The 555,704-nt window shown below is 40.5% G+C and overlaps 6 protein-coding genes, 2 non-coding genes and 1 pseudogene across 16 annotated transcripts; 5 read left to right on the forward strand and 4 right to left on the reverse strand.

Moving 5' to 3' along the window:
- Positions 1–18,289: 18,289 nt before the first annotated feature.
- ZCCHC7 (zinc finger CCHC-type containing 7) lies at positions 18,290–285,201 on the forward strand. 2 transcript variants are annotated; one of them, XM_006063495.4, is made up of 9 exons: positions 18,290–18,447; positions 24,212–24,843; positions 223,046–223,089; positions 224,298–224,423; positions 225,353–225,523; positions 251,028–251,063; positions 274,496–274,591; positions 281,646–281,763; positions 283,889–285,201. In XM_006063495.4, exons 2-9 carry the CDS (start codon positions 24,234–24,236, stop codon positions 284,326–284,328), a joined length of 1,641 nt encoding a protein of 546 aa, XP_006063557.4. In that variant the 5' UTR covers positions 18,290–18,447; positions 24,212–24,233; the 3' UTR covers positions 284,329–285,201. The 2 variants fall into 2 exon arrangements, with proteins under 2 accessions (XP_006063557.4, XP_006063558.4); XM_006063496.4 differs by having other exon boundaries at positions 18,294–18,451.
- LOC112584030 lies at positions 184,537–184,643 on the reverse strand. Its single transcript, XR_003108389.1, has one exon. It is a non-coding gene; the product is annotated as a U6 spliceosomal RNA (small nuclear RNA).
- A 39,457-nt stretch (positions 285,202–324,658) lies between the features above and the next one.
- Positions 324,659–343,230, forward strand: LOC102392229 (annotated as a pseudogene).
- An 11,340-nt stretch (positions 343,231–354,570) lies between these two features.
- Positions 354,571–363,633, forward strand: GRHPR (glyoxylate and hydroxypyruvate reductase). Of its 2 annotated transcripts, XM_006063494.4 has the most exons (9): positions 354,571–354,728; positions 356,608–356,738; positions 357,103–357,175; positions 357,731–357,847; positions 358,948–359,036; positions 360,076–360,180; positions 360,975–361,110; positions 361,639–361,769; positions 363,296–363,633. In XM_006063494.4, the coding sequence occupies exons 1-9, from the start codon at positions 354,646–354,648 to the stop codon at positions 363,415–363,417; spliced, it is 987 nt and encodes a 328-aa protein (XP_006063556.2). In that variant the 5' UTR covers positions 354,571–354,645; the 3' UTR covers positions 363,418–363,633. The 2 variants fall into 2 exon arrangements, with proteins under 2 accessions (XP_006063556.2, XP_025137526.1); XM_025281741.3 differs by lacking the exon at positions 354,571–354,728 and having other exon boundaries at positions 357,631–357,847.
- A 1,465-nt stretch (positions 363,634–365,098) lies between these two features.
- Positions 365,099–394,002, reverse strand: ZBTB5 (zinc finger and BTB domain containing 5). Of its 5 annotated transcripts, none has more exons than XM_044940046.2 (2): positions 393,875–394,002; positions 365,099–369,492 (listed from the first exon to the last, which is right to left on the reverse strand). In XM_044940046.2, exons 1-2 carry the CDS (start codon positions 393,886–393,888, stop codon positions 367,458–367,460), a joined length of 2,049 nt encoding a protein of 682 aa, XP_044795981.1. In that variant the 5' UTR covers positions 393,889–394,002; the 3' UTR covers positions 365,099–367,457. The 5 variants fall into 5 exon arrangements, with proteins under 5 accessions (XP_044795981.1, XP_006063553.1, XP_006063555.1 ...); XM_006063491.4 differs by lacking the exon at positions 393,875–394,002 and adding an exon at positions 393,640–393,839; XM_006063493.4 differs by lacking the exon at positions 393,875–394,002 and adding an exon at positions 393,258–393,543.
- Positions 381,118–381,224, forward strand: LOC112584046. The gene has a single exon (XR_003108405.2). It is a non-coding gene; the product is annotated as a U6 spliceosomal RNA (small nuclear RNA).
- Positions 394,003–409,976: 15,974 nt separating the features above from the next.
- POLR1E (RNA polymerase I subunit E) lies at positions 409,977–425,897 on the forward strand. The gene is made up of 12 exons (XM_025281743.2): positions 409,977–410,165; positions 410,777–410,880; positions 412,279–412,355; positions 413,643–413,728; positions 416,171–416,229; positions 417,336–417,480; positions 418,598–418,705; positions 419,296–419,392; positions 421,358–421,491; positions 423,454–423,535; positions 424,284–424,415; positions 425,559–425,897. Exons 1-12 carry the CDS (start codon positions 410,090–410,092, stop codon positions 425,716–425,718), a joined length of 1,260 nt encoding a protein of 419 aa, XP_025137528.1. The 5' UTR covers positions 409,977–410,089; the 3' UTR covers positions 425,719–425,897.
- Positions 425,898–434,317: 8,420 nt separating this feature from the next.
- FBXO10 (F-box protein 10) lies at positions 434,318–476,900 on the reverse strand. The gene is made up of 12 exons (XM_006063485.3): positions 476,855–476,900; positions 473,817–473,908; positions 456,510–457,100; positions 452,795–453,616; positions 450,886–451,035; positions 449,523–449,659; positions 444,339–444,409; positions 442,423–442,575; positions 441,143–441,412; positions 438,922–439,232; positions 437,677–437,855; positions 434,318–436,287 (listed from the first exon to the last, which is right to left on the reverse strand). Exons 3-12 carry the CDS (start codon positions 457,092–457,094, stop codon positions 436,113–436,115), a joined length of 2,853 nt encoding a protein of 950 aa, XP_006063547.3. The 5' UTR covers positions 457,095–457,100; positions 473,817–473,908; positions 476,855–476,900; the 3' UTR covers positions 434,318–436,112.
- Positions 453,492–494,912, reverse strand: TOMM5 (translocase of outer mitochondrial membrane 5). 3 transcript variants are annotated; one of them, XR_006549994.1, is made up of 5 exons: positions 494,698–494,912; positions 491,850–491,931; positions 476,855–477,213; positions 473,817–473,908; positions 453,492–453,616 (listed from the first exon to the last, which is right to left on the reverse strand). XR_006549994.1 is itself a non-coding variant. In XM_006063484.3 (3 exons), exons 1-2 carry the CDS (start codon positions 494,816–494,818, stop codon positions 491,897–491,899), a joined length of 156 nt encoding a protein of 51 aa, XP_006063546.1. In that variant the 5' UTR covers positions 494,819–494,912; the 3' UTR covers positions 486,515–487,012; positions 491,850–491,896. The 3 variants fall into 3 exon arrangements, 2 of the variants coding, with proteins under 2 accessions (XP_006063546.1, XP_044795982.1); XM_006063484.3 differs by lacking the exons at positions 453,492–453,616; positions 473,817–473,908; positions 476,855–477,213 and adding an exon at positions 486,515–487,012; XM_044940047.1 differs by lacking the exons at positions 453,492–453,616; positions 473,817–473,908; positions 476,855–477,213 and having other exon boundaries at positions 491,557–491,931; positions 494,698–494,911.
- Positions 494,913–555,704: the final 60,792 nt, after the last annotated feature.

Below are 555,704 nucleotides of genomic sequence, written 5' to 3' on the forward strand. Positions count from 1 at the left end.
TCCTTAGTATTGTGTATTTAGGAAGACTCAAATTTTCACTATCACAGATAATCCCAAAGTGCATGTCTTCATACCTCTTTCTCTTTTTTTTTTTTTTTCAATCTCCTAAAGTCCCTAGATCTAGATTTGCTAGGTCAGAGGGCCTTTGCATGGTTCTTGATACCTATGGGAAAATCACTTTGCAAAAGGCTTTTATAAATTTATTTTGCCTCCAATAATGGATGAGTGCTATAATTTCATACCATTCCCTTGCCTCAACTAAAGGAAATCTACTAACAAATGAAAGATGATGTGATAAGGAGCAATTTTACCCCTTAAATAAACGGTTTGACAAACCTGTCATCAGTTCTCTACTCTCTTATCTGTGTTGTTGTCATAAATTTAATGTCTTTACCAAGAATGTGAGGAAAGCAGCAGAACAATTTCTATACCCACTTTATAGCTGAGGAAACTGAGTCTCAATTCCTGGTTTTGCCCACGGATGCCCAATGAGCCCCAGAAAATAAAGGATGCTCTTTATTTTCTTGGGCTCCAAAATCACTGCAGATGGTAACTGCAGCCATGAAATTAAAAGATGCTTGCTCCTTGGAAGAAAAGCTATGACCAACCTAGACAGCATATTAAAAAGCAGAGACATTACTTCACTGACAAAGGTCCATCTAGTCAAAGCTATGGTTTTTCCAGTATGCATGTATGGATGTGAGAGTTGGACTATAAAGAAAGCTGAGCTCTGAAGAATTGATGCTTTTGAACTGTGGTGTTGGAGAAGATTCTTGAGAGTGTCTTGGACTGCAAGGAGATCTAACCAGTCCATCCTAAAGGAAATCAGTCCTGAATATTCATTGGAAGGACTGATACTAAAGCTGAAGCTCCAATACTTTGGCCACTTGATGTGAAGAACTGACTCATTGGAAAAGACCCTGATGCTGAGAAAGATTGAAGGCAGGAGGAGAAGGGGTGACAAAGGATAAGATGGTTGGATGGCATCACCAACTCAGTGGACATGAGTTTGAGCAAGCTCCAGGAGTTGGTGATGGACAGGGAAGCCTGGCGTGCTGCTGTCCATGGAGTCAAAAAGAGTTGGACACAACTGAAAGACTAAACTGAACTGCCCAGTGAGTTAGTGGAGGTGCTGAGATTTTTGTGATATCATTATTTGTAGTGAATCAAAGTTTTGTGATTGGTTTCTTATAACTGCATGGCATATCCTGGGGTGTTTATTACTCCCTTGGGTTTTTGGAGAAGCTGGGAAAATATATCCACATCAAGTAAATTTGCAACTTTTTTTTCTCCTTTGGCTGTTTTGCGTGGCTTTCAGGAATCTTGGTAGCAGGAATCTCAGTTTCTGGACCAGACTGAGTCTTAACCATTGCACTTCCAGGGAAATCCCATATTTGTAATTTCTTTTTAAGCAAGCATCATAGACCTTCTTGCTTCCAACTGCTACTCAAAGCATGGGCTCACTTTGGGGGAGATCTTTGGTATATTCTTGCCAGAGAAACTCTGAACTTCAGAGCTTGAAGGAACATCAGAGATAATCTCATCCATTTGTCTTATTTTAGAGATGACAAAGCTGAGACCCTGAGAGGAGAAAGGACTTGCTCAGGTTTATTCAGAGTTGGCAGCAGAGTCAGTATCCACCTCATTTTCTACCTTCTGGTTTAAAATGTTGCCTCAGCACATTAGTGGGTCCATTGTGTTTTCTGAGCTAGTAATACTGTGACTATTTCAGAGTCAAAACTATTTGGGAAACACTGGATACCTTATGTTTCTTTTGAAGCTCCATGGTGAAATAAGTCTGGTAATATTGAGTTAAAAAACAAGTTTATTAATTAAAAGTCTTTAGTACTCTAAATGACATTTGCTTTTATTTATTTATTTTGGTGGGATTTTTTAGGTGGTTTTTGAGCAAATTTTTTTTTACTAGATTTTATGTATAAATTTAATATTTGTTATGTATTTTTCGACTCAGTAGTACATACACATGGCTCAAATTTCAAAGGCACAAAAGGAATCTGAGGAAGAGCCTCTTCTTATCTGTTCCCTCAACCACTCAGGTCCCATCCCAATCTGGCAATCAGTGTTCCCAGAATACGTCCAGAGGTAGTTCATCAGTGTACACTTAACAATATAGCTTGGTGTCACATGCTGGTACATAAAGAACTTTCTCATTGTTTGTTTCTGTAGCATGGTGTTCTGATCAATATTTGAATCTCCGACTGGAATATAGTCTCCACCCTCAAGGGCACATGGATTCCTGGAAAAAATGAGGTATCTTCATTATGATCCCTAAAAGAGGTAGGAATTGCTCACGAGAAACATACAAAGTGTGGTGGGCATGTGGAAGAAAGAAAAGATCCCTCTCAGGTAGGTGTGGTTTGGGGTAGGAGCTGTAACCTGGGAAGGTAACTGAGGCAGGAGAGTCTCAGCTGAGGGATAGCACCAAGCTGTTACTCATCACACTGACCTTTGTTTTAAAGCAAAGAAGCCCTGGATATCTGTATCTGGCCAATATCAACATTTAGATGCTAGGCACAAAAGCTTCATTTTTATTAGCTATATTGGTTGCCCATATATCAGAACCAGTCTTAAAATGGAATCAGACATGTATATCAGATATCATTTGGAGTAATGAGTGTATTTTCCTAATCTTTCCAACACCAACCTTACAACTCATCTCCAATAGCATGCATACTAATTAATTTGTTTTCCATATAGTAATAAGATTAACAACCTCGCATTTACACGGGGTACTGAGTCATGTTCAAATAAAACAAGTTCTAATGAGAAAAATTGGATGCGGCAGCAAATCATGTCCCACTTGGCATCCAGGTTTATGTGTGTTTGTCTGTCTTTGTTACACGTATTTGTGTCAGGATCTCACTGTAAACAAGATGATTTCTTTCATGTTGGGTTAGTCTGGGTAAATTTGTTTAATGAACAACAAAGTCATTGTAAACACTGCACAAATCTGAGTGCCTTGCAGCTTGGCTAGGAATCTTTTAAGCTGCTACAAAAAATAAAAGGTGTCAACCAGGAAAACAATAGTGGAGGGGAAATGCTATTAATATATACGCTCTTATGCAGCCTGGACCAGCTATCTCCGGATAGTTGAAGAGTTCTTGGTGAAATGGGATGTGACCTTGGACAGTCACTCTGCCTCCCCTAATCTGAGCCTCAGTTTCTCCCTCTGTCAATTGGACAGAGTTTTCTAGGCATGTGAATGTCCCATCAGAATCAGCTGGGGGGGGGGGGGTCTTTAAAAGAACACAGGTGGCCAAGCTGTTTCACTAAATCCCAGTCCTTTAAAACTCCAGTTTCTAAGGGTCACTGTCCCAGGGTCTGTATTTTAAAAAATAAGTTCCTCAGGGACTTCCCTGGTGGTCCAGTGGTTAAGACTTTGCTTTTCAGTGCAGGTGACACAGGTTCTATTCCTGGTCAGGGAGCTAAGATTCCTGCATACTTTACGGTTAAAAAAACTAAAACATTAAACGGAAGCAATATTGTAACAAATTTAATAAAGACTTAAAAAAATAAGTTCCTCAGGTGATTTGATGACTAGTCTGGTTTGATCCTCACTGGACTAGACAGAGTACCAAGATCTTTTCCAGGTCTTAGGTTGTTTCTTCCTGATTTCATGGCCATAAAACCCCATGATTCCAAAAACCCATCTTGGAAAATACTGCTGCTTTCATCTGAGCCAAGAAAAAGAACCATTTATGGTGCCAGGAACCTGGATTCTAGTTCTTTGACAGATGAAGGACCAAATGTCACTACACTCTGAATCTGTCTCTTCACTCACAAAACAAGGTTTCTGAACCAGGCAATGTCAGAAGGTCCTTCCTCTCTGACGTTCCAGAGCCCGATTTCTGACCCCATTGGGAATCTCCATCTGCATATAAACTGCCATCTAGTTCACTTTCAAAAACAGAGATTGGCATGAAGGCTGGTTGCGGTCATCTGCAGTAACCTACTCATTCTTTCTGAGGCCAAGAGTACCTCTTCTGGCCCCTCCCTCATGGTAGGTTCTGCTCTATCTGGCACTTTCCTGAATAAGAGCCAAGAGGGTGTGCCCTGGCTGACAGCCTGGCATTTCCAAGTCCCTCATTGTTTTCCCCCCATTTGAAACCCAATTCATTTCAGCTTTTCTTTCTCCTTCGTGGAAGGATCTGTATCTCCAGGCAGCAACCCACTCTAGTACTCTTGCCTGGAAACTCCCACAGACGGAGGAGCCTGGTAGGCTGCAGTCCATGGGGTCGCAAAGAGTCAGACACGACTGAGCGACTTCACTTTCACTTTTCACTTTCATGCATTGGAGAAGGAAATGGCAACCCACTCCAGTGTTCTTGCCTGGAGAATCCCAAGGACGGAGGAGCCTGGTGGGCTGCCGTCTACGGGGTCGCACAGAGTTGGACATGACTGAAGCGACTTAGCAGCAGCAGCAGCATACTCTCCGCCATTCCCGGCCCAGATGCCCCTGTGTATTGATAGTGAGACCCACAAAGCATCTGAGGAACAAATGAACAGGTGAGTGAGTGAAAGTCACCTGAGGCACTGAATGTTAGGCTCCAGCCCTAACATTCAGTGCCTCTTGGTCCTCAGTGGGGTCCGTGCTCAGTGAGGTGGAGGGAGAAGGCTTGTCAGATCTACAGACTGCATAGGAGTGAGCTAACAGCTTGGTCCCTTTGCCCAAACAGAGCTCTTTGTCAGTTTTCTATCTTCATATGAATGGGATCATATTGGGTGTATACTCTGTGTGTTTCCTCTTTTACCCAATGTCATACTTTATTTCCTGACTAGAGTAGGGGTTACCAGCATTTGCTTCATTCATTAAACTATGCACATGTTCTTTATGTATTTTTCAGTGGGTTAGTCGGTCAGTCATGTCAACTCTGTGACCCCATGGACTGTAGCCCACCGGGCTCCTCTGTCCATGGAACTCTCTAGGCAAGAATACTGGAGTGGGTTGCCATTCCCTTCTCCAGGAGATCTTCCCAACCCAGGGATTGGACCTGGTCTCCCATATTGTGGGTAGATTCTTTACCATCTGAGCCACCAGGGAAGCACATTTTTCAGTATCTGTCACAATTAAAGAAGGAAAACTGAGGGAGTCCAACACAGTTACTGTTCAATTTTGTCCTCAAGAGACAATCTAGAATGTCTTAGAAAAAGACTCTGCTGGGGCTTCCCTGCTGGTCCAGTGGTTAAGAATTCACCTTCCAATGCAGGGGTTTGGGTTCCATCCCTGGTTAAAGAGCTAAGATCCCATATGCCTTGTGGCCGAAAAACCAAAACATAAAACATAAGCAATATTGTAATAAATTCAGTAAAGATTTTTCTCAAAAAAGAAAAAGACTCTATTCGTCTTAGGGAAAAGTGACTTGGGAATCTTGTACAAAGTATAAAGATCCTTGGGGAAGTTTTTCCACTTGGGGACATAACCTCAGAGCTTCCCAATTACCTTCCTTTTTTTTTTTTTTTTTTTCACTACTTAGTGAGCATTCACTCTGCAAACAGCAGCACTGCCCTCCCTTCCTACCTCAGACATCAGCCCTTGTGCCTTCACCAGCAAGTCCCATAGCTTGTCTGAGCTCTGGTTTCTTCACATGAAAAATGATGGCGTTGCCTGCAGCTGGTGGCGGCAGGGTGAGGTGGGCACACACAAATGTGGTTTCAAGACCCATCTGCCATACCTATGATCAGGTCTGAATCCACACATGTGGCAAAGCAACAGTGTGGAAAATGGGGGCTACAGGCTTTGTGTTGATAAACCTGAGAAAGAGTAGGGAAATCACTTTCCATTAAGAGCCCCAGTTCAGTAACACTTCAGTGTTACCTGCCTGAGCTGCCTTGTGCATTGCTCTGTGGGGAGGCCGGGTTTAATGAAGTAGGATAAACCACACAGGCACATTAGTTAGCCTCAGCACAGGCAGGATTAACTTTACACTCCATTTGCAAGAGCAAATCTCCTCTCCTAGAGTTTGTTATAAAGGGATTTAGAATCACAGAATGATGGAGCTGGAAGAGAGCTCCTAAGACATCATCATAATCCTCCCCCGTCATTTTACAGAGGGTCAAAAACTGAAGTCCAGAGAGCGGAAGGGACGTGCCCAAGGTCACCTACTGAATTAGCGGCGGAGCTCAGGTTGGAACCTGGGTCTCCTGATCCCCAGGCCTGTGTCCTCAACATTTTCCCATGAATTACTACCTGGTTGTCTTGAAACAAGAGTGGGTAATGCAGTTTTCTTGATGGCTTTACTCCATAGTACTTCACGGGTATGTGAACAAGCCAGGTGATGCTGAGGAGGCAGAATCTGTTGCACGGGTTGCATTAGGAACACTCTGAGATCTTGGGTTATTCTAGGAACTGTACCCTAGGCACTAAATGCAGGTAGCCCTCATAATGTCAGCAGCAGCAGTGGCAGCTAACACTTAATATTTAACACTCACCCATGTATTGCTAGGCTCTGTTCTATATTCTATATAGTGTTAGTTGCTCTGTCGTGTCCAACTCTTTGAGACCCCATGGAGTATAGCCCGCCAGCCTCTTCTGTCCATGGAATTCTCCAGGCAAGATTACTGGAGTGGGTTGCTATTCCCTTCTGGATCTTTCTGACCTAGGGTTTGAACCTGCATCTTCTGTGTCTCCTGCATTGCAGGCAGATTCTTTACTGCTGAGCTACCAGGGAAGCTCATATTCTATATAAGTGCTTCCTATATTTTCATTCATTCAGTCTTCACAACAGTCTTGCAAGGCATTTATTATCATGTACATACTAGCATCATCCTCATTTTACAAAGGAGGAAACTGAAGCAGAGAGGCTAAGTAACATGCTCAGGGTCACAGATTGCAAATTGCTGAGCTGGGATTTGAAGCAAGGAATCCAGCTCCAGAGTCTGGGCTCTTGTAGTCTAGCCCCATCTACCTTTGTGCTTATCCCACCTTTCTTCTGGATGCCACCCTCCAGTAAACATATACTTCTCTCTCTTGTGTATTGTCCTCCTCTCCGGCCATGCTATACTGAGAGCTTCTGGTTCCTGAACTTCTGCTTCCTTTTCCTGGAGGATCCTTTTCTTACCTGCACCTGTCAAAGATCTTCAAGGCCCAGTTCAAATGCTCTAGACAGAATTTCATATCTAGAATCTCTCTCTTTTCTATATTTGTGATTCTTACCCTTTTTCAGAGGGTGCTTCATGTTTTCAAGAGAGATGGATGTTCTTCCAGACCCACTCTCTAACCTCGCCTCTGCTGGGTGCCCTTACAGGCCAACCTCTGTAGATGCCATCAACCAGACCTTCTTGTCCTTGTATTTTTTTTTTTTTTTTTTGGTTCAGCCAATGAGAGGCATCAGATAGAAAGCAGAGGACAGGAGAAGACAGAAGTGAGAATGTTTATTCCTCTGATGCTCTGAAAAGGACATAGCTGGGGATGTGGGCTTACAATGAAGAAAAGTAAGATGCTGTTTAAGACTTTTCTATGCTTCTCTGGTTCATCAGAGTAATCCTTAGCATGACATTCAAGGCCGTGTGTGGCCTGGTCCCTGCTCAGCTGGCAGTTTCATCTCTCCCCAGGGACCTCTCTGTGACATATCATAACGGAGGGGTCTGAGGTCCTGCGAGGAGGAAGGTGAGGGAAACAAAAAGGCTGCCTTTAGAGTCATCAAATGCCCCTTTGACAGGGAGGGTCAGGAGACCTTCTGACCAGTTCCTGGAGTCAGAATCTTCTGCCAACTGCACATCTCAGAGAAGAGCAGCAAGGATGAGTCAGCAGCAGGTCTGAAGAGTGACTGTGAGAAGCAGCAGGAACCAGGAGAGACATCAGATACTGGGAAGGAAGAGGGATCTGGGGTGAGGGAAAATGGGGTGGCCTGGATCCATGCTGGAGGTCAGAAGAGCTGCATAGATGGGAAGGAGCCAAGAATATTGGACTCCCCAGAACTGAGAATCAGGCTGATGATGGGGGAGGCTATGGAGAAGTAGATTTGAGCTTCCTCAAATATTTTTTCTACCAACTAAGTAGAATATTCCTCAAATATTTTTCTACCAACTAAGTCTGTCACTGTTAGGTTTACTTGGGGGTTGTGAGCCCCAAATCAAGGAAAATAAGACACAGAAGCCCAAATCAAGGAAACCTAAGGGAAAAAAGAGACTATTTGAGTTCATGTAAATGCGTAGTTCAGGGTAGAGTTTGAGGGTTTGTTGGATGTCTCGCCACTCCTTGCTGGTTCTGGCTTTGTACTTGCTTAGTTCTCTCACTGTGCAGCTGGGCATTGCAGACATAGCTTCAATTCCTACTCTACCCAATCTCAGTGAACCTCATTGAAAAGCATATATACAGCTTCAGAGAAGGACTTTGATAGGTCCATGCCCAGAACCAAGCCAACCACTTGGCTGGAAATAGGAGCTGATTGTCAGGCCTGGTCACATGTAAACCATATCAGATAGTATCCAACTAGGAAACAGAAAGTATTCTGAATAGAGGGAATTTATTGATTATACACAATGCATGGAAAGGCTTCAGGAGCCTTCATGAGAATAGTGAAGCAACCCAGATATTAGCAGGCTATTGCTAATCCTAAATTGAAGGGATAAGAGAGGTGATGGTGCTGGAGGGGTCACCCAGTGGACCACGGTGGGTCTGTGCAGTGGGAGTTGGATCTAAGCCATGGAAGAAATGCAGCTACAGTACAGGACTCTGAATCCATCTCTCCCTATATAGAGGGGGACACAAATACCTTGGCTTCTCCCTTTCTTCCCCCTCCAATCTCCTGCCAATGCCTCCCATTGATCAGACCCACCAAAACCCAGCTGACATGGGAGTCTGGGACTTCTGAGGTTAGTCCTCTCCTCTCTGCCATACAAAGAAGGGCAGAGGAAAGGCCAGGAGGGATGTGAGGGCAAACAGACCAGGGAGCAGCATACCACCCATGTCCTGTTAGAACCACTTGGCATAAAGAAGTAGCTGTTCCCCCAAGCAACTTGGTGCTGTTATCAGAAGGGGAAAAGAATGCTAGACAGCATTTACCAGCTGTCCAAGTATGCAGCAGGTTGCTTTGTGAGGTAGTGAGATGTCCATCACTGAAGGTGTTAACAGACACTGGATGCCTGTAGTCAGGGATCTGAAGGGGCATTACTGAGTATAATGGAAGATGATCAGGACTGTCCCTAAATCCCTTCCATTCTTACCTTGTATATTTCCTGTTTTTAGACATGTTATTTTTTCCATAAGCCTAGGTCATTCATTTCTGTGATTAAAAGAGTAACAAACTTGTAAACTGCAAGCAGATTCGATTTGTAACACAATGAGGAACCAAGTGGGCCACTGATTGGAAATATATCCTGCTTGCATCTGGTCTTTCTTGCTACATCTTTGCTAGCGTGTCAGCAGTATTATTGCCAAAAATGAGACCCAAAAGTTTACTTTTACCTTTTTGGCAGAATCAATAAGCTGGATTATTAAAGTTTTGTCTTCCCTCTTTGAAACTCCCAGAAGAAAAGAAATCACAAGAACAGATCTTGGCATAGAAAGAAAATGAGACAAAGAATGTAATCATAATACTAGTGAATGGTTTTCAGACTGACATCTGTACATTAAGAATATGTAAAAATACCAATTTCATGCTCTGACAACTTATTCTGCATCAGGGGTGGGGTAATGCCTTGGGAATGCCACATGTCAAAGTATTACATAATGTCAGCTATTCATGTGCTCCTTTGATGAGATATCACTGGGAATGGGAATTCCTTAAGGGAGAGATGTCTTAAGAAGAGGGAGGGAGAGGGGAAGCAAAAGGAAAGGAACGAAAAGGAAGGAAAGAAGAGACAAAGGAAGAAAGCTTTCAAGTCAGAATAAAAGAATGACTGTACAAAGAAAAGTCAATATATACATATATATTTAAACATATATACAAACCCAATCAAAACAACAGTGGGAGGAGTTACTCATCTATTTTTATTTTCTACAGTTAGAATATCCACGTTGGATTTCTTTCATATGTAAAAGTTATTTTTCACCCGAATTTTTATAACATCAACAAATACCTTGCCCAAATGCATAATTTCATACAGTGGCTATCATATAAGTAAAAATTCACATTTTCTGTTTTTTATCATAACAATTTCCCCATATTATCATATAGGCTTCACAAAGACCAATTAAATTACTTAAGTATATTCCAAAGTATACTTGTGCTAAAATTTACTTGTCTATTCTTGTGTCATTGGACTTTTAGGGTTCCTCTTCATTTTTACGTAATTACAGATAATGGCAGATGCACATCTTCATACATTCAATGCTTTCAACAAACTTTTCTATGACAGGTACTGTGTTAGGCAATAGGGATTATCTGGAAGGATTCCACTTCTGGGTCAGGAGGGAAATACAAATGAACGTGCAATTACAATTCAGAACTCTAACCGTCTGCTACCTGATGTGTGGTTCACAGACCAGCAGCATCAGCTTCACCGGGGATCTTGTTAGAAATGGAAAATCTTCTGCCCCACCCCAGACCTACTGAATCAGAATCTGAATTTTAACAAGATCCCCAAGTGATTTGTGTGCACATTACAAGTTTGAGAAACTGTCAATCCCAATCCTCTCCTGTCTGCCTTGGCAGGTCACCGGATTGATCATTTTCAAGTCTTCCCTGCCTTTCTAGTTTCTTTTCTATTTTTCCACAGCTACAAACATGCTCAGGTCTCTCTTAAAAATACACTAAAACCCCTCAAACCTTAATGTTACTTTCGTTCTTCTAAGACCCTCAAAAGACTCACCATGTATATTCTTCATAACAGAACTTCTCTCACCAGGGATTGAACTCATGCCCCCTGCAGTAGGGGCTCAGAGTCTTAACCACTGGACCACCAGGGAAGTCTCTAAGCTCATATTATTGATGACATGCTTTGAGATTTCTTTTATGGAATCTGATGATTCTTAAATAGATTAGGATCTCAAAAGTCTTGCTAGTCAATGTTCATTATACAGTCACTTAGATATAAGCCTTGAGGCACAAATCCAACTAGGAATAATAATGAATGAGAGTAGATCCTTGAAATACTAGCTCCCTATCCCTAGGATATTAACATAGTGAGACTATTATTACTTATATAGTTTGATTTATGGTATATATTTTTAAAATTTCATGATTTCATAAGGAAAAGCAGTCTCCAGGAAAAATTAAAAGCCATTGACATGAATGTCTAAATTTTCAGGAATGATTTCATAGCCTGGATGAAAATTGTGTGCTCTCTCGGTCACCTTGCAATTTGAAGAACTGAAAAATCATGAATAATAAAAAAGGATGTTAAACTTTTCAACAAATCCAGATGGGTACCAATGTCATTGAGAATTCCTGAGAATCACCTTGATTGCTGCTTCAGACTAGGAGCCTGAATTAATATCACTTCCCATTTGGGCTTTAAGTTACACAGTTTCTATAATTACATTTTAAAACTGTACTGACGTTGTCTATTATTTTTGGCAAATGAAAAACATCCCAACTTTAAAGGGTAACATTCAGTCATTTCACTTACCAGTCTCTATTTCTGCTTTAACCTTTCAGAATTGGGTGCAGCTGAAAGAATGACAGACTATGAACTGGAAGCCAGCGCTAACATTTTCACTGGGTACTTGCAAACTCTGTCTTCATTTTGGGTCCTAGATTTCCCTTCTGTAAAATGATGGAGCTGTTCTCCTAGATGTCCCTTTGAGCCACTGTTCTAGAGTTTCTTATTCTACAGTCACTGGATGAAGAGAAATTGTCAATGAAATGACAGGGTAGCCAAAAGAATTCAAGTTTCTTTTTTGAGGGCTTGAATAAGGCTTTTTTTTTTAAGTACTTTTTTTTTTAATGTGGACCATTTTTAAAGTCTTTGTATAATTTGTTACAATATTGCTTCTGTTTCATGTTTTGGTTTTTCGGCTGAGAGGCATGCAGGATCTTAGCTCCTTGACCAGGGATCAAACCTGCATCCCCTGCATTGGAAGTCTTAACCACTGGACCACCAGGGAAGCCCCCCATAAAGAAGGCTTAATCTTCTTTTCTAATCTTAGGGAGCAGGGAACTGGGTCCATTTGGGGATCATGTTGCTCATCATTCCTACCCTCCCTCATCTCCCAATCTCCCCATGTCATGCCACGTTCTGGACAGTGGGAGTCACTGATTGTTTCTCAGTGTGAGAGTCACACTTACCAGTTTTCTTTGCTTATCTTATTCCTTTGCCAGAAGATCCTCCTGCCTTCTCTATCTAGTAAACTCTTTTTCTTTTCAGTTTTACTTTTACTTTTATATTTTGACATAATTTTAGACTTAAATTTAAATTGCAAAACGAGTACAAAGAATTCTCAAATACCTTTTACCCAGAATCCCGAAATGTTAACTTTTTTATCACATTCTCCCTTCTCTCTTCCTTTCCTTTGCCTCCAACACAATTTTTTTCTGAATCACTTGAGAATCAGTTTCAGACATGATGTCCTTTTACTGCAAGTACTTGAGATTATACAGTCTAAAAAGACAAGGACATTCTCTTATGGAGGGATTGTCAGATGGCTCACTGGTAAAGAAGCTGCCTACCAATGCAGGAAACAAGAGATGAGCGTTTCATCTCTGTGTCAGGAAGATCTCCCAGAGGAGGAAATGGCAACCCACACCAGGATTCTTGCCAGGATAATCCCACAGACAGAGGAGCCTGGTGGGCTATTGTCCATGTGGTCACAACGAATCAGATGTGACTGAGCACACACATTCTCTTACATAACTATAATACAAATATAAACGACTGTGGGGCATGGGGCCCAAATCCAGAAAAAAAAAAGATCAGAAGAAACAGCTACACAGCACTGTCATCAAATCTAGCTTTATTTGGATTTTGCCAATTGTCCCAATAATATCCTTTATGGCAAAAGAAAGTCCCAGATCACACATTGAATTTATTATGTATCATGTCTCTTTTATTCTCCTTTAGTGCAGGACAGTTCTCTGTCATTGTTTTTATGACACTGACATTTATGAAATGTTTGAAGGGTCAAGTATTTTGTAGAATGTCTCTCCATTTGTTTTTGTCTCACAGTTTCTCATGATTATATTCAGCTTATGGGCTTTGGTAGGAGTACCACAGAAGTGATGTGTTCTTCCCAGTGAATTACATCTCTCTCTCTCTTTAAGTGAAAAACCCTCTTTCTTCCCTTCCACTCCCACTCCCTTCTTCAGAAGTCAGTAATCACTGTTATAGATTGGCATCCATCTAGTATTTTCTCTAGGCATTTATATAAAGACATATCTATATATAGCCACACAGAATCTTTATAAACTATAACAAAAATGAGTTCATGATATACCTGCTGCTGCTGCTGCTAAGTCACTTCAGTTGTGTCCGACTCTGTGTGACCCCATAGACAGCAGCCCACCAGGCTCCCGTCCCTGGGATTCTCCAGGCAAGAATACTGGAGTGGGTTGCCATTTCCTTCTTCAGTGCATGAAAGTGAAAAGTGAAAGTGAAGTCGCTCAGTTGTGTCCGACTCTTTGCGACACCATGGACTGTAACCTACCAGGCTCCTCTGTCCATGGAATTTCCCAGGCAAGAGTACTGGAGTGGGTTGCCATTGCCTTCTCCTCATGATATACCTACTGCTCTGCAATTTGTCTATTTCACTTAACTGTATGTTTTGGAGATTTTTCTACGTAAGTATATTCAGATTTATCACATTCTTTTAAAAGCAGCATAATATAAAAAAAAATAGTATAGCTATATCCTTGTTTATTTCATGCCCTAGGGCTCAGTTGGTAAAGAGTCTGCCTGCAATGCAAGAGACCCAGGTTCAATCCCTGGGTTGGGAAGGTCCCCTGGAGAAGGAAATGACAAATCACTCCAGTATTCTTGCCTTGGAGAATCCCACGCACAGTGGAGCCTGTAGACCATGGGGTCACAAGAGTTGGACACGACCGAACAACTAAACCTATTGATGAATATTTATGTTGTTTTCCTTTCTTTCTATCACAATCTTTCTACATATATTTAAGAACATAGTTCACAATTTTGATGGATCCTATCAACTAGCTCCCTTAAAAGGCTTTTCCAATTGGTATTTCTATCCACAGTGTATGAGGTCATTTGCATTTTTCTGATTATTAGTGATGCTGAATACCTCTGATTATAGTTCACAGCCTTTTGGATTTCTTCTGTGAATGGCCTGTTGGTGTTCTTTGTAGTTAGGATGTTGGACTGTTGTTGTTTTACTAACCACTTACTTGGCCCCCTCCTCTGCAGAAGGAGGCTTCTTTACTTACCCTAGGCAGTCAGCTGCTCTCTCCTTTGCTGTTTCATAACACTGTTCAAACTGCACCCAGGTCTTCATTTGGCAAACATTCCACACTGAATCCACTCATTCCACAAGGGATCTCTGGGAACTTGCTATCTCTGGGTACTCTGCCTTGGGTTAAGTGCTGGGAAGACAGGAGCAATTCATCATAATCTTCACCCTTGAGGAGTTTAGTTTTGAATGGCAGCTTTGGGTATAGAAAAGAGCATAGTTTTGGATTGACACAAGACTTGAGTTTGAATCCTAGCTGTGCAATTTAGAGGAAGTCACATGACCTCATCAACTCACAATTTCCACACTAATGAAATGGGCTAACACTCCCTTACAATATATCTGAGAAACAATACACCTAAGCAGCTCACAAGGGCCTGTTACATGGTAGACTTTCCATGACAGGATAGTAATGGAAAGGCAACTGGTAAAAGGTCAAAATGATTAGTGAGTTTTCAGAGGTTCTAGGTACTAGAAGAAAATAAAGGAGGTAGTGCCTCTGTCTGCAATGGAAGGGTAAGGACAAGTCACTTACCCAGATCCTGCTCCCCTATATCCCCGACCTTGCCTGCCCTCTGCAGCAGCTTTCTGCCATGTCCTGGTCCCTCACCCATTTCCCCCTATATCCCCCACCTTACCTGCCCTCTGCAGCAGCTTTCTGCCATGTCCTGGTTCCTCACCCATTTCCCCCTACATCCCCCCACCTTGCCTGCCCTTTGCAGCAGCTTTCTGCCATGTCCTGGTCCCTCACCCATTTCCCCCTATATCCCCCCACCTTGCCTGCCCTTTGCAGCAGCTTTCTGCCATGTCCTGGTGCCTCACCCATTTCCCCCTATATCCCCCCACCTTGTCTGCCCTTTGCAGCAGCTTTCTGCCATGTCCTGGTCCCTCACCCATTTCCCCCTATATCCCCCCACCTTGCCTGCCCTTTGCAGCAGCTTTCTGCCATGTCCTGGTCCCTCACCCATTTCCCCCTATATCCCCCCACCTTGCCTGCCCTTTGCAGCAGCTTTCTGCCATGTCCTGGTCCCTCACCCATTTCCCCCTATATCCCCCCACCTTGTCTGCTCTTTGCAGCAGCTTTCTGCCATGTCCTGGTTACCCCAGTTTAGCTGCTTACTGTTGATGGAGTACTGCCATTGCCCTGGGGAAAGCAGGTGCTTCCTTTCTCAAATAAATGGATTCTTTAGAACATTCTCTGTAAGAGAGGCTCCAGGATATTCATGCATGCTGCCACCTGTGATCTCAAGAGGTGTGGACCAGAGACAGTGTGAGGTGGAAAGAGAAATACTATGTGTGGGGAGAGCCTCAGAGACCTGGATGACACATACAGCTCTGCCTCTGCCAGGTGACTCTCAGCAGATCTCTTCCCTTGTTGGTTTCAGTTTCCCCATCACAATAGGAGACTAATTCTCATGATTTCTAAGAGCCATCTAAATGAGATCTCACCATGTAAAGGCAGGCTGTGTGTATATATACACTACTCTCCTTGGTTAGAAATCTCCACATCCCTGGGCTCCCTGTAGCTCTTTATATCATCTTAGTATCATGGAGCACTACACTGCATTCCAGTTATTTGGAGTCATGACAAGGTTTCCCACTGAACCGACAGCTGGATCCATATCCATATTCCTTTAACACCATTACTGAGTGTTTTCTGTCAAGCACTATGTTAGCTGGTGAAGATACAAAGACAAAACATCTATTTCTGTTTTCTGGGAGTCCATCCTCCAGTTAGGAGACAATTTTAAGAGAAACACAACTGCCTTGATGGAGGTTTCTCCAAAGTGTAGGGAAGCCCAGGGAAGGCATGTTTGTTCTCTCTGTCTGAGTTGGAAGGTTTCCCTGAAGACCCAGTGTTCAGCAGAGTAGGGTGGACTTTATAGGCTGTAGGGGTGCTCTCTGTAAAGGCAAAGGTAGGATAGAACATAGTGTTGTTGCAGCAACTGCCCAGTCTTCAGCTTGGCAGTGAAGAAGTAGGCACATGTCAGCTCATGAAGTGTTCTTCATGCTATCCAAAGAACTCTAGGTTTCATGACATAACCTGCCAGGAGTAATTGAAGCATTTTTAAGCGTATGAACATACCAAATCTTTGTTGAGTGCAGGAGTAATAGTGGGAGAACTGGGCACAGTAAATAGGAACATTTCTTAACTTTGTGGCCTTGGGCAAGTTACTTAGCCTCTGAATCTGTTTCCTTTTTTAAAACTCTCAACCTCAAATAGTTGTTAAAATTTCAAAGTTTATATGTAGTAAATTTATAGACATAAGACTAACATTTGATAAAAGCTCAGTATATTGTTTTTTAAAAGAGAACATTTTTTTTCCCCACACAAACACACATTACCTAACAATCTAGTAATTTCTGTGGCCCATTTCTTGGCCTGTTTCCTCCTCTGCAAAATCTGTGTGTGTGTGTGTGTGTGTGTGTATGCACGTGTGCTCGGGCAAGTCCAGCCAGGTCACTCTGTCCATGGAATTTTCCAGGCAAGAATACTAGAGTAGGATGCCATTTCCTTTTCCAGGGGATTTTCCCCACCCAGGATTGAACCCCTGTCTCCTGCATCTCCTGCACTGGCAGGTGGATTCTTTACCACTGCACTACCTGGGCTTCCTGCAAAATGGGTGGGTCCTCCAATTTTATCTTTTCACTGTATCCTGTCTTCCTTCCTAGCACTTACCATAATGTTAACTAACATTTCTAATTATTTTCCAGATCAAACTCTGACTATAATTAACTATTTGTATTCTGCTTCTTTGGTAGACTCTAGCTCTACGAGACCAGAGATTTTTAAAAAATTTTACTATTATATCTGCAATTGCTAACACTGTCTGGCTCTTAACATATGTTCAACATCATATGGGATGATAAGAGTCGGACACGACTCTTTGCAACCCCATGGACTGCAGCACACCAGGCTTCCCTGTCCATCACCAACTCCCGAAGCTTACTCAAACTCATGTCCATTGAGTTGGTGATACCATCCAACCATCTCATCCTCTGTCGTCCCCTTCTCCTCCCGCCTTCAATCTTTCCCAGCATCAGGGTCTTTTCAAATGAGTCAGTTCTTTGCATCAGGTGGCCAAAGTATTGGAGTTTCATCAGCTTCAGCATCAGTCCTTCCAATGAATATTCAGGACTGATTTCCTTTAGGATTGATTCCTTTATATGTTCAAATAAATGTTGGCAAAACTAATCAATGTTAAAGATTATCTTTCAAGCCTGTTGTCAAGGGCCAACGAATTGATAAAGATGGACAGTGAGTTTATAATGAAAATAATTTGCGAGAAGAGGAACCTGAAGTTAGGGACTCCCAACACAATCTGTAGCTGCCTGAGGCTTCCAAAGGACCAGTACTGACTTCAATCTTTAGCAAGCATGCAGTTCTTAAAGGTTCACAAAGAATTAAATGTTGTCTTCTATTATAGTATAAAAAAGAGCCGAAAGTGCCCCAGTGTAAACTAAGTTCAACTTCAACTTAGACATGGAAGGGGCTTGCCTAAGATCACCTAGCTCAAGAGAGAAGGATCTAGAAGCCAGGCGTTCTCAAAGAGGCTTTTCCCTCTCTGAGGTTCCCCTGATCCGTCAGCCAAGCCTCCTGCTGTACCTCGCTCATCCAGCACCTGGCTCTCGGTCCGCTCCCGCGCCACGCGGCACAAGGAGGGTGTCCCCCGAGATCTGGGAGAAGGCGGAGCCTGGTCTAAACCTCGCCCTGGAGCATCATGGGAGATGTAGTGTTTATCTCCAGCACGGAAAGTGCTAACTCGCCCCGATTTGGCTCGGTAAGTAGCATATCACCTGTGCAGGTCATTCAAACATGCTATTCCCTAACACAGATTCAGCCTAGATACTTGTGAAAGAAGCCGTTTCTTTCACGTGCTCAGGCAAGTCCTGAGCAAACAAATAAAAGACTATATGCGGGGAAGGCAAAGGGTTAATAGTTGTTACGCACGTCTACTGGAGGCGAGGAGTGGGCGGGGACAGAAGACGACTTCCAGGAGCTCTGTTTTCACCGGAAGTGCCTTCCCTCCTCGTGGGTCCGTGCGGACGCCGTTTCCTTACCTCATTTGTCTTCGCCCCTCCCCGTCCCTCTACGCGCTTTGGTTCCTGGTTGGTGCTTCCTGGTCGCAGCCGCGGCAGTGAGTATGTGTGACGGACCCCAAGGTGTCCATGGCCGGGGTGCCCCCTGCCCGCCCTCCGCCTCCCCGCTAGGCTGTGGAACTAGTGCGTGTCTCTTCGCCGGCCTCCGTGTCCCCGTTCTTCCCTCACTCGTGGCGGGGCTCGTCTCGTGGCCTCTCAGTCGATCTCTGCCCCACGCGACTCCGCGGACCCGCTGTGGTGTCCGCTTCTCTCTGCCGCTCCGAGGCCTGAGGCTGTGGTTCAGAAATGGCTGAGCGCCCGTGGCCTTGGTGGGGAGTGGCGTTTCTGCCTCCTTTACCTCCACAACCCCCAGAGATTCCTGTTTTAGGAAAGCGGGTCTGTCAGTTAAACGTGAAGAGAGGTCGGCGTTTGAGAACCGAACAGTCCTGGACCAAGTCCAACCTCAGCTGTCAGAAGCAACAGCTGCAGCTGTTGGGACAGAAAAATTTCGAGGATTGGGCCCCTTCCCGCATGTGAAACAAGGAGACCTGCGCTGTGCTCGCTGATGCCTTCCTTTTATTCTTCACATCTTGGGAGCCGGCAGTTAACTTAAACTTTAGGAGCTGCAGGTGTTGTGGGAAAACTGGCTGAGTGAGAGGCAGTAGGCCTGAGTTCCGGGGGCGGCTCCACCACCAACTCAGCGCTGGCGACTCGAAAATTCTTAGAAATCTTTTTAGCGTGTATTTACCTTAATTTCAGATTACAGGATTGAATTAGGAGATCTTTTAGGCTCAATGAATAAATAAGCTTCTCAGAGCCTGTTTCTCTATGTATAAAATGAGAGCGTTCAATTTAATGACTTTCAGGTCTCTTCCAAAACTCTTTGGGTTTTAAATGTTTAGGCTGTGTGTATTTCAGACAGTATTGTGCTTTGAGGACAGTTCACTATGGCTGCTTTCAAGAGAATCTGAGAGTGGGGAATTAACCAAGGAAGACATGAAAGTGAGGCTTGTAAAATAGCTTCAAAGATTAATATACTGTGTAGCAAAAGGAAAAAGGCTGAGGGTGAAGGAAGTGTTGTGATAAAATTAGTTATCCTGTAAAGACTTTTATCTCAGGAACAGCTGGACTTGTCTAAATAAATTAAGCATTATTTTCTCCTACCAACATCTTGTATTCTGACTTTTTTTGTGACCATTGTTTCCCACATTTGGATTCTCTATCTCAGTTTGATTTACTTGCTAGTGAAAATCTTATTTGAAGAGTGGACAGAAAATATAACACTAGAGTCAGTAGTGTTTCAAATCTGTCACTGTCAGGATAGCTCACTAAGAGTAAGTCAGAAATTTTAAATTAAAATTAAACTATTAATCATGTTCTAATGAAAGCTAGGCTTAAAATCAAGATGTGAATTTCATTTAAATTTCCTTGAGATGGATAACTGTCTCATCAGAAAGAAACATAGGCTAAAAGTTCTTTGAAAAGAAATAACAAGACTGAAGTGACCAGTTCAGTTCAGTCCCTCAGTCATGTCGGACTCTTTGAGACCCCATGAATCCCACACGCCAGGCCTCCCTGTCCATCACCAACTCCCGGAGTTCACTCAGACTCACGTCCATCGAGTCAGTGATGCCATCCCGCCATCTCATCCTCTGTCGTCCCCTTCTCCTCCTGCCCCCAATCCCTCCCAGCATCAGAGTCTTTTCCAATGAGTCAACTCTTCGCATGAGGTGGCCAAAGTACTGGAGTTTCAGCTTTAGCATCATTCCTTCCAAAGAAGTGACCAGTTAGTAGACTGTAAGAGTAGAAATGTTGGTTTCAAAGATTGCATAGTAAAATCTGAAAGCTTAAATAAGCTTTAAGTTGTCTAGTTTAAAAAATTTCAGTGAATGAATACTGCTCCTACTTTTGAAAGGCGAGAGGCTTTGCAGTTTCTCTCTTATGTAAGAGCCATCTTTTTGGTTGTGGCATTGCTATTTATTGTCTGAATACAAACTTGGGATGTCCTTGGATAGTAAACTGACAATGTATGCTTTTCTTTCCAGTTAAAATGCCTCTTTCATAGTTTTTAAACTCTACTGGGAAATAAAAGTGAATATTTGTGAGATAAATTTAGGTGTTAAAACCAATGCATATATAGCTTTGAAGGAATTTTTTTTTTAATCTTTATTTGAAGTTGTTAATTTTTTAATGTTAGTGAACATTTGGTTGAGAATCAGGGAAATGTGTTTCTTAATCTGGTAAATAACTTTGGATAGGCCTCTTTATTTCTTTGGACCTAAGTTTCCTTATACATAAATTGAGAAGATTGTATGAGATACTCTGAAAAGTCTCTTCCAGATTTAAAATTTTGTGACTCTCATAGGGACTTTGTTATCTAGTTAAATATGCTTGAGAATTGTGTACAATAATCAAAAAGCTGAGAAGTCCTTCTAAATTAAAAGTTAGAGACATGTATATTTTTTCATATTTGTCCTCTGAGTATACATAAAAAAAGAAAATTAATGCATTTGAGTGTAATTAAGGTAGTAACATAAACCAACACAGCCTCAGGCAAACCTTTACTCTGGCAAATATAAGCTACATAAATAGAAGAGCAGGTTATGCTGAGCACAGTTTTCAGTACAGAAGGTACAAAATCCTCTTAAAGGCCATAGGGGCTAAATTGTTAAATTCATTTTCTACATTTCAGGGAAAGAGATAAACCCTTAGACCCAAGGAAGTCTGTTTTTATTTTATTTTTGTAGTTTATTTTTGGCATACATTCACAGGTGTGCCTATGGCTCTATTTATTCTTAATCCCTTTCCTTTGGGATGACTCCAGAGTAGTACAAATTTGTAACTCTGTAATTTAGCTCTTTAATTTTTTCTGTGCTGCACTGGAATTATGTTTTATCTTAAGTCCACACTGGATCCTCAGGATGGATCCAGTGAGGATTTTGAAGGAAGCATAATTCCTTTGACTTCTTTTAGAATTAATTTACCTATTAAATAAAAAGGAAAGGATTCATCTTTTATTTGAATTCCTCTGAGGCTAACATTTCAATATAAACTGATAAATGCTATGAGCATTATCATTCAGACAGCCACATTCAACTTGTATGACAACAACAGCATAGCAACCTGAAGGACAGTGCAGGAAGGGAACCGATACGTTGTACCTTTTAGAAGGGAAAAAAAAAGGCATAGAGAGATGGGTACCCCCAACTTTACTGAGATAAATTGACAAATAACATTGTGTATGTTTAAAGTGTACAACACAGTGATTTGATGTATGTATATATTGTGAAATGATTACTGCATTAAGGTTAATTAACAAACACATCCATCACCTCACATATTTGCCTTTTTTGTGTGTGATTAGAATGTGTAAGATTTACACTCTGATTAGCCTTCAAATATGCCAATACTATAGTATTGTTGACTCAGAACTTTTGATCATCCTCCCCCCACCCCAGCTTTATTGAGATATAATTGGCACACAACATTGTAAAGGTTTAAAGTGTATAGCAAAAGTTTGTTTCTGTAAAACAAGAAACTCCAGCATGGGTGTAGTACATTTTTGCCTCTTGTTCATTTGATTCTTGGAATCAGCAGGTTGTATCACCAGAAGTACCCTGACATTTTGGGCAGAGAGCTAAGAAAACAACTAGTCTTTATAAATACTTTGTAGCTAAAAGCAGAGTAGAAAGGATAAATTATCATTGTTAATTGTTCTCTAGACTGTCCATGATTTTTTAACAAAAAGGGTTTTTTTTTTCAGCACTTTCATTTTGATCAGTGTTCCATTAGTACCTAATCAAAACATCTGTGTAGGTTTTTGGTTGATAATATGAGAATCTTTGGAATAGTTGGAGACAACTACAAAATTCATCTCATCATAATGTTCATATTTTAGACACATATTAAGGGCTTCCCAGGTGGCTCAGTGGCAAACAATCTGCCTTTCAGTGCAGCAGACACAGGTTTGATCCCTGGGTTGGGAAGATCCCCTGCAGGAGGGCATGGCAATCCACTCCAATACACTTGCCTGGAAAATCCTGTAGACAGAGGAACCTGGCAGGCTGCAGTCCATGGGGCTGCAAAGAGGCAGACATGACTGATCGACTGAGCACTAGCACAAGGCACATATTAGATTTAATAGAGCTTTTAAACAAATTCCTGATATTATTCATATATTCATTCATTAGTCAACAGCCATTGATAGAAACCTTGATAAATGCCAGTTACTCTGTGTGGCTTTGGGGATCCGTTGTTTAATAAAGAGCATATAGTGGAGAAGGCAATGGCACCCCACTCCAGTACTCTTGCCTGGAAAATCCCATGGACGGAGGAGCCTGGTAGGCTGCAGTCCATGGGGTCGCTAAGAGTCGGACACGACTGAGCGACTTCACTTTCACTTTTCACTTTCATGTATTGGAGAAGGAAATGGCGGCCCACTCCAGTGTTCTTGCCTGGAGAATCCCAGGGACCGGGGAGCCGTGGGCTGCCGTTTATGGGGTCGCACAGAGTCGGACACGACTGAAGCGACTTAGCAATATAGTTCCTGCCCTCCTGGGGTGTGTGCTCTGTGCTTATGGGAAATTTACATTGTATTAGTAATTAGAAATGTGAATGTTTTGAAATGATGTGGAAACCTTTAAAGGTGAGACAATTTAGGCTGGTGGGTCAAGGAAAGCTTCTATAAAGAAGTATTAATAATATTTAAACTGAATTGAGAGATGAGCAGGATTTAACATACTTACAGTAAGAAAGTAAAGTGAAAGTGAAGTCGCTCAGTTGTGTCCGACTCTTTGCAACCCCATGGACTGTAGCCTACCAGGCTCCTCCGTCCATGGGATTTTCCAGGCAAGACTACTGGAGTGGGTTGCTATTTCCTTCTCCAGGGGGTCTTCCTGACCCAGGGATTGAACCCAGGTCTCCCTCATTGTAGGCAGATGCTTTACCATCTGAGCCACCAGGGAAGTCTACCATCTGAGCCACAGTAGGAAAGTAAAGTGCTCCTAAAGCTGAGTTTTACCTCAATTTTAGGTCTTTGATTAGTTTGTATTTCATACATATCTTTATAGGTAGCACAGAAACAAACTAAAGTTTATCATATTTTAAAAATTTTTAGTTGCACCGTGTGGCTTGTGGGGTCTTAGTTCCCCTACCAGGGATTGAACCTGAGCCTACAGTAGTGAAAGAGCTAAATCCTAACCACTGGATTGCCAGGGAACTCCCTATTAGATATTTTTATGTATTCTTTTGGTCAAAGATCAGGAAGCCATAGGATTAATTTTTTAATTGAGAATAAAAATATATACCAAGGCAGTAAATAAGATAATTATGTCTTTTGTAGATTTCAGTTATAATTGAAGTAATATTTCTGTGAGAATGTATACCTGAAAAGATGGATACAGAACCAGGGAAAAGATGATGAATGGATGGAATAGTAGTGAGAATGACCTAAAATATTTTTGTGATTTTTAGCATTTTGGAAAAAAAAAAAGATGGATGCCTGAAACAGTGGATCTCAGCCTGTTTTTTCTTTCTAACATACTTGTGAAATATGACATTTCCATTAATATTATATAATTGTAACTCTGTTGTTAGTAGTAATTTTCATTTGGGAGGGATGGGCATCATTAGAGTGGGTCATAACAGAATTTAGAAAGCTTTGAAAAATGGTACTACCCTAAGAGAAGAATCTTTTTTAATATGTCATTGAGAAAACTGATGACCTTCACAAAAGTTAGATCTAAGAGGTGGTATCGTTATGGACTAAACAGGCATGATCCAAGCTGTTAAAATATATTCTTTGTGTGACTTTCTTTTTTACAGCATCAAGGTTTACTGACTTTCCATGATGTTTGGTGGTTATGAGACCATAGAAGCATATGAAGATGAGCTTTATCGTGAAGAGTCATCTAGTGAACTGAGTGTTGATAGTGAGGTGGAATTTCAGCTCTACAGCCAAGTTCATTATGCCCAAGATCTTGATAATGTCATCAGGGAGGAAGAACATGAAGACAGGAACTCTGGGAATTCCGAATCATTCAGTAGTAAACCAAATCAAAAGAATTTAATTGTCCTTTCAGATAGTGAGGTCATCCAACTGTCAGATGGGTCAGAGGTCATCACACTCTCTGATGAAGATAGTATTTATAGATGTGAAAGAAAGAATTTTAGAGTCCATGCAAAAGAAAAGACCCAAGGTTCTCCTGCTTCTCTTCATTCTAATGATTTAGCAGATAAGAAGTACAAGAGGGATATTGAGAAATCTAAACCTGGAGAGAGATCGGGTACAATCCAGGAGGTCATGATTATAGAAGTCAGTTCAAGTGAAGAGGAAGAGAGCACCATTTCAGAAAGTGATAATGTGGAAAGCTGGATGCTGCTGGGATGTGAAGTTGATGATAAAGATGACGATATCCTTCTCAATCTTGTGGGATGTGAAAAGTCTGTTAATGAAGGTTAGTATCATATTGGCCATTTGAAAAGTAGTATCATCTTTAATGAGGAAGACTGCTTTTCCTAGACAAAAGACCATTAGGGTCTGTTCCATTTAATTCCTCACCTTTTTGTCTTGTTTTTGGCTTGTTTCTCATGAGACTTTCTTACCAATCTACTTTAATGGTGGTCTGTCTGAACATCAGAAAGAGTATGTCAGGATATCAAAGACACTCTGCTTCTGCTGTAAGCAAATTCATAACTGTTTCTTCCTGTTTGGCTAGAGCCAGTTCTGGACGTGCAATCTTAGTTCCCCTCTCTCTGTGCTTGGTACCACAGGTGAGTACTCCATCCACCTTTGACATTGACTCTATGCTCTCATTGGCCAACTCTGTTGGTTCTGCCTTTTGCTAAATGATTTGCTTTCTCAGGAGATAGACATATAGCAAGCATGTGGAATGCCTGGTACATAGAAGATACGGAATTAGTATTAAGATTTTTAGGAACTCTACAATCAGTAATGTAGGAACTATGAAGAGCTGTAAGTCTACAGTAGACTGTAGAAGAAAATGTAGATTCTGAGAGCCACATCATGGAGAAATGAAATTTTGGTGTTAGTTTTGTTTCCTCTGTCACATGTAGTAAGCTAATATTGATGCTTATCCTGTTAAAAAGTCCCTTTCATTTTTCTCCCTTTATGTGTAATGCGTAGTCTCTTGCAATATTTTCTTAAATGATCTTTTACATCCTCCCTGTGCACTGTTAAATCAGTAGTCTTCAAATGCCCTTTGCTCAGTATTAAAGTCTTAAGTGTATTGCTGCTCCAAAACTTTTAATGGCACCCACTTGTTCTCAGAGGAAAATGATGATATTGAATATAAATGATGCCTTGAAGCCCCAGAGATTAACAGACTTTTTTTTTTTTTAAAGGAGCCAGATGGGAAATATTTTAGGTTTCTAATCCATAGGAAACCTACTTCCTAACTACTTAATTTTGTCCTGTTTGAGAGAGCAGCCATGATACCTGAAGAAATGAGATGGCTATTTCAACAGAATCTTAAAAAACAGGTGTCTAGCTCAGGCTTTAGGAGGCCAGCTCTGAGAATTTGATAGCAAAAGGAAGAAGAGATAGACTAGTAGGTAGAACATAGAGCAGAATCAGGTAAAGTTTTATCAGAAAAAGAGAGGTTTGATAATGGTTTTTAGGTAGAAGGGGAAATTTCTTGAAGAAGGAGAGATTAAACCTATTTGGTGGATAGGAATTGGTGGATAGGAATTTGGTGGATATTTGGAATAGGGAAGGTAAGTCAGAGAAGGGATCAGATATGTATGTCTGAATTAGTCTTAGAAAGATATTTAATTGCTAAATTATCAAATATTCATAGAAATGGAGAAGAAAGAATAAATTCAGAAGGATTGAGATAAATGAGGGAATATATGAAGATGTATTTGATTTTCTTGGGAAAATGAAAGTGGAAGTGGGTCAGGGTACTTGGAGGCTTAGAGTGTGGGAAGGATGTTTAGGTGCTATGGGGAGTACTATCAGGCAGTGGACCCCAATATTTTGAAGATGACAACTTCTTTAAACTTCAGAACAAATTTGTGGACCCCTTCCCCCACACATGACTATAGTTATATTTTTAATACTTGTTAATTGAGAAAATGCTTATTAGCAAAAAGCTATTCAGCACACTCATACATGACTTTGTATTTTATTAACCACAACATTGTCTACACATTTGAAAAATAGTATGTAAGGCCCGTTTCCCACATACGTGGCCTTTTATAATGCATACTTCTGCTACCTGTTGAGATAACTAATTCTACAGCTCCTCAGGAGCCTAAAGCCCATAGATTGGAAATCACTGCACTAACAATTCAACAGTAAGAGAATAAAAGTATTGCTTAGAAGTAGTGTTCAATCAAAATTAAAACAATATGAGCTTGTAATTAACTCATTTTGAAGGATTTCATAACTTTTCCCAGTAATATCTAGGGAATGATCCAGGGTTAGGCAACACTTGGCAGAACATCAGAACAAGCATTTAGCCTATCCTTTCTCTAAATTGCTTTCCCCTAAGGTGACACCTAGTTTCATCAAATACTAATGTGTTGATGATGATCTGCCATTTTTCTTGAATTCAAGTTCTCTGTGTCCACCATGCTGAATATTTCCATTTGGGTATCTTATTTCACATTTACATACTGAAAAGCTTGATAAATTGAAAAGAAAGTTGATCTTTCCACAGAAAGAGGAGCAGGTTAACTGGGTGGTGGTTCATACTGGGACTAGAGTTTCTCAAGGCAAAATGACAGGGATTGATATGGGTGGTGAGGATGGGGTTAGGAGTAGCTGAACCATAGGGAGATGAGGATTCTAGAGGAAAGGGAATGATGGATTTGTCAGGTTTGGCTTTTAGAAAAGAAGTTGGTAATTAGGTATGTAGAGACATCTCTGGAAAACAATTTTAGTATTTTATGTTATAAGTAGACAATAAGAAGCATGTATGTCTTTAACTGTATTTTGGAGAGGGACTATTTGTATTGCATTTGTTTATTTTTATTGAGGTGAAATTAACATAAAATTAACCATTTTAAAGGTTCAATTTGGAGGCATTTAGCACATTCACAGTGTTGTAGAACCATTACCTGTATCTAGTTCCAAAACATTTTCATCACATCCAAGGGAAACCCCCAAATATTGTCACCATATCCAAAGGAAACCCTGCACCCATTGAACAGTCACACATTATAGCCTCCTGCCTCAGACCCTGACAAGCACAAATCTGCTTTCTCTCTATGGATTTACCTGTTCTGGGTATTTCATGTAAATAGAATCATCCAGTATGTGACCTTTTGTGTCTGGCATCTTTCACTTAGCATAATGTTTTGGAGGCTTATGCATATTGTAGTATGTATCAATACTTCATTCCTCTTTTAAAGCCAAATAATATTCCATTGTATGTATATACCTACATTTTGTTTATCCATTTATCTGTTGATGGACATTTGTGTTTCTACCTGTTGGCTGTTGTGGATAGTGCCACTGTGAACATTCATGTACAAGTATTTATTTGAATACTTGTTTTGGGTATTCTTTTGGGTATAAACTAGGAATAGGATTACTGATGTTTCTATGTTTCAGATTTTGAGGAACTGCCAGACTTTAACACAGTGGCTACACCATTGTGTGTCCTCGCCAGTAATATATGAGGGTTCCAATTAACTGCAGTGGTTTTTACCATGACTTGTCATGTTGCACATTTCTGTTTGATTTACTGGCAAACTCTTTGTTATTTCTTAGCTTTTATCTCCTAGTCTTTGTTTTTTATAGTTATTACTTACATTGGTTTATGTTTTTTTAGAATGTTTTTTTTCAAATAAGATTTTCCTTATGTTTTCATCCATTTACAGTTTTTAAAGAAATTGATTCATCTTAGAGGTGTCCATTCTTTTAAAGTTTAATGTATGTGTAGTATATAAATTTATGTCACTTTTTTCTGCAACTTTGGTAAAAATATTTGATTCAAGACCTAAGTAATTTCAAGTAATTCCAGACATTCAGTCTATGTTCCTACCTTCCATATTGAAATAATTTACCCCTACTCTTTGTTCCTGGGATTTGTTTTTTTTTGTTCTAATCAAATGGAAACAAATTTTGCAAGTCTGTAAATTAATTTGTTTCACTCTTATAGATTCTTAAAAAAAATTTATATATCCCCTATTTTATTTCCTTGATCTACAAATGCTATAATCCAGTTTTTCCAGTTAATAGGCAATATATTCAGTACTGATGCCTTTTTGAGTGTGCTTTCCTTTCTGATCATTATTATCCCATTCAAAAATAGAGAAAATATTTTTTTATTTCGTTGAAAGTTTTTGGCAATTCTTGCGTGCTTTTGAAATGATGATGATTGTTAAACAACAACAATAATGTTGTGTACTATTCCCCCTCTTCCCCAAACTCCCCAAACTGGCATATTTGAAATATCAATATGATAGAAGAGATTAACGGCTCCTTGAGGATAAGTCTTTGCCTCAGAAGCCTTCTTGTAATATTTAGAATAATTTTTTGCCATATATATTACTTTGTTTTCCATTAATTGCTCAAATATTGATGGAGTGATATTGGTGTTTCAATGAAGAGACAAAATATAATAAGCTTAAGTTATTCACAGAAGTCTCTTAAGCATGGGAGTTAAGTCTTTCCAAATCCTGGGGATAGATGTGGTTGAGAACTTGAACAACTTTCTAAAAAGTAAGATTGGTGAATTTGAGGTAGTACATGAAGGTCTGATGATCCATATTTTTCATTAACTATTGCTAAATTTATAGTAACCAGTGTAGCACTGCTCTTGTTCTGTGGAAACTTGATGCTCTTTCCCATTACTTCAGTTTCAGTGAGGTGTGTAAATGTTTGTTTTGCTTTAATACGCAATTAGAATAGATAATAAGGCAAGTAATATACAACCAGGAGACATTTTCTTCCCTTTTCATTCTTCCTCTAAATGTTTAATACTTTTCTGATTTGAAGTTGTTGATTAGCTTCCTTGGGTTCCAGGAGACCTTGAGGATGTAGCACTTAGGTAGTGTGCTCAGGCTAGCCTTCCTCTGTATATGCAGCTTTATGATGAAGGTCTCTGCTTATAATAAATCCATGCCAAAACATAGGCCTTCAGTACGTGTTACATATGGCTGTCAGCTGTTTCTACTGAGGGATATAGGAGTTTATTTCTAAGGTCTAGAAGTAAACTTCATTTCCTTTACTTTTTAAACTCTTGCCTAAGTTTTCTTTATGTAACCGATACCTGCTCTGTCATTTGTCTTCCTTTTAAAATTCTCACCCTTTACTTTCATTTATTATTCCCAATAGGAGTAGCCTGTGATTTACACATTTACTAGAAAGACAGGTTTCTTGGTTTAAGAAAAGATGCACCAAAGGAAATAAGCATGTTTTTTAATTTGTGAGGGGAATCTGTCTTTAGGGAAGGATTATTGTATAAGACAGCTGAATGATGGTAAGTGCTATAGGAGTTATACATGAATAATCACCAACTTATTTTCCTTCATAGGAAAGGGACTTTACTAGCTCTGGGAGTGGTTGTTAAATTATTGTTTGTTTGTTTGTTTGTTTGTTTTACTATAGAAATTTTAAGGTATACAGAAATAGAATGGTGTAATAGCTTCAGTGTTCCGTAAACCAGCTTCAACAATTACCAACTTATGACCAATTTTTTCTCATATATAATTCCATGCCCCTGTGTTACTTTGAAGCACATCACAGTCATTATATCATATCATTCATTTATGTACGTATCCATCCATACATACATTTTAATTTGTATTTCTGAAAGAAAATTATTCTTTTTAAGAAACAGTCATTATCACATATAAACAAATTACCAATAATTCTTTTATCATTAAATAACCATTCAGCCTTCAAATTTCCCTGATGGACTCTTAATTTTTTTCCCTATAGTTTATTTGAATCAGATCTGTTTATTATAATTGGGTGATAACTTGTGTCCTTTAATCTATAGGTTCATCCTTTGTCTCTTTCTTCTATGTGTTTTTTTTCCTTCTTTATAATTTAGTTGTTGTACTGACCTGGTTGTTTATCTTCTAGAATTTCCTGAGTCTGAATTTTGTGGTAGTGTTTAACATGCTCCACTGTCCCCTGTATTTCCTGTGAATTAGTAGTTATCTAGAAGTTTAAATTCAGGTGTCTCCCTGTGATTGTGCTGTCAGCTAGATATATAGATAGGTTTGTTTGTTTCACTTTGCTTTTCATATGTTATTTTTCAGTATTACCTTTAAATAATTCAATTTGTTGCATAATTATGTAAAATAATTATAAGGTTCTAAATTGAAATCAACAAGACTAGGTAAAAAATATTCAGAGAAGTCTGCTTTCTGTCCATTCTTCATCCTGTTCCCACTCTTCCTCTTAGGGGTAACTGTTAAGAGGAAATTGATGATTTGTCCTTACATTAAAAAAAAAAAGCAAATATTTAAATATCTTCATATCCTCCTTCCCCCTTATATAAATAAATGGTAGCATATGATCTACACTTTGAGCTACCTTGCTTTTATTCTCTTAACAGTATATCCTGGCGATCAGTCCGTAATAGTATCTAAAGATATTTTTAATTTCTAGGCTAGGACTGTGGACTATTTTTATATCTTCTACACTGATCTGAGCTGGACACATTAGGCATATAATGAATACTTTTTGAAAGTGAATGAGTAGTAACTTGAAATAATTGATGAATAATTTACTTGTTACAGTTTTTAAATGTATTTTAAATGTATAATAGTCTAAGTCCACTTTCAGAAGCATGCTTTACATTTTTACTGTTTCTTTCTCTTTTAATAATTTTGAAAAATTTAGATTTAGTGAAAATTTTAAATAGGTTCGGATTTTAAAAAGAAAATATCTTTTAAAGAATGAAGAGTATAGTGTTTTTAAAAGTTGAATAAACCTATTTAGTTCCTAGTGTATGTTATTGTTATGGTATAGAATTTTACATTAATGTAGAACTCCTTCAGTATTTACAATTTGGCACGTCACTCTTTTAGTTCATCAGCATATGGCGCATAGTGTGTACCTAGCAAATCATGGGTGAATTCAGTTGTATAGAGTAATGTATACATAGTGTTCTTTATATAGTACTCTGTGAGGTTGAAGTGAAATTACGGCTTTAGTAAAAGTCATGACTTTTGAAATTGAAGTAAAATTATGGCTTTTAATGACTTAGTGCAGCAAGTCTTTTAACTTTTTGTGTTAAGTTCCTTTTACCCTTAAAAAATACACACATAAAAGTTGTGGATATAATTTCAGAAGTTGAAGAACTTACCTAGAGGCAATTGCTGAATTCCTGGCATTTATTAGGCACTCAACTAAGACTTGATAGTATTTAAAATATGAGTCTAGGGGTTTACCTACTTGAATTTCAGTTTTTCAAATATGTCACATTTTATTTGATCTGGGTCTTTATATATGCCTGGATCAGTTTCTACCTTGCCTGGCTGATACCTACTCATCCCTCAAATCTTAGTTTAAGGTTTACTTCTGAAATGAGGTAATGGACGTAGGCTCTCAGTTGCTGGAGGTTACTAGGTCTCTTACCACTCCACAGTTGACTAACTGTGACTTTGGGTAATGGAATTCCTTTATTGGTAAAATAATAAATTTTATTTCATTAAGGTTGTAAGCTAAAATGCAACAATGGATAGACTAACTTAATGTAGTAGGAAAATATTTTGACAAAACTCATGTAACAACAAGATAAGTTCACTATTACCATAGCAAGCATGGGCATTTAGCTTCCACTTGGTTTTTTTAAATTAAAAGTTCTCAGATTTTTTTGTGAACCCAAATTGCTTTTGAACAACATGTCTCTCTAGTATGGCACTTTATTTTAATAAATTTTTTTGATTTGGTGACATTTTATTATCTATTAGTTAAAACCTAAATCTGAAGTCTTAAAATTAATCCAGTTATTACTTACTGAATGTTTACAGTGTACAGGCACTATACTGTTAAGTTGTTGGGATTCAAGAATTGTGTAGTCCCTGCCTTTAGAAACCTTAAACTGCATGACAATATGGGAAGTTCACTGTATTTCCAAAGTTAAATACATTTCTACAATACAAGAGATGCCCCAATACATAACCATTTCCAGATGAACATTTGAGACTTTTTAAAAAAGATAGGCTAAGTACAAGACTGAATTGAAAAGTAACCCTTTGAATTCAGTCTTGAAGAATGGATAGGATTTAATGTTCAGGTTAAATGCAACAAGGAAGAACAAAGCTGAGAACCCCAAAACTGTATTTGACACCATTCATATTTAATTAATGGTTTAATATGTGGCAGATATGATTAAATATTTTAATAACATGGCCTTTTAGAGGCTACCTCTATTCTGCGTATGCTGTTGGAAGATTTCTTGGTTGTTATTTTGTTCCGGTATTTTTTTTGTTCCTTGCTTGTGTGTCTCCTTTTTCTTTTCCTTTTAAAAATTGGGTATTTTATGCAATTTAATGGCAGATAGAAAAATTTTCTCAGATGGACCAGATGCTATAGGTTAGTTGAAGGACATGACCAGCTGCTTAAAATGTGTGTTTTGTGCAGGGCTGTTCAAAGTAGAGCACGTATTGAAATATAACTTCGGCTTCTCATAGCTTGTGTTCTTTTTTACCATCTTTTAATGTGTAAAAGGAACACATTCTGTTAGTTTGGAAATGAAAATAAACTTCCTTTCAGTACTCCTCAGTTCTTTAAGGTGGTATTTCCCCCATTTCTGCGTTCATCAGCTAACCAGTCAGTCATAGTTTCTAGAGAGATCTTATGGTTTAATAGTTCATAAGAGTGGGTTGCTATTTGACATACTTCTTACTGATGTGTAGTTTAATTTCTGCCTTATAATTGAAAAATGGCCACATGTTAGAGTTCTGGTGACTGAGAGCGCCAGAGAACTCCCTCCCTGGTTTTTTCAGCTTGTGAGCCTGCACTGCGCAGTCCCTAATGCTGCTGTGGGACTGCGTTTCTAGTTGTAGCATGTCACCTTACACTTCACTTTTGTGAGGGCATCTTTTTATTTAATTTCCAGTTAGCATAATGACTTGAACTGTGTTATTCACTGTTCCATGGTGAAGTTGTCCTAAGGAGAGAAGAAATAAAAATGTTCAGTTTCAACTTTACTTGTGAATGGAGTGAAGTTTGAAAGCCTTTTATGGCCATTGTTCAGCAGACTGAAAATCTCATTTGAAATCCCAGAAATGTTAAGGCAGCTTAACATTAGGTTGGATTTTAGTAACATTTTGGAATGTATGTCGCTAATTTCTGTGATTTCATTGTTGATCAGCAACTTAGGTATGCATTTTTCCAAAGTCAACCTATGACTTGTAGTCTAAATTCACTTGCAGTAGCTTTTCAACAGTGATAAGTACCTAGGGAGATAATGAAATTTTACTTTTTTTTTTTTTTGACATTTATAATAGAAACTGATTTGATTTTCATGTAAGACATACTGAATTTGTTGAGAACTACTTAAAAAAATAACATGTTTACTTGCCATAAAATATTAATCATTTACAGGTCTGTGTTTTTTTGTTGTTTGTTTTGGAATGCAGAAGCATAAAATTAGATGGCAAGATTTTCATTCTTAACTAATTGTCATATAAAGTTGAATCCTGATGTCTGGGTAAAGAGTGCTTAAGTATAAAATTCTTATAGCTGTTTGGTCTAAAAATAATCTATTGCTTATAGAGATCACTTATCTAAGAAGATTAGTTTATAGATAGTATGGTATGAAGGTAAAATTTGATATGAACCACATATGAGTACTGTCAAACATTTTTCAAAAGAAGTATAGAAATGGAGAATGTTTACTTTTTTCCCCCCTCGTAAGAGTGAAGGCTACTCAGATAATTTATATCTCTTAAGTAGATCTTGTTTATAAGACTTTACTAAATTTGTGTTTAATTTCAGGTTAATTTACTCATCTCTTGTTAACTTCCTTTTGGTTGTTAACACTTAATAAAGTGAAAATGTTGACTTATTGGAAGCTTTTTAACCAAAAGTTTTTAAATCTCTTAGTCATTGTTTGTTATAAATTAAAGGTATTTTCATGGTTAAGTTTTTAGCATTTTGAGTTGCTTGCCAGATTGTTGTTGATTCTGCTGATAAAAAGGAATATTTTAATTGAGCATCAAGCATGTGCAAGGTCACTTTTTCTTTTTAAATTATATAGATGTACTTGACATATACAAGAATAGATTTGATTTGTTTTTTAGTTTTTCAATCTTGATCTGATATCATTAGCTCTGGATAGAGATATAAAATCTGGGGATAAAATTATTTTTGTGATAAATGTTTGGATTCAAATATAAGGGCAGTCTAATAATGGATTATTTAAAATTGGATCTTGTCCGGTAAATGTGTGTACCTTTTATTTCCATGACAGTTTTACCTTAGAATTTCAACTTTTGTTGTACTTTCGAAAATTAGTGCACGGTGGACTTGAGATCATCTACTCTTATCCCCATCTCTTGCAAATATATTTTAAGTGAAGACAGCATAACTCTATAATGAGAAAATAATTTGTGCTCTTTCCTTCTGCCTAAATATATTGTCAATTTATAATTATCTCAAGATCAAAGAATAGCTGTTTAGAGCTGCTGATTGAGAGCAAATGTTTCATTGGCAGTACCTTGAAGTGCGTAGGTCACTTTTGATTTTGCTTTGTAACTAGCACCTGAATTACCTACTGTAGGGAAAGAAAGTCCTAATTTCTAGAAAGCTTTTCAATACTCTTTCTGTATAAAGTCTAAAGATGTAGGAAACAGGCTGGTTATGATTGATCCATAAGTTTATAAAGTAATTAAAAAAATTAAGCTTTGAAAAAAGTCAGGTGAGAGGAATTCAGGACATAAATTCACAAATTTAACTGAAGAAAGGTTTTATATAAAGAAAAGGTGTGCAACCAATGTTAATCTTGAAACTCCTTATATTGTACTAACCATTTTTTATTGTTAGTCTGATTTTTTTTAAAAATGAACTTTATCTATGGCTTTATTTAGAAATAGCATTACTTTCTACTTTTAAGCAGGATTTTAATCTTCAATAAAATTTCACTTTTGAAAAATCACCTCACTCCCATGTTATTAGTATTTTGGTCTACACTCAGTACCCTGTATCTACTCTACCTTTTGGTTGACTTTAAAAATTATATAAATTTGTGGGAGAATAAATATAACTTAAGTATTTCTATAAATGTATTCTTATTTGAATCTAGTGTGACTGGTTTTTATGTGTAGGAAATACTTCCCCTAAAACATTCATAATGTTGAACCTAAATGTTCTAGATTGGTGAGTTACTGGTTAAAAAAAAAAAAATCCATCAATTCTTAAGTTGTGGGATATTTGTATTGGTTCTTAATACCGTGACTGCTTTGGTTGTTGTATAAGTCCCTTTATTCTTCTGTTTGAAATGCTCTAGTTTGGGAAATTTCCTTTATTATCTGATTTAGCAGATGAAATGTAATGGATGTACCACAGATCATCTTAATTTTCAAGTTTTTGTTAAACTATCTTTGGTGTATAATTCTTTATGGGTAGTCCAAGAGGAGTTGTGTTCAGCTATGATTGTGCCACCACTTAACATCAGCGGCTAAGGGTCTCCTCTCTGACTTTTTCTTCCTTTCATTAGATTTTTAAACTGATTCAACATTATTTAAGTATAGAAGGAGATAGAGTTGTAAAACAAATTTCTGATTTGATGATTCTCAGTATTAAGCAGTGGGGATCCTTTTTCTTCCTTTAGCTATATCCCATACATATGTATATTTTGATTTAGAGGGAAAAACTTTTATTTTCTTTATGTATAATGTGGATATGGTTATTTATAATTTTTTTAAATTAATATAACTAATAAAGTTTGTTTGGAAACCTCAAAAGCTGTTTAGTAGTATACCTGCAACCTTAGCAGTCCCTTTTTATCTATACAGATTTCCCTGCCTATTGTGACTGTTTGCCCTAATTTAAATTTCCCATGGCTTTGGGTTGCAGACTTGGTTTTCTGCAAGAGTGCCCATGCTTACATGGTCATATATTCTCGGTGACTTTTCCACTTTTTCTTTTTTGTTGTTTTGTTGATTGCTAAAGGGAAAGAGGATTTTTTTTTTTAACTTGTTTCTTCGTTTTGATCTTTCTTCCTTAGCCCATCTATTTGTGCGTTGTTTTGTTTTGTTTTGCAGATTGGGAAGAATTATTGTGTGGACTTAGATCCATGGGGACTAGAAGTGAAAAACTAATTTTGTTCTTGGTTTTGTTTTCTTAATGGCAGTAGCAATTTAATTTTTGCTCAAAAAAATTGAGAAGCTCAAAAGATATGTTAGCTCTGTGCATGAAATTGATAGAAAATTATTAATCCCGAAATTTTCTTTTCATAGTTGCTCTACTGTTGAAATAAAAATGTTATGTTATAGTTGAACTAAGTAAATCCTAGAAATACTAATTAGCAGTGTACAGTATTGTTATACATTTTTAATTTAAATATTATTGTATATTCAGAAGTTATTCACAGGGAATCAGTTGTAATTTGATATTCAATTTTTGTTTTTTTAGCATTTGTTGTCCATGGTGTGTATATATTCAGATAGACATATGAATATACATTTGACTAGGGACATACATTTTTAACTTGACCACATTTAACCAGATTTAAAAGTTTGCTTATTCCTGCAAAACATGCTTATTTTTCAAATATGAAGAATTTTGTTTTATGAAACAACTTTATGCTGCTGAATGTTAAATCCTTGGAGAAGTGCTGTGGCAATTTAAATATTGGATAGTTCATTACTATTGTAAGGGAAAAGTAGAGCCCGCTAGCCCTAACATCTCCCCCAAATACTTTTTCATTAATATCTGAAGACTTTAAAATATCAAATTAATGTGATCAAAGCTACTTCTATTTTACATTTGTTTCATGAGGTGCCATCACACAGCATTATTTAACTGGATTTTGTATTTATTATGTTAATATACAATAATAAAAAGATCCTTTTTAGCATTTAAAATTGTAATAATTTCCTAACATGCCATAAAATGATATTATGATGTACAATTAACTAATTGGCTAAGAAAACTTTCTAATGTTGATAAAAAGGATTAATTTTGATATGCATAATTTTAGGTGTGTTTGTTTAATTGATTATATACCATGACAGTGAAGTATCTGAAATTCTCTTTCTTGCTGTCTGTTAAGTACTTTGGGAATTGGGGTAAGGGCAGGGTTTCTTTGTGTCTGATAATTGTAGTTTTTTGTGAATTTTAGAGCTCCTAGAGTATGAAACTGATTTACGAAATTTACTATTACCAGGAAAAAAAGAGCATTATTAAAATTTTATTTTATTATTTTATAGTTACTGTATCTTGCATTTTGATTTCTACCAAATGATTCCTCAAGAAGCAATTTCTTTTAAAGAACAATGAGTTTCAAACTAAGAAGAAAATGTATACTGATAGTCTAATTAGTCTTTACTTAATGTACATGTATAACTACTGAGAAACACAAATCACCTCTAAAATGTATTTGTTTCTAGTATTTCCATCAAATCAGGGTATAATCTGTGAGATGAAAAGTGATCCAGTTGTGAAAGTATGCAGTTTTTAAAATAACACAGAATTCTTCTGTTAGCACACTTTACTAGCAAATGTTTATTAGTTCTTAAAGCTCATGCATAGATTTATTGTGTGTGGCTTTCATAGGAGAGCACTATAAAGCCGAACTTGAAATTTATTAAGGAAAGAACAAACTGGTGAAGTGCTTTCATGCTATTAAAAAACTTCACAGACAATCGTCAGATGACTTTTTTTTTTTTTTTTTTAAAGGTCATGATTGCCTGGTGCCTTTTCCAGTCTTTATTTGAAACTCTCATTTTGTAGGATTTCTTTTTTGTTCTCCCTCTTTCTTTTTTCTTTTGGCAGTGGGTGGAAGATTCTTTTAAAACTGAATGGCTGAACATGTATAGTAACTACTAAAGTATAATGGAAATACTTTTATTCTTGATATTTTTTTAAGGCCAGAAAATGCTGAGAAGGTAAGCCTGTGAGGGTAAAATTACATTGTGCAGTGTGGAAACTGTTCAGTTTTTTGTTTAGGAAAGTGGATTCTGACTTAGGGCTTTAAATAAAGGTGGTCTGTGAAATATTTTGCAGCTCTGTTATAGCTTGGTGAGTTTGAGGTTTTAATGTTTTAGTGTTCTAGCTGATTGTTGGTGTTTTCGGAAAAAATAATATTCTATATATGGGAGAAGATAGGGAGTGAGACCAGAACAAGAACTGGGGCGGGGGGGAAGAAAACCTCCTTCCCAAAATATTGCCTCCTGACAGGTTGAGATTTATATGCCATTATAGATTTTCAAAACAGTGCTTAAACTCTCTTTTTCTAATAGTTCACTTAAACTTTGACATATTTCACAAAATTTGATTGTGATAAGTATTACAGTTTTAACTCTGGTCTTTATCCTAAATTGATTTAAGGCTTACTGAATTAATAAAAAATGCCTTAATGTTCAGTTAAATTATTGTGTTCAATTAAGTAACAGTTCTTTGACTATAGTATTTTATTTTATTAATGTGATAAGTTAAGATTATAAAAGGTTTTTAATAAAAGTCCAGAAGCTGAATTAATGAAATTAACCTTTATATTTTGCCATAGAGACAAAATACGTCTTGGTGTGTAATAATTTTTTTCTTAGTATTATATGGACATCTATTGGCTTTCAGCAAATAGAAACCCGTATAATACTAAGAAAAAAATTATTACACACCAAGACATATTTTGTTTTAATTTTAAATATTGACAGGTTCATACTTTTTTTAAATTGCAAAAACTTATGGCAAATGTGTAAAATATGCTAGTGGTTGGTTTATTTAGATATTAAGTGATTAGACATTGTGAAATAGGAATAAAGCCTTGGATCTTATTTAAGAAAATTAATTTAAAAGTATTAATATTAGCACTAGATAAATCTTTTGAAATATAGTAAATCCATATACATAGTTATTTTTAATCAGTAATTAGAGATGCTAATATCTGTTTTGGAAGTCATAAACTATTTTGAAAAGTATGAAAGGAGAAAAGTAAACTTCTTTCAGACAGATTTGTATCATTTTGACACTGGATGTTATTTGTGAATTCATGTCACAAAAATGTATGTAACAGGTATCTTTTAATTCAGTAGGCTGCTGAAAACTGTTGTGATAAAGTTAGAAAATTTATAAATTTTTTTTTCTTTTTTAAAATTTAGTGGTTCATCTTGGTACTTTGTCTCAATTTCAGTCTGCTTAATTTAGACATATTATGATTGTTTAAAAAATTTATTTCAAGTTAAATGTTATTGCTTGGATGCATTTCACTGTTTCTATTATATTTTATCCATCTATGACACTATCAGCCAATTATTACTATTTCATTGTTCTTTTTGTGGTGGTGTTGTAAGGTACAGACTTCAGATCTGAGTAAGAGCTAGTGTATATTACAGTATATATGACCATTTCTAATTTGACCTGTTACTGTAAAGAAGGCTAACAAGTGTGTATGACTGGCCCACCCCTTTTGGAGCAGTTGAAAACAGGCCTCAGAAGACTCAAAGGAATTCTTTTAACTCCTAGCAGGGCCACGGGGTCAATGTCAGATTTAGTCATGCTGTTATTTTAGCCCAGTGGTCCAGAGAGATGACTGAAAAGTGAGTCTTTTATTTCTTTTTTTGTGTGGTTATTAACAGGATTAAATGTAAGCCATTGTGTACTTAGTACCAATTAGTTTCTCATCTGAGAGGTTCATTATGATTTTTTGTCAGCCTTCGTCTTGTAATATTTGTTTCATTGTTTGACTAGTTAAGGGGCTGAATGGACTAAAGAAAAGTTTTATAGCAGTGCTTTTAAATTCATTGAGAATTTTAATAGGTAGTCAACTTTTCAGATATGTAGACCTTGATTAAAAAATGGACCACTTTGAAAATTGACATGGAAGATGGTGAAGTTAAATAACTTGTTAAAAATTTTTATTTTCCTGTTGTATTTTTCTTTAGTGTTAAAATTAGGCTCTCTTTATTATATCAAATAATACTTCTTTATTTTTACAAATTTGCTTTGGTTCTTACACATATGTCTAAAAATATGTTCAATTTGTTGTGAATATGTAATTATTGTTTGGGAGGCGCACACACCAAAAAAAAAAAAGAAAAACATACCTTCAAAATTAAAAAACCCTAAAATTTATAAATGGGGAACATAAACTGACCTATTAAAAACAGAACATAAGAATTCTGAACATAATAAAGATAACTGTCAGATGTAAACAAGCCTTGATTTAAAAGGAGGCAGCCTTTATGCTATTATAAATAAGTAAAAATGCAAAGTTATATGAGTTCAGAAAAGAGGAGCATACTTAACTTTTTAAATTGCTTATCAATTGGTGGTTTTTAAAAAATCCTTGACTTTAAAAATTCTGTTAAGTTTTTCACTGAATAACATCCCTCATTTAAAATCTATTTCAGTAAAATTTTGGACAAAAATTGTTCTTATAAGTTGGATTGGAGATGCAGATTTCATTTAGAAGCAAGGAATATAACCCAGAATTAAAATAGAAGCATTGTTTTGTTAGTAGGTAATTACCTGGTACAGTAGGTTTTGTACCCCATTGTTTAAGTGTGTAACACACTTTTTCACATGAATTCACCTTTGAATGGAAATGCTTGGAGTCTGGTTCAGGTTTGACATTGAGTTCGTTTTTCACACATTAAAAATGATCAATATTTAAATAAGAGCAATTGCTATTTTAACTTACTCTTTAGATGAGTTGATTGATTTTTCTCACGTTATTAGATATACTGTATTTAGATATTATCCCCTTGTACTGACTTCTTTGCTTATTGCCAAAGTTTTTTGGTACCTAAATTACTTTATTATGATTTTGATTATTTAAGATTTGATGATCCAGATAATTATGAAGTATATACATCCTGACATTCAGGGGTTTTTCCTCAAAATGATTTTAGGCATAGTGAATTTACAGCCCTTGCTTTTTAGTATTTGTGTATCCAGTTTTCTTAGATACAAGCACATTTCTATTAAGTCTATATATGGATGTTATTTTTCTTTTCTCTTTAGTTGTAATTTGGGAAGGATTTAGATTCTCCCAATGAAAAACCTTACTTCTGACCATATGACTATATGCCTCTATTACCAAATTACACCTGTTTTATCATTGTGTAGTAGTCTCTCTTTATTCTCCCTACCCCATTTTTAACACTAAAAATGTGTGGTAACTGTATTAAGTTGCCAGAAGATTTTTAATTAACAGGAAGTAAATCAGTAGTAACTTCCTCTGGTGATTTGTTGTTCATTATATAGGAAAGTAGTTTCTTTGAAGAGGAAAACGCGATTTGAGAGGCAAAACAAATGCAAAAAAAAAAAAAATACGCATTTTTGCTATTCAACATTCCCACAAGATATTTGGAAAATAAGAGAGAAATCTTTAGTTTAATGGGCTTGTAATATGAAAAGGGCAGATTTTAGAATAAAAGTTAATTTCTTCTTTTTATTACTTTGTATTTGACTTCAGAGGAGGCTATTAAGTTGAAAAATCTGACTCAATAGCAAGTGCTCTAAGAGTCATAAAATTTAGATAATTTTAAATTAGTGAAAATCTTTCTGATTGACCTAATATTTGAAAAACATAGCTAATAACATCAACTAACTTAACAACTCTCTTAAAGTTGAACTAACCTTAGGTATATGATAGAGTAGGTCGGGAAATTAGCATTCAGATAACTGTAGACAATACAAGGTAGACTGTCTTAAAGATGATTTGTTAGGACTTCTGTTTCTTTTAGCATCTTTAGTAAAGCCACTACAGAATATTATTTTGTTATAAAAAATGTTTTAGAGATAATGGACTTTGTAATTGAAAAATGTTGTGTCCCATGAAAACTACATTTAATCATACTTTGTATTTCTCTCTACTAGAGGAAGCCTAGCAAATATAGAAAACAAAACGAAAAACTTTTTTGACAGTCTAATGTTGCGTAATGTAGAGATATAGTTGTGTGATCTTATTTATTCCATGAAATTAAAATGCAAAGTTAGAAAGAATAAAAATACAACCTTCCAAGTGTCTAAATCCCAAGATCATAAATGGAAGTTGAGTAAATAGTGAAGACAATAGAGATCTAATTTTTAAGTCACCTAGCTAAATTTTATATACAAAGCATTAATCTTTCAGGCTGTTACATTTTCTACAATGCAAATGACCTTTTTTTTTTTTTTTCTGTAAAAGGCATGACAATCATGATAGAATTAAAAGTAATAGCTTATGCAATGCTTTTCATTAGCAACCAAGGAACCATCCATATTTGACTATTTTGTAACTTAGAATTACTTTTCAATGGATTTTTAATGTAAAACAAACTTTTGTGGTTTTGAAAGAAAAGAGGCATTATTTTGTTTTAACTTATTGTATCTGATGAGTTTTATTTCATTTTGCACAAAGGGTATTATAGATCCTTATCCACAAAAGTAGTCATGTATATACTGTTATATTATTGGTTCAGACAGGCTCATTGACCACTTAAAAACATTTAGGTTTTAAAGTTGCTACTATCTGTCAGCTAATTTTTGACACATTTTAGCATATGAGAGTTTGATTATAAAGGGATTTCATAAAGGTGCTCTGTGAGAACATTGATGGTAATGATGTTTGTATCTGTATCTTTTACTGACTTTTACCTGGTATGGTAAACTATCAGGAATTGTTTCTTCATATGGGCTTACCTGGCTCAGACAATAAAAAATCTGCCTGCAATGCAGGAGGCCTGGGTTCAATCCCTGGGTTAGGAAAATCCCCTGGAGAAGGGAATGGCTGCCCACTCCAATATTCTTGCCTGGAGAATCCCATGAACAGAGGCGTCTGGAGGGCTACAATCCATGGAGTTGCAAAGAGTCAGACACGACTGAGAGACTAACACTTGATGACTTGATTGAGGAAATAAGGCTGCACTTGCATCTGTTGTGACTTGTTTTTTTAATCTTACGAGCATGTTGTAGGAGTTGAAAGTCTGTAAACTTTTGGTTATCTCTGATACTTATTGGTAATAAAGATGTAAGTAATCTGAGATAGCAAATAATAGCCAAAGAAATAGATTTCATATCCGTTCATTCAGCCAACAAATAGTCAGGGCGTTTGTGAATGACTGTGTAAGGTGTGCTGATCCATACAGAGATAAATCAGGCACAGACCCTGACCTCAAAGATCCTACAGTTTAAGAGAAGAAACTAAGAGATGAGTTGTTTAAGAGAGCGTTTGGGTTGTAGAAGACTAAAGGTATTGTTTTGGTGAGGGTGGAGGTATGTGGGGGGAGACAGAATATGTCATGATTAGGTGGGCAGCAGATTCTTACTTCTGTTTTGAGTAGGGCACTGTTTCTCTGAATGGGTTCCTTATACTCCTAGAGTTCATTTTGAGGGAATGGACTTTGATCTCTTTAAGAATTGTTGAGATTTGTATTTATATTTTGATGCTTAAGAAAGGAATTATACAAGTCATAAAGATAACCCTTTTTACTGATAATTCACAATTAAAAGGCGTTTTTTATAGAATCAGACTTTAGTCTCTTGAATGAGTGTTTCTCAATTTGGAATTTGTGGGCCAATTTGATGTTCAAGAGAACCTTTCTTTTTTAAAGGAGTTCATATTTCTTAAGTTTGAGAAACAAAGGCTTAGGCTATTTATTTTGTACTCCTTGGACCCCATTCAAATTGATAGTAGGAAATGACTGGCTTAATGTGAGTAGCCAGGGGAGCCATTTTTTTTTTTTTTCCTGGAGACAAGGCAATTCAGAAAGGTAGCTGAGAGTTCACTCTAAGTCCCCAAATTCTCTTGAGTTTTTCTGAGTCACCATCATTTAGGATTTGAATCACAGCTTGTGTGATTTCAAACAATAATGAACTGTAAGTTTATTAAACAGGCTAAAATATTCTGAATATGAACTAGTCCTGTTAAAATAGTGTCTCTTGTAAGGATTTTACTCTAATTCTAAATAGCATCCTATACAGTAGTTAAAGTTTTTGTGTAATTGATTACATTTGGAGTCAGATTTTACTTTCTGCTTATAATTTTATAATAAATTAGCAGTTTAATTTCATTAAAGTGAATTAAACCTAGATTATTTGGTAGAGTATGGTATATGATTTTGTTTCATAAATTGGGGTGAGCTCATAAGAAATAAACAAGTAGTATATAATTTGTTGCCACTAGATATATTTGGGTTTCAAATTGGGCAAATAGAACATAATAAGTTTAAGAGCATCTGTACCAGATATTTCTAACATTGTAGAATTTGGGAGGAAAACACTGAAGAAATTCTTAACTATTTTTCTCCTTCTTCCCCTCTTAAATATTTTAGGGGTTAAAAACTACTTCCCCTCCCCACAACAAATAAGCAGAACTGATCAGAGCAAGAATTTTAGATGATAGCTTTCATTCCCTACTTTTTTCTGAAATCAGTCTAGGCTTTTATAATAGGATAGGGAATTTCGTAGGAACTACTGTTTTTACCTGGGAAAAAGACTTATTTTAATAAGAGAGAGGAAGCTAGGGTGACATTTGTTCACATTATTCATAGAATAATTTTGGTTCATCTGTAGCTTCTTATTTTCCTATAGTGTTTTGCATGTAATATATGCTACTTTGAGGATATTTTATTACTGTTGGAGGTTCTTAATAGTTCATGTGTCAGCTTGCCTTTGTGTGAAAGTATATTTAAATTGCTTTGACAGATACTTTAAATAGCAAATGGGAAACATATAAATTCACCTCTTTTGTTTTGCCATTCTTTTTTTTTTTTTTTAAATCCCCAAGCATTTGTAAGCATTTCTCATAATTTCCTGTGCATAGAAATTCTCTGAAACATTAAGAAGCTGCTAAAAGACTCAAGCTCTAAAAGAAATCCCAAAGATACATCACTTCTTGACTGCAAACATTTTTAAGAAGTCACTGATTATAATGAACACAGCCTTTAATGGCAGTTTTTCCTCTCCTTTTCATGAGAATGTGACAGAGTGTCATTAAGGTTTTAGAAATGAATGCTCCTGAGGAAAGGAGGATCACTAGGACTACAATGATGCCCAGTAGGTGGCCGTGGGATTCTCAGTTGGGCTCTTTTTAGGTTTTTAATCAGGTTGGAGAAGGGGGATGGAGAGGAAGAGAATGGGAATAGACAGGAGCTTGGGGACACCTGTACACCAGAGCCTTTTACTTTCTCATTGATCCCTTTAAATGTTGACTTTGTAGAGTCTAATGTGGAAAGGTAAGCCAAATTCTCAATGTTTTGACGGCCAATAAACAAAATCAGCCCTGTTACAGTTTGAAGCAGATAATTCTTTTTTTTGCATGTAAGTTAAACTCTTTGGATATATTAAATCTGAAATTTCATTTAAATTGTAATTCCACTTCTGCTCTGAGGATATTGTTTTAACCCATTGTTCTCTTGTATGGTGACAGTAATTGCCCTGGATGTATTCTGCAGGGCAATCAGATTGTATCATGGAAGACGGCAAATAATAAATGTGTGCATGGAACAGCTATGTCTCAGGACTGAAGTCAAAAAGCATATTTTTACATCAGACATTGGCATGACATCCAGAAGGCATCACGTCATATATATGTACAGAGCTTTTAGTGGAGTTTAGGGTGGAAAGAGAAGTTATTTTTAACTATACAATCATAATTTCACCCTTTGCATTTCTTAACACTTAAAAACTTATATTTAATGCATCCTAACATTTAACATCTGTGAGTTTGTGTAGTGGTTCTTTAACATTACAGTGTGTGTCCTGGGCTTGAGAAGTTATTTTTCTGTTCAGTAAGTCTTAACATAGTGTTTCAAACAGCTTTTTTTCCTTTCTTGTGAATCAGTGTAGCGTTGGAATTTATAAAGACCTGATTATTTATCTATTTCTTTTCAGCTGGAATCAGAAAGAAATTTCTAGAATACCGCAAGTCTATTTCTCAGTGAGAATAAGCCTTTTTTTTTTTTTTTTTTTTTTAGCTAAAATGATCCTTCTGTACTTCATTTTAGTTGGAATTTTTTTGGACATGAAAGCTGACATTGGGAAGGTAGCTTTCATTTTACTTTTTGACATAGGTACTTAGGTTTTATGAAAAATTATAAAATGACCTTCATATGTTAAAACGTTAAAAAAAATTCCTTTTCCTTTGACTGTAGGGTAATGTTGGGACTTTTTTGAGCTCTGAATATAAACTTAGCTACTGTGGGTTGTTTCTTGATAGGTTTTCTGGTAGCTCGTTGCTACATGAGCAATTCTTTATTTTGGCAGTGTATAGCCCGAAATAAAATACAAACCCTCATGAACTCCCTCATCCCCTTTTTTAAGTGAAGAATAGAGACCAGCAGTTCTAATCTCTCCTTGGAAACCTAGATTTAAATTAGAGTAAATGAACGGTGATGGTAGCATACTCTGGGAAAGGTTTGAAGATTTCCTTCCCTTGAGTTTTAAAGATTTCCAGTTATCTACAGAAGGTTTAATAACCTTCATTATTGAATTATGTAGAAAATACATAGGAAAAGAGAGAGACCTGAACTTCCCCTTTTCTCTCTTTTTGTCCTGTTTGCCTTTACTTAAAAAAAATAAACTTGATTTTAGAATGGTTTTAGGTTTATGGAAAAATTGCAAGGATAGTGCAGAAACTTCTCATGTGTTCTACACTCAGTCTCTTCTATCAGTAACTCCTTACACAAGTGTGATACATTTGTCAAAATTAATGAACAAATATTGGTACCTTGTTATTAACAAAAGTCTATACTTAATTCATATTTCTTTAATTTTTGCCTAATTTTTTGTTGTTGTTGTTGTTGTTGTTCTGTGATTCTATTTAGAATACCACGTTACATTTAGTTATCACGTCTCCTTGGCTCCTCATTCCTGTGACAGTTTCTCAAATTTATGTTTGATGACTTTGTCAACTTTGAGAAATACTTGTTGGGTATTTTGTAGAATGTCCCCAAATGGGGATTTGTCTGATATTTTTCTTTCAGTTAGTCTAGGTTTATGGGTTTTTTTTGGAGAAAGATCACAAAGGTGAAGCACTGTTCTCATCACTTCAAGTGTAAATGCTGTCCACATGACTTATGATGATGTTAGCCTTGTTTACCTGGCTGAGGGTAGTGTTTATCTCATTTCTCCACTGTAAAGTTACTCTTCCTCCCTTTTTTTCATGCTTCATTTTTTGGGAGGGAGTCACTATGCACGGCTCATACTTAAGGAGTAGTGAGTTAATGCTCTACCTCCTTGAGGGTGGAGTACATACATAAACTTTTGGAAATTTTTCTCTGTGGGAGAGTTGTCTGTTCTTCCTTATTCATTCATTCATTCATTCATGCATATCAGTATGGACTCATAGATATTTATTTTGTACTTTGATCCAATATTGTTTTGTTGTTTAAATTATTCCAGCTTTGGCCTCTGGGAGCTCTTTCAGTTGGCTCCTGTGTCTCTTTGACATCATCTTATCATCATTATTAGTATTTGTTAAGTGCTTTCTTATTTTCTGGCACTATAAGATGCTACAGGCTCATCTTACATATTTCTTTCCCTAGACCTAGAATCAGCTATTTCTCAAAGAAGTGCTTGTTCCTTTTATTAGAGAATGTATTAGGAATCAGGATTTGCGTACTCAAGTGTTTGTCTTTACATTTAATGTAGTTTTAACATAATGGATTGACTGAAATCAGACATATTTGAATATCTGATCCTTGATAATATTACATAAATTCAGTAACTGATTCAGACTGTAGCCATATCCCCAGTGGTTCATAAGAAAGACTGGGTTTACTTACAGGTTGATCTAGATATTTGTATTGCCCATTTAAGACTCAATGTAAGACTGTTTATTTTGTTGTCTTGTCTTGGTTCTTAAAAGTCTTTCAAACTTTTTACATTTGCTTCTAAGGAAACATATTGTCCAAGTTTATTAAGCCTTTTATATCTTCATAAAACTCATACTAATGTTTGACCATAAGTCCTTTTTAAATTTATCACTTCTCAGAACTTGAGATGTATGTTTTTCCCCCTTTGAGAATGTTTGGACTCAGGGTGGTTTTTAAATTGGGCAAGTTACCCAAACCTTTGGTAAATTCCTCCCTTGAGTATGGCAAGGTGTTTAAGCAGTCGTAGTTTAGGCTATATGCATTCCGTGCTAAGATTATGTGCAACATATTAACGGATTTTATTTAAGTTAGCTTTTTAGAGAAACTCCATAAAAAGGAAAGTTACTAGTTAAGCCCTTTTAGGGTATGGTGATAATTTGTCATAAGAGTCTTTGGAGATCTTGATTATTCTTGAGAGTGGTAGGAGCAGAATTGGGAGCAACCTTCTTTCCTTTAATACTAGTCTCTTTCATTTTTTCCCTTTCCTCTCAGGACTTTTTTCGTATTTTGTGATTAAATAGAATTTCTCTTTCTCTTTCCTTCCCCAGCCAATCACAATGGCAGAGCAGTTTGGTAGGCAGTGAATGGGTAGGTGATTAAGAGCATAAGCTTTGAAATTGAGACCTAGGTTTGGTTTTTGCCGCTTATTACTATCTATCTCATTTTGAGCAAATTCCTTAAATTTTCAAGTCTCCTTTTTCCTCATCTGTAGTGAAGATAATGGTGTCTACCTTTGGGGTTTGTTGTGAAGATTAAATGCAATAATGCATGTGGAACACTTACCACAGTCCTTGGAACATTGTAAGAGCTAAATAATCTTAATAACTATAGTGACTAGCTCTAATCCACTTTTAGAAATGAACTGTTTGAAATGTTGGGGTGTTACATAGGCAAGAATATAGTATAAATAAAAGATTGTTTAGAATTGTATATCTTTAATTGCATGGTATGTAACAGCTAACGAGATTATTAATCTTAGTTGGATGTTTTTAAAATGGATGATTATAGCATTTTGTATAATAATCTTAGTAAGTTTTGCATTTTATTTAACTTATTCAGATTTATTAAAGTATAGATAATTTATAATCTAAAAGTTAGTATAGTATATTATTTGACTTTTGGGAAAAAATGAAATTTAATTTTAAGATGTAATCAGAGGGTATTTAATAGTCTATGGATGCACATTTGTGAGTGTTCTAACTACACTGAGTATTGGAAGATTATAAAAGATGGCTGTTAAGGTGACAGTTATATAGTTCACTTAGCAGTAACTAAGTCAACCATATTAATTTTATTAGTATGTAATAGCAATGCTTTTATAGTTTTATTGGCTTTTGTAGTCATGATTTATTATTAAATGTATTCTAGTAAATTCTTCCTTTAAAATATTTTTTGTGTGAATACTATTATAAACTAAGTTCAGTGATTGAATATCTCATGCTTTCAGTTAAGAGCATTCAGTTCTTTGAATGCTCTTTAGTATACTAAGAAGTTGGATATTAAAGAGTGCCTTAATTTTTTAAAGTCCTCATTCTCAGAGAGCAGCTCAATAAATTTAACCAGATTTCAGATTCTTATCTGTTGATATTTATCTACTTAAAATATACTGTCCTTGTTCTCTTAAGTTCTTCCAAATAGCTTATCAGCTGGTAATTGTTAAGGATGTGAGGACAAAGAAAATTTCATTTTGGGACTGCCTATCATGCAATGTAGATACCCCATCAGTTCACAGATAGTTATTAATTGCTTTCTTTGTTAAACACTAGAGGTACCTATAAGGTTGAGTAAGACTAGAGTTCTTGATCTGTCAAAAATATCACCATTTGGTCTAGCATCCATCCAGAGTGACCCCAACTTTGCTATAAAGACTATTGGCAGTTTGAACATGTTAGTTCATGGTATTAGCTATTATTTTGTTTTTGTTTTTTTTTTGATGGGAGATATGTTAAAATTCTTATGTAGCTAAACATTGGAATCAGGTAGGCTTCATCCTCATGTCTCCTGATGGATTTCTTTGCTTTAAGCTATGATTTGCTTTTCTTGTTTCTTTTCCAATTCCATTCTTCCCTCCTTAGTAAAGCTGTTTTTTTCTGAATATTTACTTGAATTAAATTTTCTTTTGATTTAAGCCATTTTTCATGAATTTCCTCCAGATACATTAATATTAGATATCTAATTTCTTTTTTTAATGGTCATTGTGGTTCAGTATATTTTGGCTATAAAAAGGCAATTTTAGTTTTTCTTGAACTTCTCTCCTGACCTATGTGTTGGTTCCAAAGGGAGAGATCACATTTTATCCCTTCCTACATACCCTAAAGCATACAACAGAGTACCTTGTATTTGGCAGATCTTTAGTAAATGTTTGTTGAATAGATTCTCTGAATGGAGTAAAATTTTTTTGAAGTTCTTTTATTATGGAATAAACAATCCAAATGACCATAAACAGGTTAAAAATACCTTGCATAAATATTTTTTACTTTTGCTTAAGCTATTAAATTCCTTATAAAGTGGGTGGGTCATTGTTAAAAAGATGGCCATAGTTAGGCTATAAGCTGAGTTCTGTTACTCTGGTAACTGAAAGTTTATGAGCTTTTTATAGTAAATGGATTTCCTGGCCTAAGGAGTTTTAATGGGAATGTTTAAATAACTATGATTTCATTGACCTTTTTTTTCCCTTTGCATTTGTTAAAATGGTGATACTGTCACTTTGTTCAGCCTCCAAATAAGCTGGTATTTATTTACCTATGTTACCAATGTTCTTTCATTAATACATTTACTCCTCTCCCTCCCTCCCCTCCTCTTTCCCTCCTATTCTTTCCCCTCTTTCCTCCTTCCTTACACATCAACAGCCTTGTTGTGACAAAGGCATTGTGAAAGTTAATGAATTTCCTGGTCCAGGGAGTTTGTAACCTAGCACAGTGTTTCTCAAAATGTGGACTGTTGGACCCTTGTGGTTCTTGCAAGATTAAAACTATTATTTCTGTCATAATAAGATACTGTTTCCTTTTTCATTGTGTTGATGACTTGCTCTGATAGTACAGAAGCGACAGTGGGTAGGCCTGCTGCTGCCTCAGTGCGAATCAGAGCTATGGCACCAAACTATCCAATAATTATATTCTTCATCACCACAAACTCAGTTAAAAAAAAACAACAAAACAGGTTTTGCTGAATGTCCTTGATGAAGCACAAAAAATTGTTTTCCTACATTTCTACCCTTATTGCTTTCCTCCATTATTCTGTGTTATTAAATGAGTACTATAAAGCCACTTGTGTTGTATCCTGAAATGTGATTGTTGACTGAAGGAGGAGCACTTGTTCAGTTTTGCATGAAACATTTTTACTTCAAGAACAATTGACAAGCTGCCATTATACAGAATTGGGTATTTTATAGACATTTTCGAAACAAGTAAGCCTGCCACATCAAGGAAAGTAAATGGCAACATTTGTTGCCAATTATAAAAATTTGAGCATTCAAGCAAAAATTAGGATTTTGGAAGACATATCTAGCACTCTGAGTTGGACAAAACTTTCCTGTTTTTAAAACTTTTCTGATGAGATCAGTTGTGATGTTAACAAATGTGATTTTTGTGTGTGTGTGTGTAATGAAATGTGTCAACATTTGGGAAATCGTCATAACTTAATGAAGCAATATTTTCCACATGACCCATAGATGATATTACAAAATTGTTTGTGTGTTAAAAGATCCTTTCAAGGTACAAGATAGACTAAAACATTTTAATGTTAACAGAGTACATAAAAGTTCATTGATACAGTTTTATCTTCTACTGCAACTAAGTTTTGTTAGTGTGTCAAAGAAGGATGGTCACAGTTATTTGAATAGGCTGTCCTTTTTTCAACTACATCTATCAAACTTGCTTCTCTTTGTAATATTTCAGCCAGAGTAACAAACCACAACAGAATGAAGGCAGAGGCAACTATGAGAATCCAGCTGCATTTTATTAGGCCAGTCATTAAAGAATTTTTTAAAACACAGCCACTGTTCCTACCAAACTATTTTTTGAAAATGAAGTTTTTTTTTTACAAGAATGTTATGTATATTAACATGATGAATTTATTATTATTATTTTTTTGAATTTATTATGTTAAATGAATTAATGCTTGTTTTCAAAGTTGCTCAGCTTTAGTTTCTAACATGGTAAATATTGATAAATGACCCATATTTAAAAAAGGCTTTTGGAGTGCTTAGTAATTTTTAAGAGTATGAAAAACTCTTGAGACCAAAAAGTTTGAAATCCAGTCATCTAGTATAAACATATAGGACAAATACTTGAAGGGTGTTTGAATATAATGATAATTTGAATATGATAACTGAGAATGATATAAAATTCTCTGTGTTCAGGGAAGAGAGGGAATTTATCTCTTTCTGACAGGACACCAAGAACACTTCATGAAGGAGGTAAGTATTAAACTATGTCTTGAAAGAGCATGTGTAGTTTTTCTGCAGATAGAGGAAGATGTAAAATGTAGGGAGAATCAAATGAATCCTGTTCTTTAAAAAAAATTTTTTTTAATGTATTTATATAGATGACAGATACAGTATTACTTCTTCCTCATCCAGAATTGGTGAATTGATTTGTAGAGATTGACTGACCATTTTTAGAGAGTCAGCTTCTTTGTAATTATTTCCTCTTCATTGCCTGTCATTTCTCCATGCAAATCAGGCTTGGTAAACCTTTGGCTAAATGCAGAGTTAGTGTTTCTGTTACATCTGTAATTGCAAATATATAATGTGAACAATTGTGTTTATTGGCTCTATCCTAAACAGAATCTCACAATGGAGTTTTATTTTACGAAAATGCCTGTATGTCTGTCTACTGTGTACATTTATGTTCTTCTGTCTCCTTCCCCGCCACCCCCTGCACCCTTCTTTTTCATTCTGGTTATATATTTCTTTCTAGTTTGCTTTTGACCTGGCTGACTTGTGCCTATAGTTGATTCTCTAATTCCCCCCACTTTTTCTCATTTTTCTTGTTTTCTGTTCTTTCATTATTGAACTAGAATAGATCAGTATACTTACTCTTTATATAGTAAATGGGTTTTCTTTTGCTTTTTCTTGACATAAAAATCAGAGTAGTAATGTATTTTACATTTATATTCCCAGAAAAAAAAATATTCTCATCAACTGCAGACCTTGAAATGTATATGTGTGTGTGTATACATGCACACTTTTTTCTTTAGAACTAGAAGCTTGAGATTTTTCTCATAACCTACAGTGCTTTTTGAGGGAGTCCATTCAGGTTCTTTAATATTTTCTATATTAAGATCTCTTTTGAGGATTTAGGTACTGAAAATTAAATGTCATACTTGTGTTCACTAACAAAATATGTATACTTCTTTGTTGATTATAGAGTAGAAAGCTCTTTTTGTCTAGTAGTATCAGAATCTGTAGTCATTTACCTGATGAAAATGAAGAATCATGAAAAATGATACATATGAACCTTATACATACTATTTAAACTTAAAACATGTTTTAAGTTAATGAACACTCATTTACCAGTCTTTTGGTAGGTCAGAACCTTTCTTCCTGAGTATCACTGTCATTCTGCTAATTAAAGTTTTCCTCTTATTTCTTTCATAAACCAATGTTTTGGAACAGCATACATGCCCAATCCACCCCCTACCCTGTATTAGTCTTTTTTTGTTGGCTTGCCTGCTCCTAAGTTGACAGTAACTTTGAACAACTCATTTAAACCACAACCTTTTCTTTTTAATCATTTCATTTGATTTACATAGCACTTAACTACATTATATATCACAGTGAGAAGTGCAACTGGCAAAATTAGCTTTGGAATAAATAGAGAATATACTTCAACTGGTTAAAGCAGAAGTGAGGAGGTGAAATTAAGTGAACTACTTATTCATGAGCTAGTATTCTGTAGCATCATTATATTTTACAAAATAAATTGAGAGTGTTTTATTGGGTTAAGTAAAGGTTTGTTGAGAGCATTTATTGTAACATTTTGAATCTAAGCATGTTCCTGGACAGAAACTAAATTAAAATGCTCCAAGGAGTAAAAGAAAAAAATCTGTATTCTATTTCTCCCTTTCTATTTCCCAGATGTTTAGTTGTGCTAGATTCCCAAAGAAGTTGTTTGGTTTTAAGCACTTAGGCTCACATCAAACAAGAACTTGTAAGCAGGACAAATTTGATGAGTGATGCAAAAGGGAAGAAACAAATACCAAAAAAATTTTGATGAGTGGTGGTGGTCAAGGAGAAGAGGATGTATAAATGTGAGTGTCTAGTGGGAATATAGAACAGAGTAAGTTTGTCGAACAGGTTTGAGAGTTATTTATATGACATTTTCCCCTTGAGACTTGGACATTTTATCATGAATTTTATAGTAATGGACATAATAAATGTATGTATTTTTAGCTAATATGGAAACAAATGTTTCTCTGGAGTGACTTGACTAATGTGCTGTTAATTACAAAGATAGTTAAATTATGAAATTACTCTGGTAGCTTTCTGTCCTTAGGTTCTATCATTTGAAGAATGATTTTGTACAGAATGTGTGAAAGATCAAGTAATATGGGGCAGCTTATAGTTTTTTATAACTTGGTTTGCAAGTGGCAACAAAATATATTAGTTTGCTGAATAAAATTAAGCTTATTTTTCTTTCTGCACCGTATTAATTGTATTATAGTATGCCACAGCCACTTTGAATGCAATCCTCCTAGTCTTGGAACAGCAGCCAATTCCAGGAATTAAGAGAATTAGGTTACTTTGCCTAGTGGCACAAAACATACCCAAGGTATTAAATCATTGGCTTGTCTGGGGCACAAACAGAAATAAAGTTTAGAGATAAAAGTTGATTTGCATGCTGTTCGCATTTATACAGCTTTAACAGGTATATTTTTCTGTTTCTGTATGATCATATAATCCTTTTTGAAACAGATTTTCAGTTGTAGTTATGTCTAGAGGTGTAGAACTTTAATAAAATTTTAGGATAAATACTAAATTTAGAATTCATCTACAATAACTTGATGCTGTTGTTGACTATGAAAATAGTTTAGTCTACCTTTAGAATATTTAAAATATTAAAATATGTGGTTACCTAACACGACTGAAGTGACTTAGCAGCAGCAGCAGCAGCAACATGGCTGTTATTTAAAATTTTTGAATCACCTATTAACCTGTTATAGCACTTAATATAAGAAACCAGTTTGGTAAAAGGAGAAATGATAGCTTCATTTGAACTTCAGTATTTCCAAAAAATGATGTTATTTTTGTACTTGAAGCAGTTAGAATCGGGGATGAGGTGATAATTTGAGAACCTTTTGATTTTGTTAATTTTGTTAGGGTAAAATTTAGCCAACTTTTATAACTGGTATTGTATCTCTATATTTTTTATAAGATTTGAGGGAAATTGTTTTTAACTTTTCACTCTTCAACTCTGAAGATCTTACAGAAATCTTTGCCTTTCTCTACCTGTAACTGTTGCTATTCCATCTTGAAGCTACAAGCATGTAGGACAATGTCTTTTTGGGTCTCTGAATCAAATTTCTGATCTCCACTCTGCTCTAAAATACCTTGAGAATAAGAAAGAATTGCTTTGGAATAACTAATCAGTCCTTAGGGGTCTTTGGCAAGTCTGCAAAGGAGTAAAGATAAAGAATGCAGTGATTAATTAGAAATAGCATATTTATAATGTGGATTAGGCTTGACACAAATCCTCAAAAAATTTAAACATATTTCTTGCAAATCAGAATTTCAGGGAGTTCCCTTAAACATTAAACATGAAGGCCTTCTGTATTCTGAGTGCCACTGTTACACTTTGCTTTGACCCTTAATGGCTACCAGACCTCCACTCTTATTGCAATGTTTGAAATTACTGCTTAAAGAATGTTGCAGCTGGAAGGACCTAAAAGGTAAGAATTTCCCAAATCCTGTTTTACGCCAGAATTTAAGAATATGTCCCCAGGTTCTACCCCATACCTATTGAATTAGAAGCTATGTGGGTGAGACCCATGATTCTGTATTTTAACAAGTCCCCCAGTGTTGGGCTGGCACAGATTGATTGGTAAACACTGCTTCAAGGCCAGTGCTCTCATTTTCTAGATGAAAAATCTCAGGCTCAGAGGAGATAAGTGACATGTCAATCTATATTCAGTTTGGTCCTCTTCTCTGCATTGCAGCCATAAAATACACAGTCATTTGAGGTCAAATCATAATAGCTACAGAAATCCTTTAGTTGGTAAACCATACTCAAATGCCTCTTAAGAGCTTCTTCATGTGAAGCTTCAAGATCCTGTCATGGCAGACAACATTTCTTTTGCTATGGAAAGTGGACGTCAAATCTTTGGCAGGAGAATGATCCAAGGATCTCGTCCTTCATATTAGTATACTAGAATGAGCACAGTTAGATACTTCGGAAAGTTGTGGAGATGTTTCAAGAAAAAAATATCTCTTAATAAAAACCCACGAATGAAGTGTCCTTAAGATGACTTAGGAAAGTGATACTTTTGTTTAGAAAAAAAACAAAATTTTGTTAGGGTATAATTGACATACTTCAAACACTTAAAATACACAATTTAATACATTTTGTTACATGTGTACGCACAAGAAGCTGACATCATTCAATATAGCAAACATATCCAAAACCTTCAGAAGTTTCCTCATGTTCCTTTGTAATTCCTTGTCTCTTGCCTCTCTATGCCTTTTTTCACCCCCAAGGAACTACTGGTTTCTGTAATGGTAGATTAGTTTTGTATTTTCTAAAATTTTATGTGTGTGGAATTACAGAGTAGGAACTCATTTTTTTGGAGTGGAAGGGTTGGCTTGTTTTGATCAGTATAATTATTTCGATATTCATCCATAATGTTGCAGGTCTCGATACTTATTTGTTATTGCTTTGTGTCTATTGTATGGATATACCATAGTTTATCCATTCCTCTGTTGATGGACATTTGAGTTGCTTCTGGTTTTGCTTATTACCAAAAAAAAAAGCCTGCTAAGAACATTTGTGTGAAAAGCTTTATATAGACATATACTGTTATCTTGAGTAAATACCTAGGAGTGGAATGGCTGAATCATGTGGGTAGGTATATTGATCTTGACTCATAACTTTACTAAAAACTACTTAATAGTTTGAGAAGTTTGGGGCTATTTTCTGTTTGATTTTCTATGTTGTTGAATATGTCATTTGTGAATACAGTTAGACTTTTGTTTCCAGTTTGGATGACTTTTATTTTTCTTGCCTTATTGCCCTGAATTAGGATGTCCAGTACAATGCTGAGTGGAAGTGAGTCAGAATGAACATCATTGTCTTGTTCCTGATTTTGAGGAGAAGGTGTAGTCTTTAACCACTATAATGTTAATTGTAGGTTTTTTTGTAGATACCTTTTTTTGATTTGAGGAAGCTTCCTTCTATAGTTTACAGAGCATTTATATAAGGGATGGATATTGAATTTTATGAAATGCTTTTTATATGTTTTATTGAGATCATATAATTTTTGTTAATATGAATTACATTAATTGATTTTTTTTGAGTACTAAAGCAGCCTGTATTCCTGGATTAAGCCATACTTAGTCCTGATATATTAAATCAATCTGCTAATGTTTAGAATTTTTGTATATATAATTAATGAGGGATATTTGTAGTTTTCTTTGGTTTTGGTATGAGAAATACTGACCTCATAGAACGAGCTAGGAAATATTGTTTTCTGAAAGAGTATGTGTAGGATTTGTATAATTTCTTTCTTAAATATTTGGTAGAATTAACTAGTGAAACCATCTGGGTCTTGAGTTTTCTCTTTGGGAAGTTTTTTAAACTACAAATTCTTTAGGAGACCTAGAGCTACTTGTGCTTAGTCACTCAGTTGTGTCTGTAGCCCACAAGGCTCCTCTGTCCATGGGGATTCTCCAGGCAAGAATACTGGAGTGGGTTGTCATGTCCTCCTCCAGGGGGTCTTCCCAACCCAGGGATCAAACCCAGCTCTCCTGCATTGCAGGCAGATTCTTTACTGTCTGAACCACCAGGGAAGAGCTACTTACTTAGGTTATTTCTTCAGTAAGTTTTAGTGGTTCATGTTTTTCAAGGATTTAAAAAATTTCATCTGAGTTGTTGAATTTATTTGCCTTGTGTTGATCATAGTATTTCCTGATTATAATATGTTTAGAAGAATGATGCACTCTAGTGATATCTATCAACTTTCTCTTTTTTTTTTTCCCCTTGATTTGTCTAGATTGTGATGAGTCAATTTTGTTGATTTTCTCAAAGAAGTTACTTTTGATTTCTAGTTTTTTGTTTTTAGCTTTGATCTTTTTTCTCTTTGGATGTTACTTGCTCTTATTTTTGTAGTTTCTTAAGGTGAACACTAAGGTTATTGACGTGAGACCATTTCTTTCGTGCTGTGCATTTCCTCCTAAATACTATTTTAGTACCCTTCTACAAATTTTGATATGTTGTGTCTTCATTTTCCCTCTGTTCAAAATATGTTCTGATATCTTTTGTGATTTCTTCTTTGATCCATGGGTTATTCTGAAGTCTGTTATTTAGTTTCCTTATATATTTTTGGATTCTTCAGAGAGCTGGTATTAATTTTTTATTTAGCTTGTATACTAAATAACAATATACATACTTTGTACGACTTGAATCCTTTTAAGTTTATAAAACTTATATTACAGTCTGGAATATGATCTCTTTTGGTAAATGATCTAAAAAAGAATGCCATTTAGGTCAAAATTGGGAAGATTTCAGCAATTAATCAGGGTTTTTTTCCCTGTCTCCCCACTTTGGGTATTTCAGTTATAAGTGTGTTAGCTTACTTGAAATTATCTCATAGCTCACTGCTGCTACTTTCATTATTTTTAAATCTTATTAATATTTTTTTCTCTATGTGTTTTATTTTAGATAGTTCTTACTGCTATGTCTTAAGGTTCACTAATTTTTTTCTTCTGCAGTGTCTAATCTGCCAGTAAATCCACCCAATCTAGTATTTTTAATCTGAGACACTATAGCTTTCATCTGTAGAAGTCTGATTTGTATCCTTTTAAAATACCATCCATGTCTATACTTAATTTTTGTACATGAGGAATGCAGTTATTACAGGTGTTTTAGTGTTTTGTCTCCTAATTTTAACATCTGGATTAAACCTAGGTTGGTACATTGATTTTTCTCTTCACTATGAATCATATTTTCCTGCTTTTTTTGCATGCCTTCCAATCTTTGATTAGATGCCAGACACTATTTGATGCTGATTACTTTTATATTTCTATAAATATTCTTGATCTTTCTTCTGAGATGCAATTAAATTACTTTGTAATTATTTGATCCTTTTAGGTCTTGCTTTTAAGACTGTTAGGTGGGAACAGGACAGTATTTAGTCTAGGGCTAATTATGCCCCACTACTGGGGCAAGACCCTTTTGGGTGCTCTGTAGAGCATCCAATGAATTATGAGATTTTGCAGCCTCACTGGTGAAAACAGGTACTATTCTCATCCCCCTGTGGGTGCATGGTACTAATCTGTCTGATCTTTTTATATGATTCTTTCCCTAGACTCAGAATAGACACATGCTGAATACTCAATACTTAGTGGGGGTCCTGTGGATATCTGTGTGATTGTTTCTCTCCCCTTTATTACTATATCTTTTGAACCTAACCTGCCTTGGTCTTCTAGGTTCTTGGCTTTTCTCTTAAACTCTTAGTATTTGTCAGGGTTTTCCTGGGTTCCCACTCCCTGTCCTGTGGCTTGGAAAGTCTCTCAAGGCAATAAGCTACAGTAATGGTAGGGTTTACCTACCTGTCTCTCAGTGATTTTATTGTCCTTTATTGCTTGATATCCAGTGTCTCATTAAACACATTGTTTCATATGTTTTGTCTGCTTTTAAAATTTGTTTTGGTGGCTTCAGGTGGGCTGGCAAATCAGATCCTTACTACTTTGTCTTAGTTGGAGGCAAAGGTTTGGTACTTACTCTTGATTTGTATATGATTTCTTGATGTTTGACTTTGTGCTATAGAGCACAATAGAGCATTTCATCTGTTTCCCTAATGGTTTATATATTTGGATGCCAGAAAGCTTAGTTCTAAATCTGCTTATTGGGAGAATGGCAGTTCACTTTATGTTTGCTATCTCCTTGTATTTTTGGCATATTCTAGCATATTCATTATTCCTAATGCCTGGTAATATGAATTACATAAAGTACTGAATATGGATTTATGGACTTAATTAACTTTTAAAAGACCAGGACCCTTCCTGTATTCTGAGACATCATTCTAATTCTATGTAGTTTATGTAGCAGTTCTTTGAACTGTTGAAAGATTTTCTAACAAGTTCCTGTTATTGTTGCTGTGTTAAGCAATAATTTTGGTCTTGATGGTCAATGAACTGGAAAGCCTAACTGTAAGTTCCGCTCTTTATCAGGAAACAAAATACAAAGGTTATATAGTCAGGACCCTGCCTATAGTAGACTTTAAAATATCTTGTTCTACTAGTATTATATCATCTTGCTTATCTTTTTCCTTTTTTTTTTTTGAGATTTGATATCAGCTCAGGGGAGCCATTCCATTGATGTCAGGAATGCAGTTATTTGTTGACTAAAATTCTGTTACTCTGGAATAAGTTCTTTCTGAAATGACAAAAATATTTTGTTATGAGAATGGAGCCTATTATTTCACTAGAGACCTACCTGCTAGGCATGAGTTGTCATCCTGAGAAATGCTTGGAAGACTTAAGAGACTCTTACCTGTTTTGCAAGCCAGATGTCTGCCAGTTCCTCTGACCCTAGATTGAGTTCCAGTGGGAATTTCACTTATGGTTGCTTGATCTTGACTCTTAATTCCCCTGGTAATCCAGCATTGTTGGTTTTGTAATTAAAAGTCTTCAGAAAGTCTTTAAGATATATTTGCTTTCTTAAAATCATTGCGTAATGGTTTCTGTAATGGGGTTATTGTTTCCAAAGAATATGTTTTTTATTGTATATATGTACTACCATTCCTGTAGAAACAAGGTAGACTATAAAGAAAATTTCTAAATTCTGGATCTCATTTCTCATTAAATTATTGCTATATTCTTTTTGAAAAAATTTTGAGGCAGTGGAGTATGGAGCAAAAGTCACTGGGGCCCTGATCCCGTCAGTTGGTCTTATTCTGCCTTCTTGGTGCCCTGTTACTTTACCTTTCTTGCCAACCTTAGTGAATTTATTAGTGGTAGCAGTTTCTCCTTTGGTGTTCCTGTGTCAGCCTAGTATGTAAATTTGTAACATTGAGCAATTGGTAAATTAAGAAATTTAATGTATCTACTAACCATATGAAAAAGGCCACAAATGAAAAACTCTAGTTCAAATTACATTAAATGTGCCAGTGTCTTTGCCAGTTCTGTTCGGTTAGGATTTCTTTTTGCCCAAACTGAGAAGTTTAATCTGGCCAATCACTTTTGCAAAGAGCCAGGTATGTGTTTCCCACCAGTTGTCTTATAAACGTGTCTTTGATAGAGGTCTTGTTGCTAAGCCTTTAAAAAAAAAATTAATGCTGAGGTACCTACCACATTTTTTTCTCAGGCAAAAATAAAAATATATTTGAGAGGAAGAAGGGATACTTAATTCTAAAATTTAGGAATGTAAGTGTTATCCAGTGTGTCTTACAAGTTTGATTTTTTTTTATGGAGATGTTTATTAAAAATGAATTTTTGAAATTGCAGTATCTCAAGGATGAAAAAAATTTAGAAATTATCTAATGCTACTTAATGACATTAAAAGTAGATTTGATAATACTGCTATGGTTATTTAGGAAACAGTCCTTATTTTTAATGCACTTTTTTGATGGCTCAGCATTAAAGAATCTTCCTACAATGTAGAGACACAGGAGACATGGGTTTGATCCCTGGGCTGGGAAGATCCCCTGGAGGAGGCAAATGGCGACCCACTCCAATATTCTTGCCTGAAAAATCCCATGGACAGAAGAGCCTAGCAGGCTACAGTCTGTGGGGTCACAAAAAAGATACAACTGAGCAGCTAAGCACATGTATGCTAAAATAGTTTGAAATGGAGTGGAGGTACATTTTTGGTACTGGTGAGAATTAGGTGGTAGGATGCCAACTCAGACATTTTTATTGCTGCTGAACTGTTAGCATATTTGTAAATAGTGCATTTAAGTGTTGTGAATTTCTATAATAGACAAAATTAGTACAGGTTAATTAAAGTCTTTATTTGGCATCTTGAGAGACCTCTTCTTTGGGGACTCTCTTTTCCTGCTGATGTTGCCTCAACCAGAGGATCTTATGTTCTATTGACTAGTCACTAATAAGTCCTAAATGTATTAACTTATAATGGTTTAAGAGGTTACCTTTTTCAATGTAATTTTATTTGATTCACAGCAATGAGTTTTTCAGGTGGAAAAAATTATTTTTGGGTAGATATATTACTAGTATCTTTTAGATGATACTGATAAATTATCATTTACTCTGTGGATGATGCTGACCTGGTCAATTACCAACTTCATTAAATAAAAGATACTTGTATATTCAGTTGTTTAATGATATATGATAGCTGTGTTTTATAAGCCTCATGCCTTTCAAAGTTAAAAATGCCTTTCTATATCTATCAGATTATCAGTTTAAGAACAAAATGAAGATTAGAGGCAATGTATGGGCTTCCCTGGTGGCTCAGTTGGTAAAGAGTCTGCCTGCAATGTGGGAGACCCAGTTTCAATCCATGGGCCAGGAAAGATCCCCTGGAGAAGGGAATGGCAACCCACTTCAATATTCTTGCCTGGAGAATTCCATAGACAGGAGGAGCCTGGTGGGCTACAGTCCATGGGGTTGCAAAGACTCAGACCTGACTGAGCGACTAACACCTTCCCTTTCACTTCATATAGTAGACGAGATTGTGTATTTGTTACTTTTACTCATTTGTTTTTTCCTTCTTTTAAAAAAAATTTTTAACTGAAGGATAATTGCTTTACAGAATTGTTTTTTTCCTTCTTATCCCCACTCGTTTAAGTATCATCTGCCAATGACTCCAAAGTCTGAGTTACAGTCGTACCCTCCAATCATTCCTTTACGATTTCCCCATTTGAGTGTCTTAGAGTCATCACAAACTCAGCTCAACTCATCTCTGTTTTTAAACTGGGCTTATAGTGTCTTAAATGTGTCAGTGGTATCATCATTCCTTAGTCACCCAGGAAAACCATTAACTGTTGTAATACATATTCATGACAATGTTTTAATAGTATTTCTTTACATTTATTCAGTAAACATTTATTAAACTCCCACTTGGAAAATAGATGGGGAAACAGTGGAAACAGTGTCAGACTTTATTTTTTTGGGCTCCAAAATCACTGCAGATGGTGACTGCAGCCATGAAATTAAAAGACGCTTACTCCTTGGAAGAAAAGTTACGACCAACCTAGATAGCATATTCAAAAGCAGAGACATTACTTTGCCAACAAAGGTCCGTCTAGTCAAGGCTATCGTTTTTCCAGTGGTCATGTATGGATGTGAGAGTTGGACTGTGAAGAAGGCTGAGCGCCAAAGAATTGATGCTTTTGAACTGTGGTGTTGGAGAAGACTCTTGAGAGTCCCTTGGACTGCAAGGAGATGCAACCAGTCCATTCTAAAGGAGATCAGCCCTGGGTGTTCTTGGAAGGACTGATGCTAAAGCTGAAACTCCAGTACTTTGGCCACCTCATGCGAAGAGTTGACTCATTGGAAAAGACTCTGCTGCTGGGAGGGATTGGGGTCAGGAGGAGAAGGGGACGACAGAGGATGAGATGGCTGGATGGCATCACCGACTTGATGAACGTGAGTGTGAGTGAACCTCCGGGACTTGGTGATGGACAGGGAGGCCTGGCGTGCTGCGATTCATGGTGTCGCAAAGAGTCGGACACGACTGAGTGACTGAACTAAACTGAAACTCCCACTTATATGCAAGGAACTGGAGCTACACAGATAAAGATTTCATCTGTTCTCTCTAGGAATTTGTAGTCACATTGGGTAGAGCAAGTGAAAAATTGTACAGGAGATTACTAAGCACTCTGGTTAAGCACAGCATGCATAGGATGCTGTGGGGACAAAGAGGGGGGCACCTTCCTAAGGATGCAGCTCAGGGAGGAAAAGAGGGGAGGTTTAGTGACATTTTGGAAGCCCACATAACAATAAAACAATACATTGGAGAGAAATGTTGAAAGGCATGACTTTTTAGGAAATAATTGGGCATTATCTGAGGCTTTAAAGAGTGATTGATTCTTTTGATGCATCATCCTAAGGAAATTATCTGAAATAGAGAAAAATTCTTTATATAGAAATGATTTGTTTTTATAAATATATTTATTTATAAATAATCAATGGGCAGGTAACCATTGTTTTGTAATCACTGTGAATGGAGCATGACTCTTGAAAGTTGTGAATTGGTGTGTTGTACCACCTGTAACTTATATGGTATACATCAGCTATACTTCAGTTAAAAATAAAGAACACCTGATTCTGTGATTTACTGGATCTAGTTAGGATACCTTATCCAGTCTGTTTTTCTTGTCATCTCACCATGAGAATATATGTTTCCTTATTTAAAGTTCTTTTCTTTTCTCCTTAAGTATATATGTGTAAACCTTGTGTAAACCTTATCTGACTTGCAACTGCATCTCTGAACTAAGGACTCTTGTTCATTTTTCTGTTCTACAGCTTTGGCTTTCATTTTATGTGATTCCAAACTACACCTCTGTCTCTGCTAGTTTGATCTCACTCCTAAGAGTTCATCTCTCCATTTTATAGCCTGTGTCCCCATCTCCCAGAAAACTGTTTTGTTCCTTTCATTATGAATAAGCAGAATTGTCTGTCTTACAGACCATGCGACCTGGCCATCCTTTTCGCCAAGTGTTAATATTTAATATTAAATTAAGAAGTAATTTCTTAGTTGTGTTGTAATCACTGTTTACAGTTGTTTACAATTACTACTGTTGTAATCACTGTTTTTCAGTCTTTTATTGAAAATGTAAAGTATTACGTTGAATTATGTGAAATTGATATAATGGCTGAATGTGGCAGTTTCACATTCTTCGGATGAACATTTTTTTAGCCTTAAGGGTTAAATACACTTTTATTAAGTTAGCCTGAGAACTCTGTCACCCCATACATTGTTGCTTCAGTGCAAAAAGGAGCATCAAGTTTTAAATAATAGTCTATCACTGTGTTTTGGGAAACACAGAAGGTTTTTATGCTGGTGGCTTAGTATATCCATCCGTTTGTAGTCTTCACCTTGAAATATGCATCTTTTTCATCAACAGTGCTTCTAAAGTCAGTCACTGCTTTCTGCCTCTGACTGTTTAATCTGTCGCTGTTTAAACATTACAATGTTCCTGATTTATAGAGGTCTTTTAAAGCCAAAGCTATTTACAGGAAGAACTGAAAAGACATAAGAAATGTAAACCTCAAACAGCGGTAGCGTAACTGTGAATGCTATACCTGGGAAGACACATCAGTTTGGGCTGCCACAGTTTATGCAGAGCTGAGGCCTTGGACCAGTGGTTCTCCACCCTATTAGGATAATCTGAAGAGTTTAAGAAAAAAACCTGCTGTTGCCCAGGAATTCTGATTAACTAGGACCTGGACAGCAGCACAGAAGAAGCTCTGAATGTTTGAGTCTAATGGTTAGTTCAAATTGAGAACCTCTGTTTTTGCCCAACTTTAAAATCACAGTCAAGTAAGAAATATGTACAGACTTGAAAAAATCACTATAATGATTCACAGGCTAATCTTTGTGCAGTATGAGAAACACTAAGTCTTAGTTGAGACACACAAATCTTCCATCTTTTGTTGTGGCATGACAGGGTATGGACGTGTCAGTCCAAATCCATTACTCCTAATGGAAAGATAAAACTAAAAGAAGGAAAGAGAGAAAAAAAAATAGAAAAGGAAGAAAGGAAAGTGAATGATGGTGGCATGTGAGCCTCTATACAGTCAGCTGTCCGATCCACTGTTGGTTGGATATGTGGAAGCTGAATGCATGGATACAGAGGGCTGACTGTACTATGTTATTTTATATAAGGAACTTGAGTATCCATGGATTTTGATATCCTTCAAGGATCCTGGAACCAAACTTATGTGGATAGGAGGGCCAACTGTATTTCAAAGGTTATGAGGATGAAACTAAATTATAAGTAAGATGTAACTTGGTATGTGATATTGGAATAATTCACAGTAAATGTTATAAGTTCAGCTGTTGTAGCAACAGTATTTGAATTTACAAATATAAGCTTAGAAGTAAATTTTAGGTTTCAGTGGATAGAAACAACTGAGATAGACATTAGATTTTTTTTTTGGGTGTTAGCATTTCAGTTGTATAGGCAACTACAACTGCCTAAACTGGACTGGAGGTGGATGAAACTGGAGCCTATTATACAGAGTGAAGTAAACCAGAAAGAAAACACCAATACAGTATACTAACGCATATATATGGAATTTCGAAAGATGTAACAATAACCCTATATGCGAGACAGCAAAAGAGACACAGATGTTTAGAAGTCTTTTGGACTCTGTGGGAGAGGGTGAGGGTGGGATGATTTGGGAGAATGGCATTGAAACATGCGTATTATCATATGTGAAACGAATCGCCAGTCCAGGTTCGATGCATGAGACAGGGTGTTCGGGGCTGGTGCACTGGGATGACCCAGAGGGATGGTATGGGGAGGGAGGGGGGAGAGGGGTTCAGGATGGGGAACACATGTACACCCGTGGTGGATTCATGTCAATGTATGGCAAAACCACTACAATATTGTAAAGTAATTAGCCTCCAATTAAAATAAATAAATTTATATTAAAAAAACTGGACTGGGCTTAAGTAGGGTGAATTGACAGTATTTTAAAATGTAGTGTTTTTGTTGTATATAAATTTAATGATCTTTACTAAGTGATGTCATAGTCATTTTACAAAGCAATGTAGTATTGCTTGTTTTATATACTTCTTGATAAAGTGTTTTATTTCCCCTTCTTGTGTTTGACCACATAATATCACGGGTATGCCTGTTGTTGATTTTTGCCTTTTACTGTAATGTAATGTTTGATTTTTTCCCTTAGCCTGGGATGTATCTTGATTTTCAAAATAACCAGCCATGGCTATTTACATGAAACATATGCATACCCATGTAAATCTTCATTGATTCCCTGAGAGGAGCTGTGCTTTTTCCTTTTTCTTTTTAAAAACATTTATTTATTTATTTATTTTGTTGACAGCCTTAATAATGTTTTCATAAAATTTGATGGATTTATAAGTCTGTTTAACATGCCTTTCCCTTTTTGTCTTAGCGCTTTGCTTCTAAGTTGCAGATGCAGTGGCTGAACAATACGCTGTGTGGTGTGACAGGTAAATTTCCCAATTTACCTGCCGTAATAGTGTGCTGTGTAATGCCATTCAATCATCTCTGAATTTTACTTGCCTGATTAGTTGAGTGAAGCAGATTTTCAATTTAAATGTAACTTCATCTGCTTGATTAAAAATGTAACAGAACATTATCTGCTGCAAATAAATTTCAGTGGAAGAGATGATTTTCCCTGTTTAAAAATAACATCTGTTTATATTGGCTGGAAGCAGACGATTAATACTTCTCTAATTTCGAGGTTTACCAGTCCAGCTCACCTGTCTCTTTGCATGGATAGTTGAAATTGATGGCTGTCGAGTATAAACATTTACCTGTTGATGTTTAGTTGATGGATTTCTTTTTTAAGGATAATACAGAATCCCATCATTGGGCATTCATTTATTTGCTGCTCATCAAGATGATTGACAGCTTTGCCAACAACATGGAAAAAGGATCTTCCTTCATGATGCATACGAGAAAAATTTTACCCCTCAGTGATGAGTGCCCTACAGAAAAACAGATTCTTGTGAATTCTTCTTCATAGTTAGTATTTATTTGAATTCTGAGTTTAGAGTCCCTGAGTATAATTTAAGTCAAGTGTGTAGTAAATGAGGGTGGGTAGTACTCTCCTGCTGGCATCTTTCATCAAGTGATTATATGTGTAGGCCAAACAGACAAGGAGGGAGAAAGATAGGAAAAACCAGAATGGTTATTTTTTCTCAGTGCTTAGCATAATGTTCGACATGTAAGTAGACCACTCAGTAAATATTTATTGGCTTTGAATTAAGTATTAGGCCCATGGTATATTTGATATTCTACACATGAAACAAACTGGATTTAATTGGTTTAAATATGTAGTTAAAAGTTAAAGCAAAAAGAAATTGTAGAATGCTAGTTTTTTTCTCGCTCATTTTTTAAATGAAACTTCCCTATGGGCGCTTATTAGAAGTAGATTTTCAAATGCACACTTCTATAAATATACTCTAAAATTTTACTAAGTAAAATTCATTAAAAAAATTTTATTTGGCTCTGTTGGGTCTTAATTTGGTCATATGGGGTCTTAGTTCCTGGACCAGGGATCAAACTGACATCCTCTGCATTGAAAGATGAACTCCTAACCACTGGACTACCAGAGAAGTCCCAAGTAAAATTCATTTAAAAAAATAGATATATAAAAAAATTCTAACACCTAGTAAAACAGCAGTACAATTCAATGCTTTTTAGTATATTTAGCATAGAGTAAAAACAGTATTTTTAAGAAACTGATATAGTTCCATAATCTCAAAAAAGATTTTTTTTTTAATGCTTTGAATTTATTTTGATAGAGTATTCTGAACCTGGCATTTACTTGTAGAGAAATAATTTTGTGTTGTTTTGAAACCATTTTTGTTGTCTCTTGTCATAAAGCAAATAAAAATAGTATTGGCATAAGAGTTACTGAATTGATACATTGGAAACTGGTTTCAGTTGTAATATTAGGGGTTTCTTGGCCACATTATATATAATTTAAATAAACATTCTATAATATATACTTTCAAGTAGATATTTGAGATTTATATCAAAATATTTTAAATCAGATAATCAAGATAGTTACTCAGTCTTTGCTTCCAAACAAATGCGATAAATTTTAACCTTCAGTCAGCTTTTCGACATCTTAGATGATTTGGTTGTTTTATTTGCAAAAAGTAAATATTTGGAGGTTGAATCTTTTTAAATTCGTCAGAATAATTCTAGATATTAGTAGAAGTTTTTGCCATAGTACTTTAGGAAAAAAATACTTTACGCTCAAAGCGTAAAAATGTAGATAGTTAAGAAGCATATATATTTGGTATATTCTTAAATTTGTAATTTTATCTTTGTAACAAATTACTTTAATCTTACTTAAATACTTAAGTGAAATGTGAGACATGTAGGTTTCTTTAAAAAATAGCTAAAGTCAACATGAGAAACTTAGAACATTTTATGCTGTAGCTTTCTTTGTATTTCCGATCTATTTGCAAAAGGTAGATGAGGTTTTCTGTATTTCACTTGATTGGATGATATTTAATGAAAAAGAATAAACTCAGAAGAGCAGAATCTATCTAAAGTAGAATATACTGTTTCTTGAAATTGTATCAAGGTCTTTAGAGTCTTCAAAGACTTGTGCTAGTACCTCTGTGATTTGTTTTAAACTTTAAAACTTTGTCATGCAGCTGTATCTTAAAATGGGGTGAAATGACAGCGTTTATAGCAGCTTTTTTTCATAATAACCAAAACATGGAAATAATGCAAATGTCCATCAGTTGATGAATGGATAAATTGCAGTGTATTCTTAGACTGGAATGTTATTCAGCCATAAAAAGGCATGAAGTACTGAGGAATACTACAGCATGCATAAACCTCTAAAACATGCTGAGTACAAGAAGCTAGACATAGAAGGCTATCTATGATTTTGTTTATGAAATGTCCAAAATAGGCAAATTAATAGAGAAAGAAATCAGGTTAATAGTTGTCAGGGATTGGGAGGAGATGGGGGCGGTGAGTGACTTTAATGGATATCGTATTTATGGAAGATGTTCTGGAATTAAGTGAAGGTTGAACACCTTTGTGATTATATTAAAACAAAATTTTATACTCTGAAAGGGTGATTTTTGCAGTGTGTGACTTATATCTCAGTTTTTAAAAAGGTGTATGGAAATATATAAATTTCTGATGTATAGAGAAATTATTACCAGCAGAGCTTTGTCGTTATTCATTTTTCTTTCATAGTTAAGTTTTTAATATGATGCTGAGAAGAATGAGAAGTAGAAGTTTGAGGCTGGCCTTTTTTTGAGATTTAAAAAAATATTGTAATTATCAATCTTTTATAAAACCTTAAGCATAATTTTAATTTTTATTAATCATGGAAGTATACTTTAACTATAAGCTGTACTTTATATTAGTATTATTTTTACCTATATGCTTTTATATATCATTTAAAGATCCATAGTTAACGTTATACAAATTTAAAAGATGAACATAAGACAGGCATGTGGAAAACTAGCTCTCTTGAAATACTGCTATCATTTTTTGAAGTTTTAGTGTACTTGTTTCAATTTGAGAGATTGACAGCCTTTAAGGTATATTGTAGACAGTATGTTAAATTGTAGAAACATCCTGTTGGAAATATTTAGGAAAATAAGAGCAACTTTATATTCAGATTACTGTAGATATTTGTTAAATACAAATATATTTTCATAATACGTTAGGTTGATTTAAAATGTTTCTTAGCAATTTTTGCATTAAGAATCTTATAAACCAGCATTAGCTTGGTAAAATGTTCATGTTGCCAAAATTAGGGATTTTAAAAATTTATTAAATAATAGTACCATGTGTACCTTTGAAATTGTGAGAACATTCCTTTTGTGACTCAGAGGAGAGAGACTAGATGCTTGAATATAAAATATTAGTTCAGTTTTTGAAATCAATCCACTGTAAAATATAGGTTGCCTTAGAGGTCAGTCATACTAAATTGTCTCCTTTATTATTTGAAACATGGTTTGTTTTCAACATGCTGCAGAAGTCCTTTACCTTCAGTTGTATTTTAGAGCTGCTAAGTACATTGCTGGGTTGACTCTAGCTGTTTAGCCCTTGGGTCCCATTGGCATTTTTTTTTTTTTTTTAATTGAAGTATAGTTGATTTATGATGATGTGCCAGTCTCTGCTGTACAGCAGACTGACTCAGTTATATACATATATACATTCCTTCTTTAAAATATTCTTTTCCATTATGGTTTATCCCAGGTATAGTTCCCCTGTACTTTACAGTAGGGCCTTGTTGTTTATCTATTCTAAATATAATAGCTTGCATCTACCAATCCCAAATTCCCAGTCTATCCCTCTTCCTACCCCTGTCCCCTTGGTAACCACCAGTCTGATCTCTGTGCCTGTGAATCTGTTTCTGTTTTGTTCACTGGCATTCTTAGCTACTTAATTTAGTAGCTCGCTCTTTTATATTCAGTTGAATCATTAAAAAATGGTATACATTCAAAGTGTTTTGATCTACAAAAGTAGCTTTATATGGTTCAACTCAACATCCATTTTTGCTTTAGGTTACTAGGCAAGTATGAGTACAAGCTTTGTTCGTAGCTTTGTTCATAATGATGCTTCCTAAGGCCCACTTGACTTCACATTCCAGGATGTCTGGCTCTAGGTGAGTGATCACACCATCGTGATTATCTTGGTCGTGAAGATCTTTTTTGTACAGTTCTTCTGTGTATTCTTGCCATCTCTTCTTAATATCTTCTGCTTCTGTTAGGTCCATACCATTTCTGTCCTTTATCGAGCTCATCTTTGCATGAAATGTTCCTTTGGTATCTCTGATTTTCTTGAAGAGATCCCTAGTCTTTCCCATTCTGTTGTTTTCCTCTTTTTCTTTGCACTGATCGCTGAAGAAGGCTTTCTTATCTCTCCTTGCTATTCTTTGGAACTCTGCATTCAGATGCTTATATCTTTCCTTTTCTCCTTTGCTTTTCGCTTCTCTTCTTTTCACAGCTATTTGTAAGGCCTCCCCAGAAAGCCATTTTGCTTTTTTGCATTTCTTTTCTATGGGAATGGTCTTGATCCCTGTCTCCTGTACCATGTCACGAACCTCATTCCGTAGTTCATCAGGCATTCTTTATCTATCAGATCTAGGCCCTTAAATCTATTTCTCACTTCCACTGTATAATCATTAGGGATTTGATTTAGGTCATACCTGAATGGTCTAGTGGTTTTCCCTACTTTCTTCAATTTAAGTCTGAATTTGGCAATAAGGAGTTCATGATCTGAGCCACAGTCAGCTCCCGGTCTTGATTTTGCTGACTGTATAGAGCTTCTCCATCTTTGGCTGCAAAGAATATAATGAATCTGATTTTGGTGTTGACCATCTGGTGATGTCCATGTGTAGAGTCTACTCTTGTGTTGTTGAAAGAAGGTGTTTTCTATGACCAGTCCGTTGTCTTGGCAGAACTCTATTCGCCTTTGCCCTGCTTCATTCCATATTCCAAGGCCAAATTTGCCTGTTACCCCAGGTGTTCCTTGACTTCCTACTTTTGCATTCCAGTCCCCTATAATGAAAAGGACATCTTTTTTGGGTGTTAGTTTTCATTTGGCCTTGGAATACAGAATGAAGCAGGGCAAAGGCTAATAGATTATCAGTAGTTACTAATATCCATTACAGTAGTAGTGGATAGGAAGGGGAGTTCTCATGCTAATTTTGGTGTTCTAGAACTTAAGGAAGCAGCCATCTTATATTTAAGTTATTGCTGATTTTACTATTGCTTGCTGTTGCTGTGCATGTGTGCTAAGTCACCTCAGTCGTGTCCAACTCTTTGCGACCGCATGGAGCCTGCAGCTCCTCTGTCCATTGGATGTTAAATAAGTTAATCTTTGACTTAAAAATTGAAGCAATGATTAATTATGCATAAATTTATCTAGGTGAAAATTTCCATCATGAGGGACTTAAGTAATAGAAGGGCATAAACTTGTTGAAAATTGAGATAAATCTATACATTGGATGTCTTTTTTTTTTTTTTTAATTTTATTTTATTTTTAAACTTTACATAATTGTATTAGTTTTGCCAAATATCAAAATGAATCTGCCACAGGTATACATGTGTTCCCCATCCTGAACCCTCCTCCCTCCTCCCTCCCCATTCCATCCCTCTGGGTCGTCCCAGTGCACCAGCCCCAAGCATCCAGTATCGTGCATCGAACCTGGACTGGCAACTCGTTTCATACATGATATTTTACATGTTTCAATGCCATTCTCCCAAATCTTCCCACCCTCTCCCTCTCCCACAGAGTCCATAAGACTGTTCTATACATCAGTGTCTCTTTTGCTATCTCGTACACAGGGTTATTGTTACCATCTTTCTAAATTCCATATATATGTGTTAGTATACTGTATTGGTGTTTTTCGTTCTGGCTTACTTCACTCTGTATAATAGGCTCCAGTTTCATCCACCTCATTAGAACTGATTCAAATGTATTCTTTTTAATGGCTGAGTAATACTCCATTGTGTATATGTACCATAGCTTTCTTATCCATTCGTCTGCTGATGGACATCTAGGTTGCTTCCATGTCCTGGCTATTATGAACAGTGCTGCGATGAACATTGGGGTACACGTGTCTCTTTCCCTTCTGGTTTCCTCAGTGTGTATGCCCAGCAGTGGGATTGCTGGATCATAAGGCAGTTCTATGGATGTCTTAAACTGGTTAAATTGGGTAAATTATTTAGGTTAGGCCTAGCAGCCCACTCCAGTACTCTTGCCTGTAATCCCATGGACAGTGGAACCTGGCGGAATACAGTCCATAGGGTCACACAGAGTCAGACACGACTGAAGCAACTTAGCACACACAAAGGCAATTTTTTATAAGTACTTTATAAAATTTAAAATAGTATAAAAGAGTATCAGTTTATGGTGGTGGTAATACTGTGTTCCCAGTAACTTCTACTTTGTCAGATCCTGTGGTCCATTTTCATTCCTGTTTTTGGATTAATCATCAGAGGTTGACATTTTTCCCTTGGCTTTAAGGTTACCTTCTGTCTTGGTCCCTCTACGTGCTCTGGCCAAACCAAGGATTCAATATTCGATTTATCCTTTCTGTAGGACATATAGTGTGGGTAATGCTTAAGAGTACTGTGCTGTGCTTAGTCTCTCAGTTGAGTTCATCTCTGCGACCGTATGGACTGCAGCCCACCAGGCTCCTCTGTCCTTGGGGAATCTCCAGGCAAGAATACTGGAGTGGGTTGCCGTGCCCTCCTCTAGGGGATCTTCCCAACCCAGGGATGGAACCCAGGTTTCCCATGTTGCAGGCAGATTCTTTACTGACTGAGCCACCAGGGAAGCCCAAGGCATAAGAGTAGGGGTGTAAAATTAATTTGTCTTTATAAATCTTGGTTCTGCTGATTATGTAGGCCTTAGGCAAATCACCCCCACCCCCCCCGATGTGCTTCAGTTTCCTGACTTATACAGTGGAGGCTTGTTGTGAGGATTAATTGACTTTATATATGTACCAAAGCTTTGAGAACAGTACTTGGTGTGTAGTGTCATGTGTTAGTTAGTGTTACATGTTTCTGATCTTTAAACTGTGTTGGCCAGAGGGCTTGGCCTTCAGGCTTCTTCTCTTCTGTAGTCATTTTCTGCAAGATTTCATTTAATTTCTTTGACTCTCTGGAGAACTTACACTATTTGCTCTGGCTTCCCCATGGCACCCCGTCTTTACTGAGATGTAATTGACAGTCTTCCATATTTAATAGACATCCTAAGAAATCAGATCTGAAGTCTGGATTTGGCTTCCCTAGTCTCTCCTCAGTCCCTGTACTTTTTCACCTCAGCAAATAGAAGCTCCATTTTTCCAGTTGCAAAAACCCACTAAAATAGTCTCTGTCTTCTTTCTCTCACACACAGTGCATCAGTAAAAACAGTTAGCTTTGAGGTATATCTAGAATCTGACCTCTCATCATTTCTGTAACTTGCATGTGATTTTTTGATGGATTATTGCATAGCCTTCCAACTGTTCTTTCCACTAATATTCTTGCCCTCTTACATTCTACTCTTCATGAAGCATATTTTCAACTAAGTTCTCATTCACAGGTACTCAGGTTGCTCAGTCGTGTCCGACTCTTTATGACCCATGGACTGCTGCACGCCAGGCCTGCCTGTCCATCACCAACTCCAGGAGTCTACTCAAACTCATGTCTTGAGTTGGTGATGCCATTCAGCCATCTCATCTTCTGTCGTCCCCTTCTCCTCCCACCTTCAATCTTTCCCAGCATCAAGGTCTTTTCCAGTGAGTCAGCTCTTCGCATCAGGTGGCCAAAGTATTGGAGCTTCAGCTTCAGCATCAGTCCTTCCAATGAATATTCAGGACTGATTTCCTTTAGGATTAACTGGTTTGATCTCCTTGCAGTCCAAGGGACTCTCAAGAGTCCTCTCCAACACCATAGTTCAAAGGCATCAATTCTTCAGCACTCAGCTTTCTTTATAGTCCAGCTCTCACATCCATACATGACTGCTGGAAAAACCATAGCTTTGACTAGACGGATCTTTGTTGGCAAAGAAATATCTCAGCTTTTAAATATGCTATCTAGGTTGGTCATAACTCTTCTTCCAAGGAGCAAGCATCTTTTAATTTCATGGCTGCAGTCACCATCCACAGTGATTTTGGAGCCCCCAAAAATAAAGTCTGTCACTCTTTCCACTGTTTCCCCGTCTATTTGCCATGAAGTGATGGGACCAGATGCCATGATTTTAGTTTTCTGAATGTTGAGTTTTAAGCCAACTTTTTTACTCTCCTCTTTCACTTTCATCAAGAGGCTCTTTAATTCTTCACTTTCTGCCATAAGTGTGGTGCCATCTGTATATCTGAGGATATTGATATTTCTCCTGGCAATCTTGATTCCAGCTTATGCTTCATCCAGCCCAGCATTTCTCATGATGTACTCTGCATATAAGTTAAATAAGCAGGGTGACAATATACAGCCTTGATGTACTCCTTTCCTGATTTGGAACCAGTCTGTTGTTTCATGTCCAGTGCTAACTGCTTCCTGACCTGCATACAAATTTCTCAGGAGGCAGGTCAGGTGGTCTGGTATTCCCATCGCTTGAAGAGTTTTCCACAGTTTGTGGTGATCCACACAGTCAAAGGCTTTGGCATAGTCAATAAAGCAGAAATAGATGTTTTTCTGGAACTCTCTTGCTTTTTTGATGATCCAGCGGATGTTGGCAATTTGATCTCTGGTTCCTGTGCCTTTTCTAAATCCAGCTTGAACATCTGGAAGTTCATGGTTCACGTACTGTTGAAGCCTGGCTTGGAGAATTTTGGACATGACTTTGCTAGTGTGTGAGATGAGTACAATTGTGTGGTGGTTAGAGCGTTCTTTGGCATTGCCTTTCTTTGGTATTGGAATGAAAACTTACCTTTTCCAGTCCCGTGGCCACTGCTGAGTCTTCCAATTTTGCTGGCATATTGAGTGCAACACTTTCATCGCATCATCTTTTAGGATTTGAAATAGCTCAACTGAAATTCCATCACCTCCTCTAGTTTGTTTGTAGTGATGCTTCCTAAGGCCCACTTGACTTTGCATTCCAGGATGTTGGGCTCTAGGTGAGTGATCACACCATCATGATTACCTGGGTCATGAAGATCTTTTTTGTATAGAGTGTATTCTGCTTCCCTAGTGGCTCAGAGGGTAAAGCGTCTGCCTGCAATGTGGGAGACCTGGGTTTGATCCCTGGGTTGGGAAGATCCTCTGGAGAAGGAAATGGCAACCCACTCCAGTACCCTTGCCCGGAACATCCCATGGACGGGGGAGCCTGGTAAGCTCCAGTCTGTGGGGTCGCAAAGAGTCGGACATGACTGAGCGACTTCACTTTCACTTTTCACTTTTGTGTGTATTCTTGCCACATCTTTTTAATATCTTCTGCTTCTGTTAAGTCCATGCCATTTCTGTCCTTTATTGAGCCCACCTTTCCATGAAACGTTCCTTGGTATCCCTAATTTTCTTGAAGAGATCTGTAGTCTTTCCCATTCTGTTGTTTTCCTCTTATTTCTTTGCACTGATTGCAGAGGAAGGCTTTCCTATCTCTCCTTGCTGTTCTCTGGGACTCTGCATTCAAATGGGTGTAGCTTTCCTTTTCTTTTTTGCCTTTAGCTTCTCTTCTTTCCACAGCTATTTGTAAGCCCTCCTCAGACAACCATTTTGCCTTTTCGCATTTCTTTTCTTTGGGGATGATCTTGATCCCTGCCTCCTGTACAATGTCACAAACCTCCATCCATAGTTCTTCAGGCAGTCTTGTCTATCAGATCTAATCCCTTGAATCTATCTGTCACTTCCACTGTATAATCATAAAGGATTTGATTTAGGTCTTTCCTGAATGGCCTAGTGTTTCTGTACTTTCTTCAATTTAAGTCTGAATTTGGCAATAAGGAGTTCATGATCTTAGCCACAGTCAGCTCCCTGTCTTGTTTTTGCTGACTGTATAGAGAGCTTCTCCATCTTCAGCTGCAAAGAATATAATAAATCTGATTTTCATATTGACCGTCTGGTGATGTCCATGTGTAGAGTCTTCTCTTGTGTTGTTGGAACAGGGTGTTTGCTATGACCAGTGCGTTCTCTTGGCTAAACTCTGTTAGACTTTGCCCTGCTTCGTTTTGTACTCCAGGGCCAAATTTGCCTGTTACTCCAGGTATCTTTGACTTCCTACTTTTGCATTCCAGTCCCCTATAATGAAAAGGACATCTTTTTTGGGTGTTAGTTCTAGAAAGTCTTGTAGGTCTACATAGAACCGTTCAACTTCAGCTTCTTCAGCATTATTGGTCGGGGTGTAGACTTGGATTACTGTGTATTGAATGGTTTGTCTTGGAAACAAAGATCATTCTGTCGTTTTTGAGATTGCATCCAAGTACTGCATTTCTCTCCACCATGACCCGCCCTTCTTGGGTGGCCCCACAGGGCATGGCTTAGTTTCATTGAGTTAGACAAGGCTGTGGTCCTAGTGTGATTAGATTGACTAGTTTTCTGTGATTATGGTTTCAGTGTGTCTGCCCTCTGATGTCCTCTTGCAACACCTACTGTCTTACTTGGGTTTCTCTTTCTGTGGACGTGGGGTATCTCTTCACAGCTGCTCCAGCAAAGCTCAGCTGCTGCTCCTTACCTTGGAAAGGGGTATCGCCTCACCACCGCCCCTCCTGACCTTGAACATGGAATAGCTCCTCTAGGCCCTCCTGTGCCGGTGCAGCCACCGCTCCTTGGACGTGGGGTTGCTCTTCCCGGCCGCTGCCCCTGACCTCGGACATGGGGTGGCTGCTCCTGCGCTGCCGCAGCCTGGCACTCTCGGCCTCCCCCCCGACCTCGGACGTGGGGCAGCTCCTCTTGGCCGCGCTTGTGTGCCGTCGCAGCCGCCCGCGCTTGTGGGCTGTTGTTCCTATTTGGAACAACAGACTGGTTCCAAATAGGAAAAGGAGTATGTCATGGCTGTATACTGTCACCCTGCTTATTTAACTTATATACAGAAACATCATGAGAAACACTGGGCTGGAAGAAGCACAAGCTGGAATCAAGATTTCCGGGAGAAATAGCAATAACCTCAGATATGCAGATGATACCACTCTTATGGCAGAAAGTGAAGAGGAACTAAAAAGTCTCTTGATAAAAGTGAAAGAGGAGAGTGAAAAAGTTGGCTTAAAGTTCAACATTCAAAAAAAAAATATAAAGTTCAACATTCAGAAAACGAAGATCATGGCATCTGGTCCCATCACTTCATGGGAAATAGATGGGGAAACAGTGGAAACAGTGTCAGACTTTATTTTTGGGGGCTCCAAAATCACTCCAGATGGTGATTGCAGCCATGAAATTAAAAGACGCTTACTCCTTGGAAGAAAGTTATGACCAACCTAGATAGCATATTCAAAAGCAGAGACATTACTTTGCCAACAAAGGTCCGTCTAGTCAAGGCTATGGTTTTTCCAGTGGTCATGTATGGATATGAGAGTTGGACTGTGAAGAAAGCTGAGCGCTGAAGAATTGATGCTGTTGCACTGTGGTGTTGGAGAAGACTCTTGAGAGTCCCTTGGACTGTAAGGAGATCCAACCAGTCCATTGTGAAGGAGATCAGCCCTGGGATTTCTTTGGAAGGAATGATGCTAAAGCTGAAACTCCAGTACTTTGGCCACCTCATGTGAAGAGTTGACTCATTGGAAAAGACTCTGATGCTGGGAGGGATTGGGGGCAGGAGGAGAAGGGGATGACAGAGGATGAGATGGCTGGATGGCATCACCGACTTGATGGACGTGGGTTTGAGTGAACTCCGGGAGTTGGTGATGGACAGGGAGGCCTGGCGTGCTGCGATTCATGGGGTCGCAAATAGTCAGACACAACTGAATGACTGAAGTGAACTGCATTTCTGACTCTCTTGTTGACTGTGATAGTCACTCCATTTTCTAAGGGATTCTTGCCCACAGTAGTAGATATAATGGTCATCTGAGTTAAATTCACCCATTCCAGTCCATTTTAGTCCCTGCTTCCTAAAATGTTGATGGTCACTCTTGCCATCTCCTGTTTGAGCACTTCCAATTTGCCTTGATTCATGGACCTAAAATTCCAGGTTCCTATGCAATATTGCTCTTTACAGCGTCGGACTTTACTTCCATCATCTGTCACAGGTACTGGGGGTTTACAATTTCGACATATCTTTTTTGAGAGGGACACTATTCAATGTACTTGAGATAATAGGAGTTTGTATTCCTTGTATTTAATTTTCAAAATTTCAATTTGCTTAACATCTTGTATTATGGGGTAAATCTGTTGCATGTTTATTTCTGACATTTGGGAGCTTGTATTATATCTTACCCTTGTTAGAAAAATGAGCTCTTGCCCTTTTGTTCAGTTCAGTTCAGTTCAGTTGCTCAGTCGTGTCCGACTCTTTGCGACCCCATGAATCGCAGCATGCCAGGCCTATCTGTCCATCACCAACTCCTGGAGTTCACTGAGACTCACGTCCATCGAGTCGGTGATGCCATCCAGCCATCTCATCCTCTGTTGTCCCCTTCTTCTGCCCCCAATCCCTCCCAGCATCAGAGTCTTTTCCAATGAGTCAACTCTTCACATGAGGTGGCCAAAGTATTGCAGTTTCAGCTTTAGCATCATTCCTTCCAATGAATGCCCTTTTCCGGTGGAGTTTTTGAGTGGGAAGGAATCTGTTTTGTTAACCTTTTACCTTTCATTTTTTTCACAGTATTAAAAATGTGTTCTAAACATACTGTCAAATACATGGTTAGTTTAATATTTTTTATTTTTAGGTATTCCTTAATTTTATCTTCCTTTCCCACCTCTTGTGGATAGCTCATAACTAAATCTTAAAATTATGGAGGGAGAATTGGGAGATGTTAATCCACTTCTAAGATTGACATCATTTTCAAAGTGATTCCAGAGATGAGAATATATTTTACTTAATAGCTATGAGAGATGGATTTTCATAAACTTTCATCCAAAAGAACTAGATTTGCACATTCAGTATGAAAGGGTGTCATGAAAATATAAAGTTCATTAGTATGCAGTATATTTTTATCCCTTTGAATGTAATTTAGAGATTATATGCTATAATAGGATTTATATATGATATTATACTGTTTAATCTTTAGGGTGTTACATCCAGGACAGTTAGCAGTAACTGAAGTTTGCCTGCATTTTAAGAATGTATTAGTATTATGGAATATCATGAATTTTACTTAAAAGTAAACAAAATTCATACTCTTAGAATATTAACAAAGTTACTTTTTTATGCAGGCCAAGAATAAAATCTTTAAGAACTAACAAGATGAATTAAAGATCAAATGATTTGTTTCTAAAATTAGGCTTTAATTAATTCATAGGGGATGATTTTGGCATTTCTTCAAAATATTTGTCTTTGTGTATCTGAAATTGCACCTCCTCAATAACCTAGCTGGAATTTATAAAATGGAATAGATAGTCTCTCTCCTCCAATTTGGAACTCAAAAGGAGGTCTGACTTCCAAAAGGTAAGCATATTTTTCTATCAGGAATAACTTGCCATTCTAAAATACGACAAAAATAATGGTCCAGGGAATCTTGTTCAGCTTTTTTATTTTTGTAACATAAATACCCTGTTATTTTACTGGCATAAAATGTGTATTTTATTTGACCTCATTATAAATAATTTGTTTTAATCTCATTATATATAATTTCTTTTATGTTAGGTTTGAATAGTTTGTCAGCTCCTAAATGGGCAAAGAAACTCTTTCAGCTTATGTTCTTGACAGTATAGGGCACAAATAGATACTTATAAGCTCTTTGATGTCATTGTTTCTACTTCAGGAGAGGAGATGATCAATGAAAATGAGGAAAATGTGGAAAATGTGCAGTTAAAGATCTATGGAAATCAGATGTTTTTTACACAGTTGCTCTTGTTAAAAGATGCAAGCAGCTATTTTGCAGTCTTTTTGCCCTGTTTTGAGTTGAGGTTGTTTGATATAGTTTTTGTGTATTGTATTAAATGTGAAAGTGAAGTCACTCTTTGTGACCCCGTGGACTGTAGCCCACCAGGCTCCTCCGTCCATGGGATTCTCCAGGCAAGAATACTGGAGTGGGTTGCCATTTCCTTCTCCAGGGGATCTTCCCAACCCAGGGATTGAACCCAGGTCTCCCGCATTGCGGGCAGATACTTTAACCTCTGAGCTACCAGGGAAGCCATATTAAATGTACAGGTGTTGAAAAACCCTTTAACGTTTTGCTTTCTGTTTTCTAAAATATTTTAAAGGTCTTGAGGAGAATGACTATTACCATTTCCATTGCTCATCTCATTCCTAATGTTCGAGTTTCATTCTGGTGTCATATTGTTTCTCTCTGAAGAATTTCCCTTAGCAGTTCTTTCAGAGCAGATCTGTTGGTAATGAATTCTTAGTTTTCCTTCACCAGAGAGTATCTTTTTTTCTCCTTCATTCCTGAAAGCATGTTTCCCCTGAATATAGAATTCAGGGTTTACAGTTTGTTTCTACCAGCACTTAAAAATGTCATTCCATTTCCTTCTGACCTCTGTGGTTTCTGATGAGAAATTCTCACAGTCATTCCAATTTTATTCTTCTATAAGTAACAGAAGTAAAGATGAAAATTTGAGTTTTCAGCCATTGTTGTTGTTGTTGTGTCCCTACGTTGTGTCCAACTCTTTTGTGACTCCATGGACTGAAGCCCGCCAGACTCCTGTGTCCGTGGGATTTCCCAGGCAAGAATACTGGAGTGGGTTGCCATTTCCTTCTCTAGGGATCTTCCCAACCCACGGGTGAACTCATTCCTCCCATATTGCAGCAGATTCTTTACCACTGAGCCACCTGGGAAGCCCTTCTCAGGCATTATTTCCTCAAAATTTTAATTTCTGAATATAGATCTCTAGTTAATGCCACATAATTCGCTGAAGTTTTTGGCCTTCTAAAATTTTGTCTCCCTGTTCAGAATGGATATTCTCTATACTTTGTCTTCAAGGTCACTAGCTATTTCCTCTATCATATTTATTCAGCTATTAAGCCTATCTGAAGGGATTTTCATATTTGTTACTGTATTTTTTTAGTTTTTAAGTTTTCCTTTTGTATGGTTATATCTTTTATTTCTTTGAAGAGATTTTCCATCTTCCCACTCATTTTAAGAGTGTTTATTTTTACTTGCATTTTGATAGCAACTTCTTTTTAAAGTTTTTATCAGATAAATTTATCATTTGTGTTATATGTTGACATCTGTTAATTATCTTTTTTCATAAAATGAGATATGTTTGTCTCTTCATGTGTCATGTTATTTTGGATCATATCCTTGACAATTTTAAGTATTACATTATGAGACTGTGGTACATTAAATGGGCAGATTTAGAAAAACATTTCAGACACTGGAATCCTTTGCAATTTTTGCTTTGCAGATAAGTATGATAACTAAATCTTTTCCTGTGTAAAATAATAACTTATTTTTATGTCTTTCTAATTTGTCATAAGAGCCCAGTTCAAACATCGTGACATATTTTCTACAAGCTTCTTTTTTGTTTGTTGTACTTATTAGAAGTGCATTAATATAGGTGTGCTTCTCTAAGAGTTTAAACTCTGGGAAAATACCTGTGCCCATGTCCCCCCACCCCCAATGCTGTCTGCCTCTGCTCTCTCCTTGGCTAATTAGAATTCCAGAGGGCATTAATAACCATTTAAATTAATCGGATTATACCTGCAGTTGCCAAAGGTGAGGTTCAGACTGTTTAACCCCCCGTTGATGAACCCTAACACCAATCAAAACTGGGTAGAAATTCAACATTTTATTTTCATTTCTGTCCTAAGGAAGAAAATCTGAAATCTCCATGGCATAAAGCTTATACAGACTGTTTAACCTATCCACTTGCAGCAGTCTAGGAACACAAGGAAGCCCTTCCATTAATTCAGCCTTCATTAGGAGACCAGAGCTAAATAGTTTGATCTTGTGAAAATACATTTGCATTGTTAGTGAAAGCCCTTTGGGGCAGAGCTGTGGAAAGCCACCTGATAGTAAATAATCCTTTAGTGTCATAAGAGCTAAAAATTATCTTAGCAACTGATGTTGCAGCAGTAATTTGACAACAGGAATCTCCCAAGAGACATTAAACAGGTGGAAAAGCAGCTATAATTTAACAGCTATAGATAAAAAGGAGTGGAAACTGAATGACGAGTCTTAAAAGTTAGAAGAGACTCTAACATAAGAGAAGAAACTATGGGTTATCTAGTCTAAACTCCCTCATATATTTGTTCTTTCTTCCTCCAGCATAGTGGACATGGCCACCTAGTCCCTGTGCAAACATCTCAGTAGCAACAAATAATAAAATGGCAGCCCAATCCATTATCAAATGATTTGTCATTGTCAGAATCCTGGTCTGAAATTAATACCTGTTAATTCATAGAGCATTATTCAAATACAGCTGCATGTTGGACTGTCTCCCCCACAGTCCATTCCCTGACCCCACCACTAGATCAGGTATATGTTTTTGATATTTAAAAATATATTGGAGAATAAAATGTTTAATAAGCATGACTGTAAGAGAGCACTCTTCATACATGGTTGAAGTTGAAAATTTTTAAACAAGAAAAGGAATCAGATGCGATGTGTATCTCTTTCCATGTAACAGACTGTTTTCAAAGAATTATTCTTTTTACTGCTAACGTGTATCAACAATGGAAAAGCCTTGATTCAGGAACTAAGTAAGAAAAATTAGTTGGTTTGAGAAAAAGACATCTACTGGAATCTGCACAACCCTACTTCAACAAAGATATCTGCTAGTCAATAGATGTCATCCCCTACACCTGTCTAAAATGACTCATTTCTTTTCCTGATTACCACTTATGGATTTTTCTCTTCTTAAAAAAACTTTACACAAAATGTAAACTTCATACATTGGGATTATTCTTTGGTCTGGATCTTTTCTTTGAATGAAATAAGCTTTGGGATGCTTATTTAGATGTTCAATGGAACAGTGTGGAGAACAGTAATTGTGTTTGGGCTAAAGAATTAATCCATTTAGTCATGGGAAGCATTAGCTTTTCCTTAGCTGAATTGTGGTGAAACTTCGGGGCTGTTTTAGGATTTTAGCCTCAAATAGAAACTTAGAAATGAAAGTTTATTTGTATAGATGAACATATGCTTTTGAATAATGAGCTATTGAATTGATTTCAATGAAAGTGAAATTGTTTTTCAATTCGCAGTTCTTATTTTATCTTTGACCATGAACTGAAAGCTACATCTTTGTATTGCCCAAATTAAAAAAAAATTTTTTTTAATTCAGAAAAATACATTCTAACAGAGAAAGTGGTTTGACAAGTAATAAGTCAGATGGCTTCAGAAAGCACTTGTAACTTCAAAAATTTCTGATGGTTACTATTACACTTTTGTACTGTGTTAATCACACATTGTAATAGAACCACTTTTATGAACTAATTAGTCTCTTAAAATAGAAAAGTTTTCTGCATTTTGATACCTCACAGGCCAAAAAAAAAAGGGGGGCGGGATATTGGGAAAGTCATATCTTCATCTCAGAAGGATAATTATCCCAGAGTGTTCAGATGCTCAGTTGTGTCTGACTCTTTGCAACCTCATAGACTGTAGCCAGCCAGGCTCCTCTGTCCATTGGATTCTCCCAGCAAGAATACTGGAGTGGGTTGCCATTTCCTCCTCCAGAGGATCTTCCACACTCAGGGATCGAACCTGAGTCTCTTCCATCTTCTGCATGTCAAGTGAATATAAAGGTAAATTCTTTACCACTAGTGTCACCTGGAAAGCCCAGTTATTCCATGTATTTGATGAAATATTTTTTTAATTGTAGTTTAAAGGATTCGGTGAGAGGGAACTTCCTGAATGATATAAGCTACCCGCATATAGACACCTCTGCTGTAGTCTGCTGAGACCTGTATATTGAGGTGTTTTTTTTTTTTTTTTAAACCTTTGTGCTTATTGCAGCCTCTCTATTCATGCTGTTGGATTTTCCCCTTGGTTTCATATAACATTTTATATGTACTACCAATTAACATATTTATGGAGCATTCACTATATGCTGTAATAGTACCGAGTTGAACTGTACTGAGATGGATGGATAAATACTAAAAAAAAGAAACAAGTTCTAGTTTCAGTCCAGATTTTCAGAGCAGTAAGTTAAAGCTGTTTAAGCTTACCTCCAAACCTCTTTATAAGCTTCCCTCAAAGAATTAGCCCTATGTGTGTATATATATATGTGTGGTGGGTAGTCTTGTACCTGTTTACTCTCTCAGTAGAGTTTTTTTAAATAACAGATTTACTGAGATGTAATTCATCCATTTAAAATGTACAATTCAGTGGTTTTTAGCCTATTCACAGAACTGTGCAACATTCACCATAATTACTAAATAACAACATAACATAACAACATAATAACTAAGCAGCAACAAGCCATCTTTGGGATTTCCATGGTGGCTCCAGTAAGGAATCCACCTGCCAAGCAGGAGATGTAGGTTCAGTCCCTGGATCAGGAAGATCTCCTGGAGAAGGAAATGGCAGCCCACTCCAGGACAGAGGAGCCTGGCAGGCTGCAGTCCATGGGCTCCATAAGGAGTCAGACATGACTTAGCGACTAAACACCAGCACCACACTGTAATTAATATGAAAATATTTTATCACTCCAAAAAGGAATCCCCACTGGCATCACTCCACCAGTATTCCCAAAACTCTCAGCTCAAGGCAACCACTAATGGACATTTCATACAGATTTATTTGATACGTGGTTCTTTGTGTCCGGCTTCTTTGACTTACCATGTTTTCAAGGTGCATCCATGTTGCAGTAGCATATTTCAGCACTTAATGCCTTTTTATGACTGAATAATATTTTATTGTATGGGTGTACCACATTTTGTTTAACCATTCATCAGTTGATGGATATTTGGGTTTTTACTTTTTGGCTACTAGGAATAATCCTGCTGGGAACATTTGTGTCAAGTTTTCCACCAACTTCTTAATTCTCTTGAGTATATACCTAGAAATGGAATTGGCTCCTACTGGCTCCTACTCATTTTTTCTTTTTTAGAAAGCAAAATTTACTGTAAGTTTAGTATCTTATTTCTTTCCTTCCGATCTCATTGTGTCTCTCCAAATAAGGCCCTGGTTAATTCTCTGACTCTCCCAGTCTCTGCCTGATAAAATTGTATTTATCTTTCAAGGCATGTCTCAAATGTGTCTCCTTTATGAGATCATTTCCAGTCGTACCCACCAAATAATTATTTATTATATTAATCTTTAGCACTTGATGAATATTGCTGTTGTATCAAAGTTTTATGATGGCTACATAATGTGGTTATATATATTAGTCTGACTAGACTTTGAATTCTTGAGTATAGTGATTGCCAGAAATCTTTGTTTCTTTGGTATATGTATAGCAGAATGCCTGGCACACAGCACTTAGTAAGGATTGTTGGCTTAAATTTTTAGTCTTCTGGTTCACTTTTTCCATGATATGAATCCATCTCACACAGTACTGATTTTCCTATTCCTTACCCTTGCATTCAAGACTTACTTTTCCACCTCATCAACCAAAGTACCCGTTTCCCCAGAATTTCTTGTTTTTCAGCTTCAGTGCTTCATCCTGCTTTTACCCCTGTGCAGAATTTTATTTTGTCTTCTGTCTCAACCTTTTAGTAGCTTTCTTACCTTTCAAGCCATTTGTCAGTTAGACATATTCCTAAATCACATTTAAGGATGTTCATCTGTATTCCTAGGATTAGCCTAAACTTTAGAATCTGTATTATGTGTTTATCTTGTTCTGTTAGGTATAGACCAGAGGAGAGAATGTATATTTAGTCAGTCTCTAGTTTTCAAAACCTGTTTTACAAATAACTGGTACCAATAAAAGACCACCAACATCTTCTAGCCACCCAAAATAATTTTTCCTCTCTTTCCTACTCCCCATTTCTGATTTTGTTTTTTACTCTTGTTGTTAAAGTACCCTTTTTTCCCTTGATAGGTATATTCTCAGTTTTTATGGTAAAGTAGAAGATGATTACTTCATTCTTTGCTGAGGATGGGCCCATGAATGAATGAGTTGTTTCATAAGAGGCACTCATCTGAGTAATTGTATGTTTGCCAGAGAGGTACCTAGGTAACTCAGTGCCTTAGGGTGCCACATGTTTCCTATGCATGTTGTATTGGATTTTTCTTTTTCTGGAGGATGTTTATTTGTTTATGACAATTTAAGGATACATTTTAAGGCTCACAGGTGGCTCAGTAGTAAAGAATCTGCCTGCCAGTACAGGAGATGCAGGTTCAATCTCAGGGTCAGGAAGATTCCCAGGAGAAGGAAATGGTAACCCACTCTAGTAATCTTGCCAGGATAATCCCATGGATAGAGAAGACCCTGGTGGGCTGTAACCTTTGGGGTTGCAGAGGGCTGGACACGACAGAGCAGCTGAGCACAAGAATACATTTTAGTTTGCATTGATAGAAGCAGTATTAGCTAGGTAGTCAGATCCAGTAAATGGGTGACAGTGTGATGATAAAGCCAATCAAGATCAAAGAGATACTGAAGAGTTGTCTTAAAAAAGACGTGTAGAAATATACTCTGGCAGAAAGACTGTAGTAAGTAGATAGACTGGATTCAGATAGATTAGAGGTGTTTCTTTGGTTTTGGACACTGTTAGCCTCAGTTTCTCTGCTATAAAAAGTGGAGATTATAGTACAAAGATTATTCATTAGGAGCAAATGAGAACCTGTGAAATGTACTTAGCACAGTACCTACACATGGATACTGCTGCTGCTGCTAAGTCGCTTCAGTTGTGTCTGACTCTGTGCGACCCCATAGATGGCAGCCCACCAGGCTCCCCCGACCCTGGGATTCTCCAGGCAAGAACACTGGAGTGGGTTGCCATTTCCTTCTCCAATGCATGAAAGTGAAAAGTGAAAGTGAAGTCGCTCAGTCGTGTCTGACTCTTAGCAACCCCATGGACTGCAGCCCACCAGACTCTGTCCATGGGATTTTCCAGGCAAGAGTACTGGAGTGGGGTGCCATCGCCTTCTCCAGGATACTGCTACATATAGATATTAATTCTTTCTTCCCCAGACAGTTTATTAATTCAGATTGTTTACATTGTTTTACTTTTCTCTCAGGAATTTCTCTAACCCCCTTCTTAGTCCAAATCTATCACCTTACCTGAAATCTCATATTCTCCATTGTAGCTATTCCTGTGTGACCTTTGTGACCTTATTTTCCTCATCTTCAAATTGAAAGATTGAACTGAAGGTTTAGCCCCTTTCTGCTTTTCATTATGATTCTCAGAATCATACTTAGGCATTGATACTACTCTTTGAACTCCTCTGGCACTTTACTTGCCTATACCACACAATTAAGCACTCTGATTGATCTTGTAGTTAGTGTTACATTTTCATATGAGTATGGATATATTGAGAACATGCTATAAAAATTGGACCAGTGCTCCTTTATTGGTATTAATCATTTGCACCATAGTGACATTTGAATATAGACGAGAATGCTGCTCTTGTTGGGTCATTATTTTTAATAGAAAATTGAACGATGGTTAAAACCCAGATTGAAATACTAGAATTTACCTTGATTTAGGAGACAGTACAGAGGTCGATGAGAGACTTTAAGAGTCTGCTTAGTAAGACAGTAAGGTAGAGTAGAGTTAAACAGAAAGAACCTTGTTAACTAAAGAAGCTTCAATCATACAGGTAGAGAAGCATGCAGGGTGAAAACTGGGGATTTGGTATAGAGAATTGAACTATTTGGAGTAATGGTATTCCAGAAGCACATCTGAAAAAGTAATAGTGTGTGGGGTTAGATTAATACAGATTCTAGAGGATGGAGAGGATTGGGGTGGAATTTGGGTTTGCACAGACATTATGCTTAAAGTTTAAATGATATATTTATTATCTTCATTTATTCTTTTCAAAGGGAAGATTTATTTTGGATGTTGTCCTGGTTAACTTCAGAAAGGCTTCTATGTGAAATTACGCTGGAATTGGTTTTAAGAATGTAAATCCCATAAATCCACAGCTTCAGTAAGGAATTGAATCTCTAAGAAATACAAAGAATTTAAGAGAAAAATCCCACTTAGAATACCTAATATTATATTACAAGCAGTTATATATATAGATTGTGTATCCAAAGGATATCTTCATATGTGATTGGATTTTTGCCCCTGCCTACTCTCACTTAGGTATTGCAGAACTAGATCTTGAATTTCTTGGGTTCTGATATCTTTAATAAAGGCAAAGCCCTCTTAAAGCACACTGCATTATGCACCTAAGTCTCTGCAAAGCTTTGTTAAAAATTCAGTGAACAAGTATCTGTTATTTTATAAGCCACTATAAGCATTGCAGAAGAACATACAATGTAGTTCTTTTGTTTAGTCTCTTCCCACCTTCAGTTCAGTTCAGTTGCTCAGTGATGTACTACTCTTTGCGACCCCATGAACTGCAGCATGCCAGGCCTCCCTGTCCATCACCAACTCCTGGAGTTTACCCAAACTTATGTCCGTTGCAGAGAAGGCATGGCACCCCACTCCAGTATTCTTGGCCTGGAAAATCCCATGGATGGAGGAGCCTGGTAGGCTGCAGTCCATGGGGTCGCTAAGAGTCGGACACGACTGAGCGACTTCACTTTCACTTTTCACTTTCATGCATTGGAGAAGGAAACGGCAACCCACTCCAGTGTTCCTGCCTGGAGAATCCCAGGGACAGGGGAGCCTGGTGGGCTGCTGTCTGTGGGGTCGCACAGAGTCGGACACGACTGAAGTGACTTAGCAGCAGTAGCATGTCCGTTGAGTCGGTGATGCCATCCAACCATCTCATCCTCTGTTGTCCCCTTCTCCTGCCCTCAATCTTTCCCATCATTAGGGTCTTCAAATGAGTTAGCTCTTCGCATCAGGTGGCCAAAGTATTGGAGTTTCAGCTTCAACATCAGTCCTTCAAACACCCAGGACTGATCTCCTTTAGGATGGACTGGTTGGATCTCCTTGCAGTCCAAGGGACTCTCAAGGGTCTTCTCCCAACACCACAGTTTAAAAGCATCAATTCTTTGGTGCTCAGCTTTCTTTATAGTCCAACTCTCACATCCATACATGACTACTGGAAAAACCATAGCCTTGACTAGACGGACCTTTGTTGACAAAGTAATATCTCTGCTTTTTAATATGCTGTCTAGGTTGGTCATAACTCCTTCCAAGGAGTAAGCGTCTTTTGATTTCATGGCTGCAATCACCATCTGCAGTGATTTTGGAGCCCCCCAAAATAAAGTCAGCCACTGTTTCCACTGTTTCCCCATCTATTTGCCATGAAGTACATGAAAAATACCACCAAGAATTAATATTTGTGATGTGATCTTGGAAACCAGTGTATTTTGTGCCTAATGTAATAGTTCGACAAGTGGGAAGATGACTTTGTTATGGGATAAATACAGAATTTGCATGGAGAAAGATACAGCTGAGTTGAATTCTGGAGAATCTGGTATAGAGCGACTTTGACTATGTGGAGGAAAAGGAAAGGCATTTTAAATAAGGACAAGTGGTGGTGATGTGTATGTGAATTAGATAGGAGAGATACTACCTGCAAAAACATTAGTTCAGTCCTAAATGTGAGGGGTAACTTATACTAGGTTGGCAAAGGCAGTACTGAAAATAAAAGATTGCCAAAATAATTTTGAAATAAGAGTCAACAGGGCTTGATGGCTTGACAAAAGGATTGATGCAGAGAGGACTAAAAGAATTTTGAGGTTGTAAGTCTAGGTGATTTTTTTAAGATGATTCTACCACCAATAGAAATAGAGAATTTGGGAGGAAGAGCCAGTTTAGACATAAGGTTGTGAGTTTAGTTTTAGATGTGTTGAATTTGAGTTACTGTTGATTTAAATGAAGAAATTATCAAGGTACTTCATGAAATAGGAGTAGAATGAGCCAGGCTTAGAGATGTAAGTATATGTAGATTTATGGAATATATCTCAGAAATCTTGTAATATACAATTTTATGATTTTGCCTCACTCAAACCTGCCTTTTGTATCCCTGGATCACGCTGTCTGCTATGAAATAGGTTTGTTGTGTATTTTGAATGAACAGTGAAAGAACAATTCTTTTTTACAAAGCTATTTATAAGAGTGGAGTTATATCTACAGATGCAGCCAGTTTGCCAGATCTTTGCTAGAACTAACAGTAATATTGTCTATCTAACTTGAGAAATCCTTTGCCAAAGAATAGTCAAATTAACAAATGTAACTTATGATTTTGTAGCAGATAAGAGTATTTGATTGAAAGGGGACCTGATTTTAAGAAACAGGTATATTTTTAGTAGTGCAATGATTTTGAGACTTATGAGAAGAGAACTCTTAGAAAATACGTTGTTTTACATTTCCTATTACATTTTTGTTTGATGTCTAGTTCTGTTTCATTAAAACCCATTTTAGCACTATAAAAGTTAAAATATATTATAAGTTTTAGTAGGTTACTATTTAAAACTGAGTGTTTAACTTTTTCCTCTAGTGTGTTCATTTATGAGCTCCCTATTTTATTAATATATAAATATTTGATTTATATGTATTTAGCTTCTGTGTAGTATATAGTATTATGATTATTTTAATGCCATTTAACCACATTAAAAATTGTCCCAAAATAATTCGGGATATTGTTAAATAGTTAAAATCTAAACTTTTTGTTTTAAGTAGAAATTTAAAAATTTGTAATATGCACTTTTTTTTTTTTTGAAGAATTAAGCTCTGGTTAATGCTGATAGGTAATTGTTGGGTAATTATTAAAATGATTGGATAATTATTAAAATTCATGTTGTTAAATAGTGTAACATGTTAAGAAAATTTAAGTGCATGATGTACTTGTCAGTTGAGTATTTAATACTGTTATAAATTGCCTGTATTTTGTTAAGAAGTCACTTGTTTTGTTTTATTCTTATAAGGGAGGAGAACAGCAATTCAGAACAAGGGTCAAAGCAAGGTAAAGCAAGTTGTTAAACACTTTAGAATTACATTTTTTTTTCTTTTTTTGGTCCCTTCTAGTGTGATACTCTGAAGGCAGCTGCTACAGATAAACTCTAGAGCCCCAGATGGTGGTTGCCTAATCCTCATGAGAATTCATGTCCTGGAAGCAGCTCTTATCGCTCCAGACCTGACATTGTCTGTGAGCTTTCGCTAAGGAGAGAATAATATAAACATACTATGCATGAGTTTCACTTCTTGAATATGTCAAAGACACAGGAAGTTATAGTAAAGTATAACAAGAACAGAGTTCACATTATTGAAAGTTATTTAAAGCACTTGATGCTAACTTGTGATGAGTGATGGAATATGGTTTGGGAAGAAAGATACAATGGACGTTTTCATGAAACAAAAACACTGCTCTTCCCAGTATCATGAATTCAGGTGTATAACTGTCATTAAGTGTGCAGTACCCAAAAGAATACAGTATTTTGTGACTTGCTGTAACAATTTAAAACAATTCTTTGCATAAATGAATGGCTCTATTTCCCACCCAGTAGTCTCCTCTGTTTGGAAAGTCAGAACAACAATTCCACTATTCTGAATTTGCTGTTTTGTTCAAAAGATTTCCAGGATCTGGATTCTTGACAAATGGAACTGTTTTTCTCTTTGCCATAGTAGTGAAATGTTTGAAAGTAGGGTTGTGTAGACTTCATCTGCTCTAGGCAGTGTCTCATTGAATATGTGAACAGAAATAATTGTTGAATCACCCACCACTGATTTTATGACTCTGTAGGCAATATGGGGGCTTTTTCTCCCTGAAAATTATAAAATGTGTAATCAAATAAGAAACTATAGTATCCCTCATAATATAACCTTAGCCTCTCTTTCAAGTCTTTATATCTCTTTTCTAATAATACTCTGTCCTCCAGCCACTCTGGACTTCTCATTAGTCCCAGAATCTGTTATGCCTTTTTATGTTACCATACTATGTCTCATTTAATTTCATCTTCCTGAAGAGCCTTTCCTTGAAAGAGACTCTACTCATCCTATGAGACCCAGCTCAAATGCCACTTATTCAGTGAATCTTCCACAGATTGAATCATTTCTTTTTCTTTTCTCCAGTGGTGTTAACAGCAAGACTGATCTTTCTAAGGGCTTCCCTGGTGGCTCAGTGGTAAAGATTCTGCCCGCAGTGCAGGAGACACAGGAGATGCAGGTTGGGAAGATCCTGGGTTGGGAAGATCGCCTGGAGGAGGGCACGACAACCCATTCCAGTATTCTTGCCTGGAAAATCCCATGGACAGAGGAGCCTGGCAGGCTGTAGTCCGTGGGGTCACAAAAGAGTTGGATATGACTGAAACAACTGAGCATGATCTCTCTAAGGGGCAAATTTGAATGTCTCAAAAAAGTTTTAACTGTTATTGTTCTTTATATCAAACCCAGTAGTATGTTAGCCTAGTGGTATTTGTCTTTGGTTTTCTGCTCCACACCTTAGCCAGTCTCATCTTCTTGGCTAGTGCCCTGTCACAGAATTAACTTGCTGTTACTTCTCCTAACCCTACTTTATGTTCCTTTTTTTTTTTTTTTAACAGTAGTGTGCCTCCATATCTGTCCATTTTAGTCTTTCTCATCTTTTAAGGTCTTGCCCAGTATTGTCTTCTCCATGAGGTCCCCACATTCCAAATTAGAAATCACAGCTTTATTGAACAGACATTATATATAAGACATTGTGCTAGATTTGGTTGAGTACAGAAACTAGTCAGAAAAGAGAAATTCTAACCTTAAAGAGTTTCTAGTTTAAAAGGGATAGCTATTGTACAAGTTAGAAAGTGACAGGAGCCATAAGAGAGACATCATTCAATTGCAGGAATAATTCCAGTCATCCTTTGGTATTGGCAGAGAATGGTTCCAGAACTCATCTTGAGCACCAAGATCTGTGGTTGCTCAAGTTTCATAGTTGGTCCTCCCTGTCTACAGATGCAGAACCCACAGATACAGAGGGCCAAGTGTACTTTCAATTGGGGTGCTCACAAGAGTCATATTTTAGTAATTCGTGTTTATCCAACTCCTCTGTTTAATTGGGAGCTCCTGATGGCAGATCCATCTCAAACTTGACTGTGTAATGTCTAACACAGTATCTCAGGGGGTAGGGAGAAAGAAAATAAATTTGAAAGATAAGATAGAATTGAGTAAAACCCAAACATGGGTTATTAGATAGGACCAGGTGATTGGGTGAAGCAAGAGGCATCAAAGACCCATGATCAATCTTTGTTTTTTACATTGAATTAATTAATAACTTCCCCTTGGTGGGTTTGTATATTTTCCTTGCTTTATGAAGTTCTTTTTTTTTTTTTTGCCTATCATGTGCTTAGTCTGAAACTTCCTGCTTACCACCTGTATCCTATAGCTATCTACCCACTGGGCTCATTTTCTATTGCTTCCTGTTGCTGTCACATTGGCTTCACTCCCCCCTCCCCACCCACATTCTTTTTTGGGGTTCTGTTTCCTGCAGTACATTAAGAGGCCAATGAAAACATGCCCCAGATGGTGCTGTTCTTTATCATGATCTCTCGCCACTTTGTGTTCCTATATAAAAGAACAAACAAAAAGCAAAACAAAAAGACACATGCTGCTGGTTTGTAACTCAGCTGGCTCTGCTTTCTCCTACTCTTGTTTTTGCTGTTCTCTCTCATTCTTGGTTTCTTCTCTTTTTCTTTTTCTTCCTTTACTGTGCTTCCATTTCTGCTCTCATGTTTGTATGCCACCATTGTAAAATCCTTTATATTCTCTCACTGACTGGATTGTATATTCTCTTATTCTTGCTTCCCTTTCTAAATTTTCTCCTTTTTTCTGTTCTGTTTTTTTTAAATTCAGTTTCTATCATCTTTTCTCTCTGTTTTCTTCTTCATTTTTGTTTCTGTCTTTATTATCCTCAACTCTTTTTCCATTCTTCATTGTATATCGTTTTAAACAAGGAAATCAAAAGAAACAACCCCCCCCCAAAAACAGATAACTTCTCAGCTGTATCAAGGCCTCATTTTCTACTTCATTTCCATGTTCCCTGTTGCTTTCATAAGAGCTAACACCTTGCTTCTCCCTTCAGTTATTGCTTTTCATTCTTTTCCCATATTCCTTCCCCATAATAAATCTTAAACAGTGATACTGGCTCTTCTCCATCATTTTAATTTACCATTCCATATGCTTCCTCTTTCTATTATTCTTCTGTCTGTGTGTGTGAAGGCCCTAAAATAAGGAAGGTTTAACTAATGTGCAGCTACAATGCTGAGTCCTGCAATACTGGCTATTTTACCTCTTAGATGATTTAGTGGTGAAGATAGAAGCAGAAACCAAATCAAATGGAAGAACATTAAAAGATTAAAAATTGGAGAGTGTTTATAGCTGTTTCTGTTAATTATGCTTTTTGGAAAATGGAAATGTAATTGAGGAACAACAGAGTAGCATAAGGAGACCAAAAGTGAACCATGGGGTCACTCTGTCCAAAGATACATATTGCCCCCTGCCTCCACCCTGAGTATACCATCCACTAGGTTCTGTTCATTAGAAATGCATGTGGTTTAACTGGTCTTTTAAAAAATGTAAGTGTCCTATAATACTAAGTCTCATTTAGACCTTGTGTGAGTTATTCTTAATCAGATTGTGAATAAGAATTTTAATTTTATTTGAATATGTAGGAAGGCTGGCGGAGGGAAGTCAAGCTCTAATGGGTATAAAAAGGAGCTGTGGAGAGCAAGAGTATCATTGCATTCTTCTGTAACTTTTGTTTTGAATTCATTGCATTTCTTTAACTAAAGGAAATATTAGTAATATTTTAACCTAATTTCTTTATTTCATAGGTAAAAATAAGAGAAGTTGACTTGTTTAGGTCTTTTAGCTTCTTAGTGATAGAAGAGGGACAATTCTACCCATTATCCTCTTTACATCATCATGTTATTTTTATACTACAGTGGATTCCTAACCATTCTCTGACTTAAGTGAGGGGAACAGGATCAAAAAGGGACAGAAGGTAATATGTGCATGTGCCTTACCACCTCCTTTTTCCTCCTTCCCCCCTTAATCATTAGCCTATTATAACATTCTGGATATGAATGACTGAGAATCTGTTGTGTTACCTATAGAAGAAAATAAAAATGTTAGACTTTTATTAAAGAGGAAAGCAATAGATATATTTAAAAGTCTTTATCTGTTCTTTTACTTATGTTCATCAAAAACACAACTTCTGAGATACAAGATTGCTTTTTGTCTAGAAATTCTGAATGAGTGGGAGGGAAGCCAAAACTGACTAGAGAATCAAGTGGTCCAGCATTACTTGAAGAGTTGAATGTGTTTAAATCAGCAGGTCCCAATGACATGCATCGTAGGACACTTAAAGATTTGGCAGATATCATTGCAGAGGCGCTAGCAAATTACCATGCACAGGATGTGAAAGGGGCAGAGTAATGGTAGTGCTTCTAAGTCACCACTTTTGTTAGTCTAGTGCTCTTCACCGCCTCCTCCCAAAGCTATAGAAACAAAGAAGCTATACAAAACTCACATTATTTGCATTGCACTGGCCCTTGAAAACACCATTTACTCATCCATACCCCATTTTCATTTGTCATTTTCCCAGCTTATGCATTCTAAATTATAAATCCAGTATGGATTTTAAGAACTTGTAATGTCTATTGAAAATAGAGGTTAAAAAGAGCACTTCAATTCATTAAGTGTTTGTAGAATTCCAGTTTGCAGAGTACTTTTAACAGACTGCTTCATTTTATCTGCCAACCAACTCAGAATGTTTTTGATAAAAATAAAAGATTTTTATTTTTGGATACTCATTGGATTCAATTTGTATTATTAATCCAAATCTCCTTTACTTGTTTATTTATATCTTCTGTCTGCTTCCACAAAAGGATTTGATATAGATTGAGATAGGATGCATCTACAATGGGACAGTTAAATATAAAGTCATAGAATAAAAGATTAGATAAATTTCTCACCTCTGAGAACCTGAGGTAAAGTTATTACGTAAGCTTTAACTTTAGCTCTCGCTTTGGGAGCCACAGAAAAGGGAAATATTATGAGGGGTGTGTGTGTGTGTGTGTGTTTAATTAAAGAAGAGCATATTAGTCTTTACCTTATTTCATGGTTATTTATACACAGTGTTTTATGTCTGTTAACTTCTTTAGAGTACCAGCCACAATGGATCAACATTTCTAGTCATGGCAGTATTTATCATGAGTGACCAAGTGGTTAAATATGCTTTCTTAAGAAACACTGAGTGATATAAGTTATAGACAACTATTTAAACCAAGGTTTTATAAAGGCTGTAAAATAGTTCTTTATATAACCTTTGCTTTTATTGACACCCCTCCCCCTGCCAAAACACAGAGTATAACTGGGAGGGGCAGGTGGTACTTTGAACAAATCATCAACTTCAGAGTCAGATGAACCCAGATCTAGTCCCAGATCTATTTATTATTTTGGACCCTTGGACAAGCTGTGTAACCTCACTGAGCTTTAGTTTCCTGATTTGTAAGATGGTGTTATTAATGATAATTTTCTCAGAGGAGTTTTGGGGCGTCTAAATGAAGTAATCCAAGCAGTTACTCCACAATTAGTTTCTTCTTAGGGAAAATAATAAATACCCTGTTCTGAGCATGGCTTTGTCAGCTGTATAGTTCTGTTTATTCCTTCCTTCTCCTTAGTCCCTTATGCTATAGTTGTCATATACAGTTCACGTGTGTTCACTAAAAACCCACAACAAAATGTTAGGATTTTTCTTTAACCATAGGTATTTTTTAAAACTTAGGAGAAGAAAATTACTTCACCTGTTTATTTGCGGTATCTAGTGTTCTTCATTGCTTCCTGAAAATCTGAAGTAATACCTACTTGGTATTATTTCCCTTTAGCCTAAAAAACTTCTTTTATCTTTCTTGAAGTGCAGATCTGCTGGTGATGAGTTCTCTTAGTTATCATTTATCTGAAAAGGTCTTTTTTGTTTGTTTTTAATTATTTTATTCATTTTAATTGGAGGATAATTACTTCACAGTATTGTGATAGTTTTTGCTGTACTGCGACATTGAAAAGGTCTTTATCCTGCCTTCTTTTTATTTTCCCCTTTGCGTGTGTTTGTTGAAGTGCAGTTTAAATACTGTGGAATTCACGTTTTGAGTAAACAGTTTGATGAGTTTTGACAAATGTATGTGGTTTTTATAGCCACCACTAGATTTAAGATGAAGAGAATTTAAAATATCCCAAAACTTGTCCTCATGCCCCTTATAGTCAGTCCCCTCCATACTCCTGTTTCCTGGCAGCTGCTGATCTGATTTCTGCCCTGATAGTTTTGCTTTTTGCAGAATCTCAGGTAGAGAACTAGACAGTTTGTAGCCTTTGGTCTGACTTGTTTCACTTAACATAGTGCTTTTGAGATTCAGCCATGTTTCTGGATATTACTGTTGAATATCCCATTGATGAGTTATACCATAGTTTATCTGTTTACCAGTTGATGGACATTTGAAGTTATTTACAATTCTTGGCTATTATGCATAAAGTTATTTTAAACATTTGTGTACAAGTCTTTAAGTGATACATGTTTTCATATCTCTTGGGTTAATACATAGGAGTGCTTTGCTTGCTCATACTTTAAGTATACATCTAACTATTGAAAATAGCAACGCTGTTTTCCAGCTGGTAAATAACTCTACCATTGTACATTTCCAGAGCAAGGTAATAAGGATTGCAGTTGCTTCACAGCCTTGTCTGTGCTTGGTATTATTATATTTTAAAATTTTAGCCATAGTAGTAGTTTGTAGTGCTATCTCATTGTGATTTCTGTTTGGATTTTGCCAGTGATTATTGATGTTGAACATTTTATTAATTTGCATATTTGACATGTGTGTATTTTTGGTGAATTGTCTGTTCAGATCTTTTATCCATTTTTAAATTGGGCTGTTTGTCATCTTATTGAATAGTAAATATCCTTTGCAGATCTGGATAAAACTGCTTTATCAGATTGTTTTGTAGTTATTTTCTCCCAGCCTATCAGATCAGATCAGATCAGTCACTCAGTCGTGTCCGACTCTTTGGGACCCCATGAATCACAGCATGCCAGGCTCCCTGCCCATCACCAACTCCCAGAGTTCACTGAGACTCACGTCCATCAAGTCAGCGATGCCATCCAGCCATCTCATCCTCTGTCGTCCCCTTCTCCTCCTGCCCCCAATCCCTCCCAGCATCAGAGTCTTTTCCAATGAGTCAACTCTTCACATGAGGTGGCCAAAGTACTGGAGTTTCAGCTTTAGCATCATTCCCTCCAAAGAAATCCCAGGGCTGATCTCCTTCAGAATGGACTGGTTGGATCTCCTTGCAGTCCAAGGGACTCTCAAGAGTCTTCTCCAACACCACAGTTCAAAAGCATCAATTCTTCGGCGCTCAGCCTTCTTCACAGTCCAACTCTCACATCCGTACATGACCACAGGAAAAACCATAGCCTTGACTAGACGGACCTTTGTTGGCAAAGTAATGTCTCTGCTTTTCAATATGCTATCTAGGTTGGTCATAACTTTCCTTCCAAGGAGTAAGCATCTTTTAATTTCATGGCTGCAGTCACCATCTGTAGTGATTTTGGAGCCCAGAAAAATAAAGTCTGACACTGTTTTCACTGTTTCCTCATCCATTTCCCATGAAGTGGTGGGACCGGATGCCATGATCTTCGTTTTCTGAATGTTGAGCTTTAAGCCAACTTTTTCACTCTCCACTTTCACTTTCATCAAGAGGCTTTTGAGTTCCTCTTCACTTTCTGCCATAAAGGTGGTGTCATCTGCATGTCTGAGGTTATTGATATTTCTCCTGGCAATCTTGATTCCAGTTTGTGTTTCTTCCAGTCCAGCGTTTCTCATGATGTACTCTGCATATACGTTAAATAAACAGGGTGACAATATACAGCCTTGACGAACTCCTTTTCCTATTTGGAACCAGTCTGTTGTTCCATGTCCAGTTCTAACTGTTGCTTCCTGACCTGCATACAAATTTCTCAAGAGGCAGATCAGGTGGTCTGGTATTCCCATCTCTTTCAGAATTTTCTACAGTTGATTGTGATCCGCACAGTCAAAGGCTTTGGCATAGTCAATAAATCAGAAGTAGATGTTTTTCTGGAACTCTCTTGCTTTTTCCATGATCCAGCGGATGTTGGCAATTTGATCTCTGGTTCCTCTGCCTTTTCTAAAACCAGCTTGAACATCAGGAAGTTCACGGTTCACATATTGCTGAAGCCTGGCTTGGAGAATTTTGAGCATTACTTTACTAGCGTGTGAGATGAGTGCAATTGTGCGGTAGTTTGAGCACTCTTTGGAATTGCCTTTCTTTGGGATTGGAATGAAAACTGACCTTTTCCAGTCCTGTGGCCACTGCTGAGTTTTCCAAATTTGCTGGCATATTGAGTGCGGCGCTTTCACAGCATCATCTTTCAGGATTTGGAATAGTTCAACTGGAATTCCATCACCTCCACTAGCTTTGTTTGTAGTGATGCTTTCTAAGGCCCACTTGACTTCACATTCCAGGATGTCTGGCTCTAGGTGAGTGATCACACCATCGTGATTATCTTGGTCGTGAAGATCTTTTTTGTACAGCTCTTCTGTGTATTCTTGCCATCTCTTCTTAATATCTTCTGCTTCTTTTAGGTCCATACCATTTCTGTCCTTTATCGAGCTCATCTTTGCATGAAATGTTCCTTTGGTATCTCTGATTTTCTTGAAGAGATCCCTAGTCTTTCCCATTCTGTTGTTTTCCTCTATTTCTTTGCACTGATCGCTAAAGAAGGCTTTCTTATCTCTCCTTGCTATTCTTTGGAACTCTGCATTCAGATGCTTATATCTTTCCTTTTCTCCTTTGCTTTTTTTGCTTCTCTTCTTTTCACAGCTATTTGTAAGGCCTCCCCAGAAAGCCATTTTGCTTTTTTGCATTTCTTTCTATGGGAATGGTCTTGATCCCTGTCTCCTGTACAGTGTCACGAACCTCATTCCGTAGTTCATCAGGCATTCTTTATCTATCAGATCTAGGCCCTTAAATCTATTTCTCACTTCCACTGTATAATCATTAGGGATTTGATTTAGGTCATACCTGAATGGTCTAGTGGTTTTCCCTACTTTCTTCAATTTAAGTCTGAATTTGGCAATAAGGAGTTCATGATCTGAGCCACAGTCAGCTCCTGGTCTTGTTTTTGTTTACTGTATAGAGCTTCTCCATCTTTGGCTGCAAAGAATATAATCAATCTGATTTCGGTGTTGACCATCTGCTCATGTCCATGTATGGAGTCTTCTCTTGTGTTGTTGGAAGAGAGTGTTTGTTATGACCAGTGCATTTTCTTGGCAAAATTCTATTAGTCTTTGCCCTGCTTCATTCCATATTCCAAGGCCAAATTTGCCTGTTACTCCAGGTGTTTCTTGATTTCCTACTTTTGCATTCCAGTCCCCTATAATGAAAAGGACATCTTTTTTGGGTGTTAGTTCTAAAAGGTCTTGTAGGTCTTCATAGAACCGTTCAGCTTCTTCAGCGTTACTGGTTGGGGCATAGACTTGGATAACTGTGATATTGAATGGTTTGCCTTGGAAACGAACAGAGATTATTCTGTTGTTTTTGAGATTGCATCCAAGTACTGCATTTCAGACTCTTTTGTTGACCATGATGGCCACTGGGACACAAAAAGGATATGTCATAAAGGGAAAAACTGAGTAGTTATCAAAATCTAAAACCTTTGTCTTGAGAAAGACACAATTAGGAGAATGAAAAGACAAGCTATAGGCTGGCTTCTCCTAATTGTGTCTTTCTCAAGACAAAGGTTTTAGATTTTGATAACTACTCAGTTTTTCCCTTTATGACATATCCTTTTTGTGTCCCATTTTAAAAAACAAAAAACCAAAAAACCTAAGATCATAAAGATTTCCTTTTAGAGGTTTTATAGCATTTGATTTTACATTTGGGTTTATAATTCATTTTGCATTAACTTTTGTATATACTGTAAAGAAAAAGAAGTTGATTTATTTGCATATTTTTCTATTTGTCCTAGGACCATTTTTTGAAAAGAGAATCCATCCTCCTTTGAATTACCTTGGCACCTTTGTCAAAATCTGTTGACAGTATAAATTGGGCTCTCTTTCTATATTTTTATTGTGTGAAATTGATCTGCATGTCTATGCATAACACAATTTCACATTGTCTTGATCATTATAACTAAGTACTGAGTCTTGCAATTGTGTAGAATAAATCTTCTAACTTTGTTCTTTTTATCCTGTTTTGTCTTTCCATTTCTATTTTCAAATAATCTAGTTAATTTTTAAAAACTGCTGGGATTTTAATTTTTTGTCATATATCTACATTTGGAGAAGAATTAATATCTTAATGATAATCTCCTGATTTGTGCACATGGTACAGCTCTCCATTTAGTTGGATTTTTACTTTCTTAAATCATATTTTTTGAAGCTTTCAGTCTATATTTCTTGAGCATTAAATGGTAAATTTATCTTTTAAGTATTTCTGTTTTGATTGTAAGTGGTACTTTTTAATCCAGTTTACAATTTTTAGGTGATAGTATATATGCAGATGACACCACCCTTATGGCTGAAAGTGAAGAGGAACTAAAAAGCCTCTTGATGAAACTGAAAGTGGAGAGTGAGAAAGTTGGCTTAAAGCTCAACATTCAGAAAATGAAGATCATGGCATCTGGTCCCATCACTTCATGGGAAATAGATGGGGAAACAGTGTCAGACTTTATTTTTTTGGGCTCCAAAATCACTGCAGATGGAGACTGGAGTCATGAAATTAAAAGACGCTTACTCCTTGGAAGAAAAGTTATGACCAACCTAGATAGCATATTGAAAAGCAGAGACATTACTTTGCCAACAAAGGTCCGTCTAGTCGAGGCTATGGTTTTTCCTGTGGTCATGTACGGATGTGAGTGTTGGACTGTGAAGAAGGCTGAGTGCCGAAGAATTGATGCTTTTGAACTGTGGTGTTGGAGAAGACTCTCGAGAGTCCCTTGGACTGCAAGGAGATCCAACCAGTCCATTCTGAAGGAGATCAGCCCTGGGATTTCTTTGGAAGGAATGATGCTAAAGCTGAAACTCCAGTACTTTGGCCACCTCCTGTGAAGAGTTGACTCATTGGAAAAGACTCTGCTGGTGGGAGGGATTGGGGGCAGGAGGAGAAGGGGACGACAGAGGATGAGATGGCTGGATGGCATCACTGACTTGATGGATGTGAGTCTGAGTGAACTCCGGGAGTTGGTGATGGACAGGGAGGCCTGGCGTGCTGCGATTCATGGGGTCGCAAAGAGTTGGACACGACTGAGCAACTGAACTGAACTGAACTGATAGGCTTAAAATGGAATTTTGTTTGTCTTTTATCCTGCAACTTTGCTGAACTCAGTTCAGTTGTTTGCAGTTTCTTTAAGATTTTCTACATAAACTATCATGTCTTATGTACATAAAGACAGTTTTACCTTTTTTTTTTTTTTTTTTTTTTTGCCTTATTGTACTGAATCAAGGCCTCCCAAAAATATTGAATAGAAGTAGGAGAGCATGTATTCTTGTTTTGTTCCTTGTCTTGGAGTGAGGAGATTCTCTTTTACCAATACTTGTGGGCTTAGCTGTAGAGTTTTTTTTAGATGCCCTTTATCAGGTTGAAGTGTAGTTCCTTTCTGTTCTTAGTTTGTTGAAGATTTTTATAGCAATGGCCATTGGGTTTTTTTACATTGTTTTTGTGTGAGTTTGTGTGTACAGTGAGATGATCACATAGTGTTCTTTTTAAAGATTTTTGTAAACATCATTTGATGGTGGTGTTTTAGTCACTAAGTCATGTCTGACTCTTGTGACTCTGTGGACTATAGCCTGCCAGGCTTCTCTGCGCATGGGATTCTCCAGCCAAGAATACTGGAGTGGGTTGCCATTTCCTTCTCCAGGGGATCTTACGGACCCAGGGATTGAACCTGGGTCTCCTGCATTGCAGGCAGATTCTTTACCAACTGAGCTATGAGGGAAGACATCATTTAGGTCATGGTTAAATGATGAAATACATTAATTAAACCACTTATGAATTTCTGTGAGCTAAAGTTTACTTGTTCATGATATACACTTTATATATTTCTGGAATCAATTAAATTTTAAAGAGTTTTTGCATTTGTGTTCATGAAGGATCTTGGCTGTAACATTCTTTTTATCTAACATGTTTGTCTGGTTTGCATTAGGATAGTGCTGACCTAATAAAATGAGTTGGGAATGTTCCCTTCTCTTCAGTTTCCAGAAGCGTTTTTGTAGAATTTTGTGTAATTCTTAAGTAATATGTGTAGAATTTTGTAGAATTCACAAGTGAGGTTATCTGAACCTGGAGTAGGCTTTGTAGGAAAGTTTTAAACCATGAATTCAATTTCTTTAATAGATGTAGGGACATCTACATCTGTTTTCTCTGTTCTTGATTAAATTTTGGTCGTTTGTCTTTCAACAAATTTGCCCATTTGGTTCTCAGGTTTTTTGGTCATAAATTTGTTTCTAGCATCCACTTAACATTAAAATAGCTTTTAATGTATGTAAGGTCTATAGTGATGTCTCCTCTTTCATCACTAACAGTGGTAATTTGCATCTCAGTCTTTTCCAGTTCTTTTTAGCTACTTCTCATTGTATTGAACTTTCTCAGAGAAGCAGCTTTTGATTTAATTTGTCCTTTTCCTAAGAAGAAAGTTCCTATCATGATTTGAGGCCTTTTTTTCCTTTCACTATTAATATTTAATGCTTTAAATTTCCCTCTAAGAACTGTTTTAACTTCATCCTCTTAGTTTTCATAGGTTACCTTTTCATTTTTATTCAATTCAAAATAAATATATTCTAATTTCTCTTGTACTTTTTGTTTCTCTAGATAATGAGTTGTGTGTGTATATATATATATTTAATTTTCAGATATTTGGGGATTTACTTTTACTATAGTAGAGACAACCTTTGTATGAGTTAAATTCTTTTCGAATGTATTGAGACTTGCTTTGGTCTAGAATAAAGGTCTATCTTGTGGGTTGTCATGTCCTCCAGGAGATGTTCCTGACCCAGGAATCAAACCCAAATCTCCTTGGTCTCCTGCATTGCAGGCAGATTGTTTACCCACTAAGCCATCTAGGAAGCCCTTGATGACCCTTGCACATTCAAGTCCTTACTAAAGGATTCTGCTTTTGGTGAGTCTTGAGAATCATACAAGTTAATACATCTAATTGCTTGATAGTGTTCAAGTCTTCTGAATCTTTACTGATTTTTTTAAGTTCACTTTTTTACTAGTTATTAAGAGAAGCATATTGAAATCTTGCTTTAACGGTTGTTGATTTATTGATTTTTCCCCCCTTTCAGTCTTCTTAGTTTTCAATTTATGTTTTTAATCCCTGTTCTTAGGATTATTATATTTTAATGAATTGACCCCTTTGTCATTATTAAAGGGAATCTGTCTGTTCCTGACAGTGTTCTTTGTTCTGCAGTCTACTTTTTCTGATATTAGTATAACCAGCTCCTCCAGCTTTCATTTGATTAATATTTAGATGCCATCTTTTTTACATACAGTCTTAATTTTTAGCCAGTATGTGTCTTATATTTAAAGTGTTTTTCTTGTGAATAGCACATAATTGGGTTTTTTGCCTGGCTTGGATAGTTTTCCCACATATAGTCAAATTAGTGTTTACCTAGAAACTTGATGAAACCATTCTGCAGAGATGAGGAACTCTCTTTGGGGGTAGCCCCTTCCTCTCTGGTATTTTATTCTGGTTATTCTAGCCAATTTGACTTGCTGAAACTCTGTGGTCTGTCTTTTCAACTCGGTGGTGCAGATAGGCTCTGGTTTAGCTGCTGCTAAGTCGCTTCAGTCGTGTCCGACTCTGTGCGACCCTATGGACGGCAGCCCACCAGGCTCCCCCATCCCTGGGATTCTCCAGGCAAGAACACTGGAGTGGGTTGCCATTTCCTTCTCCAGTGCACGAAAGTGAAAAGTGAAAGTGAAGTCGCTCAGTCGTGTCCGACACATAGCAACCCCATGGACTGCAGCCTACCAGGCTCCTCCATCCATGGGATTTTCCAGGCAAGAGTACTGGAGTGGATTGCCATTGCATTCTCCCTGGTTTAGCTACCCCTCCCTAAATTTTGACCTAGAAACTCCCAACATGATAAGCCTAGGCTACTTTTAAGATTTACCTGGTTTGTTTTCCCTCTCTAGGATCACTATTCTGCTCTTCCTGTTATTCTGTGTCTGAATGTGTTTCAAGTGTTGTGTGGGATGGTATATATACATAATCCCTATTACTCCATAATAGCTGGAAATACAAGATTGCTTTGATTCTTAAAAGATATATTTGGTGAGGGGAGCTTCCCTCGTGGCTCAGATGGTAAAAGCATCTGCTTGCAATGCAGGAGACCTGGGTTCGATCCCTGGGTGGGGAAGATCCTCTGGAGAAGGATGTGGCAACCCACTCCAGTAGTCTTGCCTGGAAAATTCCATGGATGGAGGAGCCTGGTAGGCTATAGTCCATGGGATTGCAAAGAGTCTGACCCGACTGAGTGACCTCACTTCCCAGAGGCCAGACATGGGAGCTTATGTCTATGTGTATATTTGGTGCATATAGTATTCTCATTTAACAGCTTTATTTCTTTTAGTGTTTTATTTATTTCTACTGTGTTTTGTTATTTTGATGGTAGGTCAATGGTCATTTATATTATTTTTTATATGTTGTGTTGTTTTCCTCTAGCTTCTTTCAAGATTTTGTCTTTATTTTTATTTTCTAGGAGTTTGACTCTGTGATGTGCCTAGTTATGGTTTTCTTTGTATTTATCCTGGTTAGAAGTCACTGAAATTTATTAAATTTTGAAAGTTTTACTCATTATTTATCTTTTTTTATGCTTCATTTTATGGTGTGTAGTTTCCAATTACACATATATTAGACCTCTTGGTATGTTCCACAGGTTATGTTGCTCTGTTATCTTAAAATCTTTTTCCTTTTTGTCAGGTTGAATAATTTCTGTTGATCTTTCTTCATGGCCACTAACTTTTTTTTCTTACTACCTCCAAATTGCTGTTAAGCCTTTTAGGTGATTTTGTTTAAAAAATCATGTATTGTGTCTTTCAGTTCTAAAATTCCTCTTTTTTCTTTCTGATTTTTATTTTTGTGCTGTGATTTCCTATTTAATTATTTCAAGTATTTAAAAAAGCAATAAGCTTTATTTTTTAAACAGCTTTAGGTTCACAATAAGATTGAGTAGGAAATACAGAGAGTTTATACTCCCCATTCCCTCCCACCCCCTCCACATATTCATACTCATGACCTCCCATACTTTCAACATCTGATACATTTATCTGGTGCATTTATTACCATCAGTGAACTTACACTGAAATATTGTTATCACCCACAGAAAACACCATAGTTTCCATTAGGGTTTACTCTTGTTACTGTTCATTCTGTGTACAAATGTCTAATGATGTACAGCCACTATTGTAGTGTCATACAGAATATATAGTTGCACTCCCTCCCAAAGTTGCTCTGCCATTTTGCATTCCCACCAACAGTGAAGGAGAGTTTCTGTTGCTCCACATTCTTGTCAGCATTTGATGCTACTAGTGTTCCGGAAATTGGCTATTTTAAGACATATGTAGTGATATCTTTTGTAATTTCAAATTTCCCAGTGGATGTATGATGTTGAACATCTTTTCATATGCTCATTTGCCACCTTTATATCTTCTTTGGTGGTATAGCTGTTAAGACCTTTTTCCCATTTTAAAATTGGATTATTTGTTTTCATATTGTTGAGTTTCAGGGGTTCTTTACATATTTTGGATAGTATCCTTTATCAGATGTGTCTTTTGTAAATTTTTTTTCTAATCTGTGACTTGTCTTTTCATTCTCTTGACTTTGTCTTTTATAGAGCAGAAATTTTTAATTTTAATAAAGTTCAGCTAATCCGTTGTTTCTTTCATGGATTTTGCCTTTAGTGTTGTATCTAAAATTTCATTGCTGTACCCAAGATCATCTAGGTTTTTTCCTATATTCTAGGAGTTTTATAGTTTTGCATTTTATATTTAGGTCTGTGATCCATTTTGAGTTCTTTATTTTTGTGAAGAGTGTAAAAAAAAAACCTCAGTGTAAGGTCTGTGTCTTGATTCAGTTTTAGCATGTAGATGTTCAGTATTTCTAGTCACCTTTTGTTGAAAAGACTATCTTTGCTCCATTGTATTAACTTTGCCCCTTTGTCCCAGCATGTGTATTTTATACCTTTTGTAGTTGTTCCACAGTTCTTGGATATTTTGTTCTGTTTGACTTTTTCCCCTTCATTTTTATTTCTCTTAGCTTTTCAGTTTTGCAGGTTTATACTGAGACCTCCTCAAGCTCAGAGGTTCTTTCCTTAGTGTGTCCAGTTTGTTAACAACTCCCAGCAAAGGCATTCTTCGTTTCTGTTACCATATTTTTTATTATTAGCATTTCTTGTAATTCTTTCTTAGCATTGTCATCTCTCAGCTTATATTATTAATCTGTTTCTTGCATGTTTTCTAATTTTTCCATTAACAACCCCTAACATATTCATCATAGTTTAAATTTTTTTCTAGTCTGATCTGATATTTCCAACATATCTGACTCTGTTTTTAATGCTTATTCAGCCTCTTCAAACTGTTTTGTTTTCTTTTAAAATGCATTGTTTTGAGGACTTTGTTGACAGTCCAGTGTTTCATACTTGACGTTTTACTGCCGGGCCTGGGTTTAATTCCTGGTCAGGGAATTAAGATCCCACAAGCTACATGATACAGTAAAAAAAAAAAAAATTTTTTAATAAAATAAAAATTTAAAAAGGTTCTCCCTCCACAGAAGTGATATACTGGATTAAAGGAACTGTGGTATATAGGCCTTTAGAAATATAATGATAAGGTGTTCTGGGTGGTGAAACATCCTGTAGGCCTCTGGTTAGATCTCAGTCTTTTGATGAGATTATCTCCCTGGATTGTGAACTTCACCAGTGCTTCTTTGGATTTTTTTAATCCTCTTAGGTGGAACAGGATGACTAGAGGGGCTTGGAATGGCTATTTTTCTTCCCCCATGTGAAAGACTAGAAGGAGCTGAAGTTGGTTATTTCCCTCCAGGTAAATTAGGCTAATAAAATTCCAGTAGGTTAGGCTCTGGTAAAATAGTTTCTCCTGGGGGCAGGTCTTATTAAGAAGAACAGAATGCTCTGGGATATTCCAAAATGGTTCTTTTTCCATTCCCCATGCCAGAAAGGTAAGGGAATTTTTCTTCAATTTTCACTGTGAGGACCTGGTTTTACCTCCTGGAGGTAAAACTCACAAAGGTGTGGGAATCTGCTTATGACTTGGTGCCCAAGTTTTTAATTCTCAAACTTGTTTAAACTGAGTCTCCATGAATTTGTCCATTACAATATAGGTTTTTTTGCACTGTTACTGGCTCTCTAATGGTTTCTGTACTGATTAAGTTTTGATGCTCTGTATCTGCCTAGCTCTCCAATTTCTGGGGCAGTGATTTGTTTTCTTTGATGGATCTAAGAAGAGTTGTTGATTTATTTAGCTTATTACTTGTTAGGATAGAGTGATGACTTAAGCTCCTTATATGCTCAACCAAAAACTGGAAGTCTGCAAGCATATTTTGGGCTACTTCAGTATAGTGATAACTACTTTAGGGTTAGGCTTGCTTTTTGGCGTATAGGTTACATTTTCTGTCTAGTAATTTGGGGCTGTTTTGTTAGACATTGTGAATGAAACATTGTAGAGACTTTGGATTCTGTTATATTTCTCTGAAGATGGTTGTTTTTGCTCTCTTTAAATTTCTCAGAACTCACCAGCTACTTTGACACTATTTAAACTTCACGCTTGTTTTTCTTACAGTTGACCACAGATGGTATCCTTATCATTTTACCTTATCTGCCTTAGCTGGGCTGCTTGGAGTGTGTTCTGTGTATGTGTAGTTCAGTAGTAAGTTATGTTTGGGCAGACTTTATTTATAGCATTTTGGGCTACCTCTCTCTGACTCTAGTGTCTAGATTTCCCTTCCCACTTTCTAATTACTGTAGCAGCCCCAGTCTCTGAGCTCTGATTCTTTAACCAGTTAGACTGCAGCTTTCTATTAAAACTTTAATTATTCTCTTCTCCCATTCCCACTACCAGAACTATTGATTGAGGATAGCTTCAGGTGAAGAGCTATAAAAACTGTAAACTAACCCAATGCCCTTCCTCTCTTTCAAGCATTAACTTAACTCCATTTTATGTATGTTTTTGATTGTTTTCTAGTGCCTTCATCTATAGTCAGTTCTTGTTATTCGTGATTTTGTATTTGGGACTTCACCTACTTGCTGCATTTTATTTATAACCCCTAAATCAATAGTCACTCCACTTTTGAGACTTGTGTGGGGCAGCAAAAAATTTACCTGATGCACATGCTCCCAGCTGAGGTCAAACGGACAATGGTCTGCTTTCTTGTTTCATCTTGTTTCATCTTTCATACGTGCTGAGTAGAGGATGGAGATCGTAGGGGCAGTGCAGTGTAGTGCAGGATACTTCAGCTCTTAACCACCTGTGAACCTTATTTTCTCTTTTGTAAAATAAAGAAGAAAGGATGAGTTGTTTTTAGGATATAAGATTATAATCTGTGAGGGGGGGTGTGTGTGTGTGTGTGTGTGTGTGTGTGTGTACACGGTTGACTCCTGAACAACACAGGTTTGAATTGCATGAGTCCACTTATGTGCAGATTTTTTTTTTCAATAGGAAATACTACAGTTCAACACAATCTGCAGTTGGTTGAATCCACTGATAGAGAGCTGTAGACGAGAGGAACAGCATATATGGAGAGCAGACTACACATTATATATGGATTTTCAACTGTGTGGTGTACGGTCAGCATCCCCACCCCCATGTTTAGAGTCAGTCGTGTATTTCCTCTAGGAGCAGCAGCTTGCTGCTGCTGCTGCTGCTAAGTCGCTCAGTTGTGTCCGACTCTGTGCGACCCCATAGACGGCAGCCCACTAGGCTCCTGTCCCTGGGATTCTCCAGGCAAGAATACTGGAGTGGGCTGCCATTTCCTTCTCCAATGCATGAGAGTGAAAAGTGAAAGTGAAGTTGCTCAGTCGTGCCCAACTCTTAGCGACCCCATGGACTGCAGCCTACCAGGCTCCTCTGTCCATGGGATTTTCCAGGCAAGAGTAAAATTGCTAATTCTGTGTTCATGACAACTTTATAGTACATAACATTTATGAATAATAACTCTCAAGTATAATTGTTTTTTGAATTGTGTACAGAATTTATAATTGTTTCTACAAGGTAAATGGTCTGATATGAGCTTACTCCGTCATTATCAAAAGCAGAACTCTACCTCTATTTCATTTTGTAATTGCAGAATGTTCTATAAATATTTTAAAAAGCACAGAAAGGAGAATATGTATCACTGTTGTTGCCACCACATGGAGATGACCACAGTTAACATTCTAGTGTCTGAAATTCTATTCTTTCATCTGTACAGCATGACTCATGTGTGTATATGCTTATTGTTAATTACCTGATTTTAAGTAAGTTGTATTTAACGTCTCAGTTTCTTGATCTGTAAAATAGGGATAGTAAAATTATATATCATAGGATTTGGGGGATTAAAGATTAGTATATGTGAGGCATTTAAGCTGCATGGAACTTATTAAATGCGATAGAATTATTAGCAATTAGATATTTTTATAATTGATGTTACACTGTAATTCTGCCATTTAAAATTGAGTATGCTGAGCATAATTGTATCTGTTATTGATAACTGAATGTCAGTATTATGAGTGAGACTCTCAGTTGTTACATTTGAGGTGCAGTTTTGAATTTTGAGATCTGTGTTTAGTGTTCCTCAAGGAGGAGCTTTTCGTGATTTTTTTTTTTTTTGCTTCTTCTGTTTGAAGTTTTTTGTGTTTCCCTTGATAACTAGTTTCCTTCTTTTTAAAAAAAATCTGTGTAATCTTCTTCTGTAGATTTATTTGGTTTCCTTTCTTATTTACAGCTTCTAATTTGCTGTCTACAGAGAAACTCCATAATTAAATTTGTTGAGGTAACATCTAAAATAAAAGTGTATTTTAAGTATGTGACTTTGTGAGCACCAGTATCTGCCTTTGTTTTTATTGCATTTTAGATGGATTTAGGAGCCAGAAATCTTAAAATTTATTTTTATCTTTTTATTTTTTTTGGCCACACTGGGCATCATTTGGGTTCCTAGTTCCCTGGCCAGGGATTGAACCCTGCAGTGGAAGCGTGCAGTTTTAACCACTGGACTACGAGGGATGTTCCTAGAATTCATGTTTTTTAAAACTTTATTTTATTAGAAAAATATAGTATGGTAGGTTCCCCCCTCCCCCCTCAAAGCTAAAGTAATTCATTGGAGTAGATTATGCCAGCAGAATGAAAAAAAATCTCTGTGTTAGAATTTTTACTGAGTTGGATAATTTTTTTCCCTTAAAAGATATAAAGCTTAATGTTACAAGGAATAGGTACAATTTGTTTCTAATAGAATATGAACAGCATGTCTTGAATATAATTTTATTTTTTAATCACATTTTCCTGTTTTTATTTGTCCATCTTTCTGTTTCTTTCTTTGGTTAAAACTTAATGAATAGTTTTAAATTTTTGTAATTAAGCTCTTAGGCATTGGTACTCCTGGCCTGCCTTACTGTGTCAGTGGTGTTCACATAATTTTTTTTCATGGATGATTTGGTGTTCCTGCTTTTTGTATTTTACATTCTTTTTCCACTTCTTAAGTACTTTCTTTTTAAGTTTCTTAAACATTGTTTATTAAATTCCTTCCCCAGCTCTTTCTGACCTCCAGCTTTAATAGGCATGTGTGCCCCTTGGGAGAGAAGAAGGGTAAAAGTAAGAATAGAAGTGGCAGTGTAGAATAAGACAGAATGAAAATAGAAATAGGAGAGGAGGAGTATATGAATGTGAAGTCAGTCATACTGATTGATAAGGAAGGGTTGGGAGTATCCTTCATCATCCTGAACTTCTCTTATATCCCATGTCTACATCATTAGCAAATATTGTCAGTTTCAGTCTGTGAAATATACTTAAGAGTCAGAATCTGATCGCTTCTTATCCATCCACATCATTGCCACTTACATTTAAATCACAGTTAAAACCTGGACTATTGTAGTAGTTTCAGAGGTGTTCTTTCTTCTCTGCCTTTTGCCACCCAGCAGTTAGTGTGGTCCTTTTAAACTTAAGTCAGATGATATCATTCCTTTTTACAAACTCTTTGTTTCACTTAAATTAATATCCAATGTCTAGTCCATGGTATGAAAGGCTGTATATGATCTTGTTTTTTTACTTCTCTGATCTTCTCTCTTGTCTCTGTCGCTTACTATTAAACTGCTTCAGCCCCACACTGACCACTGTATAGTACATTCCTGGCTTAGGGCTTTATGCTAAATATGCCCTCTCCTGGCTATGCCTTTTCCTCAGGAGTTGCTTGGCTGGCTCCCTCAACTTCTTTCAGATCTCTGCCCAAGTGTCGTCTTAATCTGAAGGATTTTCTCTAACAGTCTTATTATGTGAAATAGCATCTCCTTCTTAACACCATCCTTCTCAATTCCCTTTTCCGTGTTGTATTTTTGTTTTGATAGGTTGTATTGCCACTTTACATATTTTATAAGAATGTATTTATGAATGTATGTATTTATCTAATGGCTTTACCCTGCCTGCTAAAGTAGAAACCTTCTGGTTCATTGCAATATCCCCCAGGCTTGGAATACTACCTGGCTAGACTCTCAATAAATATTTCTTTGAATGCAGGATAGAATAAATAGGAAAATATAGGCAAGAAACAGTTGTGTTTCTAAGGGAAACCAGTGGCATTTTGAACTGACTCTGTAGAGATGGGGAAAGTGGTTAGCAAGGAATGTACTTAGTAGGTAAGGGATTGGAACAGATATATTATTGCTGAGGATTTTTTGGTGGGCTGATTAGTTGGACAGATAGTAATATGTGAAATCAGAAGGCTTTTCTAACAAGGACAAGTTTTTTTCGATTTGACCTCATACTGTTTGAGTAGCTCTTTTGTTTGTTGGTTGGTGTTGCCTTACAATATGAACAAGATTTCTTTCACCCTTTTTGGCTCTCTGGTTTCTTGTTGTGACCAGTTTCCAGTCCTTTCCTGCCAGCTTGATTGTCTTCTCTCTGGTGGCTGGCCCTCATCTCCCTGGCTTCTTTTTTGTCAGGGAGGGCGTTTTATATGTGCACTTTATCCCTGAATGCTGAGAGAATACTTGTCAAACTGACAGATGGGGTGACTACTGGTTGCCATTTGACATGGAGAACGACACCTAAAAGTCTGCCTTTGTAGCTGTGGGCCTTTGAGAGACTCAGTGTAAGACGGTGTGCTTTATCAAATAGAAATAACCATGTTGATGAACATTTAGTGTTCATGATGTTAAAATGTATCCTTTCTGTAAACTTATACTTCTCCCTCATACTGAACATGCTAGTCTTATATCTTAGTTTTTTCATAGAATAAATAAGGAAATACAGAAAACACCAAGATTTTAAAAGACTGTTGTTTAATAATGAACTAGGTGTATTATTTCATTCATTTGCTCTGTATACCACATCATTTATCTCCCTTCTCTGTTTTGACACCTGCAATGGCTCACTTATGTCCACTGAATATAACTCTTGAAGCCAGCATTTAAAATTATATTAAATTTGTAATATACTTCCCAGCCTACATTTTTATTTCTCAGCTCCCTCTCATATTCCCTATATTCTGGTCCACTAGCTTTCAGGGTTCTTCACAGCTTCTCAGGGATTCCTATGGAGAGATGGGATTCAGGTTGGTAGAATTCTGTTTCTGTTCTTAGGGTTTCATTTCTTAAGATTTCTTAGGAAACTCTTCCTTAGGGTTTCATTTCTTTTGTACATTTGACTTTCTTTAAAATAGGGTTCTGTAAGTAAAAGAATATTTGAAAGTGACTCCATTTGTTTGATCGTGTGATTGGTCTGTGTCTGATAGTCTCTCTTGTCTTTCACACACACACACTCCCCTCACACTTTCTTGTGACTTTTCTGTGGTTCCCTCTTCCTGGAATGTTAATGTCTCTAATTAATCATTTATATAGTGAGTTTTGTTGGTCACCTGTAACAGAATGATAGTTTTACACATTTTAGTTCTAAAGAACTTTAAGGAAACTGGAAATTAACTACTTACATGATCAGAATCCTTAAGGTTTAATGTATGTTTTGTTCACTTATGGCATTGTATGCATGCTGGACAAAGACAAACTCTTGAGTTTGGGCCACATATTTTTCCATGAATGTATGCTTCTAAAATATTGATGGAGAGTTCCCTGGTGGCTTAGTTAGGACTCTGTGCTTTCACTGCATGGCCAGGCTTCAGTCCCTGGTTGAGGAATTGAGGTCCACCAAGCTTCAAGGCTGCAAAGAATATAATCAGTCTCATTTCGGTGTTGACCATCTGGTGATGTCCGTGTGTAGAGTCTTCTCGTGTTGTTGGAAGAGGGTGTTTGCTATGACCAGTGCGTTCTCTTGACAAAACTCTATTAGCCTTTGCCCTGCTTCATTCCGTATTCTAAGGCCAAATTTGCCTGTTACTCCAGGTGTTTCTTGACTTCCTACTTTGGCATTCCAGTCCCCTATAATGAAAAGGACATCTTTTTTGGGTGTTAGTTCTAAAAGGTCTTGTAGGTATTCATAGAACTATTCAACTTCAGCTTCTTCAGCATTACTGGTCGGGGCATAGACTTGGATTATCGTGATATTGAATGGTTTGCCTTGGAAACGAACAGAGAACATTCTGTCATTTTTGAGATTGGATCCAAGTACTGCATTTCGGACTCTTGTTGACTATGATGGCTACTCCATTTCTTCTAAGGGATTCCTGTCCACAGTAGTAGACATAATGGTCTCTGAGTTAAATTCACCCATTTCAGTCCATCTTAGTTCGCCGTCTCCTAGAATGTCGATGTTCACTCTTGCCATCTCCTGTTTGACCACTTCCAATTTCCCTTGATTCGTGGACCTAACATTCCAGGTTCCTATGCAATATTGCTCTTTACAGCATCGAACCTTGCTTCTATCACCAGTCTCATCCACAACTGGGTGTTGTTTTTGCTTTGGCTTCATCACTTCATTCTTTCTGGAGCTATTTCTCCACTGATCTCCAGTAGCATATTGGGCACCTACTGACCTGGGAAGTTCATCTTTCAGTGTCCTATCTTTTTGCCTTTTCGTACTGTTCATGGGATTCTCAAGGCAAGCATACTGAAGTGGTTTGCCATTCCCTTCTCCAGTGGACCACATTCTGTCAGACCTCTCCACCATGACCCATCCATCTTGGGTGGCCCCACATGGCATGGCTTAGTTTCATGGAGTTAGACAAGGCTGTGGTCCGTGTGATTAGATTGACTAGTTTTCTGTGATTATGGTTTCAGTGTGTATGCCCTCTGATGCCCTCTCGCAACACCTACCGTCTTACTTGGGTTTCTCTTACCTTGGATGTGGGATACCTCTTCACGGCTGCTCCAGCAAAGTGCAGCTGCTTCCCCTTACCTTGGACGAGGGGTATCTCCTCATGGCCACCCCTCCTGACCTTGAACGTGGAGTAGCTCCTCTCAGGCCTCCTGCGAAAACAAGACCGGGAGCTGACTGTGGCACAGATCATGAACTCCTTATTGCCAAATTCAGACTTAAATTGAAGAAAGTAGGGAAAACCACTAGACCATTCAGGTATGACCTAAATCAAATCCCTTATGATTATACACTGGAAGTGAGAAATAGATTTAAGGGCCTAGATCTGATAGATAGAGTGCCTGATGAACTATGGACGGAGGTTTGTGACATTGTACAGGAGGCAGGGATCAAGACCATCCCCATGGAAAAGCAAAAAAGCAAAATGGCTGGCTGAGGAGGCCTTACAAATAGCTGTGAAAAGAAGAGAAGCAAAAAAAGCAAAGGAGAAAAGGAAAGATATAAGCATCTGAATGCAGAGTTCCAAAGAAGTAAGGAGAGATAAGAAAGCCTTCCTCAGCGATCAATGCAAGGAAATAGAGGAAAACAACAGAATGGGAAAGACCAGAGATCTCTTCAAGAAAATTAGAGATACCAAGGGAACATTTCATGCAAAGATGGGCTCGATAAAGGACAGAAATGGTATGGACGTAACAGAAGCAGAAGATATTAAGAAGAGATGGCAAGAATACAAAGAAAAACTGTACAAAAAAGATCTTCACGACCAAGATAATCACGATGGTGTGATCACTCACCTAGAGCCAGACATCCTGGAATGTGAAGTCAAGTGGGCCTTAGAAAACATCACTACAAACAAAGCTAGTGGAGGTGATGGAATTCCAGGTGAGCTATTTCAAATCCTGAAAGACGATGCTGTGAAAGTGCCGCACTCAATATGCCAGCAAATTTGGAAAACTCAGCAGTGGCCACAGGACTGGAAAAGGTCAGTTTTCATTCCAATCCCAAAGAAAGGCAATGCCAAAGAATGCTCAAACTACCGCACAATTGCACTCATCTCACACGCTAGTAAAGTAATGCTCAAAATTCTCCAAGCCAGGCTTCAGCAGTAAGTGAACCGTGAACTTCCTGATGTTCAAGCTGGTTTTAGAAAAGGCAGAGGAACCAGAGATCAAATTGCCAACATCCGCTGGATCATGGAAAAAGCAAGGGAGTTCCAGAAAAACATCTACTTCTGATTTATTGACTATGCCAAAGCCTTTGACTGTGTGGATCACAATAAACTGTGGAAGATTCTGAAAGAGATGGGAATACCAGACCCCCTGACCTGCCTCTTGAGAAACCTATATGCAGGTCAGGAAGCAACAGTTAGAGCTGGACATGGAACAACAGACTGGTTCCAAATAGGAAAAGGAGTACATCAAGCCTGTATATTGTCACCCTGTTTATTTAACTTATATGCAGAGTACATCATGAGAAACGCTGGGCAGGAAGAAGCACAAGCTGGAATCAAGATTGCTGGGAGAAATATCAATAACCTCAGATATGCCGATGACACCACCCTTATGGCAGAAAGTGAAGAGAAACTAAAAAGCCTCTTGATGCAAGTGAAAGAGAAGAGTGAAAAAGTTGGCTTAAAGCTCATCATTCAGAAGACTAAGATCATGGCATCTGGTCCTATGACTTCATGGGAAATAGTTGGGGAAATAGTAGAAACAGTGTTAGACTTTATTTTTTTGGGCTCCAGAATCACTGCAGATGGTGAATGCAGCCATGAAATTGAAAGACGCTTGCTCCTTGGAAGGAAGGTTATGACCAACGTAGATAGCATATTGAAAAGCAGAGACATTACTGTGCCAACAAAGGTCTGTCTAGTCAAGGCTATGGTTTTTCCAGTAGTCATGTATAGATGTGAGAGTTGGACTGTGAAGAAAGCTGAGTGCCGAAGAATTGATGCTTTTGAACTGTGGTGTTGGAGAAGACTCTTTAGAGTCCCTTGGACTAATCCAAAGGAGATCAGTCTAAAGGAGATCAGTCCTGGGTATTCTTTGGAAGGAATGATGCTAAAGCTGAAACTCCAGTACTTTGGCCACCTCATGCGAGGAGTTGACTCATTAGAAAAGACTCTGATGCTGGGAGGGATTGGAGGCAGGAGGAAAGGGGGATGACAGAGGATGAGATGGCTGGATGGCATCACTGACTCGATGGACTTGAGTTTGAGTGAACTCCGGGAGTTGGTGATGGACAGATAGGCCTGGCGTGCTGCGATTCATGGGGTCACAAAGAGTCAGACGTGACTGAGCGACTGAACTGAAGCCTCAAGGCATGGCCAAAAATTTGATTAAGTTTAGTAGGAGGGTGTGATTTTTGGCATATGTATTACGTGTAACATTTGTTGTCATTTTAATGATGTACCTTGTATATGAAGTCAAGACAAATTACATTCTGATTGACATTTTTTTTTTTCTGATTTTTTTATTCTAAATTTTACAGAATGAGGTTTGGGTTTTTTGTTCCCACACCCTCTCTTCAAATGCAATCCAAGTTTTTCCTCTTTAGCGCCTTGATGAAATGGCAAGTTAAACTTTTGTTTTCTTAACTATTACTGAAAACTTTTGTACAGTTTACTATGAAAACGTAGTACAGTTTTTTAAAGTATATAGTATTTTCCTTCCATCTGAGCCATAAAATACTGATTTCTCTGAAGCTGCTTGATTCACACTAGTGGTACTTATTTTTTGCATTTACCTAGCAGATAGGAAAAGGCAATGGCAACCCACTCCAGTACTCTTGCCTGGATAATCCCATGGATGGAGGAGCCTGGTAGGCTGCAGTCCATGGGGTCGCTAAGAGTTGGACACAACTGGGCGAATTCACTTTCACTTTTCACTTTCATGCATTGGAGGAGGAAATGGCAATCCACTCCAGTGTTCTTGCCTGGAGAATCCCAGGGACTGTGGGGCCTGGTGGGGTGCCGTCTATGGGGTCACACAGAGTCGGACACGACTGAAGCAACTAAGCAGCAGCAGCAGCAGCAGATAGGAAGTATCTTTCATAATAAAACTTCTTTCATTTCCACATACTTGTAGAGCTAGAGTTTTTATGTCTTGACATTAATGAGGGGATGTTGTTGTATATCTAACATCTTTTCACTATACATGTTAATATGTAATTGTTACCTATCAGACTGTAAAGGATAGTTGGTACTGGTGTAAAACATTAAAAATCATTTCTCTCAGAAAACCTATAGGTAAATCAGTGGTTCTCAACTTGGTGCTTTTGCCCCAAGGAGTATTATGGTGTTATCTGAAGACATTTTTGATTGTCCCAACTGAGCAGAGATACTGTTTAGCACCAGGCATGGTGCTGAACATTTCTACAGGACAACACCCAACAATGAAGAATTTTCTAACCCCAAATATCAGAAGTACTGAGACTGAAGAACCCTACTCTAAAAGATAATCTGAAAATGTCTATTTTACTTTTAAGAAAAATATTTTTATTTTTACCTTTCTGTACATGTGTTTAGATTTAGTCAGCTATTATCTTGATAATATCTTAAAAATGATTAGTACATCTTACTTTAGAAAAGTTCAGAACTTTAAAAAAATAATTGTTTTTTCCTAAAAGGTATAATTGTGAAATAGCTGATTTTTGTTTCTTGCTCCCCGCCCTCTTTTGAGTTGGATAATGGTTATCATTGAGATAAAATGAAAATTAGAGAATCTTGGTAAATATTTCTGCCAGCAGTAGAACTCTTAAGACCATTCTGTTAGTTTAAGGCAGCTCAGCTTTAGTTTAGGGTCCACATCTAAAAGAGTAGATCATTTCACCTTATTTGAAGAATTACTTTCCCCTGCAGATCAGTAAAGAAAATATTAGTAATTTCCTCTCTCTCCTCACCACCTTTCCCCTCAAACACACAGTGTTAGTAGTTTCTATACTTTTATGCTAACATGTTACCAGGTGTTAACACATACCTTTCTCCATGCTCATATAAACAAAATTTAAACATGTAGCAGTAAGGGTCATTGTTTTTACATAATTCTCTGAGACATACTTTTTTCCCTGCTTTTATTATGTAATATTCATTGGTAATTAATAGGAAACTGAACTTTTCTTCTTAATAGCCAGTTGATGGTGTATAGAACACATAGAATGAATATTTCATAGTTTGTCAAACCCTTGGATATTTAGTAGTCTTTAGGTTTTTGTTTTACCACTTTAAGCAATAACCCAGGTACATACATACCTTCATGCTGAAATTTTTTTTAATAAAAATCAAATTGGTGTAGTAATGCTTACTGCAGAGAAGAGATAATGAGGATAAATCACAGATTGTTTGACTTTGAACTTTTCTTTTTGAATTTGTATTTGACAGTATTTAGTTTCAGACTGTATGATGACTTTAATTAAACCACAAAAGATCCTCCCTCCACACCATTTTGAAGCTAAATGTCATTATAGCTCATCTTGGCCTGATCTATGCTTTGTCCTTGTGTAAGGGAGGTAAGCAACTCTTATTTTAAATAACAAAATACAACAGAAACCTGCAGGTCCAGGGGATATGGAAAGAAATGCTTAGAAGTTATCTGGGTAAATATATTATTTTTAGAAGAACTAGTTAAAATTTGAGAAGCAGATTGATTGTTTGAAGGCAGAGAAAAACTTCTTGATAATTGCTTTATTAATGAAAAGATCATAATGCTGTCTGGAAGCTTTTACAAGCTGTCACATTCAGAATGTGCTTTTTATTATTCAAAATATGTTTATTTGATGACGATACTTAACCTAGATACTGAATGAATATTTTAGATCATTGATCTGTCTGCAGAGTGGTATAAGAATAGGTTGGATGCATGGATTTTAGTCCCAGCTTTGCTGTTGTTGACCAGTTGTACAAATATGCCAAAGTTCCTTTTCTGGAAACTTAATTGTTTCGAAAGTTTTTCAGTCCTAGATGCCTGATTTATTATCTTGGATATTGTTTTAAAGAAATAAATGATCATCGGTTCAGTTCAGTTCAATTGCTCAGTCGTGTCCGACTCTTTGCTACCCCATGAACTGCAGCACTCCAGGCCTCTCTGTCCATCACCAACTCCCAGAGTCTACCCAAAACCATGTCCATTGAGTTGGTGATGTCATCCAACCATCTCATCCTCTGTCGTCCCCTTCTCTTCCTGCCCTCAGTCTTTCTCAGCATCAGGGTCTTTTCCAATGAGTCAGTTCTTCGCATCAGGTGGCCAGAGTATTAGAGTTTCAGCTTCAACATCAGTCCTTCCAATGAACACCCAGGACTAATCTCCTTTAGGATGATCTGGTTGGATCTCCTTGCAGTCCAAAGGACTCTCAAGAGTCTTCACCAACACCACAGTTCAAAAGCATCAATTCTTTTGCGCTCAGCTTTCTTTATAGTCCAACTGTCATATCCATACATGACCATGGGAAAAAACCATAGCCTTGACTATATGGACCTTTGTTGGCAAAGTAACGTCTCTGCTTTTGAATACGCTATCTAGGTTGGTCATAAGTTTCCTTCCAAGGAGTAAGCATCTTTTAATTTCATGGCTGCAATCACCATCTGCAGTGATGTTGGAGCCCAAAAAAATAAAGTCTAACACTGTTTCCACTGTTTCCCCATCTATTTGCCATGAAGGGATGGGACCAGATGCCATGATCTTCGTTTTCTGAACGTTGAGCTTTAAGCCAACTTTTTCACTCTCCTCTTTCACTTTCATCAAGAGGCTCTTTAGTTCTTCTTCACTTTCTGCCATAAGGGTGGTGTCATCTGCATATGTGAGGTTACTGATATTTCTCCGGCAGCCTTGATTCCAGCTTGTGCTTCTTCCAGCCCAGCATTTCTCATGATGTACTCTGCTGCTGCTGCTGCTGCTGCTGCTAAGTTGCTTCAGTCGTGTCTGACTCTCTGCGACCCCATAGACAGCAGCCCACCAGGCTCCCCCGTCCCTGGGATTCTCCAGGCAAGAACGCTGGAGTGGGTTGCCATTTCCTTCTCCAATGCATTAAAGTGAAAAGTGAAAGTGAAGCTGCTCAGTTGTGCCAACTCTTAGCAACCCCATGGACTGCAGCCTACCAGGCTCCTCCATCCATAGGATTTTCCAGGCAAGAGGAGTGGGGTGCCATTGCCTTCTCCTATGTACTCTGCATATAAGTTAAATAGGGTGACAATATACAGCCTTGATGTACTCCTTTCCTGATTTGGAACCAGTCTGTTGTTCCATGTCCAGTTCTAACTGTTTTTTCCTGACCTGCATACAGATGGCTCAAGAGGCAGGTCAAGTAGTCTGGTATTCCCATCTCTTTCAGAATTTTCCATGTTTTATTGTGATCCACACAGTCAAAGGCTTTGGCATAGTCCATAAACAGAAATAGGTGTTTTTCTGGAACTCTCTTGCTTTTTCTATGATCCAGCGGATGTTGGCAATTTGATCTCTGGTTCGTCTGCCTTTTCTAAATCCAGCTTGAACATCTGGAAGTTCACAGTTCACATATTGCTGAAGCCTGGCTTGGAGAATTTTAAGCATCACTTTACTAGTGTGTGAAATGAGTGCAATTGTGCGGTAGTTTGAGCATTCTTTGCATTGCCTTTCTTTCTTTGGGATTGGAATGAAAACTGACCTTTTCCAGTGTGGTCCGCTGGAGAAGGGAATGGCAAGCCACTTTAGTATTTTTGCCTTGAGAACCCCATGAACTGTATGAAAAGGCAAAAAGATAGGACACTGAAAGATGAACTCCCCAGGTCGGTAGGTGCCCAATATGCTACTGGAGATCAGTGGAGAAATAACTCCGGAATGAAGGAAGGGATGGAGCCAAAGCAAAAACAATACCCAGTTGTGGATGGGACTGGTGATAGAAGCGAGATTCGATACATGATCATACGTTTATTCAATAACATTCTGTTTTCAGGCCAACATTTCTCTGACTGTGCAGAGTAAATTAGCAGCATTGAAAAGACAGGTGGGAATTGGAAATGATATACAGTTTTACATGATGAAAATACTGCTGAAGTTTTTAGGTCCTTAACCAATATTTGCTATGAGATTTGTTCAGTAGTATTTATGTGTTAGAATTCGTCAACAAAGTAATTATATCATAGTTTGTAAAGAATCATTTTTGCCCCTCCAAAATACATTTGAAATATCTTTATTTGCATATCTAAGTGGCAAAGCGCTAAACTTAAATTATCCAGTGGTTTAACAAAGAATCATACTGAAACAGTCATTAGCACATTTGAGTATACTGAGTTCAGAAAATGAATTATCTGGTAGTGAGCAGTGCTGCATTATGGTAATCTTTATGTTGTTGGATTGTTCTTGTGTTAAGAACACATTTTCAAGCAAGATATTGTTTCTAGATATACAGAAAGGGAAATAGTGAATGGTTTATTACGTTGAATGAAGTGAGCATTTTCAAACTGCTATACACTTTTATGACCATGTAGCCTGATTTCATTATGCTGTATGTTTCCTAAGTGTATTCACAGTACTTTTAAGATCTTCACTAAGAGCATATAATTTTTCAGCTATATTTCTAAATCGTGTGCTATCTCCCTAATCATTACTATATGAATTAGTTATTCGGGTACAGAATGCCTCTGTGCCCCCTTACCACCCCAAGATTTTTATTCTATAACCTCTGGTGTTAGCTTATCAAGCCAACTTTTATTTTGATAATTATATCTGATAATTCTATATAATGATTGCTGGAGGGATGTAGTTAGTGAAAACAAATTTTAAGGTGGTGAAGATATTCTTCTCCAGCATTAGCAATAATGAAGTTGAATTTCATGTCATCCACTCTCTTTTACTTATTTAGAGGTTTGAATCATCAGTTTTTGTGGGGCTAATACTACAACCTAGGCAGTTGAAGAAGGTTTATTTCTGATGTAATTTCAGAAATTAGAGTTCAGGAAAATAAAAACTTTATTTTGTAGATTGACTCTCCCTATGTTATATTAAATTTTAATAACATTGATATTCTGCTTGTTTTATGAAACCTTTTATTACAAACAGTTATGAATATGAACATCTCATTTGACTACTGATGAACAGAGGGAAAAATCTAAATTAAAACTTTAAATACCACTATTTAATTACCCAAATGGCTTTGACTGTGTTAAAGAGTGCCTGGGATTATTCTGTTTTTCAATTTGTTTTAATGCTTCCTTGGTAAAAGCTGATGGATTCCCAGGCCCATTGCTGTCACTGATGAACTATATAAAGATAAATGACATTATGGTAAATTCCACTTAATGACACATTTTTAATTTTCAGAACACAGACATTTTCAGGCTAGTGAATGAAGGCTAATTACCTCAAGATCAGAACAAAATAACTCCTCATTTCGAAAGATAATAGAAAAGAAATGTTGCAGATTAATGATGCTATTTATCTTTAAAGGAAAAAAATTTTATCTTTATCCAGATAGCATAGTTCCCTGAGGAGCATGGTTATAAAATGAATCTGAAGTCGCAACTTAATAGGTTATTAAAATTGTTTGAGTGCAGGCTCTCCTGCTTTAGTCTTTCCATAAATTTAAATTGAAGGTCTGCTGTATTCAAAAAGGAGCAGCTTGTTTATGAGGCCAGAGGGAGCAACATACGTTACTAACAAAAGATGCACTTAACCTCATTCTAGTTTCTTACTTTTGTTATTTCTCTGAATGAAACGCAGCTATTTGAGAAAGTATTTTGAAATTTGCTACCATTCTTAATTGATCCTAAGTAGAAAGACCATACTTGGACTTGTTTAACTTAAGATTAAAATAAAAATGAAAGCTGTAAATGTCCAAAGCCTTTACTAAATATATAAAAATCAGTTCATAATCTGATTTAATTGCATGTGTGTGTGTTTATATATACACATATGTATATTTTAAAACAGTTTTGTTATCTAAGTGAGAGGAAAATATCTTAGCCTGTGAGGGTGTGATTTTGTGGTCACAATTGGAATTTATGTAGGAATTGTTCAATAAATCATTATTCACAGTTACAGGATTAGCATTAATCCTTTTGCTACACTCCCACACAGGTCACAAAATAGTGACTCAGAGAATATTACTTGATCATAAAGGCTTTAAACTCTTCCTGACATCATAAACTCTTTAACTCTAGGTACTATAATTTTTTTTTTAAACTAATTAGGGCGTATAGCATTTTCTGTGATTTTCATTCTCTTCTCTTCGGTAATCATGATTTGTCTATATATTGATCATGTTTCTGAGCCATAGAAAAATGTTTGTGCTATGAGAGGAAATAAAGTGTGTTTCTGACACCTCAGAGAAATTTCAGTGTATTATTGTGAGATATTATTTTACCTGTCTCCAATTTTATTTGCTCCAGTTAAAAGCCATGTTTTATCTCAGAAGTGCAACAGTGTACTGATTGCCCACAGCATCATTTTAACATGAAATTTTCTGTTAAGACATTTCTTAACAAAAGTTAAGATAGGAATTCTTTGTGATTAAAATTTCAGTAGACACTTGATTTTATGTTATTTGTTATGAAACTTTTTATTTTTAAACTGTTCTTATTTCTAACAAAATAAGTAATTTCTAACAAAATAAGTTAAAATTATTGAATGGGAAATCAATGAGTCATATTGACTAAAAACTGAGAGAAAGTGCTAAAATATACACTGAGTCAAGTCCTCTTTTTCACTCTCCCTAATATTAGTACTTTATTATTACTATTTACTTTAAATTACCAACCACAGTCTTACCAAGCTTTCTTTATTATTTATTCACTATAGGTATAGCCTTCATACATTGACTTAGGGAGAGAAACTGGTAAGACTGCTGAAAGTTATTTTTTATAGACAGATCCTCTGTGTAAACAAAAATAAATGATACTTTTCTTATTATCAAAATCATTTCCTTATATAATGATCTTAAGGAAGCAAGGATGTTTCTTGCATATGAAAGAAATTTTAGTTCATTTGTATTCTCCAAAACCATTATCAGTGTGCTAAGCAATGTGTGCAATAAGCCTATTCAGTCTTTAAGCATACAACTTACAGTTATGATGCATGTAACTGTACATCACAGTAATATAAAGATAGCAACTACAGTATTTTGGCAGTTTTATAATTTTTTTTTTTACAAAATTTATTTAAATGGAAGTTCTTAGAGTGCTTGTAGCGCATGTTCTGTATGTGGTTCTTACCCTTAAATTAAAACATGATCTTGTAATTATAGTCTTAATAATATTGAGTCCATGCTCTTATCTCATTTTCTCAATTATTGTAATTTTTAAAAAGTTTCCACCATTGTCTCCCACCTAACCTTCTTCAGTGAAGATGAATTCATTCTAAAGACATGGAACTTAGGCAAAGAAATGCAAGAAATTGTCAGGGTTATATTTTAGAGTCAGCAGTAATCCTACTATGGATATGAAAATGTCATTTTTCTTAACATGCAGATTTTCACTTCCAATAATGATCTTGAATGGATGTTTTGTTTGGAAAATCCCTGCTTATGGACTATCTGGTTATTTGTTTGGTGCATACTTTGAAAATTTTGTTTTGAGGCAAAAACATTGATCCTTCAGACCTCTTGAAAGTTTTTTCTAACAGATTATGATATTACAGTTTAGTAGTGGCCTGTAAAAATAATATGTAAAAGGGACAAATTTAGGGTCATTGAATTACTAATCATGGTTTTGTAGCAAGGTTTATAAGCTAGGTACTATCATACCACCTTCAAATTCTTTGAAAATTGTTTGAACTTTTGTGTGATAACTTCTTGACAGGTTGAAAAAGAAATCATGGTAGATTTTAACTTCAAATCCAATCAGAATAATAAGGCCCTATCAGATGTCCCAAAGCTTTGACTTTAAAGTACATTAACTTCCCATTTTATTTTTGATTCTCCAAGTGAACTATCGTGTTTTAAAGGTTAGGTCATACCATCAAGAGTTAAGATCTAGATTTTAATTTTAGCACTCAGTTCAGGTCAGTCGCTCAGTCATGTCCAACTGTTTGCAACCCCATGGGCTATAGCACGCCAGGCTTCCCTGTCCATCACCAACTCCTGGCACTTGTTCAAACTCATGTCCATCAAGTCGGTGATGCCATCCAACCATCTCATCTTCTGTCATCCCCTTCTCCTCCTGCCTTCAGTCTTTCCCAGCATCAGAGTCATTTCCAATGAGTCAATTCTTGGCGTCAGGTGGCCAAAATATTGGAATTTCAGCTTCAGCAGCATCAGTCCTTCCAGTGAATATTCAGAGTTTACTTAATTGATATCTGAATTTAGTTCTATCATGTGGGGCCCGCGTTGCAAGTTCCATCTGGGTCCATTACAACTCTAACCTAAAAGAAAGAAAAAGAAAGTTACAAGAGTTTATTTAATTGATATCTGCCAGTGAATTTTCAGGACTGGTTTCTTTTATGATTGACTGGTTTGACCTCACTCGCAGTCTTGTCTTCTCCAACACCACAGTCCAAAAGCATGGGTTCTTTGGCGCTCAGCTTTCTTCACAGTCCAACTCTCACATCCATACATGACTACTGGAAAAAACCATAGCTTTGACTAGATGGACCTTTGTTGGTAAAATAATATCTCTGCTTTTTAATATGCTGTCTAGGTTGATCATAACTTTTCTTCCAGGGAGCAAGCATCTTTTAATTTCATGACTGCAGTCACCATCTGCAGTGATTTTGGAGCCCAAGAAAATAAATTCTGTCACTGTTTCTTTCCATTGTTTCCCCATCTAGGGAAATTTTAGCACTAGCTCTGGTTTTTTGGTGATCATTCATGCATAAATTCTTTCCCCCTCTCTGAATCTGTATTCTTATAGGAGTATAAATGTATAAATGAGGGATTTAAACATAGTCAGATGATATTGTGCAGGCCTTTAGAGGAAGGAATGGTGAATGCTAGGAAAGGGAGCGTCTAGTGGGCAGCTCTGTATTCTGCATATCCCTTCCCCCACTTCTGCTTAACCAGATCAACTCTGTTTTTAGATTGAGGAGAAGTTACTTGTTAAAAAACAAACCAGAAAGAAAATTTTGAAACCAGTTCTAGCCTAGATCTAGAGTGGCTAACCATGGCCCATAGTTGAAATCTGGCTGAACACTTTTTGTGTGTGTGAAAAAACGTTTTATTGAAACAAAGTCACATTGTTTGTTTACGTATTGTCTATGGCTGCTTTTGTGGCATAGTTGAGCAGTTATAGACATTGTGATGTGTGGCATGCAAAGCTCAAAATGTCTAGCATTTTAGGAAAAAAGTTTGCTCACGTTTGGACTTAGGTATTCATCAATCTTATATCTGCGAATTAGTTCCTAGACATGGCTTAACTTCTGCTGTGCGCAGTTCTCCTTCCCAGACTGCACACTAATCCTTGGCCAATTCCTCTTGTTTTAAAGCATTGTTAAGGACCAATCTTTATGAAACTGTGTGTAACTATTTAACCTCTGTTCTTTGCATTCATCAGTTAGTTATTTTGTGCTTACTATTTGTCCTCAAAGATATAAAAGGAAATATTGTATGGGAAGATGCTTCATAGCCCCCCAGGTAATTGGGCAGATGATATTAATACATCTAAAATGATTATAAGACATTTGAGACTTAATTTGGTAAAATTTCAAATTATACAAATCTCATATTCGGTAGGAGTTTTGTAAAGGTCAACATGGCAAAAATAGTCTATTAAGATTTTTTATTTGTTTTGCTATATGTATATATAACAAAGAAGTATTAAGAAATATAACTTGAAGTGATCTCTGAAGGCTAGACAGGATTCAATTAGGTACTAGGGAAGTCAAGGACGTCCTTTGGGTGAGGAAGATATAAGGTAATGAACCTATGGGCAGTGAAAGTCATTTGGCTCATTAGAGCATTGGCAGTGAGGCTCTGTTAATAAGGAAGGAAAGGATAAATTACTGATTTACAAAGTTTGATGTGGTAGACACTTGTTATGGTCCTCGGTAAGTGAGGAAATCATGTTCAAGTAATCAGTGAGTAACCACTTAGGCAACTATTAATCAGTTATATGCTAAGTGCTTCAGAAGCTATGTAGAATTTACAATATGATCACATGTTTTCAAGGAGCTTATATCCTGGATAGATTGTTTAAAAAGATAATCATTAAATGGAAGGGTATCACATGGTACTGTCCAGTGTGAGTCACTGATCACCAAAATCAAATATGTGAATAAAGAATGGCTAAGGACAATCATTTTGGATGCTGTAAGAAGAGAAAATAGTAAAGAGTATATACACAAAGGCAAAGATAATATATAGAGACAAAGTGTGGATCATTTTAAGGCAAGGGTAGTCAATATTGGATACTATAGAGAACATGGAAACTAATTATGATGTAAGTCATTGGTTGGTAAGTGCACAATTCCTGAAAGTATGAAATGAGGTTTCTATAACTAGAGAACATGATATTGAATAATTAGATTCAGGTAAGTGATAGTTGAGGAAAGTAAACACAAGAAGTCAAAGAAAAAAATGATGGCATTTGATGGCATTTGTTGATTAATTGAATGTAGAGAATGAATGGGAGGAGAGTAAAACATGACTCCTAAAAAATGATCTTAGTGGGTTTTTTAAAAAATTTGGTTTATTAGGAACTAAAGGTTTAGAAGCTGAGATAATATGTAAGTATAAAGTCAATAGTAAGTCATTCATTTATTGATTAAATATTGATTTAATTTATAAATGTGATTTATTTATCAAATAAATATTGATTTATTGTGGTGAGTTTGCTCTGGGTAAGGTATTGTACAAAGTTTACTGAAGGATTCAAAAATGAATCGATTGTGAACATCTCCCTTAAAATGTTATCATCTTCAATAGCAAAGCAAATTAACAGAACCTCAGAATGAAGTTAACAGGAAACATATAGAGTCCATGAAGAATATTATAAAAATTAACTGAGTTAATTGTCATGCGCGCGTGCGCGCGTGTGTGTGTGTGTGTGTGTGTGTGTGTATGTCTGTTAATGCTAGTTTCTAGTGTTATTCAAGTCTTCTATAGCTTTGTTGATCTTGTGTCTAGTTATTCTGCCCATTATTAGAAGAATGTTGAAAAGTGTATCCATATTTAATTGGCATATAGTTAATTTACAATCTTGTGTTAGTTTCAGGTGTACAGCAAAGTGATCATTATATGTATGTCTATTCTTTTTCATATTATTTTCCCTATAGGTTATTATAAAATACTGAGTATAGGTCTCTGTGCTATACAGTAGGTTCTTGCTGCTTATCTATTTTATATATAGTAGTGTGTTTATGTTAATGCCAAACTCCTAATCTATCCTTACCAACCCCCCCTCCCCTTTCACCTTCGGTAACCATAAGTTTGTTTTCTATGTCTGTGGGTGTGTTTCTGTTATGTATATAATTTCTTGTATCAATTTTTTAATATTCCACATATAAGTGATATCATATGATATTTGGCTTACTTTATTTAGTATGATAATTTCTAGGTTCATCTATTTTGCTGCAAATGGCATTATTTCATTCTCTTTTATGACTGAGTAAAATTCTGCTGTATATGTATGCCACATCTTCTTTATCCATTCCTCTGTCAGTGGAAAATTGGGTTGTTTCCATGTCTTGGCTATTGTAAATAGTGTTATAATGATCACTGGTGTGCATGTATATTTGAATTACAGTTTTCTCTGGATATATGCCCCAGAGTAGGATTGTAGGATCAGTTATTATTACTAAGTAGTCTGGTTCTGCTTCTCTTAATTTCTTTATCCTGCATATAGATCATATGTTCTTATTTCTTTGTATGCCTCATAATTTTTTATTAAAAGCTGAACATTTTGGATATAATACTGTGGAAGTTCAAGAAATCTGATTCTTCCTCCTTTCCAGGGTTTATTGTTGCTGATTATTGTCATTATTGTTGCTTATTTGTTAAGTGACTTTTCTGAACGAATTTTTTGAAGTCTTTATTCATTGTCATTTGTGGCTGCTAAAGTTTCTGTTCTCTTAATTAACAGTTAGTGATTTGATAGCTATCTCCTTGAATGCCAGGAAACCTTCCCCTACCTCTGTTACCCCCAAAACCCTCACTTTTCCCAGTCTTGGAAGATGGTCTCTGTATGTGTGCCAGGCGTACCTTAATGTTGAACCAGGCAGTTTGTACCTCTACTTTAGCCTTTACTTCCTGCTTGTGTGGAACTTGAACTTCAGCCAGAGGTGAGAACATAGGGCCTTCTCATATCTTTTGGGGTATGTGCTTGGTACTGGGCATGTGTGTTGTGTTCTAAATTCCCTGGAGTATGCTGGAATTTTCAAAGCCCTTACTGCTCAAAACATCTTCTTCTCTACCCTTTCCTTACAGGCTTATTCGTTCCAACTATTAACTCTTGCCCAACATGGCAGCAGCTAATACATGTTCAGCAGATACTGCTACCACCACCCCCATCCCCACCCCTCTACACACACACAGCACCACTTCAGACATGAGAAAGTTCTTAGGTGATAGAAAAGTAAGCAACCAGACAAGTCAGCACAAAAACTGCAGTTCTTTGAGAAACAGTTTGTTGTTGCTGCCTCTGGTACTAGTAACCTTATTATATCAAGAATATACTGTCATCTTCCAGGGCTATCACTGATCTAGGGATTGGTATCTCTAAGTTAAAATGAAGCAAAGCTCTCTTACCAAAATTCAGCTGTTTTTTTTCTCATTAAGCATTCCCTTTGTCACTGTAAGCTTTTGATTTGATTCCATAATTTGAAATACTTGATTCTGACGGTTGCCTCAACGTCCTTGTTGCTCTTGTAAAGGGATGGTCTTCTGGAGTTTCTTCCTCCACCATTTGCTGACATCTTAGGAGGGAAATTTCTAACATTATTGTATACTAAGTTTAGAAAGAAAGATAACAAATCAGTGATCTAAGTGTCTACCTTAGAAAAGAGAACAAGAGAAAGAAAAATAAATTAAACCTTGAATAAATAACCTGAAAAAGGATATTTGCTATGACTAGTGTATTCTCTTGGCAGAATTCAGTTAACCTTTGCCCTGCTTCATTTTGTTCTCCAAGGCTAAAGTTGCCCATTACTCCAGGTATATTTTGACTTCCTACTTTTGCATTCCAGTCCCTGGTGATGAATAGAACACCTTTTTTAAGTTTTAGTGCTAGGAGGGCTTCTGGGTCTTCACAGAACTGATCAGCTTCTTCGGCTTTGGTGGCTGGGGCATAGACTTGGATTACTGTGATGTTGAATGGCTTGCCTTAGAAATGAACCAAGATCATTCTGTCATTTTTGAGGTTGCACCCAAGTGCTGTATTTCAGACTTTTGTTGATTGTGAGGGCTACTTCATATCTTCTATGAGATTTTTGCCCACAGTAGTAGATACAGTGGTCATCTGAATTAAGTTCACCCATTCCCGTCCATTTTAGTTAGTTGATTCCTGGGATGTTGATGTTTATTCTTAACATCTTCATCTTGACCACATCAATTTTCCTTGATTCATGGACCTAACATTCCAGGTTCCTATACAATACTGTTCTTTGCAGCATCAGTTTTACCTTCATTACCAGACATATCTACAACTGAGTGTTGTATCTGCTTTGGCCCAGCTGCTTCATTCATTCTGGGGCTGTTGGTAATTCTCTGCTCTTCCCCGGTAGCATATTGGACACCTTCAGACCTGGAGGACTCATCTTTTGGCATCATATCTCTGGCCTTTTATACAGTTCATGAGGTTCTCATGGAAAGCAAAGAGGAACTAAAGAGCTTCTTGATGAGGGTGAAGGAGGAAAGTGAAAGAGCTGGCTTAAGACTAAATATTAAAAAAACTAGATCATGGTATCTGCCCCCATTGCTGCTGCTGCTAAGTCGCTTCAGTCGTGTCTGACTCTGCAACCCCATAGACGGCAGCCCTCCAGGCTCCGCCATCCCTGGGATTCTCCAGGCAAGAACACTGGAGTGGGTTGCCATTTCCTTCTCCAATGCATGAAAGTGAAAAGTGAAAGTGAAGTCGCTCAGTCGTGTCCGACTCTTAGTGACCCCATGGACTGCAGCCCACCAGGCTCCTCCGTCCATGGGATTTTGCAGGCAAGAGTACTGGAGTGGGGTGTCATTGCCTTCTCTGCCGCCCCCATTACTGCATGGCAAATAGAAGGAGAAAAGGTGGAAGTAGTGACAGATTCCCTCTTCTTGGGCCTCAAAATTGCTGCGGACAGTGACTGCAGCCATGAAATCAGAAGATGATTGCTTCTTGGCAGGAAAGCAATGACAAACCTAGACAGTGTGTTGAAAAACAGAAACATTACTCTGCCAACAAAGGTTTACAGTCAAGACTGGTCTTTCCAGTGGTCACGTATGGTTGTGAGAGCTGGACCATAAAGAAGGCAGAACACCAAAGAATTGATACTTTCAAACTGTGGTGTTAGAGGAGACTATTGAAAGTCCCTTGGACAGCAAGGAGATCAAACCAGTCAATCTTAAGGGAGATCAACCCTGAATATTCACTGGAAGGACTGATGCTGAAGCTGAAGCTCCAATATTTTGGTCATCGTATGTGAACAGATGACTCATTGGAGAAGTCCCTGATGCTGGGAAAGATTGAGGGTAGAAGCAGAAGAGGGCTCAGAGGATGAGATGGCTGGGCAGCATCACCGATGCAATGAGCATGAACTTGGGCAAACTCTGGGAGATGGTGAAGGACAGGGAGGCCTGGCACGCTTCAGTCCATGGGGTCACAAAGAGTTGGACATGACTGGGTGACTGAACAACAACAAATAACCTCAAGGAAATAAGAAAGATCAAAAGTTAATAAAGTAGAAAACAGAAAAACCATAAAGGAAATTAGTGAAATAACTAATCCTTTGCAAAAATGTTAATAAAACAGAGTCTAGATAGACTTATCAGGAAAAAACAAGATAAGACAAAAATTACCATTATTAGCAAAGTAACGAGGGATATCACACAGATACTACAGATATTGTACATGCTGAGTCACTTTAGTCGTGTCTGACTCTTTGTGACCCTATGAACTGTAGCCCACTAGGCTCCTTTGCTCCATGAGATTCTCCACGTAAGAATATTAGAGTGGATTGCCACGCCCTCCTCTAAGGGATCTTCCCGACCGAGGAATCAAACCCATGTCTCTTATGACTCCTAAATTGGCAGGCGGGCTCTTTATCACTAACACCACCAGGGGATATAATATCCTGTAGATATTAAGGATAAGAGACGTTATGGAGAATCTTAAATCAATAAGTTTTAATCAATAAGTACAGTAAGTTCGATGAAAAAGACAAATTTCTTGAAAGACAAAATGTTTAGTTAAGAAGAAATAGACCACCTGGATAGCCCTGTTACAAAAGTTGAAATTTTAACTGTTAAAAAGCTTCCCAGAGAAACTTCCAGGTTCAGATGGCTGTCTGATGGTAGATTATACTGAAGTTTAAGGATGAGAAAATGTTAATTCTATACAAATTCCTTAAGAATATAGAAGATGAGGTAATGCTTTTCATAAGCCTTGCATTACCATGACACAGAAACCAGATAAGACAAATAAGTTCATCTTCATGAACATAGACACAAAATTTTTAACAGAAATATTAGGAAATGAATTCTGTAGAACATAAAGACCTTAATAAGTCATGACCAAATGACTTATTCCAGGAGCTAAGATTGGTTTAACATGTGAAAATTATTTAATGTTATTCAGTATATTAACAGACTAACAGAGAAAACCCATATGATCATTTCGGTAAACGCAGATAAAGCATTTTACAAAATTTAACACCCATTCATGACAGATTAGAAAACAAAACTTGGCAAACTAGAAATAAAGGGGAGCTTTCTCAGCCCCATAGAAGGCCTCTTTAAAAACCTACAACTAAAGACTGAAAACATTTATTCTACAATTGGGAGTAAAACAAGACAGGCCCTTCTCAGCAGTTCTCTCAACGTTATACTAGAAGGTGTGCTTTAAGGCAAGACAAAGGCATACCAGATTGTAAAGAAAGATAAAATTGTCTTTTATTGTAACTTATGTGAAAATTTCCTTGGAAAATTGTAAGAGATCTATAAAATAATTGCTGGAGCTAATAAGCGTAGCAAAGATGTAGAAAATAATTTTGTTTCTATATATTGCCAACAAACAAGTGGAACTTGAATATTGTAAAATTCCATTGGAATAGTATAAAAAAAAGTGAAATACATGGTGATAATTTTAACAGAATAAGACCTTTGCATTGAAAATTGTAAAGCAATGTAGAGAATAATAAAGATTCAGATAAATGGAGAACTATGCTGTGTTCATGGATCAGAACATTCAATTTTTTTGTGTGTCGGTTCTTCCCAGATTTATTTGTAGATTCAGTGCAAAATCAACCAGAATCTCAACAAGCTTTTTCTTTTAGGTGACAATTTCTAAATTGATTATAAAATGTATTTAGAAATTTAGAATCCAGTAATTAAAACACTGTGATATCTATCATTGTAAAGTAGACATAGATATATAGGACAAAGGAAAAGAGAGTCTAGAGATAAACCCATAACAATGACAAACATTTCACTAGGAGATGTGGATAGGCATTTTAAAACATTGATGTCAGACCAGTTGGATTGCCATATGCCAAAAATGAGGCATAATTCTTACATCACCTGACATATAACAGTTAACTTTCAAAATCAATAAACAAAGCTTTATTGAGACCAAAGCCTCATGGTAAATTTTTGTTCATGTGTCAAGAAGTAATTATTTAGAGACTTCTACTTCTTCATAGGTGTATTTTAAATCTTCTTTTCTAATGTAACTGAGTTTTCTAGCAAACAAAAGAACATAAACTTACAGATAAAGAGAAATAAAAATCTGTGGACTTAATCACCTCTTATTTAAGATCATTTCTTCCTTTTCCGTCTGTTCTTTTGATAAAAGTATAAATGCATTTTTTTTTTTTATTGCTTTAACTTTTAAGATTGGAGAGGTGAATTGCTTGGTCAGATTCACTAATCACTTGTTAATAGTGTGAGGTACTACTGGTATGTGCTTTGTGTTTTGTACTGACCAATGTTAATTCACATAAGACAATATTCAACTTGATGATGTTGATTTAGGGATTTAAAGTACATCTCTCTTCCTGTTCCATTTTCAGATTAAATTTACTATAGATAAACTGTAGATAAGTTCTCAAGAAAATACCTGTCTTCAAAGTAATGTCATCTCAGATAGTAGAGTACCTTTGTATGCAAACTATTTTAAAATTGAAGGGTGTTTTTGTATTTGTTATTTCATGAAACATTATTCATGGGAGAAGTGTTTGAGGGAGGAGCCTTATTCAAGGGAGAGGCCTTTTGTCTCCTGGCTTGCCCTCTAACTATTTAGTGAGTTAGGCAATGAAGTTCCCACTGTATACACAGGATTTCTCCAGACATAGTGCAAGATATAAAACCAGCCCACAAAGGCTTCCACTTTTTGAGAGCCTTATGGTTGGTTGGTTTATGATGCCATGTTGTCTATCCTGTAAGATTCTCTTGAGTGTATTTTATTTTGTTATTCTTGGTTATAAGATCTGGACAGACTTGGACTGACCAGGAAGTATATCTTGATTCAGCCCAAATATTCTTGAGAGATCACGTTGACTTCATGGTACTTGAGACGGAATTGATTTAGGTGTCTAGGCAACTACATTGTTCAAAGTTTTATAATATTTTGTAGAAGTGATAAAATTACAAGTATTCAACATTCTAAATAGACAGCATATTAAAAAGCAGAGACATTACTTTGGCAACAAAGGTCCATGTAGTCAAGGCTATGGTTTTTCCAGTAGTCATGTATGGGTGTGAGAGTTGGACTATAAAGAAAGCTGAGCACCAGAGAATTGATGCTTTTGAACTGTGGTGTTAGAGAAGACTCTTGAGAATCCCTTGGATTGCAAGGAGATCCAACCAGTCCATCCTAAAGGAGATCAGTCCTGGGTGTTCATTGGAAGGACTGGTGTTGAAGCTGAAACTCCAATACTTTGGCCACCTGATGTGAAGAACTGATTCATTGGAAAAGCCCCTGATGCTGGGAAAGATTGAGGGCAGGAGGAGAAGGGGATGACAGAGGATGAGATGGTTGGATGGCATCACCTACTCAATGGTCATGAGTTTGGGTAAACTCGAGGAGTTGGTGATGGACAGGGAGGCCTGGCGTGCTGCGATCCATGGAGTCGCAAAGAGTCGGACATGACTGAGCAACTGAACTGAACGGAATAGGGAGACAGAGACAAGAAAGTCAAGTGTTTTTTTTCATCAGTTAAATGAAATCTATCTTTTAAAAATATTTCTTTTATTATGTTGTAAAATATGTAAAGATACATCCTTTTGTCATTTGATCCTGATGTTTAGAATATGTATGTGTTTAGAACGTCTCTTTCAGAAATGAGTTTACATAACTTTTGAGTATGTTTAGACTATTATATATTTGTGGAAAATGCTTTTTACTCGGAAAAAATTTTTTGCAGTCCTTTTATATCATTTTGCTACCTTTGTCTTGTTCTGTTGTATAATACTAAGAACAAGCCACTTGAGAGTAATATGTTTACCCATTCAGGGTAAATATGTAGTTCTATGAAAGAATTCAGTCCAGGTAATTAAGTTTGATATTAGTTTGTATTCAAATTTATGTTGTAGAAAAACAGTAAGATTTTTAAAGTATATCAAATTGATATTTTTGTAACTTGAATTATAAGTTAGACTACTTATTTGATCAAGTTTATTCTTTTCTTTGACATATTTTATATATTTAATACATTCATATTTTTAGAAATAACATTTTAAAGTGAGTATTTACTAAAAATGCTAATATATTCCTATGTTGTCAACTAAATTGCAAAAGAGCATATAAAAAATTATATCTTTACTATCACAAATATTCTAAGCAGTACTTAGAAATGGCATTTTCTCACATTGGTAATTTTTTTGTGTTTAACCATTACTGAGTATATAGTATTAATGGCATACAATACATACTTCCTGTTTATCTGAAAGCATATCAAATGTTCAAGCCACCAGGTTTTTTTTGTTTTTTTGATGTTTTGTTTTAAAATATTTTAAACCTGTAGAAACTTATAGGAATAATACAGTGAACCCCATAATACCTTTCACTTAGATATTGAATGCCGTTAACATTTTTGCTATAATTGCTTTGTTACTTAGCCTTCCTTCCCCTCCTCCTCTACACACAGACACACATATTTTATTACTATTTTGGGGGGATTAATTAGTTGAGAATAACTTGCAGACATCAGGCTCTTTTACCCCTAAATATTTCAGAATATATATCTTTTAAGTATCCTACACTATCTTACATAGCTACAGTATAGTTAACAAATTCAAGAAACTTAACACAAAATTCTTTTATCTAATGTAGTTGTTATTGTTCAGTTGCTCAGTTGTGTCCGACCCCATGGACTGCAGCATGCCAAGCTTCTCTGTCCTTCACCATCTCCCGGAGCTTGCTCAAACTTGTCCATTGAGTCGGTGATGCCATCCAACTGTTTTGTCCTCTGTCGTCCCTTCTGCCTTTAGTCTTTCCCAGCATAGGGGTCTTTGCTAATGAGTCAGATCTTCACATCAGGTGGCCAGAGTATTGGAGTTTCAGCTTCAGCATCCGTCCTTCCAATAAACATTTAGGATTGATTTCCTTTAGGATGGACTGGTTTATCTCCTTGCAGTCCAAAGGACTCTCAAAAGTCTTCTCTAACAGCACAATTCAAAAGCATGAATTCTTCGGCATTCAGCCTTCTTTATGGTCCAACTCTCACATCCATACATGACTTCTGGAAAAACCATAGCTTTGACTAGATGGACCTCTATATTTATCTAATGTAGAGTCCAAATTAAAATTTTCCAGTCATGTTCCAGTCCTTATGATCTAATCCAGGATCAAGTATGACATTTAGTTGTCTTTTGAGTCTCCTCAGTCTTGAGCAGTGTTTCAGTTTTTCTTTGTTTTTCATGTTATTGATGTTATTGACATTTTAAAAGAGTATCAGAGAGTTTTGTAAAATGTCCTGTAATTTGGGCTTGGCATGATAAGATTCAGGTTATATATTTTTGGCAGAGGTACTATGTAAGTGATAATATGTTCAATTTTATTACATCAGGAGGTTCATATTTCAGTTTGTCACTTTATTGTTATTAACTTCTATCATTTGAATAGGATGGTTTCACCATATTTCTCTTTGTAAGAATTTTTCCCTTTGTAAGCAGTCTGTGGGGAGATACTTTGAAATGGTGTGATACCTAGTTTTCCAGCTAACTTTAACCCTGTGTTTTCAGTATCCATTGATGATTCTTAACCTGAATCAGTTAAGCTTGTTGTGGTTTAATTCACCAAATTTTGCATGCACAGTTCTTAAGAACTGCTATTAAAAAATACTGTATGCGTAAATGTAACATAATCAAATATTTTAAAAATTAGAATATCTATAACAGTTTTTGTACTTAGTTTGGTGGTAGCTACTCTAAAAAAATGTTCACAAACTTGGTTACTTAAAAAAACAGAAATTTATTCTGTTATATAAAGTTCTGGAGGCCAAAGTCCAAAATCAGTATCACTGGGCAAAAATCAAGGCTCCAGGAGGGCTCTACTCTTTCTGGAGACTCTAACTAAGGGAGCATCTGTTCCATGTGTCTTCCAGCTCTGTTGTCTGCCAGTGTTCCTTGACTTGGCTGTATCACTTCAGTCTTCAAAGGCAGCATTGTCAGATCTCTTTTTGTTCCTTCTTACTGCCTTCTCTTCACTGTCTCAGATCTCCTGCTTGAAAGGATATTTTTGATTGCACTTACTTGTGTTATTTATTCCAAGGGGGAATGCTGGTTTCCCCTAAATGCAATCCAAAAAGCTCTTTGTTTGTGTTTTTTGTTTAGATTGTGTCATTTTTCTGTAACCTCTATGGATAGAAATTAATAATTCTGAATGTTACCATTTTTCTCAGCAAATTTTAAGCAAATGGTCTGGGATGAGTACAGACTCTACCAGTACAGTTAGTCCTTTGTATCCACAGGTTCCTCATCCACTGATTCAGCCAATCACTGATTGAAAGTATTTATGGGGAAAAAGCTTCCTCAAGTTCCAAAAGGCAATATTTGAATTTGTTCATATGCAAGCAACTGTTTATATGGCATTTACATTGTGTTTACAGCTATTTACTTAGCATTTACATTTCATTAGATGACTTACCTGGTGGCTGAGATGGTAAAGCATCTGCCTACAGTGCGGGAGACCTGGGTTCAATCCCTGGGTCGGGAAGATTTCCTGGAGAAGGAAATGGCGACCCACTCCAGTATTCTTGCCTGGAAAATTCCATGGACGGAGGAGTCTGGTAGGCTACAGTCCATGGGGTCACAAAGAGTTGGAATAAGATACTATAAATAATCTACAGATGATTTAAAGTACAAAGGAGGATGTGCTTAGTTTATAGGCAAATACTGTGCCATTTGACATAAGGGACTTGAACATTGTAGGCTTTGGTATCTGCAGGGCTTCTGGGACCAATCCCATCAGGATATTGAGAGATGACTGTACTTTCTCTTTTTTAGCTTTTGGACTTCCTATTGAATTTAATGGTATAATATGCTTATAAAGATTGCTTTTTATTAATTATGATTGGACTTCTTACTGAGAGACTTTTTAAATGTTTTTCTTAATTGTAGACAAGTGTTAAGTGTGAAATAACAACTTTGAATTTTTAGAGATTATTGTTTCTTTAAGGACCGATTCTATAGTCTTTGTCCATAAATCCTGCAATACTTCCCTTGTTTAGTGGCTAGGTCAAGTAATAGTAAAGTAGACAGAAGCATCCCCAGCTAAGCATTCCATCCACCGTCTTTTACTGTTGAAGTGGAGGCAGGGAATTACTTGGAGGAGCAGAGTGACCCTGTATAAAGGAATGACAGGAAACTGACAGGATCAAGAGCGGATGGTCGAGGCTTTTAATAATCTGAGCTCTTAGTTGCAGTAACTAAAGTCCAACCCTAAGGAAACAGGGTGGGAGGGGAAGGATGGTGCATGGAAAGGAGGAAGAAAGGGAGCCAGGATAATAAACCTAGGTGTCTATCTGGCCTCAGCATAGTTCAGTCATTCTAGGTCTATTCTAGAGATTCAAGAATTAGCACTCTCTCCCCATTTCTCAATTCTACTTTCCTCAGTGCTGGCTTCATTCCTAGGCAGGCTATATAGTTGGATGAAAATGACCTTAGAGAACTTAAGATTTACATGTTTCTTAACTGAGACAGTGCCTCTTTTCTAATAGTTCTTTAAAAATTCAGCAGTGGGATCAGGTATTCACCCCTTATATGGGAGTGAGATGGAGAGGAGTGCTTGTCACTCATCACTATCCAGACCATATGCCTAGAATGATTTTCCAATAAGAAAGTAAAAGGAATGAAAGCTAAAGAGGTAAAATAGTTATCTACTATAGGCCAAAATCTAGCATCTGATTCAGGATCCCATGTGTATTGTACATGCAATAATTTTTAAAGTAAATATGCTTAATTAGTCTTCTTAAAAACTTCAGAGTGTCTTTCAGGGCTATTTGTCATTTGTCTCACAGTAACTAGATGGAAATGTTTCAGCCATTCTTTCAACAATTATTTATTGAATGTCTGTTACACTGTTTTACTGAACGTATCATTTAATCTTTCCAAAAGTTATATGTAATTTTAAGAATAACTTATGTATAGAACTAGATTTCAAGACAATTTTAAAGTGATTTTTCTTTCATATATTATCACAGTATGTCAACTAACCAGGCTAAAGGATTTATGTAAGCCAAGGAACACCAAGTTATATTTTAAAACATATTTTAACCAAGGCTTACAGGCTATCTCTTTACCTTTTATTTATCTAAAGTGCTATGGGATTTTTAATGCCTACGTGAAGCATACAGTAAGCCTCTTCTGGAGGACCCATGCATAAGCACAGTGCGGCTACTCAATTTATCTACCTTGGAAGGATGAAAGGCTAAGTTGAAAAATCATTTATCAGTTCCACTTCAGTTGTTACATTTTTGCTTCAGAAACATCCTTCATCTCCTGAGTCTCATAATCTCTTGCCTTTGAGGTTGTTTCATACACATGCTTTCACTCAAACGCTTTCAATTTGAACTTCTTCGAGAGGGTTGCCTATCTCCTAGAAGTTGCCTCCTGGGACTATTTTACTGCTGTTACTTCAGCTCCTCCCACCTAGCTTGTTGAAGAAAGTTCTCTCACCAAAGGCATTTCTAATCAGAAACCTATGCTAGTCCAGCGGTATAGCAGCTTTTTGGAAACTGAGCACCCAACCTGGAGTTCCTTAAAAAGAAGACATAACAAAACCTACTAAGAAGGCCCAAGATACCCTTTTGCCCTTCAGAATGAACTTAAGCTACCCTTGCTTTTATGCTTTCAGTGAATGTGTCCCACTGGAACATGATTATACTTTCGGCTTTAAATGATAATAATTCTCTGAGAAATGTATGATAAAGCCATATTTCTTTCAAATTCATAAGCCCTAATTGGAATTATTCCTTGTGCTGTTTTTCTAGCAAGACTTAAATTTTCATGAATAGGTAGTGATTCTATCCACATGTTCAGGGTTCTGTTTTCTGTCTTTATTCTTCCTTTCCTGAAACTGCCTTCCCTTTGACTATATCACTTAAAAAGCTGTTGTTTAAAATTATTGTTGTATTGCTTCTTATTTAGATGTTTAATCCTTAAACATCCTGTACATTTCTTAGAGTACTCACACACGAACTCGTGTGTGTGTCCTGTATTTGTTTTATATGTTCATACAGAGGTCAAGTTAATATTGTTTGGTAATATGGTACTTAGCAAAACAATCCATAATTTTTTAGTATCTAGGTATTCAATATGACAGACACAAAGATTTTAAATAAGACATTGTTCCTGCTTTCAAGGAAATTTTAACCTTATAGATGCCATAAGGTATACATACAGGTTTAATATAGTAAGATCATTAAGGAGTGAGCAATCAGTTTTTCCTTAGGAAATCAAGGGAGGCTTCGTGAAGGAGCTGTTATTTGAGTCAGCATTAGATTATTGGGATATTTTGGTTGAATCTTCAATTTCCTGAATTACAACATTATATAGATGAGACATTTAAAGGAAAACAGGACTGTCCCTCATGCATATAATTCTCGGTGGTTGTCAAAGCTTTTTCGTATTTATTTCTCATTTGTGCTTCCTAACCCTGTGAGTCTACAGAGATTATATTTTTTACTGATGTGTAAAAATCTTAACCTATTTGGCTTTCAGAGTTTACTTTGTTTTCTGATTGCCTTGATAATCAGAAAACAGAATTATTAATCTTGACTCTTTCTGCCATGGTCTTTTGTCCTTCAGATTAGGTAGGACTCTAGAAGAAAAAAGAGATTTCTTGTTCCTGGTTTCTTCCCGAAAGTCAATATTGATCCTATCCTGTTTGACCAGATTTGTCAGTGACCTCTTATAATCTAATACTATTCCAACATTACTTTTGGCTCAAAAATTTTAAAAAGGTGGCAGGGGATGAAGTAGGAACTTTTTTGCCAATGAATTTGAGGTATTCTTGAATTTTCTGTGTTCTCATATCTGTTTATATGTTTCTGTGAGGTGTTTCTGGATAATGTACCAGCTACAATAGTATAAAATGTTAAGGTTGTGCTATATCTTGCTACATAATTTTTGTAGCAGAACTGCACTTTTTCTTTGTGTTTAAATACTCTTTGAGGAGAAGAGAAAATGGAAGAAACCTTAGCTTAGTGTAGTAGTAAGTATTTTTGTGTGTTACTGGAAAACTGCTTAATAAAATTTTCCCTGTCTACTTGATATTCACCTTTTATAAAATGGCCTTTATTAAAGGAAAATTTGGTTTTAATTCTGCCAAAATAAAATTTCATTCCTTAAGCTATTATTCAGAAGCCTGTGTCTCACCTGATTGATCATTCCAACTATTTCTCTCTGTGCTTCAAATCATCAAAATCCCATTTGCCCCACTGCAGGGTTGGCATAAGAATGACTCTGATGGTAGCAATTAACATTATGATCGCAATGAAGACTTTAAAAGGAAATAGAAGCTTCATTAATATCTAGCAATTTTTTTTGCCCACAGCTATGTAATTAATAAGAAATGATAGTTGGGGAAACAAAAGCAGGGAAAGCTGCTTTTTTGTAAATAGTTTTGAAAATATTTTCATCCTTCCCTCATAGGATTGAAAAGCAAATTCTATCGTTATTTTCTATGTTGATCGTTTCTATTGTGTAGCTTATAGTTGTGGTTAATTTTGGTTTTAACCTTTAGAAACAACACATCAAATTGGAGAAGTCGGTGTTCTACATAGAGTAATAGAAGTTCATTGTTAATTTAAAAAGGCAAAGGACTTACAGCATACCCTCTCTCACACAAATATTTAGGCATAATGTTTCCTTAGTTAATACAACATTGTGTATTGCGTTCACTGCAGGACTTATTTCACTTGAATTTGCAAATAATTATTTAATGTCCTGGGTTGCAATTCTTACTTAAAAAGAACTTGTAAGTACTTATATAAAGCAAAGCAGCCATTCTTGGCAATCTCCAGTGTTTACTATTTTTCATAATTACGACTTTTATGTAGACTTTTCTTTTTGTTGTAATTAGATTCTAATTGTAATGCTTTTGCTCTTTGCCCTGCTTTGTTGGTTTGTTCATCTACCTTGTAGACCTTGATGACCTTCATGTCCTAGTCCTTTGGCTTTTTACTAGGCTGAACCAAAAGAAAGCACTTGGTTGCTAGCAAAAGAGCTGAACAAAGGCAGAAAGGGAGGGTTTTTAAGCATGGGATACTGCCATAGAAAAAAGCAAATATATTTCAGCTCGGTCTATAAGAACCACATTCTGTAAGTCTAGGTACTGCTGTCATTTCATTTTTATTATTGATCATCCCTTAGCCTGTGTACATTGTTAAAAAGTTGTGTTTTATCACAGCAAGATTTGACAAAATTGCCCAGTTTGAACCTTTTAAAGTTGAGGGGAGTTGGTTTTCTACATGATATAACTCTAATGGAGGGGGAGGGGTAGCCTGCCTGGTGCTTCATCTGTACATTTAGCTCAGGGTGAGATTTATTTATAAATCTTTTAAACAAATTCTTAGTTTTTACTGCCTTTTCTTTTAATATCAATATTGAAGGAAAATGTATGGGAACCATTAAGAGATAGTCAGTAGACATTAAAATAAAGAGGAAAATGTTTGACAGTTTCCTTGGGTATCACAGTAGAAAGAGGCATACATCATATTTAACTATGTTACCAGCACTACTGAATGACAGTAGTGAATTTTCCAGTTCTAAGATGGCAGGAGTAGCAGGTTTAAACTAACAACTGCTTAAAAATATAAGCTCTCCAGATACTGATGGAATGAAATGATCACATTACAAGGCAATTATTAGAATAATGGTCAACGTTAGCCCTTGGTTTTAATTTCCACATAATTTGAAGATAGCATTTTCTGGTGAGGTTTTGGGACCTAAAGATCATTAATGTCTCGTAGTGTATATGTGAATCTGTGAATGTTACTTGTATGTAAGTAACTCATGTGAGAAGAATATAGGAAAAAACTTTAAAAGCTCATCTTACCTGTCTTTTCTATGGTTGGGGTTTATTTTTTGAAGGCTAGTTTAGGTTCCATTTCCATAGTAATCAGTATATTCTTTGCTTTAGCATGTTACAAATTTAATTCAGTTTCTAAGAATATTAAATTTATATTTATCAAGGCCTATGTGTCAGTTGAGTATTGCTAGAGAATTTGTTTTATACATTTATACAGATTAAAGATAGGCAGATTACCCAGAATCTAACTTTGTCAACCTGATTTTTATGTTAGTTGTGTTAGAGAGCAAATAAAATTTTAATTATGGTTAAAGGCAAAATTCTTGTAAAGTATTATATAAAGGCCAGACAAATTGAAGTATTGATGTTTTAAAAGTTTATGAATAAGAAATCTTTTAAATTACTTTCATATCATTTAAAAATAAACCTAAGAATAATCTTTTTACATTCACCAAATAAATTCATTGAAAACAGTCCTCACATGGGGGGAAAAACACATTTCATACTTTGTAACTCCTAAAATAAAGGAAAATAAGCTGTAGGAATAACCAAAGTAAGGATTAAAATAGGCAGACAACATAATTTCTTTCAAAATAGATGGAATTGAACAAAATTTGTTCCTCTTGTTAAAAGGCCATCATTTTTTATTTATTATTTTTAAGAAGAAACAATTCAAGTAGGCTTAAATATATTTAATGTAAAATAAAATGTTGATGTAAAGAAAGTAGCCAAGAGATATGTATTTGTCAATAATTTATATATATTTTCAGATTTTAATATTAGTACAATAGAAATATTATAGAGTTATAAAGCATTGGATAAAGTTTACATTTTAAAAACCAGTTCATTTAACAAGATAATTTCCAAAATTTATCAGTGCTTCTTAACACACTTGGACTTCTCATTCATTTTCTTAAAGAATGCACACACTTAATAGTTGTATATACATGACAGTAAGGTATCTGGATTAAAAATGCTTTTCTTGCTTTTTATATAAGTCTTATGTATTTAGGAATTTTGCTTCTAATATGCCAAACCGTAGCTATTTAGATAGGTCCCGATGATAGCTGAAAGTTTTACTTTATAGATGGATGTTTGGCTTGGCTAATGAGTATGTAACAAAATGCTGTAAATGGAAAGCTATTTCTGACTTAAACTCTTGATTCTTGTACATTAATGCTAGTAAAATTGATGTATTCTTAGTTCCAAATAGTGGTATTTTATAATGTCATAGCAAAAGCATGGTTGGAAATGAGAAGTGCTGTCTCTTAGAAGTTCTCTCATATTTCAGCTAAAACATACTCAGCAAAAAAGATATGTAAATTAAAAGAAAATCTCCAATTTCCTATTCTGAGTAAAGCTTTGATTTTTGCTGATTCAGGAAGTAAGGTTGACATTGGAGCTTCTCATTTCATCTGGAATAATCACTTTTGGCTTTTGAAAAGTCTTTCATTTTAGCAGCAATATCTTCTAAAACAGTCCATTTTGCATGGATGAACCTGTTTTTCTCTAGATAACACAGAAAATACAACTATCAAAAACGGTAACCTGCTTTCTATAGTATTGCTTTCCTGAGTGCCCAGTGAGATACTAAAGTGCCAGGCTGTTCATTCTGGAGATTTCACTGATTTTCTTAGCTGCTTTCCTACCTCCACCCCCCAAGTAACAACCCCAAACAGAAGAATTTTATAACTTCCAAATTGACTACTGCAATAAAATGTTTAACACCAGGGTTAGATAACTGAGTTGCTGACTACCTAATGAAGGTGGTGAATATCAATAGAGCTTTCTCCTAAACCAGCTTAGAATCATTCAGAATATATAGTTCCAGTTCTTGAAACATAGAACTCCTTTTTTTTTCCCTCTGTTAGAATAGGTGTTGGATTGTTATCTTACTAATTCTGATATTTTCTCCAAGTTTTCCGTTGGTATTTTTTTCTTCCATATATCAAGATATACTTAGCGTCTGAATAAATCTTAGAGAACTTGCTTTTGTTATGGGGTCAGTACATAGGGTATCCAACTGAATTCCAAATATTTGCCTGTCAAAATAAGGAAAGCATAAACTACTTATTTGTTTAAATTATTATTAACAAAATGATTAGCATTTTTAATACATTTTCTGGTGTAATCTATATACAGTCCCTTAAAATTTCCAAACAGAGGTCAAAATTCTGTATTGGTTGGATTTCTGCCAAATGATATTAAAATCAAATTTTGAGTTTTTCTTTCGCCTGTGTGGTAAATGGAAATGTATATTCAATGTTTTCTTTGCCTAGAGATTTATAAATGGACCCATTGTGTTTCAGGTATATAATTTACTTGCTGTATGTATGGAGGTACTTCTTGCTTCCCACGGTACTTGACAGTGCTCTCAAAGGATAAAATGCGTGTGCATGCAGTCCTGGACACACTGCTATGTGGACTGTTAATGCTGTATGATAAACGTACTTAGATCAGGTTTTGTATTCTGTGTAGATAGTGCTTTTAAACTTCTTCCTGATAGCACATTCTGTTGTGTTAATGCAGTAAAGGCAAGATGACAGGATGGCACAGTGAAACTCTTATTAAAAACATGTTCTAATTGTTGCAGAGATATTAATGGAAATCTAGAGCTTGCTGCCTCGAGTTATTTTAAATTGTGTATTTTATATTTACAGTTTACATTTGCATATTAATTTTATCTATTAAGAATTGCTTTCAAATTAAAAGATTTACATATACTTAAACAAAAGCATGAAATTAGATTTTAACTCCAGAAACCAGTTCATTGTATCAGCACACTAAGTGGTTTTGCATTAAGGAAAGCCAGATTCAGTGACAAGTTTGACCCACACACTTGAAAATACCATGAAGGAAAAGCAATCATAGAAGTCATGTATATATATTTATTATGTAAAAGACATGTCTTTTATTTTAGATAATGAAAATTCTCAAATTATAATTAATGTTTAAGCTTAACCTTAGCCAAAACATAGGAAAGAATTATGGCAGGAAATTTAGAATTATTTCTGAGTGAAGTTTCTTACATAAAAATGATACAGCTTTTAAAGGAATTGAGTTGTCCAGTTGAAATCTGTATATGTTTGTTTTCATCTTGATGTCATAAGGTAGATATCTTTTAAAATTTAAGAATAGTATAAAAACAGATTTTAAGATTTTAATAAGACCTTCCTTGGAAAATTCTAAACCTATATGTAAAATTGGCAGATCATCTGACCATTCTCACCCTATTGGGATTATTTCAGCACTCTATATTGCTGGCTATAAAAGTACTTTGGAAACTCTTTAATCCAGCTGTTTTTCTTTGGCAAAATATTACTTGCTTTTTAAACCAGCTTATGTTGGCGGGGACATCAACATTGCTTCCTCCTTTATTCAGTCTTTATAACCATTTGGAGTTATAAAATCATTTTGGAGTTCATTAGTAAATTTTAAGTATTGCTGAAAGATTCATGTTCTGGGATTAAAACAATTTATATACACACATACTGCATACTTCTAAAGCCGTGGGACAGTTATTTAAACTGCACTGTGAACTATGCTAGATTAGCTTGCTTTGTTTGTAGACATGGTTGATTGGAAAACAACAACAACAGAAAAATTGTCTAGATTGGCTACTGAAATGCTTTTCAGTCTTTACTGTACAACTGTATCAGGAAAGCGTTGATCAAAGTTCAGATGAAAACATTAACTTAGTCTAGCTAGGCTTCCAGTGTTTTCATTAGTTAATGTTCACAAAGAGAATGGCACAATAGACTGGATTTTTGCATAGTATGAACAGTTTGCATAAAATTGTGTGATATAAGGACATGAGGATAGAGTTTGTCTTCAGTGTCTCCAAACTTACTATCTTGCACATCTTGATTCTCATTGTATTCATTTTTAGGATCCGTTAACCAATAAGGATTTACCTTAAAATCCAGCATTTTGGGGTGTGCTTATTGTGTCGCAGTTGTGCTTTGTAGTGCCATATGGTTGCTGCTCAGCTTGACTTACAATCTTAGTCCTTTTGCTTCTTATTCTCGCCATTTTGCAAAGATAGCCTGAGCTGCTTTGTGGTACAGGTCAAGTGCTTGTGAAGTGAACTCTAAGGAAGTGAACTTCCATTGTGCTAGAGAATCTTCGTAAAAAAATAAAGGCTACCCTAAACCATAGTTTTTCAATACATAAATTTCGTATTTAGAGCAACCTGGATTTTCTACAAAATATACCATGATGTAATAACAATTATGTTTTATTTTAGGCAGAGTCTTTAAAAAAAAAAAGCTCAATTTATAAATGAGTATTTATTTATGAAACGCTTACTTTTATTTATTTTTTTAAACTGGTTAAATCTTTTTTTATAATTGCAGTATAATTGCTTTACAATGTTGTATTAATTTCTGAAAAAGCTTACTTTTAAAATAGCTTATTCATTTAAGTTCTTTAGAAGACAATTCTTAATGTATTTAAACATGATTTCATTTATAATAACTTTTTGAAAAGTGAGGGAGAACTTTAATCTTCATGTTTTAAGGGGCAGTGAATGATAGTCAATTATTTTTGCCAAGATTGTTTTCCATCCTAAAACCTAACTAGTCTTATAATTTTCACTTTTCTTTTCTCTGATAAAAGGGATGGTGGCTGTTTTACTCTGCTTGTTAGCTGTGGTGACCGTGCCATGAGTGTTCTGCCATGATTGATCAGTGAGGACCACTATGTTTTTTTCATATACATTCACTGTGGAATAGAATCCAGTGTTAGATGTTTCTTTTTTTTCAGTGAGTAGTGAAGGAAGGGGATGGTGGTGGAGAGGGGAGCGGGGAGCATTGGTTCCATTGAATAATTTATAATAGCTAATTTCTCGGTAAGAATTCACCAAGACATGATAGATATATCTCAGTTAGGAAAAAAAGTCTTCTGTAAGATGAATCGAATCCCATTTGATATATCAAATAGGTATATACATTCTTGACATATTAAACCATTTTTTCTCATTTATTTTATAGTATAAAATTAGAGATGAGTTACTCTAAAAAACTAATGTTTTAGACCCCTCCAAAAAAATCAAATTTAAGATAACTTTTTAGAAAAATCACTTTCAGACACACAATACTGAGTCAGATTATGAGTGCCATGTAGAGAAGTTTGTTTTATATTTGGCATAGTGACTTAAATATAAATATAAGCAACACAATTAAATAAGCCAGTGGTTTTCAGATTTTCATCCTCTCCTTGAAATACTCTAATGGAATGCATAGCTCTTCTTCATTGTTCAGTATTCTGCCTTCTAGTATTCTGGAGAAGTAGCTATTTCAATCACCTTCACGCATCTCAGTATACATAAATTTTTGAGCAAACCAGTAACAATTGGGCTATATACCCTCTCTCCCCATTCCATGCTCACATCCATTCAGCTTGTTTTTTATTTATCCTTCAGGTCTTGCTTTAGTTTTCCTCCAAGAAGTCTTATTTCATCCCCCAAAACTGAGTTAGGAATAACTACTATGTGCCCCTGTGATGTCCTGTATTTACATCTATCCAGGCAGTTTTCTGTTTGTACTGTTAGTACCCATTTATGTGTTTCCCTCCCTGCCAGGCTCTGAAGTTAGCCACTTGAAGGCGATAAGCCACACTGATAGGTGCTCAATATTTGTTGAATTTTAGTTCACCATTAGATGTCTTCCAAGGAGTTATTTTCTTATTTAATTATGACTATATTTTAAATTACAGTTTCAACTGTTCAATGTCAAATCTTCTCTTTTTGTTTATTTCAACCTGCTAAGTGAAAGTGTATTTTGACATGTAACTTACTAAATAAGTAAATAATTCCTTGGAAGACATCTAACGGTGAACAAAAACGCAACAAATTATTATTGAGCACCTACCAGTGCAGCTTCAGAGCTTGGCAGGGAGTGAAACACATAAATGGGTACTCAAGATACAAAAAGAGAAGTGCCTGGATAGATGTAAACACGAGACGCCACAGGGGCACATAGCAGTAATTCCCACCTAACTCAGTTTTGGGAGATGAAATAAGACTTCTTGGAAGAAAACTAAAGCAAGACCTGAAGGATAAATAAAAATAAGCTGAATGGATGTGAACATGGAGTGGGGAGAGAAGGTTGCAGGTTCTGGGAACAGCAAGTATGTAACCTGATTGCTATTGGTTTGCTCAGAAATTTATGTATAACTAGATGTGACTGGAGCATACATAGTGAAGATGATTGAAAATAGTGAGAGATTAGTCTAGAGTGGTAAATTAGGACCAGATTATGAAGGGCCTTATATATGTGATCAGAAAATTTAAGGATTTCTAGAAGGGATTTTGCTTAAAATAGTGAGTGACATGATCATATTTGCAATTTAGGAAAGTCGGTCTGGCCAAAGACTGGAGAGTAACAGAGTTGGGCAGGCAAGAGTAACGTTAGGTACAAAGAGTACTGGCTGCTTTTTAAAACAGGTAAGGGGTAGTGATTCCATTCTTTCAGGTAATGAATGCTCGAGGAGGGTCAGGTTTGAGAAAGGAAAGAATAAAAGTGCTGTGGTAGAGATTGTGCTTTCATGTAGAATAGGGGGTGTTAAATGTTACCTTGGCTCTGTCACTGATGAGGCCCATGATAACCTTAAACAAATCATTTACTCCCCAATATCTTCATCTTTGGCATCAACATATAGTAATGCATTGATGTCCAGTTCTTGTGTTTCTGTGGCCATGCAGAAGACAGTTGTGAATACATTATGAAATGTTTAGTGTAAATTTAGTGTATGATAGCAAAATATAGGACATTATTTAGTGTAATGGAGAATATGTTTACTAAATACATTGCCATGGTACCATAAAGCTGGTGTAGTGAACTGTGGCCCAGGGCCCACCATCATTTGGGCAGGAAAATAATTTGTTATGGTGAACTTTTGGCTGTAATGGTTTTTTTTTTTTTTTTTAACTTAATTCCTTTGCTAGTGATTTAATAAGGAAGAAAGAGATCTACCTATTCTGTGCTAGGCACTGTATTTTACATATATTTTGTGTATTTTATAAGTACTTTGTGTATGATATGTTCTTTAGATCATTTAATCCTTCACACCTCACTTCACAACCTTATGAATGTAGGTAGATATTATTATTGCTGTCTTCCAATTAAGAAAACAAGTGATATCAAGTAAGTTTCCCAGAGTCTCATTGCTTACTAGGAATGTTAAATTACAGTGTTGAAAAGGGACCAGGGTAGATAGTGATGGGCAAAAAAATAGTTAAGTATGGGTGACATGTCTTCATTTAAGTATACTTAGGAATTAAAGATTTTTTTGTATTTATTCAGTTGATCAGAATTTTGAATGCCCGTTATGTGGCTGTCCCTGTTCTAGATGCAGTAATATCTGTATCATTGTGTTGTTTTGTTTCTGAAAATGGTTTCCAAGGTAGCAGTTAAGGACATTAAAACTTCAAAGCTGTTGGCCCAATACTAATGAAAAATAAATTTTGGAACAAAAGATACTTTATATTTTCTTCATCATTTTGCTTATTAATAAGTCATAAGCCTCTGAAATATTGCAGAAAACAAAAGCTTTTTTCTCAACTTTTATCTTGGTATGAATCTACTAAAAATTAGTTTTTAGTGTTATGTACATAGGCCAGTATAAAAATAGTAGGATATGTCTGTATAGTGCTTTAAGATTTAAGTGCTTTCACATATTTTCTTATAATTGTCATGGGTCTCAGAGGAGGTAGTAAACTCTTCCTGTTATACCATACTGCCTCTAGATGTGCGGTCTATTTACAAATTTAAATAATTTAAATTTTAAATAATGTCATTACAACTTTCTTTTTTTCCTACCCGGAGTGTCTCAGTAGAGATTCCTGTATTGTTTGGGAAGTTAAACCAAATGTTCTTTTGTAGTCTTTTGGATTTTACAACAGCAGTCAATCCATATTTTTTAATAGTGTTGAGAAGCCAGGGATCTTTGGTTCCTAGATCCCTTCTAAGTGCTTAGAAGCTGCTTGGAGAGAATACTCAGTGAAAGGAAGGAAACAGCCCTTTATTGAATACCTTTATTGGATAGCTAGATACTGACAGATACCTTTATCCGATTCCTCTAAGATAGTAATACCACAGTGGAATCAGCAAGCATATCATAATTCAAGTAAAAGCTTGCTGTTGTGAATGCTAGATTATAGCCACATACCAAATACTTTTCCAGTTTTACTGCTTTGGCTATTGTTCACAGTTCTCTACCTGGAATGCTTTGTCTCATCTTAGTCTGCCAGAATTCAATTCAACCAGTCTTCAAAACCAGCTCAGCTGATGCTTCCTTTGTAAAGCCTTCTCTACTTCAGCTAGTGATGATCCACATTTTTATAGCAGATGTCACGTGTAATTATTATTTTAGTCATTTGTGTGTATCTCTTACCTTTTTTGTTTTTTTTATTATAGAACATTGTCTATCCATATCCTTGAATATTATCCTTTCCTTTAGGTCTCTTGATCAATTCCTTCCACCAGAGTCCCTGCCCTCAATCTATTATGCATCTGCTTTTTCTCAGTGGGGGGCAAGTTGAGGGGGGGCGTGGCAGGGAGATTGTTATACCAACAAAATTTTTGTTTTTTTTAATAGTAGTTTTCCATGATACAACCTCTATTTTTTCTTTTTTTGTCCATCTTATTTTGGAATTATGGTAAGGCTCTTAATTTGAGTTTAAACAAACTATTTTCTGAACTTGGGGTCACCTAGCTAATAGTGGAGCCATTTTACCTTCATTGTTTACTTGGAGTAATTTTCTTTGTGGTGGTGATTTAGTTGCTAAGTTGTGTCTGACTCTTGCGACCCCATGAACTGTAGCCCTCCAGGTTCCTCTGTCCATGGGATTCTCCAGGCAGGAATACTGGAGTGGGTTGCCGTTTTCTTGTCCAGGGGATCTTCCCAACCCAGGAGTTGAACCGGGGTCTCCTGGATTGCAAGCAGATTCTTTACCTACTGAGCTACAAAAGTTGCCAATTTCATATGTGTTTAGGACAGAATATAATATCAGGTATTCAATAAGAAATTGATACTAAAGATTTTTGAGAAATAATTTTGTGAGAATATAGCCTGTTACCTATACTATGACTCTGTTTCTATATTTATGACAGCCAGGTTAATCTTTTAAAAGATTACCTGAATAGATTTCCTCTTCCTTTAAAAAACCTTCATGGTTAACAGTTGCCTAAGAAGTAAATCTTAGTTCTAGTTTGCTTAATCCCTCAGTACTTCCTTGTATTCTAGTTGGACTGCTCACTAGTTTGCTTTCCACCAATCTAGATTGTTCTCCATTGCTTCTGTGGTTACCTGAGTTCTGTTCTTTTCTCAAGTTCTGTTGGACCCCCCTCTCCCTCCCCGATTTTTTCCATTCATTAAGGCTTGTGTAACTTTTGATATATTATAGCATGTGCTTTTCTTTATTGTTTCTGATTTTTTAATGTTTCTGAAACCTACCATTCCCACTGTAGTATAAAGCTTCAAAGAGAGAACCATGGTTTACTCTGCCTTTCCATGGCCAATTACATGGCACATGGAAGGCATGTATTCATTAATAGCTAGTAGCAGTAATGAGAAAGAGAATTGTTGATTGCTTTCTTTTGCCTATCCAAACACTTGTAATTTGACCCAGATATTATCTGAGTAGATTGGGTCACTTTTACTTGTTACCAGAAGACTCCCCTAACACTTGATTGATAAGGTGGCCTCTTGGAGAGAAGAGTGAACCTATAGACCTTCAGCCAAGTTTAGACTAAAATCCCATTGATTGTAGTGACAGTGTGTTGAGTACCTTGGTAGTGGGAACTATTGGAGACATTCAAGAACCTTAGAAAGGGAAAATCATATGGTCCTTCCAGTTTTATATCTGAATCCTTCTTTGGAGCACATTTCTGAAAAATCTCTACCCCTGACCCTACCCTCTGTACCACATACACAGTTTACCTTGTTCTCTTAGAAATCAGTTCCAAGCCTCAGTAAATCAGAAAGTCTAGCAATAAGAAATTGTTCCCAGCAGAGTAGAAATGTTTGTCTACAGTTTTTCCGAAGTGTTCAGGTATCAGCACAAATGCCACAGTTTAATACATATGATTAATCAAACATTGCTTTGTTTTTCTGTAGCTCTCTTGGACTGCAGTACAGTCAGAGATGTGTAGAATTTGAGCCTCCTGAGTTTGACAAGTTCTGTGCTTTGTGGAGTAAAATGATAGCTGCATCCCCTCTCTCCCTTCTCCTTAACTCCTGGGGAGACAGTGTGGGGGAATTACGGCTTTGGAGACAAGCAGACAGATTCAGATTCCTATTCTTCTAACAATGTAGCCTTGTTGAGATTGTTATTGTTCATTCACTAAGTTGTGTCTGACTCTCTGAGACCCCATAAACTGCAGCACACCAGGCTTCCCTGACCCTCTATATCTCTCTGAGTTTGCTCAGACTCATGTCCATTGAGTCAGTGATGCCATCTGACCATCTTATCCTCTGTCACCCTCTTCTCCTCGTGCCCTCCATCTTGCTCAGCATTAGTTCCGTTCAGTCACTCAGTCATGTCTGACTCTTTGCGACCCCATGAACCGCAGCACACCAGGCCTCCTGTCCATCACCAACTCCTGAAGTTTACCCAAACTCCTGTCCATTGAGTTGGTGATGCCATCCAACCATCTTATCCTCTGTCGTCCCCTTCTCCTCCTGCCTTGAATCTTTCCCAGCATCAGGGTCTTTTCCAATGAGTCAGCTCTTCGCATCATGTGGCCAAGGTATTGGAGTTTCAGCTTCAGCATCAGGCCTTCCAGTGAATATTCAGAGTTGATTTCCTTTAAGATTGACTGGTTTGATCTCCTTGTAATCCAAGGGACTCGCAAAAGTCTTCTCTAGCACCACTAGTTTGAAAGCATCATTTCTTTGGTGCTCAGCCTTCTTTATGGTCCAACTCTCATGTCTGTACATGACTACTGGAAAAACCATAACTTTGACTATACAGACCTTTGTCAGCAAAATGATTAGTTATCCTCATAGTTAGCTACTTCTTCACTTAAATTCTTTCCTTACGGTTTTCTAATGACAGTTACGTTCTGCGGAAAGAATCGGGCACAGAGTTTATTACTGCATAACAGTTTCTCAGTATATGTGATGCCCTTCCCTAGGGTGACCTGGTTGTCCTGGCTTGTGCAAGACTCTCCCAGTTTGAGCTCTGGGTCCCACGAGTCCTGGGAACCTCTCCACCACTACTCCCTCCCTCCTTCTCTTTCTTTCTCCTGCACCATTTCACTTTTAAAGGTGTATTGTCCATTCTTTGAATAAGTGTGGTCAAGTTTTACTTTATAGGTTATACTTTTAGGTTGTATATGTGTATGTGCATGTGTGTGTGTTTCAAGGCATGTATTAGGTTGCATTATTCAGTTAGTTTGTTAAGTGTTTATTGGTTGGCCTGATTTGAAGTCAAGGTTTGTGAGTTACTTGGTAAAGCGGTGGTATAGTTAAAAGTGGTGACTTGGGTCTTTTACCCTATTGGTGGGTACGGACTTCCTTAAGGAACTGTAGATCATATGCACAAGCTTCTATGAGCCTAGAAAGTTCTTTGTCTTAAAGCATCTCATCCTGTTAAACAGTTCTTTTAAATTGAAGTTCTCTTGGTCTAGATACGTTAGGTTACAAAATGTTTATTTGTAGAGTGTTGGAATTTTCTGCCTTTATTTAAATATTTACTTAAATATTTGAATAACTAATGTGAATTCGATGCATTTAATGTTTTCTAATGAGACAGTAAATTGCAATTATGATTTTGCACTTTTTTTGCATTTTCTCTTTGTTTCTTATTTTGCTTTCGTCTTTTCTGTCTTCAACTCTAAGATTTCTTTTTTAATTAAAAAAAATCAAATAGAAAACAAATATCTGGTGTTTTTGTCAGTGTCATGGCCTTATGTCAAGATGGTGAAAGGTATCTCTCCAAATTATTGTTCTGCTATAGTTATTTCTTTCAAAGAAGGCCTCTTGTATAGCTATTTGTTGAATTGTGTACCTACTGAATTAGTCAAAGCTCTAGCTAAAACCATTTTTTTTCTTTACCTCTCCCCTCCCCCCAAACTTGCTTTTGTTATGTATTGGCTTGCTAATCCTTGTGTTGAGCAGTATCAGACATCACCTTTCTTGGGGGCAGTTAGTCCACTCTTCCGCTTTCTTTGTCAAAGGGCTCCCTTAATAGGAGAAGTCAACAGGGAGGACAAAAAGGATTGAAAGTTGTATTTAATCAGGGTCAGAGAGGTGGTGTTCAGAGTGACGGGCCCACAGGCAGGCTGGCCTTTTATGCTTGCCGACGCAGATGGTCCCAGAGCATTCAGCTAAGTGAAGAGAAAGCTGCCCAGTGAAAGCTATTGTAGGGTAGCATCGTTACAGTTGAGAAAGGTTGCCAGGGGTAACTAGAGAGTATCACCAGTATCGTGTGATCACTAGTCTGTGCCATTGAAAATGTTAGACTGAGGATTGTATTGGGTCCCTTGGCATCTTGATGTTCATATGTAAGCAGTATTAGCTTACATTAGTGTTTTTAATTTAATTTTTCTGTTTTCCTCCCTTTGTTCTTGACTTTTTTACTACATAAACCATAGATTTATTTATATTTGTAATTTTAAAAAATCTGCTTCTAAAAGCATGTAGTTTTTTGATAATTTGTCTATTATCGTTTAGTATAGACTATACCAAATAGTTTAAATTTTTGCAAATACATTGGATTTATGGAAATCTAATATTTCTCATTTGAAAAGCTTGTAGTTAATTTTCCATCCTCTGAAAGTACCCCAGTATATCCATCATGGATAGGTTTTTTTTCTCTTCATGATTTTAAGTAACTTATAAAAGAATTTGTTGAAATATTTATCTGAAAACAGTAAATATAACCTGGAGTGAAAAATTTTGATGACGAGCTTCCAAATGTGTATGAAATCTATCTTTAATTTTTTGCCAAAGGCAAAAATTAAAATATGCATCCCGAATGAGCCAGAGTCAAATAGCGTAACAATCATTGGTCTTAATTTAATATACTCTGAATATGATTTTAGTAGCCAATTTTGGATTTCTTTAATTTCAGCCTTTCTTGTCATCTGGATATTTTAAAAAATTGCTTATTGTCACATACAAAATGTAAACACAATAGTCTTCTGCACTCACTAGAGGAAAATGCATAGAGATTTCTATTTAGGGTAAATGTGAAATTTGAACTGTAAGTAAAATTCAGTGTGAAATAATAATAGCCTTGCAAATAAATTTTTAAAACTCAGATTACTAGTCAACCCAATTTAAGTTAGCTTTATGCTAGCTAGAGCTGATTTTGGCTTAATACCTTTTGCCCACCTGTTGATGTAAAATTGAGTGAAGACACATCTAAGACCATGCAGTAATACACACTGATGTTTGAAAGCTAATAATCACCAATAGAATTATTTTCTGTGAAAGGTAATTTTTTTTATTAGTCTGTTAGAAGTGGAGTCAGACTTTTTATCAGTCTTTTAGTACTCCTGTTTAAGAGATCATACTCTAATATCAGAATATTACAGAAAAATCTTAGATTTATAAATTTTATAACATCTCAAGTTTACACTTGTTTCCTTTTTCATGTTAAAGTATGTCTAGATCATTTTTGTTGTAGCCACCTATGTTCCCTTCCATAAGTAAAAGCATTTGTCACAAAAAACTGAGGGAATCTAGTGAAATTTAGAACAAGCATGCTGTCTTCCATAGTCATGAGACATAGGAGAACTCCAGAAGGTCTACAGATAAGGTAACAAAGCACTTCACTGTAAAATTCAACTTTTATGTCATTAAAAGTTAACAGAGAATGTGATTTCTCTTTATTTCCTAGAAAACAAAATGAAGAATAGTAACCAGATTGTGCTATCCTTTTAGTATCATAGTTCTTTTTTTTTTTTTAAAGAATCATAGTATGATTATTTATAAGTCTAGTGAAAAAATGTTAGTTTCTATTATTTATGGTGAAGTTTGGCTTTTAAGATTTATGAATAAAGATGGCAGTGTCCAAGCAAATTTTAATTACATGCTTCTTTAATGAACCTTGATGGGTCAAAGATGTTAATGTTACTGCAGTTTATAGCCCTTCATGGTTTTTATTCTAGTGATCCAGTTTTTCTTCATCTGTGTACATGATACAGGTTTGTCTGAACACATGGTAAATTGAAAGAACTTGAAGAATTTTTTTTAATGAATTTAAAATTTATACTCCATGTATTTTCATTTAAATTGACCATGTGATGTGAGCATCTGTATAGTGGGACCAGGAGAATTGACATCAATGATTTACATTAAACTCCAACAGGAATTTCTTATCACTTTGGGCTTTGAATCACTACAGGTGACGTGAATATGAAAGGAAATATGGCTAGCTATTGGTAATCATCTCAACAAAGATTAAAAACAAAATTTCTTTTAAGATTAATAGATACAGGTATACATATCTTCCTTGATACAGCTTAAAGTAGACTTTTAAAGGCAGACTGTGAAGTTAAACAGCTTGTCAGCATATATTTTTAAAAAGTAAAAATTGAGGTATTGAAAGTTCACTTACATTTTTAGACTGGAAATCAAGAGACAGAAAACTAATTTAGATTTTGCCCATTTTTAAAATTTTGCTTAAATGTTAATCACAGTCTCTCTTCTTTGATTCCTTTATTAGTAATAGTAATATGTGAGTATTATTGGAATGTTAATGTTTGGAACGTTTCAGTTCAGTTCAGTTCAGTTGCTCAGTTGTGTCCGACTCTTTGCAACCCCATGGACTGTGGCAAGACAGGCTTCCCTGTCCATCATCAACTCCCAGAACTTGCTCAAACTCACGTCCATTGAGTTGGTGATGGGCTCCAACCATCTTGTCCTCTGTCGTCCCTTTCTCCTCCCACCTTCAATCTTTCCCAGCATCAGGGTCTTTTCCAGTGAGTCAGTTCTTAGTATCAGGTGGCCAAAGTATTGGAGTTTCAGCTTCAGCATCAGTCCTTCCAATGAATATTCAGGACTGATTTCCTTTAGGATTGACTGATTCGATCTCCTTGCAGTCCAAGGGACTCTCAAAAGTCTTCTCCAACACCGTTGTTCAAAAGCATCAATTCTTCAGCGCTCAATTTCTTTATGGTCCAACTCGCACATCCATATATGACTACTAGAAAAACCATGGAGAAGGCGATGGCACCCCACTCCAGTACTCTTGCCTTGAAAATCCATGGATGGAGAAGCCTGGTGGGCTGCAGTCCACGCGGTCGCTAAAAGTCGGACTCGACTGAGCGACTTCACTTTCACTTTTCACTTTCACGCATTGGAGAAGGAAATGGCAGCCCACTCCAGTGTTCTTGCCTGGAGTATCCCAGGGACGGTAGAGCCTGGTGGGCTGCTGTCAATGGGATTGCACAGAATCGGACATGACTGAAGCGACTTAGCAGCAGCAGCAGCAGAAAAACCATAGCTTTGACTAGGTAGACCTTTGTTGACAAAGTAATGTCTCTGCTTTTTAATATGGTGTCTAGGTTGGTTGTAGCTTTTCTTTCAAGGAGCAAGTATCTTTTAATTTCATGGCTACAGTCACCATCTGCAGTGATTTTGGAGCCCAAGAAAATAAAATCTGTCACTGTTTCCACTGTTTTCCCAATCTATTTGCCAGGAAGTGATGGGACTAGATGCCATGATCTTTGTTTTTTGAATGTTGAGTTTTTTGGAATGTATAATAGAATTCATTAATAGTGGTGGGTCAGTAGAAGGTCTGTCTGTGTATTTTAGATATATGGGAGTTATGAAGTGAAGTAGAACCAGAAAAATTATGGCTAATTGCAGTGAATGCCATTGTATCAAAAATTGGCACATTTCTTCAGTTTGAAGAATATTCATACCAACTATATGTAGTATATACTCAAATCCTTGCTGAGTAAATACATTTAGTTTAAGACAGTAATTTTTAAAGTTGGCTTGACAGTTAAGTAAAAGGGTTGTCTTTAATGGGAAATTATTGCTTTTGTTGTTAAGTTGCAAAGAATTGTGAAATTTTAAAATGCTATTAACTTTTTGTCTTTCATTTTAATATTTTCTGGGAAGATTCAGAAGGTTCATTAAAATTTTGAGGATCCCAGGTTCATTATTTTGAATATCAATTTTTTTGTTTTTTTCTTTTTTCAAAAAAAGTGGTGAGGGAAAGGGGAACTGTCATGACCAGAGTTTCAAGTGATGGAGTCAAAGAAAGAGTCCTAAATGGAGTCAGAGGGTTAAGTCTACTAATATGTGAGTTTATCACTTATCCATAAAAAGCTGATAATAACCTCTACCTATTTCAGGAATTATTATATACTTGAAATTAGATAAAGAAGTTGCAAGTGCTTCTAAAACTGAAGAGTGGTATGCAAAGGAATGATGATTCTGAAAATCACCAGTACTACTCATTGCTTCTGCTGTCCTATAACTGATGTCAGACCAGCTTGCTGGTATGTTTATATTTTGATATTTGCCAACATTGGGCATTTGTATTCAGCTACTTCTGGAAAACAGCATTATAAATAATTGAATAGGTATTAATGGATGAGCAGCATGGCAGTACTCTATTCTCTGGAATCCATATTGGTTTACATATTATGCAGATTTATCTGTCTTCATTCATTTCATCAAAATAGAACTAGATGACTCATGGTAGGTTCTGTAATGGAACCTGAATAAAGGAAGCCTGAATGAGTATGCTTTTTTTGCCTAGCCAAATACTGTTGACAGTGATAAGGGAAAGATCTTGAGATCTTTGTAAAGTCTTAATAAATACCACTGTGACATATATTTTCTTATAAATGTTAATTCCTTATTTTCTTCCATGTAACACATAGTTCCTTCCAAAAAATAGTTTTCATTGACCTGTTCAGATAAACTGTAGCCAGGTAGCTTTTAAATACAGGCTGATTTTCACAAATAGAACCACGGTGAGATGCCAGTACTGACTGTGTTTGTGGAACACGCCACTGAGATCTGTGAGTCAGCAGAACTTCCACGTCATCATAGGTCATAGATCTCTGCGTTTCTTCCCAGAGTCCCAAAAGCACCACAGGCCTGTCAGCTTTATAGACTCTTTCTGCCCACAGCAGTGGTTCTCAAAGTGTGGTCTGTAGACCTCTGGGAGTCCCTGAGTGCTCTTCAGAGGCTCTTCAGGGTCAAATCTGTTTTCATAATAATACTAAGAAGTCATTTGCCTTTTTCACTGTGTTGACATTTGCACTGACGGTGCAAGAGCAGTGATGAGTAAAACCACTTGGCCCCTTTGCACAAAACAAGGCAGTTGCATCAAATCATAATGTTACTATATTCTTCACTTCAATACACTGGCAATTTAAAAAAAAAAAAAAAAGGTTAGTTTCACTTAAGAATTCTCTTGATGGATCAATAAAAAGAATTAATTTTATCAAATCTGAATGCATCAGTTCATGTCTTTAAATACCCTGTATAATGAAATGGGAAGTGCACTCAAAGTATAACTTAGTGAGCCAGTGTTTTCCACATGACTCATATCTGAAGTTACAAAATCAGCACAGATGAAAAAATTTTTCAAAGTGCAAACGAGACTGATTTTAGATTTTTATGTAGTAACTAACCTTTGAGAAACTACCTCTTGTCAACTTCGGTACAGTATTAAATAACAATATCCCCAGTTATCTTAAGAGACTGTTGAAATATAGTCTTTATTTCCTTTTTCTTTTTTTTTTTAATATTTCCTTTTTCAAACTGCATATCTGTATGATGCCAGATCATCTTAATTTACTTCAACCAAAACAACATATCACAACAGATTGGGTATTCAGCTAGATATGAGAAACCAGCTATTTTCTATTAAGCCAGGCATTTAAAAGCATTTCCAATACAAAACAATTCCACCCTTATTTCTGTTTTGAAAAATACAGTTGTTTTCATAAGAGTGTTATTTATATTAACATGTGATGGATTTACTTATTTTTAAATGAGCTGTGGACTATTTAAATTTTTTTTGGTTTTAGCATATAATATAGTAGATATTTATAGATATGACCCACATAAACAAAAGCTCTTTTGGGGTTCTTTGCAATTTTATGAGTTTGTAGGGGTCCTGACACTAAAAAATTTGAGAACTGTGAATGTTTAGTAATGTTGTTTAATCAACTATTCACAGCAGAATACAAATAAAAATTCTGAATACCTTTCTATTTCTTGCTAGTTAGCTAGAATCTGTAGTCAGTTCTTACTGTTTGCAAATTTTAATATAGAGATTTTGAGATCAATGAAAATTATTTTAATATTTCACAAATTGCATGAACTTTTTTTTTTAAAGAGAAACACAAAACTGAAATGACTGGAACATTGGCAGAGTGCAAGCAGCGGCAGGTGAAATGGTCTGGGCACAAACCTGTCAGCAGAGCTGATTATATAGACCAGTTCTGTAGTTGTAAGCAATTGAAAACAATTCTGGCTAATTTTAGCAGAAAGAGGTATTGGATCACTCATAGAATTTCTGATAGAGTTGGATAAACAAGCTTGAAGATTGTTTCTCCAGGAGTAATGCATACCGCCCTGTAGAGCTAGTCCAGGGCAGGCACTGCTGTGGCTTAGCCCATAGGGGTGACTTGCGCTGTTGACATGACCAACATCACTGAAGCTGGAGACCTGATGCTGCTGCTAGAACCTAAAAGTGGATGTAGCTGCTGGCCCCCACCACCGAAAGGGATTTCACATGGTCTGTGCTGTGTCTTCTTGCCAGATTACATTTCAAGAGTGTGGCTGCTATATCTTCATGGTGGAGGTGTGCAAGGGAAGAAGCAAATATCTGACTTTTTTACCTTCTCTAACAGGAAGCCAGCTATGCTTCATAAGATGAGGGCTTTCCCAAGCATAGAAAGGGGGTTGAATTTCTGGGCAGTTTAAACACAAACAAAAAGTTCCTCAAACTTACTTTTACTTATAAAGGAGATCCTATCTCTGTATTGTTGATTTAAGGAATATTTATTAAATAACAACTGTGTATAAATTGCCAAGATCTGTCAAAGGTGAATGAGACAGGGTAAATGTCCTTATAATTCATTCCTTAGCAGGAAAAATAATGATCTGTACATAGATGGTCAGAATACAAGGCAGACTGTAACAAGTACTACTGTAGATACACACATAAATTACTGTTACAGCACTTACCAATCTGGTTATAATGATCAGTTTATATGTGTGTCTCTCCCAGTAGAGTGTAAGCCCTATATAGCTTAATTTTTAAGTTTTTTATCGTTATATTGCACATAACTTTGAGAGACAGTAGTTTCCAGTTTTGAAATGAAAAACAGCATTCTGTCATTAGTCTCCACAACAACCACCACTGTTTCACCCTTCCTCAAAGTCAATATGATCAGTTATTTCAGCTGATTCTTTTAATGTTTAGCTCTGTTGCTCTTAGTTACATTCCTGCACTGTTACCTCTTGATTTTTCAGTTTTAGAATTTTCAGTACACGTCTCATCACAGAAGAAAAGATTTATCTTTCTCTACTTACCTCTGTTCTCAGTGCTCCACAGTAACTCTTACCATCTTCTGTGTATAATTATACTGTTGTTTTGGTTAGATCAAATGGTGTTTACACTATTATGATTATAAAAATGTTATTGAATAGCTAAATAATATAGATAAAGTCATGAATTTTTCTTTCCTCTACTGTTCCTACCTTCCCGCTACCCCACATTATTGTTTTAGGTTTTGTTGTTGTTGTTATTTACCTAGTTTTCCATGTTCGTTTCAGTTCAGTTGCTCAGTCGTGTCCGACTCTTTGTGACCCCATGAACTGCAGCACGCCAGGCCTCCCTGTCCATCACCAACTGTGGGAGTCCACCCAAACCCATGTCCATCGAGTCGATGATGCCATCCAGCCATCTCATCCTCTGTCGTCCCTTTCTCCTCCTGCCCTCAATCTTTCCCAGCATCACAGTCTTTTCAAATGAGTCAGCTGTTCACATCAGGTGGCCAAAGTATTGGAGTTTCAGCTTCAACATCAGTCCTTCCAATGAACACTCGGGACTGATCTCCTTTAGAGTGGACTGGTTGGATCTCCTTGCAGTCCAAGGGACTCTCATGAGTCTTCTCCAACACCACAGTTCAAAAGCATCAATTCTTCGGCGCTCAGCTTTCTTTATAGTCCAACTCTCACATCCATACATGACTACTGGAAAAACCGTATGCATATCACTAAATCAACTTAGAATTCTTTTTAAAATATCTAAATTTCCTCCCAGTGTGCTCACATACTTCAACATTTCCATTGGTTTTCATGTTTGGAGAAATTCTGAGTGCTTCATCCTGGTCTTGTTGCTCTGTTTACTAACTGTTTCACAGTATTGCTCTGGGATTTCCTTTCACTGTCATCCTAGGAGTTCCTTTTGCTTTTCTCCTGTGGTGGAGTTTCTGTTTTTTTACATCCCATTTCGTCATCTTCCTTGGTTTACTTACTCATTTTGAAGGAGTTCACCTCCAGTAATGTCCTGAGAGAGAATACAGAGGTAGAATTCTTTTAAGTTCAAAATGCTTTTCCTTGAGAATTTTGATGGTACTGCTTCATTGCGTGCTAATTTCCAGTATTTTTGTTGAGGTGTCTAAAGCTACTCTGTTTTCTGATCCTTTGAAGGGTCTTTCTTAATCTCTCGAAATATGTAAGATTTTATTTGTGCCTTGGCTTGAGATTTTTTTTCTTCTACTATATAATACTCAGTGAAAGTGAAAGTGAAGTTGCTCAGTCATGTCCGACTCTTTGCGACCCTGTGGACTATAGCCCACCAGGCTCCTCCGTCCATGGGATTCTCCCGGCAAGAATACTGGAGTGGGTGTGGACCCTCTCAATAAACAGTCTAAGAAATTCATGTCCTTCCTCTGTTAGAAATGGTAGTTAATTATTTCTTTGATGATTTCTTAACCTCGTTTTTCTAGAACACCTATTTTTCATATATTGGACCTTTGGAATTTGTGCTTTGATTTTCTTACCTTTTTTTTTGGGTAGGGCATCTTATCCATCTCCTCATGTTCTACTTCGTTGGAGATTTCCTCAACTTTATTTTCCTACACCTCAACTGAATTTCTTATTTTTTTCTATTAAAAAAAATTTTTTTTTCTAAGAATTAGTGGTTATGTCTGTCTCTCTTATCTGAATGCTCTTTAAAGTGTGTGTGTGTGGAAAGTTTAGATAATGGAAAAGATTTGGGTTTGATTTAGTGATAGGTATATAGGAAACTCAGAGAAGGCAATGGCAACCCACTCCAGTACTCTTGCCTGGAAAATCCCATGGACAGAGGAGCCTGGTAGGCTGCAGTCCATGGGGTCGTGAAGAGTCAGACATGACTGAGCGACTTGACTTTCACTTTTCACTTTCGTGCATTGGAGAAGGAAATGGCAACCCACTCCAGTGTTCTTGCCTGGAGAATCCCAGGGACGGTGGAGCCTGGTGGGCTGCCGTCTGTGGGGTCGCACAGAGTCGGACGTGACTGAAGCGACTTAGTAGTAGTAGTAGTATACAGGAAACTAAACCAAAAAAAACAAAAACCAGTTTGGGGGACTTGTACCTTATTGTGGATACAATATTTTATGTCTTGGAGAATATTCATGATAATTTTAATTTAATTTTTCTTATTTCTGAAAAGTGTGTTTCCTTCAAGGTGCCTTTTCTGGTTTTTCTTTCTTTTGGTCTCTAGCTTTCATTCTATGTATTCATCAGATACTTGATAATCCTTAGTTGTTTGGTCATGATAAAAAGTGTGATGTTTAACAACTGACTAGATACTGAGAGCTTGTCAGCATAACCATCTAGGGAAATTTAGCTGAGTTATTTTCCTGGGGATCTTTAGGACTTTCTTCTAGGCAGTTAGAGTTCTTGGATGAGAAAAAAAGAGTATTTGGATCATCTGTCTGGAGAGCAAAGGCCTGGTTGACAGTGTTCTGGGAGGCAAGTGGAAGAAGAGGGCTGGAGATCTCAGAATCCGTTATGTACATTTCTACTTAGTCTTTCAGTTTATACAGGTTCAGTTTATATCCTTGTCCCCATTTCAGAGAACTTCCTTTTTACTTACTCTCTACAAAAAATAAATTTCCCATCATTTGCTGAAGTAGAGAAAAGATAGTCACCCAGTTGTATGTTTTGCAAAGAGTAATTGGGAGACTTTTGACTCTTTAAACTCCTTTATTGTTATTTTCATAGAATATGAGAAAGGAGGGATGTATGCATATGTTAGTCCTACATCTTTATCTGAAGCACCTGGACTTTATATCTGTGCCTCCATAGCACTTAGTATTATACACATTCAGTTCAGTCACTCAGTTGTGTCTGACTCTTTGCAACCCCGTAGATTGCAGTATGCCAGCCTTCCCTGTCCATCACCAACTCCCAGAGCTTGCTCAAACTCATGTCCATCGAGTCAGTGATGCCATCGAACCATCTCATCCTCGGTCACCCTCTTCTCTTGCCTTGAATCTTGCCCAACATCAGGGTCTTTTCCAATGAGTCAGTTCTTCACATCAGGTGGCCAAAGTATTGGAGTTTCAGCATCAGTCCTTCCAGTGAATATTCAGGACTGATTTCCTTTAGGATTGAGTGATTTGATCTCCTTGTAGTCCAAGGGACTCTCAAGAGTCTTCTCCAACACCGTAGTTCAAAAGCATCAATTCTTCGGTGCTCAGCTTTCTTTATAGTCCAACTCTCACATCCATACATGACTACTGGAAAAACCATAGCTATAACTAGACAGAACTTTGTTGGCAAAGTAAAAACACATGGTAGATAGTAAATTGTTTGAATGAATGGGAAGATTGTGTCCTGAATGAGGACAGTGAGATATTGATTCCTTGCTGCTGCTGCTAAGTCACTTCAGTCGTGTCCAACTCTATGTGACCCCATAGACGGCAGCCCACCAGAATCCCCTGTCCCTGGGATTCTCCAGGCAAGAACACTGGAGTGGGTTGCCATTTCCTTCTCCAATGCATGAAAGTGAAAAGTGAAAGTGAAGTCGCTCAGTCGTATCCGACTCTTAGCGACCCCATGGACTGCAGCCGACCAGGCTCCTCCATCCATGGGATTTTCCAGGCAAGAGTACTGGAGTGGGGTGCCATTGCCTTCTCCTGATTCCTTGCTAAGTTATAGGAATTCCTTGCTGAGTTATGATGTTATAGGAAAGGGTCTTTTTGGAGCCTCCCTTGAAGATAAGGATATGGCATATGCTATGGGAACGTTCATATCAGTCTGTAGAAATTCAGAGGAATGAAGGTCTGTTCCTTGATGGGAAAAGTCAGGGAAGGGATCCTGAAGGAGGAGGTATTGTTTGAGCAGGTATCATTTGAGTTCTAGCAGTAGTTAGGTATATAAAAGGCCTTGGATGAGAAATTGATTTGACCAAAATTTTCTTGCAAATTGGAAGACTCAAGCCCATGATAACATGATGTAATGGAGGATTCTGATTAGACTCCCTCCATAGCTCTAAGCAGTTAGCTTTCATCATGACTTGGGATAGAATGCTTTACTTCTCTGTTGCTCAACTTCAGTTTTAAAATAGGATGATTTTTACATCAGAATGTGTTTACCTGTCTTGCAGGGGTTTTAGGAAGATTAGATGAGATGATGTTAAAGGTATGTGTAAATAAGATCTCTTCCCAGTAGAGGGTTATGAGGACTTTGTCTAGGATAATCAGAATGAGCATGAGGTTAAGTCACAGATTCGAGAGAGGAGATCCAGTGAGATTTAATCATTGGTTGAATTTAGGGAATAAAGTGAAATTAGTTCAAGATTATTATGAAGGTAACATATTGGAGAGTTTACGGGGAGGAAGTATCAAATGGGTGCTTAAAAATCTGGGCCTTTGAAATCAGGCTCAGGAATCATAGCACAGAAGTCAGAATAGAGAAAGGTGGCCAGAGATACGTGTAGTTAGGACAAAACAGAAAGGGAGAACAATGAATCAGTGTTTAAGGTTGGCCCTTGAGAAGCAGAGGAGTTTGCAAGACAACAACCAAGGCTAGAGAAGACCTGGTTTATTATTGGATTAGCCTTCCAGGATAATACATAATCTGTGGGATTTAGTACAAAATTAAAATGAGAGACCCTTGTTCAAAAAGCAGGAAAAAAGTACGGTTAAAGATATAAATATTTAACACTTTTTCCTTTAAACATATTAGAAGTAATAGCAATGCCTGAGTAACAATATAAAGTTACAAATTACAAAAAAAATTGGGGGCTTATGATTTTAATACTATAATAATACGTTATCATTGTGATATCTTAATCAATCATGTGATTTTTCTGCCTTGCTTTTTTGCAAATTCATTTTTCAGGTCATTAAAATTTATACTTTTAGCAACTTCATTTTTAATTGATATAATTGAAAGTAATGTCAGTCACTCAGTTACAAATAATTTTTGATAATTTTTAATTTTGAGGAGGATCTTTTTCTGATGTATTTGTTACTGGAGTTAGTAAGAGCATTTTATAGGTTTTGACATCATTGGCATACATTTCTGATAATTATTTCAAGATATACACTTTGAACATCTAGAGCCGATGATTTTTACAGAGCAGTTTTTCTAAAAACATCTAACTTTGTATAATCAACTTTTGTGAACTTAATTTTAAATGTAAATTTATATATTGGCATTTAAATATTTTCTCTATTTCCTTTTTTAACTTCTTATTTTATGTTGAAATATAGTTGATTAATAATGTTATAGTTTCAGGTATACAGCAAAATGGTTCAGTTATACATATACATGTATTCAACCTCTGCTGTTTCTTATGATCTGTGGAGGCTGTACAGGCAACCAAAAATGGTTTCATGAGTTGTATTGAATTTACCATGTCTGTTTATGTATTCTATCACTATATCTTCAATGATAAGGAAAAATTAATTTTTAAGTTGTCTTCTGTGTTAATAATTGGTTCATCCAGAGCGTCATATGGAAATAATATTCTTTTCCATCAAATGCAACAATCTTTAATTTCTCTTTTTAAGTCTGTGGATTGCAGTGTTGCAACGGTTTTCCAAAACTAAATTCTTTGAAGTCTAATAACTTCCAAACATGCGAATAACCATGTATTATGATTTTACTTTGCAGTAATTTACTGAAAAAAGTTTACTAATAAGCATTGGCACATCCTATCCTGGGCACTCACACTGAGAAGTTAATATTTGTGCATACAGCACTGGAACAGGTTTCAGTGACAGATGCGTAAGCAGGCTTTCTGCTGCATAGTCTCGTGAAGAGCCCCTTCTCTTTCCTGGGGCCACTGCCACTATTGTTACTGCCACTATGGGCTCTGTTCTGGCTGACCCAGAGTGCCATGTGGTACCCACGACTGCCTCAGGTATACACATTTGGGCTGGTAAGGCATGGCCAGTTGCTTGATGGATATGCTTACACTTGGCATATTTCCTCTTCTAGTGTTCCATTGTTCCATTGATCTTCAGTTATAAACCGTAAGTTCAAAGATAATATTATTAAGAATTTCAGGATGGCAACACAGAACATTCAGCCAAGCACAGGCCCCTTCTGAGAGCAGGCTCCTGTGCATCTGTGAAGTTGCACACCCAGTAAACTGTCCCTGTCCAGTTTTACTAAAGAGTTTCCTGCCAAACTGCCTTTAGACTGATTAGTCTATTTGACTTTAATAGAGCCTCTACCCTCATTAGGGGCAGAAACTGGGGTTGTTTTCATGTAGGTGTTGGCTGAGTTTCCTTTAAAAACTTGTGTCCTTAGTAAAGACTTACTGCTCCCCTGGGGGCCTTTGGAAGCTAAACTCTCTAGCAGCCAGAACTGTAACAATTTAATCATTTGGGGGTTCTCAGAGGCAGGTCTTTGCAGTGGAATTACTCTGTTAATTTACTTTATTATTTATCTTTCTTTTAGTTACCATTTGAACTTAAAAAACTTTGATCTCCTCTCTTCTTTGATTAAAGGGAGAGACTATGGATTATTATTTAGTTCTGACCATGGTGACTTAATTATATATTCATACATCACCTACAGGTCCTCAATGCTGGAAACTAGAGGTTTGGTAGTTGCTGATACCTTGGATTTCCTCTGTAAATTTTGTACCCACATGAGAGATTTTTTAAAAAGACAAGAAAAATATCTCTAATAACTTTATTATTTTTTTATTCTTTAAAACTACAGCAATATTTTTAGAGGAAATTTCTCTAACTAAATGCCTTTTGTCTTTGTTAAAATGAACAGGGCTTTTCAAAAAAGGTAAGAGAGACTTCCCTGGTGGTCCAGTGGGTAAGACTTCACCTTCCAATGTTGGGGGTGTGGATTCCATCCCTGGTCGGGGAGTTGGGATCCAACATGCCTCGTGGCGAAAAAACCATGGGATTCTCCAGGCAAGAATACTGGAGTGGGTTGCCATTTCCTTCTCCAGGGGATCTTCCCGACCCAGTGATTGAACCCAGGTCTCCCACGTTGCAGGCAGATGCTTTAACCTCTGAGCCATTAGGGAAGCCCAAATATAAAAGCAATAATTGTAACAGATTTAATAAAGACCTTAAAAAATGATCCAAATGAAAAATAGACCATACACATAGGAGTGGAAACTGTCAGTGTGTTTAATAAGTGAAGAAGTCAACCCACAGACCCCATTTACACTTAGCTGCTGCTTTACTTCCCCCAGCACTCTTTCTGTATTGTAAAACAACATCTTCGGTGAGCTAGATTTGCAGCTACTCCTTCATTCTCTCCCTAGCTCCTTACATTTGGTCAGATACTTATATAAGAACTCCCTGACTGATGTGGCAGAGCCATTGCTATGACTGAAGTAAGTTACAGATGAGCAAGATACCAACTCTCTCTGTCCCCAGAGTGGCCTGTTAGGACCTGGGGCATTTGGAGCTCAATCTGGGCTAGTGTTCTAACTGAAAATGCCCTCCTCCATTTAACCTAACATGCTGTATAAACATCATTTTCTTTGGACACTATGACATAAAAAGGGCACTATGACATAAAAAGTACTGCCTTTAAACGTCAAATCAAGAAATTCACCAAGGAAATGAAATTCCAGGTTTAAATAGGTTTTAACCATTTATGAAATCAGTATTGCTTTTGTTCTTTTTCAGTATTTCTTATCATTTGATTTAGGGTAAACATCTAAACAACAGGTAATACACTGATGAAATAAGAAATATTAAGAGACTTATAGTCTAATTACTTTTCTTCCAGTTATTGTGTTCATAGGAACGAGAATTTTTTAGTAAATGAAGAAATGTGACTTAAAAGATAAATTACTCGTGATGCTTAGAGTGTTTTACTCCCATACTCCTTGAGTGGATTTCAGCCCAAAAGGAAGAAATTACGCCAGTCTGAACAGTCTCCTAACAATTAGAAAAGTTTCAACCCTATGTCATTCTTTTGATGAAAACCAGACATGTCTATTTGATCACAGCAATCCATTTTCTTTCTTTTTTTTGACAATACAAATCTTCAAATTTATGCTTGCAACACAGATTATAAACAGAACGTATTTCAAAGATATGTGTAATTCAAGAGGAAGTACTGGGTTTTGTAATAGGTTAATGGAAGGTGGTGATTTTTTTTTCCTGCAAATCCTTTGATTTATGAGAGAGTATATTTAATTGCATTCATTGTGTTTTTATGAATTTATTTTGGTAAAAAGTTTGGATACCTGAAAACTTAGATAAACTGTAAGAAAGGGGTTGTTTACAAAAAGTACATTTGGTTATAAAAAGATAGTAAATCTACACTATCATAATGAGTGTAATTGCTAGTGCTGTTTGTTCTGTTTATCTGAGAGGGACAGGAACTTTAGGTTCATCTTACTTTACTAGTTCCAGCTTGCTTATCAGAAATTTTTCTTACTAGCTACTCATTGTAATGACTTGTGCTATTATATTTTATCTGTTGTTTAGAGTTTTTAGTAGCAGTATCTTTACTTCTTCATTATTTGAATATGGAAAGTGTAAGTAAGGTAGAGTATCCCCTTGATGCCAAATTCGCATCTTTACTCACAGCGGCAGTGGTGAGCTGCCCTCTCCTGGTCATCTGTGCCATCTAGAACTCCCAGTGGGTCCTAGGAAAATCAGTTTTTTTTTGCCAAATCAATGTTTTAATTGTGTCTTTGATACTAACATTATCTTGTTTTGTGACTCAGCTTTGTAAAACTCTGCTGTCGTTTCTTTTCATCTCTTAGAAAAAGATGTTGACAGAAAAGATGGGGCCATCTTCTCTTTCCCACATGTTCTTGTGGACTTGCTTCCTACCCTAGATTATTGCCTGTTCAGTCTTAATGGGCATACTCTATGCTGTTTCTTTCTTAACTAAATTCTTAAGATTTACTTTGAAGATGTTCTTTAGTATGTTCATCCCTCCTTAGGAAAAAAGATTTTCAAAAGTACTTAAATACCTGGATTAACCAAGATGATCTTTTCATGGAAGATATTTCTTACATATTTTCTTAAAGATTGGCATAAAAATTTCCTTACTCCATTTAATAATTTCATGTTGGCAATGATTTTACAAAAGATTCTTATAAAACGAGTGCTTCTGTTCTTAATTTTTCATTCTAGATTTTTTTGTGACTTATTTCTTATAAGCCCATCCATACTTATTTTACTCTCTAGGCTTGTAAATCTATGGGATTAGTGTACACTTTGGTGCTCACCTAACTATAATACCAGAATAGTGAACAGAACATATTTTAACATTTCAGTCTCTTGTTGAAAAATAGCTGTTTATTCCTGCCTTAGGTTTTGATTTACCAGATCTTTCTATATACTCTTTTATTTCATATTTTCAAAAGAAAAAGCAAAAAATGTTCTGGTTTTTATTATATTTCTCAGTTAAATTTATAGCTTGTTACTAGTGGATATTTTTGTGTAAGACTATTTATGACATATGTTATTCTAAAATTCATATATATTTTCATAACTCAGTATATATTAATCTTTACTAACGAAACATATATATCCTTCTAAAAATCCTTCAGTTAAGATCAAAAGATCAGAGATGAAAGTCTTTAAACCTTTTTATTTACTAATTACTTTATCTTTCAGATCATTTATGTCACCTTTTTTGCTTGGCCAATTCCATTGTGTATTATAAATACATTTGGAGAAGACTATAGGTACAAAGATTAATTGGGATATTTGAAGATTCCTTCAGGAGTTAGCTAGAATTTGTCTCCATTTTCAAGTATGAACAAAAAAGTTTAGCCAGTTAAAAGAGATTTTAAGACCCTAATCCATTCTTTAAAATAATTTTTTAAAGCAGATTATCTGAAAAAGTAACATAAATTTAGAAAATTTGAAAATCTAGTCAAAATTGTAGAAAGTAGTTATTCACAGTTAGGAGCAGATCATATACCATCTCATCACCCAACTAGTCTATGTTGTCTTCAGTTCAGTTCAGTTCAGTCGCTCAGTCATGTCCGACTCTTTGAGACCCCATGAATCGCAGCACGCCAGGCCTCCCTATCCATCACCAACTCCCGGAGTTCACTCAGACTCACGTCCATCGAGTCAGTGATGCCATCCAGCCATCTCATCCTCTGTCGTCCCCTTCTCCTCCTGCCCCCAATCCCTCCCAGCAGAAGAGTCTTTTCCAGTGAGTCAACTCTTCGCATGAGGTGGCCAAAGTACTGGAGTTTCAGCTTTAGCATCATTCCTTCCAAAGAAATCCCAGGGCTGATCTCCTTCAGAATGGACTGGTTGGATCTCCTTGCAGTCCAAGGGACTCTCAAGAGTCTTCTCCAACACCACAGTTCAAAAGCATCAATTCTTCAGTGCTCAGCCTTCTTCGTACTCCAACTCTCACATCCATACATGACCACAGGAAAAACCATAGCCTTGACTAGACAGACCTTTGTTGGTAAAGTAATGTCTCTGCTTTTGAATATGCTGTCTAGGTTGGTCATAACTTTCCTTCCAAGGAGTAAGCGTCTTTTATTTCATGGCTGCAGTCACCATCTGCAGTGATTTTGGAGCCCAGAAAAATAAAGTCTGACACTGTTTCCACTGTTTCCCCATCTATTTCCCATGAAGTGATGGGACCGGATGCCATGATCTTTGTTTTCTGAATGTTGAGCTTTAAGCCAACTTTTTCACTCACCACTTTCACTTTCATCAAGAGGCTTTTTAGTTCTTCTTCACTTTCTGCCATAAGGGTGGTGTCATCTGCATATCTGAGGTGATTGATATTTCTCCCAGCAATCTTGATTCCAGCTTGTGTTTCTTCCAGTCCAGCGTTTCTCATAATGTACTCTGCATATAAGTTAAATAAGCAAGGTGACAATATATAGCTTTGATGTACTCCTTTTCCTATTTGGAACCAGTCTGTTGTTCCATGTCCAGTTCTAACTATTGCTTCCTGACCTGCATACAGATTTCTTAAGAGGCAGGTCAGGTGGTCTGGTATTCCCATCTCTTTCAGAATTTCCCACAGTTTATTGTGATCCGCACAGTCAAAGGCTTTGGCATAGTCAATAAAGCAAAAATAAATGTTTTCCTGGAACTCTCTTGCTTTTTCCATGATCCAGCGGATGTTGGCAATTTGATCTCTTGTTCCTCTGCCTTTTCTAAAACCAGATTGAACATCAGGAAGTTCATGGTTCACATATTGCTGAAGCCTGGCTTGGAGAATTTTGAGCATTACTTGACTAGCATGTGAGATGAGTGCAATTGTGCTGTAGTTTGAGCATTCTTTGGCATTGCCTTTCTTTGGGATCGGAATGAAAACTGACCTTTTCCAGCCCTGTGGCCACTGCTGAGTTTTCCAAATGTGCTGGCATATTGAGTGCAGCACTTTCACAGCATCATCTTTCAGGATTTGAAATAGCTCACCTGGAATTCCATCACCTCCACTAGCTTTGTTTGTAGTGAAGCTTTCTAAGGCCCACTTGACTTCACATTCCAGGATGTCTGGCTCTAGGTCAGTGATCACACCATCGTGATTATCTGGGACATGAAGATCTTTCTTATATAGTTCTTCTGTGTATTCTTGCCACCTCTTTTTGATATCTTGTGCTTCTGTTAGGTCCATACCATTTCTGTCCTTTATCCAGCCCATCTTTTTTTTTTTTTTAAACTTTACAAAATTGTATTAGTTTTGCCAAATATCAAAATGAATCTGCCACAGGTATACATGTGTTCCCCATCCTGAACCCTCCTGCCTCCTCCCTCCCCATACCATCCCTCTGGGTCGTCCCAGTGCACCAGCCCCAAGCATCCAGTATTGTGCATCGAACCTGGACTGGCAACTCGTTTCATACATGATATTATACATGTTTCAATGCCATTCTCCCAAGTCTTCCCACCCTTTCCCTCTCCAGCAGAGTCCATAAGACTGTTCCATACATCAGTGTCTCTTTTGCTGTATCGTACACAGGGTTATTGTTACCATCTTTCTAAATTCCATATATATGCGTTAGTATACTGTATTGGTGTTTTTTGTTCTGGCTTACTTCACTCTGTATAATAGGCTCCAGTTTCATCCACCTCATTAGAACTGATTCAAATGTATTCTTTTTAATGGCTGAGTGATACTCCATTGTGTATATGTACCATAGCTTTCTTATCCATTCATCTGCTGATGGACATCTAGGTTGCTTCCATGTCCTGGCTATTATAAACAGTGCTGTGATGAACATTGGGGTACACGTGTCTCTTTCCCTTCTGGTTTCCTCAGTGTGTATGCCCAGCAGTGGGATTGCTGGATCATAAGGCAGTTCTATTTCCAGTTTTTTAAGGAATGTCCACACTGTTCTCCATAGTGGCTGTACTAGTTTGCATTCCCACCAACAGTGTAAGAGGCTTCCCTTTTCTCCATGCCCTCTCCAGCATTTATTGCTTGTAGACTTTTGAATCGCAGCCATTCTGACTGGTGTGAAATGGTACCTCATAGTGGTTTTGATTGGCATTTCTCTGATAATGAGTGATGTTGAGCATCTTTTCATGTGTTTGTTAGCCATCTGTATGTCTTTCTTTGGAGAAATGTCTATTTAGATCTTTGGCCCATTTTTTGATTGGGTCATTTATTTTTCTGGAGTTGAGCTGTAGGAGTTGCTTGTATATTTTTGAGATTAGTTGTTTGTCAGTTGCTTCATTTGCTATTATTTTCTCCCATTCTGAAGGCTGTCTTTTCACCTTGCTAATAGTTTCCTTTGTTGTGCAGAAGCTTTTAAGTTTAATTAGGTCCCATTTGTTTATTTTTGCTTTTATTTCCAATATTCTGGGAGGTGGGTCATAGAGGGTCCTGCTGTGATGTATGTCAGAGAGTGTTTTGCCTATGTTCTCCTCTAGGAGTTTTATAGTTTCTGGTCTTGCATTTAGATCTTTAATCCATTTTGAGTTTATTTTTGTGTATGGTGTTAGAAAGTGTTCTAGTTTCATTCTTTTACAAGTGGTTGACCAGATTTCCCAGCACCACTTGTTAAAGAGATTGTCTTTAATCCATTGTATATTCTTGCCTCCTTTGTCAAAGATAAGGTGTCCATATGTCTATATTTCTGTTTTTTTTGCCAGTACCATACTGTCTTGATAACTGTGGCTTTGTAGTAGAGCCTGAAGTCAGGCAGGTTGATTCCTCCAGTTCCATTCTTCTTTCTCAAGATCACTTTGGCTAATCGAGGTTTTTTGTATTTCCATACAAATTGTGAAATTATTTGTTCTAGCTCTGTGAAGAATACTGTTGGTAGCTTGATAGGGATTGCATTGAATCTATAAATTGCTTTGGGTAGTATACTCATTTTCACTATATTGATTCTTCCAATCCATGAACATGGTATATTTCTCCATCTATTAGTGTCCTCTTTCATTTCTTTCACCAGTGTTTTATAGTTTTCTATATATAGGTCTTTAGTTTCTTTAGGTAGATATATTCCTAAGTATTTTATTCTTTCCGTTCCAATGGTGAATGGAATTGTTTCCTTAATTTCTCTTTCTGTTTTCTCATTATTAGTGTATAGGAATGCAAGGGATTTCTGTGTGTCGATTTTATATCCTGCAACTTTACTATATTCATTGATTAGCTGTAGTAATTTTCTGGTGGAGTCTTTAGGGTTTTCTATGTAGAGGGTCATGTCATCTGCAAATAGTGAGAATTTTACTTCTTCTTTTCCAATTTGGATTCCTTTTATTTCTTTTTCTGCTCTGATTGCTGTGGCCAAAACTTCCAAAACTATGTTGAATAGTAATGGTGAAAGTGGGCACCCTTGTCTTGTTCCTGACTTTAGAGGAAATGCTTTCAATTTTTCACCCTTGAGGATAATGTTTGCTGTGGGTTTGTCATATATAGCTTTTATTACGTTGAGGTATGTTCCTTCTATTCCTGCTTTCTGGAGAGTTTTTATCATAAATGGATGTTGAATTTTGTCAAAGGCTTTCTCTGCATCTATTGAGATAGTCATATGGTTTTTATTTTTCAATTTGTTAATGTGGTGTATTACATTGATTGATTTGCGGATATTGAAGAATCCTTGCATCCCTGGGATAAAGCCCACTTGGTCATGGTGTATGATCTTTTTAATGTGTTGTTGGATTCTGATTGCTAGAATTTTGTTAAGGATTTTTGCATCTATGTTCATCAGTGATATTGGCCTGTAGTTTTCTTTTTTTGTGGGATCTTTGTCAGGTTTTGGTATTAGGGTGATGGTGGCCTCATAGAATGAGTTTGGAAGTTTACCTTCCTCTGCAGTTTTCTGGAAGAGTTTGAGCAGGATAGGTGTTAGCTCTTCTCTAAATTTTTGGTAGAATTCAGCTGTGAAGCCATCTGGACCTGGGCTTTTGTTTGCTGGAAGATTTTTGATTACAGTTTCAATTTCCATGCTTGTGATGGGTCTGTTAAGATTTTCTGTTTCTTCCTGGTCCAGTTTTGGAAAGTTGTACTTTTCTAAGAATTTGCCCATTTCTTCCACGTTGTCCATTTTATTGGCATATAATTTTTGATAGTAGTCTCTTATGATCCTTTGTATTTCTGTGTTGTCTGTTGTGATCTCTCCATTTTCATTTCTAATTTTATTGATTTGATTTTTCTCCCTTTGTTTCGTGATGAGTCTGGCTAATGGTTTGTCCATTTTATTTATCCTTTCAAAGAACCAGCTTTTGGCTTTGTTGATTTTTGCTATGGTCTCTTTTGTTTCTTTTGCATTTATTTCTGCTCTAATTTTTTAGATTTCTTTCCTTCTACTAACCCTGGGGTTCTTCATTTCTTCCTTTTCTAGTTGCTTTAGGTGTAGAGTTAGGTTATTTATTTGACTTTTTTCTTGTTTCTTGAGGTATGCCTGTATTGCTATGAACTTTCCCCTTAGGACTGCTTTTACAGTGTCCCACAGGTTTTGGGTTGTTGTGTTTTCATTTTCATTCATTTCTATGCAAATTTTGATTTCTTTTTTGATTTCTTCTGTGATTTGTTGGTTATTCAGCAGCGTGTTGTTCAGCCTCCATATGTTGGAATTTTTAATAGTTTTTCTCCTGTAATTGAGATCTACTCTTACTGCATTGTGGTCAGAAAAGATGCTTGGAATGATTTCTATTTTTTTGAATTTACCAAGGCTAGCTTTATGGCCCAGGATGTGATCTGTCCTGGAGAAGGTTCCATGTGCACTTGAGAAAAAGGTGAAATTCATTGTTTTAGGATGAAATGTCCTATAGATATCAATTAGGTCTAACTGGTCTATTGTATCGTTTAAAGTTTGTGTTTCCTTGTTAATTTTCTGTTTAGTTGATCTATCCATAGGTGTGAGTGGGATATTAAAGTCTCCCACTATTATTGTGTTATTGTTAATTTCTCCTTTCATACTTGTTAGCATTTGTCTTACATACTGCGGTGCTCCCATGTTGGGTGCATATATATTTATAATTGTTATATCTTCTTCTTGGATTGATCCTTTGATCATTATGTAGTGACCATCTTTGTCTCTTTTCACAGCCTTTGTTTTAAAGTCTATTTTATCTGATATGAGTATTGCTACTCCTGCTTTCTTTTGGTCCCTATTTGCATGGAAAATCTTTTTCCAGCCCTTCACTTTCAGTCTGTATGTGTCCCCTGTTTTGAGGTGGGTCTCTTGTAGACAACATATATAGGGGTCCTGTTTTTGTATCCATTCAGCCAGTCTTTGTCTTTTGGTTGGGGCATTCAACCCATTTACGTTTAAGGTAATTACTGATAAGTATGATCCCGTTGCCATTTACTTTATTGTTTTGGGTTTGAATTTATACACTGTTTTTGTGTTTCCTGTCTAGAGAATATCCTTTAGTATTTGTTGGAGAGCTAGTTTGGTGGTGCAGAATTCTCTCAGCTTTTGCTTGTCTGAAAAGCTTTTGATTTCTCCTTCATATTTGAATGAGATCCTTGCTGGGTACAATAATCTGGGCTGTAGGTTATTTTCTTTCATCATTTTAAGTATGTCTTGCCATTCTCTCCTGGCCTGAAGAGTTTCTATTGAAAGATCAGCTGTTATGCTTATGGGAATTCCCTTGTGTGTTATTTGTTGTTTTTCCCTTGCTGCTTTTAATATTTGTTCTTTGTGTTTGATCTTTGCTAATTTGATTAATATGTGTCTTGGGGTGTTTCGCCTTGGGTTTATCCTGTTTGGGACTCTCTGGGTTTCTTGGACTTGGGTGATTATTTCCTTCCCCATTTTAGGGAGGTTTTCAACTATTAACTCCTCAAGTATTTTCTCATGGTCTTTCTTTTTGTCTTCTTCTTCTGGGACCCCTATGATTTGAATGTTGTAGCGTTTAATATTGTCCTGGAGGTCTCTGAGATTGTCCTCATTTCTTTTAATTTGTTTTTCTTTTATCCTCTCTGATTCATTTATTTCTACCATTCTATCTTCTAATTCACTAATCCTATCTTCTGCCTCTGTTAGTCTACTATTTGTTGCCTCCAGAGTGTTTTTAATTTCATTTGTTGCATTATTCATTATATATTGACTCTTTTTTATTTCTTCTAGGTCTTTGTTAAACCTTTCTTGCATCTTCTCAATCCTTGTCTCCAGGCTATTTATCTGTGATTCCATATTGATTTCAAGATTTTGGATCAATTTCACTATCATTATTTGGAATTCTTTATCAGGTAGATTCCGTATCTCTTCCTCTTTTGTTTGGTTTGGTGGGCATTTATCCTGTTCCTTTATCTGCTGGGTATTCCTCTGTCTCTTCATCTTGTTTAAATTGCTGAGTTTGGGGTGTCCTTTCTGTATTCTGGCAGTTTGTGGAGTTCTCTTTATTGTGGCGTTTCCTCGCTGTGTGTGGGTTTGTACAGGTGGCTTGTCAAGGTTTCCTGGTTAGGGAAGCTTGTGTCGGTGTTCTGGTGGGTGGAGCTGTATTTCTTCTCTCCGAAGTGCAATGGAATGTCCATTAATGAGTTATGAGTTGTCTATGGTTTTGGGGTGACTTTGGGCAGCCTGTATCTTGAAGCTCAGGGCTGTGTTCCTTTGTTGCTGGAGAATTTGCTTGGTATGTCTTTCCCTGGAACTTGTTGGCCCTTGTGTGGTGCTTGGTTTCAGTGTCAGTATGGAGGCGTTTGATGAGCTCCTGTCAATTAATGTTCCTTGGAGTCAGGAGTTCCCTGGAGTCAGGGTTTGGACTTAAGCCTCCTGCTTCCAATTATTGGTCTTATTTTTACAGTAGTTTCAAAACTTCTCCTTCTATACAGCACCATTGATAAAACATCTACGTTAAAGATGAAAAGTTTCTCTACCGTGAGGTTCACCCAGAGAGGTTCACAGCGTTACATGGAGAAGAAAAGAGGGAGGAGGGAGTTAGAGGTGACCCGAATGAGATGAGGTGGAATCAATAGTGGAGAGAGTGTGCTAGCCAGTAATCACTTCCTTATGTGCACTCCACAACTGGACCGTTCAGAGATGTTCACGGAATTATACAGAGAAGAGAAGAAGGAGGAAGGAGACAGAGGTGGCCAGAAGGATAAAAGGGGGGAATGAAAAGGAGGGAGACAGATCCAGCCAGTAATCAGTTCCCTAAGTGTTCTCCACCGTCTGGAACACACAGAAATTCACAGAGTTGGGTAGAGTAGAGAGGGGTTAGGGAGGAGACACAGGCGACCTGGTGGAGAAAAAGGAGAGTCCAAAGGGAGAGAGAGCAGTCAAGCCAGTAATCTCGCTCCCTAGTGAAAAATGGGTACTGAAGATTGGGTTCTTAAAGGTACAAAATTGGTAACAAATACATAAAAGCAAAAATTAAAAATCTAGAGTAGAGTTTGGAATTTCAAAAATACGATGTTAAAGAAAAGAAGAAGGAAAAGAAAGAGAGAAAAACGAACAAACAAAAACAAACAAGGTTGTGAAAATTATAAAGAAAATATAGGTACAAAATTAATAACAATAACCAAAAAGCAAAAGTTAAAAATCTAGAGTAGAGTTTGGAATTTCAAAAATACAATGTTAAAAAAAAGAAGAAGAAAAAGAAAGACAGAAACAAAAAACAAACAGAAACAAAGTCGCAAAAATTATAAAGAAAATACAGATACAAAATTGATATCAAATACCAAAAAGCATAAATTAAAAATCTAGAGTAGAGTTTGGAATTTCAGATATACAGTGTTATATAAAAGAAAAAGAGAAAGAAACAGAGGGGAAAAAAAAAGTTGCAAAAATTATAAAAAAAAAAAAACTATAGGTACAAAATTGATAACAAATACCAAAAAGCTAAAATTAAAAATCTAGAGTAGAGTTTGGAATTTCAAAAATACAATGTTAAAGAAAAGAAGAAGGAAAAAAAAAAACAAGGTCAAAAAATTATAAAAAATATATACATGAAGTTTGCTGAAGAAAAAAAAATAGGGTCTTTTTTTTTTTTTTGGCAAAGTAATAGGTTATAAAAGTGAAAATAAAAATATGGAACGCTTCACGAATTTGCGTGTCATCCTTGCGCAGGGGCCATGCTAATCTTCTCTGTATCGTTCCAATTTTAGTATATGTGCTGCCGAAGCGAGCACTATCGAGCCCATCTTTGCATGAAATGTTCCCTTGGTATCTCTCATTTTCTTGAAGAGATCTCTAGTCTTTCCCATTCTGTTGTTTTCCTCTATTTCTTTGCATTGATCGCTGAGGAAGGCTTTCTTATCTCTTCTTGCTATTCTTTGGAACTCTGCATTCAGATGCTTATATCTTTCCTTTTCTCCTTTGCTTTTCACTTCTCTTCTTTTCACAGCTATTTGTAAGGCCTCCCCAGACAGCCATTTTGCTTTTCTGCATTTCTTTTCCATGGGGATGGTCTTGATCCCTGACTCCTGTACAATGTCACGAACCTCATTCCATAGTTCATTGTGTTGTCTTAGTAAAGATTTATACATAGTTAGGGCTTCACTGGTGGCTCAGATGATAAAGAATATGCCTGCAATGCAGGAGACCTGGGTTCTATCCCTGGGTTGGGAAGATCCCCTGGAGAAGGAAAAGGCTACCCACTCCAGTACTCTGGCCTGGAGAATTCCATGGACTGTATAGTCCATGGAGTCGCAGAGTCAGACACAACTGAGCGACTTTCACTTTATATGTGGTTAAGACCTGACATGAGCTTGGTGACCATGGAAAAATGTGAGCCCAGGATTCTTTAGTTGATACTAAAAATCTCAAACCTTATAAAATTCCTATTTGTCTTCAATGGTGAAATCATTTAAATGTTTCAACACCTGATTTTGAGCCCCTGCTGTTTCACTTACTGCTTTTGTGACAAACTTGTTCAGTTTCTTGTATAAAATAGAAAAAATAGAAAATACTAATCTCCTTAATGGATGCTTATGAAATTTGGAATATTAAAAGCATTTTGTAACTGTTAAGTGGCACACAAATATAAAATGGTATTACTTGTAAAACTAAAAATGTACTTAAAATTTTTTTTTTAATCTATGCTTGCTGATGCTTAGGATCCCTTAGGAAAACCTGCTGTTTTCTTTAGACCTCTCCATGACAGTTAGTCTTGAACTCTCATCAGAGAAGAAGAAATTGCATGTGAAAAAGGGTGTTAAAAGACATATTTAAAGTACAAAATCAGGCTCTTCTAATGTTTGTTAAGTTGTAACAAAATAAGCTTTGATTTGTGTATTCCCACATTTGAGTTCGTATTTCTGAATTGTGTATGGCAGTGTAAGGTATAGGAATAGGATAAATTTGGTAGCCTAGGAAACCTGTATCCCATCAGGAGAGAAAACAGATGTTCTTCCTCCTGGTAAAGAACTGCAGCTATCCATTTAGCAATTATGAATCTTTTCCCTAGGTGATACCCTTGAGAAAGGAGCCTTTCAGCAGACAGAATTAAGAAACATATGACACTTCTTTTTTTTTTTTTTTTAACTATATGAGACTGAATCTTCTTTTATTTGGCTTCTGCTTTTCATGCCCTCAGTTTTAAAAAGGTAGGTAAAGTGTTCAGTTTGAATCATGTGACTACTTCACAGGACTAAATTATTTACTTCTTAAGATCAGAGTAGAAGACATTGCCAAAGATCCCAAAAGAATGTTTCCCATTCCCCCGACCCCCAATTCAATTCACCTTAGTTGTTTCTAGGTATGTTTTTACTTATTGTTGTCTAATTTTGAGTTATTTTTAGTGAAATGGTGTTATTCAAGTCTTGTATATGTTTCTCTGGAAAAGGCCAAATCCTACGAATTCTACTTAGATAATGCCCTGCATCTTTTACCTTCCCCATGGTATTGCTGTGGTAGACTATTACAATGATAATCTGTCACTTTGCTACTTTTAAGTTCTTTCCACATTGCTATTGGACTGACCTTCCTATGGTAGAGATATCATCATGGCTTTCTTGTTTCAAAGACTTTCAGTGGCTCCCCATTGCCTAGAAATTAAATATAACCTGTTCAGCCTAGAATTTAAGCCTCTCAGTGATTTGGCTCTAGTCTGTTTTTCCAATCTATATGCCAGAGCACTTTTCCATGAGCCAAACTGTTTCTTCCATATTTCTCTACCTCTTTGCTTATCTTCAAATCAATCTCCCTTTCTGGGACGCCTGTCTTTCTCTCACCCCCTCCCAAATCTCGTCACTTTGATATCTTGAAAGTGAGACTTAAGAAGAAAAGAGTAGAAACTGTTGCTTTCTACAGCAGTATGATAAAAAATAATACCTTAATTCCTTTTTTTAAACTGAAAAGATTCAACCTATTTCATTTATATGATTCATCCAAGAAAATAGGAATGATCTTCCCAAATGCTTAATATGTGAAGTTTCTTTATATTTAAGAAGATTTTTTGGAGGGGGCAGGGATTACATATCAGAATGTACTTTATTATAATGAGGGGAAATCAGAGTGTTTTTGTAAGTTTAATTATAGATTGATAGAAAAAATACAAAACCACAGATGAACAGTTCTTAGGTATGGCATATATTAGAAACTATATTCCCCAAATTATGATTAACGTTGAGCAACTTAAATTCACGATCTTAAAAAAGAGAATTTGTAGATTCCAAATAATAGAATTAGAAAACTTTGAGTATGATATGGGTAGATTATCTTTCCTATTACATGAAATGAAATAAAACTGCTAACCAATGTGTGCATTTTCTAAAGGTGGATTTTGCCCTCTGTGCTGCTTAGGTATCATAATAGAAATAATTGGTGCCATTATCTTGCATCCAAAGCAAAATTCATAGTCCACCAAGGCTCTAGAATGTATCATTGCCTTGTAATTTATATAAATATTTGTAGAGCAACATATACCTTGTTGAGACAGAAAGATCTTTCAGCTTAGATTAGGGTGTGTGAACTAATAAAGATCTATGTATTCTTGCATTCGGGAACCCTTTCTTTGGGAAGAAAGATAGTTCTAAACCTTAGCACATCTACATACAACATTTTCAATGATACCATTAGCCAAAGGAACCATTGAGTATTCCGACATGGCCGCCAAATCTCAACCTGGAATAAAAAAGAATAACTAACCAAACACATATTCTGCAGATGTTTACAGTTCTCACTAAAGAGAGGAGAAAATCCTCCTTCGAAAACCTGAGAACAGTAATCTGGCATTGGGAAATTGGGAGTCCATGACCACCTTCTTTCTCTCATGTGCTTACATTCCATTTCTAAACATCCAGCCCAACATCTTTACATTTTGGTGGGCTGCTGTGTGTATGTGTGTGTATTATTTATTTATTTTTATATATATATATATATATATATATATATATATATATATATAATGTAATTTTTAAACTTTTTGTTTTTAAATACATTGGACTTAAACCAAAAATTCCTTTATACCTTTCACCCAGCTTCCCAATTTGCTGATGTCTTATTTACCTCCATAGTACTCAGTTCACATAATCAGAAAATTAACAGTGATATAATACTGTATACTGAGATAATATCAGATTTTATTTAAATGTCATTAATTCTATAACTGCCATTCTTTTTCCAAGCCTGGATGAATCCAGAATCCAGGGTTATATTTAGTTATTGTAACTTTATGGTCTTCTTTAGTCTGGCAAGTTTTATTCTTTGTTTAATAAACTTGCCACTTTTAAGAGTACCAGCCAGTTATTTTGTAAAATGTCTTTCAGTTCAGGTTTGTCTTATGTTTGCTCATGTTGTAATTTCAGCTGTAGTTCTTTGGCAGGAATGCTATGGGACACAATAATGTCCTTCTTGGAAGCATACAAATAAGATATTTATACCTTTATTTCACACAAAAATTTTTAATATCAAGAAAAGGAAATCTTAAAAATCAGTACATATTTTTTAAAAATATCCTGAGAACTCTAGGAATATGTAATTGTGTTCCTGAGAAATCAAATTATGATACAGGAAGTGTATTTGACTTTACTGCTTTCTGGTCATCAAAGAGTTATCTATCATTTTGTTTTCTATAACAAAGGTAGTGGAAATTTTCCCATTTGTTACTCAGAAGATATGATAGGAATTTATTGGAAAATAAAATTTGTAATTAATAGAAGGTAAGATCTTGGTTGGAGAGGGACATCATCTCATTTCAAAAAATGGTTTCATTGACTTTCTTCTTGAGGATGAAGATTTCCTCTCTGATCACTATTAACCCATGTCTTTCCTTCTTTCAACCTTGTTAACTTGTCCTGTAAGGTAGTATCATTCATTTACTTTTCTTCATGTGTTGGTTTTGTCATTATCATTTCATGTGTGCTATTTGTGCCCCAACTTGATTGTAAGTTCCTCAGAGCAGAAAGTGTGTTTTAGACTTTTTGTTCCCCACAGGGCTTAGCACAGCAAACTCTTTGTGAATATTTTTTAAAACTCTTAGCATCTCTATAAAGTGCTCTCAGAACTAACAGGCTACTATTACAAAATAATGAAAGCTTACTGATAAACCGTATTTCTCTACCTGGTCAATAGGGTTAGGTATACATAGGTTCCAGATCTGCCAAGTTTTTGTTTGCAGAGAAACAGAAAGTAGTAAACTTCAAAAATCATAAATGCCCTCTTGAGCCCTGTCCTCCTCCCATTAGAAAACCAGCAGAATTTCTGCTACTTCAAAGGGTTAATCCTGTTCTCATGAAACTCATAGTTGTCAACTCTAGCATCACTGTTGCTGCTATTGCTGCTGCTAAGTCGCTTCAGTTGTGTCCGACTCTGCGCGACCCCATAGACGGCAGCCCACCAGGCTCCCCTGTCCCTGGGATTCTCCAGGCAAGAACACTGGAGTGGGTTGCCATTTCCTTCTCCAATGCACGAAAGTGAAAAGTGAAAGTGAAGTCGCTCAGTCATGTCCGACTTTTAGCGACCCCATGGACCGTAGCCCACCAGGCTCCTCCATCCATGGGATTTTCCAGGCAAGAGTACTGCAGTGGGGTGCCATTGCCTTCTCCGAGCATCACTGTTAGTACCCTGTTTAGTTGGTTTTTAAGCAAATGTGTTGTGTACTAACTATGTGCTAGATTGGGCATACAAAATGGCCAAACTGTTATAGAAGAAAGAGAAAACAGTGCTGAGAATGTGCAATGAAGATCCTAACCAAGTGTGGGGTCCAAGGAACTGTTTCGTGAATATTTAGGCTGAAATACAAAAGATGAGTAAGAATCAGTTATTTGAAATAGTAGTATGAAAATTGTTTTGAGCGAAGGAAATAGCATGTGCAAAGGCCCTCTCATAAATAATGGTTTGTTTGCTGCCCTGAAGAAGGGCCGGTGTGGCTCAAGGGCAAAGTGTGAGATGAGACTGGAAAAGTAAGATCAGAAATTGCAGACATTGTAGGCCATGTTAAAGTTCTTGATCTTTATTTTTAAAGCATTTGGAAACTGTTGAAGTGTGTAAATCAGGGGTTATGGGATCAGATTTGCATTTTAAAAAGGTCTCTAAGCTGTAGGATGGAAATTTGGTCAGAAGGCATTCCAGGAATGAAATGTTGCTAACTTTGGTTAGTGAGGTGGCACTGGAGAGAAAGAATTCAATTTGATACAGTTTTAAAAATGAAAATTAACAGAACTTGGTGAAGAATTCTATATGGAAGCTGAGGGAGAGGAAGACAAGGAAAACAACATCCAGGTTTCTGATTTGTATACTGCATATATGGGCGCACCATGTACTAAGAAACACTTGAGAAGGAACGTTTTAGGAACATTAGTCTAAAGACAGCATGAGAAAAGGTTGTGAAGTATGTCATTGGTAGTTTTTCTATATCAAGTACATGTTGAAATAATCTTTTAGATAGTTCAGTTCAGTTCAGTTTAGTCTCTCAGTCGTGTCCGACTCTTTGCGACCTCGTGAATCACAGCACACAAGGCCTCCCTGTCCATCACCAACTCCCGGAGTTCACCCAGACTCATGTCCGTCAAGTCAGTGATGCCATCCAGCCATCTCATCCTCTGTCGTCCCCTTCTCCTCCTGCCCGCAGTCCCTCCCAGCAGCAGAGTCTTTTCCAGTGAGTCAACTCTTCGCACGAGGTGGCCAAAGTACTGGAGTTTGAGCTTTAGCATAATTTCTTCCAAAGAAATCCCAGGGCTGATCTCCTTCAGAATGGACTGGTTGGATCTCCTTGCAGTCCAAGGGACTCTCAAGAGTCTTCTCCAACACCATAGTTCAAAAGCATCAATTCTTCGGCGCTCAGCCTTCTTCACAGTCCAACTCTCACATCCATACATGACCACAGGAAAAAACCATAGCCTTGACTAGACGAACCTTTGTTGGCAAAGTAATGTCTCTTTTGAATATGCTATCTAGGTTGGTCATAACTTTCCTTCCAAGGAGTAAGCATCTTTTAATTTCATGGCTGCAGTCACCATCTGCAGTGATTTTGGAGCCCCCCAAAATAAAGTCTGACACTGTTTCCACTGTTTCCCCATCTATTTCCCATGAAGTGATGGGACCGGATGCCATGGTCTTTGTTTTCTGAATGTTGAGCTTTAAGCCAGCTTTTTCACTCTCCACTTTCACTTTCATCAAGAGGCTTTTGAGTTCCTCTTCACTTTCTGCCATAAGGGTGGTGTCATCTGCATATCTGAGGTTATTGATATTTCTCCCGGCTGTCTTGATTCCAGCTTGTGTTTCTTCCAGTCCAGTGTTTCTCATGATGTACTCTGCATATAAGTTAAATAAGCAGGGTGACAATACACAGCCTTGACGTACTCCTTTTCCTGTTTGGAACCAGTCTGTTTTTCCATGTCCAGTTCTAACTATTGCTTCCTGACCTGCATACAGATTTCTCAAGAGGCAGATCAGGTGGTCTGGTATTCCCATCTCTTTCAGAATTTTCCACAGTTTATTGTGATCCACACAAAGGCTTTGGCACAAAGTTCGTGGTTCACATATTGCTGAAGCCTGGCTTGGAGAATTTTGAGCATTACTTTACTAGCGTGTGAGATGAGTGCAATTGTGCGGTAGTTTGAGCATTCTTTGGCATTGCCTTTCTTTGGGATCGGAATGAAAACTGACCTTTTCCAGTCCTGTGGCCACTGCTGAGTTTTCCAAATTTGCTGGCATTTTGAGTGCAGCACTTTCACAGCATCATAATTAGGCTAAATAAATTATTAAAATTAAAGTGTGATATTGTATTACAGTTAAGTTTTAAAGGCTTCCCTGTGGCTCAGACAGTAAAGTGTCTGCCTGCAATGCGGGAGACTCAGGTTCGATCCCTGGGTTGGGAAGATCCCCTGGCAAAAGTAATGGCAACCCACTCCAGCACTCTTGCCTGGAAAATCCCGTGGACGGAGGAGCCTGCTAGGCTACAGTCCATGGGGTCGCAAAGAGTCAGACACGACTGAGCGAATTCACTTGCACTTCGCTTGCAAGTTTTAAAGGGACCTTATCTTTTAGAGATAGTATGCTGAAATTTTTACAGATGAAATGACGTCTGGGATTTGCTTAACAATAATTCATTAGGGAAGCAGGGGAACTGGTTAGGGTAATAGATAAAATAAGATTGGCCATGACTTAATAGATCATTGAATCTGCATCCATGGCGCTTCTTTATACTGTTTTCTCAACATTTGTATGCTGGAAAATGTCCAAAATAGTAAATGAGTAAGAAAGAGCACATACAAGCATAATACAGTAGGAAAAAAAAATCTTTAATGAGGCCTTTAATGTAACTCATGTATCAGAAGTTCTAAGGGAGAAACAGAAATTTAAAAGTTTATTCCCATTATTTACCTTTTACTTTCTTAAGTTTCTGATAGGTTTGGTGATTTGACCACAGTTTATATTTTCAGATAGCCAACAACTTGACTTTTTAATCCTATCTCAATCATTTGCTCTTACTGTGCAAACTATGTTGAATTCAGTTTCATCATTCCTGTAAGTTTGGAGGTGGGGAGGAAATCCTTTGTAAAAGTTATTAAATACATACATAAAACATGCAAAGAAAAGTATGAAGTGAACATTTATGTAGCCATCACTCAGGTTAAGAAATAGGACTTTGACAGTACCCCTGAAGCATGTCCCTTCTATATCATACCGTTACGTCTTCCCTCCCCCATACATATATTCATTACTTTAATGTTTCTAGTAATCACTTCCTTGCTTTTTGTTTTTTAAACCTTTTTTAATGATGTAGTTTATCTTTGCTCCATGCATTCTTCATACTTTTACTATATATTTGTGTGTGTGTGTGTTAGTTGCTCAGTCGTATCCAACTCTTTGCAACCCCGTAGACTGCAGCCCTCCAGGCTCCTCTGTCCGTGGGATTCTCCAAGCAAAAATACTGGAGTGGGTTGCCATTTCCTTCTCCAAGGGATTTTCCTGACCCAGGGATCAAACCTGAGTCTCCTGCATTGCAGGCAGATTCTTTACCATCTGAGCAACCTGTATATTACTTGGCATGTTTTCAAACTTGATGTAATTGGCACTATCCTATAAGTATACTTCTGAACTACTCTTTAGTCAGCATTATAATCTTAAGATGCATTCATGTTGATATATGTGGCCCTAGCTCATTTTAACTGCTGTATAATATTCTGTTATACGAGTGTACCACTAATACATCCATTTTGTTATTGATGGACAATTAGATTGTTGAAATTTTTGCAGTTACCAATAAAGTTGTTATGGATATTCTTATACATATCTCTTGGTACACATATATAATAATTTCTCCCTGAACTCCTAAGTGTGTAGCTAGGAGTAGAATTACTGAGTCATGGGGTGGTCTTCAGCTTTACTAGATTTTGCAAAGAATCCCTACAGGCATGATTATGTGAGTCCTTCTTCACTTCTGTCCTGGTCATATTTGGGATGTCAAAATTTTCTGTTTTGTGGTTGTATCTCATAGTTTAGATTGCTGATTCTCTGATTATTAGTGAGGCTGAGCATCATTTCATATGTTTATTGGATCTTGCATCATTCTTCCATGTTTCTTCTGTTAATTGCCTGTTTCTATCTTTTGCCAACTTTTTTCCTATGTGTTGTCTTTTTTTTCCCTTAATGATTTATAGAAATGTTTATATTTTCTGGATATGAACCCTTTGTCAGCTATATGCATTACTAACATCTAACATTTCCTCCCAGTCTATGGCTTCTTTTTATTTTTCTTAATGATGTCTTTAGGAAAAAAAAAGCATCACTTTTTCTTTGGAAGTAATTTCTAATTTGTAAAAAGTTGCAAAAATAGTATAATACAAAGAATTCCTCTATACCCATTATCCAGGTTCAATTATTTATATTTTCCTCCAATTGTTTTATTAATCACACTGTCTATATGTTTATGTATCTATATATTTATGTATTGTGTGTATATGTATATTCTGAACCTTTTGTAAGTTAAATACATCATGTCTTTTCTTTTACCTCTGAATACTTCAGTGTATATTTTCTAAGAATGGAGATCTTCTCTTATGTAACCATAGTGCAGCTGTCAACTTCATAAATTTGTACTGGTACAATTTTATCTAAACTACCAACTATACATCATTTGTTAGTGATGTATGTCTTTGGGTATGTAAAAGTTTTAAATTTCAATGTAGTTATTGTATTGGTCTTTTCCATAATAGTCTGTTCTTTAAAAATCGTTCCCATTTCTGAGGTTTTAAAATATATTTTTTATTGTTACACAATTAAAAAAATTTACTTTCCATATTTAGGATTTTAATACACTTGGAATTTTTTTTGTATATGCCAAGAGATGGATTTTGTATATGGTGAGAGATAAATTTCAATTTTCTTTTTTCCCATTATCTCAGCACCGTTTATGGAATAACCTTGGTTCCCCATGCAATGACACTAGTGTCGTATATCAAGTTTACAAATGCAAGTCTTTCCATGAACTACCTATCCATTCATGTGCCTGAAACCCACTGTCTTAAGTATTAGAATGATATACAAATAATTAATAACTAGGGAAGCAGGTCTCTCCAGCATGTTCTTCTCAAATTTAACATCTACTTTGATGAATGGTTATACAGCAAACAACTCATGTCATCATCACTTCAACAAAATATGGGATATTACTAACACAGTAAAGCCCTTAGTATCCCCCTCCCTGATCATAATCTTTGCCTTCTTCCAAAAGATTGCCTGACTTTAGAGATGATACTTTCCTTGATTTTCTTTACAGTTTTATCACTGCTGTAGTCCCTGAACTATTATCTGAATTTGCCTGTTTTTGGAGGTCTGTATTCATGAACTTATAGGATGTATATTTTGTACATATCTGCCTTCCTTTATATAACATTATGTAGCTGTGGTTCATTTTGTTGGTTGTCAGTTGATACAAGATATATCATTTTATGACCATACCAGAGTTTTATCCATCTGCTGTAAATGAACGTTTTGTCTGTTGCTAACATTATTGCCCCTAATGTGCGTGTCTGGCATTTCTTTCAGGAATATATCTAGGACTAGAATTGTTTTATTCTATGGTATGCATATCCTCCACTTGAATAGATAATGACAAACATTTTTTCCAAAGTGGTTGTACCTGTTTACATTCTAACCAAGAGATTATGAGAGTTCCCATAGTCTGTATCCTTGCCAACACTGAAGATTGTTAGTGTTCTCATGTTTATTGGTATTTAGATACCCTTGTTTGTGGAAGGGCTTTTTTTTTTTTTTCTTTTTTTTTTCGGTAAGTCTTGCTCAGTTCAGTTCAGTTGCTCAGTCGTGTCCGACTCTTTGCGACCCCATGGACTGAAGCACGCCAGGCCTTCGTGTTCATTACCAACTCCCAGAGTTTACTCAGACTCATGTCCATTGAGTCGATGATGCCATCCAACCATCTTATCCTCTTGTCATCCCCTTCTCCTCCTGCCTTCAATCTTTCCTAGCATCAGGGTCTTTTCAAATGAGTCAGCTCTCCACATCAGATGGCCAAAGTATTGGAGTTTCAGCTTTAGCATCAGTCCTTCCAATGAATATTCAGGACTGATTTCCTTTAGGATGGACTGGTTGGATCTCCTTGCAGTCCAAGGGACTCTCAAGAGTCTTCTCTAACACCACAGTTCAAAAGCATCAATTCTTTGGCACTCAGCTTTCTTTATAGTCCAACTCTCACATCCATACATGACTACTGGAAAAACCACAGCCTTAACTAGATGGACCTTTGTTGGCAAAGTAATGTCTCTGCTTTTTAATATGCTGTCTAGGTTGGTCATAACTTTACTTCCAAGAAGTAAGAGTCTTTTAATTTTATGGCTGCAGTCACCATTTGCAGTGATTTTGGAGCCCAAAAAAGTAAAGTCTGCCACTGTTTCCACTATTTCCCCATCTATTTGCCACGAAGTGATGGGACTGGATGCCATGATCTTAGTTTTCTGAATGTTAAGCTTTAAGCCAACTTTTCACTCTCCTCTTTGACTTTCATCAAGTCTTTTGTTAGTTTTCCTATTTTTTTGTCCTGACTTGCAGGGGTTTATTATATATTCTGGATGTGAGTCCTTTATATGTTGGACAGATATCTCCTGCCAGGCTGTGGCTTGCCTTTTTACTCTCTTAATAGAATGTTTTGTTTTTTGATGAACAGAAGTGCTTGATTGCAGTATAGTCAAAACTTATCAAATTTTAATTCATGCTCTGTTCCATACCTACTGTGTGACCTTGGCCAGCTTTGAGCTTTAGTTTACATATCTGTAAATAGTTGGTAATAATATCCATGTCATAGGGTAATTGAGAAGATTAAATGAGATAAAGCACTTATTATAGAGCTTTTCACCTAGCAGTGCCTCAATAGATGGTAATTGCCTTCCTCATCATTTAGGGTGTTCATTTTCATACTGTCTTTTGGGAAATTGGGTGGTATTCATGAGCTATTTGCAAATGAATGTTTTGAAAATTAGAATCTCATATAATTATCCCAGGAATTTAGAAGGTGGCCTAAAATAGTAAATCATAATTAATTTGCCCAGAGAACTAAAATGTAACATTTTCTCTGATGAAAAGGATTTATATTCAGTATGGGACCCCTGAATAATAAAACTCGTGACTGGAGTTATCCAGAAAACAAGAAGCTGTGGTTTAAAACAATCTAAATCCTATAAATAATGCATCATATTTAGAAATTGGGGTAGATTTCTTTGCCTCCAAGCAGAAAGCCAGATCTCTTAAATGATGAGAAATTGCTAATTACGCCAACCCAAAGTACCCTCCTCCTCCTTGGAATTTTCTGATGCTTATTGATAATTTTCATTTTGACCTATTTCCTCATCCATTCATTCAACAAATATTTATAGAACACCCCTTATTATGTGACAAGGCCTTTGCTAGGGGAAAGGGACAGAGCAGTAAAGAATATAAACTCAATCCTTACCTGAATAAAGCTAAGGAAAAAAAGATTAAAAAGAATATTACAACACCATGCTAAAAAAGCAGTCCCATAGTTCTCCTTCCATTAATGGAAGAACTGTTCATAATGGACCAACCTTCCCAGAGATAATTATACTCTGGACAAAATACTATAATATAAATGTTTATATACAGAAGACAGTCTTTACACACATTCATCCCTTTAAAGCATACCTTAATACTTAAAAACGTAAAATATCTAAAGGTACTGGAGACCAACCAAAAGCAGGTAGAAACTGATAGGGAGTCAACATTTGGGGTAAAGGAACAGCACTGGGTGAGTTTCCTGTTTTTATGTTTTTTTGCCTGAGGGCAGTCACTAATTGGTATAGCATGGGAGTGGCTAGAACTCTGAAAGAAATTCAGTCTTACTGATGTTGGGAATCAGAAGAGAGAAACTTCTAGAGCAGCTGGACCATGAAGGGGAATTCACAGAGGGGAAAGCCCAAAGTATGCATATAAATATTTGCCAAATTTTTGATCCTTGAACAGACAACAGCTCTCTTCAGGGGAACCTAACAGAATCCATAGTCTACAAAGTGTCATTCACAAGGTTCAGGATACCATCCAAAATTACCAGACAAATGGAGAAACTGAAGAATTTCATGCATACTTCAGTTCAGTCGTTCAGTCGTGTCCAACTCTTTGCGACCCATGAACTGCAGCATGCCAGGCCTCCCTGTCCATCACCAACTCCCAGAGTCCACCCAAACCCATGTCCATTGAGTTGGTGATGCCATCCAACCATCTCATCCTCTGTCGTCCCCTTCTCCTCCTGCCCTCAGTCTTTTCCAGCATCAGGGTCTTTTCCAATGAGTCAACTCTCTGCATCAGGTGGCCAAAGTATTGGAGTTTCAACTTCAACATCAGTCCTTCCAATGAACACCCAGGACTAATCTCCTTTAGGATGAACTGGTTGGATCTCCTTGCAATCCAAGGGACTCTCAAGAGTCTCCTCCAACACCACAGTTCAAAAGCATCAATTCTTCGGCGCTCAGCTTTCTTAATAGTACCAACTCTCACATCCATACATGACCACTGGAAAAACCATAGTCTTGACTAGACAGACCTTTGTTGGCAAAGTGATGTCTCTGCTTTTTAATATGCTGTCTAGGTTGGTCATAACTTTCCTTCCAAGGAGCAAGCGTCTTTTAGTTTCATAGCTGCAATCACCATCTGCAGTGAGCCCAGAAAAATAAAGTCAGCCACTGTTTCCACTGTTTCCCCATCTGTTTGCCATGAAATGATGGGACTGGATGCCATGATCTTAGTTTTCTGAATGTTAAGCTTCAAGCCAACTTTTTCACTCTCCTCTTTCACTTTCATCAAGAAGCCCTTTAGTTCTTCTTCACTTTCTACCATAAGGGTGGTGTCATCTGCATATCTGAGGTTATTGATATTTCTCCTGGCAATCTTGATTCCAGCTTGTGCTTCTTCCAGCCCAGTGTTTCTCTTGATGTACTCTGCATATAAGTTAAATAAACAGGGTGACAATATACAGCCTTGACATACTCCTTTTCCTATTTGGAACCAGTCTGTTGTTCCATGCATACTTAAGTAAAGGCAGTTAATGAACGCTGACTCTGGGATGACCCAAGTGTTGAAATTAGCAGACAGGGATTTTAAAGAAGTCATATTGACTGTGTTCAAGGATGTAAGATACATTATCTGACATACAAAAGTTAACTGGATGAGCTTAATAACAGATTGAAAATGCCAGTGAACTTGAGGACCAAAATTATCTAGTCTGTAAAACAGAGACAAAAAAATATTCTGAAAATAAAATTTAAAAAGCAGAACCTGAGGGAATTATGAAACAATAAAAGATTAAAAACAATATAAAAAGTGTCATTGCTGTCTCAGAAGGAAAGAAGAACGAAAATGGGCAGAAAACGTATATAATGGGAAAGAACTCCCTAAATTGGTGAAAAATAAAATTGAATATGTTCAAGAGACTCAGTCAAATTGTTAAAAACCAAACATGAGAAATTTTTATAAATACAGGGACGATGAAAGATGTAACATGCTTAAAGTAAGCACATGAAAACTGTAGTGGTCATATTAATACCAGATAAGTAGACTTCTGAAACAAAGAGTAGTATTAGAGAAAAACAAAGACATTTCAGGAAAATTAAAGGATCAAGTCATCAGGAAAGGCACAAAAATCAAACAAATCTTCAAAATAGATAAAGCAAAATTTGACAGGATTAAAGGGAGTAAGAGAAGTCCACCGTCATAATCAGATATATCAGTACATATCCCGTTTCTCAGTAATTGATCGAAATGCTAGATTAAGAATAAGGGTATAACACAACATTGTAAATCAACTACATTCCAGCAAAAAAGGATAAGGACATAGTTCAGAATGATACTGTCACCCACCTTGATCTAATGGACACATAGACCACAAAACCCAGTAGCAGAATATGCATTCTTTTCCAGAGTTGATAAAACATTCTAAGAAGTTCTTTAAATGCTTGCTTTTGCTGCATTATTTCTATACCACCACTGACCAGCTGCTTCCATCTTATCCACCTTTAATCCCATCCCACCCCTGGCTCAGAAATCTTACTTGAGTTCTCTTGAATTTTTATCACCTGTTTATTTGGACTTTATGATCCAGACTGCTAAAGTATTGTTACTTTTATATCTGTTATTCATTCAGTCTGCTGTATGGAATCTTTGGAATTTGGGAATCTTCTTACCCATGGAAAGTTATCTCCCATGGATTCCTGCCATTTTAACATACGTTTTAATCTTGGTGTTTCTTAAAATAACTTTTATATTATTTTATCTTTGTTTTTAGTGTTTATGATGGTTTCATTTAGGAGCATTTACCATTAGAATGCTGTTGTAAAACCAAAGAACAGAGCAGACTTATATTTTTGTTTTTCTGTGTGTTAGTTGTTCAGTCATGTCTGACTCTTTGTGACCCCAATTGGCAAGATCCAAATAAATCTAGATTTGATGACACTGCTGTATAACTGTTTTTCTCCTGATTTTTTGTATTTGTATTACAGTTAAGTAAGAGAATGTGTATGCTCAGTCATGTCTGACTCTTTGTGACCCCATGGACTATATATAGCCCACCAGCCTCCTCTGTCCATGGGGATTCTCCAGGCAAGAATACTGGAGTGGGTTGCCATTTCCGTCTCCAGGGGATTTTCCTGATGCAGGGATCAAATCTGGTCTCCTGCATTGCAGGCAGATTCTTTACCAGTGAGCCACCAGGGTTCATTTCAGAGTATTTATCATTAGAAATGCTGTTTGTAAAAACAAAGAACAGAGCAGACTTGTATTTTTGTTTCTGTAGAGAACAGTAACTACAGACTGTTACATACAGTACGGAAGGCTTTATTTATATATGATGTCAGGCTGGTAGGTAAAGAGTCTGCCTGCAGTGCTGGAGACCTGGGTTTAATCCCTGGGTTGGGAAGATCTCCTGGAGAAGGGAAAGGCTACCCATTCCAGTATTCTGACCCGGAGAATTCCATGGACTATAGTCCATGGGGTTGCAAAGAGTCAGACACGACTGAGTGACTTTCACTTTCACTTTTTCTGGTACAGAGAACAGATTTTCAGAAAAAACTGGTAAAATATCCTCTAGGTATTTATTGACTTATTTATTCATTGATTCAGTCATGCTGTGCTGGGTCTTTGCTGTAGCACGTGGGTTTCTCTAGTTGCCCCACAGCATGTGATTTAGTAGTTCCCCAACCAGGGATTGAACCTGTGTCCCCTGTGTTGGAAGGCAGATTCTTAACCTCTGGACCACCAGAGAAGTCCTCCTCTAGGCCTTTAAATATATCTCTTACCACATGTAATTGTACTTAATCTCACATAGACATTTAGTAATGATTTCCCCTCAGTTCCCAGTAACCGATCTACTTATCTAGCTGGTTGTTTCCTAGGCTAAGAATGCTGAGAGAACTCTTTGACAAAAGAGATGAATTATGACTTCTTTTGGTTATTAAAATGTGCAAATATAAGTAAATGTTCTTTAATAGTCTGTATTTAAAGTCTTGCTTTGTAATAAAGACATCCACTTGGTCTTTGATCCAGTGTGTATTTCTTAAGGTCACAGGGTTTCACTTTCCTTCCACCTTTTAAGTCTCTCTCTTCTGTCTTAGCCCTTTTGAGCAAGATGTGCGATAACCATCTTATTTCCAGTCTCTTCTGAATGAATTGTGATATTATGAACATCAGCTGCACTTTCAGGAGCATAGAACTTGTCAGTAGAACAAGAACATATTTTCCAATTTCTCCATCAAAAATCGGTAAAATATTGTTTGGGTATAGAGTTTCACTTTTGCAAGATTAAAAATGTTCTGGAAATGGGTAGTGGTGATGGTTGCACAATAATATGTACTTAATGTCTACTGTACACTTAGAAATGGTTAGTGTGAAAGTCACTCAGTCGTGCCCGACTCTTTGTGACCCCATGGGCTATACAGTCCATGGAATTCTCCAGGCCAGAATACTGGAGTGGGTAGCCCTTCCCTTTTCCAGGGGATCTTCCCAACCCAGGGATCGAACCCCGGTCTCCTGCATTGCAGGTGGATTCTTGACCCATTGAGCCACAAGGGAAGCCCCAGAAATGGTTAAGATGGTAATATTACATTGTGTGTATTTTATCACCCCCAAAATGTTTTCAAAAAAAGATGGTAAGAAAATTTAAGCAAGAAGGCCTTGAATCATGACGTTAGTCCCAGAGGCAAAATGTATCCTGATATTGTTTTTAATAGCTGCGCTGTCTGTTTATAGCTAATGTATAGGAATTATGCATGATAATATGTATAAAAAATATTGATAGAACAATGCTTTTTCTGTTCCATGAGGTTCAGAAATCATTTGTAAGAAGTGAAGACTAGGTAGCCAGTGTATATCCTCCCTATCCTAAAATTTATATTTTTTAAAAGTATTTTTATAATTTTATATGTCTATATACATATAAATTCTAAATTATCTTAATTTCAGAGGAAACAAATTTTATGTTGTTTTCTTTGTTTTTATTCCTCACCACAAGATTTCACATCTAAATCTTACTGTAGCTTTTCCAAATACTCTCATTGTTTGAAAACAGAGAACTTTATAATGGAAAAATGGTCTCCTTTTTTGCCCTTACCCGCTAGAACTTTAATTTTAAAACAAATAACAGAATTTAATAAGAAGCTGATTTATTCTATCCCTACTTTCCCCTTCTCCCCATTATACTACTTTATTCTTGAGTTACTTTTTTGTTGTTTTAAGAAAATTGAGGATGCAAACTTTGTTATAGGCACCTCACTCAAATTGTAGGGTAATGGTGATATGAAAAAATAACTGATTCATAAAATTATCAGAAGGGGAATTTTTCAAGTTTATTAAACAGAAAAAGGACAGTTGGTTTGGTTTAGTCATCAAAATAAATTGTGACCTACTGATCTCCAAGTCCTATATTGTGCTCAGATTTTCCATTGGGAATGAAACATTCCACTGTCCCTTTTTACTGTTTAACTTAAGCTGCAGTGAACACTAGGAGAATGGCCCTGTGGCTGAGCTGCTTATTTTTTTTTTTTAATCTATTCATTTTATACTTTCAGACAGATTTTTCCCTGGGGTGAAACAAAGGTTAACTGAAATTTCCTCTGTTGTGTACCTGAACGAATCAGCAGTTTGAGAAGGAAATCCCATTGATGGGCCAAGAGAGTGACAGGCTCTATTTAAAAAATTCCCCCGACTGTGTGGTAGACCAGCCATGCCATGAATTTAACTGTTCCTGTGGTCCCCATACTTGTACCCACCAAAAAAAAAACAGAGAGAGAGAAAGCGACTTTGTTCTGCAAACGTAGTCCTAAGCTTTGAAAACCACGAGCCATTGAGTTTTGTGAATTCAAGTTAGAAAGCAACAGAGGCCAAGACTCTAGGGGAACAATATCTGAAAGGGAGTACACAAAAACAGGTAGAAACTGTTTAACTGTTTTCTCTGTGTGTATACAGATTTATGTGTGTTTATACACATACTCCAAAAAACCTATGCCTTCTTCTCATTTTATGAAGTTAGTCCTAATTATATTTAAGCAATGATGTTTGTTAAGTTTTGAAATCTGCTAAATTTCTTTTTTTTAATACATATAGCTTTTTTACTTCATTATTTTGGTTTTAACAGGACATATATGTTTTGGAAATAAAAGTAAACATAGTATATGTTTAAATGGTTTAAAAAAAACTGGATCTTTACATTACCTCTGCAGGAGCTTTGCTGTCAGAGCCAGCTCATGTATTTTGTATTTTTCCTGTTTAAGGGAAGCTGCTTTAAATATGAAAAGATGGTATCTTAAGTTGGATTAAACATCCTTAATTCATGTGTATTTAACCTCAGGACTTGTGAGCCTTGTTGAAAATCCCACTTTAACCCTGCCTAGTAGGCCTCAATAGTGCGTACTGCATAGAGATTATATATAAATAGTCATGGTCTTTCTGAGGTGGAGAGTAGTGTGTATTCCCAGGAGGCATGAACTGTGTACATTTCTAACAAATATTTCACATATGTTGCTAATTCATACTTCTATTTGCAAGTTTAGGATTTAGTTTTATTTATTTATTTATTTATTTTTTAGGATTTAGTTTTAAAGAAGATTTTATTATCAAAACTTTCTTAAGTATATCCATCTGTCTAGTGTGGATGGGAATTTATGGAGATTTTGTAAAACACTAGAATTCATAGAGAAAATAATCCAGAGGGATTGGTTTCTGACAAGGACTTTGAACAAGCAGGTACAATTTGAGTTGGTTCCTGAGAGAAAAAAGTAAGAATTTATTTTAAAAGGTCATTCAGGGGCTAGGTTCAGAACGCTCACAAATGAGAAAATGAAGTTGAGAATTAAAATGATTAATACAAAATTATTCAGTATGTTTTGGAAGAACCTAGATTTCAATTCATATCTGATATTTACATGTACAATAAACTGATTCTCTTTTATTCTAAGATAGGTATTTTAAAAGATCATTTCTTTTTTGTCAATTATACCTCAGTAAATCTGGGGAAAGAATGATTTCTTTCTTTCCCTTTTTCTTTTGTTATTTTCTAACTTTTTCTTCTCTCACTGTTTTCTCTTCCTTGTCTTCTCTTCTTCCTCTCTTTATTTTTCAGTATCTATCCTACTGCAAGTAGATTGTGGCATTATAAGTTCAGAGCAGATTCTGGGGGAGGATCTGTTCAGATATTCCATTTGGCCTATAAAAGACAACATTGTTCTTTTAGGCGGTAATTTTTTAAAAATCAAAATCATTCATAGCTAGTTGAGCAAGCTATGAATCAATCAGATACTCATTAGTTGATGCTTACATGTAAATAGAAGAGCTAACCAATGCCATGGATAGATCTCAGTTAATTTTTAAAGATCAATAAAACAGATGACATCTTTTTTTAGGGATCACTTGGTTTTTCCAATTTTATTCATTAAACAATATTTATGACTTTCTACTATGTGCCAGACACCATTAGGGCTATAGAGGTACAAGTGGTACTGTGATAAAAAAATGGTTCCTGCCCCCTTACAGACCACACCTGGAAAGTTAGGACATTATTTTTTATCAAATTTCATAAAGGACCAGCATTGTTCTTCAGATAATACCATTATTCCTCTCAGAATACAGTGTTATATTAAAAAGTGGAAGAGTGCAAGTTGTTTTCACATTGATTGCTATGTGCTACATGATAAAATGATAATATTGTGGGGATTTTGGTAACAATTTTATTACCAAATAAACCAGAGACTCATCATAAAAATAATTTAGGGGATAAGAGCGTGTAGGTTAAAAGTATGATTTAGAAGTAAGCCTCTGGTCCACCACTTACAAGTTTTGTGGCACTAGACAAATTATTTAAAAACTCACATAAAGCTCACCTTTTTTCATCTGTGTCGTGAAAATAATAATAGCTGCCTCTATAAGATTGTTGTGAGGGTGAAATTAGAAAAAAATGTGTAAAAATGCTTAATACAGTACCTAGCATAGAATAAGCTTTTTATGTATTAGCTGTTCTTATGTTCTATATTTTTAATTGGAATATAATTTCTTTACAATGTTGTGTTAGTTTCTATTGTACAGTGTCGTGAATCAGCTATATGTATACATACATTCCTCTCCCTCTTGAGCCTCCTTCCCACACCACTATTCCACCCCTCCAGGTCATCACAGAGCACTGAGCTTTTCTGTGTTTTTTAAAAAGGATCTGGATTTTCTTTCTCTGGAAGGGTCTGTTAGTGGAATTTGGAAAGGAACATTCTTTATGTATTGTGTGTGTTTTCTTTGTTGGAGATAATGCAGATTAGCATTTCCTCAAAACTCAAGATGTACATTTGTTTTTAAGTATTATCTATCCTGAAAAAAATGGGGAATAAAAGTATTAACAACTAAAATGGGTTTTTAAATTTTGTTTGCTTTTGAATTCAAAGTTTTTTGTAATAATATATACATAATAATATCTCCGTAACTTCTTGCTGTTCTCCAGCCATCTCAGTTTTGAGTAGCAGTTATTGTAGGTCCATTGGTGAATATTTGTGTTTTGGATTTAAAGACTTCTGTCAGTAATCTTTCTGAAGCTAAATCAAAACGTGGGTAGCTTATGGGGCTTGTCTTCCATGTGATACCCAAATTCTCCCCCACATACTGAGTCACCTGGTGTCATTAGATGGAAAAAGTTTTAAAGTAATAAGTTATCATGTTTTAGATGAATATTTTATAGTCAGACTGCTCAAACAGTTGTCTCTGTTTTCTGCCTCGAGTCTCCTCCACTCTCTTCAGTTCAGTAGAGAAGTTTGCTTCATTCAAACTTCTCTTATCAAGATGAACAGTAATTTGCTAATAATTACAAGAGTCAGCTCTCAACCTTTATCTTACCCTGTTCTATCGTGGCATTCCCCATAGTGGACAGCACCTCTTCTCAGATACATTTTCTTTAGCTGGCTTACAGGGCATTTACTCTTCCTCCCAACAGGTTTTCTCCCACCTCACTGATGACTGCTTCTAAATCCTTGCTCCTTTTTTATTCTTTTTCTGTACTCATTCCCTTGGTGTAGTCACCCAGTCCTGTCTCCATGCCGTAATCAACAAGTTTATATTTCCAGTTCAGGTCTATCAAACATTTGGATGTTTAATAAGTATCAAAAATCCAATCTGTTCAAAATGAAATTCATCTTTCCCTGTAAGCATCTTCATCTACAGGTTTTAGTTGCATCAACTGTATCCTTTTAGTTGCTTGGAGTAGGAGTCGTCCTTGACTCTGGTCTTTTCTTACATTCGCATCCAGTTCATTAGGAAATCTCATTGACTCTACCTTCAGAATATATTCAGAATTCCTTCATTTCTCAGCACATCTTATGCTGCCATCCTGGTCAGAGGTATCATCATTACTTGACTGAATTATTGCAATCGCCACCTAATTGGTCTCCCTACTTCTTTACTTGCCTTCACTTTTTAATCTTAACAGAATGATTCTTTAAATTGTCAGTCAAATCATATCATTCCTCTGCTCAAAATCCTCCATTGACTTCCCATGTCACTTAGAATAAAAGCAAGTATCTTTATAAAGCCTGCAAGGCCCTTCATAAACTGGCAACCCTGTACTTCTTTGACCTCACCTCCCCCTGCTTTACTGCTCTAACCACACTGGCCTCCCTGCTGTTCATCAACCACCACCAAGAATATACTTGCTTTAAGGAGTGCTTTGTCTGTTCCTACTGCCTGGGATATCCCAGAATTGCATGGCTAATTCCCTGGTCTCCTTTCTTTAAGTTTTTGCTTAAATATCAATGAGGTCTATTCTGTCCACCTTATGTAAAATTATAATCTATATCCAATACTACCAATTCCCATTACCATGCTCTACTTTTTCTGTTTTCAAAAGCATTTATTACTAACATACATCATTTACTTATTTGTTACGTTTGTTGTTTATTGTCTCTCTACCCTAGAGAGACACTAGAATTTAAGTTTTATGGGGGCAGCAATCTCTATTTTGTTTATTTAGCTCAAGGACCAGAATGGTGCCTCAATATGGCAGTAATTCAGTATTTATTGAATGAATAATGTTTATTATTGTAAGAGTTGAGAGTAATGTTTAGTTTAACCCTCAGTATACCATCAGGTTCATTAGACCTGCTTTTAGTTTGTTTCTTTTGTGAGCATTTTTAACTATTTCTAAGAATGTATATTTCATGACTTTTATTCTTTCTTAGAGACCTTCCAGAGAACAGTGAAAAAATTTACTTTTCTTAATAGACTAAAACTCATTCTATCCCAGAATTACTAAATGGGTCCATTGGTTCTTTTTGTAAATCTAAGATACATCATAGAATCCTAGTGATCTTATTTTTGCCATATCTTAAAGTATTTTACTATTTCCTCATCAATTATTCCTACTATGCATTTAAAAAAAGTTAAACTAATTAAAAATAGTGGAATGAGGGAATTGCCTAAAATGATGATGTAATAGTGAAATAAATCTTCACTGTTTGATCATCCTTCAGTTTCCTTATTTTGATGCCCAGAGTACTGCATTATCTTTCATGAATGTATAAAAGAAGTCTGAAGTTACTTTTTTTTTTTTTAGCTTTCATTGAACAAAGTTTAAAAAATCCAGAATTTTACATTTTCTGCCCAAACTGGCAAATAAAAGAAAATTAACAGAGAAAGACATTTCACTGTTATTAGATGAATCAGAACATGAATGCCAGGAGACAAGTTGTAGTATCTAGACTTTAATAATGTGATGAACTTGACCTTTTAAATGCAGAAAGGAAATAGAGTATTCTCATCTAGTCATTCAAACAACAGGAAGTTCTTTGCTACACAGTGTTTTATGACAAGAATCTGTACCATCCAGCTTTGATAAGGGGATGTATGGCAGTATTATTTCACATTTTATGATACTTGTGTACCAAAATTCACTTGATATGGTTTGTTTCAAATGGACAGATGCTGAAGGCATATGTGTATGCAGGGGTGATTGGAAGGAAATAGATAATATGGAAGTGAAAAAAATTAACTGGATTGGTCATTCTAATTGGTGTTTATAAATCAAAAAGTAAAAATATTTTGTAATTATGGAGCAAAGAAGAGACATTTTGAAATGTGTTAATTATTTACAAAATGGTTGTGCTCTACGTTCATACATGACAACTGACTAGCAGTTAGTTGTATTCCAGGATGTTATACATTTCAGGTATATTTAGCTTCAAAAATAGGGATATATAAAATAATAATTTAGATTTGCCATGTGTAAATTCTTCTTAAGATTTCTGATCATACTGTTTTTCATTATTACTTTTTATTTGTGAAATGACTTCAATTATTAAAGGGTCTGTTGGACCCAGATGATTAATGTCAATGACTATTTTTCTTGTGCGTGCGTGCTAAGTTGCTTCAATTGTGTCTGACTCTTTGCAACTCTATGGGCTGTAGCCTGCCAGGCTCCTCTGTCCATGGAATTCTCCAGGCAAGAATATTGGAGTGGGTTGCCATACCCTCTTCCATGGAATCTTCCCAATCCAGGGATCGAACCTGTGTCTCTTATGTCTCCTGTATTAGCAGACTGGTTTTTTACCACTAGTGACACTCTAAGCCACCAGGGAAGCCCATAATACTGGAGATACTGAAGATAACTAACTGCCCTAATACTGGAGATAGCTTAATATTAGCCTAATAGAGAAATGAGGTGCTAGTGGCTGCATGGTAGTAAGTAGACTTTTCAGACTATGTAAATGAAACAACTAGGCTGATATTAAACAGGAAAATTAAAGAAGTGTATAACAGGAGAAACAATGTATCACTGGTGGTAGTGGTGGTGGTGGTGGTTAATCTCTAAGTCATGTCCAACTCTTTTCTGACTGTGGTCTGCCAGGCTCCTCTGTCCATGGGATTTCCCAAGCAAGTATACTGGAGTGGGTTGCCATTTACTTCTCCACGGGATCTTCCCAACCCAGGGATCGAACCCACATTTCCTGCACTGGCAGGTGGATTCTCTACCACTGAGCCACCAGGGAAGCCCAGTGTACTACTATATAGCCATAAACTGAATATTGACCTGAGAGGGGAGATGGAGGAAAAAGAAATTCAGATAGATTGTTATTAGAAAGCTGAATCCTCTTTTACTTTATTAGGAATTTAGATATTAATGCATGAAATAGATAAATCCATAAATATCAAGATGAACATTATTTAGAAGTATATAGGTAAATATCAAAAGAAATAGAACGAGAACTGTTTGCCTCTGAGGAGTGGGCTTAGCACAGGGATGGGCTCAGGACTTTCCTCTCAGCACAGGAGAGAACTGCTGTTCTTTTCTTTTACACTTTTTCAGTATTATTGGAGTTTTTACAACCATGTGCCTGTATTTCTTGATAAAAATTAGCAGTAAAATGGGAAATTACGTATTTAAAGAGAAAACTTAGCTGGTATGTATCACCTGAAGTTGAAGGCACAGGGACAGTACAACAATCCTAGAGCTGAGGTGGTAAACGTATGGTGATAACTGGAAGGAAGCTGGAATATTGGCTTAAAAAGACATTGTAAAGGAATATGCTGTAGAATTTAAGACCTGGCCTGATTGAATAACAAGATGAAACATTGGCTTAAGATGAAAATAAACCTGCATTTTAAGTCATTAACAACAGCAGGGAGGCATTTTGAGCCAGTTTCAAGTGGGGTTGTAAAAATGAGTTTTGCTTTGGATATGTTTTATTTGCAATGACTGTAATATAAATGTGATATATCTTATAAACAATTATAAATATAAGCCTGGACATATTTGATCTTAAGGTCTGGAGAGAGATTTGAAGAATATATCAGCCCCCAAAATAATAAAAATGAATTGTTTTGAAGTGACTTACTTCACCAAGGAGAAAGTGAAGAGAGAATCAGACATTGAAAACCATACATACACTCACATACAAAGTTAATGATAGGTAAAGAAAAAGGATTTGGGAAGTAGACAAAGAAGTGTTAAATAGAAGGATGGTTGAAAGAATATAGCTTCCAGATTGGTATTAAAATTTTTTACCAGCAGGTTAATACCAAATTTATATAGCCTTTAAATCTTCTCTAGAAACCTATAATATCTTCCCCTTCATTAAATTTGAATGTTGTATGCTTGTCATTTTACAAATGTTTCAAGTGTCTGTATTGTATATTTTGCCTTTTGGACAGAAAAGGTGAAAGTTAGGAACAGGCACCATAGTAGATACTTAAGAACAAAAACAACTTGCATACTCCGACTGTGTTTACTGTTTCTGTTAATGGTTTTTTCTTTTCTGTTCTTGTTAGTGTAATTTGAGGCATCTTTTCTTTCTAAACAAATATTTCTTAAACAGGTGGTTTATTTTCTAAATCCTTGGGAGTGGCAAGAATGGAGTGAGAGAGAACTCGGTGTCTGTCTGTCTGTCTGTATCTTTGGGGTTACGCAAAAGCCTTTATATGACTTTATATGACTGATATGCTTTGCAAGAGCTCTGTGCTCATAAGCACCTGTATTTATTTCCTCTTTCTTCTTCCTCCTCTACCTCTAAAAAAAGAAAAGCTAAATCCCCATTTATCACTGACACACACTTAAAAATATAAAATTTCTGGTAAATTTAATTTGATTTAAAGTAAGATGAACAATTTGATGCCTAACTTGCAAATTCTTCTACTAAAATTTGTTTTATTTAAACGATTGCCAGTTATACAATGCAAAAATTTAATGATGAAATGGTTTTGTGACCAGTGTTAAATGGAAAAGTATAAATAAGAGAAAACTAAGACAGAAATAAAGAGCAGTTTGAGAAGAATGCTTGTGAATAAAGTGGCTCAGCCCTCAGGGGATTTGCATGTGGCATTGTGTGTATTTCAAAAGTTTCCGTTGAAATAACAGATGCTACTGATGAAGTTGGGAATAGTAACTTCATTTGTGGCTGGTTCAGTTGCTTATTAAAAGTGAGAAGATCCCAGGGGGAAATCTGGCATAGTGGAGTTAGACTCAAGAAAGGATATAACATAAATATCTTGCAGCTTTATCTCTGTGATCTTTAATCCATGAATACTGGGTAGGTGCAGGCGAGATTATCAGTAAATGTCCAATTATCTTATATTACATTTGGATCCTGTGTTTGCCAAGTAATTTTATTTGATAAGTGATTTTTTAAATTTCTTTTGTAGTTTCTAGAGTTGCTTGCTACAGAAATTCCAGGTTTTTTCCTTAGTCATTGATCATTTATCCTATTGAGCTTTTATGTGTATACAGTGAGACTCTATATAATTATCTATTGGCTTATGTACTCCAGAACAGTATTTACTGACATAAGTGTACATATGAATGTTTCCTTTTTCTTTTAAATTTTTTCCTAATGTAATTCAAAGTATGCAAGATGTTGTGCTGATAACTGGATAGATAAATACAACTTATGACTTTGTGAAGGAAATAAAATAATTTTTAATGCAACGTGTTCTCAGTAGCTTAAGAGATACAAATAACCTGCTTTAGACTATAAGAGGGAGAGAAAATAATTCCACAGAATGAATTCAAAAGAAGAAATGTTATTTAGGTAATTCATTGCGTAAAGATGAGTACCTGTGATAAATACACAATCATGCTTTGATGTGTGGAAGATAAAAAGGTAGAATGCTAAGGTTAAATCCAGGATGTTACAAATTTGAAAGTGATCCTTTCTGCTTTTTAGGGGTTATCAGGGAAACATCAGTGGATGAGGTAACACGTGATTCGAGACTTGAAGACCAAGTCGCCCAGTTCCAAGTGGTTGAGATTGGAGTTGGCTTGTGTTTCAAGGAATACATGCATAAGCAAAGTTGCAGAGGACACGAAGACACTTTAGGGAAATTACTAGGCATAGATGGAGCACAGAAGTCGAGAAGGTGAAGCCAGAGAAATAGATGAGGACCAGAACTTAGAAGGCACTGTGTGGCACACAGAGGAGTTTTACATTGATTCTGCAAGCATTGAGGAATCATTCAGGGCATAATGTTTTCACATTTATGTTTTAGAAACATTATTTCATTCACAGTATATACAGATATCAAATTATTATATTTCTGAAACTAATGTTTTGGGGTGGGGATGGGGGGGACTCCCTAAAAAAAGAAACATTATTCTGGTAAGAAGGGAAGGCAGAATGGGTTGTGGTACTAGGGATACTGGGGTGGGGGTGGGGGGGGACTCCCTAAAAAAAGAAACATTAATCTGGTAAGAAGGGAAGGCAGAATGGGTTGTGGTACTAGGGATAGATATTCTAGGTGAGAAATTAAGTGTCTCTGGATCAACCTTAATGGCACTGAAGTTATTACAATAGATTTGGTGAACGACTATTTGAAAGGTGAGAGAGAAGAGCTGAGGTTTTGATTTGGAAAATAAGTTATTGAGAACTTACAAGGAGGAAAAGTAGGGTTATTTGTTTTTAAGAGAGAAACTCAAGGAATGGGGAAAAGGTAGAGAATTTATTTTTAGTGATTATGATTTTGAGTTGCCTATATGAAGTCTAATCCAAATATCCCATAGATCAGGAGCTCAAGAAAAGATTCAGTCTAGAAATACAAATTTGGTGGTTCTCTCAGTGGGCATGTGTGACATAACCTGGGACAAAGAATGTAATATACTATGTGGCCAGTGAAGGAAAAAGACGCTGTCAAGGGGAAGAAGAACTAGGAAAGTAGGTTGTGCTTTAAGCCAAAAAATTGTTAACTGCTCACAGAGGTCAAATGAGAAAAGTACTGAATAAAGAACTGAGATGTCATATTCAGAGGTTATAATCACAGGAGTTCCCTGGCAATCCAGTAGTCAGGACTCAGCTCTTACTGCCAAGGGCCCAAGTTCGACCCTTGGTTGGGGAAATTAGATCCCACAAGAAAGTAAGAAAGGAAAAGAGAGAGAGAGAGAGATTGTGCTGGCTTTGAAGTTGCAGACAGCCTGTAGAAGCTGGTGAAGGCCAGGAAATGGATTTTCCCCAGCCTCTGGAAGGAAAGCAGCCCTGCAGGAAAAAAGAATTTATAGTAATGGAAATTGGGCTGGGTTAGGTGGAAAACTAGGCAAAGAGCGAGATGGTGTTGAAGATCAAGGGAATAAAATGACCAAAAGTACAGAGAAGGGAAAGCACTGGGAGTGTTAAATTACAAAAAGTAAGACCTTTTAGTTTAAAATATTAGGTAAGTAAAAAGGGAGTGTGGCCAATACATTAGAAATGTAATGTTGTTGATTTGTCTTTTGTGCTATAACTACCAAATTACTTAACCTCAGTTTTATCTTCTTTATGTTTTGTAGTTTGTTTGTTTATTTTAAACATTTCAGTGTGTAAGATTTGTTAAAGTAGGAGTTAATAAAATGTTTTTCCAGAGATCACCAAAGATTATAGAAGATTTCAGTTCAGCATATCCAATTGAATAATGCCATGTCATATGAGTCATAGTTTGGGCTGTGTACTTCAAGGGAGAAAAGGTGTTGAGAAGGCCCAAAATCTTGGTTCCTTAGGGATTACAGATATATAGCAACCATTGTTTCTTTTTTCCCAGCCCCCATCTGTGAGCCTGTCTGTAGACTCACAGATATTTGGATAAAAAAACAGTTGCTAGAGAACTTAAACACTTAGTATTGTATGAAGACTATTTTGATCATGCAGTCAACATAAGGTAATTAATTGATAATTGGTGGAATTGAGTATTTCTTGTTAAATAACACATATCCCAAATATAGAGGACTTTCAGTCTATTTGGGAGCTTCCCTGGTGGTTCAGATGGTAACAAATCTGCCTGCCAATGCAGGAGCCTCAGGTTCGATCCTTAGGTCAGAAAGATCTCCTGGAGAAGGGAATGGCAACCCACTCCAGCCTGAAGAATTCCATGGACAGGGGAACCTGGAGGGCTACAGTTCTTGGGGTCAGGGTCGGCAAAGAGTCAGACATGACTGAGTGACTTCCACGTCAATCTTTTTAAAGACTTGATGTTACTTAAATCATCCTGTATTTTTAAAAATGAGATGATTGTGGTTATTTGCTGAACACAGTAATGCTTTTTGGATTCTTTAGCTCAGAGATACATGATAAGATCCTTGAAGGCAAGCACCATGTCTTAGTCATCTTTCTGTCTCCTACATTGTCTTTTACATGAGAAATTTTCAGTGAATATATGTTCAGAATTAACTTGACACTACATTAAATGAAAACATTTTACACTTTGAGGAAAGTTGCATTTTACATTCTTAAATAATTAGTAGTGGCAGAGTCAGTTTTTATATCTTTTTTGCTGAATATTAAATTCAGGTCCACTGTTTGCAGAGAAAATCATAAACATATACCTTTTCACTGAAATGTAATAAGACTTAAAATTTTAGACGTTAGAAATTAGGATTTCTAGAATTTTTTATGTAAGGCACCATATGGGCCCCCATATAAGAAGGGACTATAGGGTATAAGACTCAAGGAAAGATTTTTCTTAGTGCCTGGCTCCTGCGCTAAAATAACCAACTGGATATGCTGAGCTGAAATCTTTAGTAGTCTTTGGTGATCTTTCGAAAAATGTTTTACTAACTCCTACTTTAACAAATCTTAACTTCTGTAAAAAAAACAAAAAAGAGAGAGAGAACCAGCTCTATAATTGTGACTGCTTCCTCAGCACAGAAATGATCTTCACCTATTCCCACCCATCAGAATTTAGGCAGGCTAGGTATAATTGAAGTGAAGCATGAATTGGCTTTATTCCTCAGAAATTTAGCCCAGACTCTTCCTTAGTTCCTTTGAAAACTTGAGTATAGTCTTATGGGTAAAAATAGCTGCATTAGCACTACATATCACAAAAGCAGCAATTGCTGTTTTTTGTAGCAAGCACCCATTTTAAAAATGAATATTTATGTGACCATACTTACAGGATTGTTCTGAAGGTATAATATGTATTTAAAACAATTTACAGACAGTGAGTCACCATCGCCATATAAATAGGAAGGATGTTTATCTTTATGCATGAGAGAAAAAGAGAGAAGGAAGGAGAGAAAGGAGGGAGGGAAGAATAAAGATAGCAGAATAGTTACAGAAATAGAAAATGTGTAAAATGTGTAAGGTTATGGGTTCACTTTTCTTTGGGGTTTGCCTTTTTGTTTTGAAGGTTATTTCAGAAGACAGGAAATACAAAAGTACGCTGTAATGCTGTTGGACTATCTCTGCTCCCAAGAGTACTACTCTGGCAGAAAGAGACTTGTTGTACTGTTTCTTGGAGCGCTCCACACAGTAGGAAGTCAAGACTTTTAAACTAATGAAGGAAGGACGTAGGAAATTTCTTAGTTGGAAAAATAGATTTAACATTCATAAGTCCTCATATGTGTTAAAGGTGAAAATGAAATGAAAAGCTTCCTGTAGGTAAGAATATTTTAATGCTCAATATTTGTATGTATAAAAAGGTGAAAATTCTTAGTAAAGGAATTATCTCACCCTTTGTTCCAGGTTTCCCAGGTGACTCAGATGGTAAAGTGTCTGCCTGCAATGCGGGAGACCGGGTTTGATCCATTGGTTGGGAAGATCCCCGGAGAAGGAAATGGCAACCCACTTTGCCATTTTCTAGTACTCTTGCCTGGAAAATTCCATGGACGGAGGAGCCTGGTGGGCTACAGTCTATGGGGTCGCAGAGTCAGACACAACTGAGCGACTTCACTGCACTTTGTTCTATTCAGACTGTATTGTTTGCTGTATCCTTTTACCTCTTTAATTATGTTGCTTGTGCCTTTCCTTTTTACTCGTGTCCTTCATCACTTGTTAAAATCCTACTTGAGATGTTTGCTTCCAGCCGTATTTTGTTAACTTACACCAGACTTGCCCTCCTGACAAGAGATGATGAAATTAGCAGACAAGGACTTTAAAACAGACATTATAAATATGTGGAGGTTTAAAGGGAAAGAGGCATATAAGAGAAATAGAAGATATAAAAATGAAGCAAAGAAAAATTACAGAGGTGAAATATATAATAGTTTGAAACAAAAAAATGAAATGAAAAATTTTAGTGGTTTGATTTAACTACAGATAAATTAACGCATTTTCAGATATTGAACAACAGGCAGTACAGGACCATGATTCTTGAGAATGTGGAAATGAATGAGATACGCCTACAGTCAACCTGCATTGTGATACTAAGAAAGGGAATCCAGGCATAGTGGCCATCTCATTAAGAGGAGAAGACAGAAATCAGAGTTCAGAGAGACTAAAGAAGCTGTAATTTGTGGAGTAGAGTACTGGAGACTAGAATTCCTAGAACGTAGCAAACAATTCCCAGAACTTACCTGAGTTCTTACTTGCCAGATTGGACAGTATTGAACACCTGAGACATTCAATAGAGATCCCAGAAGATATATCTTAGTAGTAGGGCTTCAGTTCAGTTCAGTTCAGTCGCTCAGTCATGTCTGACTCTGTGACTCCATGGACTTCAGCATGCCAGGCTTCCATGTCCATCACCAACTCCCGGAGCTTACTCAAACTCTAACCCTAAGTAAAGGCTACTCTGGACCACCCTAGCAAAGCTTTAAAAGTCTCAAAAGGATCACCTGATCTGGAGGTTACTTAACTGCTTGTCAGAACAGAGTCTTAAACTTTTTAAAGTAAGAAAACAAAATCAAGACACTCAACAGTGTACCTGAGTAGCATCCATGGTGGGAGGGGGAGGGGGGGAATTACTAGGCATTAAGAAAGCAGGAAAATGTCACTCATAACCAGGAGAAAAATCAGTCAAGTGATACAAACCTAGAAGTGACAGAGAGTATGAAGCAGCAGAGACTTTAAAACAGCTGTTAAAAATGTACTCTGAAATTTAAAGGAAGAGAGAAATGTAATAAGAGAAATGAAAGGTATGAAAAAGAAATGGAACCTCTAGAACTGAAATACATATTTGAGATTAAAAATTTACTGGATGGGCATAAGTACAAATTAGATTTAGTACAATTTAGATTATTCAAAGGAAAAGAGCAAGAGACTTATGGACAACTTAAAGCCAATAATTTCAGCAATTTAGAAGTAACTGACACATTTTTTGAAAGTCACAAATTATCAAAACTGGCCCAAGAAGAAACTGAAATGTTAATGGCTCCATATAGACTGGAAAAAAAAAAGAAAGTAGAATTCCTCTTTTAAAACCTTCTACAAGTAAAATTCTTGATTCACAAACAAGGAAAACTCCAATCTAGATGGCTTCAGTGGTGAATTCTATCAGATATTTAAGGGAAAAAATAATACCAACACTTCTGAACTCTCGTGAGGCTAGTTTTATACCAATGTCAAAACCAGACATTTAAAGAAAAGTATAAATCAATATCCTTCACAAACACAGATGTAAAAATTCTTAATAAAATAATAGCAAATAGAATTCTGCAATACATTTTAAAGAATAATACATCCTAACCAAGTGGAGTTAATCCCAGAATACAAGATTGTTTTCATATTTGAAAATGAAATCACTGTAGTTTACCGTATTAAGAGAAAAAGAGGAAAAGCCATGGGCTATCTCAGTTGATGCAGATAAGGTACTGAGATTTCAGCACACATTCATATTAAAAACCCAGGAAACTAGGACTAGAAAGGAATTTCTTAAACGTGTTATGAAAGATCTACAGCAAAACAATGCTCGATTATGAAAAAATATATTTTTCCCTATAGTTGGGAACAAAGCAGAGATTATTTCCTGTCACCACTGATACTGAGTATCATAATGGAGGTCCTGTATAATACAGTGAGGTGAAAAAAAAAAAAGAAGCAAAAGGCATACAGGTCGGAAAAGAGGCAACAAAACTTTTTATTCACAGTATTCATCAGTGTAATGACCATTAAAGTCATAATGAGTACTACTTCACAACCATTCTAAGGTTACAGTTTAAAAGACTGACAGTTTCAAAACTGGTACAACCACTACAGAGAACATGATGGAGATAATTAATAAAAAATAAAAATAGAACTACCATATGATCCAGCAATCCTACTGCTGTGCATGCATCCAGGAAAAAACAATTTGAAAGATTACATGCACCTCAAATGTTCATTGGAACACTGTTTACAATAGCCAAGACATGAAAGCAAGTGAAATGTCCATTGACAAATGAATGGGTAAAGAAGATATGGTACATACATACAATGGAATATTACTCAACCATAAAAATGAAATAATGCCATTTGCAGTGACGTGGATGGACTTAGAGATTATCATACTAAGTGAAGCAAATCAAAGACAAATAAATATCATAGGATATCACTTGTGAAATCTTAAAAAATGGTACAAATGAACATATATATAAAACAGAAGGAGTCACAGCTGTAGAAAACAAATTTATGGTTACCAAGGGGGACAGTGGAGGGAAGGATAATTTGGGAGATTGGGATTGAGATATACAGACACTATATAAAATAGATAACGACTTACTGTATACCACGGGGAACTCTACTCAGTACTCTGTAATCTATATAGGAAAAGGATCTAAAAGAGGAGATAAATACACACACACATATAAGTGATTATTCACTTTGCTGTGCAGCAGAAATCAACAGAGCATTGTAAATCAGGTCAGTTCAGTTGCTCAGTTGTGTCCGACTCTTTGCGACCCCATGAACTGCAGCACGCCAGGCTTCCCTGTTCATCACCAACTCCCAGAGCTTGCTCAAACTCATGTCCACTGAGTTGGTAATGCCGTCCAATCATCTCATCCTCTGTCGTCCCCTTCTCCTCCCGCCTTCAATCTTTTCCATCATCAGGGTCTTTTCCACTGAGTCAGTTCACATCAGGTGGCCAAAGTATTGGAGTTTCAGCATCAGTCCTTCCAGTGAATATTCAGGACTGATTTCCTACAGGATGGACTGGTTGGATCTCCTTGCAGTCCAAGGGACTCTCAAGAGTCTTCTCCAACACCACAGTTCAAAAGCATCAATTCTTCAGCACTCAGCTAATAACTAGGTTACAAGCTCTTACTCATTTTTGTTTACCCTATAGCACCTTCCCTGGTGGTAGGGCTTCCCTGGTGCCTCAGAGGTTAAAGTGTCTGCCTGCAATGCTGGAGACCCGGGTTTGATCCCTCTGTTGGGAAGATCCCCTGGAGAAGGAAATGGCAACCCACTCCAGTATTCTTGCTTGGAGAATCCCATGGAGGGACGAGCCTGGTAGGCTACAGTCCACAGGGTTGCAAAGAGTCAGACATGACTGAGCTACTTCACTTTCACAGCACCTTGCTTATTGTAACCTTTCAATACATGTTTGTTAAACTGAGCTCACGTAATGCAAAGACAGAGTTACTAGCTATTGCTTTGATTATAATTCTAAAGTCTGAAAAGAATCATAGTCCCGGATCTTAGCAAGACAAGGCTAACAGGTAGGTAAGAGTCGAAATTAGGCATCTTTAGGACAGTCCTAATTTTACACTTTAGGGCAATCCCATTTTATATTCTGTGGTGGTGGCAGTACACACAGAGAAGATGGGTGCTCCTCGGCCCTGTGGGACATTGTCTTTAAGGCAAGACACTGAGTTGGTTGTAAAAGTCTGGAGGATTTAGGTTATGTAGACTTAAGTAGTAGTGTATTTGACTCCAGTAATGAATCAAAAGTGGATAGAATCACAGAAACTCCATGCTAGAAGGTACCATTGATACCACTTAATCCAATTCATTATTAAACAGACCCAGAGAGGATAAATAACCTGCCCTTTCAGTTCAGTTCAGTCGCTCAGTCATGTCCAACTCTTTGTGACCCCTTGAATCGCAGCACGCCAGGCCTCCCTGTCCATCACCAACTGCTGGAGTTCACTCAGCTCACGTCCATTGAGTCGGTGATGCCATCCAGCCATCTCATCCTGTGTCATCCCCTTTTCCTCCTGCCCCCAATCCCTCCCAGCATCAGTCTTTTCCTGTGAGTCAACTCTTCGTCTCAGGTGGCCAAAGTACTGGAGTTTCAGCTTTAGCAAGAAATCCCAGGGCTGATCTCCTTCAGAATGGACTGGTTGGATCTCCTTGCAGTCCAAGGGACTCTCAAGAGTCTTCTCCAACACCACAGTTCAAAAGCATCCATTCTTCAGCGCTCAGCCTTCTTCACAGTCCAACTCTCACATCCATACAAGACCACTGGAAAAACCATAGCCTTGACTAGATGGACCTTTGTTGGCAAAGTAATGTCTCTGCTTTTGAATATGCTATCTAGGTTGGTCATAACTTTCCTTCCAAGGAATAAGCGTCTTTTAATTTCATGGCTGCAGCCTTTGGCACATAACAAATAAGAGATAGGGTTAAGACTGGAACCCAGGTTTCTGACAAAATCTGTACCAAAAATTTAATGAAGGGGAGAATGGCTGCCTGTGGAAGTCCTAATGAGTTGCCCTTAGAAAAACCTTCCATTAGGTTTGTATATGAGGTTAAGAAGCAAACAGGATAGGAATAAGAGTCAGCTGTCATTACCAGGATAGAATCAAAACTGAACCATGAGTAGGGCCAAAAGTTGACTTGTATGTTCCTGGTGATGTCTTTACTTCATTTACCACCAAGAAGTCTGATTTCATTTGTAACTTAAGCCTATTTTGTATACTTATTGACAACTTTTCTACAGTAAGAATATTCTGTAGCTTGTTGAAGAGGACTTAGTATATAACCTAGATATTGTTGAATTCCCTGGCTTTGTTAAAACAATCTAAATGCAGCTGATCTCTCTCATAAACCTTCCTTTTTTCAATATTCTCTCTTCATGTGTAAATTTATTGGGGTTTGGGGCTGATTAACGGTTGCTATTTTGCATTTCCTTGGTTTAGGAGTTCATTTTTTTAAGGACAGTATTAAGTCAATTTTGTAATTAGTGATTTTTAATGGTCATTTTGAGTTTTAATGATGAAGGATGTTGAGGAACAAAGGGCAGCTTTGAAAGTTACAGCAGAGCATGCTCCTTAGATGAATCCTTTGAATGAAAGAAGAATAGTATGGATGGTGATGATGAAGGAATAGACGCTGCGGCTATTTAATGTATTCTCCACTTTCAGTATATGGATGCAGCCTCCGAATTTTATAAAGGAAATAATCATCAGCACAGCATCTCTGCTCTTCTATGGACTGATCTTTTTGTAATGCAGCCTCTTGGTTTTCTTAGTAAAAGTATTTTATTTTAAAATACATCTCTAGACACTTACTCCTGGTTCAGTTCAGTCGCTCAGTCGTGTCTGACTCTCTGCGACCCCATGAACCGCAGCACACCAGGCCTCCCTGTCCATCACCAACTCCCGGAGTCCACCCAAACTCATGTCCATTGTGTCGGTGATGCCATCCAGCCATCTCATCCTCTGTCATCCCCTTTTCCTCCTGCCCTCAATCTTTCCCAGCATCAGGGTCTTTTCAAATGAGTCAGTTCTTTGCATCAGATGGCAAAAGTATTGGAGTTTCAGCTTCAACATCAGTCCTTCCAATGAACACCCAGGACTGATCTCCTTTAGGATGAACTGGTTGGATCTCCTTGCAGTCCAAGGGACTCTCAAGAGTCTTCTCCAACACCACAGTTCAAAAGCATCAATTCTTCGGCGCTTAGCTTTCTTCACAGTCCAACTCGCACATCCATACATGACTACTGGAAAAACCATAGCCTTGACTAGATGGACCTTTGTTGGCAAAATAATGTCTCTGCTTTTCAATATGCTATCTAGGTTGGTCATAACTTTCCTTCCAAGGAGCAAGCGTCTTTTAATTTCATGGCTGCAGTCACCATCTGCAGTGATTTTGGAGCCCAGAAAAATAAAGTCAGCCACTGTTTGCACTGTTTCCCCATCTATTTGCCATGAAGTGATGGGACCAGATGCCATGATCTTAGTTTTCTGAATGTTGAGCTTTAAGCCAACTTTTTCACTCTCCTCTTTCACTTTCATCAAGAGGCTCTTTAGTTCTTCTTCACTTTCTGCCATAAGGGTGGTCCTGGGAAAATGTAGATTACTTCATGTGTCTTCAGAATTCCTTTCAAAGAAGAGTCAAGCTCAATTTGTGGGGTTTTTTTTTTTGTTTTTGTGTTTTTGAGATAGAAAAGGGTAGGTAGGAGAAAGGAGGAAATCTTAACTTTGCTTTAGGGGAAGAAAAAAATCATTCAGTCCGTTGTTGACACCTTAGCTTCTGCATTAGTCATATGTCCCTTCCTCCTTGGCCATGGGTGGACCAAGGGAATAGCAACCATTTGCAGGTTTGTAAAGGGGCAGTGCAAGGAGAAGAAAACAGCTGATAAAGGAAAAGGTAGAGCTCCCCACCCAGCTAGGTTTTTACAGTTGTATTTTTAAACCAATCACCAGCTGCTAGATATTTGACCTCTCTTATTTCACTATTTTTGATGTTGTAAAATACAGTGCTAAATTCCTAGCTCTAATCATGAGATAATATTCAGTCCAACTTTTTTAAATGTTACAATGAAAGTCAACTACAATGAGAAGCTGGTGGACACAGTTAATACTGATATTGGAAGGAAAAACCTTTCTTCTACCTACTTGGGTCTGAATGGTGGGGAGGCCTGCAAATTAATTAATTGACAGTAGAGAGAGTAACAGGAGAAAAGACCAAAGGTGGAAACACTCAGTAACGAGTAACTTGCTGAAGGATAAAAGTTTGTATACCAACTTAACAGAAGGGAGAATTTAGAGCTTCCGAAGATAGAAGGTTGTGATGTGCATCTTTCCACAGTTTTGTAGGAATGTCCTGGTACCCATGGTCTGTGACTTTCCTGATTAGAGACCTCTGAGTTGGGGAAAGGGGCTGTGGCAGCTAGCTCATGAGACAGGCTTTAGTCAGATAAGGGAAGTTCAGATAAGATTTCTTTTTTGCACCTGCTGTTGGGTTTTTGGTCCCTTCAGAGATTTACAGTTTGATTATGTTCAAAGCATTTTCACATATCTCATCTGATTCACACATCTCATCTGATTTTTTAGGTATACTATACAGGGAAAATACTGTTACTTCCATTTCACAGGTAAGGAAACTGAGATTAAGAGAGGTTAAGTATTTTCAGAGCCACAGAAGTAGTAACAGAGTCAAGATGTTAAGGGATTTACATTTCTCAATATTCCTTTGTAGTTCAGTATCAGTATTAAGAAATTGAATAATTATTGTCAATCAAGTGCTTTAAATGTGTAAAGATTGAGTAACATGTTTTATTTGTTTTGTAGGAGAAGATGATGTGAACTGGTTTATCAGTGACAAAGATATTGAGGTAAAATCAAAGTTATGAATAATAGATTAATAATTTCCTTTGATTCATAGTTTCCTTTTACTTCATTGTGATGACTTAATGAGCTTTTTAAACGTAGCAGCAATCCAAGTATCTTGTAAGAAAAAGTTTAATTTTAGTTTATGGGTGGTTGAATTTTTCAGAAGCATGGTTAAGCCTTGATTTTCTCCAGTCAGTTAATTGCCATAATGATTTAGTCCCCTATCCCTTTTGCTTCTTCTCTGCTATGATGAGTCCTCTCAGCCCATTTTGCCTGGTACCACTCAAGATCAACACCGGAAATAACTGCTTCTTCAGTGTAAGGAAATGGTTAGTCTATATTTAGGATGTGGCAGGTGTTTGTCTTTCTCAATTATTAGCCTTAATTGTGACAGATGGCTAGAGAAGAGAATAATTTTACAATTTGGTATAAGGAAAGTTTTAAGAGATAATTATATTGTGTCTCCTTTTGAGACCTACTTGGCTAATTCAGTAGAATAATAAGTGAAACATGAACTTTTTTTCAAAAAGTAAACCAAACAAGATAAAAGCATGGTTGACATTTAGTTTTTCGTCTTTAGATAGTCCGTATCGTATGTTTTGCTACTACTCTCTTGCATGATATTGGATTTTGGCTAGAATATGGGACATCTAGAATTGGATCAGTGTAGGAAGAATAGATCTTAAAAGGACTCTAGGGGGAGGACAGTATCTTTTTCTCTCTTAGAAGTTAAAATCCAGTTTGTAGGGATTAACCCTGGGCTGTTCAAAAGAAGGAATGTATTTGGTGGCTTTGTGGTTTTATAACTTTGTAGAGGGCAAAATCATAAAAAACACCAACCCCTAACTAAAAATTTAAGCAAGCTTCTCATTCAGAAAAATGTGGTATACGTTCAGATATATGTCAGCAATATCTTTGACTCTGAATGCCACTGTAATGTCTAAAGGATGCATCAGCGCCCTTACTAGACCTGAACTATAAGCAGAGAAAGATTAAAAAAAAAAAATGGACTCATGGAGAAGTGTAAAAGAATACAAGAGATAGGCAAACAAAAAGTAGAGTTGTCTTCATGGTACCCTCTAAAATTTTTCTTAACTCCTTTAAGAACATAAAGTTCCCTGTTGCTAGCTTCTAAATTGAACACATTATGATTGTTAATTCTGTTGAACAGAGTGAAATAATTTTAATTTATGATCTTTTTTTTCCTTAGGCACAGATAGGTAATAAAAGATCATCTGGAAGATGGACCCATCGATACTATACAGCCAACAAAAATGTTACCTGTAGAAATTGTGACAAATGTGGCCATTTGTCAAAAAACTGCCCCTTCCCACAAGTATGTGAAATAAATGTTTCTTTCCATATTGTTAAAATAGTAGGGTTAGAACCCTTAATACCTTCAAATTCAAATGTTATGTAATATATGGGTTACATTTCATGTTAAATGTTCTTGTAGGTCACAGCCTCAAGTAGTAGTAAAGGATAATAAATCTACAGCCAGAATCAATTTCACTATCCCATTAGTAGTTGTACAACCTTTAGGCAAATCATTTCACCTTTTGTGCTTCTCTTTTCTTTACTATAAAATGAGGAGGTTGAATCAGATTGATTCTTGAGACTCGTTTTTGGTTCTAAGTCTTCTGCTTTATGACACAGCTTGTTTCATTGTGGGATAATTTTCATTGCTAGATTATAATTTTAGGCATTTATAAATGTTTATCGATGTAAATTATGTTCAACAGATACATTAGCCTTTGAAATAACACAGAACTCTTAGACATTTCTTGACACTTAGTGAGCCCTTAACAAGTATTTCATCCCTTACCTACTCCTTCTTCCAAATGACTGTCTTTCAGGTATTTGAGGTGGCTCTCTTGTTTCCTCTTTTACCTTTGTTTCTTCAGGCAAAGCAACCTCTTTCTGTATCTTTCTCCTAGACTTAGCTTCCAGATCCTCATCATGCTACTTTCCATCTTAGATACATTCGACTTTGTCGGTGTTCTACAAAGCAAGGCATAAGAATAGATGCCAACTAATAGTATACATGCGGACTAAGCCTTTGTGGCAACCACAGAACACAGCTGGCTTTTGTTAAGACTCTGACTTAAGATCTTTTGTTTGATTTTACAGTTATGTTTGATTTGACCTTCATTGAGTTCCCAAATGGAAATAATTTTTTAAGCAATTATACTGAAAAAGAAGTATTCTATTTGAGACTGAAGTATTTTGCTAAAGAGATTTTTTGTTTGTTTGTCTGCCACATAGAAAGTCCGCCCCTGCTGCCTCTGTTCCGAGAGAGGACACCTCCAGTATGCCTGTCCGGCCCGCTTTTGCTTAGGCTGTTCTTTGCCTATGTCTTCCACTCACAGATGTCTTGAAAGAGCTTCCTGGAGAAAACGCTGTGACCGATGTGATATGATAGGCCACTATGCTGATGTGAGTATCTAGCAAATGACTAATTTGTCAGGCTTTGGGGGCATCATGCCAATTTGTAACCATCTGCCAGCCTACTTAAAAGAATGTTTCTCTGCTCTGTGTATAATAATAGTCAATGTCCCTTTGGCCACAGATCATGTATATCAGTACTATAATATCTCAGGATAGGGATCCTACTGAATGGTTCATCCAGAAGCAGCATCAACAAAAACTGTAAACCTGTACTAGCCTCTTTGGCATAATGTGTTTGCCAAAGTAAAGTTTCAAATTAAAGAGGTATGTAATAAAAAACATGTAAAATTTATGCACCTATTCATAGTTAGATGAAATACATACATATAAATACTTAATAGTTGTATACAAAGGTCTTTATGAAGCCTGCTTATTGATGGCTCTTGGTGATACAATAGTCTCATGCAAGAAAGACAAGCCACCAACACTTTAAATCTGCTTATCTTAGATCTTTCATTAGATTTTAAAAGACAGAAGTAACTTAGAAGATATTTCAATTACTTGTAACACATTGAATTTTAGCACATTGTTATTTTAGATGTCATTTTGTGTCATGTTATAAATGTTGGTGGGGTTTTAGTCACAATTTCAACCAGAAGGGCTATAGAATTAAGTATGCCCTCACAAAAAGTAGGAACCTTTTCCTTTAATTTGTTCTTCCCAAAGACATGATACAAAGCACAAATATTTTTAAAATTTTGCATATATTGAATTATGCCTAGAGCCTTTTGCTTAAAACATTAATATGACTGTCTGTTGGGATAAATGTTTGGTATATGTGTTTCTTATGTAAATAATATAATAGTTATTGATTATAGTTTCTAAAGGGCTTTTATAAACAAAAATAGGGTCACTGTCTGTTAAGTTAATTTTTTTCCAGTTAATTCTTTATGAATATGTCTCTGTATCAGTTCATAAAGGCTGTCTTTCTCATGGCTAACCTTTATTCTTTTTTTTTTTTTACCAGTTATCCAGCTATTTCTCTACCAATACATTTAGATTTTTTAAGCAAACAGTACTGCTGTAAACATGTTTTTACCATGTTTTTATATCTCTTCATTCATGTAAGAGTATATTTCAGTAAGTTGTATCCTAAATGAAATTGTATTATTAAAGGATATATATACATTTGTTGTTCAGTCACTAAGTCGTGTCCGACTCTTTGCGACCCCATGGACAGTAGCATGCCAGGCTTGTCTGTGCTCCAGTATCTCCTGGAGTTTGCTCAAATTCATGTCCATTGAGTTGGTGATGCTATCTAACCATCTCATCCTCTGTCAGCCACTTTTCCTCTTACCTTCAATCTTTCCTAGCATCAGGGTCTTTTCCAATAAGTCAGCTCTTCACATCAGGTGACCAAAGTATTGGAGCTTTAGGAACAGTCCATCCAATGAATAGTCAGGGTTGATTTCCTTTAGGATTTACTGATTTGATCTCCTTGCTGTCCAAGGGATCCTCAAGAGTCGTCTAGCACTATAATTTGAAAGGATCAGTTCTTCAGTGCTGAGCTTTCTTTATGGTCCAACTGTCACATCTGTATATGACTAGTGGAAAAACCATAACTTTGACTATATGGACCCTTGTCAGCAAAGTGATGTGTCTAATTTTTAATATGCTGTCTAGGTTTGTCATAATTTTCCTTCCAAGGAGCAAACGTCTTTTAATTTCATGGCTGCAGTCACCGTCTGCAGTGATTTTGGAACCCCAGAAAATAAAAGCTCTTACTGCTTCCACTTTTTCCTCTGCTCTTTGCCACTAATTGATGGAACCAGATGCCATGATCTTTTTTTTTTCTTTTTTTTTTTTTGACTTTCAAGCCAGCTTTTTCACTCTCCTGTTTCACCCTCATCAAGAGGCTCTTTAGTTCCTCTTCACTTTTGGCCATCAGAGTATATATGCATAAATATTGCCAGATTACTCTTCTAAAAGATTGAACCAATATATCCATCTGCTAGCAGTGTCCTAAAGTACTCTCACCCCTAGTTGTAATCAATCTTTAAATTTTTGGACATTCAGATAAGGAGAAAATTGTATCTTACTGTTTCAATTTTTATTTCTTAGGCCCTAGTGAGATTGAATATGAGTCTCAAGACAAAGTATAGAGATGGACATTGTCATTTCACTCCAAAGTAGTTTTAAACTTATTTTTCAATATTTACTAGCTCTTAAAAATAGTAAGTTTTAAGTTGTCTTAGATTTATTCTGTTATTCTCTGCATTAAGTTGTCAATGATAATTTCTTGGCAAGATTTTCTAGTTTGGCAGTTAGGTTTAAAAGCATATTTTTTAACTTCTTTATTCCAAAGAGCTCTTAGAAACATGGTCTAACTTGTCTGTGATAACAGAAGAGGCTCAGACATTGTCATGAGTAGTTTTTTTTAAAATAGGAAAGCACAGTACAGAACAGTTAAGAATGGTTTGTTAAAGGTTATGTAATTAGCTATGATTAAATCTGTAGCTCATTCTGCTTAGCTTCTTAATTTTGGCCTCTAATGTATGTTAAACTCCTTATCTAAAATGGCCTTGAGGATTAATAACCCCAGTTATTATACATTTTTAAGATAGGGTTAGACTGTGGCTGGCTTCAGAGAAGCCATCACCTTTTACCCTAAATCTGCAAAGATCTGCCATTGTGTTTTGTTTTGTTTTTTTAATTACATGGTGAAAGTTCTGGACATGAATCGATCTTTTCTCAGTCTGCCCACCTGGTATAGGATTCCCTAGGAGCCCCATCACACCTGAGCTTTACTGACTTTTTGTTTTTGTCTGCACTAGTCTTCATTGCTACATGCAGGCTTTCTCTAGTTGTGAAGCAGGGGGCTACTCTCTAGTTACAGTACTCAGGCTTCTCGTATTGTGGAACATAGGCTCTAGGCACACGAGCTTCAGTAGTTGCAGCAACTTCAGCTCAGTAGTTGCGACTCGTGGATTCTAGACCTCAGGCTCCGTAGTTGGCTCATGGACTTAGTTGCTCTACGGCATGTGGTATCTTTCTGGACCAAGGATTGAACCCATGGGCCCTACATTGACAGGCAAATTCCTATCCACATTACCTCCAGGGAGGTCCTCCACTGACTTTTTCTGAAGAAACTTAAAAGTCCTTCCACTATCCCAGAAGCTCTTCTTGAGGATTCACTTGGAGTTTCTTTCTGGCCCCAGATTGGTGAAACTATTCAGCTAATCCCACACTTGCTTTAAATCTGTCTTGAAACCTGGCCCTCCACAGAAAATATTGTTTCCCCTGCAGCATTCTCAAATTCTTGCTGCTCATTCTTTCTTGACCCACATACCTCTGAATTAAGCTGATTAGGATCAAGCTCTTTCTCACTGGCCATTGTTGTTTGGTCACTAAGTCATGTCCGACTCCTTGTGACCCATGAATTGCAGCATGCTGGGCTTCCCTGTCCTTCACCATCTCCCGGAGTTTGCTCAAACTCATGTCCATTGAGTCAGTGATTTTATTGAACCATCTCATCCTCCACCACCCCCTTCTCTTGCCCTCATTTCCAAGCTTTAAGGTCTTTTCCAATGAGTCACTGGCTGCTACTATTTCTAAATCATTTCTCCTCCCTCTTTGTGTATATATCTTTGACTTATTTAAGGCTAAGACCCTCTGACCATGATGTTCTTCAGCCTTCCTTGTCATTTTCATCTTCCCACCTACTGGAATTTATGAAGCCCTGGGTAACTGTAGATGCCCTAACCTCTTATAAATTAAGGAGATTAAGAAACTTCCATCTTTACTTTTACACCCCTATTGCCACATCAGGATCTGTGTAATACCAGAGCACCAGTTAAATGTGTAAAGACAATTATTAATGAAAACTCATGAGTCATATTCATATTCTTGCTGTGACTCCTGAATTCTGCTTGGAAAGCTCTTCAGTTGAGTTCGGTCACCGAGTCATATCTGACTCTTTGCGACCCCATGAATCGCAGCACACCAGGCCTCCCTGTCCATCACCAACTCCCGGAGTTCACTCAAACTCACATCCATTGAGTCAGTGATGCCATCCAGCCATCTCATCCTCTGTCGTCCCCTTCTCCTCCTGCCCCCAATCCCTCCCACCAGCAGAGTCTTTTCCAATGAGTCAACTCTTCACATGAGGTGGCCAAAGTACTGGAGTTTCAGCTTTAGCATCATTCCTTCCAAAGAAATCCCAGGGCTGATCTCCTTCAGAATGGACTGGTTGGATCTCCTTGCAGTCCCAGGGACTCTCAAGAGTCTTCTCCAACACCACAGTTCAAAAGCATCAGTTCTTCGGCACTCAGCCTTCTTCACAGTCCAACTCTCACATCCATACATGACCACAGGAAAAACCATAGCCTTGACTAGACGAACCTTTGTTGGCAAAGTAATGTCTCTGCTTTTGAATATGCTGTCTAGGTTGGTCATAACTTTCCTTCCAAGAAGTAAGCATCTTTTAATTTCATGGCTGCAGTCACCATCTGCAGTGATTTTGGAAAAGCTCTTCACTTGTTAACTATTGTATAAAAGTAATGGTGTGAACTTCCAGAGTTTTCCAATGTAAAGGGTAGAAAGATGGCTCAAGGCTTTCATAAGTCAACCTACATTATTGGTGCCTTCCAAAGGAAGAGAATCTGAAGTGTAAAAAGAATCTAAATTTTAAATCTACCAGTCTCTCTTCTTGTTGATAGCCTGTACATAAAAAGAGAATTTAAAGCTGTCTGTATACATTGTAAAGTTAGGCTTTGCTGAAGGTCTGAAAGTTAAAATGATGCTGTAGTTCATGAAAGTACATGGAGAAGATTCACTTACTGACAGTCTAGATGTTGTCAGTTTAAGTCCTCCTCAGAATATCCTCTCAGTTTCTGTCTTAAACATGCAGATATTGTGGATATAATAAACACCTTTGATAATAAACTTATTTAAAATATCATTGGCTCAGACAGTAAAGAATCTGCTGCTGTGCGGGAGATCTGGTTCGAGTCTTGTTTCGGGAAGATCCCCTGGAGAAGAGAATGGCTACCCACTCCAGTATTCTTATCTAGAGAATTCTATATATAGAGGAATCTGGTGGGCTATATATACTCTATGGGGTTGCAAAGAGTCAGACACGACTGAGCAACTAACATTATAAAATAGATGAAAATATTTTCCAAATAAGAATCAGTTCAGTTCAGTCACTCAGTCGTGTCTGACTCTTTGCAACCCCATGGGCTGCAGCATGCCAGGCTTCCCTGTCCATCACCAACTCCCTGAGCTTACTCAAACTCATATCCATCGAGTCGGTGATGCTATCCAACCACCTCATCCTCTGTCATCCCCTTCTCTTCTGCGTTTAATCTTTCCCAGCATCAGGGTCTTTTCAAATGAGCCAGTTCTTTGCATCAGGTGGCCAAAGTATTGGAGTTTCAGCTTCAGCATCAGTCCTTCTAATGAATATTCAGAACTGATTTCCTTTTAATAGTTTGATATATGCATTCAGTTAAATATGTGGTTATGCTGACACCTGACTATTGAACTGACTTTATTGAGAATAAGGAAAATCAGGTTAGATATAGTTGTTATTCTCACTTTTCACAGCATTTCAATATTTAAGCATAATGTTGAAGAAAGGAGTCATGGCTGGGATTGATTGTTTTGCTTAATTAAAAAAAAAGGTTGAATAAGCTTATAAAATGCTTATTTTCCTGGGAGACAACACCTCGCCTAGGAAGTTAAGTAGATTTCTGTGCTTAGAGGTCTCTTATTCTCTTGATGGGTGTTTGAAAAACTCATGATAATGTGAGTGAAAATTCATATGTGTTCATTGTTCAAGGAGTAAATCCCAGAATTAGTCATTAATAATTCGTTGGAACTGTTCCCAAACCACCTAATAAATGAATATGTAAACTTTTGTGGTTAAAATTATGTTTAACCTTATGGAAATAACCTTAGCAGGGAAAAAGTTCCACACTTTTAACTGAAGGAGTGTAATTTAGCACAAAGTCTGAAGAAGAAGCCAGTCCTTATTTTGAAGTTCAACTGAATGGTATGCTTTCTAGTCATATCTGACTAACCCGATGAATTCCCCCAGCCTCCCCAAGTCTCCCTATAGCACATGCCTCATGGATTAGTATTAGTCACTTTCAGTAGAACTAGCAGATTGAGAGCAGGTTTCTGTATTTTTCATGAAAGATTTAAGAATAAGTTCGTAGAGGATAGAAATGGTTCCTTTTCCAGACCCCCTGGCTTCCACCAAAAGAGGAGAAAGATTGTCCTTGTACAGTCTCTAAAGCAAACAGCTCTAAAAATGAAAAGATAAATAAACTTTATTATTTTATTGAGAATTTTGTGGGACTTAGGAATGAATTTAATCTTCAGTGCAGTCACACTGAGAAGACATGAGTCTTTAATAAATAGAGCCAGCAGGCCACTGGGAATTTTGTTAAATATCTAACTCATTCTAGTTCTCACTTTGCAGTTAAATTTAACTTTTAAATCCAATAATAAGGACAAATTCTGGAGTTTAGTTATCTAAGCTATGAGTTTGGAAAATGAAATTAAGGAAGTCAGATCTTCATTAATACTTGGTAGCTAAAAGTTTTATTTATTAAGCATTACAGGCTAAGGTCAACTCCCCTGAACTTGATAAATCCCATACAAATTTTTGATTGGGTCTGGTCATCTTCCTTAAATAGTACACAGTGAAAGAAAATACAGCAACTGGAAAAGATTTTCAACCTCTGAAAGTATTCATAGTCTTAATTATGGACATCATCTTTGTTAGTTTACTCATCTTTGAAAAAACAGCAGTCTTCTGATGCATAAACATGAATGTCTTGCCATTTGTTTGTGTCCTCTTATTTTTTTCAGAAAAATTCGTTTTCATTGTACAGATTTTTCACTTCCTTGGCTCAGTTTATTACTAACTATTTTATTATTTTGGAAGCTGTTATGAATGAGATAGCTCTCTTCACTTCTTTTTTAGATACTTCATCATTAGTATGAAGGAATGCCAGTAATTTCTATAAGTTGGTTTTGTAACCTGCCACTTAATTAGTTGCCACTAACCAACTAATCATTGATTAATTCCAAGAGTTTTTTTTTTTTTTTTACTAATTCTTTAAGATTTTCTTTATATAAGATCATATTGTCAGCAAATAATGACAGTTTTTCTCCTTTCTTTCCAATTTGAATGCCTGTTATTTCTTTGTCTTGCCTAATTGCTCTAGCTAGGACTTCCAGTACAGTCAGCTCTCCATATCCATGGGTTTCACATCCAGGGATACTAAGGGCCAACTGTATTTATTGAACTATACCATTTTATACAAGGGACTTCAGCTTCCAAGGATTTTAGTATCCACAGGAGCTCCTGGAACCAGTCCGCCGCAGATAACTGACAACTATCTGTGACAACTGAATAGGGGTGGTGAGAGTGGGCAACTTTGTCTGGTAGCTGATCTTAGAAGAAACCCTTTCAGTTTTTCTTCAATGATTATAATGTTAACGGTGGGTTTATCATATATGATCTTTATTATGTTATTTTGAGGTGTGTAATGAATTATACTTACTGATTTGCATATGTTAAAACATTCTTGCATCCAGGTATATATGCATTGCACTTGGCCATGGTGATAATCCTTTTAATGTGTTCTTGAATTTGGTTTGCTCATATTATATGATACACCTCAAAACTGTTAGAATGGCCATCAAGAAGTCAAGCGCTTGTGAAGATGTGGTGAAAAGGCAGCCCCTTACATACTGTTGGTAAGAATGTAAATTAGTTCAGCCTCTATGGAAAACAATACAGAAATTCCTCAAAAAATTAAAACTAAAGCTATCATATGATCCAGCAGTTCCACTTCTGAGTATATGCCCAAAAGAAATGGAATCAGGGCTTTCACAAGATAGCACACCCATGTTTACAGCAGAATCATTCACAATAGGCCAGGGTATGGAAACAGCCCAAATGTCGGTCAGTGCATGAGTGGATAAAAAAGATAGAATATATATATGCAGTGGGATATTATTCAGCCGCATGAGAAAGAAAGATATCCTGCCATTTGTGACAGCAAGGATATACGTTGAGCATTATGATAAGCAAGATAAGTCAGACAAAGACAACTATTACATAATATCACTTAAATGTGGAATCTGAAAATAAAAGTAAAATCTATTAAAAGAAAAAAGAATAGTAAAATGGTATTTACCAGGGGATAGAAGTGGGGGTATAATATAGATGGTATTTAAGGGTACAAACTTGAAACTAGCAGTAAATAAGCACAGTATAATGAATATAATCTATAATACTGTACAGTAATGATGTAACATGATAAATATTACTTCCTTCACAGTCATATTACAGTATATAAAAGTATCAAAGTAACAACGCCATGTACCTTAAATTTACACATTGTAACATTTCAGTTCAGTTCGGTTCAGTTGCTCAGTCATGTCTGAATATTTGCAACCCCAAGGACCACAGCACGCCAGGCCTCCCTGTCTATCACCAACTCCTGGAGTTTACCCAGGTCATGTCCATTGACTCGGTGGTGCCATCCAACCATTTCATCCTCTATCGTCCCCTTCTCCTCCTGCCCTCAATCTTTCCCAGCATCAGGGTCTTTTCAAATGAGTCAGTTCTTCGCATCAGGTGGCCAAAGATTTGGAGTTTCAACTTCAACATCAGTCCTTCCAGTGAACACTCAGGACTGATTTCCTTAAGGATGGACTGGTTGGATCTCCTTGCAGTCCAAGGGAGTCTCAAGAGTCTTCTCCAACACCACAGTTCAAAAGCATCAGTTCTTCAGCACTCAGCTTCCTTTATAGTCCAACTCTCACATCCATACATGACCACTGGAAAAACCATAGCCTTGACTAGACGGACCTTTGTTGGCTAATTAATGTCTCTGCTTTTTAATATGCTGTCTAGATTGGTCATAACTTTCTTTCCAAGGACCAAGCATCTTTTAATTTCATGGCTGCAGTCACCATCTGCAGTGATTCTGGAGTGCAAAAAAATAAAGTTAGCCACTGTTTCCACTGTTTCCCCATCAATTTGCCATGAAATGATGGGACCAGATGCCATGATCTTAGTTTTCTGAATGTTGAGCTTTAAGCCAATTTTTCACTCTCCTCTTTCACTTTCATCAAGAGGCTCTTTAGTTCCTCTTCACTTTCTGCCGTAAGAGTGGTGTCATCATCATATCTGAGGTTATTGATATTTCTTCCGGCAATCTTGATTCCAGCTTGTGCTTCATCCAGCCCAGCGTTTCTCATGGTATACTCTGCATATAAGTTAAATAAGCAGGGTGACAATATACAGCCTTGACATACTCCTTTCCCAATTTGGAACCAGTCTGTTCCATGTCCAGTTCTAACTGTTGCTTCCTGACATGTAGGTTTCTCAAGAGGCAGGTCAGGTGGTTTGGTATTCCTGTCTCTCTTAGAATATTCCACAGTTTATCGTGATCAAAGGCTTTGGCATAGTCAATAAAGCAGAAAGAGATGTTTTTCTGGAACTCTCTTGCTTTTTTGATGATCCAGTGGATGATGGGAATTTGATCTCTGGTTCCTCTGCCTTTTCTAAAACCAGCTTGAACATCTGGAAGTTCACGGTTCACGTATTGCTGAAGCCTGGCTTGGAGAATTTTAAGCATCACTTTACTAGCATGTGAGATGAGTGCAATTGTGTGGTAGTTTGAGCATAGTTTGAGCATTCTTTGGCATTGCCTTTCTTTGGGATCGTAATGAAAACTGACCTTTTCCAGTCCTGTGGCCGCTGCTGAGTTTTCCAAATTTGCTGGCATATTGAGTGCAGCACTTTCACACCATCTTCTTTTAAGATTTGAAATAGCTCAACTGGAATTCCATCACCTCCACTAGCTTTGTTTGTAGTGATGCTTCCTAAGGCCCACTTGACGTCACATTCCACGATGTCTGCCTCTAGGTGAGTGATCACACCATCGTGATTATTTGGATCGTGAAGATCTTTTTTGTACAGTTCTTCTGTGTATCCTTGCCACCTCTTCTTAATATCTTCTGCTTCTGTTAGGTCCCTACCATATCTGTCCTTTATTGAGCCCATCTTTGCATGAAATGTTCCCTTAGTATCTCTAATTTTCTTGAAGAGACCTCTAGTCTTTCCCATTCTATTGTTTTCCTCTATTTCTTTGCATTGATCGCTAAGGAAAGCTCTCCTTGCTATTCTTTGGAACTCTGCTTTCAAATGGGTATATCTTTCCTTTTCTCCTTTGCTTTTCGCTTCCCTTCTTTTCACAGCTATTTGTAAGGACTCCTCAGACAGCCATTTTGCATTTTTGCATTTCTTTTTCTTGGGGATGGTCTTGATTCCTGTCTCCTGTACAATGTCATAAACCTCCATCCATAGTTCATCAGGCACTCTGTCTATCAGATCTAGTCCCTTAAATCTATTTCTCACTTCCACTGTATAGTCATAAGGGATTTGATTTAGGTCATACTTGAATGGTCTAGTGGTTTTCTCCACTTTCTTCAATTTCAGTCTGAATTTGGCAATAAGAAGTTCATGATCTGAGCCACAGTCAGCTACTGGTCTTGTTTTGGCTGACTGTATAGAGCTTCTCCATCTTTGGCTGCAAAGAATATGATCAATCTGATTTCAGTGTCGACCATCTGGTGATGTCTGTGTGTAGAGTCTTCTCTTGTGTTGTTGGAAGAGGGTGTTTGCTATGACCAGTGCGTTCTCTTGGCAGAACTCTATTAGCCTTTGCCCTGCTTCATTCTGTACTCCAAGGCCAAATTGGCCTGTTACTCCAGGTAGTTTCTTCACTTCCTACTTTAGCATTCCAGTCCCCTGTAATGAAAAGGACATCTTTTTTGGGTGTTAGTTCTAGAAGGTCTTGGAGGTTTTCATAGAACCATTCAACTTCAGTTTCTTCAGTGTTACTGGTCGGGGCATAGACTTCATTACCGTGATATTGAATGGTTTGCCTTGGAAACGAACAGAGATCATTCTGTCTTTTTTGAGATTGCATCCAAGTATTGCATTTTGGACTCTTTTGTTGACTAAGATGGCTACTCCATTTCTTCTAAGGGATTCCTGTCCACAGTAGTAGATATAATGGTCATCTGAGTTAAATTCATGCATTCCAGTCCATCTTAGTTCGCTGATTCCTAGAATGTCGATGTTCACTCTTGTCATCTCCTGTTTGACCACTTCCAATTTGCCTTGATTCATGGACCTAACATTCCAGGTTCCTATGCAATATTGCTCTTTACAGCATCAAACCTTGCTTCTATCACCAGTCCCATCCACAACTGGGTGTTGTTTTTGCTTTGGCTCCATCCCTTCATTCTTTCTGGAGTTATTTCTCCACTGATCTCCAGTAGCATATTGGGCACCTACCAACCTGGGGAGTTCATCTTTCAGTGTCCTGTCTTTTTGCCTCATTCATACTGTTCATGGGATTCTCAAGGCAAGCATACTGAAGTGGTTTGCCATTCCCTTCTCCAGTGAACCACATTCTGTCAGACCTCTCCACCATGACCCGTCCGTCTTGGGTGGCCCCACACAGCATGGCTTAGTTTCACTGAGTTAGACAAGACTGTGGTCCATGTGATCAGATTCTCCTGTTGTCTGTGATTGTGGTTTCAGTCTGTCTGCTCTCTGATGTCCTCTCTCAGTGCCTACCATCTTGGATTTCTCTTACCTTGGAAGTGGGGTATCTCTTCACGGCTGCTCCAGCAAAATGCAGGTGCCGCTCCTTACCTCAAACGTGGGGTAGCTCCTCTTGGCCACCACCGCCCCCAGCCTTGGGCCTGGGGTCGTCAACCAATCTAATGATCATTTCCTTGATTAAAAAATAATACAGACAGTAAGCTATTTAAGAAGTTCAAGAAATAAGTAAATTATATAATAAAATATGATGAGCTAATCAAGCTTTCAGTTATATAATGTAATTATGTCTGTGCTGCTGCTGCTGCTAAGTCACTTCAGTCGTGTCCGACTCTGTGTGACCTCATAGACGACAGCCCACCAGGCTCCCCCATCCCTGGGATTTTCCAGGCAAGAACACTGGAATGGGTTGCCATTTCCTTCTCCGGTGCATGAAAGTGAAAAGTGAAAGTGAAGTTGCTCAGTTGTGTCCGACCCTCAGTGACCCCATGGACTGCAGCCTACCAGGCTCCTCCGTCCATGGGATTTTCCAAGCAAGAGTACTGGAGTGGAATTAGTCTGTAGTTACAGATATTCAGCGAAAAGTACATACTCTAAGAATACTAATCATTCTAGGGTGGCTAACACTAATCATAGTAGGGGAATTTCAAATATATAGGAAGACCTGACTCAATCTTCAAATAAATTATGTCATTGGATTTTATTCTACACTTTTATTGTTTTTCCTTTTAGGCAGGAATCAATAATGAAGTTAATGATACTGTCTTAATATTAAATCTTTTTCTCTTACCCACCTCATCACTGCTTCTGCCTCTCTTGCCTTACATGGTTTAGGGATGCTTATACAGAACTCAATATAGTTGTAAGAATCTAGGACAATAGGAATGGTCTTTTAATGGAGTAGATAAAGATTATCAGTGTAATAAAACACCCCTACTTTGCAGATCCATATAACTCCTTCCCTCTTCCTCACAAACAAACTGAACATCTGATTGAGAAAACTAAAACTTGATCAAATCTAAACTTTTCCATAAATAAATTGATCAGAGACCTGTGCAGTCCTTGGCAGATACTACCTTAGTTCCCACCATTGGCAAGATTCACATAAACTTTTTTTTTTTTTTTTAAGATGAAGCAATAGAAAATAATTACAGGCATATATGAAGAATTGGTAAATTAAAAATGGAATCAGAAATAAACTCACTAAACAAAATAGTAGGAAACTGAGAGAATCCTAACTCATTCTTCAGAGTGTGGATACAGAAGATAAAGGAAGGGCAATGCAAAGCAAAATGATCAAAGGAAATTCTGATCAAAAGAGCACACACTTAATATGTGGGAGAAAAAAGGCCCACATCTGGACGTATCCTAGTGAAATTTCTGAATATCAAACAAACAAAAATCGTGGAAACAAAAAAATACATTATACAAACACACATAACAATCAAGTTTGCATCAGACTTCTCTCATGCAATACTAAACACCAGGAAGCAGTAGAGAAATCTCTGGAGGCTACAGCATTCTGAGAAAAATAGATGATACAGCCAAGCTATTGTGCATTTGTAAATTTATTGAAAAAGTCAGAGAATAAGCAGCAATGAACAGTGAAATCAGGAAAGTATACTGTATATGTCTGAATACTTCCTCTTAATCTGCTTTTAAACTTAATACTAATTTTAGAAAAAAAACTTAAAAAAATTTTAAATCCATTATAATATGGATCATAGGAATGCCAATAAAATTAAAGTTTAACTAAAGAAAAAATAGGCCATATAACTTTTAGGTTACTAATTTTAAAATAAGGCAAAGGAAACTTAAGATAGCAAATGATAGGGGGAAATGGAAATAATAAGAATGTGTAAAAAGTTTGAGAATCAAAATAGGACCAAATATATCGATTATCACAATAAATGAATGTGTTAAATGCTCTTACTAGAAACAAAGACACCAATATCAGAAGCCATAAATGAAATAAAAAATGGACTTAACTTTAAAAAAGCATTTTATCCAAAGAGACCATTAATGAAGCTGAATAGCAAACCACAACTTGAAAAAGACTATTATAAAATATATGATGGGACAATTACCTATAATATAAAAAACTCTTACAGATTAGTAGAAAAAAATACCTTAATAATGGTAATCAATGTTAGGTTGTGCTAGAAAAGTACATTTAAATAACTTTTTTGGAGTTAAGTGATAGATGTTTGCAAATATGCAGCTACAAGAATGTTCATCTCAGCATGCTAAGTTGCTTTAGTCATGTCCGACTCTGTGCAACCCTAAGGACTGCAGCCTGCCAGGCTCCTCTGTCCATGGGATTCTCCAGGCAGGAATACCAGAGTGGGTTGCCATGCCCTTCTCCAGGGGATCTTCTTGACGCAGGGGTAAAACCCACATTTCTTATGTCTACCTGCATTGGCAGGTGGGTTCTTTACCATTAGAGCCTGGGTGGTTTGTAATAATGAAAATTAGAAACAACTCAAATATTTAAGTTTGAATTGAAGTATTCCAAACTGCTTACTGTAATTACATCAAGAATTATAGGTGAAGGTTTTTCAAATTTCTATTGATCTTTATTTTATGTTTTTATAATGAGCATATATCATTTTATAATTTTCTTTTTTTTTTAATTTTATTTTATTTTTAAACTTTACAAAATTGTATTAGTTTTGCCAAATATCAAAATGAATCCGCCACAGGTATACATGTGTTCCCCATCCTGAACCCTCCTCCCTCCTCCCTCCCCATACCATCCCTCTGGGTCGTCCCAGTGCACCAGCCCCAAGCATCCAGTATCGTACATCGGACCTGAACTGGCAACTCGTTTCATACATGATATTTTACATGTTTCAATGCCATTCTCCCAAATCTTCCCACCCTCTCCGTCTCCCAGAGTCCATAAGACTGTTCTATACATCAGTGTCTCTTTTGCTGTCTCGTACACAGGGTCATTATTACCATCTTTCTAAATTCCATATATATGCGTTAGTATACTGTATTGGTGTTTTTCGTTCTGGCTTACTTCACTCTGTATAATAGGCTCCAGTTTCATCCACCTCATTAGAACTGATTCAAATGTATTCTTTTTAATGGCTGAGTGATACTCCATTGTGTATATGTACCATAGCTTTCTTATCCATTCATCTGCTGATGGACATCTAGGTTGCTTCCATGTCCTGGCTATTATAAACAGTGCTGCGATGAACATTGGGGTACACGTGTCTCTTTCCCTTCTGGTTTCCTCAGTGTGTATGCCCAGCAGTGGGATTGCTGGATCATAAGGCAGTTCTATTTCCAGTTTTTTAAGGAATCTCCACACTATTCTCCATAGTGGCTGTACTAGTTTGCATTCCCACCAACAGTGTAAAAGGGTTCCCTTTTCTCCACACCCTCTCCAGCATTTATTACTTGTAGACTTTTGGATCGCAGCCATTCTGACTGGTGTGAAATGGTACCTCATAGTGGTTTTGATTGGCATTTCTCTGATAATGAGTGATGTTGAGCATCTTTTCATGTGTTTGTTAGCCATCTGTATGTCTTTCTTTGGAGAAATGTCTATTTAGATCTTTGGCCCATTTTTTGATTGGGTCATTTATTTTTCTGGAGTTGAGCTGTAGGAGTTGCTTGTATATTTTTGAGATTAGTTGTTTGTCAGTTGCTTCATCTTGTTGTTAAGTCGCTGAGGCATTCCCAACTCTTTGTGACCACATGGACTGCAGCATACCAGGCTTCCTTGTCCTTCGCTATCTCCCAGAGTTTGTTCAAATTCATGTCCATTGAGTAGGTGATGCTATCTAACGAATCATCCTCTGATGCCCCCTTCTCTTTTGCCTTCAGTCTTTCCCAGCATCAGGGTCTTTTCCAATGAGTCAGCTCTTTCATATCAGGTGGCCAGAGTATGAGAGCTTCAGCATTAGTCCTTCCAGTCGATATTCAGGTTTGATTTCCTTTAGGATTGACTGGTTTGATCTCCTTGCAGTCCAAGAGACTCTGAAGAGTCTTCTCCAACACCACAGTTGTAAAGCATCAATTCTTTGGCATTCAGCTTTCTTTATAGTCCAACTCTCACATCCATACCTGACTACTGGAAGAACCATAGCTTTGACTAGACAGACCTTTGTTGACAAAGTGATTTCTCTGCTTTTTAATATGCTGTCTAGGTTTTCATAGCTTTCCTTCCAAGGAGCAAGCATCTTTTTTAAAAAATTTCATGGCTGCAGTCACTTTCTGCAGTGATTTTGGAACCCAGGAAAATAAAATCCATCACTGCTGTCACTTTTCCCCCTTCCATTTGCCATGAAGTGATAGGATTGGATGCCATGATCCTAGTTTTTTTAAATGTTGTATTTCAAGCCAGCTTTTTCACTATCTTCTATCACCCTTATGAAGAGGGTCTTTAGTTCCTCTTCACTGTCTGTCATTAGAGTAGTATCTTCTACATAACTGAGGTTGTTTATATTTCTCCCAGCAATCTTGATTCCAGCTTTTGATTCATCCAGTCCAGCATTTCACATAATGTACTCTGCATATAACTTAAATAAGCAAGGTGACAATATACAGCCTTGTCATACTCCTTTCCCAATTTTGAACCAGTTGCTCCATGTCCAGTTCTAACTGTTGCTTCTTGACCCATATATAGGTTTCTACCTTGAAATTTAATGTGCACTATTCTATTGCCTCTTATAAACATTTTAGGAATAATATGGCAAGTATTCTTAAGTATGGTAAGTAAGCCAATCTAGTCATCCTTTTTTTCCTTTACTAATAAATTTACTTTTGTTTTGATGTTCAGTTTATGAATATGTATAGATTTATGTAAACACCACCACAACTAGGATACGAAACAGTTTTACCACCCTGAAAAACTTCCTCATTTATAGTCACACCCTCCCCTCATCCTTAAATTCTGGCAACCATTAATCTGTTCTCTATTACTATAGTTTTATCTTTTTGAGAATTTCATGTAAATGGAATTATACCATTGTAAACTTTGGAGACCAGCTTCTTTCACATAATATTTGAAGACTCATATGAGTTATTGCATGTATCAGTAGTTTGTTTCTCAGTAATATTCAATTTTATGGATGTATTGTAGTTTGCTTCTCCACTGAGGAACATTTGGATTATTTATAGCTATTGATTATCACATATAAAGCTGCAGGGAGCATTTGTGTACAGTCTTTGTGTGAACATGGTTTTCAGTTCTCTGGAGTAAATTTCCAAATGGAGATTGCAGATCATATGATAAGTGTATACTTTATAAGAAACAGCTGTATTATTTTCCAGAGTGTCTGTACAATTTTGCATTCCCACCAGAAAAATGAGACTCTCAGCAAAATGAGAGTTCTAATTGCTCTCTATCCTAACCAGCATCTGTTATTGTTAGTATTTTTTATTTTGGCCCTTTAATGGTTGGATAGTGTCTATCTCACTGTGGTTTTAGTTTACATTTACTTAATGGCTAATAGTATCCTTTCATGTGCTTGTTTGTCATCCATATATCATCTTTGATGAAGTGTCCAGATCCTTTCTCGACTTTTAATTAGAATTTTGAGATTTTTTTCCAATATCTAGTTGTGTCTTTCACTGGAAATGTGATACCTGTAAAGGTTCTCCTAGTTTATGGCTTGTTTTTAATTTTCTTGACAGTTTTTTGGTTTTTTGTTTTTGTTTCTTGTTGTTTTGGCAGAGAAGTTTTTAAATCTGGTGAAATCCAATTTATAAGTCTTTTCTTTTATGGGTCAGGCTTTTTGCACCATTTTCAAGAACTTGTTACCCAACTGCAGTTAAAAAAGTGTTCTCTTTTGTATTCTTTAAGACATTTTATAGTTTTATGTTTTATATTCCAAACTGATGCATTTTGAGTTCATGTTTGCATAATGTGAGGTTTAGAGCAAGGTTAATTTTTTTACATATGGGTAAAGCTCAACATTCAGAAAACTAAGATCATGGTATCTGGTCCCATCACTTCATGGGAAATAGATGGGAAAACAGTGGAAACAGTGTCAGACTTTATTTTTGTGGGCTCCAAAATCACTGCAGATAGTGACTGCAGCCATGAAATTAAAAGACGCTTACTCCTTGGAAGGAAAGTTATGACCAACCTAGATAGCATATTCAAAAGCAGAGACATTACTTTGCCAACAAAGGTCCGTCTAGTCAAAGCTATGGTTTTTCCTGTGGTCATGTATGGATGTGAGAGTTGGACTGTGAAGAAGGCTGAGCACCGAAGAATTGATGCTTTTGAACTGTGGTGTTGGGAGAAGACTCTTGAGAGTCCCTGGGACTGCAAGGAGATCCAACCAGTCCATTGTGAAGGAGATCAGCCCTGGGATTTCTTTGGAAGGAATGATGCTAAAGCTGAAACTCCAGTACTTTGGCCACCTCATGTGAAGAGTTGACTCATTGGAAAAGACTCTGCTGCTGGGAGGGATTGGGGGCAGGAGGAGAAGGGGATGACAGAGGATGAGATGGCTGGATGGCATCACCAACTCCATGGACATGAGTTTGAGTGAACTCCGGGAGTTGGTGATGGACAGAGAGGCCTGGTGTGCTGCGATTCATGGGGTCGCAAAGAGTCGGACACGACTGAGCGACTGAACTGAACTGAACTGAATCACTTGTTCCCTATTTTTTGAATAGACTGTCTTTTCTCCATTGAATTGCTGTTGTATCTTTTTCAAAGATTCAGTGATCACGTTCGTGTGAATTGATTCTGTACTCTGAACTCTGTTGTGTTACACTTATTAGGTATCTGTCCCATCACCAATACCACACTGTCCTGATTTCTCTATCTTTATAGTAAGTGTTAAAAGTCACATAATTAGATTCTTTAAACTTTGTCCTTTTATGAAATTGCTATAGCTATTCTAGTTCTTTTCCCTTTCCATTTAATTGTACAGTGAGTTGTCTATACTTAGAAAAAAATCTTGATGGGACTTTGGTCAATATTGTGTTCAATCTGTAAATCATTGTGGGGAGAATTGAGTCCACTATTTTGAGTCTTCCAATCCATGAACATGGTATATATACCTCACCATTTATTTAGATCTTCTACAGTTTCTCTTGTCAGAGTTTTGTAGTTTTCCATATGCACAAATCCCCTCATATTTAGGTTTATACCTAAATATTTCATCTTCTTGTAAATGGCATTTTTTTTTATTTTGGTTTTAATTGTTATTGCTTGTATATAGAAAAAATTTTGGATTGAAATATTCTGAAATGTTTGCAGTTATCTCAGGTGGTAATATTATAGGTGACTTATTTTTGTTGATCTGTATTTTCTATTCTTATAGCGAATATACGTTACTTTTATGTTTAATATTATTCTTTTATTTTAAAAAAAAATTTCTAGGGGCTAAAACTAGTAAAGCTTCAGAAAACACTTTTGAACCTAAAGGGGATTACTTGTATACTTGACATGTCCTGGATGCTATAAGATTCTTGGAAGAAGATGAAAAGGAAATTTTCCCAGGAAATTTCTGTGAGAATCAGAGAACTAGAACTGAATGACAGGGCATAATTATAAATCAGGAGTATAATGTGGTTGACTAAAGATGAATTAGGATTATTTCAGTAGTTTTAAACAATTAAACAGGTATTTCTTTGTAGCTGTTATCTGTGATGGACTTTGTGCAGTTGGTTTATAAGGAAAATTCTAAATTTTCATTTTAAAATCATTTTACCTTTAGTTTATCTCTTATTAATCTATTTTAAAACTTTTGGTGCCTACTAGTGAGCTTAAGGAAACGGTGGTATAGCACCTTTGAGAACTAGTTTACAGTTATTCAAAACACAAGCACCAATACCAAAGGGGTAATGAAATCAGCTTCTAGCAGTTATAATTAAAAGATGTCATCAACAAAGAGTTTTAATTGTTTTTCAGGGAATTTTTTTTTTTTTTTTTTTTAATGGGAGATCTGAGTTTGCCGAAAGTTACAGACAGAGTTAAGATGCTAGAGAGCAAGAAATAAAACTTCTGTCTTATCTTGTGTATGTGGATTATAGGCTGGCTAGGTTACCAAAATAATAGGGATGTAGACCTCTAAAGTTTCTCCTTCCTGATAACCACTTTCCTCGCCTTCAGATGTTAGATCTTTGGTTACTATACCAAAGAAAGGCAAGAGGGAAAGGCTGGTGAGGAAGCTGGCATTGTTATTATTGTTTAAACATTGTTGAAGAAAGGAATCAAGTAAGCTTGAGTAACCTGAAGAAAGTATGTCAGCTTTGAGACTGATGTAGAGGAGTACTTTTGTTTTATACCACTGATCAAAATATTTTAAGGTTTTTTAATTCCATAGCTTAACAATAAAGTACAAGATCAGCTTTATCTGATCAAATATTCTTTTATGTATTTTCAAACAACTAAAAACATTACTGAGGAGACCTCAGTTGAATATAAAAATAAGTACTTGCTCATAGTAAATGGTCATTGATGTTTCTGGATTTTTTTTCCCCTATAAAGGCCACAAGCAGCTAAATCTAACAAAATCTGCATTTTTGATTTGTCCTTTTGAAGTTTTTTTCTATCTTTATCAACAGCTCAGTTAAACTGAGTCTCTGCTTTCTCTCTGATCTAGTCACATCCAAGAGTTGAGCATTATGTAGATTTCACTTACTTCAGGTACCTAATTGATGCTCATTTCCTCATGATCAATTATTGTATCAGAAGTATGGAGAGTGCCAAATTGATGTCATTATAGCAATAATTAATACAATAGAGGGCTTGCTATGTGTCAGGCATTGTCCTAAAGACTTTATGCTTATCTTCTCTTTAACCGTTACAGCAGCCCTTTGAAGAAGTACTGTCATCCCCGTTTTGTCAATGAGGAGACTGAGATATAGAGATGTAACTTGACTGCAATAGTAAATAATAGAGCCAGGATTTGAATTCTGCCATTTGGCCATGGAGTCACTGATACTAGCCACTACCTTATCATGGTTCATTTTACTGGCTCTCATATTGTTTACTTTTAGCTAAAACCTAGCAAGTATATATTGTAAACATTATCAACTGTTTGTAAAATTAAGTTATGTTAGTAGTCTAGAATTATAGTCAAGAAGTCTCCAGAAATATTTGTGATTCTCTGAGGTGAAATTTTTTTAATGAAAATATAGTTGCTTAAGGTAATGCAATGTAACATATGTATTATTTATTTTTTGGTTGATTATTTTGATGTAACTCTATAAAATATAAACATTATATTTTAAAATAAAGCTAAAATGTAATCTACTACTGATAAACTTGATGCCTTCATAACTGCACTTAAGTTAGGAGGAAAATATCAAAGAGAAACGTCTTTGAGCAAAAAATTAGGCTTGTTAGCTTCCCTGATGACAGAGGATTAAGAATATAGGGATTGATTAAAATTTGACCTTGTATGGGAAGATGATTTTATGAAGTCTGGTTCCTTTTGAAGGTAGCTTAGAGATAGAAACCAATGCATGGCTTTCCATATTGACTGGAAAATTAAAAAAAAAAAGTGTGGATTCTTTACACACTGCTGCATATATCTGTTGTATGGTTATGACTCTTTATCATGAATGACAAATCTTTATATTATAATATACTATTAAAATATATAAATATAATAAAACTATTAAAATTTATCTTGAATTTTAATTGTATATTTCTATGATTTCAGACCTTGTAGCAATCTTTATGGAATTTTAATGGCAGGCTAATGCCCAAGATATTCTCTGTAAAATATTCCACATAGAAAAAATTCTGTTTCACATATATTCAGAGTACATACACAACAGGATATATAAGTATTTTATGTTTCTGAGAAATAGTGTATATACAGAGTGACTACCAAAGTATGCAGACAATCAGATGACTTGATAGCTGTAATTATATGAAAAGCCTGCTGACAGAGCTCCAGAGTAGAGGCATTTTTTCTTTAATGTAGGCACCTTACATTACGTTAATGTGCCTATGAGAAAGTTAAGACAGTGGTTGAGTTCAGAGGCTGGCGTGCTTTTCTTCTCATATCTTCTCATTCAGCAAATGTTAAAACTAAATTATTCTCTTTTGTTTATGTTATTCACCATCAATGAATATTGCTTGTTTTATTAAATCTTTTGTTTTGCTGCAGTGACTTGAGGGAGCCAGCTCCTAACAACAGAAGCTTTGACAAAGCACCAGAGGATTCTGTTAAAAAGTTGTGTTTCGTAATTGTAGTTGTCGTGTCAGAGCCTAACTGACTTGGAGCTGAAGGATTTTTGTGAGATGAGTAGCTGTGCCAGCAGGGACCCAAGTCTCCTGGGCTGGCCGCGCTCTCATTAAGATTTGCCGCTAGCAGTGGCGGTGTTCAGCATGTATGTGACGTGCATTCTGTTATTGTATGCTTGGCTTGTCAGCCTGCAGCTTTCTGACACTCACTTATGTCACTCTTTATTCAGAGAGGAAGAAGCTTTTGATAATTTGACAAGACAAGCTCTTAAACGATCTAGGTCATGGCCTTCACTGTCTGTGATTGTGAACATATTTCCTGAAAGCCCTGTCACTCATCACAGCTACATTTTCTCCCGGGGAGCCACAGGCCTGTCCTGGTCTCTTGTCAGCTCATACATTTTGGTTATTCATATACCAAATACAGTACTGGGTTTTTTTTTCTTCCCTTTTGCAAATGCTAGCATGTTAGTAAGGCTAATCCTTTCTCCTGTGCTGTGTTCCCAGCAGGGCTGCGTTCAAGGGCTCTCTCTAGTACAAGGCAGACAACTGGCCAAGGGGAGCTGAGGAGGAGGAAAGGCCGCTTAGTGCTGTTTTTGTGTTTGTTCATTGTTGTGGAAATATGAGAACTGGTGGCAAGGGCCTTGTCTATTGAGCACTTGAGTCTTGGTCTGCTGTCAGGGGCTGTTTAAGATTGAGTGTTTTATTTTCTTTGATGTTCACATTTGAGAATAGGGAAGTGGGAATTAAACAACAGATGCACTAAGCCGTTGTTCTAGTAAAACAATAATTAGCACCTGATAAAATTCAATATGGGTCGAAATGCACAATATAAACTCTCAATTCATCTGGTGTGGCAAACTGTGTTGATTCATCTTTGAATTTTATGAATAATAACACTCAGTTATTCATGTATGGTTTATTATACAAAATACAATAGAGGGGAAAACTAGTTGGGCAAAAGTTGGCAAACAGTGCAGCACATTGCTAAAACAGATGTACAAGGACACTTGGTGTGTTTGTAGTTGTGGGGCTTGAGGAGGCCCTTTGGGTTGCCATCCACCTAAGTGCCAGTTAGGTGAGATCACCAGGACAACCAACAAATACAACTGTATTTTAATAGTTTGTTACATTTTCATCTTAGGTAAGTTCCACAGCAGACCAGTCATTCATTTTCTTTATTTTTTTCTGGACTTTCTAGTTCATTCCATTAGCCTTTATATCTCTGTACTTCATTGTAAATATTTTTAAATAAACATTTTAAAATGCTCCAGTTGTAATAGTAATCCTCTTGCTATGGAATTTACTTCATTTTATCTTAAGTTTTCCATGTAATATATTGGGTTGGCCAAAAAGTTCATTTGGCTTTTTCCATATGCTGTTTTATGTGTATGCAGTATATAAATATGCATACTATGGCATTATAAAAAGAAAAGAAAAATATATAAAGTAGCTTAGGAATGGTAAAAGAAGTTGAAGCTACAGCAAGCAAGAAACATTTATGTTTTAAGAGTTCATTAATGAGACATAGTTACATATCATGTATCTAGAATTAAAGATACTTTATAATGGCACCTGTTTTTAGGTAAAATATTTCTTTTACTTCTTTTAACCTTACATGAAAATATATAGAAACTGTAAAATGGAACCATGTATGGGAAAGTTGAGTAAAAGTACTTGTGAGATAGTCAAGTAGGGTTTATAAAATTGTAACAGCATTATCTAATGAAAGAAAAGGAGTTTCATGTCTCTTAGTACTAATTTTCTGTATCAGGCATCATCTTCATATACAGTGCAATCAGATGATTGTTCAAAAACCAAGTAATTCTTTTATTACCAAATTGCTACAACACAAGAAAAGGTCACATGGTAGAGTGGCATTCTGCCAGAGTATGACAACTCAGTGATTGCGATTTTTCAACCGTATTATTCTGAGGACATTGTGGTAATCAAGAACTATCCATAACTAATGTATAAATAACTGCTTGCTTATCTCTACAGTAATCTAACTCAAATTATATGTACATAGCAAAAAGCTTATGATGGAAGGTAGGAAATGAATATTTAAGGGTATCTTGTACATTAGATCTTTGCATGTAAATATGTTTATAAAAATATGTGCATACATATACACACACATATATATATATGCATACATACATAATATACACACACACATCTGTAAGAACTTTTGTATCCTACAAGTTTGTATCTATTGTTTGGTATCTAACAGAATCTTTGCCTTCTGAAGCTACTTTTTACTTTCTAATAATAGTTTGCTTTTGAACAGTGTTGTTCATCCAGAGATTACTGTATATAAGTGGCTTTTTTTAGTTAGACACCTTAGTTTACATGAATATGACATTTAAATTGGAAAGTTGGCCACTAAGAAGTCTAATTTGCACACCTTTCTTTAGAAAATTCCATTGGATAGTTAAGCTTAAGATATATAATGGATAAAATTTTTAGCATGGTTGGAACATACGTACTTTTATCACTAATAATGGTATAATCAGTAGAGATTTTGCCATTCAAAAGTTATTTTCTGAGTTATTACCATGCCCGTAATATTTTAGATTGTATGAATCATCTTTGTTACTTTTATCACTACCCTGAAAAATAAAGAGGAATGACAAATTAAGTAAAGAATTGTTTCAAAGATTATAAAGGTTTAAAAAAGATATAAATCACTCTTAATGTTACGTACGCATATGTGTATGTATATGTTTGTGTGTGTATATATATGTGTGTATATATGCATTTTTAAACAAAAGCTATAAACTCACATCCACTTTAAGGATTGCCATTTACTTAGCTTGGTAGTTTAATTTGTTAAAATCATTGCTGTCTTATAGTTATTATTAAAAATATTTTTTGTCTTCAATAGTTCTTTTTCTGAGACAATAATAAACTGATCAACTATTCATGAAGAACTTAGAAAATGTGTCTCTTTAACAGAGTCATAATTTAAGCATAAGGAAAGATTTATATGTGTGTCCATAAGGAAGTATCTCCTAACTGGTTTTTGTTGCTGTTGCTTTTGCTTGTTTTGGTTTTGTTGTTACCTATTCTGGCTTCAGTAAATCATTCTTTTACAAAATTATTGTGGTTTTATTGGGTTTTTAAAGTTACATATCTATAAATGTAACAGTGGAGAAGACCTGACTTTTATGGGAAAAGTCAAGATTCTTAAAGCTGTCTTTTGTTTTGCTTTTTTAGTTCTTTTTTATGTATTTCATAGATTATAGCAAGTGATTAGGTAAAACATCAGAAATTTATAACTACAGTGAAGTCTTCTTAAAAGTAGTTGCTATTTAATTGTTTTCTATCATACTACCAGGGTTCAAAATGTTCTTTTAAAAGGTGTACTTGGTGAGTCTTATTGATTTTTGAACACTGCTGTTCATTTATCAGTTTAACTGAGTTATGGCTCTTAATCACATCTTAGTGCCCAAAACTTCTAACCTGAAAAGAAAAAAAGAGAGAGAAAACTTTGTTACTGGCTTTCTGACAATGGCAGGGAGTGTGTTAAACCAGTGTAAAATTCAATTAAACTGTCTAGCCAGGTTTTTGAAGCTGAAATGCAGACCCTTTCTGTTAAGCTTCTTATTTTCCTGTGACCGACACCGGTGGATGCTGGGTTATGCCAAAACCAACAGGCTGTAAAGTACCTTGTTTCATGCTCGCAGCTGATCAATATTTTTATTTTCCAGGCTTGCCCAGAAATCTGGAGGCAGTATCACCTAACGGTGAGTAGAAACACCTTTTTTATTTTCCCCAAGACCTAGCCTATTTACCCTTCTCTGAACTGTTGACCATAAAATATAGACAAGCATCTTCTACTGGAAGATAATAAAAATCTGAAGCATTTTTGCACTGAGAAAGCAATAATATACTTTTTCTCTTCTCCCCTGCCCACTACTCTGTCCTTTATTTTCCAGTTCTTGAAAGATTTTCATTGTTTTTTATTACTCACATCATTTAATGATTACATCATGGTATTTCTCAGTTTTCCTAGATAACATTCATTAAAGGGGAAAAGTATACTAGGCGCAAAAAAGAACAGTAGTAATTCAGCAATCCAGTGTCTTTAATATGTTGTATTATCTACAGTCCACAAGCATACTATCCACACTATGTTCCATTATAATTTTTCTGGCTTTACAGAAAGCTTTACACATTATGTTTTAGTGAAGCTAGAAAAAACTTAGTGTATCTTAAACATAGAACAATTCAGCTGTCATATCCTTAAGCCCTTCTTGACTTACTCAAAATGTATAAGTATCTTCTTTATACCATTTAAGTTATTTAATTCTTTGGTTTCCTTTTACTATGATTTTAGGCCAAGTAGAAGCAGAAAACATAGTCTGCTGTGGAATCAAATTGACTAAAGCTCAATATTATGAGTCAGTTTATTTTTAATATTTAGCTTAAATAATTTCAGTAATTCACCATAGACCCACTAGTCATTTCTTTTAATATATTAAATATGTTGTGCTGAGCAAGAAACAACAATAAAAATTTCTGTTGTACTTATACAGTTATGCAGTATATTTAAAAGCAGTTCTTTAAAGTTTAACTTAATAAAAAAGTTTTTTGTTTGTAGGAGGACATAGTAAAATAGAAACGGTAAAGTTTTTACAAAGCATGTCTTCTTTCTGCTCTCCCCTTAAGAAGTAAAAACAAACCAATAAGTCAACTCAGACTATCAGTGTGCCTGTTACAAGCCCCAGAAGTACCTCAGGTGGTTTGTTTTCACATTTTATTGTCACTGTTTACTTTGTTGAAAGATGCTTGGTAGAAAGCTGTAGTTCCTCTACTATCCTCGATCCCAAATTGGGTTTTGTTAAAATTCTTTAGTGTTATCCCCTACTCAAAAATAAATAAATACGCACACATGTGAGTGAGCACACGCACACACACATATACACATATTACACATATTGTTACAGATATAATGCATATGAATACATTATGTTTATGTATAGGTAGCAGTTTCTTTATCCTAACACACTATAGTGAAATTCTTAGCCTAAACTTAACTGGAATCGAGTCATGTATTATACTTTTCACTCTTTGGAACTGTGCAGCAAGTTTTTCATCAGCATTTTTATTAAGTAATAGCCTAATGTATATGACATTGCATTAATTTTCTATTTTCCTGTAAGTTAGAGAATTCCAATCATGAAAACTTGAAGTGTAGGAAATACTATTTTAAAACTATTCTTTTCATTATTTGCACCTGTATTTTTTTTTATATAACTATCATAGAAGGATAAAAATCAATGTTTGGTATAACAGATATTTTAAGGTTTGTTTAATATTATAGCTTTTGAAAAACATAAATTGTAAAAGGAATAGTTAGAAAAAAGTAAAAACAAAATGAATTTGCCTTTGGAGAAATTACAGTATATTCTATCTGTAGGTTTAACAAAATCATTTCGAAAAGTTTGTCTTAAATCTGGGATCATGATTAATTTTTCAAAATAATATTGAAATAACTATCACAATTCTAAATTATCAAGTTTCAAATAATAAGTAATTAAGTGTTAGTTTCCTGTGCAAGCATAAATGCAAAACAAGTATATTTATAATCGTGTACATCAATCCAGCTAAACTAATTATGCATATAGGCAATATCCTAATGTGTGCAATTAAGCAATATTTAATCTTGAATAAAAGCAAGATACATGATGATTTTAGTCATCTTCAGCTCTTTTACTAAGCGATGGACTGCCATCTATTGACTCATGGTAGCCCTCACACATGAATGTGGCGTCAGTCAGGGCAGTGACCAACTAATGAAGCCCAGGTTAGAACTGCTGTTGTATAGTCATTTAAACTAATCTTCTTAAAATTGGATATTTCTACACATAATCATTGATTAATTTCTTTTTCTAACCAAAACATGCCCATTTCTTATTCAGAATGAACTATGCTTTCTTTTTTGAAGGAAGAAGTGGATTTGTATATCTAGTTTAGAAATGTTTACATTTGAGAAGTTTTTGATTGCATTTATCTGAGTGCCAGTCAGTGAGGATAGAAGGACATTTACACAATCTAAAGTTTAACTACTACAATTTAAGATCTATCCAGGAATCACTTTCTTTAAAAAAAAAAAAATCTGTAGGTTAAACATAGTTTTATTTCTCAAACACACAGGAAAGATGGTAGAGTTGACTGGTTTAAATGAGCCTATGAAATCAAATCAGAAATTTCTTAAAACATTCTGAAATAAGAAAATTAAAGAAGTATTCACTATTTTCAGTAATTTCATGAGAGGTCAAATAAAGTCTCCTTTATAACTTATATCTGAATAATAGCTTTTTAACTAGACTTGACTAGACTCACTATATTAATAAAGAAAAAAGAAATAAGACCATCATCCTAAAGGGTGCATCCTAATAAAACTCTGGCACTACATATATTTATATATATCCATATTATAGCAAATATTTGGCCATGTCATTTTTCTTTATATATTTATTTAGTGGCTATAAAATTATATCATATAATTTAATGACTTTAGATTATCAATTTGTAGATCTGCATGGGAAAAAGAATAATATATGATTTTTATTTAGCAGTTAAATAATTTTTCTGATTAGTTTATGTATTTACCTCCTTCAAAAAATGTTTAGAAAGTTTTTAAAATCTTCAATAATATAGCACTGTTCTTGTATTTTAATTTCTGTAATATTTTCAGATTTTGGTAAAGCCTAACTTTGAATATTCTTTTTCATCTTTCAGATAACTCATTCTAGATTTTAAAAATTTCCCTCTTTAACTATTCAAGAAGGAAAGTCCCTTCCCCCATCCCCTGTCATTTCTAGTCTCATTTATATTAAAAATCCCAGGCCAAAATGGCCACCAACAGAGTTTTACAACCAACAGAATTTTTAACTAGTAGAGGCTATAATTTGACATGTTTTAGACATTTTGTTAATCTTGTTTTTAATCTACTTACTTTAAAAAGTAACCAGGAGTTTGCTATTTGGGGGGCAGATGTATTAAGAACCAAAAAGGACAATACATCTTTTATGTTTAATTTTGTGCTTGGATTTCTTTGTGTGCATTGTTAAAATGTGTTACAACCTACTACCTTTTATTTTAACTAAAAGTTTAAACAGGAAGCAAATGTGACCTCTTTGAAAGAATTAGGTTTTGAGTGTTTCTTTATATATAATGTTTGAAATACCTAGAATTCAAAAAGCAAAATACTTGCTCTCAGGGACATGAACAGAAAGGAATAGCTTCCCTGTCTTCCTTTCTAGTTTAGGAAAGGCTTGTGACCTGCATTTACTAGTAATTAATAGTAGTCTTACCTGAACTAATTGAATGCCAGAGTGTATCTTATGGACCATCACTAACGATATCATTTCATCTTGCCACTTAGTTTTCTCTCCTTACTTGAAAACATCAATTTAGAAATGCGTTCTTTGGATTTTCACAGTATGGAAATGGGAGTTTGAATGTTACTCTCTAAAACATTCTCTGCCATACATTGAATAGGCAACCCTAAATGCCAACAGATTCAAATTTAACTTTAGAACTGTGTTTTATAGTCCAGAAGGAAGGACCAAGAAAGTGGAATTTCATTATGAGGCAACAGCTATACAAAGGCATTTATCCTGGAATTGTGATATCAGTTAGGGTGGGTGACAGTTTTCTACCTGGCTAATATTAAAATGGAATATATTTTAATTAACTTAAAATGTGAAAAAAATGAAGAGTTAAAGAGCTTCAAAAAGTCAGCCTCAAGCCAAAACCTTTTCTTTTCATGGACAAAAATCTCTCCCTCTTTTTCTCTTTCTCTCTCTTCATTGACTATATATTGGGAATCCTAGATCTCCTAATGAGAGCTTCTTGGCTACATAAACAGAACTGCAAAACCCACAAGAACCCCATCCACACAGCGGATATCAAGTGCTAGGACTTTGATTTTTCTTCCATGTATGTGTGTCTTTGGAAATAGAACTGGTTACATACTGTGTTTTAAAATGTCAGATACCTCCAAACAGAGTGAGAACTAAGCCTCACTCTATTTTAAAATTATTTAAGTCACCTTTTTCTTCATACTTTTTTTTTGAAGACTGGCATACAAATTATCACAAACTAAGACTTTATAAATTCATTTTGGAGGCCCTTATTTTGGTCTTTCAGTTCACTTTGCCAGCTTCCTTACGAACTGGGAATACTCTTGTTTAAATTGTAGGGCTTTTCCCTCTGTGTCTTGAATCACTATGGTTAAGTGTTGTTATTAAGATATTACATCTCTGTAAAATTTTTCAGAGTTTTAGTTTTTATTAAAATGCCCTTAATACTAGAACACTACCATAAATGTGAATGTACTCTGCTCTGAGGATTCAGATTGTACATGACTGTTTTGTAGTACCTCAGGGCCATCTTTCCATAGTAGTACTAGAAAATAAATCATGCTGCTTTCTGTTTCAGGTTACTTTGGTGTCTGAATAAAAAGAGTTTTCTGAATAAGCATTGATGACTTATTTTCTAATATTCCATTTTGATAGCACAGATAGAAAATATATTTGTACAGTGACCAAAATTTTTAAAGATTTTTTTCAAATGGAAAATTTATGTGAGTACTTTAATATTTACTTAAAACACTCACCTTGTTCTTAAAGAATTTAGTGTCACCATTTTGCTAATAATTTTTTAGTTCAATCTAACCATGTTTTGAATTTAGTATAAAAGATAATTACTACATTTACAGAGTAGGTCAACTGATTTTTTTCACTAGCATGTTGGACCACATTTGCTAGAACTTATCGTTGGTAGCAATTGGAAAATGCAATTTCAAAGCAAATGAAACCTGGAATTATCAATCTCAATAAATGAGATTCATTTAAAAATAAATACAATTTGCCAAATCATCAAAAAGCAATTTTCGAAAGCTTCTGTAATAGGAAGGGGGAAAAAGGTGAATGTTGTGAATTATAAATGCATATGTTATTTTTACTCTCACAGTGTTTCCTCAGACCTCTAGACATTGTATATACACAAACTTATTTTTGAATTTGAATAGAATAAATTATTTAGATTTGAATATAGTTTATTTCTATTTATTAAAGCACATGAGAGAGCTTTCATATTTTTATTTTGTCAAAGGAATATTGAGGTGTCATCTCCTTCAGTGAGAATGCCCAACTTACTTGATTTCCAGTATTTAATGCAAAAATTAGGTTTTTTTAAATGGGGAATCAATATGGCATATTTTGAGTAGTTGTTTTAATATATTTGAATAATATCAAGTGCTTTATGAAAATATTCTAATGTAGATTTAAATGTTTCAGAAGAAATGAGAAGTATGCAGCATTCACACAATCTAGAACAGATTCTTTATAAATATTTTGTCCAGGAAACAGCTGTGTTTTTGTCATTTTCTAAGTATCTTTAATGTCCTAATCACCCATTATTGTGATTTCTGGTTTTTTTAGGTAGTGCATGTTGCTAATAATAAACTAATTGAATCTTAAGCTCTATTATAAACTTCCTTTCTTCAATTGACAAAAAAAATTCCTGTGCTGTTTGTATGCCCCTTAGTGGCTGGGAACAAAGTCTATTACATATAAGACATATATTTACTATATGGGCTTCAAGTTTTACTTCCATTTTAGAATTTTAAAGAAATACCTATTGCGGTTTATATTTTCTTACCTGTTAATAAATGTTTCTCCTAAAGATTATAGAAGCATGGAAAATTACATTTGGGCTTTTTGCTACTCTTTTTTTCTTTTCCGTAGTGTGTTCACCTTTATACTTACGAAGGAATTATAGTTAGTCGTTATAGGGGCAATTTCTTCTTGATACTTAAATTTTGTTACAATTAAATCTCAGTTTCTAAGTATTTATAATTTTAGCATGTATAACATTTTTAAAATATTTTCTTTCTTCTCCTTAAAAAACATACATCATTCATATAATCCCAAAGAAAACTACATTGTGTTTTCCTTTGAAGCTCTACACTTTGAAATATTGTTCCAAATATGACAAAAGTCAATGTAAGCAAAGAGCCTGAGAATTTTCAAGATTCATGAAGTTTAATACTTCACAATAATACCTAGCTGTATAATAAATTAGAATTTAAAAATCTGAAATGTAGAATGCTTATTTTTTGTCAGGTTAAATACACGTTAAGAGTATAGAATTATTAGGTAGGACAATTTTAGCATATTTGAGTGATTGTTATTCATATGTGCTTTGAACACGTGGTTCACGCATTCCTTAAATATATTCCAGGTGATTGAGCTTGTCATGATCTTCTCTGGACATTTCAATGCAAGAATAAAAGTATACTGGACCAGTGATATTTGTAGTAAGCATTCCTTTTAGTAGTCATGCATGTGAATGACATGGTAGATTACAGTAATTCCTAACAGGTTTTAAGTGTTTAGGAATTGATTATTCACAATCATGATCAACTCTAACCTTTAAAGGTTTTGTTCAGTCATTTGACTAATCTTCAGGAAAAGGCTCCTGAAAGAACCCCTTGACTTATTGACATGAATAATCTCTCTCAATTAGTGTTATATTTTCTGTTATGATATAAAATACAGTTGTAAACTTAGGTTGAATTAAGTTTCATATTTTAAAAGCAAAATCTCTTAAATTACTATAAGTTAATGAATTGCTGATAAACCCAGATTTTAGACTTGGAATTCATTTGCCACTTGATCCCCAGATACCAGAAAGTCATGAGAGTTACATTTTTGTACATTTGCAGATATTTTCTTCTAGCTGTTTTGAGTTCAGCATTGGTCCTCCAAGACCAACAACTCTGGTTTTTTAGAAATATCTAAACTATTACATGAAGAAAAATACTACATGTTTAGAGGACAGTTGAACAAAAATATTTTTTAAATATCTTTGGAATTAAAATAGATCTCCCCCTTAATTGGTATACCAGTACACTACTAGATCACATTTGAAAAACAAGAATTATTCACTAAGAATGTTCAGAAATCCCTATTAGCTTTGTAAAAAGGATTCATTGTATAAATCAATTGTTAATAAAGCTATCCCAGTATTTTAATTCCTCTTTTCCAAAACTCATACAGAATTAACTCTTAAATAGATTTTAAGGTCACCTTTATAATTTTGTAGTATATGGATGTCTATAAATACCAGTTTTACATAAGTATTGTTCCTTTACATGTATTTGTGGATTATCCCACATTTCTTTTCAGTTAAGGGAACTAAATTTTGGATTGTTCCTTAACTATATTTATACAATAAAATCTTAATTCCCTCATTCTTAAATCAGTCACATTTCATTTATTTGTCTTTATATCATATTCCTTCTCACATATTAAAGTCTTTAGAAAAATGTGCTGTAAAATTGGGGTGAAAGGGCAGGCTTATTTCTGAGGAAATTACTAGGAAATGTTTTAATCGTAATATGGGGGAAAGAATGCCAGCTTTGGGATCAGACTGTGCTTTAAATTATAACTTTCATTTACTAGCTGTGCAAACCTAGTTAAAATATTTCCCTTTTGAGACCCTCAGTTTCTTCATCTGAAAAATGGGTATAAAGCCTTCTAGGGTTGTTGTAAGTATGCTGTGAAGTACTTGGCACAGTACCTAACACACAGCCTATGTTCAACACTCTGTGAGCTCCAGTACAGCCATCCCACAGATGACTCACTCCTGTAGAGATAAAACACTGGATTAGTATCCCAAACTCAGATTATGTATTTTCAAGTCTTCTATTTGCCTAAGATGAGATCCATAATGACCCTTTTCATGTCTGTCTCCTAAAAATGTTTCCTCCTTAGAGCTGTTGAAATGAAATCCCCATAAGCAGTGTCTTTTCTTAAAATTATTTACCTCAGTTTTCATTTTCTAGTTATTTATGCTCATCTTCTTTCTAGAAATATAGGTGAGTAACTTTTAATTAAATATAGCAAACAAATTATTTTCTTAATTTGATTTGCCTAAAAATCGTTATAAAGACTTTTTAAAAGTAGATCACAAACATATTTACTCCCTCTCTTAGTGAAAATGATGATATAGAATGTGTACCATTACAAAGATAAAATGATATCATTTTGAAAAAAACACATTGTTAATAAATGTATAATTCTTAAGTGGTAACTTCAGTGTCATCTGAATATAGTTATCTCTTATAAGCAATTATAATACTTTCTACCAAAGCTAGAGAGTTTATGTTAATCAGATAACAAAATGAAGCAAAATAGCATATCAATTTTTTGCCCTTCAGGTAAAACTGCTTCCTGTGCCTTTATATGACTGATGCCAGAAACCAGCCTGATTTCACAAAATATTGAGTTATAAGAGCTTGGTCAGTTGTTCTGAAGACTCCCACCCATATTCTCATATAGGTCCAGCAGAAAGGACAACAAAAAATTAAACACTACCTCAATGGAAGTGATTGATAGTCTTTCAAAGAGCATTCGTATTCCATATTCTTTATTTTAGGACAAGCAGGAGCTAAGATGGAGCGTATTGTAAAAGCATTACTTCCCCCCCTTTAAGCAGGTACATACTGCTGTGGAATTCTCTACCTTTGTGGCTGGTGGCTAAGAGTATTTCAGTAGGATAAGCATGGGTGGGCTATCAGCAGGGGAAGAAGTATGTTGTAAGTCATGTGAAGTTATGACAAAAATGAGAATCTCGGGGCTTATTTGGATCCCCTGTGTATTAGCTAATAAATATAATAAAGCTATGGTTCTATTATTCTACAGTTTTTCAGTGGGATAGTTTATGTGCAATTATATGCAAAATATATAGGCAGATTTGAATATGTTAAGCACTGCATGTGGTTGTAAGATGTATATTAATGTGGTTTCTGTGTTTTATAGTCTACCCCAGTAAACATTCACATAAAATATCAATGGCTTCACACATGTATGTGTTCTTCTCTTTCCCTTCCCCCCACATCCTGTCTCCACGCCCTCCTCATCCCTCCACCCTTCATCAAAGCTTGTGGTCCTTTTCCATCCGTGTACTAAAAGGTTCTTTGTAAACCAGGCCATTTGTCCATCATTGTTTGGGGTCCAAACAGTGGTAAGATACCCTGTCACCGATCCCGCGTGCTATGAATGGCAGCTCCTCTCCGGACAATTGGCGGAGGGGCCGAGAAATATTCCTGAGAGGATTATTTAACCTTTCAATTTAGAGGGCACAAAGCCTAGCTGATTAATGAACTTTCTGATGGGCGCCGATAAGCGGATCTATTTCTTTATTTCCGCTAAAAGTGATTCCTTCTCCTGTCCATATTACTATAATCTTAAACATAAAATGTGGCAAATAGATTAAAAAACAGCACTAAAGAGTTTATCTGGCTGGCAAACTGAAGGAGCTAAATTAAAATTGGTAATGACAGCAGTGGCTCAGCCTCATATATGGTTTTTAAATGCACTGTGTATTTTGAAGAGACTTATTCTCCAGCACGACTGGTAATGACTGCTTTTGGTGCACAGTCTGGGGCTGGCTTCTGTTATCCCCACCCCACCCCACCCCCCACCCCCCAAAAAAAATGAGTTGTGTTATCTGGATGGCTGCAGACACATACGCATCCCCCTTTCTCACTGCATGGGCAGACAAGGTCGATAGCATTACAAGGTATTTGTGGCAGTGCTTGTTTCAGTTTTCAGAGCTGCCAGTTTCCAGGCGGATTTGAATTACAAAAGAAGAAGCTGGCATGAAAATTGAAAGGTTTTATCGGCTGGTCTGAAGCCTCATAGCACATTGCTTATTTATGCAGTCCATTTGCACCAGGAAATATAAAAAGGAAATACATTTTTAAAATAAGGCCATAAAGACCCAGATATGTTTAAGATGGCAAATAAAATATAGATACCTATAATATCTTTCCAGGAAACGATTTTCACTTAATGTTGCACATTACTTCAGAAGAGCATTTATGTTGCTGTCATAAATTTGTGCGTTTGTGTCACTATGTAGGTAGTCTCTGGGGATTAAGAAAGAAGCCTTTGCTAACTTACTTTAAAATTAAAATAGACGGAGGGATAGCTCTGCAGTTTGAGAGCTACATTGGAAATATTTAAATAGGGTGGTAAATTAAACTTAAACTAACATTTTTGCATTCCATGTAAAATTAGCTATGGCCCAGTGAATAAATGCCACTACCTTTGGAGAAAATTGGGATGCTTTTTAAGCCATGAAGATTTGGAGCATTCAGAGGGTAAATTAATGTGATCCTTACTGTCTTGCATGTGTTCATTGTTCTCTGCTTACTGAGGTTTTCTTTTTTGTTGTTGGTTTTTTGGGGGGGAGGTCAAGTAGGGTTAGAATGTCATTTACAAAAGGAAAAACCATAAATTAATAAATTTAATAGCTCCTTATAAAACTTATGCTTCATTCATTTTAGTCTTCAAATATATTGTCTGTTAGATTTTGCCTAACACTTAACATTGTGAATATACTATCTGGTTGGGAGTTATACCAACTGTTTACCTCTATCCTTATTACTGTAGTGTAGTTTTGACTTGAAAAAGATACAGTCATGTAATCCCTTACACTGTAGGCTACATAAAATAAAGATATAAGTATACAAACATACAGTACTTCAAGGACTTGAATACTTAATGGTCTTGCCACACTGGCTATTTGCAGCCTTCAACCCATTGGCTTATAAAACTTAAGAGTGTCCAAAAGAGGGGTAGGGAGGAAGTTATGTGTACATAGGAAATTTCAAATCAAATTTCAAATCAGAATAAAGCAACATACTTTATTTGCTGCAGTTCAAATGAACACTGTTTTAGAATTCATCTTCCAATAAAGCAAATTGCTCTATTACTCCACTTAACCATGAGAGATGCAATTTTTTATTTTTTTATTTTTTTTTTTTGCAGTTTTCTTTTTTACCAGTGTCTGATACCTTTCTCATGTTTTCATGACCTGGACTAATTACTTCATGTAGTTTTTTTTTTAACAGAGAAAATATCAAAAGCATACACGTCTGCTGCATGCTAATGATGTGCTGTACATTTTTTCATGAATTTTCATAAGGATTTTTTCTACGTAGCATGTGTGGCTTAATGATGTAATCACCCGATAGACTAGAAAATGCTCCAAAGGAGACGTTACGGTCTGTTGTGTACATAATACATGTTTCAAAAATCTGCCTAATTAAGGAATTACTCGATGGATTGGGAGTCTGTTGGGTACATGACATAGTTTTTTTAACACATAGAAAATACAGGTATGTCATTATATATGATGCTTTTAATGGAATTTTTAGGATATAAGGGAAATTAATGGCAATGTCTGCTGGAATACAGTTGAATTCTTTTTTTTCCACTGAGGAAAAACAAAGCTTAAAAATTTTCGGAAGCTTTGTTTTAAAATAATTTCAAAGCCTTTAGCTTGAGAAGAGACTTTGTTCCCAGGTCTCTCACAGGGAAGTAATACTATGAATATTTGTCAGAACAGTATGCAAATGGAAGGTTTTGTTCAAACCATGGGTGGAATAGGCCTGGAGTTCAGGTTGCTAGGTGTGAGGGCCCACTCCAGAAAACCACTGAAAACGGAGAACAAGATACTAGCCTTTATAGGATAAGCATTTTTGCCTTTTCACAGACCCAGCTTTGGTTCAGTTCACTGCAAAACTATTTGCCCAACTTTAAAGTTTCTTTCTTTGATTCTTTTAGGCACCAGCTGTGATTTTCCTTGAATGTGTACCAGTTACTTTTCTGTTGGCATTTATTTTGTGAACAACACCAAAGGAAAGGGAAGGCATCCATTCTTTCCCTGATGACTTTTCATAAAACTAAGTAAAATACTTAGTATACTATATCTGATTCTAGAGTTGGTAGTAAAAATAATATATTTAAATTGGAGAAGTATGTTTTAAATTCAAATTTTTGTTCTGTCCAAATGTGAAATTCATGACATTAGGTCACTTCAACTAGTGGACTTTGACTATGTGGGCAAGGTTTTGGATTGTTGGAACATTTTCTTGACAAATCCTATTTGATTACTTGGGTTGGATATTTTAAAATACATGAATATAGGAAGGAGGCTTGAGCTGTTTATTAAAAGAATAAATTAATTGGAAATATTTTTGAAAGAATAAGGTAATTCTCAAGCATGAAAAGCATAGATTTGAGAGATGTGTATACAGATGTTCAGGAGGACTGAAGCTAAGCTCAGTGCTTTACTCAGTGTTACATTTGGTCATGAATACATTTAACTTCAAGCACTTAATGTATTTGCTTTTTAATCTATATTCATATAACAAATTATATTAATAAAAACATAGTCTAATCTTTAAGCATATGTATGATTATAAAAATAAGTCTATTTTGCATTCACAGGAGTAGAAAATTCCCTTTAATTAATGAAATTGATTGCAGATCCTATATAGTAATGAGCTTCAACTAGATACAAGCCCTCATTGGATCAAAGTCAGTCTAGATAAGGGCAGCCCAAGGTCACAGAGGGAGATCCCCAGCAGGTTCATTTGCATAAAAAATTACTGTTAGAAATAGGACACTGAGGCAGCTCTGGCGTTTTGATCTCTTGGCCTTTGTCATGGAGATTCCTGGTAGTGAAGGGAGTAAGGCCAGTGTCCCAGATAATGATTAACTGTTTTAATGGCATTCATTCATTCATTCCGCACTAACTACTCATGCAGAAAAAAGGGTTATGTAAAATGACATTAGAAGAAAATCATTTGTAATCGTTGCATCGGGCTGCACTTTGAGAAGACATTAGGAGTAAATCCGTGGCGTGGTAGGCTTACGCTTTATCTTCTGATATTTACTGAGTTTACTGGTGCATGAAAAGCTTTTAGCAAGAATAGCAGATGGGATGGACCTTTCATAGGTAATGCTATCTACCAGGTTATTACTTCTATATATTGATGGTAAAGTAATCTCCAAGATATCACCCTACAAATACAGATTATTTAAATGTCTGTAACCAAAAAACAAAAACAAACAAAACTGCTTTCATAAATAGTTCATTTGGTTATCCAGTGGGTCAGTCTGTAGGTAAATCTTTTAACTTTAAAAAAGTCCTAAAAAACTACATTCATTCCCTTGCATTTAACTTTTTGTCTGCAGTACAGACATGTATGACAGAACTTTGAACTTAGAGCTAATCAGTTGACACATTCTGCTTTAAATTGGACCTTTACCATTAATTAAAAATAAAGACATGCTCCAAGGCAGAAGTATTGAGTCACAGATTTCTATTTCTAACACTTTAAAGAGCTGTAAGATTTTTGTTAGGTCATAGTATGAAAACTTGTCTACTGGAAATCATTATTGAGTTTTCAGTACTGTATTTTCTAATACAGAAATGTTCTCTAATTAGGTAAGATCTAGGCTGATTTCATTCCTATTAAGTCTTAGTACATGATAGCAGCAGATAGCATTTGTCATGTCATTTACTAATTAATTATTGTGAAAGTTTGAATTTCCATAGCACGATATAAATACTGTTGCTATTTTTATTATAATAATGGAAGTTTTTAACTAGTGATATTATTCAGATGAATGAACATTCAGTGTTTGCACTTCATCCGGGGCATAAATGAACAGTGGGACTAAATATGAAGCTTTTTGAATGAGATTGCTTTGAAAATAAAATAAGTGTCAACATTAAACATGGTTTCAAAATCATGATTAGAAGGATCTCTCTGTTCCTGGTACTGTGACTGATTCCTGTTCTCTTTGTATTACTAATTCCTTCCTGGTTCTGCCAGAGTACATCACTCACCCTCAAGGTGAAGTATGAGAACTTACGAAGCTGTATTAATTTTTTCAGCCTTTTTAATATATCAAAGCATAATTTTATGAGTTCTCCCTTAATGACACAAAAAAATTAATGTTATTTCCCAAAGTATCCAGACTATTAAAAATAACTAAAATGTATTGGATGCTCACATGGTCCTTGCACTTTATATATGCATTGCTGCTGCTGTTGCTAAGTCGCTTCAGTCGTGTCCAACTCTGTGTGACCCCAGAGGGCAGCCCACCAGGCTCCCCCTCCCTGGGATTCTCCAGGCAAGAACACTGGAGTGGGTTGCCATTTCCTTCTCCAACGCATGAAAGTGAAAAGTGAAAGCGAAGTCGTTCAGTCGTGTCCGACTCTTTGCAACCCCATGGACTGCAGCCTACCAGGCTCCTCCATCCATGGGATGTTCCAGGCAAGAGTACTGGAGTGGGGTGCCATTGCCTTCTCCGTATATATGCATTATCTGATTATTAATTTATTAATACTTAGTGAACTCCTACTATACACCTAGGCCTGTTCCAGGAGTGAGGGTACAACACTGAACAAAAAAACAGACAACATCCCTGCAAGTTAGGGGACAGGCAAACCAAATAAGTAAACAGTACAGGTGTCAGATGTAGTGAGTACCTTGGAGTTTTAAAAAAAAAAGTAGTAAAACAGGATAGGGAACACCAATTGGAGGGAGCTAGCAGTGTTAAATAGGGTGGTCAGGAGGACCTTACTAAGAAAATGACATCTGAGCCAAGACTTGAAGGAGGCAAAGGAGCTTAATTAACCATGCTTATCTAGGGGAAGAGTGCTGCAGACAGACAGAGCAACATTGGTACTCTTTGCAATTTCCTCAAACTTAAGCAATAAAGTAAACTCAGAGAAATTCCATTAAGCTTTTGCTGTGTATCTTCAATCAGTAGCAGAGTTTCAGTATTCATGTCTACTTTAAATACTTTTATTGGCTGGATAATTCATGGTCACTTTCTAAAATTTTGGAGGCTGTAACATCTACTCATTCACCAGGTATTTATTGAGCATGTGCTGTGTTCTAGGTAAGATGTTGGGGGACTTTTTTTTGTCAAGAGCCAGATAGTAAATATTTTAGCTTTGTAGGCCTGTCACTGGTCTCTCCTTATAGCGTGAAAAGCAGCCTGGCTGTGTTCCAATAAAACTTTACTTAGGGACATCGAATTTTGAATTGTGTATACTTTTCACATCTTACAAAATATTTAATAAAAAAATTAAAAAAAAAACAGGACATGATACTTGGAAAAAAAAAAAGATTTTTAAACTGTTTATTTTTTTGTATTCTAAAAATGTGTTTTTTATTACAGACCTCTGTCCTAAAATGGATTTAATATTATCCCTTTCTAATATTTTATTTCTTTCAGCTTCACTGAAGTATAATTAAATTTCAGTAACCATCACATATTTATAAAGTGTACAGTTTGATCAGTTTGGATATATGTATACAAATCTAAGAGGCCATCAAAATGTATTATTTATTTAATAATGCATTTAATAAATGTATTATTATTTTTGGCTGCACCATGCAGCATGGGAGATCTCCATTCCCCAACCACGGATCAAACCCGTGTCCCCTGCAGTGGAAGCACGGAGTCTTAACCACTCCCAGTGGTTTAAAAGTGCTAGACCATTTTAAAATGTTAAAATCATTCTTGGGCCATACACAACAGGCAGTGAGCCGGATTTAGCCTGCCAGCCATGGTTTGCCAACACTTACTCTAGAATCTTGGCATAGGGATGCAGAGTGGACTAGATGAAGATGTCTGTCCTTAGCACGTCGCACTCTAGGAATGGGGAGGCAGATAATAATGAATAACCAGTTTAGTATATTAAAGGGTGACATAGGAAAAGGGGATCCAGAGCACTGTGGCCTCTAGTCTGAGAGGAAGTGACAGGAATGAACCACTGAAGAGTTGTGTTGTAGTGTGACTTTCTTTGTGTTCTGTACTCCCAGGGAGAAGCCAGAAGTATTGTGAGGGGTACAGGTGCCCCTGCACATGAGGAAGTCCCTGCTTGTATCCATACCAGTCAAGTCAAGTTCCAATGTCTGGATATACTTGCTAATTTGGTTCTCATCAACTCCCCTCATAATTACTTCCTTATCCTTTTGCATAGGATTTGAACCAATGGAACATTTACTCAGTGAAATAAATATAAGTGAGAGTATTTTCCTTCTCATGAATGAATCTAGAAATCTTGGCTCAGAGATAAATTGTCATGTATCTACACAGACACAGAGAAACTTTTAAACATAGATAAGTTTTCCAGAGAACATATATTATTTGGGGGATGGATTATGCTATCATTGGTTATAGTTTGTGCTAACAGTCACCAGTTAGCTGTTGAGTACCTACCATTAGCTTCATACTAGCTTCCCGTGCCACTTAAATCCAACGCTTTTCACCCTCATTTATGATCTGGTCCCTTTTCACCTCTAGAACCTCCTTTTCTCCCAATTTTCCTTCATCTATCACACTTCAAAGTTATAGATAGTTTTCAGATACTCAAATATAGCAAGCTTATGCTCACCTCAGAACTTTGCACTACCTATTCCCATGCCTTATGCCTAAAATGCTATTTCCCCAGTCATCACATAGTTGGTGGGGTTATTATGAGAAATGACCTTCGCAGTGTGAGTTCCCCCATACTCAATCTGAGTCACCACCAATGACTTATTTACACAACATTTTAATTGCCTATATACCATTTATTACTATCTGATACTGTCCGTGAATGTGTACTCTTGGTTTTATCTGTCTTTCAGCACTGGAGATGTGAGTAGCAATTTTTGTCTTGCTCACTGCTCCATTAGCTACTCTTTTTAAAAAATTTTTATTTATTTATTTTAATTGGAGGTTAATTATTTTACAATATTGTACTGGTTTTTGCCATACATTGACATGAATCAGCATGGGTGTACATGTATCCCCCATCCCGCAACCCCCTCCCACCTCCCTCCCCATCCCATCCCTCTGGGTTGTCCCAGTGCACCAGCCTTGAGTGCCCTGCTTAATGCATCAAACTTGGACTGGTGATCTGTTTCACATATGGTAAATACATGTTTCAGTGCTATTCTCTCAAATCATCCCACCCTTGCCTTCTCCCACAGAGTCCAAAAGTCTGTTCTTGATATCTGTGTCTTTTTTGCTGTCTCGCATATAGGGTCATCATTGCCATCTTTCTAAATTCCATATATATGCTTTAATATACTGTATTGGTGTTTTTCTTTCTGGCTTACTTTACTCTGTATAATAGGCTCCAGTTTCATCCACCTCATTAGAACTGATTCAAACGTGTTCTTTTTAATAGCTGAGTAATAATCCATTGTGTGTATGTACCACAATTTTCTTATCCATTCAGCTGCTGATGCACATCTAGGTTGCTTCCATAGCCTAGCTATTGTGAACAGTGCTGCGATGAACATTGGGGTACACATGTCTCTTTCAATTCTGATTTCCTCAGTGTGTATGCCCAACAGTGGGATTGCTAGGTCATATTGGCAGTTCTAGTTCCAGTTTTTTAAGGAATCTCCACACTGTTCTCCATAGTGGCTGTACTAGTTTGCATTCCCACCAACAAGTGTAAGAGGGTTCCCTTTTCTCCACACCCTCTCCAGCATTTTTGTTTGTAGACTTTTTGATAGCAGTCATTCTGACCGGCATGAAATGGTACCTCATTGTGGTTTTGATTTTAATTTCTCTGATAACAAGTGATGTTGAGCATTTTTTCATGTGTTTGTTAGCCATCTATATGTCTTCTTGGAGAAATGTCTGTTTAGTTCTTTGGTCCATTTTTTGATTGGGTCATTTATTTTTCTAATATTGAGCTACATGAGCGGTTTGTTTATTTTTTGAGATTAATTCTTTGTCAGTTGCTTCATTTGCTGTTATTTTCTCCCACTCTGAAGGCTGTCTTTTCACCTTGCTTGTAGTTTCCTTTGTTGTGTAAAAGCTTTTAAGTTTAATTAGATCCCATTTGTTTATTTTTGTTTTTATTTCCATTACTCTGGGAGGTGGGTCATAGAGGATCTTGCTTGTGATTTATGTCAGAGAATGTTTTGCCTACATTTTCCTCTAGGAGTTTTATAGTTTCTGGTCTTATGTTTAGATCTTTAATCAATTTTGAGTTTATTTTTGTGTATGGTGTTAGAAAGTGTTCTAGTTTCATTCTTTTATAGGTGGTTGACCAGATTTCCCAGCACCATTTGTTAAAGAGATTGTCTTTTTTCCATTGTATATTTTTGCCTCCTTTGTCAAAGATAAGATGTCCATAGATGTATGGATTTATCTCTGGGCTTTCTATTTTGTTCCATTGATCTATATTTTTGTCTTTGTGCCAATACCATACTGTCTTGATGACTGTAGCTTTGTAGTATAGTCTAAAGCCAGACAGGTTGATTCCTCCAGTTCCATTCTTCTTTCTCAAGATTGCTTTGGTTATTCGAGGGTTTTGTATTTCCATACATATTGTGAAATTATTTGTTCTAGTTCTGGAAAAATACCATTGGTAACTTGATAGGGATTGCATTGAATCTATAGATTGCTTTGGGTAGTATACTCATTTTCACTATATTGATTCTTCCAATCCATGAACATGGAATATTTCTCTATCTATTTGTGTCCTCTTTGATGTCTTTCATCAGTGATTTATAGTTTTATATATATAGGTCTTTTGTTTCTTTAGGTAGATTTATTCCTAAGTATTTTATTCTTTTTGTCGCAATAGTGAATGGGATGGTTTTTTTAATTCTCTTTCTGTTTTCTCATTGTTAGTGTATAGAAATGCAAGGGATTTCTGTGTATTCGTTTTATATCCTGCAGCTTTACTATATTCATTGATTAGCTCTAATAATTTTCTGGTGGCATTTTTAGGGTTTTATATGTAGAGGATCATGTCATCTGCAAACAGTGAGAGTTTTACTTCTTTCCAATCTGGATTCCTTTTATTTCTTTTTCTGCTCTGATTGCTGTGGCTAAAACTTCCAAAACTGTGTTGAATAGTAGTAGTGAGAGTGAGCACCCTTGTCTTGTTCCTGACTTTAGGGGAAATGCTTTCAATTTTTCACCATTGAGGATAATGTTTGCTGTGGGTTTATCTTTTACGGCTTTTATTATGTTGAGTTATGTTCCTTCTATGCCTGCTTTCTAGAGAGTTTTGATCATAAATGGGTGCTGAATTTTGTCAAAGGCTTTCTCTGCATCTATTGAGATAATCATGTGGTTTTTGTCTTTCAATTTGTTAATGTGGTGTATCACATTGATTGATTTGTGAATATTGAAGAATTCTTGCATCCCTGGGATAAAGCCCATTTGGTCATGATGTATGATCTTTTTAATGTGTTGTTGGATTCTGTTTGCTAGAATTTTGTTAAGGATTTTTGCATCTAGTTCATCAGTGATATTGGCATGTAGTTTTCTCTTTTTTGTGGCATCTTTGTCTGGTTTTGGTATTAGGGTGATGGTGGCCTCATAGAATGAGTCTGGGATTTTACCTTCCTCTGCAATTTTCTGGAAGAGTAAGTAGGATAGGTGTTAGCTTTTCTCTAAATTTTTGGTAAAATTCACCTGTGAAGCCATCTGGTCCTGGGCTTTTGTTTGTTGGAACATTTTTGATTACAGTTTCAATTTCCATGCTTGTGATGGGTCTGTTAAGATTTTCTATTTCTTCCTGGTTCAATTTTGGAAGGTTATACTTTTCTAAGAATTCGTCCATTTCTTCCAAGTTGTCCATTTTATTGTCATATAGTTGCTGATAGTAGTCTCTTATGATCCTTTATATTTCTGTGTTGTCTGTTGTGATTTCTCCATTTTCATTTCTAATTTTATTGGTTTGATTCTTCTCCCTTTTTTCCTTGATGAGTCTGGCTAATGGTTTGTCTATTTATCTTCTCAAAGAACCAGTTTTGTTGATTTTTGCTGTAGTCTTCTTTGTTTCTTTTTCATTTATTTCTGCCCTAATTTTTATGATTTCTTTCCTTCTACTAACTGTGGGGTTCTTCATTTCTTCTTTTTCTAGTTGTGTTAGGTGTGCTGCTGCTGCTGCTGCTGCTGCTAAGTCACTTCAGTCATGTCCGACTGTGCAACCCCATAGACTGCAGCCCATGTTAGGTGTAAAGTTAGGTTATTTATTTGATTTTTCTCTTGGCCATTAATCTTAGAGCAATATCTGGCATGTATTAGGCACTCAGTAATTGTCTTTTGGGTGGTTTAAGGAAAGTATATACAGATGCTCATGCCACGTGCCTTGCACACTGATAATTGTCACTGATGGAGGCATCCTTGGACTTAGATTTTGCTCTGCTCGTCCCCCTCTTTTCTCATACACAATGTGGTTTCTTGAAAAAGTCATCTATATTCTGTTCTTCAGCATCTTCCTACTTGTAATAAACCCCTTACAATCTGGCTGGTGCCTCTGCCTCTCAAATGAAACTGCTCACACCAGTTGCCAACAACTTCCTGGCTGCCATGTCTAATGGATTTTGTAGTCTTTGTTATATTTGATTCATCAGTGGTGTTTGACAACTTCTCCATTCTGCCTTCACATCCATGGTACCATCTCTTTAGGTTTTATTTCTTTCCCTTAAACCATTATGTGCTTATGGTTGCAAATTTTATGTCACATCAAATAATATCTTTTAGATGGAAAAATTATTTCTCCTTACTAACTTCATGTCTTCCTAGCACTCTGCTACCTGAACAGATTTGTAAGCCACTGAGCATGAGTGGTACGTGCTTCTGTGCATACCTGTTAAAACTGTATTTAATGGCTTTTTGCTAGTCTCAATTCATGATCCCCACTTTTTATTGAAGGATGTATTTGTTGGTTGTGTTTTTGATTATATCCCAATTTGTAATAGCTGAAGTTGTAAATTCCGTTTTGTATTTTCAGTAGAAAGCATCTTTCAGGTTACTGTCATCCTCCAGTTTTTCATTTTAGGAAACAGGAGCTAAAAGTAAAGTTGTTTGAAGAAGGTTACTTTTATAACCTATAGTTTATTTTCATATATCAAGAAAATAAAACATCCACAATCTACCTATTTGGCACATTAAATAAAAAAATTAGTTATCAAGCCAATTAGTTGGCACTCTTTTATTGGCACCCAATAAAGAATACAAGAAATAAGCTTATTCAAGTTTATTCTCATCCATCCAATCTCCAAAAATATGAGAAGAATTAGGTTTTTCCTCTATTTAAAGCTCCTGCCTTTTCAGGAGTTTTGCTCTCTCCATCCCTTCTCTGTGTCTTCAACTTCTCCATCTCTACTAGCTTTCTCACATGTTCAAATCTCTTCCATTCTAGCAACAAATTCTGCCAAATCCTCTCCCTTGGTCCTGACTGATCTTATTTTGCCCCTTCTTATATATCCTTCATAAAGCAATATATACCTACTCTTCGGGCTTCCCTTTTGGCTCAGTTGGTAAAGAATCCACCTCCAATGTGGGAGACCTGGGTTGGATCCCTGGGTTGGGAAGATCTCCTGGAGAAGGGAAAGGCTACCCACTTCAGTGTTCTGGCCTGGAGAATTCCATGGAGTCCATGGGATCGCAAAGAGTAGGACACAACTGAGTGACTTTCAGCTACTCTCCACATTTCTTCAACTTCCATTCATTTTTTAGACATTTTTTATTATGAAATGTAATATATGTCCTGAAAAGTACATCAAACATATGTGTACAGTAATTAGTTATATAACTTCCATTCAAGTTATATGATACCAGTGTGTTCAAAAATAGAAAATTACCACTACCCTGAAACCCTCTGTGCTCTATTCTCTCCCCACAGGAAGTAATCACCATCCTGGCTTTTGTAGGTCATCATTTCCTTGCTCTTCTTTGTAGTTCTACCACCTTTGAGTGCATCTTCTTCACTCTTCAACCCGTTGCCTGCTATTCTCTCTACCTTCCCACAGATTCCAGAGTTCTCACAATGAGATTATCCATGAACAATGACAAGTCTCATGAGTGTTTCTCAGTTCTAATCTCACTAGGCCTCTCTGCTATATTTGACATCATAGATCAGTTCATCCATCTTGGAACTACTCTAAGGTATATGACTATTTTCTCTGTGGCTCTGCGTTCTTTAACCTCTCCTCCTTTGTCTGTGTCATAGGCTTTTCTGCCCGCCCTTTTCATGTTGCTATGCTCAGGGCTTCCATCTTTAGCTCACTGCTGTTCAACTGGCTGTGGTGATTCTGAACACTCTGGTCATTTCAGCCTCAGCTGTTGTGTAGCTTACTTTCAGATCTAATCTTTAACTCAGACATGTTTCCTAAACCTTATCTTAAAACAGATAACTTCCTGGTGGACATCTGTCTCAATCTAGATGCTCAACATCCAAAATAGACTTCATCATCTTTCCCTCTAAATTGACTCTGCTCTCTTTTCCTACCTTTTCTGAATCAGTTGTTGACACTACTACTCACCAGTTCCCCCAAGTTAGAAACCTGAAAAGCATCCTAATTTCTCCTTGCTGCTGCTGCTGCTAAGTCGCTTCAGTCGTGTCTGACTCTGTGCGACCCCATAGACAGCAGCCCACCAGGCTCCCCCGTCCCTGGGATTCTCCAGGCAAGAACACTGGAGTGGGTTGCCATTGCCTTCTCCAATGCATGAAAGTGAAAAGTGAAAGTGAAGTTGCTCAGTCGGGTCTGACTCTTCGCGACCCCATGGACTGCAGCTTACCAGGCTCCTCTGTCCATGGGATTTTCCAGGCAAGAGTACTGGAGTGGGGTGCCATTGCCTTCTCTAATTTCTCCTTACCCTCTACCTAAAATTTTCCATTTGATATATGCCTAATTCTTTAAGAGTAAATTTAAATTTTATATTTCAAGGGAAGCTTTATCTGAGTTCCTCATCCCATCCAATAATGGATCCCTTTTGTCAGTCCATTAATACTTTGTACATGCTTCTGTCACTATGTTTACATTGTTTGCCATTATCTATTTATATTCCTGGGTTAGGAAGATCCCCTGGAGAAGGAAATGCAACCCACTCGGTATTCTTGCCTGGAGAATCCCACGTACAGAGGAGCCTGGCAGACTAAAGTCCATGGGGTCACAAAGAGTCGGACATGACTTAGCAACTAAACCCAACTGTTTATATGTCTGTCACATTCTACTAGGCTTTTATTCTCCTTTATCTGAGATACCTAATACATAACACAGTCACAGTATTGGCCACAACACCGAATGGAATTGAGGAGGTTGAGGAAAGCACATGTTGATGTTAAGAATAAAAGAATTGTTATCATGTTACACACTTTAATCACACAGAACCATCTGAATATGGGTTCTCCACACTAAACTATAAGAGGCAGTGTTTCTAAGGAATCTTTTACCTAAAAGAAGTTCTTTTGGAAAGTGTGAGGTTTTAGTTTCCTTCTGACATTCACTAAATCTTCACAAATATTCATTTTTCAGACCAAACCTGGACCACCCAAAAAGCCAAAGACCACTTCTGGACAATCAACCTTGGTGTATTGCTACAACTGTGGGCAAGAAGGCCATTATGGACATGTGAGTTTAAGTGGTAATTTGGACATAAAGCATTCTGTTGCTCAGGAGTGGTTGCTGAAAGGTGAACTTGAAAAGAATAATTCTAAACACTTACTTTTTTTATATATAAACTAATATCTTGAGGTAAGACCTAAATATATTTTCAACTGATTTACTTCTTCCATCCCTACCAGAGTAACAGATCTGACAAAGCACATTCCTATATTTGTTTTAAATATACATGCAGGTTAGTCTAAAACAAATACAGTTCATAGAATTGTTCAGACAAAATATAGTAGTTAATAAGTTTACAATTCTCAGGAATTTCAAGGATTGATAATACTTTGACCCAGCTGAATCGTGATTTTAGATTTTCTACATAGTTCTCCAGTATCTCTGCTTTTCCCTGGTACTGTGTTCAGTTAAATCTTTACCACTCACATGCAAACCCCAACACTCGCTGGTGGAAGGACAGAGGGCTGCTGCCTTGTCAACCAGCCTGCCCACCCCACACATGCCCAGATTCCCTATCCCACCTGCATATTTCCTAACCCTAACTGAAAGGGCCAAACCTGTGTTCTAGATTCTGAGGTGTCAAAGCAGAAGCTTGTTGCTGTGAGGTGGGAGTGAGTCTCCTAGCCAGTTGCTTCATTAAGTATGAATGAGCAGTAGCTCATTGCAGAGATGGGATGCAGTAAGAATCGATTCACAGTCCATACGTTCTGGGAATCTTGAGGAAGAGGAGGAAAGGCGGTGGCACAAGAAACAGAAAATCTGTACAGAGAAATACACTCCCAGTCTCCAGATAGGCTTCTAACAGGCTAGAAGCCAAAATAAACTGATACCAAATCAGATCTGATGACAGGAAGTGGAAAGCATACAAAAGTAGGGAGTCCTCAAAATGGCTAGAGGTATGAGCAGTAGGATGGAGTGGTATTGCAGATCACATCTTGAGTTCTGACCATGGCACTTCACCAGTGCAGACCTTGCGGGTAGAGCTCTACAATATGGAGAGAGAGAAAAAAGTCTGGAGAAGAAAAAGCATGGGACAGAGTCCATCAACAGATGATGGTTTCCTTCCTTATTGGGGCAGTAGGACTGTGGAGTGAGGGATAGAATATGAAAGCTAGGATGGAGTTCTGCCCCTTAGCTGTAATTTTTGCTGTATTACTGACAACCATGTGACTTACATTGTAGGTGCTGGGGATGGGGGAGGGGGAATGAGGAGTTAGTGTTTAATGAGGACAGAGTTTCCGTTTAGGAAGGTGAAAATTTCAGGAGGTGGATAATAATGAGAGTTGCACAACAATGGGAATGTACTTGTGTGACTGATATAACTTCACTTTTATAGAGCTCACACTGAAAACCTAGTTAGAGAATTTTCAATTTTTTTGAAAGTTACCATCTCCAGATCTTTTTGTGCTCTGTGTTCCTTGTTGCCAAAACTCAGATGTTGCTAATACTGTTTAGTGAACATTTTCACATAAGCAGTCCACTGCCATACAAATCACATAGATGTACCATTTATGCTTGCTTACCTCTTTAAAGCAGAAGGTTATAATTTTAGCATTTATGTTTGTTCAATTAAGGAAAAACAATTATAGTTGAACACATACTGCTTACTAGTCACTCCTGTTAATGGAGATAGGAAATATATTAAAATCATTTGGAATTTATCCCTGAAATCTAGATTTAGATGATTTTTAATTTATAATAAAGCAAATTTGGCAGCCTTATCACTGCCATAGATGAAGAACTCTAGATTATCCACACTAATGAAGAAGATCAGTGGTGTGGCTAATCCAGAATAGTAGATAAATTATATAGCCAACTATCAATTGTCTGTGCTAATGGAGGGGACCAGTGATGTGGATAATCAAAATATAATTTACATGTAGCTTTGGAAAATGTTTGTAGTACTGTATAGCTCTGTATAGCCACATCAGTCTAGACTGTACAGGACCCAAATAGGAGACTGTGTAGGTAGGTAGTTAACAGATGTCTGAGGATGCCTCCCCTTCAGTTTCAGAAATTCAGCTGTACGGATGTTAATAAATAGCTTCTTCATGTGAAAGATACTCTAAGGTAAATGTGACTGCTCCCTTCTCTAATTCAACTTGCTCTTTAACTGGGGAGGGAGGGATGATCATAAGCAGCTTGGTATGAAGCAAACTGATAGGAAATGGTGGTCACTGTATAAGGAGATCACTCCAGGGTCAGTGGGGTGCTGGGAGTATGAGAGCACTAATACCTTTTTGTAATTGTGATTTGCTCTTAGGCTTCCAGGCTGGGTTGTGGGTAAAGAATCCGCCTGCAGTGTAGGAGACATTTGAGATACAGGTTCAATCCCTAGGTTGAGAAGATCCCCTGGAGGAGGAAATGGCAACCCACTCCAGTATTCTTGCCTGGGAAATCCCATAGACAGAGGAGCCTGGGAGGCTTCTCATTTGCTCTTTATATTTTACAATTAGAATCTGTCTTAGTCCATTCAGACTGCTATAAACAAGCTACCATAGACTGAGTAGGCTTATAAACCACCAGAATTAATTTTTTTAACCAAGATGATGGTGCAGAATCAGTGTCTGGTGAGGGCTGCTTCTTCACTTTCTTGGCTGTGTCCTCACATGGTAGAAGAGGATAGAGAGCTCTGTGGGAATCTCTTTTATAAGAGTTCCACCCTCATGATCTAATCACAGTCCCAAAGGGTCCACCTCCTAATGCCATCACCTTGGGGTTTAGATTTCAACACATGAATTGGGTTGAGGGGACACACAAATGTTCAAACTATAGCAGAATCTTAGACCTAAATCTTTTATGAATATCCTTTATTCTGAAAACTTGGTGCCACTGTGGATAGAGATTTATAAAAGCAATTCTTTATGTTACCATGTAGGTTTGCCTTATAACTTTCAATACCCAAAAAGAGTCAGAAACTCAACAGCAGGTTAAATCTAAAGATAGTTGGAAGAAAGAAATTATAATGAACCAAATTACTGAAATAGAAAACGAGATTAAATAGCATCATCAAAACCAAAAGCTGGTTCTTTGAAAACATTTTCTTTTCAAAAGAAAAGAGACAGACTTCTGGAAAAGCTTCTCAAAGTAAAGGAAAAGATAAAAATAAACGATGAGTGAAAAGTGTAAATAGCTTGAAATACAGTACAATTTTTAAATTATAGGAGAATACTGTATAAACTTCATGAAGTTCAGCATTAGGGACTTCCCTACCCATTGTGTGGTTAAGACTCTGTGCTTCTACTTCAGGGAGCATAGGTTTAATACATGGTCAGGGAACTAAGATCCTGCTTGGCACATGACCAAAATAAAGTTCAATGTTAAATCTGAAAAATGAAATAAATAACTCTATGGGAAAATATGAACTAATCAAAATGACTGAAGAAGAACAAACCTACATGAACCAATACCACTAAAAAGATTGAATTAATAATCAAAATTCTCCCCACCAAAATATACCAGAACCAGGTAGGTTTGTAGTCAAGTTTTACCAAACATTTATTCAGAGAGATAATCCAAAAGAACACTACTCAACTTATTTTTTGAAGGTATTATAACCTAAAGCTACTTCAAAATATTTGCAGAATGTTACCATTTTTATGAAATCTGAACACTTCAAACTTATGATGTTGTTTAATTGGCATATTTATTAATAGTAAATTAATAGTAAAAGTATTAAAGCATGAGAATGGTAGACACCAACTTTAAGACCATGGCAGCTTCTGGAAAGGAAAGGAGATAAATGGGAAGTGGGAAGGACAGTTACACAGAAGATCTCAATTCTATCATTAATGCCTAGTGGGAAGAAAACTGAATTAATGGTAAATGTTGATTTGATAAAGCTACATGGTTAGATATAGATTTCCATTACTTTATTTTCTGTACTTTAGTGTGTATTTAGAATGATTCCTAGTTCTTTAAATTACAAATTATGTCTCTAAGTGTATGGCAGCCAGCTTGATCAAGTATCTTAGAATTACAACTTGAGTATATCATAACAGAGTTATGATAAATCAGCTAAATTCTATTCAGGTAATTCACATATTTTCTTGCTAAGAGATACAGATAGCCTCCATTATCTTAAAGTAGAGTGTTCCTGTGAAACCTTACCTAAACCAAAGTAGCTGTAAAGCAAAGAAGCAGTTACCTTATAACACATTTTTCCAATGAGTGCAAAACATAAGTGGAGATAAAACACAGATGCTCACAGACACAGTTCAAAGCTATGGTGACTTGATTCTGAGATGCTGAGTGTAGGTTATGAGGAGGGAGCTTCATGGTGCCACTCTTGCTACTCGCAGTCAGTTCAGTTCTGTCAGTCGTGTCCAACTCTTTGCCACCCCATGTCCATCACCAGCTCCCAGAGCTTGCTCAAACTCATGCCCATCGAGTTGGTGATGCCATCCAACCATCTCTTCCTCTATTGTCCCCTTCTCCTCCTGCCTTCAATCTTTCCCAGCATCAGGGTCTTTTCCAGTGAGTCAGTTCTTCGCATCAGGTGGCCAAAGTATTGGAGTTTCAGCTTCAGCATCAATCCTTCCAATGAATATTCAGGATTGATTTCCTTTAGGATTGACGGGTTTGATCTCCTTGCAATATGAACAGTATGAAAAATCTACTGTGGTTACTCACTGTATAATGGTAGCTGCAAAAGATGCTAAAGGCTATTTTCATTTTCACCTTTTCTTATAAAGGTGAAAATCGGCTTCATAGTTCTTTCTGTTAGTGAAAACAAATCTTTCATAAAAGTGAATCAGTGTAAAGCGAACTTTTAAAAAGCAGGGGCTACTTGTACTTTAACTTTTCTTTAGTACCTAGCTAAGAAGTACTGACAACCTAGACAGCATATTAAAAAGCAGAGACATTACTTTGCCAACAAAGGTCCGTCTAGTCAAGGCTATGGTTTTTCCAGTAGTCATGTATGGATGTGAGAGTTGGACTATAAAGAAAGCTGAGCACTGAAGAACTGATGCTTTTGAACTGTGGTGTTGGAGAAGACTCTTGAGAGTCCCTTGGACTGCAAGGAGATCTAACCAGTCCATCCTAAAGGATATTAGTCCTAAATATTCATTGGAAGGACTGATGTTGAAGCTGAAACTCCAATACTTTGGCCACCTGATGCGAAGAACCGACTCATTTGAAAAGACCCTGATGCTGAGAAAGATTGAAAGCGGAAAGAGAAGAGGACAACAGAGGATGAGATGGCTGGATGGCATCATCGACTGAATGAACATGAGTTTGAGTAAACTCCAGGAGTTGGTGATGGACAAGGAGGCCTGGCGTGCTGCAGTCCATGGGGTCTCAAAGAGTCGGACATGACTGAGCAACTGAACTGAAGAAGTACTGAATGTTTATGGTAAATTTTAGGCAAGATCGCAGAAGACAGAAGTGAAAGGTTCCAGAGACCAGCCTGTTTCAAATGAAAGACATTATTTGGTTTGCAACAAGTTGAATGGATCTTTGTCACAGATCAGGATAAACAAAGCCTACTACATGGGACATGGCTGAGGCCAAGGATGTGGATTTGGGAACTGGCAACCACCAGAAGACCAGAGTAAGGAGAGTGGGGCAAGTTGAGAGGAGTGATCTTTTCATGAGTAGGGGAAGCAAAGAGGAGAAAAGTTTCCTTCAAAATCACGTAGGAGCACTTTCAAGCTAGGCAAACCCACCACTACCCTCAGTTCAGTTCAGTTCAGTCGCTCAGTCGTGTCTGACTCTTTGAGACCCGATGGACTGCAGCACGCCAGGCCTCCCTGTCCATTACCAGCTCCCGGAGTTTACTTAAACTTATGTCCATTGAGTTGGTGATGCCATCCAACCATCTCATCCTCTGTCGTCCCCTTCTCCTGCCTTCAATCTTTCCCAGCATCAGGGTCTTTTCCAGTGAGTCAGTTCTTCGCATCAGGTGGCCAAAGTATTGGAATTTCAGCTTCAACATCAGTCCTTCCAATGAATATTCAGGACTGATTTCCTTTAGGATGGACTGGTTAGATCTCCTTGCAGTCCAAGGGACTCTCAAGAGTCTTCTCCAACACCACAGTTCAAAAGCATCAGTTCTTCAGTGCTCAGCTTTCTTTATAGTCCAACTCTCACATCCATATATGACTACTGGAAAAACCATAGCTTTGATTAGATGCACCTTTGTTGGCAAAATAACGTCTCTGCTTTTTAACATGCTGTCTAGGTTGGTCATAACTTGTCTTCTAAGGAGCAAGCATCTTTTAATTTCATGGCTGCAGTCACCATCTGCAGTGATTTTGGAGCCCAAGAAAATAGTTTGTCACTGTTTCCTTTGTTTCCCCATCTATTTGCCATGAAGTGATGGGACCAGGTGCCATGATCTTAGTTTTCTGAATCTTGAGGTTTAAGCCAACTTTTTCACTCTCCTCTTTCACTTTCATCAAGAGGCTCTTTAGTTCTTCTTCTCTTTCTGCCATAAGTATGGTGTCATCTGCATGTCTGAGGTTATAAATATTTCTCCCAGCAATCTTGATTCCAGCTTGTGCTTCTTCCAGCCCAACATTTCTCACCACCCTGCTCCCCACTGTAAGAATCACTGCCCTTGTGAGCAGTGGTGTTGACTTAAAATAAGCTTGCAAAAACCACTTGTGTGGAGGAAAAAGAGCAAAAGTTTAAGAATTTAGCCCCACATCAGAGTGTAAATGTGATGAGAAGAAGAAAAGGAGAAGCACTTGAAGGAAGGCTGTTGGAAGAGACAGAGATGCAAAGGACTGATAAAACATAATTTCAAATGAAACAAACCGTCTAACAGAGGAAAAAGGCACTGCTGGGGGAGAATGTTGGCAGGAAAAACTTTAAAAAGATCAGAAGGGTTTCATAGGTAAAGAAGTAAAGGAAGAAAACCCAAGCCTGAAAGACTAGCATGTAAGCACAGTTGAGTGTTTGATCATCCCAGTGTCCCAGCAAACCACATCCTGCAGCCATAGTGCATATGAGTGATGCAGGGCTCATCTCTTAATTACAGTGGTCCATAATCTTACCAAATGGTTATCTGAACTGTGTGACCTTATGACATCATAATTTCAAATACAATTTGCAGGAATGTACAGAAAGACGAATGTTTAACCAGACCTTTCCAACATCTCCATTCATCTATTACTATGATGACAAATACAAAATCCGGGAGAGAGATCAGAGAATAAAACGAAAAGTGAAAGGTATGTTACTAGACTTTTTCCTAAATTGCCTTTGCAATAGTTCCTAAATTTCTTTCTTTCTTTTTTTTTTTTTTTTTTTTTTTTTTGTGCTGTCTTTGCAAACTGCTTTGTGGGCCTTTGGTTAGCACAGAAAATGTTTTTAGTAATTACTGCAGAAAGTGGAACTTTCTTGATCTCCAGAAGTCAAGCACCCACTTCAAAAATCCTGCTTTATAATCTGTTCACAATGAACATTTTTCTCACACTGTGATTATTTTAGAAAATGTCCAGAAAAACACTTCTGTCCATTTATGCATGCAGAATTTTTAAAGGCTCCTTTGAGATTTTTCTTTTCAACAAGTAATTATGTTTTCCCTCTAGTATTTTTCAAGCAAATAAAAAGCTTTCTCTGCTCGGTGATTCCTGGAGCTTCCCCGAAGAAGTCATTGGCCACCATTATGAGCAGAGCTCCAGATCCACAGTCACCCTCCATTTCTTTATTTGCCATTGCTAACATAATGCTGTCTCACCAAATTGTTTTATAATTTACATCTATTCTCTCTGCCTCTCTTCTTTCTTGCTATATACTTTAAGATGGTTTACAAAGTTACTTTTTTTGCCTTCAGGACCAAATAATTCTATATTTTTCACTTTTGCTCATACATTGTTGACCCTTGGCCTTTTCATTATTCTTTTCCTGACTGTCTCTGAGTTCAGGTCCTTTCAAAATGAAGACACTAATTCTGGAGAAAAGTAGATGAATCACTTCAACTCCTGCATATTTTGCATATTTTATTTTATATAAAGTTTATCTCAACTATATGTAGAGAAATTATAGTATAAGAAGATAAAAATTAGCAGCTGAATTTTTAAAAGATTACAAAGAAATGTACCAAAATGTCATCTCTGAATTAAAGGGTTGTGTGTGCTTTCTCTTTTATTTTCTCTATACTTTTTCCATATTTCCCATCTTTTAGTTATTGACAACTCTGTGGTACAGATCCACTTTGAGGCTCGCTATTGTGGACTTTGTGTTTTATACTGAAGTTTATAAGTAATTTGGAGAAGGCAATGGCACCCCACTCCAGTACTCTTGCCTGGAAAATCCATGGACGGAGGAGCCTGGTAGGCTGCAGTCCATGGGGTCACTAAGAATCAGACCCGACTGAGCGACTTCACTTTCACTTTTTACTTTCATGCATTGGAGAAGGAAATGGCAACCCACTCCAGTGTTCTTGCCTGGAGAATACCAGGGACGGGAAAGCCTGGTGGGCTGCCGTCTATGGGGTCGCACAGGTCGGACACGACTGAAGCGACTCAGCAGCAGCAGCAGTAGCAGCAGCTATAAATAATTACTTATTTTTGCTTTGTATTCTAGAATTCATTTTTGTTCCCTAAATATACTACTCCATACTCCACCTCATTTTTTTTTTATTGGTGAATTCTGTAATCTTTCAAAGTTCTGTTGATGTAACTTTTCATCCCTCACCATACCCTCACCTCCCACTTATCCCTTCAGAATCACTGCATCATATATTTGCAGTAAGAGTGCCAAGTCCTGACAAAATACAAGATCAGATCTGGCACTTAAACCTCTTGGATATACAAGTGCATGCACATGTGCACACTCAGTCTCTAAGCTAGTGATCTTTACTCTGAGGAATAATCTGCTGGCCAGTATGGCATTCACCTATAAGTACTGTGGCCAGACTTTATCTTCAGAGGATAATTGAAATGTCATATAAAGCTGTCAGAAGGCCATTTTCTACATCTTGCGTCACCTTATCATCAAGGACTCTATCACTGCAGGAACTTGAGTTGGTCAGACATGACTTTTCTTCACAAAGCTAAAATGACTACTTCTCTCACTGATCTCTGTCTCCATTGTTTAACCTAGTTAAACTGTGTTGAACAAAATAAATATCATTTGATATCTGGATGTTTTTCATGTTTGGAAATACAGAACTACAACCACTGAGTTTTTAGTGAGTGATTTTAACCTAGTAAGCTTTAGAATGTCATATCATTAATTCATTTAAGTATCTGGCTTTCCTCCCTGCTGAGTTTTTTACAGACCAGTGAAAGCTCTGAATATGCTATGCCAGTCTAACTGCTGAATATGTAGAAATACTTTTATGTTTTCCAGAACTCCAGAAAAATGGGGACTTGCCAAGAAAGTTCAAGAGGCCTCATATGGAAGCAGCAGATAAGAGGCCCCGTGATACAAGAACAAGCCATGCCTCATGGAAAAACAACAGGTGGCCTCAAGAAAAGAAAGAAACCCAAAAAGAAACCATGAGCAGGAACATGAGAGAACGTGAGAAGCACAGAAAGGCTGCCAGGTGTCATGAAGATGATGAGGACTTCCCCAGGGGCCCCAGAGTCCACTCTACTCCTGGCACTTCCAAAACCCAGAAGCCTCACAAGCCCTTTCACCACTCATCACATTACCTCAAGCCGAGAGAAGACAGGCTATCCAAGGAGGGCAAGAGGGGCAAGCATAAGAAAAAGGAGAGCTGCTTGGAGGAGGATAGCAATGATAATTTGTTTCTCATTAAGCAGAGGAAAAAAAAGTCTAAGCTGTGAGTCAGCTTCTGATTGGGCTTCCCAGTGTTTGTCTGTTCTTCATGTCTACAACATCCTGTCCGTATTTTTACTATCTGTGATTAAATAAAATGAGATTTTTGTTTCTGTAATCTCAGCCATATCTAGAGATATTGAACAAAGTCCTTGAAGATCTCAGTTCTCTATGTTCAACAGGTTCCTAGGTAAGAAAACAGATAAACTTGGACTTCCCCTGTTACCAGACATCATTTTTATTCACTCAGTATCCTAGGGATAGGAAAACTTAATCTTTTCACAAAAAAAATTTTTGAAATATTTTGAAAAAATAAAAACTCATTAAATGTAATTCATCTGCAGTGTGAGTATGAAAATTAAGTCTATTATAAGGAGAAATTAGCACCAATATGGAAAATCCATCCCTCTTTTTTAGCATTCTTTTTAATATTGGAAAGGATAATAACTATATATCTAAATCTGGCTTTTCTTGCTTCTGAAGCTGGCATCAGAATCTTACTTTGATCAGAGCATCACAGGCTAAAAATGAAGGTGTCCTCCTTGAAAGCACTGGAGAGACAGGGAATTGGATTTTATAACAGAAGTAAGGAATCCATCCAGAGTAAATGTTGAGAGACAGATTTCCTGAAGCAAGTGAAAAGAGTCATCAAAAATTTTGATTTAATTGCAGTGAAATAATTTTTTACTATTTTTATAGCCATACCTGAGGAATACTGTCCCTCAGATATTTAAGATGAATGTTACCCAACTTAAAAAATTGTTTCCTTCTCCTGGGTTTTTTATCTACTGCAGAGTTATACAGAAATTTTTGTATTTGTGACCTTTTGTACTTACCAGAGCCTAATGTTAGAATAAGAAAAATAAAATGTCTGAAATGTACATTTGTCTACTATGTAAAAAGACAATGAGAGTTTGAGTGACAAAGGACATACTTGGGTTGGACAGGTGACTGAAGTTATAGAATCTCTATAAATTGGGGTCAAATGCCCTTACTTCCTGAGCTCTAGGTCTATGCCAGAATAAAATGAGATGGAGAAACATGTTCCTCCATGGTCTCCAACAACTGGAGTCTTCAATTTGAGGTTCCCTCTTGGGAACCATGTGTCTGGTAGCATCAGCTCTCTTTTGAGAGAAGGGAGAGTCTCTGCTGGAATCAGACTTCAGTCTTTAGTCCATCACCTCCCCTTTGGCTGCCTAGCTTTCAGCTATGTGTCAGCATCCGTTATGTGTTGGTGCTTGGCTTCCTAACATCTACTGGGATTGTTTTACTTGTTTTGACCCTAAGGTAAGTGGACAGAGTCTTTTTAATAACCCTGCTAAAAGTGGCAGCCATGAAAAACGACTTCATAAAATGCTGAGCCTTGAGATAATTGGCATTGTTTCTCAGTAGGACTTGGGACAAGCGTGGCTTACTATTGACATGATGTGACTAGCATTCCTGCATATCTGAGGACCTCTAATTTCAGGGCAGAAATGGGATTGCCTTTCATACTCAGAAAACCGGAGGCAGGAAGAAAGGAAGCACTTTTCTGTTTGTTTCTGAACATTATCTTATTTTCCTCCCCAATTTTTTTTTTTTAAACATTTTATTCGGGCATTTAATTTGCCCCTTCAGATCCATGTATTTAGATGAAGTTAGAACACAGCTGCGTTTCTTCACTTTGGGGCGGTAGGGAATGGTAAGAAAAGACCAGAAACATAAGACGAGCTTTTCCTCCATTTCCTCTTTGTTATCCTTGGCACCTGGCTCTTACACCAAGTGTTCGGTTAAAGTCAGTAAGTCTACTAACACGCTAACTTTCCATACAAGAATAAGGAGTTTACCAATCTGACAATGAAATAAGATTTTAAATGGATAAATGTGCTTAAGAGAAAAGCAGATGTCCCGAACAGTAAGGATGCACATAGTTGCTAAGATTGTGTGTGTGTGTGTGTGTGTGTGTGTGTGTGTGTGCACGCGCATGCGCGCGCGCGTCCGTGCAGTTGCTCAGTCTGTCCAACTGTTCACGGCCCCAACTCTTCACAGCCCCAACTCTTCACGGCCCCCTGGACTTTAGCCTACCAGGCTCCTCTGTCCCTGGAATTTTCCAGGCTAGAATACTGGAACAGCTTGCCATTTCCTACTCCAGGGGATCTTCCCGACCCAAGAGTTAAACCCTGATCTCTTGAGTCTCCTGCACTGGCAGGCAGATTCTTACTACTGCATCACCTGGGCTTCCTAGTATATAGTTATACCATACTTTATTTAATCATTCCTCTGTTGAAGTTTTTGGTTGCTTCTGATTTTCTTTTTTTTTTTTAATTCCTCTATGCATGTTGTATCTTCTCCAATTATTCCATATAAAACCAAATTTATGGGTCAAAGAACATGCATATATTTCCTGCAGGTTTTAGTACATGTTGGAAATTACATTCCTAGCAGTATATGAGAATGTTCATCCCCTCATTCCCACAATAACATGGAATATTTTCATTCCTTTTTCTCTTTGCCACTCTAATGGGCAAAGAAACATTATTTGTTAGTGCTGCGGTGAAATATTGATGTGAGCCATGTTTATGTAAGGAGAGACAGGGTTAACAGTGTATCAACAACCTGTTGATAAAAGATACAGAAGCAGCTCTTCATAGGAAACAAGTGAAGATTCTTCTGACAACAAAAGATTGCATATGAAATAGTAGAACCTTTCATTCCTTCATTGCTGTCTTGATCCCTTGATCTTATCATTTTTGGTTATCACGGTTTAGAGGGTGCTGCTGGCATCTAGTGAGTAGAGGCCAGGAATGTTGCTAAAATGCTGTAGTGTACAAGACGGTCTCCTGTAACAGAAAGTTGAGCAGCCCAAAATGTCAGTAGTGCTGAGGTTGAGAAACCCTAATTAAAACCCCAACCCATTTCTCAAAAGGAATTCTCACCAAAAGGAGTCGGTGTAGGTTGCCTTCCACATCTTATAAAGCTTATATGAATATTATATTAATACTTTCATCAGACTGGTGTTTGAGAGTTTGATGGGACATGTCCTGCTCATCTGAAATAAGGGCCACTAGTTTCATGGCATGAATATCTATAGACCATGTGGACTCCTTTGTGGAAGGATAAGGCCACTGGCAACTCAGCCAGCTTAGGGGAATTACTTACTAGCATAACCAGAAAACATGGATACAAATTTTAGAGCACCAGCTAGGGTGTTAGCTCTGTCAAGAGGATAGTGGTGTGAGAACAAAGGGAGTCAGCTGAGGCAGGGGGCGGTGTGGTGAGGAGGGTTGGAGACTTATCTAGTGGGACCCTTGATTGGTTAAGAATGTCAGTAGGTTGTAGATGCTATCACCAGGACCCTAGTCCAGTACAGGCACTTAGGGTTTGGGCTTACCAGCATGGCTGAGAAGTACCAACCATTGGAAGACAGCCAGTGCATGCCATGCAAAGAATCACTTCACATGACCATTTCAGAGTTGCTCTATCCAGAGGAAGGTTCTGGTGCATTTAATGTATATTTAACTTACATTCTACTACCATTCTAACAATTGTGAAATAAATCAGTTTTTCAAGTGATTTACTAGGAAGTATTTCGAATAAAACCCCAGGGAGTGGGGAAGTGGGACAGAGAAGAGAATGTATCCAAACTGGATGCCTTATCAAGTCAGGGTCCCACAGAGGGCAGCTCTTAGACTCCCAGAGGAGTGCTAGAGACAGCATGCTGCTGCTAAGTCACTTCAGTCATGTCCAACTCTGTGCGACCCCATAGACGGAAGCCCACCAGGCTCCCCGTCCCTGGGATTCTCCAGGCAAGAACACTGGAGTGGGTTGCCATTTCCTTCTCCAGAGACAGCATGGGCCACCTCAAAGTCTCCCTGATCAGGGCTAAAGGAGTATGTGTTCCTGTATCAATTTTTGTTTTGTGTTAAATAAATCAGTCATTGTTTAAGAGCTGCTTCGGGAACCTTTTTCAGTCAACTCTGGCTTTCTGTGCACCCAGGCACAGTGGGTTTGGGCAGTGAGAAGGCAGCCCCCTGACAGTGACCCGGGGATATGAATGAAACACATCACCTGCTGCAACCATAAACTCAGAAGTCCTTCCCACTAAATACTTGGCAGTCATACACTAAAATGTGGGTGTTTTTTTTTTAACGCAAAAAACCCCCAAACTTCATTTCGATGAACTGTATGTAATTATTTTTTCAGACTTTTATCAGCTTATGGTATTCATATATAACAGTGTAACATGAAAGAGTCCAAAATACCAGATTTATTGCAGCATATATCATAGCCATTATCAAAAGCTTCAGGGAGTTCTACTTCCAACCAAGACTGGAGTAACAGGGACCAGATTTACCATCCATCCTGACACTGTAAAATATGTGAAGCAGTTTTCAAGACATTAAACATAGACAAAGAAGGACAGTGAGCTTTTGAGAGATGACCCCTGACTGCCCCAGCAGACTGCTAAAAAGGGTTTTCCAATTGTGAAGCAAGGAGGGGAACCTAGGAAGGGCCTCATTAAGGAAACAGAGCTGGGATCCTAGAAAAGCCAGTGTCTAGTTTGCAGGTTGGATTACCAGAAAGGAGAGAGCCAAATCGAGAGCCCAGAGATCTACCTGCAGAGGGTCCCAGCTAAGTACTGGTTGGTGCATATGTGTGAGGAAGCAGCCAGAAAGGATTAAAGGGAACTGTTTGTGGAGCTCACGGAGGGCCAAGAGTGGTTTCTGTTCTCACCAGAGTGGAAAATTTCATAGTTCATGCAACATTGACTACTTAGAAGAGTTTTTGCCTTGGTAATGGTGGGAAATTAGTCCTGGTCTAAACCTCTCTGGTTCTGCCTAACTAGCTTAAAACCAAGACATAGCAGAGCCAAAGTGTTTCCAAATAACCAGTTCCAAGAACAAAACTCAAGATCATTTTTTAGGAATACAAAAATATGCAGCACCCAATAAGGTCAAGTTGACAATGGAATCCTACCAAAAAATGCAAATTAATCTCTAGTAGCAGAAGATCCATGGTTGCTTGCAGGTGGGGATGGTTGGGTAGGGTAGGAAGATTAGGAAAGGGCAGGCACAAGGAGACCTGGGGATGGTGAATACCTTCATTATCTTGATTGTGGAGATGGTTTCACAGATTGTGTGTGTGTGTGTGTGTGTGTGTGTGTGTAAAAAGTCTTAATTTCATTCATAATTTACTGGAAACATTTTAATTTTTTTTTTCACTGAGTTGGGAATATTCTAGGAAAAAGGGCAAGACCAAGGATCAGTAGTCCATGGGCCATCCTCAGAGGTTTTTTGTTCTAATTATTTATTTATTTGGCTGTACTGGGTCTTAGTTGCAGGACATAGCATCTTCATTGCTGCATGCAGGATCTTTAGTTGTAGCATGCAGACTCATAGTTGTGGCATGTGGGATCTAGTTCCTTGACCAGGTATTGAACCCAGGCCACCTGCATTGTCAGTGCAGAGTCTTAGCCCCTGGATCACCAGGGAAGACACCATCCTCAGTTTTGTTACCTGCTTTGCCCATGGCAGGCCAAGAAGGAGACTGATCACAAAACAAGTGTCTAACTTTTGGGGCCTGGGGGAGGGCAGTAGCTGAGCTCTCGGGCCCAAGTGATAGGAAATGTGTCTAAGAGGCATGCTGGTGAAAATCTGCACCAGCATTGGGGGACCATGGCCCACAGGTTGGTGTCTGAGTTTGTGGCCTAACATTCAAAGCTTTCCCAGTTCGTCTTCTGCCTCCTTCACCCTTCCAAACCCATTGGATAAATGACTAGTCCCTGAACAAGTCATGTTTTACCTATGCTGTTGCCTCCTTCCAGAATATCCTATCCCACTTTTATGAACACCCCAGACAACATTAATCCTTCTCTCTTTGGTATTCCTGTTTGACTTATTTAGTCAACAGATCTTTACCATGGATCCTTTTGTGCCAGGTAGTGGTATTGCTTAAGGTTGACTTTACTAAGAAATCTCAAGGCTCAAAGACTTAACAAGCAATTAAAAAGCAAACACAAAAATGACTGTCATACATTTGAGGAGTGCAAGGATGGATATGGATCACTCTGTCAAAAAGAGTCAAGGAGATGGCAGGACCTCTCTTGCCCAAGACTTCCCCTGGGTGTTCATAACAGAATGCAAAATTTCCAGGATAACAATAGGAAAGAGCCCTTCAGGAAGAAGGAATCTGGAGCTATGAAGCAGCAAGGCTGTTTTCCCATCCTTATTTCTTGGGGCCCAAACTAGATGACTTGAAGCTATAGAATTTGTTCTTTGACAGTTCTGGAGGCCAGAAGTCCAACATCAAGATGTCAACATAATTTCCTTTTTAAATTTTTTGAAAATTGAAGTATAATTGATTTACAATACTATATTAGTTTCTGGCATACAACATAGCGATTCAAAATTTTTATAGATTGTGCTCCACTTAAAGTTACAAAGGAAAGGAAAGAGTATGTGCTCAGTCGTGTCCAACTCTTTGCAGTCTTGTGATCTGTAGCCCGCCAAGCTCCTCTGTCCATGAAATTTTCCAGTCAAGAATACTGGAGTGGGTTGCCATTTCCTACTCCAGGGGATCTTCCTGACCCAGGGATAGAACCCATGACTCTTGCATCTCCTGCATTGGCAGGCAGATTCTTTACCACTAGCGCTACCTGGGAAGCCCACACAAAGTTCTTATAAAGCATTGGCTATATTCCCTGTGCTATACAGTATATCCTTATTTATTTCATACGTAGTAGTTTATACCTCTTAATTCCTCTACCTCTATTTTGCCCCTCCCTATTCCCTCTCCCCACTGGTAGCCACTAGTTTGTTCTCTGTATCTGTGAGTCTGCTGCTTTTTTGTTACATTCACTAGTTTGTTGTATGTTTTAGATTTCACATGTAAGTGATATTACTTGGTATTTGTCTTTCTCTGTCTGACTTATTTCACTTAACATAGTGCACTCCAGATTCATCCATGTTGCTGCAAATGGCAAAATTTCATTCTTTTTTAATGACTGAGTACTGTACCACATCTTTATCCACTCACCTGTTGAGGGACACCTAGGTTACTTTCAGATCTTGGCTATTGGGAATAATGCTGCTATGAACTTTGAAGTGCATGTATCTTTTTGAGTTAGCATCTTCATTTTCCTGGATATATACCCAGGAGTAGAATTGCTGCATCATGTGGTAATTCTATTTTTTTTTTTTTTAGGAACTTCCATAGTGTTTTCCATCATGGCTGCCCTAATTTACATTCCCACCAACAGTGTACAAAGGCTCCCTTTTCTCCACATCCTTGACAACATTTTTTATTTGTAATCTTTTTAATGATAGCCATTCTGACAGGTGGAGAAAGCAATGGCACCCCACTCCAATACTCTTGCCTGGAAAATCTCATGGACAGAGGAGCCTGGTAGGCTGCAGTCCATGGGGTCGCTAAGAGTCAGACATGACTGAGTGACTTCACTTTCACTTTTCACTTTCATGCATTGGAGAAGGAAATGGCAACCCACTCCAGTGTTCTTGCCTGGAGAATCCCAGGGACAGTGGAGCCTGGTGGGCTGCCATCTATGGCGTTGCACAGAGTCGGACATGACTGAAGCGACTTAGCACAGCCACAGATTCTGACAGGTGTGAGGTGATATCTCATTGTGGTTTTTAAATTTGTATTTCTCTGATGACTAGTAATGTTGGGCATCTTTTACTGTGTGTGTCAACTATCTGTAGGTCTTCTTTGGAAAACTGCCTATTGAGGTCTTCTGCCCATTTTTAAATTGGGTTGATTTTTTTATATTGATTTGTATGAGCTGTTTATATATTTTGGATATTAACCCCTTATTGGTCATGCCACTGTGTGAGTGCCATGATAGTTGGTTAAACACCACACTTGTGGTCCTTTTTAGGAAAAGTTGGATATCCATCCCTTGATAATGAATGTAAGCCCTCCAGTTTCAGTGTGGGTTGTGTTCCCTCACAGCACCTTTTTGAGCATACGACTAGCATTAAGTGCTTATAACTGGCTATTCTATGGCAGTGTCATGGAGACAGGGCTATATTTTTAGCTTTCACACAATAGTTCAATACCCAAATCCACACATAAGGAGCAGAAGTCACAAAAGAAAGACCACAGTTCCCATAACAAGGCAGATGGGAACCCATGAAGAACCCAGAATTCACACCCCAACCCATGCCCTGGTCAGGTGTGACCCACACTGGACCTCCACACTGGGTCATCCAGCCGACTCAATAAACATGTCCTGAGTATCTTACCTGAGCCAGGTTCTGTGCTGACATCAAGGGCTACCCTACCCTTGAGGAGCTCTCATTTTCTCTAGTGGGTGAGACAGATTCAAACTCCATTCAGTTCTATCACAGGTATTTATTAGAATACCTACTCTGAAGTCATGGCACAGTGACAAGCTAGGTAAATAAGATCCATGCCCTCATGGGGCTCATAGCTCATAGGAAAGATAGACTCCGTACGAGTGAGTTGAGTGCTACAAAGTGTTCCTGGTGTAGAGCAGGGGCTCAAACATATGTTGATAGAATAAAGAGATAAAGACTATGTCTTCTTTATCCTCTCTCAGAGGGTCCTGAGAGAGGAGGACATAGGTTTCAGTAAATGAACGTAACTCCCGGCTCCCCAGTACCATCCTGTGCCTGAGAGTACCAAAATAGGGACAACTGAAACCTTAGTCCATTGGACTGGGATGTTGACCTTCCAAATGGAAAGGTCCACAGTGGTTCCTTTGGGAAGGTGGCCTAAGGCTAGAGAGGGTGAATCTGGGGCTCCCATTGTAGGGTTTGGGGGTTACTGAGCTTGCTGGTGTTGCTCTGTCAAGCCTCAGGCAGACCAAACAGGAAAAGCCTTCTAAAATTATCAATGTGAGGTCTGTTGTTCAAATGGAAGAACAAAGAAAATTCAAGTCCACTGACATAATGCTGGAGCAGAAATAGCCCTCATCTTTCAAAAAACAACCACACAGACACCTACTAAGAGAAGTATCTCAAAATTCCCTGTTTTAGAAAGAAATCCCCTGGGTTTCAGGACTGTCCTCAGTTGTAATCCATCAGACTTGTTTTCCTGCCTTCAGAGAGCTTTCGTTTTGATTGGAGGAGAGAGAAACCCTGAAACAGACAGCAGTAACTCAAGTTGGAGAGAAGCCCAGATGTGAGACTGTGCAGGAAGGGGTCACTTTCAGGATCAGTGATGGTAGGGGCCCAGGAAGACTTCAGAACCAGAGGAAGTGACCTTAGAACTGGCCCTTGGAGCAGAGAGAAGACTTTGACATGTAGGATAAAAGGAAATAACGTTTCAGAAGAATTCCAGGTATAGGCAATAGCTGGTATATAGGAAAATCCAGAGTACACTTAAGAGGGCCTAGTCCATTTGCCTTGACCATGGCAGGAGGAGAAGGGGATGACAGAGAATGAGACGGCTGGGTGGCATCACCGACTTGATGGACGCGAGTTTGAGTGAACTCTGGGAGTTGGTGATGGACAGGGAGGCCTGGTGTGCTGTGATTCATGGGGTCGCAAAGAGTCGGACACGAATGAATGACTGAACTGAACTGAATGGACAATATGAAAGGGAGTAGAGGGAGGTAATTGGATCAAAATCACTAAAGGCTCCACATTTCAGGCCAAGAAGTGTAGTCGTCTGTGTTTCATTTTCCTCATCCATAAAAATGGAAAGAATACCCTTTTTACTGTAAGAATTAAAGTATCTAATGGATGGCACCCTCCGACATGGATTTAGATTAACACAGCGCCGCACAAGTTAGCACTTTTATAATATTAGTCCTTTCAGACATTGCTCTTCTATGGAATTAAGTATTCTTTATCTGCCTTTACACAGACAGGTAATGGGTGGTTGCATCAGGGTTCTCCAGAGAAATAAAACCTTTTTTTTTTATGTAAGACCACACAGTTGTTGGGACCAGCAAATATAAAATCTGTAGGGCAGGCCAGCAGGCTGGAAACTCAGGCAGGATTTCTGTCTTAGAGTTTTGAAGCAGAATTCCTTCTTCTTCAGGAAACCTCAATTTTTTGCCCTTAAGATCTTCAGCTAATTAGATGAGTCCTTCCCATATTGTGGAGGGTAATCTCCTTTACTGAAAGTCCATTTGTTGTAGACGTTAATCACATCTATAGATCACCTTCCCAGCAACATGTAGACTGGTATTTGATTAAATAACCAGGTGCCTCATTGCCTAGCTAAGTGGACATACAGAATTAACCAGCTCAGTGGTCTTGTAAAACCTTACTCCCTAGAACATGGTACCAGACCTGCCAGATGACTTCTGTACCTTAGTAATAATTTTATGTTATTTATTCCTGCTTCTTGCATAAAACTTTCTACGTACCAGAACCAAGCTGAATCTCTATGGAATGTATTGTGCCAAATGCTGATGCAGCCAGATATGCAGACTTCGACTTGGTGCCAAGAAACCCTTCCTGACTGGAGTTTCCAACAGTGAGACAGACCACCTGGGATGAAGTAGGCTTGTGAGGTAAGCAACCAGAGGAGATTTAAGCATCTCCTGAGAGTGGGCCCAGGCACCGGGAGAAAGCCCCCGTGGAGGGTCAACAGATTCTGATAACTCTAGATTCTAAAAATGTTGCTCAGAAAAGTCCCTGCTTCTTCCTCCTCTCTATACCCCTCCCCTACCCCAAAGTGAGGCATCAGGGGCTGGGGCAGAACATGGAACCTCCCCTAAGTGGAAACCATCTACATATCTTTCTCACCCTTCCTCCACCAGCCCCCTCTCCCCAGCCAGCTTCGCCTGGTTGATCTTTCTGGGAGGGGAGCTTGTCAAATTCGCCTCTGCCTCAGCCTCCTTTCACACCCCACCTTATCCTCCACGCCTATCCCCCATGGAGCCTTAAGGGGCCCAGGGGATCCACCTTCGTCCTGGACAAGTCATGGGTCACCAACCACCTCTCCTCTGTGCCTACACCCAATTAATCATCACTTCCTGGTGATTTGCATGGCAACCCTCTTGTGCTTAGCTGCTCAGGGGAGTTTTCTGGTTTCATTGCCTCAATTAACACTGGCTTCCTGGGTCACTGTGGATTCCCCTGCCAACCCACCACAGACTTGGCCTCTGCAGCCTGCCTGTCTGTGCTCCAGAAGGTCCTTGTGTTCTCAGGAGGCTTCCCTTACCATCAACAACCCAGGCTATATATGCAGCACCATCTCGCAAGGGATGGGGAGATCTTGGATAGGGCTGGATTCTTGAAGTTCTGCTTAGAGCTTCAAAGGCCTAAATGATTGTTTAGTCCACTCTGGCCCACTCGATTTCACCCCCACTTTACAGATGGGGAATCCGAGACCAGACAGGGAAGAGGTGTGTCCGTGGTCATACCTCAAGTCAGAGATAGAGCTGAGCCTAAGCTTTGGGACCCTTTCCCTCAGCCCTCCCTGTCTTTCTGTGCCACACCTTGTCAACAGAAAACAGAAAGCATTTGAAAACATCAGCATATTAGGCATGAGCGAAAAACATGTTTAGTGTTTAAATTTTGAAACTCAACAACCTCTGGGCATCCTCTGCTCAGATGGCAGCAGTTTGCAAGATGTTCTGGGAATGGCCATGGGCTGGGCTGTGGCATGGAGCCAGAGGGTGGGTGGGAAAAAACACCTTCCTCCCAGGCAGGAACTCTTTTAGCACAGTAATCTGGGTATCTCCTAAGTAACCCCTCCCCACAGAGTCATTATCATGAGCCATGGAACAAATGAACATGAGGATACAGGAACTAGACCAAAGGACAGGGAGAAAATTAGAAAGGAGGGGGAAACAGCAGCAGATCCAGAGAATACAAGGGAGACACCGGAAAGATTTTAAGTTCCTGGACCATCATGGGCCAGCAGAAGTCCAGACACTTGCTATAAAAGATCATCTCAGGGTTTCCATGACAAGGATACTGTCAAGATCAAAAAGTCACCATTCTACAAGTTGAATGACCTTCAGAAGTTATTAAGTCTAGATCCCTCTGCAGTACATAAGGGGAAACCCATAGAGTGCTTCATATCCTGCACTGAGTTAGGAGAAGAGCCAGGACTGGAGCCCAGTCCCTGCCTCCCCATGTGGGACTGTCTCCATGAGCCAGGATGGGCCCCGGGGCCAGGATTTGGAGGAGGCTTAGAGCAGGGGACCTCAAAGACAATGTTGAGCTTTCTGGAGCCCTGGAGCCTGGTGAGGCAAAAACACCACACAGAAAAGCTGGAGTATCTCTGTGACAATAGACTCCTGAGGTGCTGAGGAGAAACCAGTGCGGTTGTCATGAGGAAAGAAGGGCTGTGAAAGTGAAATTTACGATTTGTGAGAGAGGGAAACTGAAAATGTGCTCTCTATCCCATGCAAATTGTCTGTGGCTTTTTGTCCCACACCTGCAGCAGCTCATGGCATATACAACAGCAGGATCCATGGGTTTGGTTCCCACGGTCTTGTTCCAGGAAAATGGAAACAGAGATGGCCGCTGTCGTTCAGGGAGGGATGTGCTGGGGTGCGGGCTCCGCGTGGAGGTGTCCGCTGGGCTGACAGCCAGTCTCCTTTGTGCCTGACTGAGGTAAACCTGGTAGGGACTAGCTCCTAGGGACAGCATTCCCAGGGGCCCCTGCCTCCCCTGCCCTTAGCTCCTGACTCTCTGCCCTGCTCACCTCCTGTCACTCCCCCTTTTGTTCTGCCCCCAGATAGCCCCATATTTTCATTCTTGTGAGAATTTGCTCATGCTACATCTCCTGCTGGAAATGCCCTCCTTCCTTTACTTCTCCAATCCTGTCAGTCCAGTCAGAAATTCCACGAGGAAACCTCCCGTTTGACTCGAGGCGCTAGCAGTGTCTCTCCCAACCGTGCCTCTCAACCTCACGTGGCCCATATCTACTTTCAGTTGTCTATTTATTCCTTCAGTCTCCCTCAGAAGACTGGGAGCCCCACGAGGACAGTTACTGTGTCAGTAACTGACACAAAGAATTCATCTTTGTATTCCAAAGCCAAGCCCTTCTCTTGGTGCCATTGGAAGCCAGCGTACAGGCTGCCACCATCCCAGTCAGAGCCAGGGCTGTCATTGCCAGTCACTCAGGGTCACCTTTCCCCTGGAGTCTCAAGAGGCTTCAGTCTTCCACATAGGGTTCCAAAACATGGTCCACTCGAGAAGGGAATGCCAAACCACTTCAGCATTCTCGCCTTGAGAACCCCATGGACAGTATGAAAATGACACTGAAAGATGAACTTCCCAGGTTGGTAGGTGCCCAATATGCTACTGGAGAAGAGTGGAGAAATAGCTCCAGAAGGAATGAAGAGGCTGAGCCAAAGTGGAAACAACCAGCTGTGGATGTGTCTGGTGGTGAAAGTATTGTCTGATGCTGTTAAGAACAATATTACATAGGAACTTGGAATGTTAGGTCCATGAATCAAGGTAAATTGGAAGTGGTCAAACAGGAGATATCAAGAGTGAACATTGACATTTTAGGAATCAGTTCAGTTCAGCTGTTCAGTCATAGCCGATTTTTTGTGACCCCATGGACTGCAGCACGCCAGGCCTCCCTGTCCATCACCAACTCCCAGAGTTTACTGAAACTCATGTCCCTTGAGTCGATGATGCTATCCAACCATCTCATCTTCTGACATCCCCCTCTCCTCCTGCCTTCAATCTTTCTCAGCATCAGGGTCTTTTCCAATGAGTCAGTTCTTCACATCAGGGGTCTGAAGTATTGCAGTTTCAGTTTAAGCATCAGTCCTTCAAATGAATATCCAGGATGGATTTCCTTTCGGATGGACTGTTTGGATCTCTTTGCTGTCCAAGGGACTCTCAAGAGTCTTCTCCAACACCACAGTTCAAAAGCATCAATTCTTCGGTACACAGCCTTCTTTATAGTCCAACTCTCACATCCATACATGACTACTGGAAAAACCATACCTTTGTCTAGACAGACCTTTGTTGACAAAGTAATGTCTCTGCTTTTTAATATGCTGCTAGGTTGGTCATAATTTTTCTTCCAAGGAGCAAGTGTCTTTTAATTTCATGGCTGCAGTCACCATCCGCAGTGATTTTGGAGCCCCAAAAATAAAGTCTGTCACTGTTTCCATTGTTTCCCCATCTATTTGCCATGAAGTGATGGGACCAGTTGCCATGATCTTAGTTTTCTGAATGAAGTTGTTTTTTTTAAGCCAGTTTTTCACTCTCTTTCACTTTCATCAGGAGGCTCTTTAGTTCTTCTTCGTTTTCAGCCATAAGTGTGGTGTCATCTACATATTTGAGGTTATTGATATTTCTCCCAGAAATCTTGATTCCAGCTTGTGCTACTTCCAGCTCAGCATTTCTCATGATGTACTCTGCATAGAAGTTAAATAAGCAGAGTGAAAATATACAGCCTTGACGTACTCCTTTCCTGATCTGGAGCCAATCTGTTGTTCCATGTCCAGTTCTAACTGTTGCCTCTTGTCCTACATACAGGTTTCTCAAAAGGCAGGTCAGGTGGTCTGGTAGCCCCGTCTCTTGAAGAATTTTCCACAGTTTGTCGTGATCCACAGAGTCAAAGGCTTTGGCATAGTCAATAAAGCAGAAGTAGATGTTTTTCTGGACCTCTCTTGCTTTTTCAATGATCCAGCGGATGTTGGCAATTTGATCTCTGGTTCCTCTGCCTTTTCTAAATCCAGCTTGAACATCTGGAAGTTCACAATTCACATTCTGTTGAAGCCTGGCTTGGAGAATTTTGAGCACCACTTTGCTAGCGTGTGAGATAAGTGCAATTGTGTGGTAGTTTGAGCATTCTTTATCATTGCCTTTCTTTGGGATTGCAATGAAAACTGACATTTTCCAATCCTGTGGCCACTGCTGAGTTTTCCAAATTTGCTGGCATATTGAGTGCAGCACTTTCACAGCATCATCTTTCAGGATTTGAAATAGCTCAACTGGAATTCCATCACCTCCACTAGCTTTGTCCATACTGATGCTTCCTAAGGCCCACTTGACTTCACATTCCAGGATGTCTGGCTCTAGGTGAGTGATCACACCATCATGATTATCTGGGTCCTTAAGATCTCTTTTGCAAAGTTCTTCTGTGTATTATTGCCACCTCTTTGTAATATCTTCTGCTTCTGTTAGGTCCATACCATTTCTGTCCTTTATTGAGCCCATCTTTGCATGAAATGTTCCCTTGGTATCTCTAATTTTTTAAAAGAAATCTCTCATCTTTCCTATTCTACTGTTTTCCTCTATTTCTTTGCATTGATCGCTGAGGAAGGCTTTCTTATCTCTCCTTGCTATTCTTTGGAACTCTGCATTCAGATGGATATATCTTTCCTTTTCTCCTTTGCCTTTCACTTTTCTTCTTTTTCTCAGCTATTTGTAAGGCCTCCTCAGACTGTTTGTATTTCTTTTTCTTGGGGATGGTTTTCATCACTGCCTCTTGTACAATGTTATGAACTTCTGTCCATAGTTCTTCAGGCACTCTGTCTATCAGATCTAATCCCTTGAATCTATTTGTCACTTCCACTGTATAATCATAAGGGATTTGATTTAGGTCATATCTGAATGGCCTACTGGTTTTCCCTACTTTCTTCGATTTAAGTCTGAATTTGGCAATATCATGATCTGAGCCACAGTCAGCTCCCAGTCTTGGTTTTGCTGACTGTATAGAGCTTCTCCATCTTTGGCTGCAAAGAATATAATCAGTCTGGTTTTGGTATTGACCATCTGGTGATGTCCATGTGTAGAGTCTTCTCTTGTGTTGTTGGAAGAGGGTGTTTGCTATGACCAATGCGTTCTCTTGGCAAAATGCTATTGCCTTTGCTCTGCTTCATTCTGTACTCCAAGGCCAGATTTGCCCATTACTCCAGGTATCTCTTTACTTCCTACTTTTGCATTCCAGTCCCCTGTAATGAAAAGGACATCTTTTTTGGGTGTTAGTTCTAGAAAGTCTTATAGGTATTCATAGAACTGTTCAACTTCAACTTCTTTAGCATTACTGGTCAGGGCATACACTTGGATTACTGTGATATTGAATGGTTTGCCTTGGAAACGAACAGAGATCATTCTGTCATTTTTGAAATTGCACCCAAGTACTGTATTTTAGACTCTTTTGTTGACTATGAAGGCTACCTCATTTCTTCTTAGGGAATCAGTGAACTAAAATGGGCCAGAATGGGTGAATTTAATTCCGATGACCATTATATCTACTACTGTGGGCAAGAATCTCTTAGAAGAAATGGAGTAGCCCTCCTAGTCAACAAGAGAGTCCAAAATACTTGGGTGCAGTCTCAAAAATGACAGACTGATCTCTGTTTGTTTCCAACACAAGCCATTCATTATCAAAGTAATCCAAGTCTATGCCCCAACCACTCATGCCAAAGAGGCTGAAGTTGAGCAGTTCTATGAAGACCTACATGACGTTATAGAACTAACACCCAAAAAAAGATGTTCTTTTCATCATAGGGGACTGGAATGCAAAAGTAGGAAGTCAAGAGATACCTGGAGTAACAGGCAAGTTTGGCCAGGGAGTACAGAATGAAACAGAGCAAAAGCTAATGGAGTTTTGCCAAGAGAACACACTGGTCATAGCAAACACCCTCTTCCAACAACATGAGAAGGCTCTACACATGAACATCACCAGATGGTCAATACAAAATCATATTGATTATATTCTTTGCAGCCAAAGATGGAGAAGCTCTATACAGTCAGCAAAAACAAGACCGGGAGCTGACTGTGGCTCAGATCATGAACTCCTTATTGCCAAATTCAGTTCAGTCATTCATCCTGTACGACTCTTTGCAACCCCATGGATGCAGCATGCCAGGCCTCCCTGACCATCACCAACTCCCAGAGTTTACTGAAATTCATGTCCATTGAGTTGGCGATGCCATCCAACCATCTCATCCTCTGTTGTCCTCTTCTCCTCCCGCCTTCAATCTTTCCCGGCATCGGGTCTTTTCCAGTGAGTCAGTTCTTCACATCAGGTGGCCAAAGTATTGGAGCTTCAGCTTCAGCATCAGTCCTTCCAATGAATATTCTGGACTGATTTCCTTTAGAATGGGCTGTTTGGGTCTCCTTGCTGTTCAAGGGACTCTTAAGGGTCTTCTCCAATACCACAGTTCAAAAGCATCAATTCTTCAGTGCTCAGCTTTCTTTATAGTCCAACTCTCACATCCATACATGACTACTGAAAAAACCATAGCCTTGACGAGAGAGACCTTTGTTGGCAAAGTAATGTCTCTGCTTTTTAATATGCTGTCTAGGTTGGTCATAATTTTTCTTTCAAGGAGCAAGTGTCTTTTAATTTCATGGCTGCAGTCACCATCTGCAGTGGTTTTGGAGCCCAAGAAAATAAAATCTGTCACTGTTTCCATTGTTTCTCCATCTATTTGCCATGGAGTGATGGGACCAGATGCCATGATCTTTGTTTTTTGAATGTTGAGCTTTAAGCCAGCTTTTTCACTCTCCTTACTGCCAAATTCAGACTTAAATTGAAGAAAGTAGGGAAAGACACTAGACCATTCAGATATGACCTAAATCAAACCCTTATGATTTTACAGTGGAAGTGACAAATAGATTCAAGGGATTAGACCTGATAGACAGAGTACCTGAAAAGCACAAGGATGGAGGTTCATAACATTGTACAGGACGCAATGATGAAAACCATCCCCAAGGAAAAAAAAAAAGCAAAAGGCAAGATGGCTGTCTGAGGACGCCTTACAAATAGCTGAGAAAAAGAAGAGAAGCTAAAGGCAAAGGAGAAAAGGAGAGATATAAGCATCTGAATCCAGAGTTCCAAAGAATAGCAAGGAGAGATAAGAAAGCCTTCCTTAGTGATCAGTGCAAAGAAATAGAGGAAAACAATAGAATGGGAAAGACTAGAGATCTCTTCAAGAAAATTAGAGATACCAAGGGAACATTTCATGCAAAGATGGGCTCAGTAAAGGACAGAAACAATGTGGACCTAAAGCAGAAGAAGCAGAAGATATTAGAAAGAGGTGGCAAGAATACACAGAAGAACTTTGCAAAAGAGATCTTAATGACCCAGATAATCATGATGATGTGATCACTCACCTGGAGCCAGGCATCCTAGAGTGCAAAGTCAAGTGAGCCTTAGGAAGCATCACTACAAACAAAGCTAGTGTAGGTGATGGAATTCCAGTTGAGCTATTTCAAATCCTAAAAGATGATGCTGTGAAAGTGCTACACTCAATATGCCAGCAAATTCAGAGAACTCAGCACTGCCTCCATGACTGGAATTGGTCAATTTTCATTCCAATCTGAAAGAAAGCAATGCCAAAAATGTTCAAACTACCACACAGTTGCACTCATCTCACATGCTAGCAAAGTAATGCTCAAAATTCTCCAAGCTAGGCTTCAACAACAAGTGAACCGAGAACTTCCACATGTTCAAGCTGGATTTAGAAAAGGCAGAGGAACCAGAGATCAAATTGCCAACATCCTCTGGATCATCGAAAAAGCAAGAGAATTCCAGTAAAACATCTACTTCTGCTTCATTGACTTCGCTAAGTAAAGCCTTTGACTGTGTGGATCATGACAAACTGCGGAAAATTCTTCAAGAGATAGGAATAACAAACCACCTGACCTGCCTCCTGAGAAACCTGTATGCAGGTCAAGAAACAACAGTTAGAACCAGACATGGGACAATGGGCTCATTCCAAATTGGGAAAGGAGTATGTCAAGGCTGCATATTGTCACCCTGCTTATTTAACTTATATGCAGAGTACATCATGAGAAATGCCGGGCTGGATGAAGCACAGGTTGGAATCAAGATTGCCAGGAGAAATATCAATAACTTCAGGTATGCAGATGATACTACCCTTATGGCAGAAACCAAAGAGAAACTAAAGAACCTCTTGATGAAGATGAAAGAGGAGAGTGAAAAAGTTGGCAGAAACTCAACCTTCTAAAACCTAAGGTCATGGCATCTGGTCCCATCATTTCATGGCAAATGGTTGGGGAAACAATGGAAACAGTGAAAGACTTTTCTTGGGCTCCAAAATCACTGCAGATGGTGACTGAAGCCATGAAATTAAAAGATGCTTGCTCCTTAGAAGAAAAGTTATGACCAACCTAGATAGCATGTTAAAAAGCAGAGACATTGTTTTGCAAACAAACGTCTGTCTAGTCAAAGCTATGGCTTTTCCAGTAGTCACGTATGGATGTGAGAGTTGGACTATAAAGAAAGCTGAGCACCGAAGACTTGGTGATTTTGAACTGTAGTGTTGGAGAAGACTCCTGAGAGTCCCTTGGACTGCAGAGAAATCAAACCAGTCAATCTGAAAGGAAATCAACCTTGAATATTCATTGGAAGGACTGATGCTGAAGCTGAAGCTTCAGTACTTTGGCCATCTGATGCGAAAATCTGACTCATTAGAAAAGCCCCTGATACTGGGAAAGATTGAAGGTAGAAGGAGAAGAAGATGACAGAGGACCGGATGGTTGGATAGCATCACTGATTCAATGGACATGAGTTTGAGCAAGCTCCAGGAGATTGTGAAGGCCAGGGGAGCCTGTCATGCTGTAGTCATAGCATTGCAGAGTCGACAAGACTGAGTGACTGAACAACAGCAACTGCCCAGGAACCAAGATTAGCTTTCTTGACGGCAACAAGTGACTCATTAAATACTCAACTCAGATCTCTCAGCTGGGGGCTGCTGGCCCCTCAGATATTTGGCTCCAGGGCCATGCTCTGGGCTTACCATGATTGCTGAGAGATGCAGAGTGGACTTCCTCATGTTGCCTCAGCCTCACTCCTGAAGAAATCCCAGCAGGAAACCCACAGCACTTCTCAGCATATGCACACACTCCCACATTTTCTCACTCTTGTACACTTACACACGTACTCCCCCTCATGCATGTACACATCCGCACATGCTCAGATATGCATATCCCCACACATGTGAGCTGACACACACATGCTCTCACACATATATACATATTCACACACTCTCATATGCACACACTTGTGTTACATGCACATATTCCCACACTCACAAATACACTTCTATTAAGCATTTTGTTAGTTTGCTTACGAACCCTCAGTGAGGGTTTCAGGGCTGCAGGGAGGTGTCATTTGACACAGTGCATAGTTCCCACTGTCTTGCAGTTCCTTCTCCCCACTTTCACCATCTTTCCCCACCTCTTCCCTCCATTTCTCCAGCAGTGCCCCACCCCAGTGTCAAATCCTTGTCTGTCTGTTTTGCAGAAGCTTTCTGCCATGCACCCTGGAGCTAGGGGCAGCCCATACCTCTGTCTGTGGATCTCCACCCCCCAGGTATTGACTTTCCCAGAGTTATTTGAATCATGTTTCTCTACCTGGTTTCAAATATTGTTATGACTAGATGGATGGCTTTAACAAAAGACTTCTGTCTAAAACTCTTTCCTTCTCCTTTTAAACTAACACAGTTCCATAACAAACACTGTTTAAAACCTCTACTAGTGCCTGGCACCATGCCCAGCATTGCCAACCAAGGCAGCACTGCCCCTAAAGGAGCATCCAGTCTAATGGCAAAAACAATTAGTGGCACGTGAAGGGTGCGATTAATGACATCCCTGGAGGCAGAGGAATGACTTCCCTTCCCTTCTGTTCACCAAATTCCAGGTGAACAGAATCGGGAGGGTCATCTTGGGCAGGAAGGACACATGCACAAAAGTGGTGGAGGGAAGGAGCCCAGCTGATGACCTGTGAGAGTGGAGCTGAGGGTGCAGGAGCAGAGCAAGCAAGCAGAAGCCAGACTGCACCGGGGTGGGCCTGTTGGCTGTGACTCTGTCCTGCCAACGATGGGCCCTGGGCCACTTGTGAAAACCATGATTCGAAAGGGAGCTGGTATTTCCTATGTCTTCCCCAAAACCGTCTGAGCCATATGCCCATCTGCCCGTCACCAAGGCCCTGGAAAAGTGTTCAGTGTCCGACTGTCCTCCAAGAAACACACACATCAGCGGCAACTGTCACTCTCATCAGTTTCACCTGTACTTGAACCTCATCTAAATGGAATCATCCAATATGGACTCTCTTATCTTTGGCTTCTTTAGCTCACTGTGTCTGTGAGATTCACCCCTGGGTAGAATCTTTTTAAAAACTTTGTTTCCAACATTGAGGGTTGGGGTGTGAAACTTGAAGGAGCCCAGACTTAACAGTTTTCTAATCACCCCACCACAGAAGCAGGGCTCTCGTGAAAATTAGCTTTTATCCTCTTCTTTTAAAAGCTTACACAGAACATAAGCCTCAAGGACCACGATGTATAGCGAGCTGCCCCAGCCATACTGAGCAGCAAGAGTCTCACTACGGTCCACGACTTAAGAGACTCTATTAAATTCAGGGTGGATTTTCTATGCCCAGTGGTTTTCCATTTTTGTCTTTTAATTTTTGCTCTAAGGACTTAATTTTAACAAAAGAGCCAAATTACCACCGTGCTTTAAAATGAACTTGTTTAGAGAAGTTAAAAACAGGCTTTAGAATATGGAGCTTTAATTAACTCTGGAAGATGGTAATTAAACAGCCCCTGTGCCCTGTCTCATGCTTTTCAAAAGCAAAGAAGAGAGACCAGCAACTGGAGGTTGGCAAAACACTGAGCCACCTAAAGAGCTTTAAAGCTTCTCGTATGTTGGCTGTACCCTCAGACCAGCGACATGGGAATCTGTTGGGTTGGGACCTAGACACCAGAATAGTTTTCTAATCTCTCAGATTCCCATGTGCATCAGAAGTGGAGAATCTCTACTTTAGGCTGATAGACAGCTGTGGACAGTGACGGGGTGAGAGACAAAAAAGGGGAACAGGTGAGGCTGAGAGACAAGGAGAGGGCGTCACACAAAAGTACATCTCAGCGTAGGAGGGAACCGAGGGAACCTCAGCCAAGCCACAAGGTGCCAGAGGACATTTCCAGCCTCTTAGGAAGAATTCTGTTATGGGGTGAACTGTGTTCTCCCAGATATTGAAGCCCTACTCCTAGTACTTCAGAATGGGACTCTAACAGCCTTTAAAAAGGTAATAAGGTTAAAATGAGGCTACTAGGATGGTCCTTATAAAAAGAGGAAATTAGGGGAAGCAAAATACCAGAGCCACATGCATGGAGGGATGACCCTGTGAAGAGGCAGTGAGAGAGCCATCATCTATAAGCCAAGGAAAGAAGCCTCAGAAGAATCCAACCCTGCCAGCACCCTGATCTTGGCCTTCCATCCTCCAGAACTGTGAGAAAATGAATTTCTGTTGTTTTAAGCCACCCAGTCTGTGGCATTTTGTTATGGCAGCTCAAACAGACTAACATATTCCATGTCAGCTCTTTGGCCATATGTATAAAGAGTTTTACAAGGGTTATTCTCTGGCCCAGTGTCTCCACTTCTAGGACTCTACCCTATACATTAATCAGGATTGACCTTAAAAAATTATCAGCTAAGATGGCCATAGAATATTCTTTATAGTTGTAGTTATTGGCAATGTTTGACAGTGGGTGAATGAAGGAATAAATGATAGCAATCAGTTCAACTGAGCAAGAAGTTATTAAGTTACCGAGATTTTTTAAGTTGTATATTCAGCATGATCTCTCACCTATGTGAAAACTAATTGATCTTAACCCATCCCAGGATGCCGGCTGTGTGTCTACTTTCTTTGGCCTCCAGCATGTAAGTTACCTACAGGTAGCACCCCCTCCTCACCACACATGGACCCACAGGGAGTCTTCTAGCTTTCTAGCTTGTACCTCTCTATCCCAAACCCATACACAGGTGTGTACATATGAGAAATGTATTGAGCTGTAACTGCACTTTAAATTATGCATCAATTTTTTAAAGTATTTTGAAATGCAAATGGAAAAATGCTAGAATTTAATAGATACATACACAGGTGACTGATGCAGAGTCTGTGGATCTGGGAAAGGCAGGGACAGGAGGCTCAGTTTCTCCTAATTTGGAAGTGTGGAATCAGGAAAGGTTCTGCTGAGAGATGGCTCCTGAACTAAGACTTACAGGCTCAAAGAATGAATAGTGGAGATTGAATGTCTCAGATATTCTCGTTCACAGGCTCAGAGGCCAGTGGGGGTGCATTCAAGTGGGAAGGTGGGGCTGGGAAAGGATGAGGGATGTGACAAGTCGCCAGAGGGAGTGGTCTGTTGTGCTGATTCCAGGAAGGATCTTAGCATGGCAGGTCAAGTGATCTGCTTTGTCAGTGATCTCGGCTTGGGGGTGGGGATGGGGACTGGGCAGCTGTCCCAGCTGTGGGGTGCAGGGAAGAGTGGGGGGATGTGGAGGTGGAGGAAAGGGTCTAGATGACGTGGCTGAGCCCCCAAGTCACTGTACTTTGGGATACAAATGAGTGGGCCCAGGCTGGAGGGCTAGGCTTTGTAGTTCTGTGAGTGTGAAAGGGAGCAGGGAACTGATTGGGAACTTAAACTTTGGGGACCAAAGAATATAGACAGAAGGATGGGGCGAGAAGATCTCAGGAAAAGGTCTTGGGTTGTGGCCTTGAACCCAGATTGGGTCAGGCTCTTGGCTGATCTGTTTTTTCCTTGTTTGGGGTTTGTTTTTTTTTAATATTTATTTATTTTTGGCTGTACTGGGTCTTTCTTGCTACACATAGACGTTCTCATTGCAGCAAGCAGGGGCTACTCTTTAGTTGCAGTGCATGGGCTTGTCCTCGTGGTGGCTTCTCTTGTTGCAGAGCATGGGCTCTAGGCACAGGGTCAGTAGTTAAGGCACACAAGCTTGGTTACCCCATGGCATGTAGAATCTTCCTGGACCAGGGATCAAACCCATGTCCCCTGCATTGACAGGCAGATTCTTAAGCACTGAATCACCAAAGCAGTCCCTCCTCCTCATTTTATTTTGTAATGACCTTTTTGTCCCCTCAACCCTTACCTCAATTTATAGAGGACAACACTAAGGCCCAGGAAAGGGTAGAGAGTTGACAAGGAAGGGGCATGCGGGTGGGTTAAGCAATGTGAACCAAGCATGTAAGGGACCTGCTGGTGTCCTGGCCTTGGCCTGGTGCCAGCAAGCCCACTCAAGCTCACTTCAGAGCAGCCTGGTCCAGGAGGACCTCAGAAGAAACCCTGCCCCCGTCACCTAGTGAGGCCCCGAGCCAGTCATTTCAGGACTGTGAACCAAATATGATGCAGAAATGTGCCTGGCCTATCTGTACAAGTTAGCAGCAGTTCCTTCTGAATTTCTGTTGGGTATTTTGCTTGGGTTTTTTGTTTTTGTATTTGTTTTAATTATCCAGATTAGCATTAGGTGAATTCCCATGATTAAAGGGTCCCCATTTTGTAAGACCAGCTGTCAAAGTGGAAGTAAGCACATGCTAGGTTTGCCCACCAGCCAGTGTTTAGTGGACAGACAGTGGGACCCCTCCAAACCCTACTCTCCACCTTGTCATGAATTAGTATCGCCTCACCATGTAAACAACACGGACTTTGTAAATACAGCTCTTTCCTTAATGTTTTAGTACAACATTTGTTCTTGTAATGAGTTGAAACCCCAGTAACACTATTCCACTGCAAACTAACCCTCTTTTCCCAGCAAGGCCACTCCCAGTTTCTGGTGCTGGAGGGACTGGAGGGGCAGGTTTGGGATTGCTGGGTTGGGAGCTCTGGAAGGAAGACAGAAAAAGGAGATTGCCATAAGTGAAGACCTACCTGGGTCTGTGCATATGTTCACAATTGTTTAATGAGGGTCTGCACCACAGAGGGGCCACCTCATCTCCCTCTAGGCCTTTACTTCTGCCATTCCTTCCTCCCGGCATCCCTTTCTCCCACCTCTCTGTCCAGCAAAATCCTACCACATCCAGGGCTGGCTCAGTGAAGCCAGGCTAGACAAGCAGGCAGCTGAGAGCTCAGGCTTCAGGGCGGGAAGACCTCTCAGGATGCTGTGAAGATCTCACGTTCACAGCCGCCATCAGGGCCACCTTGCTTCGACACCAGTAGCTCGTCCTCTGTGATCTCCCAGCACTTACACATTTGTAAGCTTTGTTTCTGCCAGTGAAGAAGACGTGGGTTCAGTCCCGGGATCTGGAAGATCCCCTGGAGGAGGAAATGTCAACCCACTCCAGTATTCTTGCCTGGGAAATCCCATGGACAGAGGAGCTTGGCAGGCTGCAAGCCATGAGGTCACAAAGAGTCAGTCACGACTCAGCAACTAAACGACAACAACAATGCTTTGTTTCAGAAAAATAAGCACTGAAGTTGTAGGACTGAATACATTCTAATATCCATTTTTTGAAAAAAGTGAAAATAAAACTACTGTTTATGTAGACATGAATATAGAACATTTGGGAATGTATGCATATATATAAAGAGATATGTCTTTTTAAATACACTTTAAATTTTTTTTATTTTTTTATCTTTGGCTGTGCTGGGTCTTGCTGTGCATGAGTTTTCTCTAGTTGCAGCGATTGGAGGCTACTCTCTAGTTCTGGTACACGGGCTGCTCATGGCAGTGGCTTATCTTGTTGTGGAGCTCGGGCTCTAGAGTATGCAGGCTTCAGTAGTTGTAGCACAGGGCCTTAGTTGCCCTGAGGCATGTGGGATCTTCCCCAACTAGGGATCAAACCCATGTCTCCTGCATTGGCAGGTGAATTCTTAACCACTGGGCCACCAGGGAAGTCCAGAAATATGTCTTTATATATTCATAGAAAGAAATCTAAAGGATATGTATTTCTAAACTATTTATCTTGCTTATTTCTAGGAAGTGGGTTTGATTTCATATGAAGTATTATTTGAATTTATTATGAGCATGTATTAGGTTTTTAAGCCTTTAACCAATGTTTCTGAAGACGAGACATTTCCTGGGTTTGATGTGTCTTTTCCGTTGGCTGAATTTGCCTCTATCCCCGACATGCCAGTCGAGGCCAGAGCACAGTGCAAAGTGGGCAAGTGTTTGTTAAGTGAATCATGGAGAGTGCAAGGGGAGAGTGCACCCCCCTTGAGACAGGGACATGATGTTATTGCATCACAGTGCTGGAAGAGCACTCATGAGTCCTCAGGAAATATTTGTTGAATGAGTGAATGAATGAACAAGAGTCCAGTCTGAGTGATCATAAATTCTGAGTTTATATTTCTGAATCAAAGGAGTTTTTCCATATTTTTATTTACTTATTTGGCTGTGCCTCATCTTAGTGGCGGCCTCAGGATCTTTAGCTGTGGCATGTAAACTCCTAGTTGTGGCATGTGGGATCTAGCTCCCTGACCAGGAATCCGACCAGGCCCCCTGCGTTGGGACCATGGGGTCTTAGCCACTAGACCACCAAGGAAGGCACTGGGCAAAAGATAGCAATTAAAAAATTAATAGAGCGCTGTAGTAAAAAAGGGAATATACTTCACTATAACAACAGATGGTTGCCGAAATCAATTAGATATGCTCCCTTAATGAAGTCAACTGCATTCATAATAGTTTGGGGAAATTCTAACAGGATGAAAAAGGCTGAGAATCTAACAGTTTTTTTAAAAGCATGACACAAAGTGGTGTGACTGGACCACCAAGGAAGGAATTAATGGTTTTGTAATATATTAATATTAGAAACCAAAGAGACAATGAAAGAAGGCACCAACTGAAGAGGTCTTAGAAATGTGTTATCAACAGGGGTAACATTTTTTTCATTATCAGATCAGATCAGATCAGTCGCTCAGTCGTGTCCGACTCTCTGCGACCCCATGAAGCGCAGCACGCCAGGCCTCCCTGTCCGTCACCAACTCCCGGAGTTCACTCAGACTCACGTCCATCGAGTCAGTGATGCCATCCAGCCATCTCATCCTCTTCATCCCCTTCTCCTCCTGCCCCCAATCCCTCCCAGCATCAGGGTCTTTTCCAAAGAGTCAACTCTTCGCATGAGGTGGCCAAAGTACTGGAGTTTCAGCTTTAGCATCATTCCTTCCAAAGAAATCCCAGGGCTGATCTCCTTCACAATGGACTGGTTGGATCTCCTTGCAGTCCAAGGGACTCTCAAGAGTCTTTTCCAACACCACAGTTCAAAAGCATCAATTCTTCAGTGCTCAGCCTTCTTCACAGTCCAACTCTCACATCCATACATGACCACAGGAAAAACCATAGCCTTGACTAGATGAACCTTTATTGGCAAAGTAATGTCTCTGCTTTTGAATATGCTATCTAGGTTGGTCATAACTTTCCTTCCAAGGAGTAAGCGTCTTTTAATTTCATGGCTGCAGTCACCATCTGTAGTGATTTTGGAGCCCAGAAAAATAAAGTCTGACACTGTTTCCACTGTTTCCCCATCTATTTCCCATGAAGTGATGGGACCAGATGCCATGATCTTCGTTTTCTGAATGTTGAGCTTTAAGCCAACTTTTTCACTCTCCACTTTCACTTTCATCAAGAGGCTTTTTAGTTCCTCTTCACTTTCTGCCATAAAGGTGGTGTCATCTGCATATCTGAGGTTATTGATATTTCTCCTGGCAATCTTGATTCCAGCTTGTGTTTCTTCCAGTCCAGCGTTTCTCATAATGTACTCTGCATAAAAGTTAAATAAACAGGGTGACAATATACAGCCTTGATGAACTCCTTTTCCTATTTGGAACCAGTCTGTTGTTCCATGTCCAGTTCTAACTATTGCTTCCTGACCTGCATACAAATTTCTCAAGAGGCAGATCAGGTGGTCTGGTATTCCCATCTCTTTCAGAATTTTCCACAGTTTATTGTGATCCACACAGTCAAAGGCTTTGGCATAGTCAATAAATCAGAAGTAGATGTTTTTCTGGAACTCTCTTGCTTTTTCTATGATCCAGCAGATGTTGGCAATTTGATCTCTGGTTCCTCTGCCTTTTCTAAAACCAGCTTGAACATCAGGAAGTTCATGGTTCACAAATTGCTGAAGCCTGGCTTGGAGAATTTTGAGCATTACTTTACTAGCGTGTGAGATGAGTGCAATTGTGCGGTAGTTTGAGCATTCTTTGGCATTGCCTTTCTTTGGGATTGGAATGAAAGCTGACCTTTTCCAGTCCTGTGCCCACTGCTGTTTTCCAAATTTGCTGGCATATTGAGTGCAGCACTTTCACAGCATCATCTTTCAGGATTTGAAATAGCTCAACTGGAATTCCATCACCTCCTCTAGCTTTGTTTGTAGTGATGCTTTCTAAGGCCCACTTGACTTCACATTCCAGGATGTCTGGCTCTAGGTCAGTGATCACACCATTGTGATTATCTGGGTCATGAAGATCTTTTGTTGTACAGTTCTTCTGTGTATTCTTGCCATCTCTTCTTAATATCTTCTGCTTCTGTTAGGTCCACACCATTTCTGTCCTTTATCGAGCTCATCTTTGCATGAAATGTTCCTTTAGTATCTCTGATTTTCTTGAAGAGATCCCTAGTCTTTCCCATTCTGTTGTTTTCCTCTATTTCTTTGCACTGATCACTGAAGAAGGCTTTCTTATCTCTTCTTGCTATTCTTTGGAACTCTGCATTCAGATGTTTATATCTTTCCTTTTCTCCTTTGCTTTTTGCTTCTCTTGTTTTCACAGCTATTTGTAAGGCTTCCCCAGACGGCCATTTTGCTTTTTTGCATTTCTTTTCTATGGGAATGGTCTTGATCCCTGTCTCCTGTACAATGTCACGAACCTCATTCCATAGTTCATCAGGCACTCTATCTACCAGATCTAGGCCCTTAAATCTATTTCTCACTTCCACTGTATAACAGAATTATACTTCAGAAATTTGAAAAAGAAGAAAAGGGTATACTCACACCACGCTAACATATCCACTCTCTGTGTTTTCATGCACTTCCTTCAGGCTATGCGAATGTGCACACACTTACCGAATCTACATGCTACCTAGTAGACTGTGCTCACCATTTTCTGTCATGCTTTTAAAAAACTGCTGTTATATCCTCAGCTTTTTTCACCCTGTTAGAAATTCCCCAAACTATTATGAGTGCAGTTGACTTCATTAAGGGAGCATATATAATTTATTTCGGCAACCATATGTTGTTATATTAAAGTAGAGTCCCTTTTTTATTACAGCACTGTATTAATTTTTTAATTACTAGCTTTTGCCTAGTGTCTTATAATTTTACTCTGGGGTGTCATTCAAAGATGGTTCAGCACCTCAGATCCATGTCTCTGGAAGCAAAGGAGAACTGGGCCGTCTCAAAGTGAATGTGAAAGTCGCTCAGTCGTGTCCGACTCTTTGTGACCCCATGGACTATACAGTCCATGGAATTCTTCAGGCCAGAATACTTGAGTGAGTAGCCTTTCCCTTCTCTAGGGGATCTTCCCAACCCAGGGATCGAACCCAGGTCTCCCACATTGTAGGCAGATTCTTTACCAGCTGAGCCACAGAGGAAGCCCAAGAATCTCCAGTGGATGGATCTTCCTGACCCAGGAATCGAACCAGGGTCTCCTGCATTACAGGCGGATTCTTTACAACTGAGCTATCAGGTCTCAAAGTGGCCGGGCCACAAATTTATTAGTTTACCAGTCCATGCTAGATAAAGAGCTTCTATCAGAGTCAATCACTGCTTCCTTCCTGGAGAAAGTCTTGCTACAAAGAAAAGTCAGCTGAACTAAACAGTGAGCCTGGTGTCACAGTGATATATACATTCTGGTGCAAACTCCTTACTCCTTCTTGGACAGTTAACCAAGAAGTCAGACCAGTGCTGGTCTGAGGTCACATCTTGAATAGTACTTGTCTAGACAGCTTCATTGAGCACGAGTGGATTCTATGGGAAATCCACCATCTGGGTGGATTCGTGCTTGTGTTTGGAAGGAGAGTAATAACCTCCCTGCCCCCAAGCTGGAGTTATGCCGTGGCCTTCCTGGGCAGCCACACACAAGGGTACCCCGTCCCGCAGCTGCTGCTCCCACGCTCTTGGGAGTCTGCGTCGTGTTCCTGCAGGGTACACTGGTACACACAGGTGGTCGGTCACCTGCACACTGCCACACACACGTGTGCGGCAGGGCTGCCCCTGGAAGAGAGAAGAGCCAGGGAATCTCAGTCTGAAGGGCCTCCGTGACAGCTGTGCTGTTGACGCATTTCATAGGACCCTTAGGCTAGCCTTGAGGACAGAACATTTTCAATTGAGTTTTAATTATTCTCAGAAAAAGAAAAGGAAGAATTTTTAGGATGTTAAGCTGAAAAGTGACGTAGTCAGGTTTGCATTGTAGAAGGAGCAACTGTTCTGTGCAGAATAGACTAGAGGGGGTGAGACCAGAAGTGAGGATTCTAGCAGGAAGGTGAGAACTAGACTGGTAGGCTTCCCCCTCCTTCTCCCAGGCTCTGGCCACAGCTTCATCACGGCAGGAGTGTACTCTAATAGTCCTGAACTGCAGGGCTTGGTCTGTGACTTCTTCTGGTCAATGGATGGAATGGGGCAGGAGTGACTGGATACCAGTTCTGAGACTTGACCTTAATTAAGAGACTTCAAATGTTTCTACCTGCTCATCACCAGGAGAAGGATGTGCCCAGCTAGCCTGTGATCCTGGAGGATAAGAGACATGCTGCAACACACCCACCCCTCCTGCTTGTGGATTCACGGGTCAGTCCAGCGGAGGTCAGTGGAGGTACAGAGCCATGAGAAAGAACTACCTGTTACTGTCGGCCACAGAGGTTCATGGCTGTGTGTTAGGCAGCCGTGCTGCAGCAGCAATAACTGATACAGTGAGGATGGAAGGACGTGAACAAAGCCAGGGAGTGCTTAGGCAAGCAGATGGAGTCGGTGGTCAGCAGGGCGTGTGGGTGAGACTGATGGAGCATCTCTGAGGGCTTGGAGATTGGGCTCAGGTTTCCGGGCAGTTGGAGGTGCAGTTCCTGTGCTGGAGGGCATGGGGAAGAAGGACAGAAGTGACCTCCTGCATTAGACTTAGGTCAGCAACTCTCTCTCCTTGCCCCAACTCTATTTCTTTGTTTCTGAAGGAGTCTGGGGCCTGTGTGTGAGGAAAACCCCTTGGGGGCTAAACCACTGAGTGGGATCACCTGCATCCCTGCCACCACACTCAGTGATACTCTGTCTCTGTCAGAACCCCTCCTCCACTACAGACTCATTGGAACAAGCCCTGACTTGGACAGGGGGTGAATTAGTCTTCCCAGCCATGGGAGCCACTCAAGGGAGGCCCTGAGATTTCCCAAGGCTTCCTGCTGAGAATGCAGTCTGTTCTCATTACTTTCATTTTCTTAAAATACCTGCCTTTGCATCAGTGAAACTGCCCAAAATGTTCACTTCTTTATTTCCAGAGAGACAAGTGGAGCTCAATTTTCATTGGATAATTATTTTCAGTTAAGTGATAACAATCCTGTTTTGTGCAAAAATAATCTTGTCCAAAGACCAAATGGTTTATCCCACCCAAGAAACAAGGAGGCAGTGGCAGGGAGACCCATCAGCATGTTTTCCATGAGGTGGAGGGGTGTCCCTCCTGGGGCACCTCTCCCCTTGTGGGCCATGTGGCACCAGTGGCCTGGTCTGCCTGCTGATTCCCTGCCCCGCAGCTGCCTTTTTCTGCCTTGAACTGAAAAGGAAGTACCTCTTGACAACTGCCAGGTACTGGAAAAGCAACTGGTGCTGAGAAGGGCCCTGAACAGAGGCAGGAAACCTGAGTTCCAGACTAGCTATGTATCCCCATGTAAGCCTTCCTGACTCCCGAGGACACATGTGCCTTGGAGTACTCTTGAATGGTCTGGTCACCCTGCTGACCTCAGCCACTGCCCAGTCAGGCCTTGATATCAGGTTTGAAGAAGCCATGATGCTGTTCACTTGGCTGTAAAGGCAGCACACCAGCCAGACCCATCCCTTGCCACACCTTCTGATACCCCGTGTTGTTATTTCGAGTCACTTTTCTTGCTCACCACTCTTTGGTCCATCTCTCAGAGGTCTTCACAGAGTCATGTGGGCCTGCAAGTCTCATTACTTTATGGTGACGTCATACTCCCGCTTCAGACAGAACTCTTCACTTCCGCTTTCAGTTCTTCTCTACTGCTGTGATTCTGGGTAAAACCCCTCTCTACCAATTCAGCTGCCTAGAACATCTCCCACCAATGTCTTCCTTCTTCCTAATGCTATATTTTCATTATGAATCCAAAAGTAGATGCAGTTATAATTGTGCACTGAGAAAGACTCTTAAGTTCATATGTTCTTTATTGAACATGATCAGATTTATCAAGAACAGCAAAATACACAGTCCGGAAACCTTTTCCCCTCAGTGAGGCAGATCAGCTGAGCTCCAGCTCTGTGCAGGTGGTGGTAGAGCCCTGTGGCCCCTACTGGCCTCCTGACCTCCACTCCCCACCCCACATCCTCCCTAGGGGACCTCAGGGAGGCCTGGGGAACAATTTGGGAGAAATATGAGGAAGCCACAACAACACGTGCAAGCCTATTTTTAAACAATCAACTTTGCCCTTGAGGAAAGAGATCAGTGTTTGTGTGGGATGGGGTAGGGGGTGGATAATGTGGTTGATATATTAAGTAATGTGAATTATGTGGAAAGATGTTTATAAATATTTGTGTGAAAAGAGTACATATTGCTAAGTGAAAATGAAAATCTGACAATACATATGATCCCATTATTGGGGGAAAAAAGAAAAACTGCCTTCCTGCCCACCCTCCTATTGTTACTTACATAGAAAGAAATGAGGATTAAGGTGATCCAAACAAAAAGCTGATGTGAATTTTTGTGTCCAGTATTTCCAATATTTGATGCTTCAGGAAAGATGATACAAGAAACCAAAGGGGAAAAAAAACCCTCCAAAGCTCTTGTTGTTCAGTTGCTCAGTTCTGTCCAACTCTTTGCAACCCCATGGACTGTAGCATTCCAGGCTTTCCTGTCCTTCACTGTCTCCTGGAGCTTGCTCAAACTCATGTCCATTGAGTTAGTGATGCTGTCCAACTTGCTAAGCATCTTGTCCTCTGTCACCCCCTTCTCTTGCCATCAATCTTTCCCAGCATCAGAGTCTTTTCCAGTGAGTCAGCTCTTCGCATCAGGTGGCCGAAGTATTGGAGCTCTAGGTCTATGAAATTCACCACCCACCCTAAAAGCCTGAAATTCAGGAGGCCTTTGGACATCAACTTCATGCCATCAGCAGTAGATCAAAGAAATACTGATCAGAAAAGCCAGCTTTTCCCTCCTCCATCCTCCCCTAAGACTAGCTAAAGTTCTCCAAGGCTGGTGGAGGAGATGAATGGAGGGTTATCATGAAAATGTAATGCTGGAGGGCTTCTGAGAAGGGGCCAAGTCCCTGATCCCTCACTCAGAGACTTGGCCTGGAAGTGGGGGTGATAATAGCCCCTCATGAGCCAGGCATCTGAGAGCAGAGAGGACTGCAGCCTTGCTGCACTGCTGGGTTTAGACACCTACCTAGAATGGTGTCTGGGTAGGTGGGACAGCGGGAGAGGCTGACGGGAGAGCCAAAGACTTCCAGTGTGCCTCGGAGGGTACCAGGCTCTTTGCCAGGCCCCACAGCAGGCACTGCTGTCCCTCTGCTTTTCCAGCCCTGGCCGGCACTCCTCAGAGCTCAGACAGTCCTGCCACTGGGTGGCCAGGTTGGGGACAGCAGTAGGGCTCCATGCTGGAGTCTCCTGTATATTCACTGGTGTACAGTTCTCCTACCGCCCTGGTCACTGACAGATGAGGAAACAGAGGCTCAGAGTGGTTACATGGTTTGTCCAGGTCACAGAGTGGAATTCAGACCATGGTCTGACTTCTTGTCAGTTTCAACTGACTTCAGCCCCACATTCTCTTCTCAACTAAGTGGAGACAAAAAGATCAAAAGTGACGGTGCCAGGGCCCCCAAACCAGGCTGGACAGGAATTGGGAGAGAAGCAGCTGTGGGGCCACCATATCTCTTAGGTACAGTTTGCTGTATTCAAATTAGATGGTGCAATCTCCATGAATAAAATTACCATCCCCAAATGGATCACGCCCAATTTAAATATATAAGAGACCACTAATGGCCAGGCTGTCTACTAGAATTGTGCACCAGCATCATTTGTGGTGTGGTTTCGCTGGCACACAGGGGCACTATGGATATCACAAGCATGAGGCACACTTGGCCTCCGGTGGGTGCTGAGGGCCAGAGTCATCCAGGGAGCTCTGACCCACCCTCCTGAGGGTTGGAGAGCTTCCCTCTGCCCGAGAACATTAGATACCCTTCCCTGGCCCCAGCCATCCTCCCTATTACCCAGCTGAGTGACCTTGACAAGCACTGCTGATGGGTTTCCCTGAGCTAACCCTGAGCAATTCAGCAAGCAGGAAGTTTATGGAGGAGGTTCCCGGATCAACGCCTGAGGATGGACAGGGAGGAAGTAGCCATAGGCAAAGAGAAGATTCTAGCTGCTAGACAGGCTCAGTAAGGAGAGAAGACCCCTGAAGTGGAATGTCAGTGGTGTTCGGAGTTACACAGAGCAAGCCGGCCAGGCCTCAGTGGCCCCACATAGGTCAGTCATAGATAACGGGCTGCCTGGGAAGGAAAGTGACCTTGGCCAGTCACTTGGAAGTGACCTGAGACCAGGCAGCTGGGCCTCCATGGAAGAGGGTCTTGGCAGGCAGCAATGACTGATGCTCTCTGGTGTTGCATCCCGTCTGTCCAGTGGGGATAATCCTGACCCTGCCTTATGGCCCCAGGGCAGAGAGATAATGTATGCAAACCTAAGCTCAGGCCCGCATACAGTGAGGGCTCAAAACGTGTTGGTCCACATGTCTCTGTCCTGACTCAAAGTCCAGGATGACCTGCACTCTGCTCCCTTGGCTTCGTTCTCCTTCCCCAGCATCCAGAAAGCGTCCAGCCTCTCTTGCACACCTCTACTGACAGATCACTGGTTCCCAAGTCAGCCCAAGTCACTGTGAACACCTTTTTTTATCGTTTATTGTGGTGTATATACATAACATAAAATATACCATTTTAACCCATGTTTAAGTGCACAGTTTAGTTCATTGAGTGTTAACATATCCATGATGTGTCACCATCACCACCATCCGTCTCCAGAACGTTTTATCTTCCCGAACTGACTCTCTAGACCCATTAACACTAACTCCCAATCTCCCCTCCCCCAGCCCCCGGCAGCCATCATTCTGCTTTCTGTCTCAGTTCATTTGACTACTCTGGATATAGTGTAGAAGTGGAATCATACCTGCAGTGTTTGTTCTTTTGTGCCTGGCTTATTTCACTCAGCATAATGTCTCAAGGTTCATTGTTGGGGGCCAGAGTGAGGCACTCCGCCCATGGCAAAGGTCATGAGGAAGGAGGCTCGACATACGCAAAGGCGGGATCGAGCCTCAGGAGTCCCCCTGGAAATCCTCGAGCATCTACCCCCATAACCAGAGCCTGCCTACCTTACTACTTTGTGCTCTCACCTACACCTCTGACTTTACGGGGGGCTGTCCCCCACCACCTCTTTCGGAGAAGGAGTTAACCTAGAGCTCCAGTTGATAAAAACCCCTGGGTGTGACAAGAGTGTTTTAACCTACAAACTCCTCTGAAGGTTCTCTAGCCTGCCTGACAGGCTTGTCCGGCCACATGTGATTGCTCACAGCCTCCCAACCATGAGAGGCACGAGATGCTTTAAACCTTCTAAAAACAGGTTCCTTAGAAAAGTTAGAAAATTATTAGTATAAGTATAATGGGCTGATTAGAAATCATATTGGTGAAGGGTTTTTCATTTGTTGAGCTGATGTTTACTGCTAAGTCTCCACATCCCCTGCCCTTATACACATTAATGAATATATAGAAGAAATAAGTATTAACCTTTGATATAAATCACGTTAGACCTTAGGCTAAGTAAATTCTTTCCTTAACTAAAACCCACTACACCCTCACCCTATAGGAATGTAACTTTATTTGGGTGGCGTCTGTTTTAAGAATAATCACCCCTGGAGAAATAAGTGTCCTGGTTGACTGACCGCTGTCACAAGGAGAGGGTCGTAAATTGTCAGCAGGCCCCCCGGCCAGAAGATGATGTAACACCCCTAAGACCTCTGTATACTTTTGTATGAAGCACCTGACTTTGATAAAAGTCAGGACTGCTGACCCCACGTGACTTTTGCATAACATCTCAGTGTATAAAAGTAGACCATGGAAAATAAAGAATTGGGATCAGTTTCTCGAAATACTGGTCTCCCCATGTCTCTCTCTCTCTCTCACTCTGGTTGAGTCTCCATCTGGAGCGCGGAACCCACCAAGCTTACTAATTTTGCCTGGGCTTCTAAGATCCGACCGGGGAGGCCTCAGTGTCTCCTCTCCTTCGGGAGAACGGAAGGACGCCTGCGGCCTACGTAAGTGGTGCAAGCTTCTTGTCTTGAAGTTTTATTGGTCCCCCGCGTAAACCAAGCTACTCAGCCTCTTTTCTCCACTGAATTTTCCTACTGAGCTATCCTCATTTTATTACTCTTTATATCCTTAATTAACGTTTAATTAAGCAGTTGTTCCCTGACCCTCGCCTACGCCGTCTCTGCTTCGAATACCCTGGATCAGCTGGGGCTGGACCCCGGCAGTTCATCGTGTTGTAACCTGTGCCAGCATCGCATTCCTTTTTGTGGCTGAATAATATCCCACTGTGTGTATATACTGCGTTTGATTTATCCGTTTATCTGTTGATAGCCACTTGGGTTGTCTGCAGCTTTTGGCCATTGTGAACACTGCTGCAGCAAACATGAGTGTGCAAATATCTCTGCAAGTCCTTGCTTTCCATTCTTTGGAGGATACACCTAGAAGGGGGATTGCTGGCTTATGTGGTACTTCTATGCTTAAGTGTTTGGGGAAGCACCATACTGTTTCCCACAGCACCTGCACCTGTTGGGTGGCTCTGAAGAAAGCGTCTTGCATGCACTGGACTCCGCATGCCCATGGCTTCCCTCACTGGCTTTGCCCTCAAGGCCATGTCCCTTAGCTGCCTGCTGAGCCTTGATGGCAGCCTGAGAGCCTGCTGGGCTCTCTCTGCTCTGGGCAGGTCTCCCCGGGGCCCCAGGTCCCTGAAGTTGGCTCCCCTGGTACACATGCCTCCCAGGGCTCCTCTCCAACCATTCTTTGTACAGAGCACATTCTCTAGAGAAATTCCCCGAGGCTGGGGACATCCAGGCCACCCTGTTGTGGGGAGAGGGGGCCTCAGAGTTGGCAATGAGCCGGCGGTTGTGTGTGGAATGCAATCCAGGCCCATACCTCAGCCTGCCCCACCCACCAGCTGGTTCTCTGCCCCTCACCTGCTCCTTTCCCTCACTCCCCTCCAGCCGCATGAGCCTTTCGTCTGCCCTCTTCCCAGCTCAGAGCTCCCCTCATTCTCACCACACAGATTTCAACTCAGAAGTCAACTTCTGAAGGAGACCCTCACTGACTACCTGGCATGAAGTCCCCCACTTGCTCGCTTTCTATCACCTTTCCGGCTTGGCTTCCTTCACTGCACTCACTGCTGTCTACCAGCAGGTAAGCAAGCCCATGGGTCTGGAGCTCCTCTGGTCCCTGGCTCTGTCCTGATGCCCAGAAGGTGCCTGGCATCGAGGAGACACTCAGTGGCCAAGTATGAAGGCCAAGAACCACTGTCTCCCCCACTCTCTCCTCCTGGCTTGGGAGTCAGGGACCTGAGGCAAGGACCCTCCCCCAGGGTCTCAGTCTCATCAGCAGTGACCTGGGTACCTGGCCTCAACCATCCCTACAGCCTCTCCCTGTGTTTCCTAGTCTCCTAAGTTCATTAACCCCACTAACAAAACAAAAATCTCTAAACAGAAGTATAAATGTAACCTGGGAAATTCTGAAGGCATTTTATACACTTAAAGAGGTAACATAGGTTTAAAATTGAAATTTTACTCTGCTCTGTTTCCTAAATGAGACTGAAAGTTCTTGATAGTCATACGGCTTTAAAATATCTAACCTCAGTTTCTGAAGGGATGAAGACTGTCTCTTCACCCTCCATTCCTAAAGACTCCTAATTTCCCTGTCCTGAGACATTTTCCATTTCCCTGTCCTGGACCTATATGAAGTCCCCCGGTGGGAGATTGTGCGTGTGTTGGGTGTGTGGCGAGAGGGGTTATGTCATCACCACCAACAGGACTTCCCTGGTGGCCCAATGGTTAAGACTGCGCACTCCCAGTGCAGTGGGCATGGGTTCAGTCCCTAGATGGGGAACATCCTGACTGCCACATGGTACAACCGAAACACAATAAAACAACAGCAACAAATAAACCGAATCCCCCCCCTACTTCAGTGGGGAAACGGGTGGTGACCACCGCTCCTCCGGTTGTACTAAACCTCTCTAGGCAGCTGCTCCAGACATTGAACTACATGAGTTTTTGCTCAGGGCCCTTTCAGTGTCTGTGGGGAGGTATCATGGTGGCTCTTCTACTACCGAGTGGTGAGGCCAGCCCAGATCCAGGGCAGCACCGCAGTCATAGGACACTCACGGAGGAGCTCTACAGCAGGCCAGGCCCACAGGGCGGGCTGGAGGTGGGGGTTGAGGGGGGGCATTGAGGGGGCAGGGCATGCACAGGCCCTTACGCTGCTAGCCAGGAAGTGCAGACTCAGCCCAGAAGGGAATCCTCACACGGGCTTGCCTCACCCTGGCCCAGCCCAATCCCCAACGTTGCTGGAGGCTGGGTGACTGGTGGGAAGAACACTGGATGCAGCTCAAGACCTACGAGTCCCAACTCTGTCTCTGCCACCAAATGTGGACCAGGCACGCCTTGACTCTCCCCATTTAGGAACCAAAAGGGTTAGAATAGATCATTTCCAAACTTCTCTCTCTGTGTGATTTCTCCTTTGTTCCCGCCCTTGTTGCAGTCCCTGAAGTGGGGCTGGGTGAAGCCAAGATGCCCGGGGTGACTCTGTCCTCACTGAGCCCAAAGTGTGGACACAGAACTGAAATACGAGCGTGAACTCTGCTCGGTGGGAAGGAGACTTGAGTGTGGTCCAGGGAGGTGTTCTAGAAGCTCTGAATGAAGAGTCTGCAGTGGGGAGACCAGAGCTGCTTCCTGGAGGAGCAGGACTGGAGCTGCACCTGCAGTATTTGGGGATGTGCATGCGCTGAGGTGGATGGGGGGCGGGTAAGGGGGAAGCATCACAGAGGAGGATGGGTGGGAGACTCGGCCAGGCCAGCAGGTGGTCCAGAAGGAGAGCACGTGAGAAAATTTCTTGGTGTCCCAGTACTGTGGAGCAGGGAAAAAAGGGTTTCGAGGTTTGCTAATTTGGGGGTCAAATTCTAAACAAAGGATATTTTTTGCTTGTGACAGTAGCTCGTCTCTGGCCACAAGAGGGTCTTATTCTGGTGACAGCGTGAATGATTAGGACTCCTCCAAAGAAGTTCTTGGTCTGTTGCCACCTCCAGCATACAAGTCCCAAGTGAGGCCAACCTGCACTGTGTTTCATAAAAAGGCATTTTTGTAAATGTTACATAAGACCATCACAGAAACTTTGGAAAAGGGGAAAAGTAAAATTACCCCCAGGCATCCATTAATATCGCCCCTGAGAGGTTGGGTGTGTTTCCATCCAGTATTTTCCATAAGCATGGGTGTCCAGGGGCTACTGCTATACGTCTTATATCCATATCACATGTATTTTTATTTTTTTAATTAAAAAAAATTTGGCCATGCCACTCAGCATGTGGGATCTTAGTTCCCCAACCAGGGATTGAACCCATACCCCCTGTAGTGGAAGTGTAGAGTTTTAACCACTGGATCACCAGGGAATTTCCCTTGCATATATTTTTAAATACATAAGAAATGCACAAGGCACATGTGCACCATTCTTTCTGCCCTGCAGTGACCCACCTTTAAGAAACGATGCTGTATAAAAAGCAGAGGAGGCAGTGAGAGAGGTGCCGGCTGGCATGTGCCAGAATGATGTTAGATGTGTGTCTCTAGGCCAGGCAGCCATCACAAGGCTGCATGTGATTGCTGGTTTCTGCTCGGTGTCCTGTCTTGTAATCTCAACATGTATTTGTGACCTTGCTCAGTGTTCATTGTCTATTAAATGCACTACAAAACTTAATTCCCATGGTTGGTGGCTGAGTGAAGGAGCTTTTAAAAGAAAGGTGTATCCTTTTAACTCAGAAACTCTTGTTATCATTTTTTTGAGACTTAATTTTTTTTAGAGTAGTTCTAGATTCACAGCAAAAGTGAAAGGAAGGTACAGAGGTTTCTCATATGCCTTCTCCTGCACACAGGCACAGCTTCCCTCATGGTCAGCGTCATGTAGCAGAGTGGCACACTTCTGACCAAGGGTGAGCCTACACTGGGGACTTCCCAGGTGGCAGTGGCAAAGAGTCTACGTGCAGTGCAGGAGACCCGGGTTCGATCCCTGAGTCAGGAAGATCCCCTGGAGGAGGGCATGGCAACCCACTCCAGTGCTCTTGCCTAGAGAATCCCATGGACAGAGGGGCCTGGCAGGCTGCAGTCCTTAAGGTCTCACAGAGTCAGACAGGACTGAAGCGACTAAGCAGCAGCGGCAGCCAACCTGCACTGACACCATGATCGCTCAGAGTCCGCAGTCAACCTCAGAGTTCACTCCTGTGTTATATCTTCTACGGTAAGTGGCATGTATCCATCACCTTAGTACCATACAGAGTATCTTCACAGCCTTAAAAATCCCCTGTGCTCTGCCTGTTCATTCTTCCCGCCCACCTCCACCCCCACAACCGCTTATCTTTTACTGTTTCCATAGTTTTGACTTTTCCAGACTGTCTTATAGTTGGAATCATACAGTATGTAGCTTTTTCAGATTGTCTTCTTTCACTTAGTAACATACCTTTAAGATTCCTTCTAGTCTTATTTATAGCTTTAGAGCTCTTTCGTTTTAGTTCTGAATAGTATCCCACGGCCTGGAAGTACCACTGTTTATTCATTCACCTACTCAAGGACATCTTGGTTGTTTCTAAGTTTTGGCAGTTATGAATAAAGCTATTATAAATATCCCTGTGCAGGTTTTCACGTGGGCATAAGTTTCAGTTCCTTTGAGTCAATACCAAGGAGCGTGATTGCTGGATCCTATAGTAACAGCACGTTTGGCTTTGTAAGAAACGGATAAACTGTCTTCCAAAGTGAAGGGTATGCATTTCCACCAGGAATGATGGAGGGTTTCTGTGGCTCCTCCTCCTTGTCAGCATTTGATGTTGTCAGGGTTTGGGATTTTGGTCATTCTAATTGGCATGTAGTTGTAATTATTGTTGCTTTTTAATTAAATATTTATTTGTTTTTGGCTGCATTGGGTCTTAGTTGTGGCATCTTTAACCATGGTGTGCAGGCCTGTCTCTAGTTGAGGCCTGCAGGCTCAGGAGTTGCCCTGCGGCCTGTGGGATGTTAGTTCCCTGACCAGAGATTGAGCCCACGTCCCCTGCGTTGGGAGGTGGATTCTTAACCACCAGACCACCAGGGACGACTCTTGTTTTAACTTGCATTTCCTTGATGGAATATGTTGTGGAGCATCACTTAATATGCTTATTAGTCTTCTGTTTATCTTCAATAGATGAGGTGTCTATTGAGGTCTTTGGCCCATTTTTTAACCGGGTAGTTTGTTTTCTTGTTGAGTTTTAAGGGTTCTTTGTGGAACTTCCCTGGTGGTCCAGTGGTTAAGACTGCACTTCCACTGCATTGGGTACAAATTTCGTCCCTTGAGGGCACCTAAGATCCCGCATGCTATGCAGTACAGCCAAAAACAACAACAAAAAAGAGTTCTTTGTATATTTTGGATAGCAGTCCTTTATCAGATATGTCTTTGGTAAATACTGTCTCCCAATCAGTGGGTGATCTTGTTATTTTAAAGAGCTCCACAGATCAAATAAGTGAACTCCAACCATTCTCTGAGCTCTGACAGCCTCGAGAAGAGGTGGGGAGGGGGATGCTTGCTTTTTCTTCCCCAACTGGGTTCAGAGGTCACCAGTCCTCACAGACTGGAATGGGCAGGGCTGCCCAGTGGTACTTCTTTTTTTAAATTAATTAATTTACTCTAATTGGAGGATAATTACTTTACAATATTGTGATGGCTTTTGCCATACATTGACTTGAATTGGCCACAGGTGTACGTGTGTCACCCCTATCCTGAACCCCCGTCCCACCTCCCTTCCCGCCCCATCCCTCTGGGTTGTCCCCAAGCACTGGCTTTGGGTGCCCTGCTTCATGTAGCGAACTTGCACAGGTCATTTATTTTCCAGTGGTACTTCTTAAGGGTCACTACTCATCATGGCTTTAGGCACAGTGGAGACCTTCAGGATAGAACTGGCAATGTTCTATTTATAGACTTTTTCTGCCTAGTCTGCCAGAAGAGGTCTCTCTGACTCTTTGTGGTAGATATGCTTTTTAAAATATTTTATTTTTATTTATCTACTTGGCTGTGCTGGGTCTTAGTTGCAGTAGGTGGGATCTAGTTCCCTGACCAGGGATCAAACCCTGGGCCCCCTGCATTGGGAGCTCAGGGTCCTAGCCACTGGACCACCAGGGAAATTTGGTTTTGTTTGCAAGTTCCCTTGGGGAAACCAGTCCTCCTCAACTTCATGAGGCTATCAATTACGATGGCTTCACCCTCCAACCCTGACTCTAGGAAGCAGATAATCTTAAGGACCACTCCACCCTGCCCCTCAGTACAGTGGTTGATTCAGAAATGGGCATCTGACTCAAACAGCCAATCAGAATCCTTTTCTGGTATTGTTGTGTGATCCTTGGGAAAAAGAGAGCCTCCTTTAGATAGCCTTGTTTTGCTGGGAGGTTCTGTATCTGGGCTGCCCACCACCATCTTTCCTAACTCCTGGAAAGAAGAAAGCCAAGCAGAGCCAAGAGATGGGCAAAGAGAGGCAAGGCTCTGATGGCCTGAGCTCCCACATAAACCATGCCTGGTTGCCCAGAATTCCTTTCAGGAACTGATGAATTCCTTGATTGTCTAGGTTCAAGTGAGTTAGGTACCTCTCACATGTAACCAAGAGCCCTTCCAGGTCCTTTCAACAGAGCTGCCCTGTACAGTTGAGCATGTATGCACTATGTAACCAGAGGTGGCATCCTGTACTTATACAACATAATACACTTTCTGCTCAGCTGAAAGTAGTATGGTGCTCAGGCATCACCCCCTTTCAGAAACCCTCTTGGATTTCCCCAGGCAGTCAGCCCTCCTCAATGCTTCCAGGAGTTTTGTGAAAAAATACACTGTGGAGCTAATCCCTCTATATGGAAATTTACATACACACACACCCCCCTGTCTCCCCACAGACTGGCACCTCCCTTGTATGAACTAGTTCTGATTTATCTCTTTTTCCTCAGTGACCCAACTTAGAATGTGCTTAGATGTTTATTAAGTGAATTGTCATCCAATCTCATGACAACAAACAACTGGAATGTCCCATCTAGTTTGTTGTAAAGAAAATTCCCCTTATAGTTGCCACAGGTAGATCGGGAATCAACAGACTTTTTTCTGTAAAGAACCAGATAGCAAATATTTTAGGCTTAGCAGTCCACATCGTCTGTGTCATGACTTTCATTCCTCCTGTTGTAGCATAAAAGCACTACAATAAGCCTGGCTGCATTCCAATAAAACATTATTTACAGACACTGTAATTTCATATAATTTCCATGTCACACAATATTATTCTTCTTTTGAGTTTTCTAAACAACTTCACAATGTAAAAGTCATTACAAAAATAGGAACCTGGCAGGATCTGGCCCATAGACCTCAGTTTGCTGACTCCTGGTGTAGACGGTCACTGGGCACCTCCATCCACAGGGGGCACTGGAAGGAAGTTGCATCTCCCCCTGATTCTGGGTCTTGGAGCTGGAACGGCTATCACCTGGTATGGCAGCCTTGGCCTTCGCCTGCCTTCACTATGTGAATCAGATTGGGCCGACTTCCGGTGACCCACGGGCTCGCAGCATGTCAGAATAGGAAGAGCACAACACAGCTGTACCCACGACAGACCCGGGGAGCTGAGACCGCTTAAGCCTACCCACTGGCTCCAGGTCACACACCTTGGTGAGTCTGGGTCCCAGGGGACCAGGTGTGCTGTCACCCGAGAGGCTTTCACCAAACCACCCAGCAGTGACCAGAGGAGGCTCATCCCTTTAGCCGCAATCCTCCAGGTGCTGGTTTCATCTTCACACACCCTTACGCACTTGGCTCTTGGCTGCACCCACCTCGCCTCACCCCAGATAGCACCAAGCAGCGGCGGTCTGGCAGTGACCTTCCCCTGTCACCTGCGATGCCTGGTCTCTGCCACATGCTGTGGGCCTCTCGTTCCAGGCCCCTCCCAGCCCTGTGAACCCAGCCCATACAGCCAGGAAGGGACCTTTGTAGAAAGATCTGTTTCAGAGGCCCAGGTGGCCCCAGACCAGTCTTCTCCATCTGCAGGAGATAATGGATGTGCATCTTTAAAAAGGAATACATACATATATAATGATTTAGTTTAAGAAACTGAACAAATATTCAGTTTCTTAAACTGTTAATACATAATTAACTGGTAATAAAATTAATTGGGTAAAACAGCCTAAAATAATGGACTGCTCATTACCTGAGGGAATATAACTGCGTTGAAAAGAAGTCTGACTGTTCCAGAGACTGAAAAAGTCCCCAAAAGCAGCGAAAGGAAAAGGCTTTGTCCAGACACTGGATAAAGGTTCCCGTGTGTGGCTCCCTGACGCCCCTCCTGGAAGGGGTGGAGGTAAAGACTGCCTCTTACAACTCAGCAACTTGATAGTGGATTTAAAGAGCATCCCAATGCCCACATCAGCCTTGACAGCACCCTTTCATCACCACCAATTCCAAGAAGGACAAGAAAAAACCAAGCCACTATTCACATCCTTTTGTTAGATTATAAAAGAGAAAACTTGCAGAGACCTTAGGAACTCATCCCTTCCAGTCAGTGTCAGTCCCCAGACTGGACACTGGCAGGGAGGCTGCCTGGCTGTGTCTCCCATCTGGGGTGTTAGGGAAAGAAGATGCAAATGCAAAATTCCCATAATAGCTGCAGACAGAGGTGAGGTGCAATCAGAGGAGGGGAAGGTGCTGGGATCCAGTTAGAAGGGCTGGGTGGGCTTCAATAGCACAGAAGAGAGAGGAACAGGAGCAACACAGGGATCCACTGGAAACAGCTGGGATTTGGGCTGAAACAGGACCCAGGAACAGCTAGGATGTAAGATCACAGTTGTTCGAGGGAAGCGCTGGCTCTGACCACCTCGCCTGGGACAGCCTGGCAAGCTCTGGGTCCCACCGTAGACCCTGCCTTTTATTATTCATCTCTTTTGTGAATTCAGGTGGGGAAAGGTCTGCTGAGAGTCATGCCAGAATTCACAGGAGAAAGACTCTGTAATTTCTTTTAGCTCTGTGACTCTGGACAAAGTATTCAGTATTAATGCAGTTGACCATGACGTCTTCTGTGTGCGCGACTGACAGACCAAATTACCTTTCCTTATCTCCTGGGGAGAAAAAAAAGACCATTTATTTGACATATTTCATAATCATTTCACCTGCTTGCCCCCTACGAAGAGCACGGGTGACCTGGCTCCCTCCCTCCCTCACGAAGCAGGAAGCATATCCTCTAATAAAGCCCAGTTTCTAAAGAATGCTTTTAATCTTGGAATAACTGAGCGGGATTTTCAATTGTATTTTTAATTCTCTATCTACTTTTAAAAGCCCAGGTTTCCATCCTCTCCAATTCTCAGCTCATCAGAAGCAGGAGGGACATCACAGGCTCCCATCTCCTGCCTGGCCGCTGCCATGTGGAGAAGACAGTGGGCAAAGTCTGCTGAGGATTGGGGGTGAGGGCTGTGTGCCACCCACTGGGCACTGTTCTCTAGGTGGGGCCTTGCACATCCCCAGGCTGGGCCACTACAGAGCCCCAAAACATTTTTTAAATTGTAATAAAAACACATAGCATAAAATTTACCATCTTAACCATTTTTAACTGCAGTTCAGTGGCAAGAAGCACATTCACCATTCATGTTGTCATACAACCGTCACCACCACCCATCTCCAGAACTCTTTTCACCTTGCAAAACTGAAACTGTTCAGTTAAACAATAACTCCCCACTGCCCGCTCTCCTGGAGAATCCCAGGGACGGGGGAGCCTGGTGGGCTGCCGTCTATGGAGTTGCACAGAGTCAGACATGACTGAAGCGACTTAGCAGCAGCAGCAGCAGCCCCCTTTCCCCAGACCCTGGCAATCTCCACTCTGCTCTCTTTCTCTGTAAATCTGACTACTCCAGGTTCTTCATGTAAATGGAAGCATACAGTATTTGCCTTTTTGTGACTGGCTTATTTCACTTGAAATAATGTCCTCAAGGGTCATCCATGTTATATTAATAGTATCTGTCAGGATTTCCTTTCCTTTTAAGGTTAAATAATATTCTGTTGTATGAATTAATATATACCAGATTTTGTTTATCCATCCACCCCCTGAGGGATATTTTAAATTAATTTATTAATTAATTTATTTTTGGCTGTGCTGGATCTTCATTGCGGTGTGTGGTCTTCTCATTGTGATGGCTTCTCGTATGGCAGAGCACAGTTGTCCTGTGGCATGGGGAATCTTCCCGGACCAGGGATTAAACCCGCGTCTCCTGCATTGGCAGGTGGATTCTTTACCACTGGACCACCAGGGAAGTCTGACTGAGGGATGTCTGGGTTGCTTCCATATTTTGGCTATTGAGAATACTGCTTATGAACAGAAATATCTCAAGTCTCTGCTTTTAACTCTTTTAGGTATATATTCAAGAAATAGGATTGCTGGGTCAGATAGTGATTCTATTTTTAATTTTTTGAGCAGAAGCAACTTTCACTTATCCCTATTCTGGCCTTCTTGCACTCCTCAGGCTGGAGGCCAAGCCAGGCAACCCATGAGAGTGTGAGAAAGCAGCCTAGGGCTTCTCCAGAGGAGGGGAACTTGCACAGAACCTAGTAGGTGGCCTCTCAGGGCTTCCTCTCGGGATTTCAAGTCAATGTTTCTTAGGATTTCCAAGACCCTCACTCTAGAGTCTGAGCTTAGGAGCTGGCAGGGGACACATTCACATATCAAATAGGATAATAAGCACCTGGGATCTAGGAGGTATGATCTCCCAGGTATGATCATTATCCCATTTTACAGATGAGAGTATTGATGCTCAGAGAGGTTAAATGGGGGTAAGGGGGCCCAAGGTCCCAGCTAGGAAGTGGTAAGGCTCAGACTCCAGCCTAGTTCTGTCTGCATTCTACTACCTTATGCTGTCTCTACTGGCATTTAAATGCAGTGTGGAGACGTACAAACCACCTGCTACAGAAAGAGTGTACACGGTCAGAGAGAGGGGAAACCAATTCTTTTTTTATTTTTGGCTGCTTGAGTCTTTGTGCGTGGGCTTTCTCTAGTTACAGCGAGCAGGGGCTACTCTAGTTTCGTTGTGGCTTCTTTTGTAGCACAGCATCGGCTCCAGGGCATGCAGGCTTAATAGCTATGGCACACGGGCTTCAGTAGCTGTGCTGGGAATGGGTTTAGTTGCCCTGAGGCATGTGGAATTTTCCCAGACCAGGGATCAAACCTGTGTCCCCTGCATTGGCAGGCAGATTCCTAACCACTGAACCACCAGGGAAGTCTAGGGCAAAACTGATTCTGACTTAGGAAGCTGGAAGTTTCCTTGAAGGAGCTGCGTTTTAGCAGGACTTTGAAAGACAGGTAGATGGTGGAAGCAACTGGGTAAAAAACCCCTTGAGTGGTTCTGTCTGGTGAAAGGTAATAGATCTTAAATGCAGAAGAGAGAGACTTACCTAAGAAAATATTGGTGTAGTTTATGTCAGAGGATGTTTTGCCTGTGTTCACTACTAAGAATTTTATGGTGTCAAGAACATGAAAGAATCAAGAATCTTAAATGTGTATTACTAGGGGAAAGAAGCCAATCTGAAAAGTCTATATACTATATGATCCCAACTATAAGACATTCTAGGAAAGGCAGAGCTACAGTGACAGTAAAAAGATCAGTGGTTTTCAGTGGTTGGTGGGAGGGAGTGACAGAAAGATAAGTAGGTGGGACACTGAGTATTTTTAGGATGTATGTTATTATAATGATGGATAAATATCATTGTATATTTGTCCAAACCCATGTAATGTATAATACTTAGATGAACCCTAAGGTTAACTATAGACTTTGGGTGATAAGAATATGTTAATATAGGTTCATACTTGGTTAAAACTGTATCATACTAGAGTGGAGATGTTGCTAATGGATGTGTAGGGGCAGGGGATATGTGGGAAATCTCTATACCTTCCTCCCAATTTTGTTGTAAATCTAAAATTGCTTTTAAAAAATAATTTTAAAAAGTTATTTTGAAAAAGAAAAAAAAAGTAAAGCATATTCAAGTTCTACTCTTGCTACAGGCAGTTCTCAGGATGAATCTTGTCAAAGTTTCACATAATAATTAACTCCTATGCTATTTAACTTTTTCCAGAGTTTAAGAATGTTTAAAATTTTCCAATTAATTTTATATACTTAGAGTAACTCCAATACCAAGACCTGATATATTTTTTTAAAAGCATCAGATAAAGTACATTTATCTAAAATCAGGAGCCAACATCATACTCAATGATAAAACACTCAACTCTAAGGGATTCACATTTGAGTCAGAATTAAGACAAGATTATCAGTTGGGTATCAGCAATGTTAGCAGCTATAACAAACAAAACCCCAAATCTCAAGAGCTTAACACAGTAACAGTTTATTTCTTATTCACACAAATAACAATGAGGACCCCTGGTCAGCAAGCATCTCCCATTAGGCTTTTCATGGACCTAAACTCCTCTGCCTCTGGTTCTACCATCACTGAGAACCACTGCTAGATCTTCCAGCAGCAGAGAGAGAGAGAGGAGAGGGTGGTATGGAAGGTTTTATGGGCCAAGCAGGAAAGCCCCTATGTCATTTCCACCCACCATCTGCAGGCTAGAACTCTGGAGAAAAGGAGACAGGTGGTAATGCAGCGTTCCCTTAAGTCTGCTCCACTACCAGGTCACTTTCTGCACATTTTGATGTGGGGCAAGCAGGCAATGACTGCCACCTGAGCACTGGTGATTATAAACACATCCCAATTTCAGAGATTTAAAATGTGAAGACTTTGACTCGGTGAAATACCGCTCTAAAAACCCATAAACAAGCACGGGTTTTCCAGGCATGATCCCAAGGCAAAAAGCATAAAAGACAGACTGAACTACATAAAAATTAAAAATCCCTCACATCAAAAAAAGAAAATTAAGGACTTCCATGGCAGTGCAGTGGTTAAGACTCCACGCTTCCAATGCAAGGGGCTCTGGTTCAATATCCTGGGGTCGGGGGAACTAAGATCTCACATTAAAGTGAGTGTGTTAGTCACTTAGTCGTGCCTGACTCTTTGTAACCCCATGCTATGGAATTCTCCAGGCCTTCAGGGTATCTTCCCTACCCAGGGGTTGAACCTGAGTCTACTTCATTTCAGGTAGACTCTTTACTGTCTGAGCCCCCTGTGGCCAAAAAAAAAAAAAAATTATAAGCAGAAGGACCCATGGGGGGTGGAAATATTTGTAACGTGTGATAGATCAAGAATTAGTAGGCTTACTATTTTTAAAACTCTTATAAACCAATGGTGAAAAACATGAAGACTCCAAGATAAAAATGGACAAAACTGTAACAGGAAATGAATCAAAAAAGAACTAAAAATGGTTAAATATGTTAACTATGTAAAACTATTTGGAAGTCAAAGAAATGCAAATTAAAACCACAATAGGATATCTTTTTTTTTTTTCTAATCAAACTGGCAGATATCTGAAAATCGATAATGGTACTGGCAAGGACTAGAAATTAGAGACTAATTCACTTCTGGAAGAGGGTAAAATGGGTTGCACTACTTAGCTCTGTGAGTAAGATCTTAAAAATATGCATACCTGTTAACCCAGCCTTCCCACTTCTGGAAATTTTAAAATTTAGTTTTTATTTTTATCAAAGTTAAACATGCATATAATTTTGAAAGTTGAAAAATTCTACATGGTTTCTTATGAAAATCAGCAATTCCCTGAAGCCCCTTGCCCTCAACCCCTTACCCTATCACCACCCTACCCCTCTTTCTCAGTTGTAGAGATACAGATTTCAATCTTTCTGATATTTACCATATTTTCCACAAAGAACATGCTTATATTGCTACTTCCTGAATTTTCAGGTTTGGGCATTATCTAATGATTTCTCATCAAGAAGAGAGGATTTAACTCTCTCACCAACCCCTGCCGCTAAACACAACGGCTACAAAACACATACCTGTCCTCAGCCACCCGCACACCCACATACACCTCCCGGTCATCAGCCTCCCAGTATGGTTGTCACTCTGATTAGACCAATATTCATTATTCCTTATTCCTACTGTAATGTGTGTGTGCTCAATCTCTCAGTCATGTCCAACTCTTTGCCACCCCATGGACTATAGCCCATCCGGCTCCTCTGTCCATGGAATTTTCTAAGCAAGAATATTGGAGCAGCTTGCCATTTCCTACTCCACGGGATCTTCCCAACCCAGAGATCGAACCCGCCTCTCTTGAACCTCCTGTATTAGCAGGCAGGTTCTTTACCACTGCACCACCTGAGAAGCCCTTTCTGGCTGTAAATCTATTGTCAAATGAGCTGCGTAAAATGCTGTTATTTTCTTTTTCTGCACAGCATTTTGTTTTCCCTGGAGTAATAACTGACTTGTTTTAATCATTGGCTCAGCTTGCTTATTTTAATCATCAATTTAACCACAAACTCTCTTTCAGAATTTTGAACTTGTTACTCCATTGTGTTCTGGCTTCCCCTGATGCGGTTTTTTAAAAATCCAATGCCATTCTAAGTCGTAGTCCTCTGTATATACCTTCTTTTTCTCTGCAAACATGTAAAATCTTTTCTCTGTCCACATCACCCCCATATTAACCCCAATCCTGAGATAATTGATGAGCCTGGTTTGAGACCTCTTCATGGTTCTGTGGTATAAATCAGGCTGCTTCTTCATCTCTGGGATATGGCTTTCTTGGACCTGTTTAAGTCCATCTACTTTCCAACTACCAAAATGCTGTTGCTGATGACTCCTCTATTATCCTCCTCTTTGTGGGTTTGTTCTGTTTTAGTCAGTTGGCTATATTAATAGTTTGGAGAGAAAGCAATATTGTATAGACTCCTCCCCAGCCCCGCCCTGGGACCTGGCTCTCCACATCTGACTCCCTCCTCCCGAAGTCCTCTCAAAACAGCTGTTGCTTAGCTCAGTTCAGCTGGCGGGCAAATACCCTCAGGGCAAATTAATGACCTTAGTGTCAAATATAAGGAGTTTGAAAAAATTACAGTAAACCCCAAAACAATATAAGGAAAGAGATTTTAAAAAAACAAAATGGAAATCAATGAAATAGAATTTAAAAAATGGAAGGTGAAGACCAATGAAACTAAGAGTTGATTCTTTGAAAAGACAAAAATCTCTGGGAAGATTGATCAAAGAAAAAAAAAGAAAATATACAAATAAATGATATTATATATGAAAAGAGTAACATAACTATAGTTAAAACAGGCTTAAAAGATAATAAGATAAAGATAGACAAATATCTGGAGATTTTATCTTTTCATGTGGCTGTATTTGCAATAAAAGATAACTGAGAAAAAATGAGTAAGAGAATGCTATCAACAACTTTATGTCAACAAATTTGAAGTCTTAGTAGAAATAAATTCCTACCAAAACTGAAAAAAAAAATAGATATTATGAATAGCCTTTAAACAATTAGAGAATTTGAAGGAATAATTGAAAAATATTCCCATAAAGAAAATTCAAGGCCCAGATGGTCTTATAGGTGAATTACACAAACATTTCAAAAAAATAGACAATCCCAATCTTACATGAATTCTTCTAGGGAATATAAAAATAATGAATATTCCCAAATTAATTTTTTGAGGCCGGTGTAATTGTAATACAAAAATTAAACAAGTATAGCATAAAAAAAGAAAATTACAGGTCCATTTCACTCATACATTTAGATATAATAATCCTAAGTAACATTATCAAAATAATTCAACTGTATATAAAAAAGATAATGTAAAATAACCAAGTTGAGTTTGTTCCAAGAATACAAAGGTGGCTTAATATTAGAAAATCTATAAAGGTAATTTACTACATTAATAGATTAAAGAAGGAAAAGCATATTATCCAAGTAGACACAGAAGAAGGTATTTGATACAAGTATATACTGACCAATGATAAACTTTTAAGCAAATTGGAAATAAAAGGGAAGTTCCTTAAACTGATAAAGGATATCTAGAAAAACATCCAAAGGAAATATTACTTGTGTAAAGAATAGAAACATTTCCTTTAAAATCAGGAAAAGATAAGAATGCCCACTCTAACATTTTTGTTCAGCCTTGTACTTACAAATTTGTTTTTCTTAAATAATTACATTTAGTAGAAGTTTATAAATAAATTAATAAAGAAGAAAATAAATGAATGACATACGTTTGAAAAGACAGAGAAACTGTCAGTATTTGCAGATAATATAATTATTTAGAAAACCCAAAGAAGTCTACAGACCAATTATTAGTTGTAAGATTACTGGGTATAAAATCAACAGACAAAAGTCAATGAAATTCCTAGTCATTAAAGAAGAAAACACAGATAATGAATAAATTTATGAAAATATGCTCAACCTTTGTAGTTATCTGGGAAATTCAGTTTAAACAAAGATGGTATTTTATACTTGTCAGATTGGCAGGTATTTTTTTAAACTCTGATACCATCAAGTGTTGGAGAAGAGGTAGAGTAACTGGACCCCTCATACGCTGCTTGTGGAAGTCACTGGTACCATCTAAGTTAAGTCAAAGATGCCCCAGGCTCAGCAAATTTATACTAGGATATATGCCCCCCACCAAATCTCTTCTGAGTGTATCCAAAGAGACATTTATAAGAATGCTTATGGCAATACTGTTTATAATGACCAAAAAAAAAAAAAACACTTAAATGTTCATTGCCAAGAAAACAAATAAAGATGGTGCATTCATAAAAAAGAAGAAAATAATATGGAGTAAATAAACAGGAAATAGAAGGATATGATCCTACTTAAAATTGCAGAATTCCACCCCCCCCGCCCCCCACCTATCTGACTTTATTTTTCTCCTTTGCAACTCTCACGTTCTAACATATAATTTATCTATAATTCGTACGTTTTGCTTATTGTTTGGCTCACCCCATGGGAATGTACACAAGAGTAGAGATCTTGTCTGTTTTGTTCACTCATGTTCCCACGATTTGAAAGCGTACCTCGTATACAATAAGCACCCAATAAATATTTGCTGAGTGAATTTGCCGAATGAATGCAAGACAGCATGAAGCCACATATTGAAAGTTTAGAGGCGTGCAAAACAATACTACTTAACACTACAGATCAACACCCCTTTGTGGTTTGGGTTACCTGTGTGACAGAGATATAGGGCAGTATGAGGATCAGGGCACCCAGGAGCCGCCAAGTGTCCCCATAAGGTTTTATTTCCTAAGGTGGCCATGGAGGGGGAGCATTTGTTATGTTATTACCAGCAATGTTTGCATGATGGAAAAATTTCGCATTACAACTTGTTTTAAATAATAGGAACAATTGCACCTGCAGTATGTATAAAGTTTCTAAGGGTTTTTCCACATGATCTCATGGGTCAAGTGTGCCTATAAGACCAGCTCAGAGCAAGATGGGGCCTGGCACTGGGGTTCTTCCAAATTGCCCAAGAGGGGAAATCCCAGCCCGAGGAGGAAGAAACAGTTGCCTGGGGATACCCCTCCTGGATGAAACGGGAGGGTCTATGATAACTGGGGTTTGACAGACACTGTCCTCACTCGGGAGCTGGGGGCTTGCTGCTGGGCCCCCAGGCAGGGGCGTGCTCCTCTGAGGCAGCGCTGGGTTCTGTGTCAGGAGCTGCCCCAGGTCAGAATCTGAGTCCCTGTGGTCTCTCTTTCCTCGCCTGGATTATGAGAGAATAACTAATGACCTGTTCTGTCTACCTCAGAGGGCTGTGGGAGGACCAGACAGCAAGGAAGGAAAATTGTCCTGACAGTATCAGAGACCAGAGTCCCAAGGCAGCTTTGCATTTTCTCCTTCGATATGAAACACTTGAATGTAAACATCATCTATGTTGTTAAACAATCTTCTTCTTTTCAACTTTTTGGCCACACAGAGAGGCATGGGGGATCTTAGTTCCCCAACCAGGGATCGAACCTGTGCCCCTTGCAGTGGAAGCGCAGAGTCTTAACCACTGGACCACAGGGAAGTCCCACATGATCTTCAAAATGATAACTTTTATTGGTCAAAGAACCATCAAGGGTCCCAGCATAATTTACAGAATCACTCCCCTCTTGTTGTAGATTGTTTACCATTTTCCTCAACTGTAAGCAACCCTACAATTAACATCTTCATGTGCTTGCATTTTGCTTTGCTCTTTTGGAATTACTTCACTAGGATAAATTCCAGAGTCAGTAAGTGGTCAGTGTATGTAAATGGCTCTTATGTTGAGCTCCAGAGCTCAAGAATGGCTTGCATTTTTGATGGGTTCTATCAAAGTGCTACTTCCAAATGGTTGGCCCTTGTGGTATGTAGGACCACTGCACCTTACTCCAGGAGGGGTCTAGTCCTGCTGGGGCATAATTCAAAATTCACCGAATTCGAGACTAATTCTGACAAAAGGTGAGAGAAGATGTTTATATTTGTTCACCTGTTTTAAAAAATGCCCTACGTGGCAATATTGTAAATCCAGTTGGCAGCTCACTTAGCTGCACAGCTTCGAAGTTGCTTGTTTCTTGACATACATTTTAAAAGGTGGGAGAATTCAGACAAAATGAGACTTTATTAATATGTAACATTCATGAAATACTTACCTTGCAGATTTAAGATACTCACAACATACTGCCACGCTGTGCTCGTTTTGTCACACCATTTCCACCATGGGGCACTAGTATTTTAATTGTTATTTTTTCCCCTAAAGAAATGGGTCTTCTAACTACTACCAAGTTTGCAGCTGCAAGCCTGTAAGAGCCACCCGTAAGGCAGGGAAGGAGACAATGCAGCATAGGCTCCTCTCTTGGAACCAGCTGATAACTATATGCTCCGATTACTAAGAATTTACTTTCTGCCGGGCACTGTGCCAGGCGCTTGCCTGTGTTACCTCATTTAATCTTTGACACTATTAAATAGGTACAGTTTTCCCCCTTTACAAAAGAGGAAACCGAGGTCTGGGTCCTAGGGATATGGCCATTACAGACATAGCAGGTAGACTCAGACAGCAAGATAGAACTGATGTCAAGGGTCATTGCTCCCAGTTCTGTCCCTAATTTTTGGCTCATTGCTCAACTCTTCTGGGCCTTGTCTTTGCCACCAGGTGAGGCTAAGGACCAGGGATGGGCACTGGGCATGGTACAACCTCTTTATATGCCCCTGCCCGCTATGGGGCCCTGGAAGAGAGAATCACTGTCTTTTCTTTACCTGCACAGAACACCAGGAGAGTCTCCATCTCAATGTTCAGCTGAGCAAGGATGGGCCACACAGACCAGACCAGCAGTGGGTTGGCACATGCTGTGTTTACAGCATCTTCATCACTCGCTCAGGAGCCCCAGAACTCAGGCTTGTCATTCCCCAAACACTTTTTGAGCACCATGCTGAAGGCCGTGGAGCTGGCCTTGGGGCCAGGGAGCCCGGCTACACTCCACCTTGTGACACAGCTGTGGGACTTGGGTAAGTCATGTCTGTGGCCTCTAACCGCAGTTTCCTCCTCTGTAAAATGGGGATGAGAATGTCTGCCTCAGAGGGTTGTTGTGAGGCCTGAGTGAGGAGAAGGTGTGACTTTGGCCTCATGAGAGGCCCTGTAAAGCGTGAACTGAAGCAGGCCCTCCAGGTGTTCTCTGGATATGACTCGGGTGCCCGCCAGGGACCTCAGCCTGACACCAACACCCCAAAGAGACCACAAGAGAGAAAGTGTCAGGCCAGGAGGGGGTAGGACAAACTTTCCCTGAGGGTTGGGAAGGGTTCTCAGAGGGCTCCCTGGAAGAGGTGGTGTTTGCACCAAAGGAAAAATCAGTCCTACTGAGTGATCAGAGCTGCCCCCTGCAGCCAGGACTTCCATTTAGAACCTGGACAGAAGACTGCCTGTAGGAGGTAAGCTCAGACTGATTCCACCCACCCAGAGAGGACAGCCCCCCAACATCTCAGGATCTCTGCCACCCGCTATGTCACAATGCAGTTCATTCATTCATTTGGTTAGTATTTATTGAGTATCATGTGCCAGGCACTGCGGTCTGTACTGGAGATATGTCAGTGAGCAAAACAAATCCCTTGCTCCTTTTCAGGAAATTGGTGCTGAAGGTGAAGAGGAAGCCCCTGCCCCTCCCAAAGCCAAAGGCAAAGAAAAGCCCTTGAAGACTGAGAAAGCAGTGTTGAAAGGTGTCCACAGCCACAGTAAGAAGATCCGGAAGTCACCCACCTTCCGCTGGCCCAAAACACTGTGGCTCAGGAGGCAGCCCAAATATTTTCAGAGGAGCCCCCAGGAGAAACAAGCTTGACCACACTGCCATCATCAAGCTTCCCCCCACCACAGGGTCAGCCATGGAGAAAACAGACAACAGCACACTGTGTTCATCGTGGAGGTCAAGGCCAATAAGCATCAGATTAAACAGGCTGTGAAGAAGCTCTGTGACACTGACGTGGCCGAGGCCAACACCCCGATCAGGCCTGATGGAGAGAAGGCGGCGAATGTTCTACTGGCTCCTGACTGTGATGCTTCGGACATTGCCAACAGAATTGGGACCATCTACACTGAGTCCAGCTGGCTAATTCTAAATACAAAATCTTTATTATTAAAACAAATCCCTTGCTCTTCGAGCTGACACTCTGATGAAGAATAGAGGGAAGCTAGACAATAAGGGGAAAAATAAGGCTATTTCGGGTTGGTGGTGAGTGGTAAAGAGTGAGGAGAATAGAGAATGAATGGGGCATGGATGTGATCAGGGAAGCTGCAAAGAGACAATTTTTGAATAAGATCAGTAGGAAGAATATTCCATGCAGGGGAAACAGCCTGCAGGAGTGCTGGCAGGCAGAGTGTGCATCAAGGGATTCCAGGGAGGCAGGAGAAGGGAGAGAATGAGGATGGAGGGCATCGTGTGGCCCTTAATGGGACTGACAGTATTCCTGAGTTCCCTGCAAGGGTAGCAGGGAGCTCTTGGAGACCTTCTGAGGAGCCATGGCTTGGCCCTGGTTGCCTGTGAGCAGAGACTGGAGCAGGGTGAGGTGGAAATAGGGAGATGGCCAGGGGACCACTGCAGAGGTGACCGTGGCTTAGGTGGGGTGGAGGCAGCAGAGGAAGAGAAGAAGGCGGATTCTGGTTGTGCTTAAAGGTGGAGCCAAGAGGAACTTTTGATGAACTAGAGTCTATCCCCTCTCCCCCAAAGCCCTCCTGGGGCTGCAGGACTGAAAGGCTCCCTGAGACTTCGCTGAACACCACCTGGAAGCTTCCTCCTTCCAAAAGTTATTGGGGAAATTAGACCTTAAATGCTTCGTTTTCATGCTTTTTCCCAGAAAAAAAACAAATGTAATCACTGTAAGAAAAGCTCCACCCCCAAGGTGCTGCTCCCTCCGGTGGAGGCAGGGATTAGATGAGATTTGCAGGACTGTGTTGACTCCCAATTTAGATGCTTTCCATAAATTAATTACTGAGGCAAAGTCGAGAAGGGAGGCCTGGGGAGCGGGTCCCGGGGCAGCTCTGCCCTCTTCCTGGAGAGCCAGGCTACTGCCAGCGCTGCCCTGGCCTGCGGGCTCCAGGAAGATGCTGGAACTCCCGATCTCTGCCTGACGTTTGCTGCTGTCAGTCCCTGCAGGCTATGCATCGTCCTTACGGGAAGATTCCTGGGAGAACATTGGGCTTTGGCTTTCTCCTAAGGGCAGTGGGGAGCCAGGGAAGGTGGCAGGCAGGGAGGAGACGGGACCAGATTTGCTTTTTAGAGGGAACCTCTGGCAACTCCCGGAGAAGGCAATGGTACCCCACTCCAGTACTCTTGCCTGGAAAATCCCATGGATGGAGGAGCCTGGTAGGCTGCAGTCCATGGGGTCTCAAAGAGTCGGACACAACTGAGCGACTTCACTTTCACTTTTCACTTTCCTGCATTGGAGAAGGAAATGGCAACCCACTCCAGTGTTCTTGTCTGGAGAATCCCAGGGACGTGGGGTTGTGGCGGTGGAGGGGGGTGGAGGAGTGGGCCTCATGGGCTGCCGTCTCTGGGGTCGCACAGAATCGGACATGACTGAAGCAACTTAGCAGCAGCAGCAGCAGCTGGCAACTCCAGGAGACTGGCTTGAGGGGGATGGAGAGAAGGGAAGTGGGGTCATGTAAAGAGATGGGAGTTCCCACAAATAACACACCGCCCTCCCTGGGCTGCCCCTCATCAACATGGCTCTGCCCTCTGGGCCCAGGCCTGAAGCCCACCTCACCTGGGGCCTGGACCTCTTGTTGGCAGAGCCTCTTGGGGCCTAGATCAAGGCCAGTGACTCATTTCTGAACATTTTTGGCTGAATAAGACAGTCCTACCTCTCCCCTAAGCTATTTGTCCCTCCTCATCACAGTTCAGGGTTTTGGCCACAAACAGTGCAAATGAGAGAGGGATTTCCGGAGGTGGTTCATGGGACTTCTGCTGAAATAGCTGAGTGTACTTCACCTGCAGCCGGCAGGGAGATGAGCCGTCCCTCCAGCTCCACGCTCTTTCTTGTGCTTTAGTCGCTTAGTCGTGTTTGACTCTTTGCGACCCCGTGGACTGTAGCCCACCAGGCTCCTCTGTCCATGGGATTCTCCAGGCAAGAATACTGGAGTGGGTAGCCATTCCCTTCCCCAGGGATTCTTCCCAACCCAGGGATGGAACCCAGGTCTCCCGCATTGCAGGGAGATTCTTTACTGTCTGAGCCACCAGGGATATAGTTAATGCTCTTCCTTGGCTTGTCCTAACCATGGCCACCCTGGCCTTCCAGCAGTATGCCTGAGCTCCTCTCTGGCATCCCCCTCAAGCCCTTTTCCTCAGCAGGAGGAACACCTGGGCAAGGACAGGGTAGGATCCAAGCTTTTTGTGAGACCTCAAGACCCAGCTGGGGGGACACTCAATAAACATCTTCTCAGTGAGGGAGCCCCTGCAAGGGTGGACACCACCCCCATTTTTCAAATGGAAATACTGAGGGTCAGTAGGCGACAGTGACCTGCCTGGGCCAGAACCTGCACAACCTGTTCCACATCACAGGGCAAGGCCACACCTCCTCCTCCAGGAAGCTGTACTCAGGTCTCCTTGGATGGTGCAAACTGATGGTTGCAGGGAACATGGAAGCCCAGCTCCCTTGCCTGGGCTTTTGAGAACCCTGACATGTAACTTACACTCCAGGGCCTGCTGGGATCAGACTAAAGTTACCTTCTGCTGGGGGAGACCAGAAATGGCACCATGTATGATGGACAGGGAAGCCTGGCATGCTGCAGTCCATGGGGTCACAAAGAGTCTGACACGACTGAGTGACTGAATTGAACTGAACTGGTCTTCTCCCTCCTCCCCACCTCCACCCCTCCTGGATCCCAGTCCTTTCCAGGCTCATTCTGGGAATACTTCCTGGATAAATCACTTGCATTGGAATCCTCAGCCAAGAGCTTGCTTCTGGGGAACCCCATGCTCAGCCCTGCCACACCCGAGTTTTGCTGCCGCCGACCGTGCAGCTGCCCTGGGCCTCCATGGCTCCATCTGTATAAAGGTGGTGCCCGGCTCCATCCCTGTGTGAGCACTGCTGCTCTTCTGGTCCTGGATCCCTGCCTCCCAACCCTCCCCCACCCCTTGCCACAACTGAATTCAGTCATCAAGGAAAGAGGAGCCCTCCTCATGTAAGAATGAACAGTTCTCAGCTCACAGAACCAAGTATTCGGGCTGTTACAGCTCATTACTAAACCCCAGCCGTGCCCTGAGAAAGATACAGAAACGGCTCTGGTAGAAATCCCCAGAAGAAATAACCTGCTCCTGCCACAGGGAGCCCTGCAAATCTGTGGTCATTCCCCTGCTCATCTCCACCCAAGCACATTCAGGTGTTTGCAAGTCAGTGGGCTCGCAGCATCTAAGGGATGGTGCCCACTTTTGGGTCCACGTGTAGGACTTTGCGGGCTTCCCTGGTGGTTCAGATGATAAAGAATCCGCCTGCAATGCAGGAGACCCGGGTTTGATCCCTGGGTTGGAAAGATCCCCTGGAGAAGGGAATGGCAACCCACTCCAGTATTCTTGCCTGGAGAATGCTATGGACAGAGGAGCCTGGTGGGCTACAGTCCAAGGGGTTGCAAAGAGTCAGACACGACTGAGTGACTCACACACACTTTGTACAGCTTTGTACAGCTGCTGGGGGGCTTCAAGCCAGATTGTCCAATGGAGGGAGCCTGAGTCTGGGCAGCAAGAGGCCCAGGTAGGTCAGTGCTGGTGGCCCAAGCAGGTCACCGCTCCTACTGACCCTCAGTTTGAAAAATGGGGATGGTGTCCACCCTTGCAGGGGTTCCCTCACTCATGGGGAAGAGGTTTATTGAGTGTCCCCGCTGGCTGGGCCCTGAAGTCTTACAAAAGGCTTGGATCCTACCCTGTCCTTGCCCTGGTGTTCCTCCTGGTCTGTGGGGACAATGGGCAGGGAAGGCGAATGATGCAGGTCAGAGGGAGAAGTGGAGTCTGTTGGGCAGGGTCAAGTTAGCACATGGAGGGGCTGGCTGGTGGCTTGGGTCAGAGGAGTTGTGGATGTTGTGGTCAAATGCTGTGGTGTCACTCTGTCTTGGGTTTGAGGGCAACTTATGACCTTGGGCGAGTCCTTCTGCCTCTCTGAGCCTCCGTTTTCTTGAGGAGTCCTAACAGTGCCACTGTCAGGCCTGTGTGGTGGTGAAGTTTACCTTGTTTCAAATCTGACATAGAGCTGAGCTCAGTGTGGATGGAAGTGACTTCCCTATACCTCAGGCTGGGGTCCTCTGCTCCCCAGAAGAGCAGGCCAAGGGACTGAGAAAGGGGCAGGAGGATTCCTTTGCTGGGAGCAGAGCTACAGCAGGGCTGAAAGTCTAGGGGCGATCGAGGTTTGCTGAGAGAGCTGGGTCACCCCCATCTCTCCCTGTGCTCTGGTGAGTCCAGTCCCTGGAAAGCCTGTGGGGCAGGTCCTGCTAAGCTTCCCTCCCATTCCCCCAGCCTGTAGCTCCACACACTCACCTCATCCCCTAGACACACCTCACTGGGAGCTGAAACTCAAACACATTATCCAAGGGCTTGGGCTGGTCAAGAGGGTTGAAATGGGTCCTTTGCTTCCTCTCTGCCCAGGGCTCAGGCCCATATGGCCATATCAGCTTCCAGCGATCAGATGCAAATCCACGCAGAGGCCAAGATGGAAGCTACACTAAGCCTAGCTTGGTGTGTATCATCAGGGGACTTCTTGTCCGTCTCTTGGCCTCATTTTCCATATCTGTATAATGGGCAAGTAAGAGATCTCTGAGATCCTTTCACCAGTCATTAGAGCCATTGTACCCTCTGGCCCAGAGAGGTAAAGGGAGCCCAGACTAGAACCCAGGCATCGTGCCCCCAGACCAGGGCTCTAGGACCATGAGCGTGAGCAGAGGGAGGCTCCCAGGTTATGGAGCTGTCAGGCCTTGAGATGATGTAAAGGAGCTAACTGCCCAGGCCTCTGGATGACTGGAACCCCAGCTCCTAGCTTCCTGCATATGCCCCATCACCATACACCCACTTCAAGCACAAATCAGGGGTAGGCACTCCCCTCAGGGAGGAAAGGATCAGATGATCTCAATTCATTTCTGCCCTTTATCAGGTGTGTGACCTTGGACAAGTCACTTCACCCATCTAGGCCTCAGTTTCCTCGTATGTAAAGTGGGGGTGCTAAAATCTGCCTCAATGGACTCTGCAGAGATGAAATGATCTCATGTATATGAAATGCCTGGCATGGATCAAACACGAAGTGGAAGTTTCCTTTCCCTGGGGCCTCTTCCCTTCCTCCTGTGTCTTATTTGGCTCACCTTCCCCTTCCCATCTCAGCTGCTTGTACTTCTCTTCCCCTTGGCACACGCCCAAGCTTTCCACCTCTAGGCCCCTCCTCATGCTAATCCTTCTCCCAGGAATCCTTTCCTCCCTCTCATTCCCACCATTCTTAATCTTATTGCTTTCGTTGTTCAGTTCAAATGCTGCCTCCTCCAGGAAGGCTCTCCTCCTCCGAGCTCTGTACTAGCAGACAAGAACACAGATACAGTGGCATCAGAAGGGACAGATCTCCGCCTGCAGTGGCTTCGGGTACCTCCTACTTGGGTCAGTCACACGTGTGGAGCATTGTTCTCCCCTGCCCCGCAGTACACAAAAGTGTCCACTAGGTGGTGATAGAATGACAAAGTCGCAGCGGAGATGCGCAAGAAGGGAGGCCAACAAGGACCACCTGTGTCATTCATTCATTTCTTCAACAAATATTTCTGAACACCTGCCATGTGCAAGACTGTCGGATGACAGTGGCAAACAGAGGAACGAAGTCCTTGCTCTCAAGGCGCTTATGTTCTTGTGACAGGAGGTGAGAGAGAAGAAACAAAAAGCCAGGATAGGGGTGAAGGCTGTACAAAAAACACTGGGACCCACTTGTGTCCAGACTTTTGAATGAGCATTTCTTCAGTGAACAGCAGGATCTGTAATCAAAGCACCACTTAGGGTCTCCGAGTGGCTGAGCTGGAACATTCCCCATCCCCTTGTTCTCTTCAAACCAGCAGCATCACTTGAACTTACAGGAAATGCAGCTTCCTAGGTCAACCCTACATCTACTGAATCAGAATCTGCATTTCAACAAGACCCCCAGGTAATTCATGTGCACATTGCAGTGAGAAGCTCTGCTCCAGCCAGAGGTCAGGGGGTGACCTGCAGCCAGGGGCCAGATCTGGCCACCTGTTTTTGTACGATGCCCAGGCAAGAATGAGTCTTGCTTAAAAAAATGAAATCTAGGAATTTTATGACACAAGAAAATTATATGTACAGTACTTCAAATTTCAATGTTAATACGTAAAGTTGTATTAGCACACGCCATGCCCAATTGTTGACGTGTTGTCTGTGGTGGCTTTCAGGCTATGATGGCCACAGCTGAGTAATGCAACAGTAATGTATGGCCCACAGAGTCTAAAATATTTAAAATTGGGCCCTTTGCAGAAAAATTTTGCTGATCTCTGCTCTAGTTCTCTTTAAAGAATCAGGGCCCAGCGAGGGGCAGTATCTTGTCAGAGCTCATAGGAGCCCAGTTTATATTTCCATATTCCACATAAGATCTTGTTTGCACAGCCTCTGGTTTGGGCAGTTGAATTGCCTTTGTCTTTTCTGGATTTGGAGTGATAACCTCACTAGAAAAGGTTCATGACTGATTTATGATATAATAAAGACATTTCAATGAAATTTCCATTTCAGATGAAGCTGGTTTGGAGCCCAGAATGAGATGTGGGTACTCATGGAAACTGGGTTCTTTTTAGTAGAGTGTGCATGACTGATATGAGCCTTTTGTTGAGAAGGGAGGGAACCCTGGGCTCCTGAGAAAAGGAGAGGGCTTCAGGGGTCAGTGCAGGGAGCTGGAAGGAGACTTTCCGGCCATAACCCACCCACAGAGTGAGTGGTCCTGACCCTGTGGGGTGCTCTGAGGCTTTGGGACGGGCCAGCAGTTGAGACTTATCTTAAGTCACCAAGTACTTGCCTTCTGTGTCTCCAGTAGGAGTTTAGGGGTCTTGCAAGGGTGTGGGTACCGAGAGGACACAGCAGAGAGAACAGTGGTCAAGGTCTGGACTCTGAGTAAAGAAGCAGCTCTCCCCGACTCTGCTGCATCCATGATTCCCACTGTCCTCGTGCTTGAGGGCAAAGCTCAGCCTGCCGCAGCCCCTCCCTACTCGGACCAGCTGCCCAGAGCAGCTTGCAGCTCCCCTTTGGGACCGTACCTCCCACATCAGGACCTTTGCTCCTGCTAGAGCCAGCCAATGACCGCAGTGCCTCCCTCTGTCCCCAGCTGCCTCTCCAAATTCTCCCCGTGATTCAGGGCCCCGCTCAAAGTCTGCTCCTAAAAAAATTTTCTGGTTTCTCCCAAGTTAGTTTCTCTGCCTCCTTCAGCACCTTGAACCTTTCTCAAAATTAGGAACACCATTTCTCTATCTCTTCTCAGCTTCTGGTTGGGGAACAGAGGGAATAAGAGCACAACCCACAGTCATATATACTTAGATTTAAACATCATCTCATCCATTTATTAGTTGTGAATGCTTGGGCAAGTTTCTTAACATTTCTGAAACTGTTTCCTCATCTGCAAAATGTGAATAATAACAGCACCCACCACAGAGGGTTGCTGTGAAAATTAAATGAGATAATACATGTAAAGGACAGCCATGGACACACAGCTGGCACTCAGTAAATGTTAGCTCTCATAGCATGTTGGAATAATATTATTACTAGTTGTTTGTTGAATGAACAGCTGAGTGGCATTAATTCTGAATCAGAGATCTGATCAGCACCCATGGACACCTGTGCTGACCCCAGTACCGGTGGGCACTTTTCTATATGGTGCCTTTTGCAGACCCTCACTGTGGCCTCTGAGGCAGCCACTCTCCCTGCCTCCCAGCCTGCAGCTGTCCCCGCGCTGTTTGGTATTCAGGTGTCTCTGAAATAATGCCGGGCTGTGTTGCTCTATGCCTGAGTGGGTGTGGGGAGGGCTAGGTTACAAGGTCAGCCCTGGGGTGCTACAATGGGACTCCAGCCCAGAGGACCAAGGCTGGACTCTAACCATGGCTGGGGGGAACAGTGGAGGAGGGAGGGAGACATGCCCCCAGGTCAGCTGGGCAGGGCTCAGGAGGGTCACTGGGTTGGCTCAGGCTCTTAAAGTTCCAGGTTCCAGAAGGCAGGAATAGGGACCAGCCTCAGAAACTGGGCAGCGCAGAACAGAGGCCCAAGAGCCAAGTAGACCCCTCAGCCAGGCTGACCTGATCCAAGACCCCTGGGCTCTCTGCATCCCCTGACCAAGGGTAGGAGGGGTCCAGGGCTGGGAGCAGGGGAAGGGCCTGCAGGGGGCGCGTGCCACAGCTGTGGGGAGTGAAGCCCCTGAGGACAGGGAGGCAGACAGTGGACATGGGCATGGCTGGGGCTCATTTTCTTCCGCTGGCCAAAGAGTGAGTATGAACTTTGGTCCAATTTATCAGCATTTCCCGCGCACCTCCGAGGCCCTGGCCCTGGGTTCAGCACACACCAACCACCATGACAGGGAATGGCTGTCCCCATTCTGTGGTTTGGAAACCAAAGGTCAGACAGAAGCGCTTTGCCTGATGCCACCTGGACAGTACACTGCCAAGGCAGATCTTGTGAGCCAGCCTTGTTCTCACAGAGCCTCACACACAGGTCTACTCTCTGCTTCTAGGCCCTCAGGGGTGTCCTCACCCAGCCTTGGGTACAAGGCTGCATAACGTGACCACAAACCTAGTGATTTCCAGCAACAACACCCCTGACCATCTCACAGGTGGCCAGTCACATACGACTAGATAGAAAGTTCCACAGAGCAGGAGATCCAATTCAGAAATAGACCCTAGAAGACCTACATTTAGTATATGATAGAAAAAGATGATTTATTTCATAAAGGTGTTGAACAATTTGCTAGCTATCTGAAAAAAAAGTGGATCAAAATTTCAGTAAAAAATTAAACTGCAAAGGTACCAAGCCTAGAAAGCATTATACACACACATATACATGTGTGTGTGTGTATATATAAATATATATAAAACTCCATGTGAAAAAGATTTTTTTGTGAAAAGGCAACTTTAAAACATAGCCCCCCAACTCTTCCATACTCTTCCCATCAAGAGGTGGGGTCTTTGTCACCTCCTGATTCTGGGCTCAGCGACTGTGTGGCCCAGAGAATATGGCAGAAGTGAGGCAGTGCCATTTCCAGGCTCGGGCCTCAAGTGCCTGAAAGCTCCCTCTTCTGTCTCTTGGAATGGCCCAGGCTCCAGGCTGTGAGAACGGGCAGGCCACAGGCCGGGGGCCCTGCAGAGGGCCCAACTGATGGCCAGCCGCGACAGCCAGGCACTTGAGTGAGGAAACCTTCAGCTGCCTGCAGCCCAGCCACCACCCAACTTCTCAGGAAAAAGCAACCTGAACGAGCCTCTCTTACTGAGCCTAGCCAACCTCCAAAACCATCAGAGATAATAAGGGAATGATTGTTGTTGCTTTCAGCCACTACGTTTTTAGATAATTTATTATGCAGCAATAGATACACTGTGATACACAGTGTGTGACAAAACCTAGAAGCCACAAGAATAAAAATGTCTTCATTAAAAATAATTAACAAAATCACATGACAAAAAAAAAAAAAACTGGGGGAAAGACCATATTTGCAACTCATTATAGACAAATGGCTGATTTCCTAATGTACAAATAGTACTTACAAATCAGTAAGGCAAAGATGCCCAGCTCACCTGAGTAGGCAAAAAATATCCATAGATAGTTTATGGAAAAGGAAATGGTTCTTAAATGTATGAAAAGTGCTTGCTGCTGCTGCTGCTGCTGCTAAGTCGCTTCAGTCGTGTCCGACTCTGTGCGACCCCATAGATGGCAGCCCACCAGGCTCCCCCGTCCCTGGGATTCTCCAGGCAAGAACACTGGAGTGGGTTGCCATTTCCTTCTCCAATGCGTGAAAGTGAAAAGTCAAAGTGAAGTCACTCAATTAAAATTACAATAAGATACCATTAAAAATAACGCTGAAGAAATAGGTGCTTTCCTATGTTACTGATGGGAGCGTAAATTGAACAACTTCTCTGAAAAGTCTTTTATCAGTATCTATCAGAATTTACAGCGCACATATTTTTTGACCCAGTACTTCTGCTTCTAGGAATTTTTCTTACAGATGTAATTACCCATCAGCAAATTGGCATTTGTGAAAGGCTCTTTTTGGTGGCACTGTAACAGCAAAGATGGGAAGCATCCTAAATGTCCATTAGGAGAGGACTGTTCATTGAGGTTCACTCCTACAGTGAAATAGTCCACATCCATAAAAAGAATGAAGCGCCTCTATGAGTCCAGATTCACAACAATCTCTAGGATACGCTGTTCAGTGGAAAAAAACGGGGTGAGGCAGAGGGTGTTTGCTACCATTTATCTGAAAGCTGTATGCATGTTACTGATGTGTTAAACATCTCTGGAAAGATGTGACTGCCTCTGTGGAGACGATCTGAGTGGTGGGGGACAGGGTAGGAATAGGCAGTTTTCACGTTATACCTTTGTGTACCTTTGGGGATTTGTATCTTGCATTTATTGGGTTGGCCAAAATGTTTGTTTGGGTTTTTCTGTAAGATGTTATGGAAAAACCCAAATGAAATTTTTGGTCAACCCAGTATTCTCTATTCCAAAACTAAATAAAAATACTCATTTAAAAATAGTACTTGAATAACTGGCTAATCCTTTGAAAAAACAAAGGAGGAGAACCCCCCTCAAACTGTAAATACAAAATGTTCCAAATGTATTCAAGATTCAAATGCAAAAGTGAATTTATAAAAGTTCTACAAAAACTTCCTTTCTTACTGTCATTTTGAATTTTTGCATGTCCCAAATTTCCATCCCCCTGCTGGAGCTATGGCCCTGACCCCCAGACCCTCAATACCCTCAGTACCCTCAGGCCCTGATACCTCTCCCGGGTATCTCCCAGGCTGTTGGAACTAACTAAGGGCTCCACGAATCTTAGCTGCCTGTTAGTTTGTTTTACCCTTGAAGCCTGAGAGAAAGAGAGCAGTGCAGAATGAGCTCAGTCAGTGAAGGCTCTGCTTGCCAGAATGTCTTCCTGGGGGAGGGTACCTCCTGAACCCTGAAGGATGGAGGAGGGTTTAACAGCTGAAGTTAGTACACTAGGTGAAGAGGACAAACAGGGGTGCAGGGAAACTTGACTCTGAGGAGTGAATTCACCACCTCCATGGTCCTGAGGGGCTTCCCTGGTGGCTCAGTGTAAAGAATCCACCTGCCAGTGCAGGAGACATGGGTTCGATCCTGGGTGGGGAAGATTCCCTGGAGAAGGAAATGGCATCCCACCCCAATGTTCTTGCCTGGAAATCCCATGGACAGGGGAGCCTGGTGAGCTATGGTCCACGGGGTCACAAAAGAGTCAGACACGACTGAGAGACTAAACAACAATCCATGAACTCAGGTCAGGTAAGCCCTGATCCCTCTCCAATTCTGATCCACCCTCTCCCAATTACTTCATCTCATGCGCCCTCAGTTGGCTCCATCCCCTGGCTCCCTAGCCACCATCCAGTAACCCTTACTGAGCACCAGCTGGGTACTTTGCCTTGGAGGAGGGGCCCATTGACATGTCACAGCCCCTCCTGCCTCTGGTGGACAGACTTGCCCAGTGTCCTTGCCTGTCCTGGGGTGAGGGAAGAGCTGGCCCCGGGTATCACCACTGATTAACGGATAATAGAGCCACAGGGCCAGAGCCCTGACCTGAGGAAAGAAAAACACCTTGTTTCAATGTTTGAGGTATTTCAGAAATTGTCCTCAAGGTGGCCTAGCACTGCAGATAGCAGTCTGTGGGTAAGACATTGATATGTTACTTACAGGGGGAGATGGCAGGACAGAGCATGGTCCAGGGACCCAGGTGACCCAAGGATCCAGCTCTGGCCCCTTTAGTGACTTCTGTATGAACTCAGGCCGGAGATGCCACCTCTCTGGGCCTGTGTCTCCTTCCTATCTGGGCCTTGAGGAGGCAGATTGGATTCAGATTAACATCCACAGAGAAGAGACCAACAGGTAGGGCTTTGCCTTCTAGGAGCTCCCAAGCCTGGGAGCAAGTGTGTGCATAGCCTGTGGTAGAGATGAGCCGGCAGAGCTGAGGGGCAGGTCTGGGCCCCTCTCACTTGTTTACTCAGCATGTGCACCTCTGACCAGCTGCTGTTGCTGGGGTGTGGGTTTCCTTGAATGTGTTACTATTTATTAAGCACTCGTGACATGGTTACCTTGTGTGGTTAGGCCACTCACGGTGGCTAGTCTTTCTCTGTATATCTGCTGCTGTATATCTGGGCCCTGCTTCACTCACGTGACTATCCAATCCTCTTAATTAGAGGGCTTAATTAGTCCCTGGTAACTGATGAGCCCACCTGATGCCAATTCCCTCCTGCAAACGGTCGCCTTCTCCCTTGGGGAGTAAAGACTGTTGCAATGTCCTGCAAGCATCTGTTTGGCAAGGTGTGGTTCCAGGACCCTTTGTGTATGATCCCCTGTCAAATAAACCACTGACGCCTCTGTCTCCAGGCTCCTTCTTCAGTTTCGAAGCTGGACAACTACAAGGCGTGTAGGCCTGAGGGGTGCAGCCCAACTACCTGCTGTTTGTAAGTACTGTACATAGTCATCCTCTCAACAAGCCATGAGGCAGGTAAGTACTATTACACCTATTTTACAGATGAGGAAACTGAGGCATGTAGAAGGTTAAGACTCGTCCTCAGTGGGTCACAGAGCTGCGATTTAAACCCAGGCAATCTGGCTCCAGAGCCTGAACTCCTCACCTCTCATGGCCTCGGTGCTTGGTGACTATCAAACATGGCCCAGGGCCCATGCAAGTGTTGCCTGCTTAATAATCACAATAACCCTCAAAAGTAAGTGCTCATCACCCCATCTTGAAGCTGAAGAAACAGCCTTAGGAAGAGGATGTGAACGGACCAAGACTACATTGCTGGTAAGTGACAGAGCTGGGAATCAGACCCTGTCCACCTGACTGCAATCCCAGTCTCTGCCCATGACCCCATGGTCCCGCATGGCTCCAGCATCTTGGCCCTGACCCCATGCCTGACCTGCTTTCGGCCAGTCAGCAGGTGTCCAGCAAACTGGGTGGCTTTCAACTGTGGGCTTCCTATGGGAAATTGCACCAAGTATTAAGGAGGTCATTCTGGGATTCAGGCTGCCCTGGTCCAGGCTCCTGTGTTTGCACAATAGGCCAGGCTCAGAGTCCAGTCTGTGTGGCTGAAGACCACTGCCTGGAACATTGTGACCATGATGGGACAGACCTAGAGAAGATGGTCAAGGCGCAGCAGACCCTGGGAATGGGGATGACCCTTGACCACACCCTTCTCCCCCAGCACAGGCAGCACACTCACAGCTGTAGGCACCTTTACAGGCACCCACACCCATTCACACAGGACTCTCCCGTGGCTGCCCCTTTACCTATCCCAACCCCTAAGACCGACCGGAGGCTCTGAGGCAGTGAGTACTCAGAGGTAGGCCCTGGGAGCCAAGGGCACGAGCCTGCCACCAGCTTCAGAGCCACTCTGTTTCATTAAAGCTTGATCACACAAACACAGAAACGCTCAAGGCGCACACTCGGAGCCCGAGGAGCCCCCGCTCCGGAGCCAATCCACACCCTCGCCCCACCTGCTCCGGCTCCGCCCCTCCAGAGGCCCCGCCCCCTTTCCGGCCCGCCCTCTCTGGGCCCAATATCCGGCGGCTGCGGGGTCAATGAGGCCAGTGAGAGTCATGAAGGTGTTCATCACACGCAGGATTCCCCCCGAGGGCAGCGCCGCGCTCGCCCGGGCCGCAGAGTAAGAGCTCGGCGCCCCCGGACCTCTCCGCGCGCCGAGTCCCCTCCTTCCGGGCGCGCGTTCCGTGGGTGGCGTCGCGGGAAGGGGTTCCGGAGCCCGGGGCACCGCTCCTAGACCTCGGGCAGCCTGCACGTGGGGTGACTCAGCGTCTCCGGGCGGGCGGTGGGGCGGCCTCCCGCCACCCACTTCTTTTTGGTGGGGCGGACACGGCGGTCCGTGGGGCCAGAGAGAACTGGGATCCTGCGCTTGGGCCTTCGCCGAACTTTCGAACCCGTGCCTGGCTGGAACGGTCTTGGAGTTTGGGGAACCGTAGAGAAAGTGCTCAGGGGCCAGGCTTTCTCCAGGCCCGTTGCTGTGCCGCTGGGACCCGCAGTTTCCGTGGCACTTGCAGTGGGGGTGGAGTGAAGGCTGGAGCCTTCCCCAGTCGTGGGCGTGGGGAGAGGGGAGACTGCGCATGTCACAAGGTCTGAGCAACCTCTGAGGCCGCTTGGCCGGGTCAGGGGCCTTGGCAGTCAGGGGTCTGGCCCCTTTGCACGGTTAGCAGGGGGCCTCTGGTAGCACTTCTTAAACTGAACTCTGCACCTTGCCAGGTGCTTCTTGTAAGTAAACTTAATTCTTCAACGCTGTGAAATCAGTGCTGTGATTCCCACTTTACAGAGAAACTGGAGAGGTCAAGTACCTTCACCAACCTCTGTAGGTGGCACAGCTGGGATTAGAAATCTGCTCTGCGGCAGTCTGAGCACTGCAAGTGTGCAGGTTTTCACTTCCCATGTCAGGCGAGGAGAAGGTGGACCCAGCCTTAGAAACAAGTGCTAGGGGAAAATGAAATTTGTTTCTTTTGTTCAGTGCAATCAAAGTTTTGCTGAAGATTTGCCCTGTGCTAGGCATTGACGGGGAGCGGGGAAGGCAAAGACAGCAAGATCACTAGTAGCGGCACTCACACTGCGGCAGCCTGGGCCACTGTCCAGGAAAGGCGGCTGCAAGGAGGCTGGCGCCTGGGCAGGGCGTTGTGGAAAGCGCCAGCAGCTCTGCGTCTTGCACATGTAGATTTTCCGTGCTCTTTGGCTGCACTGAATTAAATGTCATAGGCCGGAGGTTGGGCAGCACTGCTGGGAAGCGTGCCTGGGGCCCACCAGCCGCTCTGGAAGCGCCCTCTGAAACTCCTCCCTGTTGAACTGCTTTGGTCTTGTCCATGGCTCAGATGGTAAAGAATCCACCTGCAGTGAGCGAGACCTGGGTTCGATCTCTGGGTCGGGGAGATCCCGTGGAGGAGGGCATGGCAACCCACACCAGTATTCTTGTGTGGAGAATCCCCATGAACAGAAGAGCCTGGTGGGCTACAGTCCCTGGGGTCGCAAAGAGTCAGACACGACTGAGCGACTAAGCAGAACACAGCACATGTACAAAGTCAAGAACAAGAGTTACTCCTTTCACTGACTCACAGGAGAAGATGCATAACTGGACAAGGGATCCAAGCCCGGCTGCTGCCAGGACCCCCCACCTGGCCTTCCCAATAGGCAGCCTGGCCCGGGAGCTTGCTGCCTGTGAGGCCTCCTGTGGGGATAAGAAAGCTCTTCTTGTGTTGAGCTGAGAATGGTCCCCGTGACTTTCTCCTTTCAGCTTGGGCCCTTTTCAGTCCTTGGAGAGCTCTGCTCTGTGACGGCCTTCACCCTTCAGCCACCCTCTCAGGACAATTCTGAGGCCGCCCACACCTAGCCTTGACTCCCCTCAGCCAGCCCCAGGCAGCTTGAGGCCAGGGCAAGCAGAAAACGATGTTTCCCACTCTGACAGGGTCTGTGGATGTGGTCGGAGAGCTTTGCGGGCCTGTGGGCACCTGTGGGGCTGCCCCACTTCTGAGTGGTCTTCCCTTTGTCTTCAGCTGTGAGGTGGAGCAGTGGGATTCTGATGAGCCCATCCCCAGAGAGGACCTGGAACAGAGAATGGCTGACGCCCATGGCCTGCTCTGCCTCCTCTCGGACCGCATAGACAAGAAGCTCCTGGACGCTGCAGGTGTGTGCGCTGTGCAGGCCTGGGCAGGGTTCCTGGGGTGTCTTGGCCTGCTGCTGCTGGTTCCCAAGCAGGTTTTTAGTGATTTCAGCAAGCTCTGAGGGTGTTCACGGTGGTCCTAGACCACAGCTCCATGTGGCACACACTTTGCCCCTCTCTTCTGGCTGTGAGTCCCCGGAGGGAGGCCTTAAGAGGGCAAAGACCAGGGTGTGGAGGAGAGCCAGGGCCCTGGGCCCTTGTCCAGCTCTGTTCAGGCTTGGTTTATGACCTTTAGCAGGGCCCTGCCTTTTCCGGACTCGTCTATATATGTGGGAAGGCCTTGAATCCTTTGAGGAAAGATACAAATAATGCTTTTTCTGCCCAACAGGAGCTAATCTCAAAGTCATTAGCACAATGTCTGTGGGTGTCGACCACTTGGCTTTGGATGAAATCAAGAAGCGGTAGGTGCAACTTGGGCTCTAGAGTAAAGGGTGACTACCAGAGAGGGAAAAAGAGGAGCTGAGTATCTATCTGTTTTTTCTTCATATCCCTTGACCATTTGGTGAAAATGTAAGGTAGCCAATGATAAAATCTGCCCACGTGTGCACAGGTCAGTTAAGTAAGTCCGAGCAGTCAGAAACAGTGGGTAACAGTGTCCAGGTAATATCCTTTCTCATTCATTCTTTTTTTTTTTTTGACCCTCACATCAACCCCTTCAAGTAGAAAAGGCAAGTAGTAGTATTTCCCTCTTTAGATGAGGAAATTCAGAAAGATTAAGTAATCATAGTTACTGGAGCTCCACACATTGAAGCCTGATCTTCCATCTTATATCCTTCTCAAAATGGGAGATGGTCAAGAGGGGATTGAGGGCTGGCCATTCCTGGGGGCCCACTTACAGCTCTGAGCTTCCCAACAGGCAGCGCAGAAGGAGCAAAGCCGCATCACAGCAGTGTCCCAGCAGTAGAAATTGGGAAGGTGCTTGAAGCCATTGTTACCACCAGCTCTTTGGTTCATAGTGGGATCCGTGTGGGCTACACTCCGGGTGTCCTGACAGACGCCACGGCCGAGCTCGCCGTCTCCCTGCTGCTTACCACTTGTCGCCGGTTGCCGGAGGCCATCGAGGAGGTGAAGAAGTGAGTGAACGCCCAGCGGGGACGTTGGCTCTGCTCAGCACTTGTGCACTCAGTGCTGCCCCTGGCTCAGAGGTGACCCCAGCTAATGAGGGAGACAGACTCAGGCAAGATACTAAGGTGCACAGCAGAGCCGAAACAAACAGGGCGTGAAGGGAAACTGTGGGGTGCAGTGTGGACCAGGGAAGGCTTTGCAGGAAAGGTAGATGAGTAGCTGGTGGGCACCCTCAAAGGGCCCTATCCGCCATCATGTGGATCCAGAAGGCTCTGAAGACTGAGGTCGTTCCATGTCGCTGCAGATACACTGATGTGTTTGATACAGGTGCCACCCCAGATGTTGTCGAGTGTGTTATGTAGAATACAGCATATATACTTGACCCCCTTTCTAAAATCTGAAAATTAAAATTTGACCTGGGAGTTTCAGATCGAGATGGGGCTGTACATCCAGAATCAGGGAAAGCACTCAAGGTGGGGGGGACTGACCCAAGCAAAGCCCAGGAGGCATGTGGATGCAGGCGCTCAGAGAATGTGGACCGGGAGAGGGGCTTCGTGGTGGGGGTGTGGCAGGGGCGAGGCTGCATGGGACTGAGGAGGCACAGTGCTGAGGGTCCCTCCCACCCTCCTGTCCAGGGAGTTGGCCCCTTCGTCAGAGGTGACTCAGGATAGACTGTGTTCCCCCGTCGGTCCAGGGCAGCAGGGGTGGGCCTGTGTTGTTCCCTGGAGCATTGAGAACATTGGTTTTGGAATCCCACATTCCACGTTTGCAACCTGCTGCTCTGCCCTGGCTATGTGACCTCACACAAGTTGCCCTTTCTGATCTCAGCCTCCCTGTCTGCAGAAAGGGAGGAGAACCTCTAAGAAGCTTTCCAGCCCTCAGATTCTGTGTCCCCAATTGCTTTAAAAGAAGAGTTATTCCCACTGCTTATCCGCAGTGCCGAGCGGCTGTAGGTGTAACTTGTGGTCTCCTCCATCCTTAACTGAAGGGTGGGGTCTGTCCCTTGGACCACAGCCCTTGCCTGGGAGTGTGGGGTCTGTGCAGCAGCCCTCATCTTTGCCCAAAGCCAGGGCCTCTCACCCGCCCCTCCCTCCCTCCCTCCCTGCAGCGGTGGTTGGACCTCATGGAAACCCCTGTGGATGTGTGGCCACGGCCTCTCACAGAGCACCGTCGGCATCGTTGGCCTGGGGCGCATAGGTGAGGCTCTGTCTACCCATTTGGCTTCCTGGCTCGCATGTCTTGGATAGAATCTCCAGCACCCTGTGTCTGGATGTTGACAGTCCTTTGGGAAGGGTCGCCACACCTGTGTGCAGTAGGGATATCTCCAGCAAGAAGACTCAGCATTGTAAAAGACAGGCCAAAAAATAAAATGAGTTCCTTAAGAAGTCACTAGGCGATAGATGGGAGTTGTAAGAGCCAGGGTTCTTTATGATTATAGCTCCGTACAGAGCAGATGAAGCAGTGATGGCTGAGGGGTTGGGGAGCCCTGCTCCCTGAGGCCTGGTTTCTAGAAGGCATTTGACTCCTGAAGCCTTAACATAGAAACCAGAGGGTCCAGTGGACAGAGCTTACCTGTGGTTCTGAAGCAGGGCAGAGCTATTTTTCTTCCAGTGGCCCCAGCACTGGAGAAGTCTGGCATCCTGCTTGGAGCAGAGGCGAGGGTGAGGGTAGGAAGTGGGCATAACTTGTCTGGCTAGCTGGCAGCCCTGCCTCCCACACTAGGGAGTTGCTTGGAGGATCCCAGCAACTTTGGGGCATGTTCGGAGTCAGAAAACCCAGCTGCCCAAGCCCGTCTTGGCAGCAGCATATGTGGAAAGGTGTTAGAGGTGGGGCGAGTTGGCAGTGCCATCAAAAAGTCATTTGGGGTCTGTGGCTGCATTAACAGAAGCAGAGGGTCCAGAGGAGGCAGGGGACCACATGGTCAGATCTTTCTTGGGCTGCCAGGTCCATCCGGTGCTCAGGGAATGTTAGAAAGTGGCCCTCAAATGGCCAGAACCATGTGAGGACAGCCCCGGCCAGTCACAGCCACACAGGAGCTGTGGTCCCTGAAGGATGGACCCCTGAGCTGAGGGCAGTGTGGGGGTGGTGGGGGCTGGGTGCACTGTGGCAGGATTAGTTAACGTAGGAAGGGACCTTGCCCCCCAGCCCTTCCCCCAGGGGCTCCCTGGGCACTGTTCCCGCCCTCGCCCTCTGAGGGCTTGGGAACAAGCACTGACTCTTGACTCCTTGCCACCAGGCCAGGCCATTGCTCGGCGTCTGAAACCATTCGGTGTCCGGAGATTTCTATACACAGGGCGCCAGCCCAGGCCTCAGGAAGCAGCGGAATTCCAGGCAGAGTTTGGTAAGTCAAATCTGGATTTCCGCAGGGGCCCCTTGGGCTTGGCCAGGTGGTTCTCCGTTTGCCGTAATGGCAGCACTTTGGGGCAGAATGAAGGAGCTCCACAGGCCTGTGACGTGCCCTAGGCTTTATCTGACCTCCCTGCCCTGCATGCAGAGGCCTATTCGGGCAGCGCAGGGACTCAGCCAGGCGACACCGAGTTCCCTCAGTATCAGCGAGACTCGGGGCTCCTGTCCTGCAAGGTCCCTTCTCACTGTTGTCCACGTACACAGAGCAGTGGCGATGGTGGTAACATGTAGCGAATCGTACGTGTAAGGGTGATACATGGAAGGAAGTGCTGGGCACTTGGGCTCACAGTTTCCATAATCAACTGGTGAGCGCTGACCCTCAGCCTTGCCTCTGGGTGAATCCAGTCCCCTGGCAGGTGCATATCTTGGTGAGCAGAAGCCAAGCTGGGTTTCAGCCACTCCACCCTGTTGGCACACTGGGCCTTGACAGAGGTGAAAGCAGTGTGGCCTAGATCCCGCTGTGTGACCCCGAATAAGCTTCTGCTCCTCTCTGGCCTCGGTTTCCCCACCTTTAGAGCAGGGTCTGACTGAAGGGTGTAACACCCCAGGATCCCGTGAGTGGCCACTGACTGTGCAGTTATCAGAGCTGTCTAGGTGGCGACGCTGCCTTCAGGAAGCATCTTGGGAGTGTCCATTGAGGGAGGGAGGGCAGGAGGGGTCAGGTTCCCCACCCTCTTGCTGTCCTTGACCCGGGACACAGCACCTGACGGAGCCCTGCGCTCCCCCCAGTGTCCACCCCCGAGCTGGCTGCCGAGTCCGATTTCATCGTTGTGGCCTGCTCCTTAACACCAGTGACCAGGGGGCTCTGCAACAAGGACTTCTTCCAGTGGATGAAGAAAACAGCTGTGTTTGTCAACATCAGCAGGTATCCTGGGTCACCGGGCGAGCCTGGAGAGGGGCTGCCCCTGCTGTTGTGATCCCCACAGGCTGTCGATGAGACTCAGGCTGAGTCTACTGCCCTCCATAAACCAAACAACCGCTCAACTCAGAAGGACAGTAAGGGCCCCAGAGCACGTCCCAGCTGCTCAGAGCAGGGCCTGGTCTGGTTCCCAGCAGTACCTTGACCTTGCTCAGGAAGTGAAGGCACCATGGCAGCCAATTAGGTAACTTTGTTCCTCTAACCACAAACGGTTGGACTTGACAGTCTTTACAGCCTGTTAGAGGCCAGCCTTCATGGTCCTGAGCCTGGGTTTGTCTGTGTGAGTCAGTGAGCTTAAACTCACACACTTCCGGAAAGACAGACCCAAAACCCAGGTTGTCTTGGGTCCTCAAAAATGTCTGCAGGGTGCCTCTAGTCCACTGAGCATGTTACAGGAGCAGACCTTCCCTCCCAGCCACTCCAATCCCTTCTTAGTTGTTAATAGTGCTTCAGCACACCCCCTGTCATTCCCAGGGGAGAAGTGGTAGACCAGGATGACCTGTACCAGGCTCTGGCCAGCGGTCAGATTGCAGCTGCTGGACTGGACGTGACGACCCCAGAACCACTGCCTACCAACCACCCTCTCCTGACCCTGAAGAACTGTGGTAAGAACCGCCCTTTGCCAGAAACACTTCTCCCGGCAGTGGCTCTTCCCATCACAGCTGATGAAGCCGAGTGGTAGTTCTCCCAGACACTCGGGTTAGGCACTGTGCCCCTCCGAGCCACAAGCCACAGCCATCTGAGGCAGGAGGCAAGCTCCAGAGGCCCTCCCTCAGTCTTCTGAGTTTTAACCACCCCATCCTCTCTAGCTCAGTGGGTAAAGAATCCACCTTCCATGCAGGAGACCCTGGTTCGATTCCTGGGTCGGGAAGATTCACTGGAGAAAGGGATAGGCTAGCCACTCCAGTATTGTTGGGCTTCCCTTTTGGCTCAGCTGGTAAAGAATCCTCCTGCAATGCGGGAGACCTGGGTTGGGAAGATCCCCCAGAGAAGTTAAAGGGTACCCACTCCAGGATTCTGGCCTGGAGAATTCCATGGACTGTATAGTCCATGGAGTCACAAAGAGTCGGACACGACTCAACGACTTTCACTTCCCTTCCCTCCTCTGCCCCATCCCCTAGCCCCAGGGGAGGTTCGGCATTGCTACCCCCATGATACCTTAGTGCAGTGGTTCTCAACTCCTGTGCTATCGGTCACCTGGAGGGACTGAATAAATGCATGGTGCCGGGCCCCCTGGGCATCCACCCCAGTAGGTCTCGGGTGGGGCCTGACAACATGAGTCTAACATCTCACACGTGGCTGCTACTCGGCCCGGGAGCACTGTGAGAACCACTTAGAGTTCCTCTTTAGCTTCCTCAGTTAGTGTTAACAATTCTGTGCTAAGTTGACAATTCTCTATATTACATTCTCTCTATTCAGGTAGCTGATCTGGTTTCCGTCTCCAGACTAATATATAACTGTTAGGGCCATAAGCCGTCTGGGCCAGTCCTGCCCTTTGCTCACCCTCTGGAATGGAAAACCACAGAGAAGGCCTACAGCTGCCTTCCCCTCCTTGAATGCTTCTGTTACCACAGCCCTTGGAGGCACTACCATCCCCACCCTGTGCCTGTGTGAAGGGACCACTGGCTGTGACGGCCAGGCTGTTGCCCAGAGCTGGGGAAACTGTCCCATTCCCGAGGCCTGGCGCTCGGCGCAGTGCCCTGGGCATTGCTTTCAGAAGGCACTCTCTGGGGACCGTTGACCCCACGTGCTCTGCAGTGGGGTCAGAGGGCACTGTGCTGTCCAGCCTCTCATCTGTTATTTTGGGAGATCAGAGGCCTGGGGCCTTCGTGGGGGCCCGTGGTGTGGACGAGCTGGTAAACTGGCACCTCATGTCGCAGTCTGGATTCTGAAGGGTGGTTCTAGAGAGGCTCCGGGACCCCTTCTGGCCCTGACACTCACGCTCAGGATGCATATTTGTCACCCTTGAGTCTGGGTTTGGTGGCCCCGGGGAGAGGAATGCTTTGAGACAGGAGGAAAGGCAAATCGAGAAGTGAGGGGGGTTCTCCTTATTCTTTTTCCTGGCAAACCCAGCCCAAGGTAAGGCTCTTGAACCACCCTTCTCATTTCCTGTCCTTCCTCTCCTTTCCAGTGATCCTGCCCCACATTGGCAGTGCCACCCACAGGACCCGAAACATCATGTCTGTCTTGGCAGCTGACAACCTGCTGGCTGGCCTGCGAGGGGAGCCGATGCCCAGTGAACTCAAGCTGTAGCCACACGGGGACTCTGGGGGCCAGAAAGCAAGTGGCCCTGGGCTTCTGTCAGACGCGCCCTGGCTTGATTGGACCCAGAGGGTGGGAGCCAGAGGAAGAAGTCTGATCTGTACCCATTCTGTGGAGGGAAGACTGGTACTAACAGATGGGCTGCACTTTTGTGGTTGGAAGCATCTGATCCCCAAGTGTGTAATTTTATTAAATAATTCTCGGAGACATCTGGGCATGTAACTAGAAGAAACTGACAAAAGCATCTGCTTGGGTTTCCTAAGCCAGGGCCTCTAGTGACTCCAGGTTCTGCTTCCAACCCCCATCCCCACCCCTGAGCATTTGAATCCCTAGAACCTATCCAAGCCACCTTCAGTTCAGTCGCTCAGTCATGTCCAACTCTTTGCAACCCCATGAATCGCAGCACGCCAGGCCTCCCTGTCCATCACCAACTTCCAGAGTTCACCCAAACTCATGTGCATCAAGTCAGTGATGCCATCCAGCCATCTCATCCTCTGTCATCCCCTTCTCCTCCTGCCCCCAATCCCTCCCGGCATCAGGGTCTTTTCCAATGAGTCAACTCTTTGCATGAGGTGGCCAAAGTATTGGAGTTTCAGCCTCAGCATCAGTCCTTCCAATGAACACCCAGGACTGATCTCCTTTAGAATGGACTGGTTGGATCTCCTTGCAGTCCAAGGGACTCTCAAGAATCTTCTCCAACACCACAGTTCAAAAGCATCAATTCTTCGGCACTCAGCTTTCTTCACAGTCCAACTCTCACATCCATACATGACCACTGGAAAAACCATAGCCTTGACTAGACGGACCTTTGTTGGCAAAGTAATATCTCTGCTTTTTAATATGCTATCTAGGTTGGTCATAACGTTCCTTCCAAGGAGTAAGCGTCTTTTAATTTCAAGGCTGCAGTCACCATCTGCAGTGATTTTGGAGCCCAGAAAAATTAAGTCTGACACTGTTTCCACTGTTTCCCCATCTATTTGACATGAATGATGGGACCAGATGCTAAGCCACCTTAGCCTTAGCCAAAAGACCTCCAAGTTTCCCTCACTGAGGACAGGACAGTCACAGCCCAGTGGTGACCACAGCAATGGGACCTGCTACCTAGACTGTCAAGCAAATTAAATACATGTGGCAAAGTGAACTAGATAAGGTCACAATACTCACTTTTTGGTCAAGAATAATCAGGGTAGGTAGGGGTTTTTTTTTTTGGTAGGTTTCTTTCATTTTCATTTTAACTTAGTTTTAGGCCCTCCCCTCCCCTCCCACTCCCAGGTGGGTGCCCTTCACTAAGCACCTCCTCACTCCTCAGGCCTGGCTGCCAGCGCTGCCAAAGCCCTGCGCCTGCTGAGGGACTCGGCTCTGGCTTTTCCCTGCAGCCAAGCCAGACTGAAGAGTGGGGTTTCTCCCCTAGGAGGCAGGTAAGGGAGCAGCAGAAAGTACACGATTTCTCAAGCCCTCTAGGAGGGCCTGTGGACTGAGGACACCGCCTCACCCCCATCCACAGCACAGAGGGAAAAACAATAATTGTTACTGACAGCATCAGAGTATTTTCTAAGATGCCTGGTTTAAAACAGAGTACTGGTAACAGCAGGGTTAGCAGAAAAAGCAATACTACTTCACTCTTTTGTTCAACCTTAATAACCCAAGGTGAAGAAAAAGAACACATAGTTAGTTAGAGGCATTAATATGACAAAGCTTTTATTTCAAAGTCTCAAATTTTGACCAGCATAGCACCACTGACCCAGGTGCCCTGATAGAACTTAATGATTTGGTCACCAGAAATGATTATGCCAAGCTATAATTAAGGCTAACCAATCAAAATCCAGGTACCCAATACCGGTTAAAATTCAGGTAGAAACTACCAGTTGTAGGAACCCTGGGACTGGTCTTCCAGGGAACCTCTGAATTATTTAAGTGCTACAGCATGTACAAGGACACTGGCCCACAGGCTTGCTTCTCACACACAGAAACCGATTGACTAAGAGGTAGATGAGAGATTCCAGATTCCACTGGGCAGTGGAGAGGCGGGGCTCCAGCCACTGTGTCAGTCCCCGAGGCAAGTCCACTGAAGCCTGAGCTCAGGTCGGGGGCCACCTCCTGGCATCTCTTCCTCAAGGTGGAAGGGGAGGAGGGCGACCGCTGTTATGTGCCGCCAGCTCCTCTTCCCAGGCCAGGCAGGGCCTCTCCTCCTCCACGGTGACCCACCTGCCTCCCAGGGTTGATCTCACAAGTCACTGGTTCCACAGAGGGGTGGATGTAGAGCCTCATCACATTGTCAGAACATGACTACTAACAATTTTCCACACATACCAAACTTCACAGGTGATCCCACGGCCTCCACCCGCCTCCCCACCTCTCCCCTCCCCTTTCAGGAGACCGACCAGAGGCTTCCCTTTTGGTTTTCCTCCCTGGGAATCAGTTCATAGGAGATGCTAAATCTGACAGTGAGCATTATGAGTTTATCCACAGACAGACTTGTAACTGCATATGCTAGATTAAGAGAAGACCCATGCTGACTACTTTTCTAAACACAAGAACTGAAGGATTTTGCTCAATTATGCACAGTGGTTTGGGGTGTCTCAAATAAACTGTATAAAAAAATGAACTCATGTTCATGTATGAATTAAACTGACTTCATGAGCTCTATAGAGACCCATTAACCTGTGCTGTTCCCCTGGAAGCTCTCAAGCCAGGGCTCAGCCTAACAGATGCTGCCCAAAGGGTTGGAAGGCCACAGGGGCGGCCCAGGGAAGGCCGGGTCAGTCACCCAGGGGTCTCCTCAGACTGTCTCAGATGCTACCTGGTGGCTTCTATATAGGCTCTGGGCTACCCAATCCTCTTATAGAGATGGGAAAATACTTACCCATGAACACTGCTGTGTCTGGATTTTAAACCTTCAGTATTGGGCTGGGGCAACAACAGAAGCTCAGGGTCTGTACTTGAAAACCACAGAATATAACAGTAATAAAGCCCACGATGGAGGGGGGTCGACTTCACTTTTGGTTAGTTTTTTACCTGAAAACAGTAATCTAGGCCCAGGAAAGATGCTGTAAGTGGCACGAAAGTGTGAAGAAGCGAAGCAGAAAACGGGCTTGTCGTTGGGTGAGCTGTGTCAGGCCGGACCGGCCCCCGAATCTGCACGAACAAAGGGTAAACGCGCCATAGAAGACCCCACTAACAGGACTGCACGTCATCAGAACAAAGACCACACTAGCTCTTCTGACTTCCAAACTGTAACGTGGAATACAAGTTGGTTAAAATACCGCTAAAACAGCACATACAGAAACAACACCGTACTTGTCGCTCCCTATTCATAAGTACATACTCCTTTTACAACTTTGTCTTTAAAACTGGGAAAAATTGTTAAAACATCTATCTAACAATGATGTTTTCAAAAGTATATACACACCTGTTAGTCCAGAGAATGCTCGCTCTGGACCCAGTGTCAGCACCATCAAAGTGCAGCATCTGTGACTGCAAATCAGACAAAAAAATACAGTACTTTCTGAAGCCTAGAACCAGCTCATGATAAACTTTAAAGCATTTCTGGCAGACAGGCGTGTCCTCAAGGGTGTTCCTTTTAGACAGGCACAAAGTTGCCACTGGTTACACATAAGTGCGTTTTGCATCACTGTATACAAGTATATAATATTCTCATCAGAAGGTATATAGGAAATTTAATTAAATGCTTCAGTTTTACAAAAATTGCTAAAAAATGTTTTTGCACTTCAATGTTTAATTTTTCAATGTGCCACTTCTAACATCAATTACAGACTACTTTCCGACTGCATTACTCAACCCTAAGGAAGAACGTGGTTTCAGGGACTGGATCCCCTCTCTGAATGTGTGCAATGCACTCAGAAATGCGGCAGCACAAGCACTACACCTGTGAACTCTCCACTTATCGGTCTTCGAAATCTGCAAGAGCCACTCACAGCCTGAAGTCTTAAACCCCATGGCATTAACCACCAACCAACCCGAGATTTTAGTTCCGGTCCTACAACTGGCATTGGCATTATCTTGAGGTCAGGCTAGAGCAAAGTGCTGGGGAGGTTGCTGCTCTGCCAGCGCAGGCAGGTGGTCTTCGAGTGTTTGTACAGGTGGCTGGACTGACTGAACCTCTTGCCGCACTTCAGGCAGGCATAGGGTTTTTCACCTGTGTGAACACGGATGTGCTTCTTGCAATCTGTCAGGGTCAAGAAAGTCTTGCAGCAGATTTTGCAGGCGTACTTGCGAGCCCCCTCTACAACCAAGACATTGTGCTCCGATAAGGCCTTCTTGCACTTTGACAAGACGTCAGCAGATGCCCTCGTCAGCTGTGGGGGGCCGGGCTGTGAAGGGAGGCCGTTTTCAAATGAGGACGTGGCCGCATTCATCATTAGCTGGGAACTGGCAGAATTCTCTGGGATCTGTGAGCTCCTGACAGAAGTTACCACTGGCATTTTGGGAGCTATGCGGCGGTAGTATGGAAAGTTACTGGCTCCTCCTCGAGGGGAACCCATCATTACCCTGGAGAAGGAGGAGTGCAATCCCAAACCGGACCTGGAAAAATCCATCCCAAACTGTTCTCCTCCTTGGTAGCCTGAGGTCTGCACACACGGTAGGCCCATCACGTCCTGCATGGGCCTGACAAAGTGGGAGTCCGCGGGCTCGCTGAATGGGTTCTCCACATGAGCACCGGGGGCCGAGGAGGGCCCGCTCGCAGGCCCAGCCTCCGGACTCAACAAATAAGGGGCCTCCCCCTCCAGCCTGCAGTCACTGGTTGTGTTTGGGAGATTATCGTCATTGTTCTGATTGGTACTAAAGTTATTTCCTCTGCTCTTGTTAAGAAAATTTGAAATACTAAAGGTGGATTTATGTTCGAGGTTATTGGTGACTTCCAAAATGTGGATGTCCCCTACCCGGTCAGTGCTAGACTGGGGATCTGAAAAACTCCGGTCGCTGCTCTCTGGGCTGAGGTCTATCTTCTCAGCACTGACCACCACCCCCTCCACCTCCACCGACTCGCTGCCTTCCGCTTGGGAGGTCACGTCACTCACTTCGTCCTGAGGCTCAGGAGAGCTCAGGGGCTCAGATTTGACCACCACCCTCATGTGCTCCTTCTCACCAAGGCCCACCTCCGGGTTTTCACACTGAAAAGCACTCTTCTCAGCTGTGGTTTCCTGCTCAAAACTAGTCTCGACCTGAGTGGCACGGGAGGCCATGGAGAGCTGGGCCATGTTGCTGGCGCTGTTGTCGGACTGGCTGGGCACCTGGGCATCTTCTTGAGCGCCAAAAGACTGGTCAAACATGATGGTGCTGTCGTCTGGGTTGTCGGCCATCCCATCAGCCTTAGGGTTGTCCACAATTTTCAGAGAATCTGGAGAAAAGAACTCCTCCCGGGAATGAACCCCCGGCCCATTCTCTGGCGTCACGTCGGAGATGGCAGACTCGTCCAGGGTGGGTCGGAGGCGCTGTCTGGCCCGCTCCTCCGCAGACTGCTTGCGCTTGTGCAGGCGGCGCATGGGGAAGGGCGTCCGCTGGTCCAGGTTACCGCGCATCGAGGAGCTCATGGGGGCTGGCTGCTCCTCGCCGCTCTGGCTGGAACTGAGGGCGGAGCTCACAATGCTCAGTCCCAGCTGCTGCAGCATAAAGGAGCGCTGCATGCGGGCGCTCTGCTCCTGAACACGCTCGCTGGGGGGAGACATGGGCAGCGTCCGTGTCGTCAGGTAATGTTTACATGCCTTAACAACAGAGTTCAGGTGCAGGTGAGAGGCTGCCAGTAAGACATCCATGACATTGCTCTCCCCCAGCATGAGAGTGGAGGTGTACATCATGTCAATCAGTGCGGCGAAGGCCTCTGCTGTCACCACTTCGCTATCCAGCTGGATCATGTTCATGGTCTGATCTCCCTCTGCCACTGAGAACAGGGCTCGGAAATGCGTGCTGCATGCTGCTAGTACTGAGCGGTGGGCTTTGAAATGTCTGTTCCCCACCACAATGACACAGTCACAGAGCTGGCCATGAAGTCTCTGATAGTTCAGCTGCTGGAAGATCTGTTCAAAGTGACCAGGAAAATCCATGATCCTACAATACAAAGAAATAAAGAATTAACATGCAGAACAGCTTAAGTCAAAGTCAGAGCACAGAGCACGCACTGACCAGAGAGGCACGAATGGCCAAGCATGGACCTTTCAAAGCTTGCGGTGTTTCTGGTGGGGGTGCACAGCCTAAATGCCTGTCCAATAAGAAGCAAACGCCGACGCAGCTCACAGCCTCGGAATCCACATGGACACGCGCAGACCAGCAGCTGGCTGTTTACAGGCTTCCCTTCACTCTTAAATGACTCACTTTTAACACTTGGGGCCATTGTTAGAAAAGACCAACATGTGGGTGATGCAGCATCTATACCTGAGAAGTCAAGAGTTCTGCATTCCCGAGAACAACAAACTCCAAGAAACTCTAAACTGAGACTTTTGGCGACCTTAAACGATGAAAAGTGCAAATCAACATTAGTGGCAAGATGTCCAGTTCTAGATGGTAGTAGACTTCACACATGCATTTACCCTCTCCACCTCATACATACTCCCGAAACCCCATTAAAAAGACACCAATGTTTCTTGATTTGTTGTTGTTTTAAAGGTAAAAACTCACAAGAAAAAAAGAATGGGAAAGAGGTATTAATGGCATTTTGAAAACTGGTGAGCAGTTAAACAAATGTGTGCTAACTTAGCACACCCAGAAAACTGAACCCTAAGTTACAGTCCATGGAGTCACAAAAGAGTGGGACATGACTTAGAGACTAAACAACAACAATTAAAACTGGCAGTGGTTAAATCTGACTTATATATATAAGTCCCCAGCCACCCAGAGGCTCAGAACTGGCTGCCACGGTGCCAGAGGAAGTGCAGCAAAGATGATGCCAAGACAAAAGGACTGGCTAGAAGTCTACTCAAAAAAAAAAAAACAAACAAAAAAAAAACAGAGGTTCCACACTGCGTATAGAGACAGAGAATAGATTAATGGCTCTCTGGGGCTGGGCTCAGGGCAGGACTGCAATAAGGGACTTTCAGGGACATGATGGAAATGTTCTAATATGATGATTATGCATCAAATTTTCTAAAAATACTTGTTCTGTACACCTAAAATGGGGAATTTTAAGTCGCTCAGTTCAGTTGCTCAGTCGTGTCTGACTCTGCAACCCCATGAATCGCAGCACGCCAGGCCTCCTTGTCCATCACCAACTCCCGGAGTTCACTCAGGCTCACGTCCATCAAGTCAGTGATGCCATCCAGCCATCTCATCCTCTGTCATCCCCTTCTCCTCCTGCCCCCCATCCCTCCCAGCATCAGAGTCTTTTCCAATGAGTCAACTCTTCCCATGAGGTGGCCAAAGTACTAGAGTTTCAGCTTTAGCATCATTCCTTCCAAAGAACACCCAGGGCTGATCTCCTTTAGATTGGACTGGTTGGCTCTCCTTGCAGTCTAAGGAACTCTCAAGAGTCTCCTCCAACACCACAGTTCAAAATCATCAATTCTTCAGCACTCAACTTTCTTTATAGTCCAACTCTCACATCCATACATGACCACTGGAAAAACCATAGCCTTGACTAGACGGACCTTTGTTGGCAAAGTAATGTCTCTGCTTTTGAATATGCTATCTAGATTGGTCACAACTTTCCTTATTATACCACAGTAAAACTCAATTAATTAAACTTCAAAAAAAAAAAAAAACGTGGAAAGAAAAACAGATGAGCAAGCTCTAAAACCACCATTTCAGACTACATTTTGAACTTTAGGGCTTCTATAAAACCAACCAGGGGCTTCCTTGGTGGTCCAGGTGGTCCGTGCTCCCAATACAGGGGGCCTGGGTTCACTCTCAGGTCAGGGAACTAGATCCCACATGTCACAACTAAGACAGTGCAGCCAAATAAATAAATATATATATTTTTTAAAAAGACAAAAATAAAACCAAACAGACTGCTTAGAACATCATATATATCTTTGATAATACTACGGAATTACTAGGTTTTTTTTTTTTTAACCACTTATGTGTGATAATGGCATTCTGATTTTTTTCCCCAAAGGAATAGTTTTTAAAGAGAAAACACTAGAATATTTACAGATGAAATGACATGATGTCTGGCATTTGTTTCAAAGTTTATTTTTCATACATTGGAAAATTTTCATAAACGTTAAAAAAGGGAAAAAGGAGATCACATCACTAAGTAGAAAAATTTCCAAAGCTGAGTTTGGAATCATTAAATATCTGGACATTTTCATCTCCTGGACTCATTAGAAACAAGAATTTGTTTATTCTCTCCTAAGAAATTGGTATACTTCCCAGGAACTACGTGTCTGCTGATTTAAGTCTGTGTCCCCGATCCATGCTCAGGACACACACTCACTGTGTGGTTAGAAAACAGGGTCAATATCCCCAAAGAGGCGCAGCTCTGTGCCCTCTGCCCACAGACTCTGTAGAAGCTGAAGGAGCCACAAAGTTTAAAACCCTGTTTCATCCTCTCCAAAGAAGGACCCTCTGGTCTTCTGGGAGGGGGTGAAGCAGAATCTAGTGGTTAAACTCCAGAATACAAACACACGCAGACAGAGCACCCAGTGTGCCTGGTACTAGAGATAAAACGATCAACAAAACAGATGGGATCTCTACCCTCAGGGAGTAGAGACTAATCAATGTTCAAATACAATAGAGTACTGCAAGTGCTAAGGTGGAAAGCATGAAGAGGCCCCTGCTCTGCCAGGGGGTGTGGAAAGGCATCTGCAGGGAAGAAGCCTGCAGACCCCTGCTGGGCTTGTGTGACTGAACCAGAGAAACTGTACTCAGGACAGCATGTGCTTGTGAGGCTGGGACGAGCTGCTACATCCACAAGTGGGCATGAAGTTAAAGTCGGCATCAGAAGGCAAGACGCTTCTCCTCACCCCTCTTCCCGCCAACAGAAGACTAGCAGCTGGGTTCATATGCCAGGGAAGTCCCTCCAATAGAAGAACACTTGGGACCCCATCAATCTTCCTCACGGTGAAGCCTCCAGTCCTCAAGGCCTATTAACTCAGCTTCCAGTTACTCAGGAACACCACAAACTGGAGGGGGGGAACTTCTAACATGAAAAACAAAGTTCTAAACAAACAGAAACACATCTGGAAGAAACAGAACTAAGAAAGAAAAGCACCTATAATTAACATCCTCAGAGAGCTAAGATACTATATCCACAAAACAAGAAGAGAAAATTTTTAATTTTTTAAAAAACATCTATTTAGCTGTGCTGGGTCTTATTTGTGGGATCTTTAATTGTGGCATGTGGGATCTAGTTTCCTGACCAGGGATCAAAATCGGCCCCCCTGCATTGGGAATATGGAGTCCTAGCCATTGGACCACCAGGGAAGCTCCTGTTTTTAATTTTTTTTTTAAAGAGATATTCCAGAAACAAAATTATTGGAAATTTAAAGTTGCAAAAAAATTTTGTTGTTGTTGTTACTAGAAGGGCTGGAAGATTATATGGCTGGAGAAATATGGCAGATGAGGCAAAGGAGAAATAAAAATGAATGAATAAGGGAAAAAAAAGAATTAATGAAGTCCAATGTCTGAATACAAAAAGAGAAAAGACAGAAAGTGACAATGATAATCAGCAAAGAATAATTCCCAGAACTGAAGAAGTTACTTATTCAAACTAGAAAGTTCCACCAGGTACTCAGCAATATGAGTACAATGGACAAACCCCCACGTTTGGTGCATCACAGTGACATTTTAAAACACTTAGGATAAAGATCTGGAAAGTTTGGAGTGGGGGAGTTATCAAAGAATCAGGAATAAAACTGGCATTAGACTTTTCAAAAGCAATATTGGAAGGTAAAAGGTGATAGTTCCATTAAAATTCTCCAAAAAAATTATTTCCAACTTAGACCATACCCAAACTATCAATCAATTATGAGGGTAGGCTAAGGCATATTCAGACAAACAGGAACCCAAAAGTTTACCTCTCACATACCTTTCTCTGGAAGCTATTAAAGGTTGTGCTTAAGGAAGCTGAGAATAAACCAAGAAAAGGAAGACAATACAGAAAGTTGAAACCCATCCTGGAAAACAGGCAAAGAGAATTTTTAAAGATGCTGCTGAAGCCCAAGGTGACAGGCAGGCAGCAGGGCAGGGGAGCAGACTGGAGCAGGAAGCTGAGAGACCAGAGTCCCCCGCAAGGGAAGAGGGAGCAGGCAGATCACATGACATGGCTGAGGGTGCTAACAAGTTAACAGTTCTGTAACAATGTGAAGACATCATATAAAACAAGAATTTTAAATGCTGCTGCTAAGTCACGTCAGTCGTGTCCGACTCTGTGTGACCCCAGAGACAGCAGCCACCGGGCTCCCCCATCCCTGGGATTCTCCAGGCAAGAACACTGGAGTGGGTTGCCATTCCCTTCTCCAATGCATGAAAGTGAAAAGTGAAAGTGAAAATGGGACAATTTAAAAACTTAATGGTTGTTTAGTTGCAATACCCTGTGTAGTCTGTTTACAGAGTCCTAATGATGTGAACACAGAGCCACATTTGAGATACTGGAAGCATAAGAGAAGGCCAGTGTGCTTGTGGGCCAGGGCAGAGGAAAGAAAGTTAAACTGCCACCTTCCCTGTTAGTCAAGAAATACTATCTCAAATACTACCTCAAGAAACAGTAATATAAGAATGTTATTTGGAAATACGTAAGTCGGTAGTGGGAAAACAAACTGAAACAAGTGAAAGTGGTTGCCTCTGAGGAGGGGAATTTGGAGGGAAAAGGTCGGGATGGAAGACTGCTATTTTTAGCTCTAAACTTTATGGAACTATGTGCCTTTTAAAATATAAATATATACACACACACATTAACTTTTATAAAATGCATTCTTTTTTTTTTTTGGCCAACCAAGGATTGAACCTGGGCCCCTGGCAGCAAAAGTGTGGAGTCCTGACTACTGGACCACCCAGGAATTCCCAATATAAAATGAAATTTTAAAAAACATGGTAGGTCCTTGACATTCTAAAGGCACACACCCTGAGATCTTTGCACATCTCCAAATTCACAGATACCGTTATGGCACTTTGCAAGGATTACTGCAAGCAGAAGGCAACATGGATGCCAAGCTGCACACCAGGCTTGCCCACTTGCTCTAGTGGCCCAGCACCACAGAGCAGGCCAAGTCTTCTTGATTGAGCGAAATGACAAGTAACCAGAGAACACACACCCTAAGATCCTTGGGAAGTAACAAAAATAACAAATTCTAAATCCATCAGAACCAAGGGTCTACAGTGCCATGAGAGCATTAAGCCACAGGCCTTTGCTGTACCTTGAAAGTTGCTGATGGTAAAATGCCTCAAAGCAGTGGCCCTGAGCTGGCCATATTCATTGTTGAGTGAAGGGTCAACAATGGTAAGCGCAGCACACGTGCCCGGACCCCTACTCAATCAATCAGGGACCAGAGAGCTCACGGCTTTGGGGAGATGAGTTAGACAAAAAGCAATCACTGCTCACAAGTCGACAGCCCCTGACTTGGAAAGTAAACACATATACTAATAAGTGTCAAGTTCCAAGGAGGTGATTATTTTATAGCAGTAACAGGGAAGAAACATTCTGGTTCAAGTTTATTCAAAAGAAATAAAACAGGGAGTTCTCTTGGGAAGCTGTACTGGCCTCAGAGTCACTCTGAGAACCGAGACCATGTCGACTGGGCCCTGTTAGGCGAGAGCAGGCAGCACCACACCGAGCTGACTGCTTTCTCTCCTCGTGTGCAGCCGGAGCCAATGCTGTAGTGACTGCTGAGGCGCCATCTTAAGTACTCTTCACTTACTGTATCTCTAATCTTCAAAACAACCCTGCCAGGTACGGCTCATTAATCTGACTTAACAGATGAGGGGAACATAAAAGACTAACTCCCCAAGTAAGTGGTATTTGGATGCAGCGTATCAGTTTGAAAGAATAACGATATTCTGTCCAATGCCTTTCTTTTCAACAAGCAGCAGAAATATGACTATCTGAGGAAAAATAGCCTCCTTATTTTTTGAAATGTCAGTTACCTTGAGTATAACAAGAAACCACCACTCTTTTCCACAAAAGGTCATTCACTAAAATGTCAAACACTTAATGTTCAATCCCCTTTCTACAGAAATGGCATAAGTAGGAAGGAAACTGTAGTCTCAAAAGTACCATTCTGAGCAAATTCCCAGGGCTCAGAAACCTATGTGAAGAGACTATTGAGGTGGCTAAACATGCCCTGGAAAAAAAGCCAGAGATTTAAATAATGTTGGAAAATAGGTAAACAGTCCATATAATTTCATATCACTTAGAGATTGTCAACCCTACACTAGATGCCCCAACAAACAATCCTTGAAATCAACTTGAGTACTCCAGGCTCTTCCCAAAGCACCTTAGGGACAGAACTATAATGTTCTGCTGTGCCTTACTGTCAGGGCAATACAGGATTCCTTACTTCCTCCTCCTCTTCTTTAAATTTTTTTTTTTTTTTTTGGATGCAAATCATTTTTTAAAGTCTTTATTGAATTTGTTACAATATTGTTTCTGTTTCATTTTTTGGTCAAGAGGCATGTGGAATCTTAGCTCCCCAACCAAGTATCGAACCTGCAACCCCTGGACTGGAAAGCAGAGTCTTAACCACGGGACCACCAGGGAAGTCCCAGGGCTCCTATATTCTTAAGGGGCTCTAGAAGTTGTGAAACTAAATCGTGACATTAGAGATGATCAAAACCTGGAGAAACACTCATTCTCTATAAATTAATAACTGTGTTGAATTGCCCATTTAGAGATAACTCCAAACTAATTTCTCCTTAATGATAATATTCTTTTATCTCAATATCATGTAATCAGTCAATTTATGATCATTTAGATTAGCAATAGAAATCAAATCCACTACAATAAAAACTAATTTTAGCCATAAAACTGGCCAATTAAATTATTCAACTGTTCTTTCCAATATCTAGAGTGTCAGAAAGCACTTCAGGATAACTCAGAGCTCTTAACTGAATACAATAAGTTCATTCAACTGATTTAAGGAGAAGAGGATTTATGATTAAAGGATGTCAGGAAGCTCACAAAATCTCCAGGAGGGTGCGAGAGCAGTACTGGAATGAAGCACAGCGTCCAACCACATTATGGAAATCATTATTGCCACGGCCACTCGAACTTTGCATGGACCCTGCTCTGGATTAGCTGCTCAGAAGAGTAGCTGCCACTGCACCTTCTAGACTAGCACATCCAGTAAAACTTTCTACAGTGATGGAAATCACCAGCATAGTTGCTGTGCTGTCCACTAGGCACTGGCAGCTACAGAGCACCTGAAATGTGGCTAGTGTAACTGAGGAAATGAGCTTTTAATTTTATTTAATTTTAACTAATCAAATGTCTCCTGGATGGGCCAGAGTAATTCTAAATGCTCAAATCATTCCATATTGCTCACATCTGCATCCAGACCCCACTCAGGTACCTATGACCAAGGGAACCTAGCTCTCCTATCTGCACTGTAACTATGACTCTACCTCGGAAAATGGGACTCACGATTTACAGCCTATCCAGATGTAAAGGCTGGGGTGTTCAAGGCTCTGGACAGCGGCTACTCTAGATTCCTCTGACAGTCTGAGCCCCTATCCACATGCCATGTGCAGGTGACTTTGTAATACACTGCTCTACACGCAGTGGGGTGAGTGATCAACCTGAAAACGAGAGAAGAAAAGTAACAGAAAGTCAAAGAGCTGGTGTCACAGCACCCGTGCACAGGCAGCGCAGACATCTTTAACCTGCATTATCTTTTTATCTTTTTTTGCTGCCCTGGGTCTTAGTTGCAGCATTTGGGATCTAGATCCCCAATTAGGGGTCAAACCCACTGGGAGCACAGAGACCCAAACACTGGACCACCAGGTAGTCCAACTAGCATTTACTGAGCCATTCCATAGGCCATGATAAGGAAATAAAGCTCTAGGGAATTTAAAAACTGAGGCCACTTAAAAACACGTATTTCTAAATTAATTTTAAAATAACAGTATATAATTACATACTAATTTATGAAAAATAGTATCTCCCACCAAAAAAAATAAGAGAGGAATTGTTTTACATTTTTGCATTAACAGAAGACAGCTCGATTCTCATATTTGCTTTTACATTCAGGCTTTTGCAACATCACACACAAGTGTACACTCATGAAAGATGTTACACTGCAGCCTGGATGAGAGAGGGGGTTTGGGGAGAACGGATACAAGTATATGTATGGCTGAGTTCCTTCACCGTTCACCTGAAACTATCACAATACTGTTAATCAGCTATACCCCAATACCAAATAAAAAGTTTTAAAAGATAAAATACACAGTAAATTAAATAATAATGAGGAGAGAGGCATTGTTTTACATTTTTGCACTAACTGAAGACAGTTGGATGCTCATATTGCTTCTGCAATCAGGCTTTTGCAATATCACACACAAGTGTACACTCATGAAAGAATGACAGTGAAAAAAGTAAGTTTTTGTATCATTATGAAAATAGTTTTAACCTCACAGACTCCTTGAAAAACTCTCAGGGGCCCCTATTGGTCCTTGGATTATACTTTGAGAACTGCTGATCTAATGAAAATTCTAAGTATAGTGCCCGATGGAGGAATGGGGAGTGAGCACTGAAATGCACAGGGCAAAACTAGTAGGAGAAATTATAAGGAGAAATTAACAGAGTCATAAAAAGACAAATTCTTATCTCTAACCAGGGGAAGTCAATAGACTATGTTTAAACTGAAAAACTGAGTAGATACAAGCATAGCTTTTCAAACATGTATATAAATATCAAAAGAATTAGCTAAGAGTTGAAAGTGGGAGTCTTGGGGAAGAGGAAATGGGATGCAGGGGGGCCAAGGCCTAGTACTTAACAAATCTTGTTGGATTATTTGACTTATGTGTGTGTACTTAGCAAATTACTGAGACATATATGTATCTTTGGTAAAATCTATTTTTAAAACTATAAAAAGAGCCTGAAGAGACCACAATCACCCCCACCCTAACACACACAATTAGAAAAAAGTTGCAAAATAATGCAGTTTAGTCGCTCAGTTGAGTTCAACTCTTTGCAACCCCATGGACTGCAGCATGCCAGGCCTCCCTGTCTATCACCAACTCCTGGAGCTTACTCAAACTCATGTTCATCAAGTCAGTGATGCCATCAAACCATCTCATCCTCTGTTGTCCACTTCTACTCCCACCTTCAATCTTTCCTAGCATCAGGGTCTTTTCAAATGAGTCAGTTCTTCGTATCAGGTGGCCAAAGTACTGGAGTTTCAGCTTCAACATCAGTCCTTCCAATGAACGCCCAGGACTGATTTCCTTTAGGATTGACTGGCTGAATCTCCTTGCAGTCCCAAGGGACTCTCACGAGTCTTCACCAACACCACAGTTCATAAGCACCAATTCTTCGGCGCTCAGCTTTCTTTATAGTCCAACTCTCACATCCATACATGACCATAGCCTGGAAAAACCATAGCCTTGACTAGAAGGACCTTTGCTGGCAAAGTAATGTCTCTGCTTTTTAATATGCTGTCTAGGTTGGTCATAACTTTCCTTCCAAGGAGCAAGTGTCTTTTAATTTCATGGCTGCAATCACCATCTGCAGTGATTTGGGAGCCCCAAAAAGTAAAGTCAGCCACTGTTTCCACTCTTTCCCCACTTATTTGCCATGAAGTGATGGGACTGGATGCCATGATCTTAGTTTTCTGAATGTTCAGCTTTAAGCCAATTTTTTCGCTTTCCTCTTTCACTTTCATCAAGTTCAGTTCAGTTCAGTCACTCAGTCGTGTCTGACTCTTCGAGACCCCATGAATTGCAGCACGCCAGGCCTCCCTGTCCATCACCAACTCCCGGAGTTCACTCAGACTCACGTCCATCGAGTCAGTGATGCCATCCAGCCATCTCATCCTCTGTCGTCCCCTTCTCCTCCTGCCCCCAATCCCTCCCAGCATCAGAGTCTTTTCCACTGAGGAAGCTCTTCACATGAGGTGGCCAAAGTACTGGAGTTTCAGCTTTAGCATCATTCCTTCCAAAGAAATCCCAGGGCTGATCTCCTTCAGAATGGACTGGTTGGATCTCCTTGCAGTCCAAGGACTCTCAAGAGTCTTTTTCATCAAGAGGCTCTTTAGTTCTTCTTCACTTTCTGCCATAAGGGTGGTGTCATCGGCATATCTCAGGTTATTGATATTTCTCCTGGCAATCTTGATTCCAGCTTGTGCCTCATCCAACCCAGCGTTTCTCATGATGTACTCTGCATACAAGTTAAATAAGCAGGGTGACAGTATACAGCCTTGACATACTCCTTTTCCTATTTGGAACCAGTCTGTTGTTCCATGACCAGTTCTAACTGTTGCTTCCTGACCTGCATACAGGTTTCTCAAGAGGCAGCTCAGGTGGTCTGGTATTCCCATCTCTTTCAGGATTTTCCACAGTTTATTGTGATCCACACAGTCAAAGGCTTTGGCATAGTCAATAAAGCAAAAATAGATGTTTTTCTGGAACTCTCTTGCTTTTTCTATGATCCAGCAGATGTTGGCAATTTGATCTCTGGTTCCTCTACCTTTTCTAAATCCAGCTTGAACATCTGGAAGTTCATGGTTCACGTATTGCTGAAGCCTGGCTTGGAGAATTTTGACCATTACTTTACTAGTGTGTGAGATGAGTGCAATTGTGTGGTAGTTTGAGCATTATTTGGCATTCCCTTTCTTTGGGATTAGAATGAAAACTGACCTTTTCCAGTCCTGTGGCCACTGCTGAGTTTTCCAAATGTGCTGGCATATTGAGTGCAGCACTTTCACAGCATCATCTTTTAGGATCCGAAATAGCTCAACTAGAATTCCATCACCTCCACTAGCTTTGTTCATAGTGATGCTTCCTAAGGCCCACTTGACTTCACATTCCATGATGTCTGGCTCTAGGTGAGTGATCACACCATCGTGATTATCTTGGTCGTGAAGATATTTTTTGTACAGTTCTTCTGTGTATTCTTGCCACCTCTTCTTAGTATCTTCTGCTTCTGTTAGGTCCATACCATTTTGGTCCTTTATTGAGCCCATCTTTGCATGAAATGTTCCCTTGGTATCTTTAATTTTCTTGAAGAAATCTCTAGTCTTTCCCATTCTATTGTTTACCTCTATTTCTTTGCATTGATCACTGAGGAAGGCTTTCTTATCTCTTCTTGCTATTCTTTGGAACTCTGCATTCAAATGGATATATCTTTCCTTTTCTCCTTTGCTTTTGGCTTCTCTTCTTTTCACAGCTATTTGTAAGGCCTCCTCAGACAGCCATTTTAGTTTTTGCATTTCTTTTTCTTGGGGATGGTCTTTGATTTGTTACACAGCAATAAATAACTGAAACAATGTGAAACTTTGCATCTCCCAACAAATCAATATTCAAATACAATCCCCAAGGGACATTTTTATTAATATCTGGGGGGAGGGGTGTCTGTCTATTAATATCTTTGGGGAAAATCACTTTTAAACCATTCTTAGTCCACATGGAACAGATGAATTTCCCCAAACCTATGAGTTCCAGAAGATCCAGGGAGGCCTGGCTAATTTGGTAACCACTTCTCTTGACTACAGGGATTGTTTCAGAGATGGATATGGGACCCAAGCCATACCAGAATTAGAGTCTGCCCTGGGGACTTCTGCTGGTACCATTAAAAAAAAAGATATTCTTGTGCTTGCTTTGGCAGCACACATACTAAAGTTGGAACCATACAGAGAAGATTAGCATGGGCCCTGTGCAAGGATGACACACAAATTCATTAAGCATTTCATATTTTTCACTCACTGGGATCCTTTTGGGCGGGGGGGGGGGGGGGCTGTGCCGCATGGCATTCTGGATCTTAGTTCTGAAACAAGGGATCAAACCCACACTCTCTGCACTCAGAGTGGGTTAACCACTGGATCTCCGGGCAAGTCCCTCACTGAGATCCTTATCAATGCCAATGTTAGAGAAGAGAAAAAGCAAGGACTGACTATCTCAAACAAAATGAGAAAGAGAGAGGAAAAGAGATACTCTCTTCACTCAGACTGCAAGCTGTGAGGGAGATGTGTCTAACACTGATGGTGTCGATTTTTGCCTATTTGAGAATGAAGCCAACACTGAAGGAAGCAATTCCAAAGACAATGTACTGATGACATCAAGACCCTGGGATCCAGCCATGACTGTAGTTGGTATGATTCTAGGACTTTCTATTTCATGAGCCAACAAACTCCCCTTTACCTTAACCAGGTTCATGTTGGATCTCTGTCACACAGTAAAGCTCAAATCATAATCTTTATAAAAAATATAAATAACATGGCTATATTGAAACATTTTTGGATCTAAAAAGAGTATTTTAAAACTTCAGTCAGTTTGGGAGGTATGAAATGTGATGGAAAGGAGTCATGAATCAAGATCATGCTTATTCAAAACTCACAAGCATCTCTAACAAACTCAGAGATCCAGTCTAAAAGCTATAAAAGAGCTCATGCTAAGAAGATAAGTGTTCTATGAAAAGCTGCCTGTCTGAAGCCTTCAAACCAAGGAAAAAAGCTTCATGTCTTTTTAAAAGATTTCAAAACATGACTGCATCTATATGGCAGCAGATACCGCAAATAATTTACCAATTTCTAAGATTGAAGGAGGGAGGAGAAGGGGACAACAGAGGATGAGATGGTTGGATGGCATCAACGACTCGATGGACATGAGTTTGAGTAAGCCCCAGGAGTTGGTGATGGACAGGGAGGCCTGGCGTGCTGCAGTCCATGGGGTCGCAAAGAGTTGGACACAACTGAGCAAATAAACTGAACTGTGTTTGACCCGAAGCAAGTGTACACTACAATATTTATCTGTAGGAACAGACTGTTAGTAACCTCCAAACTAAATATAATTAAGAAAATACACTTATACCACTGCTTATTACTCAAGAGCTAACTGTTTTCTCAGCAGATTCACTTTCCTAATAGTGCTTTACTTAGACTAATAAAAAAAAACTTCATTTGTGTTCTAGGAGAACAAGCCAGTTAATAGCCCATTTTAAACTATCTGATTTATATACTAACCTACCCACATGCTTTTCAACAATATACTTAGTTTGTAAAGAAAAGTACACCCATACTCCAACATCATCTACCACATAGCAAGCAATCTGCTGCCCATCTGCCAGGGAGGACCTGCAAGGCTCCACCACTAAGAAGCATCTTAACATTCTAAGAACTCTTATGTTCAATATCCCTAATCTAGATAAAACCCTAGCAGAAATATAAACAGAACTTTCCCTCTACTTGTAGAGATGACAAAAGTGAAAATGAATGTATAAGAGTACAAAACAGGCAAGGTCCCAGTCAAGAAGGCTAGGATTTTGATGGGGTTCCAAGTCCTGGAATCCTAAAATTCATCCATATTCTGATCTGACCAACTAAGTGAGACTAGCTAGGCACGCAGGTGCCCAAGGTTAGCTTCAGATACCACATCCATCAGCCTAATTTCTTTCTTTCAGTTTGGCTGTGCTGGGTCTTTGTTGATGGGCATGGGTTTTCTCTAGTTGCAGCAAGCAAATTTTTCATTGTGGTGTCTTCTCTTGTTGGAGAGCACAAGCTCTAGGCATGCACGCTTCTTTAACCTGCATGCAGGCTTCAGGGATGCAGCCCTGCATGTGGGCTCAGCAGTCATGTAGCAAGGGCTCAGTTGTGCCAAAGCATGTGGGATCTCCCTGGATCAGGGATCAAACCCATGTTCCCTGCATTAGCAGCCTGATTCTTAACCACTGGATATGACTACTTTCATGGTATCTCTGGTTCTGTTGTGTCAGGGCTGGTTCAGAAATTGGACTTGTGTGCTAAGACTTTTCAGTCATGTCCGACTCTTTGTGACCCTATGGATTGTAACCTGCCAGGCTCCTCTGTCCATGGGATACTCTAGGCAAGAATATTGGAATGGGTTGCCATGCCCTCCACCAGGGTATCTTTCCAACCCAGGGATCTCTCCAACCCGAACCCGTGTCTCTTATGTCTCCTGCACTGGCAGGTGGATTCTTTACCAATAGCACCACCTGGGAAGCCAAAATTGGACAGATTAAGTCTATTAAAAAGGAAGTCCATAAATAACTGAACATGAGCATGACTGGGGATGTCAAGCTAATGCCAGAAGCCCTTACCATCTCACCCTACTCTTCAATGCTCCCACTTCACCACCTTGTTTTCCAGTGAAAAATCCCTAGGAATTAGCTGACCTTGAACTTTATAATTCAGTCTGAATAAGTTATTAGCGCCCTACTTATACTCCAGTGCAAAGTCAAAATGCTTCTACTAAAACCGCCTGTTGAAAAAAAAATAAATAAATAAAATAAAACCGCCTGTTGAGGCCAGGGACTATATTTCCCCTCTCTCTCCCAAAGTGCCTGATACAAACTCAATGAAGTATTTGTAAAGTAATTTTAGATATTTTATTGGCCCCTCATGCAGCATGTGGGATCTTACTTCCCCGACTAGGGATCAAACCTGTGCCCCCTGCACTGGACATAAGGCATTTTAACCACTGGAATTCTGTATATAGATGAAATATAACACCATATTACCCAACAAGTCATTTTCCTGAGAATCACAACTATCCCTAAAATCAGCCAGAAGTCAGAAAGAAGAAATCTCAGAAATCCAAAACAAAGATCAAAGCCTACACATATATGAAAGATTTCCTCATAGGAAAGTCCTGAAGCCCTCACAACAGTCTTTTGTTTCAAACAAACAAAATTCAAGTTTTTCTAGTTTTCTAACTAACTGAAGACAGGCACAAAAAATTCTAGAATGAGAACCAGAGGCGGCTGCATGCTGACAGCTGCAAAAAGGGACAGCTGACCCACGAAGGGGGAAAGGGGCCCAGCAGCATGTACTAGACGGGCTACTAAACCTAAAGATCTTAAAAGCCAAGGAAGGTGCTTGTGAATTTGATTTACAAATTCATTCATCTAACATTTTAAAGCTTCTACTTTGTTTAAGATTAAGCACTGTGGATCAGAGAATTTCTACAGCATAGTCAGTCTTTACTGTCACAGGGGCTTAGTGGCAACAAGACATCCACAGATAACCATAGCTCAAAGAGAAAAGCATTAAGTGCCACCTAAGAGATGATGGTGCTCAGGAGCTCAGAGAAGGCAAAGGGTATTTTCAGCTTCATGGTGGTTCTGATAACAGAGCTAGGAATTATTGGTTTGGATTTGGATAAACTGTAGATGTAAAGTACATTCTAGACAGAGGTAAAGGCAGGGAAAGGTTTGAGGTGGGGGAAGCCATGTATTCACTGTGGCTGCAAACTAGGTAAGGCTAGAAAGACAGGTACTGGAGAGTGAATGCTCATAACGGATATTAATGACTACTGTGAGTCATCAGAAAAGTGAACCATGAGAGGCACACAACTTTGAACTAAAGACTATCATTTTTTCCAGATAACTTTTGTAGAAAGCACTTTTTTTAATGTATTGTTCACAGTATGTCAGGGCTCTGGGTTGCAGCATAAAGGTAATAAGTTGCTGAGAGGTTACTGGTTTGCTCACAGAACTGATGAAGATGGGAAGGCTGGCCATCTAAGCTTGAACTGGACAGCAGGAACCATCTGGCCAGAATGCAGTCTCTGTCTGTGTTGGACAAGCCACTAGCACAAGGAAGCTGACTCTACAGGGTATCTGATCTCCCTTTCCCTTCTTTATCACTAATTTTTATTCTTGAAAAGGTTTTAAGAATAAATGAGATGAAATGTGAAGTGCACTTGAAGCAATTGTACTGCATATTGAAATACGTTGTCTCAAGGAAAACTACTTGTGTAATTTTTGAGTCATAAGCTGAACTGTTTTCTTCAAATACCATTTTTACTTGGAAGAACAAACAACAGACAAACTATGGTTATTCAGACTTGAGTATCTGCCAGACATTTTCTTGAAAATGAAATGAGCCTGTCATTTCAATGAAAACGATCTACAGTATTTGCTGCCTATGATAAAATTTGAGCTTTCAGGTGAAAACAAACCTTTTGGAAAATTTGTGTTTGCCACCATAGGCTTCAAAGCATCCCAAAGCTCTAAGTCTTCTAACGAGACCATTGGTAATGTTAATGTCATGTGATTTTTAAAATACTGTATAATAAGTGGGTCGACATTTGAAAGATTTGCATAACTCAGCGAAACAATATTTTCCAAACATCCAATGTTGTAATCATATTACAAAACATATGGGTAAAAAAATTCAAAGTGCAAGATATAAACTAATATATTTTAATGCAACAATATGATATGGCTTCACATCCTACAGCAACTAAACACTTAAGAAAATTACATCTGTCAAGTTTGTTACAGTATCAGAATATCCAAATTCATTTGAAAAAGCTACTAAAATACTCTTCCTTCCAACTACACATTTGTGAGATGCTGGATTTTTCTTTCAGGCTTTAATCAAGAGTATAACACAAGGGACTTCCTTGATAGTCCAGTGGTGAAGACTCTGCACTCCCAAGGCAGGGGGCACAGGTTTGATCCCTGACTGGGGAACTAAGATCCTGCATACCGCACAGTGCAGCCAAAAATAAAAATAAAAAAAAATATATCACATCAATTAGAATATTAGAAGCAAGTATGAGAATCCACCTGTCTTCTATTAGACATTAAAGCGATTTGCAAAAAATGTAAAATACTGCCATTCCAAGCATTCTTGGTACCTAGAACTTGGTTTCAAATACAATTCTCTAAAAAAAGAAACCAGGGCTCCTTGAAGAAGTAGATAGTTCTAGGACTGGGGCAGGAAATATACAAAATAAGCCTGCAGCATCTCACAGTACTAAAGTGTAAGGAAGTGCTTCAAGCGAACAAACATGATAATGGAAGTAGGTGAAAGCTCTTACCCAACAGGAGTAAGAGCTCTCAAAGACCAAAGTTGGAACAATTGAACAAAAAGATAAATAGTACTGAATTATAACCCAAAATATAAATATCCAGAGGTCAATATTGATATAAATGATTAAACAAATGAGAGAGGAGACAGATCTGCTGTGCAGACAAATTCCAAATAATTTATGTAGCTACTCTGCCCTTAAAGGGGCCGGAACATAACTCTCCACACCTTAGTGTGACTTCCTCCCAGGGTAAGGGATGGAAAGGGAGGGGAGGGAAGGGGAGCGAAGGGACATAACAGTGGAGAAATCCAACCAACACTGTCTCGGCCAGGTGACCAAAGGCAACATCAACGGTGATAAATCATGTTGATAGTCTCCATCTTGGTATGTACCATATGTTCCTGTCATGAGGATGGTCTTCCCCGAAGACACCCATAACCTCCGTCTAATTGTGGGAAAAATCAGACAAATCCCAACTGAGGGATATCCTACAAAGTATCTGACTGGTACTCCTCAAAACTATCAGAGTCACTGAAAACAAAGAAAGTATGAGAAACTGTCACAGCCAGGAGCTTAAGGTGACAAAATGACTAAATGTAATGTCATTATATTTAGCAATGAGATCTTGCAACGGAAAATTGACAGGAGGTAAACAACTAAGAAAGCTTGAATGAAGAATGGACTTTAATTAATAATAAAGTATTGATAATGGTTCATTAATTATAACCAATGTACCATACTAATGTTAGATGTTAATAATAGGGAAGCAGGGTGTGGGTTTATATTTATGGGGACTCTGTACTATCTTCACATTCTATACATCAAAAACTGTTCTAAAAAATAAAATTTATTTTTTTTAAATGCCATTCTTTTCACTAGATATTTGTTTTGGAAAACAGTTTTCATAAAAATATGTTATTTATGTTAACATGTAATAGGTTTATTATTTTTAATGAACACTTAAAATTTTCCCTCAATATTAATTTCTAATATGTTAAATATCATAGCTATAACTCACAAACTCTTTGGAGTCATCAACAATTTTTAAATGCGTAGAGGAATTCTAAGGATTCACAAAGTTTGAAATAGCACTGAAATAGGTTAAGTTTCACATATATGGAAAATGCATATATGTGGAATCTCACTTTAAAAAACAGAATAAATGGAACTTTAGTGTAAAGGTAGCCTTCAATTTATACATATATTGTGCTACTCAAATTTACAAAACAAATTACTTAGCATTTTCTCAGCAATATTACCTTCCAAGTTCACTCATGAAGTATGCCTTTTAACCTGTTATGATGGTAGAAAACAGTCAAAGCACTTGTGCAATTTAAGTAACACTGCACTACACTTACCACTATACTTCAATTAGTTGGATGAAAGGGTGGAATGCCTACTAAGAGCCAGGTCCTGTGGGTACATATTCTCTCTTATGGATGGATGGTCAAGCAGTGACTGTCATCCCCATGTCTAGGGCCAACATCATCTGACTAGTACAGTAAGTGAAGGAGAAGAGGTATGAACCTAGGTCCAACCACAAAACTTCAGCCACCAGGAAGACACAGGCCCAGTGGCTGATAAGAGAATATTCAGAGAGACAGTACACAATTATTAATACTAGTGTGACACGCTAGTAAAGTAATGCTCAAAATTCTCCAAGCCAGGCTTCAGCAATATGTGAACCGTGAACTTCCAGATGTTCAAGCTGGATTTAGAAAAGGCAAAGGAAACAGAGATCAAATTGCCAACATCCGCTGGATCATGGAAAAAGCAAGAGAGTTCCAGAAAAACACCTATTTCTGCTTTATTGACTATGCCAAAGCCTTTGACTGTGTGGATCACCACAAACTGTGGAAAATTCTTCAAGAGATGGGAATACCAGACCACCTGACCTGCCTCTGGAGAAACCTGTATGCAGGTCAGGAATCAACAGTTAGAACTGGACATGGAACAACAGACTGGTTCCAAATAGGAAAAGGAGTATGTCAAGGATGTATGTTGTCACCCTGCTTATTTAACTTATATGCAGAGTACACCATGAGAAACGCTGGGCTGGAAGAAGCACAAGCTGGAATCAAGACTGCTGGGAGAAATATCAATAACCTCAGATACGCAGATGACACCACCCTTACAGCAGAAGGCAAAGAACTAAAGAGCCTCTTGATGAAAGTGAAAAAGGCAAGTGAAAAAGTTGGCTTAAAGCTCAATGTTCAGAAAACTAAGATCACAGCATCTGGTCCCATCACTTCATGGCAAATAGATGGGGAAACAGAGGAAACAGTGATAGACTTTATTTTTTTGGGCTCCAAAATCACTGCAGATGGTGACTGCAGCCATGAAATGAAAAGATGCTTGCTCCTTGGAAGAAAAGTTATGACCAACCTAGACAGCATATTAAAAAGCCGAGACATTACTTTGCCAACAAAGGTCCGTCTAGTCAAGGATATGGTTTTTCCAGTAGTCATGTATGGATGTGAGAGTTGGACTGTAAAGAAAGCTAAGCGCTGAAGAATTGATGCTTTTGAATTGTAGTGTTGGAAAAGACTCTTGAGAGTCCCTTGAACTGCAAGGAGATCCAACCAGTCCATCCTAAAGGAAATCAGTCCTGAATACTCATTGGAAGGACTGATGAACTCCAATACTTTGGCCACCTGACTTATTTGAAAAGACTCTGATGCTGGGAAAGATTGAAGGTGGGAGAAGGGGACAAAAGAGGATGAGATAGTTGGATGGCATCACTGACTCAATGGACATGAGTTTGAGTAAACTCCAGGTTGGTGATGGACAGGGAGGCCTGGCATGCTGCAGTCCATGGGGTCGCAAAGAGTCGGACGCGACTGAGCAACTGCACTGAATTGAACTGACTGTGAGCAAAGGTTAGGAATAAGGATTAGGAGATTGGAGGGATGAAGCTGAAAAGCAAGGTCAGGGTCAAGAACTGAAAGTTGAGTGAAAAGAAAGGTGTGTAAAATAACAGCTAAGGAGTGAAAATTAGAGTAAGGGTTCTGAAAGAGCTGGGAGCATGGGCTGCTCTTCTCTTCCTCAAATCCTCCTTTAATGCCAATACTACACGCTGCCAGCACCAAAGACCACACTGCCAAGCCTTTGCCACTGCCAACAGACCCTAGTTTGGAAGGTCAGCAGGATGCAAGATAAGCTTTTTCTTCTCCTTCCACTGCTCCTTGCCTATCGCTCCTCCCAACCCTGCCCTCCAAGAGGCTGGTGCCAAACAAGAATCAGAGAGCAGAGCTTTGGGGAGAAGAGGGGCTGAGTAATAGAATGCATTCCCCGTGGCAGGATCACCTGCTAAAAGGGGAAGATCTTGATCTGCCTAAACCTGTCAGGGAGATGGTCAGCCAAGATGGTGGCCCACCAGCAGGATGCTGTCTGAAAGATGGGCATGCCCAAGTCAGTCAGTTCCAGGACAGAGTCTGATAGTACTGAACTTCAACTTCAAAATAATTTACAACAAACTTTGCTGCTTTATCCTGTTCAGAACTTTACACCTGCACTGTATTGTCCCAGAAATGTTCCCTTCTCAGGTGCTACATTTTCCTAAAACTTACAATGACTAGCCAGCCAACTGATTATCCAGATAAAAGAACATCTGTAGCCACTTAACACTCAGACGATGGTACAAACTTCACAAAGGTATGAAAAAATCTATAGAAACCATTCATCAATGGCTTCTTTTAGCTGCTTGTATATTTAAGACTATATTTTTAACATTTTTAAGAAGTCTAAATATATTTTCTGTTATTTAGAAAATGTTGCCTGACACCCATTTGAGTTGCCCTTGCCACACACAACCTTTTCAGCAATTTTTAAAAACAGCCTTTATTGCCTTTTACCCCTGACAGATCAAGATACATATTTCTTAAGAAAAAAACCTCAACTTTTATCAAGAAGAAAGCCATTCTGAAGCACTGGAGACACTATTATTGATGGTGCCTTTTCAGGAAGAAGATGAAAAATAGATTTAATTCATTTATTATACTAAGTTTACTTTCAAAGCAGTATATCCCTTCATTATGAATTATTTATCAAATCAAGAGTATTCAGCAAGCAACTGATACTTCACCTGCTGAGCTGCTTTTAACATTCTATTCAAAATAAAATACAATGTATATTACCAAATGTGCTTAGATTTTTGTATTATCTGTGATTCTTCTCAAAACTGAACCCCCAAACAGTGGGTTTTCTTCTCCCTGTACTTTCGCAGATCCTCTCTGCAGTAGAGATGAAAACGGAAGGACTACAAAATTGAAGGTCTTGCATTTTTAAAGAAAGACAGCTGAGTGGATTTTAAATTATAACTCACTAATTAAGATGTATTGAAAAATCAATTACACCAAGTTAACAACATCTTGTACAGAAGAAAGGGGGAGTGATTCACCCTGATTATTTTAAACTTTTAAGAGGCAGGAAATAAAGCATTTGTAAACTGTTATCAAGTACACAAAGTAACAAGCACCAAGCATAGTCTCCAAAAAGCAGACCCAGCACTCAATCATCCTTTAAAATATGTCAAAGAAACAAATCAGTTTGCTAGTTTCCATCTATATAAGGAAAAATATTACTTCCAATGGGATTCTTTTCAGTAACAAACTTTCTTTTTAGTGCAAAGGCAGATTTGGAAACTTACTGGTTACAATTAACATGGAATTAATTGGATACAAAAGTCTTTTAATAGTACCATGTTTCATTAAATCTAGGATGCCAGTGCTTATAAAGTGCAACCCCATTTCATGTAACATTAGGGGGGGAAAGCGCTGCCAATTAAACTATGGCAGAATGCTCACTTAGGGCACCCCACCCCCACCCCCTGGGTCGTTAATACTAAAATGTGAACAGAATGCGGTTTAGAATCGAGGAAATACTGGAACCTTAAACGTATCATTCAGATATGTTAGAATATCACAAGGAAAATTATCTACAGATAAAATAATCTTAGATACTAAAACCATAATCTATCTATATTACACTAAAATGTCAGTACTCTAACACAATTCCTAATCTGTTTTAGCTGTCAGAAAGGTAACTCAAAGCTTTTAATAAATGTATAATTAGTCAAATGCAAGGCACCTCCTAAAATTGGAATCTGGAGATTAAAAGCCACTATTCAGTGATGGAAATGATGAAAACAACTGTAAGAGCAATAGTTCACTCAGAAACAGCTGGTCTTTTAGCCTCAGTTCACTTTATATTTAGACAAAAGGTGCCTTGTAGAGTTACATTCCATCCCACCTGCTACACTCATAAAATCTGGCTCTACTGGACAGCATCCATATTTGAGAAATGCTAAATACGGTAAAAAAAAAAAAAAAAAAAAGGAACTCATATTCTTAAAACTGACAGACAGGAAAAGTATCTGTTTACAATAGACTTACATAAAAAAAAAAAAAAAAAAACCTTTAGACTAATATGGAATCAATACCTTGGGCTTTTCTTTCCCCATTCCAAAAAGAATTTGAGGCAGATTCAAGATTCTGTACAGCACTAGAGCAAATTTTGTCATTTCTCACTGTATATAAGATATTTTTAAGTCTTGCCCTTACTAAAGAACTCCAACATAATTCACGCTAAGTACTTTAAATACTAAACATTTACATGCATTCTGTTCCCAAGTATTTTTTTAATGACTTCAACTTCTCGTGATAGTCTTGAGACAAAGCCTCTTTTGAGAGCACTGACCCCCTAAGTTTAGCAAAACACCCCACTCTAAAATGCTTTTCTTCCAAATCTGATCACTTTCAGGATTTTGCTAGACACTTCAAATAGCCAGAATACAGCTTGCCAGTATCCCCTACGAACCATGTTTAGACACAAATTTTAGGAAAGAAAAGGGAAAGCAAGAAAACATGTTGATTTCAGGACTCTAAAAGTCCTGGTTTGTTTTATTTAGCAAAACACAAGAGCCCAGAACAAGCCCTTAACCAGTTAAGTCTTACCTGGCAGGTCACCAAGCCAACATGGTGGCAAAGCCAGTCTTCCCAAATTTCCTGGGATTTCCAGACCAGACTAAAGCAGTAGAAGGAGGCCTTCCCTTGGTTTAGGGGCTTTTTTCCAAAATCCTCTCTTTCTCCTCTCTCCACCTGGTCTCTTTCTCTCTTTGCTAATCTTTTAGCTTACCACACTCACCACGGAAACCACAAAAACAGAATGCAGTTTCTCCAGAAAACAATGAGACACCTAACCCACCTTCTTTCATCTAAATCACAACAGCCAGTACAAGGATAACAAATCATCAGTGATGTCTAAGGCACAGCATTCTCTTCAACCTCTAAAGAAAGATCCCAATGTACGTAATATCTTCTACCTACTACAACTGAAAGGTATATGAGCATATTTTGGAAATATTTTTGCTTCAATTCTTGAAGGTGAAGGGTTTCTTACTTTCATTCGTTAAAATTAACCAGAACCCAAGCATACTACTTAGTATTCAAGACTTTGCTGCGCCTTTACCTATATTTTTTTCCTCCAAATTATTTAGAATTTGGGTCCTATTTAGAAATTAGCTTCCACAGTACCCTCCACGATGCCAGAAAGCAGACTGACTTAACGACAAAGGACTTTCTTTAGAAGGAAACAACCTAACCCTCGACCCCCCCCTTTAATTTACTGCCTAATGTTAGTATCTAAGTAGTATAAATCTTTATGTCCTCCAAACGAGAGGAGGAGGGGGCAAGGCTGTTCTTCCCACTGCATTCCCCACAGCTCCTAGCACGAAGCCTGGAAGCGGAGGCCGTCCAATAAATGCCTATAAACACTTTAGTCCTCTGATAAGTTGGGGCATTCCAAAACACTAACTCCATCCGTGCAGGGTCAGCCTCCGGTTCCCGATTCCAGACCGCCTTGGCCTTGCTCTGATGAAATGAAACCTCGTAGCTCAAACAGACCCAGGATGGGGGCAAGGGAGCCACCCGACCCCATCCCGCAGATCTTCTATTCACCTCGCCAGGCTGTTGGTCGCAAGCCGTTCCCACCCGAGCCCCGTAACCAACGTCGCCCGCCGGCAGATGCAAGTGGGCAAGAACCCCCGCCCCACCCTGCGGACAGACAGCCTGGCGTCGGGACACGGGGGACGCCTGCGCAGAACACGCCTCCCACTAGCCTCCCACCCTCCGTTCCGAGGGTTAACAATACTCCCTCAGAAAGACAGACAGGGTAGGCGGGGGTGGGGTGTGGAGGGGAACCAGTACGCGTCTGCGCGCGTCTGGACGCCGGGACTAGACCCCGCTCGCGCCGCCCACCCAGCACCCCTAGAGCTCAACCGTCTCCACGTGAGCGCGCCCGCGCGCGCCACCATAGCTCGCGTTGACAGGGTCGCCTCACCTGAGCAGGGCTCCGCCCCCCTTTTCGAAGGAGGAGGCGGTGACCCTTCTCCGATCCCACCCGACAGTGTCGGAGGACGTGGAAACGTCCAGGCTGGCGCCTCCGTGATGGGATTCCTCCCTTTTCCGCCCACCCCGCCTCTAGTCCCTCAGCTCCTTCAGCCAGTTCGCCACCGCACTCTGAGAATACCGCGGCGGCTGCCCACAGCAAACGGAAGTGACGCAACACGACTCACATACTCCACGGCATTCCTCCTCCTCTCCCAGCCCGAGCTGCAACCAATCAGAAGGGGAGAGGGCGGGGCAGCGTCAGAAGGGCAGCCAGTCGATGCTCGGAATCCGGAGGAATTTACTCTGTGCCCGGAAAGCTGACCAATCCAGGGTCCCAAGAACCTCGCTGTGTTTACTACCGACCGAATCCGTGAGCCCTGCGACCAATAACCGTTTGCCTTACAACACGTAAAACTGTTATCAAACGCCTTTTAAGGCAGTATTTATCACCAAGCGGCTCTAGGTTTGGACTACAGAAAAGCGACTGTGTGCCGAAGCCAATCGAGAACCGTTGTGGTAGAGGCCAGCAGGTTTTCCGCCGAATCCCACCAATCACAACCACTACTGCCTGATATCTGAGCCAGGTGTGAGCAGAGCTCGCGAGGTAGTGGGTCCCACTGCTGCCTGGACCCTAAGGATTCCTCCATCCTCACGGGGCCCGGCTCCCTCTTTGGTGATTCCGGGCCCCCTCGACTGCGAATTCCCTTTGCGGGGCTCACACAGTCACCGGGTCCGAGGTTGAGATCCCACCTCGTAGATTTTGGAATAAAATAAAGTTCCAAGAAGATGTTTAGGTTGAACTAAGCCGAGATCCAGGCTAAAGACGTTGAACTGAAAATGGGATGGATCCATCTGACCGCAATTGAGTCTGGCACTGTCCCACAGGCAATCCCGGTGGCGACGTCGCGAAGCGCTGGCGCCCAAGTAGTCTGGCACTTAGCGCGGTATTCCGTGTGTTGTGTGTGTCGCTCAGTCGTGTCGGACTCTTTGCGACCCCATGGACTGTAGCCCGCCAGGCTCCTCTGTCCATGAGATTCCCCAAGCAAGAATACTGGAGTGGGTTGCCATTTCCTTATCCAGGGGATCTTCCCGACCCAGGGATCGAACCCGGGTCTCCCGCGTTGCAGGCAGATTCTTTACTGTGCAGGTCAAATAAGCCTGCAGTCTCCAGAACCAAGCCTCCAGAGAACAGAATTGCAAACGTGGAAGGGTTGCGGACTTCGGTGGGATTTTGTCAGAAAAGGGCCAGCTCTGGGCGGCTTGATGGAGAGCCTGGGCCCAGACGGACACTGGCCCGAGCGCTTCCGACGGCACGGGGCCCTGGGGCAGAAAGAAGCTCTTCCTCGGCAGGAGCGCTACGTGGCTCCCGAGACAAAGGCAGGCTGGGGAACGCCGTTCTTTTTAGGGGGTGGGAGGGAGGGCGGGGGTGTATTATTTTTAAAAGGGGAACATCCCACTTCAGCACTCAACATCCAGTTATCATTACGTCTGATCCATCCCTTCAGACCATATGCGTTGTTAATGTTGGTTTTGGTTTTCTTTTTTTTCCTTTGAGGCCTCAAATGAAGTCTGATGGTAAATTGTATTCGTTAAGATTCTCTGACATTTTATAGCCCTTGCTTGTATTTTACTGCCAGATTGGGCAGCTTCAGGGAAAAAAAGGGGGGAGGGGGACGCTGACAATTAGCCAGTCGTTTCACATGTGTGACCCTTAGAGACATACTATGAGCTAGATGTTGTTTCAAACTTACAGACTGGCAAAAAATATAAAAGATGTGTATGTTCAGTTTCAGGGGAGTGTGAGAAAAAAGTCCCATCCTATACTGCAGTTGGGAGTATCATTGCTACTTCCTGAAGATAACTTGGTATCTTCAAATTTTAAATTATATGTTCATTCCCTTCTAGCTGGCAATTCCTTTCTAGAAATTCTCCTTAAATAAACAAATGTGGAAAAGTATGTACAAGATTGTTGAACACAGCTTTATTAGTGGCAGACAAAAGAAAAATGTGAATGTGCATCTATAGAGGATTACAATACATGGATATACACTGTATATGTATTCTGACTCCTTTATCACTAATGATCTCATATACATACAAAACAAAACGTAAAAACCTGTGTGTGGATGTACACATAAAAGCTGGTAAATGTATGGCTGAGTATGAAAAGATACCATCAAACTGTTCATAAAAATTACCTCAAGGTAATGAAAAGGAATGAAAGGAAGTTGGGAAGGTGATAAGGAAATATTTTAAGAAGGCCTTATTAATTTTTTGCCTTTACATACATCTGTATCAATTTAATTTTTTAATAAGCTTTATTATTTTAATAGTACTTATGAAAACCAGGAATTTTAGATTGAGTTTTCAACTCATTGACAAAATTATTCCTAAATTAAGCTATAAATTAACCCAATCCAGTGTTCTTGCCTGGAGAATCCCATGGACGGAGAAGCCTGGTAGGCTGCAGTCCATGGGGTCGCACAGAGTCAGACACGACTGAAGCGACTTGGCAGCAAGCTATAAATATCCTAAGAAAAGTATAATTAAGATACTTTTGGAAGCTAGACATTGATTCTAAATTCATAAGAGACGCTAATACTACAAGAATAGCCAAGAAAAATCTGGGGGAAATTAACAAGGCAGCCATTGTTGTTGTTTAGCCACTTAGTCTGTCCAACTCATGGAAACCTCGTGGACTGCAGCACACCAGGCTTCCCTGTCCTTCACTATCTCTGGGAGTTTCCTCAAACTCATGTCCCTTGAGTTGATGATGCCATTCTCCCCCTTCTCTGTCTCCCCTGCTGTACCCCCTTCTCCTGCCCTCAATCTTTCCCAGCATCAGGGCCTTTTCCAGTGAGTCAGCTCTTCGAATCAGGTGCCCAAAGGATTGGAACTTTAGCATCAATCTTTCCAATAAATAGTCAGGGTTGGTTTCCTTTAGGACTGACTGGTTTGATCTCTTTGCTATCCAAGGGACTTTTAGAAGTCTTCTCCAGCACCACAGTTCGAAAGCATTAATTCTTTGGCACTCGGCCTTTATGGTCACTTTCACATCTGTACATGACTACTGGAAAAACCATAGTTTTGACTATACGGACCATGGTCAGCAAAGTGATGTCTCTACTTTTTAATAAGCTATCTAGATTTGTCGTAGCTTTTCTTCCAAGGAGCAAGTATCTTTTAATTTTGTGGCTGCAGTCACTGTCCACAGTGATTTTGGAGCCCAAAAAATAAGATATGCCACTGTTTCCAGTTTTTCCCCATCTATTTGCCATGAAGTGATGGGACTGGATGTCATGATCTTAGTTCTTTGAATGTTGAGCTTTAAGCCAGCTTTCTCACTCTCCCCTTTCACCCTCATCAAGAGGTTTTTCAGTTCCTCTTTGCTTTCTGCGATTAGAGTGGTATATCATTAGCATATCTGAGGTTATTTGTATTTCTCCCAGCAATCTTGATTCCAGCTTGTGATTCATCCAGTCCAGCATTTCATGTGGTATAGTTTACATATAAGTTAAATAAACAGGGTGACAATATACACCCTTGACGTACTCCTTTCCCAATTTTGAACCAGTTGGTTGTTCCATGTCTGGTTCTAACAGTTGCTTCTTGACCTGCATACAGGTTTCTCAGGGGACAGGTAAGGTGGTCTGGTATTCCCACAGTTACAAGTGTATTTCATAATTCTTTATTATGTATTTTTTTTAAATATGGGAGGTGGAGATTCTGGGAAGATGGGAGAGTAGAAAGCACCAAGAATCTGTCTTTCCACCCAGATAATAACTACACTGGCAGAATCTGTTTGGTGTAACTGTTTTGGAGCTCTGAAGTCTATTGAAGGTTTGTGACTTTGAGGGGAAGGCTTGGATTGCAAATTGCAGTTGATTTTGGCCAAGTCAGCTCTTCTTCATTCAGTAGGAGCTACTGATCCCCTGCCTCTCAGTAGTATGGCAGGCACCTGTGCACAGGTTCCTGGAGAAACCTGCATCAGCTTATAGAGCCAGGATGGGCAAAAAGGACCCCGTCCTCCAAATATTAGGGTTCACTGATTGCTGCTTTTGATCTTAGAGGTACAGATGAAGAGGTAGACGTCTATTATCCACCTTATCCACCATTGTTTCAAACTCCCCTAGTCATCACCACCTGAAGTGACTTCTGGGGATTTTCAAGCAAAAACTGACAGAATTGAAGTGAGAAATAGAGAATTCTATAATAATAGTTAGAGGTTTCAATATTGCATTCTCAATAATGATTAGAACAACCAGACAGAAGAAAAGTAAGGAAATAGAGGACTTAACACAATTAACCAACTAGACCTAAGAGACATATACAAAACACTCAAATAAAAACTGTATACATATACTTGTTGAGTGCACCTGATACATTTTCCAGGATAGACCACACCTTAGGCCACAAATTAAGTCTCAACAGATTTTAAAAGATATTGTACAAGTTAAAAAGCAGTAACAGAAGTGAAAGTGGAAAATTCACAAAGTTGTATAAATTAAACAATAAGCCCTTAAAACACCAACAGATCAAATTACAAGTTACAGAGGAAATCAGAGAATACTTAGAGATTATTGAAAATGAAAACACAGCAGACCAAAATTTATGGGACACAGCAAAGCAGTGCTAAGGGGGAAATTTATAGCTATAAATGCTTACATTAAAAAATAAGAAAAATCTCAAATCAACAAACTAACTTTACAATTTAAATACTAGGGAAAAACTAAATTATACTCAAAGCTGCAGAAGGAAAAAAAATAGTAAAAGTCAGAGCAGATATAGGTAAAATAAGGAATAGAGAAACAAAGTTAATGAAACTGAAAGTTGGTTTTTTGAAAAAATAAACAAAATTGACCATCCATCAGATAGATGGACTAAGAAAAAAACAAAAGATGCAAATTACTAAAATCAGAAATGAAAATGAGGACTACCAGTTCTGTAGAAATAAAAATAATTATAAGAATATTCTGAACAAGTGTGTCAACACACAAAAATTAGTTATATTTCTATATACCAACAGTGAACAATCTCAAAAGGAAATTATGAAAATGCCATTTACAGTGTCATCTGAAAGAATAAAATACTTTGGGATTAACCAAAAGTGAAAGACTTGTACAAAGAAAATTATAAAATGTTACTGAAAGAAATTGAATTCATGGAAACACATTCTGTGTTCATGGATTGGAAGACTTAATTTAATTTTATTAGGATGTCAATGCTATCCAAAGCAATCAATAGATTCAATGCAATCACTATTAAGAATTTCAATGGTGTTTTGCCAAAATAGAAAGCCCATCCTAAAATTTATATGAAATATTTCCCAAACAGACAAAACTATCTTGAAAAAGAACAAAGCTACAGGACTCACATTGCCTGATTTCAAAATTTACTATAAAGCCACAGTAATCGAAACTGTGGTATTGGCATAAACATATAGACCAGTGAGATGAAACAGGGAGCCCAGAAAGAAACCTTTGCATATACATGGTTCTTTGCATATACAATGAGTTTTGAAAAGGGTGCCAAGACCATTCAATGGGAAAAGAACAGTCTGTTCAACAATTGGTGCTGGGAAAACGATATCCACAAGCAAAATAATGAAACTGGACCCTTATATAAAATCTCATACAAAAATTAACTCAAAATGGATCAAATACTTGAATATGAGATCTAAAACTATAAAACTCTTAGAAGAAAACATAGGACAAAAGCTTTGTAACAATTGTCAATAATTTCTTGGCTATGACACTGAAGTCAGAGATAGCAAAAAATAAATAGACAAATTGAACTTGAAAATTTTAAAGACAAAATCAACTGAGTGAAAAGTCAACCCATAGGATGGGAGAAAATATTTGTAAATCATATATCTGATAAAATATTAATATCTAAAATATATAGAGAACTAAAACTCAACAATCAAAAAACCAAAAGACATAACTCAATAGTGAGCAAAGAACCAAAAGTGGATAGTCCTCCAAGGATGATATACAAACTGCCAATAAACACAAGAAAAGATGCTCAAAACCTCTGATCAATAGGAAAATGCAAAGCAAAACTTTGAGATACCACTTCACACCCATTAGGATGGCTATTGTCAATAAAATTAAACATAACAAGTGTTGGCAAGAATATGGAGAAAATGGAACGCTTGTACACTGTTGGTAGTAATATAATATGGTACAGCTGCTATGGAAAAAACAGTACAGTGGTTCCTCAAAAAATTAAAAATGGAATTACCATATGATCCAGCAAGTCCACATCTGGATATATACTAAAATGATTGAAGTGGTGTCTCAAAGAGAGATTTGTACACAGAACAATAGCACCGTTGTTCATAATGGCTAAAACATGATTAACCCAGGTGTCTATCAATGGATGAATGGCTAAGTAAAATGAGGTTATATTTACATTGAAATATCATTCAGCCTTTAAAAGGAAGGTAATTCTGACATATGTTACAATATGGATGAACCTCGAAAACATTATGCTAAGTGAAATAAGCCAGTCACAAGAAGACAAATACTGTATGATTCCACCTATATGAGGTGCTTGCTGCTGCTGCTGCTGCTGCTAAGTCACTTCAGTCGTGTCCGACTCTGTGCGACCCCATAGACGGCAGCCTACCAGGCTCCCCCGTCCCTGGGATTCTCCAGGCAAGAACACTGGAGTGGGTTGCCATTTCCTTCTCCAATGCATGAAAGTGAAAAGTGAAAGTGAAGTCGCTCAGTCGTGTCTGACCCTTAGCGACCCCATGGATTGCAGCCTTCCAGGCTCCTCCATCCATGGGATTTTCCAGGCAAGAGTACTGGAGTGGGGTGCCATTGCCTTCTCTGATATGAGGTGCTTAGAATAGTCAAATTCATCTGAGACAAAAACAGAATGGTGATTGCTGAGGCTTGGGTGAGGTAGGAATGGAGTTATTATTTAATAGGTACAGAGTGTCAGTTTTACAAGATGAAAAGGACCATGGAGATGGATGGTGGGGATGGTTGCACAACATTATGAATGTATTTAATGCCACTGAACCTGTACACTTAAAAACAGTTTAAATGATAAATTTTTATATGTGTATTTTACCACGATAAAAAAAAAACTATTTGATACTGAATGACAGACCAATCAGTGGTTCAAAACAGAGGGTCCAGAATAGACCTAAATATAAAAGAATTTAAAGTAGGAAGAAGTTGTTATTTCAAATCAATGGAAGAAATATAATTTTGGTGTTTTTTTTTTAAGAGATTGTGAAACTAGGAAGTCTTTTGGGAAAAATATTATGTTGAATACCTTCCCAACTTCTTACCACAAATGTATTATCAAATAAATCAAATAACATATTTTAAAAACTAAACTATAAAAGAAGAAAACATAGGATAGGCTATCCATTAGAAACCTATTTAAGTATAAAGACACAAATAGGTTAAGAGTGAAAAATGTAGACACTCGCTTCTTGGAAGGAAAGCTGTGACAAATCTAAATAGCATATTAAAAACCAGAGACATCACTTTGCCAACAACGGTCTGTATAGTCAAAGCTATGGTTTTTTTAGTAGTCATGTATTGATGTGAGAGTTGGACCATAAAGAAGACTGAGCACCGAAGAATTGATGCTTTTGAACTGTGGCGCTGAAGAAGACTCTTGAGAATCCCTTGACTGCAAGGAGATCAAACCAGTTAATCCTAAAGGAAATCAACCCTGACTATTCATTGAAAGGCCTGATGCTGAAGCTGTAGCTCCAATACTTTGGCTACCTGACTCAAAGAGCTGACTCATTCGGAAGAGACCCTGATGCTGGGAAAGATCGAAGGTGGGAGAAGAAGGGGACGACAGAGGATGAGATGGTTGGATAGCATCACCAACTCAATGGGTATAAGTTTGAGCAAACTCCGTGGAAGATAGTTAAGGACAGGGGAGCCTTGTGTGCTACAGTCCATAGGGTCACAAAGAGTTGGACACAACTTGAGCAAATGAGCAACAACGATAAATACAGAAAAAGATGTATCATGCAAACACCAATCAATAGAAAGCCAGAGTGACTATCAGCTAAGGTGGGCTTCACGACAAGTTCTATTGTAAGAGATAGAGGACAATTCTAATGATAAAAGAGTTAATCCATCAAGAAGAAATGACAACCCTGAATAGCATGATCCTAGTAACAAACCTTCAAAAGAAAGAGAAGAAAACTGACAAATGAAAAGAGAAACTCTAGAGACTTAACAGTACCCTTGAGTGTGCTTCTTTCCATTTTTGTGTTCCTTCTAGGAAGTTAATTTCTAGGATATGTTCAATTCTGGTCTAGCATATTTTCATTCTTATTTCTTCCAAACTGCCTTGGATAGTGTCAGACGACAGAGACAGGATTTTTAAAACATCTGAAAATCTTTTAGAGAAAATTTTGTGTCTTAACAATCTTTTTTATTTATTTTTTATAGGGCAAAACAATCATATAATTTAATGTTGAATTAAGCAGTAAGCTGAATGTCTGGGTCTCCAAATTGGCTTTGAACCCAAGAAATCTTTTTTTAAATGTTCATATTCTTTCATTCATTAATGCAAGTCTTAAAACTCTATCCAAAGGAATCCATCCAAAAAAGGAGTTTTATGCTTTAGAATTCACTGAAATGTTCTACATAAGAGTGAAAAACAGGGTGGGGGGGAGGTTCCCTGGGGGTCCAGTGGTTAAAAATCCACCTGCCAGTGCAAGGGACGTGGGTTTGATCCCTGCTGCAGGAAGATCCCACATGCTGAAGGGCAACTAAGCCCATGCACCACAGCTACTGAATCTGTGCTCTAGAGCTTAAGAGCCACAACTACTGAAGCCGCTGTGCCTAGAGCCTGGGCTCTGCAACAAGAGAAGCCACTGCAGTGAGAGGCCCTCCCACCGCAAGGAAAAGGAGCCCCCACTCGCTGCAACTAGAGAAAGCCCACACGCAGCAATGAGGATCCAGTGCAGCCAAAAAAAAAAGCAAAGTTTAAAAAAAAAAAGTGAAAAATTGGGAACAGCCCAAGTGTTCACCTAGAGGATTGTATCTATAAACTCTGTGAGAACACTGAATGTAGTATCATGAGAGATTTGAGAAAATGCTTATAAGATAATGTTAAATTTTCTAAAAGGAGGATACAAAATTGGATACAATATTATATCAGTTGTATAAATATACATATGCACAGAGAAAATTTAGAAAAAAATAAAACAATGCTGACAATATTGCCTTAGGTGGGCAAGGGACCATGGCTCACTATAATTGTATTCTTTATATTTTTCTGTGTTTTCCTCAACACTGGACATCCAATATGTATTGGTTTGATAATCTTTTTTTAATCTCACAAACGTTATTGGGGAAAATTACTTCTCAGGTGGCTGGCTCAATGGTGAAGAATTGCCTGCCAAGCAGATGTGGGCTCAATCCCTGGGTCAAGAAGGTCCCCTGGAGATGGAAATGGCAACTCACTGCAGTATTCATGCTTGGGAAATTCCATAGACAGAGGAGCCTGGTGGGTTGCAAGGAGTTGGACACGACTCAGCGACTAAACAACAAAATTATATGAACAGACTGAATCTAACACAATTAAATTTAACAGTCCTTCATTCAAGGTCTGAATCTTTGTTTTTAAAAAATTGCAGGGATGATGGGACTTAGCAGAAGCAAAGTCAAGAATTTTTGTTTATTGTTAACCCTAAATAAGTTAATTGAATAGTACAGATGCTTTGAACAAAAACACATATTGGTTTCATTAGGAGAGGCATGGTAAGTAGCACAAAGGAAGTGATGGGTCCTTTCTGTTCTGTGTTATCCAGACCAGAGCTAAAGTATTGATCTGTGTGGGGCCCCACAATGTGATCGATACAGAGATATTGGAGTGTGTCCAGCAGTGGTGACCAGGATGAGGAGAGAAACTCTGGTATGGGAAATAGCTGAGGGGCTGGAAGGAGTTGCTGAGAAGTAGAGTGGCATCACTGATGCAACGAACATGAATCTGGGCAAACTCCAAGAGATGGCGAGGAACAGGGAGGCCTGGTTTGCTGCAGTCCATGGGGTCAAAAGAGTCGGACACAACTGGGCGACTGAACAACAGCAACAACAACAAGAGGGGCAGATAAGCAGAAAGCATGATCAGAGTATTCAGGCTTTTTAGATTTCAGGGCAGAGGAGTTGGTGATGTTCTGTGTGGCTCTGGAGAGCAGAAACTGGAACTACAGGAGAAGCTACAAAAGATTCAGCTCTCTGTAAGGAAAAGTCTGTCCCAGATGAGTCTTCTTTATAAGAAATGAGTCGTCTATGTCTATAGGTATACAAGTAGTCTGCATCAGGAATATGAAGGAAAGGAAAGAAAGAACAGGAGAGGGAGACAAACACACAAAAAGGAAGGCAGAGAGGCAGAAGATACAGTGTTGCGAGCTCAATGCAAGTTGCAGCAAACGATCTGACCTGCCCTGTTCTCGTCTTGCTAGCGATATTCTGAATCGCCAGCAGATGGAGATATTACCCCAGGAAAGGTGGTCTCTGCCTGCCCCCTGCCCCAATCTTCCAATTCCTTACTTGGAAAGAAGCAGATTTTCCTTTTCTGAAAAATAATGCTAAGAGAATTCCAGAAGTCTCTGAATTTCCAAACTAAATTTATAAACAAACATTTTGTGGTAAATCCTGCCTGTGATTACCCCTGACTCTAATTTAAAAGAAATCACTATAGCTTTTGGCATTTTGGTCAGTGAAAAAGAGGAGAGTGAAAAAGTTGGCTTAAAACTCAACATTCAGAAAACTAAGATCATGGCATCTGGTTCCATCACTTCATGGCAAATAGATGGGGAAACAGTGGAAACAGTGATAGACTTTATTTTGGGGGGCTCCAAAATCACTGCAGATGGTGACTGCAGCCATGAAATTAAAAGATGCTTGCTCCTTGGAAGAAGAGTTATGACCAACCTAGACAGAATATTGGAGAAGGCAATGGCACCCCACTCCAGTACTCTTGCCTGGAAAATCCCATGGACGGAGGAGCCTGCTAGGCTGCAGTCCATGGGGTCGCAAAGGGTCGGACACAACTGAGCGACTTCACTTTGATTTTTCACTTTGATGCACTGGAGAAGGAAATGGCAACCCACTTCAGTGTTCTTGCCAGGAGAACCCCAGGGACGGGGGAGCCTGGTGAGCTGCCCTCTATGGGGTCGCACAGAGTCGGACACGATTGAAGCGACTTAGCAGCAGCAGCAGCAGCAGACAGCATATTAAAAAGCAGAGACATTACTTTGCCAACAAAAGTCTGTCTAGTCAAAGCTATGGTTTTTCCAGTAGTTATGTATGCATGTGAGAGTTGGATTGTAAAGAAAATTGAGCACCAAAGAATTGATGCTTTTGAACTGTGGTGTTGGAGAAGACTCTTGAGAGTCCCTTGGACTGCAAGGAGATCCAACCAGTCCATACTAAAGGAAATCAGTCCTGAATACTGATTGGAAGGACAGATGCTGAAGCTGAAACTCCAATACTTGGGCCACCTCATGGGAAGAATTGACTCATTGGAAAAGACTCTGATGCTGGGAGGGATGGGGGGCAGGAGGAGAAGGGGACGACAGAGGATGAGATGGCTGGATGGCATCACTGACTCGATGGACATGAGTTTGAACAAGCTCCAGAAGTTGGTGATGGACAGGGAGGACTGGCGCGCTGCAGTCCATGGGTCTCAAAGAGTCGGACACAGCTGAGCATCTGAACTGAACTGAGTATGTCATCTTGCCCATTCCAGTTCCATATGTATGTATGTGTATCCATATATAGAATCTGTGTATTTAGAATTGTTGTTAAATAATTAAACAATATAGGTGTATACTACAGTCCCCTTCCCATTAATATTTTCCTTTTGATAGAATCTGTCACTTTGAGCTCTTGCCTGTGGGAATTCTGGGAGTCTTTGCTCTCAAGCAATGTGTCATATTCTTCACTCTTCCACTCAGCTGTAAAGCATCCAATTCTTAGGGCTTTCACAGGCTTTGACTGGTAAAGATGTACCTTAAAAGGGAAAGTCTTGGATTTTCCTGGTGGTCCAGTGGTTAAGACTCCCAGCTTCCACTGCAGAGGGTCATGGGTTTGATCCCTGGATCCCTGGTTGGGGAAATTCCACATGCCTTGCAGTGGGGAAAAAAAAAAGAAAATACTCTTGTACAACAGTGCTCCACAAACTTGAAGGGCAAATGAGTTACCTAGTGACCCTGTTAAAGTGCAGATTCGAATTCCCAGGTGATGTTGATGCTCTTGGCCCAAAGATTACACACTTTGAGTAGCAAGGCCATATAATATGTCCCTATATGAGGAGGGGCAAGACACTTCTCTCAAGAACTATAATTGATTCCTTGTATCCACTGCTGTCTTCTTTGTCACTTGTTAACTATGATTTAACTCTTCCTATTTCATTCAACCATCCCACATTTACAGAGAATCTGCTATTTGTAAACAGAATGCCAGTTAAATTTAAGCAACTTTAGTGTTTTTAAGCTCCAGTCCCTATGCTGGGCTCCTAGGATTTGTGATGATTCAGACTTATTCCTTGGCTTGTCACTCATTTCATTTAAACTTTATTGAGGGTCTACTATGTTCCAGGCACTGCTCCAGGAGCTAAAGATTCAGCAGTGAACAAAACAAACAAATCTGTTTATTTTCAAATCTGGGAATATTTGAAAGAAAAACTAAATGATGATAGTAGCAGATTCTAATCTATTGAATAAAATAGGAATTCACAAGTCCACACTGATGTACATAAATAAATAGGAAGTGTGATGAACAGGATATTCACTTAGTCTATATGTACCTGCCCACAAAATACCTGTTAATTACAAAGGGAAAACAATACTGTGGAGAAGCCTGGTTGATACCACTTCAGTTAAGTGATCAAAGTTACTATCAGCAGTAATGGAACAAATTGAAATCATGTACCAGCTAACATGATATAATGAGAATAGCATCATATCTGTAATATTCCTGCCAAAGATGCATGAACTGAGACTCATAAATTGGAAACATTAGACAAACCTAGATTGAGAGACATTCTACAAAATAAGTGCCCTATAACTGGCTTTTTAAATTTAAAATTCAAAGTCAAAATAAGAGTGAAGAACGTTCTGGGCTGAAGGAAACTACAGAGCTATGATAGCTAAATGCAACATGTGGTTCTGGGTAAGAACTTTTGCTATAAAAACATTACTGGGACAGTAAATGAACTTAAATGGGGCATGATGATTATATGGTAGTAACGCAGCAATGTTAGTTTCCTGATTTTGACCTCTGGGTTGTAGTTATTTCTGGTGGCTTAGAGGTAAAGAACCTGCCTGCCAATGCAGGTGATGTGGGTTTGATTTCTGGGTTGAGACGATCCCCTGGAAAAGGAAATGGCAACCCACTCCACTATTCTTGCCTGGGAAATCCTGTGAACAGAGGAGGCTGTTGGGCTACAGTCCGCAGCGGGTGCAAAAGAGTCAGACGCAACTTAGCAACTAAACAATTCTAGCTACTTAGGGATCGTTATGGTCTGTAGGAAATATTACATGGTCTTCAGGGTGATGGACATCAGGTTGATAACTTAGTCTGAAAAGATCAGGGCAAAAAATAAAATTCTTTGCACTTTGCCTGCAGTGCTTCGCAAAGTGTGACTGGGTAATTAGAAGAGTGACATGTGCTCGGGCAAAGGGAAGCCGGGGTGTTAAAGGTGATTTGGATCATCTTGGAGGTATGTGTTGCGGGAAAAGAGGATGAGTCTGGGAAGAAGGCAATTTGGAGAACAGAGATAATCTGGTTCTTTCCCTTCAACAGTATTTCCCTTTGGGCAAAAGGGGCCTTGGCCCAGGTCCTGCTCAAAGCTCTGTAGGCCATGCTTTGACTCTCATTTTATTCTAATAACTCCCGATAAGGGATGAAGGGAGAGTTGAATCCATAAGAACAAAGGGACATGTCCATAAGATTGGGTTCCTCCTTCCAGTCCACCCCAGAATCCTTGAGCCTTCTGGGCTTCTCCCCTGGTCCATCCTCGCAGGGTTGATTGAGCCACAGGTGTATGCACGCCTAGGCCCAAGAACTGATCATAGCTGTTTACAGGCTTGTGGACCAAGCACAGGGGTTTAAGGACTGATGTCCAGGTGTGTGGATGGAGGACTTGGAGAAATGCTTCTCTCTGCAAGTCACCACATTTAGCTGGAGCTGAAGGATTGCCTATTAGTGCATTCTAAATTTGAACTCAGGCTTTCAGATCTTAGTATTAATAAGACATATTTACACAGTAAACCTATATGCAGGTCAGGAAGCAACAGTTAGAACTGGACATGGAACAACAGACTGGTTCCAAATAGGAAAAGGAGTACGTCAAGGCTGTATATTGTCACCCTGCTTATTTAACTTATATGCAGAGTACATCATGAGAAATGCTGGGCTGGAGGAAGCACAAGCTGGAATCAAGATTGCCAGGAGAAATATCAATAACCTCAGATATGCAGATGACACCACCTTTATGGCAGAAAGTGAAGAGGAACTAAAAAGCCTCTTGATGAAAGTGAAAGAGGAGAGTGAAAAAGTTGGCTTAAAGCTCAAGATTCAGAAAACTAAGATCATGGCATCTGGCCCCATCAGTTCAGTTCAGTCACTCAGTCATGTCCGACTCTTTGTGACCCCATGAATCGCAGCACGCCAGGCCTCCCTGTCCATCACCAACTCCCGGAGTTCACTCAGACTCACGTCCATCGAGTCAGTGATGCCATCCAGCCATCTCATCCTCTGTCATCCCCTTCTCCTCCTGCCCGCAAGGCCTCCCAGCATCAGAGTCTTTTCCAATGAGTCAACTCTTCCCATGAGGTGGCCAAAGTACTGGAGTTTCAGCTTCAGCATCATTCCCTCCAAAGAAATCCCAGGGCTGATCTCCTTCAGAATGGACTGGTTGGATCTCCTTGCAGTCCAAGGGACTTTCAAGAGTCTTCTCCAGCACCACAGTTCAAAAGCATCAGTTCTTCGGCACTCAGCTTTCTTCACAGTCCAACTCTCATATCCATACATGACCACTGGAAAAACCATAGCCTTGACTAGACAGACCTTTGTTGGCAAAGTAATGTCTCTGCTTTTTAATATGCTATCTAGGTTGGTCATAACTTTCCTTCCAAGGAGTAAGCGTCTTTTAATTTCATGGCTGCAGTCACCATCTGCAGTGATTTTGGAGCCCCAAAAAATAAAGTCTGACACTGTTTCCACTGTTTACCCATCTATTTGCCATGAAGTGATGGGATCAGATGCCATGATCTTCGTTTTCTGAATGTTGAGCTTTAAGCCAACTTTTTCACTCTCCACTTTCACTTTCATCAAGAGGCTTTTTAGTTCCTCTTCACTTTCTGGTCCCATCACTTTATGGCAAATAGATGGGGAAACAGTGGAAATGGTGTCAGACTTTATTTTGGGGGGCTCCAAAATCACGGCAGATGGTGACTGCAGCCATGAAATTGAAAGACGCTTGCTCCTTGGAAGGAGGGTTATGACCAACCTAGATAGCATATTGAAAAGCAGAGACATTACTTTGCCAACAAAGGTCCGTCTAGTCAAGGCTATGGTTTTTCCAGTAGTCATGTATGGATGTGAGAGTTGGACTGTGAAGAAAGCTGAGTGCCGAAGAACTGATGCTTTTGAATTGTGGTGTTGGAGAAGACTCTTGAGTCCCTTGGACTGCAAGGAGATCCAACCAGTCCATTCTGAAGGAGATCAGTCCTGGGTGTTCTTTGGAAGGAATGATGCTAAAGCTGAAACTCCAGTACTTTGGCCACCTCATGCGAAGAGTTGACTCATTGGAAAAGACTCTGCTGCTGGGAGGGATTGGGGGCAGGAAGAGAAGGGGATGACAGAGGATGAGACGGCTGGATGGCATCACTGACTCGATGGACGTGAGTCTGAGTGAACTCCGGGAGTTGGTGATGGACAGGGAGGCCTGGCGTGCTGCAATTCATGGGGTCGCGAAGAGTCGAACACGACTGAGCGACTGATCTGAGAGATAGACAATACCCTACATAGATTGTGCAGATGAAGAAATCCCACACCACGCAAGGCTCATAGACGCGAGCACCCTAGCAGTACACAAGGTGTAACGCGCTTGTTGAGTGCTGGGCCAATCAGGTACTGCGCGTTGGAGAAGCTGGCAAGGCAAGGTGAGGACGGAGGCCACGCCTCATGGCGGGGTGGGGCGAGGGTGGGCGGGACAGGCGCGGCTAAGAGCTCAGGAAAAGGGCGCTTAGGGGGCGATGTCCTGTGGGGCGGAGCCACGCGTCTTTGCGTGCGCGGGGCGGTGTCCGGAGAGACCACGCCTCTTCCGGCCCGCAGCAGTTCTACCGCGTGAAGCTGTAGCTGTTTTTAACTCCGGGGATTGTCGGCTGGCGAGGCGAGATGGCAGCGGAGGTGTTTCCGAGTGCGAGGTGGCAGTATTGTGGGGAGCCCGACGACAGCCAAAGCGCTCTGCTGGGTAAATACTGCGAAGCTGGAGCAGGTTTTCCTGTAACTTCCTCCCCTTCCGTTCCTGTACCGCTACAGCCGTTCACTTCCCACGTCCGTCCAGCCGCATTCCCAGCTGGGCCAGGGCCCCTTATAGGCTCCACTACTCCTTGGGGCTCGGCCAGGGCTCTCCTGTCATCTTCTGTCATCTTGTCTCTCTGTTACTACCTTCCAGGTGGATGAGGACATCCCAGTTAACGTCCTCCCCAGGGCTGGGGCTGTATGTATCTAGGACCCCGTCATCCCCTCACGCACCAGGTCTCACATCTGCTCCATTTCCTTCTCCCCATTGGCCAGGGATTCCCTCAGCCTTTCTAGGTTTGGCCGAGGTCTCCTTAGTCAGCCCCACTCCCCTAGTTATTCCTTCCCGTGGAGGCCCGTCCCCAGGGATCCCCTCACGGCTCCAACCCCTCACCAGCCCCTCTTCCCACCTGGACCAGGACAGCTTTGGGTTAGGACCTGGGCTTCCTTGCCATCCCCATTCTCCGAGTCGGTCACTCCCTCCCATTGACGATTAATTTCCTCCCCACCATGCTCTGGATTTTTCTGCTCTCATTTCATTCTTATGCTGTAATCTTGCAGTCCAGTTCTCCAATGGGAGGCTACAGAATCCAGGCAACATGCGCTTTACCTTGTACAAGAACAACGACTCCACAAACCCGAGGAAGAGGAGTCAGCGGATCCTGGCAAGTGATGCCCTGGCAGAGTGGCAGTCACCTCCACTCTGCAGACCTCAGGAGGCCCTTTGGGTGTGGGTTGGTGTAGGAAGGAGTGAGAGGAGAAAAGAGGGGGAATAGCAGGTGAACCTTTGAAGAACATTGTGCCCCAGCAGGCTGGGTTGTGGAGACAGGCCCCATTCAGTTTCACACTGGTAGTGAAGTGATGGCTTTTTATTAATTTGTTCAATCAGCAAGCATTTATTGAGTCCCCATTGTGGCCCCGGACTGTAAGCTGCTGGGGAAATAGCTAAGTCAGACCTGGACCCACCCTGAGGGAGCTCATACTATAGAGCAGTGTTTCTCAGCCTCGACACTATTGACATTCTGACCCAGGTATGTTATTCTTTGTTGTGGGGGCTGTCTTGTGCATCACTGGATATTTGGTAGCTTCCCTGGCTTCTGCCCACTAGTAGCGCTTCCTAGTTGTGGCCAACAGAAGAATGTCAGACATTCCCAGACATCTGCATTCCCTGCTCTAGAGAGGTGAGAACTGAATGTGAGGAACTCATACATAAGGAAACAAAGCTCAGGGTCCCAGGGAGAGAGAGTACAGAGCAGGGCAGAGTGAGCTGAGTCAGTGAAGGTTCTGCTTGCCAGAATGTCTTCCTGGGGGAGGGTGTAAGGGAGCTGAACCCTAAAGGATGGAGGAAGGTTTAACAGCTGAAGTTAGTATTGCAGGTGAAGAGGGCAGGGAAGCTTGGCTCTGATTGAGGAATGAATTTACCACCTCCATGGCGCTGAGGGGCTTCCTTGATGACTAGCTCAGTGGTAAAGAATCTACCTGCCAATGCAGGAGACGTGGGTTCGATCCCTGAGTCAGGAAGATCTCCTGGAGAAGGAAATGGCAACCCAATCCAGTATTCTTGCCTAGAAAATCCCATGGACAGATGAGCGTAGTGGGCTATAGTCCATGGGGTTGCAAAAGAGTCAGACACAACGTAGTGACTAAACAACAATAACAGTGATCCTGAGAGCAGATAAGGAGCAGTCATGATAGAGTGAGCAGAGAGGTTCAAGAAAGACTTGGGCTTTAGTGTTGCCTGCAGAATCATTTTGTTGCATGCTTCTAAGCTGTGGAAGCCTAGGGCCTGTCTCTGAGTCCTGAGGCACAGCTCCACCAAGAACTTTCAGACTAGCTAGAAGCCAGCACTACCTGGAACTTTTCAAAAGTCCTCTTGCCTTTCCACCAGGAATACCCCAGACTCACTTAGAGATAGTGGAGCTGGATCCTCTCAAAGAGGCTCTCTTGTCTCATCCACTGCAGTTTGGATTCTAAAGCTTCTGCAAACTTGGAAAAAGGTGTCAAGATGTTTACTGTCTTTCAACATTGGTTGTAATGGAGCCCTTCCCTCCTCTACATTTTAGGCAGCTGAAACAGACAGACTTTCCTACGTGGGAAACAATTTTGGGACTGGAGCCCTCAAATGCAATACTCTGTGCAGGTAGAGATGGGGAAAGTGATTGTGGGAAGTGGGGATGGTGGTGGTGGTGGCGGCGGCCCTGGCACCGCTCTTTTCTGACTTTATTTTAGCTGCAGAGGGAGAAATCTAGAGAGGTTTACCAGGTTCCTGTGTTCCTAGACCCAGGGACCTTCACATCAGCATGTAGACGTTCTTGAGATTTAAAAGTGACTTAACATTTATTTAATTTCCTAAAAACCTCATTCATTTGTAATTTTAAGTTTTTTTTAAAAGTTGAGATGTAATTGACATATAGCATTAGTTTCAGGTGTATGATAAAATGATCAGTGTATGTAATGCTGCAAAATGGTCACAACAATGTCTAGTTAAGATCCATACAGTTACAGTATTTTTTCCCGGGATGAGAACTTCAGAGGCTTAGTCTCTTAACATCTTTCAAATATATAATGCAGTATTATAGTCACTGTGCTGAACATTATACCTCCAAGACTTATTTATTTTATAACTGGAAGTTTGTGCCTTTTGACCTTCATTAGTTTTGACCACATCATTAACTTGAAATATTGTTTATAACTATCTTGTTCCTAAAAGGCAGCCGTCTCCATTATTTTTGGATGTGTGATCAACACACCAAAGTTTGCCAGAAGTCTGCCTTGGAAGTAACTACAATAAAAGGGTTTGGTAGTGTCCAAGGCTCCAGAATTTCTGTCTAGTTCTGGAAAGATTACTGACTTGGGCAACTCCACTGTTTACTGGCCTCTGGTTTACCTCTTGGTACAATGAAGATTGTTCAGCCTGCTCAGTCTCACTGTCAGGCATTGCACAATGCAGTGTCCCTGTGAGGATATCCATCCATGAACCACAACCAAGGCCCTTTTAGAGTCATCTCCCCGCTCCTCTACCCCAGCAGCTGATAGAGCTCCGATGAATTTGTTTGCTTGAAACTTTTATCATCTCTTTACAAAGATTTCCTGGTTTAAACTGGTCTTCTCATAATTACCGAAGTTTTGTCTTTGCCTCCATAGAATTTACACATGGAGTAAATTCTAGTGTAGTTCTAGATTGTTATATCCCAAAAGGTTTTACCACTATATCAGTGACCCCAAATGTGATTGGCTATAAGAATCACCTGGTGACTTCCCTGCTGCCCTCCCCCTTTCTCCCCTCATTTCCCTCTGCTTGCAGAGAATACCTGCTGTGGGGGATTATTGTTACTTATGAGTAACACCTTTTAAGCAGAAACAAGGCGATTGTATAAACAATACCTTTTGAATGATCCATTGTCACTAATATTCCTTCTTTATTCAGGCACTTTGTGGGAATTTTGAACAAGACCTCTGGCCAGATGGAAGTATATGATGCTGAACTGTTCAACATGCAGCCACTGTTTTCAGGTAGGTTCTGGTTGTGAAGGCTCAAGGAAAGGCTGAGTGTTTTAGGTTTGCTGGATGCATCAGTTTGACTTGTAAACTACATTTTGTAGCTGTTTTTTTAAAAGTTTTTTTTTTTTCAATTGACAAAGTTTTAAAAGTGCTTTTACTCAACAAATATTAATTGATGACCTACTATGCCCCAGGCACAAGTTAGGGGCTGTGAATATAGCAAAACAGGCACAGATTCTATCCCTACAATGTTTACAGACTGAAGATCAAAATCTAATCTTAGTTTAAGCAAGTTGAGCAATGATCAGAGCAGAGTAATGGAGGCCATGTCCAATACTCTTTTTCATTGAGGGCCTTTCTTAATTCTTAATGGTTCTAGTCGGGGTAGAGGTTTTAGAATCTCTGGTAGGTTGTAGAAGTTGCTTATAAGTTGGACAAAGGTTGATGCAAAGTCTTTACACTTTGTAATTTGGGAAGAGATCTATTTTTTCTCTAACCCACTGGGAGAAGTGGCAATACCTCTCTCCTCTGGCATTTTAGAATGTATTGGGTTAGAGTAGGATCTTTGAAAATGATAGATAAGATGGTCAAACTCAAGGGGCTCCTGTTTCTAAATCGTAAATACTGAGAACCATGGTTGGGGAGGGAATTAGATAAGGATTATTAGGATCATTGTGAATCCGCTTCAGAGGCATTAGTTCTAATAACTTCATTCTGGCAAAGCAGTGATCTTAGTCTTTCTTGTAAAGAACTAGAAGTACTTCTGAGAAACATACATAATATACAAGAAATATGAGATTTTGCATATAATTTTAAAGGGCTCTTGCATCCCAAAGGTCATCTGTGAATTTCCTAGGGGTCCATAGTCTGTAGGTGAAGAATTTCCTGCTTTGCAAACAAATAAAACAACATATAAATTATTCTCCAAATGCTCTTCTAACTTCCAATGAACAAAGAAAATTGTTCATTAATTTGTTATATAAACACATTTGTAAATATTGGTTAATTCTAACCAGCATATATAAAAAATACATACACATTTATTGGGTCCTTACTATGCTCTGGGCACTGTTCTAAGCACTTTCAATGCATTATATCGCTTACTTCACTTTTTAATCAATGATGAACCTGGAACAGAAGTTAAATGACTTTAGCAGGAACATACTGCTGTTACAAGTAAGACACCTGGGATTTAAATGCAGGCAAGGTCACTTCAAAGCTTAGGCTCCTGTCCACTAGATTATTGCCCCTTATATGAATACTCTGTGGGAGATCAGAGAGCTTCATGTAAAATAATACATACCTCATGTTTATGCCTACTTTTAGGTCTTAAAATTTAAAAAAAAAAAAAAATTTTTTTTATTGAAGCATAGTTGATTTCTAGTATTTTGTTAGTTTCAGGTGTATGGTATATGATATATATATATATTTTTTTTTGGCAGATGATATTCCAGTATAGATTATTACAAGCTATTGGGTACAATTCCCTGTGTTATACAGTAAATACATGTTGCCTATCTATTTTATGTATAGTAGTTTATATCTATTAATGCTGTACTCCTAATTTGTACCTTCCCCACATCCAGGGGCTGGCTGGCTCAGATTATGTGCCAGGCTGTGGTGTGGAGAGCCCATGCAAACCTTCCTTTCCTTTCACATCCCTTTGAGGGGCAGTGGTGGGGGTCCCAACCCTACTACCCCTGGAAATCTTTCTTCTGCCAATTTTCAGTTAGTTTTCCATGATAACTGTTCCACATATAGATGTATTTTTGATGTATTTGTCAACGGGAGGTGAGCCCCCATGTCCTCTTCCTTCTCCTCAGCCTTCCTGATCCCTCCTCCTCATCTCTTTTAGAGAAGGGCAAAACTATATACAGGAAAGAGCACAGGACTTAGTTTCTAATCCCATCTCTGCATTGCCTAGGGCAAGTCACTTCATCTGGAGGCCTCATGTTTCCTTGGATCCCTTCACTTGATTCCATAGTATTCTCCATATCCTCTACCTGTATACTGAAGCTTCATATTGAGTGTTCATAGTACACATGCATGTTAAGCTCTGGGAAGTCCTGGAGTAGAGAAATCTGGTTTTCTTAGATTAACTGTTAACCAAATATTAAACACTCTTACTGTCTGTAGGCAATGGAGAAGGCAGTGGCACCCCACTCCAGTACTCTTGCCTGGAAAATCCCATGGATGGAGGAGCCTGGTAGGCTGCAGTCTGTGGGGTCGCTAAGAGTCGGACACGACTGAGCATCTTCACTTTCACTTTTCATGCATTGGAGAAGGAAATGGCAACCTACTCTAGTGTTCTTGCCTGGAGAATCCCAGGGACGGGGGAGCCTGGTGGGCTGCCGTCTGTGGGGTCGCACAGAGTCGGACACAACTGAAGTGACTTAGCAGCTGTTTGCAGGCAAACTTAACAGTTTGCTTTTTTCTTTGTTTTATGTTTTGTAGATGAATCAGTTGAGAGTGAATCAACACCGGAGAGTCAAGCCAAATCTTTCAGAGAAAAGGTAAGTGTGACAGAGCTAAGAAGTGAGGCCTAAAGTGAGTTCCTTCAAGGCCTTGAATTTCTCCATCAGTAATATAAAAATGCACAGTTCTCCCTGGGTGCTCCCAGTTCATTCAGTCTGTGGCTCTCTGGACAGTTCCTACCTGCAGAGGCCTCTGTGGCCTCACAGAGAGCACATGCCGTATCTGGGGCAGCTGTGCACAGGTCTGAGCCAGCATCTGGAACTGGTTCTCTGCTGGGCTGTTGCTGCAGGTGTAGCATAGCACTTGTTTTCAGGATTTAATCCAAGTTCAGAAAATACTGACTATAGCCTGGAAACTTCACATCAAGACAAAGTAAACTTTAGGATTGTCAATGTAGTAGCTTTGTACAGGCTCATCTCATCCTAGGATGGCAGATTGATTGGCTCTTCAGGACTGCCTGGAGCACTGTATGGAGAAGGGTGTGAGGCTGTCTGCAGGCTCAAAGGGGGAATGAGTGATCTGTTAGCAGTGTCTGTTGTGGGTATAGGATTGGAAAACGGTGAGCTGTGTGCCCCAGATTTACTGACACTAATTCTAGTCAAGTCTTTTCATTTTACAGATGGAAACACTGTTGATTTATAAATAGCTCATTATAGTTTATAAAACAAGCACTTCAGATCTCTTAGTATCTTTTGGTTCTTACAACAAGCCTATGAAGTAGTTAGGTATGAGTCAGCCCAGTTATGGAGAAGGCAATGGCATCCCACTCCAGTACTCTTGCCTGGAAAATCCTATGGATGGAGGAGCCTGGAAGGCTGCAGTCCATGGGGTCGCTGAGGGTCAGACACGACTGAGCGGCTTCACTTTCACTTTTCACTTTCATGCATTGGAGAAGGAAATGGCAACCCACTCCAGTGTTCTTGCCTGGAGAATCCCAAGGACGGGGGAGCCTGGTGGGCTGCCGTCTATGGGATCACAGAGTCGGACACTCTGTGTGAAGTGAAGTGACTTAGCAGCAGTAGCAGCAGCCCAGTTTACAGGTGTGATATTGATGGCTCAGAGAAGCTGAGTTTCCCCGTAGTCACACGGCTGGGAGTAGCAGTGCCCAGCCTGTCTCCAGTGACCAAATTTGTCTTTGGCACAGATGGATTCTTGCATTGAAGCCTTCGGTACCACCAAACAGAAGCGAGCTCTGAACTCCAGGAGAATGAACAAAGTTGGCAGTGAATCTTTGAATCGTGCAGTGGCTAAAGCTGCAGAGAATATAATTGATACAAAGGGTGTGACTGGTAAGCAGCTGAAACTTGGGGTTAGAGGCTGCTCCTAGAGACAGCTGTCCCTTCTCTTGAGATCCTTTACCTGCCTCACAGATGGACATGATGGGAGTTAGGGCTGTATTCCTTCCCGCTTCTCCCTGAAGGCCTTCTTCAGAATAGACTCTGGGAATTATAAGAAACAGCTGACATGGCCCGCCTCAGTGAGCTCAAGTCAAGTAGTTTTCCTATTAAAATGAAATTTTAGGAAATTTTAGAAAACCTTTCCATACCCTATGATTACATAAATATTTTCTTTCACTCCTTTCACAGTTTTACTTTTTACTTTTACATCTTAATGACCTTTTTTTTTGGTCTATGGTACAAACCTCATTTTATCTTTTCCAAATGATTAGCGAGTTGTCCCCAACTTCATCTTTTCCTTGTGTAGAAAATGATTTAAAAAGTCATCTTTATCATTTTACCACATTCTTAATTGGGTTCTGCCTCAGCATTCTGACTGGCTATTCGTGTAGCAGCATCTGGCCCTTCTAATTATTGTAGCTTCACCATCCAGTTTATTGTCTGATGGGGCAACTTCATCCTTATTGTTCACAAATGTACGCTGTTGTAGCATACTTTTTCTTCCAGATGATCTTAAGAATTATTTTGTTAAATTCTCTCAAAATCCGTTTGGGATTAATATGGGGAAAATCAGCATCTTTATAATGTTTTCCCATTTAGAAACATAGAAATATGTCTCCATATGGTCAAAGATACAGTTTAATGTCTTAAGTAAATTTTTCAATTTTTTTATTCAGTTTATTCTCAGCTATGAACAGTAAACTTAATAGCTGAAGACATTTAAAAAGAAAAAAAAATTCCCCCATTTTCGTATCGTTCTACAAGACCAGCTGCTACAGTTTTCCTCTCTCTTCTTGTCTGTGTGCATACTTAATTCAGATGTGGTTATTCCTGTATGATAGTTACAATTTTATAATTTGATCTTTCTGTTTCACTCACAATACGTGGAGAAGTTCAGATGAGGGGGTTCTGGGCCGATGATAATCTCAAGTGCACAGGTTGCAGAGCGCATTGGGGAACCAGAGCTAAGCAGGGTGACTCTGATGCTGACTCTTCCTTTACTGAAAAGCCCTGGTCAGTGACGCCATCCACGATGACTTGCAGGATGACTCTGTCTGTCTCCCTCCCTGCCACGCCGATGCAGCCAAGCCTGAAGATGTGTATAAGTTTGAAGACCGTATCCTTCTTGCAGTAGAAACGCCACCTCATTCCCCAAGTAGGGATGTGCGCACGGCAGTGCCATGGCCAGGCTCTCTGAGGATGTTGGTGGTCCCGTGATGCTCACAAAAGCTCGCCCCAGACGCTTGCTGTTGCCCCAGCACTGTTGCCGGGAAGTCAGCGAGGCTTCCCCAGTAGCTGAGGACAAACCCATCCCTCAGCAAAATGCCCACAGCTCGGCTCGGTGGGTGGGGCTCACTCTCCACAAAGAATCAAAATATGACTTTTAAGTTAGCCAGTGCCCAGAGTCTAGGCTAGGCCGATTTTATAAAAGGAAAGGTTAGAATGTAGAGTTCCCATACTTGTGATTCTTCTCAGATGGAAGATGCCTGCAGCAGCTTTGTGATAAGAGAAGACAGAAAAGTCCAGGCAGACCATGAGCTTAGGCTGGGAGTCAGGAGAACTGAGTCCCCAAAGCTCTGCCCAAACATACTGTGTTATCACCCCCTCTCAGCCTCAGTTTTCCCATTTCTAAGATGAGGCTGTTACAACATGATCTAGCTAGTTGATGTTTCCACTTTGCTTGGGTTTTTCTTGACCTGTAACTAGTTCTTTCCCCTGTGGAGTATGATGCTCTTCAGAGCCCATCTGAAGCATTCAGGAATGTCACCTCAGAAGAAATACTGAAGATGATTGAAGAGAACAGGTATCGCACTTGGGCGGATGGAGAGTCTGGGTTGTGGTGTTGGGACACACACTTACTGTAGTCAGACATGAGGGAGACCTCGGGTGTCAGTCAGTGAGGACATCTGTCTCTTCAGCATTTGGACATGAATGAGCTAGTGTTTGCTGCAGTGTTTGGGCTCCTAGGCCTATTGCCCCGAGGCTGTGGGTGGCATTCAAGGGACAGCATTGGCCTCTGAGTGCAGGGATCGTGTGGCTGGGCAGAGGGTGGTGAGGCCTTGTAGGCTGGGGCTGAGAACTGGAGCTGACCTGGATTCCCCCTACAGTGTTACACCAGGTCCAAGGGCTGGCCTGGGAGTAGGTGCCTGCTGAAGTGAAAGTTTATCTGTGGTGATGTGTTGAGTGAGCTTTTCTGAAGTTAAATTATATATATTATTCATTTATTGGTTTTTTAATGTTTATTATTTTTGGCTGTGCTGGGTCTTTATTGCTGCGCAGACTTTCTCTAGGTGTGGTGAGCAGGGGCTAATCTAGTTGCGGTGCTCAGGTTTCTTATTGCGGTGACTTTCTTGTTGCAGAGCAGGGCTCTAGGGCGCCCAGGCTTCAGAAGTTGCTGCATGGTAGTTGGGATGCACGGCCTTAGTTGCCCCAGGGCATGTGGGATCTTCCCAGACCAAGGATCAAACCAGTGTCCTTTGTATAGCAAGATGGATTCTTCTTTTTTTTTTTTTATTTCTTCTTGCTCTTTCTTTTTTTTTTTAATTATTTATTTTTTTGTTGCACCGGGTCTTCATTGTAGCATATGGGATCTCATTCCCTGACCAGGGATTGAACCTGAGCTCCCTGCGTTAGGGAGTCTTAGCCACTGGACCACCAGGGAAGTCCCACAAGATGGATTCTTAACCAATGGACAATCAGGGAAGCCCTGAATTATGTTCTTTAAATATAGTATGTTTTAATTAATTCAGAGATGATTGCCTCGATTCCCCTCCCCATTTTTTTGCCTTTTAAAACAGCTTTTCTTTTATGATGGTAGTGGGGGATATTTTTGCTTTTGAGTTTTTCTTTTAATAATTTTATCCTGAAAAAATGTTGTCAACCCTAGGTTGGTTCCCTAGATATTTGTTTGGAAATTTTACTGGTCAGTGAAATCCAAAGTCGTAGAAAATACATTTTTCCCCCCTGTCTCTAAAGATCCATTTCCAAAAAAAGCTTCATTGATGGTTCTTCATTGTCTTAATGTGATTGTGGCTCAAGGCCAGGTACTGGAATGAGCCCTGGGCTGGGGGTCTAGAGAACTGAGTCCCCCCGCCACCTGCCTGATGGACTGAGTGGTCTTCCCCTCTCTGAGCCTTAATTTTCCCATCTGTACAAGGAGGCTGCCATGAGATGACATTGAAGAGCCTCTTATGGCTGCGATTCCATGATCGTGATAGTGGTAGAACAACAGTATGTAAAAATAACAGCCAGCACTGATGGGACTCTTCCCTGTGCCAAGCACCACTTTAATTGCATTGTCTCGTTTACTCCGCAAAAATCCATAGGGTGAGGGTACTTAATTTAGAGGTAAAGAAACCAAAACAGAGATGTTCAGAAACTTGCCCGAGCCACTGCATGGCAGAGAGGGGATTCAGACCCAGGTAGTTGAGAGCCCATGCTCCAGACCACCACATCAGGATTGGGCAGCTGTGGCCAGAATGCTGAGTCTTGGACACTGCCTGTGAATAAAGTTTTATTGGAACATAGCTTCAGTCATTCATTCATGTGTTAATCACTGGCTGCCTTTGCATTGCAGTGGCAGTGACCATTTGCTCACGAAATGCATATTTACTGTCTAGACCTTTACTCCCCCTGCACTAAATTCATGCTCCTCCTATTATAAGGTGCGGGTGGGATGGCGCTTCCTCAGCTGTTGACTGTATAGCAGGTGTGGGGGGTGCCTACTGGCTGGTCTTACACATTTCCCCTTTTCTCTCCCTTGTTGTAGTCACTGCTCCTTTGTCATAGAAGCCTTGAAGTCTTTGCCATCAAATGAGGAGAGCCGAGACCGCCAGGCACGGTGCATATGGTACCTGGACGCCCTCATCAGATTTCGAGCACAGAAAGTGATTAAGCGGAAAAGTAAGTCCATGATAGACTTTTTTTTTAATTGAAATACAGTCGATTTACAATGTGTTTCAAGTATACAACAAAGTGATTCAGTTACATATGTATTTATATATATATTCTTTTTCAGATTTTCTTCCATTATAGATTATTACAGGATACTGTATATAGTTCCTTGTGCTATACTGTAGGTCCTTGTTATTTTATATATAGTAGTGTTTATCTGTTAGTCCCAAACTCCTAATTTATCCCTCCCTCCCTTGCTTTTCCCCTTTGGTAACCATACATTTATTTTCTATGTCTATGAGTCTGATTGGTATCATTTTCTTTAGATTCCACATAAAAGTGATATTACATTTGTCTCTCTCTGTCTGGCTTTACTTATTACGATAATCTCTAGGTCCACCCATGTTGCTGCAAAGGGCATCATTTCATACTTTTTTATGGCTGAGTAATATTCCATAGAAATACATATACTACATCTTTATCCATTCATCTGTTGATGGACATTTAGGTTGCTTCTGTGTCTTGGCTATTGTAAGCAGGGATACAATGAACATTGGGGTTTATATATCATGATAGGCATTTTATTCTAGTTATTTCCAGTCTGTTATCTGTCTATAATTATTAGACTAGCTCTAGTGAGAGAAGAAATGGACATGTCTTTCCAGGTCTTCATTTATAACTGTGTAACAGTGGGGTACTGCTGATGTGCTAAGAGAACTCTCCAAGCTCTTTCGTCTGAAAATAGGGTCGAGTTGGATTATATGATTGCTCAGAGCTAACATTCACTACTTCTGTTCTATGTTAGGTAAAGTGTAACATCCAGTCCAATCAAGTGAATATTCTAGGGGATGGTTAGAAATAGCTCTATGGGGAGAAAAGTTGGCCTTGCTTGTGAAGGCCTTGGCACGCTGTTGTGTCAGCTCTTTCTGGCTCGGAGGGAAGTCAGTTTCTGCTGGTAGCCCATGTCACCTGTCACCAGGGCATGGGTGTCTGCCACACACTCACAGCCACCCAGAGTTGGAAATCCAGAGACAGACACCTGTGATTTGAGGCCCAAGGTGTGTACAGTTGTGTTACTGTGACTGGGCACCTGGGGTCTATACAGGAACACCCCGTTCTGCCATGCTTCACAGATACCATGGTTTTTACAGATTGAAGGTTTGCAGCAACCCTGGGTTGACCAAGTCAGCACCATTTTTCCATTTTTCCAACAGAGTCTGCTTACTTTGTGTCTATGTTTGTGAATTTTTTCACTGTTTGTGAATATTTTCAACTTTTACATTGTTAAATTGTGATAGTCTATGATCAGTGATCTTTGATGTCACTGCTACGACACACTGAAGGTTCAGATGACGGCCAGCAAGTTTTTAGCAGTAAGGTATCCTTTAATTGAGGTATGGACATTGGTTTTTAATTTTTAATTAATTATTGGACACTTTAAAAAAAAACTTGATACGACTGCACACTTAGGAGACTACAGTGTACTGTAAACCTAACTTACACGCATTGGGAAACCACGCAGTTCGTGTGACTTGCTTTATTGTGGTGGTCTCAAACCAAGCGTGCAGTAACTCTGAGCTGTGCCTGTACTCATGTTTTTCAGTGTCTGCTTAATGCTTATTTTCACATTCCAATCTCCCTTCCTTTCCCTCTCCCTGAGCTTTCTCCACAATCTGTTTCTCTTTCTAACATCTTTGAATCATGTGTCTTTAGGCCTCATTGGAGTCTGGTTTTCTTTCTCGTCAATGCCCTGTCATGAACATCTTTTGTGCACGTATGGTCTGCAGGCGAAACACACCTGAGCCTGTGTTCATTTGAAGGTGGCTGTTCCGTTTCATGGGCCTCTTTTTGTCTTCCTACATGCCTCTGTTTAGTCCAAGGGCCAACTGTTATCCTTGTCTCCCAGCTCATAGGTGACGCGTGGCCTGAGAGTTTTGAAAGAAAATGATCAAACTCCATTTTGTCTTGTAGGTGCCCTGGGACCCGGAGTCCCCCACATCATCAACACCAAACTACTAAAGCAGTTCACCTGCCTGACCTACAACAACGGCAGGTCAGGGGGCTTGACTTCTTGGCTTTTGCCTATAAAGGAGAGAGCAGGATCGGGCGGGAGGGGGGCTTGGATTGCAGTCCATGTTCTCAGAGTCACTGTGCTGAAGTGGGCACTGCTGCTCCACAGGGTCTCAGGTAAGTGGGTTTAGGCAGCACTGTAGTGCAGACTGTCCCTCTGGGAGAAGTTCACATTAAGGCTCTGGGAAGTCCTGCAACAAAGACTACACCAAACACTTTTTCCAGGGACGCCTTCCCAGTGTCCCCAGAACCAGTGTTGTATGGAGAGGTGGTGATGCAGGCAGGGGCAGGCCAGGGGGATGACTTTGGGGAAGCCCCGTAAGCAGCACACCTGGGCTTCCTTCCTGCTGTTTGCTTGTTGTGTCCTGCTCTGACTGCTTGAAGAATCATGGGCAGCCAAGTGTGGAATGACTGTTTTCCCAGCAGCCCTGCTGAGCAGGCTGGGAGGATGGGGATGGTCTGCACCAGTGCAGGCTCCTACTGTGCCTGGGGAGGGTGGAGATGCAGCCTTTTTTATCCTCCCTGGAGGGACGCTGGGATCGGCTCCACCGTGTGTGAAGGCTCGGGCAGTGTGACAGGACGAGGGATGTTGCTCAGATTCCTTTTCCTCTCCCCGAGATGAGAAGACAGTTGAATGCATATGGGAATAGGCTTGGATGTTTTTCCTTTCCTTTTGGTGAAATCATCTTGGAGTTTAATTTTGTCTCTTTTTTTCTACCACTGATTTGCAGTTTGCGGAACTTAATTTCAGACTCTATGAAGGCAAAGATCACCGCCTATGTGATCATACTGGCCTTGCACATAAATGGCTTCCAGATTGACCTGACAATGTTACAGAGGGACTTGAAGCTCAGTGAGAAAAGGTGAGCATGACAGAAGAAAAAGCTCTCTTAGGGAGCCTTGATGTAGTTCTGGTACTGCTGGAAAGTGTGAGACACTATTGAGGGACCTGGGGACAATCTTTAGATGAATGAATGAATGACTGAATGGACAGGCAACCAGACATCACTGTGTGTCTTAACTATGCTAGGCACAGTGTCAAATCTGTCATAATCTCCCAGTGATTTCTCTTAAGAATCAGTGAAAGAATCTTTGGTTCAGAGAAAGCAGTGACTTTCCCAGGGTCACTCAGACAAGAAGGGGAATAGTCGGGCTTCAGAAGCGAGCCTTCCATTCCCATGTAATTGAGCAGCCTCCAGTCTCCGAGTTGCTCTCACTGGAAAGAGGGATTCTGTATGACTCTGATGGGGTCACCTGGGGGTGGAGGTTGTATAAGAGAACCCCAGTTTCAGCTTAGCAGAAAGCACTCTCAGAGTCAGATGGAAGGAGCTGCCAGGGGGAGTGTCTAAGGCAAGGCAGAGCAGGAGTTTGGCAGGGCTATCACATTCACGCTTCTCTGAGTGGACTGGGAAGGTTGGCAGAAGTGGCGACCTTTCAGGCCCTTTCTAGCCTTGGTAGAAGGGATTCAGACTGAGTAGGGAGCATAATGTCCAGGGTGCTGAATCGCAGGGTGTGTTGGCCTTTGTCAGTGATTAAGGAGTATCTGACACCCAAGGACCCTGGTGGTGGTCCAAGAGCGCCTAGGAAAACACCTTCATTGGACTCTTCCAGCAGTCTGGAGCAGGATTATTCTGAGGGCTGTGCATACATGGCCTTCTCACGGATAGTGAGGTTGAACATTAAAGAGAAATAGATTCTTGGAGTCTGTAAAATTCTGGTAAGTGTTTGATCCTTGTTATAGGAAGTAAACAGTTATCAACAGGAGCCAGATAACCTGGTCTTCTATCACTTGTATAGGCATTTTCTAACCGCCACACATTGACACGGGAATCTGATGGCTCTCAGCGATCTTGTCAGTCTCTGCTGGGAGCTTTGCTCCTGTGTCCACCTTTGGGATTCTGTCTTTGAGGCTTGGAGCACAAGTGTGCCACCCCCTCCTGCCTGCCAAGCTTCCCTGAGCATCGCATTGAGGAGACTCTCCCTTGTTTTATGTGTTTGTTCCTTAGGATGATGGAGATAGCGAAAGCCATGAGGCTGAAGATCTCCAAAAGAAAGGTTTCTCTGGCAGCGGGTGGGGAGGAGGAGCACAGACTGGGTACTCTGTCCATCCCGCTGCCTCCAGCCCTGTCCTTGGACCGTCAGTCAAAGCGAAGGAAAATGACCTAGAGGTGTGCGTTCCCAGACACAACATTTTGGCCACTCCTTCTGTTCATTTGCATTTTTATTTTTAAAGAAAGAGGGTTAAAGAAGAAGCCTTGCTTTGGCATGAGCATGAAGCCAGATGCCAGCACCTCAGTTGTGCTGGTCTGAAGCAGAAACATAAAGCAAGGCCCTGTTGGACTCTCTGTCTCTGCTTTGGTGTCACTGTGACTATAAATGGCAGATGGTTCATGTGTGGGATGTGGGAGGGTCGGAGGCAAAAGATCTCACAGGCTGAACCTTGAGCCACATCTAATGGATAAAGGTTAACATTAAGAGAAATGTGAAATGCTGTGCTTAGGTCTGGAAGGACCAGCGGCGTCCATGGTGAGGACAAAGCCCAGCAGGGCTGGGAGAGGAGGCTTCAGGTCACCAGTGTGATGGGGTTGCCCAAACAGGCTAATTTAGTTCTGGGCTACTGAAACAAAGCAGAACCAAATCAGAGGAAGTGATTAAATCAGTTGCTCAGCTTGGCTCAGGCCACACACAGGGCAGGGGTGAGCCCTGAAAGCCAGTGAATTAATTGGTCAGAGCTCAGTACAGAAAACAAATGGTCGTAGATGTTCTTAAGGAGAAAGGCGTTTAACACATGGATAAAATGGTACAAAGTTGTTAAAAAGTTGCAGGAGCTGGTGTCAGGAAGTTGCTGCTAGAACTGCTGAGTTCAAGAACACAGCTTGGGTGGCCAGCCAGGTGTGAAGAAGCCACTTGAATTCATGAAGCTTCTTGAATTCAGCTGCTTCCGGAATTCATGAAGCTGGTAACTTGAAACTGGAATGCTGGCTCAGCCACCCATACTTTCAGTATCCAGGCTTCCACCTCCTGGCTTGTCAGCATGGGCAGCCCAAAGATCAAGAGGCTGGCCGCCTGCCTCGCTTCCTTCCTCTGTGAGCACACATGGAGGGATCTCCTTTTGTCCAGAATCCTAGCAGTGAGGGTGTCTTAGAAATAGGTTTCAGCTCTCCAGCCTCGAGTTACAGGAAGCCATACCAGAAGCAGGTGGGACGGGGTGCTTACTGCCACCCATCTTATCTGCCAGGGGAATATGGAGAAGTGGTGTCCAGAGGGTTGCTGTGAGGAACGGGACTGTGACCCAGAGCCTCAGGTATATGGCTGGTGCTCAGACTCAGCTCTTCAAGGTTCTCCTGAGGCAGTGGGAGCAGTGCAGTATGTGGGGCTCATGCTGGGGGCCGGGGGTAGTGGAAGAAGGAAGAGAGAACCCACCTCTCTCTGAAAATGAGAAAGGAAGATGTTTACACAGCAGCTGGGCCATCGGTTAGGGAAGACATAGTAGACATGGGCCTTGGATGATTCATTCAGGGCATGTGATCCTTGTATTTCTTCAGTTACCGGGGTGCAGTTGTCAGTCACTTCTAACACATGACCAGGCCTGAAATGCCCATTTTCCGTGTTCTTGTCTGGCTTGTCCCCATTTGTGTCTGATCCTGGGAAGTGGGCACTTCCCTCCAGCAGAGGTGTGAGCAGGAAATCTAAATGCCTGTTGTTTTTCTTTATCTAAGCTGTTGCAAAAATCAGGTATGTGACTCTGCATCAGAAAAAATAATAATCCTGATTTGACTTTGGGAAAAGAATCCCTAGTGTGTTTGTGGGTGTCATCATGAATACGTTTAGATTCTGATGGTTTTGACACCTCGAGGCTTAATTTCCAGCAGTGATTAGATCACAGCATATGACTGGCCTCTGAGCAGCCTCTGTCCCCATGGGGAAGCAGGCACCGTGTGGGTCACTTCCGTCACTCACACCGAGGGGTGGTGTGGATGGGGAAAGGCCTCGAGTGGTAAGTATGCTGCTGACCCTTGAAAACATGGATATGAACTGCTTGGGTCCACTTAGACGTGGACTTTTTCCAGTAGTAAACACTACAGCACCACATGAGTGGTTGGTTGAACCTGTAGATGTGGAACCACAGATACAGGGGGCTGGCCTGAATCATATGTGGATTTTGCAGCTGTGTGGAGGGTCGGTGCCCCTAATCGCTTGCGTTGTTCAGGGGTCAGCTGTATACTTGTCCTGGGTGACAACAGGTGTACTTCACTAAGTGTATGCGATGCAGTCCCAAAAGACTGAAAAGCCAGTTTTCGCACATCAAAGGGTTTGTGGATCAGAAGGCTCAAAAGAGGGCCCTTTCCAACAAGTCTCGAGAGAGAGAGGGCGCCTAGCACAGTGCCCGGTATATAAACAGCAGTGTCTGGAGTGAGCCAGAGTCCATGAGTGGCACCTTCTTTCCTTGGCAGAGCTATCCGGCAGTACACACTTGTAGAATAATGGGATTGTACTAGGTTTTTTCTGGCTCTAAAACCCCATTTATTTATTAGTGCATTCCCAGAGGATTCCTTGATCCCACCAAGTTACTTGTCATAATGTTGCTTGATGATCTCTTTGAAGAAAAACAGACTGTGGGCTAGAGGCTTATACCCTTAATAAGATTTGCAGTTTGTGGAATAACTTACAGAATGTTAACAGAATGAAGTCTTTTCCTTGGAGGGAAGTGGCCCTGACCTGCTGACACTGTTGACAGTAATGAGATCAAAGAAGGAATATTTAACATCCTTGCAGAGGACTCAACATAAAAATAGCTAATTAGGTAAAAATTTTTAAAGCATCTTCTTTTAAGAACTTTATTTTTATATAATGTCATACTTACAAAGTTGCAAGAATAATTACAGTCGTATACAGAGAACTACTGTATATCCTTTACCCAGGTGCTCCAACTGTTTGTGCGTCATCCTATTTATTATTTGCTTTGTGCACTTATATATTTCCTTTTGAACCATTTTGGACAGTTTGAGAAAAGCACCCTTTTTATCTTAAGTACTTCAGTGTGTATATCCTAAGAATAATGAGGACTTTCTCTTCCATAAGTGCATTACACTTACCAAAAGCAGGAACTAGGATCTGGCCCACAGCTCATATTCATGTTTTGTCCATCACACTTCATTGGTCTTATTTCATCTGAAGCAATTCCTCAGTCTTTGCCGTTCCTAACCTTGACATTTTGAAGAGTAAATTAGCCATCTTGCAGAGTATCCCTCAACTTGGGTTTGCCTGGCATCTCCTTATGATTAGATTCAGGATACACATTTTTGGCAGGGAATTTACAGACGTGTTGCTCTGCCCCATACACGTCACAGTTGCAGCATGTGATGTTGGTTTGTCTTTAAGGTTATAATCTCTCCACTTTGGAGTTACTACTTTTCTTTTTGTAGTTAATTTTTGGAGAAATACTTTAAGCCTCTAAATATCCTGTTCCCTGTCTAATTATCACTCATGAGTTTTAGCCTGGATTGATCATTTTTGCTGAATGAAGTACCATGAAGGCTACAAAACAACAAGTGATATTCTCACTCTCATAGTTTCTTACACATTTACTGTTGGCATTCTGTTGTTAAGGAGAAGCTTTCTTTTCTCTTACATTAAAATTTTTTTTTGTTCATTTAGTATGGACTCATGGATTATCCTGTGAACAGTTACCAATTATTTTGATGTTCAGATTGTACCACATTTGGCCAATCTGAGTTCCTTCAAGCTAGCTCTTATATCCCTGTCTTTTTAAGGATGCTTCACAAGATATTCTAGCCGCCTTGTACTTTCCTGCTCTGGTCCTGGATCTGGAATCAGCCTTTTATCCAAGGAGCCTGGGTAGATGACATGAATGATTGGCCCAAACTAAGAAGTGAAATGCCATTCTGACAATCAAGACAGATGGCATCTTTGGCTGCAGTCAGGCAAGAACTGGTTTCTAAGCAGGGGTGACAGGTCACTCAGACTGTACTAGAAGGCCAGGCTAGGCTTGACTTCCATTTGAAAGCATGATCACAGTGAATGGGCCCAATGCAGTGGCCATAACTGCACCCTGTGAAGTTCTAGACAGGAAGGGAGAAGGAACTAGTGGAATGAGGGTGTTCCTACTGGGAGACTACCGAAAGTTGGAGTAAGCCCAGCAGGCCCCAGGTGAGTCCACCCAGAGAAGAAACTGTGCTATTGGAAGGAGAGGGAAGAAGGTGGGCCCAGTGATGTTGCTGGACAGATGTCAGCTCACGTGCTGTTCCAAGACCCAACTCTGGCTCTTGTCTGGTCTGGCCACATTATGCCCACCATTCACTATAGCCAGGGCCTCCTCTGGCTACAGGGAGCAGTGGCCTCAACAGGACTGGGAGGCCTTGGTGATGAAGCTGTATTGGTTTTTTTTAAAGTATGGTTGATCTGCAATGTTTTAGGTGTACAGCAAAGTGATTCAGTTATACATAGAATCTATATCTGCTGCTGCTGCTGCTACTGCTAGGTTGCTTCAGTCGTGTCTGACTCTGTGCGACCCCATAGATGGCAGCCCACCAGGCTTCCCCGTCCCTGGGATTCTCCTGGCAAGAACACTGGAGTGGGTTGCCATTTCCTTCTCCAATGCATGAAAGTGAAAAGTGAAAGTGAAGTCGCTCAGTCATGTCCCGACTTCTAGCGACCCCATGGACTGCAGCCTACCAGGCTCCTCCATCCATGGGATTTTCCAGGCAAGAGTACTGGAGTGGGGTGCCATTGCCTTCTCCGATACCTGTATCTAGCTATCTTTTTCAGATTCTTCTGTTATAGGTTATTACAAGATATGAATACTGTTTCCTGTGCTATTCAGTAGGTTCCTGTTGTTTATTTTATATGTCATAGTGTGTATCTGTTATTCCAAAATTCCTAATTTATCCCCTCCCCCCATATTGGTCTTTGTTGTGCTTATACACTCCCATCAGCAGGCATCAACATTGAGCCTGACTGGCCAGCAGGGAAGGCTAGGGAGGCCGCAGGGTAAGCTGCTTGGGTGGGGAACAGCCAAGACCTGTGAGGTCCACACAAGGGTTAAATCTTCACCTGTGGCAAGGCACCCTCAGGAGGAGACTTAGCTGCTGCAGACAAGCAAGCAACCCCAGGGAAGCACAGCTGCCTTAGAGAACCCTATCTTCTGATCCATTATTTCTGCGCATAAGAGCTGGGACATACCTCCTGAGGTGCAAGACAGGACTCGCAAACTCTGTGTTGAGCTTTCCAAGACCCGCCCGGGCCACTGGAGTGGATCTAGAAAAATGACCAGATGGTGAGGAGACAGTCTGCAAACTGGCATGTATGAACTGAGGGCAGGAGAAAGTGGACCCAAGGGGGATAAAGACGCTGTCTATAAACCTCTGGGGAGTTGCCACAGAGGGAAGAGAGATCCTTTGGGGGCTCCAGAAGGTACAGTAAAGATACTGGGAATGGGGTTGGGCTTGTTTCCTTGTCCATCTATCCATGTCTCCAGCACTTAGGGAGTTTGCTTGGTGTTGGGTATAAGCGACCAACAGGGCGTGACCACACAGCTTGAGAGGGGGAATCATGCATATCAATAGAGTCTGTGAATGCAGAGGATTCAGTGTTACCATGGGTGGGTAGGAGAGCCTGGAGGAGGGGCACGTAACTAGGAGATCAGGCATGTAACTAGGATTTGAAGGGGTCAGGAAGTAAGGGTGTGGCTAGGATTTAGCCAGGGTGATAGATTTTGGCTCATCTAAGGAAAAAACACCCAGATAGAATGGGTTCTCTTGGGCAGGTCTGGCCTGTGTGGGAGAGCAAGCCATGCACTCAGCCAATGATAGCTACTTGGAGCAGTCTCCTTCCAGATGCTTGCCCAGCCACGGAAAAGCCAAGATAGGATGAGTGGCTGGTGTTCTACTTATGCCTCCAGATGACTTGGCAGAACATGGGCACTGTATGTGTGTGTGTCCTGGCTGTTCCTGTTATAGAAGCCCTAGGTTAACAGCCTTACTCACACCTCTTCTGCATACAGCCTCTTAACGTTTGGTAGGGAACCTGCTGCTAAGTCACTTCAGTCGTGTCCAACTCTGTGTGACCCCATAGACGGCAGCCCACCAGGCTCCCCTGTCTCTGGGATTCTCCAGGCAAGAACACTGGAGTGGGTTGCCATTTCCTTCTCCAATGCATGAAAGTGAAAGTGAAGTTGCTCAGTCATGTCGGACCCTCAGCGACCCCATGGACTGCAGCCTTCCAGGCTCCTCTGTCCATGGGATTTTCCAGGCAAGAGTATTGGAGTGGGGTGCCATTGCCTTCTCCGGGTAGGGAACCTACTGAGCCTTAACAGGCATCACCATTCAGAACACAGTTCCCTCTGGGGAGAGCAATCAAGATGGTGAAGTAGTAACGATGTGAAGCGTACCTCCTCCCACTAATACATCAAAAATACATCCACATGTGGGACAGTTCTCACCAAACATCTATTGAGCCCTGGCAGAAGACCTCAGACCCCTGAAAGAGCAAGAAAATCTCCACGTAACGGTAGGATGAAAGAAAAGGGGGGAGGGGAAGGAATCCAGATTGTACCTGTGCTCTTGGAAGGAAGCTGTGAAAGAGGAAAGGTTCCCGCACCCTGAAGTCCCTTCACCAGCAGCGATCAGCCAGAATATAAGGGAGCTTCAGAGCCTCGGAGGAGAGCACAGCCGTCAGTCTGCAGCTGCTAGAACAGATAGAGACCCGTATAGACAGTCAGTGCTATGGGTGTGCACTCCCCAGCCTGATAGGTGTCCACTGGAGTTCATGTCCACAGTCCGGGCGGGGGCTGGGTGCAGAAGCTTAGGCTTCGGAGATTAGACTCCATGAGAGGACCGAGGTGAACTTCGTGGAAACAGCCTGAAGGGGTTGGGGTCTGGTGGCACCGCACCTGAGGGTGTACTCAGAGGACACCTGGGCCACCTTAGAGGGCAGGCACCATTGTGTGGGCAGTGAGTGAGGGGAGGAGCGAAACCCACTGTTACAGCCTTTATCACTGCATCAGCTCTCAGGCAGCAAGACACCATCCAAAAGAACAGGATCGGTCACCAACTTTGAAAGCTGCTGCCCCCTTGGATGCAGGAGTCGTCTCTAGCGGCTGACTCGGCCCTTCTGGGTTCCAGGAGACATTTCTCCAAAGAAGAGATACCGATGGCCAATAGACATGTGACAAGATGCTCAACATTGCTAATTACTAGGGAAATGCAGATTAAAGCTATGAGGTACCACCTCACACTGGTCAGTATTCCATTCCTCATAAAACTAGAAACAATTACCGTATGACCCAGCAATCCCATTCCTGGGCATATATCCAGACAAAACTAATCCAAAAAGATACATGCACCCCTTTGTTCATAGCAGCACTATTCACGATAGCCAAGACATGGAAGCAACCTAAATGAACAGTGACAGATGAATGGATCAAGATATGCATATATACAATGGAATACTATTCAGCCATAAAAGAGAACAAAATGAGGCCATTTGCAGCAACATGAATGGACCTTGATTGAGATTATCAAGTGAAGTCAGAGAAAGACAAATACCCTAAGATATCACTTATATGTGGAATTTAAAATACGACAAATGAAGGCTGTAGGTCTTTTCGACCCCATGGGCTGTAGCCCACGAGGTTCGTGTCCATGAATTCTCCAGACAAGAGTAATGGAGTGGTTAGACATTCCCTTCTCCAGGGGATCTTCCTGACCCGGGCATCGAACCTGGGTCTCCTGAATTGCAGGCAGATTCTTTATTGTCTGAGCCACAAGGGAAACACCTTATGACAAAACGAACCTATTTACAAAACAGAAACAGATGCATGGACATAAACTCTCAGCCTTAAAAATAATGAAATTTTGCCATTTGTAACAAGGATGAATTTGGAGGGTATCATGCTTAGTGAAATAAGTCAGAGAAAGACAAATGCTGTATGATAGCACTTATATGTGGAACCTAAAAAATAAACTAGTGAATATAACAACAAACATACTCTTAGATCTAGAGAACAAAGTAGTGGTTACCGGTGGGAGATGGTGAAGGACAGGGAAGCCTGGCGTGCTGCAGTCCATGGGGTCGCAAAGAGTCTGACATGACTGAGCGACTGAACAACAAGTGGGAGAGGGAAGGGGGAGAAAGGTAAGGGTAGGCGATTAAGAGGTACAAACTACTATTAGTAAACTACAAGGAGAATAAACTACAGGATATTGTACAGCACAGGGAATATAGCTAATATTCTATAAATGGAGTATAACCTTTAAAAATTATGAACCACTATGCTGTACACCTGAAACATCCACTATACCTCAGTTAGGAATATTTAAGAGAAAAATTCTAAAACTATCCTAAAAAATAAAAGTCTTTTAATTAAAAGAACACTTAAATACTAATTACTGGCTTTCTACTCAAGTGATGTGTAGATGCTAAATGAGTAAAACTGGGGAAAACGTGGTCATGGATCTGAAATCCCTTTGCAGACCATCAGGTCATCCACACCAGGGACTTCACTGTTGCTCTTCAGAAAGCCCATGGGGCAGGCAGGCCTGCATCACGGTCCCTGACCTGTGAGGACACAGATGTTAAAACCTGGGTTCCTGTGGGAACAAGCTGAATGGACAAGATGGCCCTGGGTCTCCCGCCTCCTTCAGTGGAAGCTGTGGTACCTCTGGGAGGCAGAAAGGTGATGGGCCTGCATCCAGTGCTCAGGACCCCCAGTAGATACCCAGACCAAGGAAAGTACCCCCCAAAGTGCCTCTTAAAATATAGAACTTTATTTTGGTTGCTGAGATTTTCATAAGCACTTGGTTCACAGAAAAGTCATTTGTTACAAAATAATAAAAGGCAGCATTTTGTACAGCGACTCACATTGGGGCCACAGATAAGTGCAAAGAACAGTGCTGGGGAGTGGAGGCACCCACGCTCTTGTGCCCCAAGTCCTCAGGGAGGAGACTGAGCCTCTGACTCCCTCTAGCCACACCCTACCCGACCTGGGAGAACAGCACCAGGGGCCTGGCAGAACCTGCCTGGGACGCCAGCTGTGGGTGTACAACCATGACCTTACCAGGCTGGTGAGGTGCCGCATGAAAGGCCAGGTTGGTGGGGGACTATTTAGGTTGAGCCGAGCCTGTGTCAGGCCCCCTTCCTTGAATAGTGGGTCTGAGACCGCCTGGCTCTGGAACCTTCACACATTCACAGCTGAGCTTAGCAGAGCCTTCCTGTCCCTCTCCTCAAGTTACTAACCCTCCCCTTAACCTGGGCTGGGAACACAGGCGGTGACCTTCATGGAGCTTACAGGTGAGTCAGTGGACAGGGATGGACCTGGGTAATTTCTAAGCAAGACAGAGTGTACCCTGTGGGGGGCAGAGGAGGCTCAGAGGGCAGAGCGCTGCCATTCGCATGGCGTGTTGAGCCTGGAAGGATGGGTGGGACCTGGGCGTGCATAGCTGGTGAGGAGGGCACGCCCAAACGTAAGGAGAGTGTGAGCCAAGGCACAGAGTGGGAAACCACGGTAGGGTCTGTAAAGGCAGGTGGTTAGTCATCCATGAGAATGTGGACACAGACAGGGGCCCCAAGCACCTCCATCTCCACCTGTCTGGCGCCCAGCAGGGGCGGCTGGTCTGGGTGTGCTTGTGGGATTCGAATCCTCCCTATGCTGCAGGCACTGAGTCAACTATGTCCTCCTGAGTCTGGGGGCAACCAGAGGGTGGAGCAGTCAGGTAAGCCCTTGCACTGCCCAGCCCTCACCTGCACACCTAACCACTTGAGGGAAGCCTTCTCCACACGCCCCTCCTGCTTTCCCAGTTGTCCCTGGGGCAGCCTGCCAAGAGAGGCTCCTTATCTCAAGCCCCTCCTCCTTCAGAGGTCCACATCCAAGAGAACTGTGTCCTTAAGGAAACCAAACCTCCAGCCTCCCTCACAGCAGGGTGGGTGTGGCAGTGTCCCCGGGGAGTCAAGGTGAGGGCTAAGAAAGGGGATGACTCCGGGGCTCTTTCCATCTCACTGGAATCACTTCTGTCCCTTAAAAGTAAATTCGTTCTTCCCTGAGAAGATTCTGGGTTTGGTGTGTATAGTTCCCTGTAACTCAAACAGAAAACCCTGGCCAAGGTTTCAGAATCAATTTCCCCAACTCTTCATCATCTCTACAAGAGCTTGAGGAACTAGAAACCCACCAACTTCTGTTCCCTTTTTCTCCTTGAAAAATAATTCCACGGTTGGGGAACTAGGATCCTGCAAGCAGCACGCATGGCACAGCCAAATATACCAACCAACCAAACCAACACAAAACCCAAGCTCCTTCCTGCTGTGGGCCGTGGAGCCAAAGGGCTTTGGAGGTGCCTTGTTCTTAGTCCCCAGAAGACTAGAGAGCCTGCTTTTCAGGGAGGAGGAGATAAGACGAGCAGGAGCCTTCACAAGTGCTACTTCTTCCCTCCGTGAAGGCTGCAACCTGTTGGCCCGGCAGGGCCCGAGCCTGACAGCAGGGTATCTGCCTGCTTCCTGGGGTCTTCGGACGCCCCCCAGCTGCCTCCTCCTGCAGCTCTCCGTTCTTACAGGATGGTGCAGAAGATGCTGCGTTTGCTGTGGTAACCACCTTCCACATGGGCTGTGATCCTGGTTGCCATGGCTGTCACCTTCTGCCCACCATGGGCAGCGGAGGGGCCTCGGAGAGAGTTTTCAAGGTGAGGCCGTGCTGGTGGGTTTGCCAGGCGCCACGTATCAGACCTGAAGGGGCAAAATGAGAATGCAGTCTTTGAGGGTCTAGAGCATTTGCTGAATGCCCCGTACAACCTTACCTTTGGCTCAAGATCCAGGTGTTTAAATTGGGGTATAGGTTGTGTCTCCCTAGTTAAGTGATAGCAAAAGGGGGTGGGACATGCATGAAGCTAAATCCAGTTCCAGCTCTGCCTTCAGTTCTGATGCAACCTTGGACAGGTTCCCTCTCGTCCTCTATTCCTCCATCTTTAAACAAGGATCTAGATAAGACCAGTGACTTTCTCTTTTTTTCTTTCATTCCTCCAGGCCCAATTTTTTTTTCCCATTATGTATGACCATGAATGTTATGCAAGCTTTATTCATTCATTTACTCTTAGTTTTTGGCCATACCCTGTGGCATGCGGGGCTCTTAGTTCCCTGATGAGGGACTGAATCTGCACCCCCTGCATTGGAAGGCAGACTCTTAACCACTGAACTGCCAGAGAAGTCCCATACAAGCTTTATTAATCATCAGCAAAAATTAGAAGATACCTAAATATTCCTCAGCTGATGAACAGATAAACCAAGTGGTGCGTCCATTCAGCAACAAAAAAAATGAATGACAGATGCGACACCACAGGGGAATCCGGGATATACTGGGCTAAGTCTAAGAAGCTAGGCTCGAAAGACTACATGGTATATTATTTCTTTAGATGACATTCTGGAAAATACAAATCTACGGAGGGCAGAAACTGATGGGTTTCCAATCTCTCAAGCTTTTGTGGAGGTTATGAAGGGTTGGGGAAAATCAAATGATAGTGATGGTTTGATCAGGACTTTCTGACCTAAGTTACAAGGAATCACCTGTAATACATATCAAATCCTAAACTGCTTAAACCAGCAACATTGTCTTGTATTTTTATGATAATATTACAAGTAGGGCTGGCAAGGTGTGGGCAGTGTCAGAGGCTGGCTACTAAGGGGTGAGTAAAAGCCTGGGGGTATTTGTTGAAGGGGCAACAGTGGCCACAGCAATAAACACTCATGTGAGACCTCAGATATACTACTAGGTGACAGGACCTTATTTTATCTTAAGTTGGTGCTACGGACATTATTAAGTGGATTTTACTAAGGCTCAGAGATGCTGAGTAAATTGCCCAAGGTCACATAGCCAGTAACTGGCAGAAGTGAGATTTGAAACCACATACCCAGACTCTTTGAAAGCTTATTCCCTCCTAGGGAGTCAGGCTCAGGTCCTCTGCCCAGGCCCAACACAAAGGTCAAGCACAGGCCTTTATCTGACCAGAGCTGAAAGCTGACATGACTAGGGAGCGAGGGTTGCCACAATCACTAGGCCTGGCTTCCCCAGTGACCTCGCGGTGGTTCTAGAAGATTGGTTTAGGCACCCCATGCACTTACTTCTTGAAGACCAAGAACCTGTTGTTCTGTATAATGCATTCTTGGTTGTTTGAGCTCTGCTGGAAGATGGTCTTGTTGGTCCTGCCCTGGAAGATGGTGTTCTCCTGCACCAGGGCCTTGGCGTGGCCCTGTACTGCAATGCCGGAGGCCCGGAATGAATGGATTCGGTTCTTTATTACCTGGGAGAGGCAGCCAGAGCTTGTCACACCTCAGGGACTGGTGAGGAGCCAGGTGAATGAATCACCAATTATAAAACTGAGGGGTACAAGCACACTAGGTAGGTCAGCACTGAGCCAAGAGAGCTCATGGAAAGGCTGTCGAGGCCAGCCAGAGCACCAGAGAAGGCTTCCTGGAAAAGGTGATGGATCAGCTGTAGGAGTTTCTCAGGCACAGAGCAGGGAGAGATGTTTCAGGAAGAAGGAACAATGTGAAAAGGGCCCTCAGACTGAGGAGGTGGTGCCGGAAGCAAGGGCCACTGATGGTCCAGCTGAGGCGACCATGAGCCCTCCTCTGCCTTCCCACAGTGCTTGGATGCACAGCTAAGGAGTTCTTTACTCCTTGCCGAAGTCAGGGACGCACGAAGCCACAAAGCCGAAAGGAGGCTCTGGGACTGTAATTTCACAAGGGCAGGGACTGGGTCTGCTTGGCTCAACAATGAAACCCTAGCACCCAACTCAGTGCTTTGCTTAAAAGTGGAGCTCGGAGCTCAAGGTCCTGTGGGGAAGAAAACCAGGAGAAGGAGCAGACACAGCACTGAGGGAAGTGCCCTGGAGGCAGGGGTGGGCACAGACTCCTCAGAAGCCAAAAAAGGGGCACCTCCCACAGCCTGTGGGGCCAGGGAGGGCCTCCAGAAGACAGTGACAGCCAGTGGGGAGAAGGCTACTCTGGGTAAAAGGACGGTGTTGCAAGGCCCCAGGGCAAGACGGGTCCTCAGTGAGATTATTCCTCTAGGAGGAGAAAGCTGAAATAGCCCTGATCTTGACCTGAAGACCATGAAGATACCTCAGGGGGCACCCCCACCCCAGTTTCCTGCCAGGACCCCTCCTGTGTGAAGTGCCCCCTGTATCTTGCAGGCAGGGTTTAGGTGGCACCCTTGCAGACTGCTGAGGGTTTATGGTTTTGTTTCTCAGCAGAGAGGGCACGAGGGCTCCCCTAGGACTGGCATAGGCATGCACATGACACACACACACGGCTCTCCTGGGACTGGTGTAGGCACGCATGTCACACACAGACACACACACACACCTTTGTGTCAGACATGGGCAGCAGCTGCAGCCCACTGCCCCGGTTGCCAATGATGTCATTTTCCATGACGGTGCTGTCACCCTTGGTGATGACGCCATGGCCTCTGTTGTCATAGATACCATTGCCCCGGAGCTCCACCTTGCACTGGGCCTCGATCTTGACCCCACTCTGGCGGTTGCAGGAGATGCTGTTGTTGGCCACACGGGTGAGCTGACTGCTTTGGGCCACAGTGATGCCCCTGACTCTGTTGGCGTGGATCACGTTGGTTACAATGTGCAGTGCCTCACTGCTCTGGATGTAGAGTCCTGAGGCTGTGCGGGGAGAGGAAGCACAGGGTGGCCCCAGGGTCACTGCTAACCAGACCAGGAGGAAAAGCCTTCCCAGAACTGTGCACCCAGGAAAGGAGGTAGGGAGGAGACGGAGAGGCAGCCCTGGGGACTTGCATCTTCCAAGCTGGATAACAGAGCAGGAGGAAACCTAGGACCAGCAAGGAAACTCTGTTCCTTCTAAGCCAAGCGCTCAGTGAGGGGGAGGGAGACACGCTGTGAAGAGGCGCCTGAGACTCAGCTGGTCCTCTGGCCCAGGCACTCATCCTGCACTGGAATGCCTCCTACAGTTGCCTCCCCCGACTGCTGTCTGTACCTCCTAGGACGGGGCGCTCACTACCTGATCAAGGCTGCCCATCCTGCCTCTGGACAGACAGACTCACCTGAGCGAAAATTCTGTTGCTTTTGTCCTGCTTCCCATTCTGAGCTAGAATCTGCTTCCCTATTGTCTGGGGAAATTTTCTTATTTCTGAAGAATTAAGAAATGTCTTACAGATACCATAGGGGAAAAAAAGCACAAGATCAGCAGGCTGAGAACCGCAGAATGTGGTCAGGAAGAGGCAGCATGGCAGGCGGACCTGGGGTGGTGAGGACTCCCAGCGGTGACGTCTGCCGTAACCGCGCCAGAAGCGGGAGGCTCCGGCGGCAGGGGGAGGAGGCTGAGGGAGGGTGATGACCACAGGCTCTTGTGGGAGCAGTCTGGGTTGTAAGCCCTGCAGGTCTGAATTTTTTGGTGCCACCTGCCTGTTGCTTCTCTTGGCTTGGTTGAAAATCGCAAAAATAAATCAAGTGTTTTGAATTTACGTGGCTTTGCTTGTTGAACTGGACAGTGTGGCCACGGGAAGGAAACCCTGAACTGGGAGGGAACAGAACTCATTTTCCAGGTAAGTGGGCTGGGGCCACTGGCCCCCCCATCTCCCTGCCTCAGTCACTCCCAGGGTGATGAGCTTCCTCAGGGCCCAGGGGCCTCTCTTTAACAAGCCTTTCTCCACCATTCCCCAGAGTGATTCTCATAATCAGCCAGGTGTGGGAGCTGTCGAGTTGGATGAATTCCACAATAATTTTTTTTTTCCCATTCAATAAACATCAAACACCTACCATCCATTTTTATCAAGTTTAAGATAACATGGATTTTAAACATTCTTATTTTCTGTATCTCTAAGAAAGAAAAAAGCAAGTGAAGTCGATCAGTCGTGTCCGACTCTTTGCGACCCCATGGACTGTAGCCTACCAGGCTCCTCTGTCCATGGGATTTTCCAGGCAAGAATACTGGAGTGGGTTGCCATTTCCTTCTCCAGGAGATCTTCCTGACCCAGGGACTGAACCCGGGTCTCCCGCATTGTAGGCAGACGCTTTACTGAGTCACCAGGGAAATCTAAAAAAAAAATCACTGCCAATTAAACCATGATATGCCATCAACTGTAAGATGTATCTCATCAGAAATGTGAAAAAAATATGAAAAATGTGTCTCAGAATTGACTGAAATGTATATGGTAGGTGTGGGACTGGTGCCAAGGGGCAGGGGGCACCAACAAGAGTGGGATTCAGTTCCTCGCCTCAACTTCACTGCCTGTCAGAACTGATGAAACAGCCACAGAAACGAACAGTCTCAGCCCCCATGCTGGTGGGGCTGGATGAGGGCCCAGGTGGAAGGAGGGAAGGATGGCAGGCGAGGGCTCTGAGGTCCGCGTTGTTTGGGACGTGTGGATGGGAGAAAGCGAATTTCGGGCAAGAGAAAGGCGAGAGGTGTGGTGGGAGAAGAAGAGAATGGATTGAAGTGCAGGGGGTGGGGATACCAGGTGGGTGGCTAAAGAAGTGGCTGATGAGGCTGAAGGGTCTCAGGGCAGGCCGAGCATGGGAGGGCTTGCGGCAGGGCTGCGGGGAGGGGTGCTCACCTCCGTTGTGGTTAACACTGTTGGACTCGACCAGAGCTATGGTGATGGGCCGGCGCAGCGGGTCGTCGTCCTTCTCCAGCTCTGTCTCCCACAAGATGGCATCCCCGTCCTCGCTGAAGTTCTCCTGGGCCCCATGGCCTCCTGGGAATTCTCCGGAGCCATCCTTCTGGCTGAACACTGCCACTCCGTACAGGCCATTGTAGCTGACATGGTTGCTGGTGACGTGGGGCAGGCTGGACGCCATCATCCATATACCACAGCCCTTATTAGCTGTAACAGTGAAAGGAGCTGGTCACTAATGCTGCCAACAGGCGAGGCAGCACCCAGTATCTCAGGCGGGGAGGCAGAAAGGCACTGGCCTGGGAAACCGGGCCACTGATTGGTAAATGGCCTTGAACGAGTCACTTTAGGGCTTGGCTGCTGCAGGCTTCTCCTTCATACAAGGGGTAGTAACAGTCAGGTTAATCTCATAACTGCTGTCACTCCATGGGGTGTAAAAGTGCTCTGGGAACTGCCAAGGCCCCACTTCCAGATCGGAAACACACGGGCCCATGGTGACAGTGCCCAAAGGGCCCTCAGAACTCATCCAGCCCAACCACACCCTGCACAGAAAGGCAGGGTTTGAGTCCCAGCCCTACCACTCCTTACCTGTGTGATCCTGAGCAGGTTACTAAACTTCTCTGTGCCTCAGTTTCCTCATCTTTAAAATGGGGTTACTAACTGTACCAACCTCAGAAGGGGTCCTGAGGATTAAATATGATAATGCACAGAAAGGGCCTAGTAAGAGTCCAGGACCTGAATGTAGGTTAGCTATTGTTATTATTAGAGATGCAGTCCAGAAAGACTGAGGTGTGGCCCAAGGTCACAGAATGAATGAGAATAGTTTTCTTTCTATGATTACCCTATTTCTCCATTATATTTTTAGTTCTCTGGATCAAAAGAAAGAGCAAGAGGGGTTAGATGTTCATGTATCAGAAATCAGATGGCCCTGTCCTTACATAAGATCCACTCCTGCCCTTGGTTGTTTTAAGTGGGGATTAAAGCTCTCTGCTTTGCTGACCCCATGGGGTCAACCTGGATTAGAAGGTGATTTATGAAAGGCTCATGCCTTCTGAGAGGGGCTGTGACCTGAGATACAGGCTGGTTTTTAAATGAGGTACTGGAGGCCCAGGGAACGGCAGTGACTCTCTCAGGACCTACAAGTTGGAGGTGGAACCTGTGCTTCCTGCCTTCAGGCTGCACTGGCCCCCAAACCTGTCCCCAAGGAGAGCGGCTCTCACCGTAGATGGTGTTTCCTTCTAGCAGGCCTTTGCCTTCATCCCCCACAACCACACCATCCGAGTAGCCAAAGCAGATGAGGTTGCTCCTGAGGATGGGGACCCCTCCTCGGCGGATGTCCACACCTCCCCACTGATTCTCTCGGATGACATTTTCTATGGAAAGAGGTGGAAAAGAGGGTCACAGGCCACCTACAGTGCTGTCATGAGGACTTGAACAGCTGACAGAAAACAAGTCCAGACAAGGACGCTGAGGCCTGCCCCTCTCAGGAGGCAGCACCCAGAATCTTGTCTGCTGTGTGGCTTCCCAAGGACGTGTCTGCTGTCTGCTTTCCCCAAGGGCAAGGTTTGTGTCTGCCTTGTGGTTTCCTGTATCCCCAGAACCCACTGCATCTAGTAGCCTGGAGGACTGATAACTAAGAACAGGCTGGCTTTAGCGTCCTCGGACCAAGGCCAGGCAGGGCTGTCTGTCCTGGGGGACTGTCCTCGGGAGCACTGACGCAGAATCCAACCACTCCTCACAGGCCTGGGGAGGTGCGAGCCTGTCCTTCTCAGCCTCACTTCTGGACTGACCACAGCCCTCCTCTTCCCTCCACCATGTCTCTGGGAGGGGGCGGGCTGAAGGGCCACCAGTGAGAAGGGGTGTCCTGGGGCACTGCTGCCGCAGCACCAGGATGGAGCACACCCTCAGCCTCTTGTGACAGGACTGCAATGGTTCAGGAGACCCTGTGTGACCAGCTCCTGCCTGCCTCTGGGACCCCATCTCACACTCCTTGCCCCTTGCACACCACACTGCAGCCAAAGGAGCAACCTCTGTGCTCCTCAGGCCTGCCAAGTCTTTTCCCACAGGTGGCCCCATTTGGAATCCTGGTTCTTTCCTGAGTTCCTTCCCATCCTCCAGCTTCTGGTTTACATGTCACTTTTTTGGAAGGCCTGCACTGACCACACAGTCCTAAATACCCACACAGTTTATCTATCACCTTATTTTAATTATCTGTAGAGGAAATTCCCTGGCAGCCAAATGGTTAGGACTTAGCGCTTTCACTGCCAGGGCCAGAGTTTCATCCCTGATTGGGGAACTAAGATCCTGAAGCTGTGTGGTGTGGCCAAAAAACAAAAATATGTATCACCCTCAGAGATGACTCTTTTTGAAAAAAAAAATACATGCTTTTGTTATTTTCGCCTCCTGAAATGTCAGTTCCTGACAGCAGAAATTATCTGTTTTCTTCACTGTTGTATCCCCAGCTCTTGCATACACCGTGTGCTCAAAAAATGTCTGATAAATGACGAAAGGCGGGATTCAGTCAAGAGGAGTTACTGGCCCAATGTTGACTGGATCTCCTTAATGTCCTAGGTATGGCTATGCTCTGTGCTGAGGCTACACTGACGTGCCAGATGGACATGATGCTTGCCTTACAGAACACAGCAAAGGAGGCTGTCATTAAATGGATCATAAGAAAGTAAGTACAATGTCCTACAGAGCAGGCCTACTTGGTGGATTAAGTGAGTGGATGTATAATGGGAGGTCAGGGCAGGCTTCCCCCAGGAAGAGACAATTGGGCTGAGGCTCAGAGAATGACAGGAGTTGGCCAAGCAGAGGGGGAATGGGGATGGATTGCCAGAGCAGGAACAAGCCTGTAGAGTCCAGAGAAGGGGTTCAGTTTGTGTGGTGTGAGTATTTCTGACAGTGTTCTGTGAGCCACCCACTCAGATCCTGTAAGCACCAGGCCTGGCAAAGAACAGACGCGACCTCCCTGCCTGGTGAGCACAGCTAGGGCGTGGAACCTGTGTCCCCGAGCGCTGGTCACCATCAGGAGGCCAGTCTGTCCAGGAGAAGGACTAGGTGGGTGGGAAGCTGGGGACGTTGGCTGGGTTGTGGTTGCCTGGCTGGCTACAGCTGCAGGCAGTCTCATGCCTACCTGTGATGAGGCCTCTGCCATTCTCGTTCACAGCGATGCCGGCTGCGTGGCCCTTGAAAATGTGGTTCCGGCTAGAATGAAAGAAGACAAAAGGTGAGACCAGACCAACATCATGCATCAAAGACAATGCCCATCCAAGGTGCCTACCCTTCTCCGTGGGCTTCCCAGATGGCTCAGGTCCACCTCTTTGAGGCCCAGAAGCCAGGCAGAAAGCAATCGCCAGTTACCACTGCCCCCAAACCACCTGCAACTGTGCCACAGAAACAGATACCCCTGTCTCTGCAGCCTCTCTGGACTGCTAGCCACACTCGAGCACCGTTTTACTTGTATTATCGTTGTTGTACAGTATTATATGATTTGAAGGTGTACAACACAGTAATTCACAATTTTTAAAGGTTATACTCCATTTGCAGATATTATAAAATATTGACTATATTCCTGATGTACAATATATCCTTGTAGCTTATTCTATACATAATACTTTATACCTCTTAATCACCTACCCCTGTTTTGCCCCTCTCTGCTTCCCTCTCCCTACTGGTGACCACTAGTTTATTCTCTATATCTGACTCTGCTTTTTTATTATACTCACTAGTTTGTTGTATTTTTTAGACTCCAAGTATAAGCGATATCATACAGTATTTCTTTCACTGACCTATCTCACTTGGCATAACGGAAGATCTAAGAAAGCATGCTCCTGACTCAAGAGACACACATGGCCCTACTGCCACGGAAAGTCCTCGAGAACGAGCTCCCTAGAATAAGACACCTGAGTGTGTTAATGGACCTGCATTGCTCCCGTCTCTCAACTCTGGTTTCCTGCCTGTAAATACAGAGCCACTCAGACACTGGCAGAACTGGGTTATTTCTGGAGGATACACATTTGCTGATTGGTATTTTTACTAACAGGAATACTGTGATCTCCTTCTATACTGGAGGAGCACCTGCCCCTCTCTTAGGAGGTGCCCTCCTACTTCCTACCATGCAGCCGAGGGATTTAGATCCAAATATACAACTAACTGTTCAGAGCCTGACACAGGGCCTGGCTCCTCTCACAGAACCTCACTGATCAGGAGTTGGCTGATAAGTCTTCCCATCACTAGGGCAAGGTCCAAAGCGTTTACCACATGTTACTATTGTTTAGTTGCTGAGTCGTGTCTGACTCTTTTGTGACCCCATAGACTGTGGCCTGCCAGGCTCCTTTGTCCAGGGATTTCCCAGGCAAGAATACTGGAGTGAGTTGCCATTTTCTTCTCCAGGGGAATCTTCTTGACCCACAGATCGAACCCACGTCTCCTGCTTGGCAGACAGATTCTTTACCACTGAGCCACCACCAGGGAAGCCCGTACTTCCTTGTGGGGAAGCCAAATGCCAACTGTACCTACATTATGCATTTGGAGTTGAATAAGTGAAATGGTCTGTTAAAAACATCCTTATGTTTTTACTCAGATGCGAAGCAACTGCTTTGATGTGATTATAATTCAATCAACTGATGGTAACTCTGGGCTTCTAGAATTCATGATCAGATGCAGTCCCTGGGCTCAGGCAAACCTCATTCATATTTCTGAGAGCTGCGCCATGGAAGCAAATTCATGAGTGTTATACTTTTAACACAAATCTCACTTTCAGAAAGAATCCATGGCCACTTGAAGAAACATGTATGTGTGTGTACATAGGGTAGGCAGAACAAAGATAAAAGAGACATCAGAGGGATGGTATGGGGAGGGAGGAGGGTTCAGGATGGGGAACACATGTATACCTGTGGCGGATTCATTTCGATATTTGGCAAAACCAATACAATATTGTAAAGTTTAAAATAAAATAAAATTAAATTGGAAAATAAAAAAAAGAGACATCAGAAAACATGAGGAAAAGGGGACAGAGCATTGTTCCAAGAACCAAGGGTAGGATATTAACACAGTTTGAGTCCTGTGCTTCCTTGCAGCCAAGGCAAAAAACAAACAAAAACAAAAAACCATAGGTTATGTAACTCTTACCAGCAAAAAAATATACTCAATGGCTTGCCTTATTGAGGTCACATCAGGGACCTTGAAATTCAGGGACCTCCCACAAATCCCTGTCCTCCATCACAAAGAAACATAAAGGAAAAAAGCACAACCTAATTCTCTCAAAGCGACTGTTTTATTCAAAAAATACTTTTTATTGAAGTGTACTTGATTTATAATGTGCCAATCTCTGCTGTATAGCAAAGTGACTTACTTATACACATACAGACGTTCTTTTTCATATTCTTTCCCATGATAGTTCATCACAGGATAGGATATTGAATATGGTTCCCTGTGCTGTACAGTAGGACCTTGTCGTTTATTCATCCTGCATATAGTAGTTTACATCTAAACCCAGAATTTGTTTGGGGGGGAGGCTTTTGGCTTGTGGGATCTTTGTTCCCCAACCAGGGGGAACAAAGGCCCTCAGCAGTAAGAGCATGGAGTCTTAACCCCTGGATCACCAAAGAATTCCTTCAAAGTGACTTTTAAAAAGCCAAAAATAAAATAAAATAACAACAATGAAAAAGCCAAGACACTGATCTGGTTGTAATATTCCTTGCTCGAAACCCTTCAACAGCTCCCCAGCACCCACAAGGTTTGGGTATATGGCTGCAGTAAGTAATTACCACAAACTTAGTAGTTTAGAACAACACGAGTTTATTATCTTCCAGTTTAGGAGGTCAGAAGTCCAAAATGGGTCTGAAAAGGCTAAATCAAGGTGCCAGTAGACCCGCCTTTTTTCTGGAGACTCGGAAAGGATCTGTTTCTGACCTTTCCAGCTCCTAGAGGCGGCCCAGGCTTCCTGGTCTGTGGCCTCATTCCTCTGGCCTTGCCTCTATTGACACATTTCCTTCTCGGACTCTCCTGCTTCCCTCTTCTAAGGACCTTGTGATTACACTGGGCCCACCTGGATCACCCCATCTCAGGGTACTCTCCCCATCTCAGCACCCTTAATTGAATTACATCTGCAAAGTCTCTTCTGCCTTGTAGGCAGTCTATGCACAGGTTCCAAGGATTAGAAAATGGATAGATTTGGGGGGCCATTATTCTACCTACCACACGTGGTATTCGAGTTCCTCCATGCTCCAGCATCAACCCCACTTTGTAGGCTGACCTTATGCCCAGACATACCACACTTTTCCCACCACTTTCCCAGGTCATACTCCAAATTTCACTGCCCCAGGCTTGTAATGCCTTTCTGAGGCCATACAATCCTATTTGTCCTTCAGTAAAAGTAAAGTATTAGTCACTTAGTCACATCCAACTCTTTGCAACCCCATGGACTGTAGCCTGCCAGGCTCTTCTGTCCATGGAATTTTCCAGGTAAGAATACTGGAGTGGGTTGCCATTCCCAGGGCATCTACCTGACCCAGGGATTGAACCTGGGTCTCCTGCATTGCAGGCAGATTCTTTACCATCTGAGCACTGCTCAAATGTCAGCACCCCACGTGCCCTGTCCTGACTCACTCAGCTGCAATCATGACTGGTTTCCTTCTGCACCTGCATGAAGACGTATAAAAATGCTCACTTTTAGTGGGTCCTTCCCTTACAGCTCCCATCTGCAGAATGACACCAAACACTTTACAGAGCAGAGACTGTTCATACATCCTTTATACTGCTAACCCCCTTATATGGAGTAAACACCTAAATGTGTGTTTAATGAATAATATGCACACATGCAAACCCATACTCTTATCTTAAGGCAATAATGTAAAAGATGGGAAAACAGCTCCATAATCATGTGATCACTAATTGTTTTTAGTAAGCTGCTTATTGGAGAAGGAAATGGCAACCCACTCCAGTATTCAGCCTGGGAAATCCCATGGACAGAGGAGCCTGGTGGGCTACAGTCCATGGGGTCGCAAAAGAGTCGGACATGACTTAGTGACTAAACAACAAACAAAACCAAGCTGCCTACAATAGTGAAAAAATAGAAGCCTAATAGTAATAGGACTGGTTCAAAAATGAGGGAGTATCAAAACAATGGAATGTTCTGAAACTGACCAAAGTGATAAATATAAGATCCTGCAACAACATGGAAAAGTACACACAGGATAATGCAGGGAAAAACTCTCAGAATATATTTGCTGCACAGTAATTCCAGTTATTTTTGTAAAGCGCAGACATAACATGTGAGTCTTCCACTCAAAACCTCTAACGATCCCCCCTTATCTAGACAGAATAAACTCCACCTTTCCCACTGGACTACGTAAGGCCTTCCTCATCTGGCCCAAGGCTTTCTAGTCACTGCCCAGCAGAGATGGACTGCACGGGGATATAAACACTCAGGCTGCAGTGACCACAGGACCCAAGATGATCTGGGGCAGTCCCAACTTGAGATGTTTTACAGCAATGTCACAACTTGTGTGAGACTTTTTCTCAAGCCCCAGAGGACTGTGTGCTCCCTGACTCTGCTATGTTCAGCTGCCTCTGCTCACAGCACTTCCTTCTCTAGGAGTGTCTACTCCCCAGTTCCATGAGAGGCCAAGCCCTACCCATATTTCGAAGTCTTAACCCCAATGCCAGCTCCCAAGTGAGGCCCCCCACAGTCCCCTCATCAGAATAACTCCCCCTCTCGGTACCACTGTGACAGCATTTATCACAGCTGCACCACATGATGGGTGGGAGGGCAGATCCGCAGCCCCACTACCTACAGCTTACACCAGTGATGGATCACAGCATGCTTCCGTGCTGAGGTCAGATGTAGCCTCCAATCTTAATACAGCATCCCAGGTAGCCACTAACAACCGATCAGAGTTGTCAAGTGAGTTGAAACCTCTATGCCATTCCTATCTTAGCATTATTTCTGGACACACATGTCTTCCTCCAGACTAGAGTAAGCTCCAAGGGAGCAGAGTCTACCTGGTTTACCTTTGTTATCATTATTAGAAGTGCCCAATAATGCTTGCTGAATAGAATGGCCCCACATAATTAACTGGAAGGGAACATAGACACAAAAGCACAGAACACAGATAATATAACACAGAAGGCTGTGTTACTGAGGTGGGATTGTGGGTGAAGTCTGTCTCTTCTCTGCTTGCATGTATACAGTTGCTTTAGTAAACAAAAATGGTTTCAAATGAAGCAAAGACAGGAAGCAGGGAAGCAGAGATGAAAGAGGAAGAAAGGGACCATGGGTGAGCAGGATGGTCTGAGTACAGAGGCACATACATACCTCACGACTGGATTTCCGTGGTACAGGATGTAAATGCCAGCCTCCTTGTTTGAAAAGATTTGATTGTTCCGGATGATGCCTTTCCCATTGCCAAGGACAACAATGCCAGAGCGAAGGCCGTGGTGGATCTGGTTACACTGCAGGTGAACAGGAGACACCACAGAAGGCAGATCAGACATGCCGGTGAGCAGCAGAGGGCTCAGTGCTGCCCCACGGCAGGGCCAGGATGCATCAGCAGAGGAAAACACGTCACTGCGGGATCCCAAGCACAAAACAAAGTGAATGGACCGGGCGTGGCCCTGCCCTCTCTGCACAGGTGCACACATGGATACCTGTCAGAGAGACTCCCAAGAGAGGAGTCTACCCCACCCAGACTCTTGGGATGTATTAATAGTTACATCCTGACACTTAATGCTGAGGGCTCTTGCCTTCATCTACAATGCACAGTACTGAAAGTTTCTGAGCCTCCAAAGAGCATGATCATCATCAAGGCCACATTACCCCAGGGCCCTGGGGGTGGAGCCCCAATACATGGGAACACTGACTAAGCACAGGCCTCAGGGACCACCCAGGGAAGGGAGGGGGACTGTGGAAGGTGTAGCTCCAGGGAGCTTAGGTTTCCCATGAGGCAGGAGGCCACCAGAAGGTATACGAGCTATAAGGACCCTTGGAGGTATTTCTGCCAAACTCCTCTGTGCAAATGGGGAAAGAGGCCCAGGGTCATATAGTACGTTTGTGGCAGAGCCGGATCTGAAACCTAGCTTTTCTGTTTCCCAGTTAGTTGCCTTTTGCATAGTGGTTAAAATCTTAGGTTATAATAAATTATAATTGTTTCACTCTTCTAATTTACACCCTAAATACAATCATATATTTAAACCAAGAAGCTAGCTGTTTCTTTTCCAAAACTATTTCACAAAAACAAAGTTCAAGTTTGCTTTAAAGTGTTTCCTGCTGCAGGAGCTCCTATTCTTATTGGTTTCCAGATTTTCCCCTGAAGGATTTGGCAGATTCACCAGGGTAACCAAGTGTTTTTCAGGGCAGACATCATATCTTTATTCTTACTGAACTCAAAACCCACAAGAGCATATCAGGGCTGCAGGAAGGAAGGCCCTGTGAACTTCCCTGTCTGCTGGGTCCTCATCCTTGCTGGGGGAAGACTTCAGGGATGTGATTTATCCAAAGTCACCTTCAACACACGGAGGAAGAGACCAGAGTCACAAGGACCCACAGAGGAAAGGACAGGAATGACTTAAAAGCAGGAAGCAACGGGAATTTAAAATGGTAGCATTTGCTTAGACATCCTAGAAAAGGTTTCTGAGAACTATGAGCCACCCTGAAAGGGGCACCAAGATGGAGGCAGTACCAGAATGAGAGGGTTGGACTTCTTCCGGATGTCCACGCCGGCCTCCGCGTTGTGGCAGATGTTGTTGCCAGCGATCAGGCCTCCACCCTCCAACCGAAGAAAGATGCCTGATGCTCTGCAGTGGTGAATGTGGTTCCTGAGCATGATGATCTAGGCAGAGAAGAAACAGCCGTTCATTTTCTGGTCACAAAGGCTATTTTTTAAAACCTGCTCAGGGGGCACCTGAGTTTCCTCCTTCCTGTCTGGTCTGTGCAGATCTGCCCGACTCCAGCTCAGTTGCTCTCGCCATGCGCTCACAAGGAGGAAGCATCTCGACACCCTTCCCGGTTTGGTCCTGCAGCCTCTGTACCAACCTCATACCTGTTCTTCACTAAGCCCTGGATGGAAGCTTGGCCCTGGGCCCCACATCCACAGCCTCAGAGCAGGATGGAAGTGATGCTTAGATGAGATAGGATTAGGCAGGCTGCTAACTCCATGTGAAGAGTTCCCCAGAGGTCTGAGGGCACAGCTACTTTAAATGGAACCAAGTGCCAATCCCATAGGCACTTCTGCTGGACTTCACCTGCCTAAGGAAGTGCTAGAGGGTAAGGTAACTCACAGGCGCTCCTTGCCCACCTTCCCTTTGGCTTTTTACTTGTAAGACAAATACCCATTCTTGCCCACTCTGCATCTCTCTTAATGTATTATCTTGGGGTGGAAAACCCACTGGAATTCCAAACTAAGAGACAGTTAGAAATGTTGGTATAGGGACAGGGAAGCCTCTTTAAAACAAGATACCATAACCTGGCACACAGCTTATTAAGAGGATGTACTGCCACTTACACTTTCTTTTTATATTTAATAATTATATAAAAACTTAAAATGTATGTTTTTTTAAAAACTGTGTATTAATAATACAATATATTATGTGAAGGCAAATTGTGTACTAACAATTAACAATATATTACATTAGAGTTAAGTCCTGGGAGGGGTAAAGTGTAATGCAAGTACAATTTCAAGGAGATGCTTTTTGCTTATGATGGAGAAAGTTAGAAAGAGTATTGTTCCCACAAGAAGAATCTCTGAATCCATGAGAGCTGAGGTTGCAGGACCACAAACGAGCCTGGAATCTAAGGGAAAAAGGCACCTCCAAGGACATGAGATGGGACTACCTGCTTGTTTGAAAAGACACAGGTGCCATGCTAGCCAGAAAGAAGAGTTTGGGTAACTGTTTTCACAACTTGTTAAAAGCCAAGTGTGAATCAGTGAGAGCACAGAAGCCCCGGGAGTAGCTGCATCTATTCATTTCTCCACAGACCACGCCAGGTGCTCATGGAGAAAGGCTGAGGGCCGGACAAGAGGCCAGAGATGCCTCCCTTCTGCTGGGCACTTGGTGGGAAAGAACAGTCACTTTGGAAAAAGCACTAAGCCCCTCTTGGATTTCCCCCCTAATTTTCCCAGAGAACAAGCTTCAAGCAGCTGGGTGAAGAGCTGCAAACCCCGTGGCTCTCCTGGGGGGTGGTGGAAGACAGAAAAACAATAAACCCTTTATCCCTCAGGGATGTGGGAAGAAAATGTTTTGGTCTTGAGGGTTAGAATTCCCCTCCTAGTGCATGAGGTGAGGCAGGACCACTGCAGAGGGCCCACTGCCAAGGTCCTAAACCCATGGACACACCTACCCAAGACTAAGGATGAATGGGGATACCAGAAACTCCTTACCAGGACAGCTCTGCCTCATTTAAGTCAGATGATGGACATGAGGCAAGTGTGCATTATAAGCTTAAGAGATGATGACTTTTTAAAAAATACAGACTAGCTCTATCCAAGCCCTCCAGCATACAACCACTGAAGCCCTCTCACCACTCAAAAATCATGTTCCTGGTGACCCAGTGAGGCCTCATGGGTCTGCACAGTAAGCCTATGACAGCACCTTGCTATTATGTATACACCGCACCGCGTAAGTCAGGTTCCGGAAGATGTTTCCTTCCATCTTGGCTCGGCCGTAAGAGCAAACAAAGACACCTCCCTTGCCGTCCCGGAAGAGGCACTTGCGGATGAGGCAGCCCTGCACGGAGCTGGCCAGTGCCATGGCCTCCCTGTCCTTCTGCAGCTCCTGCTGCAGGGAGTTCAGCACCAGGCAGCTGGGCAGCTGGATGGAGGCTCCAGGCAGCGGTGGGCCCAAAAAGGAGCCCCCCAGGACCGGCCGTGGGCCCTGCACTTGGTAGGACAGTCTGTACGTGAGCTGGTCCTCGTCCTCGTCCTCACCACTGGGACTCAGGCCTCCATCGCTGCTGTCTGGGGTCCGGGCCACCCTTTCCCCATTGCTGCCCACCTCTGCCTCCTGTGATCCAGTCCTGGGGGAGCCAGTGGTTGGGCTTGTGGGGCTCTGGCTGCCCTCAATGACAATGCCACAGGTCCTCGGGCTCCAGGCCTGGTCCCTGCTCTCCAGGTCAAGGGACATTAAAGAGTCCGAGTCCTCGGTGGGGAGCACGCCAGGAGAGGACCTGATGAGCCCTAAGAGGTGCGTGTAGGCCCAGTTGTTCTCTGAGGATGGGTGGCCCTCGACAGTCACTGAGTTGTTTTCACTGCCCACGAATTCACAGTTTTCCAGGACACACAGGGGCACGTTGTGCAGAAAGACATGAGTGTTCTTGAAGGAGCAAAACTTCACTTGGCAGGTGCCTGGGCCGTGGACCTGGATGTGCCCATTCTCGAAGTTGCAGTTGTCAAACTGGACGTGACCTGAAGTTGTCTGGGGGATGAGAGAGCGAGAGACAGTGTGTGTAACAGGGATAAGATCTGTTTTGCTTGTCAGAGCTCTGACTGCTCCAGAGGGGGTGGCACCTCGAGAGGCCTTCAGTCCTGCTGGTCACATTCCCTTCCCCACAGCGTGCATGTCTGCCAGCCCCGGAGGGACTGGGAGCTGCTCTGCATGAAGGAAGCTGCCTGCCCTTCTCTCCCTCCAGTCCCAAAGGGCGGGGGCAAGAGTGGAGATGGAGAACGGCAGAGAAGTTCACTCTGCAGCAGGGCCCTTCCCCAACCCCCCAAATCTCAAGTAAATGCTACCAATGTTCATGAAGCACTTAGAATAAGGAGTGTGGGGGTGACCTGCAGAAGGGGGAAGATGCTGAATGCTCAGAGGGATGATGGGGGAAATGGAATCGACACGTTAATACTGGAGGTGAACCAGGAAACTATCACTCTAGGGATGATTAGAAATGATGGGGAAGCTTCCAATTTCCATAGACCCAGGAGCTGGCTGGGATGCAAGCCCAACTTTACCAAGCCCTCTGATGGGTAAGGGTCCCATATGGTGCCTCAGTTTCACAGAGACTGTGTCCCATCACGTAGCACTTCTCTGGGTCTCACCCTCCAAAGCACTTTCCATTCACTGTCATCCTCCCTTGGTCCTGCAAGCCAGCATTCACCTGAGCCTGCGGACTGCAGCTCGCCAGAGGCCAGCCTAGTGTCTGGACTCAGGACGGAGCCGGCAAAGTAGGAGGGCTGACAGAGGCCAAGGTGGCCAAGAGGGGCTGTGCCAGCAGTGGGAGGCCCCAACACAGGTGCTAGGAGTCTGCGTGGGAACTAAAGCTGGTGCCCAACTAGAGCTGGAGACAGCAGGCTTGCCACAGCCCACAGCACAGAGGCTAAAGAGCGCGGGGCTCTGAGGTCTGGCCACAGGGCCCAGCTCCCAGCTCTGCCTCTCCCAAGGGTGTAACCTCAGGCCAACATGTCACTGCTCCAAGCCTCAGTTTCTCTGTCTACAGTACAGGGCTCACAAGCTAACAAAGCACCAGGAATGGAGCCAAGCACAAAGATGGCATGTGAGAAAAGCCAGCTATTATCACCATGGAGAGCAGAGTCCTCTGGGGCAGGGGAGTGCTGAACCCCACGGCACAACTTACTTGAGCCCTCAGCTCTGCAGGCCTGACAGTGAGGCCTGGCTGCTCTGTATTTCTGAAGAACTGTTTCTGGATTTCACACCACGTTCCATGAGATGTATGTGAACCATAAAAGGAGGGAGTGTCCCATGATCCTGTTCAGTAATCCTTGGACAATTTTACATTCTCCAGCAGTGATCTCCCTTGAGAGCTTGTCCCAGAATTTAACTCCCCTCAACCTGTCTAGTTCTTCCCTAGGGCTAACCTAACTTTTTCTTGATGCAATTTAAGTCTATTTTCTCTTACTTGGTCCTCTCTGTAGAAAAACACTGGCTCTCTAGAGATGCAAAGCCACTGCCAGGTTTCTCCTCAAAAGTCATATAAAACAGCTGTGAAATCATCCTGGCCTTGGCATTTTTTCAGGCAGGGTGATTCTGGCCCCTTGTCCTGTTGTTAGTTAAAAGACAATCATAGACTGAGCACTAATATATGCCAAGAACTGAGGCAGGAAGTGGGCTGAGCTACAAAGACATCTATGGCCAAGACCTACCCCTTGAAGATCTGTGGCTACATTGATGAGGGGGAAGCAGAGGCTGAAATGAACATCTTACTCTAAGAATAAATGTCTATGAAATGTGAAGGGTATAGAAATGAACAATTCTTCTGGGTCTGTAGATCAGCAGTGGAAGACCTCATCAGTCCTTCTGAAATGTTGTAGGTCTAATTAGCAAGCAGCCTTTCAAGCTTCAAGGAAGACAGTACAATGTAATTTCAAAAGTGCTAGGCTCAAATGCCTAGATTTGAGGTCTAACCTAATTATCCACTTGAGAAAGTTACTCAGTGTCTCTGAGCCTCAGTGTCCCTCATCTGTAGAATGGGGACACATCTCCTCTGTCTACCACAAGTTTGTTGTGAGACCACTGATGCAAAGTCACCTATATTATGATTACAGGTTTTGAACCCTAGTTCTGTCCCTTACAAAGTCTGAGACGCTTGCTAAGGCTCTGTTTGCTTGTCTGTAAACCCAGCTGACACTACCCTTCTTAATCATGCTGTAAGGACATGCCTGGCACCCAGTAAGTGCATCATAAATGACTGGTGGCATAAATATCATTATGAACCTGACAGATAATCTGGTTGTTACTGGTAGAATAGTGGTGGTGTAATTTTTGTTGACAAGGTACAAAATCCATGCACTGTAATCAGTTTCTAAGCAATGTAAAAGCTGCAGCCTGTTCTGCCAGGAGCTACCAAAAGCTACCGTGCTTGTCTCTGAAAACAACTGCTCTGTTCCTAGAAGGAATATGTTGTTCTGATATTTTCTGAATCTCTCTCCAGTCACTCTTGGCAAAAGCCAGACCTTCCCTGACCCTCCCCAGAGTGGGGCTAACGTGCTGAAGGTCCCTGGCCTGCAGAGCGTCCCCTCTTTGGCCATCTCTCTGGGAATGTTGCCTGTCACCATGCGGCATGCTCCTAGAACCTGGCTTTCCCATCTGGCTGCTGTACCTGTGGCCCCAGTTGGTCCAGTTTGGAAGGGAAGAAGTACAAGGCAATTTTGACCTCCAGTGAGGGAACAAAGCAGAATGTAGATCTTTACTGATCCCCGTGCCTCCTTCTCAACTGCTGTAGAACTCAGAGGACTGTGTTATAGGAATAATGACTGAACTCTCAATTCCAACAAAAAAGGGGTTACAAACCCACCGAGAAGAGGCCAAGACTCAGGGTCAGGCTGGGAGAGGCCATCCATCAGAGGTGGACACCCACCTTAAACATGAAGGGTGAGAACCAGGCTGGCATGAAGACAAGGTTACACAGGCGTGTGGTTGAGCACTGCTGGTCAATGCTGGCCAGCAGGGCCACTTCGCCTAGCTTCCCGTGGCCTACAATCTCCACAGGCACCTTCAGGATGATTTCACCTTGCTCTTCATGCAGACCTGGGAACAGCAGGATTCGGTCAAATAGGCTGGACATGGCCAGGGCACTGCCTAGGCTGTGAAACTCATGGCCTGGCCCGACACTCAGGGTCCGGCGCGTCCTCCTCCGGCGAAATAGAGAAAAGCAGACAGAGGTCTCCAAGATGGCAGCGTTCTTGGTCCAGGTCTTGGAGGCAAGGTAATGCTGCTTGAAGGCCTCCCTCCAAGACTCAGGCTCCACATCGGGCTGGTTGGGCCAGTTGGGGTGGCGGCACTCAGCACAGCCCAGATACAGCTGCCGCCAGCGAGTCCTGTCGAGACTAAGGATCAGTTCACGCCAGGCCCTGCACACCAGGCTGCAGCGGCCCAGGTCTGGAAGGGGCAGGTAGGCCAAGATCATACGCCACAGCTCCAGGGGGAGGCCGCCAGCCTCCATGGTCACCTGGGACACAGACACAGAACAAAAGAGGTTTTTGTCTACCCTGCTTATGGTCCCCTTTCTTAAAATATCCCCTGACATGACAGAAATACAAAGGATTGTAAGAGGCTACTACAAGCAACTATGCCAATAAAATGGGAAACCTAGAAGAAACGGACAAATTCATAGATAGGAACAATCTTCCAAGACTGAACCAGGAAGAAATAGAAAAATATAAAAACAGACCAATCACAAGTACTGAAATTGAAACCATGATTAAGAAACTTCCAATAAACAAAAGTCCAGGACCAGATGGCTTCACAGGCGAATACTAGCAAACATCTAGAGAAGAGTTAACACCTGTCCTTCTGAAACTATTCCAAAAAATGGCAGAGGAAGGAATACTTCCAAAATCATTCCATGGGGCCACCATCACTCTGATATCAAAACCAGACAAAGATACCAAACAAAAAAAGAAAAGAAAACTACAGGGCAATATTACTGATGAACATAGATGCAAAAATCTTTAACAAAATACTAGCAAACTGAATCCAACAACATATTAAAAGGACCATACATCATGACCAAGTGGGATTTATCCCAGGGATGCAAAGACTTTTCAATAAATGCAAAACAATCAGTGTGATACACCACATGAAAAAATTGAAGGATAAAAAGCATATGATCATCTCAAAAGATGCAGAAAAAGCTGCTGACAAAATTCAACACCCATCTGTGGTTTAAAAAAAACTCTCATCAAAAAGTGGGCACAGAGGGAACTTACATAACTCTACATAACAAACCCAAAGCTAACATTGTCCTCAACAGTGGAAAGGTGAAAGCATTTCCTCCAAGATCAGAAACAAGACAAGGATGTCCACTCTTGCCACTTTTATTCAACACAGTCCTTAGCCACAGCAATCACAGAAGAAAAAGAAATAAAAGGAATCCAAATTGGAAGGGAAGTAAAACTATCATTGTTTGCAGATGACATGATACTATACTTACAAAATCCTAAAGATACTACCAGAAAAATACTAGAGCTAATCAATGAATTCGGTAAAGTTGCAGGACACAGAAGTCTCTTGCATTGCTATACACTAACAACAAAAGATCAGAAAGAGAAATTAAGGAAACAATTTTATTTACCATTGCATCAGAAAGAATAAAACACCTATTAATAAACTTACCTAAGGAGGTTAAGGGGCTTCCCTGGTGGCTCAGACAGTAAAGAATCTGCCTGCAGTGCACGAGACTTGGATTTGATCCCTGGGTTGGGAAGATCCCCTGGAGAAGGAAATGGCAACCCACTCCAGTATTCTTGCCTAGAGAATCCCATGGACAGAGGAGCCTGGTGGGCTACAAGTCCATGGGATTGCAAGAGTTGAACCTGACTGAGCAACTAACTTTTAATTTTATAGGCAGAGTACATCATGAGAAATGCTGGGCTGGATGAAGCACAAGCTGGAATCAAGATTGCCAGGAGAAATATCAATAACTTCAGATATGCAGATGACACCACCCTTCTGGCAGAAAGTGAAGAGAAACTAAAAAGCCTCTTAATGAAAGTGAAAGAGAGTGAAAAAGTTGGCTTAAAGCTCAACATTCAGAAAACTAACATCATGGCATCTGGTCCCATCACTTCATGGCAAATAGATGGGGAAACAATGGAAACAGTGAGCGACTTTATTTTTTCTGAGCTGTAAAATCACTGTAGATGGTGACTGGAGCCATGAAATTAAAAGACACTTACTCCTTGGAAGGAAAGTTATGACCAACCTAGATAGTATATTGGGAAGGCAATGGCACCCCACTCCAGTACTCTTGCCTGGAAAATCCCATGGATGGAGGAGCCTGGTAGGCTGCAGTCCACACATGGGGTCTTGAAGAGTTGGACATGACTGAACGACTTCACTTTTACTTTTTACTTTCATGCATTGGAGAAGGAAATGGCAACCCACTCCAGTGTTCTTGCCTGGAGAATCCCAGGGACAGGGGAGCGTGGTGGGCTGCCGTCTATGGGGTCGCACAGAGTCGGACACGACTGAAGTGACTTAGCAGGAGCAGCAGATATTATATTAAAAAGCAGAGACATTACTTTGCCAACAAAGGTCCATCTAGTCAAGGCTATGGTTTTTCCAGTAGTCATGTATGGGTGTGAGAGTTGGACTATAAAGAAAGCTGAGCGCCAAAGAATTGATGCCTTTGAACTGTGGTGTTGGAGAAGACTCCTGTGGGACTTGGACTGCAAGGAGATCCAACCAGTCAATTGTAAAGGAAATTAGTCCCAAATATTCATTGGAAGGACTGATGTTAAAGCTGAAACTCCAATACTTTGGCCACCTGATGTGAAGAGCTGACTCATTTGAAAAGACCCTGATGCTGGGAAAGATTGAAGGCGGGAGGAGAAAGGGACAACAGAGGATGAGATGGTTGGATGGCATCACTGACTCAATAGACCTGAGTTTGAGTAAACTCTGGGAATTGGTGATGGACAGGGAGGCCTGGCGTGCTGCAGTCCATGGGGTAGCAAAGAGTCGGACATGACTGAGTGACTGAACTAAACTGAACTGAGCAACTAAGACATGCAGACATACACACAAGGAGGCAAAAGACCTGTGCTCTGAAAACTACTGGATCCTGATGAAAGAAATTGAAGATGACACAAACAGATGGAAAGATATACCATGTTCTTGAATCAGAAGAATCAATACTGTCAAAATGACTATACTACCTAAGGCAATCTACAGATTCAATGCAATACCTGTCAAATTACCAATGGCATTTTCCACAGAACTGGAACAAGGATTTTTAAAATTTTCATGGAAACATAAAAGACTCTGAATGGCCAAAGCAATCTTATGAAAGCAAAATGGGGCTGGAGGAATCAGGTGCCTTGATTTCAGACTATACTACAAAGCTACACTAATCAAAATAGTATGGTAGTGGCACCCACAAAAAAAGAAGTATAAACCAATAAATCAAACAGGACAGAAAGCCCAGAAATGAACCTAGCACCTATGGTCAATTAATCTATGTCAAAGGAGGCAAGGATATATAAGGGAGAGATACAGTCTCTTCAATAAGTGATGCTAGGAAAACTAGACAGCTAAATATAAAAGAATGAAATTCAAACATTCTCTAACACCATACACAAACTCAAAACGGATTAGAAATCTAAATGGAAGACCAGTTGCTATACAATTTTTAAGAGGAAAACACAGAACACTCTTTGATGTAAATCACAGCAGTATCTTTCTGGATCCACCTCCTACAGTCATGAAAATAAAAACAAAAATAGACAAATGGGACCCTAATTAAACATAAAACCTTTTGCACAGCAAAGGAAACCATAAACAAAATGAAAAAAAAAAAAACACTCAAATAATAGAAGAAAATATTTGCCAGTGAGGTGACCAACATGGGATTAATCTCCAAAATATACATACAGCTCATGCATCTCAGTATCAAAAAAACAAACCCAATCAAAAATGGGCAGAAGACATTTCTCCAAAGAGGACATACAGATAGCCAAGAGGCACATGAAAATATGCTCAACATCACTAATTATTAGAGAAATGCAAATCAAAACCACTGTGAAGTATTACCTCACACCAGTCAGAATGGCCAACAGCCATCATCAAAAAGTCAACAAACAATAAACGCTAGAGAGGGTGTGGAGAAAAGGAACCTCTCCTACACTGATGGTGGGAACATAAATTGGTACAACCACTAAGGAGAAGAGTATAGAAGTATCCAGCAATCCCAATCCTGAGTGTATATCCACAGCAAATTGTAATTAGAAGAAATACACGTACGGCAGTGTTCACTGCAGCTGATAAGTCTCCCTTGAGGAGTTCTCTGAGCTCAGAGAGGATTGCCTTTCACGCAAATGTCACATTCTCTGTTGTTCCATTTGGCATTATTTACTATATCTTTACAACATTAATCCATGGGGATCCATGCAGCAACAGGGATTTCTATAACCAGGTAACACTTAAAAATATATATATATTCCCACAAGATTATCTCAATATACACAGAAAAAGCATTTGATAAAATCCAACATCTATTCATAATAAAAAAATCTCACTAAGGTAGGTATAGAAGGACTATATCTCAACATAATAAAAGTTATTAATATTTATGGTAAACCCACATCCAACATAATAAACAGTAAAAAGTTGAACAGTAAAAAGCTGAAAGCCTTTCCACTAAATTCAGGAATAAGACAAGGATACCCACTCTCACCACTTCTATTCAACATTGTATTGGAAGCTCTAGCCACAGAAATCAGATAACAAAGAAAATAAAAGGTATCCAAATTGGAAAAAAGGTAAAACTGTCACTATTTGCAGGTGACAAGATACTCTCTCTATACAAAGTCTCCACATAAAAACTATTAGAGTAAATGAATTTTGCAAGGTAGCAGGATATAAGATTAACACAGAGAAATCTGTTACATTTCTTTATACTAACAATGAAATATCAGAAACAGGAAGTAACAACCCTGTTTAAAACAAGGTCAAAAGCAAACAAAAAACAATTTAGGAATAAACTTAATGAAGGAAGTGAAAGACAGGTATGTTGAAAGCTATAATACACTGATAAAGGAAACTGAAGATGATTCAAAGAAATGGAAAACTGTCCAATGCTCTTGGACTGGAAGAATGAATGCTATTAAAATAGCCGTACAACTCAAAGCAATCTACAGGTTTAATGCAATCCCTATCAAAATATCTGTGAAAAATTATATTTTTCACAGAACTAGAACAAATAATCCTAAAATTTATATGGAGCCACCAAAGATCCAGGATTGTCAAAGCAATTCTAAGTGAGTGCCAATTCTGAGAAAAAAGAACAAAGTTGAAAATATAACCCTTCCAGACTTCAGACTATATTACAAAGATATAGCAATCAAAACGGTATAGCACTGGCATAAAAACAGCATCGAGACCAATGGAGCAGGCCTGAGCGCCAGAAACAAACCCACACAGCTGCACTCAAGTTAGCTTATGGCAAAGAAGCCAAGAATACACAATGGAGAAAGGACAGTCTCCTCGACAAGTGGGGTGAGGAAAGATGGACAGCAACATGTCAATCAATGAAACTAGAGCACTCCCTCATAGCACATACAAAAATAAACTCAAAATGGTTTAAAGACCTAAAGGTAAGACATGACACCATAAAACTCCCACAAGAGAACACAGGCAAAACATTCTCTGACATAAATCATAGCAATGTTTTCTTAGATCAGTCTCGCAAGGCAAAAGAAATAAAAGCAACATTTAGCTTTTGCCCAACAAAGGAAACCATCAACAAAATGAAAAGACAATCTACAAAAGGAGAAAATATGTGCAATGTGGCTGACAAGGGGTTAATGCTCAAAATACACAAACAACTCATACAACTCAATATTAAAATGAAACAAAAACCAAAACTACCCAATCAAAAAATGGACAAAAGAACTAAATAGACATCTCTCCAAAGAAGACATATAGATAGTCAACAGGCACATGAAAAGATGCTCAACATTGCTAATTATTAGAGAAATGCAAATCCAAACCACAACGATGTATCATGTCACACAGTCTGAATGGCCATCATCAAAAACTCTACAAATAAAAAATGCTGGAGAGGGTGTGGATAAAACAGAATCTTCCTACACTGTTGGTCGGAATGTAAATTGGTGCAGCCACTATGGAAAACAGCACGGGGGTTCCTTAAAAAACTAAAAATAGAGCTACCATATGATCCTTCAATCCCACTCCTGGGTATATATCTAGAGAAAACTTTAATTTGAAAAGATGCATGCACCCCAATGTTCACAGCAGCATTATTTACATTAGCCAAGATAAGGAAGCATTCCAAGTGCCCATCAACACATGACTGGCTTAAGATGTGGTGTATATGGAAAATTCTTGGCCATTATGACTTCCCTGGTGGCTCAGACCATAAGGAATCTGCCTGCAATGCGTAGACCTAGGTTCAGTCCCTGGGTTGGGAAGATCCCCTGGAGAAGGAAATGGCTACCCTCTCCAGTACTCTTGCCTGAAAAATTCCATGGATAGAGGAGCCTGACAAGCTACAGTCCATGGGGTTGCAAAGAGATGGACACAACTGAGCAACTATGCAATATTACTCAGCCATTTGCAGCAACATGGATGGACCTAGATAGAGAATATCATACTTAGTGAAGTAAGTCACACAAAGACAAATATATGATACCACTTACATGAGGAATCTATAAAATAATACAAATAAATATATACACAAAACAGAAATAGACTCACATAGAAAACAAATTTGGAGAAGGCAATAGCACCCTACTCCAGTACTTTTGCCTAGAAAATCCCATGGACGGAGGAGCCTGCTAGGCTGAAGTCCCTGGGGTCGCTAGAGTCGGACATGACTGAGTGACTTCACTTTTACTTTTCACTTTCATGCATTGGAGAAGGAAATGGCAACCCACTCCAGTGTTCTTGCCTGGAGAATCCCAGGGATGGGGAAGCCTGGTGGGCTGCCGTCTATGGGGTTGCACAGAGTCGGACACAACTGAAGCAACTTAGCAGCAGCAGCAGCAGCAAACAAATTTATGGTTACCAAAGGGCAGGGTTGGGGGGAGTAATTTATGGGTATGAGATTAACAAACTATCATACTATACATAAAGTGGGCTTCCCAGGTGGCGCTAGTGGTAAAGGACCGGCCTGCCAATGCAGAAGACTAAGTGACATGGGTTTGATCCCTAGGTTGGGAAGATCCCCTGGAGGAGGGCATGGCAACCCACTCCAGTATTCTTGCCTGGAGAATCCCCATGGACAGAGGAGCCTGGCAGGCTAGGTCCATAGGGTCACAAAGAGTCGGACACAACTGAAGCAACTTAGCACTCAGCACTCATACATAGAGTAGACAGGCAACAGGAATTTACCATATAGCACAGAGAACTATATTCAGTCTCTTACAGCAACAGAGTGGAAAATAATCTAAAAAATAAATAACTAAATCACTCTGTATACCTGAAACTAACACAATATTTTAAACCGACTATATTTCAATTTTAAGAAAAGTATACAAGTTTTGCCCTCTCCCCCTTTTCTTTGTCACTGGGTTTTCTGAGCCATAGAATTAAAAGTAACAAATGTTCCCCAGGGCTTGTGCCTGTAAATAACTGATAACAACGGGAATCTGTTTAGATGGGAGGGAGCAGGTCCTGAGGCAGGGCTCAAACTGTTCCTTTTAAAATGTGTTCCCAAGAGTGTGAGAACTCAAGGTTTCTGTGAGGTCCCTACCTAACCACACTGGAGGGATCCACATGCCCCTGGGCCACCTGAGTGTCCCCAGTCTCAGTAGGGAAGGCAGGGGCCATTCCCCTGGGGGATGAATCCTATGAAACCTGGCTCTCAACAAGTAGACTCTCTCCCTTCCTAGCCCCGTGACTTGAGGCAAATCCTTTAACATCTGTGAGCTTGTTTCCTTATCTGTAAACAGGCTCACAATGGCTATCTTGCTATCCTTCATGAGGATTTTGAGAATTTCCGAAGGAAAATAAATCATTTATTCAACAAATATTCATCAATTGTCTAATATTGTGCTAGGCACTGTTCCAAGTACTAACAACCAGTAAACAAGACCTTCAGGGACAGAAAGTACATTTAAAAAAATAATAACATAAACGCTGAGAAGACAAATAAAGCAGGCTAAGGGGTATATGTGTGTGTGCCCACGTCAAGGAAGGTCTCCAAGGAAGTGACATTTGAACAGAGACCAGAATGCCATTTAAAGCTATGGCGTGAGATCACTAGAGAGAGTGAAGGTGACCAACGCCTCGCCAGCCTAACATCTAAATGGCATGAAGTGGAAAAGGACTTGATAAAGGAGAGACTGGGAGCAAACACCCTGAGAAAACCATACAGAAATCTGGTCAACGTAAGGCACCGGAACTGAAGCGCTGCTGTGCCGTTCAGGCTGCCACTGCTTCCAAGAGGGTGGCGCTGTGCCATTTAGATCACTGCATATCATGACGGGTCAGCAAGTTGGGGTCAGGAATAAAACCTCTAGTGGCATCTCTGCAGCTCACTAATGCTCTTGGGAGATGGAGTGTGGGGTGGGTACAGGGGATGGGAGGAAGTACCGAGTTACAGCATAGGGACTACCCGTGTGAGGAGCGAGGCAGCACATGCAGACGCAGGGTGGCCAGGTGACGCAGCACCTGAACACCTGCTGTAGAGAAATTCACTGCAACCAATTAGACAATCTCTGCCCTCAAGGAGCTTATCGTTTTATTTAAGGCTTCAACATACGGTCTGTCTCCCCTGAGTAAAATGTAAGCTGCTTTGTAAGCTGCCTAGAACCATGCTTGGCCCACAGTAGGTGCTTAATAAACACTTACTGAATGAATGAATGATCACTATCATCAGTTATCTGGTGTACAGTATTAGAACAGCCTCAGCTATAGAATCCACACTTCGAGACAGATCCTTGTGGAATTAAAAAAAAAAAAGAAAGTAAATAAAACCCAAGTATGTGGTCAACATTTGCTACGTATAAGACTCTGTGGTAAGTACTATGAGAGAGTCAGAAATAATGTAAAGACCTCACCCTCAGGTCTGGCAGGAGACGAAGCTATCACTACCACCACTTCCCCCACCCCCCAAAAACCACAGTGCAAGGAAAAGTGATCCGTGCCATAAAGAGGGAAAGCCTGTGCGCAAAGAATAAAAATGTGACCCCCTAGCTGGGGGAATCAGCCAGTCACAAGAGAAGGCAACAAAAACAGCAGGAGCTACTGTTTACTTAGCATGACTGTCTGAAGGGCACACCATTAAGCACGTTTCATGCGTTATTTCCTTTTATTCTCTCAGCATCTCTTCAAAAGCCTTACAACTCAGAATGTTGTTTCTAGGACCTATAAGAACTGGTTAGAAATGCCAGCACTTGGGCACCATTGCATAACTATTGGATCAGAATTGGCATTTTAACAATTTTACAAGGAATTCGTATGTACTATATGCTTAAGCAGCACTGATTTAAAATTATTATTGTCTTTATCTTATTCATAAAGAAACTAAGTGAGAGAACTTAGGTGACAAATGGCTTACTCCAAATTACTCTGCTAGAGAGCCGCAGAGCCCCCTTTTGAAGCCAGACCTTACCCCAATGTTTGGGTTTTTAATCATTAAGTTTCATGGAAGAGCTGATGTCAGAGATACGGGGTGATGTTGGGGCATCCAGAGAAAAGATGAATGGGGACTGTGGACAGAGGAGAGGGTCAGCCAAGCCCCCAGGCAGGAAATTTTGGCTGGGCTTCCCTGGTGGCTCAGACAGTGAAGAATCTGCCTGCAATGTGGGAAACCTGGGTTTGATCCTTGGGTTGGGAAGATCAGTTGGAGGAGGGCATGGCAACCCACTCCAGGTTTCTTGCCTGGAGGATCCCATAGACAGAGGAGCCTGGTGGGCTATATAGTCCACAGGGTCATAAAGAATCAGACATGACTGAGCGACTAATCACAGCACAGAGGATACAGGAAGAAACTCAGTCTGGCTGAAGCTCTAGGAGTCTGAAGGGGTCACGGAGAAAAATCAGCTGGTTCAGTTCCCTGCAGAGTTTTTGATAACTTGAGGGCAGTAAGGAGCTGCCGTGAGTCCCAGCACAGATGGCCCTACCCATCCTGAGAAGAGTCAGACAAAAAGGGCCCAACCAGCTTCCAGTCGGGGTCCGCCTCTCCCCCACCAGATGGCCCTGAAGGTGGGACTCAACAACCCTGTGCTCCTGTCCCACGTTTGTATAATGAAGAAAATGCACCTGCTTCCTACCTAGGGGAGGCCCCAGCAGTAGATCAAAGCGGTGGGAATTTTGCTTTTAACAAAAAAGCAAGGGAAAAGAGCCAGGACAGTTCAGGATTCTAGTATTTTCAAAGGAAAAACGAAGAAATTCTCATCCCCTGTTCTGAAGCGTACTAAATACAAACTGTATTAGTTGAGGAACCATAATAGGTTAATGATTTTAGACTTTTCTTCAAATCAAGTACATTTCCTAGAGCTTTGTTGATCTTAGTTTGAAAGTACACAGAGATTGAAATACAGTGAACCATGAAAGAGCTCCCCACACATACCTACACTTACACATGTACACACTTTACTGGAAAAGGAAACAAAGCTTAAAACCTTGAAGATGACAGATCTCATTTGGGCTTTTTATCATTTCTTCAAACCTCAGTACTCTTCAGCCTGAGAAACAACCAACTGTTTCTTACTCTCCGCTTTGAAATTTGATGACACAGACAAGAATTCTGTGTTCTGGCGCATTTACAGGGCTGAGTGTGGCTGGGAGCTATAAGGACCCGCTTTTTCTCCTTCAATGCACTGCCATTTATTCTCACCTAGGAGAGTGCACTGGGTCAAGGAAACCCAAAATCTGGATTTGAATTAGATTCTAGTTCACTGGGTGACCTTGAGGGGGCAGGGAAAGGTTGAGGGCTTACTAAATGCCAGGTGCTTTTTATATGCCATCTCAGTAAGCACTTCTAACCACCTGAGAGGTGGTAGTCTTCTCACACCCGATTCCAGGAATAAAGGTTATTCCATCTTTTATTCAGCAAGCAGTACAGCTGCCATTCCCAGCCTGGACTGAGTCCAAAGCCCCTGCATCCTAGTTTCCTTCCTAAGGTTCTGGGGTTCCTAACTTGTGCCATGATGGTAAAGGACCTTCTAACCTCACCATTACACAAAACTCACAGATCATGAAATAAGCATGAATTTACTCCTGCAATTATTATTCATTAGAGTATCACACAGTGTCTGAGCTGGATGTGACACAGCAAGACTCAGTTAGGAAGCCTGGGCCAAAGATTTAGGACCTCAAGCCAGTATTTGTGACAATCAAGGCACCTGTGCCCAGCAGCAGCCCTCTGGTCAGCAGGCAGCAAGTGTAGCAGCAGGAGGAGGAATGAACAGAGACCTTCAACCGACTCCAACCAACCCAGATGTTCTGGCGGCCTCCCTATGGCCTCCTCCCAGGCGGCTTGGTCTGCGGAGGAAACAGATCTTATGTCTCTTTCTCACCACCTCGTGCCTCTCCCTCTGCCACATACAGCTTCCCAGAAATTTCTCTTCAATCACTCTCAGCTTGAGACAATTCCACACCAAGTGATTATTATTTTACACCCGAGATCACATGTTCAATGGAGTCAGAACATCTGGGTCTCAGCTTCCTCATCTATTAAAGTGGTGGCAGGGGTGGGGGGCTAGATAATAAAACCCTCAGGAGTTGTTGTGAGACTACAATGAGACAATGAATGGAAATCACCTAACATTGAGCCTGACACATAGTAAACACACAACAAATAGTGATGAATTCCCTGTTACTGACTCTTTCCTTTCTCTAAATTCCTTTCTCTTTCTGTACTGCCTTTGAATCAACCCTCCAACTTCTTAGAAAAACAAATCATAGTAAGTGATGGTTTTCTGTAGTCAGATAAGATACAAGGAGAACAGAGATGGAGTGGAGGTCACAGCCGCCCTTCCTGGCCTACAAAGCAGACAGTCCCACCAGGCCGAGCAGCGGGTGCAGAGGATTCCTATTGCAACTGAGCTACCTGATGCCATTTGATGGCAAAGAGAATGAGGTTTCTTTTCAGAACAGCATCACTGAAAGAGCACTGGCAGCAACAGAAATCCACCCACGTAGGCACTGACCCTAAGTTCTGAGTGTCTATTCTAGTGAGTCTCTTGACTCCAAGAGCTAACAACAGAGAGCTTATCATTAGGGTTTATGTGGCATTTAAGGGAATGGATTTTTAAAGAAACACAAGAATAGAAACATAGTAGGTCTGGATCAATGGCAGCCCCAAGGCCCTCAGCAGCTGCAGTCTGGGTCTTCACTCATCACATGACTCAGCCACCCTCCAAGGATCTCCTCTATTCTCCTCTTGTTTGGAGTCTACATAACATTTCTCTCCTTCATGGCTTCTGCTTCCTCCTAAGATAGTTAGCCAGGGCTCCTCAAAGGCTTGACTCTACCTCATGGCTTCTCTATATATACCACTTCAGCCCTCAATTTCTGTAGCTAAGTGTCCTTCTGTATCCGCAGTTTAAATGTCTAAGAGAACACGCGTCTTCTTTTACACTGGGTCACATCACAGGTCCCCGGTGAGGCCAGCAATTGGCTGTTCTTGGGTCTGATGTCCATCTCTCGTTAAGTTTTGACCAGGGTGTAGGGGTAGAGCAAGATTTTATGGTAGAAACACAGCTGTCTGGGGCTGCCACTCCATGAACAGGAGTTATGGATGTAGAAGTTTCCCTTAGAAAGGGCTGTGGGAATGGCAAGCACCACGGCTGACATGTTGAAAACATCTATACATACTAGAGCCCCACGCGTCTCCTGCTGTCAATCACCGAGATGTCCTCAGCCAACAATGCCAAGGTGCCCTGAGTGAGTAAAGGAATTGTTTGACCAGCCTCCTCCTTCCCTGTCAGTGGGCTTATGAATAGGTGATGTCCTCCCACTTTTTCTTGTAAAGATTAACAGAGTTAATTCCAATTGCAACCTCTCTAACCCTCTTCTTTCTTTGTATCTGTCAGCCATTACTCAGTGCAGTCGGACTGTGGTAGCTGTAACTTTCGTCTGCCCAGCACACTTTCCCTCTTCACAATTTTTATTTACTGTTGGCTGTGCTGGGTCTTTGCTGCTGCACACGGGTGGTGTGGCGGGTCTTTGTGGGGTATGCGGGCTTCTCACTGTGGTGGCTTCTCCCGTTGCAGGGCACAGGCTCTGAGCGCACATGCTTCAGTAGTTGTGGTGCATGGGCTTAGTAGGCCCTCAGGATGTGGGATCTTCCTGGACCAGGGATCAAACCTGTGTCCCTTCCACAGGCAGGTGGATTCTTAACCACTGGACTACCAGGGAAGTCTGCACCTTCCCTCTTTTGGCTTTTTTAGAAGAACTCCACTCCCACTTCATTTAGTCCTGAGTCTAGGGGCTGTCATGCAAAGTGCTTCAGCCCTTCATCACAGAGGATGGATCCCCGGCCCAAAGTAGATGATCAGAATAAACCATCCCCCCTTGCCAGGCATGGGGACAACTCAGACAACTCCATCTGAGGAACAAAGCCAAACTAAGACACACAAGGTTAAGTGACTATGAGAGATAGAGAAACACCCTAAGAATATTTTGGCCCCTGGATCCAGCTATGCCGTTTTATAAGCCAATAGAGTTTCTTTTAAAGTTAAGAGTACCTAAGGTGGTTATTTGCAACCAAGAGAGTCCTGACAGGTATACACAGAGTTTTCTTAAGGAAATTCTTTACACTCTCACTTTTTTTCCTCCCTTATCTCACTTGTTCCATCTCCCGGTCCTTAAATGACTCTAATCAAAGCTGACACACTGTATTATAACAAGTTTACCATTAAGCGGCAAAGGAAAAGACAGTTCAAGTGGCCTAAGGTTTTGTATCATCCAAAAGAAGAGTAGAGGTATTTATCATTTCCATAATTTATCAACTTTGGTTAAATTAAAATTTCAAGGGTAACCATTAAAAGAAGAGCAAGAAGAGCATAATGTCCGTTTGAAACTAGAAGAAGGGGGTAAAAGCAGTGATTAAAAACAACCTCCCCAACAGGAAAAAGAGAGCTAAAATAAAGGGAGAACTAGCAGGACAAATGCGCTGAAACATAAAATATGACGACAAACTTAAACCTCAATACATCCATGGTTGTATTAAATGAATACGGACTAAATGTTCCAGCTAAGAGACAGACTATAAAAAACCAAACCCCAACTAGATGCTATTTATAACAGACATTCTTAAAACACACAGAAACAGAAAGGGTGAAACAAAAAGGATAGGAAAAGATATACCTTGCATAAACTAACCAAAAAAGATGGTATGGCTATACTGGTATCAGATAAAATAGAGTTAAGGCTAAAAAAAATAAGGTTAGTACACCAAGAAGTAGAACAACTTCATATTTGTATGCATTTGATACTTGGGCTCAAAGATATAAAAGCAATACATTAAAAGGTAAAATAGACAATGGCATTATCATAGTTGTATATTTTAACACACTTCTCTATAATAGCTAAGATAAGCAAAAAAAATCAGTAAGGATCAAGAATTTAAAATAATTAATAAACTTGATCTAATGGCATTACACAGAACTATTACAGAGAATCCAATAATTAAAGAATACAAATTATTTTCAAGCACACATATAACACTTATAAAAACTCAAATCAGAGCCATAACAGAAATTTCAACAAATTTAAAAGATTAAGATTATACAGAACAAGCTCACTGACTACAATCAATTAATAAAAGATAACTAGAAAATACTCATATCCTTGGAAATGAAGAAAACATTTCTAAGATACCTATGAGTCAAAAGGGTAATCACACTGGATACTAGAAAGTGTTAATGAATGAATAAAATACTACATATCAAAACTCATGAACTCTGACTAAACAGTATTTGGAGAAAAATGCTTAACTTTAAATGTAAAGAATAAAAATAAAAAGTATAGAATTTAATGAACTAAGCATCCATTTCAAAAAGTTAGAGGAAAAAATAAAAAAATATACAAGGAAAGTAAAATTCTTTTTAAAAAAGCAGAATTTAATGAAATAGAAAATCCAACCATGGAGAAAACCAATGAAGACAAAAGTTGGTTCTTCAAAAGAAACCTCTACTGAAGCTCAAGAAGAAAAAAGAGAAGGCATAAAAATGAAATCAGATGGAAAGATGATATTGCTACAGATGTTGCAGACATGAAAAGGGAAAGGAAATATTACAAACTTTATATAAATAAATTTGAAACTTTAAAAGGGACACATTCCTGAAAAATATTACTCAAAAACTTAAGAAGAAATTGAAAAACTTGTCCTAGAAGCATTAAAAACATTGAACCTGTGGTTAAAAATAACATAATAAAATAAACTTCCAGATCCAGGTCACTCTGTCACAGAGTTCTTTCTTACATTCAAGGGACAAAGGAGGGAAACCAACACGGATGGTGGAAGCAGGAGTTGATGGGCATGATTTGATCTTTGGACCAGTGGTAGTGGCAGGGTTTGTAGCTTGTCCCACTCACCTTATACTTGTGAGTTTCCCCAGAAACTGTGACTAACCAGAATCCTGGAGAGGTTGTCCCCAGATGGAGTGAAGTTGACGTAGAAGGGAAAGGTTTGACTATAGGGAATACCACTGGTGCCCCACCCAGATCCTCTTTACTGCCTAGCACACCTAACCCCCAGACAGAAGTGTCAGCTGCTAACAACACACTGATGTCTCTTCTCCAGAAAACTGCCACCTCACCTAGTTATCCTTCTCTTCCTCTCCTCCCTCCATCCTGCTTCCCTCATTCTCCTTTTCCTGACCACTTCTTCCAATGCATCATTTGAGTGTTAATCCCCACTAAGGTCCTGCTTCAACAGAACAGGGTCTAAGATAAACAGCTAGGAGGACGAAAAGAGTCACAGGGCAGGAGAAGGTACTTTTAAAACATATAACTGACAAGGAACCACTACCCAAAATTTATACAGAACTCAGATAAATCAATAAGAAAAGCTGAAAAATAGGCAAAAGACTGAATAGGCAGCAAACAACAGATGCCATCTGATTAACCAATAAAAAAGTGCTCATCAGTAGTAACCAAGGAAAGAAAATTAAAACCACAGAGATATCAATAAAAACCACCTACAAGAAGAGTTTAAAATTTTTAAATTGACAATACCAAGTCACTGCAAGGATGTGAAAAAACAGGAACTGTTACATATTGCTGGTAGCAAAGTAAATTGCGACAATCACGTGGAAAACCGTTTGGCACTATCTAGCAAAGAAATTCTACTTCAACATATAACCTAAAGAAACTTGTTCACAGGACTTTCCTGGCTATCCAGTGGCTGGGACTCTCTGCTTTCACTACACGGCACACGGGTTTGATCCCTGATTGGGGAACTATGATGCCACACGCTACGCAGCCTGGTCAAAAAATTTTAAATAAAATAAAATGGTTAAATGGTGAATTTAAAAAATAAATACATAAAAAATTAAGAAACTCATTCACATACACAATAGAAAATGTCTAAGGATGTTCATGGCGGCACTGTTCTTTGCATTTAGAAACTATATCATAAGATACTTGTAAACACAAGGATGAATAACACTACTGTGCCATATTCATATCATGAAACACTGCTAGCGATGAAAATAAGTGCAGTCACCACATGGATTCAGCTCACAAACAAGCTGAGCAAAAGAAGCAAACACAAAAAGCACACAATATGATTCTACACGTATAAAGTTAGAAACCTAGCAAAAAAGTAACTGTATCGCTGAGAATGCAAACATAGGTGACAAAACTACAAAGAAAAGCAAAGAAGCGATTATCACAAAAGTCAAGATAGTTTCTTCCAAGGAGGCGGTTTTGATTTGGAAGGGGGTGCTATGGACTACTGGCAATGTACTATTTCTTGACATAGGCAGTAGTTACATGTGTATTTTCCTTAGAACTGTGAAACGATACATTTATGGATTTTACCCACATGCATTCTTGTTGTATTTCTCTGTTTTTTTAGGCTGTGCCTGAGACATGCAGGATCTTAGTCCCCCGGCCAGGGATTGAACCCGTGCCCCCTGCAGTGGAAGCATGGAGTCTTGACCACTGGATGTCCTGTGTCACATACGTTTAAAAGTTTAAAACAAAGACAATAAAATAAACATATTGATTACCGTTTGACTCTTACCTATGAAAAGTGAGGTGAGTTGGCACCCAAAGTCCTGGTGGAGCTATCTGGTTGAAGGTTGGCATTCCTGAGTATTCTTGGTAGGCAAAATCCTGGAGAGGAGTAAAAGCGATTTGCCAAAAAGCCATGGGTTAGGGTTAGGACGAGAAAGGATTCAGCTCCCAAATCCTGAGAAAAGCCTTGAAAATACATAACTCTACTGCGTGGTCTGAGGTGACCCCAACCAAGGCTGCCTCTATGTGCTTCCCAAATAGGGGAGACTGGGGGAACCAGCTTAGTCTCAAGCTCCACATATGCCCTTTGGGAGAATGGCTAAGCACAGTGGCATAAATTTAAAAAGCTCCAACCTTGGAATCCAAGCATGGGATCAACTGGCAGGGCCGTGGTCCAATAAGGGCACTGAGCAGCAGTGGACACACTTCCTTAAATGGTGCAGGACAGCAGTTCAATAGTAACATGATACAGCTGTGTCAGAAACAATGTGGGTAGACTGCTCAGACTACTGTTCTCTCCCTTCTGGAGAGTAAGACTGACTTCTTTGGACTGTCTGAGCCCCCAGGGGGCTTGGAAGTGGGAGACTTCGTAATTCTCACTAATGCGGGCATTAAGAGACTTGGGAGATTATTTGGAAAAATAAAGAAATATAGGGCTGCTTGGAACCCAACTGGTTTTGAAATGAGATGTATGGTTAAACATCCAAAATGAAAAGACAAAATATTAACCAAATGAGTCTGCTTATCTACCTTTATGAACATATTAGCATGTGTACAGGTAGGAACTAATACATCCCTAGGCTAAAAGAAAGACTAACGAGGGAAATAAGGAAACATTTCAAAGCAAGCCCATAATAGGTGACTTAAGAGAAGATTCATTCATTAAGGTAAACTGAAAGGACAAAATGCTTCTTGTACTATTATTATTATGTGCCTGACACACGCAGAAGGAACTGGTTTCTTTTACATCTTCCTTGAAAAGCATCTCAGTATCTTCTTGGTTTCCCAGGACACCATCTTTACCACCTCTTAAAGCTCTCACTTGCTCCCAATCTACATCTTTATCAGAGCCCCACTGATTTGCCCCTTCGGATTATCCCTCTAAAGATTCTGAGATACCTAAACCAGGGTCTATATGTGTTGTTGTTCTGGGTTTTTTTTTCCGTTTCTACTTATTACCACTCCCCTTGGCCCTGCCACTGATGGATGCTTGTTAAAGGAAAGAAGGAAAGAGGCTGGGAGGGAGCAAAGGATATTATGGCTGCACTGCAACTGAAAAAAACAGAGAACCACCATCAGAAAACAAACTGCAGGGAACTGGGGACTACCTGACCACGTATTACTTAACAGCTACTTGTGTTATCATAAAAATACAATTCATCTGATAACCATGGAAACCAAAAAGGCACCGAGGTGAGGGTGGCCCTTTTCAGAAATCTAAAAACAATAAGAGGGCTGCCTGAAACCAGAAAAAGAAATCCAAGCACTGTACGCCTGAGGAAATCCTTTACTAAAAGGCCTGACAAAGCAGCGCTTTCTCCAGTCTCTAAAATCTCACCAGGCTTCAACAAGGGCGCTGGGACTGCTGGGGCTGATCATGAAACTATTCAGGCCTCTGTGTGCATCCGTCCTTTGGGGCCAGCTGCTATGAGGAAGGCTCACTGGGACCTATTGTTATTTTAAAATGTACTAAGAACTGGCAGAGGAATACATATGTGTGTGTTTCTTCTCCAGATCCTATTAGGTACACAAGCACCCAGTAAGTGCTCCATATATACTTGTTGAATAAATGACGAAGTCAGGTTAAAATTCAGGGAAAGTACAGCATCTGGTAAACAGTGTGTGTTCTTTCCACCACCCAGTGCCAACATCCTGTCGGGTTCTGAGAAAATCAAAGTCCTGTCCTCAGTTCTGGGTCCAGTTTCTCCATTTGCCCAAGGAGACAACTGGAGTAGATGGTTTCCCAGGCATCTTCCAGCTCTGACAGTCAATCACTGTATTGTGCTTTTTTTGGTGGCAGCACACGCCTGGCACTTCTCTTTCCCCTCAGAGGGAATCTGATACCCATCTGCTCCAATACATTAATGTTCCCATCCTGACTGACTCACTTGGTAGAAACAACAGGTTCACATGCCAACTGTAAATGAGAAGGCAAAGGGGGCCCAGACAGAAATGGGGAAGAACTCCACTTGGCCCCGTTCTTAGGAAATCAGTACAGTACTCTTTTTAGGAATAAATATACAGAAACGGAAGTGTGATGATTCTAAACATCCCTCACCTGAATGACTCTCTAGCTTACTAATACCTGTACTAATAGCAAATTATTGAGCATTTCTGTGCCCGACACGGTGCTAAGCCCTATTACACTTAATCCTCACAACAATCTCATGAGCTAATTACTGTTGTTATCTTCTTCTAACAGATAGGGTTCTATCCTGCTCGAGGTTGCACAGTAAGTGGCAGAGCTAGGATATGAATCCAGGTGTAACTGACACCCTGAGTTCTGGCTCTTCAGATGGCTTTTCCACCTGTTCTTCATTGTGGTCCTGTGAGCGAGGCAGGGCAGGAGTGATCACCTTTACTTTAAAGATGGAGAAACCAGTCTCGGGACAGGCTTTGCGATTTGCACAAAACACATAAGACATAAAAGGTGCCTGGCCTCAAACACTCGCTCCTGCGTTCCGAGATGAGGGTTCTTCCCATCTTCCTCTTCGACTTCATTAACAGACTCGCACAACCTCCAGGCTGAAGGCAACCGCAGAGATCCACCTTCCTGGCCCCGTTTCACAAGAGGGGAAACCAAGGCACAGATGTTCTCCGGAGCAGCTGAGCCTCCAGGTGCCAGCAGAGCGCGGGGCCGCGGGCGGCCTGAGGGCAGCCCTCCCGCTGCAGCCGGGGCCAGGTGCTCAGACTCCTCGGCCGGCAGCCTCGCGAAGCGCCCGAGGTCCCCGGGAGGCAGCCCCAGGGCGCCCGAGCCCCCTCCCCCGGGCCGCCCCCCGCTCCGGGGCCAGGGCATCCCGGGGTCTCGGGCTGTCTCCCCCTTACCTCGCCGGGAGCTGTCCGGGGCGCTAGCCCACAGCACGGCGGGCCTCGGGCGCCGGGGCCGCAGCCACCTGCGCGAGGACTGCGGCGCGGGGCCAGGGGCGGGCAAGCCTCGAGCCCCGCCTAGGGGCGGTATTTGCAGCGCTGGTGCGGGGCGGCAGCCGTCACGTGACGCGCGGGGAGGGGATGCCGGGAGCGGCGGGCGCGCGGCCGGGCTGGGCTTCCGGACCACCGCGGCGGAAAGGAACCCGGAGTCTCCTCAGGGAGGGTAGGGAGAGGGAGACGTGAACGGGGCGGATGAGGCTTCAGACGCTACGAAGTTGCTCGCGGAAGGACGATTAAGGCTGGTACTGCATGGCCCCCTGGAGCAGAAATAGAATCGGTGGGTGGAAATTGCAGGCAGGCGACTGGGGTCACTATGAAGAAGATTCTTCCAGTCACCAGTTATCTATCGGTGTAATAGGCTGTTCTAGGAGGTAATGAGCAACTTTGTAGGTGTGCACAGAGGGGCTGGTTCATTCATTCAACGAACTGACCGCTGGCTATGGCCCAAACAATATGCTGGGAGTATATATTAAATAATTTTATGTATACACACTACCTGTCACATACTTGTTGCTGCTGCTGCTGTTATTATGGGCACAGACGTGAACAAAGCTGATGTGGCTTCTGTCCTCCTTAAGTTAATTTCTGAGTGAAGAAGGTAGACATTAATCAGATAGCATTTAAATAATTTGTAGTGGGTGCATGGGAAGAACCCAGATTTAAAACTAGGGGGCAAGGAAGGGTGGTCAGGAGTTAGCCAGACAGAAGAGAGGCCTGTAAAGCCTGTATGAAAGCTCTTGGGTGGGGTGGGGCAGAGAAGAGAAGATTGCTCTTTGGGTAAATGGAAGATGTCCAGTTTGTCTGAAGCTTATTGTGTTGACAGAGAACAGTGTAAGTGAAATTAAAGCCAGGTAGGGATCAGATCATGCAACATTTAGTAAGGCACAATAAGGATTTAAAAATTTTATGTAAAAGGAAGGGAAAGAAGGGGTGAAGGATATGGGTGATTTGAAACCCCCCTCCCTTTTTTAGTATGATAGGAGTCGTGGGGAAGATCCCTTGAAAAAGGAAATGGTAACCCACTCCCATTTTCTTGCCTGGAAAATTATGTGGACATAGGAGCCTGGCAGGCTACAGTCCATGGGTTCACAAAGAGTCAGACCAAACCTTAATAAAAAAAAAAAAAGAAGAAGAAGTATGCCAGCTACTATGTGGAGAATAGACAAAATAAGAGTGGAAGCATGGAGATTGGTTAAAACTTGGACTGGAGTGATGGTAGTGAAGATGGAAGTAGATTCAAGGAACTTTATTGAGGTAGTCAGCCTCAAGGCTTGATAGGGGAAACTAGGGGGATTCCCCAGTCTTTTAGCTTAACGTGATTGGATCCATGAAAATGCTATTTTGTGAACTATTATCAGTGTCAGTTCAGTCGCTCAGTCGTTTCCGACTCTTTGCGACCCCATGAACTGTAGCACGCCAGGCCTCCCTGTCCATCACCAACTCCTGGAGTTCACTTAGACTCATGTCCATCGAGTCAGTGATGCCATCCAGCCATCTCATCCTCTGTCGTCCCCTTCTCCTCCTGCCCCCAATCCCTCCCAGCATCAGGGTCTTTTCAAATGAGTCAGCTCTTTGCATCAGGTGGCCAAAGTATTGGAGTTTCAGCTTCAACATCAGTCCTACCAATGAATATTCAGGACTGATCTCCTTTAGGATGGACTGGTTGGATCTCCTTGCAGTCCAAGGGACTCTCAAGGATCTTCTCCAACACCACAGTTCAAAAGCATCAATTCTTTGGTGCTCAGCTTTCTTTATAGTCCAACTCATACATCCATATATGACTACTGGAAAAACCATAGCCTTGACTAGACAGACCTTTGTTGGTAAAGTAATGTCTCTGCTTTTTAATATGCTATCTAGGTTGGTCATAACTTTCCTTCCAAGGAGTAAGCGTCTTTTAATTTCATGGCTGCAGTCACCATCTGCAGTGATTTTGGAGCCCCCAAAAATAAAGTCAGCCACTGTTTCTACTATTTCCCCATCTATTTGCCATGAAGTGATGGGACCAGATGCCATGATCTTAGTTTTCTGAATCTTGAGCTTTAAGCCAACTTTTTCACTCTCCTCTTTCACTTTCATCAAGAGGCTCTTTAGTTCTTCTTCACTTTCTGCCATAAGGGTGGTGTCATCTGCATATCTGAGGTTATTGATATTTCTCCCCGCAATCTTGATTCCAACCTGTGTTTCCTCCAGCCCAGCGTTTCTCATGATGTACTCTGCATATAAGTTAAATAAGCAGGGTGACAATATACAGCCTTGACGTACTCCTTTTCCTATTTGGAACCAGTCTGTTGTTCCATGTCCAGTTCAAACTGTTGCTTCCTGACCTGCATACAGGTTTCTCAAGAGGCAGCTCAAGTGGTCTGGTATTCCCATCTCTTGAAGAATTTTCCACAGTTTATTGTGATCCACACAGTCAAAGGCTTTGGCATAGTCAATAAAGCAGAAATAGATGTTTTTCTGGAACTCTTTAGCTTTTTCGATGATCCAGAGGATGTTGGCAATTTGATCTCTGTTTCCTCTGCCTTTTCTAAAACCAGCTTGAACATCTGGAAGTTCATGGTTCACGTACTGCTGAAGCCTGGCTTGGAGAATTTTGAGCATTATAGCGTGTGAGATGAGTGCAATTGTGCAGTAGTTTGAGCATTCTTTGGCATTTCCTTTCTTTGGGATCGGAATGAAAACTGACCTTTTGCAGTCCTGTGCCCACTGCTGAGTTTTCCAAATTTGCTGGCATATTGAGTGCAGCACTTTCACAGCATCATCTTTCAGGATTTGAAATAGCTCAACTGGAATTCCATCACCTCCACTTGCTTTATTTGTAGTGATGCTTCCTAAGACCCACTTGATTTCACATTCCAGGATCCAGGAACTATTATAAGGGGAACATATTTGGTGGGGGCGTTGGGGGGATGGGTGTCAAGAACTCAATATTGGACTTGTTAAATTTTAAATGCCTGTGTGTCAGCCAAATGGAGATCAAAAGATATTTTGATACAGACCTCTGGATTTTGGAAGAAAATGTCAACTACAGAAATCTAACCTCAAAGACCTACAGGACCTTCTGGAACTAACACTAAAAAAGATGCCCTTTTCAACATAGGGGACTGGAATGCCAAAGCAGAAAGTCAAGAGATACCTGGAATAACAGGTAGATTTAGCCTTGGAGTACAAAATGAGGCATGGAAAAGGCTAATAGAGTTTTGCCAAGAGAATGCACTGGTCATAGCAAACACCCTCTTCCAACAACACAAGAGACAACTCTACACATGGACATCACCAGATGGTCAATATCAAAATCAGATTGATTATATTCCTTGCAGCCAAAAATGGAGAAGCTCTTTACAGTCAGCAAAAACAAGACCAGGAGCTGCCTGTGGCTCAGATCATGAACTCCGTATTGCCAAATTCAGACTTAAATTGAAGAAAGTAGGGAAAACCAGTAGACCATTCAGGTATGATCTAAATCAAATCCCTTATGATTATATAATGGAAGTGACAAATAGATTCAAGGTTTTAGATCTGATAGAGTGCCCGAAGAACTATGGATGGAGGTTTGTAACATTGTACAGGAGGCTGTGGTCAAAACCATCCCCAAGAAAAAAAAATGCAAAAAGGCAAAATGGTTGTCTGAGGAGGCCTTACAAATAGCTGAGAAAAGAAAAAAAAAAAAAGGCAGAGGAGAAAAGGAAAGATATATCCATCTGAATGCAGAATTCCAAAAATAGCAAGGAGAGATAAGAAAGCCTTCCTCAGTGATCAGTGCAAAGAAACAGAGGAAAACAAATGGGAAAGACTAGAGATCTCTTCAAGAAAATTAGAGATTCCCAAGAGAACATTTCATGCAAAACTGGGCACAATAAAGGACAGAAATGATATGATTCTAACAAAAGCAGGAGATATTAAGAAGAGGTGGCAAGAATACACAGAAGAACTATACAAAAAGATCTTCATGACCCAGATAACCACGATGGTGAGATCACTCACCTAGAGCCAGACAGTCTGGAGTGTGAGGTTAAGTGGGCTTTAGGAAGCATGACTACAACCAAAGCTAGTGGAGGTGAGGGAATTCCAGTTGATCTATTTCAAATCCTAAAAGATGATGCTGTGAAAGTGCTGCACTCAGTATGCCAGCAAATTTGGAAAACTCAGCAGTGGGCACAGGATTGCAAAAGGTCAGTTTTCATTCCAATTCTAAAGAAAGGCAATGCCAGAGAATGTTCAAACTACTGTACAATTGCACTCATCTCACACTCTAGCAAAGTAATGCTCAAAATTCTCCAAGGCAGGCTTCAACAGTCATGAACCAACAACTTCCAGATGTTCAAGCTGGATTTAGAAAAGGCAAAGGAACCAGAGATCAAATTGCCAAGATCTGGATCATGGAAAAAGCAAGAGAATTCCAGAAAAACATCTATTTCTGCTTCATTGACTATGCCAAAGCCTTCGTATCACAACAAACTGTGGAAATTTCTTCAAGAGATGGGAATACCAGACCACGTGACCTGCCTCCTGAGAAATCTGTATGCAGGTCAGGAAGCAAGAGTTAGAAACGGACATGGAACAATGGACTGGCTCCAAATTGGGAAAGGAGTACGTCAAGACTGTATATTGTCACCTGCTTATTTAACTTATATGCAGAGTACATTATGCAAAATGCAGGGCTGGATGAAGCACAAGCTGGAATCAAGATGCCAGGAGAAATATCAATACCACCCTAATGGCAGAAAGCAAAGATGAACTTCATCACCTCTTGATGAAGGTGAAAAAGGAGAGTGAAAAAACTGGCTTAAAACTCAAAATTCAAGAAACTTAAGATCATGACATCCGGTTCCATAACTTCATGGCAAATAGATGGAGAAACAATGGAAACAGTGACAGACTTTTATTTTGGGGGCTCCAAAATCACTGCAGATCGTGACCACAGCCATGAAATTAAGAGGCTTGCTCCTTGGAAGAAAAGCTATGACCAACCTAGACAGCATGTTAAAGAGCAGATATGTTACTTTGCCAACAAAGGTCCATGTAGTCAAAGCTATGGTTTTTCCAGTAATCATGTATGGATGTGAGAGTTGGACCATAAAGAAAGCTGAGCGCCATAGAATTGATGGTTTTGGGCTGTGGTGTTGGAGAACTCTTGAGAGTCTGTTGGACTGCAAGGAGATCCAACCAGTCCATCCTAAAGGATATCAGTCCTGAATATTCACTGGCAGGACTCATGCTGAAGCTCCAATACTTTGGCCACCTGATGCTTAGAACAGTCATTGGAAAAGACCCTGATGCTGGGAAAGATTGAAGACATGCGGAAAAGGGGACGACAGAGGATGAGATGGCTGGATGGCATCACCAACTCGATGGACATGAGTTTGAGCAAGGTCTGGGAGTTGGTGATGGACAGGGAAACTGGGGATGCTACAGTCCATGGGGTCACAAAGAGTTGGACACAACTGAGCAACTGATCTGAACTGAATCTAAGAATGCTGTGAAAAACAAATCATTGCAGCATACTGAGGTTTGAAATAGCTGACTTCAGTGATCCCACTGACATATCTCAGTCCTTAGTTCTATACAATGTATTCTCTAAAAATATATTCCATCTATTAATACCATATGATGAATTGTTATTATTACAGATTCTGGGTGAGGCCTGAGTTACCATGCAGCTTTTCTTTTATAAATGGAAAGAAAAACACAAAAACACACGCACCCTAAGCCTAAGGCCAACAATTTATTTTAAGCAAAGTCAAAGTTGTACACACTAGCTAGATACAAATAGCAGACCACTCTGACTTAGGTCAGATCAGAACAGGGGAAGTTCAGACTACATCACACTACAATGGGCGTGATGATTTATCTCATTATCTTTGGGCAAAGCTATAACATGTTTAATCCTTTGAAGGATGTCCCATTGTATGAAACTGGCAGTCTTGACGTCTGTCAAAAAGCAATCAAAAGCCCGAGTTTCTGGATTTGTGCCAGCCAACATTATTGTTTTGGCGTTTCTATGAAACAAGCCTTTCAAAGGAGTGTAACAGCTTTCTACAAGAGCATGCTGTCTCTCTCATTGGTACAAACATAACTTGCCACATGGAAATTTTGTTTTTAAGTATGTGCTTAAATACAAGAACATCATTTGTAAACTGCATCTTTCTGCCCTCACCTCATCTATGCCTGCCTCTATCCCACCACTAGATGTGCATTGATTTTTCTCCTACATTAGAAAGGACCTGCGCATCTTTGCATTCTGGCACATAGTTGGTATTTATTGTAAAATGAGTAAGTACACCTACATCATCTCCTTAACCATGTGAACGTAATTTCCCTTGTGGTATAGAAAAGTGAGGCTCAGAGTGATTTGTCCAGGGTCAATATAGTAGACATCTGCCATTCCTTTTTGGCTGTCCAGTATCTGAATTCATGCCTACATTTGGGAATTCCCCATCCTATGAACTTGCTGGCAATCAGAGCATGCCTTTCACTACAGAAGCTGAAATTGATTTTTTCTTTACTTTTCCACGTGACCCTGATGCTATAAATTAAATATTCCTTGGACTTGGAATCAGAGATACAACAAAGTTGTATCTTGGAGTAATTCTTTATGGCAACCATAGCAAATGCAGCAAGATGTTTTCTGAGCAATACTGGCTGCCATGATAGTCCAGGGACCTGTGGCTTGGTAGTAAGTGGTGGCATCTGCTGCTGCTAAGTCACTTCAGTCATGTCTGACTCTGCGACCCCATAGACGGCAGCCCACCAGGCTCCCCCGTCCCTGGGATTCTCTGGGCAAGAACACTGGTGTGGGTTGCCATTTCCTTCTCCAATGCATGAAAGTGAAAAGTGAGAGTGAAGTCGCTCAGTCGTGTCCGACTCTGTGTGACCCCATGGACTGCAGCCCACCAGGCTCCTCCGTCCATGGGATTTTCCAGGCAAGAGTACTGGAGTGGGGTGCCATTGCCTTCTCCAAAGTGGTGGCATCTAATCCTCAGCAAAGGTGGTGTCCTCACTGCACCAGTTGCGTGGAGTGACAAAGGGGGATGTTCCAGTTGCCTAGTCTCCAGGCCTCCTGGTGATGCTACCTATAATCCTTTATAATGAATTACTTTTCTCCTTACATCTACCAAAACTGGATTTTAGTGTTTGCAAGTTAAAAAATCTGACTCATAGAGTCACGTAATAGCAGAGCTGAGGACTTTGAACTGATTCTGGTGTTCCTTCTTAACATAAACCTGTACTCTTCAACAGCCCACATTTTCTACATTACATTTTGACGTCTCTGAATCACCCTTTATTCACCAAATTTATCTTTTAATGTCAGGGGATTGTTGAATATTTCAGTCGCACAGTGAGGCAGCTGCCAAGGAACAGTTTCAAATGTAGCAGCATCACTGTACAGTTGTTCATGTAATATTAAAATTTCTTTGTATTCTTATCCTTTATAGGCCTAAGCAGAAAATGAAAATACTACGTATGTGACTGAGAAACGGGTGAAAATTATCAGAAGTGCTTAGAGCAGATCTTTAGGTTTAGCAGAATGCTTATTGGACTAAAGTCAGCTGTGTATTTCTGAAGACAATTTAAGAACCTTTTATATAACTGAAAATATTTCATAAGGTACTGTGTTTAAGAGTGTAAGTGATTGTGTAATGTGTTTACATCTCAGCAACAAGTCGATTCAACTTTTAGATGTACACTTTGTATGTTTTTGTGAACTTGCACAAAAGCAGGCAAATGGTACCACCTCCACTCCAGTACTCTTGCCTGGAAAATCCCATGGACGGAGGAGCCTGGTGGGCTGCAGTCCATGGGGTTGCTAAGAGTCGGACACGACTGAGTGACTTCCCTTTCACTTTTCCCTTTCATGCATTGGAGAAGGAAATGGCAACCCACTCCAGTGTTCTTGCCTGGAGAATCCCAGGGGTGGGGAAGCCTGGTGGGCTTCCGTCTATGGGGTCGCACAGAGTCGGACATGACTGAAGCGACTTAGCAGCAGCAGCAAGCATAGCTGTAATACTGAGTGCACGCAAGTAGCAACTGTTCACATCTCCTGGGTGACGTCTGTAATAGAGTAGGGAAGAATCTTGGTGCTTTATTTATAATTTATTATTGTAGCCTTTAAAAAATAGGTTACTGAGACTTTCTTGTGTTGTGTAACTTGGAATTGCAGTATATATACTAGCCAGCAGATGTCAGGATGGGATCTCTTTCTTAAAACTCAAGTATGACAACACAATAAACAACAGGAGTTCCTAAAAGAATCAACGGTCTTCTTGCTCTTCAGTGCTCAATACACTTCAGTCACACTTCACAGTCTTCCTTAACACATATACTTTAGCATTTTTTCGACCCCTCCTCCCCCCAGCACTTTTATGTGGACAGTTCCTATTCATCCAGATCAGTCACTTCCACGGGGAACCCTCCCTGCTTCTTCCCCATCCCAGGAGGCCAGGGCTCCTTTATTCCATGTTCTTACAGCCACGTTAGTTCACTCTCATAGCAGTTTACATAATGACTTAATTATTGATGAATTTAGGTAATATCCAACTCCCCTATTTTGTAAGCCTCTTATGGATTGGTACAATGACTGAAATCTTCTCTTCTGTATCCCTCACCTACCACAATGCCTGGTCCTCTGTAGTCACTAAATAAAATAAGTATCTGTGAATGTGAACACCTCCACCAAGGAGACTGGGAATATTTTTGGAGGCCTAGACAACAGGTAGTGTCTGAAAGCCACTGGTTGCTTTAAAAAATAGATTTCCTAAGCTCCATCCATAGCAGCTCTGATTCAGTAGGTCTTTGTTTAAAAGCTTCTTGTGTGGTTTGCAGCCTGCTTTGGAAAAGCCCTCTGCGTGTGGTGCCCGACACTGCCAGTGTTCTTTTCCCTATTATACTTGAACCTCTCCTTTGGCAAGAGGCATCTGTGTATGAAAACTGTCCCTAGTATGCATTCTTTGATTCCCAAGTACCTGACACCTAGCCTAGCATCCACTGACTCTTAAAATTTTATGTGAAAAAAAATGTTACCCATAAACATGAAGACATATTTATCATAAGAGTTCTTTTCCTACCAAGAAATGAGTACTACAAATATGCTATTTTACTATCTTATTTACATATGGAATTGGAAGGAAGGAAATAAGTGATAATCTGAGTCTACAGTATCTAGCACCATTTCTGGCATCCCCCCTGCTCCCCCCTCCACCCCGTTCTTCTTCTGCTATTCACTGTAAACTCAAGAAAGGTGAAATTACTAACAGTGGTCTCAGTTTGATATGCTTAAGAAAACAGGCTGAAAAAAATTTTAAGTGCTTTCTGTCAGATCAGGAATAAATAAGCACCTTGCAACTTAGGGAACAATAAAGTAAAAAATACAAATTCTTTTTATGGTGATGAACTTCTAAGCAGTAGAAGGCTTGCTAACAACAGTGAGGGTTTGGTTAGAGGAAAAAGTAGATGTTAAATTAAATGCCCTTCTCTTCAGCTTCTTTAACAGCATCATTGTTTCACTAAGCTAACAACAGTATTTTACTAAGAATGATTTTCTCAAGATTTAATAGGTTTAAGGTTTAACTTACACTTTTATTTTTATGTTCAGTAAAGAATCCATGTCTTACACTTGTGACCAATGAAAACAATGGTTATTACAAAAATTGAGTGAAATTCTATAATTGATGTGAAGGTTCAATAGAAAGCTTGTTAAATTTTATTCAGAAGTATACCGAAAATATATAGATGTTGAATTTTACTAATGATGGTAAGATAAGCAGTTCATTAGATCATTTCCTGGTTCTAATTTTCATCTAGCACATTTCTAAACTTTTTTTTTTTGCAATATCTTTATTATTTCAAGTAATTTATATATTGTTTTTCTTCTATCAGCTGAGATAATCAGAGACAATACAATTTGAATTTGGGGAAGACGAGCATCACATACGTTCCCACTGCTGTATCACACCCAGCAGGAGTCTTCATTATGTTTCCACACTGTCCCATAAAAAGTAGTCTTCAGTCTCTTGGTATCACAAACATATGTGCACTTAGCTACTTTCTTCCCTCCTAAATAAACATATAAATTGGGGGAGAGTAAGTTATAGTAGGTCAGCTGTGGTCCTTGTCAGATGACTATATATACCTTAGCTGTGAAACCAACAAGCTGACCTAATGGAAACAGTTCAAAAGGTCACGTTAGTGATACACATCCTCTTTGGAAAACAAACTAAAGGATTCTGTTTTTCAGAATAGGGACTTTTCTCTCCACTGAAAGGAAAGGAAAGGTATTTTGGGCCAAAAGATCAGATAGGAAAACCAAGAGTCAGTGCAGAATCTCTACCATAAATAAAGAGGACTGAGGAGTGAAGCCTGGGACACCAGTGTCAGAGGTTAGAGATGAAGAGCCAGCAAAAGAATCTGAGGAAGGGTGGGTGAGTGGAACAGAAAAGGCAGATAAGAGGAAAATCAAGCAGGCCTGGTAAGGTGGTTAAAATAGCAAGGAAGTGTGTTGAATGCTGCTGAAAGGGCAAGACAGGTTAGTTAACCTTGACAAGAGCGGTTTCAAAAGATTGGTGGGGATGCAAACCTAACTGGAATGGGTTCGGGAGATAACAGGAGGAAGGAATGAAAATAGAAACAGCCTTCTTGAAGCATTTAACTGAGAGCAGAGAAATGGGATGGAAGACGGAGAGGGGTGAGGTTTCAAGAGCATTATGGTGGATGCTGTGCTGAACCACCCAGATTTCAACTTTGGATGAAGGAACTCAATCCGCCAGCAGCTATGAGGGTTGGCTACAGATACCACACAGCTGCATCCCCCTCAGGAGATGCCTTCAGCTGAAGGAAGCTGCCTGCATACAGTACACCAGCCCAGCAGCCCCTGTGCAGTGGCTAGGCAATGCAAGGGCAGAAAGGCCCTGCCCTCTGGCCTTGCACAGGACTTCTCTGAAGGGCCATCAGCATCAGATACCTGTGGGACTGACTGAAGCTGGTTTTTCAACCAGGGCGACTATTCTGGCTTGCCCAGGACTGAAGTTTCCGTGCTAAACTGGGATAGTCCTGCATGGTCGATCACCCTATTTGCAGCTGCACCACAGTTCAACTTCTCCTCCTGCCCAAACTTGTTTCACTTGCTCTCGGAAATGCTTCCCCTTCCCCCCAAGAACTCCCCCTAAAACCTCCTGTACAAAATCTCAGCATCTCCAGGGGAAGAAACTTGCAACAGGGCTTTTTTTTAGTCAGAGGAAATCACAGCCCTTTTGAATCCTATAGGGAATGATCCAGTAAAAGAAAAGGGAGGGAGACTTGATGGGTCACGATTGTTGGGTAACTGATGCAGGTGGGATTGAGGAGTTTGGCCTTAAATAGGAGAGGGCTTTCCTAACGGAATCTTCCTGACCTAGGTATCAAACCTGTGTATCCTGCATCTCTCCCTGGAGAAACCCATGGACAGAGGAGCCTGATGGGCTACAGTCCATGGGGTCGCAAAGAGTTGGACGCCATTCAGCGACTAACACTTTGACTTTCCTAATGGGAGGTAGGGTACAGCTACTGGTGGGTGGGTCATCACGGGATAAGTTTATGGGAGTTTTCCTCTGGATGCTGCTATTTTCTCGGGAAAAGAAGAAGCAACACTGTCACCTGAGCTTGAAGATAAGGGGAGATCCTAGAGGTCTGAGAAGGTGTGACATGTCTATCTAGTGGATTAGAATGAACTAAGGAAATGCAGTGGTTCTACAGGACCCAGTTGAGGTTCAACAGTCATTATTTTCCAGGTAGAACCTGTCAGGGTGTTTCTTTCCAGACACTTCAGCTGCAGAGAGTAGGATTTAACCAGGATGGGGTTTTGCCAGAAAAGTACAATGACACTAGAGGGAGGGAAGAGATTTGAAGGTGTATGCAAGAATGATTACAACACTGGCTAGTGGAGTGAGTTGAGGCATGAAGGTGGTGAAGCACAGAGACGAGGTGGCAGGATAAACATTATGAGAGGGTCTAGTGGGGCTGAGCTATTTGTACTGGAGGAAAGAAATCAAATCTAAATCTGGGCTATGGCTGTGGGGTTGAGTGATTAAGGAAGGCTGGGGTCTGAAAATGACTTGCCAGAGAAAGCAGATCTTGGCAGGGGGAAACTTTCAACTTTTCCCCACCAAATCTAAACCTTTATTAAAGTAGCAGGCAGAATGCCCCATCCCCAAATCACTATTGTCCTAACCTTCAAACCTGTTAATATGTATCTCGTATGGCAAGAGGGGGTTTGGAGATGTGATTAAGGATTCAAGGAAGATTCCCTAATTTGTAGTTTAAGCAGCTATGTTGATGGAGCCATTTACTGAATTTAAGCAAAAAATTTTAAAGTGAAAAGTAATGGGTCCAGTTTTGGACCTGCCAAGCTGAAAATACCTGAGATGGAGATGCTAGATGGGCAGATGGATAGCCAAACATGGCCAACATTTCAATTTGAAATAAACATCGGGACTTTCTTCTAGATAGATGGTAATTAAAGCCATAGTCACAGCTGAGGAAGTTTATAAAGAAAAGATAATCCAGGACCAGAAAGTACTTCAAGCCTGATCAGTGAATAATAAAATTCTGCCAAAGACGATGGAACAGATAAGGGATTTACCCTAGATCTGAAGAGGATGAGGCCACAATAACAGGAAATGAGGAAGGAGTGGTATAAACGTATTGGTTTACTGCTGCTGCTCTAATAAATTATTCAAACTTACAACAACACAAATTACCTTACAGTTGTGAAGGTCAGAAGTTTGAAACAGGTCTTGAGGGGTTAAAGTCAAGGTGTCTGCAGACCTGTGGCCCTTCCGGAGGTTCTGGGGGAAAATCTGTGCCCCACCCTTCCCAGCTTCTGGAACACAGAGGCAGCCCACATTCCTTGGCATGTGGCCTTATCATTCCAACCTCTGCTTCTGTTGTAACATCTTCTCTGACTCCGCTTTCTTTCTCCCTCTTCTAAAACCCATGTGATTACACTGGGTCCACCCAGATAATCTAAGATACTCCCTGCACCTCCAGAGTCTTCCCTGAATTCATTCTTTCCCCTACACTACATTCCTCCGAATCAACATGTACTGGTCTGCTCATTCCATCCTCTTTGACCTTCCCTTCTATGCCCCACATTGCATCTAGGTTTAAGCAAGCAATTTTGAACTCCTCTTGATCAATATGATTTGAACACCTTAATCAATTCCTACCTGGCTCCCCCTTCTCTATCCTTTCCCCATAAGATAAATGTAATTATTCCTTCAAATCTGAACCAGCAGCAAGGTGAGGTCCTTCAGGTATCCATTTGTGTGGCATCCTTTGATGAATTATAGACCCCAAAATGGCAGTCCCATTATTGTCCATTCCCAGCTTCTAGCACAAGAGCATGGCATATAATAGAAACTGTAACTGATAAATGAGTTATTAATCTCTGGGACTTTTGTCCATGGAATTCTCCAGGCAAGAATACTAGAGTGGTTGCCATTCCCTTCTCCAGGGGATCTTTCTGACCCAGGCATCGAACCCAGGTCTCCCATGTTGCAGGCAGATTCTTTACCATCTGAGCCACCAGGGAAGCCCTTAAAAAGCCAGACCTTATGTTAAATCATCTTCCTTATAAATATTTGCAAGAGAACAAGCATCTCACTTTAAAATAATAAGACAGTTCTGTAATGTCGGAGGCTGTTTCACACTTTGCCAGATTCTGCCCTGTACTTTAGAGCAGGTGTCCCATAAGCCAAACTCAGTTTGCCGCAAATAAGCCCTTTTTCCAGGAAAGACTTAAGACATAACAGCACCCCTCATGACACTGAACACTGAGCAATTTAAATACATGGCGAAAAGTTTAGCTGATTTAGTGTGATAAGTTCAGAAAACTAAGCCTAGGAAAATCAAAAGGATATGCAGGAAAAGGCAACAACAAACAGTGTTTGGAGTCCTAATGAAATCAATCTAATGAAAATCACACTAATAAGTACACAGAAAGGAAGCAGAAATGAGAGACAGAGGTAAGGACAGGGAAGAGACATAATCCTCACATGCAGGAGAAGTCAGCAGGCAATGTCTAAAACAGAAAAATATAGTAACAACATAATCGTTATTTATAGACAGGAAGGTAAACTCAGTGTAATTCTTGAAAAAGAGGTGAATGTCATGGTGTCTGGGAGGAAAGTTATGGACTCTCCCCTTCTCCCAACAAACCTGGAGAACTGCCTGACTTTAAAAATACAGCATTTTCCCCTTTGGTGGTATTACATATTCTCAGCCTCAAGCAGTAAAACTGCCTTTCATAAAGACTGCTTAAGAATAGAAGCATGTTGTTAGCAAATTCTCCAGTCCCAAACAGGAAGAACTCAATGTGGTTTGTAATAGTCTCAATGTTACAGTAGTCTCACCAGTGATTGTTCGTTTGCAGCAAAAATGTGGGTTAAGAAAAATAAAAGCCCTATTTTTCTTATTAAAAATATAGACTAATAGTCCCATGCTTAAATGACATGTTTGTGTGCTGGCTTCCATAAAACATAACTAATGGAGAGGACTTCTTCAACAAATATACTCCAAACAAAAGTAAAAAAGTACACAGAAATGACTCACAAGACAGGGCCAGAGCAGACATAATTCCCTTATAATTCATACTTGCTAGAAAATGGAGTTTGACATCGTGATGTACAATTACACCAACATTCATTGAGGCTGATATCACAGGTATAAGGGAATACTATGACTGTAAAACGTCTCTTCATACTCGCCAAAGAGTTTTAGCTATAAGGTCAGTTACCAGCGCCAAAGTTGTTCTTAACAAGTAGAATTTTTATGTTCATTCATTCGAAGAGTCTCTTACATCTTTCTGGGCCTATTCATTTGCAGATAGGAGAAGAAACTGTAACCAGGTTCTTCATACCATGCATTCACACGTGACACCCACTCTTCATATGCTGTCCAAACTCTTCATATGCTGTCCAATTTCTTTAAGATAAAAGGAGCTGAAAGGAAAATAAACCCAGAATTTGTTTTCAGATCCAGATCATCACAAGTTACATTATGGAATTACAGGACTGGGAAATAAACTTTACAGTTCAACACATTTTTCAAACAAATGATGGCTAAGCCTTGGCCTGGGCACCCAGCAAAAGCGAATTGCTGTCTTTCAAGGGAGCCCATCCCACTGTCGTGCAGCTACAAGTATTATAAAGTTCACTCTTACACTGTATAAAATCTTTTCTTCACGTTCTCCTCTTAGGACATAAAGAAGAAATCTAATCCTCCTTCAAATGACAAGTTTTTACTTTGTCATGTAACTGTCAAAGGAACAAAACTCTGCAAGAAACAAGATGGCATTTCTCACTTAAAAAAAATGCATTTGAAAGGCAGAGAGTGGGGGAAAACACTGAAGTAGGGATCCAGAAAGCTAGACACATATTTTTGTTCCCCCACTGATTAATCATATATTATTTGTGTGCTTCAGTTCACATCTGATACAGTCCTATTTCAGTTATTATGAGCAGGGTGGTGTAGATAAAAATGTCTAGCAAACAAGGAAGTGTGTCACAGGGATCTAAAGAAGTGATATTATTGTCTTGTGTAATAGTGCTGTGGCCAAAATAAGCATGGGAAAAGAGGCTCAGCATCATTAATCATTAGAGAAATGCAAAACAAAACTACAGTGAGATATTCATTAAAACTACTTCACACCCATGAGGATGGCAACTGTCAAAAAACTTGGCAAGGATGCGGAAAAATGGTACTCTTGTACCCTGTTGCTGAGAGTGTAAAAATGGTATTGCTGCTATGGAATACAGTATAGTGGTTCTTAAAATAAAAAAAGAGATAGGGGGTTGCTGCCAGCAGCTCGGAGGAGCAGGGAATGGGGAATTACTGTTTAACAGCTATAGAGTTCAGTTTTACGAAAGAAAAAGTGTTCTGGAGATGGTGGTGATGATGACACAATATTACTAATGTATTTAATACATTAAATACTTAAAAAAAAAAACCCTAATTCTTATCAGAAAAAAAAGTAACAGTCATCAAAAGAATGGATAATCTGTGGTATATCCATACAATGGAATGTTATTTGGCAATAAAAAGGAAATACTGATACATGCTACAATATGGACAAACCTCGAAAACATTATGCCAGAAATGGTCACATACTGTACAGTTCCATTTATAAAAAATATCTGGGATAGGGAAACCTCTAAAGACAAAAAGCCCCTTAGTGGTTGCCAGGGGCTAGGGAAGGGGAAAAATGGGAGAATGACAGCTAATGGGCACGGTGTTTCTTTCAGAAGGAAGGAGAATGTTTTACAATAGATTGTGGTGATGGCTGCACAGCTCTTGACTATACAAAGAACCAATGAACGGTATACTTTAAATGGGTTAAGTGAATAACATGCAAATTAGATCTCAATTTAAAAAGTCGTAAGCATCAGTATTCTGTTTTGTTTTTAAACTGATTCGTCTCAAATACAAAGGTCATTGAAAAGCAGCAAATGTTTCACAGGCAACTAAGTCAACCAAAAAAAAGGAAAGAGGAGGAAATTAGTCAAGTTGAGAGTTGCAAGCTGTTGAAGGAGCAAGATGACTTGGTAGTTTCCGTTTTCCAAGGACTCCCTCTCCTGGGGAAGCAGAGTAACACCACAGACGGTGAAGGACAGAGTAAGAGAGACCGACCTCAAGAACTCGGGCCTTAGGCCCAACATGAGCCTTACACAAGATGACCGTGGTATGGCCGCCATTTATCTGAATCACCTCTGCCTCTATCCAGACCTATCAACAATATAGAACAAGGAACAGTGAAAAGGTATACTGAACTGGAAATCTAGCAACAGGAGCAATTCACTTCTGAGATTCCTATCAGTAAAACTAGAGCACTGATCTATAAAACTGTATCTAGCTCCAGTACTGTGTGCCTAAAATTCTACTACTTGGCCAAAGTCCCCTCTGAAAATGGAGTTTATCTGCAAAGAGGATATACAGACACTTAGGCCAAGATCAGGCAATGCAAATAGTTTCTACCAACCGTAAAAATCAAATAAACACTCAGGCATTACCATTAACCCTATCCATCCTTTCTTCTTCTTTAAAAAAAAAAAAAAGTAACTACCTATTTCACCCTCTTTACAAATAAAAGGAACAAAATCTTCTGGATTTCAGAGGTTAGCACTAATGGAAGGAAACTTGGCAGTCAGTTAAGAACTCTGGATTCTAGGTCAAGATCATTCACTGAATCGCTGAATGACCTTGAGCCAACTATTGCTCCATTCTAGATACCAGTTTTTCTGTTTGCAAAACGAGGGGGTTGCTCCTGGGGATAAAGTTAGTTTTGTTTAGTTGCCAAGTCGCATCCGACTCTTTGCGACCCCATATACTTTAGCTCTCTGTCCATGCGATTTCCCAGGCAAGAATACTGGAATGGGTTCCCATTTCCTTCTCCAGGGGATCTTCCCGACCCCAGGGATAGCACCCGCAAACCTTAGAGGCTCTTTCAACTCAATCGTCCTTAAGGAGGGGCTGAGTGATTAACCTCGTGGTCCGGATCGCCGCGTGCACTCGGTACCCCCACCCTGACCCGCCAATCCTAAGCCTTGCCCGCCTGCGCCGGTCGCCCTCAACGTGCATAGCTCTTGCTCCTCGCAATTGCTTAGCTCTTGCTCCAAGGCCCCTACAAGGCCGGTGGGACCAGAGCTGGGTGGGCAGGTGGCGGCGAGCTCCCTGCGAGTCTCGCGGCCACAGCCTGGGAGAGTACTTACTGACTCGCAACAGGGCCACATAGATGAGGAAGTTCCGTATGGAGGAGATCACATCCTCGCGCATCTTCCGTTTCATCTCCTCCGGGTCCAGCTTCGGCGCAAGGCCCTCGATCCGGAACATTTCAGCTCTCGCTAACGGCTTCCAGCTGCCACCCTCTCGGATCTTCTCCGCACACTCCCAGCGCCCGGAATTCGGCCCAACCCCATTTCCTGTTCCCGCCCCTCATTTTTACGCGTGACGACGAGAGCCTGCGAAGGACAAACTTCCTCCTTAAATTGAACTGTTCTGAAGGAAGGCGGCCTGAAGAGGGTGCTCGCAGTCTTAGCGACGCAGGACTCGTGTTCTTCCAGGCCTTTTGTTTAACAACCTCTGTCCTGAACCGGGTGCGCGTAGCTGAAGGGAGCCCGTCAGAGGGGGAGGTGTGCATAGGTACCATCATAAATAATAATAGTTAACACTTACGGAATACTCAGTACACTGCTACCCCATGAATTCGATGTTATAATCTTCATTTCCTAGATGAGAAGACTGAAGCACAGAGATCTTTAAAACAACAGCTTGCCCAAATATGTTTTAAAATACCTCGAAACGGGGGAAGTGTTGGGAAAGAGAGATGAAAGGATATTAGCAAAATACTGAAAATTACTTAAGCTGGTGATAGTGTATCACTTTAGTTAGTCCTGGTCTTCTGTTTTGAGTATTTTTGAACTTTTTCATGATAAAAGATAAAGATGATGAAACTTGCTCAAGATTACACAACTGATAAGTTGCTGAGCAGGGTTTTATACCTAGTTAGACTGGGAGAAGGCAATGGCACCCCACTCCAGTACTCTTGCCTGGAAAATCCCATGGACGGAGGAGCCTGGTAGGCTGCAGTCCATGGGGTCGCTGAGGGTCAGACACGACTGAGCAACTTCACTTTCACTTTTCACTTTAATGCATTGGAGAAGGAAATGGCAACCCACTCCAGTGTTCTTGCCTAGAGAATCCCAGGGACGGCGGGGCCTGGTGGGCTGCCGTCTATGGGGTCTCACAGAGTCGGACACGACTGAAGTGACTTAGCAGTAGCAGCAACAGCAGACTAGTAGGATCCCAGACACAGAGTGTTTAACATTTTCCATATTATTGTTGTCTTCTCATTTCTGGAGTTAACCGATCATCAAATTATAGTATTGGCCCAATACTATACTTTGACAATACTATCAAAGTATTATATTGGACCAATAATAACTTATATATGAATCAAGTTTATATCTGTTCAACATCTTACAGATTTACGGGAGAGGCTTAGAAACCACCAGTATTAAAGTTGGTCTGCTACTGATGGGCAGAGGCAAGGTTCTAATGCAAATAATTACAATGTCAAGTTGAATTCTCTTTCCTGTGAACCCTGTTGTTCCTCTGTTAGTCTTATTAGCCATTAGCGGCTGCTTAGATGGGCATCTCTGGAGCCAGAAGGAAGGAATTTAATGCAACCAGATTTCCTGTCGAAGAATCATCAAATAGTTGTTAGAAGGCCGCTGCCCCAAATTATGCACGCCAACCAGCCATATATATAATTCTTAGACATGAACCAGATGACTGAACTGGTCACATATTTCAAAACCAGAATGCTCCTTCTTCAGTGTGCTATGCACATTGCATAGTGACTGGATTTTAGATGAATTAGAACAAGAATTTAACTATAGGAGGAACTGATAACTCTAAGTGTTGCCAACCACCTTCCTGATTGACAGAATGGGTCAAGAAAGGGAATTCATCTGCCTATTCAGGCTTTAGTAACTTCTTGCATCTATAATTCATGCAGTGGAAGAGCAGAGGCAGCTCTGAGATGGGAGGGGCTGACTCCCAAGGAAGAGCCCCACCTCACCCTTTGAGAGTGTTTAGAAAGCCTGCAGTGATGTTGGAAAGTAGAAGGGGCTGTGGAAAGAGCTTGAACCAGAAGACTGGAGACATAGCCTTCAGATCTGTCACTACCGTTATCTAGCCATGTGCTGCTGCTGCTGCTAAGTCGCGTCAGTCGTGTCTGACTCTGTGCGACCCCACAGACGGAAGCCCACCAGGCTCCCCTGTCCCTGGGATTCTCCAGGCAAGAATAGTGGAGTGGGTTTCCATGTCCTTCTCCAGTGGATGAAAGTGAAAAGTGAAAGTGAAGTTGCTCAGTCGTGTCCGACTCTTAGTGACCCCATGGACTGCAGCCCACCAGGCTCCTCCTTCCAGGCAAGAGTACTGGAGTGGGGTGCCATTGCCTTCTCCTAGCCATGCGAGAAGGGACAAGTCTCTGTTCCACTGCAGCTGTGTTTCTTCAGTTATAAACAGAGGAGATATGATTCAATTCTCTTGAGAGTCCCTTTTACTTCTAACAGTCTGTGCATTTGAATTCTAATTGTATCATCTAGGGCATTCTGGTCTGGAGGGTATGGACATCGAAATATTATCAGATGTGGTGAGATATCAGAATGGCCAATGTGTGTGTTTTCCATGGTAGGAAAAATGTAGCATCCCACATCCATCTGAATAGTGAGGCAAAACAGATTGGAAAGGGGTGAGTTCTTAAGTGATTCCAGTAACTTGGGTCTCTAATGCTGACTGAATTTAAATAAACAGTTCTCATATGGAACTACCCATTTTTTTCTTTGCTAAGATGCTCTTGAGTAACTTCCTTGGATTCATAGGGAACCAAAGAGGGGAGAAATTAATAGAAAATTATGCTTCTTGATGAAAAAGAATAGATTGTTAGCATTTGCGTTTTATTCATCCAATGTTTATCTGATGATATGGTAATTCGTGGCTGATTTGTTAAAGGACAGTGTTACTCTCATAACAATTCCCTTCCAAAGGTCTGGTGCTTGCCTTCTTGTAGAGAGACAGGAAAGTAGTGGGTGGCAGTATGGCGCAGCTGTGTCTTGGGGTGTGGAACTGGTTCTGGATGCAGGCTAGAAGGTGAACTATTCCTGTCTCAGAAATGTTCATCCTTCCCCTTGCATGGTTCCTCTAGTTGTAATGGAGGAAACAGTAAAAGAGGTTTGGCTATTTGTCTTTTCTTTTCATGGTTTTTATTTTTTCGCTTGTTTGTTTGGTATGTAAGTGGTGGTATTGTCCAATTATGGTTGACATAGGTGAGGTAAATTGAGAGACCATGCTTCAGGAAGTTAATACTGGAATTAGCTGTTTCACATCTTGGACCCCTCATTTTGTTCCTCATTGAAATGATGAGGGACTTGGGTCAAATCTTTAAAGTCACTTGCAGTTCTAAAATGCTGAAATTCTGTGTCTGTCTTTCCTGTTCTTCCTTTATAATCTTACACGAAAGGCTAAAAGCAAAGAACTCCCTGTGCTTTGCCACGGAAGGCAAAAATAAAAAGTATGCACACATAATTTAATATTGATATTTGTATTATTTAGTCTGATCAAATGGTAGTTGATGTCACAACCTGACTTGTTTTTCATTTCAGTCCCAGGAGGGTTTTAAGAGCTATTTCCTTTGCCTCAACTTCCCAGATGGTACTGCACACAAGCATTCATTGTGTACAGACTACCCATAAAATAATTAACCATTTTAATTTCTATCACTGGGGAGGAATTTGTATTTGCAAAGTCAGAGATGAGAGATGACTCATGACTGGGGAATAATTCCAGCATATAATCACAGGAACTTTGTGGTTTCTAATTTATAGGGGATGTGTAGTTTTCACATATTGAACCTACAGCCCCTTCATATGAGAAAACTGAGGTCCAGAGGGAAGCTAGTTAGAGGCAGAGCCAGCTGGGGCTGGGGTAGGAGTCTGTGCTCTCAAAATATATATATATATATATATATATATATATATATATATATATAGTGTGCATGTGTGTGTGCACTTATTTATATATCTATTTTTTACCAAAATGGACAACATGATATATACTGTTTTAACTTGCATTTTCCATTTAAGCTATATTGACTGTCTTCCTACATCTTTATTCTTCTAAATATCATTAATGATGTCTCTGTGGTATTCTTTATATGCTGCTGCTGCTGCTAAGTTGCTTCAGTCGTGTCTGACTCTGTGCGACCCCGTAGGCGGCAGCCCACCAGGCTCCGCCATCCCTGGGATTCTCCATGCAAGAACACTGGAGTGGGTTGCCATTGCCTTCTCCGATTCTCTATATGAATGTACCATAATTTATGTAATTAACCTCTACTTTTGAGCATTTAGATTTGATATTTTCCCTATAAATATTACTCTGAAAAACATTCTTGTAATAATCTTTGTGGACCCTCAACATGTTTTGATCATTATAATTATTACCTTAAATTCAGAGTTCTCAACTTCTCTCAGTGACCCTCCCCACCTTTTTTTTTTTCCTAAGGAAAAAAAGCACTCTCTGGCCAAGAGCATAGGTATCAGATTTCCAGATCTCTGGGAATTACAAGCAAGGGATGGGAAATTTTGTTTGTTTTCAGAAAAGGTTTTCTTCCTCGTGCTATAAGTTCTTATTATTTAGCAGCAGGAGAAGTAAAATATACTGCAGGATTTAGCTTGCATTGACATTATTTAGAGCACATAATAATTACCAGCCATCTCCTTGGCAGAGGTTAGATGATTGATTTTGCCACTACTCCCACCTCACCCCCATCACACAAAACACACATAGTATATGTTGTAGAAATGTGCTTATACACAGATGGATATAGTTTCTTGCCTATTAGTAAAAATGTAGAACCTGTTGTATAATAAGTGCTTAATTAATATTTATCAAGTGAAAGAAAGAGCTAGAAGGAAAAAAGAATCTTTTACTGATTCAGTGACAGCACATCCACCTTTGATGGACTTGCCTTCATCCCATGTCAGGAGACCTTTGCAAAAGCTGGAAATGAGCTCCTTACTTTTAACTTCCGCAGGAAAAAAAAGACGAGGCTACCAGCATGAATTCTCCACACCCTGTCCCCGGCATTTTGCAGATGACACACCTGTCTGATCAAAGCGAACAAGTAAATACCCACAAGCATATTTTCTCATCTTAGAAAACATAAAGCTTCCTAAAGGTAGGAATATATTTCACTCTAGCATATCAAATTTGAATAGCTATATGTTGTTTGTACAAATTGTGAGTGAAGGAAGTGCCAATAAAGGCCAGGCCTTAATCTGTGAGTTGTTTAGTCACTCAGTCATGTCTGACTCTTTGCAACCCCATGGACTGCAGCACCCCAGGCTTCCCTGTCCTTCACCATCTCCTGGAGCTTGCTCAAACTCATGTCTATTGAGTTGGTGATGCTATCCAACCATCTCATCCTCTGTCGTCCCCTTCTCCTGCCTTCAATCTTTACCAGCATCAGGGTCTTTTCCAGTGAATCAGTTCTTCACATCAGGTGGCCAAAGTATTAGGAGTTTCAGCTTTAGCATCAGTCCTTCCAATGAATATTCAAGATTGACTTCCTTTAGGATTGACTGTCCTGATCTTCTTATGTCCAAGGGACTCTCAAGAGTCTTCTCCAACATCACAGTTCAAAAGCATCAATTCTGTGGCTCTCAGAGACTTCTATGTTTCAACTCTCACATCCATACACGACTACTGGAAAAACCACAGTTTTGACTATGCGGACCTTTGTTGACAAAGTAATGTCTTTGTATTTTTAATACACTGTCTAAGTTTGTCATAGCTTTTCTTCCAAGGAGCAAGTGTCTTAATTCCATGGCTGCAGTCACCATCTGCAGTGATTTTGAAGCCCAAGAAAATAAAGTTTGTCACTGTTCCCATTGTTTTCTCATCTATTTGCCATTAAGTGTTGGGACTGGATGGCATGATCTTTGTTTTTGAATGTTGAGTTTTAAGCCAGCTTTTTCATTCTCCTCCTTCACCTTCATCAAGAGGCTCTTTAGTTCTTTGCTTTCTGCCATAAGGGTGGTGTCATCTGCATATCTGAGGTTATTGATATTTCTCCCAGCAATCTTGATTCCAGCTTGTGCTTCATCCAGCCTGGCATTTCACATGGTGTACTCTGCATATAAGTTAAATAAGCGGGATGACAACATACAGCCTTGACGTACTCCTTTCCCAGTTTGGAATCAGTCTGTTGTTTCATGTCTCGTTCTGTTGCTTCTTGACAGGTTTCAGGTTTCACAGGAGGCACGTAAGGTGGTCTAGTATTCCCATTTCTTTAAGAATTTTCCACAGTTTGTTGTGATCCACACAGTCAAAGGCTTTAGCATAGTCAATGAAACAGAAGTAGATATTTTTCTTGAATTCTCTTGCTTTTTCTGTGATCCAACGGATGTTGGCAATTTGATCTCTGGTTCCTCTGCCTTTTCTAAATCCAGCTTGAACATCTGGAAGTTCTCAGTTCACGTACTATTGAAGCCTAGCATGGAAACTTTTGAGCATTACTTTCCTAGTGTGTGAAATGAGTGCAATTATGTGGTAGTTTGAATATTCTTTGGCATTGCCCTTCTTTGAGATTGGAATGAAAATTGATCTTTTCCAGTCCTGTGGCCACTGCTGAGTTTTCCAAATTTGCTGGCATATTGAGTGCAGCACTTTCAAAGCATCATCTTTTAGGATTTGAAATAGCTCAGCTGAAATTCCATCAGCTCCACTAACTTTGTTTGTAATGATGCTTCTGAAGGCCCACTTGAGTTTTCACTCCAAGATGTCTGGCTCTAGGTGAGTGATCACACCGTTATAGTTATCTGGGTCATTAAGATCTTTTTCATATAGTTCTGTGTATTCTTGCCACCTCTTCTTAATATCTTCTACTTCTGTTAGGTCCATACTGTTTCTATCCTTTATTGTGCCCATCTTTGCATGAAATGTTCCCTTGGTATCTCTAATTTTCTTAAAGAGATCTCCAGTCTTTCCCATTCTATTAGTTTCCTCTTTTTCTTTGCATTGATCTCTGAGGAAGGCTTTCTTATCTTTTCTTGCTATTCTTTGGAACACTGCATTCAGATGGGTATATATTTCCTTTTCTCCTTTGCCTTTAGTTTGAGAAAACTCCGAGAAATTGTGAAGGACAGGGAAGCCTGGCATACTGAAGTCTGTGAGGTTGCAAAGACTTGGACACAACTTGGAAACTGAACAACGGCAACAAAAACCTAAATGTAAGATCTGGAACCATAAAACTTCTAGAAGAAAACACAGGTGATCAACTCTTTAACATTGATCTGGGTTAATAGTTTTTGGACATGTCCTCTCAGGTGAAGGAAATAAAAACAAAAATAAACAAGTGGGACTACATCAAACTAAAAGGCTTTTGCACAGTGAAGGAAATTACCAACAAACGAAAAGGTCATGTACTGAATGGAAGAAGATATTTGCAAACAGTATAGCTGATAAGGAGTTCATATAGAAAATGTTCAAAGAACTCATACAATACAACATCCCTTCCACTCGAAAAAACCTAATTAAAAAATGGGCAGACAATCTGAATACATATTTTTCCAAAAAAGACATACTGATGATCAACAGGTACATGAAAGGATGCTCAACATCACTAATCATCAGGGAAATGAAAATCAAGATGAGATATCACCTCACACCTGTAAGAATGGCTGTTATACAGGTTGTTATTAATAATGGCTGTTATTAAGAACAAATAACAAGTATTGGTAAGGGTGTGGAGAAAAGAAACCCACGTGCACTGTCGGTGGGGACAAAAAATTGGCACAGCCACTGTGGAAAATAGTATGGAGAGTCCTCAGAAAATTAAACATGGAACTACCATACAATCCAGTTATTTCACTTCTGGGTGAAAAGCATGAAAACACTAATTAGAAAAGATATATACACTGCCATGTTCATTACAACATTATTTATAATAGCTGAGATACAGAAGTATCCTAAGTGCCCGTTGATAGATGAATGGATAAAGAAGAAGTGGTATAAATATACAATGGAATATTACTCAGCCATAAAAAGAATGAAATCTTGCTATTTCCAGCAACATGGATGGGCCTAGAGGGCATTCAGTTCAGTTCAGTCACTCAGTCGTGTCCAACTCTTTGCGACCCCATGAATCGCAGTCCCTGTCCATCACCAACTCCCGGAGTTCACTCAAATTCATGTCCATTGAGTCCATGACGCCATCCAGCCATCTCATCCTCTGTCATCCCCTTTTCCTCCTGCCCCCAATCCCTCCCAGCATTAGAGTCTTTTCCAATGAGTCAACTCTTCGAATGAGGTGGCCAAAGTACTGGAGTTTCAGCTTTAGCATCATTCCTTCCGAAGAACACCCAGGGCTGATCTCCTTCAGAATGGACTGGTTGGATCTCCTTGCAGTCCAAGGGACTCTCAAGAGTCTCCTCCAACACCACAGTTCAAAAGCATCAATTCTTCGGTGCTCAGCTTTCTTCACAGTTCAACTCGCACATCCATACATGACTACTGGAAAAACCATAACCTTGACTAGACAGACCTTTGTTGGCAAAGTAATGTCTCTGCTTTTCAATATGCTGTTGAATTGTGTTTTCAACCAGCGTCCTAGACGCTGAGAACAAATTGATGATTGTTGAAGAGGAGGGGGTTTGGGAGAGAAAAGAAATAGGTAAGGGAGATTAAGAGATACAGAATTCTTGTGAAATAAATGTATCACACGTATAAAGTGTACAGTGTGGAGAATATAGTTGATAGTTATATAATATCTTTTGGCGTACAGATCACATATTGCAGTGATCATTCTGAAATGTACAGAAATGTTGAATCACTATTTTGTGTAACAGGAATTTATATAATCTTGTAGGTCAACTATACTTCAAAAACAAATTCATAGGAAAGGAGATAGGATTTGTGGTTACCAGAGATGGGGTGTGGCTTTTTGAATGAAAGCATTCAAAAAGTACAAACTTCCAATTATAAGATAAATAAGTTCTAGGGATGTGATATACAACATGAGAAATATAACACTAGTATATGTTATATATGAAAATTGTTAAGAGAGTAAATCCTAAGAATTGTCATCACAATGAAAAAAAGTTTTTTTCTATTTCTTTAATTTTGTAGCTACATGAGATGGTGAATGTTCACTAAATTTATTGTAATAAGTTCATGATGTATGCAAGTCAAATTAGTAAACTGTTTGAAGCATATATAATGCTTTATGTCAATTATATTATAGTAAAATTGGAAGAACTAAATTAAAAACAAATAAAATTAAAAATTAAGAAAAGCCTCTACTAACTCTCCTGTGCTGGATTAGCTGTGTGTCTGCATGGCCTGTTCCTACCCCTATGAGAGTGTCAAAGCACTGAGCACAATGTCTTGCCATTCTGTGTGTGCTCTTCTCCGTCCCTTAAAAAGGATAGCTGTCGTGTCTTACTCATTTTAAATCTCATAGTACCTAGCAGATGGGAACTGTTCAGTTAGTGTCTCCTAGGTAAATGCTTGTTGTCAAATAAGTTGCTTTTGAGGAATGGTATCAAAGCTTTTGTTGTTGGATAACCTGAAATTGTAAGCCTAGAAAAGACTTAGAAGTCTGAGACATTATAAATGACTCATAGGCTCTGCTTCCTTCTCAACCTGATGGACTTGGAAGACATGCAATGACTGATACACATGAACGTCACATGCATCCCTACACAGTGTGTATTTCCAAGTCACATGACACCCATTCCTCTGCAGGGAAAGAGCCCCGGGCCAGCTGAGCTAGGTTAGTGCACTATGGGTGAGCCTCACAGGCTGCTGGCACACCTCAAGAGGGTGTGGATTTTGTGTCAAGTGTAGGAAAGCTAACTAGGGCAGAGAGTATGAGAACCAGTTGGAAGAAGAATGACACCCCAGGAAGATGGATCTCCTGTTCAGCAGTTCTAGTCTCAACTCTTTCATTCATGAGCTGTGTGATCTTGAGCAAGTGTCTTCCTTTGTGTAGGCTCCAGTGTCCCTGTTTGTAAAATGAGGGCTTGGATTGGCTGGTCTCTAGAGTCCCTTCCAGGATGGATGCTCTGGGATTCTGTGAAGTGTGAAGGCTGCAGACATCAGTGGAAGGAAGCAGGTAAGTGTGTATTAGGAGCATGTGGCAATCAGCCATCTGTTCCAGGCCTTCGGCAAAAGGGAGCCAAGCTACTGTACAGATTTGCTTTAAATCAACCCAGAAGTGGAGACATCTGAGGCACAATGGCTCACCATTGTGTCTTAAGGATCTAACTCAGGTCTGTCAGAAGGAAGCATTTCCAAGGATTAGAGTGGGGGTGGGTGGCAGAGCAGTGTTAGTTTTCATTTCATAATAAAATGATCACATTTGGGATAAGTTTTTATGGTTTTTTAGCCAATAGTTTGATTTTATTTTTTGCACTGAAATTATCCCAAATATGAGTGTTGGAAATGATGCAGAGTACCACCTGGAGCTTAGCTAGGGGAGGCCTGACAGCGTGCAGTGTTTTTGAGACCTCATTAACTGTAGCCCACCAGGCTCCTCTATCCATGGGATTCTCCAGTCAAGAATACTGGAGTGGGTTGCCATTCCCTTCTCCAGAAGTGTTTTTGAATGGAACTGTTAAGTGGATGAATTGAGTTGTTTTTTTTTTTTTGAGTTTGAGGCTGTGAACCATCAAGTCATAGAAACTCATAGAAACTTGCCTTAGCCAAGTGAAAAACATCCAGTTTCTTCTGAAGTCTTAAATGGGTGGTAGTGCCTTTGATAATTAAATGAAAGATTCCTTTCCTTGAGAAACATAAAGAAAAGTATATATATATATGCCTAACTGAATAAATACTTCATAACCAACTCTTACTTGGTCTAGTACACTGGTGTCAGAATCTCTGAGAGGTGTGAGGAAACTCCACCTTTGTTCCTGAAGGAACTGGAAGCACGTAGGCACAAGGTGTGCCTAGTTAACCTTCTGGCCCAGGATAACTCCTTCAAGTCTTGTCCTTCCTTTGTGTTGACCAAGAGTTTCCTCATCTTCTTAGAAAAATGTCTGTGTGATGATTCACTTGGGTTCAGAAAGATGGATGCATAATCTCTTAATTCTTGAGGGTGTTTGCGTTTGTATCCTACTGGACAAAGCACAAGACAAGTGTTGATGTGGCAAAGTTCTGTTTTTGGCTCTGAGGATTCAGTTGAGCCAGGAGCAAAGTAAAGCCCCTCCTGAGGGGACTAGCCCGATGCAGAAAGAATGAAAGGAAATGGACCTCCAGGAAGAGGAGCCAAAACACAGAAATAGTAATAGTTAAATTCACTGACTGTTTACTCTGTGACTCCAAATCACAATGATCGTAATCAGATTTACACTATTAACAGTTCTCACACCAGCCCTCTGAGGCAGCCTCTCTTATTCCATTTTCTAAACGGAAAACTCAGGCACAGAGGGATTAAATAGTCACCCAAGGAGAATCGGGTGGTGATTGTAGAGCTGGGATACAGACCCAGGTAGTTGGGCTGTAGGGTCCTTGCTCTTTACCCCCGTGCCCTGCTGCATCCATAACCTTTCAAGGTCATATACAACTCTCGCCGTGTATCTCCAGCATCCAGTCTGGGGCTGGGGAGGTAATGGGCTTTGTGGAGCATTCATGAACCGAATGGAACCCAACAGACCCAGCCTGTGCCCACCTGGACTCTGGGAGGCTCTGTTTGACTCAGCGCAGTACTTGAGAGGAGCAGAACGCTAGCCGGTCCCTGGGGGTTGATAGCTAAAGCCCAGTCTGACCAGCAGATGTGGGATCATGTGCAGGGTTCCCTCTTACTGCACAGACATGGGGAGGAAAACCATGGGTATAGACGAGCCCGGAGCTGGGGCTTGTGAGGGAGCAGACTTCTGGTTCCAAAACATGTACTGAGAACCCTCTGCACCAGCCCCTGTACTGGGCACTGGCCACTGTGATACAGAGTAGGATTGTCCATATTCCATGCCCCGGAGGAGCCCTATGCTAGTATTGGGAAGGGCTACCTATCTGATGGGACCCAGGAAATTGCCTTAGGACTCCTGTCCTGCTTTGCAGGGCCAGAGAAGACTAATTCTCAATCCTACTGTCTTTCTTACAGAGTTTTAAAATTCAGCTCATTCCCACTAACTGGATTCAGGAGATGGGTTATGTAACTTTCAGGCCTCTGGATGAACTTTCTGGATCAAGACTGTAGGGCTAAGATGGTGGCAAGAACTTGGAAAAGGGCTCTGCAATTAAAATGGCTAGAGAGATGGTTGGATAAGAGAAAGGAGGAAAAGAAAGATAGCTGTTCATGTGTTCATAAAACACTGCTGCTGGTGTTAAATCGTCTGACTCTTTGCAGCCCTATGGACTGTAGCTCGCCAGGCACCTCTGTCCATGGGATTCTCCAGGCAAGAATACTGAAGTGGGTTGCCATTTCCTCCTCCAGGGCATCTTCCTGACCCAGGGATCAAACCCACATCTCTTAAGTCTCCTGCTTTGGCAGGCAGGTTCTTTACTACTAGCTCCACCTGGGAAGCCCCACATAAAGCCCCCATTGAAGTATAAACACTAGGACCTATTTACCCAGTAGCTAGGAGAGGACATTTAGTCTCTGTGTTAATTATGGAACCATCTTTTGGGTCAAGTGTCTTAAGTGATGAAGCAGTTTTGGCAGACTAGGGACTCATTTGGTGATAAGTGATGAGGGTGATGTCTGTCTGGTTTGCCTGGCTAGTCACAGTTTATGCTTGTTATACTGCATTATTTATTTATATTGCCTTGTTTCACTCTAAAAAGTGTCCTGGTTTGGGTGGTAAATTTTATGGTCATGCTGCCCAAGGACCCAAAAAACACCTGCATTTTTTCTGGTGGGCTTGAGACCAAAGAGATTGAAGTATAAACACCTCTTGCTAGATAGCCTTTTCCTCTGTTACCATCATGCCTGAATATGGTCAAAACTCTGTCCTTTTCCCCCCTTAGCCTGGCTGGAAAATGTAAAACTAAAATTTACTCTAAAAATTAATAAAACCTTTCCCCACTTCCAGAAATCTCTTTAGAAATAGAAAAACACGGGCAAGGTACAAATTCATTCAGCTTTTGCCATAGACTTCTTTGACTAGCTTCAGTTAGACTTATCAGTTCTCATATCTTTTCGTTTTCCTCCACTTAAAGTTCTGGGGCCCACAGCAGACAGAGGCTGGAGCAGGGTGCTGGTAGGCAACCACAGATGTAGAGGGGTCGTGTCAGCCTCTCGCATGTCCTGCTGTTCTATAGGACCCTAGTCCTTGAGGTGTGATCTCCTGACTCCTCAGGGAAGAGAGGGAGGAGAGTTATTTTCTCATGTGGAGCCACCCGTGGAGATCTGCTTGAAACATAGTCACCGTGACTGCAGCAATTGTTAGAAACTAGCAAAAGAATCGAGGAAAAGAAATGAAACTGGCGGTGTTTCATGAAATTTAATTGAGCATTGCCCTGCTTATTAGCATCCCTTAGCTCAGTTTACATGGCCTCATTTACACACGGAAGAAAACAAGGATTTGGGGAAGGAGCTCTCTTGTGTGTCCTTTGCTCTCTCTCTCCCCTCACTGGGACATCTACCCTTGCCTGTGTTGTTGCGCGGCTGTTGCTAAAGCCATCAAGCAAGACCTGTGGCTGTACGTGACCTTAGTCATCTATTTGTTACGAAGCATTTTTGGACTGTTTGAATGGCCTCATCACCTCATCCTTTTGGATACAGCTGGAGATTAGGAGGAATAGTAATAGACAATTATTGAGCATTAGGCCTGTCATAGATATTGAAGGGAATTACAGGGTCAAGAAATTATCGTCAAAATTCAAAGGGATACAAAAAGAAGGAGATATTGTTCAGGTTTTGATGCTAGAAGCTCATTGTTTCAAAGATCTACAAGTATGTAATAAAGCCATGCCATCTCTCGTTTTCACCTTCTCAACAGCCAAAAAATCACTGAATAATAAGAGACAGTGAAGATGTGCTTCTTCATGGAGAATACCCCTAGGAATCTTGCTGTTTCAGGGAGACATTGGTTGTGGGTTTTGTAAATCAGTGTTAAGAGGAGCTAGATGAGCTTGTGACTGGCAGTAATATCTGTAGCTCCTGAAGTTGAGATGGGGTAGTCAGTTCTCATGCTCCCTTCATGTCACATTCATATCACCGGGGGCACACAGATGGGTTGGAAGTGTTTCCCTGCAGGGTCTTTGCTGATCCTCAGTTTCCTCTGATAAACTGCCTCATTCTTCACATCAAATTCTCTTTAAAACAAAGTGAACTCTGGGTTGATGAAACAACACACTGATTATTTAAGAAACGTGACATAACCTACCTGTGAAGATTCTTGAATGTGTGCAGAAGCCTTCCAGATTTTAAACTCTGGGGGATAGAAACCAATTCCAAACCACTGCCATTGCAGAAAACCTTGTTTTCCTTTGCAAATCATGCCTGAGAACTGTCGCTAATAATGACTTATCAACCTTAAAAGCAACCACAATCATAACTTTATAGTAATGATAGAAGTACTGAAAGTATTTAAGTTTTAACAAAAACAATAATTAAAATGTATCAAGGGCATATTGTGCACCAGATCCTGCCCTGAGAGCTTTACATGCATTGTCTTGTTTAATCCTCCCAATAAAAAGTATTCTTATGTAGGCATTATTATATTATTATCCTAATTTTACAGATGAATATTATTACAGCCCAACCTCTCTCTAGACATCAACTGTCTACTCAGCATCTTTGTTTGGATATTTAATAAGCATCTCAAGTTTAAAGTCCAAAATTTGGCTGCTAATATTCCCTTTCTCTTTCCCCTTCTTCCAGCATACTTGCATGCCTTCAGTGTTCCTCATCGCAGGTAATGGCAACTCCAGCCTTCAAGTTGCTCAGGCCAAAAATCTTGGAGTTGTCTTTGACTCCTCTTTTCTCACTCACGCACCGCATCCCACGTGGTTAGAAAATCCTGGCACTGTACTTTCAAACCATGTCGGAATCTGACTGCTTCTCACTCTTCCACGGCTACTACCTGGTTCCAACTACCATCCTTTCTCATCTGGATGACTGCAGTGATCTTCAAGTCTATGCCCTCGCCCCCTTCAAGTCTACTCTCTTCACGGAGTCCAGACTGCCTCTGCTAAAAGGCAAGTTCAAAATCCTCCAGTGGTTACTCATCTGACTCAGAGTAGAAATCAAAGCCCTTCCAATGGCTGCAAAGCCTCAGTCAGGGCTAACTTCTTTTCTGATCTTCACCTTGAGTTCACCGACCCTGAATTTTTTGCAGTGTCTTGTGCATATATAAATCTGTGCATTCTTCTGGGAGAACCTATCTAGTGGTTACCAGCTTCTTGAAAGACTCAGCACCTCCCCAAAGCTTAAGAATCACTGCTTGGAGGAAACCTCATATTTGAAAATCCAATTTAAGGAAAGCATTTAGTCAAATTATAAAATGTTTTGAAAAGGATTTTTTATTTGATAAAAGGAGTCACTGAAAATGTCTTGTGCATTTACAGTACAATGAAATCAATATGTTTAATTATTTTACTAGACTCTGTGACCCAAGTGTATCAGTTCTAAGAGGATTCAGAGTATATCCGACTATAGTAAAATCTATGTGTAACAGATAGATGTTTAAGCCTTAGCTAACAGTTCTCTTATTCCCATTAATATCAAACCTATATGCACAGTTTGGGGGCTGTTATATGTAAGGTGTTGTATTTGGAAATATTTTTGACATATTTAAGTTCACAGAGCCTAATGTAAAGCTGGGCACAGAGTAATGATGTCTATCTTCTGTATGCTCTTCCTGCCTTTACCCCTTATCCTAGAACTTGAATCATTTCACAGATCAGCAAATTGTAAAATAAGACTGGAGCCAAGTGATTCTCTGGAACAGGGAGAGAGACCAGCAGTGTTTGCAGGTGGATCAGCCTAGATATGGGCTCTTGAGTCACTGAGACCCCAGGACTCAATCATCCTCTGCATCTCAACCATTTATAGACTAGAAACCCTGACATATGCCAGGGGTGTTGTGTGGATTAACCAGTAAACCATAATCAGTTATGAAGTAAACATTAATTATTGTTTTCATGGTGAGTTCTGCTCTGGGTTCCTGACCTGGAGAGAGGATCTGCTTGCACAGTAGCCTCTGTTGGAGTTCAGAGCACCCTACAAACCTGTGAGGGATGTGTCCTCATTTGCCATGTGTTGGGAGTACTCCAAAGAGTTGTGGAGCACTTCATTTTGCACTGGAGACGTGTCCTGAGTGTGACTACAGGGAACCCAGTCCCTGTCTCCAGCATAAGAAGGGCTGCTGTTGGGCAGAGGATTTGTTCTTCTTGGACCCAGAGGGCAAAACCAGGACCAGTGGGGAGGCAGGTGTTAGCCCAAGAGTGGGAAGAACTTCAACAATTGGAGCAGTTCAACTGTGGAACCAATGCCTGAAAAGGCAGGGAGTTTTTCCCAGCCATGGAAAAGTTTAAGGAAAGGCTAGATGACTTATTTTCAAATAACTTACTGATTTATTACCTACCCTATGTAGGACATTATGCTGAGTGCTGGAGGAGCCCAGATGTGAACTAGACAAGTACTGTGCTCTTAGCATAGATGTCAGAGGGAAGATAAAACCCATCCATCAATCCAGTGAATCTACAGTGGTCCCTCAGTATTCATGGGAGATTAGTTTCAGGACCTCTGCCCTCCCCACAGGTACCAAAACCCAAGAATGCTCAAGTTCCTTGTGTAAGATGGACAGTATCATCTGTAAAACAGTATAGTCTGCCCTCCACACCTGGGGATACAGAACTTTTAGATACAGAGGGCCAACTGTATATTGAGGTATCATAGCGCTGGGTGCTATACAGTACTGAATAAAACAGAGAGTTTGTGTGTCTTGCAGCTGGTAGATGAGTTTGACAATAAGAACCCCTAAAGCGTGAAGTTAATGTCAGTCTTCGAGAATGAAACTAGGAAAAGTTAACATGAAACGAAAATCAACTGGCTAATGGCAATGTAATTTTAACTGAAAAAATTTAAACAAAAACAAATCATACTTTGGCAACTGTGAGGACAGTGTGAAAGGGAGTGGTCTGTCTGGAGCTAGAGGACAGGGAGTTAAAGGGCAAGTGTTTGTGAATTTGTTCCTAGCTAGATCTGAACACAGGCTCGTGGATCAGGGACTGAGAACATCGGGCGGTCACAGCTCAATGACACTGGCCATGGAGATCATACCACTCGTACCACTCTTTTCAAGGAGATCTCTTCTCCTGGCTGACTCCTACTTATCTTCAGGTTTTAACATAAATGTAACTTTCCTGGAAAACCCTCATCGGCACTCTCACAGTACTGAGTAATATTTCTCCTATGTGGCACTTATTCCAGCTGTAATTTATTCATTGTTCCTTGGCATCTCTCTCCCCCACTAGACCAGACGCTGCATCAGTCTTATTCACCCCTGTATCCCATTGCCTGGCACACAGAGGCACTCAGTAAATACTTGTCAAATGACTGGATAAATAAATGAAAGATGGAATAAATCTGATTTCCCAGGAAGATTTTTTCCTATAAGAGAAGAATTTTCTGAGCAGAGAGATGACTTTTATTTCTGGAATTCTTGGAGACCTCACTTAGAGCAGGATTCTAACATAAGGTAGAAATGTGAGTGGACAGGAAATGAGCTGTGGCACCTCGGAGATGGAATAGCAATGATAGAAGCGGTTATGTAAGGGAGGGCACCTGACCTGAGTACTGAATCAAAGATGGGATTTGGCAAGTGGAACTGAGAAGTAGATGGAAAAAGATTATTCTAGCTAGAGATAGACAGCATGAGCAAAGATATCCAGTTTGGAATTCAGAGTGTATGTCCAGGAGTGATGAAACATAACATGGGGAGGCAGGCTGGGATCCCGCTGAGGCAGGCAGGATAAAGGGTTTAGACTTATTCATCTATTGGCAGGCTTTGCCATAGAGGGGACCCCTGCATTGCATGGGTGTCAGTTCCTTTTGTAGCTTTTCAAAAGATATGACATGGACAAGGACTGGGTGACTTCAGTAGAAGGCCAGCTGTGTGTCTCCTTAAATGTCCTCACAGTAGGGTGTAATTATCAGGGATCTCATAGGTTTCAGGTTCTTGCGCTTTATCTGTCAGGCTCAAAAATCTGTTTATCCATACTCAAAGGTGGATCAAAGCTCACAAGGCTACGGTATATAACCAGGATGCTAATTTAGTAATTCATAAGGAAAACTAGCATTGCTACAGGTATCATATAGTCAAGTCCTAAAATGTTCCAGCCCTGTAAGCAGATCACATTAAAAGTCATATATAATTAGGTGTTAGCTTGTTAGCTCACAAGAAATACATTCCCCAAGGATGCCCAAGTCCAGTAGCTAGGTAGTCATTTCCTGTCGGTAGATTTAGACGGGAGGCCAAACTACAATCAGTTGCTTGATAAACTTGGAATTTAGAACAAGGGAAACTCATTAGAAGGATGTTTCAAATGAACTTATTTACAAAATAGAAATGGACTCACAGACTTAGAGAATGAATTTATGGTTACAGGGTTGGTGGAAGGGTAGGAGGGGAGGGATAGATTGGGGGTGTGAGATTGACATGTACACATTGCTGTATTTAATATAGATAACCAACAGGACCTACTATATAGCACAGGGAACACTGCTTGCTGCTGCTGCTGCTAAGTCGCTTCAGTCGTGTCCGACTCTGTGCAACCCCATAGACGGCAGCCCACCAGGCTCCCCCGTCCCTGGGATTCTCCAGGCAAGAACACTGGAGTGGGTTGCCATTTCTTTCTCCAATGCATGAAAGTGAAAAGTGAAAGTGAAGTTGCTCAGTCGTGTCCGACTCTTAGCGACCCCATGGACCGCAGCCTACCAGGGAACGCTGCTTAGTATTCTGTAATAAACTAAACGGGAAGAGAATTTGAAAAAGAATAGATACATGCATATGTGTAACTGAATAACACAATGTTGTTAATGAACTATTTGTTGTTTAGTTGCTAAATTGTGTCCAACTCTTTTGCAACCCCATGGACTATAGCCCACCAGACTCCTCTGTTCATGGGATTTCTCCAGGCACAGAATATTGGAGTGGGTTGCCATTTCCTTCTCCAGGGGAATCTTCCTGATCCAGGGATCAAACCCTGGTCTCCTATGCTCCAATATGGGAGGAGGGTTCAGGATGGGGAACACAGGTATACCTGTGGTGGCGTCATTTTGATATTTGGCAAAGCTAATACAATATTGTAAAGTTTAAAAATAAAATAAAATTAAAAAAAATTAAAAGAATGTTTCTAGACATCTGACATCTGTAATAGGCAGGTACTTGTCACCAGAATTACCTGGGTCACGTTTTTAACCAGAACCCCTCTTCTCTAGATGGTATTAAATGGACTATGCCAAGATTTGCATGTCTGACCTCCTTTCTTTGCATTTGTATGGCTGGTCAACCTCCCTTCTGACTGATGCTTGGCTTTTCTAGCTGTGTTAACACTTTCAATTCGATTTCATCAAGTTTTCCTGGTCTGAGAACCATTCTGTTTCTTTAGAGTGATTTAGCAAATCTCTCCTGTAACTGATGTTGTGTTGATGTCCCAGTTTAATTCTCAGAGGACAATCTCATTTCTAATTCTTTCAGGATCACTCACTCACTGTTGGCCCTAGTACTGACAACACTTTCCAGCCTGGAGATTCTAGGGCAACCCAAGCCTCCAAAGGTTTGAAACAATCTTATTTAACATTGTGAGATTGTTACAAACTAGATGAAGCTTCAGTGATAATAACTATTTCCATTCCACTCATGTTCCTTTTTGCAATCAAAACACAGGCTCATGTCTTTTATCACTCTAAGATGAAATTCCTTACCTCTTAAGGTAAAGAGGGCAGGGATTGAGTTGCTCATGGTCACATAGTCAACAAGAGACAGAAACAGAGCTCAAATCCCAGGCCACTTTCTAGTATATCCCACTCCTTGATCGTGTAACAGAAGAGTTTTCTTTTAAATTCCATTTACGTTGAAAGAAAAAATCAAATTACACTAACATTTAATTTATCTAACTGAAGATCATGCAGAGAAGTCAAGTCAGTTCTCCAATATGAGTGATGGAGAAGTCTAGTATCAGGACCAGGGCTTGATTAGCAGTAGATACGAAAATCCCACCCCTACCTCAAGGAGGCAGAACAATGAGATTAGACAGATCCCTGCAGTCACAACTGGCAGGAGCAGTAGGAACAAAGACCAGATCACAGACCGGAAGGCCCTTGGGTGAGCCCAGAGTTGGGATAAAGGGGCTGGTATTCCTGAGGGATGTTGCCACTATGCCCCAGGGAAAATTGGGTGAATGGTGCCTCTTAGCCTTTCTGGAATCAAAACACTCTTTCATTGCTGGAAATAGGAGGATACATTCACACTCTTTGAGTCTTTGCCCCATACTTTATACAACCCACCTCCCTTTGTGATAATTCGGGGCTAGGGACATTATTTTGCTCCTAACAAGGGTGAAGATTGTATTGCCTCCAACCTAAACCCAGGAAACTATAACCCTTAGACGTTAAGTAACTTGAGCAAGGTCACTTAACTAATATATGTTGGAAAAGGGTTTCTAAGGTAGGTTGGTTTGGATGTAAAAGTCAAACTTCCCCATTGTGCCGTGCTGACCCTCAATACATTCATGTCTTTGAAAGAGATCTTACAATTCAGGCCTCTTTTGTCCTCCAGTCCTGCAGTCAGAGTGATGAGAACAAAAGACAGGAGAAAGGCAGGAAAGTGTTGCATTCAGTACCTGCTAGAGCCCTATCATCTGGGGTCAAGTTCTACCACCTGCTAGCTGGATGACCTGGGGCAAGCCTTACCCTCTTCTGTGCCTGTTTCCTCACTTCTAAAATGAGGAGAATAATAGTACTCACTTAAAAAAAATAATAGTACTCACTTCACAAGATTGTTGTGAGAATCAAATACATTAATATAATTATAGTGCTTAGAAAGGGGCTTCCCTGGGGACTCAGATGGTAAAGAATCTGCCTGTGCTTAGAAAAGTATCTGGCACATAGTACATGCTCAATAAAATTAGCCATTAATATCTTGATTAAATTGAGGTCTTGACCTCAATCCAGTCTGACCCCTTCAGTGGCTTTGAGAGACACTGCAGCCTCCTTAATTCCATAATTCTAAACTCAACATTCAGAAAACTAAAATCATGGCATCTGGTCCCATCATGGCAAATAGATGGGGAAACAATGGAAACAGTGACAGACTTTATTTTGGGGGGCTCCAAAATCACTGCAGATAGTGATTACAGCCATGAAATTAAAAGAAGCTTGCTCCTTGGAAGAAAAGTTATGACCAACCTAGACAGCATATTAAAAAGCAGAGACATTACTTTACCAACAAAGATCCATCTAGTCAAAGCTATGGTTTTTCCAGTAGTCATGTATGGATGTGAAAGTTGGACTATAAAGAAAGCTGAGTGCTGAAGAATTGATGGTTTTGAACTGTGGTGTTGGAGAATACTCTTAAGAGTCCCTTGGACAGCAAGGAGATCCAACCTAAAGGAAATCAGTCCTGAATATTCATTGGAGGGACTGATGCTGAAGCTGAAACCCCAATACTTTGGCTACTTGATGTGAAGAACTGACTCATTGGAAAAGACCCTGATGCTGGGAAAGATTGAAGGCAGGAGGAGAAGGGGACGACCGAGGATGAGATGGTTGGATGGCATCACCGACTCGATGGACGTGAGTTTGAGTAAACTCCAGGAGTTGGTGATGGACAGGGAGGCCTGGCATGATGCAGTCGATGGAGTCGCAAAGAGTTGAACACAACCAAGCACTTGAACTGAACTGAAGCCACCTGTTGGGGTAGGTTGCTTTCTAGATGGGTCATCTGAACTATTTTAATGGATCATCTTAACCATTTTAACACATCCCTGCTAATGTAAATACTAGGCGTCATCTAGAATTCTAGGGTCACACCATGGGTAGTCCCTACAGTTTGCCTCTGTTGTACCCTCTGCCCCCCTCTCCTAGAAATGCTTGTCTAAAGTGACTGATAAATTTACTGGAGATTTGCCCTGATGTGGGTGTCAGCAGCTCACAGGTGGCTAGCACTCCCCAGAGAGCCCATTCCTTGCATGCTTTGTAGCTTAGCAGGCTCCTGCATCTTCTCAGCTGGTGAGATTCCAGATGCCTAAGCTGGCAGGAAGGGTGAGGCCGCCCCAGTTGACTCCAGGAAGGGAATCAGCTCTGTCCACACAGGCAACTGCAGACCAATTAAAATGGTGCATAAGCTAATTAAGGACTGAATGAGGTGCCACTTCCCTGAGGTGCCACATATGTGCCAGATAATGGCAGCCTTGAGCAAGAACCTTCTATGACTTGAAACTGAATGGCTTAGGTGACAAGATTAAAGCAAATACGACCACAAAGTACAAGACATAACTTCATGCTTCCACATGGAATCTTTAATACCGTTCAATTTCATAAATATTTATGAAATGTGAATAGGGCAAGAAACAGTGCTAGACATTATGGGAACAACATGGGTGACACTCAGCCCCTGACTCTAGGGTGTCAGTTCTCCAACCCGACTCCCACATGTCATCGGTACCTGCAATTCCTCTCACATGGACCATTGTAACCTCTCTTACCTGGTCTCCCGTCTCCTGTGTTTCCTCAGCCACAATCCATACAAACTTTGGTCTCATAACTCTTCACTCAAAATGGTTTCCATTGCCTACACATTAAGTGCAAATGTCTTGCCAATGTTAAAGACCCCATAAATTGGTCCAAATTAATCTTTCCAGGTTTTTCTCTAACTACATTGCCCTCCTCCATGTCAGGCTTATTGGTCTATTACGGTTTCCTCAAACATGCAGTCTTCATTTTCTCCCCATCTTCCTGCTTTCCTGAGTCTGTTACAAGGCACAGCATGCCTTCCCCTTGCATCTCTGACAAGAGAGATCTTGCCTCTAGGCTTCAGGGCTCATCTCCAGTGCCACTTCTTCTCTGAAGCATTGTCTGATGCTGGCCGCCTCTCATGGGATGTCAACAATCCCCATGTTATCCTCCTTTGTACTTGGTTTATCCTGCTATCATGCCTGAGTTTTCTTCCAGCAAGTCTCCTGAGGAACTGGTCCTGGGGTTGGCTTTGTTATTTTCCTCTCCCACAGCTTAACAAGCATGGTACTCGTGTGGAGTGAATTATACTGAATGGTATGGGGCAGATAAACCCAGCCCAAAGTGACTATTGTCAGCCACAATACTACAAGGTTCTATGCCAGAGCTCCAAAGTGGAATAGAATTCCAAGTAGGAAAGACCGGGAAAGGTTTCATTTTTTCATGTAAACCTTCCCTGATTTCTCCTCCTCTTGTGACATGTGTCCTTCTTGTATGCCGTGCCCCCCCCCACTGTGGTATTCACAACTTGGTATTTTAATTGTTCCCTTATATTAATATATCTGATTTAGGCTTCCCTGGTGGCTTAGCGGTAAAGAATCTGCCTGCCAATGCAGGTGATGTGGGTTCAATCCCTGGGTTGGGAAGATCCCCTGGAGAAGGGAATGGCAACCCACTCCAGTATTCTTGCCTGGTAAATCCCATGGACAGAGGAGCCTATAGTCCATGGGGTCACAAAGAGTCAGACATGACTTAGTGACTAAACAACAACAACAAATATGTCTGATTTATCTCCTGGACTCGAAGATCCTTGAGGGCAGGGACCAAACTTTAGTCCCTGTTATATTTTTGTACCAAGCCCAGTGCTTGACACATAGTAGGTGCCTAGCAATTATTTGTAGGAGGAGGAAAAAGAGGGTGGGAGAGAGGGAAGGGAGAGTTTATTCATGTAGAGATGGAAAAAGGTGAACACTATAAAGAAATTGAATCCAAAGACGTATAGTCATAAGTGGGGCTCTGCCAAATTGTCTTGGTGGAGTAGCTTGACGTAATGAAAGTGCTCACTTCTTACATACTGCTTTTTGTAGGTGCTAATTGGCACTGAGTAAATAAGGAAAAAACCCAACTCAGTATTCCTAGATCCTTTTGTCCCCCTCTTCCTCCCACATCCTAGAGTTAGCACGGTGATACTTTCCTCAATATAAGATAATTAGGAGGCAGTTGGCAGCTGCAACCCATTCCTCCTTCATTACAGACAATCATTGTGATTGCTGGAGCTTCCACCAACACAAAGACCCTTCAAATGGCCACTTAAGGTAACTCTTAAAAAAAAAACAAAGACTTCCAGATGAGGCTGAAATTCTTTTTCCCTTGCTTCTACACAAAAGGCAAAATTAGGAGTGGAAGGGATTCCCAGGAGGCTCAGTACATAGAGAATCTGCCTGCTACACAAGAGCTGCTGCTGCTGCTGCTGGTAAGTCGCTTCAGTCGTGTCTGACTCTGTGCGACCCCATAGACGGCAGCCCATCAGGCTCCCCTGTCCCTGGGATTCTCCAGGCAAGAACACTGGAGTGGGTTGCCATTTCCTTCTCCAATGCATGGAAGTGAAAAGGGAAAGTGAAGTCGCTCAGTCGTGTCTGACTCTTAGCAACCCCATGGACTGCAGGCTAGCAGGCTCCTCCGTCCAAGGGATTTTCCAGGCAAAAGTACTGGAGTGGGGTGCCATCGCCTTCTCTGGCTACACAGGAGACTCAGGTTCAGTTCTTGGGTTGGGAAGATCTCTGGAGGAGGACTTAGCAACCCACTCCAGTATTCTCACACATTCTCTTTCACCTGCCTGCAGTCAGGGGCCACAGCATAGCAGAAGGAGCGGTGACTCTGGCTTTGCGCAGGCATGCCTGGCGGTTTCACCACTTACAAGGCACACAACCTAAGCAGCTTAATCACTGAAGCTTATTTCCCTCATCTATAAAATGGGGATAAATACTATCTTCTTCCTGGGACTGTTGTGAGAATTAAGTAACATGTACCACAAATACCTTGGTCCAGCACCCAGCATAGAGCAAGTCCTATGTAAATGGTTAGCTATGGATCATCATTATTTAAAGTACTGGGTTGACCAAAATGTTTGTTTGGGTTTTTCCATAAGATGGTACAGAAATACCCAACTGAACTTTTTGGGCAACCCAATATTTGGGGTAAGGATTCAAGGGCCTAACGTTGTAGACAGCTGTTATCAATACATATTTCAGAAATCCTGTTAGTTGCTCCAGTTGTCTGATGGGATAGTTTTAGAGCCCTTGGTATTCCTTTCACTCCCTGTTTTTATTTTATCCCATTCCTGTGTCTGTATTTATATGCTGCAGAAAGTATGGCACACTTATCTGGTTCCTTTAGCAATAATTAAATTCATTCCTGACCCCAATTTATCCTCATCTAGTTTCTTTCTACCCCAGGCCCTACTAGGAACACAGGATAAAGCTCTTTCTTTTCTATAACATTTTAAAAAGTGCATGTTTGCAAGAGTTTTGCAAGAACTTTGCAACTTGAACTTTGAAGAGTTCCAATCCAAATAGACAACATTCTAGACTTTGGGTTAGAAAAATTATTCTGCTTGTAAGATAATCTGACTTCCAATATTTTCATTATTGTAGTTTTAAAATTATTCTCAGTTTCCTTATCTATTCTGGTACAGAAAGTGAAAACATTTTCTCTTGTGTATCTACAATGATAGCTGGAAGTTTGTGGGAAGGAAGGCAGGGAAAAATGACAGATTCATCATAGCTCTTGATAACAGGAAGGTGAAAAAGAGAATGAGGAGAGAAGGAAGCAGGAAACAGGAGAGTCTACACTGGGGTAGACCTTTAACAGTCATTCGCTGGACACATTAATGAATTGCAACTTCAGAGCATTAGACTGAAAGTTCTCAGAGAGAAGCAAGACATAATAGCTATCAGATACCCAAAGCTGTGAGACAGACCACCCCAAAGAACCTACCAAAGATTTTTAGCAGAAAAGTAGTTACATGACTCTTGTGCTATTACCCCATCAAGGGTCCAGAGATGCCACACTCTTGGAAGCTTTTGAAGAGGATTTCCTTGGAGGAAGTGATGAGTGTCAGTGCCACCCGTGGCCCCAGGGCTTAAGGGATGTGGGTACCCACCTCATCTCACTGCAACAAGACCACTCAGAGCGTGAGCTGTGTCTCCTGTAGTTATGGGCCCTGGGGACTGGGTCTGACTCCTTTCCCTAATTTACAGGAAAAGAGCAGGACTGGCTGACGCTTTGGCAGCAAATCAAAGGAGGTTGCTGCTGCTCCCAGATTGGCCAACACTCCTAGAGTTCCAAGGAGTGTTCCAAGGAGTGGATAGAGCCAGTATGGGAGGCACCTTAGATCTGCTTAGAGGGAGTTCAAAGAGGCCCCAGATGAGGAGAAGCTGGGTGAGGGCTGCAGCATTTTCTAGAAACTCCTGCCTGAATAGAATGTTTTTGCTCAGGTTAAGGGCTGGGGAAGGGCGAAGATCTTTGAGGAACTTGAAATAATATAATATAGGAGAAAATCAGTTTCAGACAACTGCCAGGCCTGGAGAGGATGAACCCATCTCACCAGGGGCCCAATTAGGCAGGCCCTTTATGCCCACTTTTCCTCTCCTCCTCTCTTTCTCCAGGAGGGGTCAGAAACCCCATTTAGGAAGACAGGAGTGTAACAGGAAGGAAAGAGAAGATTTAGATTCTGGTTTCCCAGCCATTGAAAGCCCCCTGAACGAGGTTAGAAGTTTCTTCTTCCATGGATGTGGATATTTTAATGTACTGAATTGAAATGGTTATTAACTGTGACTTAAAGCCAGGACTTGTGGCTACTTAGGAGTGGCCACTAAAACCTAGGGGCATGCTTAAATTTACATCTAGTGACAGAGGAAGTTCTGTCCCCATTCCACCCCTGCTAAGTTTAAAGGGTGGTGGAAGATTTAAAATAGTGTTTTTGTTATATTCCCTGAATTTTGGTTGTTCAACGTACTAGCTACAGAATGAATAAATGAACAGATTAAAAATGAATGAAAGAGTGTTGTTTATATTAGGATGCACTATGATTCAAACTTAGGGCTTTTTATTTTTTAATTTTTTAAAAGGTATTTTTGATGTGGACCATTTTAAAAGTCTTTATCCAATTTGCTACAGTATTGCTTCTGTTTTTATGTTTTTGATGTTTTGGCCACGAGGCATGTGGGATCTTAGCTTCCCAACCAGGGATCGAACCAGAAATCCCTGCATTGGAAGGCAAAGTCTTAACCACTGGAGAGCCAGGGAAACCCCAGGGCTTTTTAAAACTTGAATTCTTGTGACATTTTATCATCTTTGGAAGGTGTGTGGTTATAGGTAGACACTACTGTTGGCTGTTGGCTATACTAAGGTCCCGTATTGAAATTAGCACCATCCTACCTGTTTCCTGTTACCTCCAAAGCTGTAGCAAGTGAAGTGGGTCACCAATGTTTGTTACGTCCCTCACCTCCTTTTACTTTCTGATTGTGTTCATTTCCTGCTGAAAACATTAGCTAGCTGTTCTGCTGAGAAGGTGCTCAGAATGCATTCACACTCAGGCGTAGAAGAGTCAAGATCTGGCTACATGCTTATTTCCAGGGACATTTTTGCTTTAATTGTGAATTGCCTGAGTTCAAAGAAGTGATGCCTTCATGGTATGTTTGGGGCACTTGCAGCAGGCAAATGCGGATGGAGATTTCTTTGGCTGTGGCTCCCCAGCTCCCTGGGAACCTGGCCTCTGGGCATATGGGCAGCTGCCCAGGTGCATACCCATTCTCCAGCTTAACTTGTCTGAGACGGTAAATGGGAAAGCATGGTGTGAACTATAACATACCCTGCAAATGTGAGCCAGCATTATCATGATTCTTTAATAGCTTCAACTACTCACAAGAGATTTGTAAGCTCTTCTTAAAAGGTCATTTAACCCACAAGATGCTTTTGCTGTCCTCACCAAATTATCTCCTTTTGACAGGAATTTTGTGAGCATCCCAAAGGGCCAGGGGCAACTCTCCTGCATCATGACAGACATGGTTCTGAAAACCAAAGACTTAGCCCCTTGCGGGGCATTTTTCCTTTCTTCTTGTCTATGTCCACCTGTCTGGAAACGTTTCTGCTTCTGATGCTATCACTCCCATCTTGCAGCTGAGGCAAAACCTCCTGCCTGGCTGAGCTTCTTTTTGTGTTAGAAATGATAAGGAACAGCTGTCCTCGGATTAATGCCATCACCCCTGTTATGATTCAGCCATTCAGCTTGTGGCAGCAATTACGTGTTAGATGAATGTCTTTCTAAATTCAATCACCCCAAAATAAATACACTGCAGTAGCCTCATTAAACAAAATTGGATGCAAGGAGAGGATGGGGCTGACTGATAGGAAATGAGAAAGAAGTAGAATATTTCAAAACTGCACGCATTCAATTGCCCTTCAGAAACCTCTTCTAGGACCTTGTTCAGCTTTAGAACACTTAAGTTGTTTTTTTTTAAAGATGCTTATGTATGTGGTACCACTTTCCAAAAGGAGATCTTTTTTAAAAAATAGCATATGATAAAATAATATATATATTCATATTAAGAGATCATCATATAAAATAGGCTTTGATGTTTGGCAGAAACCAACAAAATTCCGTAAAGCAATCATCCTTCAATTAAAAATAAATTAAAAAAATAAAAAAAATAGGCAAATATGCAGATGTTTTTATATACAGCATCTTATATAGGATATTTAGCATACCTTAGGCAGCTTGTTCAGTGATCATTCAAATATTTGAAAGTTTAGCCTCGAGTTTGCTGAGAGTGTTAAATTGAATCTATTCATGTGTTCATTCATCCAACATACACTTGCTGAGACCTACTCTGTGCTATGTCTGTGCTCTTTATTAGTGGACCACCATCTACTAGACAGTCTCTGTTGGGAAAGCTGCTTAGAATAGGGTGTGGGATCGGATAGAAACCCATAACAATATTAAAAGATTCAACATGCTAAGTGCCATAAGAAAGATGCAGAAAGACCCATGAGGATTTAGAAGAGGAAGTGGTTGTTTATTAAGAAATAGAAAATCTTTAGGCCGAAGGCAGCATTTGGGCTGACCTTGAAGTCTCTGAACAGTTTTAAAATTGAGGGCTTTTTTCCAGAAAGAGAGAAACAAATATCCTATTAATGTGTGTGTGTATATATATATATATATGGTAAAAAAAGTGGTACAGATTAACCTTTTTGCAGGGCAGGAATAGAGATATAGACGTAGAGAACAAACATGTGAACACAAATGGGGAAGGGGAGGGTGGGATGAATTGGGAGAGCGAGGTTAACATATATACACTACCATGTGTAAAATAGATAGCTAGTAGGAAGCTGCCCAGGGAGCTCAGCTTGGTGGTCTGTGATGAACTAGATGGGTGGGATGGGGGTGGGGGTAGGAGGCAGGTTCAAGAGGGAGGGGAAATATGCATACATATAGCTGATTCACTTTGTTGTACAGGAGAAACAAACACAACATTGTAAAGCAATTATACTCCAATAAAACATTTTTAAAAATAAATTAAAAAATTGAGGCCTTCCCTTCTAGGCTAAGGGAACAGTGTAAACAAAATGAAGATCATACATTTGGGTGAGGGGTTGGAGCCTGGAGGGCACAGACTCACAGGGGAGAGTACCGAGTGCTGGGCTAAAGGGTTTAAACCTTTTGTTGTAGACACTTGGGAACCACAGTAGGAATGATATGATCAGACTTGTGCACAAGGAAATTTAATCCAGTAGCAGGCTCTGGTTAGAATCGACTGGAGGTGGGAGGCTTTAGAGACCATCGCAAAAGTTCAGGCCAGGAATAAAGAAGAGCCCAAGGTAGGATTATGGCAAATAAGCACTGGAGAAACAAACATTAATTATTAAAAAGGAAAAATCAATGAGTTTGTGACTGTGGATGTTTTAGGCTCAGTCTGTTCCTCTGGGCATTAGATTTATTTGTACAGGTTAGGACTATGTGGGAAAGAGGTTTGTAATTCAGGGTCCTGGGGGAAACTGAGGTGAGATTTTTAATGACAGCATTACTTGCAGAGGGGTGAGTGGGATTAAGGGAACCAGCAAGAGATGGTGAGGCACCCAGAGATTAGCAAGACTGAGAAGCTTAGCACACCTACAGAGCAAGGGCAGTAAACAGCATTCCCAGTGTCCAATGAGAGCTGGAGCCATGGAGGTGCTGTGTTCTAGGAAAGAAAAGCAAGAGAGTTGGAAAGAAATACCCTTACTTCTCTCCTTTACTGCTGGTTCCTTTCATTGGCCAAACTCAGCTGAAAAGGTGTCGAGGTAATGCAGTTACAGGGGTGGGCCTCTCAGGCCACAGATTAGGGGAAAGATGGGCAGAAATAATGATGAGGAGAGAGTAGGGAGAACAAATGGAGAATAACCAAGAAACAGTGCTAAACTGTGCTGAATGTTAGGTGATAGTGTCCTGGAGCTTCTTGAATCCTACAGATTTCAGACAGAGGGGTTTCACCATGAATGCTGATTCCAATAAAATCATCACTACACTCTTGATAATAAAAGCAAGTAATCAAATATACATAATGAAAGGTGAGAGCCAGGCTTAGGCACATAATTTAACTATTGAAACTCAGTTTATCTGTAGAACAACGCTAATTCCTGCTGAGCCTACTCTGTAAGGTGATTATGAAAATAAAGTGAGATAAAGGTTGTAAAAGTGTTTTTTATTTTAAAAAATATTTATTTATGGCTGTGTTGGGTCTCAGTTGCAGCACTCTGGCTTCTGTCTAGTTGTGGACGTGACGCACTAGCTGCTCTGCCGCATATGGGATCTTAGCTCCCAGACCAGGGATCGAATCCACATCCCTGAAATGGAAGGTAGACTCTTAACCACTGGACCACCAGGGACATCCCGTAAAAGTGTTTTTAAAATTAACTTTTGCAAGCTTCCCTGGTGGCTCAGTGGTAAAGAACCACCTGCAAGTGCAGGAGACGCGGATTCGATACCTGGTCTGGGAGGATCCCCACATGCCGTGGAGCAGTTAGCCCGTGTGCCACAGCTGTTGAGCCTGTGCTCTGGAGCCCGGGAACCACAAGTGTTGAAGCCTGTGAGCACTAGAGCCCATGCTTCGCAACCAGAGAAGCTACTGCAGGAAGAAGCCCGCACACTGCAACGAAGAATAGCACACCCTCTCCACAACTAGAGAAATGCCCACGCAACAGTGAGACCCAACACACCCAAAAATAAATACATTTTTTAAAGTATTAAAAAATTAATTTGGGGCATAAATCATTTGCAAGATGTGAAGGGTTTTTCTTATCACCTGGATCATCCCTTTTGCGGTTTGGTACTCTCCACCCTACCAGCACAGTGCCTGGCCCAGGGGGCTGCTGCTCCATCCACATTCACAGCATTGAATTAACTTGAGTTCTGAACGCACTTCTCCTTTCTCCCATGATTCCTGCACAATCTCTTTCAATCAGCTTTTGCTACTGTGGGACTTTTCACCTTTTTCAACATATTCCATCCCTCTAATAGGCTGTCAAGAAAAAATTGAAAGTGAAAGTGAAGTCGCTCAGTTGTGTCCTACTCTTTGTGACCCCGTGGACTGTAGCCTACCAGGCTCCTCTGTCCATGGGATTCTCCAGGCAAGAATACTGGAGTGGGTTGCCATTCCCTTCTCAATAAAAAATTAAGACCACTAAAAATTAAAATGATCAGAAAAATTTTAACTTCATCAAGGGAAAGTTCCTTCCTGTGTTCTTAGAGTAAGATATTGTGAATAACTTTTGACCAAGGATCCCAGGTTCTGGACCTAGGATTCCTTCTCTGAATTTACTAGTTTCCTTTCACAGCCTAAAACTGCTGCACATACTGTGATCTGGAGGAGGTACAGTTTGAAAGATGAAAAGCCCTTCAAAGCAGTATGAAATCTCTAAACCCCATGTGTGAAATGATTCAGTGCTCATGCTGTAATTGCTTTCCTTAGTCTGGCCCTCAGGGACAGGCCCTCGATGAGATATTAGGCTGGTTCCATCTCCAGTACTTGTGATTTTGCCTTCAGAGCTCTGATTTTGCTGAAGTCTGTACAATGAAATGCAGGCAGGGAGCTCCCTGCCAGGAAGTCATTTGAGGGAAGGCCTGTGATTGCTGGTCCTGCGAGGACAGGGAGACTCCTGCACTCTCGGGAGTACTCCCCTTCACTGGTTCCCTGAAACATCAGCACCGATAACCTCTCCTGAACTCTGGGAACCTCTAAATGTTTAGGGGGTCTCCTGGCCACAGACCTGTCCCAGGGCCTCTTGATATCCTTGCTTCCAGAGCTGAAGGACCTGGAGAAAATGTGTGAGTAGCGAAAAGAACTGCAAGTGTGGAGCATGAAGATGAGACAACTGGGGTGGGAGACATGAAGTGGTTTTCACCCTGCAGCCATCTCTGGGAATGAGGGGGCTGTCTTCCCCAAAGCGGACACCCATCTTGTGCCCACAGCTTTGCCCCTCCATGCCCAGGATTCTCCAAGCCCACGAAACTGGCTGTGTGAGCAGTGCTACTCAAAATGTGGTCCATCCATCAGCACCATCAGCATCAACTTGGAGCTTGTTAAAAATGCAAATTTCAGGCCTTACTGCAGACTTACTGACTCAGAATCCCTGGGGGAAAGGGCCCTGAAATGTGTTTTAGCAAGGCCTCTAGAGGTTTTGTGTGCACTTTAAAGTTTGAGAAGTACTGGTTGAGGGTGTAGAGATTGCTTTGCCCAAGAGTGTGAAGATCTTGAAGGTAAAATCATATGCAGTGAGGTGATTGTGTTTGTCTTCATTCCCTTTAGCATAACAGAGATTCAGACCAAATTGGGGTGTGTGTGTGTGTGTGTGTGTGTGTGTGTGTGTTTGTCACTGTCAGTTCTTTCATCTTTCAGGCCATCTTTGCTATTCCAATTTTCCTTACATGTGCCTGAAATTGTTTATTTCAGCTCTGATGGTCCCAAAGAAGTAAGTTCTTTTACTCTTCACTCTTTCAACCCCAGTTTGAAACTAGGATCTCAAGGTCTTCTGAATTCCAGCCTAATCCCTTTATCTCAAGCCCCTGAGTTTCAGAATTTCCCTGGTCTTTCTCCTTCCCTCCCGGCGTAAGAGCTGCTTTAGATCCCTCAGACTCTTTGCTCCCCTTCTTTTAAGTTTTTCTTTTTTGACTTCTACCTTCTTCAATTTCTAAAATAATAACTCTCCTGACAAAATTTTATTTCTTACTCTTTATATCAGTGGCATATCCCCACATCACTGCCCATGAGAGTTTTAAGATTCAAGGTCCTCTCCTTTCATCCCCAGTCATGATTTCCATCGTAAACAACCTATTTGACTTCATGCCTTCCCCCCGGAGTGGGTGACTTCTAAATCTCTCTAGTTTGGAATGCTGAGGGGTGGAGGATATGTACTCAATCAAGTACATGAGGTTGCTGAATTTTCATTGGGAAAACATATAGCCTATTCTGGCTACAAAGTAATGAAAGTACTGGGAAGAATGGAAGGGTCCTAAGAGTTATCAGCAGGGCCCAACCAGGCTTAAGCTCAACTCGATTCAAGAAACTTTTATTGAGAGCCTAAACAATGAACAGGATGTATACAGGAGAAGGCTCAGACAAAAGGGAAAACCCAACACTGGTGGATCCCATTACTAATGAGGCTTGCTCCTCCGCATAGAGTAGACGCTTAATGAAAAATCTTGGTTAGATGAAGAAAACTTTAAGACTGACCTGCCTTTGATTATACATGTCTTTTCCTCTGTTGCTGTGAATTTGCGTTTCACAGAGCAGTTTTTATAGCGCTTTATGTTGCAAGACTGTGTGTACCATTCCTCCTAGTCCTGTTATCCTTCTGCTTCTGTGATAATGGATGGGGCAGCGGCAGGATGGAGTTTTACTGGAAAATGTGAAGGAGACACTTGGAATCTAGACAAAAAGAGAACTTGTAAACATATTAGTCTTTGGGGAAATCTTCCTGCAAATTGCTCTGAAGAATACAGAGAGAAGGAAAAGGACAGAGAAAAAGAGTTAGGAAGGAGAAATGAAGTTTTAAAAGCAAACAGAAATAATGGCTTGGATGGGATGTATTTGTTGTACCAATCAACCTAATGACACGAGTCTCACTTGATTATTGGCAATTATATTAAAAATTTAAATATAAAACAAATTTTGTAGATACAAAGTGTTCATCAGACCCTTTAACTCTCTGGATTGGCAACTAACATAACTCTGTGAGGGGAAGTCACATGCCATGAGGATAAAGAAGAGAAGGGGCTGAGGTTCAGGCCTGGCGTTGCCATGATATAGTGTGTGATCTTCAGCAAACCCCTTCCCTTCTCAGTGCTCCAGTTTATATCCTGAGTAGTTTTGACCAGGTCAGTAGTTCTAAATGTGTGGTCCCTAAACCATCAACAGGGGCATCATCTGAAAACTTGCTGGAAATGCCAGTTCCTGCTGCAGCAGAAACTCTGGGGTGAGGCCCAGCTGTATCGTTTTATAAGGCTTCCAGCTGATTCAAGTCTGAGACCCACTGGACTAGTCATTCTGTGTTTCTGTAAATGAAGTAAGCCTGGGCAAAGCAGATTTAGACAATCGAGGCAGATGTCAGTGCTCCAGGCCAAGACACAGCTGCTTGGTCATGGAGTGCCGTGGAGTGTCGTGGGGCTGTTCTCAGCCACAGCCCTGTCATTCTGTCTCTCCAGTACCAGATGGCCCAATCGTAGGCACACTGAGCATGTGCCCAGGGCACTAGCAAAGCACTTACCAGTGTTATTTTTGTTTAGAAAAAATTCAGAACCTTAGTTTTCAAAAAAACCCATTAAAGTACATAGACCTCATAGGAAAAAAATCAGAACATTGTTAGACCTCTTTATATTTAGTTTGTTACTTAATGCTTTTATGTTTGAAATTCTCAAGGCAGAGATGGGAACATGGTAGGCTCTCTATATAGCATTTTCAAAGTTTAGGGTATTTAAAGTTCTCCATCTTGCCTTCCCTTTCTCCTTGTTTTTCCTTAAGATTTGCGGTAAGTAACTTACTATACTTCACAGACTTCTAAAAAGTGTATCTTTTTACTTCTGAGATTGGGATGTGTCTTACAATTCATGGTGCCTTTGATCCAATGAAATATAGTATATTGTTGGCACTGTTAATGTTCCCTAGAAGCCATTCTATGTCAAGATTTTCCCCCTATCCTTTTCTGAAGTCTAAAGCTCTCTAAAAACCCCGTGTCTGGAATTAGAGTTCCTGTGCAGTGTGCACCATGGTTCAGGCATTTGGACACACTCAAGCAGAAGGTATCCAGGCAGTTCTTGATAAAGCTCCCACGACCTTGGTGGCTCCTAGGTGGTTCAGGGCTGGGTGAGCAGCTTCCTCTGGGCAGCCTGACTGATTATGATGATCAATCCAGAAGGACAGTTGTTCTGGAAAACAGTGTAATGGGTGGAAAAGGCCTTGACACACAGCCAGCCCTCAAAGAGCTCACATACTAGTGGATACAACATGAATGTCCACAAACAATAATAATGTCATAGGCTAAATGACATGCTGCTGCTGCTGCTGCTGCTGCTGCTAAGTCGCTTCAGTCATGTCCGACTTTCTGCGACCCCATAGACGGCAGCCCAACAGGCTCCCCCGTCCCTGGGATTCTCCAGGCAAGAACACTGGAGTGGGTTGCCATTTCCTTCCCCAATGCATGAAAGTGAAAAGTGAAAGTGAAATTGCTCAGGCGTGTCTGACTCTTTGTGACCCCACGGACTGCAGCCTACCAGGCTCCTCCATCCATGGGATTTTCCAGGCAAGAGTACTGGAGTGGGGTGCCATTGCCAATACAGGCAAATATAAACTTGCACGGAAGGGAAAAATTCAGTCTGTCTGGGTTTACTGGATGTGAATTCACAGAGGGGGTGATACTGCTTGGGTCTTCAAGAAGAGTGGGAGATGGCTAAGTGGAAAAGGAAGGCAGGAACAGCGTGTTCCAAGCACTTGGATACATGGATAATGGTGATTTTTATGGTATGTAAATTATAGCACAATAAAGCTGTTTATAAAAAAATTTTAAAGGAAAGTGCTTAGAGCCTAAAGTGTACCTTGAGAAATGACAAGAACATCTTTGTGACCAGCAGAGAGGGTGCTTATGTCAGTGGTGAAAGATGAGGAAGACATTTTGTTGTAATGAGATTGTAAAGTTTTATTTGTTTTATTAAGAAATTGAAGTGGCCAGAAATTTAGGCGGGAGTGTTGAGTAGAAAACAGAGATTTGGAAGTTGGCAGAATGGTCTGTGAAAATGTGAGATTTGTTGCTCTGGGGCAGGAAAAGCTGCTGTCATTTGGCACTAAATGTAACTCTTTCTTGGCAGTCTGGGCACAAAGAAATGGGTGGTGAATTAGACAGCTTTCATTACTGATAAAGGGAACTACGTCAGTTTTTCAAAAGAGACAAATTGTTTTCCTAGTGCTAAACTTTAAGGAATTTCTAAGGTTCATCTTAGCATCAGGGTCTTTGAACAACACAGTTTAAACTAATGTCATGGATTGTGCATTTCTGTTTTTTGCTGTTGTTGGAGCATAGTTGCTTTACAATGTTGTGTTATTTTCTGCTGTATAGCAAAGTGAATCATCTATATGTGTACATATATTCCCTCTTTTTTGGACTCCCTTCCCATTTAGGTCACCACAAAGCACTCAGTAGAGTTCCCAGTGCAATACAGTTGGTTCTCATTCATATGAACACTTGAGACCATGAGGATGGCAGCTATGTCGCTCATCTCTGTAATTCTAGGAGTCGGGGCTCGGTAGTATTCGTGGAATGACTAAGTGACTCTCAGAGGCAGTGGAAGACCTGGTGCTCAGGACCCTCTGCTTTCTGGAGAGGAGACTGACCCAAAGCCTAGCAACTGGGGCTGTGCTTAGTCACTTAGGACCTGTAGGGCAGGCAGCATCATAGTGATAGAAAAGGAGAGAGGATTCTCTGTGAAGGAGAGAGGATTCCCAGGATTTAACCTGGGATTTTGGATTAAGTTCAGCTACATATAACAGACAATCCAAAATAACAGTGGCATTAACACATAATGGGGCTTCCCTGGTAGCTTAGCAGTAAAGAAGCTGCCTGCCAATGCAGGAGACACAAGTTCAATCCCTGGGGCAGGAAGATCCTCTGGAGAAGAAAATGGCAACCCACTCCAGTATTCTTGCCTGGGAATTCCCATGGACAGAGGAGCCTGGTGGGCTACAGTCCATGGGGTCGGGAAGAGTCGGACATGACTGAGCACGCATGCACGGGCACTAACACATAATGAATTCATTTTCTATCCTGTATTTTCACAAAATGATCTCACCTATGTGTTCAGCAACCAGATAAAAAAACAGAATATTACTCCTCTTATGCCTCTTTCCTGACACTAGCCCTACCCAAAGGTAGCAACTGTTTTGGCCTCTAACACACATGAATTAGTTTTTTCTGGTTTTGAACTTTGTTAAATGAAATCATTAGTATGTACTATTTTTGTCTGGCTTCTGTTTTAACCTCTTTTATTGTAAAATTGTACATAGCTACAGAAAACAACATACAACCATGTAGTTCAATATGTTCTTATCACCTAGGCCAAGAAATAGAACACTGCAAGCCAACCCAGGGACCCTCCCTGTGCCCTGCTGCAATCTGAACTCCACTCCTCCATAAATAATCACTCTCCTGATTTTAGAATGACAATGTCCTGTACTTCCTATAGCTTTATCACCTGACTCTGCATCCCTAGATGCTATATTTTTAGTCTTGCCCATTAAAAGAAGTTGATTATGTCATTTAAATCTTTTAGTCTACCAGCTTCCCTTCGATTCCTTTTTTTTTTTTCCCCTAACAATTCATCTGTTGAATAACCTAGATCATTTGACCCATTGAGTTTTCCACAGCCTAGGTTTACTTATCACACTCATGGTGCAGTTCAGTGTATTCCCCATTCTTTGCATTTCCTGCAAAACTACAGCTGAATCCAGGGGCTCTGCAGACTTGGGTTCATTCCCGTTGGCAAGACCCTCAGTGGTGCAGGATTCTTTCATCAGTTGTGACTCCTAGTGTGATGTCTGCAGCTGTGGGTGCCAAATGCCAAGATCTACTAATTCACTGGAAGTTGCAAAATGATGATTGTTCTAACTCCATTATTTCTTTTTCACTTATAGGTTGGGATATTTTTGATAAAGAGATGTTTCCCTTCACTGACTATTTTGTTACTTAGAGATAGAGCCAGCTAGCTCATGAAAGCTGATTGTACACATCTCTTCCCAACCTGGTGTTCACCTATGTCACATGACTAGCTTGAAATTGGCTATGGTATTATTTACACTATGGAAATTAGCAGATGATGCAAATCAGGGCTTCCTCCCCACCCCTGCCAGAAAGCTAGTAGTTAAACTTTTACCAGCATTTAACCGTACCATTCATATAGGTAAGGCAGGGTAAACACTTCTTTTTATTTACTCCAGCATCACCCAAAGGTGACCAAATAGGTTTTTTAAATATATCATTAGAATTCATGGATTTAAATATATTGGATATGAGTTTCAACATAGTGCTTTTATTATTCTTATTGGGACTCAGAGTATCCCACCTTGGGCCAGAGTGTAGGTATGATAGCTCAGTTTCCAGCAGTGATTTAGGCTTGTGATATTTTCAAGTTTATTGCCACAATTTTACTATTTGTTTGCCATTGATCCCACCTGTTTTATATTCTTTTTCTTATTCTTTGTTTATTTTGGATTAATCAACTGTTTTTCATTGTTCCATGTTTTCCCTCTTTGAATTTCTTAATTATATGTTCTTTTACTTTAGTGGCTACCCTAGAGATTATAATATATAACCTCAACTTCTTATAGACCCAGATTTCTTTTATCTTTTTTTTTTTTCACAGTCTTTAGCATAGGTTTCCATCTTCAAGGTCACCTCATGGTCCCAATGGCTGCTAGAGTGCCAGCTATCATATCCACATTCTAGGAAAATGGGAAGGAGAAAGGGAGACAGGCAAAAGGGAGCATGGCACTAAAAAGCTTTTCTAGGACAATCTTCCCATGACTTCTTAAATCCTAATGGGCACCTTTATCTAAGGTGTAGGCTAGGAGATATAAGGTTTTGGTTAGGCGCAATACCCAGAACTCTACTACTAAGGAGGAAGCACAGAATGGATACTGAGTAGCTTCTGCCTTGCTTTCTCTCTTTAGACCTCATTTGAAAAAAGCAGGCAGTTGGACTAGACAACATCTAAGGCAGTTTAAGAGTTCCAAATATAGTCCAAAAAAACTGTTATCTCTCTGCCTTCTTAATAATTTAAAGACAAACCAGCAAACTTTTGTCCTTAATGAAAATTCTCTTATCTTTCTGACCCTTTCTGAAATACATTTTTGTGTGTTGAAGAAAATCATTGTCGAAAACTAATAGAAAAGTGAGCAATTGAACAAACCTCTCCAACTGGCTTTAGGAAAGAACGATGTTCTATACCTTCTCTCTCCATCTCCCATAACGATCTGGGTTTTGTCATCAAAAAATCTGAAGCAAGAGATTCTTTTAATACTTTGGATAGAGATTATTAGTGCTGTTCAAGTTTTTCAGGAGTGCGGCAGTAGTAGACTAATACGATAATTTGTCTGTGGGTGGGGATGGATGGGGTAGCTACAGGTACACAGAATTAGAGACTGAGAGCTATAGGCTTAATAGGACCTCAGTTTTGCTTGTAAGAGAAGGAAGTAGAGTCAAGGATTCCTGTGAGCTCAGGCTTGAGTACTGCTGCTGCTAAGTCACTTCAGTCGTGTCCGACTTTGTGCGACCCCATAGATGGCAGCCCACCAGGCTCCCCTGTCCCTGGGATTCTCCAGGCAAGAACACTGGAGTGGGTTGCCATTTCCTTCTCCAATGCATGAAAGTGAAAAGTGAAAGTGAAGCCGCTCAGTCGTGTCCGACTCTTCATGACCCCATGGACTGCAACCTACCAGGCTCCTCCGTCCATGGGATTTTCCAGGCAAGAGTACTGGAGTGGGGTGCCGTTGCCTTCTCCAAGGCTTGAGTACAGGTAGATGCAGATCAAGTCACTCCCCTTTACAGATAATACTGTGCGGGGTCTACCAACACCACAGTTGAAGGGACCCCATTTTGCTCTCATTGGTTACAAAGTGAGGCATCACCACCTTGCCAGTGTATAAGAGGAGGAACCCTAGCACAGGCCCCACTCTCAGAGCATTGCTCTTAGTGCCTGAGCTTGAGGCCCAGGAGGCAAGGTGTGGCCTTCTCTATGTGCTCCATCAAGGAACAGGCTCTGGGGAACAGAGAAGCCTGTCTTAACTCCAAAAGTCTTCCATCCATTGATTCCACCTCCTCCCATTGGTTGTGGCTCTGCCCTGTGAGGCTCACGAAACAAACTGAATCTGTTTTGTGAGCTTCCACAAAGTTGAAAACAGCCATCATCTTCCCTCATATTTCTGATGTTTCCCCTCTGACTGAGATAATGCATTTTCATAACAGAGGACATCTGCTGATATTCAGTACAGATTGAAACAGCCTCTGCAGGGTATAAAGCTGATATAAAGCTGTCACTGTACATGCCTCCTAGGAGCACATCCTCACAAATGGAGGGTGATGATGTTGCAGCAGTCCCTGCAGAAGCTGGAGGCTCGTGGGAGAGGAGCTCCCACACTTCTCAGGGTTTGCTGGGCAGGCTCCCTTTGCTGATTTGGGTCCAGAATTGAAAGCTGCAGGGCAGTTTGGGAGCAATCTGAAAGTACTCACTGTATTCTATGAGGGTGGCACATCATGAGACAAGCAGAAACTTTCATCTGTTTTTCTGATAATGGTGAGAAGCTAGATCCAACCATCCACCAACTGGTTCCTCCAGAGACTGCAGTCTGTGAAATATCTGATCCCAGACTGGGACTCAGCTCATGCTCAGGATACAAAGACAAACTTCCCATCAGTGACTCATAGAGTATCGGAGCTTGGAAGTAACCCCAGGGTTCATCTGGGTGCTCTCCAGATGAGAAAATGATGCATTGTTTCATCCGCAGTTGTTCTGGTATGCCAGCTGCTCTAACCAGTTATATAGACCAAATAGCCCATTCTTCGGAGAAGGCAATGGCACCCCACTTCAGTACTCTTGCCTGGAAAATCCCATGGACGGAGGAGCCTGGTAGGCTGCAGTCCATGGGGTCGCTAAGAGTCGGGCACGACTGAGCAACTTCACTTTCAGTTTTCACTTTCATGCATTGGAGAAGGAAATGGCAACCCACTCCGGTGTTCTTGCCTGGAGAATCCCAGGGGCGGGGGAGCCTGGTGGGCTGCCATCTATGGGGTCACACAGAGTCGGACACGACTGAAGTGACTCAGCAGCAGCAGCAGCCCATTCTTTCCCCTTTTCCAGAGAATTGTTTCCCATGGAAAAGAAACTCATCACCTTGGCTGACGGAGATGTCCTCAAGATATCCAGAACCTATTTCAAGATCCAGGGCAAGTGAGGCTAGAGTTAGAGATTGATTGAGGAATATAATGCAGCATTCCAACTCCCAGCCCAGGGCCAGGCATATGCCTCTTGCCTCCTAGCTTGGTCTAACATGCATACAGTAAAATAGGAAGAATCCTTCCTTTATTTTGTAGAACCATATAAAGCAATTATTTTGATTACTACAGAGAGCACTCAAAATCACTGCAGATGGTGACTGCAGCCATGAAATTAAAAGACGCTTACTCCTTGGAAGAAAAGTTATGACCAACCTAGATAGCATATTCAAAAGCAGAGACATTACTTTGCCAACAAAGGTCCGTCTAGTCAAGGCGATGGTTTTTCCAGTGGTCATGTATGGATGTGAGAGTTGGACTGTGAAGAAAGCTGAACGCCGAAGAACTGATGCTTTTGAACTGTGGTGTTGGGGAAGATTCTTGAGAGTCCCTTGGACTGCAAGGAGATCCAACCAGTCCATTCTAAAGGAGATCAGCCCTGGGTGTTCTTTGGAAGGACTGATGCTAAAGCTGAAACTTCAACACTTTGGCCACCTCATGCGAAGAGTTGACTCATTGGAAAAGACTCTGATGCTAGGAGGGATTGGGGGCAGGAGGAGAAGGGGACGACAGAGGATGAGATGGCTGGATGGCATCACCGACTCGATGGACATGAGTTTGAGTGAACTCCGGGAGTTGGTGATGGACAGGGAGGCCTGGCGTGCTGCAATTCATGGGGTTGCAAAGAGTCGGACATAACTGAGCTACTGAACTGAACTGAACTGAACAGAGAGCACTCACTACTAAACATATGAATTCATTTTTCTGTAGCACTGATATTCCATACCAGGGTCTTTTTAGGCTCAATTAGTCTCATGGAAGGTAACGGAGGGCAATTGAAGTCCATATTTTTAAATATATGAGCAGTAATTTAGACACCTTTTGTTTGTTTCCCACTGCTGTTCCATGGGAGAAGCAAGTGCTGGGTGAGGGTGCTTATATAAAAGCACAGTATTAATAATCAAAATGTTGCCTGATGAACTTAAGTTCTGACAGCAATAATATTAGGCAGGCACTTGATACAACTCTTCTGAAATATGAGCAATACTTAAATAGGACCCAAGACCACAAACTTTAACTAATAACTATTGATTAAATATTGATAAATGCATGAAAAAGCATTTAAGGTGTGTGTACTCAGTCGTGTCTGACCCTGCTACTCCGTGGATGGTAGCCTACCGGGCTTCTCTGTCCATGGGATTCTCCAGGCAAGAATGCTGGAGTGCGTTGCCATTTCCTCCTGCAGGGGATCTTCCAGATCTGGGGATCAAACCCACATCTCCTGTGTCTCCTGCATAGGCAGGTGGATTCTTTACCACTAGCATCACCTGGGAAGCCTATGAAAACATATTTAAGCTTCACTTATAATCAAGTAAAGTGAAAGTGAAAGTCGCTCAATTGTGTCCTACTCTGTGACCCCATGAACTATACAGTTCATGGAATTCTCTAGGCCAGAATACTGGAGTGGGTAGCCTTTCCCTTCTCCAGGGATCTTCTCAACCCAGGGGTCGAATCCAGGTCTCCCACATTGCAGGTGGATTCTTTACCAGTTGAGCCACAAGGGGAACCCAGTCAATGCAAATACACTTTTAAAAGTAATGGGGTATCCATTTTGTAATCTACAAAATTATCGCCTACTACATTGTGTGAAGAGCAGAGCCTGATTTGGGATAATGTTCTTTTTAAGGAATCCTGGGACCTGAGAGAGTCCAAAGATGGAGAATAGGATGAGGAAGAGCCTCTCATAAACAATTTGGTGCTCTGGGGGAGCTTGACCAGGGAAGTGAAGACTCAGAGTGTCCAGATATCTCAAAAGAGACTAGTAGGAGAGGGGTAATGACTCTAATGACAGAATCTGAGTCAACAGGCAAGAACCCACAGAGAGGCAAGATTCAACTCATTAGAGACACTCCCCTATTTTTAAACATATGTTTGAGCATTTTTTGTTGATTAGGTCATAGTTGCCATCATAAAGCATTCATAAACTACAAAGGGATATACAATGAAAAGGAAATTGTCTTCCCATGTCTGTATTTCAGTCACTCAGTCCCCCTCCCCAGGAATTTCTCATATATTCCTCCATAAATAGTCTATGTATATATAAGCATACCATAAGCAGATGATACAGATTATTCTACATAGTCTTTGTTCATTCAAAACTAAGATTATTCTCTATCAGTCCATATAGTGCCACCAGCTTATTTTTTCCTTATTTTTTTAATGAATGCATGCAACTTTTTGTATGACTGTATTATAGTTTATTAAGCCCTCCTCCGAGCATTTAGGATGTCTCCAATCTTTGGCCATTATATAATACACTGCAATGAATATCTTTGTACATATGGAACACATGTGTAAATATACCTATAGAATTAGTTCCTAGAATTGGAATTCCTGAGTTAAAGATTTTTTTCAACACTAAAACTTAAAAATATTTAATACCATTATACAGTTCAAAATTCATAAGATTCAAAGGGTATATGTACAAAGTGTAACTTTCATTTCTGTCCTCAGCCTTCTAGTTCTATTCCCTGAGTTAACCAGTGTTATCAGTTTCATATGTATTCTTAAAGAGCCATTTCCTTCCTTTTTTATATACATATGGTACCACATTATATTCATGGTTCTGTGCCTTGCTTTTAAAAAATTAATATATCATGAAAACCATTCTCAGTGGTACAAAAGAGCTTTTTTTTTTTTTTTTTTTTTTTACTGTTACACACTATTCCATTGAATGGATGTGCCATAACTCACCTGTCCTCTAATGATGGACACTTAGGTTGTCTAAAATGTTTTGCTGTACCTTTAAAATTTTTCATAGATATTGCCAAATTGTCCTTCACAGAAATTTTATGAATGTATACTTCCATCAGGGCTTCCCTGGTAGCTCAGCAATGAAGAATCTGCCTGCAATGCAGGAGACCCGAGTTTGATCCCTGGGTTGGGAAGATCCCTTGGAGGAGGGCATGGCAACCCACTTGCCTGGAGAATCCCATGGACAGAGGAGCCTGGTGGGCTGCCATCTATGGGGTCGCACAGAGTCAGACATGACTGAAGCGACTAAGCAGCAGCAGCAGCAGCATTCTTCCACCAATAATATATGAGTTTGTTTCTCCACATTTCAACAACACAGTATATTATGAAAAATTTTGATCTTTGATACTATGATAGGTAATGCATGACATTTCAATGTTAACCTTTATTTGAATTTCCCTTATGAGTGAGGTTGAGTATTTCTATCACTGTTAGGGTCATTTACTATTGCTTTATCATAAATTATCTATTCCTATCTTTTGTTTATTTTTCTACTGGGTTGTTGATCTTTTTATTATTGATTTTTAGAAAAATATATAATAAGGATATTATTCCCATGTTTGGCACATGTATTACACATATTTTTCCCAATTTTTCATTTATCTCTTGAGTATGCCTATAGGGTTTCCCCTTCCCCTCTTATGCAAGATTTTTTATTTTTATGTAATAATATCTATTCATCTTCTATTTAATGTTCACAATCTTTCCCATATTTTCTTCTAGTGCTTTGATGGTTTCATCATTTAAACATTTGATTCATTTGAATTTTATCTAGGAATAAAGAGTAAGATATAGGAAGCAAGATAGAGTTTCAGTTCTTTAGTTTTTTCAGATAGTCATATATTTTATTTAAATTTTAGAGCTTTTTGTGTGTCAAGACCACGTCTGATGCATCTTCCCGTGCTCCATAATATCTCTCACTAATAATGCCTAGGACTGAATGAGCACTTGCTCAGGCCAGGATGTCTGTACATTCTTGAGCTGAATGACTCCAGGGCCCTTGCACTTCCCCAGGACACTACTTCCCCTCACCTAGCACACTCAAAGGCTCCCAGTCAATGATAATTGAATAAATGAATGCATTTGCATATACTAAGTTTGGGCCACATCTGATTCAGGTGAGCAATTCACAGAATCCAGTCATGTCAAGTCAATACTTCTGCATATCCAGCATGGTTTTGGGCTATTACGTTGGACTACGCTTTAGCTCTGCCACTTATCTCTGACCTCCAAGCAAATAGTTTAACTGTTGTGAGCTTCTGTTTTCCTTGTCTGTGAGATGGAATAACAATACATAGCTTAGAGGAGTACTGTGAGAGTCAAATGAGATACTCTCTGCATAAGGGGTCTGAAGGATATCAAGGTGGTGCGCCTTAAGGGATTCTGGTTCAAGCGTGAGTGGTGCAGATGCTACTAACGACATGCCCCTATTATGCATCCTTTTCTGGTAGGACTGAAAGAAGAGGGGGAAGCTGAACAGAGTTGTGGGGAAGGCAGGGCTGTAAGTAGCTATTTCTGTTCCCCAAGTGTTCATTCTCTGAGCATAGACTCAAATTCCCTCTGGAGCCATACTAATGGTCACATTAGTATCAGTTGACAAAGTACCATATGCTTCTAAAATGTTCTCCCATTAAGTTCCATGGGAAATAGCAGGAATTCATGGTCCATTATAGGAAATCTGCCATGACTTTAGCCTCTATTAAAACACACTCCTAGATCTCCTAGGCTCTGGGGTGTCAGGCTGTGCCCCCAGCTACATGATGATGCATAAGACAGAAAATCTGTAAAGTCATGTTATCCTGTCAGTTCTAGGCTCATAAAGTCATGTTTTATTTTTGGAAAAAAAAAAAGAATGTTTTAATAAATATTATTAATTATTATTTTGTGGATTATTTTGTGAATGCTCTTGCTGTTGGACTTCAAGCTAATTAGCATGTATAGCAGTCACTATTCAGAGTCCAGATTAGGAAAATATACCATATCTTCAGTATCATTAACAAGTACACAGTTTTTCATAATTCACCACCCTAAATTTAAAATACCTTCAGCATTCCTTTGGGCTTCCCCGGTGGCTCAGACGGTAAAGCATCTGCCTGCAATGCAGGAGACCCTGGTTCGATTCCTGGGTTGGGAAGATCCCCTGGAGAAGGAAATGGCAATCCACTCCAGCACTCCTGCCTAGAAAATCCCATGGACGGAGAAGCCTGATAGGCTACAGTCCATGGGGTCGCAAAGAATCGGACACGACTGAGTGACTTCACTTTCACTTTCAGCATTCCTTTGCAAAAAGTATTGTCTCTTTTTGTATCAAAAAAATCTTCATCAAAAAAGAAAAAAGACAGACACAAGCTCCACAGCAAAGTATTCAGATCTGGGAGTTTCAATGTGCATAATAATAGCTGCCTTTATCAAATGTCTACAACGCTCCTGATCATATGCTACATACTTTGTTTTTATTATTTAATTTAGTCCTCACAACACCCTTCAAGGTCAGCATTATCTCCTTGCTATGATGAGAAAAACTGAAAGGTTACATTAGTTGCCCAAGGACACAAAACTCACAAGGGACAGAAGCTGGAATTCGGCCTCATCTGACTCCAGCACACATCCTTCCCAGAACATCCCTGAGATTCAAAGCAGACTGAAACACAATGTTGCAGTACACAGTACATAGTAACAAAACGTGAATAAAGCCTTGTTTTTAAGAAAATCGACATCACCCATCTCTCTCCCTGTCCTGGACTAAAAATGAAAGAGGGTGCCTCCAAGACTCTCCCCTGTGCCTGGAGCATGCACCCTTTCCAGACTTTAGGTTGTAAAGGAGTGTTTTAACTGAGAGCCTCACTGGTGGTTCAGATGGTAAAAACTCTGCCTGCAGTGTAGGAGAGCCTGGTTTGATCCCTCGATCAGGAAGATCCCCTGGAGAAGGGCGTGGCAACCCACTCTAGTATTCTTGCCTGAAGAATTCCATGGACAGAGGAGCCTGGGAGGCTACAGTCCATGGGGTCACAAAGAGTCGGACACTACTGAGCGACTAACTGAAAAGCATCCAGGCTAGCACTGCCCCTTCAGTCAGGTTCGCTCTGCCTTTACCTGTCTTCCACATTGGGCTCTGTTTAATATGTTTTGCATTGAATAAAGGATTCCACAGTCTCCCCTCAGCCAAAGAGAAAAAAGGTGATGTAGCCCGATTCTTTCTTTTATAGATAAGGCACTAAGACCCAGAGCAGCTTTGACCAAAATTATCCAGAAAGGTAGGACAGATCCCTTTCTCTTTAAGGTTTTAATTGCTGAGTTCCTGCAGGAAAACTATTCGGGTGACAAAGACGATCATCATGGGAAATAGGCTCCAAGAGCTTTTCTAGTTTGTTGACTGAATAGAGAATGGTCACTGACCCAGATTTAAATTCTGTCTTCATTGCCTACTAGCTGGATTTTGAGCAAGTTACTTAACCTTGCTGAATCTCTTCGTCTGCAAAACAGACACCATAATATCTGCTTATTAGACCTTTGTGATTGATTAATATTATATTTAAAACACCTTGCATATCATAGGTTTTCCTTCCGACCTTCAGAACCTTCTCATAGGCTGTTGTCTCTGCCTATGAGCTCTATCTTCCCTCTCCTTCCCCCGGTAGCTAACTTGTACTTATTTTTTAGATTGTTTCATTAAACTCCTTGGGTTTGAATCTAAGCTCTGCCACATACTAATTAAGTGACTTTGGAAAAGTTAGCTTTAGTTTTCTCATCTACAAAATGAAGGTACTAATTAATAATATAAATCCTGTAGAATTATGTTAAAATGAGATCACATGAATTGCTTAGAACTGTGACTAACAAGTATTAGGTCTCAATAAATTTTAACAATTTTGTAGGGTCCACAGAATAATTTTGGAGGGTTCTCTTTCCTTCATAAATTAGCTATTCACATTGTCTAGAAGCTTATGACATTTATACTTTATTCTTGGAGTTCAGGTCATTCAAATTTACCAGGTCATGCAAAATCCATTCTGTCAATCTCTGTTAACTGGTGTATTTTAGACAACTTACTTCTAATGTAATTATTGAAATGTAAAGACTTAAGTCTGACATTTTATTACTTATTGCCTGTTTATTCTCCATTTTCATTTATCTGTTCTTCTTTCTGCCTCCCTGTGAACTATTGGGCATTTGAAAATAATAATTTTATTTAGTTATTTCTTTATTTATTTTTGGCTATGCTGGGTCTTTGTTGCTGTGCAGGCTTTTTTTTTTTTCTCTAGTAGTAGGAAATGGGGATCCTCTCTAGTTGCAGTGCAGTGGCTTCTCTTGTTGTGGAGCACAGGCTCTAGAGCCTGTAGGCTTCAGTAGCTGTGGCACACGGGCTCAGTAGTTGCAGCTTCTGGGCTCTAGAACACAGGTTCTATAGTTGTGGTGCATGGGCTAGTAGCCCCATGGCATGTGGGATCCTCTGAGATCAGGGATTGAACCTGTGTCTCCTGGATTGGCAGGCAAATTCTTTACCACTGAGCCACCAAGGACGCCCTACTTGGGCATTTTTAAGAATTTCAATTTGATTTATCTGCAGATTTTTTTAAAGTACAGTTTTGTATATATTTCAGTTGTTGATAAAGTATTAATATTAACATAACCAATATGTCAGCAAATTTGGAAAACTCAGCAGTGGCCACTGGACTGGAAAAGGTCAGTGTTCATTCCAATCCCAAAGAAAGGCAATGCCAAAGAATGCTCAAACTACCGCACAATTGCACTCATCTCACACGCTAGTAAAGTAATGCTTAAAATTCTCCAAGCCAGGCTTCAGCAATATGTGAACCGTGAACTTCCAGATGTTCAAGCTGGTTTTAGAAAAGGCAGAGGAACCAGAGATCAAATTGCCAACATCTGCTGGATCATCGAAAAAGCAAAAGAGTTAAAAAAAAAAAAACACATCTATTTCTGCTTTATTGACTATGCCAAAGCCTTTGACTGTGTGGATCACAACAGAAAGTGGAAAATTCTTCAAGATGCGAATACCAGACCACCTGACCTGCCTCTTGAGAAACCTGTATGCAGGTCAGAAAGCAACAGTTAGAACTGGACATGGAACAACAGACTGGTTCCAAATAGGAAAAGGAGTACGTCAAGGCTGTATATTGTTACCCTGTTTATTTAACTTATATGCAGAGTACATCATGAGAAATGCTGGGCTGGAAGAGGCACAAGCCGGAATCAAGATTGCTGGGAGAAATATCAATAACCTCAGATGTGCAGATGACACCACCCTTATGGCAAAAAGTGAAGAAGAACTGAAGAGTCTCTTGATCGAAAGAGGAGAGTGAACAAGTTGGCTTAAAACTCAACATTCAGAAAACTAAGATCATGGCATCCCGTCCCATCACTTCATGAGAAATAGATGGGGAAACAGTGGAAACAGTGGCTGACTTTATTTTTGGGGGCTCCAAAATCACTGCAGATGGTGACTGCAGCCATGAAATTAAAAGACGCTTACTCCTTGGAAGGAAAGTTATGACCAACCTAGACAGCGTATTAAAAAGCAGAGACATTACTTTGGCAACAAAGGTCTGTCTAGTCAAGGCTATGGTTTTTCCAGTGGTCATGTATGGATGTGAGAGTTGGACTATAAAGAAAGCCGAGCACAGAAGAATTGATGCTTTTGAACTGTGGTGTTGGAGAAGACTCTTGAGAGTCCCTTGGACTACAAGGAGATCCAACCAGTCCATTCTAAAGGAGATCAGTCCTGGGTGTTCATTGGAAGGACTGATGTTGAAGCTGAAACTCCAATACTTTGGCCACCTGATGCAAAGAGCTGACTCATTTGAAAAGACCCTGATGCTGGGAGGGATTGGGGGCAGGAGGAGGATGGGATGACAGAGGATGAGATGATTGGATGGCATCACCGACTCAATGGACATGATTTTGGGTAAACTCTGGGAGTTGGTGATGGACAGGGAAGCCTGGTGTGCTGTGGTTCATGCGATCACAAAGAGTTGGACACAACTGAGTGACTGAACTGAACTGAACTGATACATACCCAACTTGTCACAGTCTATTGGTGTTGACATTTTACCACTCAAGTAAAATGTGCCTTTAGGTCCCTTTGTTTAACCTCTATCCCAATATGTGAAAGTGAAAGTTTTTCATTTGTGTCGGACTCTGTGCGACTCCAGACCAGAATACTGGACTGGGTGACTCTTCCCTTCTCTAGGGGATCTTCCTAACCCAGGGATTGATCCTAGGTCTCCCACATTGCAGGCAGATTCTTTACTAGCTGAGAGCCACCAGGGAAGCCTCCTCTCCCAATATAATTGTCTTAAATATTACCTCTATATATACTGAAGACATCTGGCAATATTATATTTTTTGCTCCCACTAAATATAAATCTAAAAACTTGAGGAAAGTAATAATCTATTATATTAACTAATATTTTTACCTTTTCTGTTATTCTTTCTTCATTGCTGATATTCCTAGTTTTCTTCTTTTATCATTTCCTTTCTGTTTGAAGAATTTCCTATAGTCATTCTTTTAGGTGGATCTATTGTTCACAAGTTATATTGGTTTTTCATCTTAGTTTTTCACCTTCATTCCTGAAGGATTTTTTTTTTTTAACTGAATACAGAATTCTGAGTTGACAGCGGTTTTCATTCAGCACTTGAAAAACATTGCACCACTTCCTTCTAGTCTTCATGATTTCAAATGAGAATTCTGTTATAATTTGAATTGGTATACCTCTCTAAGTCATTTCTCTCCACTATCAAAACTCTTTTTTTTGTCTTCAGTTTTTAGAAGTATAATTACAATGCCTGATAATTATTGAAATGTTAGGACTTAAGTCTGTCTGTAGATTTCTTTAAGTTTCTTTGAGCTTATCCCTTCTGGAGTTTGTGCAGCTTCTTTAATCTAAGCTTAAGCCTTTTGCCAATTTGGGGAATTCTCAGAGATTGTTTCTTTAACTATTTTTTTAGTCCCTCCCTCTCCTTCTCTCTCTCTTCTTTCCTGGGACTATGATGATATGAATTTTAGTTTAACTTTGTTCTTTTATTTTCCCCCAAGGCTGTTTCATTCTGTTGTTCAGCTTGGTTAAATTCTATTAATCTGCCCCAAGACCAGTGAATTTTATCCTCTGTTATCCCTGCTTTGCTATTGAGCCTATCCAGTGAGTTTTTCACTCCTTTTATTTTCCAGTTATATATTATTTAGTTATTTTTAATAACATCTATTTCTTTGCTGATAGTTTCTAAAGTTTCACTTGTTTCAATAGAATTCAGAAGTGCTTGTTTAAGAATTTTTATGATGGCTGCTTTAGAATCATTGTCAGATAATTCCAAAATCTGTACTTTCTCCATTTTGGCATCTGTTGATTTGATTGTCTTTTTCTCATTCAAGGTGAAATTTTTCTGATTGCGGTGTGATGCATGATTTTTAAAAATTGTACTTTGGACGTTTTAGGTATCATGTTCTAAATGCTGCATCTTATTTGCATCTTCTGTTTTAGCAAGCTGACACTGTGCTAGTGGGGAAAGGGAACACTGCCTCATTACCCACGGGCAGGGGTGGAAATCCAAGTTCCCCACTTAGCCTCTACTGACCAGAGGTGGGAGAAGAGGAGTGTTGTGTGTCATTTTTTTCTGGGGTGTTTGTCTGAAATGGGTTGGTGTTATCACAAGAGCGTCTTCTTCTTTTTTTTAATATTTATATATTTGGCTGTGCCAGGTCTTAGTTGTGGCATGGAGGATCTTCGAAGCAGCATGTGGGATCTTTAGCTGTGACACGTGGGATCTAGTTTCCTGACCAGGGATCGAACCTGGGCACCCCTGCATTGGGAGCACAGAACCTTAGCCGCTGGACCACTGGGGAAATTCCAAGGCTTCTGCCTTGTTAGGCTGCTCTTTCCCATTCCTTTGACAATGAAGATCAGGCTTTCCTTGAGGCTCTTTTTGTCTGTCCCTACTGGCATTTCTTAGATGTGGGCTTCTCTAGTACTCAGTCTGGGATGTATAGGAGGCAAAAAGAAAATCTGGGGAATTCATTGTCATGTTGTTCATTGAGTCCTGAGGTCCCTGGCTGGTCTGCTTTCTCTGCCATTCAGAGTTTTCTTATGGTTGTTTTATATGTTAGGGGTTTAGGAGAAATAGGGAGAAATGTATCACCTCCATCTTGTCCAGAACTGGAATTCCTAGGTGTGTAATTTAAATTACTACTGTGTACCATTTAATGAGTCTTTTCTACCTGAAAATTCCATTTTCTGAAATTATAAAATTCCAATTTTCTGGAATTATAAATTATAAATTTCTCCTATTACTTCTTTGGCTGTTGCATTGTTCTTTTCTTATTTTTGCTCTATTTGGTACCCCTGTTATTTGCATGACTCCTAGATACTTCATCCACTTTTTTTTTTAAATATTTCCCTCACATTTCCATTTCTTTGTATTTTGGAATTGGTTCTGTGGGATTGTTCTCCCTTTTAATCTTTCAGACCATTAAATCAGTTTTCAGTGGTGTTCATTCTATTCTTTGCTTCCACAATTGAAATGTTCAAATTTGAATTTTCTTTTACATCCCAAAACCATTTTTACTCATTCTTATTACTTTCCCCCCAATCTCTAAATCCTCTTAAAAATCTTATTTTCAAAGCTTATTTTGTCTTATTTTAAATCTGTCTGAATATGAGTCCTCTCTTTTAGTTATCTACCTTGGTCTTTCTCCTGTAAGTGACTGAGCCCCCTAACTCAGGTCTGTGGACTGGTACCTCCTGTCAGATCAGCAATGACATTAGATTAGAAATAAAGTCACAATAAATGCAATGGATTTGAATCATCCCCAAACCTTCTCCCCTACTCCTGGTCCATGGAAAAACTGTCTTCCACAAAATCAATCCCTGGTTCCAAAAAGGTCGAGGACTGCTGCCTTAACTGATCTCTGATCTGCCCTGGCTACTCATACCAGCTTCTGGGCAGGTTAGGCTCTTGTGGCCTCTTGGGTAGCAACAGCTGAACAATTGTGAAAAGGAAGAAAGATTGCTATTTCTCCAGTGACCTGGTGGTGAACAAGGCTGGTCGGCTGGCCCACCGGGCTGCGGTGATGTGGGAGAGGTTCCTGGAATCTTTAGACACTCCCAGGATGAACGGGGAAGGATGGGGCTTCTGTTAACGTGTAAATTGTTTGTCACACAGGGTACCTAGTTGAGAGAATATTAGGAGCTAAAATCCACTTGTTGAGCTGTTTACCCTGGTGTGGAGCTACATCTGCCTGAAAAAAGGAAACATTACTTCCTCATTTGCACAAAAGCATCTGAATGTGATGCCTTTTTGTAACCCACATGAAGACGCTGTATAAGCTAGTAGTGGCCCTGGGAGGGGTAGTTTGGCTTACTTGTGACATTCCCCTCTAGGGAAGCAAGCCCCAATAGAATTCACTCAGCACTCTGTGCAAGAAGTGGGCAAAGACAGTTCTTTCTCACTGCTAAGGGGTCCCATTCAGTTGGGCCCAGCTGGGTAGCTTTAGAATTGGAAGCCTTTGCTGCAGGTGTGCCAGTGAAGCAAGCACTTCCCAGGCTCCTGGGCCTTGGTCCTCCCTGCAGTTTTAAAAAGTGTGGCAGAGGCACCATCCTTCTCCAGTCCTGCACTGGCTCAGTCTTCCAGGGATGTGTGAGGTTTGCTTTAGGCTCCAGCTCTAGGCCCTAGCATCCTACCCTCTAGTCAACATATGTCTCATAGTTTGAATCACTTCTACAGAGAGCTGGTTGAGAGAGACAGTGTCAGCTGTAGGGTGCAAGTCCCCATCTTTAGAGAATTCCCTTGGATAGTCATCCTAAAATTATTTAGGAAATTTTCCCATATTGCAATTCTATTGCAGTCATCTCCGTGTCCCACCCCCACCCCGGATAGAGATATATTACCTAGAAAAACCTGAACTCAAATCCCATTTACCAGATCTGTGACTTCATACACATCATTTGACTTCTCTAAGTTTGTCTTAGTTTCTTTGTCTGTAAAAGGAGGGTCATAATGTTTGTCTTCTATAATTCAAGGAGCTATTGAAAGAATAAAATGAGACGACCGCTCTGTCTACTGCTTTATTAAACTGTAAAGTACAATGAAAAGGTAAAGGAGATGAGAAACGGGTGATGTTGACATCCGTCCCTGGGGCCGTGGGAAGCAGGGCAGTGGTGTGAAGCCATAGTCTCCCAGGAGAATCAGAGCAGGATCAAACCTGTGGGAATTGCAGCAGTCAGGATTGGCAAGACCAGAGTAGGGCCACCCCAGACACTGGCCACAACCTCAAGGACATGCCTTCTTCTTAGGAGCTGACCTTCCAAAACTTGAAGCAGCAGAGGAAAAGAGAATTTTTAAAAGATTAAAAAGGAAAGAGTAAAGATGCTAAAACCACTCATATATTTTCAAAGCTGTCCCTCAGAACACTGAAAGATTTATCATCTAAAGAATGAGATAAAAATATCTGACAGGAGATATAAAGATCTTGAATATATAGTTTTTAATTGTGATAACCATTCCCTATGCAAATATCCCATCCTTTTTCTCTGTTTCCAACCAAGTCATTAAGTCTATCAAATTACAACAGAGTAGAACACCAGTTTTATCAAGGATCAGAAAATAGGATTAGGAACAAGAAAATAAATTTAAGCAGGCAAGCCTTATATGAGATCTAAGGTTTTCCACACTCCCTGACCCTTCCCCAAGAAGGGAAAATAGATCATCTTTGGGAGAATGACTATGATAGGTGATCGTGTAAGGTTTGTAAAGTACCGGGAGACTGATCTCTCTTTGCTAACACACAATGGACGTTCTAGCCTAACTTTCTATTCTAGATATTTTACAATGGACTGGACAATTCATTTTTAAGACGTGAGCAGTGAATGTCTGCCTCTGTGTCCTAGAATTTTGGAAGCAAGAACATGTTGTTTTTATGCCATTGCTTTTCTCTGTAGGGCAAGAATTTACTTGTCCTCAAGAGGTAATATAATCCATATGATAAGCACCCGGTTTCTTCTGCAGACAACAGCAGAACCTCTCTTTCAACTTAATAATATTTAACTTCCTTAAACTCAAAGGATCATTTGGTTTAGGACTCAAGAGACATTGTTTGTCACAAGGTATCATTCCCTCCTTTTACAGAAGAGCCCAAAGAGGTAGTGTGACTTTCCTATAGCCATGTGGCAAGTTTAAGTACAGAACTAGGTTCTAGACCTGCAGGGCCCAGCTTTTCTACAAGCAGCTGACCGCAAATGCTGGTATGGATGTTCCTAATGGTCCTGCTGCAGTATTCCAACTGTCCATGAGTCTTGGCTCAGCAAAATCTCAGTGACACTGTCTTCATTATAGTTCACTGTTAACTAGAGCTTGAATATTAAAAACATGTCACCAGTTTATGTCTTAACCAAACCATTCCATTACCTAACCAGTCTGGATTTATGTTTGAATCACTACACTTCAAAAGGCATGAGTTGCTAGGAGGGCACTCAACAATGCTGAATGAATGACCACTTAGAGGCTCATTAAGGAACTACATCATTTTAGATCTAAAAGAGACCTTGCAGGTCCTTATGTCTACTCCTCCTATCTTCTGCAGCCTGAGGAGTGAGGGCATTTGAGCAAGTGGCAGAACAGAGCTAGAACGCCCCAACTTTTCTCTATTTCCCAGACCAGCTTTCTTTTCTCCACCTGCACTGCTTTTCATTAATTTGATATAAAGACATTAAAATAGCCAGTTTACTTGTCTGGTATATAAAAGTAGTGTTTCTAACATCTCATTTTAAAACACTACTCCATACAAAATGACAGGGTCAGGTTGTTTTTTTTCTTAATCCTGTGGATGAAGAGCAGAAACTCATCCTATATCACTACAGACAGTAAGCTGAAACTTGAAGCAGTAAATGATTCTATTTTGGGAACAAGAGATATAAAGTCAGGAAGAGTTAGGCATTCTAAGAAGGAAATTGTATAGGAAAGCTTACTATTAAGTCAGCTCTCCAAAGTATTTGAATGCAAAGGAGATTAATACAGATAAGGGGAAGGTATGGGCTCTTAACAGATGACAAATGGCACATTCATGCCACAGAGAAAGCAAACTTTTAGCTGAAATGGTACTTATGGGAAGTAAATTCAAACCTCAGATGCTTTAGTCAGGAAGTCTCATTAGGATGCTACATAGCTTCTTATTATGGGTTATTACATAGTGTCACTAAAAAAAGAAAAGACATCTGAGAGGGACAAGACACAACCAAATAGCAATTTGAGAAATTTCAGTCTTGCCATGAAAGTGAAAGTGAAAGTCGCTCAGTGGTGTCCAACTCTTTGCAACCCCATGGACTATACTCCAGGCCAGAATACTGGAGTGGGTAGCCTTTCCCTTCTCCAGGGGATCTTCCCAACCCAGGGATCAAACCCAGGTCTCCCACATTGCAGGCAGATTCTTTACCAACTGAGCTATCAGGGAAGCCTTGCTTTGCCATAGTTTGCTCTATAATAATATTGGATCATTAAATGTTATCCTCTCACCAAAAATGACCTCAGAATGACAGAGATTAAACAGAGCTATCATTGTTGAAATGACAGCTGTTAGGGTAAAACTCTTCTGAGAATCTAATATGTATTTTATTCACTGATTTATTCATTCATTCAACAAATATTTATGGAGTTCTAGGAAGACAAACGCTTCCCTGGTGGCTCAGTTGGTAACGAATCCACCTGCAATGCAGGTGACCCGGGGTTCAATCCTTAGGTTGGGAAGATCCCCTGGAGAAGGGAATGGCAACCCACTCCAATGTCCTTGCCTGGAGAATCGCATGGACAGAGGAGCCTGGGGGGCTACAGTTCATGAGGTCACAGAGTCAGACACAACTGATCAACTAAATTACCACCAACCACCATCAGGAAGACAAAAAGAAGATAGTGTCTTTTTCTAGGAGGTCTCAAGAAGACAGACATATAAATAAACCATTGTGGTGAGGTATGCCTGGTACTTTATTTGAAGAATAAACCATGCACTTTTTGTTGTTCATTCAGCAAGTGTGTCCAACTCTTCACAACCCCATAGACTGAAGCATGCCAGCTTTCCCTGTCCCTCACCATCTCCTAGGGTTTGCCCAAGTTCATGTCCATTGAATCAGTGATGCCATCCAGCCATCTCATCCTCTGTCACCCTCTTCTCCTTTTGCCCTCAATCTTCCCCAGCTTCAGGGTCTTTTCCAGAGTCAGCTGCTTGCATCAGGTGGCCAAAGTATTGGAGCTTCAGCTTCAGCATCAGTCCTTCCAAGAAGTATTCAGGGTTGATTTCCTTTAGGATTGACTGGTTTGATCTCTTTGTAGTCCAAGGGACTCTCAAAAGTCTTCTCCAACACCATAGTTCAAAGGCATCAATTCTTTGACACTCAGCCTTCTTTATGGTCCAACTCTCACATCTGTACATGACTACTGGAAAGACCATAACCTTGACTATACAGACCTTTGTTGGCAAAGTGATGTCTTTGCTCTTTAACACACTGTCTAGGTTTGTCATAGCTTTTCTGCCAAGGAGCAAACCAAGCACAGTCCAGGCACAAACAAGGGACTGTGGGGACCCCAGAGAAGAGAAGATGTTTTTGACCAGGATTTAAAGGTGGAAGAAAGTTTGGAGGGCTGTGGTAAACCCGGGGAAGTAGGGAAGCCTCCCCAGTGAGGCAGTAGCTTATGCAAAGTATTTTGCAGTATGGGATGTAGAATCCTGGGTGAATCCCAGTGCAGCTACTTTAAAACTGTGGAATCATAGGTAAGTGATGTTCCTTCTTGGAGCCTCAGTTTCCTTCACTGTAAAAGGAGCGGAGCATAGTAATCCTCACTGTGTATTCTGATTATAAGCATGACTAACAGTGCTAGCTACTGTTTCATCTCTAATAGCTCTTTCAGAACATGCCTAGGTTGCAGGTATTCTTATTAAGTTCCCCCCTGCAGAGGAAGAAACCTAGAACTGAGAGCTTATGGAATTTTCCCAACATGACACAGGATAACACGTGACTTCTTTGGGATTTGAACTCAGGCGGTTTGGCTTGAGACTGTCGGTTTTAGCACTGGGTTCTATGCCTTTTATTACATGAGATATTGTGTGTAAAGCACTCAACCCAGTGTCTGACATAGAGTAATAAATTAATAAATTATAGCTGCTTTTACTATTGTAAAATATGATTGCCCTAGGAACATGAGGTCTTTGGTGTGCAGGTACAGGATGAGGTGGGGATGGGGCTGCAGCAGTAATGGGTTGGATCACTGGGGACTTCATGCCATGCTAAGGAGTTAGAGCTTTATCACCAGGCCAAGAAGGAAAAATGGCGGTATCTTCAGCAGGAGAGTGACATCAGATTTATGGTTTAGAAAGGTCACTGGCAGCATGTGGCAGCACTTGGTGAAGCTGTGCTTCACTAAGAAATGATGAGGCTCCAACTAAGGCAAGGGCAGCAGGATAAAGAGATGATGTGTATGAGAGATGTTATGGAGACGGAGTTAACTGGACTTAGTGACCAGTAGGATATGAGGGCCAGGAAGATGGAAAAGTCTAGAATGTTCCTTTGGTTTCTGGCTTAAGTCCCACCACCAGTTGAGATATGGAAGCAATGCAGTAGGGGAAAGATGTGAATTTGGTTTTGGCTCTGTTGAGATTTGGGGACCTGAGGGGCATTCAGGAGTTGCAGCAGCCAGTGGTGTCTCTGGGTTTGGAGCACAGAAGATCTCAGTTGAAGATTAGAATTGCAGTGGATGGAACTTCTCAGTGAGGGTGACGAGAGACTAGGGACCAAGAGGGGACACAAGCAACCTTGGTATTTAAGCAACAGGTACACCAGGAAGGCTGAAGGGGTATGAGGGATCAGAATGGCAGTGGGAACCCAGGGTTCAAAGGTGAAATTGCTTATACAGATATACATAAAGCACCTGAAGATGCAGACACTTCTGGTATGGGCAGCTAGGACATTGAGAGGAACAGGACAAAATTCCATGGGCAAAATTTGTACTCACTGGACAAGAAGTTTGAGTTTGATTTTCTTTCTTGACAAGTGACCTCTTCTTTCTTTAATTTACATTAGGGAGAGTAATTTGGTTATTTTTATCTATAACACATAATGTTAAAGCTTAAACTTTAGAGATAATTGTAGATTCACACTCAGTTATAAGTAACAATATGGAGAGGTACAAATTTAACTTTTTAGCAGCTGATTTTATTTCCACCATGGCTTCAAAATTTTCCATTTTTGTCCACTTTCCCTAATGGTGCTGATGGTGGGGGAAGAACTCTGTACATTCTAACTAGTGTGGAGATGGGCCAGGGAAGGAGGCCCCAAGGAGTGAAGGGCTAACTTCACTCCTGGGGCACTAGGAGAAAAAGGAGTTTTTGGTGGAGGTACCTAGGACACATTTTAAAGATGGAGCCTCTCAGGAGAGAGTTATCGAAGCCTGGATTTGGGAATGAACCATGAGAGGGGGTAGGTGCTGAAAAGCCTTTCTTCATCCAGGCCAGGTGGGTTCCAGGTCCAGCTACTGCAATGCAGCTGGGTGGTTTTGGGTATGTGTGTAGTGGGGGTGAAGGACACACTTTCAAATTTATATTTATGCTCCATTCCACCACCAAAATGATCTACCATGCCAAACTGATGTCCCTTCTAACATGCCAACCTAACACACCCCTTCTAACATGCCCCTTCCCTACTCAAAACTCCCAGCATGGTCCCTGCTGACTTTGCTGCTTCAGCCCTGGACTCCTGCCCTTCCCCACTGGGCTTTCTCTAACCCTGGGGTCTTTGTTTCTATGGTCTATGTCTGGAAGGCTCGCTCCACACTGGTACCTTTCACTGGCAACCCCCTTGGCCTTTCAGGTTTCTTTTTGGAGGGCATCTTCTCCAGGAGGCGATCTTTCTTCAGCCAGTGCAGGCTGCCATGCCTCCTTGGCCCCCGAGGATCACACTACGGTTACAGGAACTGCACTGTATTAGCAGTCTGCCAGGCAGCACATTCTGTGAGAGTAGGAACTGTGTTTTATTCGAGGCTGAATCTCCGGTGTCTAACAACAGAACAGGGACCTAGTAGGTGTTGAGTAGATATTTCCGCAAGGAAGAGTTCTGAGTATCTCCTGCAAATGGGTAGGATGGAAAGAGAAGTGGTAGGACTGGAGCCAGTGGAGTGGGTGGGTGGCCAGGGAGTCAGAAGAGGGCTGAATGCAGAGTCCTGAGGGCACTCCAACATTTTAGGGCTTTGGGTTTTGAGGAGCCCTCAGGAGAAGGCGATGGCACCCCACTCCAGTACTCTTGCCTGGAAAACCCCATGGACGAAGGAGCCTGGTAGACTGCAGTCCATGGGGTCGTGAAGGGTCGGACACGACTGAGCGACTTCACTTTCACTTTTCCTTTCATGCACTGGAGGAAATGGCAACCCACTCCAGTGTGCTTGCCTGGAGAATCCCAGGGACGGGGGAACCTAGTGGGCTGCCGTCTATGGGGTCGCACAGAGTCGGACACGACTGAAGCGACTTAGAAGCAGCAGCAGCAGCAGCAGCAGCAAGAAGACTAGGAAGGAGTGGCTAGAGAGATCAGAGGAACCAGCATCCCAGAGACCAAGGAGTTTGCAGAGGCAGGGGAGGTGGTCCATAGTGCCAAGGGTGGACCCACCCCTTCTACCTCCCCTCAGCGCGAGGGCATGTATGTGTGTGTGTGTGTGCGCGAGCGCGCGCGCGTGTCTGTGGTGGTGGTGTGGGGGACAGTCGGGATCATCTGTGTCCCTAGAGTCCCGTGTAGCTGGAGCTCTCTTCAAAAGGCCTTGGAGTAAGAGAGCTGGGGAAGGGAGGAGTGAGAAGGGAATCGTGACTCTACTGGGTTCTAGTTCTGG

Source organism: Bubalus bubalis, chromosome 3 (genome assembly GCF_019923935.1).
Source record: "Bubalus bubalis isolate 160015118507 breed Murrah chromosome 3, NDDB_SH_1, whole genome shotgun sequence".
Taxonomy (NCBI): domain Eukaryota; kingdom Metazoa; phylum Chordata; class Mammalia; order Artiodactyla; family Bovidae; genus Bubalus; species Bubalus bubalis.

Bases quoted from the DNA above. Each gene is read 5' to 3' on its own strand.
- ZCCHC7 (XM_006063495.4), top strand. From the start codon at position 24,234: ATGATGTTTGGTGGTTATGAGACCATAGAAGCATATGAAGATGAGCTT. The intron at 224,424-225,352 runs GTATGTGAAATA...TCTGCCACATAG, and splicing joins AAAACTGCCCCTTCCCACAA to AAAGTCCGCCCCTGCTGCCT. The intron at 274,592-281,645 runs GTGAGTTTAAGT...TACAATTTGCAG, and splicing joins AAGAAGGCCATTATGGACAT to GAATGTACAGAAAGACGAAT.
- GRHPR (XM_006063494.4), top strand. From the start codon at position 354,646: ATGAGGCCAGTGAGAGTCATGAAGGTGTTCATCACACGCAGGATTCCC. The intron at 360,181-360,974 runs GTAAGTCAAATC...CGCTCCCCCCAG, and splicing joins GGAATTCCAGGCAGAGTTTG to TGTCCACCCCCGAGCTGGCT. The intron at 361,111-361,638 runs GTATCCTGGGTC...TGTCATTCCCAG, and splicing joins GTGTTTGTCAACATCAGCAG to GGGAGAAGTGGTAGACCAGG.
- POLR1E (XM_025281743.2), top strand. From the start codon at position 410,090: ATGGCAGCGGAGGTGTTTCCGAGTGCGAGGTGGCAGTATTGTGGGGAG. The intron at 410,881-412,278 runs GCAAGTGATGCC...TCTACATTTTAG, and splicing joins AGAGGAGTCAGCGGATCCTG to GCAGCTGAAACAGACAGACT. The intron at 421,492-423,453 runs GTAAGTCCATGA...TTTGTCTTGTAG, and splicing joins GAAAGTGATTAAGCGGAAAA to GTGCCCTGGGACCCGGAGTC.
- FBXO10 (XM_006063485.3), bottom strand. From the start codon at position 457,094: ATGGAGGCTGGCGGCCTCCCCCTGGAGCTGTGGCGTATGATCTTGGCC. The intron at 444,410-449,522 runs GTATGTATGTGC...CTTTCATTCTAG, and splicing joins CACGGAAATCCAGTCGTGAG to CCGGAACCACATTTTCAAGG. The intron at 436,288-437,676 runs GTAAGTGCATGG...TTGCCCCTTCAG, and splicing joins AGGTTCTTGGTCTTCAAGAA to GTCTGATACGTGGCGCCTGG.
- TOMM5 (XM_006063484.3), bottom strand. From the start codon at position 494,818: ATGTTCCGGATCGAGGGCCTTGCGCCGAAGCTGGACCCGGAGGAGATG. The intron at 491,932-494,697 runs GTAAGTACTCTC...TTTTCCTTTCAG, and splicing joins TGTGGCCCTGTTGCGAGTCA to CTCCTTTTATCTTAAAGAAA.